Genomic DNA, 549,839 nt, shown 5'->3' with positions numbered 1-549,839 from the left:
GTAATTTTCCACCAGGTAAACTCAAGAAAATGATATATTTGAGATGCCTAAGAGCTTTACTACGATTCTCTGCTTATCTGGTGCTCATTTGGAGGAGGAGGAATCTTCCTTGGTCACCTTCTTTTTTTTTTTTTTTAAGATTTTATTTTTTCCTTTTTCTCCCCAAAGCCCCCCGGTACATAGTTGTGTATTCTTCGTTGTGGGTTCTTCTAGTTGTGGCATGTGGGACGCTGCCTCAGCGTGGTCTGAGGAGCAGTGCCATGTCCGCGTCCAGGATTCGAACCTAAGAAACACTGGGCCGCCTGCAGCGGAGCGCGCGAACTTAACCACTCGGCCACGGGGCCAGCCCCTTGGTCACCTTCTTTTGATTCTTTTCCACACTCACTTTCCCTCAGGTGCTTCCCTTTCTCCAGGGATGCCAATTTCCTCAGGCTACACTCTTTAGGCAGGATCCAAACTTAACCTTCACCAACATGGCTTCCCCTCCAGACAATGTAGTCTTACTCCCACTCCCCATTAAAGCTGGTGCACAGGTAACAATATTTTGCTGAAAACTGGATAATCTAAATTTTTTCCCAAAGCATTTGTGTTTTAATAGAATGACTTTCTTTAACTAAGGGGAGAAAATACTTACGGTAGAATTAAGACATCAGAGACAACAAGCGAGAAAAAAAACCTGTGTGCACATGGCTTTCCTGGTATCACTGGTGCACCTAACCATAATAGTACAGGGGCTGGCCTGGTGGCGCTGAGGTTAAGTGCGCACGTTCTGCTTCTCCGCAGCCTGGGGTTCGCCGGTTTGGATCCTGGGTGAGGACATGGTACCGCTTGGCAAAAGCCAGGCTATGGTAGGCATCCCATGTAGAAAGTAGAGGAAGATGAGCACAGATGTTAGCTCAGGGTCAGTCTTCCTCAGCAAAAAGAGGAGGATTGGAAGCAGTTAGCTCAGGGCTAATCTTCCTCAAAAAATAAAAAAATAGAAATAAATATAATACTACACAAGCAACTGTGTACTTATAAACTCCTTCTGCCAGAAGTTGATTGTCTGGCCCTGAGGCATGGGCCATATCAAATAAATTCAGAGCATGATAACGCTAATAAGAAAAATCAAGTTCACTAATCTCCTTTTTTCAGATGTCAAAATTGACTTTAGTGAAGCTGTTTAAAAATGGAGTCAGAGCTACCTTTCCAGAGACTGCATTGCTGTCTTCAACCTTGGACTCAGCAAAACCTTTGGACTGGGCCAAAACAGCAATTGTTTGAGAAGTCAGGAGGAGAACGAACATCCTGATCACAAAGATTGATGATTTTGGACTTTCTGAAGATAAAATCAGTAGTCAATCAATGTTCAGGCAATACTAGCTTCTTCCCCCAATTCAATTAAAACTGAGTAATATAATGTCCCTTTTTTGTCTCTAAAAGCCGCTAACTTTTATTTCCTAGTGGGACACTATGTGAGTTTCCAGCTGAATCTGTGCTCCCTGAACTGCAATTCTTTGATTCCAAATAAACGTGTTGCCTCTTAAACTGATTTCCATTTTGGAAGTTGACCAGGAAATGAGGAAAGCAGGGCTGGTGGATTGGTAACAACATCACTTTTCTATAAGCAAGGTAGCGCTTTTTAGTAACATAAAGAATAATCATTTAATAAAATATTCTATGAAAGTTGTATGTGTCATTAATTTTAAAAGAATATCTTGAAAACATAGCATATAAAAGAAGCTGATAGAAATTTAAAAAGTAGTAATGAAATCCTGCGGTTGTTTACAATCTGAAAGTAAATAGTATCTGTTTTTAAAAAACCTTTTTAAAGTCATATATATATTTAACAAAAAAGTAGGTGAATTTTTTTTTAAAGATTTTACTTTTTCCTTTTTCTCCCCAAAGCCCCCAGTACATAGTTGTATATTCTTTGTTGTGGGTCCTTCTAGCTGTGGGATGTGGGATGCTGCCTCAGCATGGCTTGACGAGCAGTGCCATGACCGCGCCCAGGATTCGAACCACTGGGCCGCCAGCAGTGGAGCATGCGAACTTAACCACTCGGCCATGGGGCCAGCCCCCAAAAGCAGGTGAAATTTTGAAAATTAAAATATCTCTGCATCCTAACTCTGACCAAAAGACAGAAGTCAATGAGCATTGCAGAGACTGTCTGTGGACCCCAACACAAATTAATATCCAATATAGTAAGTGGTTCTGTATATTCTTTAAAAACTATATAGAAGCTAAATGATCCTTGTTCCCAATACCCATTCAGCCTGGCACATATGAATTTTGTCTAAGATGAACATACTAGAATTAAACAAAAGGAATTCTCTTTTTTTTTTGTAAATTTACAAAGGCACCTATTTGCATCAATTTTCCAAGGGACACACATTCATTTATTCAATAAATGCTTTTGAATGAAATCCTGGAGTCAAGCGTTTGTAAATAGCAAAGTAGAAATATTGGTGAACAGGACAGCAAGGAGGTTTGAATTTACAAAACTTTGAGCTAGAGCAGGATTTTTAAAATTTCTTCTTATTTATTTATTAACTACTTCTAAGTGTTATAAAGGAATATTTATAGGATGATACTAGGAGAGACACAAACAAATCTATTCTAACGCAGTAACACTACCTTCTGGATGATCGTCTTAATTAAACTCATTTAAAAACAAATTGAAACCTTCGCAGGGTGAGTTGAATTAACGTGGGAGAAGGGGTTACTCTGATATGATATCTCACTGGATCATATTCATGAACAGAGAAGAGAGATATAAAGAGACACTTGTTGAAAAATAGCTAAATAAAATGATTACTACTCTTCCTTGGCTTGGAGAAAAAAATAAGTTCAGAAATGGCTCCTCTCTACACTCAATTTAAGCATAAAGATAAGTAATGGAAAATATCTGCAAGGTGCTTCCGTGAGACTAAAAGAATCTATATCAAAGTACCTGAAATTTAGCTCTCAGAATCCTGAAAGAAACACTTTAGAGTGAAAACATGGTTTCACTCAGAACATAACTTAGTGTCAATTGCTTTTTTCAGGGAATCTTTCACATCCTTATTCTTTAAGCTATAGATCACTGGATTCAACATAGGGATGACAAGAACTATGTAGAAAACAGAGGCCATTTTGTCCAGGTCCACAGCGTAACTGGAGCTGCATCAAAACTACATGAATAGGACTGTGCCATAAAATATAGCCACAACAGTTCGTGGGAGGCACATGTAGGGATGGCTTGGAGCCTCCCCCAACAGAATTCATTCTGAAGATGACAATTATGTAGCTGTAGGAGAGAAAGAGTGTAATGATGTTGCACCCCAGAACATGGCTACTATAAATGAACATCACTGTCTCATTGATGATTGTATCTGAGTTTGGACAATGTTAGCAAGAGTGAGAAGTCACAGAAAAAGTGACTGATACTAGAAATGCAGAAGAACAACTGAATTGTGTAAAAGGTGAAGATTGCCAAATATAGCAAACTTCAAATGTACACAATGGCAACTCACTAGGTACAGACTCTCCTGGGCATGACAGTTGTATACAGAAGTGGATTGGAAATAGCTACATAATGGTCAGACTCCATGACAGCCAACATGAGACATCCCACATTTGCAAAGGCCCTAAAAAAATACATCTGAATGACATATAAACTATACAGAACTCTCTTTTGCTCAGATAAGAAATCTTCCAGCATCTTGGCAGAAACAATGTTGGAGTACCAGACATCACAGAAGGATTGCTCAGGAAATAACACATGGATGTGTGGAGCCTGGCATCCATCTTGATCAGCGGAATCATCCCTAGATTGGCAATCACAGTTATGCCATAAACCAGCAGAAAGAGCACAAAGAGCCCCTGCTGCACATCCTGTCTGTCAGAAACTCCTAGGAATATGAAGTCAGAAATCACGGTGCAGTTCCCAACAGCCGTCACTTAGATCTGGAAATCCCTGGTTGTGAAAGAAAGAAATGGAAGTGGAGGGTAACATCATCTTACTATCTTAATAGTTAAACTGCTGGTCTTTTCTATTTTTCAGTAAGATAGTGCTAGTATTGCATGAGGTAAACTGATTCCCTGGAACTCTATCCAGAAATCTACAAGTGATAATGATAACAATACCACTTACATTTGCATAGTACTGTATAGTGTTTGTAGCACACTTCCATCCAATTTAAATGAATGATATTTCTATACCAACCCATGTACTATTTACGATCATTTTTACTACAACTAACTTATATTGAGAAACTGATGTTCTCAGAGTTAAGGCAACAGTTTTTAAATTAATTGGTCCACATAACTCACATCTTCTGACATAATTGGGTTTCTTTCCACTATTGCAAAAAGGTTGTTATACCCTATAATAGAGAAGCATAGTTAAGTAACAGGTCCAAGTAATGAATATATTCCTTTGGTTTTTTCTCATCATCCACAGTTGTTGAGCAGGCAGAGATATGGCAGATTCCTGGATATAACATGCCTCCCACTTCTTCATTAAGCCACTCAGGTCCTATCCAGTTTCAATTAACATGGGACAGAGATGCTCTGTGATCCAGGACTCACCGGAGCAGGGAGAGTGTTTTGCTGGAGAAGAGAGTTGAAGGGTCTTCATGAAGAACGCACTAGTGTGCACAGGCAGGAACAGGCCCGAGCTAACCAGGCTCCCTCTGACAGCTGCTGTGGTTCGGGGCAAATTATGGAGGATGTTCGGGACCTAAATGTAGGGATTCTTGTAGCACAGGCAGCAGAGAGGGAAGAAAAGGAGTATGACTACTGTGTGAGTCCCTCTGCTCTAATGGAATAGAATCCCCATGATCTATTCACCAGCAGATCAGACGTGTAAGTCACATGATAAAAGTCCTCATGTGTCCACAGTCCCGTGGCACCAGAGTCATGTCTGAGCTGTTTCTCCATCGCAATCCTTAGATTTGTAATGTTGTCTTAGTGTTTATTTTGATGCCTATTTCTCTTGAATGTCTCTGAAATCTGCCTCCCTTTGGTTTAAATGAGTTGGTTGTCCTTGGAAAGCCAATTGGATCCTATGTCCCACTGTTATATTTTACCCAAGCCAATTATTTTATATATAATGTCATTCATGACCTCCTCTGTTCTGTGTAAATATAAGGAAAGTTGACTTGAAGGTAGATGAAGGACAGAAAAAGACCATCTGAATAATGATCTCGTGATCACTGTGCAGGTCTCCAAACCCTTCATCTGGACTCATCTAAATATCTGTCTCTGTAGACACATTTTTAAAAACATCCTTTCCTTAAAAATGAAAATATCTTTAAAAAATGTTAAAGTATAGGTAAGAGATTAAAAACAAATATCTGACCATTTCCACAATCATTACTTGCATTTTGCCTGCCATTTATGTATTTGTCTTTAAAATAAATATATTGATAAATTAATTAAAATAGAGTTTGTGTAATATTTCATACCCTCCTTTGTCTTTATAACATGCTTTCAGTCAAAAAAGGATAAAAGTACTAAAAATATATATAAATTATAAATCAGAAACACAGCAATAAATGTTGTACCTCACTCAGATCTGCTGACTTCTTTGTTGCATGCAGTTCTGTCTGCAGGAGGGTTCAGCATTGTCTCCTGGCTGACCTGGATTATATATCTCTGTGTCTGGTCCCTGGATGATAAACACTCAATCTCTGAGGAACAAGGGACAGATAAAATAATATTGCTTATCATCTGTTATTTATTATAGGCTGGGTAATAGAGAAAGAAATCAGGACATTTTTTTAAAAATCTTACTTTTGTCCCTATCTACCTTATTGCTCAATGTTATACTTATTTAAAAACAGTAAAAGGACTACAGTAAATAGGAATCCTTTACTTGCAGCTCACCAATCCTTATACAGGTATTTCATGTTAATTCCAAAATGTTGGAAACAAATGCAAACCCATTCATGTTCACACACTTACACAGACACACATACACACACCCTCTTTCAACACATTCACAAAATAAAGATTTTTGTAAATATAGCAAAAACTTGACCATAATAACACTGCCTAGAAACAACTATATTTTGTTGTCTGTTAGGGAGTTTTTAATTTTTTTAAAAAAATTTGTCAGAAGAATATACTTTATATACATAAATGAACTTTATGGATAGAGGCAGTGCCTTCCTTTCTATTGAAGTACATCAATTTATTCAGTCTATCTTCTGTGAATGGCCACTTGCTTTACATAAAATCTTCATATCATAAAAACTCTGATACGAATAAAACTATACTTATGTACTTTATCATAGACAGGTCTTTCTTTAAAACAAATTTTAAGAAATGGCCGATAAGGCCAGAGATTTGACTTATATAGAATTAGGCCTTTTTATCATAGTCAGATATTTTATACTGTCTCATTATCACCACACATTATCATGTATGTTATATTATCACATATGTTCTCATTTGTCTCTAACAAACTCATTATATGATACAGAAATTAAAACCAAGAGATGATAAGTCAACTTCTAGGGTCTATTAGATATTAAATTTTGTTGAATCCATAGAAATTGTTTATAGTAGATTCCTGAAAACAGTCAATGAAACAAATTTCTCTTAAAAGATAACCACTTTAAATAGTCGAATAGAATGGTGTAGTGCGTTTATGATAAAGTGACACTTGAAAATTTCCAAAATGAATGATCCATAGATGCCAAGATTTCTGAAAGAACTTAGAGACTGTTCAAGTCCCACTTCTAAACCAAGGTAGGATCTCAATAGTATTGAGGGCAGAAGGGTTGTCACATTGGGAAGTAATCTGTTTTATGAATGTCAGCTATGCACTGGAACATAATTAATATTGGTATGAAGAGAAAATGAGTTGGAGGGTGGTCACATTGCACAATTTCAGGAAGCAAATAGAAAATAAAGAAATTGGTGTCCTTTGATGTTGTGCAATCTGACCGCTTTGGGGGATAATATCTGTATTGTTCATTTATTGAGTAAAATGTTTTCATGTCTGTGAATCATTGCTGCACGTTCACAGCATAGGCTGCTGTGTATTCTTAAAACGTCTACAGTTGATTAATTATCAAAAAATATACAATAATTACATACATTATCTGTACATCTTGGGTCTTAATGCAGCTAATTATTTGCCACAAACCCCTGGATGAAAAATTTTTGTAAATAAACAGCAAAAAGAGTAAAATGTGCAAGATGACCACTTTATGCATTCCAATACTTCAGGTAGTTTCATAGTCTGAAAAATCACCTTGATTAAACAGAAACATAGGTTTTACAGTTATTTTTGTTTACCTGTTTGTCTTTGTTGTGATGGAGTTTCTCCTTGCTTTCCATAAAGCTAGAATACTCTTCAGGCAAATTCATTTAAATTAGTATCTTAATTTTTAGCAAAGTGATTTTTCTGACACTTTTTAATGCCTTTTCATAATGTACTGCTATTCTTTGTATGATGATGCCGAGAGTAAAATATCAAATGGTCTCCTGTGGGAGATATTGTTGACGCAAATCTCAAAGCACATAAGTAATTGCTAGTAATTTTCCATCAAGTAAACATAAGAAAATGATGTACTTGTGGTACTAAGAGCTTCACTAACATTCTGTATTTCTCTGGTGCATATTTGAATGAAGCAGAGTGGTCCTTGGCCACCTTCTTCTGATTCCTTTTCATACTCATTTTCCTTCAGGTCTTCCCTGTCTCCAAGGATGCATATTTCTTCAGTCTACATTTTGTTTAGACAGGACATAGACTTTATCTTCATAAATATGGCTTCCCCTCCAGACCATGAACTATAACTCACACACCCCATTAAATCTGGAGCATGGTTAGTAATATCTTGCTGAAAATTTCATAATCTAAATTACTTCCCAAAGCATTTGTGTGTTAATAGAGAATGGCTTTCTTTAATTGGGTGAAGGGACTTAAGAGACAATTTAAGACATCAGAAACAAACAAGTACAAAAAAAATCTGTATCTACAGATTTTCTGGTATCTCTGATGCCCCTAAACATAATAGTATATAGGCAACTGACTACTTATAAACTCCTTCTTCCTGAAAGTTGTTGTCCAGCCCTGAGGCATGCCATTATCATGTAAGTTCATGTATGATAATGCTACAGAGGAAAACCAGGTTCACTAAGTCTCCCCATTTCAGGAAACAAGAAAAGTGTTGCCTGTGGATTATTAACATCTTTGTTCTATAAGCAAGTCAGCATTTTTTAGTAATATAAAGGATAATAATTTAAAGAAATACTCTATGAAAGTTGTATGCTTTATTAATTTTACAAGAATATCTTAAAAATGTATTGTATACAAGAAACTGCTAAAGATTGAAAATTAATAATAAAATCCTGCAGCTGCCTGTAATCTCAGATAAATAGCCTTTATGTTTGGAAAAAAATCTTTAAAATTTTATATATATACAATATTTTTAAAGCAAGAGAATTTTTGAAAATTAAAACATTCTGCATCCAAACCCTGACCAAAAAACAGAACACAATGAGCATTGCAGTGACTGTCTGTGGGCCTTAACACAAACTGGTGTCCAATATGATAGATGACCTGTATGTTTTAAAAAACGGTATAGAAGTGGGGCCGCCCCACAGCCAAGCAGTGCTCCACTTAGGCGGCCCAGGGCTTCGCCTGTTGGGATCCTGGGTGCAGACATGGCACTGTTCATCAAGCCATACTGAGGCAGCATCCCATGTAGCACAACCAGAGGGGCCTACACGTAGAATACACAACTACGTACTGGGGGGTTTTGGGGAGAAGAAGAGAAATAAATAAAAAAGAAGGAGATAGGCAACAGATGTTAGCTCAGGTGAAAATCTTAAAGTAAAAAAAATACAAATGGATACTCACACGTTAGACGTATTTTTTTTCAAAATAAAACCTATATAGAAGTGAAATCATTCAGTTTTTGTCCTTTTGATGGATAACTTGCAAGCAAGGGATATATCGGAGTATATGTGGAAGCCATTTGGTTTAAAACTAATTTGGCCTGACCTTGTTTTTTCCACAAAGTGCTGACATGGCCCGCTGAGCATGCATTGTATATCTGCTTTAAATGTTTACAATGTCCCAAAGCAAAGAATGATGCCCTTAAAGGAAAGGATGTAGCTTCCCCCCAATTTGGCATGAGTCTGAGGATAAGCATCTCTTCCCATAAGCTAAAGATTAATTAATGAATTTCTTTAACTCACCTTGTGATCACTGACCTGCTGTGCTTGCAAAGCCTGTTGTGATGGTAGTAAAAGAGATATTTTTGAATATGTGATTTATGTTCTCTGTTCTAAGGTGGTATATAACCAGTCTGTATAAACTTCTTCTTCCTTAGTGGAAAAAATAAGTTCTCCTGGGCTATAGTCTTCAAATTGGCTCATAATAAACTCACGCCAATTTTGATTTATAGATTGATTATGAATTATTTTCATCAACACTTTTATGTCTGGACTCTTTTTTTTTTTAAAGATTTTATTTTTCCTCTTTCTCCCCAAAGGCCCCTGGTACATAGTTGTATATATTTTTAGTTGTGGATCCTTCTAGTTTTGGCGTATGGGATGCCGCCTCAGCATGGCTTGATGAGCGGTGCCATGTCCACACCCAGGATCCGAACCAGCGGAATCCTGGGCTGCTGCAGTGGAGTGCACAAACTTAATCCCTCAGCCATGGAGCCAGCCCAAATGTCTGGATGGTTTTACTTGTTATTATGTGTGAGAAATTCCTCCATGCTGTTGCATGTGGTGATAATTCATTCATTCTCTTTGCTGAGTAGTGTCCCCATTAACAAACATACAATAATTTGCCAAATTCCAAATAATGACACATTTTTGTACAAGCTTTGGTGTACATACTCACTCATTTTTATTGGATATAAAACTAGAAATGAAATTTTAGGGCCAGCTATAATAGATCCTGCCATACAGTTTTGCAAAGTTAAGTGTCATCAGTGTGTGAGAGCTGAATTTGTTCCACATTCACACAAGTACTTGACATTAATATTGTGAATCTTTTCATTTTAGCTACTCTTTAGGTAAGTCACGGTACAGCATTGAGATTTTAATTTTTATTTACCTGAATGGTAATAACTGTATAAAGATTTCTCTGAAGTGTCTGTTGATGTCTTAATGCAGAAAGGGGGGCAAGTTAGAAGAGCTGTCTTACAAGCATTTCATCTTCCACAGCTCACACCTGTACCTGATATCACTGTTGTGATTCAGATCAAATCAGTCTAGAGATACAATGCAATTCTTTTGCATGAAGATGAAGTCACTCTTAGTTTTGTTTGTTTGTTTGTTTTTAAATATCTCCAATAGTGGGGCTAGGTTTACACAGCAGGAGAATCATAGATGTAGGGACAGATATTGGCAATGGGAAAGGACCTTAGAGATACTGTAGTGTGAGGCCCTCCTTTACAGAAGGGGGCTGAGGTGTAGCAAGGAAGAGTGATATGTGAAACACCACAGTTTTTAGAGTTGCGTAGGACACCTGGTTCATAGCGTATTTCTAGAGAGGAATTACCAAAGAGGTTAAAAGTTATTGCTTCTGGCTTTAACATGCAGCCTCCTATATACAAAGTCACTGAGCTTACTACTGCTGTATTCTAATAAATGTAGTCATACAGCCTACCACCAGTATGCATCTATCTGTCGACAGTGTTACATGATGTTGTATTTGGATGTAGGACCCTAGTGTATCATCACTATGTCATTATTATCTTTAGAGACAGATTTCAGCGCCAAGTCTAAAGGAAAGGAGTCCAGATATAGAAACATGTGTATTATATCAACCCACTTCATACATTCATTGGCAATCTATTTGGACAATAATAGTTTCCTTCAGTCCCTGGTGGAAGTGTGAGAACACTGTGATGTAATAATGCAGAGAGTGGACGAAAATGGTGAAAATTGAAGTAGATGATCTAGAATAGACCAAAGGTTTTGACATTCTATTTTCCCTATTTCTGTAGAATCCCAACATGGAACAGTTTGTTCAGGCCATTGGCTCCAAGTTTCTGTTTAGCCATGAATAAGGGGGAGTAGAATACATGACCACAAAATATGCCAATTTGGAGTGTGGATTATTTCAAGTTGAAAACAAGCAAGACCCAATACACTAAGGAGTGTTGTTTACCTTTCCTGTACTGCCTAGAAGAATTTAGATAGAGGATCTGAACCGGGAGAGAGGTGATACCAAAGATAACTTTTGATCAGAAAGATTTCTCTGCATGGCATGGCAAACATTCGTGTACAAAACACTTGCTCTTCTCATCTACCTGTGAATTGTCTTCCCCTCTTTGAACCCCAAGTCCCCTACCACCTTCTCCTCAGCTCAGGATGGCATATAAATCTCAATTGCTTGACTGTCTTTGGGTTTTGTGTCTTTGGGGATTCCATAGGTATGAGATTTGTTTTTCTCCAGTTAACCTATCTTATGTCAATTTAATTATTACATCAGCCAAAGAACCTAGAAGGGAAAAAGGGGAGAGTTTTCTGCCACTCCATGAATCTACTATGCAATATTCCAGTAAATGACTTTTCGAACTCTAATTGCATAAATTCAGGAACATAGAGTCAACAATTAATCAAATTGCTTTTTCCTATTTTTAGACATACATTTATTGAGCTTTTGATACCTCATTTACTGGTTTTAAAATTCCCTTCTTGTTCATACTTATTAGATGTGATTAAAGGGGAAAATAAGCAGATCACTTTGATCTTTACATGATATTACTATCAAATATCATATGAATCGGAGATGTCATGGATATAGCTTCTGAATCAGTGGCAATCCACTGAACTTTTGTTTAGACTTTAATATATTTTAAACAATGTTTTCTACCATGTTGCTGCTATTAAGAAAGATTCACAAAAGTGTATCAGTAAATTGAGAAAATATGGCATAGGTAGAAACCCTTACAACAATTTTTATATGATATCATTAACCATAGATTTTTTCAACAACTATGTTTTCCCCTAATTTGTCACTATATCCCACAAATACCACCTTGAATAGCAGAGGAGGCTCTTGGTCTTTACTTCCATTTTGAAGTGCTTTCACACAGGGTATTTATAATTCCCTAAGGGGTGAAATTCTGATGGATAAGTAAGAATGTTATTGAATCTTGTGTGGTCCTCCAGATATGTATTTATGTTTTCTGCACAAGCTGCTTCCAGTGCTTTGACATCAGAAATCTTAAGGAAAGACAGATGAAGCAGAGCACATCAAGAAGTAGGCATATGAATGCTTTTTACTCCCTGGGTAATTAAAATGTCTATAGATTTATTACTTTAGCATCCACAATCACTTTATGTACTTTCTTAAAAGCTACAATATATATATACACAGGATACATATCATATTGCTCACTTAATTTGTTCTGACCGATATCTAATAAACAGTGAAAAATGTTGAGCATGCAGTTTTTATTCTCTATTTGTTTTTCCATTTTGTGTTCCAGATACATTGCAGGGACTGGATTAACAGGGATGATACACTCAGCCTTGAGCAACAATGCTTACAGTCTCATATTGGAGTCAATGGTCTAATCAACAGAATGAGATAAAAACGATGCTTTGAGGTAAATATTATTAATAAACCACAAATAGAACATTTCACCACGACTAAGAAGGGGGAAAAGGGGAAGGAAAGCTGAGTGGAAGTGACTGAGTTGAGAATTTCAACTCAAGGATGTATTTTATCAGGACCCTCCACTCCGCTCTCTAGCCTTCCCGTGTTGGACTTCATATCCTCAAAGAAGGTGTTGTCTGCCCACTTCAAGATCTCTAATTCCCAGCCTCTCTGTCTAGAATCCTTTTTATCGTCACCATCCATTGCATCTGTGTTCATTGTTTAGATCTGAAACTGAATTTTAAAGGATATTTTCTTTATTGCACACTAGGTTGAGACATTTTGCTTGAACATAGAGTATCTTGCCATTTTACTTCTGGGTCACGTACAGTTTATTATAAATTATTTGTAGGATTCATTAATTAATGTTTTCCATTTCCACTACATTATGGTATTATTAGTAAAGAAACTACTAGATTCACCATCAAATACAAATCATTTGCACTCATACCAGGTGCATTATAAACTCTAATAGCTCTTATAATAATTAAATTAACACATAAAGCAAACATCAAACACATGAAAAATTGGCACACTAAAATGGAGATTGGAAAGTTTTCCAAAAATAGAGAGCACCTTATTTAAATTGAAGGCATATAATAAATTATAGCATATTTAGGAATCTCCAAAATATTGGTATCAATATGCTTAGTAAAATACTTATTGTATTCATTAAGGTGTTTGAAACAATGTTATAGTATAACTTAAATTATTTGAAAAACACAGGGGTATGTTTGTGGGTCTATATGTATACAAATACGTGTTTATTAATAGTATACACCTATTTACTTACAAACCAAATTTTATATTTTAGTTTTCTTAGGGACTCTTTCATATGCTTGCTCTGTAGGTTATAAATCAGTGTATTTGACATCAGAATCACAAGGATGTAAAACAATTAGGTCATTTTGTTTTGATCCAGGGAGAAAGAAGAGCATAGTTCTCTGGAAAATTACAACAGCAGTCAAGTCAGAGGTGCAGGTAGAAAAAGCTTTGAACCTCTCCTCAGCAGAGTGGAGCTTCAAGACTGATAGGATAATATACCAATAAGAGACAAGAACACCTGAAATGGTGCTCAGCTCAACGAAGCTGAAAGGTTAAATATCACTAATTCATTGACCTGAGTATCTGAGCAAGAGAGAAATAGGAGAGGAGGGATATAACAGAAGAAATGGTTCATCTCATTTACCCACAAAACATAAGTGGAATGTTAATGTTGTGTATATCAAAGCATCTGTCATTCCCACCAGATACATTCCAGCCATGAATAGGGAGCACAGCTTGCTGGACGTGTTGAGTATATAGCGTAAGTTGTTGCTAATGACCCTGTACCTATCAAATGCCATTATTGCCAGGAGTAGACACTCAGAATCTGCAAAAATACAGAAGATGAAGAATTGCAGAGCAGAGCCAATGACGGGAATTTATTTTCTTGGCAAATAAGTCCACCAGAATCTTGGGGCTCAATTGCTGTGGAATACTAGAGGTCACACAAAAGAGGTGGCTGTTGATAATTTTTTATTCTGAGTATATATATATCATTCCTGAAACATGTGATTCATCTTGGCTTCTGTCACCCAATGTCAAGTAGTAGATTTGAATAAAGTGAAAGCTCATTTTAGATCCAAAATAGTATAAAAGAATAAACAAAGTTAGTTAGAAATGGCCAGAAGATACTGGGCAATACATATTTGACAAAAAGGATCACATTTATTGCGTTACTCAAGAAATAGAATTGATTTTATCACTGACAATGATATTACATATAAGTTACTAAATGAGAATTTTAATGGTATTGTTTCTGGTGTATGGCATCTTTAGTGTTTACTGAAACATGAAAGACGTTTTATTGAACTATTCTATCACTCTTCCCTACCTGTTTGCTAGAGCGTTTATAACCCATTTGGATGACTGACCTTTGCCAAAAGACAAATCCCCTGACAAGTCAAAGAGAAGTGATAAAAAGAAGTGGGGGACTGGCACTGTGACCAAGTGGTTAAAGTTTCACACACTCTATGTCAGTGACCCAGGGTTCACGGGTTTGGATCCCAGGTGCAGACCTACTCTACTCATCAGCCATGCTGTGGCAGGGTCCCACATGCAAAGGAGAGGAAGACTGGCACAGATGTTAACTCAGGGCAAATCTTCCTCAAAAACAAAAAGTGGAAAAAACAGGCTATACTGCATAAATTTGCATCTCTTTGGATTTTAAGTTGACTTTTCCATTCCAATAATAATGGGAGGAGGAAAAATAAATGTCCCTGATACGTAGGATTCCATTTTTTCTTTAAGTATGAATTATGATTGTATGTGTGTATGTTGATATATGAAAATCTGAGTGTGGATGGTGATCTGATTTTTTTTCTGGACTTAAATATTATGGCTTATAGTCCATTTGGACCTGGATTTACATATATTAGTATTCATAATGTGTTATCTCTAATATTATTTGAAAAAGACAAAAAAATCTTAAACTTACATATACAATATCACTTACACAGTGATACAAAGTAATGATTTACTTATAGACCTTGATTAAAATATTAGTAAAAATCTTTCACCTTATTCACATGATAAATGAGGTCAATAAATTTCATGAAGGTCTAACAAAGAAATATTATTGTTTGGCTATTCAGTTACAGAGTTTAACAAAGTAAGCAGGTATAAAATGATTCATTTCCAAATTCCTTAATACTTAAAATTGCTAATTTTTCAAAATAATAAGGTTTTCCCCTCATATTCTTTAAACGTATCCATTTGAAACCCTACCTGAAGTGAGTAAGACTTTCTGTTCTTATCTCTGGTAAATGAACAACAGGCAGATTGTGTTTTATTTCTGCCTGGTGACTGTTGAGACTTAAATCTCTAAACCCTCTGCCTTCTCTCTTCTGTGTTATGAGAATGTAATCAACCAGATTTCTGGTTCTGTGTTTTCTCCTGTGAATGGTGCAACAACTTTAGCAAAAGCTGAACTTTTAAGTCTTCATTTTTTCACCAAATTCATCAATGATAAAATTTATCAGAATTTATTATAATGCTGTGAAAGAGGACTTGAGTGGAGCCATATTCAAACAGAACCTGAGCCAGCATTTCAGAGGAATTGCCTTGCACATGCTATTTTCTTTATCTTCCAAACTGGACCAATTCCCTAGCATTCCAAGAAATCAGTAAGGGCAAAAATTTGTTTGTAAGGACTGATGAAATTGGACTTTGCTAATAACCAAATTGCTAACCAATCAATGATGTACAAATCTAGCCTCACCTCATCTAGCTCCAATGAACTCTTCTTTAGTACAACTTACCTCATCTTCTTGCCAAGAAAACCCTGAACCCCTATCCTGTAATCAGAACATTATTTGAGTTTCTACCTAAGGCAATGCTCCCTGAATTGCATTTTTTTGATTCCAAGATAAATGCCTCTCTGTTTCTCATTTGACCCTTTATTTTTAGGTTAAGACTGTAATATTTCATGACTGCCAGGAATCTTCACCCTCCACCAGTAAAACTAGATGTTAAATAATGATCAAAGATCCTATACTTACATGATTTACATCTCCTTTCATTTGTCATACCGTGCCTTCCATTTCTGAAGCAATCTCATTCACCTCCCATTAATAAATTTGGCAACCTTATGTATTACTTCTTTCATTAGTACTTACCTGATTCTTGTCCCTCAAGTACATGTCAATCACTCTCATTTCAATGATTTTTTTTGACTGTATTCCATCCACTACACCTAGTACATTCTTTATTAAATTATGAATTTTATTTATATTTGTGACTTTCTACATTCCCACAATCCTTAGTATAACTATTTGCATAAGTAATGACTCAGTACATTTGTATTGTTAAATAGTCCCCCATTGTTATACTGGTGGATATTCAACAAAGAGTAGAAATAAACGATCTTTGAGGCGCTTTCTACTAATATAGTAATATACCCAAAGGCAACCTTTTATAAAAAAAATGTGTTCAGATTATGCTTTCAAAGAAAAGAAGGCAAAGAAAGTCTCTTTAGTTCCAAAATACTTTTGTGTAGTACTTTGAAAATTGGAAGGTATTAGAGTGAATTTTGCATTTACTGAAATCCTCCCATACAGCTACCAAGATAATAGTCCACCCTCCTGGAATATTGCTCAACCATGTTGATCCCTGACATGATTGGACTCTTTCATTGGGACAGAAGTCTAAATTCGGTTTTCTCATCATTCTTCCTATAAAATGTCCCTACTCTCCTTCTATAAATGTGTTTTTTTTAAGCACTTCTTCATTCAGCACTAGATTGTGAGGTATGGATTTAAATATAGACCATTGTTGAGCTCTAACATTTTGTCTTTTCCTTACATTATTTAACTTATCTCCAGATATATCATATTTCAAATGTTATCTTGTGTTTCCTAAATTGTTAGAGACAATACAACTTAATTATAGAGACAAGAAAAGTGAGATCAGAAGGAATCACTAAACTTATGGAGTTTCATAGGCATTATATTTTTCTACTCCAAAAAACTTGCTCTTAATAGGTTCCTGCTACAGTGTAAAGAGCTCGAAGGCATTATGCTAAATGAGATGTTAGACAGAAAAAGACAAATACTGAATGATATCTCTTATACATGGAATCTAAAAAACCCAAACTCATAGAGACAGAGACTAGAATGGTGGTTAACAGGGGTGGGCTGTGGGGAATTGAGGAGAACTGGTTCAAAGGGTAAAAATGTGCAGTCATAAGATTAATAAGTTCTGGAGGTCTAACACACAGCATAATGATTATAGTTAATAATACTGTATTATATCCTACAAACTTGCTAAGAGACTAGATCTTAAAGGTTCACACCACAGAAAAGAAATGATAATTGTGTGATATGATGAAAGTGGTAGCTTATAATATGGTGGTAATCATATTGCAATATATAAATGTATCAAATCAACACATAATTGTAGGGCAGTAGAATTTTCTACCCCAAAATGTGTCTCTTTGGCTTGATTATTTTTAAAAACAAAAAAACTCAGGAAGAAACTTTGATCTCCCCATGAACTGCCTAAAAGAATTTAAGACAGAAGGCCTGTTCCAAGAAGGAACTAATACCACAATTAATTGTAGTATAGTGTGAACCTGGTATGACAGATATAGAGAAATCTATCCATCAAGGCCCATTTAATCAAAGTTGTCCTCATATCCCATTGTCTATGCAAGACATGGCAAACATTTGCTTTTCCTTACCCATGTGAATTGCTTTCCTCCCCTTTGAATAACCAAACTGCTACCCCCAACATTTTCCTTTGTCTCTAGCTGAAGATGGTATTTAAGGTGATGGCATCAGCCATTTTGTCAAGTTACTTACTTTTCCAGGATTTCTCCCATATATACATGCTATCAAATTTTGTCAATTTTCTCCTGTTATTCTATCTCACATCGATTTAATTCTTAGACCAGTCAGAAGAAGTTAAAAAGGTAAAGAAATATCTCTTCCTCCCCAACATAGTACACCTTAAACTTACACAATGTTATATGTCTATTATATCTTAATTAGAAAACAAACTTTTAAAAAAAAATCTTGGCAACTCTCATGAAATGCTATAAAGTATTTATGGTAAAACAATGACCCACCGATTCTTAGAGTTTTAAGGGAACCGAGAGGTCACCCAAGTCCCACTTCTAAACCAAGGTAATATTCCACCAGTGATGGAGAGCAGAAGGGAATAATTGGAAGAGCTTCCACTTTAAAACATAATCTATTTTATCCACTTTAGCTGGACACTTCATCATCACCAGTTTTGGTGAGCAATGGGTTGCTGCATTGCACAAATTCAGGAAGCATGTAGAAAATAAGTAAAATGGTGCCCCTGAATTTGAACAATGTGGTGGCCTTGGGGGATGCTTTCTTTATTGACCATGTACTGAGTGATATTTTATAATATGTGAATCATTGCAGCATACTGACGAGGACAAATTTCTATGTGTTGATTAAATTCTACTGTAGATTATAACATAATCTACTCCTGCTGTATACTCTGCCTTATTATAGTTAATATTTTTTCTTTACCACAAAACAAACAAATACAAAGTACCTGTGTACAAAAACTAATTTGTGAAGTGATGGGCATAAGCCAGTATATGTCCCCAAATACCGCAGGTAAATTGTTTTTTCTAAAACCTCACCTGGCACTAGAGACGGACATTGCCTTTTTTAATGGTTCCTAATAAAGCGAAACCACATTTTAGTCTAAAATCATTTAAATAAATTACTGTTGATTTGGGGAACACGTCTCCTTAGTGATGCATCAGAACTCCTTTGTATATTTTATTGTCATTGTTTGTATGATAATGCTGATACAAATATACCAAATCTACTCCTGTAAGACATATTGTGGAGGCCAATTCAAATTAAGTAATTGCACTAATTTTTCATGATTAAACTCAAGACGTCATGCGTTTGTGTTACCCAAGAGCTTTACTACCATTGTCTACTTCCCTGGAGCATATAAAAGGAATGGGATTTGTCTCTAGCCACTTTATTCTGATTTCTTTCCAAACTCATTTTCTCATCAAGGGCGTCTCTGTGTACAAGGATGACAAATCTCTTTAGGTTACACTCTGTTGAGGTAGGAGCTAAATTAACTTCCTACACATGACTGTTCATGCAGACCACTTAGTCTAATGTCCCTCAACCTCTTTCCGTTAAAACCTGAGCTTTACTGGCTACATTGTTATTAACAATTGGATAATTAACCTTCCAAAGGGACCTGTATTTAATTGAAGATGACTTTCTTACATCACGGAAGAAAGTAACTTGGTTGGAATTTAAGACATCTACAAATGAGAAAAAAAATCTATATCTAAACAACTTCACTGGTGCCCCTAAATGTAATGCTATGTAGGCAACTGTCTACTTATAAATGCTTTCCTTCAGAAAATAGTTGTATGGTCCTGAGTTAGGCCATTTTGAGTAAGTTCAATGCATGATAATGGTACCAAGGAAAACCAGGTTCACTAAGTCTCTTTGTTCCCGGAAACAATATTAGAAGTGTTCATGGTTTGAATAACATACCTCTGCTTTAAATACACACAGTAACCATTTTTAACAAAAGAGATAATTTTTCACTGAAATAGTCAATGAAAATTGTTCCATTATTTTACAAAAATACAGCAAACTTTATGGTATACAAGGTATGACTGGAAACAAAAAATTATAATCATAAAATTCTAAACTTGCTTACAATATAATGGTGAATGGACTTCTTTTGGAAAACCTTTATGATAGTAATGCACATATAGAGAAGATTTAAATGATAAGTATTCAGATAGATAAATTTAAAACAACATATACCCCAGTAACCAGGACCCAGTCCAAGAAGCGAAACATTACTAGAATCACCGAAGCCTTCTACTTTCTCCTTCTTAAGTCACTAATCTCTTATGCAAATTACATTCATAGTTTTTATTATGGTAGATTAGTTTCATATTTTTTTGGAACCATACATAACTAGATGATTAAGTCATATGTTGTTTCAATTATTAACATACTTGTACAGTCTATCCATGTTGTTCCATACAGTTGCAGTACATTCATTCTCGTTGTTCAATAGCATTCTTTTGTAAAAATATATCATTTCTTATTTATCTACTTACCATGGATATACAGTTGAGTTGTGTTCCCTTTCTTATTACCAATAATGTTAAATGGACATTATGGTAGATGTTTTTTGTTACAGATATACAATTATTTATCTTGCGTAAAATCAGGAGCTGAAAATATATTCAGGCATGTGTGTGTATAAAATTTAGATTTGGTAAATATCATCATATAGTTTTCTATGAAGTTTGCCAATCCACACTTCCACTATCAAATTCTCAGTGTATGAGCTCTCTGGCACTTCCACTTCCTCACCGATACTTAACGCTGTCTATCATTTTAATTTCAGCTGTCATGTAGAGTATTTGATTTCCATGATGACTAATAAATTTGGATATCCACTTTTATAATGTGATCCTTAAAGTAAAAGTTCAGATTGAAAGGCCAGTTAACTGGGTCCGACTTGATGATTTTGGGGCTCTTGCAATCTGTGATATCTGTCATCATTACCACTTCCATTTCTGATCGAATTGGCCTAGAGATGAAATGTATTCCTTTAGTATAAATATATTCCCACCCATCTGCTACTTTTTTAATTACCCCAAATTGAAATAGGTATATGTGTTGATAGATTCATATCGATATGAATACAGAATGTGGAACTGGAATACATAATAAAGATTATCTTGTTTTAGCCCTTCTTTTAACAGAGTGGAAACTGAGGCTCAAAGAGAAAAGTGATGTGTTGAAGGTCATAGTTATTGTAAGTTGAGAGTAGAGATTCAGACCCAATTTTGTTGCCACCATTTCTTTTGTTCATAGTATGTTTTCACAGAAGATTTGAAACTAGGTTGCATTTGGTGTCTCTTAAGATGAGGCCACATATTTATTGATATAGTGAGAATTTTTATTGTTTTGATTTAAGAAATTTAGCTAACCAGCTTTGCATCAATATGGAGCTAAGTGCTTGTATCATTATACATAGAACATAATTGTCATCACTGGTCATGCTTATGTTTATAGATACCAATATAAGGAACTATGATAAAAAAAATTGATCTATAACACTGGGGCATTACACACAATTACTGAAAGAGACTATGTTCTTGGAGCCAGAGATGGGAACAGGAAACTAGAAATGGTGGGATGATATTTTGGAACGTTCCTGGGGCATGACTCATAGAGAAGGTATGACTGGAAGTCTAAAGAAAATACTAAACCAAAAGTGAGGCTGAGAGTAGGAGAAAGGAAGAATTAGGGAGGAAAGCCTTCTGAGAGTGAAAATGCACATTAGGTTATAAATCAAAATAGCAGTTCCATTTACTACAATGGAAACTATCTTTAAAAGTAGAGTTTTATCTATACAGATCAGCGGTGAGGTAAGGCTCTGGCTAATGTGGAATTTTAATAGGGAAGAATGGAATGACACCAAGTGCTTCATCCTAAATACTGAGCAGGAAATGTTCTCAAAGTGCATGGGTTCATCACAATACATAGATGCCACTTCTTTGCTGTTAAGTGTGCCATGTCAGCCATGGCCCTTAGGATAGGACCGTACAGAATAACATAAAATGGAGTACCCTGGGATTAATTATCTAAACTCATTTCTTGGCAATATGGAGTCTGAGGCTTAGATCAGTAGAATGGTTTCAGGCATCTGGCCTGGCATGGAAATGGTCTGGCTAGCATGGGTAGCTATGAAGAAAGCTCTGCTCAGCTCTATCCAGGAGTGAAGGCAGGGTCAGGACAAAGAAGTCATACTGGGTGGGCAGAGAGCTCTAACCGTGACCTGAGGCTGTGATCTGCAACGGGAATCTGACAGATTGAGTGAGTAGGCTCCAAGGGGATAAGGATGCAACCTGGAGAATTTTTATATGACATAGTGCCATGAATGACATCTTTTTCCTTCAGCGCCAGGGATTTAGTGTCTGATGGGGAGTTAGTAGACTCCGTATAATCTTAGAAACTCTCTTGAACAATCATGTATATCTGATTGTTTAGACACACACACACACACACACACATATATATATATATATATATATATAAATCCTTATAATCTCAGGCTTGTCTCTCTTCAAGGACCAGTTCTTATCTTAAACTGTCTCTCAGCTTGGCCATTTTCTTATAATGAAAATAAAACAAAAACAAAAATCCTGCTTTCCTGATCATGTATAAAGGCTATTAAGTCAGTGTCTTTAAAAAGGTAAAGAAGGGGGCCAGCCCCATGGCTGAGTAGTTGACATTCTGTGTGCTCTACCACGGTGGCCCAGGTTCACAGGTTCAGATCCTGGGTGTGGACCTACTCCACTCATCAGCCATGCTATGGAGGCATCTCACATACAAAGTAGAGGAAGATTGGCACAGATGATAGCTCAAGGCCAATCTTCCTCAAGCCAAAGGAAAAAAAAGGAGGAATGGAAATGGATGTTAGCTCAGGGCAAATCTCCCTCACCAAAATAAAAAAAAAAGGTAAAGAAAGAAAGGGATATATCTTTTTCCTCAAACATATATGTAAAAGATGGCCATTGAATCCAATTTTTTATAACATGAGTAGGTTTAACTTTTATAGATATGAGCATATTTAATACATTTTTAATAACGCATATTGACTGTAAAAGGGTTTTGGACAATGATTAAGAGGTAGTGATATGTAAATTATCCCATAAGCAGCAAAAAAAGTTATTTGAGATTATAAAAGAAAATATCTGAGTAATAAAATATTTTTGTCTTAAAACTCTGTTTAACTAGTCATTGAAGATAACCTGCTGGAAATTTCATATTTTTAAAATATTTGGTTTTACTCTTACAACGTTTTGAAGTACATAACATTCAACACATTTTGTTCTCTAAAAGGATACATAAAATTAGAGAGGAGGACTTAAATGGGAACCTTGTATAACTCACTACTCTGTCCTCCTGGAATCAGAAAAGAATGCTTCCATTTCCTTTCTTGAAAACAACATAAAATAAAATGAATAGACCTAAGAACTTGAATTCTAACATATTTTCATAACTGGAGTAATTGTTAATTTAAAACAGAAAAACATAAAAAATTAACTTATTAGAATAAAGTAAGGATTATTTAACATCCAGATCTCAGCAATGACTGCTATTAAAAATGTGTTTAGATTACACTTTCAGTTTATTTCACAGAGGCACAGAGAGCCAATATAAGTCATTACATATGGAATATTAAATTAAATACTACTTATTTTTCTTTTTTTCCATTGAACATATATTTTTGTTAATCACTATTACTTTACAACTTAAACTGTATCAATTTGGCCTTTCAGGTTTTCTAAAACTTTTTATTTGAACCAGTATAATGCTATGAACACATCAGGGGAGATAGAGTTCTCTTTTCCAGTGGCCTTTGAGAAGGTCCAAATCCTTTACCCCCAAATTCCATTCATGCAGTTTCCGTACAGTTGTCAATAGCACCGCATCTGTTCTCTAGAGTGAGGGCAAGAAGGGAAATCCACAACCTGATGTAAAGTCCATGAGTTGCAATATGAATCTACAGCTGCTGATCCTGGGGATGTCTGCTAATAATAATAATCGAGACAGAATGATGAGGAAGAGAGAATCCAAGAAGTTCTCTACGTCAAATGATCCCTGTCTCTGATACTTGTTCAGGTTAGGCCAAAAGACGAGAAACACATACAGATTTTGCCTAAGATGAGCCTATGAGAATAAGAATAAATAAATAAAGGGAGCTCTTTTAATTTGTGAATTTACAAAGGCTCCTTTTTGCATCAATCTTACAGAGGACTAACATTCATTATTCAAGAGATGTTTTTGAATGACTTCCTGGAGCAAAGCATTGCAAATGGCAAAGTAGAAATATTGGCGAACAAGAGAAGACAGAGCCTTGCATTTATGAAAATTTGACTTAGGACAGGAGATTTTTTTTATCCTTTTTTATTTATGGACTACTTTCATACATCTAAGCGTTAGGAAGGAATATTTACAGAATGATATAAGTACTTTGGAAAGATATAAACAAAAGTATTTTAACCCTCTAACCCTCCATTCTGGAGGAGCAAATTTACTAAACTCCCTGTTTAATAAAACTGGAAACTTAGGAGGGCAAGTTGAATTGACATGTGGGGAGAAGTTTCTCTGCCCATGATATCTCACAAAGTCATACTCTTGAGCAGAGAAGAGAAGTATAAGAAGATCATCTTTGAAAAACAGGATAATGAAACTATTACTACTCTTCCTTAGCCTGAAGAGAAGATTCAGATCAGAAATGACTGCTCCCTACCGTTAATTTAAGCACAAAAACAAGTAGCGGGAAATATCTAAAAGATGCATTGGTGCACTACAGGAATCTATGTCAAAGTACCTGAACTTGAGCTTTCAGAATTATTAAACAAATACATTTGGGTGAAAACATGGTTTCACACAGAGCAAAACATAGTGTCAATTGCTTTTTTCAGGGCACCTTTCACATCCTTATTCCTTAAGCTGTAGATCAGTGGGTTTAACATTGGGATCACAACTGTGTAGAAAACAGAGGCCATTTTGTCTGTGTCCATGGAGTAACTGGAGCTGGGTCGGAAATACATGAACAGGAGTGTGCCGTAAAATATAGCAACAGCAGTTAAGTGGGAGGCTCACGTAGAGAAGGCTTTGCATCTCCCCTCAGCTGAGTTCATTCTAAGGATGGTAATTATGATGTAGCTGTAGGAAAGGAGGACAGTCATGATGCTGCACCCCTCAAATTAATTGGTCCACATAACCCTCATCTTCTGACATGATTCTTGTTGTTTTTTTCAATACTGTGGAAATGCTGTTATATCCTGTAATAGAGAGTCATAGTTAAGTGAGAGATGTACATAAGTAATATACTTCTTTGTTTTTCCCTCATCATCTACAACTGTGGAGCAGACAGAGCTCTGGCTGACTCCTTGATATAAAATGTCCTCTCTTCCCCATTAACCCATCAGGTCCTATCCAGTATAAATTAACAAGGGGTAGAGATAGATGTGATTTAGGACTCACTGGCTCAGGGAAGGTGGTAGTTGCTGGAGAAAGGGGTAGAAAGTTCTCCATGAGTGATGCAGCAGAGTGCACAGACAGGAATATGCCAGGCCTAACCTGGCTCCTACAAAATCTATTCACCAGCAGAACAGATGTGTAGCACACATGATAAAAGTTTTCATGTGTCCACAATCCCATGACATCAGAAATAGTCATGTCTGAACTGTGCACCATCCCAATCCCTAGAAATAGTAATATTGATTTATGTTTTTCTTTTATGCCTATTTTTCTTAAACATCTCTGAAGTTTGCCTTCCTTTAAAAGAGCTGGTGGTCCTTGGGAGGCCACCTGAATTCTATGTCCCACTGTTATGTTTTAGCCAAGCCAATTCTGTTGTATGTAATGTCAGCCATGACCTCCTCTGTTCTCTAAAAATATAAGAAAAGTGGAGTTGAATGTAGAAGAAGAATAGAAAAAGAGTATCTGAATAATGATCTAGTGATCACTGTGCAGGTCTCTAAATCCTTGGTCTGAATTCATCTAAATAGCTGTCTCTGTAGAAAGATCTTTTAAAAAATCCTTTCCTTAAAAAAGAAAATATCTTTAAAAAATAGTAAAGGACAGGTGCTATTAAAAACAAAAACTGACCACATACACAATCCATAATTGTATTTTATTATATTGTTTGCTGTCTATGGATATATGTATTTAAAATAACTAGAATGATAAAAGTGATTAAAATTGGGTTGTATAATATTTTATACCCTCCTTTGCTTTTATAACATGCTTTCAGCAAAAGTGTATAAAAGAATCAAAGAAATCTAAAATATAAATAATAAAAACAACAATAAATATTTGTACCTGTTCCAGAACTACTGTTTTCTTTGTTGCATGCAACTGTCTCTGCAGGGGGGTTCAGCATTGCCTTCTGACTGAGCTGGATTTTATAACCGTCTCTGTGTCTGGTCCCTGGAAGTTAAACACTGGGTCTCTGGGGATTAAGTGACAAGCATAATAATATCATTTATCACCTGTTATTTCCTACAGGCTATGTGACTAAGAAAGAACTTATGACTTTTTTTTAGATGTTATTTTTGTTCCTCTCTACCTTACTGCCCAATACTATACTTATTTAACAACAGTAAAATGACTCTGGTCAATGAGCATTCCTTATTTCCAGCTCAACATTTGCTATAGGGGTATTTTTTTTTATAATTAAAAAATTTAGGAAACAAATACTAACCCACTCATGCTCACACACTTACCCAGGCACACATGCACAAACACTCTCCCAATAAACATAGTCACAGAATAAAGATTTTTGTGAATACAGCAAAAATAATGACTAAAATCACACTGCCTAGAAATAACTAGATTCTGCTGCCTATGTTGTGAGATTTTTTATTTTTAAACAGAAATGATGTCAGAACAAACATGTTTTGTAAAAATATTGTATATATATATTTTTTTTTGCTGAGGAAGATTAGCCCTGAGCTAACATCTGTGCCCATCTTCCTCCATTTTGTGTGTGGGATGCTGCCACTGCATGGCCTGATGTGTGGTTCGTAGGTCCTCATCCAGGATCCAAACCTGCAAACCCTGGGCCGCTGAAGTAGAGTGCGCAAACTTAACCACTACACCACTGGGACAGCACCAATATTTTATACATTTAAATGAGTGTTATGAAAAAAGGCAATGCAGTCCTTGCTATTGATGTACATTAACTGATTCAATCTATTCTCCGTGAATGGCCGCTTGGATTATATACAATCTTTGCTTCATAAAAACTCTTGATACGAGTAAAATTATACTTACATAATTTTTCCTAGCCAAGTCTTTCTATAAAATAAATTCTAAGAAATGGCCTTTAAGAATAAAATGATTTAACTTTCAAAAAGGAGAATTTAGGCTTTTTTACCATAGTCAGATGTTTTATATTATTTAATTATCACCACATATCATATATTTTATATTATCACATATGTCTTCAGTTGTCCCTAAAAAATTCATTGTATGACACAGATATTGGAACTCAGAGTTGATGGTTACTTCTAGAGTCTCTCAAACATTTATCTACATTGACTTCATAGAAATTGCTTGCAATAGATTCCTGAATACAGTGCAATGAAACAAATTTGTCTTAAAAGATAACTCCCTTAAATACTCTCATAGAATGTTGAAGTGTATTATGTTAAAGCGCTACTTAAAAATTCAAAGCTTAATGACCCATAGACTCCTAGATTTCTGAGAGAACTGAGAGACCATTCAATTTACATTTTCAGTGGTTGAGGGCAGAAGCGTCGCCACATTGGAATGTAATCTGTTTTCTTTAAGTCAGCTGGGCGCTTGAACTTCATTAAGTTGGTGTGAAGTGAAAATGACATACCATTCTAAGAATTAAACAGAAAATAAAGAAATTGGGGCCAGCCCAGTGGTGCAGCAGTTAAGTTCGCACATTCTGCTTTGGCGGCCCGAGGTTCGCTGGTTTGGATCCTGGGTAGCGGACATGGCACCACATGTCAAGCCATGCTGTGGTTAGGCATCCCACATAGAAGGTAGAGGAAGATGGGCATTTATGTTAGCTCTGGGCCAGTCTTTCTCAGAAAAAGAGGAGGATTGGTGGCAGATGTTAGCTCAGGGCTAATCTTCCTCAAAAAACAAAAAACAGAAAAGAAAGAAAATGATGTCCTTTGAGCTTGTGGAACCCGACGGCTTAGAGGGATAATCTCCATATAGTCTTTTTACTGAGTAATATTCTAGCATGTGTGTGAATCATTGCTGTACAATTACAAGCATAGGTTGCTATGTGTTCGTTAAATGTCTACCATTACTTAATGTTCAAAATATGTACAATAACCACATAGATTAGCTGCACATCTTGAGTCTTAATTGCCACAAACCCATAAATGAAAAATTTGTGTAAACAAACAGCAAAATTAAGATGTGCAAGGTATGTGCCAGATTATGCATTCTAATATGTTTCATATTAATTTCACATTTCTTCTGAAAAACTGCCCTGATTAAACAGAAACATACATTTTGTAGTTATTTTTGTTTACTTATTTCTCTGGTTTGTGTTATGGAGTTTGTCTCTGCTTTTTATAAAGCTAGAATACTCTTCAGGCAAATTCATTTAAATTTGTATCTTTTTAATTTTTGGCACAGTGATTTTAGTGACAATTTTTAATGTTTTTTAATAATATGTTGCTAATAATTGTGTGATGACCCTGATACTAAAATACCAAATGTACTCCTGTGGGAGATATTGCTGAGCCAAATTTCAAACCACCAAAGTAATTGCTGGTAATTTTCCATCAGGTAAACACAAGAAAATGATGTATTTGTGATACCTAAGAGCTCTACTGCCATTCTCTAGTTCTCCGGTGCATATTTGGAAGAGGAGTCTTCCTTGGTCACTTTCCTCTGATTCCCATTCATACTCATTTTCCCTCAGGTCTTCCCTGTCTCCACAGATGCCAGTTTCCTCAGGCTACACTCTGTTTATCGGGATTCAGACTCCATGTTTATAAACATGGCTTCCCTTCCAGATCATGAAATTTAACTCCCACTGTTAAATCTGAAGCATAGGTAACAATATCTGCTAAAAAAATAGGACAATCTAAATTACTTCCCAAAGAATTTGTGTTTTCATAGAATGGCTTTCTCTAGCTATGGAGGGAAATGACTTAACGTAGGATTTAAGGCCTCAGAGAAAAACAAGTGAGAAAAAAAATCTAAATCTACATGGCTTTTCTGGTGTCAGTGATGCCCCTAAACATCACAAGTAAGCACGTAGGCAACTGACTACGTATAAACTTCTTTGAGAAAATGGTTGTATGGCCCTGAGGCATGGGCCGTTATCATGTGAATTCAGTGTGTGATAAATGCTATCAAGGAAAACCAGGTTCACTAAGTCCCCCTGTTTCAGGAAATAAGAAAAGCAGTGCCTATGGGTTACTAAAAACAGTTCTGTTCTATAAGCAAGGTTGTACTTTTCAGTAACATAAAGGATAACCATTTAATGAAATAGTCTGTGAATATTGTGTGCTTTATTAATTTTACAAGAATATCTTGAAAACATATTGTGTACAAGAAACTGCTCAAGATTTAAAAATTAATAATAAAATCCTGCAGTTGTCTACTATGTGAGAGGAAATCACTTTTGTTTTTAGAAAACCTCTTAAGTTTTATATATGTATATATATAAACCATATACATATATTTTTTTTAAACAGGTGAGCTTTTGAAAATTAAAAGTCTTGTATTCCAACCCTGACCATCTGACCATAAAACAGAATAAAATGAGAATTTCAGAGACTGTCTGTGGGCCCTAACAAAAATTGATGCCTTATAGGATAGTTTTATAAAAACTATATAGAATGGAAATCATTAGGTTTTTATCCTTTAACATCTAGATTCTTCCACTCAATAGTGTATATATATGAGAGTCCTCCATGCTGTTGCATGGGATGATACTTCATTCTTTCTCTTTGCTGTGAAGTGTCCCAATGAACAAACATACTATAGATTATTTGTCAAATTCCAAATAATGCTACATTGATCATTTTTTGGAGAAGCTTTGGGTGTACATACTCACTCATTTCTATTGGATATAAAACTAGGAATGGAATTTTAGGGCCAGCTGTGATAGATACTGCCGTACAGTTTTCCAAAGTTGAACATCAGTTCTTACTTTTACTGTCTACGTGTGAGAGCTGTAGTTGTTCCACATCCACACAAGTACTCGATATTAATATTGTGAATCTTTTTCATTTTATCTACTCTTTAGGTGAGTTATAGTACTATACTGTGATTTTAATTTTTATTTTCCTGAATCCTAATAAAGTGCATAACCATATCTGTGAAGTGTATGCTAAAGTCTGAATGCAGAATATGAGGCCAGTTAATAGGGCTGTGATTAAAAGTATTTGAAATGCCACAATTCACACTCTAGTTGATATCATTATTGCCGCTGAGGTCAAATCAGCCTAGTGATACAATTCAATTCTTTGTATGAAGGTGGAGCCACTCTTTGTTTTGTTTTGCTTGTTGGCTTGTAAATATCTGCAATAATAGGGACAGTTTACACAGCATTAGAACCCCAGATATATAGAGATGGATTGTGGCACCTGGAAAAACCTTAGACATACTGTGGTGTGCAGCCCTCCTTTACAGGGGACTGAGCTCTAATCAGGAAGAGGGATTTGTGAAACACCACAGCATTTAGTGTTGCATTCGGTGTCTAATTCAGAGCGCATATTTCTGGACATGAATTTGCAGAGAGGTTAAACTTTCTTCCTCTGCCTTTAACACAACCTCCCATACACTGGGTTATACAGCTTAGTACAGCTGTGTTGTAACAAACGTAGTTATACAACGTATCACCAACATGGATCTATCTGTTCACTGTGTTACATGCTGTTATATTTGGGCATGTGACCCTAATCTACCATCACTATGTCATTGTTATCTTTAGAGATTTCAGTACAATGGCCATAGAAAAGGAGTTCAGATACAGAAACATGCTTATTACATTACCCACTTCACAGTCATTGGTAATATCCTATTTGGACAATAATATCTTCCATCAGTCGCCGGTAGATACGTGATAACAGTGTTATGTAATGATGCAGAGAATGGAAGGGATGGGTGTGGCATGAAGTAGATGAGCTAGAATAGATCAAAGATTTTGATATTTTGTTTTCTCTATTCCTGTAGAATCCCAACATAGAAGTTTAGTTTAGGCCATTGGCTCCAAGTTTCTATTTAGTCATGAATGAGGGGGAAAAGAATATACGACCCCAAAATATACCACTTTGGAATGGGAATAATTTTGAGTTGAAGACAAGCAAGGCCCAACACACTCTCAAGAAGTTCTGTTTACCTTCTTCTCAACTTCCTTAAAGAATTTATGGAAGGCCTGCTCCACAAGAAATCTAATGCCAAAGATGACTTTTGATCAGAAAGGCTTCTCTGCATGGCACAGCAAACACTGGTTAACGAAACATTTGCTCTTCTCATCATCCTGTGAATTGTCTTCTTCCTCTTTGAAGCCCCAGACCCTTACTCCTTCTCTTTAGTTCTGGACAACATATCAGTAATCATCTGACTGTCTTTGGGTCTTATATCTTTGGGCCTCCTCTATATACGAAATTTGTTCTTCTCCTGTTAATCTGTCTTATGTCAATTAAATTATTAGACCAGTTAAAGAACCTAGAAGGAAAAAAGGGAAGTTTTTTGCCCCTCTACGAATCTACTGTATAACGTTCCCAGCAAATGATATTTCAAACTCAAAATTGCATAAATTCAAGGAGGTGAAGCCTAAATTAATCAATTGTTACTTCAATTTTTAGACATATATTTACTGAGCTTAAGATGTCTCATTTATTAGAATAATATTTCCTTCTTCTTAGTTTGCACTCTTTATATGTGATTAAAGGGGCCAATATGCAGATAAACTCAATCTTTAAATGATATTACTGTCATATGTCTCATGGAAGGAAGATGGCATGTGTATAACTTTCAAATAGTGGCAATCCACTTACTCTCTGATTAGTTGGACTTTAATATATTTCAAAAAAATGTTTTCTGCTACATCGCTATTGTAGGGGAGGAAGACATTTCCTCTATCCTCTCTGGGTTCGTCTGGCTGAACAACGAATTAAATTCACATGAGATAGAATAGCAAGAGAAAATTAAACAAAGCTTTATAACATGTATACATGGGAGAGGCTCAGGCAAGCTGAGCAACTTGCCAAAATGGCTGAAGCTACCACTTTAAATATCACATTCAGCTAAAGACAAAGGAGGATGTTGGGGGTGAGGGGAGTCAGTTACAGGAGGTTACCAGAAACAAGAATAAGATTATCATGCAGATTTAAGTCCTTGCCTTTGGCATTGATTAAGAGTTTCTAGAGATAGGGTCATCCCTTCTTCCTGGTACAGAGAGGGAGACATCTTTACAGATGGAGATTTCCTTTATAAATGTAACTCATTCTTAAGAAAGGGTAAGCAAGTTCCACCCCTCAGAGCCTCCTTTCCTGTCTGCAGTTTATTAAAAGCAATCAGCCCCAAATAATCCTCATGCCAAAAAGACATATCTTGGGGTGGCCAATTCCAGGCCCCCACACTATTACTAAGAATGATTAGGGGCTGGCCTGGTGGTCCAGTGGTGAAGTGCACACATTCTGCTTTGGCGGTCCACGTTTTGCCTGTTCGGATCCCAGGTGCGGACATGGCACTGCTTGGGAAGCTGTGCTATCATAGGCGTCCCACATATAAAGTAGAGGAAGATGGGCATGGATGTTAGCTCAGGGCCAATTTTCCTCAGCAAAAAGAGGAGGATTGGCAGCAGTTAGCTCAGGGCTAATCGTCCTCAACAAAATAAAAAGAAAAGAAAGATTAACAAGAGATTGTGGGTAAGTTGAAAAAATATAGGAGGAAGGCCTTAAAACTTTTCCTCAAAAAACCATTAACCATAGATTTTTCCATCATCATATTTTTCACTAATTTGTCACTATGTCTCACAAATTCTACCTTCACTAGCAAAGGAGCCTCTGAGGCTTTCCTTCCATTCTGAAATTCTTTAATATAAGATATTTACAATTACATAATGAGTACGATTCCAATGGATAATTAAGAGTGCTAATGAATCTTATATGGTCCTTGAAATATACAGCCATATCCAAGTTTTCTCAAAAAGGCAGACCACCCATATTTAACACCAGAAAATCTGAGCAAATGATGCAGAGTACATCAAGAAAGTACACAGATGAATGCTTTTCACTTCCTGTGTAATTAATATGAATGTCTTTACAGATTTATTAACTTATTACCCACAATCATTTTATGTACTTCCTTAAAAGCTATAAAATATGTGTATACAAGGCACATATCTACCCTCATTTAATTTACTTTGACCAATATCTAATAAATACTCAAAATTGTTATTGAGTATGTTGATTTTTATTATTTATTTGTCATTCTTGTTTGTCTCCCAGATACAGCACAGGTACCGGGACACAGGAATAAAATGCTCAGTCCTCGAGTAAAGGATGCACACAGTCTCATATTGGAGTTAATAGTTTAATCAATAGAGTGAGAGAGAAAATAATGCCTTGAGTAGAGTATTGTTAGCAAACCACACAGAGGGGATTTAACCAGGACTGAGAAGGGGGAACACAGGAAGGAGAGCTGAGTAGAAGTGACTTGAGTTGAGAATTTCAGAACAAGGATACACTTTACCAGGACCCTCCACTTTGCTCTCTATCCTTCCCATATTGCATTTCATATCCTCTAAGAAGGGATTGTCTGCCCACCTCAGGATCTCTAATTCCCAGCCTCTCTGTCTAGAATCCTTTCTTCTCCCTACCATCCATTGTATTTCTATTCATTGTTTATTTCTGAAACTGAATTTCAGAGAATCTTTTATTCTCTGCACCCTACATTGAGATATTTTGCTTGAACTTAGAGTATCTTGCCTTTTTACTTCAAGGTGATATATAGTTTATGATGCAATTTGTAAGATTAGCTAATTAATTTTTCTGATTTCCACTACATTATAGGATTCATTAGTGAAGAAACTACTGGAATCACCATCAAATGCAAATCGCCTGGAAGCACAACAGGTGGATTCTAAACATTAATAACTCAGGATAATTAAATTAATACATAAAATAAACATCAAGCAAGTGAAAAATTGGCACACTAAGGCGGAGATTGGAAAGAAGGATCATGTTCATTGCTTCATTAAAGAAAATTGATTTTATCACTGACATGTTTCTTATAAGTTAACAAATGAAAATTATTATAGTACCGCTTTTTGTATATGTCATCCCTAGCATTTACTGAGACATAAAATAGGCTTTATAAAATTCTTTTATCACTCTTCTTCATTGATTTGCTTTAGTGCTTATAACCCATGTTTGACTGACCTTTGCCAAATGACAAATCACTTCACCGCAAGACAAGTCATGAAAACAAGTGGAATCAGCAAACTATAATTTGTAAATTTGCATATTTTAGGGTTATAAATTGAATTCATTAAAATGAAAACTGGAAGAGGAAATATAAGTGCTCCTGAGAGATATAGGCTTCTGTCTTATATTTACGTATGCATCGTGCATGTGTGCGTCTGTTGATGCAAGAAAATGTGAACGTGGGTGGTGGTCTGATTTTTATTTTTTCTAGACTTATTATGTTATGTGATCTATATGCACTTGGATTTACATATATTGGTACTTGTAATGTGTTATCTATATTATTGAAAGAGACAAAAGCAAATATTAAATTTACATACACAATGATATCACTCGCACAGTGATAAAAAAGTAATGATTTACTTATCGACTTGAGTAAAATATTTATAAGTAAAATCTTTAAGTTCCTTATACAAACAACAAATGAGGTCAGTCAAATTCAAACAAGTCTAACAAAGAAATGTCATGTTTAGCCATTAGAGTTTCTTTAACTGAGTAATCAAGTATAAAATAACTCATTTATAAACTCCTCAATACTTAATTTTCCATTTTCCAAAAGTGTAAAGTTTTTTCCCCATGATATTCTTTGAATTTAACCATTTATAAACCTACCTGCATTGAGCTAGCCTCTCTGTCCTTATCACTGGTACATGAACAATAGGCAGATTGCATTTTATTTTGAACCAGTGACTGTTGGGAATTAAATTTATAGAGTTTCTGCCTTCTGTGTTATGAGAACATGATTAATTAGATTTCTGGTTCTGTATTTTACACTGAGAATGTTGCAGCAACTTTAGCAAAGCCTAAACTTTTAATTCTTGACTCTATTCACCAAAGTGATCAATGTCAGAAATTTACCAGACTTTATTTTAATGCTATGTTTCATGGCTACCATGAACCTCTACCCTCCTCAAGTGAATCAGATGTCTAATGGAATACAGATAGATCCTCTACTTAATGATTTCCATCTCATTTTCATTGTTTACACTATGGCTTCTATTTCTGAAACATTTCCTTCACCTACCATTTAGAAATATGATAATCTTACATATTGATTTTTCATTAGTCATTGTCTGATTTTCCCCCCAGGTACATGTCAATTATCCTCGCCTCTATAATATTTTGACTATGTAGGGGCAGAAAACTTTTCCCTTCTTCCCTCTAGTTTCTTTGACTGGTTTAATGATTAAACAGACTTAATAACCCAGATTAACAGGCGAAAAACAAATTTAATTTCTTTTGCACAGGAACTCCATAAAAAATATGAGACTCAAACAAGTGACCAAAGCAGGCAGCTTTTAAACCTTTTAGACAAAGAAACACTAAATTTGTGAAGAATTGACAAGATTAAGGGGTTTGGGCCTGGGGTAGTAAATTAGTGAAGAAGAAATAAGTTTTGTTTATATAGCCTTCTTGGCCCTAAATTTCCTTCTCTCCGGTGATAAGGATGCCTTCTACCCTCGGTGCAGCAGGCATAACTTTCACATGAGAGATTTATTTCCTACTTTTCGGAGGACAAAAGAGGGTCAGAGTATCCTTCTTACACTGACTGTTTCTTAAGTAACTTTAATTCAAAATAATCAATATGACAAGGTGACCTACTTTAGGATGGCATATTCTGCTCTCTTTCAATTGTATAACATCCACTACACCTAGTACATTCTTTATTGAACTATGTATTTCATGTATTTATATATATGTCTTTTTACATTCCTCTGATCCTTAGCATAGGATTTGCATGAGTAACGGCTCAGTAAATGTATGTTGTTAAATATTTTCCTGTTGTTTGGCTGGTGGATATTCAACAAACGGTAGAAATAAACAGCCTTTGCAGCCTGTTTCCACTAATATAGTTCATATGTACAAGAATGATCTTTTTATCTAAAAAAAAAATGTGTTAGGATAATGCTTTCAAAGAAAAAGCCAAAGTCTGCTCATTTCCAAAATAAATTAGTGTACTATTATTCATGGTAGTACTTTGAAAATTGGGAGGTACTGGAAATGCCAATTTTGTGTGTATCCAAATCCCACCTGTAAAGCTGCAAATGTAATGCTCCACCCTCCCTGAATCTTCGTCAACCATGTTGGTCCCCGCCTTGATTGGACTCCTTCATTGGGTCAGAGAGATAAATCGTGTGTTCTCATTATTCTGCCCCATAGAATATTTCTACTTTCCCTTCTATAAATGTGCTTTTTAAGCACCTCCTTATTCAGCACTAGATTCATGAGGCAAAAGGTATGGATTCAAATATAAACCATTGTGGATATCTTACCAATTTTTTTGTGTTTTTCTTATACTATTTAACTTTCTTCCATATACATTATCATATATTTCAAATATTATCTTGTGTTTCCTGAGTTGTCTCTAACAACTTCATTATACAGATACTGAAAGTGAGATCCAGAAATAATCAGTAAACTTCTGGAGTTTCATAGGCATTATAGCTTCATGACTCAAAAAGCTTACTCTTAATAGGTTCCTATTACAGTGTAAGGAACTTAGAGCATTATGCTAAGTGAGATGAGTCAGACAGAGAAAGACAAATACTGTATATCACTTATATGTGGAATCTAGAAAAGCTGAACTCATAGAAACAGAGTGTAGATTGGTGGTTACCTGGGGCTCAGGGTGGCGGAGTTGGGGAGATGTGGGTTGAGGGGTAAAACCTTGCAGTTATAAGAGGAATAAGTTCTATAGATCTAATGCACAGCACTGTGATTATAGTTACAGTACTGTATTATATACTTCAAAGTTGATAATAGCCTAGATCTTAAGTAGTCTCACTACAAAATAAATAATAATTATGTGATGTAGTGCAGATGTTAGCTAATGATATGGGGTAACCATATTCCAAGATATAAATGCATCAAATAAACACTGTATTGCACATTTCCAGGAAGCACAAGAAAATAAGAAAATGGTGCCCCTGATTATGTAACATGGTGGCATTGGGAATACTCTCTGTATTGACCATCTTTTGAGTACTATTTTAGAATATGTGAATCATTTCAGGATGGTAATGTAGGGACCTGAAATTGGCCACCCCAAGATATGTCTCTTTGGCATCAGGATTATTTGAGCCTGATTGCTTTTGATAAACTGGGACAGGGAAGGAGGAATGGAACTTGCCCTTTCTTAGGACACATTTACACTTGTGAGGTAAATCTCTATCTGTAAAAGGTGCCTCCCTCTCTGCACCAGGAAGAAGAAAGGAGATGACCTTCTCTCTAGAAACTCTTCATCAATGCCAAAGGCAAGGACTTAAATCTGCATTTTATTGTGCTTGCCTGGTAACCTCCTGTAACTGACTTCCCTCCCACTCCCAACCTTGGCATTTCTTTAAGGATTGAGCATCCTTCCTTAGGCTGGGAACTGATTGCTGCTCTCACCTGTGATCGCCCAGCTCCAGACAATAGACTTGCCTCCTGCTACGCCCACCAAGACAGCAGACCCACTATCTGCTGTGTCCATCAAGCGCTGTGCCGACAGGGCAATCTTTTGACTATTGTGGGAGGGACATTTCAATCATATGTGAAACACCCTGTTTGGGAGTATATAACCACTCTGTGCACCTCACTTCTTCGGTGCCCTTTCTTCCTCCGGGAAGAAAGGCCCTGGGCCATGGTTCCTTATAAAGCTTTGTTTAATTTTCTCTTGCTATTCTGTCTCACGTGAATTTAATTTGTTCTCCAGCCAGACGAACCCACACTTGGGAAGAGGAAATGTCTTCCTCCCCTACAGTGACAAGCATAAATTTCCACGTGTTCATTAAATTCTACTGCTGATTGTAACATACAATAATTTATCCTACTGTACATTCTGCCTCATTGCTATTAACTTTTTTCTTTACTGTAAAGCAGGTAAATGCAAAATCTGTGCGTACACAAAATAATTTACAAAATGATAAGTATAAGCCAGTGTATACATACAAATACTCCAGGTAATTCATTTCTGCTGAAACTCACTGGGAACTAGACAGAGACATAATCTTTTTCCAGGGTCCTACAAAGCTAGACCACATCTTAGGCTAAAATCATTAAAATAAAGAATCATTGGTTTGGGGTAAAGGACACGTTACTGATGTATTTCAATGCCTTTTTGTATTTTATTGTAATTAATTGTGTGATCATTTGTACAAATACACTTAATTTACTGTTATAGGAGATATTGTGGAGAACAAGCACAAGCTACGTAATTGTAATAATTTGCCACCTGTTAAACTGAAGACACTGATGCATATGTGTTACCCAAGAGCTTTGCTGCCATTATCTACTTCTCTGATACATATTTGAAGGAATGGGAAATTTCCTTGGTGACTTTATTCTTGTTCCTTTCCAAACTAACTTTCCCATCAGGTGCTTCTCTGTCCCAAGGGATGGCAAATCTCTTCAGGTCCCACTTTGTTGAGGCAAGTTCTAAATTTAGCTTCCTAAACATGACTGCCCCTGCAGACCATTTAGCATAACTTCCCTCTAACACTTTCCTTAAAACCTGAGCCTTAATGGCTGCATTATTATTAACATTTGGATAATTAACTTCCCAAAGGGATTTGTATTTAATTGAAGTTGACTTTCTTAACTCATGGAAGATTACCCAGTTGGGCTTTAAGACATCAGAGACATGCAAGTAAGAAAAAAATATCTGTCTAATAACTTCTCTAGTGCCACAGTGGCTCTAAATATAATACTATCTAGGCAACTGTCTATTTATAAATTCTTTTCTTTATAAAATAGTTGAATGGCCCTTAGTCGTGGGCCATTATGAATAAGTTCAGTGCATGATAACGGTACCAAGGAAAATCAGATTCACTAAATCTTCTTGCTGCTGGAAACAATATTAGGAGTACTCCTGGGTTGAATCAGTCATCCTTGCTTTTTTAATAGTAAAAGGGATAGTTATTCACTGAAAGATTCTATGAAAGTAACACCATTAATTTTACAAAAATGTATTGGACTTTATTGTTTGGAAAGCATTTCTATGGATAAAAATTTATAACAATAAAATTCTGAGGTTTCTTATAGTCTAATGGTAAATGGAATTTGCTTTTTAAAAACGTTTTTGGTGTGAAAAGGAAAAAGAAAAAAACCCTTTTCTCTCTATTTGAATATATAGAGAGAATATTTATGATAAGTATATGGATAGATAACTTCAAAAAACACATTTATAATCAGGACTCAGACCAAGAAATACAGCATTACCAGTATCATAAAAGCCTTTTATATGCTCCCTCCTAAGTCACTAATCTTTTACTTCCAAGGAGTAAATACTTTTTTGTTTTATCATGATAGATTAGTTTCATATTTTTTGAGTCACACAAGTGGATGACTACAGTATGCACTGATTCATTCAACAATATGCTTGTGTTATCCACCCGTGTTTCTGCATTCAGTTGTACTACATTCACTCTCATGGTTGTATAGTATTCTTTGTAAAAATATGTCATTATATCATTATTTATTCTTTGTAAAAATATGCCATTATATCATTATTTATCTGCTCTTTAGTGTTCAAACCTCACGTTAAAGGTAATGGTTTAGGAAACAGAGTTGGACGATCAACAATGTTCTGAGGCACAGGGTGGTGTTTGAACCAAGTTTGGAGAATGCTGGAGGGAAGGAAAGGGCCTGGAGGAAGTGACTGAGTTGTGCATTGCAGCACAGCGATTGACTCATCAGGCCAGTCCCCTTGATCTCCATAATCTAGCTACACTTAAAATTCTTTAAATTCCACAGAAATCGCATGCTCCTGCCCACTTCAAGGCTTTTCTAATTACTGATACATCTGCCTAGAATTCTTTCTCTACCAGCTCTCAGTTAATTCCTACTTATCTCTTAGGTCCCAGATTGTCTCTAATTCCAGGAAGTTCTTTTTAACTTTATTCAGGACACTTGAACACTGTACTTTGGGTTTATAGCGTCCAGTCTTTCCACATTGTGGCATAATTATAGTTTCATTATACATAATTTGAATGATTATTTAATTAACATTTGCCACTTTCATTAGGCGATAAGATTCATTAATATAAGAACTGTTGGATTCTGCACGAAATACAAAGCACATAAGACGTGCAACAGACACTTGGGAAACTCTCAATAACTTTTAGAAATTAAATTAATGCATGAATAAAAGATTGAGAAAATGAAAATTTGGCAAAATAAGAGTCCAGAATTTTTCCACAAATAGGAGTACCAAATATAAATTTAAGACATAAAATGAAACATGGTGTATTTAGGGAATGAGACATATTTGTATGGCTGGAACATAGTATAAATATTTATTGGATCACCCAACATTACTTAAAATAATTTTGATTTTCATGTATTATAGTGTAAAATTGGGATAAAATATATATACATATAACTTTTCAATGGAACTAATTTTTATTTAAGTTTTTTCAGAATCTCTTTCATATCCTTGTTCTGTAGGCTATAAATTAGAGGGTTTAACAGGGGAGTCACAAGAGTGTAAAACATGGGATCATTTTGTCTTGATCCAGGGAGTAGGAAGAACTCAGCCAGAAATACATGAAGAGCAGAGCTCCCTGGAAAATTGCAACAACAGTTAAGTGGGAGGTGCAATTAGAGAAAGCTTTGAACCTTCCCTCAGTAGATTGGATCTTTAGCACTGCCAGGATGAAGAACAATAAGACACAAAAAGTCCTGAAAGAGTAGTCAGTTCAATGAAACCAAAGATGGTGAATATCACTAACTCATTGACCTACATATCTGAGCAAGATATCAAAAGGAGAGGTGGGATATCACACAAGAAATGGTTAATCTCATTTGACCCACAGAAACATAAGCAGAATGTTAACACTGTATTTATTGAAGTATTCATAAGTCCAAACACATATACCCTGAGCTAACATCTGTGCCCATCTTCCTCCACTTTATATGTGGGATGCCTGCCACAGCATGGCTTGACAAGCTGTGCCGTGTCTCACCTGGGATCCCAACCGGCAAACTCTGGGCCGCTGAAGCAGAACATGCAAACTTAACCGCTGCACCACCCTGAGGGCCCCAAGGCCAAACTTTTAATTCTTCATACTTGCACCAAGTTGATCAATGCCAAGAAAGTATGATGGTGTTTACAGTATGATTTTTTACTGTCCTACACAATCTTCCTCCAGTCAAATCAGACATCCAATAAACTCAAATAGACCCTCAACTGAAGTTTTTATCTGTTAATTATTATCTTTTTAAATTTATTAAATTAATAAATTTCTTTATTAAAATGATTATTTTATCATTATTTATCCTTAATTATTTTTATCTTGTCTGTTTCATTTCTGAAACAATCCCTTATACCTTCCCATATATATACATATATATATATATATATATATATATATATATATATATATACACAAGAGTTCTTTAATGGTCATATTAAATACTTTTTTCCACTAAGTATGCATGATTACATTCCTTCAATCACATGTCATCCAACTGGATTTTAATTATTTTATGACTGTAACATACATTATACTTAGTACACTTTTTCTTGAATTATGTCTATTTCATTCATATATGTGTCTATGTCTTTTATGTCTTTTACCACATCGTACTCTCTTAAAAATAACAGCAACATTTGGCTAATTTCTATTTATCCTGAAGCCTAGCATCAGGACTTATATACGTAATGTCTAATTACTAATTGTTCTTAAATATTTTAGGTGACTATGTTGGTAGGTAATGGACAAATAGTAGAAATAAAGAGGCCTTTTGGGGACTGTTTCGACTAATATAGATCATACATACACTTGTTCATGAAAGAGGCTTTAAGAAACATCAGGGTTCTATTTGTTTCTTTTCTTTTTTTCTTTTTTGAGGAACATTAGCCCTGAGCTAACTACTTCCAATCCTCCTCTTTTTGCTGAGGAAGACTGGTCCTGAGCTAACATCCATGACCCTCTTCCTCTACTTTATATGTGGGATGCTTACCACAGCGTGGCTTTTGCCAAACAGTGCCATGTCCACACCCGGGATCCGAACTGGCGAACCCCAGGCCACAGAGAAGCTGAACATGTGAACTTAACTGCTGGGCCACCAGGCCAGCCCCCTATTTGTTTCTAAAACAATTTAGTTGGCTTTTATTCATTTCAATTGTTACAAAGTTGAAAATTATTGGAGTGGAACTATGCATCCTTTCCAAATCCTTCCCAACAGCTGTGATTTAATGCTCCATTATCCCTGAACCTTTGTCATTGTGGTCCTTGCTTTGATGGAATGCCATCAGCAGGAAGCAGAGCTAATCAACCTTTCACACTGACATGACTGGTATCAACTTTCATCTATCCTCCTTTTTGTAATGTGAATTTTAAGTACATTTCAATCACTGTTTTATGCTCTGTATGTGCACACAAGGAATCAGAAAAATTCATACACACACATATATTTAATTGGAATACAGATGGTCCCTGACATACTATGCTTCAACTCCACATTTTTTTAACTTCACGTTGGTGTGAATGTGATATGCATTCAGGAGAAACCATACTTCAAAGTTTGAATTTTGATCTTTTCCTGGGTTAGCAATATTCCGCAAGATACTCTCTCGTGATGCTGGGCAGTGGCAGTGAGCGTAGCTCCCAGTCATCCACAGGATCATGAGAGTAAACAACCCGTACTCTACAGTGGAGTGTGTTGCCAGCATATTTTGGACACTATTCTGGACCCTCATCCAGAGAGAGAGAGAAATTGACGACCTTGTTGCTGTAGCATCCCCATCCTGCAGTAATTAATCTTAATTCAATGCTTCAAACATTCTTCAGACCCAGTGTGTTTTCATCTCTGTTTAATGGTGAGTACCCATGCAAGTATCCTATTTTTCACTTTCAGGACAGTATTCAATATATTAGATGAGATATTCAATAAAATAGAGTTTCTGTTAGATGATTTTGCCCAACTGTAACTGTTCTGACCATGTTTAAGTTAGGCTAGGTTAAACTCTGATGTTTGGTAGGTTAGATGTATTAAATGCATTTTTAACATGATATTTTGAACTTATGAGGAGTTTATCAGGATATAACCCTATTTTAAGTTAAGGAGAATCCATATGTGAAAAGCAAATAACATAAGAATGTGGAAATGAGAATTTTCAAGGTTCTACAACTGACTGATGGTACCTGTCTCTGCTTAAAGATATTTTCAAATTCTTTGACACTCCTCCCATGGAGATGTGGTATCCTTTAAATTCCTCCCTTCCTTTAAATTTAGGCTGGCCTTTGACTACTTTGATGAATACAGGATAGAAAAACTAACTCTGTCATTCTGGGGCTAGCTTTCAAGAGGCATATACTTACAAATATAATTATTTTAACATAGTTAACAATGATCAAAAACTAGGAAAATACATAATTGGATTAAGATATTTCCATAATGTGGAATATTATATAATCATTAAAAGAAATGCATTAGATCCCCTTGTATTGATGTAGAAGGATTTGCAAAAGGCTACATTCAATTTGGAAAATTAACATACAGTGAATTATATACACATTATTTTATGGAAAGTAAATGATGATTATATATTTGCCAATGAATGAACGTGACAAAAAAATAAGAAAAGATAAAGAGCAAGCTGTTATCAGGGGTTTTCTGGAGTATATATTAGAAGGAAGGATGAAGCATACTGGAGTTCAATGTGTGGAATAAAGAAATAGGGCAGAAAAATATCCACTAAAAAAATAAAATTCTGGGCCAGCCCCAGTGGCCTAGTGGTTAAGTCTGGTTTGCTCTGCTTTGGCAGCCTGGGTTCGGTTCCCGGGTTAGCCCTACACCACTTATCTAACAGTGGCCATACTGTGACAGTGGCTCCCATACAAAATAGAGGAAGAGTGGCAACAGATATCTACTCAAGGTGGATATTCCTCAGCAAAAAGAGGAGGATTGACAATAGATGTTAGCTCAGGGTAAATCTTCCTTAGCATAAAAGAAAAAAGAAAAAAATTCATAAATTTATGATATAATCTCCTTTTTAAATTACAAATATATGTGTGCTTGTGTATTTCCATTTATGTATGTCCATGAGGATATTATTTCCCAGTTTTATTGAGATGCGATTGACACATAACATTGTACTAGTTCAAGGTGTACAAAATAATGATTTAATATGTGCATATACTGCAAAACATTGTCACAAGTTTAGTTAACATCCACCATCTCCTATAGTTTCAGATTTTTGTGTGTGTGCTGAGACCTTTTAAGATTTACTTTCTCAGCAACTTTCAAATAGATACTACAGTATTGTTAACTATAGTTACCATTTGGTACATTACATCCCCTGAATGTATTAATCTTTTAACTGGAAGTTTATACCTTTTGGCCATATCCACCCAATTCCCCCACCCATCATCCACCATCTCTGGCAACCACCAACCTGTTTTGTTTCTATGAGTTTAGTATTTTTTTTTTTTAGATTCAGCATATCAGTGAGAGATTACAGTATCTGTCTTTCTTTGTCTGATATTTCACTTAGCATAATGCACTCAAAGTCTATCCATGGTGTCCCAAATGGCAGGTTTTTATTTTTGTTTTTAGTGGCTAAATAATACTCCATTATATATATACCATGCCTTCTTTATCCGTTCATCTTTTGATAGAGACTTAGGTTGTTTCCACATCTTGACTACTGCAAATCATGCTGCAATGAACATGGAAGTGGTGATTATCTTTGATTTCTGGCTTTAATTTCATTTGAATAAACACTCAGGAATGGGATTGCTGGATCATATGATAGTTCTATCTTAATTTTTTAAGGAACCTTGATGCTATTTTCCATAGTGGCCATAGCAAGTTACATTTACATCGACAGTGAACAAGGGTTTCCTTTTTTGTACATCCTCATCAACATTTGTTATCTGTTTTTTGATGATAACCATTCTAGGCACAGATACCTGATGATAGCCAGGTGTGGGGTGATATCTCATTGTGGTTACAATTTGCATTTTCTGATGATTAGTGATATTGAGCACTTTTCATATACCTGTTGGCCATTTGAATATCTTTTTGGAGGAATTTCTATTCAGTTCAGTGGCCCATTTTTTAATCAGATCGTTTTTGTGGTATTGAGTGGTGTAAATTATTACTGATATGTGAATTGCACATATTTTCTTCCATTCTGTAGGCTGTCTTTTCATTGTGTCAATAGTTTCCTTTGCCATGCAGAAGCATTTTAATTTGATATAAGTCCTACTTGTTTATTTTTGTTTTTGTTGTCAAATCCAAAAAGATCATTGCCAAGACTGATGTCAAGGAGCTTACCCCCAATGTTTTGCTTAGCAGTTTTATAGTTTCAGGTCTTGTGTTCAAGTTTTCAAGTCATTTTGTGTTGTTATTTGTAAATGGGGTAAGATAGGAGTCCAGTTTCATTCTTTTGTAGTGTCTTTCTAGTTTTCCCAGTACCATTTATTAAAAAGACTATTTTTCCCCATTGCATCTTCTTGGATCCATTGTTGTAAATTAATTTAACATAAATGAGTGGGTTTATTTTGGAGTTTTCTATTCTGCTTCATTAATCTATATCTGAAAACTTGTCTGTTATTATGCCAATAGCATATTCTTTTGATTACTCTAACTTTGCAATACAGTTTGAAATCAGAAAGTAGGATGCCTCCAATTTTGTTCTGCTTTCTCAAGTTTGCTTGGCTATTAGAACATTTTTTGGTTCCATACAAATTTTAAGATTGTTTTTTCTATTTCTGTAAAAATGCCATTAGCATTGTTATAGCCTTCTAATTAATACTGGCCCTAATATTGGTTCCCCTACATTAAACCCAGCATGTATGAGGTTAAAACCAAAAGTGCTCATCCCCTTTCCCTGACTCTTTAGTTACACTAATATGTAAATATCTGCTTCTTTAACCTTTGACTCCCTGAGCTTTACAACTAAGTAGAAGTTAGAAATTGTAAAAGCCCAGGTGGCCTCATGCTAGGCTCAGACTACTCACAGGTCCTTGAAGTTTATTACAGGGAAACTGATGTCCAGAGAATATCAAGAAACTGAATCTTCCCAGAGCTTCCTGGCACCAGAATCCACCATCCACCACAGAGGCAGACAACCAAGGGTAGGCACGTGAAGAATCCCTTATCTCACAAGCTGTGCCTCCTTGCAAGCAGCCTAAGGCTGGTGGGAAAGCACTGACCAGCATGGTCATAGACTTCCCCCTCTCCACATTCCTCACAAACCTCTGAAACCTTTTCCCCATTTCTTAGTGGGTAGCCAGCAATTCTTAAGGCACTAGCCATTGCTTTGCTCCCTCTGCCTGGCCAAAAAAGTAAAGCTGTTTTTCCTTTTTACCCAAGACTCTGTTCTCATTATTTGGATTGGCACTGGGTTCAGAGACCAAACTTTCAGTTACAGGATGTTGATAAAGATTGCATTGGATATGTAGACTCCTTTGGGTAGTATGGACATTTTAACAATATTAAATCTTCCAATGCATGATCGTGGAATATCTTGCCATTTATTTGTGTCTCCTTCAATTTTTTTCATTGACATACTATAGATTTCAGGATATAGATCTATTTCCATGGCTAAATTTATTCCTAAGTATTTTATTCTTTTTGATAGAATTGAGAATGGAATTTTATTCTTAATTTATCTTTCTGATAAGTCATTGTTAGCGAATAGAAATGAAACTGATTTTTGTGTACTGATTTTGTATCCAGAATTTTACTGAAGTAGTTTATTAGTTCTAACTGGTTTTTTTGGTGGAGTATTCAGGGTTTTGTATATGTCGCATTATGGTATCTGCAAATGGAGATAATTTGACCTTTTTCTTTCCCATTTGCATGTGTTTTACTTCTTTTAATGCTCTGAGTAGAACTTTCAGTACAATGTTGAATAAAAGTAGAAAGTTTGGGCATCCTTATCTTGTTCCTCATCTTAAGAGGAATGATTTCACCTTTTCACTGTTTAATATGATGTTAGCTGTGGGCTTGTCATTTATGGCCTTTATGTTGTGGTAAGTTACCTCTCTCCCTAGTTTGCTGAGAGTTTTATAGTGAAAGGATGTTGAATTCTGCCACTGGTTTTTTCTTCCTCTGTTGAGATGATCATATAATTTTTTCTTTCATTTTTTTAATGCAGTGAATACACTGATTGATTTTCAGATATTGAACCATGCTTGCATCCCAGGAATAAATCACCCTTGGTCATGGTCTATGATCTTTGTAATGCATTATTGAATTAGGTTTGCTAATATTTTGTTGAGGATTTTTGTTTCCATGTTCATCAGGATAATTGGCTTTTAGTTTCCTTTCCTTGCAGTGTCTTTGTATGGTTTTGGTATCTGGATATTGATTGCCTCATAAAATGAGTTTGGGGATGCTTCCTACTATTCTATTTCTTGGAAGAGTTTGAGAAGGATTAGTATTAATTCTTTAAATGCTTGATGGAATTCACCAATGAAGCCATCTGGTTCTAGACTTTTCCTTTTTGGAAGTTTTGGATTACTGATTCAACCTTCTTACTAGATTAGTCTATTCAGATTTTCTATTTTTTCATAATTCAGTCTTGTTAGCTTGCATATTCTAGGAATTTATCAATTTCTTCTAAGTGGTACAATTTTTTGCATATAATTGTCCATAGTATTGTCTTATGATCCTTTGTATTTGTATCAAGTGTAACGTCCCTTCTTTCATTTAAAATATTATTTGGTGCCTTTCTCTTTTTTTCTTGGTTAAATCTAACTAAACGTTTGTCTATTTTGTTTACCTTTTCAAAAAATCAATGCAATTTGATTGATTTTTTGCACTTTCATTTTTGCCTCCATTTCTTTTATTTCAGTTCTGATCTTTGTTATTTCCTTCCTTCTTCTAGATGTTGGCTTAGTTTATTCCTCTTTTTCTATTTCCTTGAGTTATGAAGTTATGTCTTTTTTTCTTAATGTAGCATTTCTCACTATAGACTTTCCTCAGAACTGCTTATGCTGCATCCCTTGACTTTTGGTATGTTGTCTTTATTTTTATTTGTCTCAGGAAATTTTTTGAATTCTCTTTTAATTTCTTCTCTAACCCATTGGTTGTTCAGGAATATTTTGTTTAATTTCCACATATTTGTGAATTTTCCAGTTTTCTTCTTCTAATTGATTTCCGGTTTCATACTACTGTGATCAGAGAAGATGCTTGACATGATTTCAGTCTTCTGTGGCATTTCTGAATTAAATCCCTGTTGGCTATCAGAATCAAGTGATGTGGGGACACATCACTCAGGTGGTACCCACAAAATCTGGGGTGCATACATATGAACAAGCTCCTCCCAGGAAGATAAGGGTGACTTAGGGTGGCTAGGAGCGAGAGTGTGGGAGAACTCTGCAGCTTTCCCATTCTCAAGGGAGGATCCCAATCAGCCTCTAGGTGCATGTTAAATTTGAAACCTGACTCTCAGGCAGCAGCTTTTAAAATATGCAAATATAAACCAATCAGAGAAAGACTAAGAGAGGGATTTTTTGCCTCCTTTCTCTGTTCTAAGCCCTGGTGTAATAGCTGCAGCTAGTGCTGTCTTCCCTTAGTAACTGCTTTTTTGTTTGTTTCATCTTGTGGTTCTCGTGGATGCAAGCTCCATTGGCTTTCAGAGCTAAGACATTTGGAAGCCTGTTCTTCTGGTGGGAGTGTTAAAAGTTGGGGCACAACGTGTGGGGTCCAAATAGTTTACTCCTCAGTGAGAAGCTGGGAGCTAGGTGTTCCTCCCCAATTGTATGTCCCTGTGCTGAGGGTGGTGCTTACGGCAAGAGTGTATCTGAGGGTTTTTTTTTTTTTACCCATTTCAGTGTGGATATTTTCTCATTGCTCAATGCGTAGGAGTTACTCAGCTAGTTTCTTGATTTCTTTTGGAGAGAATTGTACCATGTGTAGCTGTTCATTTGTTGTGTCGTGGGAGAAGAAGCATTCAGGAGCCTTCTCTGTCACCATATTTAAAGACCGCCCATGGTTCTGATAATACTGTATTTGAACAATAATATTTTCCATCAGTCATTGGGCATACGTAAGAAGGATGTTATGTAGAGTGACTAAGAAGGCAAGGGAATGATGAAGGTTGAAGTAGATAGGCTGGAATACATAAAGCCTTTTGATGCAGTGCTCCAAATTTCTGTAGAATACCAAGATAAGGAGTCATTATAGGCCATCATCCAACCTTCTATTTGAGTCATGATTCCCTAAGAAAATATTTCCCATAATGTGTTATTCAACCTCACAACTTTAAAGAAAGGAGGCCCACAGTTAATTGAATCAGTAAATTCTATTTTTTGAATTCCATTCATAGACCTTAAAATTCCATTCTCTTTACTTCACACCCACAAGATCTGATAAAACAGTCAATAGATAGATCAAATCAGTCTTTAGATGCTGTAATATATAGCTGCCATAAAGGAGGGAGATGGGTTAATCAGATTACACGTTTGCATCCTCTAAATTAGCAGCAATCCACTGACACTCCATTTTTCTTGGACAATATATTTCAAACAATGTTTTCTAACATATTGGTGTTCATAACTAACATTTTCAAAAGAATATGTGTTAATTGGGAAAATATGGTATAGATGGAAACACTTAAAGACTCACCAAAAAAATATATTGTTCATAGGTTTTTTTCCAGCTTCATAACTAGTAAGAAGTCACAGTGTGCCACAAAAGCCATCTTGAAAAGCAGGAGTTCTTCTTCAGTTTTACTTCCATTCTGAAATATTTTCTCACAAAGGCATTTTAAAATAGAAGCTAGAAAATCTAAGACATTCAGTGGCTTTTAACTTCAACAATTGTAATGGATAATTAAGAGTGCCCTTGAGTTTTATGTGGTTCTTCTAATATGTGGCCACATCCATGTTGTCTCAACAAGCTGATTCAGTGCTTTAACCGTCAGAAACTACAGCAGAGACAGATAAAGTAGACAAACATTAGGAACGTACAAAGGCAAATGCTATTTTCTTCTAGTGTGATTAATATGTAGGTCTTTATAGATCTTAGTATCCACAACCATCTCTGTACTTTCTTAAAAGTTATTTTATTTATATATATATGCCACATTCTCATTTAATTGTGTTACTAACTTCTAAGAGGCACTCAAAAATGTTGTCTTGTGGCTGGCCCTGTGGTCGAGTGGTTAAGTTCACGCACTCTGCTTCAGTGGCGCAGGATTTCGCCAGTTCGGATCCTGGATGCGGACATAGTACCTCTGATCAGGCCATGCTGAGGTGGTGTCTCAAAATATGCAACTATGTACTGGGGGCACTTAGGGAGAAAAAGCAGGAAAAAAAAAAAAGATTGGCAACAGTTGTTAGCTCAGGTGCCAATCTTTTAAAAAAATTTTTTAAATGTTATCTGGTTTCTAATTTATTATTTATTTGTTTTCCCATTTTGTGTCCCAGACACTGTGCAGTGCTTTGGATAATGGATAGAAACTTCAGTTCTTGAGTAAATAATGCTTTAAATCTCATACTGAAGGCAGTGATTTGATAAACATGGTGATATTAAAACAATGCTTAAAGGAGGTTGTTGTGTGTGAACTACAAAACAGGACATTTAGCCAGAGATGAAAAGGGGAAAGCAGGGAAGGAAATTTTCCTGGAGGGTTGTTGGAGCAGTTGATTGTTGATAATTACAGCACAATGATGTACTTTACCAGGGCCCTTTTCACTGCTCTTTATAACCAAACCAACTGGAATTATTTTCTTCTTCTTTTTTCCAGTTTTATTGAGATAAAATCAGCAAATAACATTGGGTATGTTTAAGGTGTACAATGTATGTTTTCATATATGTATAATTTGTGATCTATTTCCACTATAGGTTAATAAGCAAATCCGTCACCTCGCATAGTTACCATTTTTTTGTTGTGTTGAGAACATTTAAGATCTACCTTCTTAGAAAATTTCATATATGCAATACAATATTTTTAACTATAGTCACCGTGCTGTACATTAGATCCCCAGAACTTCATTTTATAACAGAAAATTTGTACCATCTGACCAACATCTACACATTTCCCCCAAACTACAGCCCCTGGCAACCACCAATATACTCTCTGTTTCTGAGTTCACCGTTTTTATATTCCACATATAAATGAGATCATACAGTATTTGTCTTTCTTTGTCTGACTTATTTAACTTAGCATTATGCCCTCAAGATTCATCCATGTTGTAGCAACCATGACTTCTTTATCTCTAAAGAGTCATGAACTTGTCCAAGTTAAGACTTCTCTAATTGTCAGATCCTCTGCCTACCACCTTTTCCTCTCTCACCTTGCATCATTTTAGATTTGAGACTCAATATGTCCATCCAACAAAGACATTATCTTATATTAAACATTTTGCTTTAGATATAAAGCCCTCAGTTTTTAACTCATATTATTTTGAGGCTTATGAATTATTTGAGTGCTTAGTCAATTAATGTCAATTACTCCCACTAGATTATAGGATTCATTGGTATAGAAACTACTGGATGTACCACGGAATACAAAGCACTTAAAAGTTAAAAGTTCACTTAGTAAATACACAATTAATTTTAGTGTAATAAATTAGTATTTGGACAAAAAACAAATCAATAAATATCTGGCAAAATTGGAAGTCAGGAAAGATTTCAACAAGGAAAGAGTATCATATGTAAATTCTAGACACATCACGAACTATGACATGTTTGAGGAACTGAATATTATCTGTGAGCTTTAAAACAAATACTAGGGACCAGCCCGGTGGCACAATGGTTAAGTTCACATGTTCCACTTCTCGGGGGCCCGGAGTTCGCCGGTTCGAATCCCGGGTGCGGACATGGCACTGCTTGGCAAGCCATGCTGTGGTAGGCATCCCACATATAAAGTAGATAAAGATGGGCATGGATGTTAGCTCAGGGCCAGGCCTCCTCAGCAAAAAGAGGCAGACTGGCAGTAGTTAGCTCAGAGCTAATCTTCCTCAAAAAAAAAAAAATACTAATTTTATTAAATCAAAGTATTTGAGACACCTTTGCTTCTCTTGTATCATGCCATACAATTTTACAAAAGCAACAACCACAATATGAGTTTGTGCGTGTGTATTTAAATTACGTATTTAAAACCATCTATTAGTTTCCATTCTTTCCAGGGCCTTTTTCACATCCTTGTTCCGCAGGCTATAAATTATAGGATTTAACATAGGAATCACAAGGGTGTAAAACAACGAGGACATTTTGTCTTGATCTAGGGAGTAGGAAGAGCTTGGCCTGAAATACATGAAGAGCATAGTTCCCTGGAAAATTGCCACAGTGATTAGGTGGGAGATGCAGGTGGAGAAAGCTTTGAACCTCCCCTCAGCAGAGTGGATCTTCAAGACTGACAGGATAGTATAGCAATAAGAGATAAGAACTCCCGAAATGGTACTCAGTTCAATGAAGCCAAAAATGGTGAATAACACCAACTCATTGACCTGTATATCAGAGCAGGAAAGGATGAAAAGTGGTGGTAAATCACAGAAGAAATGATTAATCTCATTTGACCCACAGAAACATAAGCGGAATGTTAATGTTGCGTGTATCAAAGCATCTGCCGTTCCCACCAGATCAACCCCGGCCATGAGCAGGGAGCACACCCTGCTGGACATGTTGACTCTATAGAGCAAGGGGTTGCTAATGGCCTTGTACTGATCAAAGGCCATCACTGCCAGCAGTAGACACTCAGAATCTGCAAAGATACAGAAGATCAAGAATTGCAGAGCACAGCCAAAGAAGGGGATTGATCTGTTCTTGGCAAACAAGTCCACCAGCATCTTGGGCCCAACTGCTGTGGAATAGCAGAGGTCACAGAAAGAGAGGTGGCTGAGGAAGAAGTACATTGGTGTGTGCAGCTGGGAATTTATTCTAATTAAAATGAGCATTCCAAGATTTGCCGGAAGATTAACGAGATAAACAACCAGAAACACGGTAAATAGGGTTACTTTCATCCTAGTGTTGTTGGTGATTCCAAGGAAAATGAATTCAGTCATGGAGGAGCAATTTCCTCTATTCATTCTTCTTTTTCTTGTCTAAATTTTTGAGAAAATGATCAAGAAAAGGATAGATGCATGTTTAACTCTTCTGGACATCCACAAATATCCATGAGGCAGAACATAATTTCTTTCTGCAATTGTCTTTTTTATACTCAGAAAATTACCTGGTCATGTGTCATTCTTTAAAAAGGCATTGCAGTCTGTAAAACAATAATAAAAAATACCTGGAATAAGGAGTTGAGAAACTTTGATCTAAGTCTAGATGCCATTCCTGAAGTATGCGACTTCGTACAAGCTCTTTAATTTCTCTGAGCATTACCTTCTTTATCTCAAGGAAGAGATTTGGATGATTTTAGGTCTCATTACATCTCCAAAATGATACAGAAGAAACATCAAGGTTAGAGAGACCATATTTTAGGATACAGGGCGAACCATTTTCTATGCTCAAAAATAATCACATGGACACAAAAAAATGATTACCATGGTTATGTTCTTCAGAAACAGTATTGGTTTAAATGATTTTGTGTTAATTCTAGACACAATGAGCATCTCTAACTGATAATAATGAAAAAATTATGTTACTGGTCTTGGTCTATGTTGTCTTTAGTATTTGGTGAGACAGGAAACAAACATTATTGACCTTTTCTCTAGAAGTGTGGTATTGTTTTGTCACAATATTCGTTACCTATTTGTGGAGTGATCTGGTGCGAAAGGAGGAGTCTCTTGACCAAACAAAGAAGAGTGCTAAAAAGAATTTGAAACAACAGAATTTAACATATGCATTTGCATCTCTTTGAATTTCAAATAGTATTTTATATTAAAAAATGGAAGGAGTACGAGGGACAATAAATGCTTCTCAGATATATAGGCTTCTCTTCCTTGTGTACGTTTGTATTTATGTGTGCATGTCATGTCATCTGTTTGCATATGTGTATGTCTTTGTTGATATATAAGAATTGGAATGTGGGTGATGGATACATTTTTTTTAGACTTAACTAAATATGGCATATGGTCCACATGGTGTTATTCATACATGTTGTTTTTTGTAATGTGGTACCTCAATTACTTTTAAAATTTAAAAAACCCAGTTAAATTCATGTATGTACTTGCTCAGTGATAAAAGGCTTAAAGGCTTTTCAGTAAACCTAGATAAAAAGAAAATGATTAAAATGTTATTTAGTGAATATTAATAATTTCAGTCAAATTCTGTCAGTCCTGAGAAGAAAAGATCATCAGTGGCCCTTAAATTTCAGTTTATTAAACTGAGTAAACAGGCATAAAATGATTCATTTACAAATCTCTCATTTTTTTCCAAAAAATTAAGCTTTTTCCCCATATAGTCTTTAAATTTGGAGACTTGAGAACCTACCTGAGATGAGCAGGTCTTCAGTAGCTAAACAATAGGCAGATGACATTTTATTTTACCAGGTAACATTTGGGACTTAAATCTTTGAAGCTGTTGCCCTTAGGCTTTGATGTTATGTAAATATGTCATTAATTATATTTCTGGTTCTGTATATTCCCCCATGAATATAGTGACAATTTCAGTAAAGACTGAATCTTAATGCTTCACTTACTGTCACTTAATTGGTCTATGTTAGGAAAAAAACTGCAAATGATATTTATGATTGCTTCACAGCTACCTCCTTCTGTATTCAAAGCAGACTCCAATGAAATTCAAATAGTACCCTACTTAATCCTTTCCACCTCCTTTCTATTGTTCATTTTGTTTCTTCCATTTTTGAAACGTTCTCATCTATGACCATGTTTATGAATATTACTAATCTTCAATGATATTTTTTATTTTTTTCTAAATATTACTCATATACTATAAGTCCACCCTTTAACGTGTATATTTCTTTGGGTTTCAGTATATTCACAAGGTTGTACCGCCATTACCCCTATCTAATTCCAGAACATTTTTCATCATTCCAATAAGGAACCCGTAACTATTAGCTGTCACTTCTCTTTATCCCCTCTCCTCAGCTTCTGGCAATCAATAATCTACTTTCTGATTCTATATGTTTCCATATTCTGTACTTCTCATGTAAACAGAATCATACAATATGGGTTTTCTTGTGCATCAGGCTTCTTTCACTCAGCATCTTGTTTTCAAAGTTCATCTACGTCTTTGCAAGTGTCATAATTTTGTAGCATTTTATGGCTGAATAATATTTTCTTCATAGATATGACACATTTTGTTGATTTATTTATCAGTTGATGAAGATTTAGTTTGTTTATACATTTTGGCTGTTATGCATAATGATGCTATGAACGTTCTGTTAATGCTACCTTTCAAGACCACTCTCATCTCCAAGTATTTTCTTACCCCCATCCCCTCGTCACATGTCACTTACATGCATTTCATTCATCTTATGATTCCATCACATTCTCCACACTTAATACTCTCTTTCTTGAATTATATTTAATTTATTCATATAAGAATTTCTCTATTACACTTAAGGTTTCAGGAATAAGATCAATGTTATTTTTTATATTCCCTGAAGTCGCTAAAACAAGGATTTTTCAAGGTAAATGCTTTCTACATATTTATTGTTAAGTACTTCAGACTACTAAAAATGGAAGATGATGAACAAAGAATAAAAATACACTGGATTGGGGGATTTTTTTCCATTAATATAGCTCATGTGTACAAGAATGATTCACTTAAACATGTTTGCATGGATAACACTTTTTCTAAGAAAAGCAGCGTTACACTGTTTTTCTAAAAATAATTTTAGTATGTGATTTTCCATACTAGTTCTTTGCAAATTGAGAAATACTGGAATTTTCTCTTTTATATCCTCCCTAAATACTTCCCAAGAGACAGCATTGTTATTCCCCATACTTCTTGGACCTTGGTCTACCATCTTGATATCTGATATGATATGACTACTTCCAAACATCCCAGAGCTAATGTTGCTTTCACAATGACCTGAGATTAAAATATCTGTCACTCTTCTTTCTATATGTGTGCTATTCAAGTATTGCTACATTCATTGGCTTTGCTAAGTACATGCACAGCAAAAACAGATCACATACTACACACTCATGAATTTAATTAAAATGTTAAAAGCTATTCATAAAAGAATCTGGAATATGAATTTTAGAGTCTTACAAGGGGCTCATGATAGTTTTGGCACATTAAAGATGACTGTACACATCTTTACACACTTTCCTTAGAGACAGAGTGCCTATTTATTACCCTTTTGAATTTTTCTTGTCTTTTAAATGCTTTGACTAACAGAAATTGGAAGAAATATTGTGTATCACTTCTGAATCTAGCCTTTAAGAAGATAGTCTCTGAAAGCCATGAGATGCCGCATAGGAAGTCCAGCTAACCTTCTAGTAAACCATTTGACACACTCTGAGGTTACATGCAGTGGGAAGGGGAGCACTTGAGTCAATCTTTCTAGCCATTCTCATCCTGGAGACAGTTATGAAAGACCCTACGGCCTAGACCAACATCTAGGTCACCATGTGACCTCAGTCAACACGAGGAAACAGAGAATATAGCCCAGTGGCTGCTATTTTAAACCATGTATTTCTGGGATAGTGTTTATATAAGAAAAGATAACAGAATGTAATGAGATAATTTTTTCCAGGAAACATTTATTATTATTATCAGACGCTTTTTTGGGATAATTTGATATTACTGTTATGTACTATTATGTAAGATAGATAGCTGATAGGTAAGTAGACTGTTAGAGACAGATGTTAGATCAATAGATGACAGATAGTTAAATAGATAGACTGAAGAAAATACTTGCAACTATTACTTCTGATAAAGAATGTGTAGCCAGAATACATAACGAATCTCGTCAAAAATAAGAAAACACACAACTCAATAAAAAATGGAATTATTTGAAAAGATACCTCACCAAAGAAGATATATAAATGTCAATTAACACTTAAGAATGTGCTTAGCATCATGTTATTAGGTAAATATGAGTCAAAGCAACAGTAAGAAACCATGATATACCTATTAGATGGGCTAAAATTAAAAATACTTCTTATACCAAATATTAAGGAAGAAGTTGTGGAACCTAAACTCACATGCACTGCCATAGGTTATGTAATATGCTATATCATTTGAAAACCAATTTGACAATTTCAAAGGATGTTATACATATAGTTGCACTATCATCCAACTATTTCATTCTTGAGTATTTACCCAAGAGAATTTAAATCATTTGTTCGTATAATGACTTGTACATGAATGTGATAGCAGTTTTATTTTTAATAGCCACAAAACTAGGAACACAATTCAAATATCCCTCAATAGGTGAATGGCTACACAAATGGTGATATATTCATTCATTGGAATACTAACATGAAACAATAGAAATGAATCTCAAAATAATTATGGTGAATGGAAGGAGGCACCTAAGAGACAGTATATACTGTGTGATTCTACTTACACAAAATTATATAAAATGTAAACTAATCTATAGTGACAAAATCCATATCAGTGGTTCCTTGATGTGGAGTGAAAACGAGGGATGAAAAAGGAGCACAAGGAAATTTCAAGGGGTGATGGATATTTTCACTGTTTTCAGGGTGGTGATGGTGTAACCAAGGATATTTGGCAGAAAGAGAAAAAAATAGTACCTTCTATTAATAGCTACATATTCATCAAATTATCCCACATTGTTCTATAAATGGACCATGCAGAAAGAAAGAAAGCCTGTTTCTAGACTCAATTCTTTATCCAACTATCTCTAGGTGTTTGATTCATCCAAATTCTCCGTTCCTTAGTTTCCTTACCAGAAATACTTGGTCTAGATGATTCACATGTATATTCCTAGTACTGAAAAGCTGCGAAAGAATCACAAAAGCAGTGTATGATGGTCTAACAGATTCAGAAATAAACATCTGAAATCAATTGTGCCTACGAAAGGTGAAAATTTTGATAACAGAAGGCTTATGTTTCCTTTTTAGAAATGTGTATATGTATGTGTATATTTGAAATATACAAATATATATTATATATACCTTTGAAAATTATCAGGACAGTGCTTTCTTTTTCTTACTAATCTCGTCTATGTACCCTATGTACCAGTCAGAAGAAAGGCCATTCATTATTCTCCAATTATGCTATGTAGTTTCGTGTATTTGCATGATTTCCTTCAACTTATTCTTACCTTATAAAAGCTTTCCTTTGCCTCTCCCCATCTTTCTAGCTCTATTACTACCACCATTAAGCAGTTATTTTAAAAATAAAACTGCCCATTAAGAAAACCCTAGATTCAGATAGCTTCAAGTTTTATTAGACAATTCACACAATTGATACATGAGTAACATCAACCTTGCCTAAACCCTTCAGAGAACTAAAAATGAGGAACACATTTCCAGATTTTTCAATGAGGCTAAAATGATAATGGCATCAGGTGTGGAGAAGAAGCATAGAGCTAATAACAAGGGCTTTTACTCACCAAGGCTGATGTGGCCACAGCCACTCTCCAGTGCCAAATGTGCCAAGAGTGAATACAATCATCAGACATACATGGCACGTTCCCTGAGGGTCCAGCCAGCATCTCACAAATTGATTACATTTGATTTCATTCATCTGGAAGAATCAGTACTTTATTCTTACTAGAATATGAGTTACTCTCAATATGGATTTATCATTTTTTTTTCTTTTTTTTTTTTTATTAATGTTATGATAGATTACAACCTTGTGAGATTTCAGTTGTACATTTTTGTTAGTCATGTTGTGGGTACACCACTTCCCCCTCCGTACCCTCCCCCCACCCCCTCTTTTCCCTGGTAACCACCGATCAGATCTCCTTCTCAATATACTAATTTCCACCTATGAGTGGAGTCATATAGAGTTCGTCTTTCTCTGACTGACTTATTTCGCTTAACATAATACCCTCGAGGTCCATCCACATTGTTGTGAATGGGCCAATTTCGTCTTTTTTTATGGCTGAGTAGTATTCCATTGTGTATATATACCACATCTTCTTTATCCAATCATCAGTTTCTGGGCATGTAGGCTGGTTCCACGTCTTGGCTATTGTAAATAATGCTGCGATGAACATAGGGGTGCAACGGACTCTTGAGATATCTGATTTCAGGTTCTTAGGATAGATACCCAGTAATGGGATGGCTGGGTCATAGGGTATTTCTATTTTTAACTTTTTGAGAAATCTCCATACTGTTTTCCATAGTGGCTGTACCAGTTTGCATTCCCACCAACAGTGTATGAGGGTTCCTCTTTCTCCACAGCCTCTCCAACATTTGTCGTTCTTGGTTTTGGATGCTTTTGCCAATCTAACGGGGGTAAGGTGATATCTTAGTGTAGTTTTGATTTGCATTTCCCTGATGATTAGCGATGATGAACATCTTTTCATGTGTCTATTGGCCATATTCATATCTTCTTTTGAGAAATGTCTGTTCATGTCCTCTGCCCATTTTTTGATCGGGTTGTTTGTTTTTTTGTTGTTAAGCAGTGTGAGTTCTTTGTATATTATGGAGATTAACCCTTTGTCGGATAAGTGGCTTGTAAATATTTTTTCCCAATTAGTGAGCTGTTTTTTTGTTTCAATCCTGTTTTCCCTTGCCTTGAAGAAGCTCTTTAGTCTGATGAAGTCCCATTTGTTTATTCTTTCTATTGTTTCCCTCAACTGAGGAGTTACAGTGTCCGAAAAGATTCTTTTGAAACTGATGTCAAAGAGTGTACTGCCTATATTCTCTTCCAAAAGACTTATTGTCTCAGGCTTAATCTTTAGGTCTTTGATCCATTTTGAGTTTATTTTGGTGTGTGGTGAAAAAGAATGGTCAATTTTCAATCTTTTGCATGTGGCTGTCCAGTTTTCCCAGCACCATTTGTTGAAGAGACTTTCTTTTCTCCATTGTAGGCCCTCTGCTCCTTTGTCGAAGATTAGCTGTCCATAGATGTGTGGTTTTATCTCTGGGCTTTCAATTCTGTTCCATTGATCTGTGGACCTGTTTTTGTACCAGTACCATGCTGTTTTGATCACTGTAGCTTTGTAGTATGTTTTGAAATCGGGGATTGTGATTCCGCCGGCTTTGTTTTTCTTGCTCAGGATTGCTTTAGCAATTCGCGGTCTTTTGTTGCCCCATATGAATTTTAGGATTGTTTGTTCAATTTCTGTGAAGAATGTTCTTGGGATTCTGATTGGGATAGCATTGAATCTGTATATTGCTTTAGGTAGTATGGACATTTTAACTATGTTTATTCTTCCAATCCATGTGCAAGGAATGTTTTTCCATCTCTTTATGTCATCGCCTATTTCTTTCAAGAAAGTCTTGTAGTTTTCATTGTATAGATCCTTCACTTCCTTGGTTAAGTTTATCCCAAGGTATTTTATTCTTTTCGTTGCGATTGTGAATGGGATAGAGTTCTTGAGTTCTTTTTCTGTTAGTTTATTGTTAGTGTATAGAAATGCTACTGATTTATGCACGTTAATTTTATACCCTGCTACTTTGCTGTAGTTGTGGATTATTTCTAATAGTTTTTCTGTGGATTCTTTGGGGTTTTCTATGTATAAGATCATGTCGTCTGCAAACAACGAGAGTTTTACTTCTTCGTTACCTATTTGGATTCCTTTTATTTCTTTTTCCTGCCGAATTGCTCTGGCCAGCACCTCCAGAACTATGTTGAATAGGAGTGGTGAAAGTGGGCACCCTTGTCTTGTTCCTGTCCTCAGAGGGATGGCTTTCAGCTTTTGTCCATTGAGTATGATGTTGGCTGTGGGTCTATCATATATGGCCTTTATTATGTTGAGGTACTTTCCTTCTATACCCATTTTACTGAGGGTTTTTATCATAAATGGGTGTTGGATGTTGTCAAATGCTTTCTCTGCATCTATTGAGATGATCATGTGGTTTTTGGTTTTCATTTTGTTGATGTAGTGTATCACGTTGATTGACTTGCGGATGTTGAACCATCCCTGTGTCCCTGGTATAAATCCCACTGGATTTATCATTTTTGACCAAAATTCTTTTGTCAAAACTACTGTCTTTGGATTTATAGAATTCTTTATTCATCATCATATTCTGTCACATAACATTGCTTCAAACCAAGTGGCTCATTTTACAGCAAAGGAAACGTGACAATTTGCTTATGCTTAAAAACTCTTTAGTCTTACAACATTCCCCATCATCCTAAAGCACATGACTTTGTTGAAAACTTTACAGGTTTGTTGAAGGCTTCATTTTGCCACCAGTTAAGCCAACACTTTCTGGGGCTCGGATCATGTTCTCCAGAGTGCAGCATGTGCTTTAAACTGCTGTTATATCTATGATGCTTTTTTCCCCAATAGCCAGGATTTTGAGTCTGGGAATCAAAACGTGGAAAAGGAGGTAGCATTTCTCACTATTCTTCTTAATGGTTCACTAACAAAAATTTTGCTTCCCATCCTCACAATTTAAGGTTTGCTGGTCTTTGTTCCTAAAAAAAGAAAGAGAGAGAAACAGAGATGGATAGATAGATAGATAGATAGATAGATAGACAGATAGATGGAGGTAATTCTTCCTACAAGGAACACAAAAATGATTCCATTGAACCAGATGCCAAGACTGCTACCTGTTCACTTTGAGAACTTCATGCTACTTAACCAATAAGCAAAAAAGGATTTCTCTACTGTTTGCATGATTTTTCTTGAATATGAAGGAAACATTTGATTGCTGCTACACAATGAGTGAAGTGGGGAGTGTTCCTGGAATGCAGGAGAGACTCTGGGGCACCTTTTAGAAGTCTCATATCCATTATTTAAAATTTAATAAAATTCTATAACAGTGTCAAATAGAAAGAACTACTAATGATATTCATACTTGAAGATAAAGTTTTTGGCCACTTCATAAGACAAGAAATCAAAACAACCTAGATGTTTGCTGAAGTTAAAGAGAACATGGAGTAGGTTGTGGAAAAAAGGCAGTTATATGTGCCAGGTATGATCGTGTGACCAGGAGCTGAAACTAAAGCTGCAGGACTTATGAGTATTTTTTTCTTTTGCTTTGATGTGAATATATTTGTAAATATATTAACCAATATTCCCCTCCTCTCCCATTCGCCTACTTCCTAACACAAGATATAGTAAGAAGGGTTCACCTTCTATCTCGACATTTTAGCAAGCTGTAGGATATCAAAGGTTGTATGTGACTTGGCTGTAAGAATCCTAAGTCACCCATATGAATAAAATGACATAGGAAACTTTGAGTATACTCTTTTTCTTTAAGTTGTATACATCTGTTGAAAAAATAAGCATACTTTTCTGCTGTCTTTTTTGAAAGTTAAATATGATAAAATGAAATGTGTATGAGTGGCAAGTTGAAAAGGGTTGAAGTGTTTGGGATCTTGTTGTTAACTTGGTTATGGCTGGGAACTACATTGCCCAAATCTTCTTCCCAGTTTGGTTTCAGAATTATTAAATTAGTAAAATTAGTAAAAAGAGGAATTTTCATGACATCTGAACATAAATCTCCTGTTCCCACAATATTTATGGTGGTTCGGTTCTGCTACTTTTACTGAAATGAGCATTAGGTGGCTTCAATAATTGCACAGGAACCATACAGGCTTCAGCAAAAAGCACAGGGAAGGCCTTACTCAAATTATAGGTGAACGGGTGTCCTCAGAAATCCTGACTATGCTAGATCAGGAAATTCAGGCCTTGCTAGCTAGCACACAGTGTTGGGAATTTAGCAACCTTTGGAGGCCTCAGGATGATGAAATCTAGGTGCTACTTGTAGAATGAGCAGTATAGACCATCTAGAAAGCTCAGCAGATGACAGCAGTCTCCAGAACCTTTACTAAGCAGGAACACCTGAGTTAAGGTTTCACCTAAGTGCTTCTCCAGATTGAACATTGGAATCACCAGTGGACCTTGAAAAAATACTGATATCCTCTATTTCTAGCTATTCTCTCGCTTGGAAACAGCTATATTTTCTCATAAGTGACATAATATTTTGTGATTTAATTATCATTGAGTATCAAAAGGCCGTGGTGTAGCAAAAATAAGATTTTCATTTGCAGCTGGATATGTAAAATTACAATGTAGAAACTCACTAATAGATAGATGTTGGCACGTGATGAGAACTTAGGGGGCATGAAAAGCTACGTTGAGATATGTTGCATTTGATATTGCTCTGTGTGATTCTTCATAAGCTTAATCAAGTAAACCTTAGCTAAGGAAATATGAAACAATATCATATTACAGAGTGCTGTAGCCATGAGTGACTGTGTTCTCTTCTTACAAAATGGAACAACGGAAATGCTCAGGGGAAGCATTTTTGGTCAGAAATCCAAAGAGAGAATTCTTAAGTGAATTTAAAACTGACAGCAACTGGGGCTGTATCTTGTGGATTTTTACAACAAAAAAGTGCATGGATTTATACTTGCTTCTAGACTTTGATTTTTCTGGGTCAAAGCTTGTAAATATATAGTATCATAGAGTCAAATTAATAATAATAATAAATAATGTGCAGCAAAAATATCAGTTACTGAAATACTTTTTGCAATGATACACGTCCTCCAATTTCAGTCTTCAAATGCACATTTCCTGTGTGGTATTCCACCATGGCATGTGGGATGATCTCTCCACGAGGACTCAGGTGATACATTAGGTAACTGATTCTGTTTCTGAGATGCCAGAGAATGTTCTACACTCTCAGTAGTACTTTAGTGTATGAAAAATAAAAGATAGAAAGGAAAATAAATATTTTGCCTTGCAATTAACCTATATTATTCAAGCTGATACTTAGAAAAAGATTCCAAATTACTTTGGAGTAGAGAGGGTGTAGAAGGTTATCAACACATTGTTAAACTGCACTTCAGAAAATGTATTTGGGGGCCGGCTCCGTGGCCAAGCGGTTAAGTTCATGTGCTCCGCTGCAGGGGCCCAGGGTTCAGATTCTGGGTGCGGACATGGCACTGCTTGTCAGGCCACACTGAGGTGGTGTCCCACATCCCACAACTAGAAGGACCTGAAACTAAGGTATACAACTACGTACTGGGGGGTTTGGGGAGATAAAGCAGGAAAAAAAAAAAAAAAAAGATTGGCAACAGTTGTTAGCTCAGGTGCCAATCTTTAAAAAAAAAAAAGAAAGAAAATGTATTTGATTTTGTATTGTTGCTTTCCTAACATTTCTGACTCTCATCATCTTATGGTAGATTATACATTTTAATTAATATTAGATATCATAAAATATATATAATTAATATCAAGTACTCAAAATGGTACAGGCCTTATTCTCAGCATTTATTCAGTTAACCATCAACAATCAATGACATAGATACTATATTTTCCCCATTTTACAGATAAGTTAACTGAGGCATAGAAAAATTAAATAACTTAGTCAAAGTGCCACTGACTAGCTGGGTGCAGAGCTGGCATATGAACCAAGAGAATCTGGCTTCTTCCCTCATCCAGTAATCTACCCTTGTAAATGAGATATTCTACATATGAACACACACACACACACTTTTCTGAGGCATTTACTATATCCATTAAGACCAGCTTATGACTAGTGTTATGTGGCAAGCTTATATTAATAATGACTATAATCTATATAATGATTATTACATGCAATGTAATATTCTAAACACTTTACATATAGTTCATTTAATTGTCACATAAAAAAACTAACATTGGACTTTCAATGCAGTTACTATCATTATCACCTTTCTTTTACAGATGAGAGAACTCTGGCACAGAGAGTTTTAGAGCTAAGATGTGATAAAAAGAGGATATAACTTAAGGTCCTGATTCCACGCTTTGTGATACACTGGCTCTCTATAAGCTAAATTCTTGCTATTAATTCCATATTTTGGATAAGAACTTTGAGGCTTAGAGTAACGTCACAAGTCATTCAGATAGTAGTTGACAGGTATAACTCAAATTCAGGTATATCCACTGCCAAATCTTGTGAGAACAGACATGAGGGTCATTAGAATATTAATAGTGTCTCCCCTGTGAGACACGCTAAGTTGCATAGTATTGGTGAAGGGAGAAAGGAATGACTCATGTATTTACTGAAAAAGCAGGGCACGTGTTCTTGAGAACTTCACATTGATCATCCTTTCTGATAGTCTAAGAATTCCATTTAGAGAAATGTGAGAGGAAAGAGAAAAAGCCATGAGATTAAAGGCAAGAGAAGGTAGAGAATCCTGGATCCCTGCTTTAAAAGGGAAAGAACAAAAAGATCCATTCAAAATACTATGGTTTACTAAATTCTTCCCAAATATATAACAAGAACAATCTAAGCATAGAAAAGAAATTAATTCAAACTATCAGTAGCCAGCCATGCTTCAGTTCTCTTTTCTTTAACAAAAAAGCTTATTTAAACAAAGTGTTTCAGATCCCTGTGAAGCTATAAGAGAAAGAGTTATGCAAGGTAGATGACTTTGTGGGTACAATATTAACTGATGTGTGGTTTCCCAACTCTTGGGACACAAATCAGTGGTTCTTCCTCTCAAACCCACAAAAACTCATTTTTGCGCCATTAAAACCAGTCTAGTAACTACAGAAGCTACTTAGCAAGGAAGAAGTTATTTTCCAATTACCCAGGTGAATAGTTTCACCAATAGAACCAGGAACTTTTATACGAATTCCTATGTCAGCAGGGACCCAAGAACTGAAGGATTCCAAACATGTTCATTTCCAAGGGACACCTGGGGAATAATTTGTAGGGTTATTGCCATTGTGATTTTTTTTCTAAAAACACATTGGTAATTATAATAGAAATACTGCTATTGTTAATTTAAATAGGAAATTTTCACTCTCAGTAGTATTGGGGTTTTTATTAATGACACTTGGATCCTAGAAAGGATCCCCTTTATTGTGGAGGAGTTTTGCAAATAGTTCAAATAATTAAAAATATAATTATTGCCATTTAAATTATTTCCAAAACCACATGGAAGCTCACAAGATTACCTATTATTTTCAGTACTAAAAATTGATTTTTTTTTTTTAGTGACATTGAAGAGTGAGCCCAGTGGAGGCCTCTGTAGATCTTGGTATCAGAAAGTGCTTTCTGAGAAGATGGAAGAACTTATAGATAAGTATCTTATGCCAGAGATCATCAAAGTGATGGCAAAGCCACCTAGTTAGTAAATACAGGATCTCATCATCAACTTAATTAGTCTCACATACCTTGTGCAATATTTAAAGGCTAGTTGTAGTTAGTGGAACTACACTAATTACATTATAGGCTCTACATTTTTTTGAACAGCATAAAATGGGTTTAGTGAATGTCATATCTGCAGAATCTTAGAGGTGATCTTGTTAAAATGCATATCCCAAACAAATCCACTTCTAAATCAAAATGAAAACTGGTCAGACTACTTTGGTTTACTCATTTGTAAGGGCAAGAATTTCACAACTTCAATCCACTATGGAAGTTCTACAAGTTGAAAAAATTTCCATTATGGTGAGCTCAAATAAGAATTTAATTTTTCCTCTTCATTTGCAGTGTGATGCTTCTACCTACATGTGCACAATATTGAACTTATTTTATGATTTGGGACAGTTTAGTGACAGGGTTGGTAAAGTGCAAGTAGACTCTTTAAACAAAAATGAAAGTTAGTTATTTTAGCAGAATATGGCCATATTGGGAATTTAACAAAATTTTTATTTACTGTGATAATAAGGATAGTAATGAGATAATTTGAGAAATGTTTTAAAAATTTACTACATAAAACTAATTTTCCAAATATGCTTTCTTTACAAATTTACATTTTACAAAATGCAACTGTTTGGAATTTTGTACATTAAAGGATAAAAATACCCACTTTCTCTATTCCTACTCTTGAGGGAGGAGAGTGATAACCTATCACTAACCGAGTGATCTATTAGAACCTGTGCGCAGAGGTCCAAGCCTTTAGGATTGTTGTAGAAAGAGACCATTCTATTTGCCTTTGTAAAACAATACTTGCAATTGCTGAACAGTTCCTGCGACTCTGCACCACCCCATTGTGATTCTAAATGTCCCTGACATAAGAGATAAAGGGTAAAATGGGATGGAGGGAAACTTTCTTATAACAGTAAGCTAATTGTACTTATTATTTGAGTGCCCTAGAAATCACAGCTGTTAGGCATATAGATAGAGGTAAGATTTACCTTTTTAATATCTGATCAACCTGTATATCACAAGGATGATACGGGATGTTAGTTTTAGATTTGAGTATGCAAGGAAGGCACCACAGATGGTATCACTTTGCTACACCTGATTTTAAATTATCTGATATCAGAAAATTGCACAAGACTTTGTAGGCAACTGATCAGATATCTACCATGTATGAATTACTTACAGAAGAAAGAGATATAGTATATACATAATTCAATAACCTCTATTTTCATTGAAAAATTTAAACATGTATAAGCCTTCCAGTTGAGGTAGTAGGTGACAATTCATAGTAGGTTTTTGCTCCCATTGAGAACTTCTAGGGAGAAAGAAAGATAAATTACAAGTATATAGAAGAGAAACTGTCTACTGCCTCAATACTAGACCTGGACACTAAGAATTAAAACCATACTTTAATGTCTACATGAACGTCACTTTGCTATTCCTGTTTTCATTAGCATCATTTAATATTTCCAGGAGTTTTTTGCTCAGGCAAATGTTTTGATTGCTCATTATAGAAATGTCCTGAATAATCTGTGGGTTCTTCAATGGAAAGCAACAACAGACAGTTTATTTCCTAAATTCTTTGAATCTCTTGCCATAAAGGTCTTACCTTGTTTCCACTAACCTGGACTGTTGTCTCTTGATCTCTAGCCAAACCTAATCAAACTCTTGCTTTGAAAGACCCACCTTAAACCAAACTTCTCATTCTTAATAAATTCTCTCCTTATTCCTCTTCCCCCAGAAACAGCCAAAGCTCTGTGAGGTGGTATTCTCCCTTACTAAGGTAAGCAATAAACTCAGCTTTGTCTTTTCATTGGTAATGTTGGTTATATTTGGGGAATCACTTTTTGCATCATATATATATAAACTCATCAATATTGACTAGAGTGAGTATAATTCAAGAAAGGTTGTAACTATTTAGAGGTGAGCTAAAGACCTCCAAATGTCCCTGAAGGAATTTGCCAATTAGGAATATGGGCAAGAGACTGAGAATATGGGCTTTTACAGAGTTTCTGGCCATTACAGTGCAGGAATGTCAAAATTGGACATGTGAGGAACCTCAAACAAATGGTAGGTATCCTATTCCAGACATCTTCTAAATTCAAAGCTTTATCATGCAATAAATGGAAAGCACTAAAATTTTTGGAAAAGCAACATGGAATTTCCCCCAATTTTTTAGTGCTTAAGATACAAAGGTCTGCTGTGAATTTAGGTTTTGAAAATAAAACGTATAAAACTGTGGAGAGATCTGTCATATGCCACTGACAATCATAAACCACATTTTTCTGAGAAACTAGGCACATATACCCTCTAAGAATAAAAGAAGAAGACTTCAGCTGGGCTCAGGAAAATTTCCAGAACGTTTGGTGATTGAACAGGATTAGGGTACCAAAATTGGAGACTCATGGGGCCTCAAACACACAGTGAACTCCCTTTTGCGACATTTGAAAATTCTAAAGTTGCTTGGGGTAAGAGATTTAAAATATAAGCCAGAAACCACCAAAACACAAGAGTGGAAACTCTCATATTGTCTTCTTGCTAAAGAGATAAAGGGAGCCCCAGCCCATAAGTGGAAGCCCTGGATTGCCATGCCCCAGAAATAGCGATGAAATGGAGGTACACTGCATCTTGCCAACACCATAAGGAAGATCCAACCCAGATCAGTTTCTAATTGATTTGAGCTGATCATCCTTAACTTTGTCAGAGGAATGATTGAACTCTCTTTGGTGAGAGAAATCATCTGGAACATCTTTCTTTATAGACACTATGTGGCATGTAATAAATTACTAAACGTGAGAACAAAAACATAAGGCAAGACCTTATGATTAATTAACAACAGAAAAAAATGCTAAAAGCGAATGCACATTGAAGCACAAATTGGAGCTAGCAAGCAAAGACTTCAAAACAACTGTAATAATATCTTTTAAAATATCTAAAACATTTGAAAATGACAAGAATGAAGAAATTCCCCCAAAGAATTAGAATCCATAGAAAACCCATAGGAAATCCAATTCAAATGGAATTGAAAAATACAATATCAAGAATGAGCAAATCATTGAATAGATTTAATGGCATATTGAATATCAGAAAACAGGCAATTGAGTGGAAAGTGACAAGGGTCAGGAGGGTTTATTTTAGGGATCTTTGTGCTTGGAACTTGCAACTAATGTGGTATCGAAAGTCATCAGAAAAATATGTGCTGTTGTCGCCCAAATACCTAGAATGTCCACCTTGAACCAGCCTTAAACTGGACTTTCCCAGCAAGTGCTCCTTCAGACTGCTTAGGAATGAATGAATTCAAAGTGTTTCCTTTTTGCCAGGGAACCTGCAGAAGTCTTACATCTTCCACACACTAGATGGCACCAAAGACAGTTATGTAATCACCTACTTAGTAAGTGAGTCTCTACATACTAGAGAATTCCTTAATCTTTCAGCCTTCCTAGAAATCTTTGCTGCAGTCAGGATCTCTCATTAGGCTGAACAATATTCAGTTTCTCACTCTGTATATATGTTTCCAAGATTTATTTATGTTCTTTTAAGAAACTCTTCTGTTACTTTAGTAAGTTGATATCACTTTCCTCTCTGCACATGATATCCTGACTCTCAGATTCCAGTAAATCCACATCAAACAAAAAGCCCTGACTCTATACTTCCCCACCCCTGGTTTCAATACTCCAGTAGGTTGGATTAATTTTATGGCATATCAGTTAAAATACAACTGAATTAAAATTGAACTCATGCTCTAGAACAAGTATCAAACTAGCAAAGGCTAATGTTAATTTAACCATAAATTCGTCCTAGAGAAACTGTCAAAGCTGGGGGAAAATGTAATTTACATGAACTAGCAAACATCTTCCAAAAGGGGAGACTCTTCTTTTGGAATACGACAGGCTGAGAAATTCAGAACAACTCTCTTACCAGAAACAAAGTAAATGTTGAATAAAGCTATTTTATTTTATTTTTTCTGTTTGTAATTTTTTTTCCTTATTTTTGAGGAAGATTTGCTCTGGGCTAACATCCTCTTCTGTCTTTTTTTTTCTTTTGCTTGAGAAAGATTAGCCTTGAGTTTACATCCATGCCAATCTTCCTCTACTTTTTTGTTTGTGGGACACCTCCACAGTACGGCAGGTGAGTGAAGTAGGTCCATGCCCAGGATCCAACCCCACGAACCTGGGTGGCCAAAGCAGAGCACACAGAACTTTAACCACTTGGCCATGAGGCCAGGCCTGAATAAACCTATTTTAAATCTACACAAAAGCATCAAAGAACTGACAAGAAATTCCATTTTCACCAGACCAAGCACTAGAGAAGGACAAATCTTCATCACTTTACTATGTATAAAAAATAGAAATATTTATCAATGGGAAAATGAATGTAATTAAAGATGCAATGAAGCCTAGAGCAAGCACAACTGCAGGTTTCATTGACTCAGTCCCTCACCAGAGGAGAGCTCATGATTCTGAGGGCAAATCCTATCAACCTGAGTCTCTGCTGTTCTTTTTTGCAAAATGTCCAGGGTAAAATGAAAGAAAAAATCATGACATATATGTAGAAGCAGGAAAATGTGATCCCTAATAAAGAAAATAAAGCAGTTAGTGACATAAAAACACAGGAAAATTGCACCAACACTCAGATCTAGATTTCTTAGTGAATATAAAGCATAATGAATGCAAAGTGAATCACATCTATGCATACAATAGTTCAATAAAAGAAAATCAACCAAAATCAACAACGATAAAATAGACAAAACAACCCAAACAACCATCAAATGAAACAAACATAAAAATGACAGCTAATTTCTCATCATAAATAATGGATTTCAAAAGACATTAGAATGAGAACTTTAAAAAGTTGAAATTTGAAAACTCAACCTATTAATCTGTAATCAGGAAAAATATTAAAAACTTTCTTACAGGGAGCAAAATGGCAGGGTGAGCTGACCCGGGATTCTCTCCCCTTCAAAATAAAATAAAAGATTGGAAGAACTGAATTTCAGAGAATAAACATAATGCCAGCTCGTTAGAGACCTACAATACCAAGAAGGCTGAGATCATAACCTTGCTTACACCCTCGGAGGTACTGGAACGGTAGGAGAGAACATCGCTCCCTCCCCTAGAGTCTGCGATCCCTGCGGCACGGGTCGGGAAGGAGCAGGGGAGGGGCCGTGCGACCGGGGGATCATCCAGGACTCCTGCCGCTCATTCAGTGGAGACCCGCTGACGGGGGAAAGCTTCCGTCCGCGGGGACCCTATAAATCAAGGACCTTGGGAGACCAGAGAACAGAACTGATCTGAACCCAGACCAGCGCGTGTGAGTAACAGCCCCTCCCCCCAGCAAAGCCAGTGGGCGCAGCCATCTTGCCCCAAGGCGGAGAGCTAACACGCCGCTCTCGACCCCCATCTAGTGGCGACAGGCTGTAACTGCAACTGAATTCTACCACCATGAGAAAAAACCGCTCCTCTACCATCCAGCAATTTATAAAAGCCCCAGACCAGAAGGAAAACAATAAAAACACAGAATTAAGTCCTGAGGACTTGGAATTAGGTAAACTAAGTGATAAGGAATTCAGAGCAGCTATAATCAAAAAACGCAATGAGGTAGCGAGAAAGATAGAGAAACAAGCCGAGTTCTGGAGTTACTTCACAAAAGAGATTGAAATCATAAAGAAGAATCAAACAGAATTACTTGAGATGAAAAACACCATGGACCAGATAAAACAGAATACGGATTCCCTGAATGCCCGTGTAGACAACCTAGAGGAGCAAATCAGCATAATCGAGGACAGACAGGCTGAATGGCGCCAGACAGAGGAAGAAAGAGAACTAAGAATTAAAAAAAATGAGGAAAATCTCCGATAGATAATGGATTCAATGAGGAGTAAGAACATAAGGATCATAGGAATTCCCGAGAATATGGAAAAGGAAAATGGAGCAGAAAGTGTGCTTAACGAAATTATTGAAGAGAACTTCCCAAATCTAGGGATCAACGGAGAAATGTGTGTAGAGGAGGGTTTTAGATCTCCTAGATTTGTCAATGTAAAAAGACCCACCGCAAGGCAAATAATAGTAAAGTTGGCACATAGGAATGATAAGGAAAGAATACTCAGGGAAGTAAGGAAAAAAAAGAGAATAACCTATAAAGGAGCCCCTATCAGACTGTCAGCCTATTTCTCTACAGAAACTCTACAAGCTAGGAGAGAATGGAGTGATATATTCAAAGCTTTAAAGGATAAAAACCTTCAGCCAAGAATACTCTATCCAGCAAGAATTTCCTTCAGATATGAGGGAGAAATTAAATCTTTTCCAGACAAACAAAAGTTAAGGAAATTTGTAACTAAAAGCCCTCCATTCAAGAAGGCTCTCATACTTGAAAAAAGAAAAAAGGGAGAAAGGGGACACAAGCCACAGACTAGGGAGACCGATGGATAGAACCAGAACAGGATAGCAAATATTCAACTATAGCATTAGGGTAAAAATAAGAAAACTACCAAAACAAGGACGATCTTAGCACTCTACCTACAAATTAATAAGACGAGTTGGAATAAAAAATGAAAATAATTATTTAGGAGGGGAAGAGCAAAGGGTGTAAATCAGTATTGGTCGAGTAAGTAAGAGACCACCAGAGAATAGACTATATTATACACGAGATTCTAAATACAAACTTCCAGGTAGACACTAAAATAAAGTACAGAACAGAGTCACAAATCATAGATAAGGAAAAATCTAAGAAACCCAGCATAAGAAATTGCAGTATTAAATGGGTAGTCTAAAGCACACAGGAAAAGAAACACAGGAAAACAAGATAATGAGCGACAGATTGACAGCATTAAGTCCACATGCATCAATAATCACTCTCAATGTGAACGGATTGAACTCTCCAATAAAAAGACACAGAGTGGCAAAATGGATTAAAGAACAAGATCCAACAATTTGTTGCCTCCAGGAAACACACCTCAGCCCCAAGGACAAACACAGACTCAGGGTGAAGGGGTGGAGGACAATACTTCAAGCAAATAGCAAGGAAAAAAAGGCAGGTGTTGCAATTCGCATATCAGACCAAGTGGATTTCAAAATAAGACAGGTAAAGAGAGACACAGAGGGACAATATATAATGATCAAAGGGACACTTCGTCAAGAAGAAATAATGCTTATAAATATCTATGCACCCAACACAGGAGCACCAAGATTCATAAAGCAACTATTAACAGACCTAAAGGAAGATGTTAAAAACAACACAATAATAGTAGGGGACCTCAACACCCCACTCACATCAATGGACAGATCATCCAGACAGAAAATCAACAAGAAAATAGTGGAGCTGAATGAAAAACTAAAACAATTGGACTTAATAGACATATATAGATCACTCCACCCTGAAGGAGCTGAATACACATTCTTCTCAAGTGCACATGGAACATTCTCTAGGATAGACCATATGTTGGGAAACAAGACAAGCCTCTACAAATTTAAAAAAAATTGAAATAATAACAAGCATCTTCTCAGATCATAGTGCTGTAAGGCTAGAAATTAATTACAAGAAAAAAGCTGAGAAAGGCACAAAGATGTGGAGACTAAACAACACACTACTGAACAAGCAATGGATCATTGAAGAAATTAAAGAAGAAATAAAAAAATACCTGGAAACAAATGAAAATGATAGCATGCCATACCAACTCATATGGGATACAGCAAAAGCTGTATTAAGAGGAAAATTCAACGCAATATAGGCACATCTTAACAAACAAGAAAAATCCCAAATAAGCAACCTTAAATCACACCTAACTGAACTAGAGAAAAAAGAACAAATGAAGCCCAAAGTCAGCAGAAGGAGAGAAATAATAAAAATCAGAGCAGAAATAAATACTATTGAAAAGAAAAAGGCAGTAGAAAGGAGCAATGAGACAAAGAGCTGGTTTTTTGAGAAGATAAATAAAATTGACAAACCACTAGCCAGACTTACAAAGAAACAAAGGGAGAAAGCTCAAATAAACAAAATCAGAAATGAGCGAGGAGAAATAACAACAGGCTCTGCAGAAACACAACAGATTATAAGAGAATACTACAAAAAACTATATGCCAACAGAATGGATAACCTAGAGGAAATGGATAAATTCTTGGACTCCTACAGTCTCCCAAAGCTCACTCAAGAAGAGGCAGACAATTTGAACAGACCAATCACAAGGAAAGAGATGGAAACAGCAATCAAAAACATCCCAAAGAATAAAAGCCCAGGACCAGATGGCTTTCCTGGGGAATTCTACCAAACTTTCAGAGAGGATTTAATACCCATCCTTTTCAAGCTATTCCAAAAAATTAGGGAAGATGAAACACTTCCTTACACATTCTATGAGGCCAACATCACGCTGATACCAAAACCTGACAAGGACACCACGAAAAAAGAGAACTACAGGCCAATATCACTGATGAACATAGATGCAAAAATTCTAAACAAAATTTTGGCAACCAGAATTCAGCAATTCATCAAAAGAATCATACATCAGGATCAGGTGGGATTCATACCAGGGACACAGGGATGGTTCAATATCCACAAATCAATCAACGTGATACACCACATCAACAAACTGAGGAATAAAAACCACATGATCATCTCAATAGATGCAGAGAAGGCATTTGACAAGATCCAACAGCCATTTATGATAAAAACTCTGAACAAAATGGGCATAGAAGGAAACTACCTCAACATAATAAAGGCCATATACGAAAAACCCATAGCCAACATCATACTCAATGGGCAATAACTGAACGCCATCCCCCTGAAAACAGGAACGAGACAAGGATGCCCTCTATCACCACTCTTATTTAACATAGTACTGGAGGTCCTGGCCAGAGCAATCAGGCAAGAAAAAGGAATAAAAGGAATCCAAATAGGGAGGGAAGAAGTGAAACTCTCGCTGTTTGCAGACGACATGATCTTATATATAGAAAACCCCAAAGAATCCATTGGAAAACTGTTAGAAGTAATCAACAACTACAGCAAAGTTGCAGGGTATAAAATCAATTTGCATAAATGAGTAACATTTCTATACTCCAGTAATGAACCAACAGAAAAAGAACTCAAAAATACAATGCCATTCACAATCGCAACAAAAAGAATAAAATACCTTGGGGTAAATTTAACTAAGGAAGTGAAGGACCTATATAATGAAAATTACAAGGCCTTTCTGAGAGAATTGGATGACGACATAAGGAGATGGAAAGACATTCCATGTACGTGGATTGGAAGAATAAACATAGTTAAAATGTCCATTCTACCTAAAGCAATCTCCAGATTCAACGCCATCCCAATCAGAATCCCAATGACATTCTTTACAGAATTAGAACAAAGAATCCTAAAATTTATATGGGGCAACAAAAGACCTCAAATTTCTAAAGCAGTCCTGAGAAAAAAGAACAAAACGGGAGGCGTCACAATCCCTGACTTCAAAACATACTACAAAGCTACAGTAATCAAAACAGCATGGTACTGGTACAAAAACAGGTGCACAGATCAATGGAACAGAAGTGAAAGCCCAGAAATAAAACCACACATCTATGGACAGCTTATCTTTGACAAAGGAGCTGAGGGCATACAATGGAGAAAAGAAAGTCTTTTCAACAAATGGTGCTGGGAAAACTGGAAAGCCACATGTAAAAGAATGAAAATTGACCATTCTTTTTCACCGTTCACCAAAATAAACGCAAAATGGATCAAAGACCTAAAGGTGAGACCTGAAACCATAAGGCTTCTGGAAGAAAACGTAGGCAGTACACTCTTTGACATCAGTATTAAAAGGATCTTTTCGGACACCATGCCTTCTCAGAGAAGGGAAACAATAGAAAGAATAAACAAATGGGACTTCATCAAATTAAAGAGCTTCTTCAAGGCAAATGAAAACAGGATTGAAACAAAAAAACAACACACTAACTGGGAAAAAATATTTGCAAGTCATATATCTGACAGAGGCTTAATATCCTTAATATATAAAGAACTATCGCAACTCAACCACAAAACATCAAACAACCCAATAAAAAATGGGCTGGAGACATGAACAGACATTTCTCCAAAGAAGATATACTGATGGCCAATAGGCACATGAAAAGATGCTCATCATCGCTGATCATCAGGGAAATGCAAATCAAAACTACACTAAGATATCACCTTACACCCGTTAGAATGACAAAAATATCTAAAACTAATAGCAACAAATGTTGGACAGGTTGCGGAGAAAAAGGAACCCTCATACACTGCTGGTGGGAAGGCAAACTGGTGCAGCCACTATGGAAAACAGTACGGAGATTCCTCAAAAAACTAAAAATAGAACTACCATACGATCCAGCCATCCCACTACTGGGTATTTATCCAAAGAGCCTGAAGTCAGCAATCCCAAAAGTCCTGTGCACCCCAATGTTTATTGCAGCACTGTTTACAATAGCCAAGACGTGGAAGCAACCTAAGTGCCCATCAACAGACGAATGGATAAAGAAGATGTGGCACATATATACAATGGAATACTACTCAGCTGCAAAACAGAACAAAATCATTCCATTTGCAATAACATGGATGGACCTTGAGAGAATTATGTTAAGTGAAATAAGCCAGCCAGAGAATGATAACGTGTGTATGACTCCACTCATATGAGGAATTTAAAACTATGGACCAAGAACAGTTTAGTGGATACCAGGGGAAAGGAGGGGTGGGGGGTGGGCACAAAAGGTGAAGTGGTGCTCCTACAACATGACTGACAAACATTAACGTACAATTGAAATTTCACAAGATTGTAACCTATCAATAACTCAATAAAAAAAATTTGAAAAAAAAAAGTGCCATGGATGGTGCACAGATTGAGGGAATCAGGTTAGACTAGAAATAGGTTACTGGAGGAAGGTTTATGTACAAAAGGATTATTTGCAAACGTGTAGGTATAGGAGAACTTCAAGGCATGATGCATGGTGACGGAGAGAGAATAATGGTCCCAATGATGTCCACCTTCCAATCCCCAGAACCTATGAGCGTGTTACCTTACCACGGCAAAGGGGACTTTGCAGGGGTGATTAAGGCAAGGGTCTTGGGATGTGGAGAGTTCCCTGGGTGATCCATGTGGCACCAATGGCATCACAAGTGGCCTAATAAGTGAAACAGGCTGGTGGTAGGGTCATAGAGGGAGATGTGGTGACGGATAGAAACAGATATCACAGATGAGAGAAGGTGCTGGGTGGCTGGACATGAAGATGCAGGAGGGGGCCACAAGTCAAGGATTGTAGGTGGCATCCAGATGCTGGGAAGTCAAAAGGAGACTCCAGAAGGCACTAGCCATACAGACATCTTAAATTTAGCTCAGTGAGACTGATTTGGGACGTTTGTCCTCCAGAATTGCAAAATAACAAATTTGTGTTGTTTCAAGCCACCAGGTCTGTGGAAATTTCTTACAGTGGCAATAAAAACCAATAGGTAGTAACAAGGGGTCCTTACAGCCCAGTTGTCACCACCTACAGGCCTCAAGGAATCAAGAGAAGAGAGCCCAAGGAAGAGAACCATGCTGAGTCAGCCCTTGAGAGGAGCTGGGCCTCTAGCCACAGACGGAGCCAGCGCAAGGCCATCTTTTCAGGAAGTAGCCAGGAGGTTCAATGCTTGGGCTCACACTCCTGCCTCCCTCCAGTCTGTTCTTGGGCTTCCCCATTGGTGACTCCAAAGGGAGCTGGAAGGATATGAATCTGCTTGTGGCCAACACCCTACAGGTCGGCAGCAGACAGCAGGTGGAGAAGGACAGAGAGTGGATATGAAAGGACATACTGATGACATCTTAGAACAGGAGGTCATGAGCTGTCGGAAGCGAGGGACCCAAGTGCTGGATCAGAGGAAGGCACAGGCCCTTTCAACATAGGCCTAGAGTTGATGGCTTACGACAATGTAGTTCATCTTTGCCATGCATCAGAACCCTGAGAGAGACTTGGAAAAAATACAAATTTTGGGGTCCCACCCAAGAGCCACTGAATCAGAGCCTAGCAAGGAGGGGCCCCAAAGGAGAAGATCACTACCTACCTATCTTCCTCCGTGTGCAGTCTTTCTAGGAGCCCTGTTTTGGGCATAGAACTTCATGACTGTCCAGGGTTGCATTTGGATTTAGATTGAAATCATGCTGTCTGTTTTCTCATGAGCTTGTATTTTGCTTTTAAATTTTGCACTACTGTTTGGAAAAGTTTGAACTCATGCAAGGTATTAGTTTGGTGGCCATCAAATTTCTTGTCAGAACTGGAGCCATTTTTTGAGTGAAAAGGGGAGCTATCCATAACATGCCAGGCACCCACCAAGCACCGCCTGAGCTGTCCAGGCTGAACTGAGATGTGTGCTCACCCTTGCCGTCCATGACCCAGAGGCAGGAGACAGGGGGCTGAGGGCAGGGGTCAGCCGCACCTTCATCACACGCACGTCCAAGCCTGGCTTTGTTCTGGCCCTGCCTGGGTCATGGGTTAAAGAGTCTGCTGTGTCTGCCGAGAGGAGGTCAATGGGAGGATGCATGGTGACCTGGGCCCCATAGGCAGGACAGTCAGCAGAGCGACAGTGACCCAGGCAGGAGACAGAGTGGTGGTCTGTACAGGAGGGTGTTGACAGAGATGGAGAGAACAGAGGGAGTTTGAAGGAATAATCTGTGGACTGCCCAATGCATTGCATGGAGAGGGTGAGGACGAGGAACAGGTCAGGAGGGGTTCCCATGTGCCTGGGCTGTGCGAACCGGGAAGGTGGAGCTACCGACTGACTAGGGCATTCTGGAGGGAAAGCAGGTCCTCCATGGCTGGCTTCCCCAAGAGTGACCCCAAGTGTTTGGTTCCTCATGCTCCTCTGAAACAGGACATGAACTTGGGACAGGACCCATCCATGGGAGATAGGAGTGCTTCAGAGGGTAATTGGGGGCAGGCCACTTGCATAAGTTCTACCTCTGCTCTCCCAGGCTGTTTGGAGCTTGGCATCTGTGCCTGGGCTGAAATGTGGCCAGAAATGGTGCTTCCCCCTTTATTTTTCCCACACTTTTCCCCACAATCATCTCAAGATCCTTGCTATTCTATGTCCAGTCCAAGCATGGATATCACTGGGGAGCAGGGCAGTCTCAGACCCACTCAGGACCTGATGAACTGGGCTCTGCCCTGTAACCAGATCTCCAAGTGATTCCTGTGACCCGGAAAGTGTGTAAAGCACTGTGGATAACTCCTTTTCCCTCAGCATTCAGCTCAGGGCCACCTCCTCCAGAGACCCCTCCCTGACCTCCCACCCACCGCCCAGCCTGCTGCAGGGACAGTTAGAGAGCCGGGCACAGCGCCTGCAGTGGGTGCACACGCCACCTCCACGAGCACTTCTAGTCAGTGAGTCTTCCTCTTCCACTGGCTCTGCGCTCTGCTGGGGTCCACTGAGTGTTCATCTTGGCATCTCCACGAGTAGCATCGTATTGGCTCCACTCAGGGAGCGGATACATCATCCTTGGGAATCCTCACCGTGCCCTCGAGCCCCTTCCGGAGCTGCCCTTGGAGCCCCTGTTGTGGGAGCACCTGAGGGGTGAGACCCTCTGATCCCCAGGGCCTTCAGGGATGGTCGAAACCTCATGGATGTCCAAATGGGCATGACTACTCCCTACTCTATTTCTTCGAAAAATAGGCTTCTCATTGGGTGTACTTCATCTGTGCCCAGCTGCCTTCTTTTCGGATTCCCCTGCAGAGATTGTACAAAGGTGTCCTTAAAGTAGCGCAGGCAATACACAGGTTATCAGAAGCGTTCTCAGTCTTCCTTCGTTCCTCTTCTCAGACCCCACAACAGTCACACACACTGCTCATCTGAATGACAAACACCCCAGTGCCAGCCCCAGGGCTCCCTGCAGACTGCTGTGAGACCCCTCAACAAAACGCTGAGCCTCTCCCCGGATCCACATTCCACTGTCTCCACAGCCACAGACATCTGTGTAGAAAGCACATCACACTATGTCCCCAGCCACCCTGTCTCCCCTCCAGGTCTACACCCTTCCCTGGTGTCACTCCCCCGCACTACAGAGACATCTCGGCTGTGGGCCCTGCTCCCTGCCCACCTCCCCTCCCCCTCATCTTAGTCCCATTTCCGCTGCCCCAGAAGCCACCTCTCAGGCCTCTGTACTTCTGTTCTGTCTGCCTGGAACATTCTGCCCATGATCTCCCAGACTAACTCCTCTTACCTTTCATCTCAGCATAAATGTCACCCACTGAGTGTTAGCCTGTCACCGCCCTTACCATCCCCCTATAGGAATCGTCTGTAGAGCACGTATTTCCCTCCTTCATCTCTTTTTCTTTATTATGTGACCTTGTCCCTTGCTAGAATGTAAGCTGCGGGTCCCCAGGCCTCATTAGACCGTTTTGTCCATCACTGCATCTTAAACACCTGGAACAGCGCAGAAGACATCACAGAAGCTCCACATGTAACAAAACAATGGATGGGAAGGAAGGCAATGAAACCCTGGCACTTCAGATTCAGCAGAGTCAAGTGTGCTGGTCGCTCTCCAGATTCCTTCGGGGCCCCTCTCTGGCCGGCTCTGTGCCCAGGCTGACTCCTCTGCCTGCGCTGCCCGGGCCTCTGGGGGGCTCCCAGGCTCCAGCAGGAGGTGGGACGACAGGAGGGCAGAGGGTGGGGGCAGTCTTCCCTGTTCCCCTGACAGCCCCTCATGGGCCCAGAGGACACCACTTCCCCACCTCCCTCCAGCCCAGGGCTGGGAACAGCTTCCCTCCCGCTGGCCCCTGGGAGCCCCGCATCCCTGGCCCTTCCCTCCTCCCTGTCTCAGCTCTGGAAACGGCTGCATCTCAGTCTCTTCATCTGCACCATTGGGGTGAAGTGTTTGTAGTGGGAATTTTGTCAGGTACATCAGGCACCTCTCCTTTTCTGTGTACAGGACTTAGGATTCTTTTGTGTACATGGCGGTGGATTGCATGATCTTTTTCTTTTATTTATTTTAAATAATTTTTCAAAATTGAATCTCTTAATTTTACATTTTCCTTAGGTACTGAAATAACAAAATATTCTACATCTGTACTGTAGTTTGTGCGTGTCTGTGTGTGTGGGTGTGGGTGCATGTGTGATTGCCACCAAGGGAAAACTGCATAAAATGCACTGCAAAACATTGAGAAATGTTTTGGCAAGAAACACTATCTTAAACAATACAACAAAGATTTAAAAAATTACAGAACAAAAAACAGAGTGCAAATTATCTAAAATTACCCTCTAAATTAATCTATAAATTTAGGAATAAATCAAAACATTATGAAATGTCAACGGGAGTATGTTGAAGTCTTTTTTTTTCCTGCTTTTCCATTGGTTTTTACTAACCATCTAATTCATTCAGGCAAATATTGTCACTTCGCAGATTCCTAATAAGGGCTCAGAGCACACAGAAACAGTCTTTATTGTTTTCTACATCTCTATGTCCTACTCTAATGATGGCTTAATGAATAGTGACCTTTCATTTAAATCTAAACTCAATCCTTATACTGTCTTATTCTAGAGGGTCCAAGGACAGAGAATGCAATTGATAAGCAATGTATTAAGTGAAACTTTATTTGAAAAAATATCTTACACATTAGAATGCTTTATCTACTTGAATAAGAATAATTAAGTAAGTAATAGGAGCTAAACTAAAAACAGAAAAAATCAAAATTCCTTTGAAAAGAGAACACCCGTGCAGATGTCCTGCTGTGGCTGGGGTGCTGAAGGCCCAGCTGCTGTGGATGCTGAGTCCAATCTGCAGGTGACCCCAGGCCCCTGAGGCCTCATGGCAGGGCCATCCTCCTTCCTGGGGGGGTCCTACCGGCCCAGGGAATCCCCCACACTTCTGGGCCTCTGGGGACCGTGGGAGGAGCAGCTGGAGGAAAATTGCCTCTTGGCAAAGGCTGGAACGAGGCCTCCAACATGGCCAGCCTTTGCCTGTTGTGCTCGTTTTCTCTTCTTAGCTCCTCGAGCTTTCTCTCCGCCAACACGGCTGCCCTCCAGCTTTCTTCGGCTCTTTGCATCTGGAAGAGGTTCTCCTTGTGATAGTAGGAAGTGCACGTCTTCACTTCTTGGGCCAGGTCTTCAGCCATCTTCTTGTAGAGGTTGCGAAGCTGGTACGTGGAGTTCATCTCCCAGCACACGTTGAGGAGCTTCTTCTTCAACTCGGAGCAGACCCTTTCCTCCTCAAAGAATTTTCTGTAAAGTGGTCCAACTTCTTCATCATGTAGCTCATGCAGATTTTGAAGTTTGAGCTTCAGCTGCTGAATCTCACCTTCAAGCTTGGTGTTTTCGTGCTGCAAAGTTGCTTCCTCGGTTTGGAGGGAGAGGATTTCTCCTGCAAGCTCTTCCTCAATTTGCTTTTGTTGCTGCAACCATCTGGCTCTTTCCTGATGTTCCTCTTCATCAGTTGCTTTGGAGACTTTCACAGGCAGGCTCTTCAAAGCCTTTTCCAGAAGGTCGACAGTGTCCTGAAGTGCTGATGTGCTCAGGATTGTATTCATCGCTGCCAAGCACAAGGTTCGTAAGGGGAGAGGACTGGCCTCCACCCGAGGGCACTGAAGGGCTTCCACGGCTCGGTTCTCAGGTCCGGTATTCTCCCCACATTCTCCACTGACTTCACCGCAGGCAGAACACCTTTCGCCTGTAGACTTCCCTCTCCTGAAAATATGTCCTGTCTTGACTATCAAAGCCACCACCAAAGTACATACCAGGACCTCCCAGGGGAACGCAGGGAGACCTGGCCTCTTGCTCAAGCTTTCTGAAATCACCAGCAGAGCACACCACAGGTGCCCCAGGATCAGCTGGAAAGCGGACGCGATGGCAGGCAGCAGGCCCTCCATGGCTGGGGAGAGCTCCACAGCTGTGCCTCTGAGTGCCAGTGTCCTGTGGGCCACAAGTGACCACTCGGAACCCTGAGGAGTGTTCCATCTCCAAAGTAAACAGGTGGCTGGAACCAGGGTGTGTCAGTTGGTTGGGGGAGGGGAGGCCAGCCAGGGTCTAGGAAATAGACCCCTAAGTGAGCTCTGAAAGTGGAAGGGGTCTTACTTCTCCAGGCACTGGGTGAGGTAGACAGGGCTGATGGCAGCCTGGCTCTGCCAGTCGAGGCCCACCTGGCCCTACCACACCCCTCAGGGGGCAAAGCAGGGCCAGGCCATGTCCCTTTCTTGCACAAGAGCAAGTCAGGGCAGAGTGGTGGGGGCCGTCCCTGAGCCAGAACCGGTCTCCTGTGTTAAAGTTCCTTTCTGCACAGGCACACCTGGAACTGCCCGCAAACCTCCCAGGATCTTCCTAGTCTGAGGCTCCCTTTCTACTCGTGCTTGGTCACTGGGGCCCACGACTGAAGGGTGTCCCCAAGGGTATGAACTAAAAGACTAGGATTCCACTCCAAACAACTCAAGAGTCATTAATGGGAAGTGGCAGTCTTAACATTTTATGGATTTTGGTTCAGTCCAAGTGTTCCTGGCTATGAGTGACTCTCTTGGGGTGACACAGTGATTAGGGCTCCTTTTCTCATGTGACCTTGCCATTTTCACCACAAGCCTCCCAAGGTGGCCCTGAGGAGCGTCCCGTCAGCCACATGGTCTTCAGAAGTGGGCCTCTGGGGAGGGCCCGGGTCCTCTTCTGGCTCTCTTGCCATCTTTTATTTCATCACACCGCCTCACCGGGCCGGGCTTAGACCCTCTAGTCCATCCCTGGGATTCTGCCGTGAGGGGCTGGTCCGTACTCTCATTAGTCAAAGGGAAGTGAGAGAATTGTCATCTGAGTCCTATTTAAAGGTGTTGATGGTATCAGGGCTCAAGAGCTCCATGGGACACAGAGTGGGCTTGGGGACAGTGGCCCTTCCCAGGGGATGTCAGACTCCTTTCAGGGCAACAGGAGCCAACTCTGCTACTGCAAGTGGTTGGTCTTTATAAAGGATCAAAAATGGGTCAAAGAAATGATAATATTCTCCCAAAGGCCGTGCCTGTCCCAAAGAGAGTGAAATGGACTTAAAACAGTTCTTATAAAGAGGTCCAGGATATGTTATGACGTCAAACAGGAAGATGCAAAATAACATGTGGACATAGGATTGCAGAAAAAATTCTGGAGGCATAGCCCATCCACAATCCCCTATACTAGGAACATGGAAAACGGGATGGTTATGTTTTAGGGGGTGACAAGGTGGCACTTTGGAGGAATATCAGAAAGCTGCATTCCTTTCCTATCCCTGCTGTAGCAAATTACACTCACGCATAGCTTAATGGCGGGGTACGTACATCATTAGGGGATTTCATTTTAGTGCAAAAATCACAGAGTGCACTTACACAAACCTGGATGGTATCGCCCACTACACCTAAGCTCTATGGTACAGCCTATTGCTCCTGGGCTCAAACTTGCACAGCACATTACTGGACTGAATACTGGAAGGAATTGTAACATAATCATTAGGTATTTGCACATCTAAACATATAAAAGATAAAAAATGGTGCACCTGTGTAGGGCACTGACCATGGATGGAGCTCACAGGACCGGAAGTTGCTCTGGGTGAGTCAGTGAGTGAGTGGCTAGTGGCTGTGAAGGCTAGGACATTACTGGACACCACTGTAGACCTTATGAACTCTGTACACTTAGGCTACACTAAATTTATAAAAAATTTTTCTTTCTTCAATAATAAATTAACCTTAGCGTAGCATAACTTTTTTACTTTATAAACTTAAATTTCTTTAACTTTTTGCCTCTTTTGTAATAACCCTTAAAACACAAATACATTGGAGGGGTGTAAAAAATATTTTCTTTCTTTAGATCCTTATTTTTAAAGATTTTATTTTTTTTCCTTTTTCCCCCCAAAGCCCCCCGTTACATAGTTGTATATTCTTCGTTGTGGGTCCACCTAGTTGTGGCATGTGGGATGCTGCCTCAGCATGGTTTGATGAGCAGTGCCATGGATTCGAACCAACGAAACACTGGGCCGCCTGCAGCGGAGCGCGCAAACTTAACCACTCGGTCACGGGGCCAGCCCCTTTAGATCCTTATTTTATAAGGTTTCTTTTACTTAAAAAAAATTTTATTACAAGGTTTAAAAAACTTTTTTATTAAAACTTAAGAAACGGGCCGGGGCTGGTGACGCAGCAGTTAAGTTCTCACATTCCACTTCAGGGGCCTGGGGTTCCCCAGTTCGGATCCCGGGTGCAGACATACACACTGCTTGTCAGGCTGTGCTGTGGCAGGCGTCCCACAAATACAGTAAAGGAAGACGTACAAAGATGTTAGCTCAGGGCTAATCTTCCTCTAAAAAAGAAAAATTAAGACACAAACACACTCATTAGCCTAGGCCCACACAGGGTCAGGATCATCAATATCACTGTCTTCCATCTCCACATCTTGTCCCACTGGAAGGTCTTCAGGGGCAATAACATGCATGGAGCTGTCATCTCCTGTGATAATAAGGCCTTCTTCTGGAACACCTCCTGAATGATCTGTCTGAGGCTCTTCTTGAGAAGGTGTCACCCTTTTCGGAAATATGTCCATGATGCTTTGCTTGATTTGTTTTTTTTTTTTCACATTGTAGAATTGCGTGTAAGCAGATACTCCACCATAAACATTCCTCTCTATTAATAAAAACCTTTCAGTGTTGGGGCCCATGTTATCAAATTTTTAAGGAGCCTATTGAGGTCTGCAACAGTGTCTGTGAAACCCTACCCTGCAAATTTTCTTGGAGCTTCTTCTTTTTCTTCTCTGGTAGTGTAGACAAAAGGTTCTCTTGCTTCTTCTTCAGCCATGCATTCCTGTTTCAGGTCCAAGAACTCCTCATTCATCAAACCCTCAGGAACCACCTCTAGGAGCTCCTCAATGTCATCCTCATCCACACCCAGGTTAAAGTTGTTTGCCATCTCCACCTCAGCCTCGTTGATTTTTGCAACCTCCTAATACTTGGCAATCCCTTGAAATTACGACTAAATGTCTTCAGCATCTTCTTTCAGATGCCAATCATACACTCCTTGGTGACATTACTCCAAGCCCAAACAAGGTTCCTGATGCAGCCATAGAGTTACATAGTGGTAATTCTCCCAGAATTGCATCAGTGTCTTCACAGCATCTTCCTTAGTTGCAGTAATAGCCTGGGCAAAGGTCTTTGTCAGATTGTAGGCCTTATAACTCCCCGATCCATTGTTTGAGTCAAAGAGGTGGTGTTTGGAGGGAGAAACACTGCTTTAATATCAGGATAAAGATCACCAAGAAAAGGAGGATATCCAGGAACATTATCAGCAATAAGCAAAATCTTGAAAGAGATGTTATTCTCCAAATGGTACTTCTCCATTTTACTCTCATAGTAATTGAAGAGGGCCTCTTAGAAGAGCAGCTGGGTCATCCATGACTTCTCATTGCTCCTGTAGTACACTGGCAATGTGTCCTTATTGATATGCTAGAAGGCCCTGGGGTTCTCACTGTGCCAGATCACAAAGGGTTTCAATTTGTAGCCTGCAATAAGCAAGACTGTTATCCTGTCCTTAAAAGCTTTGAAACCTGGCAAACTTGGCCTCCTTATGGATGAAAGTCCTTTCAGGCATTTGCTTCCAGAATAGGGCGTTTTCATCCATATCGAATATCTGCTCTGACAAGTAATTTTCCTCCTCAATCAGCTCATCTAGAGTTTCCAAAAATTCCTCAGCTGCCTTCACATCCGCGCTCACAGACTCACCGCTCACTTTCACATTATGTGATGAAGAAGGATTCTTGAATTGTTTAAGCCGCTCAGAGCTGGCAGTAAATTCAACATTGTAGTCAGGTGCAGTCTTTTCTTTCTACATCAAAAACAAACTTTTTGCTTTGGCTGTGATGGTCATGGTGCTCACAGAGACTTGCTTCTCTGTCTGGTCTTTAATCCAGGGCATCAGAAGTTTCTCCGTGTCTGATGTGGGCCCTTCTCAAAGTTGTTTTAGTCTCTTTGCCTTCATGATGCAGACGCTTCAACAGCTTCTCTCACTTTGTTCTTGTTCTTCACATAGCTGTGGAGGAAAGGGACATGCCTGACTGGTGAGCAACGACCTTGACTGATTTTCAGTCTTTGTAGTACTTAGTCACTGAATTTTGTTTCCAGGCTAGGCACTCAATGTGGCTTCTTACTCGCAACATTAGCAGTGGATTTTGTATGCTTAGGGGCCATGATGAACAAAACAACACTAGATTAAAGTATAGTATAGCAAATATGTAAACCAGTAACATAGTCATTTATTATCATTATGAAATATTGTGTATTGTACATAACTCTATGTGCTATACTCTTAGACGATTGGCAGTGCAGTAGGTTTGGTTACAGCAGCATCACAACAAACATGTGAGTAATGCAATACACAATGATGTCACAATGATGTCACAACGGCTGCAACATCACTAAGTGATAGGAGTTTTTGAACTCCTTTATCATCTTATGGGACCACCTTCTTTATTTACTTTTTTTATTGCAGTCACATTGGTTAATAACATTATATAAATTTCAGGGGTATATCATTATATTTCGATTTTTGCGTAGTTTACATCATGTTCACCACCCAAAGATCGATTACAATCCATCACCACACACATGTGCCTAGTCACCCCTTTTGCCCTCCTGCCTCCTCCCATTCCCTCTAGTAACCACCAATCCGATCTGTTTCTGTGCTTTTGTTTGTCGTTGTTTTTATCCTCTACTTATGAATGAGATCATACGGTATTTGACCTTCTCCCTCTGACTTATTTCACTTAGCATAATACCCTCAAGGTCCATCCATGCTGTCACAAATGGCTGGATTTCCTCATTTCTTATGGCTGAGTAATATTCCATTGTGTATATATACCGCATCTTCTTTATCCATTCGTCCCTTGATGGGCACCTAGGTTGCTTCCAAGTCTTGGCTATTGTAAATAATGCTGTAATGAACATAGGGGTGCATGCATCTTTATAAATTCGTGTTTTCATCTTCTTTGGATAAATACTCAGCAGTGGACTAGCTGGATCTTAGGTAGTTCTATTCTTAATTTTTTGAGGAGTCTGCATACTGTTTTCCATAGTGGCTGCACCGACTTGCACTCCCACCAGCAGTGTATGAGAATTCCCTTCTCCAAATCATCTCCAACACTTGTTTCCTGTCCTGTTAATTATAGACGTCCTGACATTGTAGTTTTGATTTGCATTTCCCTGATAGTTAATTATGTGTAACATCTTTTCATATGCCTGTTGGCCATCTATATATCTTCTTTGGAGAAATGTCTGTTGAGATCTTTTGCTCATTTTTTAATTGGCTTGGTAGGTTTTTTTGTTCTTGAAATGTGTGAATTCTTTGTATATTTTAGATATTAACCCCTTATCAGATATATGATTTGCAAACGTCTTCTCCCAATTGTTAGGTTGTCTTTTCATTTTCTTGATAGAACAAAAAGAAGGATAGACAATTTGGCTCAGAAAATGGGTAGGAACCTGGGGAAGGCAGAGGTTAGAACTCCAGCAAAAGAGATGATCTTTAAGTAACCAGTGCAGTGTGTTGCTACATCCTTGCCTTGACACTGGACAGCACTCATGAAGCCCTCACCACCACCACCACCCTTCTACCCCCTCACCACTCCTACCATCAGAAAGAATTCTAAATCATTTCTTTCTTTGCCTCATTAGTTAAAGATTCAGTGGGCCTGGGGAAGCATCTGATTGGCAGAGTTCATTCTATGGCTCTGAGAAAGCAAGTATCTGGAATTTTTGGTTTTGGGGGCAGTAGATGTGGCCCTACCTTTCACCAAGACACAAGGGCCAACTGCCCAAACATAGGGTTCAGATAGTGGGCTGCACCCACCCAAGAATACAACCCCTAATACATACAGTACAAAGTGTTTTTTTCTAGAAATTGGCTTTGTTTGACAACATTATTCAAAGAAAATATGCAGCAGATATGAGTTTCAAGAAAGACTTGAAATAAGGGCAGAGAAATCTAGAACATGCAAGTAAGATTATTTAATGGCCAAGTGTACGGCCGTACTTGGCAATAGTTACACAAAGAAGGAGATAACGCAAAATGGTTCTGGAGACGTCTCATCATCCCAGAAGTTGCCATTTATATGCACAGCTGTGGATAATTCCATTTAAGTGGAATGAAGATTCTGCAATGTTCAAGAAGTGTGATTGCCATTCTCAAGGGTGTTTTTCCCCACCAATGTCTCCTACTCACTAATCTCACTGTTATAGAGACTCTGCCTATGGGACTTCTACTCATCACATGCAGATAATTGGTTCAAAACAAACACAATAGGTTCGTGATCTTTTACTTCAACTTTCTACGATGCAAAGGGAAAGATAAGGTCGTTTTTATTGCCTTCATTCAGTAGGCTGGGACCTGAGGCCTCTGCTGTCAATTACTTCTACTTCGTTCTTTCTCCAAAATGCCACCTTCTCTGTGAAATCTTGCTTCATTTTCTCAGTCTGAGTCCATTTCTCCCTCTGACTTCCAGTAATTTGCAAATAAATTTGCTTATTAACAGCTCCTATTCTGTTGTTGATATACCTGATTCTCATACCAGATTGTGAACTGTCAGAGCAAAAATGTCTTCTTTAGGCAGGGTTAGAGACACCCTATTCCTGGTGTCCTCATTTTCTTGTACGCTAGGACATTGTTTCTATAGCTGACTCCCCACCAGGCTGTATGCTTCCAGGGGGTAGAGAGCATTTGTTTTATTTCCGACTTTGTCCATGGTACTGAAATTTGAAAGAGCCAATAGGGTGGGATCACTGGTTTGTTTTCAGTGGACTTGTCATAAACAAGATATATGCTAAATTCCATTTATTTGGTAAAATTATCATACTTTTAAAGTTCCAATGAAACTCGTGTGTGTGTGTGTGTGTGTGTGTGTGTGTGCGTGTGTGTTTCTGTTTTTTGGAAGTTAATCCTAACACGCCAGATGAAAAAGAGTTAGCATTACATCACTTACTCTTTGAAGATGGAAAAACATAAATTTGAGGATTGAATATAAGCCTTTGATATAAGAATGCATATCATCTTCATCTGTTACTGCTCTCCTGACAAAGATCTGCATAAGTGAGAGCTAACTGAATACCACCATGTGCCTTTTTGAATTCATTTTGAATACTCTTGGCAAATGAGGCATGTTGCAAAATCCATTACCCTTTTAAATCAGCATATGCCAGAGCTAAGACACTGAACTAGGAGTCAGAAGACCTGACTTCTTAATTTTTTTATTTGATAAATATTTGCTGAGGTATTATGCTAGCTACAAGTTTTAAAACAATCATATATTTGCTGTGTACTGTTGGCAAGTCATTCAACTACTCTGAGACTAGGTTGCCACATTTGTAGAACGGATATAGAGTATGTCCTGCCTTGTCTCATAGCATAGTTAGTGAGATTCAAATGAGACACTCTGTATATTAAAGTGATTTATATATGGCAAAGCATTTAAATAAATATAAAGTTATGGTATTTATTATGTTAGTTATAACACATATATAATATAGCTATAAATTATATTAGCACAATAAAGTTATATTTATTAACTAGCACTAAGGTTATCTCTCAAAGCCAATTCCTTACTCCCATAATTTCATAATTACAAAAATATTATAATAAATTATAACAATATCATACATTTGAATTGCCTTTAACCAATTTCAGAGTACTTTCAAATAATTCATCTTTCAACAACAAAGAAGGTGGTTTCACACATTTTCGTCCACACAGTTTTAAGGTTCTACTTTTCTACATGATAATTTCTAAACCTAGAGCTAAACTAGCTTTTAAATGGTACTTGGATAAGGAAGAAATTTTGATTCAGTTTACTGTATTTCTACCTCACTTTCTCGAAGGATCACAATAGTGATGCATGACACCTGAGAAACATAAAGAGCTGTCAGATCAGTTTTATTTCTGGTTCTTGCAAAATGCCTGATGACAATGGAAGTCTACAGCAGTGGGTCTCAATATTTTTGGTCCTAGGACTGCTTTATACTCTTAAAAATTATTGAGGACCCCCATGAGATTTTATGTCTGTAGGTTATATCTATTACTCTTTTTTGTATACAAAGTTAAAATGGAGAAATTTCAAAAAGGTTTATTATTTCATTTAAAAATAAGAAATCCATTATGTTTTAACATAAATATTACTTTCATGAAAAATAACCATACTTCCCAAAACAGAAGAGATTAGGGAGAAGAATGACATTGTTTTACGTTTTTGCAAATCTCTAATATTTGGTTTGACAGAAGACGATGGAATTCTCTAATCTTCTGTATTCTATCTGTTATCATACATTCTTTGGGTCGAAGTATACAAGGAAAATTTAGTCTTACATAGACATATAGACAGAAAAGGGAGCATCTTGCCAACCCCTGAAAGAGTTTTGGGGACCCCTAGAAATCCATCAATCACACTTAGAAAATGGGTTGTCTACAGTGCAGGGGGTTTAAATTCAGAAGCTTTGAAGTCAGACAGACTTCCTTTCTGGGTTCAAACGGGTTTAATATGTTTGGGTTGTGTGTCCTTGGGTAATTACTTAAACAATAAGCCATAGCTTCTTCCTCTGTGAAAAGAGTATAATAACTCCAGCTTCATGGGGTTGTGGTAAAGATCAAATTTCTTGAAGTGTAGAGTGCTTGGCACAGGTCCTGGGACATAGTAAGTGTACACGAAATACTGGCTGGCTCTGATGTATCACAGACTGTTTCCTGTACGCCTCTCAAAATAGAAGGCCTACAAGAGCCATCCCAACTCACCTGACATAAGGCCAGTCTTAGAGGGAAGGTCCTGAAATTGAAACCAGTAGGATCTAATTTTAAAATAGGCTATCCCATTTTCACTTATACAGGATTTATTCCCAGTCAGTACTCCCATACAGTTATGGGTGTTTATAACACGATAGCCCAAACTTAAAGCTGTGGTAGATTTGAACAGAATCGTTTAATAATCTTCACATAAAAAAATTCCCTGTATTGTTCTCAATGAGAAACAGACCAAACTAATATGCTGAGACAATAGTCGATTACTGTATATTTAATTTTATAAGGTGATAGTAGACATACTGAATATACTAAAAACATTTTCTGAAAGCCTAGAAAGTAGGAAAGGAGGTTTTTAAAATTTGCTTTTATTTTTGTTTATAAATTAATTTTAATTACACTCACTAAGCAACCATTCAGTATAAAGATTTGGATTCTATGCAGAATCCAGAATGAATAGCATTTCTGCCTAATATGTGCATTTTTGGTTTGTTTCTACTTGCTAATAGCTTCATTTATCAAAAAATCAATTTCAGGCTTGCCATATCTCTAGTATGTATTTTTTAAATGTAAAGACATTTACTTCTGAACTTTGCATCTTTTCTACTATCCAAGAGAGAACACCAATAATCACCAAGGGTCTGAAGCTAGCAATAAAGCCTAGGAATAACTAAACAAGTTCTTTTGTACATGATTTGATATATGAAACTATCACAGAAATGTCAGTGGGACAGCCCCTTCTTAGACTGGCAGATTTTGTAAACTGACCTCACTTAACTCAGCTTCTTGCCTGGTTTTCCTGGACTCAGAATATTCAGTCCAACCTAATTCTTCTTCATGGTCATTTAATGGTTTTAATTTCTCAATTTATAGGTCAAAAGGAAGCCCTAATAATAATAATAGCATGAACTTGCTCACATTTATTACATACTTACTTTGTGCCTTACAGAGTTCTAAATATCTTACATGTACTTAATCATTTAATCTTCAAAATAACCCTATATTATTATTCTCGTTTTATAGATGACAGAACTGACCCAGAGAGCATAAGTCAATAATGCTCATGTCAGAAAAATAGAATGCTCTGTAAATATTTAAATCAAAGGATACCGAAGAATTGGTTTTACAGGTAATGGAAGACGTCAAAAGGGGCAGTGAGTTAAACTAGGGTTTAGCAATAGCAAGAAATTGTTATGACTCTTAATTTGGAGGGGTGATGGAAGGAGGCAAGATTTCCAGAGCTCAGGGAACTACCTCACTGAGAGGACCCTGAACCAGCATAGGCCAGTCTGGTGAGAGCTGGAACCACCAAAGAGATACATATGGATCCTCGATTCACAATGGGATTACATCCCAATAAACCCATCGTTAAGTTCAAAGTATCATAAGTCGAAAATGCACTTAATACACCTAACCTACTGAACATCATAGTTTAGCCTAGCCTAGCTTAAACATGCTCAGCACACTTACATTAGCCTACGGTTGGGCAAAGCCATCTAACACAAAGCCTATTTTATAATGAAGTATTGAATATCTCATGTAATTTATTGAATATTGTACTGAAAGTGAAAAATAGAACGGTTGTCTGGGTGCAGGATGGTTGCAAGTGGATTGGTTGTTCACTCTCGTGATCGCGGGGCTGCCTGGGAGCTGTGGCTCGCTGCCACTGCCCAGCATCATGAGAGAGTATCATACGGCAAATCGCTAGCTTGGGAAAAGATCAAAATTCAAAATTTGAAGTACCATTTCTACTGAATGCATATCACTTTCACATGATCATGAAGTCAAAAAATTGTAAATCAGGGATGTACCCTGTGGCAGAGTGGTTAAGTTTGCGTGCTCTGCTGCAGCGGCCCAGGGTTTCGCCAGTTCGAATCCGGGGCACGGATATGGCACCGCTCATCAGGCCACGCTGAGGCGACATCCCACATTAGAGGGACCTGCAACTAAGAATATACAACCATGTACTGGGGGCCTTTGGGGAGAAAAGGGAAAAAGTAAAATAAAATCTTCTTCTAAAAGATGGTAAATCAAACCATTGTAAGTCAGGGACCATCTGTATAGCCCAAGGAGATGCCACCCAAGGGGAGGAGGAGACGGAGAAAGCAAATAGCCTGGCATCTCCCTTTGTCTAATCCCCCAATCCCCAACCTATGCCTCTCATTGGCCAAATCCATTCTGAAGCCAGCTGATCTGAGAGCATGGGACATGGCAGGGATAGTCAGTTTCTGATGTGTGAGTTTCTCTGTCCATGTATGTCTTAGGGTAATTTCAGGGAAACATGTGCTTACCACTATAGAAGGGGAAGAAAGGTAAGAAATGAGGAAGGGTCTGGGGACTTTAAGCCATTTTCAGTGTCAGAGTATGCCTTTGGGCACGTTCAAGGTGAGGGGAGCAAACGATCCAAGAAATCTCTTCTTTTGCGCTCTTGCTTGACAAAGTGTAGCTTTTTCTCTATGTAGCCCTTGCTTTCAAAGAAATCCTTATAAAGAAATAGTTCACATTAGACTAGATTCCTTTTTCGATTCACAGAACTATTTCCCCCAAACTATTCCAATTGAAAGTGTCAATGTTAGCAGAAAATGTGGAGATACTATCCTTTAACACGTTAATGCATCTCTTACGAACCTAAGAGGTTATGGGATGGGGCAGGAAAAAAGACAGTTGATGGCATTCAGTTATGAAGTGGAGGATTAAGTAAAGCAGACTGAACATCACTGTCGTGGGCTGAATTGTTTCCCCTCAAAATTCATATGTTGAAATCTCAATGCCTAGAACCTCAGGATAGAACCGTATTTGGAGAGAAGGTCTTTAAAAAGGTAAGTTAAAGTGAAGCTGTTAGAGTGGGCACTAATGCAATCTGCCTGGTGTCCTTGTAAGAAGAAGAGACCCCAGGCCAGTGTGTACAGACAGTCAAACATCTATGAAGGGGCAGCAAGAGGGTGGCATCTGCAAGCCTAGGAGAGAGGACACGGGAGAAAACAACCCTGCTGGTACCTTGGTCTTTGACTTCCAGCCTCCAGACCCGTGAGAAATTACATTTCTGTTGTCAACACCACCTAGCCTGCGCTAGTAAGCTAATCAACTGACCAAAGAAGCGACATCTGGAGACTCAGTGTGTGAGGCACCACTGATGACTGGAGATGCTAATAATGATATCCTTTATCATATACAACAATATGGCTGCCAGGACCACAAAGCTGTTCCAGTTGGAATGAAAAGCTAGAGTTAGACATGCACTGTAAAAGCATAAATAAACTTGTTTTCTCTCCTTCATGGCTGCCCATTTAATTCAATATGCATTGTACTGTGCATGTATTAGGCAGATAGTTCTCTTACAGGTTCTCATCTATGAACACCTTGTCACTGAATGACATCTCTATCACAATGGTGACATCACAGCAACTTCCTCTTTGAATGATTGCTTATGGTTCCCTTATTGGTGGAAATAAAATTATCCCAGAATGTCTATATACATAAAGAAGGAAAATAATTCTGGTCCTCCTCAAAGTAGATTTAAAAACCACTCTTTTGTCATGGAAATTGTTCCAATCTACACTATGAATTGAATGTTTCTCTCTTATTTATGTCTCACAAATGTGCTTTAGCAACATGTTAGACTTTTGGTGTCCAGAAATGGATTTTTCAAAACTTTCTAAATAAAAAGAAACGAATAGCCAAGATAGTAGAATACCAGTTTCCTTGGTTCACATACAAGGCACACACTGAATATTCTTGGAAACATCACTTTGATCCAAAATAGAAAAATAGACTTGGTGTTAAGAACTATATTTTTAATTTTATATGAGATCTACCACTTTACCTGTTTACTTGAGTGTCAACAACCTAGAATAAGGCAACAGTTTAGGAATTATTAAGTAATGTCCTGAGAATAAGTGATTCCAACAGCCATACATATTAAGGCTGACTCATGAGCAGCAAAACTGACATTGCTGTCTGGCAATTAGGATATCTGGCAATGGGTCTTATGTACAATTTTATCTTAAATTCCCATCCTCAATTCATTCCAATTGTACACGTTCTAAAACATATTGTCTACAGGGAAACCTGAAGTTTTCTCCTCGAAGTTTTACAAAAGAACAGTTAATATTAAAAAATAAAAATAAGTAGAAAATCATTAGAAGCAAGCTGGGAAGGTATATCAATGTGGGCAAGTATGACTACACGATAAAGAGCTTTATTTGATGATTATGTAGTGAGCGTTGATAAGTAGTTTTTTTCATGGAACTAAAAAATTTAACTCAGAGGAACATTTATTGCCAAATTCTTGAAACTAAACTTTAGCATCTGGCAATATTTTTTTAAACCACACTACTAGATTTTTACATTACATTTAACTTTCTTAAATTCAAATGTCATGAACTGGATAGATCTTTTTTTTAAACCTAAAATACAGAGAAACGTGAAGCTATATGTTGGAAAGAACTTTGGGCTATAAATGAGAAAAAGTGGACTCTGGTATGCTCCCTTTGACAAGTCGCCCTCTTTGGGTCTCAGTGCTCTCATAAAAATTTGTGCATTGTATCACGAGTGTTGCATTATTCCTAAAATTCTGGGTTTCCAACCATTTCACAACTTTACAAATTCTTCTAGCAAAGGCATAAGGTATCGATAAAATAAAATTTGCAATTTGTTAAAATCAAATGAAAAAGGTCTTAAAAGGTGGTTGAAGATATCTAGGGTACACAGCCAAGACGGCCGTAAAGCGCACAGATTTGTTACAAAGCCTTGAGTTACAATGATCCATGAAGATTAAATAAAGCCAGACAATATTTCAATGATCATTTTCTTAGCTTGCTTTTCTTGTCATCAGATTAAAAAATATACCTGGATTAGCATATGTGATATTGTATTTGTAACAATGTGCACTGATTATTCCGCCCCTCCCACAGCCGCACCCTCACCTCCTATGCCCGGACTAGCTGTGAAACTCGAGATATTTTTGAGGGCAGAGATTGGTTTCTTAAGGTTAGGTTTTCTCTATAATTCCATATAGAGTCAAATATTCCATGCAGGGTGGTTAACTGATAATTGGCAACTGGGAATTAGAATTCTGTACCATCTAGGCAGTGAAACTTTGTAATGCTGCCTGTTGTATAGACCATATTTCACTTGTATCAAATCTCCGGGAAATAAATCTTATTTCCCCAGAGCCTAGCAGTGACTGGCACATGTTTGAATGAATGAAGTAGACGGAGAATGTCAATATTCATTTATGTAATAATTAGTTAAGGAAAAAAGTACGTTTCAGCATAAGAACTTCGGACAGCCCTTTGCATAAATCGCACTTGACTTTTCCTGTCAGGCAAGTTGATGGCTTGTGAAATTCCTAGAAAAGCGAGGGGAGAGGACTCAGAGACGAGCCGGCGTTCCGGACCCAGCGCGGTCTGGGGACCTTACAGGGCCTGAAGGGAAACATTTTGTCGCGGAGGAGTTCGGAAAGCCAGCGATCCCACAAGTCCGGGGCACGGGAAAGAAGCCGCCCTCCAGCCTCGGGTTGGAGCTTCGCCGAGTCAAGCGCAGGCGTCGTGCAACCTGCCGCAGGGGGTGCTCCGAGGCCGGACCCGCGGGGCGCGCCTTCGCCCCACCGCTGGAGCGCCCGGCCCCGCGCGGCGCGGGGCTCCGAGGCGGCCTCGCCCCGCCTTCCCGCCCCGCGGGTCACAATGTAGGGTTAGGGCGGCCGGCGGGCGGGCTCGGCGGGGCTCGGCGGGGCTCGGCGGGGCTCGGCGGGGCTCGGCGGGGCTCGGCGGGGCTCGGCGGGGCTCGGTGGGGCGGGGCGGGACTCGGCGGGGCGGGGCGGGGCGGGGCGCGGCTCGGCGCGGCTCGGCGCGGCTCGGCGGGGGCGGAGCCGGCGGTTGGGAGGGAGGAGGGCTCGCGGCGGCAGGAGGACAGCGCCGTTCCGGCCGGCCGCTCCCTGCGTCCCTCTCCCTGCCCCGCAGTGGCCCGCGGGCCGCCGGCGAAGGAGCGCGCGCCTGACGCGGCCCGCCCTGCTCGCTCCCCGCCGGCGTCCGCCGTCCGTCGCTCCTGGCCCGGGCCGCGGCCAGCGAGCCGCTCTGAGGCGTGCCGCGCGGAGTCGTGGGGCCGCCGCCGTGGCCCTCGCTGTCGGCGCCTCGCCGCCCGCCCGCGGTGCCCGCGCACGCCGGCCGCCATCGTCTTCGCGCCTGGCTGGCGGGGGCGCTGTCCTGCCCGGCCGTCCGCGCCGCGCATTGGAGCTCGGCGGAGCGCGGCAGCCAGGGCCGGCGGAGGCGCGAGAAGCCGGCCGCCGGCGCCGCGGGGGCCATGACCGTGGAGCAGAACGTGCTGCAGCAGAGCGCGGCGCAGAAGGTGAGGCGGCCCCTGGCCCGGCCCCCGCCCCGGCCCCGGCCCCGCCGCCAGGGCCTCCTCCCCGCGCCCCCCGCCCCGCCGCCTTTGGGGCGTCGTTCCCAGGGCGGGCTGCGTGTGGGAAGCGGGGTGCACTTAGCGGGCTTCCATCCGCTCCCTTCTGGCCGATTGTTTTCCTGGAGCAGACGGTGCCGGGTCTTTATTGGGAGCGACCCTTACATTCCTACACTCCTCTATCTGGCTGCTTAATTAAACTTTCTCCTCCTCCTTCCTTTTTAAAAAAATAGAATAGCCACTGGTCATCCCTGATGAGCACAGTTTGTGTTTTGAAGGGGGGAGCCTTCTGGGCCTGCTCTTTGCAAAAGGGTCTCCAGCAGGACCGAATTGCCTGCCTGGCGGGGCAGGTCCGTTTACCAGGTGACTCTCTGTGGAAGCAGAGGGTTCGGTTGGTTCCTTTTCCTCTTTCTGTTTCTTTTTCCCGTTTCTCCCCCCCCCGCCCCCCCCCGAGTATAGAAACTGTCCTTAAGAAGGGAAACCTTTCTGGCCATGTTCACTCCAGGAATCTTTTGTCCCCTGAGTTTGACCTTGTTCCATCTTTTACCCTTTGCTCTTGACTCAGCCACTCATTCAAATGGTCACTCACCTAAGTTAAAAAAAAAAAAAAAATCTGTTTTTGAAGCTTCAAATCTTTTATAGTGAGTAATGAGAAATGCTCATTTTGTTCTGGATTTTGCTTTCAGGATGTGAAGTGCACTATCATGGCTTGCACCATATCCTGAAGAGTAGTTGGCTATGACTTATTTGTCTTTTGGGTGAAAAGCATTTTGGGCAAAAGGATAACATTGCTTTAGTCGTGTTGGGGTTACGGGGGTAACTGGAGTTTATTGTGAGCAGCTCCCGAAGCTGTGTTGGTTTATCAGGGTGAGTAACGAACGCCCCACCCTGTTGTAGTTTTGGCATAGTTATCTCCTACCTGTGCTTGGTTTTCGAATAGGGTCTGCTGTCCTAAAATGGACTGTGTATATACTCACAGCCTGCTAAATTTCTGCTTTGAGATTATTTTTAGAATTTTATGGTAGTACTTGAGGTAATTGAAGATGCTCAAGAATTTTGGAAAGCAAGGATAGTGCATTGTTATTTTAGGCACTTTGGGAAAGTTGATTTTGGAGCTCTTGTGTGTTAGTTAACTGTTACTGGTTAAATTTAGAAGATTATTGCAGGCTGCAGTTTATTTACAGGGAAATAATTTTGGATTTAATATTGGGAGTTAGAACAGTTTATCTGCTAATCCCCTCTATTCTACTTTGAATACCTTAAACTTTAGTTTTTGATGTTGAGTATGTGATAAAGTGTTAGTACTTAAAGCAGGATCTCGTGGTCATATGTATACTAAGCAATATTTAATAGATTTGGTATCATTTTTGTTGATAGTTCTCTTCAGTGTTGAGTATTTATTCAACACAGCCAATTTGTTTCAAAGTGGGAAAAGTAGCTCATATTTTTCACATCTCTTAAATGTGAACAGTGGAAAGAAGTTTGTGAGTTTTTAAAATTGGTTTTGACTAGAGTACTTCTTTAACATAGAATCAGATAATGTAGATCTGCCTGCTTCAGAAGTTTAGGCATAAAATTGTAGGATCGAGAATCAAATTACTGAAAGTGGTCTTGGCCATCAAGTTTAATTTCCTAGTTTAATGAACTCCTCCTTACACAAAGGCAGTAGTTGTTAATGCAAAGTATTACCATTGTGCTGCTGTTTTCAGTGTGTGTGTCAGATCGTCTCACTGGTATTGGGGAAATTTTTTTGGTGAGGAAGATTGGCCCTGAGCTAACATCTGTTGCCAGTCTTCCTTCTTTTGCTTGAGGAAGATTGTCGCTGAGCTAACATCTGTGCCAGTCTTTCTCTGTCATGTGAGATGCCACCACAGTGTGCCTGACCACCGGTGCTAGGTCGCCGACCACATAGGAACCTGCAAACGCCTGGCCACAGAAGGAAGTGGAGCCGGAACTTAACCACTACCCCATGGGGCCAGCCCGAGGGGGGAAATATTTTTGGAGCAGTATAATGCGTGTATTTTTATACTTCCATCAAGGTATTTATGTGTTTTTTAAAAAGAAACAATATATTTGTTTGCTTTCCATATTAACATAGTATTATATTTTTACTCATATTGGAACTATTTAAAAAATATTTGTATGGGTATAAATACTTTAAGCCATCTACTTCAAATAAATTGGTAGATTTAAATCCACCAAGCTAGTAACTAGGAAGTGGACTTAAGCTAGTAACTAGGAAGTAAACTTCAAACTTTAGAAGAACCAAAAGTGAAACTCTCTGTTTTCACTTAGAAACTTTATGAATTGTCAGTCAAATGAGGTAACTAGTGCATATTGCATAACCAAAATTGAGCCTATTTTCTGCTCTCCTCAAAATACTTGTGTGTGTGTATGTATGTGTACAACATTAGTTTTATGTGAATAGCTGTGTTCTGGGGATTGGAACGCTTCCCTATATTTTCAAGATTCTTTTTTTTTCCTTCCAGAAGGATGACTCTTTCATAAAATAATATAATAATCCTTTATTTAAAAAAAGCGTGCCACAGAACTTTCATAGATCCCTTTTCACCTGCAAGGTAGCTTGTCACAGTATATTTGTAAGGAGAGGGGCTGTCTTTTCCTCTGATGTGTTCTTTGCGTGATGGCTGAAGTTTGGCCGTGGCCGGGCGTTGTGACATGTAATAAAACTGCAGAGAGCTGCTTTTCTGAGGTTTAAAGGATACAAGTGAGGTGGAGTTGGGGGGAGATTAGCTGCAGTTAAATCCTGTCAGAATTTTGGTCTTGAACATGTCTTCAGCCTTTGAGCTTGATATTTACCTAAGTGCAGGATCTTTAGATCTCAGAAATTTGATACCTAGATTCAGGTCCCAAAGAGGATTCTTTAGGGCAGCAATAATGGCTTCGTCCCAGGGACCAAATTAATTTATAGAGTGAAGTGAGCTGGATACCATTTACATTAAATGTATCTTTCTGAGTTGAATAAAATATAAAGTTCCTAAGGGCAGGTATTTTGCCTGTTTTGTTTCACCCTGGTTCCTTGCACATAGTACGTTTCAGTAAATATTTGATGAGTGAAGCAATGTGTGAATGTTTTCTAAGAAGAATGAGAAGTGCAGTAGTTATTTTAGTTCCCTAACTGAATCTCAGATTTAAGATTATTGAGAAACAGTGAAAGCTCAAGACTGCGGACAGCTGTTGGAATTTAGGCAGTGTAGTGAAAAGATGGTTGGATCTGTATCACCTTTCTGTGACCTTGGACAAGTCATTAAATGCCTCTGAATCTTCTTTTAAAGCCTTAAAGTTAGTATGATTAGACATTAGCAACTTTTTTAGATCTGCGTGTTCGGTGGAGCTAAGCATACATTTATTCCAGACAGGGAGTTTAAAAAAAAATAGTAGGGGATGGCAGCAGAAGGAATTTTATGGATCAACAATTTTCAGTTAATTACGGGGGGGGAGGGAGGGGTTAGGTGGGCAGGATTAACCAATCACAGATTAACCAAATTAAGAGTTTAAAACAAAACTTGAAAAATAATACAAACTGGATTCAGAGTAAATTTCTTAGTTAAAATAATGGAGTATTTTCTAATTGAGGTTATCATCTAAAGTTATAGAAATAAAGTAGAGCCTTTCAAGGGACAGTTAACATTTTGTAAATTGCTGTAAACATTATATACAACTGATATTCCTTAGTACTAAATAGTTGGTTATCTTGTTATCAGCATATGCCTTCGTTTGGGCAGAGAGATGGGGAGCCAGCTGCTTATTCCCACCTATTCCTTCCCTTTCTCACCTCATTTTGATTTGTATACTAACATTGTATCCAGCTGCCTTAATGAATTCTCATCAGATGTGATAAATATTCTGTGAGTTTTCTTTACTTTTCTGTGTATACAGTCCATATCATTTGTGAATAATTATCATTCTGACCTCTTCCTTGTCAATATTCAGATTTATGTTTTCATTTACTATTTTATTGCTTTAGCTAAGATTGCAGAATACTCCTAGGATTGATGTTAGTGTCTGTATGTATTGTTTCATTATGATATGGAAATTTCCCTATAGTCCTAAGTTTTAAAAATATTTTGAAATCAGATTTAGATGTTGACTCTTTATCAAATGTCTTCTTTTGTTGTTGCAACGACTGATTTGGTGTTTTATGTGTCAATAAGAACAACAATTGTAATAGATAGCATTTATGGGCTATTTACTATGTACTAGGTTAAGGAATTGTAATAAGAGCAACAATTGTAATAGATAACGTTTATGGGATATTGACTGTACGATGTTAAGGAATTGTGCTGAGAGTTTTTAAGACAGTTTTTCATTTCATCTTTCTAACTGCCTTATTAGGTGAGCACTATTTTTTCCCTTCATATTGTGATTGAGGAAACTACTAGAGAAGCTAAGAGCTAAAGCAACATTTCACTGCTGGTGTGTGTGAAGGGTGGGATTTAACTCAGGGCTGTGAGACTCTCGAGCCCCCCATTATGATGGATTGCATTCTGGTAAAATCTCATGTAGTCGTGATGCCTCCAAAGTCACTATACTAAATTTTAATCTGGAATTTAATATCTGTATTCTTAAATGAGATTGGTTACACGGTTTGCTTTTGTGTAAGTGGGTAACAAGGTAAAATTAACTCATAAAATTATTGGAAAGCTTTTTGTGTTTTCCTATGTTTTTGTAGGATTGGGTTAAACCATTCAAAATTGGGGACATTTAAGCATTTTTTTGTCATTCAATCTAAGTACTTGCTACTTTGAAAGGTTGATGAATATGACTATATCAGGCTGACTTTTATTTAGAGCAAATTTTAGATGAACTTTCCAAATTTTATCTTTTTTTTAGGTTTTCTACCTCTTCCAGTGTCAATTTTAAAATTGTTTTTTAGATGTGGATTTTATTTCATTTAGCTTTCTCTCCATATAGGTATGTATATGGATCTGATGTTTTCTCTTAAATCTGTGGGTATATAGATAGATCTCTTTCTCATTCCTGTTAGTTTTGTTCTCTTCTCAGTGATGTTTGCCAGAAGGTGATCTATTTTATTGGTCTTTGCAAAATTCAGCTCTTTGTTTCATTTATAACTTTTGTCTTCTAATTTACTTTTATTTTTCTTTAGTAATTCCACCTTTCTACTCTTTTGGATGGTTATTATTCTTTTTATACTTATATTCAACGTTTAGTGAATTTCCAATCATGTTTAATGAAAAACATTTTGGGCTGTGGATTTTCATCAGTTTTGTTTTGAATTTGAATTTATTTTTTGTTCACTCTTTAAAAGATTTTTTTTGGTTTACTTTCCAAGATGTTGCATTTTTAAAATTGTTAACTTTTAGTTTCCATATACTGTGTTTAGAGAACATGATTTATAATAGTTTTAGAAATTTATTCAGATTTTCTTGGGGCCAGCACCGGGGGCGTAGTGGTAAGTTTGTGCGCTCTGCTTTGGTGGCCCAGCGTTCGTGGGTTTGGATCCTGGGCATGGACCTGCACACTGCTCATCAAGCCAGCCTGTGGCAGTGTCCCACATACAAAATAGAGAAAGATCGGCACAGATGTTAGCTCAGGGCCAATCTTCCTCACACACACAGAAAAAGATTTTCTTATGTACATGAAGTTTTAAGGAGCATATGAAAAGGATGGGTATTCTTTGAAAGTTGTAGAGTTTGGGGCCAGCCCCGTGGCCTAGTGGTTGAGTTCGAGAGCTCTGCTTCAGCAGCCCAGGGTTTTGCCAGTTTGAATCCTAGGTGCGGACATGGCATTGCTTGTCGAGCCTTGCTGGGGTGGCATCCCACATGTCACAACTAGAAAGACCCAAAACTACAAATACACAACTATGTACTGGGGGACTTTGGGAGAAAAAGGAAAAATAAAAATAAAATCTTAAAAGAAAAAGTTATAGAGTTCTTTATTTGTATATTAAATGAACACAGTGTGATTTGAATATTTCATGTTTTTTTCCTTTATCTCTTAAATTCTGAGGGATGTGATATCTCTCCTTTTAATATAATTTCATCAAATTCTCTTTGTATTTCTCATGGATCTAATCCAAATGTGTGTGTCTTTGCTGGTGTTTTAGTAGAATTTCATCCTTTACATATATGGTGATAATTGATAAATTTTTTTATTGTCATCTGAGTTTCTGTTTATTAGTCTTGTTTTCCCTACTCAGTTTTTTTGTTTTTTAAAGATTGGCACCTGAGCTAACAACTGTTGCCAGTCTTCTTTGTTTTCCCCCCTGCTTTTTCTCCCCAAATCCCCCCAGTACATAGTTATATATTTTAGTTATGGGTCCTTCTAGTTGTGGCATGTGGGACACCGCCTCAGCATGGCCTGACGAGCGATGCCATGTCTGTGCCCAGGATCTGAACCAGCCTGCTCAGTTTTCATGGATTGATCAGATTTTCCTTGTGTCACCTCCCTTACCCTTTCTTTTTTACAGCCTGTAATGATTTGGAAATCGCTTTCTCATTTCTGCTCTTTTAATTTTAAACAAATATATCTAAACGTATTTTTCTGGTAGAGTCAAAAATTGATAATTAGCTTTCCCTCCTTCCCTCTACTCTCAGTAAGATAAAACTTTTTAGCTTATTTTTATTTACAGCATTCCTGATTTTGTTGGGATAATATTGAATGTGATTCTGAATGATGACTTCTTAAAAACACAATTCTTTTGTTGAGGTCATATTGGCTTACAACATAGTGTAAATTTCAGGTACACATCACTCTGTTTCTGTTTCTGTATAGACTGCATTGCGTTCACTGCCAACAGTCCAGTTTTTATCCATCACCATATGTGCATGTCCCTTTCCCCCTTTGGCCCTCCTCCCACCCCCTTCTCCTCTGGTAACCACTCATCTGTTCTCTAAATGATGACATTTTAAATTTCTTAGGGTATACCTTATGTCAAAAATATTACTTAATTGTGTTACACATTAGCAGTTAGTTTTTAAAAATTATTTTATTTTAACTATATGTTTTTCTGTATAGTATAATACTGTTTCATGTTACTCTTTGTTTTTATTGTTGTTGACTCTTTGTGTAAGCTTGTATCATTTCCCTTTTGGTTTTGGAATCCAGAAATTTCACTGTGTGTGTGTGTGTGTGTGTGTGTGGTGTGTGTTTATCTTTTTAACAGTTCTGCCTAGGACTTTTGATCTGAAAATGTTAGTGTTCTTCTCAGTAAAATTATTGCTTCTACTGTATTCTTTTTTTTCCTTCTATAACTGCATTATTTGAATATTAGATACCATTCATGTCTTTTCCTTGCTTCAAATTTTATTTTATAATTTCTTTCTCTCCCTTTTTGTCCTATATGCTCAGATAACCTTTCAGTTTGATCATCTATGCTAGTTCTATATTTACTGCCTCCATAGGTGGTCAGATCTTTTGGGGGTTTGTTTTAATAGTATACATTTTTAGTTGGTTCTAAAGTGCATAATAATAATAATAGAATTATAAACATTGGTTCATAATAGCTGTCCATGAAAATGTTTATTTATGAAATTTCTTATCAATTTTTAATAATAAACACACATGAACCCCCTACTTAAAACAAAAGCTGCAACTTTGAAGGTAATCTATATCTAATCATAGTCCCCTTATCCCATCCCTCTCTTTTAATTTGAGATTGTAATCATCTTGAATCCTGCGTTCATTCTCCCTTTGGTTTCTTTTTACTGCATCTCTATATGAGTTCTTGAAGGTATATATTTTTAATTTTAGTTGTTTTAACTTTAGGAACGTTTTTCTACCTCTATATCTAAAAGATATTCACCTCTGTTTTCTACTAAGAAGTTTAAAGATATGTTTGCAACACTTAAACCTTATTCCATCTTTACTTATTTTTTGTACTTGGTGTGAGATAGGGATCCAGTTTAATTTTTATTATGTATATCATTTATTGTTGTTAGTCGTAGCTTATTGAAAAGTTAATGCTCTCCCCCAATGAACTGACGTGCCATGTCTGTCATATACAGAAGCTTTATGTAAAGTGTTCTTTTTTCCCCCTGTTGTCTCAGTTTTGTTCCATCATCCATTTTGTGAATAGCATCCTGTCTTCATTGCTGTAGCTTCGTAATGATCTCTACTACTGGAAAAGTAAGTGGGCTCCTCCTCTTCCAAGGTTTCATGGCACTTCATTCTTCCTTGGAAATTTTAGAATAATCTTACCAAGTTCTCTGAAAAACTCTTGTTGGAGTTTTTTATTAATTCCATTGAATCTTAGACCAATTTGGGATCATTAACGTCTCTACAATATTGAGTCTTCCTATTTGTGAACAGAGTATAGTTTTTCCTTTATTTCGATCTTTCTTCATTTCTGTTATTCAGTTTTAATTTTAACTGTAGAATTCTAACGCATCATTTGTCCTAGATAGTTGCTAATTTCTTATAACAATTATATGTAGCGTTTTAAAATATTTGTTATTGGTTACTGGTGTGTACAGATGCAACTGGCTTTTGTATGTTGCTCTTATATCAAGCCACCTTGCTAAATTTTTCTATTTTAACACTTTTCCAGAGATGATTTTGGATTTTCTCTGTAAAAGATCATACTGTGAGTAAATCATGAGAGTTTTATTTATTTCCAATTTTTATGCTTGTAATTTCATTTTTTTCTTGTTGTGCTAGATGATACATCTAAGAAGTAATAATACTGACTAGAAGCAGTAATAGTAGATATTGTCTTATTGCTGATTTTAAAGGACAGTTCCTTACTTTGGTACCTAAGGCATTTCTAAAGTATTTACACGTGTTAGTTGTACAAACTCGTATGTTATAAAGAGGGTTCTATTTCTAAAGAACTAAAAGATATGTAGTATTTTAAATTCTGATGCTTGCAGGTACTTTTTCCTTTGAGTGCTGGTGACTCTTGTGAAAATTTTCGCTCTAGGCATCCTGGTGTGGAAATAGCTGGTTTGTCAGCCATTTCTCTGTCATCCTAGGGCCTCTAAAGTCAGGCATTGCATTTCTTTTTTATCATGGGCAGTCCTTTCTCTCTTTTCCCAGCGACCACTTCACAATCGTTCATTTCTGCCCTGATATGCTTAGTGTAAGAGTGGTTACAAGAGTCTTTCCCCTGACGCTACACACACACTTACTCTCTAATGTCACAGAACTACCATTTTTACTGAAACCAAAGTGGGTTCCTTCCTGGCGAGTTGAATCAGACCCCCACCAGAAGCAGTTGTCACACAAAGTAGGACATGTTTGCAGCAAAGAGGAGGCCACGCAGAATCATTTCCAAAGTCATGGCATCCCCATCAAAGGGAAGCAGGGGCCTTTTATTTTGGATGGGAATGAATATTCAAAACAGAGAGGTGGGTATTCGCTTGCGCAGGCTCAGTTGGAAAACATGCTTCCACATACACTGCAGGTTAAGTCAGTAAGGCCTAAGCTCCTCCCAGAGCGGATATTTTAGCATTAAAAATGAGGCAAAGGTCATAGGCCTCGCCCTTATGCTGGGGCTCAGTCTGCTTCAGGTTGGTTGGTGATTGCATCTCTTAACAGTTAAATGCTTCTGACCCCACCCTTGAGTTCCTTGGAGCAGTGAGTCCCTGACACCATGAGCACTGACTTGCAGCAGTGGCCTGCGTTTTTCCTGCAAATATAAGTGATGAGTATGGTGACATAGCTCATAATAATTGTTGATTTGTATTATACAGGCATACCTCATTTTACTGTGCTCTGCCTTATTGTACCTCACAAATATTGCAGGGGGTTTTTTCTTTTTCTTTTTTTTTTTTTTAAGTGAGGAAGATTGGCCCTGAACTAACATCTGTTGCCAGTCTTCTCTTTTTGCTTGAGGAAGATTGTCGCTGAGCTAACATCTGTGCCCGTCTTCCTCTGTTTTGTATGTGGGATGCCGCCACAGCATGGCTTGATGAGCGATGTGCAGGTCTGTGCTTGGGATCCGAACCCGTGAACCCTGGGCCGCAGAGCAGAGTGTGCGTACTTAACCACTATGCCACTGGGTTGGCCCTCAAATACTGTATTTTTTACAAGACCCTCAACCAGCAAAAATATTATGACTCATTGAAGGCTCAGATAATGGTTAGCATTTTTAGCAATAAAATATTTTTTAATTAAGATATGTACATTGTGTTTTTAGACATAATGCTCTTGTACACTTAATAGACTACAGTATACTGTAAACATAACTTTGATATTCTCTGGGAAACCAAAAAGTTCGTGTGATTTGCTTTATTGCAGTATTTGCTTGTTGCAGTGGTCTGGATCCAGACCCACAATATCTTCGAGGTATGCCTGTTTATGAAAGACCAAATCTGGCCTCTGAAAGCCAGTTTTGGAATGTCACTATGCAGTGTGGGTAAGTAGATGATGTGAAAGTTGAATTTATGAAATGACCTCTTGCGTTTATTTTGGCAAACTTGTGTAAGTAATTTTTCTAAGTTTTCTCTCTCTTTTTACCTCCTTTACTAACTATTTTAATACAGTTTATCTGCTTTGTTTATAGTCTTGGTCTTTCGAGCCACTGAATATTTTAAAATGTACGTTTTCCTTGTTTCCTTAGCCTTGTTCAAACAGGTGTAGATCAGAGCTTATTCTTACAGTGTGATTTGTGGACTATCTTCATTTCCTCTAGTGCTTGCTACAACTGTAGAATTCTGTGCCTCACCCCAGAGCTGTTGTTTCAAGACTCTGATGGTTGGACTACTTTCTTAACAAGAATCAGTGATTCTTCTGCACTTAAAGTTTGAGGAGCACTAGTTGAAAGTATTCTTGAAGATGAGAGTGCCTTAGCACTTGTGTGAATTGATTGCAGAGGTTGAATTATTACAGTACACCCAATTTAACACACAAGCAGAGTCTCTTTGAACACATTGGCTTTCTTACATTTCGAGTGTTTGTCCCCATCAGTGTACTTACACTGACCTGCTTTTCTGTTGTAAGGGAAATGCCGCCTCCATCAGGCTATCATGGCCACCATCTCTTGGAAACCCAAAGCTTCAGGTGCCCAGGGGACACTGGAACCCTGAACCCAAATAGGGCAAAGTTAGTTGTCTTTTTATTCATTGAATCATATGTCAGGGAGTTGGGAAGCTATTGTACATGCTAAGGTTGCAGTCTCCCTGTTTCTTTTCTTTTTGGGGTCTGTGTGTGTGAATCATTTTTGAAAGATTTTTTTGTGTGTGAGAAACATAGCGTATGAGAACTTATGTATACCTCAGAGATACGTAATAAGATTACTGCCCTTTGTACCACCTTAGATGTGAAATAGAACATCTTATTATTACAGAAGTTTTCTTTGTGCCTCATCCGAACTGTCCCTTCCTTCCACATCCCTCTAGCTGCTATCTTGACTTTTCCAGGTTGATGTTACCATAGTGTAATTTAGAAAATATAAAATGAAAACACCCATTGAAACTGTTTTAATTAGATGAATTTTGGCATATGGAACATTTTTGACACTCCAGAAGATTTTCTTGCATCACTTTTCCCATTTAGTATCGCCACCCTCCCTTTCCAGATAACCACTTATTGGATTTCTATCACAGTAGATCGCTTTTGGCTGTTTTAGGTCTTCACATAAACGGAATCATAAAAATTCCTTTTTTTTTTTTTTTTTTGCATTTGACATTTCTGCTCAGGAAACTGTTTTTGAGATTCAGCCATGTTATTGCATGTGTTAGTAGTTTGTTCCTTTTTATTGCTGAGTAACATTTTATTATATGAATATTTTGAAACTTGTGTAAATATGTACCTATTGGTGAACTTTTGAGTTGTTTCCAGTTTGTGGCTTTTATGAATAATATTGCCACGTGTATGTGTGTAAGCAAGTCTTGAGTAGACATATTTGCATTTCTCTTGGGCAAATGCATAGCAGTGGAATTGTTGTAAAATATTGCTAAATGGTTATTTAAAGTGGTGGTATCACTGTCCATTCCCATCAGCAATGTATGAGAGTTCTGGTTGGTCAACATTTTTGGCAGCACTTGATATTGTCAACTTTTATGTTTTAGCCATCTTAGCGAGTATATAGTGGTACCTCATTGTGATATTAATTGGTATTTCTTTAATGGCTCATGGTTTTAAAGTCTTTTCAGGTGCTTATTGGCCATTTTTGGATGATTTTTAAATATTGCTTCTCATACGTTTTCCAGTTTTATGTTCTTAAAGGATTAGCAATAACAATAGCTAGTTGTTCTTCCAAGTCTGAAAATGGCAAAAAAGTTGAAGATATTGCTAGTTAAAACATTTTAGGAGCAAGTACTGATATGCTCTCGAAACAAAATGAAATTGCACAGCTTTTTCTTCATTTTATTTTTTTTAAACTAATACGTGATAAAAAGGCTCACTGCTGAAGAAGGAAGACCTTTCTCTTCTTCATACCTCAAACTAGCATTGAGTTAATCTCTTAGATACTTAATTGTGCGCATAAGAGAAATCTCTATGATGTATATTTTGTTCACAGGGTACAAAATACTTTCACACTGTAGTTGGTTTGGAAGTTTGGAAAGGGCCTGGAGGACCAATGGCAGGTGGGAGGAAGTGTGGAGAGGTAAGCAATTGGGCAAAGAAAGACTCTTCTTAGTTTCTGGTCCATGTGAGAATCAGAAAGAAGAGGAGCTCGTTTTGAACTGGAAAGGAAAACACTTCCTGTTTGCTGGTTTTTATTGGTGCTGTTCAGCCTGGAAGTGGGTGGGGTGGGCGAGCTACGCTAGGCCTGAGGGCAGGATTGACTTCCAGCTGAGAGCTAAGTCCTCAGAGAAGCAGGAAGGATGTAGAGGAGTAGGGAGAGAGGGACCAGGAATGAAGAACCATCAGTGGCCAGGATCTGTTACTATGGTAACAGTAACGTGAGAACCACTCACATATACACAAGTTGGTGTGTTATAATTCATGCCAGAATACATGCAAGATCAAATGTTTGATTTCTTTGAGGTGGAGCTACAGAAGCGAGTTTGGGCTGGAGGTGTGGGGCTTGCTGTGTCCTCCACTGAAGCATCTGAGCTGGTCTGCGTTTCTCATCAAGTAGGCCCCACTCTTCCCATTAGGCCTTACAGAAAGCCTCTGGGGCAGAACAAGGCCAAGGAAGAGGATTGAAAGGAAACCAGAAGTGATACCACACCTCTTAATCTCAAGTTCGCGTGCCCGATGCACAGCAAGCCAAACACTGAGACATTGGTGTTTGTAGATGGAGACAGATTTTATTCGAATTGGCCAAAATGAGAAGGTGGGAAAGCCCCTGGACAATCTGACTTCCGCAATTCCATGGCTGCTGAGTGCATTGTCCTTCTTCTACAAAACGAACTCACCAATCTTCGAGACCCCTGAGTCACCCCCTCAAGTTAAACAGGAAACGGCAAATTGGTTTAATATCTACAGTGACCCTCAGGTACCCAGCTTCGGCCCAGTCCACTGCCTCGGGTTTAAAATTCCCAGTTTTTGGAGGACGGAACAGCTCTCTGCACAGGCCTCCTGGGGTCAGTGGACACTGTTTGTGCCTATTCTGGTCACATCATTCAGGTTCTCAGAACTGACTTTTGGGCTTCTTCCCCAGTAGAGCGGGGACTTCCAGTCGGTGATAAGACTGCAGATCTAACAGAACTGACAGTATTTCCGTCCTTGCTGCTGGTGTCAGAGGGAAGGCTCACTGCGTCTGCGCTGTGGGGCTGTGGCTGGATAGATGAAGGTGGCGTAGCTCAGACTGGAGTCAGCTTTGTGGTTTCTGTGATGTTTGCTGGATAGGGGCCCAGGCTTCTGGGGACATGGGGATCAGAGTAGCCCGCCTAGGGCTGGGGTCCCGTGCGAGGAGGTGTGGTGCTAGGGCCCTGTGAACATTGATGTTGCCATTAGCTTACTTGGCCATCTTGGGGGTTGCCTCAGGCAAATTCTCAACTCAGGGTCTGCAGTGTTTGGATGGCAGTGAATGCCCTTCTGTGCATTCTTGGCTGTTCCTGTGGTGCTCAGGGACCCTTCATACCCCTTGCACTGCTGGAAGAGAGGGTAGAGCTCTCTGGGTTTAATGTGCACAGTGAGGGGCTGACTAACAGTGCCTCTGTTCCTCCTCTTCCGCCTGTCTTAGGGCCTCAGGGGGCTTTCTGTGGGGGCGAGGGGGAGCGAGGGTGGGAGGTGGTCAGGGAGTGTGGCCGGGAGCTACTGGGAACCTGCTGCCTTTGTCTTTTCCTTACTGACCGTTGTTATATCTTCTATAGATATATCTTGTTATTGAGTTGCAGGGATTTATATATTCTGAATATGTCGTTATAAATTATAAATATATTTTTTCTCAGCATGTAGGTTCTTTTCATTTTCTTATTAGTTTCTATGAAGTCGAGTTTTTTAACATTGGTGAAGTTCATTGTACCACTTTTTTTTTTTTACGGTTAATGCTTTAACAAATTTTTGAAACTTAATTTGCAAAAACTTTTTTCCTGTGTTTTCTTCTAAAATGTTTTATCATTTTAGTTTTTACATTTACGTCTGTAATTTATGTGGAGTCTGTTTTTGTGTGTGCTCTGAGGTGGAAGAGTTCAGGTTTACATGAAATAAATGACCCTTGTGTTATAGTTCATCTTTACTTCTGGATGCACCAGAACTTAACCATCCTACTGTTGGTAAACTATTTGGTTATCTTTTTATGTGTTTATGGACCTTTGAGATTTTTTTTGTGAAATTTACGTTTGTTTCTCTTGTTTGTTTTTTCTTTTGGGTGGTTTTACCTTTTCCTTTTTGATTTGAAGGAGTTCTTTAGTCTACAGATAATTTTTATTTTCTACTTAGCTATTTTGAAAATATCTTTTCCCATTTTCAGGGTGTCTTTTTACTCCCTTTATGCTATTCTTTCATGAATAGAAGTTCATTTCAATTTAGTCTCATATGTGATTAGTTTTGTTTATTATTTGAACTTCCATACTCTTTCATTAAGATGGTCTCTCTTTCTCTCTCTTTTTTTTTTTTTGGTGAGGAAGATTGGCCCTGAGCTAACATATGTTACCAATCTTCCTCTTTTTGCTTGAGGAAGATTATTGCTGAGCTAACGTCTGTGCCAATCTTCTGTTTTGTCTGTGGAATGCTGCCACAGCCTGGCTTGATGAATGGGGTGTGGGTCCATGCTTGGGATTCGAACCACTGAACTGCAGGCCACCAAAGCAGAGTGCTGAACTTAACCACTATGCCACCTGATGGCCCCAAGATACTCTCTTTTATTGTCCTCTAGTCTTTTTCTTGTTTTGCCTTCAGTATTTGTCTTATTCCACTTGGATTTGAAGTTTGGGCATATTGCTTGCATAGGTGTCCAAATTCATGATTGGAGAACCAGCAACTGTATTGAAAAATTTCTCCTCCTCCTCATTAATGCTCCACCTGATGACAATATTTTTTATCCTTGAATTGGGACTTTTTAAAATAGGTCTCAGGGACTCTCCCTTGAATTAAAGTATTTTTCATTATAGTTTTACTGAAGTGTGCGTAAACGTAAACAAGGCATAAATTTATTATGTTTTATTATATAGCTCTTATGCACCAAGACCAAAACCCAACTAATAACTTAGATATAACCAAAACTAAAAAATTAGTAAAATTTGGAAGAATAAGGTTAACTTAATTTTAACAGAATGGTAGTGTTTTACAGAAGCTAATTTGGCACTTCCAACTTCAGCCAAGGAAATTAATACATGTGCATCAGGATATTCTTGTAATAGTTATTGTTAAAGTTTGGGAGTAGATTTTATTGCCGTTGTCATCCACTTTACGTCTTTGACCCTGGTACTCAGTTGACAGCCATTGTCTTAGAGTGGGGTTCTCAGCCTTTTTGTTGTAGTTTTCACAGATGTGCCTTCAGGTTTGATCATAGTTTAAAACTTTTTTTAATTTTTTGCTATACCTCAGTATAGTAGTCCCATTTTATCCGCAGTTTTGCTTTCCATTGTTTCAGTTACCCACGGTCAACTGTGGTCCAAAAGTATTAAGTGGAAAATTCCAGAAATAAACAATTCATGTTTTAAATTGTGCATCATTCTGAATAGCCTGATGAAGTCTCACTCCATTTCACCTGAGATGTGAGTCATTCCTTTGTCCAGCGTATCCACACCGTATATGCTACCTACCTCTAGTCACTTAGTAGCTGTGGGTTATCAGATTGATGGTTGTGGTATCACAGTGCTTGTTTTCAAGTAACCATGATTTTACTTAATAATGGCCCCAAAGCGCAAGAGTAGTGAGGATGCAATTCGGATATGCCAAAGGGAAGCTTTAAGTGAAAAGGTAAAAGTTCTCAACTTAAGAAAAGAAAAAAATCTTATGCTGAGGTTGTTAAGATCTTGGGTGACTTTTATTATGCCGTATTGTTATAATTGTTCTATTTTATTATTATTGTTAATCTCTTACTGTGCCTAATTTATAAATTAAGCTTTATTATAGGTATGTATGTATAGAAAAAAACCAGTATATATATGATTTGCTACTCTCTGTGGTTTCAGGCATCCACTGGGGGTCTTGGAACGTATCTCTCACAGGGAAGGGGAGACTACTGTAAATGTGCTGTAATTATTGCTGTATCTCTCAAGCAGAATGTTGAACTGAACAGGTTGTGTGGTTTAGTGTAGAGTGGGATACAGATGATCCTCAACTTACTATGTTTCTACTTAGGATTTTTCGACTTTCATTGGTGTGAAATTGATAATGCATTCAGTAGAAACTGTACTTTGAATTTTGAATTTTGATCTTTTCCCAGGCTAGCGGTATGTGGTACACTCCTCTGTTGTGACGTTGGGCAGCGGCAGCGAGCCACAGCTCCCAGTCAGCCCCGCGATCACGAGGCTGATAACACTTACAACAGTCCTGAACCCATAAACCATTATGTGTTTCGCTTTCAGTACGATACTCAATAAATTACACGAGATATTCAGCACTTTGTTATTAAACAGGATTTGTGTTAGAGGATTTTGCCCAACTGTACACTAATGTGTACTATTTAGTCCTTTTTTCTGGTCACTGTTACAAGGCTCCTGTAACTCTTGAAATTTACTGTCTTTTGTATGCTAATGAGAAAACTTCTGGTTGGAGGACAAGATAGCTTCAGGAGAGGGGCTGGACCTCAGAAAAACCAACCACTGTGATTAGAGGGTTAGAACTTTCAGCCGGTTCCCCAGTCCAGGGAGGGGAGAGGGGCTGGAGATTGAGTTCAGTCACCAGTGGCCAATAATTTCCATCAATTGTGCCTACATAATGAAATCTCTGGTGCTTTATATACTTTTAATAAGTGCATAGTAAATGAGAGTTCTAGGATAGAACTTTGCATGTATGGTTAACTTTTTTCCTTCCTAATTTTTTCTGATGTTTAGTCTCCTAAGAATACAGAATTACATCATGAATATATTGTTAGAATACAAAAATTGCTTTTAAGGAAGTTAGATCAGTAAGGGTCCAGTTAGGACACGGAAAACACACAATAATTTGGACAGGGAAAGTTTAATACGATTCACTAGTAACGGTGATTGGCTACTAAAGACTGAAAACTCTAGAGAAGAAAAGGAGGAGTAAGTTTTGGAGAGGTCCTCCACGAGCCCTGAGGCTCAGATTCAGGTTTTGTTGGAGAGGTTGTGATTGAAGCCCACTGGATAGCGGGCAAGTTTGCTGAGGTGCTGGAGGTGGGGACACTTCTGCCAGTAGCTGTTTTATGGGTCCAGGAAAGAAAGTGGTATAGAGCATATGCTTTTTTACACCTAGCATTTTATCTAGATGAATGGAGTTTCTGATAGTCTGGAGGGTGTGTTATGTGTGTAATTAGTATGACCAAAAACTATATTTGCTGTAAGGAATTGTTTGTGACAGATGTAGCTGCTAGGAATCGTATAGTGTTGTAGTTTATTTTGTTTTATTAGTAGAGGGATTTTATTTTTGGACTGTAAGTTAATTATGAAAATTTAAGTATGGAAACTAGAGATATGTAAAGATTTAATTGGACAAGAGAGATATAGTAGGAATCAGTCAGATTATTAGCATCAAAAACAAGTTAAATGTATTTTGTCTAAACTGCTGATGTCATAGTTCAAGGATGTCATTTGATTCACAAAAGTTTTTTTTACCCACATGTTTTCCAGAATATAGGCGCTCTAATTTAAAAGCACACTGTTCCAAAAGCTTTTACAAATTGGGTTTTTGAAACTCAAAATGCATGTTCCCATAGAAACCATGTTTCATCATGTTGGGTTCTTATTTGGCCTGGAAATGTGTGTAACTCTGTATGGACTTAGCTTATAGTGCAGTGAAACAATATTTTTTGCATGTAGAGTTTCTACTTATGATGCATTCTTTTGTCTACTAGTTAATAGGGATGGGGGATTCTCTTAGGGGCATGGACATTATGTGGATGTTAGATTGGTTGAAGGGTTGAGGTGGCAGGTGGGGTATGAACTCTGAGGTGAGGAAGGATGGAAACAAACATTTACTGAGGACCAACTATGTCCATTGCTCTTTGCTGCCTGCTTCCCGTAAAGCATCTCATTTCTTTACTTTTCTTCCTTTTTCTTTTTTTTGGATTATGTGAATGCTTAAAGATTGTTTGTAGCTCTGGGATTCTGTAAAAAGGTAGGAAAAGGTTTTTTAAATTCAGAAATTCTGGCATTTCTAAGTCTAAATGTAAATAGTGAAGCATAAAAAAGCACATCTTTGGGCTGGCTCCGTGGCCGAGTGGTTAAGTTTGGGTGCTCCGCTGCGGCAGCCCAGGGTTCAGATCCTGGGCGCAGACATGGCACCGCTCGTCAGGCCACATTGAGGCCCCGTCCCACATCCCACAACTAGAAGGACATGCAACTAAGGTATACAACTATGTATGGAGGGTTTGGGAAGATAAAGCAAAGCAGGAAAAAAAAAAAAAGAAGATTGGCAACAGTTGTTAGCTCAGGTGCCAATCTTAAAAAAAAAACAAAAAACTACCTGCTTCATTTATATAAAAAAAAGAGCACATCTTCAGATTTTTACACCCAGAGTGATATATGATTAATTTACTTTAACACTGACATGCTGTTAACCCAAAAAGGTTGAGATAAACCTTGGCTCTGTGCCAGTAGGAAGTACAAGGTACCCCAGCCATTCATGAGATAGCTCTTTGGGGTATTTGCAGTGGAGAATTTCAATAATATTGTCCTGTACACTCACCTTCAAGCAGGATTGACAGGACCAGAACTAAGAAAGGAAGCCTTCTGGGAAATTCTAGATAGACTGTAGGAGAGTGTAGAAAGTTTGTTTAGTAAGTGGGCCTGATTTAGGTATGCCTCTTGTTCCTGTCTCCAGTAATTAGTACCTCTTTCTTGTGGATGAGTTCAAGCCCTGTGATCTGACTTAGTCCACTTACCCGCTGTAAACTCTGCTATGTTCATTTATTCAGTCAATATTTATTGAGTGCCTACCACATGCCAGCACTGGTACTAGTTGCCAGGACTACAGTGATGAGTGAAATAGACAGACTGTGCTCCTTTTGGACTTAGAATCTGGTGATTAACCGTAGTATATTATTATAATGTGGTGAGTGCCAGGAGAACCTCTAATCTTCACAGAAGGCAACTGAATATACACCGATCTTTGAATTAGGAAGCAGAGTGGTATTTTGTAGACCCTGAATAAAAGTTAGAGGGAAGAGGAAGATGGGAAAGTAGTGCAAGGTGAGGCTAGAGAGAGCCGCAGCCTGCAGACAGCCCGTGAGGCCATGATAAGGATTGTACTGCAGGAAAATTCTCAGAGAGTTCACGGAATATTACATGTGAAGGGAAATGAAAGATCATGTTGTCCTCCTTAAAATGAGAGATAAAAATAAAAGACAAGGCTCGGCAAATAAAAGTTTTTTGTTTTTGTTTTTTGCTTATAGCTTTTAGCTGGCCAGGGGCAGGTTTGGGGCTTACGAAGAGCTATTTGAAGGACACGTGTACTAGGAATTATCTGTCAACGAAGTTTGGGGGTTTCTTGTTATGGTGAGATAATACGAACTAGGGCAGTTTAGTGTTATCAGATAGACGCAGAAGGTATTTGTGGAAACAGATGTGCCTATGGTTATGTACTTTAAAGGCAGTGGTGTTATTAATCCTTTCATTGATAGGTAACTTTGACCTGCTTACCACTCAGTGCCGGAAATACTTTAGTCTTTAGTGCATATGATTCGAAGTTTAAGAATGCCTTGGGATTGTCTATCTCATTGGGGTTTTTTCCTTTTTTCTAAGAGAATTTGGAAGTTTTTTTAGAGGTCATTCTAAGAGTTGCCTTTTTTTCCCCTGAAGAGGGAGACTTTGACTTTGTTTCTTTTGCGCTAAACCAAGTTTTATTTATATTTGGAAATGCAGTTAAAGGAACCAATGACTGACTTATGAGGCATTCACCCCTTAACACAGAAAGCTTTCCTGCCTTCTAGTCAGCAGTGCGCCAGTCTTCTCGTACCGCTGTCTAAGTGTTTTACATCAACATGGTAGGAGATTTTACCACCGCTTACATTTTTTACTGCATCTTTAATCTTCAAAATCAGGTACCGTAGAGGAGAGAAAATATGGAAAGGACATGGGCTGTGGGATTTGAAAACCCTGTTTTCATTCCTGTCTCTGCACTTGTTCATCTCTTGAAGCCCGTTAGCTATAAAATGAGAGGAACTTCCTAGAGGGTGTGTGTGTGCATGTGCACATTTGCATGTGTCAAATGAGATTGTATGCTGGGAACACTTAAAGCAGAGTCTGGCATACAGCAAGAGCATAATTGCTTATCTTTTTCCTTGGCCTAAACCAGTGATCCCCTTTTTTTGATCCTCAAAAAGTTATACCGATGTTAAATATTCTGCAGTCTTTACTGAAACAGATTTAAAACAGACCCAACATTAATAGGGTCAACTGAGGGAGGAAAGAATTTCAATGAAACCCTCTGATCTTTAATTTATATTGAAATTACTGATGTCTCCTTCTCCCTGGAGTGTATACTACTGTCTTTTCCACAGAGTAGGCACTTAAGGATGTCATCATGTAGTAAAAATTACTTTGAAGAAGGAATCTGAAGGTCTGTAGGTAGTCTTGGCTTGTTCCTTATTGATTTTTGTGGTATTTGCAAGCCACTGAATCTCTTTGAACATTGTGCCTTGCCCTTCTTGGTCGAGCAGTGTGTTAAACAACAAAAAATTCAGCTCAGGGGGCTGGCCTGGTGGTGCAGCAGTTAAGTTCACGTGCTCGGCTTCGGCGGCCTGGGGTTTGCTGGTTTGGATCCTGGGCACAGACCTACACACCGCTTGCTCATCAAACCGTGCTGTGGCAGGCATCCCACATATAAAGTAGAGGAAGATGGACACAGGTGTTAGCTCAGGGCCAGTCTTTCTCAGCAAAAAACAGGAGGATTGGTGGTAGATGTTAGCTCACGGCTAATCTTCCTCAAAAAAGAAAACAAGGAAAAGAAATTCAGCTCAGTCGATTTAAAAAGTCAAATTGACTTTATTGAGCAATTTATTATTGGGCCATAGTTCTTAGCCATAAAATAAATAGGTGTGCCAGGAGGTGGCATGCTTGACTCTTCAGAATTTAAAGATCCCGTTAGCTAAGACTTTGGGTTTTTTGGAGCCAAATTAATGTGTAAAAAGAGTGTGCTGCTGGGTTGAGTATTGTGTGTGTTTTACAGTATACCTCGTTGCATGGAAGTTTTCTTGAGGTTGGCAGGTGGCCTGGTGTCAATCTAACCTGTTCCGTGACCACCTTCTCCTGACAGGAGTCTTTGAGTTAGGTGATGCACTCTCTAACAGCCTTTAAATACTTGATCTGTGCCCATGATTTTTGTGATTTTTTGACTTCAGAGATTCCCGTTAGCCTTTGTCTACATGAAACAAGACAGACAGGTGCACCTTAATGTATCGGCAGTAACCAAGAGATGTTACTGTTCCTGGCCAAGAAAAGGCCCTGAGTGCAAAACCAGCAGTTCCCAACATTGGAACCTGAGACTGGGGAACGACTGAACCAACAGACCTCAACAAATGGGGACTGTGGACTGATTCCAAAAACATGGGGAAGTGCACTTGCTGCTAGCAGTTCCCACCGTGGAATCTGGGGAAGGATCCCAAACAAATGGGGAACTGCAGACTAAACCACCAGCAGTTCCCAACCCGGAATCTGGAAACATAACCAAGGGCTAGACTTTCCAATCAAATAGGGCATTGTGGTCCAAACTGCTAGCAGCTCCCAACGTGGAACTAGTGATTCTAGACAAATGGGGAACTAACTGGAAAGCCAGTTAGATTGGGAGCTCAGTGCAAAGAGAGCCGAGCTCAGAACCCAGAGGGAACTTACCCACAGCCCTTGGAAATGGTGAGAAAGACAGTGAACTCAAAAACGGGTTTGCAACTACCATGCCTGTGTTTCTTGTTGTCCCTGAATGCCACTGGAAGTCTCCTTTAGTTCTGCTGCTGCCACCAAATCTTCTAAACAACAAAAAATTCAACTGAGTAAATTTGAAAGAGCAAATTGGCTTTATTGAACGATTCATGAATCAGGCAGCATCCTGTCTACCAAATAGAAAGGAGCTCCATAGAGTTGCAGAAAAGAAATGATTTTAAAGGCAGAGAGGGAGGGGTCAAAAGGCAATTATTACCAAAGAATGCATTGTTTTAGGCAAGGTTGCCCTCCTAAGGGGAATGGAAGTGGTCTATCAGTGGATAACCCACTAGGGCTGACCAGGAAATTCTGTGTTGACTGGTCCAAGGTTACATTCCTGGGGAGTTGAAACTGCAAATTAGGTTAGGTATTAAGTCTTGGTTTTCTGACTGTGGGGCCTTAACATTAGTGACTCCATTTTGGGCCTGCTGTCTCCTTATTTATTTATTTAGGAAGATTGGCCCTGAGCTGACATCTGTTGCCAACTTTCATTTTCTCCCCAAAGCCCCAGTAGTACACAGTTGTATATCCTAGTTGTAAGTCACTCTAGCTCTTCTGTGTGGGTTGCTGCCACAACATGGCTTGATGAGCCATGCTAAGTCCGTGCCCAGAATCTGAAGCTGCGAACCCGAGGCCGCTGAAGCAGAGCAAGTGAAATTAACCATTCGGCCACAAGGCTGGCCCCTGCTGCCTTCTTTTTAACAAGCGTGAATATGTTGCACTCACCTCCTTATGCTTATTAGATATGAAATCTGTACAAGGAAGACCTCAGAGCTCAGAAGAGGAGCTCTAGACATGCAAGTGGGTTGGATCCACCTTGGATCCCAAATTGCTTGTCAAGGAGGAGAGAATCATATGCAAGACATTTTCAGTTGAGGATCAGGGTGTAGCACAGACCAGAAGTTTGGTAAATAGGAAAATGCAAACCTTGAAAGAAAGACCAGGGTCTTAATCACAACAGAAATAACAGCAATAAAAACACATGATTACGGGAAATGAAGGAGCAGGTTTTCAAAGACAGGAGAAGCACAGCTGTAAGATGCCAATAACAAAGGGGAAAACCTTACAAATGAGGTGGTTCTTCTGCCATAAACTGAGAATTTTTCTCATAGGTCACCTCTTTCGATTTCTCTCCCATTTCTTGGTAACTTAGCTGAGAAAGTTCTTTCACCTTCTCTCCTTCCTGCTCAGCCTTCTTTGGCACCTTAATCCTTTTTCTCTTCATTGTTTCATTTTCAGTCAAAATTCATGCGGTCATAAAACTATGCTAGAGATACATCTGGATTATTTTTTTTCCTAGGTTTTAGCTGACTTAATAGTGAAAGATGATAAAATACCAAACCATAACAAAATTTCAAAGATGTTGCTTTTCTTGATAAAATACTCAATGTTCTTATTGCACTCTGTATCGGTCAACTAACATCATAACAGCTCACTGCAAAAGTTGGTGACATACCAAAATATTATCATCACGTTCACAGATTTGTGGGTTGATTGGAGTGGCTCTTCTCTACTAGCGCCTCATTCTTCTGGGGCAAGTGGGCTTCCCAGGTCATGTTCTTCTTAAGGAAGAAGATGAAGAGGGCAAGCCCAACCATGTAAGCACATTTCATGTTTGCTTGCATGCTGTCTGCTATTTTGTCATTGGTCAAAGTGTGTCACATGGTCAAGCTCCTCAATGCAGCAAGGAAATATATGGTATCTCTAGTGAGAGAAAGGGAAAAGTTGCAAAAGGTGTGAGAGCAGAGATGGGAGAATTGGGAGTCTAACACAGGCCCTGTAATGTTTTCTGGGTTTTACATTTGTATTTACATTTCATCTTGTCATTAATGTATATGTATACTATTTTGTATCCTACCACTTCAGCTTAATGCGATTTTGTAAAGATAACCTTCTATGTAGATTCACTACTTAAAAATATACAGTTGTTTGGATTTGTCCATCTGTATCAAAATCATTTGAGATGCTTATTAAAAATACAGATTTATTAGCCTTAACTCACACCCTCCTGGAATCACAGTCTCTGGGGTGGGGCCGGGGAATCATCATTATTAGAAAACTCATCAGGTCATTCTTCTGTACATTAAAGTTTAGAATGTCTTCCTTAGTGGAAGGACATTTGCATCTTTTTTCATTTTTCCAGCATTATAAATAATGGCCAGCGACGTTTGTACAAATGAGTAATTTCTTTGGGGTATTCAATAGTCTTTCCCGATGCACGATTGAATAATTCGCAGTTGAGGCAAATAATGCTCTGTGTAAAGGATGGAGTTTGGAGTGCTGGTGGTGGTGAAATTGCAAACAGGCTTATAAAATCTTTCAAGTATTTTATGTTCACTAAAATAAAGCCTTGAATTAGATAAGGAGAATTTCTGTAAAATTTTTATACATCTGTAATTTGTAATGTTGGGTATTATGTAACTTAGTCATGGTTCTGTTGCTTAGTTATTGTTAACTTTTTAAAAGAAAGTAGAAAAGTTGACAAATTTAAAAAGAATTTTATTTTTCTTGTATTTCAGCCCTGGAAATTTGGCAATTTGGTTCTTTTATTCAACTATTTTGATTCTTCTTGGCATTTATATGACCTTGTTTATGTGCTTTATTATCTATTTTATTCTTAGATAGTCTTGGTTATCTCAACTCTTTAATAAGATTTTTATGGAAATGAAAATTCATTGATGGCATGGCAGATACTGCCAATGCCTATGCAGTATATGTTCTTTCTTTTCCCTAACAAACAGAGCCTTGATTTCATCTTCAGAGTGGCTTTTTGCGTTGCTGAAAAATACATTTCCCAACCGCTTTTGCACTTATGAGTGGCCAGGAGGCTTTGTTGTGTTCAGTGAGGCTTTAGGTGGAAGTCGCCAGAAAGGGCTTGATAAAGAAGGCAGAATCATTTGGCAGACACCTTTTGTCCTTTGCCCTTCCCTTTGTCCTACCTAGAACTTGGACAGGATGCTGGAGGAGGAGACATGGAGTGACAGACACTTGCTGAATGTCATATATAGGAATGTTTAGTGGGAAGACAGAAGGAGCTTAGATCCTTGATATCTTGTGGGCTGTCCTTATCAGATCTGGACTGCCCACCTCCAGTCTAATTATATTAGGAAAAGACACTGCAGTATGTTGAAGCTACTATTTAGATGGGACTCTGTTACATGTAGCTGAATATAATTTGTAACTTATATGTGTGGCTTTTGTAAAAGATATCTCGACTACGTTCTCTCAAACCTGACTTTCAAATTGCTTTTATTTCTTTCTTTCTTTCATTTCATTTTGTAATTTCTTTAGGACCCTTCACTTCTGAATGTATATACATTATGCATGTTTAAATTGTCAAGCATGTTTTGAGACGCACGTTTTACAATCCTGACATCAACAAATCTGTATGCATAACATTTTAAAACTTTATATTTTGAAGTAATTTCAAATTTAAAGTTGCGAAATTAGTACAGAGAACTTCCCATAACTTTTTTCCTGAACCATTTGAGAGTAAGTTGCAGACATCATGTCCCTTTACCCCCTGAAATACTTCAGGGTGTATTTCCTAAGAAAAAAGATATTTTCTTAAATAACTATAGTGCATTATCAAGTTCAGGAATTTAATATTAATAAAATATCATTACTAAGCAGTCCGCATTCATCTTTCTCCAGTTGTCCGAACAATATCCTGTATTGCGTTTAGTTTGAGATGTAATGTGGTCTCCTGCAGTACATTTGGTTACCATGCCTTTTTGGTCCCCTTTAATCTGGAAACTTGTCCTTTGTCTGTCATGATATAGACATTTTGAAGATAACCCAATAATTATTTTGCGAAATGTTCCTCAGTTTGGATGTCTGATACTTCCTCAAGATTAGATTCAGGTTATGGTTTTTGGCAGGAAAACCACAGGTGATATTGTCTTCTTGGTGTATCATATCATATCAAGAGGCACACGCTGTCAGTCCCATTATTGGTAATATTAGCTCTGATCACTTGGTTGAGTTGGTATCTGTTAGATTTCTTCAGTATAAATTTACTTTTTCTCTCTTTATAATTTGTAGGAAGAATTTGAAACTGTGTAACTATACTGTTTCTCATTAAACTTTCACCCCATAAAATTCTTACTGAGATGACTGTTAAACATTTTCAAGAAAGATTTCTGCAGATCCTTTCATTCTAGTGACAACTTGTCTTCCAGATCATATCCCTTGAGCTTGCATTATGTCGTGGTGCTGTCTTACAGTTTTTGGGAACTTGTTTTGAGAAATACAGAGATGTAGGGAGGAACATGGTTCTTAATTAGGGAAGTTCAGGGAAGGGTTTGGTAGTGGGATGCTATCCCCCCAATAGAGTGTAATAGATTATATGGTATATAAACCAGTAGACTGTAAACAGATCTGAAGCAAATGGGGGCAAATGATCAATTCTGTTTAGGATCTTTTATGACGGATGGGAGCATGAGATGGTCCTCTTTTTCCTCAGACAGATCGTAGGATGCCAGTGATATAATATACTCACCTAGTGCATGGCCTGCCAAAAGCGTGTCTTTTTCACATATCCCAGGGGCCTGGATGCTGGCTGTCCATAGGGACAGGGAGAGATTACCAGAGCTGCCTCGATCTCCATCACTGGTCCCATGCCCTAGTTAAAGTAACCCAATGGATACTTGTTTTCCTTAGTTTCTCAGGCTTAGCCTCATGCTAACCACTCCTTTTCTTGTTGGGTGGCATAAATGAGGTGGTGAAGAATGGACCAGAAATTGTTAATTCAGTAAGACTTCTTCTTGGGAAGTAATGTAGAAGTTCCCTTTTGGAAACATGAAAATGAAATAAGGGCTCCCCACAGCATGGTTCCTTCTTCCTAAAAGAATGAAATTTGTTCAGTCTCTCTCAAGTTTGTTTGTTTGTTTTTTCTTTTTGAAGAAGATTAGCCCTGAGCTAACATCTGCTCCCAATCCTCTTTTTGCTGAGGAAGACTGGCCCTGAGCTAACATCTGTGCCCATCTTCCTCCACTTTATATGCGGGACGCCTACCACAGCATGGCTTGACAAGTAGTGCTATGTCTGCACATGGGATCCAAGCCAGTAAACCCCGGGCCGCCAAAGCAGAGTGTAGGAACTGAACTGCTGTGCCACCAGGCCTGCCCCTGTTTTTGTTTTTCTTTTTTACTCTAGTTTATTTTGTTTTCTGTTTGTTTGCCCAAAGGTCATTTATTTTCTTGTCCTTGTATATTTTCAGATTTCAGAGTGTAATGATTTTGGTTTTTCCTCTCTTCTAGCACCAGCAGACATTTTTGAATCAGCTGAGAGAAATTACTGGGATCAACGATGCCCAGATACTACAGCAAGCTTTGAAGGTATGGCCTCTGTTTTATGACCTACAGTTGTGTTACACCCTCATCTCTACTGCCTGCCATATTTGAAAGTTGAGTTCTTTAGTTATACTGTGTGGTAGTAGTAGAGATATAGGAAAGAACTTGTATAAAGTAAGAGCCTTAGCTAACATATACAGCAATTTTGAGCATGTTAGCTTCCAGCATACCTTGGAGTGACAGATGACTTCTCTCCATAGGAAACACTTTTCATGCAAAATAGGGGGATGTGACTCCAATTGCTAATGGCTGGTTTTACTCAAGAACCCTGATTTTAGAGTTTAAATAGGGGCAGAGGGTGCGGGAGAGTAGAGAGAGGAGGAGGAGGGAGAAATAGAAAATTAATAGAGAGTCAAAAGCTTACATTTTTTCCTTCCAAGAAGGAGAAATAGAAACTGGCTAACATTCAAGTAATTTACCTTAAGAACATTCAACATCAAACTTTTGAGTATATGCAACAGATAAGATGCATCATTTTGTTGTGTCTTATGAAGTACTCTCATTTCCACACAGAGGCACTCACATGAGTTAAATCACATGGGTATGCACATGGAAAAGATCAAGCGAGTGAAAGATGTTCAAGAACTATATGTATATATATATATATATATAGCTACAAAGGCTTGCAGTGAGAGCCTTTTTCCACTGTAGGCATACACACAGCTTCAATCCTTTGGCATTTGCTCCATGAGACAAAATTATATAATTTTTGATGTTGACACAAAAGTTCTTCATTTGTGTCTGGAAGCAATTTATCTTTTAGGTGAGTGTAATCATAATCCTCATAATAGTAGTGATAACAACTAGCACTTAGTAAGCACTTACAGTACTAGGTGCTATTCCTAATAACTCCATGGGGTATTATTTTCATCCCTTTTTAAAAGATAAGGAAACAGAGGTTAAAGTGACTTGATCAAGATCACACAGCTAGTATGTGGAGGAGTTTGAAATAGAAACCAAGTGGCCTGATCCCAGAGCATCACACTTAATTTCTGCTTTCACTAGAGGCTTTGCTTCGTTTTGGCCTCATCAGGACAGTGATGAAGCAGTACTGTTTAGAGCATTAATGCAGGGTTTATGAAGCCACTGTAAGCATTTAGGGAGGAAACAAATGTGTTGTATGTCAGTTTATATGATGATGTTTAGATGATTGCCAGTCCTTTCTTTTTTTTTTTTTTAAAGATTTTATTTTTCCTTTTTCTCCCCAAAGCCCCCCGGTACATAGTTGTGTATTTTTAGTTTTGGGTCCATCTAGTTGTGGCATGTGGGATGCTGCCTCAGCATGGCTTGATGAGCGGTGCCATGTCTGCGCCCAGGATCCGAACCAGCAAAACCCTGGGCTGCCAAAGTGCAGCACGCGAACTCAACCACTCGACCGGCCCCACTAGTCCTTTCTTTATTGTGATAAATATGACTAAATCATGTCTATTTTCAGAATGTACTTTTTCCATTCTGTGTCAGTGAGTGTGACACTACACTCGGTACCTTGTCAGGGCACTTTTCTTTTTCTTGACTTGGGAAACATGTAGAATATGTTTAATTAAATAAATGCAAAGAATTAATCAAATTAATTCTTGTCCACATTTCCTTTGAGGTAAGCTGTATGACCTTAGTTTTTTTTTTAACTTTCATTTCAGTTCTCAGTAGGTGGAAGTGAAAACAGTGTACTTAAACCTTAATTGTTGCCCGGTATAAATTTGTAAGAGGTTTATTAATGAGTTGAGTCTCTCAGTAAAATACTGATATGGAGTCTACTTTTGGGAACCACATGTCGTTGATTGATTTCAGCACTTTTATTTATTTTGAGCATCTATTTTTAGCTTCGCAAAGTAAGTGACCTTCTCGTTGTGTAAGTCCCTGTTGTAGTCAGCTAATTATTATATGAGGTAGTCTGTGAAGAGTACTTGGCACATGTTTTGGCACATATTACTGCTCAGTAAATCTTAGCCGTTGTTATTGCAAGTTGTTTTACTATAGTTTACTTATCTAACTATGGGATATGTTATACCTGTATTTTGGATGAGTCATTTGAGAATCTTACAGTGGTTGTGACAGATAACAAAGGTGAAAGCAGTGGTGCTTTTCCAACTGTACTCTTACTTTATCTCTTCAGCAGCTCCTAGAGTTGGAGTCGAGGTGGGTTGGGGACTTCATTCTTCTAGTTGTTCACTCCTCAAATCTTGGAATCATTCTAATCTTTCTCCTTCTATCACCCCCTACATTTAATATGATAGCAAATAATAGACTCTCTGCCCTTTCTCTCCTATAGTCTCAACACACAGCCAGAATGATCCTTTTAAAATGTAAGTCATACCTGGTCATTTCTAGGCAGAACCCTCAACTGGCTTCCTATTACACTCCTCTCGTATCCTAAAATTCTTAAGGCCTACACAATCTTAATGTGTTCTGGCCTTGTGTCACAGACATAACTCCATTATTAATACCTGGATTTCCTAATGTTGTTTCAACTAGCTGTCATAGAGCTAGTGTTATATTTATTGTTAACTGGACAGAAAATATAGAGATATAACTGGGCAGGTCTCTTATTATTTTACTGTTTCAAAAATTCTTAGTTTTTTAGCAGCTACTTCCTTCTAAATTAACTTTAGAATTTTGTCCAGGTATGCTTTTGATGAGAACTACATAAAATTTATATTTAATTTGGGCAGGATTGTTATCTTGACAGTATTGAGTATTTCTGTCTAGGAGTTCTTTGTGTTTCTCCATACTGTCAAGCTTCAGAACATTTTGCTATTTTCTTCCTATAAGTCTTTGACATTTGCTTGTTAAGTTTGCCTTTAGGTATGTGTTCAGCACCCATTTTAAAGGGAATACCTTTTTTTGTTCTTATTTGCAGAAGCACTGTTTTAAATATTCATTTTTCATCCTTGTATATGGCAAGTTCCAGAAAACATGTTTTAGTTTGTTCATTTGTTTAGAAGTACAAGTTTGTGATTGGCTTTTGTTAAGCAGATATGAAAGTAATGGAAAATTGAGAAATTAGTTATAGAGTTGATTTTTACGTTATATTAGTAGTTTTAATTAATAGAGAAAGGAATTACCATTGATATAGTGTTCTTTGTTTATGATGAATTTATACTATAAAATCAGAATCACACAGAATGATTTTGAATCTGAAAATGATTTTTGCTTTGAGAATTAGTTGTTATGGAAAAGCTTACATAAATCATGTGAGAATGTACAGAGTTATTCCAAAATATTTGATGTTCTGTTCTTGATCTTTGAAGGATAGCAATGGAAACTTGGAGTTGGCAGTGGCTTTCCTCACTGCGAAGAATGCCAAGACCCCTCAGCAGGAGGAGACAACTTACTACCAAACCGCGCTTCCTGGCCGTGATAGATACATCAGTGTGGGAAGCCAAGCAGATGCGAGTAAGTTTACTTCTTTCTTAATAATTTGACAGGAATGTAATGAAACATTTTCCTTGGGGATATATTAATTTTGTTGAAGCAGAGGTAAAGGACAAAAAAAAAAGACTACTTTAACCTTGGTTCTTCTTAGTGTATTTGAAAGGAGCATGTTTTAATTAGCTGCATTATATTTTTTTCCAGATTGTCTTTCATTGGTATATCCTTTCATAGAGCACCTCATGGAGTATTCATTGTTTTGAAATATGGAACAGCTACAGTGTTTCTCATTAAAGAAACAAAAATTTCTAGAATTTTAAATGGGCAAAATCATTTGTTTTATGGATTTTAAGTGTTGGTAGAGGCTTAGTATTATTTTTGAAGATAAAGTAGTATTTTTAATTACTGATAGCTTTACCATTTAGTAGAATTTCCCTTCTTTCAATCCCTGCCCCTCCCCAAAATAAAGATTTTGGAGAAAGGTTTATTACCATGTAACAAAATAAGCACACATACATGCGCACACACAGGTACATATGGAAAATTTTATGGACTAATTTTTATTCTTAACATGAATACTTTGTGCTTATATAGCACTGAGTTTTTCAAAATACATTCAGTTACCTCCATATCTCATTGTGGTGTAACTGTATTATATAAAATGTAGGTATTTATTTTTATGCATTCTCAATCAGAGAAGTTTGATTACTAACTTGTATTGGAAGAGAATTTCTGATTTTGTTTATAGACTTTCTCAAAGTTAGGAAATAACCAGGAAGAACCCATTCACATAGATGTTTATAGCTATTAATTGGCATTAAATACTGTTTAATGTTGGTTGATTTCAAGTTTTCAGGATAATCTTAGTATTTTTGCTCTACAAATGATCTTATGTCGGCTAAGCCTGGAATACTCCTACTTCACACAGATAATAGGTGATAATCGGGAGAAGTTTTATGTGTGTAAGACAGACCCAGTTGCTGTGTCCAAGTTGAAGACACACTGTGGCTTGACTCCTGTCTGCATCTCTGACTTCGTTTTCTACTGTTTTGTTCTTTTCTCTTTACACTGTGATGACGCAGAATGGCTTGAAGTTCTCATCCACCCAGTGCTATTTAATTTCTTTTGTCTTTATGCTTGCTTTTCCTTCGAAGGAATCCCTTCTAGCCTTTACCCCCAGCCTAATTTCTTCTGGCGTTGTAGGATTTAGCTCAGGAGCTAATGGCTCTAGAATGTTTCCCCTGGCCTCTAGTTTGGACCAAGTGCTTTTCCAGCACCCAGAGCATACCTGTGTCTTAATGAGTACTGTGTTATTTTAAAATTATTTGCTTGTGCCTTTCTTGCTTACCAAACATGAAGCCTAACAGGGCAAGAGACTGTTGATGTTCCCATGATCATATTAGAATGTCCTAGTTTCTCAAAAAGTGTTTGTTGAGTTATTTTTGATAATATGTGTAAAAACGCCATCCCCAGAGGCCCACCTCTGAAGACAATTTGGTGGACTGGACCCTCCTCAGGGCCACCTTGGGAAGCTTATACTGAAGATGGCAGGGCCACATGAGGAAAGGAGCCCTGGTCACTGTGTCACCCCAGGAGAGTCACTTCCACCCAGGAACACTTGGATTGAATGAGGACATATTGTCTCAACCAAAATCCATAAAATGTTAAGATTGCCAGTTCATATTGATGACTCTTGAGTTGTTTGGATTGGAATCCTGGTCTCTTAGTTCATACCTTTAGGGACACCCTTCAGTCTTTGCCCTTGCTTGTCCCCAGTGACCAACCAGAAGGACAGAGGGAGCCTCAGACTAGGAAGATTGGGGAGCTGTGTGGGCAGTCCCAGGTGTCCCTGCACAGAAGGAAACTTGAAAACAGGAGGAGAGTGGGCCTCACCCAGGGATGGCCCCCACCACTTGTTCTTGTGCACAGAAACGGACATGGCCTGGCCCTGCTTTGTCCCCTAGGTGTGCTGTAGGGCCAGGTGGGCCTCGACTGGCAGAGCCAGGCTGCCATCAGCCCTGTCCACCTCCCCCAGTGCCTGGAGAAGTGAGACCCCTTCTACTTTCAGAGCTCACTTAGGGGTCTGTTTCCTAGACCCTAGCTGGCCTCCCCTCCCCCAACCAACTGACACACCCTGGTTCCAGCCACCTGTTTACTTTGGAGATGGAACACTCCTCAGGGTTCCGAGAGGTCAGTTGTGGCCCACAGGGCACTGGCACTCAGAGGCACAGCTGCGGAGCTCTCCCCAGCCATGGAGGGCCTGCTGCCTGCCATCGCGTCCACTTTCCAGCTGATCCTGGGGCACCTGTGGTGTGCTCTGCTGGTGATTTCGGACAGCTTGAGCCAGGGTCCAGGTCTCCCTGCGTTCCACTGGGAGGTCCTGATATGTACTGTGGTGGTGGCTTTGATAGTCAAGACAGGACATATTTTCAGAAGAGGGAAGTCTCCAGGTGAAAGGTGTTCTGCCTTCGGTGAAGTCATTGGAGAATGTGGGGAGAATACCGGACCTGAGAACCGAGCCGTGGAAGCCCTTCAGTGCCCTCGGGTGGAGGCCAGTCCTCTCCCCTTACAAACCTTGTGCTTGGCAGCGATGAATACAATCCTGAGCACATCAGCACTTCAGGACACTGTCGACCTTCTGGAAAAGGCTTTGAAGAGCCTGCCTGTGAAAGTCTCCAAAGCAACTGATGAAGAGGAACATCAGGAAAGAGCCAGATGGTTGCAGCAACAAAAGCAAATTGAGGAAGAGCTTGCAGGAGAAATCCTCTCCCTCCAAACCGAGGAAGCAACTTTGCAGCACGAAAACACCAAGCTCGAAGGTGAGATTCAGCAGCTGAAGCTCAAACTTCAAAATCTGCATGAGCTACATGATGAAGAAGTTGTGCCACTTTACATAAAATTCTTTGAGGAGGAAAGGGTCTGCTCCGAGTTGAAGAAGAAGCTCCTCAACGTGTGCTGGGAGATGAACTCCACGTACCAGCTTCGCAACCTCTACAAGAAGATGGCTGAAGACCTGGCCCAAGAAGTGAAGACGTGCACTTCCTACTATCACAAGGAGAACCTCTTCCAGATGCAAAGAGCCAAAGAAAGCTGGAGGGCAGCCGTGTTGGCGGAGAGAAAGCTCGAGGAGCTAAGAAGACAAAACGAGCACAACAGGCAAAGGCTGGCCATTTTGGAGGCCTCGTTCCAGCCTTTGCCAAGAGGCAATTTTCCTCCAGCTGCTCCTCCCACGGTCCCCAGAGGCCCAGAAGTGTGGGGGATCCCCTGGGCCGGTAGGACCCCCCCAGGAAGGAGGATGGCCCTGCCATGAGGCCTCAGGGGCCTGGGGTCACCTGCAGATTGGACTCAGCATCCACAGCAGCTGGGCCTTCAGCACCCCAGCCACAGCAGGACATCTGCACGGGTGTTCTCTTTTCAAAGGAATTTTGATTTTTTCTGTTTTTAGTTTAGCTCCTATTACTTACTTAATTATTCTTATTCAACTAGATAAAGCATTCTAATGTTTAAGATATTTTTTCAAATAAAGTTTCATTTAATACATTGCTTATCAATTGCATTCTCTGTCCTTGGACCCTCTAGAATAAGACAGTATAAGGATTGAGTTTAGATTTAAATGAAAGGTCACTATTCATTAAGCCATCATTAGAGTAGGACATAGAGATGTAGAAAACAATAAAGACTGTTTCTGTGTGCCCTGAGCCCTTATTAGGAATCTGCGAAGTGACAATATTTGCCTGAATTAGATTGTTAGTAAAAACCAATGGAAAAGCAGGAAAAAAAAGAGACTTCAACATACTGCCGTTCACATTTCATAATGTTTTGATTTATTCCTAAATTTATAGCTTAATTTAGAGGGTAATTTTAGATAATTTGCACTCTGTTTTTTGTTCTGTAATTTTTTAAATCTTTGTTGTATTGTTTAAGATAGTGTTTCTTGCCAAAACATTTCTCAATGTTTTGCAGTGCATTTTATGCAGTTTTCCCTTGGTGGCAATCACATATGCACCCACACCCACACACACAGACACGCACAAACTACAGTACAGATGTAGAATATTTTGTTATTTCAGTACCTAAGGAAAATGTAAAATTAAGAGATTCAATTTTGAAAAATTATTTAAAATAAATAAAAGAAAAAGATCATGCAATCCACCGCGATGTACACAAAAGAATCCTAAGTCCTGTACACAGAAAAGGAGAGGTGCCTGATGTACCCGACAAAATTCCCAGTACAAACACTTCACCCCAATGGTGCAGATGAAGAGACTGAGATGCAGCCATTTCCGGAGCTGAGACAGGGAGGAGGGAAGGGCCAGAGATGCGGGGCTCCCGGGGGCCAGCGAGATGGAAGCTGTTCCCAGCCCTGGGCTGGAGGGAGGAGGGGAAATGGTGTCCTCTGGGCCCATGAGGGCTGTCAGGGGCACAGGGGAGACTGCCCCCGCCCTCTGCCCTCCTGACGTCCCACCTGCTGGAGCCTGGGAGCCCCCCAGAGGCCCGGGCAGCGCAGGCAGAGGAGTCAGCCTGGGCACAGAGCCGGCCAGAGAGGGGCCCCGAAGGAATCTGGAGAGCGACCAGCACACTTGACTCTGCTGAATCTCAAGTGCCAGGGTTTCATTGCCTTCCTTCCCATCCATTGTTTTGTTACATGTGGAGCTTCTGTGATGTCTTCTGCGCTGTTCCAGGTGTTTAAGATGCAGTGATGGACAAAATGGTCTAACGAGGCCTGGGGACCCGCAGCTTACATTCTAGCAAGGGACGACGTCACATAATAAAGAAAAAGAGATGAAGGAGGGAAATACGTGCTCTACAGACGATTCCTATAGGGGGATGGTAAGGGCGGTGACAGGCTAACACTCAGTGGGGGACATTTATGCTGAGATGAAAGGTAAGAGGAGTTAGTCTGGGAGATCATGGGCAGAATGTTCCAGGCAGACAGAACAGGAAGTACAGAGGCCTGAGAGGTGGCTTCTGGGTCAGTGGAAATGGGACTAAGATGAGGGGGAGGGGAGGTGGGCAGGGAGCAGGGCCCACAGCAGAGATGTCTCTGTAGTGCGGGGGAGTGACACCAGGGAAGGGTGTAGACCTGGAGGGGAGACAGGGTGGCTGGGGACATAGTGTGATGTGCTTTCTACACAGATGTCTGTGGCTGTGGAGACAGTGGAATGTGGGTCGGGGGAGAGGCGCAGCGTTTTGTTGAGGGGTCTCACAGCAGTCTGCAGGGAGCCCTGGGGCTGGCACTGGGGTGTTTGTCATTCAGATGAGCAGTGTGTGTGACTGTTGAAGAGGAACGAAGAAGACTGAGAACGCTTCTGATAACCTGTGTATTGCCTGCGCTACTTTAAGGACACCTTTGTACAATCTCTGCAGGGGAATCCGAAAAGAAGGCAGCTGGGCACAGATGAAGTACACCCAGTGAGAAGCCTATTTTTCGAAGAAATAGAGTAGGGAGTAGTCATGCCCATTTGGACATCCATGAGGTTTCGACCATCCCTGAAGGCCCTGGGGATCAGAGGGTCTCACCCCTCAGGCGCTCCCACAACAGGGGCTCCAAGGGCAGCTCCGGAAGGGGCTCGAGGGCACGGTGAGGATTCCCAAGGGTGATGCATCCGCTCCCTGAGTGGAGCCAATACGATGCTACTCGTGGAGATGCCAAGATGAACACTCAGTGGACCCCAGCAGAGCGCAGAGCCAGTGGAAGAGGAAGACTCACTGACTAGAAGTGCTCGTGGAGGTGGCGTGTGCACCCACTGCAGGCGCTGTGCCCGGCTCTCTAACTGTCCCTGCAGCAGGCTGGGCGGTGGGTGGGAGGTCAGGGAGGGGTCTCTGGAGGAGGTGGCCCTGAGCTGAATGCTGAGGGAAAAGGAGTTATCCGCAGTGCTTTACACACTTTCCGGGGCACAGGAATCACTTGGAGATCTGGTTACAGGGCAGATCCCAGTTCATCAGGTCCTGAGTGGGTCTGAGACTGCCCTGCTCCCCAGTGATATCCATGCTTGGACTGGACATAGAATAGCAAGGATCTTGAGATGACTGTGGGGAAAAGTGTGGGAAAGATAAAGGGGGAAGCACCATTTCTGGCCACATTTCAGCCCAGGCACAGACGCGAAGCTCCAAACAGCCTGGGAGAGCAGAGGTAGAACTTATGCAAGTGACCTGCCCCCAATTACCCTCTGAAACACTCCTATCTCCCATGGATGGGTCCTGTCCCAAGTTCATGTCCTGTTTCAGAGGAGCATGAGGAACCAAACACTTGGGGTCACTCTTGGGGAAGCCAGCCATGGAGGACCTGCTTTCCCTCCAGAATGCCCTAGTCAGTCGGTAGCTCCACCTTCCCGGCTCGCACAGCCCAGGCACCTGGGAACCCCTCCTGACCTGTTCCTCGTCCTCACCCTCTCCATGCAATGCATCGGGCAGTCCATAGATTATTCCTTCAAACTCCCTCTGTTCTCTCCATCTCTGCCAACACCCTCCTGTACAGACCACCACTCTGTCTCCTGCCTGGGTCACTGTCGCTCTGCTGACTGTCCTGCCTATGGGGCCCAGGTCACCATGCATCCTCCCATTGACCTCCTCTCGGCAGACACAGCAGACTCTTTAACCCATGACCCAGGCAGGGCCAGAACAAAGCCAGGCTTGGACGTGCGTGTGATGAAGGTGCGGCTGACCCCTGCCCTCAGCCCCCTGTCTCCTGCCTCTGGGTCATGGACGGCAAGGGTGAGCACACATCCCAGTGCAGCCTGGACAGCTCAGGCAGTACTTGGTGGGTGCCTGGCATGTTATGGATAGCTCCCCTTTTCACTCATAAAATGGCTCCAGTTCTGACAAGAAATTTGATGGCCGCCAAACTAATACCTTGCATGAGTTCAAACTTTTCCAAACAGTAGTGCAAAATTTAAAAAAAAAATACAAGCTCATGAGAAAATAGACAGCATGATTTCGATATAAATCCAAATGCAACCCTGGACAGTCATGAAGTTCTATGCCCAAAACAGGGCTCCTAGAAAGACTGCACACGGAGGAAGATAGGGAGGTAGTGACCTTCTCCTTTGGGGCCCCTCCTTGCCAGGCTCTGATTCAGTGGCTCTTGGGTGGGACCCCAAAATTTGTATTTTTTCCAAGTCTCTCTCAGGGTTCTGATGCATGGCAAAGATGAACTACATTGTCGTAAGCCATCAACTCTAGGCCTATGTTGAAAGGGCCTGTGCCTTCCTCTGATCCAGCACTTGGGTCCCTCGCTTCCGACAGCTCATGACCTCCTGTTCTAAGATGTTATCAGTATGTCCTTTCATATCCACTCTCTGTCCTTCTCCACCTGCTGTCTGCTGCCGACCTGTAGGGTGTTGGCCACAAGCAGATTCATATCCTTCCAGCTCCCTTTGGAGTCACCAATGGGGAAGCCCAAGAACAGACTGGAGGGAGGCAGGAGTGTGAGCCCAAGCATTGAACCTCCTGGCTACTTCCTGAAAAGATGGCCTTGCGCTGGCTCCGTCTGTGGCTAGAGGCCCAGCTCCTCTCAAGGGCTGACTCAGCATGGTTCTCTTCCTTGGGCTCTCTTCTCTTGATTCCTTGAGGCCTGTAGGTGGTGACAACTGGGCTGTAAGGACCCCTTGTTACTACCTATTGGTTTTTATTGCCACTGTAAGAAATTTCCACAGACCTGGTGGCTTGAAACAACACAAATTTGTTATTTTGCAATTCTGGAGGACAAACGTCCCAAATCAGTCTCACTGAGCTAAATTTAAGATGTCTGTATGGCTAGTGCCTTCTGGAGTCTCCTTTTGACTTCCCAGCATCTGGATGCCACCTACAATCCTTGGCTTGTGGCCCCTTCCTGCATCTTCATGTCCAGCCACCCAGCACCTTCTCTCATCTGTGATATCTGTTTCTATCCGTCACCACATCTCCCTCTATGACCCTACCACCAGCCTGTTTCACTTATTAGGCCACTTGTGATGCCATTGGTGCCACATGGATCACCCAGGGAACTCTCCACATCCCAAGACCCTTGCCTTAATCACCCCTGCAAAGTCCCCTTTGCCGTGGTAAGGTAACACGCTCATAGGTTCTGGGGATTGGAAGGTGGACATCATTGGGACCATTATTCTCTCTCCGTCACCATGCATCATGCCTTGAAGTTCTCCTATACCTACACGTTTGTAAATAATCCTTTTGTACATAAACCTTCCTCCAGTAACCTATTTCTAGTCTAACCTGATTCCCTCAATCTGTGCACCATCCCTGGCACTTTTTTTTTTTCCAATTTTTTTTTATTGAGTTATTGATAGGTTACAATCTTGTGAAATTTCAATTGTACGTTAATGTTTGTCAGTCATGTTGTAGGAGCACCACTTCACCCTTTGTGCCCACCCCCCACCCCTCCTTTCCCCTGGTATCCACTAAACTGTTCTTGGTCCATAGTTTTAAATTCCTCATATGAGTGGAGTCATACACAGATTACCTTTCTCTTGCTGGCTTATTTCACTTAACATAATTCTCTCAAGGTCCATCCATGTTATTGCAAATGGAATGATTTTGTTTTGTTTTGCAGCTGAGTAGTATTCCATTGTATATATGTGCCACATCTTCTTTATCCATTCGTCTGTTGATGGGCACTTAGGTTGCTTCCACGTCTTGGCTATTGTAAACAGTGCTGCAATAAACATTGGGGTGCACAGGACTTTTGGGATTGCTGACTTCAGGCTCTTTGGATAAATACCCAGTAGTGGGATGGCTGGATCGTATGGTAGTTCTATTTTTAGTTTTTTGAGGAATCTCCGTACTGTTTTCCATAGTGGCTGCACCAGTTTGCCTTCCCACCAGCAGTGTATGAGGGTTCCTTTTGCTCCGCAACCTCTCCAACGTTTGTTGGTATTAGTTTTAGATATTTTTGTCATTCTAACGGGTGTAAGGTGATATCTTAGTGTAGTTTTGATTTGCATTTCCCTGATGATCAGCGATGATGAGCATCTTTTCATGTGCCTATTGGCCATCAGTATATCTTCTTTGGAGAAATGTCTGTTCATGTCTCCAGCCCATTTTTTGATTGGGTTGTTTGATGTTTTGTGGTTGAGTTGCGATAGTTCTTTATATATTAAGGATATTAAGCCTCTGACAGATATATGACTTGCAAATATTTTTTCCCAGTTAGTGGGTTGGTTTTTTTGTTTCAATCCTGTTTTCATTTGCCTTGAAGAAGCTCTTTAATCTGATGAAGTCCCGTTTGTTTATTCTTTCTATTGTTTCCCTTCTCTGAGAAGGCATGGTGTCCGAAAAGATCCTTTTAATACTGCTGTCAAAGAGTGTACTGCCTACGTTTTCTTCCAGAAGCCTTATGGTTTCAGGTCTCACCTTTAGGTCTTTGATCCATTTTGCGTTTATTTTGGTGAATGGTGAAAAAGAATGGTCAATTTTCATTCTTTTACATGTGGCGTTCCAGTTTTCCCAGCACCATTTGTTGAAAAGACTTTCTTTTCTCCATTGTATGCCCTCATCTCCTTTGTCAAAGATAAGCTGTCCATAGATGTGTGGTTTTATTTCTGGGCTTTCACTTCTGTTCCATTGATCTGTGCACCTGTTTTTGTACCAGTACCATGCTGTTTTGATTACTGTAGCTTTGTAGTATGTTTTGAAGTCAGGGATTGTGACGCCTCCCGTTTTGTTCTTTTTTCTCAGGACTGCTTTAGACATTTGGGGTCTTTTGTTGCCCCATATGAATTTTAGGATTCTTTGTTCTAATTCTGTAAAGAATGTCATTGGGATTCTGATTGGGATGGCGTTGAATCTGTAGATTGCTTTAGGTAGAATGGACATTTTAACTATGTTTATTCTTCCAATCCACGTACATGGAATGTCTTTCCATCTCCTTATGTCGTCATCCAATTCTCTCAGAAAGGCCTTGTAATTTTCATTATATAGGCCCTTCACTTCCTTAGTTAAATTTACCCCAAGGTATTTTATTCTTTTTGTTGCGATTGTGAATGGTATTGTATTCTTGAGTTCTTTTTCTGTTGGTTCATTACTGGAATATAGAAATGTTACTCATTTATGCAAATTGATTTTATACCCTGCAACTTTGCTGTAGTTGTTGATTACTTCTAACAGTTTTCCAATGGATTCTTTGGGGTTTTCTATATATAAGATCATGTCGTCTGCAAACAGCAAGAGTTTCACTTCTTCCCTCCCTATTTGGATTCCTTTTATTCCTTTTTCTTGCCTGATTGCTCTGGCCAGGACCTCCAGTACTATGTTAAATAAGAGTGGTTATAGAGGGCATCCTTGTGTCGTTCCTGTCTTCAGGGGGATGGGCTTCAGTTTTTGCCCATTGAGTATGATGTTCGCTGTGGGTTTGTCATATATGGCCTTTATTATGTTGAGGTAGTTTCCTTCTATGTTCAGCGTTTTTATCATAAATGGCTGTTGGATCTTGTCAAATGCCTTCTCTGCATCTATTGAGATGATCATGTGGTTTTTATTCCTCAGTTTGTTGATGTGGTGTATCACGTTGATTGATTTGCGGATGTTGAACCATCCCTGTGTCCCTGGTATGAATCCCACCTGATCCTGATGTATGATTCTTTTGATGAATTGCTGAATTCTGGTTGCCAAAATTTTGTTTAGAATTTTTGCATCTATGTTCATCAGTGATATTAGCCTGTAGTTCTCTTTTTTCTTGGTGTCCTTGTCAGGTTTTGGGATCAGCGTGATGTTGGCCTCATAGAATGTGTAAGGAAGTGTTCCATCTTCCCTAATTTTTTGGAATAGCTTGAAAAGGATGGGTATTAAATCCTCTCTGAAAGTTTGGTAGAATTCCCCAGGAAAGCCATCTGGTCCTGGGCTTTTATTCTTTGGGATGTTTTTGATTGCTGTTTCCATCTCTTTCCTTGTGATTGGTCTGTTCAAATTGTCTGCCTCTTCTTGAGTGAGCTTTGGGAGACTGTAGGAGTCCAAGAATTTATCCATTTCCTCTAGGTTATCCATTCTGTTAGCATATAGTTTTTTGTAGTATTCTGTTATAATCCATTGTATTTCTGCAGAGTCTGTTGTTATTTCTCCTCGCTCATTTCTGATTTTGTTTATTTGAGCTTTCTCCCTTTTTTTCTTTGTAAGTCTGGCTAGTGGTTTGTCAATTTTATTGATCTTCTCAAAAAACCAGCTCTTTGTCTCATTGCTCCTTTCTACTGCCTTTTTCGTTTCAATAGTATTTATTTCTGCTCTGATTTTTATTATTTCTCTCCTTCTGCTGACTTTGGGCTTCATTTGTTCTTTTTTCTCTAGTTCAGTTAGGTGTGCTTTAAGGTTGCGTATTTGGGATTTTTCTTGTTTGTTAAGATGTGCCTGTATTGCAATGAATTTTCCTCTTAATACAGCTTTTGCTGTATCCCATATGAGTTGGTATGGCATGCTATCATTTTCATTTGTTTCCAGGTATTTTTTTATTTCTTCTTTAATTTCTTCAATGATCCATTGCTTGTTCAGTAGTGTGTTTAGTCTCCTCATCTTTGTGCCTTTCTCAGCTTCTTTCTTGTAATTAATTTCTAGCCTTATAGCACTATGATCTGAGAAGATGCTTGTTATTATTTCAATTTTTTTAAATTTGTAGAGGCTTGTCTTGTTTCCCAACATATGGTCTATCCTAGAGAATGTTCCATGTGCACTTGAGAAGAATGTGTATTCAGCTCCTTCAGGGTGGAGTGATCTATATATGTCTATTAAGTCCAATTGTTTTAGTTTTTCATTCAGCTCCACTATTTCCTTGTTGATTTTCTGTCTGGATGATCTGTCCATTGATGTGAGTGGGGTGTTGAGGTCCCCTACTATTATTGTGTTGTTTTTAACATCTTCCTTTAGGTCTGTTAATAGTTGCTTTATGAATCTTGGTGCTCCTGTGTTGGGTGCATAGATATTTATAAGCGTTATTTCTTCTTGACGAAGTGTCCCTTTGATCATTATATATTGTCCCTCTGTGTCTCTCTTTACCTGTCTTATTTTGAAATCCACTTGGTCTGATATGAGAGTTGCAACACCTGCCTTTTTTAGTTGCTGTTTGCTTGAAGTATTGTCCTCCACCCCTTCACCCTGAGTCTGTGTTTGTCCTTGGGGCTGAGGTGTGTTTCCTGGAGGCAACAAATTGTTGGATCTTGTTCTTTAATCCATTTTGCCACTCTGTGTCTTTTTATTGGAGAGTTCAATCCGTTCACATTGAGAGTGATTATTGATGCATGTGGACTTAATACTGTCAATCTGTTGCTCATTATCTTGTTTTCCTGTGTTTCTTTTCCTGTGTGCTTTAGACTACCCATTTAATACTGCAATTTCTTATGCTGGGTTTCTTAGATTTTCCCTTATCTATGATTTGTGACTCTGTTCTGTACTTTATTTTAGTGTCTACCTTGAAGTTTGTATTTAGAATCTCGTGTATAATATAGTCTATTCTCTGGTGGTCTCTTACTTACTCGACCAATACTGATTTAGACCCTTTGCTCTTCCCCTCCTAAATAATTATTTTCATTTTTTATTCCAACTCATCTTATTAATTTGTAGTTAGAGTGCTAAGATCGTCCTTGTTTTGGTAGTTTCCTTATTTTTACCCTAATGCTATAGTTGAATATTTGCTATCCTGTTCTGGTTCTATCCATCGGTCTCCCTAGTCTGTGGCTTGTGTCCCCTTTCTCCCTTTTTTCTTTTTTCAAGTATGAGAGCCTTCTTGAGGATTTCTTGTAATGGAGGGCTTTTAGTTACAAATTCCCTTAACTTTTGTTTGTCTGGAAAAGATTTAATTTCTCCCTCATATCTGAAGGAAATTCTTGCTGGATAGAGTATTCTTGACTGAAGGTTTTTATCCTTTAAAGCTTTGAATATATCACTCCATTCTCTCCTAGCTTGTAGGGTTTCTGTAGAGAAATCGGCTGACAGTCTGATAGGGGCTCCTTTATAGGTTATTCTCTTTTTTTTCTTACTTCCCTGAGTATTCTTTCCTTATCCTTCCTATGTGCCAACTTTACTATTATGTGCCTTGCGGTGGGTCTTTTTACATTGACAAATCTAGGAGATCTAAAACCCTCCTCTACACACATTTCTCCGCTGATCCCTAGATTTGGGAAGTTCTCTTCAATAATTTCATTAAGCACACTTTCTGCTCCATTTTCCTTTTCCATATTCTCGGGAATTCCTATGATCCTTATGTTCTTACTCCTCATTGAATCCATTATCTCTCTGAGATTTTCCTCATTTTTTTAAATTCTTAGTTCTCTTTCTTCCTCTGTCTGGCACCATTCAGCCTGTCTGTCCTCGATTATGCTGATTTGCTCCTGTAGGTTGTCTACACGGGCATTCAGGGAATCCGTATTCTGTTTTATCTGTTCCATTGTGTTTTTCATCTCAAGTAATTCTGTTTGATTCCTCTTTATGATTTCAATCTCTTTTGCGAAGTAACTCCAGAACTCAGCTTGTTTCTCTATCTTTCTCTCTACCTCATTGAGTTTTTTGATTATAGCTGCTGTGAATTCATTATCACTTAGTTTACCTAATTCCAAGTCCTCAGGACTTAATTCTGTGTTTTTATTGTTTTCCTTCTGGTCTGGGGCTTTTATAAATTGCTGGATGGTAGAGGAGCGGTTTTTTCTCATGGTGGTAGAATTCAGTTGCAGTTACAGCCTGTCGCCACTAGATGGGGGCCGAGAGTGGCATGTGAGCTCTCTGCCTTCTGGGCAAGATGGCTGCGCCCACTGGCTTTGCTGGGGGGGAGGGGCTGTTACTCACACGCGCTGGTCTGGGTTCAGATCAGTTCTGTTCTCTGGTCTCCCAAGGCCCTTGATTTATAGGGTCCCCGCAGATGGATGCTTTCCCCCCTCGTCAGCGGGTCTCCACTGAATCAGCAGCAGGAGTCCTGGGTGATCTCCCGGTCACGCGGCCCCTCCCCCGCTCCTTCCTGACCCGCGCCGCAGCGATCGCAGACTCTAGGGGAGGGAGCGATGTTCTCTCCTACCGTTCCAGCGCCTCTGAAGGGGTAAAGCTAGGTTTATGATCTCTGCCTTCTTAGTATTGTAGGTCCCTAACGAGCTGGCATTATGTTTATTCTCTGAAATTCAGTTCTTCCAATCTTTTGCTGTATTTTGGAGGGGAGAGAATCCCGGGTCAGCTCACCCCGCCATTTTGCTCCGCCCCTTCTCCTTTTTTAATAAGAACACCAGTCATATTGCATTAGGGCTCATTCTAATGATCTCATCTTAACTTAATCATCTGCAAAGATGCTATTTCCAAACAAATTCACATTCACAGCCACTCAGGATTAGGACTTCAAGATCTTTTGGGGGGGATATAACTCAACGCACAACACACCTTATACAGCCTCTAGAATTGGAGATCACGTCCTAAAGGAAAAATACTGTATGATTGATACTCTCCAAATTTCCTCCAAAAGCTCTGCTCCTGTCTCTGACCTCACCCAAGCCCCAGGAGGAACACTTCACTGGTGTAAAGCCCTGACTCTCAGCCTCTTGTCTATGCCCAGAATGAACAAATGCTCCCAGGGTAAAAGCAGCCACAGAATTCAACTCACTTTATTGAAGATCTTGTCTCCCTTTCAGTTTCGCTTACCTCAGCAGGTCTCCAGTACCTCATACAGGTGATTTCTCTATTGTTTCGGGCTTTTCTAGTTGTTCATGACAACAACACTTTAGGCAACAAGTTATTGAATCTCATCCAGGAACAGAAGCCTGTTTATGTATCTTTATTATTATTCATTAATTCAACAAAAAGAGATTATATTCAATAGAGAGCTGATAGTTTGTGCTCTTTCAATTTTGATTTACCTTGAAGATGAATCATGTGCAATGTGTTTACAACATGTAGATTGTTATGCATACCTGTATTTTGTTTGTTGAAGCTTCTTGGTGGGTCACTCTTCTGTCTGTAAGAGGAGAGACCCATGATTCCCTGGGTTTTAGGCAGCAGGAAAATTACCAGGATTCCCATGGATTATTTGTTTCAGGGAATCCAAAATCCAATAACCAGGTGGTCAAAATCTCCTTCTGCTCCTCCCTTAAAAACTACTGTCTTGGGGCTGACCCCATTGCCTAGTGGTTAAGTTTCACGTGCTCCACTGTGGCAGCCTGAGTTTGGTTCCTAGGTGTGGAGCTACACCACCCATCGATGGTTATGCTGTGGTGATGACCCACGTACAAAATAGAGGAAGATTGACACAAGTGTTAGCTCAGGGCAAATCTTCCTCAGCAAAAAAAAAAAAGAAAAAGAAAAAGAAAAGACTCCTGTCTGTCATGTGTATAGTAAGTGTGGACCGGGATCTTGTGCTTTCTGGAAAAATGGGAGAACTTTTGGATAATTCAGAATTTTAGGGACCACTTTGGAGAAATTTTGACTTAGATAAGGTAGTCAACCTTAAGGGGCACCTTTGAAAAGAACATCTCAAACATCTTGGGGACAATGGAATACATTCTTTGATTGGTATGTGGAAGCTTCTAAAAGACTGAAAGGAATCCAAAAATAGCTTCTCTAAAAGAATCCTTATAGTGTACAAATAAAAAATCTTAAAAACTTTTTCCAACTGAGCAGATAACCTTAACTTAGTCCATCTTGCAGAAGCACAATTTGGCTCAAGCTTTTCTTTTGAGTTTTGTATTATTATACCTGAGACATGGCTAAAATTTTAAAATAAAACCTATAAGATCTGTGTGTCTATCGATATGTTTATGTGTATCTATGTGTTTATGTATATTATGTACATGTGATTTTTAAAAGAGTTCCATTTAATTGGCTTAAAGAAAAATAAACACTTATATAAATTAAGTATTCCTAAAACTCTCAGAAATATTTAATCAAACCCAAATGGTTTTCAAGTTCATATGATCAGGATAATCTTTGATAAATAAAAGCTAGTTTAAGTTTGTTGTTTTAATAAAAACAAGAATGTCTTCAGAATTGTCAATAATAAATGTAATGCAAACATACAACACCATCTACCTGGGTTTACTAGTCAAATAAGCTCATACTATATGTTATCAAACGTGTCAGCAAGAAAAATAACTTAAGATGTTAGTTAGCTATTTGATGTCTAATCTAAGTATAATTGCTAAAAACACATAATTTAAATAAATGTAAATAAAAATTTATACTAAGTTAAACTAAATAATGGATATTCATTGAATATCTAGATCTTTTCTAAATAAAATAACAAACTAAGACATTGATTGCTAAACATAAGTTTATAATTATCTACTTTGGGCTTCTTAATTTTTTGTAGAGAGACAAAAGGTATTTGGGTCTATTAATAAATATATCCTTTGTCATATTAAAAAATAGTACTATGAAAAACATATATCTCTAAAAAGTATAAGTTTGTATAATTGTGTACTTGTAAATTTGCTAATCTACTACAGAAAGCTAATATATGATGACAGTTCACAATTACCTGCTTTCTAGTATTCTCTGGAAAGTAAAGATTACGAATAGTTAAAATCTATAATAAATATGTAAAACTAGAATGACTAGAAACAATAAGAGTGAAGGGAAACAACTTTGTTTACAGTGTATGAGAAGCAAATTGGTTGTATTTTTATATGTAGAATATGCAAGGAGTATAGGATGTGTTTTTCTGAAGGAAAAAGAGTAATGTTTTCTAAAATAAAATGATTGGTTGTTGCAGAATAAGAAATGAAAAAGAATAAGAAAAAATCTAAAAGGATATGGAAAGTAGCAGAAGTTTTATGGAAAAGATATTTTATGTTATGAGGTCAGAGCTGGCTAAAATTAAATAGATTTATATATAAGCATTTTTAAATGAGCTCAATAATGTACTGACACAAAATTACTTTAATTTCCTGTTAAAATCACAAAACTTCTTAGATTATTGGTCTGCTTTTAATAAAAATTCTAGGGGCCAGCCTGGTGGCGTGGTGGTTAAGTTCATATGCTCCGCTTTGGTGACTCAGGGTTTGCAGGTTTGGATCCTGGGCATGGACCTACACAGCATCATCAAGCCACGCTGTGGTGGCATCCCACATAGAAGAACCAGAAGCACTTACAACTAGGATATGCAACAACGTACTGAGGCTTTGGGGAGAAAAAAGGAAGAGGAGGGTTGGCGACAGATGTTAGCTCAGGGCCAACCTTCCTCACCACTTTCCCCCAAAAAGAAAGCATAAATAAGAAAGTGATCAAACTCTTTTAAAAAATCTAAAAGGTTTTCTTCACTTTTAGTGTAACCTGCCTGGGAAAACATGATTCTGTGTCTTAGGAAATATTTCCTGTGCTCCACATTATCATTATCAGATCTTTGATTACTTAGGAAAACTGAGTCTTTTCAATTTTAAAAAAGCTAAGATTTTTTACAACTATGTAACTTTCTATATTTGCCTTTGAAATCTTTAAATTGTTGCTTTGGTTAAAGAACTAAATATTGTTTCACAGTGACCTATGATCCTAATTGATCAAGTGTTTAAATCTTTTGACATTTTTAACAAACTTCCCCAAATCAAATGCTCAATGACGTCTTTTTGACCTCAAACTAACTTTGGAATTTTCCACAGGGCCCAGGGAAGATTTCAAAAGATTTGCTCTCTCTCCTTATAAAAGAGAAATGTTAATTTGTTTAGGCTTATTTTATATGTTAAATTGCATGAGAAACATCATTAAATAAAAAGTAATGTTTAACCTTCTCAGAATACATTCACATCTGATATTTTATGAACGTGTTCCAAAAATTATACAAATTTTCTAAAAATATATGTTCTAGTGTAATGTTATCAGTCATAATTCCAGTTATTAGTTTACAATGCTGTATATTACAAAAGTAACAATTTGCTTCTCAATTTCATAAATTTTTTTTTGGTGAACTTTCACCAGATCTTTAACCATGGCTAATTTTAAGATTTTTATCATTCACAGACAGTTACTGTTTTACTCTTGAGTCTTCTCTGAAATCGTTTATAATCAACTACAGGCAAAAATGCTCCATTTTCAAAGGGATTCATGGTAAAGAATCTGACAAGTACTTTAAAATGCAGTTTTCTGATAACTTTAGATCATAACACTGAATTGGGTAAGAATTTCTAAAACTCGAATGGAAAGCTGATTGATTCATAAAGCTGATAACCAAAGATTAAGCAAAATAAGAACTAATTCCAGGATATTGAATGATGAGGATGATTATAATTTTTATGACTTCATTTAAAGCATTGCTGGTTCTTTAATGTTCTGTTTTCTTGATTTAAAGGACTCTTTTTACTCCTCTCTATGAAACTGTCTATAACGTACATCTAGATGATAAAGTATACTTTTGTAAACAAAGTTGAAATATTTATCTTCTTCTCCCTGCCTGTTTCCTCCAGACTTAAGAAACTTTTTTTTAATGTTTCGTGATTATATATGTATTTACATGTTAAATAAGAATCTGTTATTGTAATAGGATACAGGTAGACAAGTCCTTAGCTTGACATCTTAACCTAAAGAGACATTAAAGGTTTAATCTGAGATTTCTTACTACAAGCCAATATTACAGAACTAAGATTGACTTTATGGTGCTGATAAGCCCCCTTGGATACTACCAAAGATTTCACTGAAATGTCATATTTGAGAATATGCACAGAATTATTATTCTTGCTACATTTATGTAAATAATTCCAGTTTGATAAGACTAGACTTATTTTACAAACAAATTAGTCTCATTGTAAATATCTTTGATAAAAATGGAATAATTATGGAAAAAATTGTTTCAAGAGAAAATGGTGGTGTATCCATTATCAGATTCTAGTCCTGTTAATTGTCTTTGAGGTTTTTTAAATCTAATTATAGACCTCAGAGAAACCAGCACACGAGATCACATATGGACATCCTTCATGCCGTTCCTGTCTGTGCCACTCAAGAAAGTTCAATGAACATCGAATGACACCATCACAAACAGTCAAACTGCAAACTAAGAAAATCAATTTGATTGAAACTACCATCCTCATTCCACTATCTAAAGATACTTCAAAATCAAATTTATGAATTTTCTCACCTGGCTGCTCTCCAAACACAGAAACTGAATTTATAATTTACTCAAACTATCAACTTTTGTTTTTATTTTACTTCCAAAGAAATGCCTCTTATTAAATTTCTTGATTATTCACATTATATACAGACCTAATTTAGACAAAACCTTACCTGCAATACTACCTCCTGAAATAAAATATCCTCATGTTCATCCTGTCCTAAATAATCATGAGGTTATGTGATTGCTAACCCATCATGTTGTGCCTAAGTAAACAACTAAAAAAAATACATTGACATAGAAAGGTAAAACCTGAATCTGATTATAACCCATATACGTTATTTATTTGGTTAAATCGTGGCTTCTGGGAATATCTGCTCTGGGGAATTTTTCAGTCCTTGGCTATTTTTCTCCTGATAGTCATTATATTAACCTCTCTAGTGCACTGTATCCTCTCAAGGGTTTTAAGTGCCTTTTGACAGCCACTCACATCAAAGTCTATCCATCAGGATTAGACAACTTGAGGAATTCAATGATCTGACTGCCCATCACCATGATGATGATATAACTGTTGGTAACAGCAACTACATGACTCTCCATCTTGACTACTCAACTAGTGGAAACTCCACATATGTAATTCTTCAGTGTGGCTACATCAACAGTGGAGACCAAGACTAGTTGGTCACACACTCACCTTGCTGAGAGAATGGCAAAAAGGGGGGAATTGTTAAAATTAAATACAAAATAGAGACAGAACTTGAGAATCCCCTGAGCAGACAATACCATTTAAGCCACGTAAGCAAAACCAAATCTAGCTTATTTCATGAATGGGAGCAAAACTTAACTTAGGCTATTTCTTATAAATGCCTCTGACAATCATAAAAGAAACTTAAAAGTCATCTTCCTAAAAATGGTACAAGATAATCACTTTCAACCAATCCCCTGCCATCTGGAAACTCCCATCGTAATTACCAATCATTATAAAGGTCCACAACTTCCTTATTTTCACTTTAGAAGCCATCCTGCATCTTCATATCAAGCCATCCTTGAGCTTCATATCAGTCTTTGAGTTTGGAAGCTCCCAGTTCACACACAATTAACTCTTACCAAATATTATTTATTTATTTGATGCTTTTAATTTTGCTATTTCTGGATTTTTTTTGTTTGTTTTGTTTTTTTTGAGGAAGATTAGCCCTGAGCTGACATCTGGGCCCATCTTCCTCTACTTTATATGCAGGACATCTGCCACAACATGACTTGATAAGTGGTTCCCACGTCCACACCTGGGATCCGAACCAGCAAACCCCAGGCAGCTGAAGTGGATTGTGCCAACCCAACTGCTACTCCACTGGGCCAGCCCCTATTTCTGGACTTTTGACAGCACTTTCTGTGTGCCAGGTGCTATTCTGGGCACTGGGAATTTAACAGTAAAATATTTTTAAAAAGACACAAGTCTCTACCCTCATATAAGTTTTATTCTAGAATATATACAAAAAGAAACAAAATAAACAGCTAAACTGTATGACATGTTAGAGAATAAGTGCTTAGGAGAAAAATTAAGCAGAGATGGAGGAATAGGAGGTACAGAATGTTGGTGGGAGTTGCATTTCTAGGAAGTAGCCAGAAAAGCCATTATTGAGAAGACACATTTTAATAATATACTAAAGAAAGCAAGGGGATAAGTCATGCTTATATCTGGAGGAAGAATATTAAGACACAAAAAACAACCTGTGCAAAGGTTCTTAGGCAGAAACATCCCTGGTGTCATGTAAAAAGTTGGCAGGAACAATGGTTTAGGTGTGACGGTGGGTTCCAAGGATTGTTAGCATTTGCTATTGGAAATAAGCTGGAAATAATGGAGATGTGGTTGAAAATTAGTGGGTTGAAATTGAGATTTTAGAAGATTTTAAATTATTGGCAATTACAAGGTCTAAGGATGACCATGGGAGCGAGCAGCTAAGATTGATTAAACGACAAGATTCCTGGAAGAAAATGAGTCAATGGGTCAGTTTAGAAGTCAGCAAATTGGAAGGATCATCTATGTGGGTATTAAAATGACCAATTTTATCAATTTTTACCAAATTACCAAAAGACGTTGGAATGACAGTGAGGAAAAAGCCAACCTCTGCAAGGAATAAGGTGGAATGACCTCAGAAGCAGTAGGTGACTTTTGTAAATAAAAGTGGTGGGTGGCATAGTCTAATAGAAATTAAAAGCTAAGGATAATCATGGGTTAAAGAGGGGGTATGAGCTGGAAGTAGCAATGAAAGGCAATCACAACAAAATCTCATCTTCAAGCCTTTGTCATGAGAGATGCGGAAGAGAAAACAGCCCCTACTTAAGTGGAAATAGCATATGGGGGAAGAACCAAGAAAGCAAGAAAATAAAGAAAATATTCACATAAGAGATTGAAAGTATAGGAGATTCTGTTTGTTATTTACCTGACATCCAGGAGATGTAATGAAAGAAGATTTGGGGAGGATGAAAGTTATGATGTGTAAAGGGAGTTTATGGTGCTGTAGGACATTTAGAAAGCAAATTTTTTAAATTATCATTAAAAAATTGACAGTCCTTAGTTTAAGAAACATTCATGCAATCTCTTCAAAGCCTGGGAACTCAAAACTCCTGGACTTGCTATTGGGCTTTTTGAAATAGCATAAGCCACAAGAATATGAGCTGTGAAGACAAAGTTTTTCTTTTCTCATTGCCACCTAAAATAGTACTTGGCGATAATGGGGAGCTGATAAATATTTGTCAAAGTAAATTCTAATTTTGAGTAAAAAACGTTTCTGTGGATGTTCCAGGTGCCAGGTCCTGGGATAGAGACTGCTAGTGCTCCACCAAAATCTGTTCTCTCTTCTTCTGTAGAAACAGAGGGGCATCTGCGTTCATGGCCACCTGAGCACAGCCTACATTCTCCAGCCTTCTTTCCATCTAAATGCAGCTCTGTGACAAACTGCTTGTCAATTGGACATGAGGAGAAGGGCTACGTTAATTTACAGGCAGAAATCTAAAACATTGGATTACACTCTTCATGTTTATTTTCCCTTCTTGACATCTGATACCAGGTTGGTGGTGTCACGACTGTAGACGACAGTGCTCTATGGCAATGCTTCTCAAACTGCAATGTACATATGAAACTCCTAGGGGCAAGTTCAAATTATGATTCATTAAGTGTAGGATGGAGCCTAGGATTCTGCATTTCTAACAAGCTCCCAGGTGATGCCAGTGATGTTAACATTTGCCTCAGATTTTGAACATGAATACTATATCAGATGACCAAGGAGCAGCTTGGAAGCAACCTGGGTTCCTGAATAAAAAGGAGGAGATGCAGTGCCCTGCCAACCTTGACCATTTACATGGAATTGTTATACCAAAAAGAATAAACCTCTTATGCTTTAAACGACTACACCACCTGGTATCTCCTTTATAGAAATCTAGTCTTACTCAAAGTAATTACAGAACTCAAAAGTAAAGCATTCTTATAGAAACCAGCAGGTCCTAGTATTAGGGTCACCAAAGATGATGATTAGATTAGATTTGTCAAATTCTAAGCACTCAATAACAACAACAATAACAACAACTACCACAAACATTTACTGAGTTTCTGCTATCATCAAAGCACTCTACAACTGGCTTCATACATATTCCTGACCAAATGGACAAAAATCCATGCCTTCTTGGAGCTTACATTCTAGTGGGAACAGGCAAGTTAAATAGTATGTTAGAGGATGATAAATGCTATTTAAAAAGGAAAAAATAGACCAAGCTAAAGGAACAGGAGTGCTGAAGGGAATGCTGCATTAAATATGGCATAAGGGAGCCCTCCTCGAGGAGAGATTAGAGTAATGTGGGAATAAGGAGCTGCTGTTAGCCAAGCACCGTTCTGGAAGAGCATCTTAAACAGAGAAAATAGCTGAAGCAAACGCTGCAATGTGAAAGCCTACCTGATGTAGTCAAGGAATTACAAGGAAGCCAGTGTGGCTGGAACCGAGGGAGCAAGTGTGTAAGTACCAGAGAGGCCAAAGAGGCAATAGAAGGTCAAAACACTGTGAGGATTTTGCGCTTTTCTCTGACTGAAATGGAACTGTTTCACAGCTTTAAGCAGAGAAGTGTCCTGGTTTGCCTCTAGTTTTAAAAGGATCCTCTGTCTGCTGTGCTGAAAATGGACTTAGCAGAACAAGAGTAGAAGTAAGGAGAATTCTTAGAGTTTATGGTTTGATCTAAATGAGAGATGATGGAAGCTTAGACCAGGATGGTAGGAGAATTAGTGGGAAAGTATATAATATTCTGCATATATTTCAAAATCAAATTAAAAAATTTAATAGGTTAGTCGGGAGCTGTGATATCATCCAATTTAGACTCCATTTTTTTAGCCTAGGAAACTGGGAGGACGGAATTTCCTGGGGAAGGCCACAGGTAGAGTATGTTTAGAACAAGAATAATCAGTCATTAAATATAAAGATGGTATTAGATATATAAGGGAGGTGTAAGCAAGTCATTGAGTATAAAAGTCTGGCATTCAAGTGAAAGGTCTGAGATGGCATAAATTTGAGAGTCATCAGCATAGAGATGGTATTTAAAGCAATAAGAACTCTTGGTTATATTTTATTTATACAACATATGAAATGAAAATTCTCCTCTGAGATTTGGTGTCCTAAACACATGCGTTTTCAGAGATAGCTCAGTGAATCACAACTAATGGAAAAAAGAAAAAAGCTTCCTGATCACTAATGACTTTCCACAAACACTTTTGCCCAGAGGAGATTCCTACAATTCAAGATGAAAAGCTTCCTCCCCTCCATAATCTCATCTCCATCACTACTTCTCCTTTTCTCATTTCTTCTTCTGCTTTTATAATGTTAAACAATAGCAATTAATACCAATGCTAACTCTGTGGCAAAGCTGGCAAGGCAAATATCTTATGGACGCCTTATGCGACAAACCAGAAAATTCCCACCTCATGATCTATAGGACTTGTACTTTGAGATATTTCCTAGTAAAGAATATGAGCTTTAAATAAATCTTCCAAACTTTTATCATCAGATTGTGAAGGTCATTCAGTGGCATTATCCCCAAAGAGGAATGCTCACGCAAAACCTCTCAAAGTGGCATTTATGGTTCCATCTACCAAACTTCAGGGTCTCAGACCTGTAAAAAAGTAGTCTGAATTATATTTATTCTCAGAGAGACTCATTGTCAGCTCCTTCATGGACTGACTCCTTCTTGTCCATACTCATTAGTTAACAGTACTTGGACCAGACTATAAATTTAATGAGATCCATGAAAAATATAAATCAAAACACCAAAGTGCTTATCCCAGTCATTGGTCAATATCTTTCTCTCCCAGGAGGAAAATCTCTATAGGAAGCCCAATCACTACACAGAGTTTGCTTGATGAAGGTAGAATTCAAGAAATCATAGCCTGAAACTTCTCTCCTAATGCAGAAGCATTAGCAGCTGGTCAGTTTCATACATGAGTCAGTGCAATACTTCCCTGCACTATGACTGTACCTGATACCTAATGGAAGTTTTGCTTCCTTGATATATTTTGTTCTGTATTTCCAAGCTGGGAATCTCACTTCTGTGGACATCTTCTATTTTGTGGTGGATTATTATGACATTAGTTCTGTTTTTTTATGTCATTTATTGCCTTTTTCATATATGTGATCTCATCCATGAGGCATTGACTTTTATAGTATAAGTCTTGCAATTTTATAAAGTTGTCACCAATTCATCAACCAAAGATTAAGGAAGTGTCCACAGACTTAAATTACAAAAATAGGTATGTATATAAAACTAAATAGTATGAACATATGAAAATAATTAACATGACAAAGAAAAAGTATGTTAAAGCAAATGGAGAGAAACTATGAATCAATACAATGAATATGTTTATTCTAACTAGAAATGTCCTTGTTTGAATAGAAGGTCCTGAATTATCTCTTTGTACATGTTCAAGAGGCAAAGGAAATGCCTATTTTTAAGGGTGTTACAAAGGGGAGATAAGCATCAAATAGGCGCTTAATTAGTTGAGATATACATATATATACTTCTCTGGGATCATAAGTTTCTTGTAGTGACTCTGGGCTGTTCACTGTTGAGCCAGAAAAGATAAAATCTAGATTTAGTAGAATCCAGAACCGATTTGCCAACAAAATGGATGAGTCGAAATCAGGGACCAGTTTTTCACCTTGGATCAGAAACGTGGAGAAGAGAAACACAAACAAGAATAATGTACAAAAAGGGAGCTACAGTTATAGTTACAACAGGATCTGGCTCATAAACTGCAAGGCAGAGAGAAGAGAGGAGTGGGATTATCCTCCCACAAATATTACTGTTCTTGATGTTCTGACACTTTTTGTGATATTGGCTGAAAATAAAACGTGTCTGTGCTCTGTGATCATCCTGCCTGTTTCTTCAAATGTCCTATTGAGAGAGGACTAGATTGCCCACCTTGGGATACAAACAGTTTTTCTTTTCTATCAATCCAATTTTGTTTAAACTATTATGAAACTAGCAATTGGAGCCTTCTGCTCTTTGCGACTTCAAGTAAGAGCTTGTTGCACCATAATTTTCTCATGTCATTTTTAACTTCTGCATTCCTCAAAGTGTAAATTATAAGGTTGAGCAAGGGTGTCCCAATAGTGTAAAATGCAGCCACCATCTTGTCTACTGGAAATGTGTTTAGGGGGTGAGTTTATGTAAATATACATGGAACAAAGAATAAAATGATAACAATAACGTGGGAGGTGCAAGTGGAGAGGGCATTCCTTCTTCACTGTGGTTACTCAGAGAATGTAAGATACAAATGTAGGAGATAAGCAGGATTATGAAACTCACCGTGCATATAGCCCCACTGTTAAACACCATGACATAAGTATCCATGCAGGCAAGTTTCAACAAAGGTTGCATATCACAGAAATATTGGTAGATAACATTGGGGGCCACAGAAGGTTAATTTCAAAACCAAGAGACTCTGTACTAAGGAATGGATACAAGACCCCAACCCCGCCGGTTTCGCCAAGGCACCACAGACATGCTGGCTCATGATAGTCGAGTACTGCAGGGGCTTACAAGTGGCCACATAGCAATCAAAAGACCTGAGCATGAGCACCAAGATCTCCATGCACCCAAAGAAGTGAACTGCAAAGATCTGGGTCAGGCACTTATCGTAGGAGATGATTTTCTTCTCAGATACAGAATCTATAAGCAACTTAGGCGCAGTGGTTGTTGAGGAGCAGGGATCAGTAGAGGATAAGTAGAAAAGGAAAAAGTACATGGGGCTCCCAAGCATCCGGCTATATCTTATGGTCATCACAATAAGTAAATTCGCCAACAGGGTTGGGAGGTATAGAAACAGGAAGACCGCAAATACTATTTTCTCCTTTAGAACATCTTGTGTTAACCCAAGCAGAATGAACTCCTTCATCCTGCTATTCAGCTCCACAGCTACAGTGAATGTAGAAAGGACACAGGTGAGAAATGGTTCATCTGCAAAGAAAATTGGGAAAATGTTGACTTGGCAATAGCAGTGGACTCGGACTCTGAATTCCAAGTGTGTAGCTCTAATTCCATTAACACATAACTCTGTGGGCCTCAAAGTGTTGCTTGCACTATAATCACTTGGGAAACTGTTTTTGGTGATGATATCCATGCTTTAACTATGAGTATTGATTCAAGGTCTTCCTGTGTGGACCAAGATTTTTTGAGGAAAATAAAAAGCTTTCAAGTGATTGCGCCCTCTCCCATTGTCTGAGAATTAATGACTTTGCCGTATGATCTTGATCAAATCACGAACGTCTTGAAGCTTTTTTGTCATATGAAAATTAGAGTTAATAGACACTTCACGAAGTATATGTTTATGATATGTGTATGCAAAATGTATATACATCTTAATTACTGAAAAATAATATCCCTATATAATTTTAAAATAATATATTTGGAGACTCTCTACTAAGAAAACACAGTTTTTTGATTTGGACACCAATTTGCACCCATTATTCCTGACCTCTTAAGTATCTTGGTTTGATTGTGCTTTAAGAAGAAATCATTTCTCCAACTTTAGGCTCATGGTCGCCATAATTTTATCTTCATTGTCAGTCAGGGCACATAAGACATTTGGGTAAATCACTGAGTTCGGCATTATTGAGGAAAATTACTATATATTTGAAATAATCTATTACTCATGTTAGATGCATGGCATCAAGTTTCACACCCTCTGGATCCAAATTTATGTGCTGCTTGTTATATTTCTATAACCTGAATAATCTTTACTCACATATGATTCTCATACCACTAATGTCCAGAGGTTTGTATTCTTGCAATTTTTATTACTCTTAAAACATAATTTAAAAAAATTATTTCAGACTTGCAACATAAAAATATTTCCCATTGTTCTACTCTATTCTTTATTTCTATACAGACATATCTATATAATTTCAACCATCATGTAATATTATTATACTTTCTGATTTTCATTTTTGATTGTTAAAAGCCTTTGTCCATGTAATTAAAGAGTATCCATAACACAGTTACCCATTTTAGTAACTGTAAATTAACACATCACAATCTCATAATATAAATCTTATAATTTATTCTTATTTAACTTGTTTCCAAATTTTCACCCTAATACAAACTTTTGAAGAAAGCTCATCTCATTTATATCTTGTTGTTTATTTTTAATAATTTCATCAAAATAAATTTCTAGGAGATTGTGGCCATAAAATATGAATATTTTCAAGGTTTTTATAGCCTTTCAATTTGATTGTTTCAATATTTATTAGACACATTTTAATTATAGAGTGAATATATTTGCATAAAAATATCCAAAGTTAAAAGTAGATTGCAAGGTGAAAAAACCATCCTTCAAAAATTTATAATTAACCAATCCCACACTGCAGAAGTAACTGTTAGCTCTTTCCTCATTCTTTCAGGTTTTTCAGGGTTATACATATATATATGTCTGGTTAAATATCCCTTTTTACGCACAAATTGAATCATTTCCCATTGTTTCTAAAATAATAGCAATAAGGCACAAATTTCCAATAAAAAACTAACTTGGGGCATTATCTTATTTGCTTGGTTAATAGACTTAAAATTATGTTATATATTTCTTTGATTAATGGTAAAGTGTAATATTTTGTATAGTTTTACTTCTTACATTTCATCTGTTTTCAATTATGCATATCTTTTGTCAGTTAATTTTTTGATATCTTTAAGTTTTGAGCTCTTTTGGTATTTATTTTTAATTTTTTACAGTCAAATCTATCAATTTTTCTCCCCTTTCTAGTTTAGTTTATTACTTCAATTTGGGAGTTATCATCTTTCTTCTGTCTTGTAATTTTCCTGTGTCTTTTAATATTAATGAGAAATGGTCTAGAATTTATTTCAGTATGTGTTTGGGGATATTCCTCCTCTTTCTGATCAATCACCAATCCTTCAATGAATCAATGAATCAAAGTCAAATCATTATATATTTACTAAGAACCTACTCATCTGCAGTCACTATAGTGTGTCACGGAAAGGCGTCTTCAACTTCTTTTTATTCAAGTTAGAGGGATAACATACTTCTAGATATGATAATTAATTACATAAGAATGACACACAGTTGTATGTGATAATACCAAATGAATTTTGATTTCAACAGTAAAAAAGTTCCCTAGAGAATGAATTGATTGGCTAGTGAAGATTAAAAAATGATAAAGAAGTGGAGTTACGGCTTTAATTGTGTTAAACTGTAGTTTCCAACAGGGTTCTCTGAAACTCAAGTATTCAATAAGCTTATACTGGGTTTCCCTAACTAAATCAATATTTCAATATTAGTAACTTAAATTGTCCATTTACCTCTAATAAATATACACATCTAAATAAAACTTTGTTTCTTCGCAATCCAGCTAAAATAATATTACTTCAGTGTGATAAACTAGAGATGATATAAAAACTACACAAGATCTGATTGGCAGTTCCAATTATCTCTGACAACTATAAAAGAGAAAATGAATTAACGATTACTTAGTTTCAATCCACTAAGTTCATATGGGGATGAAGACAAAAGGGAGGGAACATTTTGCTGTGAAGAGAGAAGTTAGGTGAGAAGAGCGAGTAAAAAATCATAAGGGGAGAAGCATGCATTGCTTCAGGTGAACAGAGATGATCTCCATAAAAAGTAGTCCCATCAAATCAAAAAGTTGTAAAAGATACATTTGTAGGCAGATAACTTACAACCATGAAAGCCAGGCCATGTAATTCCATTTTATTTTATTTTCAATAAGGAAAGAGAAGATTTGGGGACATAAAGACAGAAAAGCAGCACTTGACAAGATGTATGCATTACATTCACATCAACCATACCTGGGGTTTTATCATTCAATTTACCTATTATTTCCTACCACTCCTAGACCATCCTACCTCTCTGATTTTGGGGACATCACAGTAGTGAGCATCCTATTTTCGCTTCCGTAATCCCTAATTTTTACTTTTACCTGTTGAAATTTTAACCAGTTCAAATTATATTTGATGCTAGAAGTCTTCGCGCTTTTTTCCAGGTAATTTGGACATCTGCCTCTGTCTTCTATGCTCCTATATTACTATGGGCTTTGTTAAATATATGCATTTAATTGGATACAGCAATCCTAGCTTATACATTATTCTTGTTCTTTAATCTTATCATTCATACAGATTTTCACTTTTCTTATTTCATTTAACCTGCACATTTTCTTGAAAGGTGAGTATGGCCACTTCCCTTGTTCTTTTTTTAAAGATTGGCACCTGAGCTAACACCTGTTGCCAATTTTCTTTTTCTTTTCTTTCTTCTTCTTCTCCCCAAAGCCCCCCAGTACATAGTTGTATATTCTAGTTGCAGGTCCATCTGGCTGTGCTATGTGGAATGCTGCCTCAGCATGGCCTGATGAGCAGTGTCATGCCCACACCCAGGATCAGAACCAGCAAAACCCTGGGCTGCCGAAGCAGAGCGCACGAACTTAACCACTCAGCCACGGGGCCAGCCCCTGCCTTATTCTTTTCTATGTACAAAGCTTAACCTCTGATACAGAAAGTTTTACCAGGTACAGTCAGGCTATAAGTAGAGTGGATGCTACTGGATAGCTTCTCTCTCTAGCATTCGCCCTCCGTGTCTTATAAAACACAAATCCCAATCATCGTGTAGATTGCATCCTAGAAAAGGCAAATCCTGAACCATCAGAGAAGGATGCCAATTGATATCTTAATTTCCTGTCCCAACTCCAAAATCAAATTCTGTAAACTGCACAGTGAGACAAATATCAAAGCAGACAACTAGATACCTAAGTGAATAATAGAGAAGAGGAGGAAAGGGCAGAGACTGAATGAAGTCAGAGCAGGAGAGAGGAGAGTGACAGTGAGCAGACACCATAGAAAGAAGAGTCAGAGGACAATACACAGAAAGATATAGAACGGGGAGAGAATTAGAATTAATTCTAATAAAAATATTAGAAAAGCCAATTTGACCCAAGATTTCATAGAGAATTCAGCTTCTTTCTCCCTGACCACTGCACTATGACTTGCCCCAAAATCAGAGAGGAGATGAAGTTGTGGATCATGAGCAAGGGTTGCCAAGGAGCTTGAAAACTCAAGTGTATAGAAAGTGCAGCCATGTCTTATACTCTTTCCAACAAAACATCACCACTGACCTAAAACTCTTCAAATGAGGAGACGCCCAAGAAAAAAATTTCTGCCAGGCCGGCCTCAATGCCATGGTACAGATTAGTGCACACTTTGTGAACAGAGTTGCTTTTTTTTTTTCTTGAGGAAGATTAGCCCTGAACTAACATCCACCACCAATCCTCCTCTTTTTGCTGAGGAAGATTGGTCCTGAGCTAACATCCATGCCCATCCTCCTCTACTTTATATGTGGGATGCCTGCCACAGCATGGCTTGATAAGCGGTGCACAGGTCCACACCAGGGATCTGGGTGGGCGAACCCCAGGCCGCTGAAGCAGAGAGCATGAACCCAACCACTAAGCCACCCGGTGGCCCCTGAACAGAGATGCTTTTGAGAGGTAGTACTGCTTTTTGCTGAGGCCAGAGAAGACTTAGGAACCCTGGACCACCATAACCTTTCATTGGTAGAAATACTCTCCGCAGCTCCATCACTTCTTAGAAGACACACTGAGCACAGTTTCCATCCAGTCAGGGGTCAGCCTGGTGGGGTAATAATTAAGTTTGCATGCCCTGCTTCAGAAGCCCGGCGTTTGCCAATCCGGATCCCGGGTGTGGACCTGACACCACTTGTCAAGCCAAGCTGTGGCGACATCCCACATAAAATAGAGGAATATTGGCACAGATGTTAGCTTAGCAACAATCTTCCTCAAGCAAAAAGATGAAAATAGGCAACAGAGGTTAGCTCAGGGCCAATCCTCCTCAGAAAAAAAAAAAAAAAAAAGATTCCATCAAATCAGTCTAGAGGAAGCAACATAAAAAAATATTTCAGACAGACTGAAAAACTTACCTCTTTTCTTATGAGCAAGTAGATGACTTCCAATAAAGTATATTTTTTGTACCTTCAGTTATAATTTACTTAGAAGATAAATCTTATGATGCCTGGATAAAACACGCAATTATACTTCATGGAGATATATCAGTGCTTTCTATCACAGGAGGTTATGGAGAAAGGAGGACTCTGCATGTGGCCATAAGTCACACAGTTCCCGCCCAGAAGCGATAGGTTAAACAAAACAATATTCATAATGGAGCAGGAGAGAGTGTCATGAAAAATAGGGGAAGTTTCTTAATTTAGTTCTTGGAAACCTTTTGGAGAAAAACATTCCTGTGTTTTGAGAGAGAAATCTCTCTGAAGACAGCTCTCTTCCTAGAGTCTGTCTTTTGGAAAAATATGAGTTAAGTGTTTTCTTTTTATAGCATTAGATATTTATAGTAATTCCCACAAAATTTGCAAGTGCCTTTTAGCCTCAGAAGCTCCAAGGAAACCATTAGTCCCAACTCAGTCCCAAAGGATGTCCAATGAGCTACCTAGCACAGACAGTCCAATGGCAAAAGTAAACTTTGGACCCAGGTAGTTAAACTTCAACTCACCAGGATTTGCAGGTGGAGAAACTCTGTTCCGTTTTCCATGTCATTTGCTTAAGCTCTTCTCTTCTAGAGGCATGAAAGTCTTTGAAGCCAGTTAAAGGCTTAGAAAGATGAAATATGTAAGGGAGACATGAGTCCTGGCCCCACCACTTATCTCTAAGTGAATTTAAGCAAGTTTTTCAACCTCTTTAATTTCCTGTTGTTTCTTTGTAAATGGCCACTAGTAATAGTCATTATTTATTTAAAAATTATTAATGTTAAGTTCTCCCATTTCTAATTTTATCTATGTTTTTAAATCAATGTAGAGAGGAAGATAGGAAAGGAGGGAAAGAGAAAAGAATTCTTAAATACTCGTCTTATATATTTTCTTTTTCTTGTTAAAGATACATGCCCTTACACTTACAGGGAAGAAAGTTATATATTTGCTTTTGAATGGTTGCAACCTATTAAAGATGGGCTGGATTACATTACAACATTACTTTATTCCCTGGAAAACCATGTTAGTACCCAGCCGTCTGGCCTAAGAATTGCCTGCAAGGTATGACATTGCATGCTAGGTGCCTTAAATGAGGATGAATGAGAGGTCCAGGGTAGGAATGGAAGGAGAAAGATGGGAGACAAAATGAGGTGGGAGAATGCCATGAATAGATTGCACCATGCTTTGCAGTTTTACTGAAGTGTCTAGTGGCAGCCAACAAGCTCAAGTGTCTCAGAGAAAAATCAGATCCCCACATCTGGCCTTTTTTGTTAAAAACGGACTAGAAGAATCCCTAGGAAGGTTTTGGTATGTTACTTAAAGTTTTTGAGCCTCAGTTTCCCCATCAATTAAACAGCAAAGTGAAGACTTACCTTTAAAATGTTTCTATAAATACTAAAATATATTACATTTGAAAGGAAAGAATGCCTGCCTCAGAAAGTGTAGAGGAAATATTTGTGCTTTTATTAACCAGACTTAAACATGAAGAATTGAGGACCAAGGAAGTGAAATAACTCACCTAGGGTCATACAGCTAATGAGTAACAGAACTGAGCCTAGAATCCAAATCTCTTAAGTTCAATTCTAATGCTGTTTTTACTTTAATAAGGTACACAGTAGTGTCATAAGGTTTATTAGGCTAGAAAACAAGAGCAGTCCATGAATGAGTCCCTGCATTAAACTTCCATTAAAAAAGCCTGAAATTGACTCCCTACCTTTGAGGAAATGATTAAGCTTCCCAGTTCTGGTGGAAACATTTTGCAGAGGGTAGTTTCAAAGGAGACCATTAAACTGCCCGAAGGCTGGAAGCTGAGTCAATGATCTCTTGAAGTCCCTTCCAGCAATGAGTGAACTGTAGACTGAATGACTGGATTCCCTAACTGGACTCCAGGTTCTGCTAAACCAATGCCAGGGTGTTATTGAATGCAGTTGACTGTGGTAATTCAATCATGGAAACCACAAATGGGAATAGATGACAACTGAGGTTTTTACTAAGTTTGATTCACCTCTGTCTCACATGTAGTCTTAGGATGAATTGAGGCCATAATTTAAACTCTGCTCATTTAAATTTATATCTTACTACAGTAGGATTTCCAGTGACGAATTCATAAACTCTGGCAGAAAATTAATATCATATACTCTTCTTCATTGGGCCTGAAAGGGAAGACTAAGTAAAGAAAAAAATGATTATTTAGTATTTTTGTCCACAATACTCAATGAGTAAGTATTTTATTGGTGTTGATGTGCATGGGGAAAATGAAATATTTTACTGTAAATCATTTATTTCAGAAGCCCCTTGGCCACCTGAGATAAATGAAACTTGATTATGGAAATGACATGCAAGATGTGTCTAAATTGGAATGATCTCTGTATCAATTATTATTCAAATAGAATTATTCTGACTTGGGTAGTAGACAAAGGCAAGAAAATTCAGGTCACCAAGTGAATTAAAATATAATCCTCTCTTGAAACCTATTTTTTAGTCTCAGATATCTCTGGCTTCTATTCCTGTTGGAGGGGAAGAAAATCAGCTTACTACACTTGCAGCTTTCATACTGGTTTTGCTAGTAACATTTTCTCTCAATAGTTCTCTTTGATTGTTCTCAAATAAAAGATACTCATTGCTGACTCCCTTATGCAATCTGGTGCCCCTTATTCTCCCATAGTTGATTGGCATGGGGTGGTCACCTGATCCAAGAGGAACTCATCCACAGGCAAGACTGGGTCAATTAGGTTTTCTCTCTCAAGAAATTCACCAAATGACTCAAATTCTCTAGCAGATGTTCATGGATCATGTTCAGTGATTGAGTCATGTGATACAGGTACACCTACAGTTGAGGTTCTGAGAATGTTCTGGGCTCTGCCCTTCCTGAGTCCTGATTGTTTTTTCCCAACAGTCACTGAGATCAGTGTCCTAAATATAAACTTCTTTTCACTTGAAATACTTGAATAAGTTTCTATTCCTAATATCTAAGATATTTTTGTCCTCCCTTCAGAAAGGTTTTTTAAAGCATGGAGTGAATGGCAAGCAGTCTGATGGACTGGTTCTCTTTTCATTCTTTTTGGTGATTGGATTTTAAGTAAGCATAAAATCTCTTTTCAATTTACATGTGAGGATACTGAGTAGCCAAATCAGTGTTAAGGAGTGATCTCTTCTTGTTCTATTCAGAACCTTTGGATGTTGTAACAGTGCCTCTGAAGTTCCTAAATACTATGTCTTTAATGGCGTTTTACATCATAACTAATGATGCTTCATCGTATTGGACTGCTCGTTAATACTGGCTTCCAATGACTCCATAAACAATATTTCCTTGATAATGAGCACAAATACAAATCTGTTGACCAGAGTCTGCAAGAAAATGTGAGAATAATTCATTTCCCAGTCATGTTAAACTGACTGCTTAGAATTTTATACCGTAAGTATGGAACTACTCACCTTCCAACCACGTTTTCCCTTGAGCTCTTTAAGCCATAATCACTGAATTCCTGGAAAGTGATGTCTTTCAACACTGACCACATCCCTGCCTTCCACACTCCACCACCTGCAGGGAGGAGATGAAAGACCTGAGCCCAGACGAAGAACAGTGGTCCCATTCATATAAGTCATGTCCCTCATCACATGTGGTTTAAGAACAAAACAGGAGAGCACAATGCCACCACATCCAGGGGAGGCAAGAAAGGGCCAATCAGCATTGCAGAGCAAAAGTTTTAAAAGCCCTTGAAGGAGATAAGTACAGTAACCTCTGAACTGTCTGACATGTGACCTTGAGCCTGTGGAAGGGCTAGGGTGACCTCCTTTGTTTTCAGCAGGAAGGATGGGCAGGCTATAAGATGGTTGCCACCACCCCCACCATCTGCAGTGCTGTAGATGGTGGCACTGCAGTTAGACCATGAACAAGTGACTGCTGAGAATGGCCTACATACCTGCCCCATGTCAAGGGTCAGCAGGGGACCATTTATAGCCCATACCCTTGAACTTGTGCTGTGTCACCCAAAATGAGCATGTAAACCCCATTCTAGTAATCAACTTAGTATAATATTATAAAAGAAACAACGAACCAGCCTGTGGAAGCCATTTGCTTGCCAGACTGCCCTCCTGGAACCAAGGTTCTGGCCACAGAACCAGGGGTAAGTTCACAGCTACAGAATCCACAGCTTCCTGGGCTATCTGATTGGCCCCATGGGTGGAATAGAGTATCAAAGAGCACCCCAAAGAGAGAAAACAGAGATGATACTCATGCACTCTGGTGTGGGCTGGGGTGCCCCACCAGAAGGGTCTGCCCAGTCACAGACACTGGCGGAGAACATAGGAAATTTCACAGAAGATATTTCAAAGTGTGGAGCCAGGAACCGTGGCCCTGCTTGCCCAGATCTAAAGGCAGTACTAAGTAAAATGTTGGTTCTTCTCATCTATGAACATAAAATGATAATCATGCAAATGACTTGGAGAAAGTGTTCCAAGCAGAGACAATAGCCTAGGTAAAGGCCCCAAAGCTAGAAAATACCTGACCTGTAAGAGGAACAGTCAGCTGCCAGAATAACCAGAGGAGTCAATGAAGAGTTGGTCATAAGAGAGGAGTTCAGAGAGCTGACAGGACAGCCAGATTATGGCTGCTGATTCTAGTAATTGTAAGGGCTTTAAATTTTACCTGAGTGCTATGGAGAGCCATTGCAGAGTATTTAACAGAAGTGTGATATGATCTGACTCAGGGTTTAAAGGATAATTCTGAGTGCTGTGTTGAGGATAGAGTATTAGAAGGTAAGAGGTATGAGGCAATTGTGATAATTCAGGTGAAAGATGATGACAACTTGGAACTAGGTAACAGGTCTAAAACTGATTAGAAGTGACGGAATTTGGGATGCACATTGAAGGTGGGGCCAACAAGATTTCCTGATAGAGTAGCTGTGCCATCGGTTGCAATAGAGAATGTTGTGAGTGGAGTACTTCTAAGGATAAAAGAGATAACAGATTTTTTTTTTTTACAATGTAAATGACCCAGTAGAAAGGGAATGAAGAGGATATCAGAGCTGTAGAAGAGACTTTTAGACCAATGTCTTCATGCAAGTGATAAGCAGATGAGGTCCAGTGCATGAGAAAAGAGGTTGTTTGCCTTTGGATAGGAGAATAGGTAATGCATTTACAGGAGTAAGTAGCAAGGTAGCATGTAATTGGATGGGTGATGGCAGATTGGTAGATACAATCATAAGAGTTTATGAAAGTTTATCTTCTGATGTCTTAAATTTTCTCAGTGAAATAGGAAGCAAGTTTATTTAATGTTTCCCAATAAGTCTGATACTTGCGGTAGCTTTTAGGCCAATATCCTCCTTAAAATTACAGCGCCATTTTATCCCTTCATTGCTATCCTTTGTTTCATGAGTAGTATTGAATTTTTCAACTCTAATATAAAGATAATCAAATGATTTACAATCTAATACTAGTAACAGCAAATTCTAATAAAAAAGGAGCAAGACCATATGGTATTTCTATTTTTCACTTTTGTAGAAATCTCCATGCTGTTTGACCAAGTGGCTGCACTACTTTGCATTCCCACCAGCATTATATGAGGGGTCCCTTTTCTCCACATCCTCTCCAACATTTGCTGTTTTCTGTCTTGTTAATTATAGCCATTCTGATGGGTGTAAGGTGATATCTCATTGTAGTTTTGATTTGCATTTCTCTAGTAATTATTGATGCCAAACATCTTCTCATGTGCCTGTATGTGTCTGTATATCTTCTTTCAAAAACTGTTTGTTCATATCCTCTGCCCATTTTTTGACCTGGTTGTTTGTTTTTTTTGTTGTTGAGCTGTATGAGCGCTTTATATATTTTGGAACTTAACCTCTTGTCAGATATATGATTTGAAAATATTTTCTCCCCGTTGGTGGGCTGTCTTTTGGTTTTGCTCATGATTTACTTTGCCTTGCAGAAACTTTTAATCTGATGTAGTGTCATTTGTTTGTTTTTTCTATTGTTTCCCTTGCCTGGTCAGACATCATACTTGAAAATATGCTTCTAAGACCCATGTTGAAGAGCATACTGCCTATGTTTTCTTCTAGAAGTTTCAAGATTTCAGGTCTTAGATTCAAGTCTTTAAGCCATTTTGAGTTAATTTTTGTGTATGGTGTAAGATAATGGTCTATTTTCATTGTTTTGCATGTGGCTGTCCAGTTTTCTTAACACCATTTATTGAAGAGACTTTCTTTTCTCCATTGTATATTCTTGGCTCCCTTGTCAAACATTAGTTATCCATAGACGTGTGGGTCTATTTCTGGGCTCTCAATTTTGTTCCATTGATCTCTGTGTCTGTTTTTGTGCCAGTAACTTGCTGTTTTGATTACTATAGCTTTATAGAATATTTCGAAGTCAGAGATTTTAATACTTGCAGATTTGTTCTTTTTTTCTCAGGATTGCTTTGGCTATTCAGAGTCTTTTGTTGTTCCATATACATTTTAGGATTCTTTGTTGTATTTCCACGAAGAATGTCACTGGCATTCTGACTGGGATTGCATTGAATCTGTAGATTGCTTTAGGAAATACGGACATTTTAATTATGTTAATTCTTCCATGGGCATGGAATATCTTTCCATTTCTCTGTGTCTCCTTTGACTTCTTTCAATAACGTCTTATCATTTTCACTGTATAGGTCTTCACCTCCTTGGCTAAATGTATTCCTAGATACTTTACTCTTTTTGTTGTAATTGTAAATGGGATTATATTCTTGATTTCCCTTTCTGTTAGTTCATTATTGGTATATAGAAATGCAGCTGATTTTTGTATGTTGATTTTGTACCCTGCAACTTTGCTGTAGTTATTGATTATTTCTAATGGTTTTCTGGTGGATTCATTAATGTTCTTTGTATTTAGAATAATGTAATTTGCAAACAGTGAGAGTTTCACTTCTTCCTTTGTAATTCAGATCCCTTTTATTTCTTTTTCTTGCCTAAAGGCTCTGTCCAAAACTTCCATTACTATCTTGAATAAGAGTGTCAAGAGTGGGCACCTATATAATCCAGCTATCCCACTACTGGGTATTTATCCAAAGAATATGAAATCAACAATTCAAAGAGATTTATGCACCCCTATGTTCATTGCAGCATTACTCACAGTAGCCAAGATGTGGAAGCAACCCAAGTGTCTATCAATGGGTGAATGGATAAAGAAGTTGTAGTGTGTGTATGTATATATATGTATGTATATATATATACATACATACATATATATACATTGGAATACTACTCAGTCATAAAAAAGACAAAATTGTGCCATTTGCAACAACATGGATGAACCTTGAGGGTATTATGCTAAGCGAAATAAGCCAGACAGAAAGATAGTCACCACATGATTTCACTCATATGTGGAAGATAAGCACATGGACAAGGAGAACAGATGAGTGGTTACCAGAAGAGGGAAGAGGGTTGGGCAGGGTAAAAGGGCACATATCCATAGTGATGGATAAAACTAGAATATTGGTGCAGTCTATACAGAAACTGATTTAGAACAACATACTCCTGAAATTACACAATGTTATAAGCCAATATGACATCAATAAAGTAATTAATTTTGTTTTTAAATTTTAAAAAGGAGTCAGATCAAGATTTGATTAGAAGTCAGACTGTTGAAAAAAAAGGCATTGAGCTGCTGAGTAACATGCAATGAGTAAGTTATTAAATTTGAATTAATTTAGGGGACCTATAGAACAGACAAGAGGAGAAGTTTGTGGAATCTAACTGATAGGTAATAATTTCAGTGTGAAAGTTCAGAATAGTTCTTATCAATGTAATAGAAGGCATAGCTTCTAGACCTGCTTTGATACTAGGAAAATTTTCAAAAAGATTACAAATACTTAAATTTATAGATCTCATTATGATACTTTCAGTTCTTTCATTCTATAATTAAAATAGAAAATGATCATTACAAGGCTCTTACAGAGATCAACATTATTACACTGTCACAGGCATTTTCTTCTTCTTTGAAGTGAAATAAGGTGAATAATTGTAAAGTGAATCCAGAAATTTAATTTTAAGATGTTGTAAGCTGGCAGTGATGTAGGAAAAAGTTAAATGGAAGCTCTGTGCAAAGATTTTTGATGCCAAATTGCTGTGTCATCTGTAACCTCATGAAGGATTTGATTTTTAATTATTATACAAATAGAGTCATTTTGACATCCGTGCTCTTCTGAGCTTGAGAGTTAAAAAATAATAGCATTCCCTGATCAGGACCCTGCTTATCTTTCACATCTCTGCTTGGACCACATTCCCTGTAGTCCACTGTGCACTGATTACCCTGATCTTACTTTACATTAGTTCCTACCATAGAGTTTCTGCACAAGGTTTTCTCTTTTGTCTTAATTGTTCTTCCCACTGTAATGCTAAAGAATGGTTCTACCTCATCATTCCAATCTTGGTTTAGAAATCATCACTTAGAAAAGCCCCCAGATCCACCCAAGTAGAGTTACCCACTCACACATACAGCACTCCATTACAATTTTTTGAGATTCGCTTATCACTCTATGACTTTACTTTCATTTGTACATGCTGTTCATCTCCTGCGCTAGAACACAAGCTCAAGGACAGAAAGGAAACATATTGTCTCATCCATCGCTTTATACTCAGATCCTAAAAGAGTATCTGAGACTTTGTAAAATTCTGCAAATACATTTCAATAAATAAATTAACCTAATTAAAAATGGTTGGTGGTAATCGATGCTAGATATCTATTCCATATATGCAGTTTGAATTTAAAAATAAAAATCTTTATTTAAATATTGTTTGAAATACTGTAACTAATATGGCAATTATTGTATTGATATATATCATATTTTTCCAAGAAAACCATAACAGAATACTGAATCATGCTATGACCTTAGCTTTCCCATATACTTAGTCAAGGGAGGCAGTTTAGAAGGCATTAGTGTCTCTCTATCGACAACCAAAGAAAGATCTGGGAGAAAATAAATATCCTTTAGATTTAGAAACCCAAATTTAGAATGTAACAGCAAGAATCATTCTCCCATAGTTTAAAAAAATAGATCCATTGAATTGCACTTTTTTTTCATAAAGAATAGATATATTCAAGATACAGACACCAGATTCTGAAGTTTCTTGACTCCAGCATGATGAATTCTTATTCTGCTTCTCAAAAGGATGGAAAAAGGTAGTGGACAATTTTGGTAAAGTGGTGGCCTCCATGTTGAATAGCAAATTACTAATCTAAGATTGTACTAGCTTCCAAAAGGAAATTTGACAGCAGGAAAATTCTAATTTTATAATTATTTATCCTTCCCTACTTCTTACCCAACCTACAAAATTGAAAATATCCCCAAAAAGTCTCTTTTAGACTTATATTCATTCAATAATATTTATTAGCCAGCTAGTAGTTGGCTGGCAGTGTTCTACCCACAGCATGACTGAAGAAACATAATCCCTGCCCTTACAGGGATTATAATCATGCAGGGAAAACAGAGAAGATAAAAGTCAAGAAAAAATTTTTTAAAGTATAGTTTGTGATAATTGATATTAAGGATACAATGAGCTGAAGAGCTAGAGAATAACAGAGGTGAATGATTAAAGAAATTAATCAGGGAAGACTTGACTAAGGAGGTGGGGGTTGATCTGAAGATGGAAAAAATGAGATGGAGCCAACCAAGCAAAATATTGAAAAAAGAATTTCAGCAGTGATCAGAGTAAGACCAAAAGCCCTAAACTGGGAAAGGCTTGAATTATTCAAAAGACAGGTTAAAAAATAGAGAGAGAGGGAGTGGCCAGACTCATGTGAGAAAAGAGATGGAGTACAAAATGTCCTGAGGAGGTAAGCAACAACTTGATTGTGGTATCTTAATGTGATGTGCATGCTTAGAACATGCCCTTGACTGCTGTGTGCCCAATGGATTGCACTGAATGGGGAGAGAAAGACCTCAATGTCCTTGTAGGAAAGATTTGTTCTTAGCATGTAAGCTAGTGACCATCCAGGGTCCCCTGTTTCACCCACAGTTTCCTCATGGCATTTTTCACCTGTGTATTCCTCAAGGTATAGATCAAGGGATTTAACATGGATGTGACAATGGTAAAGAACACAGCTATCGCCTGTCTATGGAGTAAATGGCCACAGGAGTTAGGTACAAGAAAATACATGGTAAAGAATAAAACAACCACTGTAAGGTGGGAGACACAGGCGGAGAGAGCCTTATGCTGCCCTTCAGAGCTCTAAGACTTCAGAGAGCAGAGGATCACCATGTAAGAGGCAATGAGGATAAGAAGATAAGGAAGAGGATAAGGTCACACACATCACGCCAGTGTTGAAGATGACTAAGAGGCCCAGGTTGTGGAGGTCCATGCAGGCGAGTTTCAACAATGGAAACAAATCACACATAAAGTAATCAATGACATCGGAGCCACAGAAAGTTATTTGATACATGAAGAAAAGCTGTATTGTTGCATGCATGGTTCCCCCAGTGAGGCCCCTTCCGGCAACAGGCAACACACTCAAGGGCTCAAGATGGTTATGCAGTGCAGGGGCTTACAGGTGGCCACATATGATTGTAGGCCATGACAATGAGAAGGATGATCCCCAGACCACCAAACAAATGCTCTGCAAAGAGCTGGGCCATGCAGCCTTTGAGGGTGATGATAGTGCTCTCAGAGAGGGAGTCCACAGTCATCTTGAGGGTGACAATAGAAAAGTAGGTGGCATCCATTAGGGACAAGGGAGTAAGGAAAAGATACAAAGGTGATCTGATTTGTGATCATGGTTACCACAGTGAGTAGGTTTCCTAAAACTGTGGACACATACATGATTAGAAACACAGCAGAGAGTATTTTCAGCAGGACAGGATTCTTTGCGATGTCCAAAAGAATGAATTCAGTCACACTGTTTGGATTCTCCATTTACTGTGGGCTGATGTAAGCACATTGCTCTGCACTGGAAAATCTACAAAGTAATAGTGTTTTGAACTAGTAATCACTGAGTGTATTGGACATTTTTGCACTCTATCTCACACCCTCTTGACTTACTTTTTTCTCTCGCTATTGATACAGCAGCCAGCTGCTGACAATTATAGCCTGACAACAGCTTTTTCCTACTTATCCCCCCAACAACACCTTCTCTCCTCAGCGTATCTCTTGCTGTCTGTCCTGGTATGTGCTGCTTGAGATGCTTAGAAGACTCTGCTTCATCATTCTGGTGCACACACACACCTGGAAAGATGAAGGAATTAACACAGTTTAAGGACACCCTGGATCATTGATAGATATAAGCCGGTGGATAAATGGTAACAAGCTTAACAGAATCTTGGATTAACTTTCTTTCCTTCGTGTTTCACTCTCCTCATTCACTGCCTCCATTCCGTTTCCCCAAATAAACTACCTACATACAAGCCCTTCTATCAGCCTCTGCTTTTTGGAAAACTCAAGCTAGGAAGCTGACTTCCACTTATCACTTGACACACCCAAGAACTAAGAACTTGGAACATTTCATGCAAATTCTTAGTCATTTATTCCATATACTTATTGAACATTGGACTGTGCTAGTAGAAGAGACATGTCATAACCCAAGGACTCTCCACTTATTAATAACTATACTCTTTCCATCTATGTTTCTTTCTTCTCAGATTGGATTATTATTATTATATATTGCTAATATTCAGTGACTCCCTACTATGTCTCAGCCAACAGATTATCCTATGAGACATTCTCTTCACTTTAGAGATAAGATACCGAAGCTTAGAGGGTTGAAACAATGACACCAAGTTCCCACAACTAGTAAACATTGAAGCCAAATCAAATGCAGCTTTTCATGATTCAAAATCAATACCAGTAACAAGCTATATTGCTTCTCTGATGATAATATCAAGTTCTCAACATGGAAGAGATACTGTGATTCATGATATAGTTTCATTTTCATAACAATCCAGTGAAATAGATTTATGTTTTCTGTGCTCACTTCACTAAACAGTTCTACAATAAAATTGACAATTCCACAATAGAGCGTGTGTTCTAATTATATGTGTATATATATACGTACATATATAAAATACAATCCCCAAACCAGAAGCTACAATCATTAATTAAGTTTCCAAGATTCTAATAATTTTCCAGATATGGTGATTAAAGAAAATAAAACCTTAAGTATCTTTCTCTGCTCCAGGAAGACGCAGATCCGATTTACCTGACACCATCTCTGCTCATGAGCCTGAATCAGTATAAATCATTCCTTCCACTTTTCCTTGTGAAGGGGTGCCTCCAGACGAAACAACATATTCTAATGAATAATAAAAATATCAATAAAACAACTTTTTTACACTGTGTCCCAGAAAGGAGCTATGTATGTTGCATGCATTATTGCATTTATTTTTCATATCACTTGAGATATGTACTATCACAAATCCTGTCTTGAAGATGAGGAAACTAAGACATGGAGACATTAAACATCTCACCTAAAATGATTGAGCATTACAAATCCACATAATCTCATTGTGAAACACAAATTCTTAACCATTGCACTGTACCACTGAAGAAGTGAACAGTGCCCTATACTAGCTAATTACAGTTGTTCCTACAGCCAAATGATGTGGTAAAAGAACTGCTTCAGTAGCATAGGTTCTTAAGCAGAGTCTATCCGGCACTTGGTGGGAATACGTTAGCGACTACTGCTTTAAGTGGGGATATAAACTACATGCTCTCTAAGACTGCTCTAAATACTCAGACCTATTGTTAGAATTATCCCTCTTATTAAACAAAGTATACAGCTGCCAAGACACTCTGTGCAAATCTAAAATATAGACTAACAACAACCTCTCCTATCTCCAGTCCAAGGACTTCAAAAGTTGTTTAGTAGCCCTAATGAAGTAGAAGGAACACATTCTTGGAAAGCAAGATAACTGGGCTTTGTTCCAGGTTGTCCCTCTAACTCCTAGGATATGTTGTTAATTTGCTCACTACTCTGGGTCTTAGTTTCCTCATCTGGAGAATGAGACAGTTGTGGTAGATGAGTGGAAAACTAGGGTTTCAAAGGAGCCATCGCAGGGACTCTGTCCCTGTCAAACACAGCAACATGGTTCTTACCTGCATGAAATGTTTACACTTCCAAGCAAAATTTCCTTTGAGCCACCTCATGACTTAGGGTATTTTAAAACAAAAGGCAGTAGGAAAGAAAATAATGCCTCTTCTGTCTTAAAATCTATGGATTCATCACAAATCTATTTAGACAACTAGTACGCATCTCAACTTCTCAATCTGATGTTCAAGACTCTCCCCCATGTAATCAACTTCATCATTTTGTATGTCTCCCTCCCACTGCAGTCAAGTCCACCTCTTACCACCAGAATACACGTCTCAGTCTCTTTAGGACAGTGGGAAAGTTCATGGGTTCAGAATGAGCAGATTTAGTCCTCTACCCCAGTCAGGCCATTGACTGAATACATAACCTTCGATCCTGAAAAAATAAAACAACGCAACAGCAATTAAAGTCAGTAGGTCTCAAGTAGTTATTTTCAAGGGTACTGTGGTAAGAGCTTCATGATTTTCTCTTTTAATTCTCACAAAAGCTGTATGAGGCAGGAACTAGTATTATCCTTATTTTCCACGGCAGTGGATAAGGCTTAGAAAACTTGTGCAACTGCTCAAAGCCCTTTGGTGGGTATGTGGTCAAGTTCATAGCACAGGCTACTAACCACTACGCTCTACAACCCCTCTAAGAAGTTTATGCCCTGGCTTACAACACTTCCATGGGAATCAAAGGAAGTAACAGGCATGAGAATGTTTAGGGAGCACTAAATATTCAAAACGTTATTCAAATATTCATCATGATTAATTTCCATTTCTATTAGCCCCTGATTTCCTCCTGTCTCTGCCTATGGCGTGTGTTATCAACAAATCCATTACCACTCGTCCTTCATGCCTCACTTCCTCCCGATTGTCCCCATCACAACCATCATCTTGGATATTTGCTACATAAGCTTTCTAGGTTGCATATCAGCAGTAATTCAATTATCTTCTTAGATAATGTGTTTTTAATTTTATGTTGGCTTTATGTCCTTATGTGGATGAGCTAATTTATTCTCTTTCTACCCATTCTTAATGCTGTACTGTGTACACACTAGTCATTTAATTAAATTTAATTAAATCAATGAAATTGAATTCATCCAAAAAATAGTACGTTGAACCATGGGTGCCAGCAATGCTGGTGGCAGTCCCTGCCTCCAGAAATGAGAGCATCATTGTCAGAGCCTCGCTGCTATTTCTTTAGCATGCAGCTCAAATATCCCGTTTACTATCTTTCACCTTTGCCATTTCTACTCCCAGACTTTCTATAGCCAAACCCAAGAACTGAAACACGCCTTGGACTTCCAGTTCAGTATCGAATCACTGCCATCAGATCTTCTTTGTAATAATGTCTTTTTCTTTCCAGCGTTCCTGTGAAATACCATCACTCAAAAGACCATTCATATAAAGGAAGTGAGGAATGACATTTTTGCAATCACCTAATTATTTCCAGATAGTGCATATTTATCATTCAATAGCATATCCGTTACTCCAAAGGATACAAGGAAATACCTTATCCGTAAAGAGAGAGAGAGATTATGAACACTCATGAAACAATGCCTGTGCATATAAGTCCAGAAGGGAAAATATCAGTATGATCTATAGGTTTCAAAGAAGATGAAAGGAGCTAGTGCTTGACATGAGAATTTAGAAAATTCTAAATTTGTAAACATAGTTTAGAAAGCGAACAAGAAGGACAACAGTATGCTTTAATATAGTTAAAATTTTAATATTTAAACAACATTATAAACTTATAAACATTAAAATATGACAAAAGTATTAACTTAAATTATAGTTTAAATGTTTACTAGATATTATGATTCTTAGCATACTCTGGGTGTTCCATAAAACTTAGTCACACACACCCCTACTATCCCTAGGTATGAGGTGCCTTGAGTAGGTGTGCCTAGCTAAACAGTTCAACTGGGAATAAGTAGTAACAGCTATAAGGCTACAGAAACCATGTAAAACCCCTGACTTTCTACACTACAGGTAGCTATTCCTTCTGAGTTCCTATAACATGCCAGACAACCTCTCTGTGCCTCAGTTTCATTCTCTGTAAAATGGCAAAGTAATGTTACCAATCCCAAAGAGTTGTTGTAAAGATTACATGAGCTTATAATTGTAAAGGGCTTAGATCAGCATCCCCATATCTTTTCCTAGGATTAGGAGATTGATACTGACCACAAACTATTTTAAAATAGGTCCTCTGCCTTTGGATTTTCAACAAACGTGTTTACACCTGCTTCCATTAAATGCTCAATTGGCTAGCAGGAAATCAGCCTGATGACTCCTCAACATTAGTCAGGATGTAAGTTTTTGAAATGACATTAAAGGAAAAATCATCCAAAACCATTTTCTAAAACAGACTGCAGTCATATCCTAAAGTAGAATAGTTTAAATAAAAATTATTTATTTATTTTTATAAGTTATAGAAGTAAAAGCTGATCTTTGGAAAATATTTTATATAGATAGATAGAGTGATAGAAAGTTTAAAATCAGGACCACTCCCAACCACAAGCACTCATTCAACGTCTATTAACAATCTAGTGCGTGCTCTTCAGATGTGCATTTGTGTGTAAGTATACTGTAATTGTTACAGTCATTTGTGTGTTTTACTCTAGATAAACGTATATAAAATATACTATACTTGAATAATTGGTATGGGCATTATTTCTCAGTATTTGTGAATTTTCCTTCACTTTAATTGCTACATATTATTCCATTTTAATGGTTACACCATAATTCCTTTAACGAGTCCATTTTTGCTTGAAATTTACGTTATTTCTAATATTCTGCCTAACACACAATACTGCAGCGAACATCCCTTATAGACATCTTTAATTCCAGGTTTGAATATTTCTGCTGGGGAAATCTATGTTATCACCACGTCAAAAGTTATGCATCTGTTTCACTTTAATCGATTCTATGACACTGCTTTCAAAATCCTGACCCATCTCTTATTCCAATCAATAGTGTCTTAAAGAGCAATTTTCCCCATAGCTTTACTAACATTAAATATTATCAATCTTGATTATATTAAGCAAGTGCTAGATGAAAAATTGTATCTCCCCTTAATTTGTGTTCATTCAATCCTAGAATTCCTAGAATCCAATGAAATTCCTAGAATTTCATTGATGACTTAAATAATAAACATATTATTGGTATCCATATGGAGCTAAATTAAATACAATGTAATATCTATATAGAGATATATAGTTTATACACAGATATCCTTATTTAACTAATGACAATACATAATTTTTGTACCAGACATTTTGTTAGTACTTTATACATGTTTTCTCATTTAATCCTTACATCTGGCTATATTTAGATGCTGGAAAAAATAGAATAATTAATTTGTTTAAGGCTATACAGTTAGTAAGTGATAGAGCCTGGATCTGAATCCAAGAAGCTGACTTTACAGCTGATATGTGTTTCTTGTGTCTTAATTTCTTATGGAGCAAAATAATTTCTTCAATAAAGTCACAGATAACAAGAAGTGGTAGCAACGTGTTTAGTAAGCACCTTTGAGTTGTTTGTTTGTTTGTTTGTTTGTTTTGCTGAGGAAGATTCACCCTGAGCTAACATCTCTGGCAATCTTCCTCTACTTTTTAGTCTGTGGGCCACCAGGACAGCATGACTGCTAACAGAGTGGTTAAGGTCCATGCCCAGGAACGGAACCTGGGACACCAAAGCAGAGCAGAGCTTGCCAAACTTAGCACTAGGCTGCCAGGGTTGGCCCTGAGTCATCATTTTTCAATGAATAATCAGTGGCCCTGTGTTCCTCAGACACAGATCTGTGTCCTGGGCATATACACCATGAATAAAACATTTCTCTAATTAAAGGCTTTAAAATGACTTTTGCTGTTGGGAAATCTTCCTAATTCATTTTGCTTTCCTTGAGAGATGGGTGAAGATGGTATTATCTACAGCAGCACTTTTATAGGGTGAAAATTACTATACCATTGTAGATACAAAAATTAATTTTTTGGAATGCTTTTGGAGGGAGGGTCTTAATCCCTGAAAGCTTTCTTGATTTCACCACCCCATCCCTGGACAAATCATCAGTATCACCCTCAGCATCAACACCAAAACCACCCTTGTTGTCAGAGCTGCTCACAAATAAATGTGTGTGCTTTCATATAGATAGAGAAATACATTTTTAAAGTCCAATTCATCTTTACATTAAAAATTAAAGTCAGAAATTTAATGTATCATCAAAGAATTAAAACAGAAAGAAAAACATCAGATAGGTTAATTCTCAAAGGTGATTAGTAGAAAAATAAAGATTAGAGGAAATTGGTACAAGAGGAAAGTAGAAACATATATAGATATAATATACGTGTATAATATACAGATGCATATATATACACACACTAAGAAAGAGTTGCATGAAAGAAGGGAAACAAAAACATCTAAAACCACCCTAGACACATCCAGTTAATCCCATTCCTTCCCTTCCTAAAAGCTCATCTCTGAAACACAAATACAGTTTTATTTGCTAATCTCATCAACTGGATACAGACCAAAAGGCAGACACTTAAGATGTGATAATTTGCCAAAAGAAGTTCAAATAAACCAAGATAAAAATTTTGATTGCTCAAAGCTCTCCAAGCCAAGTCTGCAATTTGTGTATATAGATAGAACAGGTAAACCTCTGACACATTTTAAGTATAACATAATTGTCTGTGTATATAGATGATTCAACTATTTCAATGATTTCAAAATAGTTCAAATTAATAAAAACATTTAATTCTCACGTAAGTTTTTAAAGTCACCTCCAAAACTCGGTCTGATGTCATCTCTACAATGTCCAAAAGCCAGTTACCTGACGGACCCAATACTTAGAAGGGGGACATTGTGCGAGTAAAATTTCTAAGGTCATGTCAGGGTCACCACGGGTCTGCCCCATTCAGGATGTACTCAAAGAAACTCTTGTCTACAAAAGAGCTAGGAATCTGACATTAGAGTGTTAAAGCAGCACATCCCAGTGCAGAGGCAAGTAAGATCTACAGTGGAACAAAGCATCCAATCACTAAATGGAAAGCTATTTTGATAGGATCACAGTTTCTAACGATTTTAAAGAAAGTTTTAAAACAGCTGCTCTAAGGGTTTAAAGGCAAGTAGAAAACAACCCTTGTGGTTGGTGGAGGAATTTAAATTTCATCTCAATAGAAAAAGTTGCCGAAAAAAGACAGCCAGCTAAGCTGTTTGCAAAATCATTCACAGAACTGTGTCTTCCATTTGTCTGCACATTGAGCTTAATTGATAAACAGCTTCCAATCCACATCTTAGAAGAAACATCATTAACAGGATGTGACCTTTCAGGCAATAGACATAGTCTAAAAGAGGACAGAGTGCCATTTCCAGATGGCACAGAATTTCAAAATGTGCAGACTTGCATCATTCCAACTGCATCCTTTTGAGGCTGTGTCTCTACTGACTGAGGAGCTAATCACCATTCCAGTGAATTCCCACCCACCCCTGCAATGATCCACTTTTCCCAGGGGCTGAACTTCACTGGAGCCAGGCCAAGCTGATGTTCCACAAGCACAAAACCAGATCATGGTATTAACAATTCAATTATTTGCTCCACAACCAAGATCTCTTCTTCAATAACAGAATGGCCATACAATGATCCATCTGTCTGATAATATAAATGAAGGAAAGTCAACAGGATTTATTCTTAGCCAGCTAGAAAGTACTAAGACCAAATTTTTCTATCACCTAATCTGGTGCTCTTTCATCTTTTAAGACGATTAAAATTGTGTCACATCTAAGTGAAGGACAGTTGACATTAATTATTTATTTTTTGCTGAGGAAGATTTGGCCTGCACTAACATCTGTTGCCAATCTTCTATTTTGTGTGTAAGTTGCTACCACACCATGGTCGCTGATGAATGGTGTACACAGGTCCATGCCCAGGAACCCACGCTGGGCTGCTGAAGCAGAGTGCATGGAACTTAACCACTAGGTCATAGCGCCGGCCCCTAGTTGGCATTATTAAGGGTTAAAAAAATGTATCTCAGCAAGAAAAAATAAGGACTGAGTTCCATCTCATTCCATAACAATTTGTACTCCCAAATGACATGTTTTCAATTTAGAAACATTTGAGGTTAGAGTCTTTATTCTTTTTCCACCTTCAATAGTAAAAAATATCAATATCCTACATTTACAGTGTACTTCACAGATTACAACTGGTTCATTAACATATTTGACCATACACCCTGGGAAGCCTCCTGAGAAGGAAGAGGCTCTCAGTTTTACTAAATATGATCCTCAGAGGTGACAGGCGAACCTCTGCACTTAGATTATCTTTACTAACATTCTAAAACTGCTCCATGTTCTTACCTAACTGTGGGTTAAGAAGGGCTCTTCAATCTTTTTCTCATTTTCATTATTGCCCACCTAAGGCTCCTTTTTGACATTCTGTTACCCTAATGACCTCCCAAAAATCTTAACACCACAGACATAGTATTTATGTATTTTATGTATATCTATGCTTTATATGTAAAAACAGTAAGATATTTTCATCTCCCAAGAACTCATTTTTACCTACCATTTTACTTACCATTTTACTTGGGAGAGATACCATCCCCATTGCAAATGTATGTGTTAGAGTAATTCACTTACAAAAAGAAAGGGAGGAAACAGTGTGTTTTTTTAATCTTGGGTCTGACTAAAATTCTAGCTGTACTTTAAACAACTACACAAATCTATATCCAATTCTCTTCTGCATCACCCTCTTAATAAAACGTTTTTCAGCAAACACTACTAACACAATTACATTTTTTATTTATTCATTATCTTGTTTATTATCCATCTATGCCTCACTTGAATTTAAGTTGCACACAAACATAGCCCTTGTTTGTGGTATTCAACAGCTCCCAGAACTCTCTGGTACACTATAGGCATTGAACAATAGTTTTTGTATAAATGAAATAAGTCAAAATTTCCTACACTTAAATGAAAATGGAGCCATTTTTCAAGTAATAAATATTAACACTATGGCATAACAATGGGAAAAATCCTATAGAAACAACATTTAGCTCTTCAAAGTGCTACCCTCCTGCCCAGAGTATTAGTCTCCTCAGTGATTGAGTTGCTTATTCTTTCTCCAAACTTGTCTCTCACCTGTGTCACTTTCTTTGAAATTCAACAATTTGACTTTTATTTCTTGAGCTCATTTCATCCCACTTTTCATGATGCCCATGAAGTGAACTACATCTGTGGAAATGAGATCATCAGATGGCTTTTTTCTGACACCTGAGGAATTAGGAGAATGCAAGTAACCTGGGAAGGGGAGGTCAAGGGACAGCCGAAGGGAAGAAAGGGCCCCCCATAATAAGGGAAGGATGCCTCAAGAGCAATCCTGACAATGCAGCCAATGATCAGTTCTGTGTTTTGATATTTTCACATCATCCTAGCAAGGAGTATTGAGAAGTAGGAAGAGTAGAGATGACAGAGTCTAAAAGACTTGATACTGTTGCTTAACTTCATTGAGTCTTATTTTCTTCTTGTCCAAAATGGAGTAAAGACTAATAAAACTTGTTGCTACACTAAGATAATCAAAGCATGTAAATAACCTATCAAAATGTATGCCTCATGGTTGGCCTTCAATAAGAGTTAGCTCACTCTCCTCACTTAATGCCTAATATTTTCACTGAATTAAAAGTCCGTATAACCCAAAGCATCATTATACAACAGACCCAAATATTATTTATCCTGTTAATTTTTTGGACTAAATATACTTACGTCCTTATATGTTGTTTTAAGTATCAGAAAAATTCAGATGGCAGTTGGACCTCATGAGAGATTCTTGATAATGAATAAAAAGGGACGTCTTAACATTCCTTAAAATTATTCACAAACCAGAAGATTCCGTCTACTGAGAATGTCAGACTGCCTTACATTTCCTCCTTCAGTTCTTACACCTTCCAAGTTTGCTGTTGACAATTTATAATTTGTGTTTCATCAATCTTCTCATCACTCCACTGAGCACTTGCTGTCACGCCTAAGACACAATCATTGGCCTTAGTTTCCCTCTTCAAATCTTCCCTTTTGTCTTAGAGTAGAAACAGTATTTACTCAATATTTTACCCTCTCCTTACTCCTGGCTTACTCTCATCTGCTATCTGACAGTCAAAATGAACCACATCATTTAATCCAGATTGTACTGAAATGTTTAATTCTCACCAGCAATTGTAAACTTGATCATTTTTAATATATTAAGTGCAGTTTACATCATCTTCCAAGCTTAGACTTTGTGGGAAAAGGTTCTAGTTCTTATGAATTTGAGACAGCTGTGCGTAAGCTAAAACACCCAGTCACCTATATATATTAGTTATCTATATGAGATTAAACCTATGCAATTCTCTTGCTCTCTAAGGGCTATAACATATTCCACTTAGATAAGATTAACTTATATGACTCTTTCAGAATGAATAAGCTAAATAACCCAAAGGAAATTATTTTTAAATATAATCACTGGTAGTGAAAGTATTCCATTCTTCTGTGAAAGAATGAATATTACGTTCTGCGGGAGGGAAACAGCCCTCTCTCAACTAAAGTCACATTTTTGCTCCAAAGTTTTCTGATGGCATTTTTCATTTCTGCATTTCTCAGGGTGTAGATTAAGGGGTTCAACATGGGAGGTATGACACTGAAAACCACAGTCATGGATTTATCAATGGGAAAAGTGGAATTTGGCCTTGCATACAGAAAGACACAGGGAACAAAGAATAAAATGACCACAGTCATATGGGATGCACAGGTGTAGAAGGCTTTGCATTTCTCTTCCAAACCATGAGTCTTAAGAGAGTATAATATGACCCCATAGGAAACTAGGAGAATGAAGAAGATGATAGTGCAAATTGCCCCTCCATTAGCTATCATAGAAAGTCCAGTGAGGTAGGTATTGGTGCAAGCAAGTTTCAATAAGGGATACACATCACACACGAAGTTGTCAATGACATTGGGGCCACAGAAAGGGAGCTGATAAATAAAGAGAAATTGAACCAATGAGTGCAGAAAGCCTCCAGTCCAGGCCACCAGCAGCATGACAATGCAAACACGCTGATTCATGATGATCAAATAATGAAGAGGTTCACAGATAGCTACATATCGGTCATAGGCCATCACCACCAGAAGAATGACTTCAGCACCAGCAAATAAGTGTTCTATAAAGACTTGAGTCATACAAGCCCGGAAGGAAATAGTCTTCTTCTCATAAAGCAAGTCTGCAATCATTTTGGGAGCAATGACAGTAGAATAGACAGCATCAATAAATGATAAATAAGCCAGAAAAAAGTACATGGGGGCACCCAGTGACTGGCTGGCCATAATGGTCACAATGATGAGGAGATTGGCCACTAGGGTCACAATGTAGATAAGTAAGAATGCAACAAATAGAACTTTTTGCCCCTCAGGGGTCTGTGTGAGTCCCAGGAGGACAAACTCAGTCCCATTGTGCCTATTTTCCATGTGTTCTTCTGAAGGTGTTGAACTCAGCTGTCAAAGGCTGTAAGAAAAAGGGCCAATAATGAATTTGAGAAGATCACAAGCTTTATATAAAAAATGTGATGCCTTACTCAAAAATGTTTGCTCCACAAGGCCTCACACAGAGTAACTATTTAGAAAATGAGAGTTTGGATTCTCCTTCCACAATTACTCCATTCCTTTTCACAAATTTCTTGTTTCAATAACAATGATGAGACTTCAGTATTCTAACCGGAAGTTATTTGCGAGTGGGCGTGTCTGTGAGATGATCTACTAAACAGCAAGAAAGCTACTTCCTCCAGAATCTCTCTCATAAAGACGGCATTTTTGACATTATTTATCATTTCATTTTTCCTGAATGCTTTTTGGAATCCTGAGATCCTCCATGAAAACAATCTCATCTCTAATAACTTTATTTATATATTTATGTAAAGTAATACCTAGTGCATGGAGCATAAAATTAAACCTGCAGTTTTCTTTTAATTTTTATTTTTTATTGCACTAAAATTGGATAATAACATTATATAGCTTTCCGATGTACATCTGAAGTTTTGATAACTGCCTTTCTGAATTACTCTACTATAAGCATCACGACTCAAGGAATAAGTCACTCACCACAATAAAAAATAAAAACAAGTCATATCATGAGTGCTCGTTATATGCTTATTGAATTTTATTTCATTAAACTGAATATCAACTCTCATAAGAAAGCAATTGAGCAGAGATAAATGTGTTAAATTCTCTCCAGCCAAGAAAGTCCAATGAAAGCAATGCTTTGTTTGAAAATACATACACATGCGCATGCACACACAGGGATACATACACAAACTGAATTAACATTTATTACTACCTAGGTTATTGAAGGAAAAAATGGATAATACTAATCAAAATGAATGGGTTGGGTGCTAGACATTTTCCTTACTTTCCAACATTGCTTGGAATTAATTATTGCTAACCATAGCTCAATTCAGAAGGCCAAAATAAAGATTTTAGGCAGAATCATGGTGTAGTAGAAAGAATTCTATATGAAAATCCAGAAGTATTACTTGATTTTGCTCAGTCATCTTGGGAAAAGTCACATCCCAACTTATATTCTTATTGGAAATGCTACGATCTTTCCAGATGTATGTTTCTGAATTTTTGTCATTGAAACTTTTATCCTAAATGACACAATAACACTTTTGTTGGTAGATCCTCTTTATGTCAATCAGGGTGAATTAGCATGTGTCAAAGGTTGTTTGATTATTAATAACGTATGAGACTAGTTATTTTGTTCATATAATTGGTTCTGGTTATCTGAGTCCGTGTTGAATACAAGGTATTCATTCTCACTTGAGGAAAATACAGTATTTGTCAGGCCTTTCGGGAATGATCCAGAGTCAGTTTTATTTGTAAGGCAGAATTATTTTAATTGTGCTCTGTTTCAGAGCCCACATTTGCAGATGATCATTTGTGAAGAGCAAGAGATTATTCTATCCTTTGTGCTTCTAGGCAAATTTGTACCCAAGCATCAGAAAGAGAATATAAGTGTAGATGAGAGAAAATAAGAGAGAATAGACAAAAGATAGATAGCAACCAGCAAGGACAGTAGGTTGAATGAAACTTGCTTTGAAATTGGTAAACAGTTTGGTTTGGGGGGTTTGAATGATTTGGGTGAAGAGGAAATTTCAGATTTCCTGGGCTATCAATCAGGAGGTGGCCCAAGGGATAACTCAGCATCAGTACCAGGACTTGCCTTTCCGAATCCTGTACTTCCAAATCAAAGAAAAATGAGTAAACAAAATTCTAAGCTTTAAGATATATCAGTAGATGAGATCAGCTGCCTAAACAAGGAGTTCCACCTTCAGGGTTTCTGGCAGGTCATTGCATATATACATAATTAAATATCTTCACTCACAATTATGAAGCTAAACTGCATTTACAGTGGAAAGTAAATAGTCATAATTTATAGGAGTAGTCTAAGCATTCAAAAGATAGCTTCCACTAGGAGGGTTTAATCCCCTGACCTGTTGAGTCTTTACAACACTTATTTGTCTATAGCTGTGTTTTCCACTATCATCTGTTGGGTCTGCCAGGATAGAAAACATACCTTATTAATGATTGTATCTCCAGAATCTATGAGTGTGTCTAATATATTTTAAGTGATTAATAAATATTTGACTATTAAAAATGTTCTTATGAACTTATTACTCTAAACTATTGAAAATTGTTAATTTGACTTGCCATGATGCAAATCTCTATACTTTACCAATATTATATTTTATAAAAAATAAATATATCTGATTCAAACATTCATGAGATTGTTCAAATTTCTTAACATATTCAGTGAGAAACAATAAATCATTAAAGAATCCTGAAAAAATGTAAATCCCTTGTAAGTATCCCACAATGACAATTAAGATAAATTAAGTGGATGCACACTATGCCAAATTCAACAACATAAGGCATAAATAAAAACCACTTATATGGTTTGCTAGGTTTAAAATACTGGGAAATACTTTTAATCAACAAGATATTGGAAATTATAGATTCTGATATTTTGAGTTTTAGTCCAGATCCTTTTGAAACATATGATCACAATGCCTAAAGAGGTTTCTATTTAACTGTCTGTATAGTAAAACCTGTTTCCCCTGTAAGCAACACCTTTTTTAAAAATGATTGAACAATGACCATAAAAAATGGTGCAGTAAAAGTTTTGAGGTCTTAATAAACACTTAATCAGTTCATTTGATTTTTTTAAAAGAAAGAAATATCATTTTCCAAGTCAATTTCTTCATAGTAAAGGAAAAATACTACCTCTAAAACCTGAATGTGGTTGAATAGACTTTAAGGACAAACACAGAAAAACAACAATCAGAGAGAGTAGACTGCCTATCTCATAGATAGTCTTTGTCAGTTTTGTTTTGTAATTTTGCACAGGTGGGCGGGATGTCTGCACAGTGCACTTTTTGGGAATTCAGATTCTAACTTCTGGTTTGGAATTTGAGCCTCAGAAGAATATAATAAGAAAATATAATAAAATAAATTATTCAGCCTTATAAAGGAAGTAAATTATGATACATGCTACAACATGGATGAACCTTGAAGACATTGTTGTAAGTGTAATAAGCCAGACACAAAAGGGAAAGAGATCACAAAAGGGTGATCTCTTTTATGAGTCACCTAGAATAGTCATATTCAGAGAGACAGAAATACAAGAGTAGTTACCAGGGGTTCGGGGGAGGAGCAAATGGGAGTTACTGTTTAATGGGTGCATTGTCAGTTTGGGTCAATGAAAAATTCTGGAGATGGCTAGTGGTGATCGATGCACAAAAATGTGTTACGTATATTTTACCACAATAAAAAAATTACCAACAGAAATAAAACATCTATACATAACCAGAACACTTAAAGATACCAGACACAAGGTAATGATTTATTAAACAACTATAGTAGTCATTACTATTATCTTCAAAATACTGAGATTCAAAACAAATAAGTGTTAGATTCTCTAGATTATATAAAGCAATCTAAAAAAGCTATTTTGAAAAACATATCTGTGCCATGTTATATTGTATGTTGTATGTTATATGCTCTGCTCTGCTCTGCATTCTCTGTATTTCAGTATACATTTAAACAACTGGAACACAAAATACTGGAGAAAAATATTTCCATTGTGATTATTCCAATAGTATTCTATAAAATACAGACAATACATGTGCTACTTTATGCCAGGAGCTTCTGGCTTAAAACATTTTGGGTCAAAGACAAAACCTGCTTCTCAAGAACGATGCATAGTTCATTCCAACTAAGTCTACTTTGCCCTATGCTCATAGCAGTGAAGAGTTTGTGTGAATATGTTACCTGTGTTTTTTATTTTCTCTTCTGTCACTTGTTCTAAATCCAAGTTTCTGAAATTCTATCTCTGGTCCTGGAAGATGACGATTTAGTTTGATGAAGATAAGTCAGGACTGCCACCACATCAATCCAGGTGTGACTGCAGAGAAAGATCAGGGTACACGCAGTTACCCAACTGTAAATGCTTTCTCACACATGGATATATCTCTTTATGACCACGTAAAGTATGACCATCTTCTTCAACTTTCATAAACACTTTACAGTTTGGATTATGAAATTATCCAGAGTTGGCATCAAGAATATACGTTGATGTGACTGATGAATCACCAAATTTGAAAGCTGTGGTTGAGAATATGTATCAAGAACCAAGTTTAAAACCTAATTATTAAGTTTAACTGATCAAATTAGTGGAACAAATCTTTAATAGCATTTTTGGTCAATATTGCAGGAAGCTGGATAATCAAAGAAATGAGCTTTGTTTTAGATATTTTTTGAGCGTTCATATGACAGTTTTAATGTAGTTCATGTCTAGTAAGGTAATAGCTTTTATTTTACAGCTTGATAGTAGTATTAATACCCGAAGAGAAATCTTCCCCTAGGCAAAGGAAGATGTGACTGGGTTAATCAACAACGAAAAATAAATCACTTCACTGAGTTGTTCGAACAGTTTGTCCCCAAGGCTGACTGTTCAAAATTAAATTCACTGAGGAATCATGCTCTAGAGAACTGAGACCTTCTACATAATCCTTCCAGTGCATTCTGTATTTTCAGAGGCTTCTCCTGGCCAATCACTCTAGGGGAATTAAGTGAAAAAATAGCAATCTAACAGGAAAGAACAAGTCACTTAATAATAGCAAAGACAAAAGATTGCATGAACAAGAACACTTTATTTTCAATTAATCAGTTTATATTTAAAATTCTCAAATCCAAGAGGGCACTGGAATGAAGTAAAAAGCTTAATTCTTTGTATATGGCAGATACGTTTAATGAAAATGGCACAAGATTGTTGCTAATCAATTTACAAAAAGTTTCAATTCACTCAGACAAGATAACATCCACATAAAATCTTCCAACTCAGAAGTTTTGCACAAAAAATCCCCAATATTTCTTAAAAAACAAATATAGAAACAAGTAATTAGGATGTATAATTAGAAAGAGACTGTTATAAAGTAATATAAGAAAAAAACATAAAAGCTAAGTCCAGAAATATTTGACACTTGATACTCACATATCTTTTATATAACAATGGCAGGTCCTTAAATCTGAATCTCTCTACCCGTGCTCTAAAAACATGTGATCTCTTTATTGAGGTTTATTGATATAGAGGTTGTCTATCTCTTTATTGGTATTTCCATTTTATTGATACGTGGTTTTCTTGACTTTTGCCCTATCTTCTGTTACTCCTTGAGTTTCTTTAAGATTAGCGGTGTTAAAGTTTTTGTCAGTCATTAGGTCTTTTTAAGGACAATTTCTGCTGATTTTTTTTCATTTGAATGGGCCACACTTTCCCATTTATTCATATGCTTTGTGATTTTATGTTGAAAACTAGACATCTGAATCTAACAATGTGGTAACTCTGGAAAACAGATTCTCCTCCATTGCCCAGATTTGCTGATTACTGGTTTTCTTTTGGTTTAGTTGCGATTGTTACTGTTTTGTTTTGTTTTTTATTGTTGTAGGCTGTCTCCATGCCAAGGATCAGCCTGAGGTGTACACTTAAGGTCTTCCCAGGTCTTTTCTGAGCCTCATCCTTCCCCTGGGTATGCATGGTGACTTTCTAATTTCCCTAGTATATGCAGTTACTTTTGAATGTCCTATTCTTTGATATCCTGCTCAAAAAGGAAAAAGAGAAAAATGAAGGAGAGAAAAAGGCATCATCCCCTTTAAACACCATGGAACTCACTTCAACCATAGAAGTAAGAGCTTTTAGCAATGAGAGGAGATGCAACAACAATGGCCACCATCTCTTTGTCTGCACCTTTGTGATCAGAAACAGCAGTGATCAGAGCACAGATCCTGATATCTGGAGGGTAGGTCATTTTTGCCCACTCTGTCTCCCAAAAGCTGTGTGCAGGCTGCTCCAGGAACACAGGCACAGCCGCCTGCCACGGGGCTGAGGAGGGAGAGGATGAGGAGCTGCTACTCTGCCAAGAGCTGAAATTGACCGAAATTAACTGCAATCTACCATCCAAGCTTTGCCCTGGAAGCCGTAAGCCTTCAATAGACTCCAGAGTTCCAGAATATGTTATATCAGACAGATTCTGCCAGTGTAATTATCGTCCAGTTGGGGAGGCGGATTTCTGGTGCGCCCCACTCCACCATCTTCCCAGAATCCTCTGCCCTGGGTTGCTTTTAGGAATGAAGAAAAGCTTCTGGAATTAGACAGTAGCGATAGTTGCAGAACTTTGTCAACACACTAAAAATCACTAAATTATACACTTTAAAATGTTATGATATGCGATTAAATAAAATGTTTGCTTTTATATAGCTCCATTCTCTTTCCCTCTCCTTTGTACTCTTATCATCATACAAAGTACATCTCTATATACCATAAGGGCATTCACATAGGTTTTGACTTGCTTATGCTATTGTCTTTTAAATCACATAATAAAAGAATGGGAAGCAAATATATATATACATATTTATATTGTCTTTTATGTTTGCCTATTTAGTTATTTTTACCAGTGCTCTTCATTTCTTCCTGTGAATTCAAGAGACTATCTAGTGAGCTATCTTCTCAGCCTGAAGGACTGCTTTTACTGTCTGTTTTAGGGCAAATCTACTAGTAATGATTTCTGTCAGTTTTCATTTATCTGAGAATATATTTTCTTCATTTCTGAATGATGGTTTTGCATGATGTATAATTCTGGACTGACAGTGTTTTTGTCTTCTTCAGCACATTGAGTATGTTATCCACTGTCTTCAGGCTTCCATGGTTTTTGATGAGATATTGTCTGTAAATCTTATTGAGGACACCTTGTAGGCAGGTAATGAGTTGCCTCTTCTTGTAATTTTCAAGATTCTCTCTTTTTCTTTGGCCTCCACAGTTTGATTATGATGTACTTGGTATATCTCTTTAAGTTTATCATAGTTGGCCTTCATCGAGCTTCTTGGATGTGTAGAAAAATGATTTTCATCAAATTTTTTTAATTTAGTCATTTTTTCAAATATTCTTTTTACTTGTACCTCCATCTCCTCTTATTTTTGGACTCTCATATGTGTATGTTGGTATTCTTGTGGTTTCTCCACAGGTCTCTGAGACTCAGTTCATTTTTCTGCATCCTTTTTTCTTTCCGTCTCTCAGACTGGATAATCTCAGTGACCTGCCTTTAACCTCATCAATTGTTTATTCTTATATTGAGCCACTTTAATGGATTTTTCCTTTCAATTATTGTACTTTCAACTCTAGAATTTCTTTTGGTTCTTTTTAAAAATTTTCATTCATTGATTGTTATAAATCATTTAGTTGTTGAAGCATTGTTCTATAGTTATTTCCTTTAGCTCTTTAGAAATGGCTTTATTAATTCTTTGAATATTTTTCAATAACTAATTTAAAGTCTTTGTGTAGTAAGTCCACCATCGAGGCTGTCTTAGGGACAGTATGTATCTATTGCAGGTTTTTTTCTTTGTATGAGTCATACATTCCTGTTTCTTTGCTTGTCTTACTTTTTTGATGAAAACTAGAAATTTAAATAATATAATGCGGCAGCTCTGGAAATTATATTTACCCCACCACTACCGCTCAGAATTTCTTGTAGTTCCTGTTTGTTATTGTTGCAACTTGTTTCTTCATTGACTTTCCTGGACTAATTTTAACATCTGAATTCTTTGTCATGAGTTTCCCCTGAAGTCTTTGCTCAGTTTGTTTAGTGGTCAGCTAATTATTGGTTGGCAATTTCCTTAAATGTGTTAAACCATCAGTCTCCCAGGCCTAACGAGGGATTATGTGTGTATATTGCGGCATGTCTTCAATGGTCCAGCAAGAAGTTTACAACTATACTCTACCCTTCACTTCCTTTGTGCAGAGCCTCAAGGTTAGTTGACATTGAAAGGTTAGAGCTTTCTTAGGTAATTCCTGAGAATTCATACAGGCATGGGCATGCACATGGCCTTCTAGAGTCCCAGGGATATATAGGGGCTTTTCAAACTCCTCTATCGATATCTCATTCCACAGATTTTTCTGTTAAGCTTTTGGGTCAGCTTCTTGTTTGTCCCATTTATTATTTTCACCTTGGGAAACTGGGATGTTAGATGTTTTGCATTCGATTTTTCTTATATAAATGCCTTAGAGAAAATTTCCTGACAGCATGAGCTCTGAGTCAGATTAGATAAAAACAAGCCCTGCAGATGGAGACTATAAGGTGCTGAAAGATAAAACAAATCTCTTGAAGCGAAGTCTGGAGGACTCAACCTGTTCAGCCCCCTCCAATGAATATCAGACTCCTGGTTTTCATGAGTATCATGATTGCAAAAGTTCTAAGGTGCTGGGGAGAGGGTTATGTAATAGGGAGAGTTAAAATGCCACAGAACTCAGTGTTGTTTCCAGCATTCAGCTTTTTTTTAAAAAAAAATAAACAATCCCTAGATTATTGAAAGTCTTTTATTAATTTCCAGATCTCCAAAAAAGTTTATTTTGATGATTTTTACTAGTACTTTCATTTTTTTCATGAAGGAATGAATTTTCATAGACCATCATTCCACCATTCTGGAAGTGCTTCCCTTCACTTTTCAGATTTTGAAAGCAACATATAACACATTGGATATATACATCAGTTTATGGGGTTACCTAAAAAGTTGCAAATTTTGAGTGAGTTTAGAGCAAGAGAAGACTCTACAGAAGATCCTGGTTGTAGTAAAATTCACCCTGACAAATGAACCTTGTGACATTGAAGATGAATCACACTGGAAATTTTTCAGGTCATAAAGTGATATAATCTGCGTATCTGGTAAACATCCATAGGAGACTCACAGTGTAGACACTTAGGATTTTTAATGACTCATTACACTCTTCCTTTGGCAAAAATTCTCCTGTTGACAAAGCAATTCAAGGCTTGCTAACAGGCTTTGATACAGACAAAATTCAACCACGGGATTCCAAGAGACAATGAGAACAAAAATGTTCATTGTTAAAAAGGTGTTATTTTATCCAACAAATTACTAAAATGTGTATGTATAACTGCTTGCTATTTTAAAAAGAAATGATATATATATTTATCGGCTCAAACAGGTGCAGAAGGCACAAGTAATTTGCTTTAGCATGGACTCAAATTTCCATAGCCAGTAGGGCACATTGGGAACTTAAAAGTCGCCACTCCATCCTAACAACCAGTAAAAAGGTGAATAAAGTGAAAAATCAACAAGGTCTAAGATGATCATTCTGTGAGATTATCATTACCCTGATACCAAAATCAGACCAACATATTAAAAGAAAATAAAACTACAGACCAGTATCTCTCATGAACATAGACACAAAAATCCTCAACAAAATATCAGCAAATCAAATCCAACAATGTATAAAAACAATTATACTTCATGACCAAGTGGGGCTTATCCCAGATGTGCAAGGCTGGTTCACCATTTGAAATCAATGAATATAATCCATCACATCAACAGGCTCAAGAAGAAAAATCACATGATCATATAAATAGATTCAGAAAAATCATCTGACAAAATTCAACACCCATTCATGATAAAAATTGTTGGGAAATAGGAATAGAAAGGAACTTCTTCAACTTGATAAAGAATATCTGCAAAATACCTTCCAGCTAATATCATATTTAACGTGAGAAACTCACAGCTTACCTGCTAAGATCAGGAACAAGACAAGGATGTCCCCTCCCACCATTGCTTTTCAAATTGTACTGAAAATCATAGCTAATACAATAAGACAAGAAAAGGAAATAAAAGATATGGAGGTAGGAAGGAAGACATAAAACTGTCTGCTCACAGAGGGTATGACCATCTATGTAGAAAATCTAACCAAATTGATTTTAAGAAACTCCTGGAACTAATAAGAGATTATAGCCAGGTTCAAGGATACAAGATTAATATATACTAGCAATGAAAAAATGGAATTTGAAATGAAAAGCACATCACTATTTACACTAACACCTCCCCCAAAAATGAAATACTTAAGTATAAATCTAGCAAAATACATATTATAAGACTTATATGAGGAAAATGACAAAATTCTAATGAAGGATATCAAACAGGAAATAGATAAATGGAAAAATATTCCACTTTCATGAATGAGAAATCTCAGTATTGTCAAGGTACCTGTTCTTCCTAACTTGACCATAGATTCAATGCAATCCCCATCAAAATTCCAGCAATTCCTTTTCTGGATATCAACCAAATGATTCTAAAGTTTATATGGAGAAGTGAAAGACTCAGAATAGTCAAGTCAATATTGAAGGAGAACAAAGCTGGAGGACTGATACCCTCGACTTCAAAATTTGCTATAAAGCTACAATAAAGAATACAGTCTGGTCGTGATGAAAAAATACATAAATAGATCCACAGAGCAGAAGAGAGAGCCCAGAAACAGACCCTTATAAATATGGTCGACTGATCTTTGACAAAGGAACAGACAGTATAATGGAGCAAAGATAGTTTTTCAACAAATGGTGCTAGAACAACTGGACACACATTCAAAAAAATAAATCTAGACAGAGACCTTATACTCTTCAGAAAAATGAACTCAAAATGGATCATAAAATGCAAAAATATAAAACCATTAGAATATAAGATAGGAGAAAATAGAGATGATCTTTAGTCTGGCAATGACTTTTTAGTTACAACATGGAAAGTGGGATCCACGAATGAAAATAATAATAAACTGGACCTTATGAAAATGTAAAACTTGTGCTTTGTAAAAGTCAATGCAAGAGAATGAGCAGACAAGCTACAGACTGGGAGAAATATTTGCAAGTTATATCTAATAAAGGTCTTTTGCCAAAATATACAAAGAACTCTTAAAATTCAATGATAAGAAAGCGAACAATCATATCAAAAAGTGAGGAAAAGCCTTAACAGACACCTCACCAAAGAAGATATTCAGTATACTTCTGCAGAAGTAAGTATATGGAAAAGTGTTCAACATCCTGTGTCATTAGGCTATTGCAAATTAAATTAACAATGAGATACTACTACACACCTATTAGAATGGCCAAACTACAAAACACAGGCAGCACCAAATGCTGGCAAGAACGTAGAACAAGAACTCTTCATTCATTGTTGGTAGGAATGCAAAATGGTGAAACCACTTTAGAAGACATTTGACAGTTTCTTACAAAACTAAAACATACTCTTACCATACATTCCTGCAGTCATGTTCTTTAGTATTTATCCAAAGAAGTTGAAAACTTTCATCCACAAAGAAGTCTTACATGGATGTTTATAGCAGCCTCATTCATAATTGCCAAACCCTGTCATAGTTTCCCAAACAACCAAGATGTCCTTCAGTAGAAGAATGGATAAATAAACTGGTATATCCAGACAAGAGAATGCTATTCAACAATAAAGAGAAATGAGCTATAAAAACATGAAGACATGGAGGAAACTTACATGCATATTACTTAGTGAAGTAAGCCAATCCGAAAAGACTACATACTGTATTATACTAACTGTATCACATTTTGGAAAAGAGAAAACTATGGAGACAGTAAAAAGATCAGTGTTTGTTACAGGTTAATGGGGAGGGAAGGAAGAACAGGCAGAGCACAGAGGATTTTTAGGACAGTGAATCTACTCTATACAATAGTACAGTGGTGGATTCATGTCATTGTACATTTTTTCAAACTTACAAGAAGTTAAATGTCAAGAGTGAATCCTAATGTAACCTATGGACTCTAGGTGAAATGATGTTATAATGTAGATCCATCAAATGTAACAAATATACCACTGTGTTGTAGGATGTCAATAATAGAGGAGATTTTGCCTATTTTGGGACGGGGGATATATAGGGTCTCTGCATATTCCACTCAATTTTGCTGTGAACTAAAAACTGCTTTAAGAATAAAGTGCTTTGGGGCTAGCCCCGTGGCCGAGTGGTTAAGTTCACGTGCTCTGCAGCAGGTGGCCCAGTGTTTCGTCGGTTCGAATCCTGGGTGTGGACAGGGCACCACTCATCTAAGCCACGCTGAGGCGGCGTCCGACATGCCACAACTAGAAGAACCTACAACTAAGAATATACAACTATTTACCGGAGGGCTTTGGGGAGAAAAAGGAAAAAAATAAAATCTTTCATAAAAATAAAAATAAAGTGTTTTTTAAAGATTAAAACTTGGTCGTCTATTTTTAAATTTCCTTATTAACTGCTCCTTTTGCTTCATCACTTCTCTCTCATTCACACCTAGGGTATCAAAAAAGGTCACCTAAGAGAATTAGATTTTTTTTAAAGGCAAAAAAAAATCACTTATGTATATGGATTTACACAGTGCCCTGACTTCAGGAAAAATATTATTATAGCATATGGTCCTACAAGAATGGTCACAAAAGGGAGCAGTGAAAGGAAATAACCCCAGTAAGCATTTTTTAAGGAGGCATATCTGGTTGTAGAATTTGCAAGGAAGAGATGACCTGAGGCATTGATCTACCCAATTCTTGGCTTGGCCAGCTGGTCAGGAACTTAGAAAGAAAAAGATTGAAAGTTTGGTGACAAAAATGTACGGAACATAATAAGGCAGTGAACGGACCTTTTAGAATGAGTGTGATGTGTAAAGACATTTGTTCCACATAAATGCCCACCAGACAATCCAGGAGAAACTCTTGATGGGCAAGTTGACAAGATGACCCATCTATGAATATCAGTCAAGTTCTTTCCAAGCTCTTGTTACCGAAAGTTTGGTCTCTGATCCCGACACCAATCCAAATAACGAGAACAAGAGTCTGAAGTGAAAAAGGAAAGGCTTTACTTTGCCAGGCAGAGGGATAAAAGCAAGAGCTAGCGCCTCAAAAATTGCTCTCTCCCTGTTAAGAAACAGGTAGGGGGTTTTATTTGGGGTTTTAGCTATGGGAGGGGGGCTTTGGCATTCTCGGTCAGCATTTTCCCATCGGCCTATGTCTGGGGCTGCTTCCAGTGGAAGAGACAAAGGAAGGATTTCTCAGAAGAGTGTCCTTGGCTGTTTATCTCCATGGTGGAAGGTAGACTCTGACGTCAGGAAGCTGAGGAGTTGGGCCCGGGAAGCTTCAGTTTCTTGATATTCTCTGGACATTAGTTTCTCTGTAAAAGAACTTCAAGGTCCTGGGATTGGCCACAACTTTACTGGGAGACCAGCATGAGGCCATCTGGACTTTAACAATTTGTAACTTGTATTTGGTTGTAAAGCTCAGGCAGTCAGAGGTTAAAGAAACAAGCATTTACACATGAGTGTAACTAAAGAACCAGGGAACTGCAAATGTGTGTTTTAGTTTTGACTCGTATATGGTGGGTTCACTGTAGGGGAACAAATATCAGGGCTGATATTAACTAAGAGCCAGTAACACTCTCACTGCTTGCTAAATGAATTGATGTAAAAACTGAATCTAATAGCAGTCTAATATTATGCATGGGCTTAAAAATATGGATTTGTCCTCACCAACCTTTTTCTGGCAGCCTCTGAAGCATAATGTCAAACTGGCATCAATAAAGCCCATTGCAGAGAACACGATACAGCACCAGTCAGATATTTGCTATCACATTTATTATATGAGACCAGCTAATCATGAAAGAGGCAAAGCAGTGATTTGTTTTCACAGGAATAGACACATTCTGTTTATAGCACTCCTGTACATGGATTCACAAAACTCTTTTTATTCATTGCCATTAAATCCCACCCAACATTGCCTCTAACCAAGAAGCCCACATCACAGCAAAGCAATGGGCTCGTAGTCATGAACTTCAGCCCCAGAAGTTTGTTCTGAGTATTAGCCAAACTGCTGACTCATTAATTTGAGTGAAAGTAAATTTTCAAAGGTAGCTTGTTTTTCACGTTTGAAAAGAAAATACTCTTTCTTCTAAAGTCCTATTTCAATATAAACTGAGAAAAACAAAGTTGCAAGGTGGAACTTAGTTTATTTTTCTTTGTAATAGGACAAATATCTGTGCCTTTTATTCATCCTCCAGAATTTCTCTATTAGATTCATTCTAACCTCAAAGGACAATCGATTCTACTTTAGCGATGCTTTTGTGTAATAAAGACAAGCATCCCTAGAGAATCCATTGAATTCACTAAGTCATTCATTGTGAGAATTTACTGCCTGTTTGTTATTTTAGAGCTAGTAACAAATGTGTTCAGAGTGGGTGACACATTCTTATTCCATCTGAGGTTAATTTTTTACACCAGAGTTTTTCCATGACATTTTTCATCTCCGAATTTCTCAAGGTGTCTATTAAAGGATTCAACATGGGAGTGATAATTGTATAAACCACTGTTATGGATTTATCAATGGGAAAGTTGGAAACAGGTCTAACATACATGAAAATACAGGGAACAAAAAAGAGGACAACCACCGTGATGTGGGAACTGCAGGTAGACAGGACTTTGCGCCTCCCTTCCTGACTGTGAGCTTTAAGGGAATTCAGGACGACTCCATAGGAGATTAGCAGAAGGATGAAGATGACCATACAGATTGCTCCACCATTGGCAACCACAGTGAAACCTACAAAGTAGGTGTCAGTGCAGGCAAGTTCCAATAATGGGTACATGTCACAGATGAAGTGGTCAATGACATTGGGGCCACAAAAGGGGAGACTGCACACAAAGAGAAGTTGAACCATAGAGTGCAAAAAACCTCCCACCCAGGCCACCACCACCAGCAGGATGCAAACGTGTTGATTCATGACAGTCAAGTAGTGCAGCGGCTTACAGATGGCCACATAGCGATCATAGGCCATTGCCACCAGAATGAAGACCTCAGCACCTCCAAATAAGTGTTCTAGAAAGAGCTGTCCCATGCAACCTGGGAAGGAAATTGTCTTTTTGTCAAAAAGTAAATCTATAATCAATTTGGGTGAAATGACAGTGGAATAAATTGCATCCATGAGTGATAGATAGGCAAGGAAGTAGTACATTGGGGAGTCCAGAGAAGGGCTGGCAAAGACAGTCACCACAATGAGCAGGTTGCCCACCATTGTCACAATGTAGATGAGTAAAAACAGGACGAATAATGCTTTTTGCCCCTCAGGATCCCGAGTGAGGCCCAGGAGGACAAATTCTGTTACATTGTTACTATGTCCCATTTACTCTTCTATAAGGCTTGTCTCAGGGATTAGAGCTCAGAAGAACAGAACCTGAAATGAAATTGTGAACATGACTATGAACACATCCATCATGTTACAGGCACACCTTCACCATTATGTCTTCTATAGTGGTTTACGCGCAATAAACATTTAGTAAATATCTATTGAGTTCTTCTACCAAAGAACCCATTACTTCTTCCTTTGACAATTCTACTTCTCCTCAGACGATTTTGTTGGGACTACCAGAAAGAGGTTCTATCTAAAAGTCTTCGTGGATCTTCTGTGAAGAAGCACAATCAAAGGCCCAACAATTGAATCTTACATTTAATAAAGCTTTCTTTAAACTGTGTCAGTTCTTGGCATAAAAGTCAGCAATGATGAACAAGGAAAGGGTTCCTACTCTCTAGAAACTTACTCTCTGCTGGTGATGATAAACTCTAAATAAATTGGCGTGAAGTCAGACCTTTGAGTTGGTAGTGTTTGTGGTGAGCACCGTAACAATATGATCTACGTAACACCAAAAATAATTCCTCTTCTGGACTAACCCACCCAATAGTATGATATTCTGCTATTAGATATTCAATCCTTCATGTTTCAAAGGAGGTACAGTCTTCATTAATCTCTCATTAAATTTAAAGAAACTAGACTTTGAACTGTGTCAAATAACCACAAAATCATTTAAAGTTTTTGCTCCCTATGGCAACTACGTGGTCTGACCCTCTGTCAGCTTCTTAAGCAGTTGTAATTCTCTCCATTTAATCATTGCATATCACACAAATCTTAACACACGGAACACTACCTAAATTTTCACCAAATATTTTTGAACTGAAATGAAATAGCTCATGACTATCACCAACTATTATGTTAACAGGTAGTATCTTTTTATTCAAAACTCTTGGGATGAGAAAGGTAGTGAGGGAGGAGAAAATAGAGGTAGAGGAAAGAGAGGTCGAAGACACTGGCCAGAGAAGTAGAAGACAATGGGACACAGTTTTATTTACAACGCTTCTTAGGTACTGAGAGAGCTCAAGACAGAACTTCAGTGCTCAGAGTTGAAAAAGCAGCATACTCAAGGGAAAAGTCCAAGTTCAGCGTAAAAAAGGCATGGGTTTGGGTCATTTGCAAAATGTAATTACAAGTCTTCTTAGTTTGCTTATTGGAAAACAAAGGGTTTGAACTAGACATTGTCAGAATCCTTTTCAATCCAACTATCTATGATACTATTAGTGCAGATCCACCTTATACTATTCTGCAGACAATTTTATTTTCTTTATTTATATTTTTATAATTAAATAAAATTTTCCATACTTATCACTATTACTTTAAAAAAGCTAGCCAGCGGTAATGGGATTTGATAATTATGGAGACCAAATATTGACTATAAGTTTCTCATTCAGTGTGTACCCATTTAAGATTCTCTCTCAAAGAGAGAGAGCACAGCACTCTGGGGAGTAATGTGGACTCTGGAGCTGCACGTTTTGTGTTGGAATCCAAGCTTTGACACCTACTATCCAGGTGACCTTGGGCAACTTAATAAACCTCTCTGTGCCTCAGTTTCATCATATTTAGAATGGAGATACCAATTATGTCTACTCTTTTGGATTGTTGTTTCATTACAAGTAAAGTATCTAGAACAGGGTAAGTGCCTGGCATCTGATAAAGGCTCAACGGATGACAGCTATTATTAATGTTCTTGAGTTCTTCACTATGAACATTGTATCAGAACAAGACATCTGGATCTTTGTCAATTTGATAAGAATTATAGACATACTGCAGGATAAAAAAATATTATATCTATAGTTTATGAATCCCAATTGGGGCATAAGATAAGATGGTATGTCTTAGGAATTATCTATTTTGTTATGTATGAGTAGTAAGATTTACCTATTCATGTAAGTGTTTTGACTAGATGTATTTTAACCAGAAGCAAGCAGAATACCAGAAAAAAGTAGAAAAGAAAAGAAAAGAAGGATAAAATCAGGAAGTACAAATTATATTTAAGAAACTGATATCCATATGTGATAATAATATTAATGTGATAATTAAGTGAGGTCATAGTCTTTAAAAACATCTTCACAAATACTTCCTTTAGTGAGCAAGTGCTGAAAGCCCCAACTCCTTGAGGCTCCCAGGGGTTCCTCAGGAGGCTTTGTACGAAGCCATACCAAATAAACAGCACATCGTAGTAGAAGGAAATTCTAGAGGTAAAAAAAGCATTGCTCTCTCACTCTACGTCTGATGGTTATGACAAAATGAGAAGACATGACAAATAACAAGAGAGAAGAATTGTATAACTACAAATACAAACCCAAACTTTCAGATTATTCACTGCTCAAAAAAATCACACAATTACTAAATCTCAAATATAGACGAATTGATTCCCTTCATATGGATTTGGTGGGGGGAGGACTTGTGCAGGAAAGTCTGAGCTTTCTTTAGAAGCCCACTGTGAGGAGCATTCCACAGGGTCACTCACATCACTGCTCCCACTCAATTCAGAAGTTCTGTCATTGCTGAAGCTGTGGATTGATAAAGGCTCACCTGTTGAAGAACATAAGGGTAGGTCATCTATATCCAATTAATTCTTTTCACTCCTTACTTTCTGCAGAATCTAGTGCTCTTACTCTTATTAATCATCAATATAGAATTTCACCAGGATGAATCTTCTATCAGCCAGGTAAATTATTTACATGTGAAAATTAGTTATATAAACTATTCTCCACAGTGTATGACATCAAAATTTGATACCATAAAAACTAAAAGATAGTATTACTAGGCTTTCAAGTTAAACCAGTAACTTAACACTTCTCTATTTTAAGAAGATAATTTATCATAGTTTCTTAAGAATATGTTTTTGAAAAAATACAAATTAAAATCCTAAGGTAGAAAACTACTATAGTACTTTATAACTACAGTTTTATGCCTTGTTAAGTAACAGTAAGCAAGGTCCTTCCCCGAACATGGGTTTACTTATGAATATGTATAAACATGGTTGCTGTGATAATTTTAAAAGCTTCACACATAACAATTCTTATCAAGCCCCCAGAACAAAATAGCCATTCATTCCTTTATATTCTAACACACGATATATCATTTTAAATTCTCTAATAAAACTATCTAAAAGTAATTATAAATATAAACATATCACATAAAATATAACAGCCCGTGAACCTAAATTATAGATCCATTAGTGTATGTGTAATCAATTACCTGTTTCTGTTTGTGATTTGGCAAAATGGACAATGAACATCAGTCAGGTTGTAATACCAAAAACAAATACATTTTGTATATTCTGGTTAATTTCTATGTTTTGCTAGCTTACTTTACTAAATTCAGACCTCCTCCAATGAAAATATATGATGTTTAAGGCTTGACTATATTTAAATATATATATAAATTAAGTATATGAATTTTCAATTAATATCCCTTGTTGTTTGTTACAAGAACTCACCTCTTGCGTTTTTTTCCTCAGTCTTCAAAATCAGTGCTTCCCTCCTTCACATGAGGTAACTGTATATACCTCATGTATCTATGTGTTACTATAGAATACATAATAATGTATGGCTGATCAGTGGATCTAGAAATAGTTTCAAGTGGCCACATTTTCCATATTTCCATGCAGGCTCCCCATCATCTGAAGCTTTTAGATAAATGTAGGAGTATTCAGTGTGGATGCCTAGAATAGAAACACACAAATACAACATAAATATTTACTGTGCAAAGATAATTAAACATTCTCACCTGCTGGGAAAATTTCTTCAAAGAAAAACAAAGCTGATATATTCTCATGACTATGTAGAAACTGACCTAATTAGTGGAAATTAACTTGGGCAAGCCCATTATTTGACAAAACAAAAATCCCCCAAATTTAAAAACACTGAAATTGGTTGTTTCTATGTATCTCTTCTCAGTTAATTACCAAAAGGTACTTTACTTTGTTGATTTAGGATGACATTCATGTCTCTGACCATTAATGTATCTCTGTACCTAACAAGGCAAATGTTGAGATTTGACTTCCTAGAATAGCCAATGACTGAGCACCCCCCTGATAATAGTAAAGCCCTTTAGCCTTTCAATGATTCAAACAGCTTATCCCTAAGGCGTCTTCCTCCCTAATTAAAAACATGTCTCTACCTCTCTCCAACTTCATCCCAGGAAAGTGGGAACTTCCCTAAACTTCTATAAGCAATGAGGGATATCTATGAAAAGGAAAATATAACAAGAAAACACCTACAGGACTAGATACGAGTGGAAAATAGACTCCAACCTGGAAATCACTTGGGCCATTCTATCAGGAAAATCATTCTTCCATTTATTTGTGTGGACACAGCCTGTGGTATTTACATCATTACTGTTTTAAATGAGAGCTAATGTAAGGTCATTATAGATTAGTTTGTTAGAATATTTGGAACAAAAGCAAATAAAGCAACCTCTTCTGGACAATTTTCTCCCCTAGAACAATACCTAGAGAAAAAAAAGATTTGGCTCTTGCCAAGAAAGAGTAGCGAACAGCCAAATATGTGAAAAGCCAGCAGTTTGAAAAGAAAAAACTGTTAAACAAAGTAATAAATTCTGATCTTCATATTAGGAAATATTTAGGTAAGGCAAATAATATTTCAGCCAAAATGAAAGGAAAACCAGTTTCAGTCTTCTTTATCCATTCATATCCCCAACAAAGGAGGTCCTTACTCTAGCTGTTAGAGCCTTTGCTCAAGAGGCCCTGAGGCTCAGAGGCAGAAAGCCTTGAGACTGGAAAGTAATTCAAATTGATGTTTCAGTTCTTCAAAAGACAAGTAATCACAGATCTGTAGTTCTGGTTTGGAGTGGATATTGTTGATCAAGGCCTGAATCCATGTCAGGTGGAATCATAATGATTTTCAGTCCATCAGTTCAGTACCTTAATTTTAATCCAATATCAATTGGGTAACACTTTGTCAAGAAAGATATTATTTTCCAGCAAGTGCCTGCCTGTACCTCAAATCTCTGACAGCTTCCATTGTTGTTTGTCTTAACATGACTTACTATGGGCTCCACTGAGCATGTTCGTCTCCACTGTATTTAGTTTAATATTGCATTTTCCAGGTCATAAGGGTCTTAGGTAAAGAGTCATTAAATACATATATGAACCAACTGAAGATCGTTATTATGTGCTAAGCCACACCAAAAGTTGGAGGTTTTCAGCTTACCTAACAAATGGAGGAAATCCAACAACTACAAATGTTACATGTATTAATTCTAAGATTTAAAGAGTACATGTAAGCACTGTTCCTCTCTTACCGGTGAATGGCAAAACACATAGAAGTTATCCTTAATTTAGGAGAACCATCTGATATGATCAAGCTTACGGTGAACTAAATTGCAACTCAGAGCTGGAGAACTAATATATGCAGAGATATATTTGTCTATGTCCCTCCAAGCTGAATGCAAAAAAACTATTAATGCTTTCTGCATAGCTAAATAAAGTGAAAGAATTTGCTAGATAGATGATGTCTACAGCAGCCCCGAAGCTGAATTTATGTGCTCCAACACTGAAAATACTGAATGACATAGACATTGCCTTAAAATAGTTAATAATTCACGGTAATTCTCTATAAACCACATCCATTCCCAAACTAGAGAACTCAATGGAGAAACTCTATTTGTCAATGGAAAAGCAAGAACGGCTTATTTTGCACCAAATCTCCCAATAAGAGAAGCTGGAAGAGCTAGAGAAATATAAAATGCATGTGTTTAAAAGCATTGAGATCTAATAAGGAATCAAGGATCTGTAGGGTCAATATTTTTAAGAGAAGAGAAACCAGAGAGCTTGACCCTGCATTTCCTGGCTTCTTTTCTCTATAAGGATGTGAGCTAATTCTCAAAACCACAAATGAAAAGCTGAAAAGCTAAGTGGAACTTCCTTCAGACACTTTACCCTGGGGGACAACAAATGGGATTCAACGTCTATCAAGGAAAAGAAGCTTGGGGCCGGCTCCGTGGCCAAGTGGTTAAAGTGCCACATGCTCCATTTCAGTGGCCTTGGTTCACAGGTTTGGATCCCAGGTGCAGACCTACTTCACCCATCAGCCATGAGCTAAAGGTATCCCACATACAAAGTAGAGGAAGATTGGCACAGATGTTAGCTCAGGGCTAATCTTCCTCAAGGGAAATAAAGGAGAATTGGCAACAGATATTAATTCAGGGCTAATATTTCTCACAAAAAGAAAAAAAGGAAAAGATGCTTTTGTAAAATAACCAGGTTCTCATTTAAGACCATAACGGGCTTTACTGTTGAAGTCAGGGTGAAGAGAAAATAGAGTAGTTCTCAGAGAAACTCAAGCCCAGCTTGAATCATCTAATTTCTTGATGAGATTATCTGTGTTCTTGCTTTCGCCCAAACCTAGCTCCCAAGTAGAAACAAAATGAAATCTCTTTTAAGGATGAAAACACCATAAAATCCTTGAATTATCTCTACAACTTTTTGAATATAAAATCTGGCACAAAAAAGAAGATAACAAAACATAGGAGAATACAAGGCTTAATTGAAAAGCAATAGCAATAGAAACAGATATAGATGATCCAGACTAGGAAAAAACAAGCATTTCAAAACAAATTTAGTATGTTCAAATAATTAAAGCACAAGATGCATAACAAATTGAATCAAAGAAATTTGAAAACTAAAATATATAACTGAAATTAAGAACTCAATTATTGGGTATAACAGCAGATTAAACACATATGAATAGGGAATTAATAAATGGGGAGAACGATTGGAAGAGAATATGCAGAATATGCAAATAAGAGAGAGGTAAAAAGGTGGACAATGCAGGAAATAGCATAAAAGACACTAAAAGGTACAGCGCCTAGCTTCAACATACTATTAATTTAGTTATAATTTAAGAAAGAGAAGAAAAAGAGACAAGGTAGGCAAAATATTTGAGGATAGGACTGAATTTTTCCCAAAACTATTGAAAGGCATTAAGATGTACATTCATAGAGAGTTACAAATCTCATGAAGAATAAAATTTTTAAATGATAATTTTGAGGGGCCAGCCCTGGTGGCCTAGTGGTTAAGTTCGGCATGCACTGCTTCAGAGGCTGGGCACAGGCCTATACCACTTGTCTGTCACTGGTTATCCTCTGGTGGTGGCTCACATACAAAAAGAGGAAGATTAGCAGGAGATGTTAGCTCAGGCTGCATCTTCCTCAGCAAAAACTTTAATTAATTAATTTTTAAAAATGATAAATTTCAAAAAAAGGATAAATAGAAAAGTTAGGGCATAATAAAACCAAAGACAAAGAGAAAACCTTAAGGACTTATTGCATTCAAGGAAGTAACAATAATACTGACATCCAATCTCTTAAAAGGATAGAAAGCAACAAGATAGAGGAATTATGTCTTCATAGTGCCAAAAGAAAACAAACTCATTGGCATGAGCCTTACAAGAGAAACATCATACATAAGAGGATAAAAGATGAAAATAATATAGTGGAATAAATTTTAGCCAGAAAAGGGGCACTTTTTCTATACGTCCATCAGAAAGAAAACAGGCTTCAAGGCAAGAAGCATTTCCACATATAAAAGTTCTACAAGAGCAAAAAGTCAATATAGCAGAAATATGTAACAATTATAAATGGGTATGTGACTAAAAACATAGCTTCCTAATATATATTTTGAAAAACTATATTGGCTTGAAAGAAATAATAGATAAATCAGCAATAATAGAAGTAGATATCAGCACAACTCTCAGTAACTGGAAGAACATGCACACAACAAAAAGTTCATAGAGATATAAAAAATTTAAAAAACATTATTAGCAAATGTGACCTATGATGTAAGAAAACAATACATCCAACAACTGCAAAATCCATCTTCTTTTCAAGTGCAGAGGGAATATTTTTCAAAATTGATTATATACTGGGTCATAAAGCAATTCTTAACAAATTTCATTGAATTACAATCATAAAATATGTCTCTGACCATGAAGAAAATAAGCTAGAAAATAAAAACCTAAAAGTAACTTAAGCACTGCATTTCTAAATCACCCCTGGGTACAATAAATCACATCAGAAATTAGAAAATATTTAGAGCTTAAGAATGATGAAAGCACAGCACAGCAAAGCTGTGAGAGTCAGCTAAAATTTTATTTGCATGCACTAAAAATTGATAAATCTTGAAAAACCAATGCACTAAACATATATTCAAAAAGATATTAAAATGACAGAAAAGTAAAACTAAAATAAGCAGTGGGATGGAGAGAATAACAATGACAGCAAGTGTATGAATAAATCTGCATAGCATGGTAACAATAGGCAAAAGTGGACAATTGCTGCACCGCAGTCTCACTTGAGGGTGATCTTGAAGGATTGTAGTGAAGGAAATCTTCCTAGTAAGCAAAAATTTGAGCAGTACATATAGTTTTCCACTTCACATGGAAGGAGAAATTGCTGACTCATGGATCTCCACTGACTCAAGGAAACTAACTATAGATTTTATAAACTATTAAAGGAAAGGAAAAATGGAAGAATGGATGACAAAGCAGTCTGGAGGAGAAGTATGTGGATGGATCACTCAAAATGCACACCAAATGCAGGAATGTTTGTTTCTCATATAAGTGCCTGTCAAAGAGAATCCACTGCAGAGAAGGCTCTCAAAAGTCTGGTTGACAAAATGACCTGTCTTATGAATATCAGTCAGCCTTTATCCCCAGGCACTTTTGTGGTCCCTGTGGCAGAAATGAGTGTTCTACACAGGCTCAACATGATGTGGCTTTCAGCATTCCTGGTCTGGCTACTATCACGGCTAAATGTCCAAAATTCTGTCAGTAAAGTCTGTCACTGACTCCCTCATAGGGCACAATTCTCTAGGGAAACCAACCAACGACTGTGGCAGCTTACTTCATTGAAACTCTTCAACCTGGGGGAGACAGCATCTAGTCATCACATATTCTAGATATATATTTGTCCCTGCTACAAGCAGTGATTCAGCCTGCTTCATTATTCATGGATCTGAACCCATTATCCATTGCCATGGTACTCCACTCATTGTCTTCTCTAATCAGGAGACAGATTTTAGAGAAAATAAAGTAAAGCAAATTGCTCACCACCATAGAATTCACTGGCATAACCATGTTACTCATCACCTAGAAGCAATTGGCTGAGTAGAACATTGGAATGGCCTACTGAAGGCTGGGTCACGGTGCCACCTGGGATATCCTGCTCTGAAAGTTTGGAATACTCTCCTATATGTGTAGCATACAGTATGTTCTTAGTCCGCTCTAGTCATATTATACTATATGCTGTGTATATTCATGAGGGAATATCCCCATGCTAATAAACTTTCCTCCATGTAGCCTTATATTTTGCCCTCCTCTATTTCGATATCCAAGAGATCCATTTCCACATGTTACTCCAGTTATTGCCAACATATACTATCCAGATACTGCATTTTTTTAATCAAACAACTTTCCTTCTAAAACAAGACTGTATTTCCTACTTGGGCTCTACTGACACCTGAACCTAGTTATTTATCTGGAAGCAATGAGGTACTGCTCTGGGACAGGGCATGAGACCTTTGATAAGGTGGATCCCTGAAGCTTATGTGAACTTTGAAGAAGCTAAACTTGAATAGATTGTCTACTAACAGCACTCCCAGTAACAGGAACAATATATTATATTATTCTTTACTAAGAGGAGAGCAGGGTATTACATCAGCACATTCACCTCAGTCGACCCTTTATGCCGCTTGAATCCATTTCTTCATCTATATCACGGGAACAGTTCATCTAGGACCCTCTTTCTGGGGGAAGTTAGAAGAGAATGCTTAGAAGAATAAACCATGTCCTTTGCCACCGCAGCTGATCTTAGAATTTTAACTTCTACTTATCTTCTTCTTCCTTCACAAGAGACAAATAATGGCTTTACTCGACAAACACCAGTAGAGGCCTTATGGTATTAATGGGGAGGATTTCACAGCAATCCTGTGTTATCGAGTTACTCCTCCTAGCACCTTATTCCATGTAATTTTAGACGTGGTACAACTTCAGACTGTGTTTCCTGCTCTGTTAGGTGGGTATAGCACTACCTATCTTAATGGGTTTTTATGAGAAGTACAGATCACTCTGATAGTGAAAGCACTCTGTAAATATATTAAATGGTTAATTGGCATGAAATATCCATCCCTTTTTCCTTCTTGTGGGCCTTTCTGTATTGCAGAGGCTGGAGGACCAAAAGCCACAGTACCCATGCTCTCATGCATCTAAGGTTCTGTATTTAAAATCAGTTCCCTCAACATAGATGCCAGATCCCAGGAAGGCGGAAGTGAGCTGGAGCCAGCTCCTGCCTGCTTTGTGTTGTGTTCCGTTAGCAGGCATACTTGAAAAGTGGGGTTGAAGATGTCAGGAGGAAGTTGCCCTGGAAGACACAGCCGGTCTCCCAGGGCCAGTATTCCAGAGCCAGTTTCCTGGGAGCTGTGGGAGTTGTTCTGGCAGTGGCTTTTTCTTTCTTTATTTTTAGTTATGGGTCCTTCTAATTATGGCATGTGGGATGCTGCCTTAGCATGGCCTGATGAGTGGCACCATGTCCACGCCCAGGATTCGAACCAGCGAAACCCTGGGCTGCCAAAGTGGAGCGCGCGAACTTAACCACTCGGCCACGGGGCAGCCCCTGGCAGTGGCTTTTTCATCTTTGGAGCACAGCAGTGGCAGTGGTTTTTTTTTATAATTCAGTAGTTTCATCAGTGATTCCTAATTTGCTGGCATCTTGATTCTGGCAGAGGTCAGATTAGGAGGCCCAGATCAATCCACACCTCCAGTTCTTCCAAGGATTTTACATAATTCCTTGATCTGAACCCTTTCCTGCTTAAAGTACCTAGAGTGATTTCAGTTCTTGAACTGAACTCTGACTAATACCATCAATTATAAAGTGATACCAAAATGCCAGAGAGCCAATGTTTCCATTTTCTTTTGAACTTTCCAGCTTATGTAGCCACACAGTAATCTGTAAAATTAAATATTCCGTGATTTTTTTCACGATTCATAAAAGTCTCCTTCCTTTATTTTTTAAATTAGTTATTTATTAATCATATCAGCAACTTCTCTCCCGCCTCATCACTCACATTTGGACTTTATATCTGGGACACCTGCCCCAGCATGGCTTGACAAGTGGTGTCTAGGTCTGGATCCTGGCTCTGAACTGGCAAACTCCAGGCCACTGAAGTGGAAAGTGAGAACTTAACTGCTGCACCACCAGGCCGGCCCATAATTGTTTAATTATTTTAAAACTAAAGAATAAATCAAGAAAATAAAAATTATAGTGTTATTATTCATTATGGTTTCCTTTTTTTCCAAACACATATATTAATGCAACTAAAAGTTTTAATTCATTGCTTTTTCTCCTTTTTATACTGTAGTTTACAACCTATTTAAAAAAATTGCATGTTCATATGATATCCCATAAAAGAAAAAAATGTCCTTGTCTGCATTTATTTTCTGGCTATCATTATGGGCTTTGGAACCCATTAAAAAATTCCAAAATTTTACTGAGCACTTATTATGTGTAAGGTGTTTTTTGGAACACTAAGAATGTGAATTGTGGTTCCTCAACAGCTGGGACCATATATTAACTATCCTTATATTCATCTCCTTAGTAAAATACAGTTAAGGAATACAACATTGCCCTTGTTTTTTGGAGCCTATGTGTCACTGGAGGTGGTACATATGTACCAGTAACTAAGATAAAATGAAGTATGTGAATATTTCAGACAGATGCTAGAGAATTTCAGGCGCCAGAGAAAGTGGGAGATCTTATAGTCAGGGTAATCACAACATATGACAAGGATGATTATTCAAGTTGCACCTTGAATAACTTACCATGAAGGAAAAGCTTTAATGGGGAAAGATGATGAGTTTGGGTGTGGATATGCTGAGTGACAGGAGACTCTTGAGTCCTGATCACGAATGGGGGGTTCTATCAGGTATTTTAAGTGCTAGTGAATTAGATTTTTAGCTAGAACCTGGAACCATTTTTTGAGACACCTAAAAGAATGGACAATTTATTCAGCATTCCTTCACTTAGAAAGTATAGAATATTGTAGAATTGATATCAAATGCACAACAATATGGCCTAGGGTTTTGTTTTTGTTTGTTAAAGTGGGCTTAGTTTGCTCTACCATTCTCTGTATAAAAATAGGCAGAATTTCCTTCTCCCTTTGGCAAGGCACTATGAAAAGGAGATCAGAGATGTGGAGAAGAGAAGCCACCCACAGAGCTATGGTCACTGCGAACTCTTTATGGCACAGCAAAGTCTCCGAGGAGAAGAGATGGTAACAAACTGAGAAATGTGACTGAGACAGTGGGCAACATCAGTCTTCTCTTATTTCTAGCTGACATCTCTTTTGAGATCTAGCACTGGGCTTGTACTGTTGTCCCTGAGTAACAATGGATTGAAATTTGTGTACGGAAGGCTTTTAGGCTATTCTGCCTAAATATGTGTATAGTATTATTCAGGTTCAATTTTCATAAAACAGCCAAGACACTGACACCAAAACCATAGGCTCGGTCTGCGCATTTGGTTTCTCTGATTGCCAAGATTGTGAATACTTTTGAAGTTGAACACCTTTACAAAAGTGTGCCTCTTGCACATCCCTCTGACCTACTCCTTCCCATAGCTTGTTTCAGTCTACTCCTAGAATTGCGAGATTCTTGAAGGCATTTGAACTTGTGACTTCTGAAAACTACTGTGTTAGTTTTCAATAATAGCTTGTCCATTTTTCTAACAATAATAAAGAGAGCGTGTTAAAGGAGTCTGACATCTATGTGGGCCTGAAAGTCTTGGTAGGGCAAAGGGTTAAGTAATTTACTCACAAGGAATATTTCCTTTCCTCCAGTTTATTTTGGACAATTAAAAACAAAATATGGGAACTTAAAACAATCAGTATTCAAAACCTGATGTCAAAGTATCCCCAAGTAGCCACTGCTGGTTCCACTGGCATTCAGAAATCAGACAGAAATAGCTTCTTGTTAATTGCAAATAGATCTCCTGTCTTAGATTTGTGGGACTTGTATATGTCTATGATATGCCACTTCACCTATTCAAACTCCAGTTTTATCTGTAAAAGAGACCTGAAATGAAGAATTCCTATCACATGGCTGTTGTGGGTCTTAAAAGAGCTAACATGAGAAGATGATTGAGTCTCATTAGTCACTCAATTAAAAAACATTCTAAATACGTCATCATAATGCAAGCTAAATTATTCAAAACTGCAATTGACTCATTTTGAAAGACAAAGTTGATTTAAAACTTCTATTTGTATAATTTAAATAAGATACTATCTCTTTAAACACTACTAAATTTTTATAAAATTCTCTAGTTGTTCTTTCCTTTTTGGCACTAGGTTCAATTAAATTTTCATTAAACATTTGAAAAAATGAAGGTATGAAAAGTTTTCTACTTAGATTTGAATTTGTGACGGGAAAAATTTTGTATTAAAAAGTCTACAAATTTCTAATTGCCAATTCTTTCTTTTGAGACAAATTTTCTATTTTAATTTGCCCTTGCTCTTTAAAGTTTATTTTCTTAAGTCATTTTGTGGTTAGTTTGCTTTGAACATATTTTAGACATTTCACAATTTCTATATGGAAAAGCAGGAATTTTCTTATGTCTAGTTAATATCTGATTTCCAGAAAATCTGATGATAAAGTGGGCCCCTATTTAACATTCGTGAATTTAAACATGCCAATTGAAATGGGGGAACAGATCAAACAATTCAGATAACTTCATCTTTCTCTGTCCTTCAGAAGTACCAAAACATACTTTTGCCTAGATTTTGAATATTTGAACAAAACACTTTATGGTTCAAATCCTTAGATAATTGCATCAATTTAGTGTAGGAGGGAACCTGAGGGAGAAGAAAAGCAAAGAACGTGTGGATACACTCCAAAAATAACTTGAAACTTGTGAAAAAAACATTGCTTTACTCTAATATATGGCTCTTGGGAGTATAAATTCTTTCCACTGTTTATGGAAAACATTTTGGCAATACTTATCAAAATGTAAAATGTAGGTACTCTTCAACTCCAAAATTCTACTTCGAGATATTTCTTCTATGGATAAACTCTCATGTGTGAAATGATATATGTACGAAGATATTCTTATAACACTGTCCATGAAAGCAAAAGATTAGAACCAACCTAAATGTGTGCCAGTATGGATTTGGTAAGAAATCATTGACTGCACGTGTTTTATTAGGAGAAACAGTTTACTCTTAGCTAACAGTGCAGTCTCTGGAGCTGCCCTGCTTGGTTCTCCTCTTGCCTCCACCACTTGCTGCTGTGTGGGCAAATGAGTTAGCCTCTCTTTACTTCCATTTATGCCTCTGGAAAATGGGATGATAATAGTACCTCTTCAGTGGATTTTTGTGAGGATTAAGTTAGTGCAGAGAGGGTTAAACATGTGCAGTATTTGGCACAGCGCCAGCACAGAGGAAACATTTAACAAATACAGTAGATCCTCTGCCTTGCTAAAAGCATATGTGGCGGGGGACACAAAGAAAATAATGACATGCTAGTCGTCAGTGCTTTCATGGAGGACACAGAGAAGGGAGCCATTAATGTTGTCTGAGATGTAAACACGTACCTGTTAATGCAGATGATCCTACGATATAGATAATTTACACGTAGATCATGGGAGGGTTAACTTTACCCATGACACTCTATAGATGGAAAAACAAATAATTCAAATATTTATGTCCATAATTAGTACATGATAGTGTGTTAATATTCAATTTGATTTGTTATCTATTCTCATTTGGACTATCGCCCAAGTCCTTAAGAAGTGAAATCTGTGATAAAGAGTAAATCCAATAAAGGTTGGATCACCAATATTTTTACAGGAAACTATGGGAGTCGATGCTGCCAGATGACCAGGATACCATGCTAATGGGGAAAGAATATTTTACCCCACTGGAGTAAGTAGGAAATGTCACAATATCATAGGGATAAGAGAAAACTATTTCACAGAGACAGTGACAGATAGTGGTGACAGCTGTGTTATGGGCATTCCCAGGGCAGCATCAGGTCATCAGAAACATAAGAAGTCATCACTTGGGGGTGGCTAACAAAGAGACCTGTAGCGAGAAAACCCAGAGGAACGTGGAATAGGAAGGTAAGTGAGGTGCCCAAGAATCTTTCTATGATCCCCTTGGACCAGATATTTGAGCAATCGAAGTTGGAGGCACAGAACAATTGTTAGGTATATTGTCTGAAAAACCTGTCAAAATCATCTGTTTAGATTTCTGAAACATCAGGAAAAGACAGGATTGTACCAACCTGGGTAGGTCCTTGCCTGCGTGTCCTGAGATCCTCACCCCCAGAAGCATAGTATATTTTATTTCTTTAACATTATTGAACTTTTCTATCTGGATAGTTACTTTGCTTAATGGGATATAGGAAAAATTTGCTGATGATATGAGAAAAAGGAAGAACGATTTTTAATCTTACAACTCACTTGATTTTTGTCCTTGTACCTGCATAATTAGGCTGTCAGATGTCTTTAAGGATAATAAAGATTTTCAAACGTAGTACCCTGAAAGCAGAGAAAACAAAATATTAATCATGGTAATTATGCGTGAATGCAAACAGGTCTGGTAGAGACTCTGGAAGTTTTTTGCTGGCAGAAATTCCTGAAGGAACAATAGAAACTTGAAGGTTTAAAATAGCAGACATCGTTTCTCCTTTCTTAAACCAATCAACAATTTAGTGGAAATAAAGATGTAGAAAGGGAAATGTCAACTTTAATGAAATGATGAAACCCTTTAGCTCTGAAACTTAGTACACATGTATGAAGTAGGGTGATTGGGTGCAGGGAAAATTTGATCCGAGCAAAAGAGGAAAGCAAGAAGAGATAAAGAGGATATGTTATGAAATTATCAGCTGGTTTTAGAAAAGAGAAAGAAGGACAAGGTCAAATAAACAAATAAATACCTGCTCTTATAAAATTGAAAGTCTCCGTTCATCTCGAGCTCCTTGCCACAAAAAGTTCAACGGTCTCTGCTGTTAATATTGGCATTTATTCCTGTGATATGCAATTGTTTTCATTTCGTTGTGTAGAGTCAGGTGCACCTACTTCTCCAAAATCAAAGGCCCTTTGCTCGCACCAACTAACTTGGTATCTACAGGCTGCTGTTGCAAGTTTCTGTGAAGCCTGTTTGAAGAGATGCCATCTTTGTGGCATCCTTGGGGTTGTCTTAGTGTTTACAGTATAAACCTTTAACATATCATAATGTTGCTTAAAGTGTTATTACACCACTTCATGCATAGCGTGAAAACTTTCCAATAGTATATTTCACTTCTGCTCTCCTAGCCTTTGCGCTCTTGTGGCCATACATTTTGCTTTTCTACACTTCATGGAACACCGTACTACATACAACGTTTAATGGAATAACTTGCAACAATTTACAAAAAAATGAGAAACCACTTTATGAATTATATGGAATATTTTCCAATATATACTATTAGAAAAAAGAAAGCTGAAGAACAATATCTTGCCTCTGTGTGTGTGTGTGTGTGTGTACACAGGTATATTTACATATATGCTTATAGAGAAAAAGATCCTGGAAAGAGACGTAAGAGTTCAGTACCTGGTAATAGTTTCTGTGGGGAAAGGAATCAGGGCATTTGTACTTTTTACTTTTTGTATCTCATTTATGCATTATCTAGTAAAGCGAACAAGTAAATCAGTGAATGGGGGTAGACAGAGAGGGACTACACTGGAAAGGGAAGCATTGCTGCAAGTCTGCTGCCGCCAGCCACTTGGCTGCATCAATATCTGAGTGACAAGAATCGCAGATAAGGAACAGAGAGGAGAAGCAGATGCGGAGCCCTAGACGATGAGCTTGGTTTTATGAATATTACATTTGAAGACAGAGCTTCAGAGATAGGAATCTAGAGCGTTAAAGAGAAAGGTATGGGTTTAAGATAAATATTTTAAAATCACACACGTACAGACATCAATTGAAACATGACGGTCGGTGAAGAAGTTCCGCTAAACTGAATATGGAGTGAGGGAGGAAGATAAAGGGAGGACTGAACACAGAAACAAATTCAGGGCTGAGGAGACTAAATGGCTGAGAGTTTCGCTCTGCATCTCCTATCTCTAGGTCCAGGGATCCTACTACATTTCAAGTATACATTCATGTAAATATAAATATATTTACTATAGATGTTGCTTTCAAACTTTCATAGATACGTTTTATACATATTTGTGTGTATGTATATTTATATGTGTACATAAATATATATATTTGTGTGTCTATATATTCTTTTCATACCTTTTACTTAACACCAGGATACTATAAAAAAGCCAACTCTTTATTTCCTCTCCATGAACAGATTGTGAAGCTTGTGGCCAAGGACATGACCAGGAGTGTCATTCAGCTTGAAAATACTGACAACCGAAAACTAGTGAGAGGTTCTAAGGTCAGCCTCCACAATAGGAATAATTTGAACCTTTTAAAGATAGCCATACTGCTTGTTATCTGGGTCAACTAGAAAAGGCATATTGGCCAAAGATTTGTCATAATTTAAGAATTCAGCATGGCATCTCCCACCCACTTTCACCTCAAAATAAATGGATTTTTCCTGTGGTGTAACCTTTCTTTTTCTGCAAAAAGGAGAAGAAATGGAAGAGAACATGAATTAGCTTCTTGTAGAAATTGGAACCAGTGGCTTTTCATTAAAATGAATCTGGCTTGTTCTCTACCAATTGCCTAAATACAGAGTGGGAAGCCAAAACGCAGAGGTATTTGCTTAAGGCTTGCAAATAATTTTGCTGATCTCAATGTTAAAATTTAAGATTAAAATCTTTACAAACCACAATTTAATTCAATAAGCCCAGAAAGTGACTAAAGTCAATGATTGTACTGAGATTGTGTATATTCCCCAGAGGTTAATTTTGTCAGAAATAAGAAAGCTGCCTAGCCTATTTTTAAAGAGCCAAATTGTGTTTTAGACTTTTACGTTTAGTGTCTCTTAGCAACCCACAGAATATGTACACCTGAGAAAAGAGGAGAATCACACTGTTGCATGCTACATTTTATGGAAATGTTAAGTTTATGATCTCCCATTATACTTCTGGATGAGATATTCCCTCTCCAAAATGTAATAAAGCAGCTTAATTGTATTGTATTTCGTGGAAGAAAGGTACTTTGAGGTTTTCTTTGGTTTACAGAATTTACGTAATACTTTAGAGGAATAAATCAAAGATTTCAGTACATAGCTGGTACAAAGTTTTCACCACAGAGTTTATATATAATTGTAGATTATAAGGAGGCATTTATAAAGATGAGAATGTCTGTGTTACTTATGTAATTTCATATTTAGAGCTAACAATTTTTAGGGAAATTAAATATTCTGGGACTAGACATCATATATGTGTGTAAATCAATTCGTTATACATTTACTGAGCATCTCCTGTGTGCCATCCACTGTGCAAAGAACTAAAGAGATCCAGATAAAAATGGCAGTTTCTGTCATCAATGTACTAACATTCTAAGGGATAAAACAAACTAAAAAAAGAAATCATACAATGTAATGAGAGAAATAACAAAAGATGTGTACTGGGATATCATATCTATTGCAGTATAAAGACACGACATATGCAGGCCTAAATGGATAACTTGTGTATAGAAAATACATTATTTTGAGCTACTCTGCTCTAAACAGGCCAGCCCTGGTGTCTAGTGGTTAAGATCTGGCACTCTCATTGCCACAGTTTGGGTTCATTTCTGGTCAGGGAACCACACCACCTGTCTGTCGGTTGTCACACTGTGACAGCTATGTGTGGCTGGGATGCTGCAAGCTATGCCACTGGTATTTCAAATACCAGCAGGGTCACTCATGGTGGACGGGTTTCAGCAGAGCTTCCAGACTAAGGCTAGGAAGAAGGACCTGGTCACTCACTTCTGAAAACATTGGCCATGAAACCCTGTGGACAGCAGGGGAGCATTGTCTGATACAGCATGGGAAGATGCGAGGATGGTGCCAAAAATAGCGGGCAGGGTTTGGCTCTGCTGACCACAAGGTCACTAAGAGTGGAAATCAACTCTCGGGTGCGAACAAACCCTAAACGGATACAACACATAAACATTTACAAGTAAGAGGGGGAAAACCTCCATGTTTATCTTGAATCCTACTTAATAGATATTTGGTAAAATAGATACTTTTTCCCCAAGTAGTTTGTTTGTCGGGTTATTGTTGATATTGCAGTGTATTTTTTGCATGCTTTACTTTGGCTATGAAATGTGCAAAATTATGTTATAAAAATATGTTTCTCACATGGGAAAACAGAATATATACCTGAAACTGAGCAGCTTTTTTTTTTTTATGACGAACTTAGAGTCAAAAAATTAATTTACCTGATTTCTTTCTTCTCTGATTTATTTAATGCTACCTTGGTCTCCTTGAGGAAGACAATGTGACTGAACTATTCTTATTGTCAGAGAATTCTTTTTCTGTTTTAAAAACTTGTCTATGGTATGAGTTGTTGACTTAAGCTGATTTCTTTCCTGTCTCCACCTCTTTTGTCGTCATTTATATATTATGCTTAAAGCATTTTTTAAAAAGTTTTCTCATATCTTCTCAGAAAGCCCTTGTAAATATTAAAATAATAAATCGTCTAGCCAAAAGAATCTTGTGAACCATCTCCATGTTTTCCAACATATTGTTTACTGTTCTTTGCCTTGGAATAAGCAAGATAAATGTGAATAGCTGAGAATTGTGAAAAAGACAAGTTAAATCCACGTATAATGCTAAAAATTAGTTCAGTCCATGTGTAATACTAGTAACTATAGCAAGTCATGAACAAGATTAGTCATTGACTTCTTAAGATTTTTCTAGGTTACAAGTAATGTTCTCCCAGTTGCTTCCTGCCGGCAAAAGCAGAGCTTGGTGCTCCACTCATAATTTTGCTCAGTTATCTGTTGCTTGCATACATACTCAGGTTTCCGCTTGCCTCATTCTAGACAGTAGGTTTAGGGCTTGAAGCCTTAAATCTGCCCATCCACTGTTGTTCCGTGGAGATGATGGCTCACTTTCACGTCATTCCCTCTAGACAGCTTTTCATTTACGATAAACAAGGCTCCAGGAAAATCTCTCATAGCTGTCTCCTCCTTTCTATTTCTACTTCTGCCACATCCACTGTCTTGGTTCAGACCATCTTCTCTATCTGGACTAGTCCATTAGTCTTCCTACCTCTACACGTGCTCAACATTTTTCTTCTGGCATCCTAAGCAAACAAGACATTCTCAAATCTCCTGTTGAATCCTTCACTTAAAAAAGAGGTCTGCAAGAGGTTGAAATGTGATCATTTTCAAAGGAAGGACAGCGTGAACAGAAAGAACTGTGCAGCCAACGAGTGATGAAGCCAAAGTGTAGGGAAGAAGTGTCTGTTCCCCAGAGTATAGAATGTTAGCATCATTTCAGAAACACCCAACATGGCCATGCTTTTATGCTTTGCTGTCCAAAGTTATGAGGAGCCATAGGGAAGGAACATTACACGTTGATATAAAAATTCTCATTTTGGGGACACACTAATCACCTTTATTGACTTTTGTCTTCTTCACTTGACTACTGCCCAATGTTTGTTGTGCAAAAGATTGAATCCTGCTGGATCTTCATCGTCTAAAGTTTTGCTTGGATCCCAAGAGTTCTCCACTATCACTTGGACTGACCTCAGAAAATCTCGCTATTGACTCTCCCCATTTATATCTGACAATTGGCTGGAGTCTGACTGATGAAGACATCAAAGATGTTGACATGATTGGTGAAGATAGATGCTGCCTTTTCCCACAGGACTAATTCATTAGAGATGAGTTTAGCAGTGGGTATTGTCTTACACTGACAACTTTTCCATCTTTGTGTAATCTCATAACATGAGAAAATCAGACAGCAAGTATATGGATATTGAAGATCCTACAGAAATATAAATAAAAAGTCCAATGTGTAAAAAAAAAAAAAAGAGGTCTGCATTTCCATCAGGTACTTCCTCAGGATTCCTGACAACTGCCCTGAAGGGAGGGGGGAGGGGGGAGGGGGTGGGGTGGGGGAAGAGATAAGAGGTGTTTCTGGCAATGAGCAGCCAGATTTGCATTAGAAAGTCTTTCATTACCACTGCATTTGTGGTTTTGGACAAAACTAGGAGGAGGGATGCCCTAGGGAGGGAGGAAAAGGCAGCCCTGGCTCTGGGGATAAAGGTTTGCTACAGCACTGAACAGAGACGTTCAAAATCTCTGTTGTGACAATGAGAGGAGGAAGAAGACAGGACTGTGATTCTGCCAAAGCAGGCACGGGGCCAGGCCTGGGAACCTGTGTACCCGAAGAGGCTGACCTACAGGGAGTAAATAATGGAGTTTCACTTCTGTACAGGCATATGAAGATACGGTGGGTCTGGTTCCAGACCACTGCAATAAAGCAAATATTGGAATAAAGCGAGTCACACTAATTTTTTGGTTTCCCAGTGCACATAAAAGTTGTGTTTACACTATATTGTAGGCTATTAAGTGTGCAATAGCATTATGTGTAAAAAAAAAATTACATACCTTGATTAAAAAATACTTTATTGCTAAAAAGTGCTAACCATCATCTGAGCCTTCAGGGAGTTGCAATCCTTTTGCTGATGGAGAGTCTGGTGAAAAAAAAAAAGCAATATCTTTGAAGTACAATAAAACGAGGCACACCTCCACTTTGATCCCAGCTAATTTAGATGGAGCTTTGATATGGGATAAAAGTTAAAAGAGGCAGTGAAAACTACCAAACTAACAACTCAGTTCTAAGCTTGGAATCCCTATGTACGTTGAGGTGGCCCTGCTTCTTGGGTATGGGGACTAGAGGCAGTGATAACCCACATTCCCCTTCTCTTCTCCTCTCACTTGTCTCTTCCTTTCTCCATCTCTCCTTTTCTTTCTTTTTCATTTATTTTTATTAAGTAGATATAAAGTAAAATTTATACCACATATAATATATAAATTATAACAATACAAACACCCATGAACTCACCATCCAGTTGAAAGTGGAGAATACTGTATTATTTTGAAGTTCTCTGTGTGCTCCTCCCCCAAACCCTCCATAGAGGTAATAGCTGTAAGAGTTATGTTTACCATTCTCATGCTTTTCTTTATGGCTTTCCTATATGTTTGTAATCCTAAACACTAAATTGTTTAGTTCTGCATTCTTCTTTTTTTCTTGTTGAGGAAGATTAGCCCTGAGCTAACACCTGCTGCCAGTCTTTCTCTCTCTCATTTTTTTTTTTTTTTGCTTGAGGAAGATTAGCCCTGAGCTAACATCTGTACCAATCCTCCTCTACTTTATATGTGGGTTGCTGCCACAGCATGTCTGATGAGTAGCATAGGTCTGCACCCAGGATCCGAACCCACAAACCTGGGCTGATGAAGCAGAGGGTGCCAAACTTAACCACTATGCCATGGGGCTGGCCCTAGTTCTACATTCTTAAATTATTTATTCATTTATTTATTTATTTACTTATTTATTTATTTTGCTGAGGGATGATTCACCCTGAGCTAACATCTGTGCCAATCCTCCTCTTTGCATGTGAGCTGCCACCACAACATGGCTACTGAAAGACAAGTGGTGTATGTCTGTACCCAGGTACCAAACCTGGGCTGCCAAAGCAGAGCTTACTAAACTTAACCACTAGGCCACTGGGACTGGCCCTGCATTCTTAAGTTTTATGTAACAACATCATGCTGTATGCATTCTTTTGCAGTTTTCTCTTTTCCCTCCAACTGATATTCTTAAAATGCATCCCTGCTGTTGCTTGTTACTATCATTTTATTTTCATTGTTGGATGGCACTGTGCTGTGATAGATAAATGGGTTGCTTGTAGTTTCTTTTTGCTATTACAAACAGAGCTTCTGGGAGTATTTTGGTGCATATTTCTTGGTCCATATATATAGAAAAGTTTCTCTAGGGTATAAACGTAGGAGTGCAATTGCTTTGCCATACATAGGATAGACACGTCTTCAATTCTAGATGTAGCCAAATGGTTTCCAGAGTGACACTATCGCCTTACACTCCCACCTGCTGTGTAGAAATGTTTTGGTGTTCCACATCATTGATGGCACTTGACAGTCTTGGTCTTAAAAATTTCCAATCTGGCAAACATGAAATGATATCCCACTGTGGATTTTCCATGAATGGTAATGCTGTTGAACATCCTTTACATGTTTATTCATCTTTGGGATTTCTTTTTCTCTGAAGTGTCTTTTTAAGTCTTTATCTCATTTTTTCTGCAGAGTTTTCTCTTTTTAAATTTGCTTTGCAAGAGATCTCTGCTGTTGAAATATATTCATTGCAATTATCTTCTCCCAGTTTGTGACCTAGATCTTTACTCATGTTGCAGCCTCTTTTGATGAACATTCTAGAATTTCATGTAGTCAAATTTACCAATATTTTCCTGTACTTTTTTTTCTTGGTTAAGAAATCTTTCTATGCCTTTTGCTTTCCTCTGATGTAGTCTCTACAGAAGTCAAAATATAATGACCGATACCTGAAATTTATATAATGTTATAAACCAATGTCACCTTAGTAAAAAAATAAATAAATAAAGGAAATTCTTCGATAGCCTAAGAATATAAAGATATTTTTGATAGTGTTTTCTATGTCTTGTAGTCTTTCTTTAATACGCTTTTTATTGTAGAATAATTTTAGCTTTACTGAGAAGTTTCAACAACAGAACAGAGAATCCCTATATATCCCTCCCTCGTTCCCACCCTTGGTTAATGTCTTATATTACAATGACACATTTGTCAAAGCTAAGAAACCATTAGTACATTACCATTAATTGAACTCCAGATTTTATTCGGAATTCGCCAGTTTTTTCTCTTTCTGTTGTAGGATGCAGCCCTGGGAAAGATTGTGTTTCTTTGTCACTTCTCTCCAGTCTCCATTGGTCTGTGACAATTTCTCAGTCTTTCCTTGTTTTCCTTGACTGTGGCAGTCCTGAGGAATGCTCCCAGGTATGCAGTAGAAGGGCCTTGAATCTAAATTTTTGGATGTTTTTCTAGTGATTAGAGGGGCGTTAAGGGCTTTTTGAAAAAATACCATATAGCTCAAGTGCTCTTCTCACCCAAGAATATCAAGGGGCACATGATATCTACAGAACATCAATGGGGATATTAACCATAATCACTTGGTTAAGCACAACCGTCAGATTTCTCCACTGTAAATACTCTAGTCCTTGGAAACAAGTCACCACATCTGGCCTACCCACAAGGAAGCATAGTGGCGGTGATTAAGCTCTATCTCCTGGAGGGAGGAGTGTCTATATGTGTTAAATGGAATACTTCTGTAAGGAAGATATATCTCTTCTTCCTAATTTATTTATTTATGCAATCATTTATCTTTATTTGTGTATATATTCATGTACATTTACATTGTATTTTGGGTTAGTCATCATTTTTCATTCACTTTTAACTCTTTGTCTATCTGGAGTTGATATTTTAATATGGTGTGAGGTAGGGGACTAGTTTTATTCTTTTATATACAGATAATTGTTTCAGCACCTTTATAGAAAAATCCATCCCCCCAACAAACACACACTTATCTACAAGGGCAGTCTATTCATGAAAAGGTTCTGTTTAAAATAATCTTGCTGGGGCCAGCCTGGTGGCGCAGCAGTTAAGTGTGCACGTTCTGCTTTGGTGGCCTGGGGTTTGCCGGTTCGGATCCCAGGTGCGGACATGGCACTGCTTGGTACGCCACACTGTGGTAGGCACCCCACATATAAAGTAGAGGAAAATGGGCACAGATGTTAGCTCAGGGCCAGTCTTTCTCAGCAAAAAGAGGAGGATTGGCAGCAGTTAGCTCAGGGCTAATCTTCCTCAAAAAATAAAATAGGGTAAAAAAATAAAGAAACAAAATAAAATAAAGTAATCTTGTCAATTTAATAATTAAAGAATTATACTGATTTAATTGTCAAATATTGAACTTTTCAAGTTTAATATTTTTTTCTTATCTTGACCTATTTGCTATGTTGTGTATTCCTTGTGGATGTTAACTGTTTATAGCAAATATCAATTAAAAATCTCTTAAGAATACTTGGAATTTTTTTTAAAGCCAAAGTAAAACATTCAAGGTAATAATAGCTACTGTTGATTAGATGTTTCGTGTGGGCTGTATGCGAGAGATTTACCTGTATTCTTTCGTTTGGTTCTCATAGCATTCTTGTGAAATAGCTGCTCTCCAGATTACGCAGGTGAGAAAACTAGGGTTCACACAGAACAAATAACTCACTTCAGATCACAGCTAATCAGGGGGTAAAGTAGATTCAAACCTGAGTGTGACTTCAAAGTTAGTTCTTAGTTGACTTCTTCCAGATGCTAATAGAAGGATTCTGCTTGCTTTACAACATAATTCTTTTGACTCAACCAAATTTTCAATGAACCATTAGTGTAAACATTACAAGAAACATTTACTGGTTAAGGTAGGTTGTGCTATATATTTCTCAACTGCTATTGATTATGAACAGTAGTAGTTTCAAACTGAAATTGATGCACAATTTAAAAGCCAAAACGGCAATAGAAACATTAAACTGTGCTTGAGAGAGAAGTGTGACCACTTATAAATGAAACTATTAGGAAGAATGCAATTTACAAGCCTACTTAAGCTATTAAAATTATTTTTAGGGAAAGCAATAGACCAAGTGAAACCAGCAAGTACTCCTTGCTATTAAAACCAGGGAGAATTAAGACGAGACTGGAAAAGAAGATGGGAAACTAATTTATAAGAGCAATTTAACATTTTCAAGGTAATAAGAAACACTTACTCCTTTAATAGATGTTTGATTTTGAATTTTACTATGCAGGGCACATTTTATTTTAAAAGGAGCCATAAAAAATTTAAGTAAAGGACCATAATTCCTGGCCAAGGATGTGTGTTGCTGGTAAATCCCATGATGAGCAAAAATCTGATTGGCTAGACCAAATTCTTATAGAACATAGGAAGCTGGATGAGAACATTAAAATGCTAGTCACTGAAAATAAAAGTATTGGAAGGCATTGGCTTCCAAAACAAACCTGAGTTGACAGGGTTAGAATATTCTGCCAACAGGTAGCAGCTCTTATAAATCACTCATCTCGACTGTTCAGGAAGCACGGCGATGACCTTGTTCTGGACAGCCATATTCTTTCCCCAAAGTTTTGTACTATGCAGATTACTCATCTTTAGAAATTATTAACCCACCTTTCACTGGCTTAGAATTTTGTATACTGTATTTCTGTTTTTGTAATTCTTTCTTTTAGGATTATTAACTAAACAATACAGATGTTATAAGTTAGATCCTTAAAAAAATTAAAATTGTTACATAAATTTAAATTCTTAAAACCAAGGATGCTAAAATCACAGGTGGTAAGGTGTTACTTTTTTGGCCCTTGTCCCCAAAGTCATATGAAATCAGACAACAGGTTTATAGGCAATTACCTGGATAGTGATGTCTATAAATCAAGTAGAATAGAAATTATCCGAAAATGCTTTGCAAATTTCCTGGGGCAGTTCTAGATGTTGGAATTGATGGGTGGGTGTGGTAAGTAAAATAATAAACCTCCAAATATGTCCAGATTTTATTCCGGGAATCCGTAAATATTAAATGGCAAAAGGGAATTGAGACATGACTTGATAAGGACCTTCAGATGGGGAGGTTATCCTGGATTATCTGCCTGGGCCCAATGTAGTCACAAGGCTAAAGAGGGAAGCGAGAGAGTCAGAGGCAGGCAGAGAAGCAGATGTGCCCACCGAGCAGAGGCCAGATGGCTACCATATTGGTTTGAAGATGCAGAAAAAAGCCAGCAGCCAAGAAATGCCTCTAAAAGCTGGAAATGTCTGGGAAACAGATTCTCCTCTGGAGCCTCTAAAAAAATGCAGCCCTGAGCGCATCTTGATTTCAGCCCAGTGAGACTCATGTCAGGCGTCTACTCTACGCAACCGGAGGATAACAAATAGATGTTGTTTCAAGGCACCACATCTGTGGTAATTTGTTACAGCAACAATAGAAAACTGAGATGAAGGGCACAGGAATATATTTCACAGAAATAAGTAATTCTTTTTAAAAAAGAAGCAGAACCCTGTGATACAGGAGAAAGTGAGCAATAAAGATTTCCAGGGAAATAATCACAATTCTCTTCAAACCAGAACAGCAGAGCACACTTCTCTCTGGTTCTAAAACTCTAGTTACAAATGCTTACATATGCTCTGTTTCAGATTCCGCAAAATCTTTAAATATCTTTGGTTCCATTTTACAATGAAACTCATCTTAGCAGAAAGAAAAAAGAGTTCGTGCATTCAAACATTTACTGAGCGTCTAAACATTATAATACTGGGGATAACAACATAAATAAGACAGTGTCCTTTATTCCCTTATTTTGAGGCATACAATCTAGCATGACTTTTTCTTTTTGGACCATGACTCGTAGTAGAAAACACATTTTCTATTGCAACTCAGTATATCTACCTTTCTAAGGTTGAACCAAAGCTTGATACACTCTAATATTTTCTATTCTCATCTAGTCTATTTCACTAGAAAATGCTATGTAGGAATTGTTGAATTTTGAAAAACATTAGTTTGAAAAACACTAGTTTCGTAAGTTAGACATGTAGAGAAATAGCTGAACGTGTCATATGCTGTAACAGCTGACAATGACAACCATGGTAATTACAAGAACAGTAATAGCTAACATTTGAATGCTTACTCTGTTCATTGTTTTAAGAGCATATTCAACATTTGAAGTGTCCTAACCAGGTAATCAGACTTCAGAGACAGTGACATAAAACCTTCAACTATCCTTACGGAAACTACACGAGAGAATTTTTAACTCGCATAAGAAACATCGAAAATGATTTTTAAAAATAGTAAAACGAGTTGTGCTTGAGTTATGTGATTGGATAAGGGCAGCGAACAGGCACCAACGCCCACTTAGGAACGTGGCGTCAGGGGGTGACAAGTCTAGTAGCAGCTAACGTCTTTGGAGGAGCACACAAGCTCTGTTTGGCTGTGCAGCTCCATTTCAGAGAGGATGCTGCTGCTTGACCCAATCTGCTTTCGGAATGTCTTAACAGCCTTGGTACCCCAAGCTTGTAAGCACAGTTTACATGACTATTCGTGCTTTCTTGTTAGTAAATGTTAGACAGGACTTGATGTAAACCTCGTTTTCATTATTAACATGCTGTGGAGTGGCAAGGTAGTGTGGGAGATGATCTCAGCCAACACCTACCTCTAATCACTGAGAGCAGTCAAGATTTGCCCTGAGAAGCTGATGATTAAATGGTCAATTTGGCTTCTTTCAGTTTCCCAACAGACTCTACATTCTGTTGCAAGGAACTTGCACTTCATTTCTTAGCTGGGATCTCTCAAAGAGAAGCACGCTGTCAGAAGCACGTCAATGGAATTTAGTACTCTGCGTTTTCAACGAGCACCCCTCCCATCCATAAACACTGAAGCGTGAGGATGCTGGTTGACAGGCCGGGAACTACTGCTCAAGTGCAGGGGTTCTATGATCAGATGTGCTGCGGCCTTACCGCCTGTCTCCCTCCCAAGCCCCAGACTGGGAAGGCAGTGTGTCCCGATCATTGCTCTGAAGACTATGGCATGTTCCCTTTCCATCACACCTGGAATTCTTCTCCTTGCTTACTCTTTTCCTCTCAGCCTGTTTGGCCTAAAATGTCTCCCAGTTCTGGTAGTATCATAAGGACAGAGGAGTAGAGAATGGGCGTGAAAGAGCTCAGAAATGTTACTGTCAGTCATTTGTTATTTATTATTTTAACTCTTGCATCTTTTAAGAAAGGCCAGAAGGCAGTGTCAACAGTCGGTGCTGAAAACATGCTTAATATATTTTGGTTCCACTCTTTGATCTCATTCCTCAGATTCCCTTCTGTGCCAACCACAATTACCTTCCTTCACGTTAGCCCTTCTCTCCATTCCTCCCCTGTCATCAGAGAATGCCTGAGTGACTCCTGTGTCCCCTGCAGTGTCGTGGAACTTGTAGAGTGGATACAAAAGAGCGACTGCTAGTGTGTCAAGTTTGTCCTTCTTAGAGGTCTGAGGTTTACGACAAGAAAAAGAGAGAGAGACAGAGAGAGAGGAAAAGAAGGAAGGGAAGAAGAAAGAAGAAAGAAGAATGAAGGAAGGAAAAAAAAAGCCCCTCGTGTCCTTAAAGAATAAAATGAATCCTCCTTCCCAAAGTGATGATTAAAAATTAAAAACAAACACAGCTTTATGATTCAAGACTGCTCCCCCCAGGTACTCCTGGGGGAATTCTCCTTCTCTCCTAATTTCTTTATCAGCATCACGTCTGAACCATGTGAAGATCAATAGTTATTTATTTTTTATTTATTTATTTATTTTAGGAAGATTAGCCCTGAGCTAATATCAGCTGCCAATCCTTCCCATTTTTTTTTTTTTTGCTGAGGAAGATTTGCCCTGAGCTAACATCTGTGCCCATCTTCCTCTACTTTATATGTGGGATGCCTGCCATAGCAGGGCTTGATGAGCGATGTGTAGGTCTGTGCCTGGGATCCTAAATGGTGAACTCCAGGCTGCCAAAGCAGAGGGTGTGAACTTAACCACTGTGCCACCAGGCTGGCCCCTATTTATTTATTTTTTTGGTAAGGGAGATTGGCCCTGAGCGAACATCTGTAGCCAATCTTCCTCTTCTTTTTTTCCACTTGAGGAAGAGTGGCCCTGAGCTAACTCCTGAGCCAATCCTCCTCTATTTTGTATGTGGGACGCCACCACAGCATGGTTTGATGAACAGTGTGCAGGTCTGCACCTGGGATCCAAACCTGTGAACCCCTGGTTGCTAAAGTGGAGTGTGAGAACATAACCTCTATGCCACTGGGCTGGCCTCAATAGTTATGTTTAATGCAGAATGGATTATCAGCAACATTTCAATCCCATCCCTCCCTCCCACAGACAGCACAGAGCTGCTTTTTCTCCTTCTATGAGTTATTCATGCTTAAGACACACAGAGCTTTCAGTGATAATCTCAGCTAAATTTACATAGAAAAACAATCTTATATACTGCTTTAAAATGTTTCCAATTTCAATTTCTAAACTCTCCGTATTGCCTACGGACAAGAATTCATCTCTCTGAGAGGACTTCCCTCATCCCTGGTCTTTGGAGGTATGCCTCAGAGTGCCCCGAGATCCTCTCCTTTAGAGCCATTATGAAAATTCTCTCTTTCTCTGCTTAGACCCAAATCAGGCACACAGTAGGTGTTATTACCTGCTGGATGAAAGAATAAGTGAATTATTGCTGCTACAGAGATTTATTTTCTCCCTTTTCTTTTTGACATCAAGGCATTTTCACAGAAATGGAAAAACATTATTTAATGTGAAAAGCCACTATTATGATCTATTATAATCTTCACTCCCAAATGGAAAGGAACAACTTGTCTTTCCGTCTACCGTCTAAATTGTGGGTAACGAGTTTCAGTTTCTAAATGTAATTGCTGTGCGGATCCTATTTTGTTTTTGGATCTCCCTGAAGCATTCCTCTAGCCTTCTACTTCGGAGTTTTGTTTGAAGAACATTCTTGTCAGTTGAGATTAAGATAACATTTCTACGAGAACACAAAAGCTGAGAAAGAAATCCAGTCACGCTGCCTGAGGAACCAGCTGTGCTCGTCCTTCTGTTTTCTCTTCCTTCTCCAGACAGAGTGGAGGCTGTGTCTCCAGGGAATGAAGTGAGTCAACAGGTACAGTTACTGGGTGAGTAAGGTGTGGCACATCATCCTCTCAAATACGGTAAACAGGGCAAAGCACTGGATAGAAGGCCAGCCTTCTATCATTCTAGTAAACGTTCTAGAAAAACTGTTTCCAACAAATATTTAGGGCGTAGGAAAGGCTTCTAATGCATTCTTTAGTCTCTTTGTCCATTTTCTTTTGATTTAGTGGACATCCAGAAAGGTAAATCTAATCAGAATGTACTTTCCACCAAAATGTCTAGAATTTTCTTGACTCTAAAATAACCAGAGGTCTTTGTAGAAATAGTCATATGAAATACTCATTTCATTCTGGATTCCTTTGTCCACATGCCTACTTTTTGCGGAAGTGACTTCAAGTTCAATCTGAGATCTGCTCATAAAGAAAATTCTTTCATCTTACAAACATTTGTGTGCGTGCAGTGAGGTAGTAAGTGTTAGGAAGAGTGGGGAACAAGGCAGAGAAAGTGGCTGCCTTCATGGCACTTTCATCCTAATGATTTTCTGTCTTAAAACATCACAGCCCAGAATTCTGAACAAGTTGCTTCTCAAATCCTGCTGTACTATAGTTTTCCAGTGCCTCCCAAATTCTCTCTCTCAGAAAGGGGTGAGACAACTTCATAAGGAACCGCCTGGGATGTTTATTAAAAGTCTGGATTCTCAGCCTGTTAAGCCCAGAGATTCCGTTTCAGTAGGCAGGACTGACCCAGGAATTTCTACTTTAAAAAAGTTTCAACTACTTTCGAAAAGTTTTGAAAAGTGGTCCTTTGGGGGGTGGGTAACACCCGAAAATCAGAAAAATTCTGTAATAAATCCAAGTGACTAAATGGTTAAAAACCATTTTTATTGTTGATTTGGTAAACACCTGAAGTCATGTTTGGGAGAAAATTATGAAAGAGAACTTACTCCAGTGCAGCAATGACCGTGACAAAGAGTCAGGACTAATGCCCCCGAGTAACTTGACTGCTGAGCTTTCTTCCAACTCACGCAGTGCAAAGTTAAAATAAATCACACAAAGGACTAAGAATTATATAAGCCTTGTGAATATAAAATGAACGCAAGCCTTTATTTCTAGTTAGACGCTGTAATACAGCATCTATCCTGTCTTTAACAGTTTGCATAGGGCTACAGAGAACATTTTCTGTATGAATAGGCACTATAAAAACATTCTATTGCTGTGTAATCTCATAATATATCTGACACATTGCCAGAGCCAAAGGCTAGGATGCAATCTAAGTAAGTTTGTCTCCTCCTTAGAATAGTCCGGTCTTTCAAAGGGATCTCTAACCAACGCCTTTGTGATCTTAGGTAGAAATTCGCCTTACAAACAGCCTATTACGGCTTCAAAAAATTTGAATGATAAAATTTGATGTTTGGCGTATTTTCCTTTCTTGAATTTCCATTACTGAAAATTAAGATTTGAGGATTCTTTCCAGAAACCTTTACATTTCTAAAGACAACAAATAAAATGATTACTTCTTCTTATCCCCTTCATGCCAACTGGCTGAAGTTTGACTTATTTTTTTCTTCGTTTTAGATTTGACACAGCCATTGCCAAATGAACAAAATGCCTCTTATGCTTATTCAGAAATACAGAATTCTTAAAGCAAGAGCAAAAAGAACTAAAAAGTTATTTATGTTGGGGCAATGAAAATATCCAAATAATGGATGGTGGTGATGGTTACACTACTTTGTGAATATCCCGAGGCACTGAGCTAACATCTGCCTCCAATCCTCCTCTTTTTGCTGAGGAAGATTGGCCCTGAGCTAACATCTGTGCCCACCTTCCTCTCTTTTATATGCTGGATGCCAACCACAGCATGGCTTGACAAGTGGTGTGTGTAGATCTGCACCTGGGAACCGGTGAACTCTGGGCTGCTGAAGTGGAACATGCAAACTTAATCCCTATGCCAAGGGGCTGGCCCCCTGTTTTTCTTATTTTTGTAATTTTTTACATTTGATTTCTACTTGCACTTTCAAATAAAATGATTCTTTACCTGAAATCTTAATTGAGGTCAAGGAAAACAGATTCTGAAATCAATTTCTTTTTTAGTCACCATGATTCATATTTCTTGGACATGCTGCATATGATTACCTAGAAATTTACCTTTGAGGATAGACAGTGTTCAAATTCATTTGTTCTGTTGTCACTTCACTTCCTAGTCATGTGTTGCTTAAATACAGGAAAGGTGCTGAGATATTCTGGAACTCTACCCTGCTGTTTGGGATTCCAGAGTTTTAGGAAAAGAGTTCAATTCAAAGATCTGATGATAGTTTGAGTCCATTGCATTGTGCTTTAATAATGCGTAGGTAAATGGGCTCCGAGGTTTAATCAAATACCTGGTGCAATGCATAAAGTTGGACAGCTACCTCATCTCTCTCTCTCTCTCTCTGTCTATCTCTCTCTGTCTCTCTCTCTCTCACACACATACATACAAACACACGGAGTGAGGACAGTAGAAATAAGCCAGTACTTTTAGCCAACAGTCTATCTGCAGATCCTGGTCAAAGTGATAAATTTCAAGAATGCATTGAAATAAACAAATTAGATTGTCCCATTTTCTATTTGGGTGGGTCACTTCTAATGCTTTTAACATTTAAAATGCCTGATGTTTGACATTGTCTAAATCAGAGTTAAGGCTGTGAGCAGGCTCCAGATGTTAACATGTTACAAGTTGGAGTTTTAAAAATATGTTTTAGAAAGAGTCATATAATAAAAAAAATAAATAATTTCTTTACAAGTTACCTGAGAACTAGGAATTCTAGGTAGGAGCTCCAGTCCAAAGATATAGAGACATTTAATCACTGTTTATAATTTAAATAAATTCTTGTTTGAATATACCCAGTCCTTTGGATCTGAAAGGAGTTTGGTTTTCCAGCATCCCCTGTTGAAAGCTAAAGTTCAGAGTTGATATCTCATTGGCTGAAATAAGCTGGAAGCAGCCGTGAGCCCCTGCGGAAAAATGGAGGATTGGAGGTCAAAAAGCTCCTACGTGGAAGAGAGAGATGTTAAAGCAGGATGTGGATCTGCACCTCACACAGCTTAAAATTCAGATGAATTAAAGAGTTAAAGTTAAAAAAAAAAACTTTAGAGTAAGAAAGTTGCCATAATTATTTTTCAGATACCTGGTTTGGAATGGCTCACACAAAAAGAAAAAGATACTGCTACCAAAAAATCACAAGTAAATGAAAAGATGTACAGGGAAAATAATCACCTCAGACGTGAGAGTTGCCATTTTTCACATTGATTTTTAAAAATCCAAGACATGAGATCTCAAAAACAGCAAATTTACAGAAGAATAAATGTCATATACCTCAGCCCCTGACCGAGTGACTTAATCACTGGGAAAAATGTACAACTGCAAAGTAATAATCTTGTATTTACAATAAGTGATTTAGAAAACAACCATGTGATACGAGGGGCCCCACTTTGTTCTCTGCTCCTTACCATTTTCCCAGTCAGTAAAATCATTTGGATCAGAGGTGGTTTCAAAAAGAGTGCTGATCGTTAATGAGCTATTTCTCAAAGGTCATTAGGACTGAGTTGGTAAACATCAGTGATTACTGGTGGCATGGCTGCCGTCACGTTTGCTGAAGCATAAACATATAGTTTTCCCAAAGACTTTGCATATTAAGTTTTCATTGGGATGTATTCTAAAGGGAACGTTCTCTATATGTCTGCATTATTCCGTGTAAATTGTGAGATAATTCCCAGGGGTTGACTTATTTTCTGGTGAATTTGTTTTTTGTTTTTCTTTTTCTGTAGTGTTTTTCCCCAACAACCTGTTTGGCTCCAAACAAAGAGAGTGAACAAAATATATGTGTGTGTCTACTTTTTCAACCTCTCCGTTAACCTCGTTACAGCTCCCTCTCTGCCTCGACTCCCCAAAGCTTGTCGTCCTAGCAACAGACCAGCATGTCAGTTTTCTCTCTGTTATCTAAATTACATATTGTCTGCTCACCAGCTATTATCTCTTACTCTAGTTAAGTCTAGGTTAATTAACTGTGTTCTCTTTTCCTAAAGAAATAAATCTCCATCACTCTGTTTTCCTGTTGTCTTAGTCATGACTTTAATCTTAGAGTAAAAGGGAACTATGGTTTGGAAGTATATATATTTTTCTCATAAATAAGCACAGATTGGGATTTACCTTAGACCACAATATCTCAGATTGAGGTCAGCAAACTGCTTCCCACAAATTCTGCCCATCTCGATGTCCATCTTCTAAGGGAGCACCCAGTCACATCTGCCTAAGTCTACACTGGGGTGTGATAATGTGTTTGCGCAAAGTGGAAGCTACGTCACTGCACAGCGAAGTTTTCAAAACACTTGAAATAGACAGTCTTGAGTCAGTCGGTACCTCTGTCCCACATTCTCACTGCAAATGGCTGCTTTATGCAAATGTTTCTAATACCAACCTGCAATAATTCAGCAATGATAAGTGGGCACTAAACATGCAACGAAGAAATTTGCTGCTTTTAATTTTAGCAATCAATAAAATAGAAAAATATTTAATGTCGATTTCACCAAAGCAATAATGTTAACCTGAACTTTAAATAAACACGACAGCTTTACTCATTTTTATGTGTTAGGTTGGCACTTGAAGATTGCTTGTTGGGTAAGTTGTCATTATTCTGAGCTAGAAAATTTGTGAAACTGTTCTGCTTCATATAATACACACATGTGAAGAGGCAATTCTTACGTTTGTAGGATTTATGTAAAAATCAGAGACAGATCAAACCCAGAACTAGATCTGAGGCTGCATCGTCTATTAAACCCAACGCCACCTGTCATTATTAATCATTAATTTGAATATTTAAAATGTTTTGTTTGGCTGTTCTTAACTTGAAATTTGTTTGGTTTATGGTTGACTATACGCTATAAATATAAAGTATTTATTCTTAGTTTTATTTGTGTTTGACATTATATCTAAATTATTTTAGTCTAAGCATTTTTTTAATTGGATCCAAATATTATTCAAGATTGAGAAAAAATGATATGTTTCTTCTCTTTCATTCTAAGGATTGTTCAGAAGAAATTTCAACTCAAGAGATAGTCTTGGGAAAAGTGGAAACATCCCACACATTCAAGCTGCACTAACACTGGTCTTAGCCAGATAAAATGTACATTTTTGAAAATAAACATTTTATTTGGTGATTTTCCAGTATCACAAAAGTAGATGATAGAAGCCAGTGATTCTTTTTTACTGCATATTTTCAAATGAAAAATATTAATCTTCATACCTGATTTTAGACAAGAACCGAAGCCTTGCATTATAAAATGCATCCACATGACTGCTATACCATATTTGTTTCTTAGAAACTTTCTTACTACGTGCAGAGATTCTCATCTGTTTTCCTTGTCTGCCTATAGTATATGTTTTCAAAATATACGCCATGTCAGGATGGTGCAATGTGATGATACTGATATACCCACTACTAATTACAATGCAGCAACTAAAACCTTGTCATTTTGTAGGGTTTAGCACCTTATAAAATACTTTCTCATACCTTACTTCTCACAGTGGTGTTTTGAAGAAGGCTCATCACCCTCAATTTACAAGTGAAGAAATGGAGGCAAAGAGGCTTATCCCAGATCATAGAGTTAGGGAGTAATGTAACAGAGGCAATTTTTAATTTGCCAGTTTTTTACAATTATTGCCTCTCCTCTCTACCTTGTTCCTTGGAACCGTTTTACAGCTCTCCCTCTGGACTTCCTGCCTCTGGTTTCTCTCCGGATCCAGATCATCCTTCACACAGCTACAAGAAAGATTTTCTTACAGAAATAAATTGGCTTCTGTCACTCTCTCATAAAGAGCCTCTGCTGCGTCTTTCTCTCTCTTTCTAAATTGTGGTGAGAAAGCAGCACAAGGTCTACCCTCTTAACAAATGTTTAAGTGTATAATACAGTATTGTTAACTATGGCACCATGTTGTACAGCAGATTTCTAGAACTTAATCATCTTGCATAACTAAAATTTTATGCCTGTTGAACAATTCCCCATTTCCCCCTCCCCCAGCCCCTGGCACCCACCACTCTATTATTTGCTTCTATGATTTGACTATTTTAGATATCTCATAGAAGTGGGACCATGCAGTATTTGTCCTTCTGTGACTGGCTGATATCACTTAGCATGATGTCCTCTAGGTTCATCCACATTGTTGCAGACGGCAGAGTTTCCTTCTTTTTTAAGGCTGAATACTATGCCATTGTATGTATATACCACATTTTCTTTATCCATTCATCTGTGATGGACATTTACGTGATTCCCAAGTCTTGGCTATTGTGAATAGCGCTGCAATGAACATGGTATCTCTTCAAGATCCTGATTTCAATTCTTTTGGATAAATACCCAGAAGCAGGATTGCTGGATCATATGGCAGTTCTATTTTAATTTTGTGTGTGTGTGTATGAGGAAGATTGGCCCTGAGCAAACATCTGTGCCAACCTTCCTCTACTTCGTATATGGGACATTGCCACAGCATGGCTTGATAAACAGTGTGTAGGTCCATGCCAAGGATCTGAACCTGTGAACCCCAAGCCACCAAAGCAGAGCATGTGGACTTAACCTCTACACCACCGGGTTGGCCCCAAATATTTCAAGTTTTTGAGGAATCTCCATGCTGTTTTCCGTAGTGGCTTCATCATTCTACATTCTTACTACCAGTGTAAAAGAGATCCAATTTCTCCACATCCTTGCTGACATTTATCTTTTTTTTTTTTTTTAATACAATAGCCATCCTAACAAGTGTGTGGTCATATCACATTATCGTTTTGATTTGCATTTCTCTAATGATTAGAGATGTCTCTTTTGGAGACGGATCTGTTCAATTCCTTTGACTGTTTTTTAATTGAGTTATTTGTCTTTATCATTTGTTTTGAATTGAGTTGAGTTGAAATGATTTCTTACGTATTTTGGATATTAACCTCTTATCAGACATAGGGTTTGCAAATATTTTCTCACACTCTGTAGGCTGCCTTTTCATTTTGTTGATTGTTTCCTCTGTTGTGCAGAAGATTTTTAGTTTGATGTAGTCCCACTTATCTACTTTTTCTTCTGCTGCTTGTGCTTTTGGTGTCATGACCAAGAAATCATTACCAATGGTCTTTCTCCAAGTTTTCTTTTAGGAGTTTGATAGTTTAAGTTCTTACATTTAAGTCTTTAATCCATTTTGAGTTGACTTTTATACATGGTGTAAGGTAATGATCCAGTTTCATTCTTTTGTACTCACATACCCAGTTTTTCCAATACCATTTGTTGGAGACCGTCCTTTCCTCATGTATATTCTTGGTTACCTTGTCAAGGATGAGTTGAATGTATGCATACAGATTTATTCTGGGCTTAAAAAGAGCCGTTGCTGGCCCTTAATTGACTGTAGGACAGAATATTACCTGGCTTTGTCTATCTCTCTCCGTCCTCATCTTGTGGCCCTCTTACTTTACAATTACTGAAAATTGCATAGGACTAAGTATAAGTAACCATATGATACCCCAAATAGGAGGGTGATAGGAGATTACAGCTATTGAAGTGTAGGAGAGTTGTCAAAATTACTTGAAATGTTTCATACACTGTAATATCCCAGGCATCGCTTTGCTCTTATCTCAATTCCTATTTGCTTATTTAAGGTCCACCTGTGGAGAGACTTGCCTTGATTACAACCTAATAATAGTTGTAGCATTTTAGTCATGATCTGCTTAGGCCAAGTACAGGACACACTACCACTGCTCCTGAGAATGCCAGGCACTCTTACAATTCTTCCTGGAATGTCCTTTCCTCCCCCTTTGCTTGAACCTCTCCTCAAATACCAGCTCAACACTCTTGTGATCTCTCACTAGCTCCCTTAGGCAGCGTTAGTGTCTCTAGTCCATGCCATTGAGAAGCATTATGCCTCTAGAAAATCTATCACTCCTTGCTTATAGTGTTTTCATAAAGTTGACAAATATAAAAGCAACAAAATCACCCATCATTCCATTGTTTATGAAAAACCATTGTTTTGGTTTATCGCATTGTAGGTTTTTCCAGTATAGAGCTGTTTAAAAAAAAAAATAACTCAACAATCCTACTATACATATAGCAGCCTTCTTCTCCCTCTCATCTTAACATTTATCAAAAAGTTCCCCGTAAGTTTATGTCTTTGAAACCATCCCTCTTAATGTCTGCATACTATTCCATCAAGTAAATTCATCACTTATTTAATCCTCCCCAAATCATTCAACATATGTTCTTTCTAAATTTCTTGCTTAATCATATTTTCAATTCCAACATTATCATTTACCTTAGGCATATTAAATATTCAATAAACGGGTGTTTAGAGAAATCTTCTGTCTAGGAATTTATGCCATTCTCCTCTTATCTTACTGTTTTGATGAATTTTAATCCCAAGTACAGAGTATTAACTGAAAATTTATCATAGAATCTGAGGGAATGGGAGAGCTGGAAAAACTATCTAAAGGTTTTAGTCTGAAGCTTTTCCTTTGGAAACATGGCAGATTACAGTTCCCTTAGTTATCTTGATCATTCCAGATAGATTGTGGTGTGTATGTAAGCGTTTGCATCTCTCTGATTTGCCTCTGTTAACAACAGAAACTATTCATCAATGCTACCAATGCAATAGAAAGGAGGAGACATAAGCATGTTTTCCAAAATGTTGAATGGGTTATGTGTGAATATATATCAAGCTTGTGGCATGCACATATTAAAAAAAAAATTAAATTATTTGGAAATGTTTATTCCTTCAGAAAGGGCAGAACTGTCTTGAGGCTCAAGGAAATGTCACAGAATGAATAAATGGAACTAATTATAGAAACTCTTGCCTAAATTTTTGGCCTTACTTACCATCATCAGGATTTGCTTCAGCATATCAGGGGAAGGTGAGAGTGGGGAACGGGCCAAGAGCTGGGTGGGAGAAGCACTTTCCATTTGACCCATATATACAAATGGTCCGTAAAGCTAGCTGAGAAATACCTGACAAATCAGTGTTTGCTGAAATAAACGATTTATTTGGGAAAAAATTGACATTGGTATTTTACAAATATTGACATTGGTTTCCATCACATAACAGGAAACATAACGTGAAAAGAAGGTTTAGTTTAGAGGAAGAAGCAAGGTATTCGGATTCAGACTTGGGTTCAAATCCCATCTCCATTCCTTACGACGTCTGAGACCTTAAGCGAGTCTGTCAACCTCTCTGATCTTTAGGCTTCTCATCTGTAAAATAGGAATAATAATGCTGTCCTTGCCAACCTGGTATAAAAGTAAAAAGAGAAAAATACTTAGCATCTGGCACACAGAAGTCATTCAAAAAATGGGAGCTATTATTATCATATTATCTTACATATTGGTGTCCCAAAGAAATAGGAAAACGGATTTTGTCTGGAATAAAAGGCAATTGACATGAGAAACATGCTGGGAAGAATAGGTTATCATAGGATGGCTGCCATTTTTTTGGGTCATCTGTAACCTAGTTTATCTGATGTTGTTTTAAATCAGTGGGTCCCTCTATTTGTGTACATAGGCCCCTTAAGTGTCATCTGAAAACTTCCAATGCCTGAGTACTTATCACAGAGTGAGTCAATCAACTTGGTCCATAAATAATAGGAATCTCTAAAACAGCATGATTAGTTTCAAAAATTTCGGGGAGTATCTGCTATGACAGGCGACACTTGACTTATTCTATCTGAATGCTCTTCTCTGAGTCCTGTGAAGTCCTCTTGAAAATAAGTTCTACCCACTAAAAAGCATAGCTTTGCTCAGATTCCTCTTTATACTTAGAATATTTTTCTGCCCAAGGATATCAGTAGAAAGAGCTTTGGTTATTCCTGAGAGAACAGCAAGTTCACAAATAAAGCCTCTTCCTCCATGCCATGTTCTTTCATCTGCATAAAATGCTGATGAACATACGGGAGTGCCAAACCCTTCTGGAAGCCAGCAAAGACATACTTATGATGTAAAAGTGGAAATGGGAAATTAGGGGGAGGAGAGAGAGGATGTGAACCAGGTATTTCTTTAACTAAAACATACCAACAGACTAAGTTTGATGTTCGTAAGAGTAGGATTAGAAATTCACTTTCTTCCCAACATGGACCATAGAGAAAGTAAAATCAAGATAATTTGTGAGGGGTCAGTTTAGTATTGTGTGAATGAGCATGACTGATTCAGAAGAATGCTTCTGAATTAAGTTCTACGGAAGTAAACGCAATCTCATTTAAAAAACTACCATTTTCTTTCTTAAGTTGGGCTCCTCTAGCAATTTCCTTTCCTAGTACATCCATGCCAGGAAGAAAGTTTGCTAGCTGGAGTAGATAGGAAGGTACCAAGGATTGATACTTAGTCTGAGAAGATAACTAAGGCCTCTTTTCCTGAAAAATGCCTTTCTTTGGATTTTAGTGAATAGTGGCATTGCCCCATCCTGCCCATATTCTTCTCCAGGGTAAATAAGAAGAGTATCCTTTCTGCTGTTACTCACAGAACCCAAGTGTTCTGCTGTTGTCTCAAATCAAATCTTCTAATTTGTGAGCAGATAAAGCCTTTTCTTGTCTGTTCTTCCTAATTGTTTAGGATGATATTTTTGTCTGTTCCATGACTGCGCTAAGTGAGGCCAAAGGTGTTTAAGTATCAGCGGCACACAGGAAATATGATCAATGAAGGCCTCATAAACTCTAGTCCATATGCTCTTGGACTTATTAAATCAATCCTTTGTCATCTTGGGAGGCAACAGACAACAGTGGCAAGCATGAAATACAGGTGGGTAGACATTCATGTTGGGAGACACAATGTGTTAAAAAACCCCAGTAGCAACAACCACTGTTGGCCTACATTGGTAGAGATAGCCAAAACCAAGATAGTAAGTTTGAGAACATCAGTATAGGGATGTAGAACCAAGGTGATCATGTGAGCCAGGGATGAGAGACAGGTTGCATGGAACAAGTAGGATTCAAACAACACAGAAGACGCTCTTTGATAATGCTTCATATTGATCTCAGACCAGCACGTAAGGAGACAAGAATATCTTCTCTGTTTTCCAGTGGGGATGAATGTCAAGCAGAGTCTCAGCAGTTAGGATGATTTTGAATATTCTACACGTATGTAAATACAGTCATCTTTAATTGGGCTGAGGCATGAACTTGATCACACAAGGTGAGTCGAGACAGTCCTTTCCCCTGAGTGATTCTAGGTCAACACCTCGCACTCCCAACTCTACCTTTTCTCTTTCTTTCTTATTTTCTGCTTGTGGGAACTTTCAAGGAGGGCCGAATATTGTTGATGTGTTGAAATACGGTCCTCAAGGGAGACTTAAAACTTAAATACAAAGTGCATATTGTAATAAAGAGAAATGCCGCGATTCTTGAAGAAAATGAGATTTCTGAGAAAGCTAACAGACTGTGTAAATATGTATGTATCTGTGTTTGGGAGATTTTCTGTCTGAAGCACTGGTATGTAGCCCTTATTAAAGTCAAGTTCACTGCTTTTCCGTCTAGAATACACACCAGCCTTCTTTGAATCTGGTTTATTTATATAAAGCTCTCTCTCACACACAAAGCAGAAAGGCTCCAGGACCTCTCAGCAGCAAAAGAGAGAAATGCGCTTCAAGGCCCTAAGACGAAGTCAAACACATACTGATTTAATGATAATCACCCTGCAGCGTCTGCAATAAGCATTACACGGTCACGAAAGGGCAATTTCTATCCAAAATGGCCCCTGTAGATGATCTATTGTACGTTAATGTGAAAATGACTTCCTGCGTTGATTCAGAAGATGATTGATTTCTACTCTGAGTGCCAAGACAGGCCTGACGGATGACAGACAACCTCCTAGTCCATTTCTCCTGGACAGATGGTGGGCCGTGGCCTGACTTTGGATGGTCGTACAGGTGCTTCTTCACACCAACCCTGATGGGGTCAATTGAAGGCTTAGAGGCTCAGAAGAACAGCATGCTAAAAGTTTATTCATAATTTTTATTTGATAAATCTCTATTAAAATGGAGAAAATTGAGGTATAAAGGGAGAGTGGGAAAATACCTCTGTTTTCCTAAAGGCACTGTGATGTGAAAACAATTTTCTGACATCCTTTAAGTCAGGAAACTCCTGTTGGTCTAGCGCTTCCTTAAAAGATGATCAGGAAGATAGGTCCCAGTAATGTTTATATGAGTCAATTGTCAGACAAGACAATTATCTTAATTCTGAGCTTCAGGCTTTCTTCACGATTGAATTGGTTGATTATAAAACATCTGTATTTGAGTCAAGTGTCAGGCAAGCAGCCTCTGACTCTGGCCATTTTCTCGGCTGTATTTTTTCATCGTTGTATAGCATATTTTCTGAAGAACTCACTTAATAATGTCTTCTTCAGAGTATTCATTAAGTATTCAAATGCCTTATCTGCCCATTTCCTTAAAATGGATTCCTGGCATTTCTAAAATTAAATACTGCCGGGGCAAAAAGAACTTTGCATTTACCATGAAGCAAATTATGTGCTTTGACCACCTAACAGAGGATGTATTAGCAACCACTGAAGGTTCACATTTGTGGTCTCAGTTTGGAACTGGGATTCAAGAAGACTTCAGGGTATACTGGTCTGCCTCCACATGTCTTCCCCAACCCTGCTTTTTACAATCAATATAAAACCCCAACTGTACTCATTGTTGCATTTACCATACTCATTCTTCTAATTGTTCTCATTTTCACATAAGAAATATAGTTCTCCAGAGGAGCTGTGTCATCTTTGCATTTCCTCACTGGCCCTTTGATCAAATAGATGCTCAATAGTGCTCTGTACAGGTGGTCCTAAGGTAGGTGTGAGCGAGCCAAGCTTTTCACATCAGTTTATTCCTTCCTTGGTAGGGCTTACTCACATGCTCTGAAGTCAACCAGCAAATGGTTCCAGAATATAGCAATTGCCTAGTTTATTCAGCAAACTGAGAGCTGTGTTGTAAAATGGTTAATATGAGTGTTGGGAATCACGTTGTGAAAACAAACTCTTTTCCTTCTTTTTGATTTTGGACGTGTGTCCTCTCTGGAAAGTTTTCCTTTGTCAGTTGCGTGCACTGTAGTTCACTTTTTTGAACTCTTGGACTCGAATTAACGCGGTCAATGATTAGAGCAAAACTACAGTTAAATTGGAGGTTAATGCCTCTCCCCATCTTTTCTTCTAGCGACTTTTATGTTACTTGATGGTGAGCATGGGTTAAATGGAATTTTAACAGAATTCCTTTAAGTGTTATATTTCCTGAGATTCCAATAGCTAAAAGAACACATTTCCTGTACTGCTAATGATGTTGAAGGTGTTCAAAACATGTTACCCCAAAGTAAGCCCCTTACCATGTTGATTATTTTAAGCTGAAGTCACTTGAGAAACAGTAGATGAAGGAAGGGCTCTCTGACCTCCCCCTTTCTACCTAAAAGCAGGTCATAATAGCTCCCATGAAAAAGACGCTGTCCCTGCACCAGGAAGAGAACATTCTTATCACTGAAGACTGGGAGTCAATGCCACAATGGATCTGTACAAACAAATCTACTAAAATAACCCTAATCTTCCATTAGTTTACCCCTATATTTCCTAGTCACTTTCCCTAAATTTGTCTCTCCTAAAAGCTTAAGCCAGTTTCCTTTGTCTTGCCATTTCTCCAGAAATTTAACATTCTTGGTTCAAAAAAGTATATATGCTCTCAGTCTTAATTCTCTTGTAAGTCTTCATTTTTCCTATGAAGGCTCCTATATGCACACAAAAATATTAAATAAAATTTGTATGCTTCTTTTCTGTTAATCTGTCTAATGTCCACTTAATTTTCAGGCTCAGCCACAGAACCTAAGAGGACAGAGGAAGATTCTTTTTCTTTCCCTTTTCTGGCCGTGGTTCAAGTCCCTTATCATGTCCATTTGAATTAGAGATAGGAAAGATATGTTTAAGGAGATAAACAACTTGAAGGTGATATTTCGCTTACTATCTATCTCCAATTAATGAAATACATGGAATGAGCTCTCTTGACTTCTCAAAAAGGAATCCCAACAGACCAGAAAGACATCTATGAGCCAAGCTAAGTTTTGAAAGTATGCGTTCTTTGCACTGCTATGCTTCCATAAACGAAGCATCCCTTCCTTCATAGATTGCAGGTAAAATGCCTCACTCTTACACCTGGGAGTCAAATAATTTCTTAAATTATTTTCCCTGGCTAGTGTGAAGTTAACAGACAATAAATCATTATTATTAACAGCAAAATGAGATAAACTTTCTTAGAAATCGGTGGTAGGTATTGCTCTGAAGATACTTTGAAGGCTATTTTGTAAGTTCAAGAAAGGATGGCAGCTCTGTGTCATAAACGGTTAGTTTGTACTCACCAGCTAGCTGAATCTAGACACTATTTTCCTTAATGATGGGTGTGGATGAGAATGTAGCCAATCTCTCGTAATGACCTCAAACATTCCAGGAATGCAGCACAACTCTTCCCAAAGATGGGATAGTCAGCAGGGAGCATTAATGTGGGATGAAGATTCATCATTTACTTCCCTAGAGAATATGAAATGAAAGGTTCATGTGATTCTATTTTCAAGAGTTCTGTTTTGGCTCAGTTCTGGGAACTCCCTTGTATATAATGATGATGGCTTCTTTCCAAAATGTGTTGATGTTAAGATGAATTTACTGTATCTTAGAACAAGGACCTATTTACATTTCCCATATTGTAAAAACTGCCTGTTTAACTTAACTGCTCTTATGTTTTCTATATTTGGGAAAAATTTTGAAACACTAGGTAAAAATTAGAAATGACACAACTTTTGGAATAAAACAGGATGTTAAAAAATCCACAAAAAATCTGGGCTTGAGTTCTGTCTCCACCACTAAGTAGTTACTTGATCTTCAATAAATCATAATCTCTCTACTTTTCAGTTTCTAAACTTGAAATGAGAATAAGAAAACATACTTAGTGGTCGCTGTAAAGATTCAATAATGAAAGTATGCAAAAGGAACTGACCGTCCTTGGTGTCAAAGAAAAAACCAAAGCTGAATAGTAGTTAAAATATAGTTAAGATAGTAGTTAAGATTTTGGTAATGGTAAAAACAGAACTATTGCAATAGGGGAAAAGAGACCCCACTATAGAACTGGGATCAATTCAGAATACTGCATGGGCAAGTGAGAATTCATAGCCAAGGAGCAGGGTAGGGGTAAGTGGGTGGAAAATTACTAAAAAGAAATGTCAGGGGTAAGGGAGATGGAAGCTAACTTGAGCTGACAGCGTCTTTGCTGAAGACAGGCCAGGGTGATCAAGACATCGCCTGGGGATGGTGGAGGATGAGAAATCCGATGAGCTATCGATGGGGAACAGATGGAGGATGGAGGACTTTTGCTAAACTGATCTAGCAGAGTTCTTGCTAAAATAAGATTTTACAAGGAAGTGCACCGAGGCACCTAGGAGAAGGTTCGAGAGCCTGACTAAAGTTTGGTTAAGTGAAGAATCTTTGTCATTGGTCACAATATTCTCAGTAAGTCTTGGTTCCTATTCTTCCTATTATCTTAATATTTGGAAACTCGTTATTTTATTCATCGGTAGGATAAATATTTCTTATTTCCTTGACGTACTGAGTTATTTTAGATTTCCAAAAAAATAATAAGGTAAAAAGGCATTGAAAATAATTTTAATATTTCTTTTAAAAATTATTAGTTTTTATTTCTAGGGTTAATGCTACAAGCTTATATTGGACATCTACTAATAAATGCTACAATTATTAAGAAATATTAGTAAAACCTTTGAAATTTGGATTCTTTTTGTCTCAAAGAGGATGAGAGCTCAAAATGTGATGTTACTTCTGTGCACTAATCCCTTGCATACTCCCACAGAAACTCCCTATTATGCCTTGACAACAGCTTGTCAGCCATTTGGCAGAAATTTTACCCTTTGAGAACAACCAAACTCAAAATTGTGGAGGCGTTTTTTTAAAATGGGAGCTTTGGTTTTATTCTTTTTTTTTTTTTCCTGTATGCATAGAATAACAGGAAATTCAAATCCTTAAAGGTAAAGAGTTAAATGAGGGTAAATTTTGAAAACTTAACGCTCAAAGTGCATTGATTTGCAATTACTTTATAACAAAGAGATACCACATACTGAATTCAAGCTGATGCATCCTTTTTCATGGGCCTGGCAACACATTTCCTCTTTGAGAATGGCTTTGCAGTTCCGTGGATTTTCATGCAATTCTTGGTTTGAAATCTTTGATCACAATAGCTCACTCATTCTAGTTTCCTTGCAATTAGTCTCACTTCCACACTTAAGAATCAAAAAAGCGAACATGAATATACCAGGATGGCTTGGAATAAATAAGAAATCCTGGGAACTAAACAAACTTTATCCATTTTTCCATCTAGACCAGGCCCAAGGTTGGTTCACATATAACATCCGCAGTTTGAACTTCTGAACTGAATGTACTTCCATATTTTGACTTCGATTGGTTAATTCACACCTATGTTACTATCTCAGTGTGTTCACTTATTTTGATGTTATAATGAGCTATTGGGTTCTCTGAATAAGAACTCCTGATTCTAAAATTCAAGTTAAGAACGTGGTAAGTCAAACGATAGAAGGAAAACATTTCAGAAATGCTATTTTGAAGGAATAAAAGCATATTTCATGAGCCTCAGTTTTTCATTTTCACAAAGAATTTCATGTACTTCAAATACGTATAATTTCAATAGATTTTGTCAATGCAGTATTTGTTCCAAGTTTTGAGTGGGACTAAGAGACTTGACAATAAAATCTAAAAATCATTACATACTAAAATAATCCTTTGGAAATCTCACACACACACAGAAGACTCACACACACACACACACACACACACTGCTTCTCTCTCACATTTTATTCAGAAACAGAAATTTTATCTGCCAGGAGCTGACCCAACCAAATTAGCTCTCTTTTGTATTTGTAAAGAAGAAAACTGAACTTCTGAGAAATTATTTAATTTTACTGAGGTCACACAACTCGACAGGGGAAGCCAGAAGTTTAATCTAGGTTTGCCTAATATCACTTTTATTTGTTGCACTATGTTCCATGCCTTGATGTAGACAATTAAGCTGAGATTTTTGCCCTAAAAAGATGCTATCTAAAGGGAAAGACTAATATGTAAACAGCCATTTATAACACTCTTTAAAAGCAGGGTTTTACTAGTTTCAAAGAAACTTTTAAAAATTTTGTTTTATTATTTTTTATTGAAATATAATTGACATATAACACTGTAAAGTTTAAAGTGTACAATGTGTTAAGTTGACACATTTATGTATTGCAATATGATTAGCACTGTAGCAGTAGGTAACACTTCTATCACACCACACACTTATCATTTCTTTTTTGTGGTGAGAACATCTAAGATCTAGTCTCAGCAACTTTGAAGTACATAGTACGGTATTGTGGACTAGAATCACTATGTTGTGACAGATTTCCAGGACCTACTCATCTTCTAACTGCAAGTTTGTGTCATGGAACTTTTTAATAGGACCAACTTACTTTGTCTTGAGGACCCAGGGAAGATTTCACTGAACAGGCCTGAGGAGGAATAGAAACATTCAAGACAGAATAGGAAAGAGGGCAGGAGAGCAAGAGGAAATAGCACATGTAAATCATTTGAAACAGATGAGAACATCTCAAAGTCAGGAAATCATGAAGAGGTACATGTGATAAGAACCTAGAAAGGAAGAGGATGCATATCTTAAAGTCTTAGACATCATGTTAAGGAATTGGGACTCATTATAGGTGATTGCAAGCCATGGGAGGATTTTAATCATGAGAGGAAACTCTATTTATTCAACAAATATTTCAGTGTTTATTATTACCAGACACTACTCCTATTTATAAATTAGAATAATTTCAGACAACAAAATAGAAGATAAACCAGAAACGGAAGAGACTAGGGGCTACTTCAAAACCTTTAGCCAAAAATGAGGAGACATGAGGTAGAGATTGTCTATTTCATCTTTGGGTTAACTCTTGTCAGAGGGTAAAATAATAGAAAATGTGAATTTAGTAGCTTCTCTCCTCATCTTTATTTTCCCTACCTGCCAACCCTCTTAACACTTTCAGCACCCTAGCACACATCTAAGGGGCCCAGAAGTTTCTTGTGAATTCAATTACAGTCACGTGCCACATAATGACGTTTCAGTCAACAATGAATTGCATGTAAGAAGGTGGTCCTCATGTCTGACTAGGCAACGGAAACAACGGAAAAAATAAACAACTGGGACTGCATCAAACTAAAGAGGTTCTACACAGCAAAGGAAATCATCAACAAAATGAAAAGACAATCTAACAATTGGGAGAAGATGTTTGCAAATCATATATCTGATAAGGGGTTAACATCTAAAATATACAAAGAACTCACACATTTCAAGAACACAAAAACCTACCAACCCAATTGAAAAATGAGCAAAAGATCTCAACAGACATTTCTCCAAAGAAGATATATAGATGGCCAACAGGCATATGAAAAGATGTTACACATAATTAACTATCAGGGAAATGCAAATCAAAACTACAATGTCAGGACGTCTATAGTTAACAGGACAGGAAACAAGTGTTGGAGATGATTTGGAGAAGGGAATTCTCATACACTGCTGGTGGGAGTGCAAATCGGTGCAGCCACTATGGAAAACAGTATGGAGACTCCTCAAAAAATTAAGAATAGAACTACCTAAGATCCAGCTAGTCCACTGCTGGGTATTTATCCAAAGAAGATGAAAACACGAATTTATAAAGATGCGTGCACCCCTATGTTCATTACAGCATTATTTACAATAGCCAAGACTTGGAAGCAACCTAGGTGCCCATCAAGGGACGAATGGATAAAGAAGATGTGGTATATATACACAATGGAATATTACTCAGCCATAAGAAATGAGGAAATCCAGCCATTTGTGACAGCATGGATGGACCTTGAGGGTATTATGCTAAGTGAAATAAGTCAGAGGGAGAAGGTCAAATACCGTATGATCTCATTCATAAGTAGAGGATAAAAACAACGACAAACAAAAGCACAGAAACAGATCGGATTGGTGGTTACTAGAGGGAATGGGAGGAGGCAGGAGGGCAAAAGGGGTGACTAGGCACATGTGTGTGGTGATGGATTGTAATCGATCTTTGGGTGGTGAACATGATGTAAACTACTCAAAAATCGAAATATAATGATATACCCCTGAAATTGATATAATGTTATTAACCAATGTGACTGCAATAAAAAAAGTAAATAAAGAAGGTGGTCCCATAAGATGATAATGGAGTTCAAAAACTCCTATCACTTAGTGATGTTGCAGCCATTGTGACATCATTGTGACATCATTGTGACATCATTGTGTATTGCATTACTCACATGTTTGTTGTGATGCTGCTGTAACCAAACCTACTGCACTGCCAATCGTCTAAGAGTATAGCACATAGAGTTATGTACAATACACAATATTTCATAATGATAATAAATGACTATGTTACTGGTTTACATATTTGCTATACTATACTTTAATCTAGTGTTGTTTTGTTCATCATGGCCCCTAAGCATACAAAATCCACTGCTAATGTTGCGAGTCTGAAGCCACATTCAGTGACTAGCCTGGAAACAAAATTCAGTGACTAAGTACTACAAAGACTGAAAATCAGTCAAGGTCGTTGCTCACCAGTCAGGCATGTCCCTTTCCTCCACAGCTATGTGAAGAACAAGAACAAAGTGAGAGAAGCTGTTGAAGCGTCTGCATCATGAAGGCAAAGAGACTAAAACAACTTTGAGAAGGGACCACATCAGACACGGAGAAACTTCTGATGCCCTGGATTAAAGACCAGACAGAGAAGCAAGTCTCTGTGAGCACCATGACCATCACAGCCAAAGCAAAAAGTTTGTTTTTGATGTAGAAAGAAAAGACTGGACCTGACTACAATGTTGAATTTACTGCCAGCTCTGAGCGGCTTAAACAATTCAAGAATCCTTCTTCATCACATAATGTGAAAGTGAGCGGTGAGTCTGTGAGCGCGGATGTGAAGGCAGCTGAGGAATTTTTGGAAACTCTAGATGAGCTGATTGAGGAGGTAAATTACTTGTCAGAGCAGATATTCGATATGGATGAAAACGCCCTATTCCGGAAACAAATGCCTGAAAGGACTTTCATCCATAAGGAGGCCAGGTTTGCCAGGTTTCAAAGCTTTTAAGGACAGGATAACAGTCTTGCTTATTGCAGGCTACAAATTGAAACCCTTTGTGATCTGGCACAGTGAGAAGCCCAGGGCCTTCTAGCATATCAATAAGGACACATTGCCAGTGTACTACAGGAGCAATGAGAAGTCATGGATGACCCAGCTGCTCTTCTAAGAGGCCCTCTTCAATTACTATGAGAGTAAAATGGAGAAGTACCATTTGGAGAATAACATCCCTTTCAAGATTTTGCTTATTGCTGATAATGTTCCTGGACATCCTCCTTTTCTTGGTGATCTTTATTCTGATATTAAAGCAGTGTTTCTCCCTCCAAACACCACCTCTTTGACTCAAACAATGGATCGGGGAGTTATAAGGCCTACAATCTGACAAAGACCTTTGCCCAGGCTATTACTGCAACTAAGGAAGATGTTGTGAAGACACTGATGCAATTCTGGGAGAATTACCACTATGTAATTCTATGGATGCGTCAGGGACCTTGTTTGGGCTTGGAGTAATGTCACCAAGGAGTGTATGATTGGCATCTGAAAGAAGATGCTGAAGACATTTAGTCGTAATTTCAAGGGATTGCCAAGTATTAGGAGGTTGCAAAAATCAATGAGGCTGAGGTGGAGACGGCAAACAACTTTAACCTGGGTGTGGATGAGGATGACATTGAGGAGCTCCTAGAGGTGGTTCCTGAGGGATTGATGAATGAGGAGTTCTTGGACCTGAAACAGGAATGCATGGCTGAAGAAGAAGCAAGAGAACCTTTTCTCTACACTACCAGAGAAGAAAAAGAAGAAGCTCCAAGAAAATTTGCAGGGTAGGGTTTCGCAGACACTTTTGCAGACCTCAATAGGCTCCTTAAACATTTGAAAACATGAGCCCCAACACTGAAAGGTTTTTATTAATAGAGAGGAATGTTTATGGTGGAGTATCTGCTTACCCGCACTTCTACGATGTGAAAAAAAAAACAAATCAAGCAAAGCATCATGGACATATTTCTGAAAAGGGTGACACCTTCTCAAGAAGAGCCTCAGACAGATCATTCAGGAGGTGTTCCAGAAGAAGGCCTTATTATCACAGGAGATGACAGCTCCATGCGTGTTATTGCCCCTGAAGACGTTCCAGTGGGACAAGATGTGGAGATGGACGACAGTGATATTGATGATCCTGACCCTGTGTGGGCCTAGGCTAATGAGTGTGTTTGTGTCTTAATTTTTCTTTTTTTGAGGAAGATTAGCCCTGAGCTACCATCTTTGTACGTCTTCCTCTACTGTATTTGTGGGACGCCTGCCACAGCACAACCAGACAAGCAGTGTGTATGTCTGCACCCGGGATCCGAACTGGGGAACCCCAGGCCCCTGAAGTGGAATGTGAGAACTTAACTGCTGCGTCACCAGCCCCGGCCACTGTTTCTTAAGTTTTAATAAAAAAGTTTTTTAAACCTTGTAATAAAAATTTTTTTAAGTAAAAGAAACCTTATAAAATAAGGATCTAAAGGGGCTGGCCCCGTGACCGAGTGGTTAAGTTTGTGCGCTCCGCTGCAGGCGGCCCAGTGTTTCGTTGGTTCGAATCCATGGCACTGCTCATCAAACCATGCTGAGGCAGCGTCCCACATGCCACAGCCAGGAGGACCCACAACGAAGAATATACAACTATGCAACGGGGGGCTTTGGGGAGAAAAAGGAAAAAAAAATAAAATCTTTAAAAATAAGGATCCAAAGAAAGAAAATATTTTTTACACCCCTCCAATGTATTTGTGTTTTAAGGGTTATTACAAAAGAGGCAAAAAGTTAAAGAAATTTAAGTTTATAAAGTAAAAAAGTTATGGTACGCTAAGGTTAATTTATTATTGAAGAAACAAAAATTTTTTATAAATTTAGTGTAGCCTAAGTGTACAGAGTTCATAAGGTCTACAGTGATGTCCAGTAATGTCCTAGCCTTCACAGCCACTAGCCACTCACTCACTGACTCACCAAGAGCAACTTCCGGTCCTCTGAGCTCCATCCATGGTCAGTGCCCTACACAGGTGCACCATTTTTTATCTTTTATATGTTTAGATGTGCAAATACTTAATGATTATGTTACGATTCCTTCCAGTATTCAGTCCAGTGACGTGCTGTGCAAGTTTGAGCCCAGGAGCGATAGGCTGTACCATAGAGCTTAGGTGTAGTGGGCGATACCATCCAGGTTTGTGTAAGTGCACTCTGTGATTTTTGCACAAAAATGAAATCCCCTAATGATGTACGTACCCCTGCCATTAAGCTATGCGTGAGTGTAATTTGCTACAGCAGGGATAGGAAAGGAATGCAGCTTTCTGATATTCCTCCAAAGTGCCACCTTGTCACCCCCTAAAAACATAAACATCCCTTTTTCCATATTCCCAGTATAGGGGATTGTGGATGGGCTATGCCTCCAGAATTTTTCCTGCAATACTATGTCTACATGTTATTTTGCATCTTCCTGTTTGACGTCATAACATATCCTGGACCTCTTTATAAGAACTGTTTTAAGTCCATTTCACTCTCTTTGGGACTGGCACGGCCTTTGGGAGAATATTATCATTTCTTTGACCCATTTTTGATCCTTTATAAAGACCAACCACTTGCAGTAGCAGAGTTGGCTCCTGTTGCCCTGAAAGGAGTCTGACATCCCCTGGGAAGGGCCACTGTCCCCAAGCCCACTCTGTGTCCCATGGAGCTCTTGAGCCCTGATACCCTCAACACCTTTAAATAGGACTCAGATGACAATTCTCTCACTTCCCTTTGACTAATGAGAGTACGGAGCAGCCCCTCACGGCAGAATCCCAGGGATGGACTAGAGGGTCTGAGCCCGGCCCGGTGAGGCGGTGTGATGAAATAAGATGGCAAGAGAGCCAGAAGAGGACCCAGGCCCTCCCCAGAGGCCCACTTCTGAAGACCATGTGGCAGACGGGACCCTCCTCAGGGCCACCTTGGGAGGCTTGTGGTGAAAATGGCGAGGTCACATGAAAAAAGGAGCCCTAATCACTGTGTCACTCCAAGAGAGCCACTCATACCCAGGAACACTTGGACTGAACCAAAATCCATAAAATGTTAAGACTGCCACTTCCCATTAATGACTCTTGAGTTGTTTGGAGTGGAATCCTAGTCTCTTAGTTCATACCCTTGGGGACACCGTTCAGTCGTGGGCCCCAGTGACCAAGCACGAGTAGAAAGGGAGCCTCAGACTAGGAAGATCCTGGGAGGTTTGCGGGCAGTTCAAGGTGTGCCTGTGCAGAAAGGAACTTTAACACAGGAGACCGGTTCTGGCTCAGGGACGGCCCCCACCACTCTGCCCTGACTTACTCTTGTGCAAGAAAGGGACATGGCCTGGCCCTGCTTTGCCCCCTGAGGGGTATGGTAGGGCCAGGTGGGCCTCGACTGGCAGAGCCAGGCTGCCATCAGCCCTGTCCACCTCCCCCAGTGCCTGGAGAAGTAAGACCCCTTCCACTTTCAGAGCTCACTTAGGGGTCTGTTTCCTAGACCCTGGCTGGCCTCCCCTCCCCCAACCAACTGACACACCCTGGTTCCAGCCACCTGTTTACTTTGGAGATGGAACACTCCTCAGGGTTCCGAGCGGTCAGTTGTGGCCCACAGGGCACTGGCACTCAGAGGCACAGCTGTGGAGCTCTCCCCAGCCATGGAGGGTCTGCTGCCTGTCATCGCGTCTGCTTTCCAGCTGATCCTGGGGCACCTGTGGGGTGCTCTGCTGGTGATTTCGGAAAGCTTGAGCCAGGGTCCAGGTCTCCCTGCGTTCCCCTGGGAGGTCCTGGTATGTACTGTGGTGGTGGCTTTGATAGTCAAGACAGGACATATTTTCAGAAGAGGGAAGTCTCCAGGTGAAAGGTGTTCTGCCCGTGCTGAAGTCAGTGGAGAATGTGGGGAGAATACCGGACCTGAGAACCGAGCCGTGGAAGCCCTTCAGTGCCCTCGGGTGGAGGCCAGTCCTCTCCCCTTACGAACCTTGTGCTTGGCAGCGATGAATACAATCCTGAGCACATCAGCACTTCAGGACACTGTCGACATTCTGGAAAAGGCTTTGAAGAGCCTGCCTGTTAAAGTCTCCAAAGCAACTCATGAAGAGGAACATCAGGAAAGAGCCAGATGGTTGCAGCAACAAAAGCAAATTGGGGAAGAGCTTCCAGGAGAAATCCTCTCCCTCCAAACCGAGGAAGCAACTTTGCAGCACGAAAACACCAAGCTTGAAGGTGAGATTCAGCAGCTGAAGCTCAAACTTCAAAATCTGCATGAGCTACATGATGAAGAAGTGGCGCCACTTTACAGAAAACTCTTTGAGGAGGAAAGGGTCTGCTCCGAGTTGAACAAGAAGCTCCTCAACGTGTGCTGGGAGATGAACTCCACGTACCAGCTTCGCAACCTCTACAAGAAGATGGCTGAAGACCTGGCCCAAGAAGTGAAGACGTGCACTTCCTACTATCACAAGGAGAACCTCTTCCAGATGCAAAGAGCCAAAGAAAGCTGGAGGGCAGCCCTGTTGGCAGAGAGAAAGCTCGAGGAGCTAAGAAGACAAAACGAGCACAACAGGCAAAGGCTGGCCATGTTGGAGGCCTCGTTCCAGCCTTTGCCAAGAGGCAATTTTCCTCCAGCTGCTCCTCCAACGGTCCCCAGAGGCCCAGAAGTGTGGGGGATCCCCTGGGCCGGCAGGACCCCCCCAGGAAGGAGGATGGCCCTGCCATGAGGCCTCAGGGGCCTGGGGTCACCTGCAGATTGGACTCAGCATCCACAGCAGCTGGGCCTTCAGCACCCCAGCCACAGCAGGACATCTGCACGGGTGTTCTCTTTTTCAAAGGAATTTTGATTTTTTCTGTTTTTAGTTTAGCTCCTATTACTTACTTAATTATTCTTATTCAAGTAGATAAAGCATTCTAATGTGTAAGATATTTTTTCAAATAAAGTTTCATTTAATACATTGCTTATCAATTGCATTCTCTGTCCTTGGACCCTCTAGAATAAGACAGTATAAGGATTGAGTTTAGATTTAAATGAAAGGTCACTATTCATTAAGCCATCATTAGAGTAGGACATAGAGATGTAGAAAACAATAAAGACTGTTTCTGTGTGCCCTGAGCCCTTATTAGGAATCTGCGAAGTGACAATATTTGCCTGAATGAATTAGATTGTTAGTAAAAACCAATGGAAAAGCAGGAAAAAAAAAAAGACTTCAACATACTCCCGTTCACATTTCATAATGTTTTGATTTATTCCTAAATCTATAGATTAATTTAGAGGGTAATTTTAGATAATTTGCACTCTGTTTTTTGTTCTGTCATTTTTTAAATCTTTGTTGTATTGTTTAAGATAGTGTTTCTTGCCAAAACATTTCTCAATGTTTTGCAGTCCATTTTATGCAGTTTTCCCTTGGTGGCAATCACATATGCACCCACACCCACACACACAGACACGCACAAACTACAGTACAGATGTAGAATACTTTGTTATTTCAGTACCTAAGGAAAATGTAAAATTAAGAGATTCAATTTTGAAAAATTATTTAAAATAAATAAAAGAAAAAGATCATGCAATCCACCGCGATGTACACAAAAGAATCCTAAGTCCTGTACACAGAAAAGGAGAGGTGCCTGATGTACCCGACAAAATTCCCACTACAAACACTTCACCCCAATGGTGGAGATGAAGAGACTGAGATGCAGCCGTTTCCGGAGCTGAGACAGGGAGGAGGGAAGGGCCAGGGATGCGGGGCTCCCAGGGGCCAGCGGGAGGGAAGCTGTTCCCTGCCCTGGGCTGGAGGGAGGAGGGGAAGTGGTGTCCTCTGGGCCCGTGAGTGGCTGTCAGGGGAACAGGGAAAACTGCCCCCGCCCTCTGTCCTCCTGTCCTCCCACCTCCTGCTGAAGCCTAGGAGCCTCCCAGAGGCCTGGGCAGTGCAGGCAGAGGAGTCAGCCTGGGCACAGAGCCGGCCAGAGAGGGGCCCCGAAGGAATCTGGAGAGTGACCAGCACACTGGACTCTGCTGAATCTGAAGTGCGAGGGTGTTATTGCCTTCCTTCCCATCCATTCATTGTTACACTTGGAGCTTCTGTGATGTCTTCTGCGCTGTTCCAGGTGTTTAAGATGCAGTGATGGACAAAACGGTCTAATGAGGCCTGGGGACCCGCAGCTTACATTCTACCAAGGGACGAGGTCATATAATAAAGAAAAAGAGATGAAGGAGGGAAATACGTCCTCTACAGACGATTCCTATAGGGGGATGGTAAGGGCGGTGACAGGCTAACACTCAGTGGGCGACATTTATGCTGAGATGAAAGGTAAGAGGAGTTAGTCTGGGAGATCATGGGCAGAATGTTCCAGGCAGACAGAACAGGAAGTACAGAGGCCTGAGAGGTGGCTTCTGGGGCAGCGGAAATGGGACTAAGATGAGGGGGAGGGGAGGTGGGCAGGGAGCAGGGCCCACAGCAGAGATGTCTCTGTAGTGCAGGGGAGTGACACCAGGGAAGGGTGTAGACCTGGAGGGGAGACAGGGTGGCTGGGGACATAGTGTGATGTGCTTTCTACACAGATGTCTGTGGCTGTGGAGACAGTGGAATGTGGGTCGGGGGAGAGGCTCAGCGTTTTGGTGAGGGGTCTCACAGCAGTCTGCAGGGAGCCATGGGGCTGGCACTGGGGTGTTTGTCATTCAGATGAGGAGTGTGTGTGACTGTTGTCGGGTCTGAGAAGAAGAACGAAGGAAGACTGAGAACGCTTCTGATAACCTGTGTATTGCCTGCGCTACTTTAAGGACACCTTTGTACAATCTCTGCAGGGGAATCCGAAAAGAAGGCAGCTGGGCACAGATGAAGTACACCCAGTGAAAAGCCTATTTTTCCAAGGAATAGAGTAGGGAGTAGTCATGCCCATTTGGACATCCATGAGGTTTCGACCATCCCTGAAGGCCCTGGGGATCAGAGGGTCTCACCCCTCAGGCGCTCCCACAACAGGGGCTCCAAGGGCAGCTCCGGAAGGGGCTCGAGGGCACGGTGAGGATTCCCAAGGGTGATGCATCCGCTCCCTGAGTGGAGCCGATACGATGCTGCTCGTGGAGATGCCAAGAGGAACACTCAGTGGACCCCAGCAGAGCGCAGAGCCAGTGGAAGAGGAAGACTCACTGACTAGAAGTGCTCGTGGAGGTGGCGTGTGCACCCACTGCAGGCGCTGTGCCCGGCTCTCTAACTGTCCCTGCAGCAGGCTGGGCGGTGGGTGGGAGGTCAGGGAGGGGTCTCTGGAGGAGGTGGCCCTGAGCTGAATGCTGAGAGAAAAGGAGTTATCCACAGTGCTTTACACACTTTCCGGGGCACAGGAATCACTTGGAGATCTGGTTACAGGGCAGATCCCAGTTCATCAGGTCCTGAGTGGGTCTGAGACTGCCCTGCTCCCCAGTGATATCCATGCTTGGACTGGACATAGAATAGCAAGGATCTTGAGATGATTGTGGGGAAAACTGTGGGAAAGATAAAGGGGGAAGCACCATTTCTGGCCACATTTCAGCCCAGGCACAGATGCCAAGCTCCAAACAGCCTGGGAGAGCAGAGGTAGAACTTATGCAAGTGACCTGCCCCCAATTACCCTCTGAAGCACTCCTATCTCCCATGGATGGGTCCTGTCCCAAGTTCATGTCCTGTTTCAGAGGAGCATGAGGAACCAAACACTTGGGGTCACTCTTGGGGAAGCCAGCCATGGAGGACCTGCTTTCCCTCCAGAATGCCCTAGTCAGTCGGTAGCTCCACCTTCCCGGTTCGCACAGCCCAGGCACCTGGGAACCCCTCCTGACCTGTTCCTCGTCCTCACCCTCTCCATGCAATGCATCGGGCAGTCCATAGATTATTCCTTCAAACTCCCTCTGTTCTCTCCATCTCTGCCAACACCCTCCTGTACAGACCACCACTCTGTCTCCTGCCTGGGTCACTGTCGCTCTGCTGACTGTCCTGCCTATGGGGCCCAGGTCACCATGCATCCTCCCATTGACCTCCTCTCGGCAGACACAGCAGACTCTTTAACCCGTGACCCAGGCAGGGCCAGAACAAAGCCAGGCTTGGACGTGCGTGTGATGAAGGTGCGGCTGACCCCTGCCCTCAGCCCCGTCTCCTGCCTCTGGGTCATGGACAGCAAGGGTGAGCACACATCCCAGTGCAGCCTGGACAGCTCAGGCGGTGCTTGGTGAGTGCCGGGCATGTTATGGATAGCTCCCCTTTTCACTCAGAAAATGGCTCCAGTTCTCACAAGAAATTTGATGGCCACCAAACTAATACCTTGCATGAGTTCAAACTTTTCCAAACAGTAGTGCAAAATTTTTAAAAAAAATACAAGCTCATCTATGATTTGTGACTCTGTTCTGTACTTTATTTTAGTGTCTACCTTGAAGTTTGTATTTAGAATCTCGTGTATAATATAGTCTATTCTCTGGTGGTCTCTTACTTACTCGACCAATACTGATTTAGACCCTTTGCTCTTCCCCTCCTAAATAATTATTTTCATTTTTTATTCCAACTCGTCTTATTCATTGGTAGTTAGAGTGCTAAGATCGTCCTTGTTTTGGTAGTTTCCTTATTTTTACCCTAATGCTATAGTTGAATATTTGCTATCCTGTTCTGGTTCTATCCATCGGTCTCCCTAGTCTGTGGCTTGTGTCCCCTTTCTCCCTTTTTCCTTTTTGCAAGTATGAGAGCCTTCTTGAGGATTTCTTGTAATGGAGGGGTTTTAGTTACAAATTCCCTTAACTTTTGTTTGTCTGGAAAAGATTTAATTTCTCCCGCATATCTGAAGAAAATTCTTGCTGGATAGAGTATTCTTGGCTGAAGGTTTTTATCCTTTAAAGCTTTGAATATATCACTCCATTCTCTCCTAGCTTGTAGGGTTTCTGTAGAGAAATCGGCTGATAGTCTGATAGGGGCTCCTTTATAGGTATTGTCTTTTTTTTCCTTACTTCCCTGAGTATTCTCTCCTTATCATTCCTATTTGCCAACTTTACTATTATGTGCCTTCCGGTGGGTTTTTTTACACTGACAAATCTAGAAGATCTAAAACCCTCCTCTACACACATTTCTCCATTGATCCCTAGATTTGGGAAGTTCTCTTCAATAATTTCGTTAAGCACACTTTCTGCTCCATTTTCCTTTTCCATATTCTCGGGAATTCCTATGATCCTTATGTTCTTACTCCTCATTGAATCCATTATCTCTCTGAGATTTTCCTCATTCTTTTTAATTCTTAGTTCTCTTTCTTCCTCTGTCTGGCGCCATTCAGCCTGTCTGTCTTCGATTATGCTGATTTGCTCCTCTAGGTTGTCTACACGGGCATTCAGGGAATCCGTATTCTGTTTTATCTGGTCCATTGTGTTTTTCATCTCAAGTAATTCTGTTTGATTCTTCTTTATGATTTCAATCTCTTTTGTGAAGTAACTCCAGAACTCGGCTTGTTTCTCTATCTTTCTCGCTACCTCATTGAGTTTTTTGATTATAGCTGCTCTGAATTCATTATCACTTAGTTTACCTAATTCCAAGTCCTCAGGACTTAATTCTGTGTTTTTATTGTTTTCCTTCTGGTCTGGGGCTTTTATAAATTGCTGGATGGTAGAGGAGCGGCTTTTTCTCATGGTGGTAGAATTCAGTTGCAGTTACAGCCTGCCGTCACTAGATGGGGGTCGAGAGCGGCGTGTTAGCTCTCCGCCTTGGGGCAAGATGGCTGCGCCCACTGGCTTTGCTGGGGGGGAGGGGCTGTTACTCACACGCGCTGGTCTGGGTTCAGATCAGTTCTGTTCTCTGGTCTCCCAAGGCCCTTGATTTATAGGGTGCCCACGGACGGAAGCTTTCCCCCATCAGCGGGTCTCCACTGAATCAGCGGCAGGAGTCCTGGATGATCCCCCGGTCGCGCGGCCCCTCCCCCGCTCCTTCCCGACCCGCGCCGCAGCCATCGCAGACTCTAGGGGAGGGAGTAGTGTTCTCTCCTACCGTTCCAGCGCCTCCGAGGGTGTAAGCAAGGTTATGATCTCCGCCTTCTTGGTATTGTAGGTCTCTAACGAGCTGGCATTATGTTTATTGTCTGAAATTCAGTTCTTCCAATCTTTTGCTGTATTTTGGAGGGGAGAGAATCCCGGGTCAGCTCACCCCGCCATTTTGCTCTGCCCTCTCTCTATCTGATACATGTTTTGAGAATATTTTCTCCCAGTCTGTGGCTTGTCTTTTTATTTTGTATGAATTTTTCAAAGATTAAAAGTTTTTAATTTTGATGAAGTCCATTTTATCGCTTTTTTCTTTTATGATTTGTGCCTTCTTATTGTCCTACTTAAGAAATCTTTTCTTAACCCAGGACACTAAAATTTTCTCCTGTGTTTTCTTCAAGAATTCCTACGGTTTTCTTCCTTTTGGGTTTATACCCTATTATGAATTTCTTTTCCCATATATAGTGCCCTGTAAGAGTTGAGAATTATTTTTCTGCCTATGACACCATTAGTTTAAAAGATTTTCCCTTTGCCCATTGAATTGTTTTGGCAATTTTGACTCAAATCAATTCACCCTGTACATGTATGTCTATTTCAGGACTCTCTATTCTGTTCTATTGAGCTATATGACTATCTTTTCACCAATAACAAAGTGTCTTGATCACTGTAGCCTGAGAATTAATTCTTCCAACATTGTCTTTCTTTTTTAAATTGCTATGGCTATTCTATATCCTTTGATTTTCGATATAAATTTTAGAATCAGTTTGTCAATTCCGATAAAAAAGCCTGCTGTGATTATGACCGGGATTGCATTGAATCTATAGATTGAATTGAGGACAATTCATATCTTAACAATATTGAATCCCCTGATCCATGAACATAATATATCACTTTATTTCTTTAACCTCTCTCAACAATATCTTGTTGTTTTCATATATATCTTTTGTCCACTTTAGCCCTAATATTCCATATTTTATGCTATTGTATATAAGTATTTTTTTAATTTAAATTTCCAATTGTGTGCGGCTGGTATTTAGAAATGCAACTGATCTTTGTGTGTTTGCCTTGTATCATATAACATTGCTGAATTCATTTCTTGCTTCTAGCATCTTTTTGTAGGTGGAGAGTACTTAGGATGTTGTAGATAGACAGTCAAGTCATATACATAAGAAGACAGCTTTCTGTCTTCCTTTCCAACATGCATGTTATTTCTTTTTCTTGCTGTATAAAACTGGTTGAGAACTCCAGTCTAATGCTTAATAGAAGTAGTGAGGGCCGACATCCTTGCTTGCTCCTGACCTTTGGAGAAAAGCATTCAGCCTTTCCAACATTAAATATTATATAAGTTGTAGATTTGTCATAAATGAGCTTTTATCAGGATAAGAAAGTTTCTTGCTATTCCTAGCTTCTGAGAGATTTTGTCATGAATAGATGTTAGCTTTTGTCAAATCCTTTTTTCTCCATCTACTGAGAAAATCATATGGTTTTTTTTCTTCAGTCTGTTAAAACGGTGAATTACACTGAACTCTAAACACTAAACCAATCTTGCAGTCCTACAAAAATCCCACTTGCAAGTGAGATATTATCCTTTATATATACTGAGGATTCAGTTTGCCAAAAATCTGCTACAACTGAGAAATTAAAACTCTGTAAAGCACTAAAATCCCGGAACATAAAAAAAAGGTCAATATACATATGAATACCTAACCAGAAGTAATAATTCTAAATAATGCCACATAAATTATAAATATAATTCAACTGAGACATCAGAAGAAAGAACCACCGATAATAACAAACTGCAATAACAGGAAGCAATAGGTCCAAAAAGTTTCATGTACAAACTGTAATGATTGAAGGAGTTTTTCTTAATTTCTCTGGAGGTATGAGGGGTTGTCAGGTGATCTGAGTTCCCTTTTAAAAACGGCTTGTTTATCAGCCTGACATTGTATAGCCCAACGATTATAGCTTAAAAAGCTAGTCATAAATCAAATTATATTCCCACTGGCTTGTATTATAAATGTTTCATATGTTTACAGTAAAAGTAGTTTTCAAAATTATACACTAAAAGAAAACTCTAGTTTAATAATGTATCATTACTACTAACAATAGGTCACACAAAGTTCAAGACTTTACTGAAACCTAAAATTTTAACTTCTATATCTTTGAGACTAGTTCCCTATAGGGCTACAAATTCTTTAATGACAAGACCAGAAAAGCCCTATACTCAAGCATACTATCTCCATAAGCAATTTTTTCCACTAAGTATGAATTTCTGCATGCAAATCAAGTCTTATCTTTTTAAAAGCTAATATAAACAATATAATAACAGACAAGAGTTGACATCTGGTACTTACTATGTACCAGGCCCTTCTATGCCCTTTATGTGTTTTATCTCATCTGATTCTCACAGTAACTCTATAAAATAACTGCTGTTGTTACTTACACTTTTCAGATAAGCAAACTGAACAAAGACAGATCACGTAACTTGCTCTAGGTTCACAGCCAGAACCTAGACAATCTGGCCCTGTGTCTGAGCTCTCACATTATATTGCCTAAAAACGTTAACTTACAAAATATAAGTTATACATTTGTACTGCAAAGACAGCCAGTGTAAAACTAATCTTCTCAAGGGCTTATCTACAGAAACAATAGAAAACCTTTTTGATTTCTACACAAGTTTTCAGCAGGCAATTGAGGAAAGACCTTGAATTGTAAATTGTAACCTATAAAGTTTACTGAAATTTGACAACTCAAAAGGAAGGAAAAAAGCAATTACTAAAGTGAGATTAATGGGTTGACCTTCAAGTTTGACACTGTTTCACACTTGACGGGGCAAGTGCTCCTAAAACAAGCACAGATAATACAGGAAGACCATATCATACATGCTCTGCTTAAAAATCTTTTTGTATTTTACCTTTTGGCTTCGGGGTAAATCTTGAGCATGTGATGGAGGCTTATAATTCAGAACTAATCTTCTAAATTCCAAAAGATTGAATAATGACTGAAAAAGAACAACAATTTAAGATAACTAAGGGAAAATTCTATTAACAAAACCATAAAAATATGACGGATCTTAGAGATTTGTTTTTGACAATTATACTGCTTAGACCCAGAACAGATGCAATTAGCATAAGACTATTTTCTCCCCAAGAAAAAGTCAAATTTCTTATACCTTAACATACTATTCTTGATCATTAACAATATTTATTGTGTTGCAAAGCAGAAAAGTATACATGGACAATGCAAAAATAAAACCCCACACCATATTATATTACTAAAGCTTTCTTTATATTAATACGTGCTTAACAGTTTCCTCAAAATAGAAGATAAACAAATGTAAAGTCTACAACTTTTCAGACACGTTATGTTCACTATGAGTTATCTAGACGTATCAATTCTACAAGGATATAGCACAAATAAACTTATAATAATTTAAATTTATTTAATAATAATATTATATATTACATTATAATATATTATACTATTTATTATAATATATTATATTATTTGTTATATTTTCTGTTATAATATAATGATAAATAATTTATTTTATAAATAATTCTAATTCATTTAAAATAAACAAATTTATTTATAAATAAATAAATCAGATGCTCAGTGATAGCAGAGCAAAGAAATTACATATTATCTCTGTGCTCAAGGAGACACACAACCTAGAAGGAGACACACATATAATTATAACAATAGAAATACGATTCCAAGATGCTCTAATTCAGATCATACAGAGCATAACGAGAGCATATGAAAGACGTCCGTGGGAAGGTTTCCTGGAGCTGTTTTTTAAACTATAACTTATAATCCATTAATGTTATCACGATGAACATGTTTAAAACATGAAATAAAATGCAATGGAAAATATCAGAACATATCATACACTGTAAATTCACCACAGGATATTGTTTGTAAAATTTTTCTTGTATATATTTTATATACATGTGTACATGTAAAGTGTTTTACAATGTAGACTGTCTTCCTTTCTGAGAATCACAGGTGATAAAGTTTGAAAATCACTAGACAGGAGGCAATGATGTATTAAATCTTAGTAAAGATGGGTTAGCCAACTGACTAACACATAGATAAAGGTGGCACTACAAATAAAAACAAAGTTTTGTTTAGTAGGTGGGTGTTTGGAAAATTGGCCTAGTATATATAAGAAATAGAGTCAGATATAGATATATAGATATAGATGTGGATTAAAGGCCTAAATATGAAAGGTAAAACCATAAAGCTGATAACAGGAACTGTAGGAAAACATTTTGGTTATCTTGCGATCTGGAAGTATTTCTTAATGCAACAATATGAACATGAGATAATTCATTTATTTATTCATTTAGCAAATATTTATGGAGCACTCACTACATGGCCAGACACAAGGAAGACAGGCAAAAGAGAATAAAATATATTAAGTCTCTGCCCTGATCACAATCTTGTGATTACAAGTTAAAACAATGAGTATAGACGTTATAAATCAGAAAAAATGTGAATACAATAATAGTAGACCAAGCTCAGAACCCTAGGGAAAAAGAATCATTTAAAAGCCAGAGGAACGATGAGAAAGACAAAATAAGAATAGTAAGGGAAATGGAGAGTATGAGATCACAGAAGAAAAAGGAGTAGAGAAACCAAGGGCTTTCACATATAGCTGTGTATCAGAATAACAGTGGAGCTTTCAAAGGAACCTGTGCCAGGGGCCTCTCAACAAAGACACAAAGTACCACAGAAGATTCTGAAGCACAGCAAAGAATACTGGCAAATTTTAAGAAGGACAAGATGAGCATTACTCTCAAAGGTTGCCACATTCCAGTAAAGTAAGGGCAGGAAAAACAACCTTTGGATTTCTCAATTAGAAAACCATCTTTTCAGTAGAATGGGAGAAGAACAGCAGTAATAAGTACTGAAGAAATGAGATATAAGTAAGGGGGCAAAGTATGGGCTGTTCTTATGAGGAATTTAAATTGGAAAGAGAATATGGACAAATTAGGAGAATCCCAGTCCTATTTCTGTGCTCTGAGTTCCCGCTGGAGAACATTTTCCTGCTTCCTGAACACCCAGTAGAATTTCATCTGGTGTAGGTCTGCTGGTGGTGAATTATTTCACCATCTGCTAAAATGAAAATTGTTTTTACTTCATTTTTGTAATATTTTTGCTAGTTCTAGAATTCTATATGGCCAGTTAATATTTCCAGCACTTTAAAGATCGCATTTCTGTTGAGAAGTCAGCTGTTAGATTTATTTTTGCTCCTTCATAGAGGTGATATATATCTTTTCCAACTGGCTACTTTTAGGATTTTCTCTTTGTCTATAGTTTTTTCCATTTTATTATCATATGCCTTGTCACAGCATTCTTTATGTCCATACTACTTGATTCCTATTCCTTCCTGAATCTGTAGCTCAATCTCTTTCATTAGGTTTTGAATACTCTCAGTCATTTCTTCAAATATTACTTTTGCCCTATTCTCTTTTTACTCTCCCTTGAACCACAAATACACTATGTTAGTACTATTCACCATGTTCAAAATCTCTTATATGCTCTTATCTGCATTTCATGGCTTCAATCTGAAAATGTTCTTCAGACCAACTGTCTAGCTGACTAATTCTCTCTTCAGCTGTTTCTAATATGCTGCTATAATTCATCCATTGATTTTGTGACTTTGTTATATTTTTCAGTTCTAAAATCTCTATTTTTTTAATAGTTTTTAGTTTTCTATCAAAATTCTCAATCTGAAACAAACACACACATAGATAAGGAGAACAGATTAGCGGTTACCAGAGGAAAAGCGGATAGGGGGCAGGCAAAATGGGCAAAGGGGCACATGTGAATGGTGATGGATAAAAACTAGACTATTGGTGGTGAGCACAATGCAATCTATACAAAAACTGAAATATAATAATGTACACCTGAAAGTTACACAATGTTAAAAGCCAGTTAGACCTCAATAAAGTAAAAAAAAAAAAAAATCAAGAAAAAAAATCCTCATTCTGGTTTTTAATTCCTTGAGCATATTAATAGTTATATCAATTCAATTTTCAGGTTTTCCTGTAGGCATATTTCTATTGCCCATTATTTTCTATTAATTTTTAGACACATCTTATTTGCTGATATGACTGATTACAGCTGATGTGAGTGCTAGACATTATACATGACAAACCGGAGAAAATTCAATGATGATATTATCTTCCAAAAGAATTTACATTTGCTTCTGGCAGGAAGCAAGAGTGAGGCCATTTGCAATCCAAGATCAATTTCATCCAATCAATTCTGAGATGAAGGTGGAATTCAGAAACTATAAAGCATGCTTTATTTTCGGGTCTCAGTTAATCCTAGGTTCCAGCCCTTTATAATTCTAACTGAAAGTCTGAGGTGTTTACTAGGGCTCTAAATCTGTGCAAAACTTTGCTTAGCTTCCCAGCCATTCAGAACTATTTCTGGAATTGCCTCGAGAATAAAATCAGCCCAAAATGTGAAGCTTACTCTCTGAACATATTGTTTTCTCAAAGCTTAGCCTCAAAATTACTCACTGCTTTAGGGTTATGTGATGTCTTCAAAAAGCTGCTTTTGTTTTCGTTTTGTTTTGTTTTGCAGTCCAGGAAACTATGATCAAGAAGATGGTCTAGAACAACCTAACAAGTTATCACCCGAAGTAGAACTTGTGACCATCACACAAATCATAGAAATTAACTTTTTTAAGTCCAAAACACTCTGTACTCTAAATCACAGTCATAATAGTAGTGGTCAACATATTCCTCCAAAAGGGGTGGGAAAGGGTAAATATCACTACTGCCTAAATTGTGTTTATGATTGATGCACACTGAAAACAAGTACCCTTTCATTCAGTCTAGAGCTAAAATGTGAATTCTGAAGAGCACTTGCCAAAATGGACTTTGGCTAAACTCCTGCTAACAGCAGAGAGCTATGAGAGATGAGAATTCAAACAATTTGTGGAAAACAAAAAGAATAATGACAAGAGAGCAAAGGAAGATATCAACTGTCTGTAATGGAGGATACCAAGGAGAAGCAAGATAAATTCTCCTTGGTAGATTTAAAAAAAAAATGAAATGGTACCACGTAAGTTTCAAGGTAAGGTAGGGACTAAACGTAGATGGCCTGATTAAAAGATGAAAGTCTGTATACAGAGCAATCAAATCCCTCTGTCCTTCCCAGACCCAGAAGATCAGACAACTACTACCTCCTTGTGCGGGATACAGAAAGTTTAGTCTTTGGATATAACTAAACTTAAGTGACTGAGGTTCAGAAAAATCAGTCACAGTGTGTGTCATGGTAGGGAGAGGGGATGAGATTCTGGGCTACAAATAGGAGGATTAAGTATAAACTCGCAAACTGAGCCCCAATCGACCCTTCCCGGATCCCCTTTCTCTAGACTTGCTTCTGGAAAGCCAGCAACAGTGCTTAAAACAAAAAGAATCACAATCCAGTCTGGATTTGAGGCAGGGCAATCTTCTGTGGTAAAGTACTCCCCCAACCCCCCTAAAAATGGATCTAATATGTTCGAGCAAATAAAACATATTATTGATAAGACCATAACAGAGATGTTGGAGCATATAGAAAATTTTGAGAACAAGTATATAGAAAACAGAAAGGAAAAATAATGGCAATTGACAATTCCAGGAAAACAAAAGATTTCAAAGGGGTAGTCGTAGTAAATCAGTGTAATATTTAAAGTCACAGAAAACATCAACACTACTATTTTTAACTTGTAATATGAGTTATGTTGGGAGATGAAAGGAAAGGCAATTCTAGGTAGCTGAAATGAAAGAGCTAAATCCTCATTCTTCTCAGCAGGAAGGCATGTCATTTAGAAAAATGAGATAGAAACAGCTAGAAGTGGCTGTAGTTGCCTTTAAGGAGTATGAGATAGGGAGGTTTGAGGCTGATTAATGTTGTTTTTCACTGTAAGCCTTTTATTGCTATGGGATTTTGGTTTTCTGTTTGAACTATGTACTTACGTTCTGTGATGAAGATAAAAGAGATAAGAGCAAGAAATGTGAATAAACATGTTAAATGATATCCTGAGATTTTTTGAAAACTTGCCACATCTTTTCAATCCCATACAGCATTAGGGTGATAGAAGCAATTAAAGTCTTCAATTCCACCATAAATAATATATGGTCCTTTTTGGTTCATTCACTCACTCATTCAATAATTACTTAAAAAGGCTCCTCCAATGTGTCAGACACTGTACTATATACTGGTATAGAACAATAACCTAGAAGATATGTTCTCTGCCCTCAGGATGCTTGTATTTTAGTCAACCTGTAGTTACATGATTTATGAGTAGGGTGACCATATCCTTCATTATCCAAGGATGAAAGAGGGCTTTATGACTAATTAACAGGCACTAGTGGATCTACAAGAGGAATAAACTGGACTGTACCAGGCAAACTGAGAAGCATGAGCACCTTACTTCTGAGCATCTCAGAAGCATCCAAATAGGAAAGGTGCTAAGGATCATCCTGAGACTCTACGGATTACACTCCAAACTAGAGAGAGAGGAGAATACATACCTCTAAATAACTACCTCATTCACGGATACCCTAGTGGAGAAAGTAGCCCCACTTAGTACTTTTTACATAAAAATTCATTTGAACAGGATTAAAACAGTTCTGACTAGATAAGGGGTCGATGCTCAATCTAAAGACAGTCAGGCTAATATTGCTAGCATCCAAAAGACTATTTAAGCTATTCTCGGTAAAATCTTCTCTTTGCTTCTTATAATCCCTTTCTGATACTCTACCACTTTTCTCCCAAATTATCGGTCCCAATAGCTAAAAGAACAAGTACAATAAAGCTCTACCTTTTGTAGCCTACTCCCACTACCTACTCCGAAGTTAGCAGTTTATAATCTCAGTAACCTTCTATAATTGGTAGATATACTTAGAAGGAAAAGAATCCCAGTTGCTTCCTACAAGTCCTGCCAACTAAGTAAATTCCATCCCTGAGAAATTTGTAATTGAAACTTTATAGTACATTTACGTCACAGTTTGAACAAGCTCCAACTCACTTTGGAAAATATAATAAAACACTTCCAACACTAATACAGACTTCCTGCCCAACTTTTCTTTCATAAGTTGGAAGTTCCAATTATGATGATAAACTGTTATATCTCAGATTATGTCTATGGAATTAAGGAATAATGTCAGAAAATGAAAAAACAAAAAGTTTTTATTACTAGAGATGAAAATAAAAAACTACTTAAAATAGAATAATTATAGTAAGGAAAAAAACAAAACCACGAAGTGATCTTCAGACAAATTTTTTCCCATCCACAATTTTCCAAAATTTGACGCTTAACATTTTTTTCCAAATCCCCAAGTCAATATCTTAATAATTCACTATAATTCAAATTTTTTAAGGTTAGAGGTTACTTCTCCTAGGTGTCTAAATCTCTCCAAAAGAAAAAATAAGTAATTCCAAAAACCTTATACTTGCCTATGTTAGGAGTGTGGTAAAGCCATGCTACCAGTTAAGTAGCCACTAATCTAAGATAAAACTTAAAAATTAGTAAAATTACTTCAAATTTTGAAAACAAGCGATTTTTCTAGTTCATTCTGCTCTCTACCAAAAAACACCAAAAATTTGAAATGTAAAGCAAAATCTAAGGTCAGCAAATAACACTTAAGATAGAAATAGACAGACAACTGATTCAAATTTGCATTAAGATATGAGAGGAGTTTAGCCTATGAAAATGATAAGTTATGATCCCCATACCTATTAATAGTAATTTAGTTATCATTTCAAACAGGCCTCTTACAATACGCTGTGGAAAAATAAAGAACTCCTCTTCTAAGAAACAAATATTGATTATTTCCAAGTACTTTCTTTCTTCTTAAAGTTTTCTAAGAGAAGCGTCTAATCAATGAGCCTCACTTATTGGCCATAATAGTGCAGAGATAGCATCCACTTGTCCAAATAGAGGCAGCGAAGCATATTCATGAACACTCAGATCACAGCCTTCACAGTGAGCTTCATATTTTAAAATGATGTCTAAATTATAAAATTTAGATTGGACAGTGAAATGTAAAACCCCTTACTAATAGTGCAAGTAAAGTAAAGCAAGATAGCCTATCAGGAAGATCTAAGAGACTCTAAGATAGCAAAGAAAATGTTAGATATTGTTGGGATGTAAGTGAATAATTAATGTGTAATCAAGGCTAGGAACAAAGCTATTATTACAGATTTAGGTTAATCCAGGTATTCCTTAATATTTCAAGAGCTTGGAAAACAAATATACATACATACTACATGCTAACTAGTGTTTACCATAGTATATTGAAGAGTGAGGCATAAATCCAGAAAGCTAAAGGAATTCAAATTGCATGGTATCATGTGCCAGAAGCAAAAAAAGTGGGGGAAAAAGTTGAAATTTATTGCACTGAAGTGGAAAAAATGGTAAAATTACAAATTAATATCCTACAGAACACAATTAACCTTATAGAAAATGAACTACATAACCAAGTTAGCTGCTTTAATATCACATGAAAATTTACACTGTCATACATACAGGTTTGGAAAGCTACAGATGAAGAGATATTTTTAATATAAAAAGAAGTGGCATAGACATCCAATGATTTTATTATTTATTTATTTATTTATTTTGAGGAAGGTTAGCCCTGAGCTAACTACTGCCAATCCTTCTCTTTTTGCTGAGGAAGGCTGACATCCATGCCCATCTTCTTCTACTTTATATGTGGGACGCCTACCACAGCATGGCTTTTGCCAAGTGGTGCCATGTCTGCACCCGGGATCCAAACCGGCGAAGCCTGGGCCGCTGAGAAGCAGAACATGCGCACTTAACCATTGTGCCACTGGGCCGGCCCCTACATCTAATGATTTAAAAAGTACTCATCAGGAACACTAATTAATAAGCTACAATTCTACTGTATTAGCAAAATAAACATAAATATTAATTTTCCTAAAGGGTTATTATTCATAGATTAAGGAGATTGTTAAGGTTTTGCAATCTAATAACATTATTAATGTCTAACTGAGAATGGTAAAGAATTATGACAATACTCATCACATAAAAGAGTAAGAAAAAAAAGAAAAGAAAATTAGTTAAAATTGAGAAGAGGACAGATATCTATGCATACAAAGATTTTTCATTTTAGAATAAGGGGCTCAAAAAACATTCCATTAAGGGCTTCCCAAGTTAGAAGGAACATGTGTTATTCTTGAGTCATCAATATTTATTCTTTACATCATTTTCACCTATACATTGAGAATTATCTGCCAATCTATACCCTCCTCAAATGAAATGCTTCCTTGTATTAAAAATAGTATTTAAATGACTATAATTCTATGAATAACACTTTCCATTATATACAAATAAATCTAATCACAAAAAAAGCAGTTCTAATTTCACATCTTGGTTACATCCTTCCCTTAATTTGCAAGACATACAAAAATATTTTCTTTACATTCTGACAACAATTCTTAGCCGGGAAGGAGGGGAAATTAATTCAAAATAATTTCAAATAAAGCACAGATAGTACTCTATTGTTAAAACTCCATACTGGGAGAAGGAACAGAGTGGGGTGGGGAATACTGCAATCCCCAAACTAGTTTATTAGATAGAAAGGCATATTAAAACTTAGCCTGCAGTTATGTTTCAAGTATACAACGTAAAAGAAACACAACCCCAAGCCAGTTTCTATTGCTATCGTGCCCACCAAATAAGATCTGCAAAAAGACCCTTGCCTGAATAACAGCACTAAACCAGCAAGTATTACCCACGTTCTTTAGTCCAACAGGAGCTTTGTCCTGCCTTTTTCTATCCTAAGGGTTTCGAGAATCCCTCCAAACCTCTGTAGGTGTCCTCTTCAAACAGGCTTTATTTTCTGCTATGCTGGCTTCAACAACTCTTAAGCCATGGGGAGAAAATGATGAAAAGAAAAATAAAGTATTAATCTAGTGCCGTACCCTAGGAAATAGCATATCACAAACTAACTATTTTAATTACTTAAGCTCTGGATAACGTATTTGAGGAAGTAATATTTAATGCCAACTTTACTCAAGTAGAGGTTAGCTTTCTTTAAGAATATAGCAGCGGCAATGCCAACAGATAAAGAGACATGCAGTTTTCCTCAGAAAAATGAAATTCCAAACACAAAAAGACAATGTTACATAATATAGAAAGTATGTTAAATTATGTCAACCAATTACAAGTTTAGTACCAGGAATATAGCACCTAGACAAGTTTTCTGAGTAATCACTTTATTAAAGCATATATTTAAAATATAACATAATGACTAGTTTTTATAACAATTACTTTGAGTCATCAAGAAAACATCAAAAACTGGACAAACTGCACTTTTACTCCTCTGACCATTAATTTCCTTGCCTATAAAAAATGTTAAATAACGTAAACTCTGGGATTCTTTTCAGTTCTAGATATCTATGACTCTATGACAGTCAAATAAAGGCAGAGAATACTTAGTGTTCACTTCTTCACCCAAAAGTTTGCCTAGTGAAAAATCTAGTGAAACAAATATCTACACGTCAGAATAATAAAAGGCTAACCTCCTGAAAATAAACTCAGCCTACAGAATATCTTAAATATATCTAAACGCAGCAAGAGTAATGCTACTTTGCTCAATGACGTTTTTCTTGCTCTTAAGCAAGAAATTACATGCTGGAAAACTGCCTGCTCAAGACATGTGTTACTTAGTGTTCTAAATAAGCCTTAAGTAATATTCAGGTGTCTTAACCCATTTTATGTTAATTACAAAAACCTCAGCAAGAATGAGTTTTTCCAATTTTTTTGCTTCCTGAGATAATCTCATTCATGCTACATCATCTTTATGCTCAAGATTTTGCCCGACTAGATCAATGTCAAAATAATATAGCTATATTTCTTAATGATGGGGAAAAAGTGAATTGTTGTATTAGCTCTCACTGCAGTATTTGCAACATGACATTAGACACAATGTAACAGGACTCCAAATCATCATTACTTAAAATAACTTATGTGAAAATAGAATAAAGTCTTTCTTTGGGACACAACGAAACCACGTACTAAAAAAAAGTAAGTAACAACAACAGTTGTTAAAATGTAAAGGTCAAAGTAACCTTATATACTTAAAAATAAACAGGTTACACCTCTGTCACTTTTAAGTGTGATCCATCATTAGCAGCAGTATTCTCTGCCCCAAAACTAACTCTCACATGCACCCTCCACCCCTGGGCTTTTTCTCTTAAACTATTTACTACTAAAGTATACCAGAATTTCTTGGAAGGTATTTAGGTAGATAAATTGGGTCAGAAGAAAACCAGAATTTATCTAGAACATCCCACTGTGGCCAGAAAGCAAGTTTTCAAGAACCTAAGGGAAGATAAAAAGTCAGAGCCAACTTGAGAGGCTTCCTACTGTTCAACGGCACAGTTCAGGATAATACAAAACAAGAGCAATAATACAGTGGATTATGTACAAAGCAACTAGGTTATGCTCAAAAGAGAAAAGTTAACAGTATGCAAAAGGTATATGTAACACAAAGACTGCTGTATATAGAAAGGTATATTTAATTTCTTATTGACTTTCACAAACGGGAGTGTTTTCATTTGAAAGTTTTGTTCCTTTTGTAATGCACATGTACATTTAGAAGTTTAAATAAAGGAATCTTATTTGTATCTTGGCAATTCAAGATGAATGAACAAAAACAAGCAATGAGTTCTGGGGGAAGAAGCAACAATACCACAAACAGGAAAGAAGAATTAGAGCCAGAGGTCATACACAAGAGAGAGAAGAGGCATCCGGCAATTGACCAGCACCTGGGGGCATGTACAATCACCATTTAAAATGAGGATTCTACAACATACTGTAAAAGTATAAACTGGTCAAAAGTCTAGGAAAACTACACTCAATCCTGAATCTCCTGGTGGATAAACCTCTACCATTACATATTTTTAACCTACTATTATAATAAAATACCACTAAGAAATGAACCCTTAATAATGTCAACAGACCAGATCACATCCATCATAACGACCAGGCAATGGGTCACATAGACATTTGTTACGAAAAACATGAGAATACCTAATTTCTACAAAATACACCCAATCTGCAAAAATTAAAATGCATATATGAGTCACACGAAGTAATAACAAAAGGAAATTCAGCCTCAAGACCAGATTGACTTAAACTAGGTCTCATGTTGCCCACAAATGTCAACGACCCAACCCAAATCTACAATCCAGACTGCCCTGAGATAATGATATTCTTCTTATTCTAATCTGGTTAAGATTACTAAAATCCAGGAAGGTTTTTTTTAATGTTTTGATGCAATCAATTCCCTCACCCTCCTTTTCTGCCCCTCTCCTACAAAGAAAATACACCTCTTGATTTGTATGTTTACACACAAATTTGTATGTTAAACATTACATTAATGGAATGAGCTAACTTACGTAAACTTTTTGGTTCCCTTGCCTAATCTCTCCCCATAGGACTGGGAGAATGTATGGCCTCAAATGTACTTTCTAGGACCAAGTAGCTTGCCTGCACTGTTTGTTATACTATTCCTCAAAGCAAGTGGGAAGGGAAAGAAAGTCAAGGATATAAATTGAAGATACCATCTCCCCAGCATTCCTATGTACCCTTTTTTACAGAGGTAAAATTAGGTACAAACTGTAATAACTGTTTGATTAGGACTCAAGAGATACATGCTCACTGCTTCTCAAAGTTACCTAAGATACAAAAATAAAAGAATATCCATTTCCTAAATTATATTTTGTGTGTATATGTGTACATATATATAATTATTCATATAACTCAATTCTGTCATATGGTAAATATCATTCATTATCACAAAAGTATAGGTGTTAAAGAAATAGGTTTATTATAAATTGCTTAGCCACACCATATGGTGAAATTATGGTACTAAAAGACGGTGGATGAAAGAATGCCATGACTTTGTGATCTCCTTGATTTAGAGCTTACAACTCATTCAGTTTTGTATCACCGGGGACTTACAACATGCTTCAGTGGGTTTCCTCCTACCGCCTCCTCCAGGATCATGAAGGACTTTACAAACACATCTATTACACTGCACCAAAAATATTTATTAATTACTCAGTCTCTCCCATTAGCATGTGGAGGGTAGAAACACAGATCTGTTTCTTCGCTAGAGCTTACATGATAAATATAGGGGCTAAACGAGTGTTTAAAGTAAATGGATGATTAAGATGTTAGATGATGTTATACCTCTCTTATTTTTTAGCTAAAGCCCATCTCCAGCTAAATATTACTCTATTCCCAAGCCCTTGACCCCTTCTATAGTCCAGTACTGGTTTAATGAACATAAACTTTCTATAACGCCAATTTCTACATAAGGGTCCCTTCCCTGGACTCACCAGACTAAAGCCAGTGATACCAGCCAGGCTTTAAACTAGTAAAGAGTATGTAATAACTATATTCTAGGCATTAAAGCTGCCAGGAGAGAGAAAGAAAAAAAAGGAAAAACAAAAAACAATGCAAATCTCAGAGAGCTCAGAAACAGCTTATAACAAAATGCCCAGAGAGGCAACCCCAAAAGCCACAATCAAAAACCAAACCCCCTACACATCACCTGCTTTCTTATCTTCCCAACACTGGTCATGACCATGGCATTCAGCAATAGAAAAAGACGACAAAATGTTTTGTGTCTCTTTTTCTCCCATACTGAATGTTCAGAGAACTTAGGGTAAATGTTCACCTTCCCAGTGAAATTTTATTGCAGTGATTGGGGAGGGGGAGGGTTTGCTTGTTTTACTTTGTTTTCTACTGTTATTTAAACCGAATTATAGCAGTAATCTTGAAAACATTCCACTTTAGATTATCTAAGTCCATTTTGGGGAAGCAGCATACTCACTGGAAAACAAGCATTATCATTTAAGCTGTACAGATCATCCAAAAAGAAAAGAAAAAAGCAGGAAGTGAGGGAGAGAAGGAGAGAAAGAGAGTGGAGGGAATCATCTTGTTGACTGCCTTCAAAAAAACCTATTGCGGGACCTGGCCTGGGGCTGAGTGGTTAAGTTCCCGCGCTCCACTTTAGCAGCCCAGGGTTTCGCCAGTTCGGATCCTGGGCAAGGACACGGCACCACTCATCAGGCCATGCTGAGACGGTGTCCCACGTGCCACAACTAGAATATACAACCATGCACTAGAGGTTTGGGGGGAAGGAAAAAAAGACTGGCAACAGATGTTGGCACAGGTGCCAGTCTTAAAAGAAAAAAAAAAAAAAACCTACTGGTATTTTGATTAGATCACACTAAACTGTAAGTCAATTTAAGGAGAACTGATCAGTTTTACAACGTTCAGTCCTCCAATTTGTGAAATAGACTATATTTCCAATCATTACATATTCATTAATGTGTCTCAATGATATTTAACAATTTTCTTGGAGTATTTGCACATTTCTTATTAGATTTATTCCTGGTCTTTAATAGTTTTATGTGTTTTAAATGGTAGCTTTTAAAATTTCACTTTCTCATTCTTTCTTATGCATAGAAATATAATTTTTTTATATTGATTATTAATCAACATAGCTAAATGTTCTTTTTTTCTTGGTAGCAGTACTTTAGGGATAATTTACATATAATAAGATATAGAAATCTTAAATGGACAGTTCAGTGAAATTTTTCTAGGTATGTATACACCCATGTGACCACCACAGACGAAAATATAGAAAATTTCCATTATTCCAGCAAAGCCTCTCATGCCCTTTTTCAGCCAACAGTGCCGTCTTCTCCATCCCTCAATAATCACCATCCTGACTTCTATCACCATAAATTAGTTCTGCCTCTCCTTAAACATCACGTAAACGGAATCACACAGCAGTTACTCTTTTATGTCAAGTTTCTTTCACTCAGCATTTTGCTTTGAGGATTCCTCCACATTTTTGCCAGTACCAGGAAAATGTTTTCCATTATATTGCTTACTATTCCATTGTGTGAATATACCACCCATTGTTTACTATTCTGTTCTTATATTTGGTCGCTCAGTTTTTAGTTATTATCAATAAAGCTACTCTACACTCCTTTCTCAAGGGTCCACACCTAGGAGTGGAAATGCTAAGTCCTAGCACAGTATGTGTTGAAATTCATTAGAAATTCCCAGTTTCCCAAAGTGGTTATGCCATTATTCATTCCTACCAACAGTCTATGACAGTTCCAGTTGCTCTACATGCTCAACACTTGGTATTGTCAGTCTTTTTAATTTTAGCCATTGTGATGGATATACAGCGGTGCCTGTTCTCTAATGAGATGACTTTCGAGCTTGCACTACCCAGATCGCCACCATTGCTTCAATCTATCATCACATCCACCACAGCAACATGTCCACAATCATATACTAAGTACCATTTAAGGGACTCTCTGTTTCTAACATAGAAGCTACCACTGCATGTCAGACATGTGACTCCTGCCAAAAGTTGACCTGTTTCTCTCATGGTGAAGGAGGCCACATTGCATGGGGTGTGGCTGCCCACTCCTGGCAGACTGACTATATCAAACCTTTGAACAGCCCCCTCCTGCCCCAATCCTTCTTAGGACTATCAGTGGTACTTCAGTGTTGTTGACACTTTTTCAAGTGACACTCGTGCTGTTCCAGTCTGATCAGGCAACTCTGGCCCTTAGAACTAATATGCTTCATATTTTCAACCATTCCAGACCACTTGTAATCTGAACTGGTGTACCTCTTACCATAAAAAACACTCAAAAAGGAATGATAGTCAAAGCAGTCAATGGACCTCCTATGCTCCCTATCATCCAGACAACTGGTATTGTTGAGCATTAGAATTTTCCTCATAAATCAACTTTAAAAAGGCTGTAATTGCCTCCCTCACTTACTCCTGTTCCAAACATATTCTTAGGGCAGCTCCCCCTCACAGCTGCTTCCCAGGTAATGATCAGAATGAAAATGAGAGGAGCTTTGGAGACCAACTTAAAAATTCAGAATTCTACCCTAACCATTCCTGGATATGATACTCTTTTCTTTCTCCAAAGGGCAACTCTAGGCTGTCCTGGTTGGTAAACCCTCCAGGAGGCTCCCAGACTTAACTCCAGTTCAGATACCTGGATTTCTGTGTTGAACTGAATGGTCTTAGAATGCAAAGATAACCATTATTTGGTTGAGTACACTGCTCACCTAGTTCCCCTACAGTGGCAAAGTGGGAGGCACAACGAGTCCGTGTTAATTTTATAAAAATGTCTTTGTTCCTCTTGTACCTGCCCTTCTGGAGGAAAAGTCAGGTACAAGTAGGAAATTACTGGGAAAAAAGGTAAAATTACTGGGACACACAGATTTTGTGGCAGTGGAGGCAATATAAGCACCCCACGTCTAGGGGTGTAGGAAACATGGAAACAGGAGGGATAGTAATAATCTTTGTCTTTCAGAACTGCCCTTGAAACCTTAATCACAAAGAAAAGTGCGTTGGTGAGGCTACCCCACACAGTTTCAGAGTATAAAATTCTGGCAGTTATTTTCTTTCCATTCATTTTTGAAAATCATTTTCTTATTTTCATGTGTCTTATTGCTGCGTCAATTTGTTTCATTTGTCACTAACTTTAGGATACTTCCACCTTTCTTCTCTGAAAACTTTTAAGATTTTCTTAGTCTTTTCCTTTTTTTCTTCTTTTCTGCTGTGGAAGATTCACCCTGGGCTAAAGTCTGTCGCCAATCTTCTTCTTTTTGTATGTAAGCCTCCACCACAGCATGGCCACTGACAGAGGAGTGATGTAGGTTCACAGCTGGGAATTGAACTCAGGCCGCCACAGAGGAGCACACCAAAATTAACCCCTAGGCCACCAGGGCTGGCCCAAGATTTTCTCAGTCTTAAGTGCTCTGGACTAACACCATAATGAATCTGCGTAACGGTTTCTTTTAATTTTCCTGACTGCCATTTGTTGGGCCTCATGAAATTACAGGTTATCTTTTCACTTCTGAAAAATTCTCAGTGATTCTCTCTTTAAATTTTGACTAACCCACTCTCTCCTCTCCTCGTGTGTAACACCAATTAATGTGTGTTAGACCTACTCACTTTCTTCTCCATATTTTCCATCTTTTTAGCTGTCTTGGAAGTTGGATAATTTTTCCTCATATATCTTCCAGTCTCCTAATATGTCCTTTAACTACATCCAATCTGCTATTAAACCTAGGTCCTGTACATTTTGTTTTACTACAGTAATTCTGGTTTTCATTTTCAGAATATATTTTCAGTTCTTTTTCAAATTTGTCAGGTCATATTTTCAAGCATTTCTTGTCTCCTTTAAAAGCTAAAGTATAGTTCTATCGATCACCATATCTAAACACATGAGCGCATTTTTGCTGCCTATTATTTTTGCTGATTCTCACAGTGACTTTTTTCCAATTATGCTTGGTAATTTTGACTAGTGGAACTTGCAGAACTTCTAAAGTTACTGAAGGGGATTCTTTGAGGCCAAGGATAAAGACAACTTCCTAGAGAGAGAACGCATTTTTGATTCTGCCAGGACCTATGGACAACACAAATCCAACACCATTTAAAACTAAATTCCCAAGTCGGTATTTATTGGACCATTGAAGTGACACAAATTAGCTGCGAAACATGGTACAACTTCTCAGGGGCAAGTCTCATCACCTCCAACAGCACCCTTCAGAGCCAAGGTAACCATCTTTGTAGTGCTCTAGGAGTTCTGAAAGAGGGGGATACTTCTGATTTACCCTTATTGTGAATATGTCGCCCTTTGACAAACAACTTAATAAGGGGCAAGATCTCCTATTAAAGTTCCTTACCATACACAATGTTCTTTGACTTATTTCTTCCACGTTCAACAAGGATATCATAACTGAAGTTTATACACATAAGCCAATTTATATACAAGCAAATATTATCATGTCAAAAACTGACTTTCAGTGTGCTGAACTTACTTCTTTGGGTTCCTGCTTTCACCCTGATTTCAGTAAAATTTTACAATATTTTATATCCAACAGAAACAACACAAAATTCTGGTTGTTTCCACTAGAAAATGTGTCTTAGTCTACTATATTTCTTGAAATAGTTGGAGATGTGTTTTTTGTAACGGTTTTAACTAGAACCTAGCCCTACCTTCTATCCAGCTAGTTCAAAGTCATTTCACGAGGCAAGCCATTTTCACAAGAAATATGCCAGAGACACAAACCAGTCCCAATGTAGCTCATTAGTAAATTTCAACTAACCATACTCTACTTGTTCTCTATCTAAGCAATGACAACCAAGAGATAACTATAATATAATACATCCAATGCAGACATTAAGGAGTAATTATATTAAGAATTACACTTCCAAGATGTTCAACTTAAAAAATTTTACCATGAAATTTATGAATGCCTAAACACAGGATTGTAAGATATAAAAAGATAGGCTTTATCTCATCTAATTATACATAATAATGTAGTATTCCAATTGTGTGAATTCATATGAAAGTATATCTATTGAAATATAACCACAGTCAGATGATTCTAGGATTTTATTTTGGCAAGATTTTGTCATATGAACTTGGGTAACGAACAAGTAGTTAAATTTACTTTTAAGCATGATATATAATTTGCATCATTTTCCCTTTCGAATTTAGACTTCCAAGCCTTAATAAAACCCATAGAAACAAACACATCTTTGCTAAATGTTTAGCTAGAATCCTGACATTTCCTTTTTACTGATACAATGTGATTTACATATGTGCTTATTAACTGCCTATTTTGCATTTGACACTGTTAACTGTAAATTGTAAAACTTACACATAACAAAAAAATAACATTTAGCAACAGTAAATTAATATGACTTTTTACTTCCACAGAGTATAATTTTATGTAAAATTTTACAGCATATTACACTATGCCAAATCTCTGTAATGTTATCTACAATAAAAGTATTTATAAAATATATACTATTTTAAAAGTACATTAAAATGTAAAAGACCAAGAATAAAAAAGAGCATTATCTTATTTTCTTTTCCATTTGGACAAAAATAAGTATCTAAAACAATATATAACATATACATTGAACTTAGTAACAGATTAGGAATAGTTTTAATCCCTTAACTTTTAAGTTATTTCTACTGTTTATTATCTAATTAATTAGTACATGTTCTTTTAATTAGAAAACACATAATAGAAAACTACTGATACCATTTGGTATATAAGCTTCCAGAGTTTTTAAAATTTATATACTACTATAAATTCATAAAAAGTACACTCTTTAAAATAATATTTGTAACACAGTATATATTCTGTTTTACCTCTTTTTTACATAATAGATCATTCCCCTTAAATATGAAATCCAACTCATGTATTTCATGATTCAAATATTTCTCAACAAAGCTGAAGTACTGTCAAGTTTTATAATATTCAAGATAATTATTTCATTCCAATCTATTTCTTTAAGACAAGACCTAATTTTATAATTTCTCCAAATCCTTTACAAAATAAGCCTAACTAAAATGTCTAAAGATAGTTTATGTATTTTTGGCTTTCATTTAAAATTACTGGTGTTAAATACTATTAACTGCAATGAAAGAGAATAATGACTTTTAATTGTCTTTCCATCTTAAAATAATGTCTTAAAAAGTACTTTCCGAAGTATCATTTAAAAACATTAAAAAGTATTACTAATAAAAATTATGTGCCTTTGCTAAACATAGCATTTTGAGACAACTCCTACGATACAGTAATCTCAGATTACTTAGAAAGAAATATACTATTGATACTGTGCCAAGGGAAGTTATGTGAGGAAGCTGGCACATTCTGCTATCAAACAACTCTGCGACAGAGAAAAGAACACTGGAGTCGTGAGACCCATCTTAGCTGCGTACCTTTGGACAATCATTTAACCTCTTAAAAGATATATTTCTTCTTCAGTAAGACAGAGTTATCACTGCTGGCAAAGAGTTGTTTAGAAGATTACACAGTCATGCGTCACTTAACGACAGGGATACATTCTGAAAAATGCATCATTAGGTGATTTCGCCATCGTGTGAGCATCCTAGACAGTACTTACACAAACCTAGATGCTATAGCCTCCCACACACCTAGGGTATATGGTACTAATCTGATGGGACCACCATCATATATGCGGTCCATCATTGACCACAATTTCATTATGCAGCACATGACTGCAGTTAGTTATAATTTAAAGTTTTTTTTAGTCAACATTCTTTTGTGATAAAATCAAATTTATTTATTTGATCCTTCAGTAGATCAAATTGCTTTAAACTAAAAAGTTTTCCTTATTAAATCAAAAGATGCATTTTATCACATCTCTTAGAATCTTGCCTAATTCTTTAAAAAAAAAAAAAACCCTATAAACATACTACCATATTATAGATCAGAGGTCGGTAAACTGCAGCCCATGGACCAAATCCAGCTGGCAGCCTATTTTTGTAAATCAGGATTTACTGGACCACAGCCACACTCATTAAATAATGTATTATCTATAACTGCTTTTCTACTACACCAGACTGAGTAACTGCAACAGAAACCATATGGTCAACAAAGCCTAAAATATTTACCATTGGCCTTTTACAGGAAAATGTCTGCAGACGCCTTCTATAAACGACTATAAATTGAATTGGACGATGTATCCAAAAGGGATTAGGAGGAAAAAAGAAATCAGAGAAACATTGAAACATACACCTAAATTTAGTGCCCATAATGCCACTCCAAAGTCCTAAAAATCTAAGCTTCAAACGCAATTGGAACTAGAAAATTGAAAATTTTGGTTACGTAAAATATAAAAAAAATAGTGAAATATATTCATGATTCATTTAGAATAACAAAGTATATTTTGTGCCTCTTGAAATTAATTAAAGCCAATTATTATTTCTATTATAAATAGAACTTATATCCACTTTATATAAATTATGTTTTTACCTGCTAACGGCTTGCTCCTCATCAGTCATTCCAGTCTCCCTGAACGCCCTGTTTGATTCCGCCAAACTCAAGGCAATTGCTCTCTGAAGATCATCTTCATCATCTCCAGTGAGATCAATCACATCTGAAAAGCAAAACTAACTTTCTCAAAATGGAAAGTCAAACAGAATGAAAGGTAATTCTTATCATGGAGACTTTACACCCTCTATACCCTTTCAAACCAAAGTCAGCACCAACATAATTCTCTATAAGATCCTTTCTGAAGAGAATACGAACATTTTAAATGGAACATACTTCGAAACACTGTTCCTCTCTGTGAAATATAGCTGAAAGCAGTAAGGGCATAAATATTTTTCATTACAGAGGAAACAATATTTACTATGAAGTCCCTGATTAAAAGTATATAATAAGCAGGAAGACTGCTAAAAAACTTCTTTACAAAACAATTTGAAATTAACGTAATTAAACACTTGCATTTCCGCTTTTGGAAGTTAATCCAAATGTGCACACGTCACAGTTCCTCCACACGACCCCTAGACGCTGTCTAAGTACAACAATTAACAACTGAGCTCCCAAAAGTCATGTTCCAGAAACTAACTGACCGCAGATACATATACGTTCATATCCACATTGTTTTAAAGTCTGGAAGAATGTGCCAAATTGTTAACAGTGGCTAAGTCTGATGAAGAGGGTTATGGAGGAGGAAGTGTAAGGATCCCTCACTTTCTATTTCAAACACTTCTCTACCATCTGAATTATTTAATAATCATTCAGCTTACTAAATAATTTTAATTTAAAAAAAGTTTGCATTTCACAAAAAGAAATACACTAAGCAAAGAAAATAGTTTTGATGCTATAAGTATTCTTTTTCCAAAGAATAAAGGCTACAACTATTACCACCTACAGAAAATACACTTTTTAACCAATTTCCCAGTAGATATTCATCAATTTCCTTAACCCAAAAGATGCCAATAATACTCACATTATTGTTTAAACAATGGTAAGAACCATAATATGTTGCCAAGTAGGGGATTACAAAACAATATGATGAGAAAGAAAAAACCATATCTGTTATTACCTTATCTTTGTGTGGTTGGGATTTTGCCTCTGGGTATTTTGGACAAGTTCTGTATTCCTTTTATTTGTATTTGAGACATGTTAAAAACTAATTTTTTTTCATTGTAATCCTAGAATTTTATAAAAGGGAGACAAACAAAAAGGAGTAGGTGATGGGAGATAAGATGCTTGCATTTTACCATCTAGCTATAGGGTTACATACAGAGGCTAGAAAAGAATATTCCACACTTAATAAGAAATAAATAATATATATTGGCCTATTTCTATTGTTATCCACACTTTTTCTCCAAAGGGTAGCTTACAAGGATATTAAAAATATTAGAAATAATAGCTGGCCATGGAAGATTTCTTTTTTTAATGTTCTTAGAAAGTATAATAAAACCTCACAAAAATGTAGTAAGTAGGGTCCAAAAAAATTCAGTCAAGTAAAATGTAGAACACATAGCAAGGTAACTGAAATGATGGAGCATGCCTAGATCTATCAGCAGGCAAAGGCTTTCTGAGTCCGGCTTACAAGACCTAAGTACAGGTTGACCACGGCTGAACATGGGTGTCACCGGGGTTTAACTATCCAATCCAACTTAAATATTGATGAAGTCAGGACTAGAGAGGGATGAAATGGCCTTATGAAAATGAGAACCACCTTGGTCATTAAATAATGACTAGAATAGAGGTGAGTAAAGAGAGAATAATGGAAGTAAGGGAAACAATTTGAAAATCACCAAGCAGCAGAAAAACAGGTTTTGGGGATATGATCAATTAGCCCTCAGACTCCATTCTCTCATCCTCCAAGTATGCTTTATTCAACGATAGAAGCTGGAAAGATTAAAAGACACAAACAAATCTATTTTCCCAATTCACGTGCAGTTAAGGTTCTGGATAAAATTTAGGTTCCACCAACTGGATGCACTAACAGGAGCTTTGGAAGGCAGAGTGAGGGGGAAGCCCTACTCCTGCTGCTTTTGGCTGTTCTCTCCAGCATGACTGAAGAGATGTGGGTTGTTCCACAGTGGCATTCCAGTGTCCAATTTCCAGCTTCAGGGATGTCAAGAGATAAGAGTAGAAGCGGCAACTAGACTCTGCATTCCAAAGTCCGGGCAGAGCTCAGCGGCAGTTACCTAATCTTGGATGCTTATTCTTCTCTGGGCTGCAGCTACAGAAGCATGTTCTTGAACCCAGGAGTCCCAGAGGCAGCCTCCTGATTCACTCACTCACTACCCTCCTGATTGTGGCAGAGGGAGAGCTTCCCTGGCTGGCGAGTCCCACAAGAATCCAGGAGTCATTTCTGAAAGCTGAGCTAGAGATCCTCTCTCCCGTGCTTCCAGTGATTTCTTTAAGAACCTACTCCTCTGGATTAAATTTCTTCTATGAAACTATCTAGAGTGTTTACTGTTTCGTGACTGACAAGTAAACCAAACCAGCTAAGGCAGAAACTCACTCAGAAATAGCAACAACTTAAACTTAGAGCTTTTTCATAATTTATCAATTGTAACTCAAGCAACACAAAAGCAAAACACAAGGCAAGATATTTTTAACTCTATCTGATACAAGAGACAGATAACTGACATTGTGAGAAATGAAGTATATCATCATAAGAATAAAAAATGGCGGCGAGACTTCAAATTTAAGTCTTCTATTATATCCAGTGGCTTTCCTCCATAGTAGCAGTTCTCCAAGTGGAGTCCATGGATCCTCAGGGATCCCCTATGGCCCTAGGAGGGAAAGGAGGTCCTTAAGTAAAATATATTCTCATAATAGTACTAAGGTGTCATCTGCCTTTTCTACCGTGGTCATATTGGCACTGATGATACGAGACAACAATGCATTAAACTGCTGCATCTTAGCACACAAATCAAGGCAGTGGCACCAAGTTGTGTGAGCAATTCATTGTTATTACTCACAAATAGGCGCACTCGTTACTCAAAAAAGAAAAAGCCAGTTTCTCTTAAGTCCTTGATAAAAAGGGAAAAATCAATTTTATTAAATCTCAAATACTGATTTAAATTTTCTTTTAATTCTACATGACAAATAAGAAGTATGCACAGTACTTCTGCTGTATATCCAAAGCACACTGTTGCTAAAGAAAAAACACAAGTGCAACGCTTGAGTTGCAAACTGAACTGATTTTTTTTCATGGAACACTATTTTTACTTGAAAGAACAACTGACAAACCACAAACTATGATTATGCAGACTTGAGTATTTGACAGATGTTTTCTCGAAAATAAAGTGAACCTGTCACATGAGGGAAAATGAATGACAGCATTTGTTGACAATGACTAACACAGAATTTTCAAGCAAAAATCAGAATTTTGGAAAGCTTGTTTCTACCATTATGAGCTTGATATTTCCCCAATACTTAAAGGATTTCTGGTGAAATCAGGTGACATTGACTGTTTTATGATGCAGACGTTCTTCCAAGACTTGGAAGGAAATCTTTTCCAAATTACCAATGCACAGTATTACAAAATCATGCATAGGTAAACAATCCATTCAAAGAGCAAGGTAAGCCATAAAGACGCTTCTAGCATCTTCGGTCTTTGACCCTGGACCCTGACACAGAGCTTCTAAATCACTTGGAACTTCCTGGGTGATAGGAGCATCTTTTGTTCTAATGAGACGACTCTTGGTGGCCTCCTGTATAGCTTCAGGGTGGGCACTGATCACCAGAAAAACCAAACCATGATTAGAAGCTTGGAACTTTGAGCCTCATCTCCCATCCTCTGGGAAGGAGAGAGAGGCTGGAAATTAAATTAATAATCAATCAAGCCCACCTGATGAAGTCTCCATAGAAATCCCTGAAGTACAGGGCTGCGAGAGCTCCTGGGTTAGTGACATATCCACATGGTGGGAGGGTGGCGTACCCCAAATCCATGAGACGGAGGCTCCTGCACTCAGGACCCTTCCAGACCTTGCCCTATGCATCTCTTCATCTGGCTATCCATCTGTATCCGTTATCATATTCTTTACTATATAATAAACGGGTGAATGTGTTTCCCTGAGCTCTGTGAGAGACTGTAACAAATTATCAAACTTGAGGAGGGGGTCATGGGAACCTCAATTTGTAGCCCAGTCAGAGAGAAGTGTGAGTAACCTGGGAACCCATTACTTGTAACTGGCATCTTAGGTGGAGGCAGTTGTGTGCAACTGAGCCCTTAACCTGTGGGATCCGATACCAACTCCAGGTAGTGTCAGAATTGAACTGAATTGCAGGACACTCAGCTGGTATCAGAAAATTGGTCGGGTGTGGGGTAAAAACTCACATATCTGGTGTCAGAAGTATTGAGTGAGGGCAGAGGAAGAAACAAGCAATAGTAGCCTTTGATGCTAGAAAGGTTGGTTGGCGAGAAGTTATTGGTCCTTAACTGAAAAGCTGAGACTTTTTCCTTTAAGCAGTGGAGAAAGTTTATTTATTATTTGTAGCTTCACTATAATTATCATAATTTTTTCCAGGATGTTCCCATTACTCCATAAATCCTCTTCTTTCCAGAAGATATTTTAGAACAATACAGCAATCGTGAAAGACTATTATAACTTACTCGCATACTAAATACAGATAAGATTTTAAAACCAGATATTAAGAAAATAAAATGTTATTTCACTGGAATGGTAAAACCTGAATTTCTTCTTTTTCTGGAGTTAGGGGAATGACTTCCAAAAACACGTAATGAACTATCAATTTCACAATGAAAACTAGCCCTCTGTGATTTTCTTATACGCTCACACTCAAAAAGGAACATAGAATAAACTTGGCGTAAACAATTTCTAATTGGCCAAACTAAATAAAAGTTTAGCCTATGTAAAAATCCCATCCAAATACCAAAGTATTATAAATATTTTTATATCTGTACCAAGCGAGGACCTTGGCAAAACACTCAAACTTTGTTTTAACCAACCCTCCCTCTAGTATTAGTGTGAACACAACTCAAGGGCACAAGTACGTTAGTGTTAGTTGGATACCAGTGTAGAAAATCACACATTACAAAAGCCTATGAAGAGGAATCTTCAACATGTTCAAGACTGCTCAAATTAAAACATTTGCTCTGTAAGGTCACAAGTATATATACCAAAACATAACACTCAACCTAAAAAAATCTTGTACATTCCAAAGAGTTAGCATTTGAGTAAAACTTAAATACCAACTACCAAACATTTTTCTGCTAAATCCGAAATACAGGCAATCATCAACTGGTCAATGAAGCAGACTTTAACTGTATGCATTGTTTACAACTCATAACTCATTTTCCCATGAAGACAGTGTATGAAATGACAAAAGCCTTCCAAGTTAGTTCAAAAGAAATCCACTTAGCCCATAATCTAATTGAACTACAATATATGCAGAGATTTTGACTTTAGAAGAAAGTGATTTTCCTTGCTTTCCTTATTTACATAAGCCTAGGCATAGGGGAAACACTTTTTTATATAACCACATTTATATTTACCACCAGCGAAGATCTCTAGGCAGGGGAATGATATGAGCAGAAAGAACTCTGTTTTGGGAGTGAGGAGGTTAAGTGTTGAACAACAGTTGGAGAAGAGTTGTAGTAAGAATATGTATCAGGGCAGGAGCAACTAAAGGAAAAGTACGCAGACAAAAACTCATAGAACTGCAGACTAAATGGCTGTCTTGGGAGATTAGGAAGAGCAGTAAAAAAAACAAAACCTTTAATACAAAATAAAATCACTGGGTCCCCAGAAGGATGGGGATGCCCTTAAGAGAGAAAGGCAAATACGAACATAGGGATGGTCAGCAGGAGCTGAGAAGGGAGAATACTACCATTCTCGCCCTCACTCATTCTGCTTCAGCCACAGTGACGTCCTCTCTATTCATCTCCTGAGCCAAATATACTCCTGCCTGGAGGCCCCAGCCTGGGATGCATTTCCCTCAGACATCCACGAGCTTCCCTCCCTCACTTCACTCAGGTATCTGTATAAATGTGACCTCATCCAAGAAACATTCCCTGACGGATCCTCTATCTAAAATAGCATATCCCATGCCTGACCTACAACCGCACCCCTGTCACCATCTGTCCCTTGACCTTGCTCTCTTGTTCTTCATGAACTTACCACTGCCTGACATTATTTATTTATTGCTTACTGTCTGTCTTCCCCCTATGTAAACTGACACTTTGTGTTTTTTCTAATGGCCTAAAAACCTATCTAATACATATTAGGCAATCAATAAATATTTGTTAAGCAAATAAAGGTTGATATCTAGACTATGGAATAGAGATAAAAATTAGTGAGTCATCTTCATAGTGGCACTAACTAGAAGACTTAAGAACATAGGCTTTATCCATATAAAATTTTTTCTAGTAAGTCAAAGGACAAATAGAATAAGGTATCACGTTAAAAGAATACTTAAAATCAAGAAGACATAAATAATGTAAATTGTGTTTCCTACCTGACTCTCCCATCCTCCTCTGCCCTCAGTCAGCTCTCTTAAGATGTTCCTACTTTTCTAATCTTCTTACTGCGGAACTCAGATTCTCTAAAACAGTGCTCTCCACTAGAACTTTCTATGATGATGGAAATGTACTATTATCTGCGCTGTCCAGTAGGGTGACCACTAGCCACATCTGCCTACTACTGAGCATTTAAAATGTGTCTAGTGCAACATAGGAACTGAATTTTAATATTATTTAATTTTAATTTATATTTAAATCTAAGTTGTCACATGTGCCCGTTGGCAACTATGTTGAACAGCTCAGCTCCAAATGGTCTTGTTCTGTTTTTAATAATTCCTGCTAAAAATTATAATGGCAGCATTGGTAAGAAGGGAAAGTGAATAGCAAAGGAGCCATTTGGGAATTTTGTCATCAACTTTACTATGTTTTCAAACTAAAATTGTGAAAAAAAATTAAAGTTAACATTCTATATGAGTCAACAAAAAGTACAAAGGTCCATGGCTACCCTTCTTCCCTAAAATTAAAGAAAACTCACAAAGTTATACAAGTCATTCTACAGAACATTGTAACAGAATGTAAGCCTAATTGCATGCAATCATTTACAAGTAACTTTCAGAGCATTGTAGAATCTCATTTTTAAGCTTAACCTTAACTTTCAGTGAATCATCAAAACAGTTTTATACATTAGAAATCTCTACGGAAAAAGAGATTTAACTTTCATGGCATTAATTTTTTTCTATCTGAAGTTACTTGTTTAACAAATGTGGGGGGTGGGAAAAATACCAGGGTTCAGTTAATAAACTCCTAAACTGCTGAACATACGTGATCTGCCCTCAGCAGAGATGAGAGCACTAGACCTGGATCTATCACTTGTCCTTTAGATCACTTTTAGGCTGGCCAAGCAACATCACTAAGAGCAGAGTTCTAGGACAGAACTTCAACATTTTTCTCACTTTCTATGCAATCCTTACCAAATAAACTGATTCTAAATTGGTAACACTTAACACTTATTCCAATGTGTTATATCAATTTCTCTAAAACTTAAGCCAATATGTGGCATTATTTTCTGTGCTAAAATTGCCTACCCAAATCCCTCTTATCTTTTGATCCATTCTTTGATTGCTCAATTGTAGCACATCTCGTTCTGGTGGGCATATACTGTTTTTCTCCTGTTTTAAAAAAGTTCAAAAGAATTTAATGATCATGAAAGAAAGAATATTACTATTTAATTTCAAGTGGGCCAAAGCCTGGTATGTTCATGTCTATGACAGAGTTTGCCATCACACAAAAACTTCGAAGAATCTCTCCTCTGACTATTAAGTTCACCTACGATATCTTAGTATCCTGCATTGCTACCTCCTTGCATTTGCATTTTTTACTGCCAAACTCCAACACAATTTTATTTCCAATTTAAGCTGGAGGTGGGAGGCACTCATCTGACAATTCACAATATCCAATCTGGACAGGAAATCCAAGTAATGAAAAAAAGTACCTAAAAGTGTTGTTAATACTCTAAATGATTTGGGCTTTTTCCCAGAATTCAACAGAGTATTAAATTACAGTATAGAATGTTACCAAAACAATATCAAACACCAGGTACACCACTTCTTAATTCTCTATGATACAGAATACAAGCTTTCCTTGAAATGTTTCTTTTTTTTCTCTCAAAAATGGAAGGTGAAAATGCACTAAAGGCCAATCATTGTCCTACTAACTAGTGAAAATGTAACAACTTCTTGAATATTAAGTGAAGGTTCAAAAATATATGTTCTTCAAATCAAGTGACATAATTTACTTTATCTTCTGATGTACCCAGGTATGAATAAATGAAAATTTCCCCACAAGCCCCAAATCTAACTTCTATGGGATATTTTAGTTTAAAAGCTAAATTTTTCTAGTCATTAAAAACACATGTATTTTATTCCTTCTAAAAGAGACACCCAGTCATAAACAGTTATATTCTAGCTTATACAAGTAATCATATGTATTTAGCATTAGAGACTTTCACGTCAAAATACAGATGTTTTGTCAGTACTACAACCAATAGATGACACACTTAAAATTAGCCAGGCTCTGTCTATGCTATAGTCCTGTCTGTAATAGACTTTTTACTTAAAAAAGAAAACAAGGAATTAAAAAAAATAAAAACTCCTGCCATATTTGAAGAATTAGTTAAGCCATGGTCAACTTTCAAATAAAAATATATTTCACATAAAGTTAAGAAAATGTTCAAAAAGAGTTTTTGTATCTAGAACATTGCCTTGAAAACTTCCTCAGACTCTGATCACTCCAATACTCCACATTCCTTCAGCGCACAGGTAGTGTTTTCAAAGGAGGCCTGTGTCTGAATATACATCTTTCCTTCCCACGTTTTACCACTCCTTTCAAGAATTAAAAATACATGAAAGATTTCATTTCTTATCAGCAATATAGCATAATAATTTAAAGAATCTGCTAAATGCATGACATCTCCTTACTTTCTCAGTTTTAAACCATGAAACACTATTATGACACTGCCAAATTTAAATGCTGGATCAAGACTATCTCCAAAAGGCAGCTGTACTTCTTAGAACTTGATAAAATAGGGTACAAATTTGTTAACTGGAAAAGAATTATTGTTATTCATCGGCTACGTTTTCCCAGTTTGACACTAATATTATTATAATGAAATCACCACATTATATTTCTACAACAGTTTTCCTCAATAATCTCAAAGCAACTTTATGAACACACTATCCAAATTATTTAATTCTTTTTTTTTCTTAATTTTTATTTTTTTCGGATGTACATCATACTTCAAATTCTGGATACATTACATCATGTTCACCACCCGAACACTAATTATAGTGCATCTCCTCACATGTGAGCCTAATCACCCCTTTTGCCCTCCCCCTTCCCCGCTTCCCCAATGGTAACCACCAGTCCAATCTCCAATGCTATGTGTTATTTTTTTTTTTTGTCATTTTTATCTTCTACTTATGAGTGAGATCATATGGTATTTGACTTTCTCCCTCTGACTTATTTCACTCAGCATAATACCCTCAAGGTCCACCCATGTTGTCACAAATGGCTGGATTTCGTCATTTCTTATGGCTGAGCAGTATTCCATCGTGTATAAATACCACGTCTTCTTTATCCATTCGTCCCTTGATGGGCACCTAGGTTGCTTCCAAGTCTTGGCTATTGTGTATAATGCCGCAGTGAACACAGGGGTGCAAGTATCTCTATGCCTTTGTGTTTTCAAGTTCTTTGGATAAATACCCAGCAGTGGAATAGCTGGATCATATGGTAGATCTATCCTTAATTTTCTGAGGATACTCCATACTGCTTTCCATAGTGGCTGCACCAGTTTGCACTCCCATCAGCAGTGTAGGAGGGTTCCCATCTCTCCACATCCTCTCCAACATTTGTTGTTTCCTGTCTTGTTAATTATAGCCATTCTGATGGGAGTGAGGTGATACCTCATCGTAGTTTTGATTTGCATTTCCCTGATAGCTAATGATGTTGAGCATCTTTTCACCGTGGGTGTGTATGTGTGTGTAGCTCTTGAAAAATATCCACTAAGTAATTTTATATTCCACTTGAAAGAAATGGTAGAGAAATGGAGTTTCTGGTTTATCTCAATTAATTGTCATACTGAGCAGATTGCTTGCTGTTGTGGTTTCTTTATCAATAAAATGTGCTGTGCTTCTAACCAGGATACTAATTCATATTTAATATATTTAAAATACAGATGTCTGGGCCCCACCCAAGAGCCACTGAATCAGAGCCTGGCAGGGAGGAGCCCCAGCACAAGGAGATCACTACTGTGCTGTCTTTCTCTTTGTGTTGTCTTTCTAGGAGCCCTTTTCTGGGTATAGCAACTTCATGTCTTTACCTTCTACCTTGTGACTCAATCTCTTACATCCCCACAAAACGTGCTTGTAACTGAGTCGAACAAACATAGGCGTTATTTATCTATAATTCACAAGATGATTTCAATCTTTGAAATCTACATTACTTGGACTCTTGCAAAAAGATTTTCAAGAGCAGTCCCTTCTGGTTCCTCAATAAGTTGGAAAGGCCTTGACTTTAATCCAACCTATTTGGTGTTATGTTATCCCTGATATCATTCAGTTCTTACTGTGAGCTTCTCAAAACAAAGATGGCTTCTATTTGGCCTGGAAGAAGGAATGTGAAATCATCTGAACCAAAAACGTGATGTCCTCACTCTGGCTAAATTGACAAAATAGTGATGATTCTTCAACTGTCCGAGGCTGCATTTAGATTTGGATTGAAATCATGTTGTCTATTTTTCTCATGAGCTTATATATTTTTTAAAATGTTGCACTACTATTTGGAAAAGTTTGAACTAGTGCAAGGTATTGGTTTTGTGACTATCTAATTTCTTGTCGTAACTGGAGCCATTTTATGAGTGTAAAGGGGAGCTATCCATAACATGCCAGGGACAAAACAAGCACCAACAGAGCTGTCCAGACAGCAGTGGGAAGTGAGCCCACCCTTGCCATCTGTGACCCAGAGGCAGGAGACATGGGGGTGAGAGCAGGAGTCAGGCCCACCTTGGTCAGACACGTCCAATCCTGGCTTTGTTCTGGCCCTGCCCAGGTCATGGGTTAAAGAGACTGCTGTGTCTGCCGAGAGGAGGTCGATGGGAGGAAGCATGGTGACCTGGGCCCAGTAGGAAGGACGGTCAGCAGAGTGACAGTGACCAAGGGAAGAGAGAGAGTGGTGGTTTATACTGGAGGGTGGTGGCAGAGATGGAGAGAAGAGAACAGAGGGAGTTTGAGGGAAATATCTATGGACTGCCTGATGCATTGGATGTAGACGGTGAGGAAAAAGGACAGGTCAAGAGGGGTTTCCAGGTCTGGGCTGAAAGCGAGGGGACGTGGGGGGCTGTGGACTGACTAGAGCATTCTGAAGCTAAAGCAAGTCTTCCGTGGCTGGCTTCCCCAAGAGCGACCCCAAGTCTGTGGTTCCTCATGCCTCTCTGAAACAGGTCGTGTACTTGGGACAGGATCCGTCCATGTAGTTAGCAGCGTTTGAGAGGATAATTGGGAGCAGATTTCCTGCAGAAGTTGTACATCTGCTCTGCCAGGCTGTCTGTACCTTCCTGTCTGTGTCTGAGCAGAACCCTGACCAGAAATGGCACTGTCCTCTTTATCTTCCCTACACTTTTCCTCTCATTCATCTCAAGAACCTTGTTATTCTATGTGGATTCCCAGCATGGACATCACTTGGGAGCAGTGCAGGGACTCGGGCCCACCCAGGACCTTATGAATTACGATCCGCTTTGTAACGAGATCTTCAAGTGATTCATATGCCCCTGAAAGTGTGTAAAGCACCGTGGATAACTCCTCCTTCTCCTTCAGCATTCAGCTCAGGACCACGTCCTCCAGAGACCCTCCCTGACCTCCCATCCAACACCCAACCTGTTGCAGGGACAGTTCGAGAGCTGGGCACAGCGCCAGCAGCGGGTGCACACGCCACCTCCATGAGCATTTATAGTCCGTGAGTCTTTCTCTTCCACTGGCTCTGCACTCTGCTGCAGGCCATTGAGTGTTCATCTTGGCATCTCCACGAGTAGCATCATATCGGCTCCACTAAGGCAGTGGACGCATCAACCTTGGGAACTCTCACCCTGCCCTCGAGCCCCTCCTGGAGCTGCCCTGGGAGCCCCTGTTGTAGGAGCGCCTAAGAGGTGAGACCCTCTGATCCCCAGGGCCTTCATGGATGGTCGAAACCTCATGGACGTCCAAATGGACATGACTACTCCCCTCTCTATTCCTTCGAAAAAAGCTTTTCACTCAGTGTACTACATCCACACACAGCTGATGTTTTTTCCGGATTTCCCTGCAAAGATTTTACTATGATTTTCTTAAAGTACCGCAGATAATATACGTGTGAGCATAAAAGTTCTGAGTCCTCCTTCATTCCTCTTCTCAGACCCCACAACAGTCAAACACAGCCCCATCAGTCCTGCTCCTCCACCTCTGTGATGACCACCCCAGTGCCAGCCCCAGGGCTCCCTGCAGACCCCTGTGAGGCCCCTCACCAAAACGCTGCCCCCTCTTCCCCCACCCCACATTCCACTGTCTCGAAGCCACAGAGATCTATGTAGATAGCACATCACAGTATACCCCCATCCACCCTCTGTCTCCTCCCCAGGTCTACACCCTTCCCTGGTGTCACTCCCCTGCACTACAGAGACATCTATGCAGTGGGCCCTGGTCCCTGCCCACCTTCCCTCCCCCTCATCTCAGTCCTATTTCCGCTGCCCCAGAAGCCACCTCTCAGGTCTCTATACTTCCTGTTCTGTCTGCCTGGAACATTCTGCCCATGACCTCCCAGGCTAATTCCTATTACCTTTCATCTCAGCATAAATGTCACCCACTGAGTGTTAGCCTGTCACCGCCCTTACCATCCCCCTATAGGAATCGTCTGTAGAGCACGTATTTCCCTCCTTCGTCTCTTGCTCTTTATGATCTAACCTTGCCCCTCAGTAGAATGTAAGCTCTGGGGCCCCCAGTCCTCATCGGGCTGTTTTCTTTCATGCATCGCTGCATCCCCAACACCTGGAACAGCGCAGAAGACATCACAGAAGCTCCAAGTGTAACAATGAATGGATGGGAAGGAAGGCAATAACACGCTCGCACTTCGGATTCAGCAGAGTCCAGTGTGCTGGTCACTCTCCAGATTCCTTCGGGGCCCCTCTCTGGCCGCCTCTGTGCCCGGGCTGACTCCTCTGCCTGCACTGCCCAGGCCTCTGGGAGGCTCCTAGGTTTCAGCAGGAGGTGGGACGACAGGAGGGCAGAGGGCAGGGGCAGTTTTCCCTGTTCCCCTGACAGCCCCTCACAGGCCCAGAGGACACCACTTCCCCTCCTGCCTCCAGCCCAGGGCTTCCCTCTCGCTGGCCCCTGGGAGCCCCACATCCCTGGCCCTTCCCTCCTCCCTGTCTCAGCTCCGGAAACGGCTGCATCTCAGTCTCTTCATCTGCACAATTGGGGTGAAGTGTTTGTACTGGGAATTTTGTCGGGTACATCAGGCACCTCTCCTTTTCTGTGTACAGGACTTAGGATTCTTTTGTGTACATCGCGGTGGATTGCATGATCTTTTTCTTTTATTTATTTTAAATAATTTTTCAAAATTGAATCTCTTAATTTTACATTTTCCTTAGGTACTGACATAACAAAGTATTCTACATCTGTACTGTAGTTTGTGCGTGTCTGTGTGTGTGGGTGTGGGTGCATGTGTGATTGCCACCAAGGAAAAACGGCATAAAATGGACTGCAAAACATTGAGAAATGTTTTGGCAAGAAACACTATCTTAAACAATACAACAAAGATTTAAAAAATTACAGAACAAAAAACAGAGTGCAAATTATCTAAAATTACCCTCTAAATTAATCTATAAATTTAGGAATAAATCAAAACATTATGAAATGTGAACGGGAGTATGTTGAAGTCTTTTTTTTTTTCCTGCTTTTCCATTGGTTTTTACTAACAATCTAATTCATTCAGGCAAATACTGTCACTTCGCAGATTCCTAATAAGGGCTCAGGGCACACAGAAACAGTCTTTATTGTTTTCTACATCTCTATGTCCTACTCTAATGATGGCTTAATGAATAGTGACCTTTCATTTAAATCTAAACTCAATCCTTATACTGTCTTATTCTAGAGGGTCCAAGGACAGAGAATGCAATTGATAAGCAATGTATTAAATGAAACTTTATTTGAAAAAATATCTTACACATTAGAATGCTTTATCTACTTGAAGAAGAATAATTAAGTAAGTAATAGCAGCTAAACTAAAAACAGAAAAAATCAAAATTCCTTTGAAAAGAGAACACCCGTGCAGATGTCCTGCTGTGGCTGGGGTGCTGAAGGCCCAGCTGCTGTGGATGCTGAGTCCAATCTGCAGGTGACCCCAGGCCCCTGAGGCCTCATGGCAGGGCCATCCTCCTTCCTGGGGGGGTCCTACCGGCCCAGGGGATCCCCCACACTTCTGGGCCTCTGGGGACCGTGGGAGGAGCAGCTGGAGGAAAACTGCCTCTTGGCAAAGGCTGGAACGAGGCCTCCAACATGGCCAGCCTTTGCCTGTTGTGCTCGTTTTGTCTTCTTAGCTCCTCGAGCTTTCTCTCCGCCAACACGGCTGCCCTCCAGCTTTCTTTGGCTCTTTGCATCTGGAAGAGGTTCTCCTTGTGATAGTAGGAAGTGCACGTCTTCACTTCTTGGGCCAGGTCTTCAGCCATCTTCTTGTAGAGGTTGCGAAGCTGGTACGTGGAGTTCATCTCCCAGCACACGTTGAGGAGCTTCTTCTTCAACTCGGAGCAGACCCTTTCCTCCTCAAAGAATCTTCTGTAAAGTGGCCCAACTTCTTCATCATGTAGCTCATGCAGATTTTGAAGTTTGAGCTTCAGCTGCTGAATCTCACCTTCGAGCTTGGTGTTTTCGTGCTGCAAAGTTGCTTCCTCGGTTTGGAGGGAGAGGATTTCTCCTGGAAGCTCTTCCTCAACTTGCTTTTGTTGCTGCAACCATCTGGCTCTTTCCTGATGTTGTTCTTCATCAGTTGCTTTGGAGACTTTAACAGGCAGGCTCTTCAAAGCCTTTTCCAGAAGGTCGACAGTGTCCTGAAGTGCTGATGTGCTCAGGATTGTATTCATCGCTGCCAAGCACAAGGTTCGTAACGGGAGAGGACTGGCCTCCACCCGAGGGCACTGAAGGGCTTCCACGGCTCGGTTCTCAGGTCCTGCATTCTCCCCACATTCTCTACTGACTTCACTGCAGGCAGAACACCTTTCGCCTGGAGACTTCCCTCTTCTGAAAATATGTCCTGTCTTGACTATCAAAGCCACCACCACAGGACATACCAGGACCTCCCAGTGGAACGCAGGGAGACCTGGCCTCTGGCTCAAGCTTTCCGAAATCACCAGCAGAGCACACCACAGGTGCCCCAGGATCAGCTGGAAAGTGGATGCGATGGCAGGCAGCAGGCCCTCCATGGCTGGGGAGAGCTCCGCAGCTGTGCCTCTGAGTGCCAGTGCCCTGTGGGCCACAACTGACCGCTCGGAACCCTGAGGAGTGTTCCATCTCCAAAGTAAACAGGTGGCTGTAACCAGGGTGTGTCAGTTGGTTGGGGGAGGGGAGGCCAGCTAGGGTCTAGGAAACAGACCCCTAAGTGAGCTCTGAAAGTAGAAGGGGTCTCACTTCTCCAGGCACTGGGGGAGGTCCACAGGGCTGATGGCAGCCTGGCTCTGCCAGTCGAGGCCCACCTGGCCCTACAGCACACCTAGGGGACAAAGCAGGGCCAGGCCATGTCCCTTTCTGTGCACAAGAGCAAGTGGTGGGGGCCATCCCTGGGTGAGGCCCACTCTCCTCCTGTTTTCAAGTTTCCTCCTGTGCAGGGACGCCTGGGACTGCCCACACAGCTCCCCAATCTTCCTAGTCTGAGGCTCCGTCTGTCCTTCTGGTTGGTCACTGGGGACAAGCAAGGGCAAAGACTGAAGGGTGTCCCTAAAGGTATGAACTAAGAGACCAGGATTCCAATCCAAACAACTCAAGAGTCATCAATATGAACTGGCAATCTTAACATTTTATGGATTTTGGTTGAGACAATATGTCCTCATTCAATCCAAGTGTTCCTGGGTGGAAGTGACTCTCCTGGGGTGACACGGTGAACAGGGCTCCTTTCCTCATGTGGCCCTGCCATCTTCAGTATAAGCTTCCCAAGGTGGCCCTGAGGACGGTCCAGTCCACCAAATTGTCTTCAGAGGTGGGCCTCTGGGGATGGCGTTTTTACACATATTATCAAAAATAACTCAACAAACACTTTTTGAGAAACTAGGACATTCTAATATGATCATGGGAACATCAACAGTCTCTTGCCCTGTTAGGCTTCATGTTTGGTAAGCAAGAAAGGCACAAGCAAATAATTTTAAAATAACACAGTACTCATTAAGACACAGGTATGCTCTGGGTGCTGGAAAAGCACTTGGTCCAAACTAGAGGCCAGGGGAAACATTCTAGAGCCATTAGCTCCTGAGCTAAATCCTACAACGCCAGAAGAAATTAGGCTGGGGGTAAAGGCTAGAAGGGATTCCTTCGAAGGAAAAGCAAGCATAAAGACAAAAGAAATTAAATAGCACTGGGTGGATGAGAACTTCAAGCCATTCTGCGTCATCACAGTGTAAAGAGAAAAGAACAAAACAGTAGAAAACGAAGTCAGAGATGCAGACAGGAGTCAAGCCACAGTGTGTCTTCAACTTGGACACAGCAACTGGGTCTGTCTTACACACATAAAACTTCTCCCGATTATCACCTATTATCTGTGTGAAGTAGGAGTATTCCAGGCTTAGCCGACATAAGATCATTTGTAGAGCAAAAATACTAAGATTATCCTGAAAACTTGAAATCAACCAACATTAAACAGTATTTAATGCCAATTAATAGCTATAAACATCTATGTGAATGGGTTCTTCCTGGTTATTTCCTAACTTTGAGAAAGTCTATAAACAAAATCAGAAATTCTCTTCCAATACAAGTTAGTAATCAAACTTCTCTAATTGAGAATGCATAAAAATAAATACCTACATTTTATAGAATACAGTTACACCACAATGAGATATGGAGGTAACTGAATGTATTTTGAAAAACTCAGTGCTATATAAGCACAAAGTATTCATGTTAAGAATAAAAATTAGTCCATAAAATTTTCCATATGTACCTGTGTGTGCGCATGCGTGTGTGTGCTTATTTTGTTACATGGTAATAAACCTTTCTCCAAAATCTTTATTTTGGGGAGGGGCAGGGACTGAAAGAAGGGAAATTCTACTAAATGGTAAAGCTATCAGTAATGAAAAATACTACTTTATCTTCAAAAATAATACTAAGCCTCTACCAACACTTAAAATCCATAAAACAAATGATTTTGCCCATTTAAAATTCTAGAAATTTTTGTTTCTTTAATGAGTAACACTGTAGCTGTTCCATATTTCAAAACAATGAATACTCCATGAGGTGCTCTATGAAAGGATATACCAATGAAATACAATCTGGAAAAAAATATAATGCAGCTAATTAAAACATGCTCCTTTCAAATACATTAAGAAGAACCAAGGTTAAAGTAGTCTTTTTTTTTGTCCTTTACCTCTGCTTCAACAAAATTAATATATCCCCAAGGAAAATTTTTCATTACATTCCTGTCAAAATATTAAGAAAGAAGTAAACTTACTCGCATCTGCTTGGCTTCCCACACTGATGTATCTATCACGGCCAGGAAGCGCGGTTTGGTAGTAAGTTGTCTCCTCCTGCTGAGGGGTCTTGGCATTCTTCGCAGTGAGGAAAGCCACTGCCAACTCCAAGTTTCCATTGCTATCCTTCAAAGATCAAGAACAGAACATCAAATATTTTGGAATAACTCTGTACATTCTCACATGATTTATGTAAGCTTTTCCATAACAACTAATTCTCAAAGCAAAAATCATTTTCAGATTCAAAATCATTCTGATTTTATAGTATAAATTCATCATAAACAAAGAACACTATATCAATGGTAATTCCTTTCTCTATTAATTAAAACTACTAATATAACGTAAAAATCAACTCTATAACTAATTTCTCAGTTTTCCATTACTTTCATATCTGCTTAACAAAAGCCAATCACAAACTTGTACTTCTAAACAAATGAACAAACTAAAACATGTTTTCTGGAACTTGCCATATACAAGGATGAAAAATGAATATTTAAAACAGTGCTTCTGCAAATAAGAACAAAAAAAGGTATTCCCTTTAAAATGGGTGCTGAACACATACCTAAAGGCAAACTTAACAAGCAAATGTCAAAGACTTATAGGAAGAAAACAGCAAAATGTTCTGAAGCTTGACAGTATGGAGAAACACAAAGAACTCCTAGACAGAAATACTCAATACTGTCAAGATAACAATCCTGCCCAAATTAAATATAAATTTTATGTAGTTCTCATCAAAAGCATACCTGGACAAAATTCTAAAATTAATTTAGAAGGAAGTAGCTGCTAAAAAACTAAGAATTTTTGAAACAGTAAAATAATAAGAGACCTGCCCAGTTATATCTCTATATTTTCTGTCCAGTTAACAATAAATATAACACTAGCTCTATGACAGCTAGTTGAAACAACATTAGGAAATCCAGGTATTAATAATGGAGTTATCTCTGTGACACAAGGCCAGAACACATTAAGACTGTGTAGGCCTTAAGAATTTTAGGATACGAGTGCAATAGGAAGCCAGTCGAGGGTTCTGCCTAGAAATGACCTGGTATGACTTACATTTTAAAAGGATCATTCTGGCTGTGTGTTGAGACTATAGGAGAGAAAGGGCAGAGAGTCTATTATTTGCTATCATATTAAATGTCAGGGGTGATAGAAGGAGAAAGATTAGAATGATTCCAAGATTTGAGGAGTGAACAACTAGAAGAATGAAGTCCCCAACCCACCTCGACTCCAACTCTAGGAGCTGCTGAAGAGATAAAGTAAGAGTACAGTTGGAAAAGCACCACTGCTTTCACCTTTGTTATCTGTCACAACCACTGTAAGAATCTCAAATGACTCATCCAAAATACAGGTATAACATATCCCATAGTTAGATAAGTAAACTATAGTAAAACAACTTGCAATAACAATGGCTAAGATTTACTGAGCAGTAATATGTGCCAAAACATGTGCCAAGTACTCTTCTCAGACTACCTCATATAATAATTAGCTGACTACAACAGGGACTTACACAACGAGAAGGTCACTTACTTTGCGAAGCTAAAAATAGATGCTCAAAATAAATAAAAGTGCTGAAATCAATCAACGACATGTGGTTCCCAAAAGTAGACTCCATATCAGTATTTTACTGAGAGACTCAACTCATTAATAAACCTCTTACAAATTTATACCGGGCAACAATTAAGGTTTAAGTACACTGTTTTCACTTCCACCTACTGAGAACTGAAATGAAAGTTAAAAAAAAAAACTAAGGTCATACAGCTTACCTCAAAGGAAATGTGGACAAGAATTAATTTGATTAATTCTTTGTATTTATTTAATTAAACATATTCTACATGTTTCCCAAGTCAAGAAAAAGAAAAGTGCCCTGACAAGGTACCGAGTGTAGTGTCACACTCACTGACACAGAATGGAAAAAGTACATTCTGAAAATAGACATGATTTAGTCATATTTATCACAATAAAGAAAGGACTAGTGGGGCCCGTCGAGTGGTTGAGTTCGTGTGCTCCACTTTGGCAGCCCAGGGTTTTGCTGGTTCAGATCCTGGGCGCAGACATGGCACCGCTCATCAAGCCATGCTGAGGCAGCATGCCACATGCCACAACTAGATGGACCCACAACTAAAAATACACAACTATGTACCGGGGGGCTTTGGGGAGAAAAAGGAAAAATAAAATCTTTAAAAAAAAAAAAAAGAAAGGACTGGCAATCATCTAAACATCATCATATAAACTGACATACAACACATTTGTTTCCTCCCTAAATGCTTACAGTGGCTTCATAAACCCTGCATTAATGCTCTAAACAGTACTGCTTCATCACTGTCCTGATGAGGCCAAAACGAAGCAAAGCCTCTAGTGAAAGCAGAAATTAAGTGTGATGCTCTGGGATCAGGCCACTTGGTTTCTATTTCAAACTCCTCCACATATTAGCTGTGTGATCTTGATCAAGTCACTTTAACCTCTGTTTCCTTATCTTTTAAAAAGGGATGAAAATAATACCCCATGGAGTTAGTAGGAATAGCACCTAGTACTGTAAGTGCTTACTAAGTGCTAGTTGTTATCACTACTATTATGAGGATTATGATTACACTCACCTAAAAGATAAATTGCTTCCAGACACAAATGAAGAACTTTTGTGTCAACATCAAAAATTACATAATTTTGTCTCATGGAGCAAATTCCAAAGGATTGAAGCTGTGTGTATGCCTACAGTGGAAAAAGGCTCTCACTGCTAGCCTTTGTAGCTATATATATATCTATATATATAGATAGATATATATATAGTTCTTGAACATCTTTCACTCGCTTGATCTTTTCCATGTGCATACCCATGTGATTTAACTCATGTGAGTGCCTCTGTGTGGAAATGAGAGTACTTCATAAGACACAACAAAATGATGCATCTTATCTGTTGCATATACTTAAAAGTTTGATGTTGAATGTTCTTAAGGTAAATTACTTGAATGTTAGCCAGTTTCTATTTCTCCTTCTTGGAAGGAAAAAATGTAAGCTTTTGACTCTCTATTAATTTTCTATTTCTCCCTCCTCCTCCTCTCTCTACTCTCCCGCACCCTCTGCCCCTATTTAAACTCTAAAATCAGGGTTCTTGAGTAAAACCAGCCATTAGCAATTGGAGTCACATCCCCCTATTTTGCATGAAAAGTGTTTCCTATGGAGAGAAGTCATCTGTCACTCCAAGGTATGCTGGAAGCTAACATGCTCAAAATTGCAGTATATGTTAGCTAAGGCTCTTACTTTATACAAGTTCTTTCCTATATCTCTACTACTACCACACATTATAACTAAAAAACTCAACTTTCAAATATGGCAGGCAGTAGAGATGAGGGTGTAACACAACTGTAGGTCATAAAACAGAGGCCATACCTTCAAAGCTTGCTGTAGTATCTGGGCATCGTTGATCCCAGTAATTTCTCTCAGCCGATTCAAAAATGTCTGCTGGTGCTAGAAGAGAGGAAAAACCAAAATCATTACACTCTGAAATCTGAAAATATACAAGGACAAGAAAATAAATGACCTTTGGGCAAACAAACAGAAAACAAAATAAACTAGAGTAAAAAAGAAAAACAAAAACAGGGGCAGGCCTGGTGGCACAGCAGTTCAGTTCCTACACTCCGCTTTGGCGGCCCGGGGTTTACTGGCTTGGATCCCATGTGCAGACATAGCACTACTTGTCAAGCCATGCTGTGGTAGGCGTCCCGCATATAAAGTGGAGGAAGATGGGCACAGATGTTAGCTCAGGGCCAGTCTTCCTCAGCAAAAAGAGGATTGGGAGCAGATGTTAGCTCAGGGGTAATCTTCTTCAAAAAGAAAAAGCAAACAAACAAACTTGAGAGAGACTGAACAAATTTCATTCTTTTAGGAAGAAGGAACCATGCTGTGGGGAGCCCTTATTCCATTTTCATGTTTCCAAAAGGGAACTTCTACATTACTTCCCAAGAAGAAGTCTTACTGAATTAACAATTTCTGGTCCATTCTTCACCACCTCATTTATGCCACCCAACAAGAAAAGGAGTGGTTAGCATGAGGCTAAGCCTGAGAAACTAAGGAAAACAAGTATCCATTGGGTTACTTTAACTAGGGCATGGGACCAGTGATGGAGATCGAGGCAGCTCTGGTAATCTCTCCCTGTCCCTATGGACAGCCAGCATCCAGGCCCCTGGGATATGTGAAAAAGACACGCTTTTGGCAGGCCATGCACTAGGTGAGTATATTATATCACTGGCATCCTACGATCTGTCTGAGGAAAAAGAGGACCATCTCATGCTCCCATCCGTCATAAAAGATCCTAAACAGAATTGATCATTTGCCCCCATTTGCTTCACATCTGTTTACAGTCTACTGGTCTATGTACCATATAATCTATTACACTCTATTGGGGGGATAGCATCCCACTACCAAACCCTTCCCTGAACTTCCCTAATTAAGAACCATGTTCCTCCCTACATCTCTGTATTTCTCAAAACAAGTTCCCAAAAACTGTAAGACAGCACCACGACATAATGCAAGCTCAAGGGATATGATCTGGAAGACAAGTCGTCACTAGAATGAAAGGATCTGCAGAAATCTTTCTTGAAAATGTTTAACAGTCATCTCAGTAAGAATTTTATGGGGTGAAAGTTTAATGAGAAACAGTATAGTTACACAGTTTCAAATTCTTCCTACAAATTATAAAGAGAGAAAAAGTAAATTTATACTGAAGAAATCTAACAGATACCAACTCAACCAAGTGATCAGAGCTAATATTACCAATAATGGGACTGACAGCGTGTGCCTCTTGATATGATATGATACACCAAGAAGACAATATCACCTGTGGTTTTCCTGCCAAAAACCATAACCTGAATCTAATCTTGAGGAAGTATCAGACATCCAAACTGAGGAACATTTCACAAAATAATTATTGTGTTATCTTCAAAATGTCTATATCATGACAGACAAAGGACAAGTTTCCAGATTAAAGGGGACCAAAAAGGCATGGTAACCAAATGTACTGCAGGAGACCACATTACATCTCAAACTAAACACAATACAGGATATTGTTCGGACAACTGGAGAAAGATGAATGCGGACTGCTTAGTAATGATATTTTATTAATATTAAATTCCTGAACTTGATAATGCACTATAGTTATTTAAGAAAATATCTTTTTTCTTAGGAAATACACCCTGAAGTATTTCAGGGGGTAAAGGGACATGATGTCTGCAACTTACTCTCAAATGGTTCAGGAAAAAAGTCATGGGAAGTTCTCTGTACTAATTTCGCAACTTTAAATTTGAAATTACTTCAAAATATAAAGTTTTAAAATGTTATGCATACAGATTTGTTGATGTCAGGATTGTAAAATGTGCGTTTCAAAACATGCTTGACAATTTAAACATGCATAATGTATATACATTCAGAAGTGAAGGGTCCTAAAGAAATTACAAAATGAAATGAAAGAAAGAAATAAATAAAAGCAATTTGAAAGTCAGGTTTGAGAGAACGTAGTCAAGATATCTTTTACAAAAGCCACACATATAAGTTACAAATTATATTCAGCTACATGTAACAGAGTCCCATCTAAATAGTAGCTTCAACATACTGCAGTGTCTTTTCCTAATATAATTAGACTGGAGGTGGGCAGTCCAGATCTGATAAGGACAGCCCACAAGATATCAAGGATCTAAGCTCCTTCTGTCTTCCCACTAAACATTCCTATATATGACATTCAGCAAGTGTCTGTCACTCCATGTCTCCTCCTCCAGCATCCTGTCCAAGTTCTAGGTAGGACAAAGGGAAGGGCAAAGGACAAAAGGTGTCTGCCAAATGATTCTGCCTTCTTTATCAAGCCCTTTCTGGCGACTTCCACCTAAAGCCTCACTGAACACAACAAAGCCTCCTGGCCACTCATAAGTGCAAAAGCGGTTGGGAAATGTATTTTTCAGCAATGCAAAAAGCCACTCTGAAGATGAAATCAAGGCTCTGTTTGTTAGGGAAAAGAAAGAACATATATTGCATAGGCATTGGCAGTATCTGCCATGCCATCAATGAATTTTCATTTCCATAAAAATCTTATTAAAGAGTTGAGATAACCAAGACTATCTAACAATAAAATAGATAATAAAGTACATAAACAAGGTCATATAAATGCCAAGAAGAATCAAAATAGTTGAATAAAAGAACCAAATTGCCAAATTTCCAGGGCTGAAATACAAGAAAAATAAAATTCTTTTTAAATTTGTCAACTTTTCTACTTTCTTTTAAAAAGTTAACAATAACTAAGCAACAGAACCATGACTAAGTTACATAATACCCAACATTACAAATTAAAGATGTACAAAAATTTTACAGAAATTCTCCTTATCTAATTCAAGGCTTTATTTTAGTGAACATAAAATACTTGAAAGATTTTATAAGCCTGTTTGCAATTTCACCACCACCAGCACTCCAAACTCCATCCTTTACACAGAGCATTATTTGCCTCAACTGCGAATTATTCAATCGTGCATCGGGAAAGACTATTGAATACCCCAAAGAAATTACTCATTTGTACAAACGTCGCTGGCCATTATTTATAATGCTGGAAAAATGAAAAAAGATGCAAATGTCCTTCCACTAAGGAAGACATTCTAAACTTTAATGTACAGAAGAATGACCTGATGAGTTTTCTAATAATGATGATTCCCCGGCCCCACCCCAGAGACTGTGATTCCAGGAGGGTGTGAGTTAAGGCTAATAAATCTGTATTTTTAATAAGCATCTCAAATGATTTTGATACAGATGGACAAATCCAAACAACTGTATATTTTTAAGTAGTGAATCTATATAGAAGGTTATCTTTACAAAATCGCATTAAGCTGAAGTGGTAGGATACAAAATAGTATACATATACATTAATGACAAGATGAAATGTAAATACAAATGTAAAACCCAGAAAACATTACAGGGCCTGTGTTAGACTCCCAATTCTCCCATCTCTGCTCTCACACCTTTTGCAACTTTTCCCTTTCTCTCACTAGAGATACCATATATTTCCTTGCTGCATTGAGGAGCTTGACCATGTGACACACTTTGACCAATGACATAATAGCAGACAGCATGCAAGCAAACATGAAATGTGCTTACATGGTTGGGCTTGCCCTCTTCATCTTCTTCCTTAAGAAGAACATGACCTGGGAAGCCCACTTGCCCCAGAAGAATGAGGCACTTGTAGAGAAGAGCCACTCCAATCAACCCACAAATCTGTGAACGTGATGATAATATTTTGGTATGTCACCAACTTTTGCAGTAAGCTGTTATGATGTTAGTTGACCGATACAGAGTGCAATAAGAACACTGAGTATTTTATCAAGAAAAGCAACATCTTTGAAATTTTGTTATGGTTTGGTATTTTATCATCTTTCACGATTAAGTCAGCTAAAACCTAGGAAAAAAAAATAATCCAGATGTATCTCTAGCATAGTTTTATGACCGCATGAATTTTGACTGAAAATGAAACAATGAAGAGAAAAAGGATTAAGGTGCCAAAGAAGGCTGAGCAGGAAGGAGAGAAGGTGAAAGAACTTTCTCAGCTAAGTTACCAAGAAATGGGAGAGAAATCGAAAGAGGTGACCTATGAGAAAAATTCTCAGTTTATGGCAGAAAAACCACCTCATTTGTAAGGTTTTCCCCTTTGTTATTGGCATCTTACAGCTGTGCTTCTCCTGTCTTTGAAAACCTGCTCCTTCATTTCCCGTAATCATATGTTTTTATTGCTGTTATTTCTGTTGTGATTAAGACCCTGGTCTTTCTTTCAAGGTTTGCATTTTCCTATTTACCAAACTTCTGGTCTGTGCTGCACCCTGATCCTCAACTGAAAATGTCTTGCATATGATTCTCTCCTCCTTGACAAGCAATTTGGGATCCAAGGTGGATCCAACCCACTTGCATGTCTAGAGCTCCTCTTCTGAGCTCTGAGGTCTTCCTTGTACAGATTTCATATCTAATAAGCATAAGGAGGTGAGTGCAACATATTCACACTTGTTAAAAGAAGGCAGCAGGGGCCAGCCTTGTGGCCGAATGGTTAATTTCACTTGCTCTGCTTCAGCGGCCTCGGGTTCGCAGCTTCAGATTCTGGGCACGGACTTAGCATGGCTCATCAAGCCATGTTGTGGCAGCAACCCACACAGAAGAGCTAGAGTGACTTACAACTAGGATATACAACTGTGTACTACTGGGGCTTTGGGGAGAAAATGAAAGTTGGCAACAGATGTCAGCTCAGGGCCAATCTTCCTAAATAAATAAATAAGGAGACAGCAGGCCCAAAATGGAGTCACTAATGTTAAGGCCCCACAGTCAGAAAACCAAGACTTAATACCTAACCTAATTTGCAGTTTCAACTCCCCAGGAATGTAACCTTGGACCAGTCAACACAGAATTTCCTGGTCAGCCCTAGTGGGTTATCCACTGATAGACCACTTCCATTCCCCTTAGGAGGGCAACCTTGCCTAAAACAATGCATTCTTTGGTAATAATTGCCTTTTGTCCCCTCCCTCGCTGCCTTTAAAATCATTTCTTTTCTGCAACTCTATGGAGCTCCTTTCTATTTGGTAGACAGGATGCTGCCTGATTCATGAATCGTTCAATAAAGCCAATTTGCTCTTTCAAATTTACTCAGTTGAATTTTTTGTTGTTTAGAAGATTTGGTGGCAGCAGCAGAACTAAAGGAGACTTCCAGTGGCATTCAGGGACAACAAGAAACACAGGCATGGTAGTTGCAAACCCGTTTTTGAGTTCACTGTCTTTCTCACCATTTCCAAGGGCTGTGGGTAAGTTCCCTCTGGGTTCTGAGCTCGGCTCTCTTTGCACTGAGCTCCCAATCTAACTGGCTTTCCAGTTAGTTCCCCATTTGTTTAGAATCACTAGTTCCACGTTGGGAGCTGCTAGCAGTTGGGACCACAATGCCCTATTTGATTGGAAAGTCTTGCCCTTGGTTATGTTTCCAGATTCCGGGTTGGGAACTGCTGGTGGTTGAGTCTGCAGTCCCCATTTGTTTGGGGTCCTTCCCCAGATTCCACGGTGGGAACTGCTAGCAGCAAGTGCACTTCCCCATGTTTTTGGAATCAGTCCACAGTCCCCATTTGTTGAGGTCTGTTGGTTCAGTCGTTCCCCAGTCTCAGGCTCCAATGTTGGGAACTGCTGGTTTTGCACTCAGGGCCTTTTCTTGGCCAGGAACAGTAACATCTCTTGGTTACTGCCGATACATTAAGGTGCACCTGTCTGTCTTGTTTCATGTAGACAAAGGCTAACGGGAATCTCTGAAGTCAAAAAATCACAAAAATCATGGGCACAGATCAAGTATTTAAAGGCTGTTAGAGAGTGCATCACCTAACTCAAAGACTCCTGTCAGGAGAAGGTGGTCACGGAACAGGTTAGATTGACACCAGGCCACCTGCCAACCTCAAGAAAACTTCCATGCAACGAGGTATACTGTAAAACACACACAATCCTCAACCCAGCAGCACACTCTTTTTACACATTAATTTGGCTCCAAAAAACCCAAAGTCTTAGCTAACGGGATCTTTAAATTCTAAAGAGTCAAGCATGCCACCTTCTGGCACACCTGTTTATTTTATGGCTAAGAACTATGGCCCAATAATAAATTGCTCAATAAAGTCAATTTGACTTTTTAAATCGACTGAGCTGAATTTCTTTTCCTTGTTTTCTTTTTTGAGGAAGATTAGCCCTGAGCTAACATCTACCACCAATCCTCCTGTTTTTTGCTGAGGAAGACTGGCCCTGAGCTAACACCTGCGTCCATCTTCCTCTACTTTATATGTGGGATGCCTGCCACAGCACGGTTTGATGAGCAAGCGGTGTGTAGGTCTGTGCCCAGGATCCAAACCAGCAAACCCCAGGCCGCCGAAGCCGAGCACGTGAACTTAACTGCTGCACCACCAGGCCAGCCCCCTGAGCTGAATTTTTTGTTGTTTAACACACTGCTCGACCAAGAAGGGCAAGGCACAATGTTCAAAGAGATACAGTGGCTTGCAAATACCACAAAAATCAATAAGGAACAAGCCAAGACTACCTACAGACCTTCAGATTCCTTCTTCAAAGTAATTTTTACTACATGATGACATCCTTAAGTGCCTACTCTGTGGAAAAGACAGTAGTATACACTCCAGGGAGAAGGAGACATCAGTAATTTCAATATAAATTAAAGATCAGAGGGTTTCATTGAAATTCTTTCCTCCCTCAGTTGACCCTACTTAATGTTGGGTCTGTTTTAAATCTGTTTCAGTAAAGACTACAGAATATTTAACATCGGTATAACTTTTTGAGGATCAAAAAAAGGGGATCACTGGTTTAGGCCAAGGAAAAAGATAAGCAATTATGCTCTTGCTGTATGCCAGACTCTGCTTTAAGTGTTCCCAGCATATAATCTCATTTGACACATGCAAATGTGCACATGCACACACACAACCTCTAGGAAGTTCCTCTCATTTTATAGCTAACGGGCTTCAAGAGATGAACAAGTGCAGAGACAGGAATGAAAACAGGGTTTTCAAATCCCACAGCCCATGTCCTTTCCATATTTTCTCTCCTCTACGGTACCTGATTTTGAAGATTAAAGATGCAGTAAAAAATGTAAGCGGTGGTAAAATCTCCTACCATGTTGATGTAAAACACTTAGATAGCGGTACGAGAAGACTGGCGCACTGCTGACTAGAAGGCAGGAAAGCTTTCTGTGTTAAGGGGTGAATGCCTCATAAGTCAGTCATTGGTTCCTTTAACTGCATTTCCAAATATAAATAAAACTTGGTTTAGCGCAAAAGAAACAAAGTCAAAGTCTCCCTCTTCAGGGGAAAAAAAGGCAACTCTTAGAATGACCTCTAAAAAAACTTCCAAATTCTCTTAGAAAAAAGGAAAAAACCCCAATGAGATAGACAATCCCAAGGCATTCTTAAACTTCGAATCATATGCACTAAAGACTAAAGTATTTCCGGCACTGAGTGGTAAGCAGGTCAAAGTTACCTATCAATGAAAGGATTAATAACACCACTGCCTTTAAAGTACATAACCATACGCACATCTGTTTCCACAAATACCTTCTGCGTCTACCTGATAACACTAAACTGCCCTAGTTCGTAGTATCTCACCATAACAAGAAACCCCCAAACTTCGTTGACAGATAATTCCTAGCACACGTGTCCTTCAAATAGCTCTTCGTAAGCCCCAAACCTGCCCCTGGCCAGCTAAAAGCTATAAGCAAAAAACAAAAACAAAAAACTTTTATTTGCCGAGCCTTGTCTTTTATTTTTCTCTCTCATTTTAAGGAGGACAACATGATCTTTCATTTCCTTCACATGTAATATTCCGTGAACTCTCTGAGAATTTTCCTGCAGTACAATCCTTATCAGGGCCTCACGGGCTGTCTGCAGGCTGCGGCTCTCTCTAGCCTCACCTTGCACTACTTTCCCATCTTCCTCTTCCCTCTAACTTTTATTCAGGGTCTACAAAATACCACTCTGCTTCCTGATTCAAAGATCTGTGTATATTCAGTTGCCTTCTGTGAAGGTTAGAGGTTCTCCTGGCACTCACCACATTATAATAATATACTACAGTTAATCACCAGATTCTAAGTCCAAAAGGAGCACAGTCTGTCTATTTCACTCATCACTGTATTCCTGGCAACTAGTACCAGTGCTGGCATGTGGTAGGCACTCAATAAATATTGACTGAATAAATGAACATAGCAGAGTTTACAGAGGGTAGTGGACTAAGTCAGATCACAGGGCTTGAACTCATCCACAAGAAAGAGGTACTAATTACTGGAGACAGGAACAAGAGGCATACCTAAATCAGGCCCACTTACTAAACAAACTTTCTACACTCTCCTACAGTCTATCTAGAATTTCCCAGAAGGCTTCCTTTCTTAGTTCTGGTCCTGTCAATCCTGCTTGAAGGTGAGTGTACAGGACAATATTATTGAAATTCTCCACTGCAAATACCCCAAAGAGCTATCTCATGAATGGCTGGGGTACCTTGTACTTCCTACTGGCACAGAGCTAAGGTTTCTCTCAACCTTTTTGGGTTAACAGCACGTCAGTGTTAAATTAATCATATATCCCTCTGGGTGTAAAAATCTGAAGATGTGCTCTTTTTTTTATATAAATGAAGCAGGTAGTTTTTGTTTTTTTTTTTTTTTAAGATTGGCACCTGAGCTAACAACTGTTGCCAATCTTTTTTTTTTTTCTGCTTTGCTTTATCTTCCCAAACCCCCCGTACATAGTTGTATATCTTAGTTGCATGTCCTTCTAGTTGTGGGATGTGGGACGGCGCCTCAACGTGGCCTGACGAGTGGTGCCATGTCCACGCCCAGTATCTGAACCCTGGGCTGCCGCAGCGGAGCACCCAAACTTAACCACTCGGCCACGGAGCCAGCCCCAAGATGTGCTTTTTTATACTTCACTATTTACATTTAGACTTAGAAATGCCAGAATTTCTGAATTTAAAAAACCTTTTCCTACCTTTTTACAGAATCCCAGAGCTACAAACAATCTTTAAGCATTCACATAATCCAAAAAAAAGAAAAAGGAAGAAAAGTAAAGAAATGAGATGCTTTACGGGAAACAGGCAGCAAAGAGCAATGGACATAGTTGGTCCTCAGTAAATGTTTGTTTCCAGCCTTCCTCACCTCAGAGTTCATACCCCACCTGCCACCTCAACCCTTCAACCAATCTAACATCCACATAATGTCCATGCCCCTAAGAGAATCCCCCATCCCTATTAACTAGTAGACAAAAGAATGCATCATAAGTAGAAACTCTACATGCAAAAAATATAGTTTCACTGCACTATAAGCTAAGTCCATACAGAGTTAAATACATTTCCAGACCAAATATGAACCCAACATGATGAAACATGGTTTCTATGGGAACATGCATTTTGAGTTTCAAAAACCCAATTTGTAAAAGCTTTTGGAACAGTGTGCTTTTAAATTAGAGCGTCTGTATTCTGGAAAACATGTGGGTAAAAAAAAGTTTTGTGAATCAAATGACATCCTTGAACTATGACATCAGCAGTTTAGACAAAATATATTTAACTTGTTTTTGATGTTAATAATCTGACTGATTCCTACTATATCTCTCTCGTCCAATTAAATCTTTACATATCTCTAGTTTCCATAGTTAAATTTTCATAGTTAACTTACAGTCCAAAAATAAAATCCCTCTACTAATAAAACAAAATAAACTACAATACTATACGATTCCTAGCAGCTACATCTGTCACAAACAATTCCATACAGCAAATATAGTTTTTGGTCATACTAATTACACACATAACACACCCTCCAGACTATCAGAAACTCCATTCATCTAGATAAAATGCTAGGTGTGAAAAAGCATATGCTCTATACCACTTTCTTTCCTGGACCCATAAAACAGCTACTGGCAGAAGTGTCCCCACCTCCAGCACCTCAGCAAACTTGCCCGCTATCCAGTGGGCTTCAATCACAACCTCTCCAACAAAACCTGAATCTGAGCCTCAGGGCTCGTGGAGGACCTCTCCAAAACTTACTCCTCCTTTTCTTCTCTAGAGTTTTTAGTCTTCAGCAGCCAATCACCGTTACTAGTGAATCGTATTAAACTTTCCCTGTCCAAATTATTGTGTGTTTTCCGTGTCCTAACTGGACCCTTACTGATCTAACTTCCTTACAAGCAATTTTTGTATTCTAACAATATATTCATGATGTAATTCTGTATTCTTAGGAGACTAAACATCAGAAAAAATTAGGAAGGAAAATAGTTAACCCTACATGCAAAGTTCTATCCTAGAACTCTCATTTACTATGCACTTATTAAAAGTATATAAAGCACCAGAGATTTCATTATGTAGGCACAATTGATGGAAATTATTGGCCGCTGGTGACTGAACTCACTCTCCAGCCCCTCTCCCCTCCCTGGACTGGGGAACCGGCTGAAAGTTCTAACGCTTTAATCACAGTGGTTGGTTTTTCTGAGGTCCAGCCCCTCTCCTGAAGCTATCTTGTCCTCCAACCAGAAGTTTTCTCATTAGCATACAAAAGACAGTAAATTTCAAGAGTTACAGGAGCCTTGTAACGGTGACCAGATAAAAGGACTAAATAGTACACATTAGTGTACAGTTGGGCAAAATCCTCTAACACAAATCCTGTTTAATAACAAAGTGTTGAATATCTCGTGTAATTTATTGAGTATCGTACTGAAAGCGAAACACATAATGGTTTATGGGTTCAGGACTGTTGTAAGTGTTATCAGCCTCGTGATCGCGTGGCTGACTGGGAGCTGTGGCTCGCTGCCGCTGCCCAACGTCACAACAGAGGAGTGTACCACATACCGCTAGCCTGGGAAAAGATCAAAATTCAAAATTCAAAGTACAGTTTCTACTGAATGCATTATCGATTTCACACCAATGAAAGTCGAAAAATCCTAAGTAGAAACATAGTAAGTTGAGGATCATCTGTATCCCACTCTACACTAAACCACACAACCTGTTCAGTTCAACATTCTGCTTGAGAGATACAGCAATAATTACAGCACATTTACAGTAGTCTCCCCTTACCTGTGAGAGATACGTTCCAAGACCCCCAGTGGATGCCTGAAACCACAGAGAGCAGCAAATCATATATATACTGGGTTTTTTCTATACATACATACCTATAATAAAGCTTAACTTATAAATTAGGCACAGTAAGAGATTAACAATAATAATAAAATAGAACAATTATAACAATATGGCATAATAAAAGTCACCCAAGATCTTAACAACCTCAGCATAAGATTTTTTTCTTTTCTTGATTAAGTTGAGAACTTTTACCTTTTCACTTAAAGCTTCCCTTTGGCATATCCGAATTGCATCCTCACTACTCTTGCGCTTTGGGGCCATTATTAAGTAAAATCATGGTTACTTGAAAACAAGCACTGTGATACCACAACCATCAATCTGATAACCCACAGCTACTAAGTGACTAGAGGTGGGTAGCATATACGGAGTGGATACGCTGGACAAAGGAATGACTCACATCTCAGGTGAAATGGAGTGAGACTTCATCAGGCTATTCAGAATGATGCACAATTTAAAACATGAATTGTTTATTTCTGGAATTTTCCACTTAATACTTTTGGACCACAGTTGACCGTGGATAACTGAAACAATGGAAAGCAAAACTGCGGATAAAATGGGACTACTATACTGAGGTATAGCAAAAAATAAAAAAAAGTTTTAAACTATGATCAAACCTGAAGGCACATCTGTGAAAACTACAACAAAAAGGCTGAGAACCCCACTCTAAGACAATGGCTGTCAACTGAGTACCAGGGTCAAAGACGTAAAGTGGATGACAACGGCAATAAAATCTACTCCCAAACTTTAACAATAACTATTACAAGAATATCCTGATGCACATGTATTAATTTCATTGGCTGAAGTTGGAAGTGCCAAATTAGCTTCTGTAAAACACTACCATTCTGTTAAAATTAAGTTAACCTTATTCTTCCAAATTTTACTAATTTTTTAGTTTTGGTTATATCTAAGTTATTAGTTGGGTTTTGGTCTTGGTGCATAAGAGCTATATAATAAAACATAATAAATTTATGCCTCGTTTATGTTTACGCACACTTCAGTCAAACTATAATGAAAAATACTTTAATTCAAGGGAGAGTCCCTGAGACCTATTTTAAAAAGTCCCAATTCAAGGATAAAAAATATTGTCATCAGGTGGAGCATTAATGAGGAGGAGGAGAAATTTTTCAATACAGTTGCTGGTTCTCCAATCATGAATTTGGACACCTATGCAAACAATATGCCCAAACTTCAAATCCAAGTGGAATAAGACAAATACTGAAGGCAAAACAAGAAAAAGACTAGAGGACAATAAAAGAGAGTATCTTGGGGCCACCAGGTGGCATAGTGGTTAAGTTCAGCACTCTGCTTTGGTGGCCTGCAGTTCAGTGGTTCGAATCCCAAGCATGGACCCACACCCCATTCATCAAGCCAGGCTGTGGCAGCATTCCACAGACAAAACAGAAGATTGGCACAGACGTTAGCTCAGCAACAATCTTCCTCAAGCAAAAAGAGGAAGATTGGCAACATATGTTAGCTCAGGGCCAATCTTCCTCACCAAAAAAAAAAAAGAGAGAGAGAGACCATCTTAATGAAAGAGTATGGAAGTTCAAATAATAAACAAAACTAATCACATATGAGACTAAATTGAAATGAACTTCTATTCGTGAAAGAATAGCATAAAGGGAGTAAAAAGACACCCTGAAAATGGGAAAAGATATTTTCAAAATAGCTAAGTAGAAAATAAAAATTATCTGTGGACTAAAGAACTCCTTCAAATCAAAAAGGAAAAGGTAAAACCACCCAAAAGAAAAAACAAACACGAGAAACAAACGTAAATGTCACAAAAAAAATCTCAAAGGTCCATAAACACATAAAAAGATAACCAAATAGTTTACCAACAGTAGGATGGTTAAGTTCTGGTGCATCCAGAAGTAAAGATGAACTATACCACAAGGGTCATTTATTTCATATAAACCCGAACTCTTCCACCTCAGAGCACACACAAAAACAGACTCCACATAAATTACAGATGTAAATGTAAAAACTAAAATGATAAAACATTTTAGAAGAAAACACAGGAAAAAAGTTTTTGCAAATTAAGTTTCAAAAATTTGTTAAAGCATTAACCGTAAAAAAAAAAAAAGTGGTACAATGAACTTCACCAATGTTAAAAAACTTGACTTCATAGAAACTAATAAGAAAATGAAAAGAACCTACATGCTGAGAAAAAATATATTTATAATTTATAACGACATATTCAGAATATATAAATCCCTGCAACTCAATAACAAGATATATCTATAGAAGATATAACAACGGTCAGTAAGGAAAAGACAAAGGCAGCAGGTTCCCAGTAGCTCCCGGCCACACTCCCTGACCACCTCCCACCCTCGCTCCCCCTCGCCCCCACAGAAAGCCCCCTGAGGCCCTAAGACAGGCGGAAGAGGAGGAACAGAGGCACTGTCAGCCCCTCCCTGCGCACATTAAACCCAGAGAGCTCTACCCTCTCTTCCAGCAGTGCAAGGGGTATGAAGGGTCCCTGAGCACCACAGGCACAGCCAAGAATGCACAGAAGGGCATTCACTGCCATCCAAACACTGCAGACCCTGAGTTTAGAATTTGCCTGAGGCAACCCCCAAGATGGCCAAGTAAGCTAATGGCAACATCAATGTTCACAGGGCCCTAGCACCACACCTCCTCGCACGGGACCCCAGCCCTAGGCGGGCTACTCTGATCCCCACGTCCCCAGAAGCCTGGGCCCCTATCCAGCAAACATCACAGAAACCACAAAGCTGACTCCAGCCTGAGCTACGCCACCTTCATCTATCCAGCCACAGCCCCACAGCGCAGACGCAGTGAGCCTTCCCTCTGACACCAGCAGCAAGGACGGAAATACTGTCAGTTCTGTTAGTTCTGCAGTCTTATCACCGACTGGAAGTCCCCGCTCTACTGGGGAAGAAGCCCAAAAGTCAGTTCTGAGAACCTGAATGATGTGACCAGAATAGGCACAGTGTCCACTGACCCCAGGAGGCCTGTGCAGAGAGCTGTTCCGTCCTCCAAAAACTGGGAATTTTAAACCCGAGGCAGTGGATTGGGCCGAAGCTGGGTACCTGAGGGTCACTGTAGATATTAAACCAATTTGCCGTTTCCTGTTTAACTTGAGGGGGTGACTCAGGGGTCTCAAAGATTTGTGAGTTTGTTTTGTAGAAGAAGGTGAATGCACTCAGCAGCCATGGAATTGCGGAAGTCAGATTGTCCAGGGGCTTTCCCACCTTCTCATTTTGGCCAATTCGAATAAAATCTGTCTCCATCTACAAACACCAATGTCTCAGTGTTTGGCTTGCTGTGCATCGGGCACGCGAACTTGAGATTAAGAGGTGTGGTATCACTTCTGGTTTCCTTTCAATCCTCTTCCTTGGCCTTGTTCTGCCCCAGAGGCTTTCTGTAAGGCCTAATGGGAAGAGTGGGGCCTACTTGATGAGAAACGCAGACCAGCTCAGATGCTTCAGTGGAGGACACAGCAAGCCCCACACCTCCAGCCCAAACTCGCTTCTGTAGCTCCACCTCAAAGAAATCAAACATTTGATCTTGCATGTACTCTGGCATGAATTATAACACACCAACTTGTGTATATGTGAGTGGTTCTCACGTTACTGTTACCATAGTAACAGATCCTGGCCACTAATGGTTCTTCATTCCTGGTCCCTCTCTCCCTACTCCTCTACATCCTTCCTGCTTCTCTGAGGACTTAGCTCTCAGCTGGAAGTCAGTCCTGCCCTCAGGCCTAGCGTAGCTCGCCCACCCCACCCACTTCCAGGCTGAACAGCACCAATAAAAACCAGCAAACAGGAAGTGTTTTCCTTTCCAGTTCAAAACGAGCTCCTCTTCTTTCTGATTCTCACATGGACCAGAAACTAAGAAAAGTCTTTCTTTGCCCAATTGCTTACCTCTCCACACTTCCTCCCACCTGCCATTGGTCCTCCAGGCCCTTTCCAAACTTCAGTGTGAAACCAACTACAGTGTGAAAGTATTTTGTACCCTGTGAACAAAGTATACATCATAGAGATTTCTCTTATGCGCACAATTAACTATCTAAGAGATTAACTCAATGCTAGTTTGAGGTATGAAGAAGAGAAAGGCCTTCCTTCTTCAGCAGTGAGCCTTTTTATCACGTATTAGTTTAAAAAAATAAAATGAAGAAAAAATTGTGCAATTTCATTTTGTTTCGAGAGCATATCAGTACTTGCTCCTAAAATGTTTTAACTAGCAATATCTTCAACTTTTTTGCCATTTTCAGACTTGGAAGAACAACTAGCTATTGTTATTGCTAATCCTTTAAGAACATAAAACTGGAAAACGTATGAGAAGCAATATTTGAAAATCATCCAAAAATGGCCAATAAGCACCTGAAAAGACTTTAAAACCATGAGCCATTAAAGAAATACCAATTAATATCACAATGAGGTACCACTATATACTCGCTAAGATGGCTAAAACATAAAAGTTGACAATATCAAGTGCTGCCAAAAATGTTGACCAACCAGAACTCTCATACATTGCTGATGGGAATGGACAGTGATACCACTGCTTTAAATAACCATTTAGCAATATTTTACAACAATTCCACTGCTACGTATTTGCCCAAGAGAAATGCAAATATGTCTACTCAAGACTTGCTTACACACATACACGTGGCAATATTATTCATAAAAGCCACAAACTGGAAACAACTCAAAAGTTCACCAATAGGTACATATTTACACAAGTTTCAAAATATTCATATAATAAAATGTTACTCAGCAATAAAAAGGAACAAACTACTAACACATGCAATAACATGGCTGAATCTCAAAAACAGTTTCCTGAGCAGAAATGTCAAATGCAAAAAAAAAAAAAAAAAAAAGGAATTTTTATGATTCCGTTTATGTGAAGACCTAAAACAGCCAAAAGCGATCTACTGTGATAGAAATCCAATAAGTGGTTATCTGGAAAGGGAGGGTGGGGATACTAAATGGGAAAAGTGATGCAAGAAAATCTTCTGGAGTGTCAAAAATGTTCCATATGCCAAAATTCATCTAATTAAAACAGTTTCAATGGGTGTTTTCATTTTATATTTTCTAAATTACACTACGGTAACATCAACCTGGAAAAGTCAAGATAGCAGCTAGAGGGATGTGGAAGGAAGGGACAGTTCGGATGAGGCACAAAGAAAACTTCTGTAATAATAAGATGTTCTATTTCACATCTAAGGTGGTACAAAGGGCAGTAATCTTATTACGTATCTCTGAGGTATACATAAGTTCTCATACGCTATGTTTCTCACACACAAAAAAATCTTTCAAAAATGATTCACACACACAGACCCCAAAAAGAAAAGAAACAGGGAGACTGCAACCTTAGCATGTACAATAGCTTCCCAACTCCCTGACATATGATTCAATGAATAAAAAGACAACTAACTTTGCCCTATTTGGGTTCAGGGTTCCAGTGTCCCCTGGGCACCTGAAGCTTTGGGTTTCCAAGAGATGGTGGCCATGATAGCCTGATGGAGGCGGCATTTCCCTTACAACAGAAAAGCAGGTCAGTGTAAGTACACTGATGGGGACAAACACTCGAAATGTAAGAAAGCCAATGTGTTCAAAGAGACTCTGCTTGCGTGTTAAATTGGGTGTACTGTAATAATTCAACCTCTGCAATCAATTCACACAAGTGCTAAGGCACTCTCATCTTCAAGAATACTTTCAACTAGTGCTCCTCAAACTTTAAGTGCAGAAGAATCACTGATTCTTGTTAAGAAAGTAGTCCAACCATCAGAGTCTTGAAACAACAGGTCTGGGGTGAGGCACAGAATTCTACAGTTGTAGCAAGCACTAGAGGAAATGAAGATAGTCCACAAATCACACTGTAAGAATAAGCTCTGATCTACACCTGTTTGAACAAGGCTAAGGAAACAAGGAAAACGTACATTTTAAAATATTCAGTGGCTCGAAAGACCAAGACTATAAACAAAGCAGATAAACTGTATTAAAATAGTTAGTCAAGGAGGAAAAAAGAGAGAGAAAACATAGAAAAATTACTTACACAAGTTTGCCAAAATAAACGCAAGAGGTCATTTCATAAATTCAACTTTCACATCATCTACTTACCCACACTGCATAGTGACATTCCAAAACTGGCTTTCAGAGGCCAGATTTGGTCTTTCATAAACAGGCATACCTCGAAGATATTGTGGGTCTGGATCCAGACCACTGCAACAAGCAAATACTGCAATAAAGCAAGTCACACGAACTTTCTGGTTTCCCAGTGAATATCAAAGTTATGTTTACAGTATACTGTAGTCTATTAAGTGTACAAGAGCATTATGTCCAAAAACACAATGTACATATCTTAATTAAAAAATATTTTATTGCTAAAAATGCTAACCATTATCTGAGCCTTCAATGAGTCATAATATTTTTGCTGGTTGAGGGTCTTGTAAAAAATACAGTATTTGAGGGCCAACCCAGTGGCATAGTGGTTAAGTACGCACACTCTGCTCTGCGGCCCAGGGTTCACGGGTTCGGATCCCAAGCACAGACCTGCACATCGCTCATCAAGCCATGCTGTGGCGGCATCCCACATACAAAACAGAGGAAGACTGGCACAGATGTTAGCTCAGCGACAATCTTCCTCAAGCAAAAAGAGAAGACTGGCAACAGATGTTAGTTCAGGGCCAATCTTCCGCACCAAAAGAAAAAAAAAAAGAAAAAGAAAAAACCCCCTGCAATATTTGTGAGGTACAATAAGGCAGAGCACAGTAAAATGAGGTATGCCTGTATAATACAAACCAACAATTATTATGAGCTATGTCACCATACTCATCACTTATATTTGCAGGAAAAAGGCAGGCCACTGCTGCAAGTCAGTACTCATGGTGTCAGGGACTCACTGCTCCAACGAACTCAAGGGTGGGGTCAGAAGCATTTAACTGTTAAGAGATGCAATCACCAACCAACCTGAAGCAGACCAAGCCCCAGCACAAGGGCGAGGCCTATGACCTTTGCCTCATTTTTAATGCTAAAATATCTGCTGTGGGAGTAGCTTAGTCCTTGCTGCCTTAACCTGCAGTGTATGTGGAAGCATGTTTTCCAACTGAGCCTGGGCAAGCGAATACCCACCTCTCTGTTTTGAATATTCATTCCCATCCAAAATAAAAGGCCCCTGCTTCCCTTTGTTGGGGATGCCATGACTTTGGAAATGATTCTGCGTGGCCTCCTCTTTGCTGCAAACATGCCCTACTTTGTGTGACAACTGCTTCTGGTGGGGGTCTGATTCAACTCGCCAGGAAGGAACCCACTTTGGTTTCAGTAAAAATGGTAGTTCTGTGACATTAGAGAATAAGTGTGTGTGCAGTGTCAGGGGAAAGACTCTTGTAACCACTCTTACACTAAGCATATCAGGGCAGAAATGAACGATTGTGAAGTGGTCGCTGGGAAAAGAGAGAAAGGACTGCCCATGATAAAAAAGAAATGCCATGCCTGACTTTAGATGCCCTAGGATGACAGAGAAATGGCTGACAAACCAGCTATTTCCACACCAGGATGCCTAGAGCGAAAATTTTCACAAAAGTCACCAGCACTCAAAGGAAAAAGTACGTGCACGCATCAGAATTTAAAATACTACAATATCTTTTAGTTCTTTAGAAATAGAACCCGCTTTATAACATACGAGTTTGTACAACTAACACGTGTAAATACTTTAGAAATGCCTTAGGTACCAAAGTAAGGAACTGTTCTTTAAAATCAGCAATAAGACAATATCTACTATTACTGCTTCTAGTCAGTATTATTACTTCTTAGACGTCTCATCTAGCACAACAAGAAAAAAATGAAATTACAAGCATAACAATTGGAAATAAATAAAACTCTCATGATTTACTCACAGTATGATCTTTTACAGAGAAAATCCAAAATCATCTCTGGAAAAGTGTTAAAATAGAAAAATTTAGCAAGGTGGCTTGATATAAGAGCAACATACAAAAGCCAGTTGCATCTGTACACACCAGTAACCAATAACAAATATTTTAAAACGCTACATATAATTGTTATAAGAAATTAGCAACTATCTAGGACAAATGATGTGTTAGAATTCTACAGTTAAAATTAAAACTGAATAACAGAAATGAAGAAAGATCGAAATAAAGGAAAAAGTATACTCTGTTCACAAATAGGAAGACTCAATATTGTAGAGATGTTAATGATCCCAAATTGGTCTAAGATTCCATGGAATTAATAAAAAACTCCAACAAGAGTTTTTCAGAGAACTTGGTAAGATTATTCTAAAATTTCCAAGGAAGAATGAAGTGCCATGAAACCTTGGAAGAGGAGGAGCCCACTTACTTTTCCAGTAGTAGAGATCATTATGAAGCTACAGCAATGAAGACAGGATGCTATTCACAAAATGGATGATGGAAGAAAACTGAGACAACAGGGGGAAAAAAGAACACTTTACATAAAGCTTCTGTATATGACAGACATGGCACGTCAGTTCATTGGGGGAGAGCATTAACTTTTCAATAAGCTACGACTAACAACAATAAATCATATACATAATAAAAATTAAACTGGATCCCTATCTCACACCAAGTACAAAAAATAAGTAAAGATGGAATAAGCTTTAAGTGTTGCAAACATATCTTTAAACTTCTTAGTATAAAACAGAGGTGAATATCTTTTAGATATAGAGGTAGAAAAACGTTCCTAAAGTTAAAACAACTAAAATTAAAAATATATACCTTCAAGAACTCATATAGAGATGCAGTAAAAAGAAACCAAAGGGAGAATGAACGCAGGATTCAACATGATTACAATCTCAAATTAAAAGAGAGGGGTGGGATAAGGGGACTATGATTAGATATAGATTACCTTCAAAGTTGCAGCTTTTGTTTTAAGTAGCAGGTTCATGTGTGTTTACTATTAAAAATTGATAAGAAATTTCATAAATAAACATTTTCATGCACAGCTATTATGAACCAATGTTTATAATTCTATTATTATTATTATGCACTTTAGAACCAACTAAAAATGTATACTATTAAAACAAACCCCCAAAAGATCTGACCACCTATGGAGGCAGTAAATATAGAACTAGCATAGATGATCAAACTGAAAAGTTATCTGAGCATATAGGACAAAAAGGGAGAGAAAGAAATTATAAAATAAAATTTGAAGCAAGGAAAAGACATGAATGGTATCTAATATTCAAATAATGCAGTTATAGAAGGAAAAAAAAGAATACAGTAGAAGCAATAATTTTACTGAGAAGAACACTAACATTTTCAGATCAAAAATCCTAGGCAGAACTGTTAAAAAGATAAACACACACCACACACACACAGTGAAATTTCTGGATTCCAAAACCAAAGGGGAAATGATACAAGCTTCCACAAAGAGTCAACAACAATAAAAACAAAGAGTAACATGAAACAGTATTATACTATACAGAAAAACATATAGTTAAAATAAAATAATTTTTAAAAACTAACTGCTAATGTGTAACACAATTAAGTAATATTTTTGACATAAGGTATACCCTAAGAAATTTAAAATGTCATCATTTAGAGAACAGATGAGTGGTTACCAGAGGAGAAGGGGGTGGGAGGAGGGCCAAAGGGGGACAGGGACATGTACATATGGTGATGGATAAAAACTGGACTGTTGGCAGGGAACACAATGCAGTCTATACAGAAAGAGAAACAGAGTGATGTGTACCTGAAATTTACACTATGTTGTAAGCCAATATGACCTCAACAAAAGAATTGTTTTTTTAAGAAGTCATCATTCAGAATCACATTCAATATTATCCCAACAAAATCAGGAATGCTGTAAATAAAAATAAGCTAAAAAGTTTTATCTTATTGAGAGTAGAGGGAAGGAGGGAAAGCTAATTATCAATTTTTGACTCTACCAGAAAAATACGTTTAGATATACATGTTTAAAATTAAAAGAGCAGAAATGAGAAAGTGATTTCCAAATCATGACAGGCTGTAAAAAAGAAAGGGTAAGGGAGGTGACACAAGGAAAATCTGATCAATCCATGAAAACTGAGCAGGCTGGTTCAGATCCTGGGCACAGACATGGCATCGCTCGTCAGGCCATGCTGAGGCGGTGTCCCACATGCCACAACTAGAAGGACCCATAACTAAAATATATAACTATGTACTGGGGGGATTTGGGGAGAAAAAGCAGGGGGGAAAACAAAGAAGACTGGCAACAGTTGTTAGCTCAGGTGCCAATCTTTAAAAAACAAAAAAACTGAGTAGGGAAAACAAGACTAATAAACAGAAACTCAGATGACAATAAAAAAATTTATCAATTATCACCATATATGTAAAGGATGAAATTCTACTAAAACACCAGCAAAGACACACACATTTGGATTAGATCCATGAGAAATACAAAGAGAATTTGATGAAATTATATTAAAAGGAGAGATATCACATCCCTCAGAATTTAAGAGATAAAGGAAAAAAACATGAAATATTCAAATCACACTGTGTTCATTTAATATACAAATAAAGAACTCTATAACTTTTTCTTTTAAGATTTTATTTTTATTTTTCCTTTTTCTCCCAAAGTCCCCCAGTACATAGTTGTGTATTTGTAGTTTTGGGTCTTTCTAGTTGTGACATGTGGGATGCCACCCCAGCAAGGCTCGACAAGCAATGCCATGTCCGCACCTAGGATTCAAATTGGCAAAACCCTGGGCTGCTGAAGCAGAGCTCTCGAACTCAACCACTAGGCCACGGGGCTGGCCCCAAACTCTACAACTTTCAAAGAATACCCATCCTTTTCATATGCTCCTTAAAACTTCATGTACATAAGAAAATCTTTTTCTGTGTGTGTGAGGAAGATTGGCCCTGAGCTAACATCTGTGCCGATCTTTCTCTATTTTGTATGTGGGACACTGCCACAGGCTGGCTTGATGAGCAGTGTGCAGGTCCATGCCCAGGATCCAAACCCACGAACGCTGGGCCACCAAAGCAGAGCGCACAAACTTACCACTACGCCCCCGGTGCTGGCCCCAAGAAAATCTGAATAAATTTCTAAAACTATTATAAATCATGTTCTCTAAACACAGTATATGGAAACTAAAAGTTAACAATTTTAAAAATGCAACATCTTGGAAAGTAAACCAAAAAAAATCTTTTAAAGAGTGAACAAAAAATAAATTCAAATTCAAAACAAAACTGATGAAAATCCACAGCCCAAAATGTTTTTCATTAAACATGATTGGAAATTCACTAAACGTTGAATATAAGTATAAAAAGAATAATAACCATCCAAAAGAGTAGAAAGGTGGAATTACTAAAGAAAAATAAAAGTAAATTAGAAGACAAAAGTTATAAATGAAACAAAGAGCTGAATTTTGCAAAGACCAATAAAATAGATCACCTTCTGGCAAACATCACTGAGAAGAGAACAAAACTAACAGGAATGAGAAAGAGATCTATCTATATACCCACAGATTTAAGAGAAAACATCAGATCCATATACATACCTATATGGAGAGAAAGCTAAATGAAATAAAATCCACATCTAAAAAACAATTTTAAAATTGACACTGGAAGAGGTAGAAAACCTAAAAAAAAGATAAAATTTGGAAAGCTCATCTAAAATTTGCTCTAAATAAAAGTCAGCCTGATATAGTCATATTCATCAACCTTTCAAAGTAGCAAGTACTTAGATTGAATGACAAAAAAATGCTTAAATGTCCCCAATTTTGAATGGTTTAACCCAATCCTACAAAAACATAGGAAAACACAAAAAGCTTTCCAATAATTTTATGAGTTAATTTTACCTTGTTACCCACTTACACAAAAGCAAACCGTGTAACCAATCTCATTTAAGAATACAGATATTAAATTCCAGATTAAAATTTAGTATATTGAATTTGGAGGCATCACGACTACATGAGATTTTACCAGAATGCAATCCATCATAATGGGGGGCTCGAGAGTCTCACAGCCCTGAGTTAAATCCCACCCTTCACACACACCAGCAGTGAAATGTTGCTTTAGCTCTTAGCTTCTCTAGTACTGTTTCCTCAATCACAATATGAAGGGAAAAAATAGTGCTCACCTAATAAGGCAGTTAGGAAGATGAAATGAAAAACAGTCTAAAAAACTCCCAGCACAATTCCTTAACATCGTACATAGTCAATATCCCATAAACGTTATCTATTACAATTGTTGCTCTTATTACAATTCCTTAACCTAGTACATAGTAAATATCCCATAAATGCTATCTATTACAATTGTTGTTCTTATTGACACATAAAACACCACATCAGTCGTTGCAACAACAAAAGAAGACATTTGATAAAGAGTCAACATCTAAATCTGATTTCAAAATATTTTTAAAACTTAGGACTATAGGGAAATTTCCATATCATAATGAAACAATACATACAGACACTAACATCAATCCTAGGAGTATTCTGCAATCTTAGCTAAAGCAATAAAACAGTAAATGAAAACATAAATCTGAATATTGACAAGGAAGAGGTCAGAATGATAATTATTCACAAATGATATGGACTGTATACACAGAAAAGTAAAGAAAACTCACAGAATATTTATCAGATCTGATGAGAATTCATTAAGGCAGCTGGATACAGTGTTAGTATACAAATCAAAATGAGGTGAGAAAGGGAAGGAATAGGTGGGAATAAGCAGCTGGCTCCCCATCTCTCTGCCCAAACGAAGGCATATGCTGATAACAAGATAACCAACTATTTAGTACTAAGGAATATCAGTTGTATATAATGTTTACAGCAATTTACAAAATGTTAACTGTCCCTTGAAAGGCTCTACTTTATTTCTGTAACTTTAGATGATAACCTCAATTAGAAAATACTCCATTATTTTAACTAAGAAATTTACTCTGAATCCAGTTTGTATTATTTTTCAAGTTTTGTTTTAAACTCTTAATTTGGTTAATCTGTGATTGGTTAATCCTGCCCACCTAACCCCTCCCTCCCCCCCCCCCGTAATTAACTGAAAATTCTTGATCCATAAAATTCCTTCTGCTGCCATCCCCTACTATTTTTTTTTAAACTCCCTGTCTGGAATAAATGTATGCTTAGCTCCACCGAACACGCAGATCTAAAAAAGTTGCTAATGTCTAATCATACTAACTTTAAGGCTTTAAAAGAAGATTCAGAGGCATTTAATGACTTGTCCAAGGTCACAGAAAGGTGATACAGATCCAAGCATCTTTTCACTACACTGCCTAAATTCCAACAGCTGTCCGCAGTCTTGAGCTTTCACTGTTTCTCAATAATCTTAAATCTGAGATTCAGTTAGGGAACTAAAATAACTACTGCACTTCTCATTCTTCTTAGAAAACATTCACACACTGCTTCACTCATCAAATATTTACTGAAACGTACTATGTGCAAGGAACCAGGGTGAAACAAAACAGGCAAAATACCTGCCCTTAGGAACTTTATATTTTATTCAACTCAGAAAGATACATTTAATGTAAACGGTATCCAGCTCACTTCACTCTATAAATTAATTTGGTCCCTGGGACGAAGCCATCTATTGCTGCCCTAAAGAATCCTCTTTGGGACCTGAATCTAGGTATCAAATTTCTGAGATCTAAAGATCCTGCACTCAGGTAAATATCAAGCTCAAAGGCTGAAGACATGTTCAAGACCAAAATTCTGACAGGATTTAACTGCAGCCAATCTCCCCCCAACTCCACCTCACTTGTATCCTTTAAACCTCAGAAAAGCAGCTCTCTGCAGTTTTATTACATGTCACAACGCCCGGCCACGGCCAAACTTCAGCCATCACGCAAAGAACACATCAGAGGAAAAGACAGCCCCTCTCCTTACAAATATACTGTGACTACCTTGCAGGTGAAAAGGGATCTATGAAAGTTCTGTGGCACGCTTTTTTAAAATAAAGGATTATTATAGTATTTTATGAAAGAGTCATCCTTCTGGAAGGAAAAAAAAAGAATCTTGAAAATATAGGGAAGCGTTCCAATCCCCAGAACACAGCTATTCACATAAAACTAATGTTGTACACATACATACACACACACAATTATTTTGAGGAGAGCAGAAAATAGGCTCAATTTTGGATATGCAATATGCACTAGTTACCTCATTTGACTGACAATTCATAAAGTTTCTAAGTGAAAACAGAGAGTTTCACTTTTGTTTCTTCTAAAGTTTGAAGTTTACTTCCTAGTTACTAGCTTAAGTCCACTTCCTAGTTACTAGCTTGGTGGATTTAAATCTACCAATTTATTTGAAGTAGATGGCTTAAAGTATTTATACCCATACAAATATTTTTTAAATAGTTCCAATATGAGTAAAAATATAATACTATATTAATATGGAAAGCAAACAAATATATTGTTTCTTTTTAAAAAACACATAAATACCTTGATGGAAGTATAAAAATACACGCATTATACTGCTCCAAAAATATTTCCCCCCTCGGGCTGGCCCCATGGGGTAGTGGTTAAGTTCCGGCTCCACTTCCTTCTGTGGCCAGGCGTTTGCAGGTTCCTATGTGGTCGGCGACCTAGCACCGGTGGTCAGGCACACTGTGGTGGCATCTCACATGACAGAGAAAGACTGGCACAGATGTTAGCTCAGCGACAATCTTCCTCAAGCAAAAGAAGGAAGACTGGCAACAGATGTTAGCTCGGGGCCAATCTTCCTCACCAAAAAAATTTCCCCAATACCAGTGAGACGATCTGACACACACACTGAAAACAGCAGCACAATGGTAATACTTTGGATTAACAACTACTGCCTTTGTGTAAGGAGGAGTTCATTAAACTAGGAAATTAAACTTGATGGCCAAGACCACTTTCAGTAATTTGATTCTCGATCCTACAATTTTATGCCTAAACTTCTGAAGCAGGCAGATCTGCATTATCTGATTCGATGTTAAAGAAGTACTCTAGTCAAAACCAATTTCAAAAACTCACAAACTTCTTTCCACTGTTCACATTTAAGAGATGTGAAAAATTTGAGCTACTTTTCCCACTTTGAAACAAATTGGCTGTGTTGAATAAATACTCAACACTGAAGAGAACTATAAACAAAAATGATACCAAATCTATTAAATATTGCTTAGTACATATGACCACGAGATCCTGCTTTAAGTACTAACACTTTATCACATACTCAACATCAAAAACTAAAGTTTAAGGTATTCAAAGCAGAATAGAGGGGATTAACAGATAAACTGTTCTAACTCCCAATATTAAATCCAAAATTATTTCCCTGTAAATAAACTGCAGCCTGCAATAATCTTCTAAATTTAACCAGTAACAGTTAACACACAAGAGCTCCAAAATCAACTTTCCCAAAGTGCCTAAAATAACAATGCACTATCCTTGCTTTCCAAAATTCTTGAGCATCTTCAATTACCTCAAGTACTACCATAAAATTCTAAAAATAATCTCAAAGCAGAAATTTAGCAGGCTGTGAGTATATACACAGTCCATTTTAGGACAGCAGACCCTATTCGAAAACCAAGCACAGGTAGGAGATAACTATGCCAAAACTACAACAGGGTGGGGCGTTCGTTACTCACCCTGATAAACCAACACAGCTTCGGGAGCTGCTCACAATAAACTCCAGTTACCCCCGTAACCCCAACACGACTAAAGCAATGTTATCCTTTTGCCCAAAATGCTTTTCACCCAAAAGACAAATAAGTCATAGCCAACTACTCTTCAGGATATGGTGCAAGCCATGATAGTGCACTTCACATCCTGAAAGCAAAATCCAGAACAAAATGAGCATTTCTCATTACTCACTATAAAAGATTTGAAGCTTCAAAAACAGATTTTTTTTTTTTTTTTAACTTAGGTGAGTGACCATTTGAATGAGTGGCTGAGTCAAGAGCAAAGGGTAAACGATGGAACAAGGTCAAACTCAGGGGACAAAAGATTCCTGGAGTAAACATGGCCAGAAAGGTTTCCCTTCTTAAGGACAGTTTCTATACTCAAGGGGGGGAAAACGGGAAAAAGAAACAGAAAGAGGAAAAGGAACCACCCAAACCCTCTACTTCCACAGAGAGTCACCTGGTAAACGGACCTGCCCCGCCAGGCAGGCAATTCGGTCCTGCTGGAGACCCTTTTGCAAAGAGCAGGCCCAGAAGGCTCCCCCCTTCAAAACACAAACTGTGCTCATCAGGGATGACCAGTGGCTATTCTATTTTTTTTAAAAGGAAGGAGGAGGAGAAAGTTTAATTAAGCAGCCAGATAGAGGAGTGTAGGAATGTAAGGGTCGCTCCCAATAAAGACCCGGCACCTTCTGCTCCAGGAAAACAATCGGCCAGAAGGGAGCGGATGGAAGCCCGCTAAGTGCACCCCGCTTCCCACACGCAGCCCGCCCTGGGAACGACGCCCCAAAGGCGGTGGGGCGGGGGGCGCGGGGAGGAGGCCCTGGCGGCGGGGCCGGGCCGGGGCCGGGCCGGGGGCCGGGCCAGGGGCCGCCTCACCTTCTGCGCCGCGCTCTGCTGCAGCACGTTCTGCTCCACGGTCATGGCCCCCGCGGCGCCGGCGGCCGGCTTCTCGCGCCTCCGCCGGCCCTGGCTGCCGCGCTCCGCCGAGCTCCAATGCGCGGCGCGGACGGCCGGGCAGGACAGCGCCCCCGCCAGCCAGGCGCGAAGACGATGGCGACCGGCGTGCGCGGGCACCGCGGGCGGGCGGCGAGGCGCCGACAGCGAGGGCCACGGCGGCGGCCCCACAACTCCGCGCGGCCCGCCTCAGAGCGGCTCGCTGGCCGCGGCCCGGGCCAGGAGCGGACGGACGGCGGACGCCGGCGGGGAGCGAGCAGGGCGGGCCGCGTCAGGAGCGCGCTCCTTCGCCGGCGGCTCGCCGGCCACTGCGGGGCAGGGAGAGGGGACGCAGGGAGCGGCTGGCCGGAACGGCGCTGTCCTCCTGCCGCCGCGACTCCTCCTCCCTCCCAACCGCCGGCTCCGCCCCCACCGAGCCCCGCCCCGCCGAGCCCCGCCGAGCCCCGCCCCGCCCCGCCCCGCCCCGCCGAGCCCCGCCGAGCCCCGCCCCGCCCCGCCGCGCCCCGCCCCGCCCCGCCCCGCCGAGCCCCGCCGAGCCCCGCCCCGCCCCGCCGAGCCCCGCCGAGCCCCGCCCCGCCCCGCCCCGCCCCGCCCCGCCGAGCCCCGCCCCGCCCCGCCCCGCCCCGCCCCGCCCCGCCCCGCCCCGCCGAGCCCCGCCGAGCCCCGCCGAGCCCGCCCGCCGGCCGCCCTAACCCTACAGTGTGACCCGCGGGGCCCGGCGCTCCAGCGGTGGGGCGAAGGCGCGCCCCGCGGGTCCGGCCTCGGAGCCCCCCCTGCGGCAGGTTGCGCGACGCCTGCGCTTGACTCGGCGAAGCTCCAACCCGAGGCTGGAGGGCAGCTTCTTCCCCGTGCCCAGGACTTGTGGGATCGCTGGCTTTCGGAACTCCTCCGCGACAAAATGTTTCCCTTCAGGCCCAGTAAGGTCCCCAGACCGCGCTGGGTCCGGAACGCCGGCTCCTCTCTGAGTCCTCTCCCCTCGCTTTTCTAGGAATTTCACAAGCCATCAACTTGCCTGACAGGAAAAGTCAAGTGCGATTTATGCAAAGGGCTGTCCGAAGTTCTTATGCTGAAACGTACTTTTTTCCTTAACTAATTATTACATAAATGAATATTGACATTCTCCGTCTACTTCATTCATTCAAACATGTGCCAGTCACTGCTAGGCTCTGGGGAAATAAGATTTATTTCCCGGAGATTTGATACAAGTGAAATATGGTCTATACAACAGGCAGCATTACAAAGTTTCACTGCCTAGATGGTACAGAATTCTAATTCCCAGTTGCCAATTATCAGTTAACCACCCCGCATGGAATATTTGACTCTATATGGAATTATAGAGAAAACCTAACCTTAAGAAACCAATCTCTGCCCTCAAAAATATCTCGAGTTTCACAGCTAGTCCGGGGATAGGAGGTGAGGGTGCGGCTGTGGGAGGGGCGGAATAATCAGTGCACATTGGTACAAATACAATATCACATATGCTAATCCAGGTATATTTTTTAATCTGATGACAAGAAAAGCAAGCTAAGAAAATGATCATTGAAATATTGTCTGGCTTTATTTAATCTTCATGGATCATTGTAACTCAAGGCTTTGTAACAAATCTGTGCGCTTTACGGCCGTCTTGGCTGTGTACCCTAGATATCTTCAACCACCTTTTAAGACCTTTTTCATTTGATTTTAACAAATTGCAAATTTTATTTTATCGATACCTTATGCCTTTGCTAGAAGAATTTGTAAAGTTGTGAAATGGTTGGAAACCCAGAATTTTAGGAATAATGCAACACTCGTGATACAATGCACAAATTTTTATGAGAGCACTGAGACCCAAAGAGGGCGACTTGTCAAAGGGAGCATACCAGAGTCCACTTTTTCTCATTTATAGCCCAAAGTTCTTTCCAACATATAGCTTCACGTTTCTCTGTATTTTAGGTTTAAAAAAAAGATCTATCCAGTTCATGACATTTGAATTTAAGAAAGTTAAATGTAATGTAAAAATCTAGTAGTGTGGTTTAAAAAAATATTGCCAGATGCTAAAGTTTAGTTTCAAGAATTTGGCAATAAATGTTCCTCTGAGTTAAATTTTTTAGTTCCATGAAAAAAACTACTTATCAACGCTCACTACATAATCATCAAATAAAGCTCTTTATCGTGTAGTCATACTTGCCCACATTGATATACCTTCCCAGCTTGCTTCTAATGATTTTCTACTTATTTTTATTTTTTAATATTAACTGTTCTTTTGTAAAACTTCGAGGAGAAAACTTCAGGTTTCCTTGTAGACAATATGTTTTAGAACGTGTACAATTGGAATGAATTGAGAATGGGAATTTAAGATAAAATTGTACATAAGACCCATTGCCAGATATCCTAATTGCCAGACAGCAATGTCAGTTTTGCTGCTCATGAGTCAGCCTTAATATGTATGGCTGTTGGAATCACTTATTCTCAGGACATTACTTAATAATTCCTAAACTGTTGCATTATTCTAGGTTGTTGACACTCAAGTAAACAGGTAAAGTGGTAGATCTCATATAAAATTAAAAATATAGTTCTTAACACCAAGTCTATTTTTCTATTTTGGATCAAAGTGATGTTTCTAAGAATATTCAGTGTGTGCCTTGTATGTGAACCAAGGAAACTGGTATTCTTCTATCTTGGCTATTCATTTCTTTTTATTTAGAAAGTTTTGAAAAATCCATTTCTGGACACCAAAAGTCTAACATGTTGCTAAAGCACATTTGTGAGACATAAATAAGAGAGAAACATTCAATTCATAGTGTAGATTGGAACAATTTCCATGACAAAAGAGTGGTTTTTAAATCTACTTTGAGGAGGACCAGAATTATTTTCCTTCTTTATGTATATTGACATTCTGGGATAATTTTATTTCCACCAATAAGGGAACCATAAGCAATCATTCAAAGAGGAAGTTGCTGTGATGTCACCATTGTGATAGAGATGTCATTCAGTGACAAGGTGTTCATAGATGAGAACCTGTAAGAGAACTATCTGCCTAATACATGCACAGTACAATGCATATTGAATTAAATGGGCAGCCATGAAGGAGAGAAAACAAGTTTATTTATGCTTTTACAGTGCATGTCTAACTCTAGCTTTTCATTCCAACTGGAACAGCTTTGTGGTCCTGGCAGCCATATTGTTTTATATGATAAAGGATATCATTATTAGCATCTCCAGTCATCAGTGGTGCCTCACACACTGAGTCTCCAGATGTCGCTTCTTTGTCAGTTGATTAGCTTACTAGCGCAGGCTAGGTGGTGTTGACAATAGAAATGTAATTTCTCACGAGTCTGGAGGCTGGAAGTCAAAGACCAAGGTACCAGCAGGGTTGTTTTCTCCCGTGTCCTCTCTCCTAGGCTTGCAGATGCCACCCTCTTGCTGCCCCTTCATAGATGTTTGACTGTCTGTACACACTGGCCTGGGGTCTCTTCTTCTTACGAGGACACCAGGCAGATTGCATTAGTGCCCACTCTAACAGCTTCATTTTAACTTACCTTTTTAAAGACCTTCTCTCCAAATATGGTTCTATCCTGAGGTTCTAGGCATTGAGATTTCAACATATGAATTTTGAGGGGAAACAATTCAGCCCACGACAGTGATGTTCAGTCTGCTTTACTTAATCCTCCACTTCATACCTAAATGCCATCAACTGTCTTTTTTCCTGCCCTGTCCCATAACCTCTTAGGTTCGTAAGAGATGCATTAACGTGTTAAAGGATAGTATCTCCACATTTTCTGCTAATATTGACACTTTCAATTGGAATAGTTTGGTTCTGTGAATTGAAAAAGGAATCTAGTCTAATGTGAACTATTTCTTTATAAGGATTCCTTTGAAGGCAAGGGCTACATAGAGAAAAAGCTACATTTTGTCAACCAAGAGCGCAAAAGAAGAGATTTCTTGGATCGTTTGCTCCCCTCACCTTGAACGTGCCCAAAGGCATACTCTGACACTGAAAATGGTTTAAAGTCCCCAGACCCTTCCTCATTTCTTACCTTTCTTCCTCTTCTATAGTGGTAAGCACATGTTTCCCTGAAATTACCCTAAGACATACATGGACAGAGAAACCCACACATCAGAAACTGACTATCCCTGCATGTCCCATGCTCTCAGATCAGCTGGCTTCGAATGGATTTGGCCAATGAGAGGCATAGGTTGGGTATTGGGGGATTAGACAAAGGGAGATGCCAGGCTATTTGATTTCTCCTTCTCCTCCTCCCCTTGGGTGGCATCTCCTTGGGCTATACAGATGGTCCCTGACTTACAATGGTTTGATTTACCATCTTTTAGAAGAAGATTTCATTTTACTTTTTCCTTTTTCTCCCCAAAGGCCCCCAGTACGTGGTTGTATATTCTTAGTTGCAGGTCCCTCTAATGTGGAATGTCGCCTCAGCGTGGCCTGATGAGCGGTGCCATATCCGTGCCCCGGATTCGAACCGGCGAAACCCTCGGCCGCTGCAGCAGAGCACGCAAACTTAACCACTCGGCCACAGGGCACATCCCTGATTTACCATTTTTTGACTTCATGATCATGTGAAAGTGATATGCATTCAGTAGAAATCGCACTTCAAATTTTGAATTTTGATCTTTTCCCAAGCTAGCGATTTGCCGTATGATACTCTCTCATGATGCTGGGCAGTGGCAGCGAGCCACAGCTCCCAGGCAGCCCCGCGATCACGAGAGTGAACAACCAATCCACTTGCCACCATCCTGCACCCAGACAACCGTTCTATTTTTCACTTTCAGTACAATATTCAATAAATTACATGAGATATTCAACACTTCATTATAAAATAGGCTTTGTGTTAGATGGCTTTGCCCAACCGTAGGCTAATGTAAGTGTGCTGAGCATGTTTAAGCTAGGCTAGGCTAAACTATCATGTTCAGTAGGTTAGGTGTATTAAGTGCATTTTCGACTTATGATACTTTGAACTTAACGATGGGTTTATTGGGATGTAATCCCATTGTGAATCGAGGATCCATATGTATCTCTTTGGTGGTTCCAGCTCTCACCAGACTGGCCTATGCTGGTTCAGGGTCCTCTCAGTGAGGTAGTTCCCTGAGCTCTGGAAATCTTGCCTCCTTCCATCACCCCTCCAAATTAAGAGTCATAACAATTTCTTGCTATTGCTAAACCCTAGTTTAACTCACTGCCCCTTTTGACGTCTTCCATTACCTGTAAAACCAATTCTTCGGTATCCTTTGATTTAAATATTTACAGAGCATTCTGTTTTTCTGACATGAGCATTATTGACTTATGCTCTCTGGTCAGTTCTGTCATCTATAAAACAAGAATAATAATATAGGGTTATTTTGAAGATTAAATGATTAAGTACATGTAAGATATTTAGAACTCTGTAAGGCACAAAGTAAGTATGTAATAAATGTGAGCAAGTTCATGCTATTATTATTATTAGGGCTTCCTTTTGACCTATAAATTGAGAAATTAAAACCATTAAATGACCATGAAGAAGAATTAGGTTGGACTGAATATTCTGAGTCCAGGAAAACAAGGCAAGAAGCTGAGTTAAGTGAGGTCAGTTTACAAAATCTGCCAGTCTAAGAAGGGGCTGTCCCACTGACATTTCTGTGATAGTTTCATATATCAAATCATGTACAAAAGAACTTGTTTAGTTATTCCTAGGCTTTATTGCTGGCTTCAGACCCTTGGTGATTATTGGTGTTCTCTCTTGGATAGTAGAAAAGATGCAAAGTTCAGAAGTAAATGTCTTTAAATTTAAAAAATACATACTAGAGATATGGCAAGCCTGAAATTGATTTTTTGATAAATGAAGCTATTAGCAAGTAGAAACAAACCAAAAATGCACATATTAGGCAGAAATGCTATTCATTTTGGATTCTGCATAAAATCCAAATCTTTATACTGAATGGTTGCTTAGTAAGTGTAATTAAAATTAATTTATAAACAAAAGTAAAAGCAAATTTTAAAAACCTCCTTTCCTACTTTCTAGGCTTTCAGAAAATGTTTTTAGCATATTCAGTATATCTACTATCACCTTATAAAATTAAATATACAGTAATCGACTATTGTCTCAGCATATTAGTTTGGTCTGTTTCTCATTGAGAACAATACAGGGAATTTTTTTATGTAAAGATTATTAAACGATTCTGTTCAAATCTACCACAGCTTTAAGTTTAGGCTATCGTGTTATAAACACCCATAACTGTATGGGAGTACTGACTGGGAATAAATCCTGTATAAGTGAAAATAGGATAGCCTATTTTAAAATTAGATCCTACTGGTTTCAATTTCAGGACCTTCCCTCTAAGACTGGCCTTATGTCAGGTGAGTTGGGATGGCTCTTGTAGGCCTTCTATTTTGAGAGGCATACGGGAAACAGTCTGTGATACATCAGAGCCAGCCACTATTTCGTGTACACTTACTATGTCCCAGGACCTGTGCCAAGCACTCTACACTTCAAGAAATTTGATCTTTACCACAACTCCATGAAGCTGGAGTTATTATACTCTTTTCACAGAGGAAGAAGCTATGGCTTATTGTTTAAGTGATTACCCAAGGACACACAACCCAAACATATTAAAGCCGTTTGAACCCAGAAAGGAAGTCTGTCTGACTTCAAAGCTTCTGAATTTAAACCCCCTGCACTGTAGACCACCCATTTTCTAAGTGTGATTGATGGATTTCTAGGGGTCCTCAAAACTCTTTCAGGGGTTGGCAAGATGCTCCCTTTTCTGTCTATATGTCTATGTAAGACTAAATTTTCCTTGTATACTTCGACCCAAACAATGTATGATAACAGAATACAGAAGATTAGAGAATTCCATCATCTTCTGTCAAACCAAATATTAGAGATTTGCAAAAATGTAAAACAATGTCATTCTTCTCCCTAATCTTTTCTGTTTTGGGAAGTATGGTTATTTTTCATAAAAGTAATATTTATGTTAAAACATAATGGGTTTCTTATTTTTAAATGAAATAATAAACCTTTTTGAAATTTCTCCATTTTAACTTTGTATACAAAAAAGAGTAATAGATGTAACCTACAGACATAAAATCTCATGGGGGTCCTCAATAATTTTTAAGAGTATAAAGCAGTCCTAGGACCAAAAATGTTGAGACCCACTGCTGTAGACTTCCATTGTCATCAGGCATTTTGCGAGAACCAGAAATAAAACTGATCTGACAGCTCTTTATGTTTCTCAGGTGTCATGCATCACTATTGAGATCCTTCGAGAAAGTGAGGTAGAAATACAGTAAACTGAATCAAAATTTCTTCCTTATCCAAGTACCATTTAAAAGCTAGTTTAGCTCTAGGTTTAGAAATTATCGTGTAGAAAAGTAGAACCCTAAAACTGTGTGGATGAAAATGTGTGAAACCACCTTCTTTGTTGTTGAAAGATGAATTATTTGAAAGTACTCTGAAAATGGTTAAAGGCAATTCAAATGTATGATATTGTTATAATTTATTATAATATTTTTGTAATTATGAAATTATGGGAGTAAGGAATTGGCTTTGAGAGATAACCTTAGTGCTAGTTAATAAATATAACTTTATTGTGCTAATATAATTTATAGCTATATTACATATGTGTTATAACTAACATAATAAATACAATAACTTTATATTTATTTAAATGCTTTGCCATATATAAATCACTTTAATATACAGAGTTTCTCATTTGAATCTCACTAACTATGCTATGAGACAAGGCAGGACATACTCTATATCCGTCCTACAAATGTGGCAACCTAGTCTCAGAGTAGTTGAATGACTTGCCAACAGTACACAGCAAATATATGATTGTTTTAAAACTTGTAGCTAGCATAATACCTCAGCAAATATTTATCAAATAAAAAAATTAAGAAGTCAGGTCTTCTGACTCCTAGTTCAGTGTCTTAGCTCTGGCATATGCTGATTTAAAAGGGTAATGGATTTTGCAACATGCCTCATTTGCCAAGAGTATTCAAAATGAATTCAAAAAGGCACATGGTGGTATTCAGTTAGCTCTCACTTATGCAGATCTTTGTCAGGAGAGCAGTAACAGATGAAGATGATATGCATTCTTATATCAAAGGCTTATACTCAATCCTCAAATTTATGTTTTCCCATCTTCAAAGAGTAAGTGATGTAATGCTAACTCTTTTTCATCTGGCATGTTAGGATTAACTTCCAAAAAACAGAAACACACACACACACACACATGAGTTTCATTGGAACTTTAAAAGTATGATAATTTTACCAAATAAATGGAATTTAGCATACATCTTGTTTATGACAAGTCCACTGAAAACAAACCAATGATCCCACCCTATTGGCTCTTTCAAATTTCAGTACCATGGACAAAGTCGGAAATAAAACAAATGCTCTCTACCCCCTGGAAGCATACAGCCTGGTGGGGAGTCAGCTATAGAAACAATGTCCTAGCGTACAAGAAAATGAGGAAACCAGGAATAGGTGTCTCTAACCCTGCCTAAAGAAGACATCTTTGCTCTGACAGTTCACAATCTGGTATGAGAATCAGGAATATCAACATCAGAATAGGAGCTGTTAATAAGCAAATTTATTTGCAAATTACTGGAAGTCAGAGGGAGAAATGGACTCAGTCTGAGAAAATGAAGCAAGATTTCACAGAGAAGGTGGCATTTTGGAGAAAGAACGAAGTACAAGTAATTGACAGCACAGGCCTCAGGTCCCAGCCTACTGAATGAAGGCACTAAAAACGACCTTACCTTTCCCTTTGCATCGTAGAAAGTTGAAGTAAAAGATCACGAACCTATTGTGTTTGTTTTGAACCAATTATCTGCATGTGATGAGTAGGAAGTCCCATAGGCAGAGTCTCTATAACAGTGAGACTAGTGAGTAGGAGAGATTGGTGGGGAAAAACACCCTTGAGAATGGCAATCACACTTCTTGAACATTGTAGAATCTTCATTCCACTTAAATGGAATTAGCCACAGCTGTGCATATAAATGGCAACTTCTGGGAAGATGAGACGTCTCCAGAACCATTTTGTGTTATCTCCTTCTTTGTGTAACTATTGCCAAGTACGGCCGTACACTTGGCCATTAAATAATCTTACTTGCATGTTCTAGATTTCTCTGCCCTTATTTCAAGTCTTTCTTGAAACTCATATCCGCTGCATATTTTCTTTCAATAATGTTGTCAAACAAAGCCAATTTCTAGGAAAAAACACTTTGTACTGTATGTATTAGGGGTTGTATTCTTGGGTGGGTGCAGCCCACTATCTGAACCCTATGTTTGGGCAGTTGGCTCTTGTGTCTTGGTGAAAGGTAGGGCCACATCTACTGCTCCCAAAACCAAAAATTCCAGATACTTGCTTTCTCAGAGCCATAGAATGAACTCTGCCAATCAGATGCTTCCCCAGGCCCACTGAATCTTTAACTAATGAGGCAAAGAAAGAAATGATTTAGAATTCTTTCTGATGGTAGGAGTGGTGAGGGGGTAGAAGGGTGGTGGTGGTGAGGGCTTCATGAGTGGTGTCCAGTGTCAAGGCAAGGATGTAGCAACACACTGCACTGGTTACTTAAAGATCATCTCTTTAGCTGGAGTTCTAACCTCTGCCTTCCCCAGGTTCCTACCCATTTTCTGAGCCAAATTGTCTATCCTTCTTCTTGTTCTATCAACAAAATGAAAAGACAACCTAACAATTGGGAGAAGACGTTTGCAAATCATATATCTGATAAGGGGTTAATATCTAAAATATAGAAAGAATTCACACATTTCAAGAACAAAAAATCCTACCAACCCAATTAAAAAATGAGCAAAAGATCTCAACAGACATTTCTCCAAAGAAGATATATAGATGGCCAACAGGCATATGAAAAGACGTTACACATAATTAACTACCAGGGAAATGCAAATCAAAACTACAATGTCAGGACGTCTATAATTAACAGGACAGGAAACAAGTGTTGGAGATGATGTGGAGAAGGGAATTCTCATACACTGCTGGTGGGAGTGCAAATCGGTGCAGCCACTATGGAAAACAGTATGGAGACTCCTCAAAAAATTAAGAATAGAACTACCTAAGATCCAGCTAGTCCACTGCTGGGTATTTATCCAAAGAAGATGAAAACACGAATTTATAAAGATGCGTGCACCCCTATGTTCATTACAGCATTATTTACAATAGCCAAGACTTGGAAGCAACCTAGGTGCCCATCAAGGGACGAATGGATAAAGAAGATGTGGTATATATACACAATGGAATATTACTCAGCCATAAGAAATGAGGAAATCCAGCCATTTGTGACAGCATGGATGGACCTTGAGGGTATTATGCTAAGTGAAATAAGTCAGAGGGAGAAGGTCAAATACCGTATGATCTCATTCATAAGTAGAGGATAAAAACAACGACAAACAAAAGCACAGAAACAGATTGGATTGGTGGTTACTAGAGGGAATGGGAGGAGGCAGGAGGGCAAAAGGGGTGACTAGGCACATGTGTGTGGTGATGGATTGTAATCGATCTTTGGGTGGTGAACATGATGTAAACTACACAAAAATCGAAATATAATGATATACCCCTGAAATTTATATAATGTTATTAACCAATGTTACTGCAATAAAAAAGGCAAATAAAGAAGGTGGTCCCATAAGATGATAATGGAGTTCAAAAACTCCTATCACTTAGTGATGTTGCAGCCATTGTGACATCATTGTGACATCATTGTGTATTGCATTACTCACATGTTTGTTGTGATGCTGCTGTAACCAAACCTACTGCACTGCCAATCGTCTAAGAGTATAGCACATAGAGTTATGTACAATACACAATATTTCATAATGATAATAAATGACTATGTTACTGGTTTACATATTTACTATACTATACTTTAATCTAGTGTTGTTTTGTTCATCATGGCCCCTAAGCATACAAAATCCACTGCTAATGTTGCGAGTCTGAAGCCACATTGAGTGACTAGCCTGGAAACAAAATTCAGTGACTAAGTACTACAAAGACTGAAAATCAGTCAAGGTCGTTGCTCACCAGTCAGGCATGTCCCTTTCCTCCACAGCTATGTGAAGAACAAGAACAAAGTGAGAGAAGCTGTTGAAGCGTCTGCATCATGAAGGCAAAGAGACTAAAACAACTTTGAGAAGGGCCCACATCAGACACGGAGAAACTTCTGATGCCCTGGATTAAAGACCAGACAGAGAAGCAAGTCTCTGTCAGCACCATGACCATCACAGCCAAAGCAAAAAGTTTGTTTTTGATGTAGAAAGAAAAGACTGGACCTGACTACAATGTTGAATTTACTGCCAGCTCTGAGCGGCTTAAACAATTCAAGAATCCTTCTTCATCACATAATGTGAAAGTGAGCGGTGAGTCTGTGAGCGCTGATGTGAAGGCAGCTGAGGAATTTTTGGAAACTCTAGATGAGCTGATTGAGGAGGAAAATTACTTGTCAGAGCAGATATTCAATATGGATGAAAACGCCCTATTCTGGAAACAAATGCCTGAAAGGACTTTCATCCATAAGGAGGCCAAGTTTGCCAGGTTTCAAAGCTTTTAAGGACAGGATAACAGTCTTGCTTATTGCAGGCTACAAATTGAAACCCTTTGTGATCTGGCACAGTGAGAAGCCCAGGGCCTTCTAGCATATCAATAAGGACACATTGCCAGTGTACTACAGGAGCAATGAGAAGTCATGGATGACCCAGCTGCTCTTCTAAGAGGCCCTCTTCAATTACTATGAGAGTAAAATGGAGAAGTACCATTTGGAGAATAACATCCCTTTCAAGATTTTGCTTATTGCTGATAATGTTCCTGGACATCCTCCTTTTCTTGGTGATCTTTATCCTGATATTAAAGCAGTGTTTCTCCCTCCAAACACCACCTCTTTGACTCAAACAATGGATCGGGGAGTTATAAGGCCTACAATCTGACAAAGACCTTTGCCCAGGCTATTACTGCAACTAAGGAAGATGCTGTGAAGACACTGATGCAATTCAGGGAGAATTACCACTCTGTAATTCTATGGCTGCATCAGGAATCCTGTTTGGGCTTGGAGTAATGTCACCAAGGAGTGTATGATTGGCATCTGAAAGAAGATGCTGAAGACATTCAGTCGTAATTTCAAGGGATTGCCAAGTATTAGGAGGTTGCAAAAATCAATGAGGCTGAGGTGGAGACGGCAAACAACTTTAACCTGGGTGTGGAGGAGGATGACATTGAGGAGCTCCTAGAGGTGGTTCCTGAGGGATTGATGAATGAGGAGTTCTTGGACCTGAAACAGGAATGCATGCCTGAAGACGAAGCAAGAGAACCTTTTCTCTACACTACCAGAGAAGAAAAAGAAGAAGCTCCAAGAAAATTTGCAGGGTAGGGTTTCGCAGACACTTTTGCAGACCTCAATAGGCTCCTTAAAAATTTGATAACATGGGCCCCAACACTGAAAGGTTTTTATTAATAGAGAGGAATGTTTATGGTGGAGTATCTGCTTACACGCAATTCTACGATGTGAAAAAAAAAACAAATCAAGCAAAGCATCATGGACATATTTCCGAAAAGGGTGACACCTTCTCAAGAAGAGCCTCAGACAGATCATTCAGGAGGTGTTCCAGAAGAAGGCCTTATTATCACAGGAGATGACAGCTCCATGCGTGTTATTGCCCCTGAAGACGTTCCAGTGGGACAAGATGTGGAGATGGAAGACAGTGATATTGATGATCCTGACCCTGTGTGGGCCTAGGCTAATGAGTGTGTTTGTGTCTTAATTTTTCTTTTTTTGAGGAAGATTAGCCCTGAGCTAACATCTTTGTACGTTTTCCTTTACTGTATTTGTGGGACGCCTGCCACAGCACAGCCTGACAAGCAGTGTGTATGTCTGCACCCGGGATCCGAACTGGGGAACCCCAGGCCCCTGAAGTGGAATGTGAGAACTTAACTGCTGCGTCACCAGCCCCGGCCCCTGTTTCTTAAGTTTTAATAAAAAAGTTTTTTAAACCTTGTAATAAAATTTTTTTTAAGTAAAAGAAACCTTATAAAATAAGGATCTAAAGGGGCTGGCCCCGTGACCGAGTGGTTAAGTTTGCGCGCTTCGCTGCAGGCGGCCCAGTGTTTCGTTGGTTCGAATCCATGGCACTGCTCATCAAACCATGCTGAGGCAGCATCCCACATGCCACAACTAGGTGGACCCACAACCAAGAATATACAACTATGTAATGGGGGGCTTTGGGAAGAAAAAGGAAAAAAATAAAATCTTTAAAAATAAGGATCCAAAGAAAGAAAATATTTTTTACACCCCTCCAATGTATTTGTGTTTTAAGGGTTATTACAAAAGAGGCAAAAAGTTAAAGAAATTTAAGTTTATAAAGTAAAAAAGTTATGCTACGCTAAGGTTAATTTATTATTGAAGAAAGAAAAATTTTTTATAAATTGAGTGTAGCCTAAGTGTACAGAGTTCATAAGGTCTACAGTGGTGTCCAGTAATGTCCTAGCCTTCACAGCCACTAGCCACTCACTCACTGACTCACCCAGAGCAACTTCCGGTCCTGTGAGCTCCATCCATGGTCAGTGCCCTACACAGGTGCACCATTTTTTATCTTTTATATGTTTAGATGTGCAAATACTTAATGATTATGTTACGATTCCTTCCAGTATTCAGTCCAGTAACGTGCTGTGCAAGTTTGAGCCCAGGAGCGATAGGCTGTACCATAGAGCTTAGGTGTAGTGGGCGATACCATCCAGGTTTGTGTAAGTGCATTCTGTGATTTTTCCACAAAAATGAAATCCCCTAATGATGTACATACCCCTGCCATTAAGCTATGCGTGAGTGTAATTTGCTACAGCAGGGATAGGAAAGGAATGCAGCTTTCTGATATTCCTCCAAAGTGCCACCTTGTCACCCCCTAAAAACATAAACATCCCTTTTTCCATGTTCCCAGTATAGGGGATTGTGGATGGGCTATGCCTCCAGAATTTTGTCTGTAATCCTATGTCTACATGTTATTTTGCATCTTCCTGTTTGACGTCATAACATATCCTGGACCTCTTTATAAGAACTGTTTTAAGTCCATTTCACTCTCTTTGGGACTGGCACGGCCTTTGGGAGAATATTATCATTTCTTTGACCCATTTTTGATCCTTTATAAAGACCAACCACTTGCAGTAGCAGAGTTGGCTCCTGTTGCCCTGAAAGGAGTCTGACATCCCCTGGGAAGGGCCACTGTCCCCAAGCCCACTCTGTGTCCCATGGAGCTCTTGAGCCCTGATACCCTCAACACCTTTAAATAGGACTCAGATGACAATTCTCTCACTTCCCTTTGACTAATGAGAGTACGGAGCAGCCCCTCACGGCAGAATCCCAGGGATGGACTAGAGGGTCTGAGCCCGGCCCGGTGAGGCGGTGTGATGAAATAAAAGATGGCGAGAGAGCCAGAAGAGGACCCGGGCCCTCCCCAGAGGCCCACTTCTGAAGACCATGTGGCAGACGGGACCCTCCTCAGGGCCACCTTGGGAGGCTTGTGGTGAAAATGGCAAGGTCACATGAGAAAAGGAGCCCTAATCACTGTGTCACTCCAAGAGAGTCACTCATACCCAGGAACACTTGGACTGAACCAAAATCCATAAAATGTTAAGACTGCCACTTCCCATTAATGATTCTTGAGTTGTTTGGAGTGGAATCCTAGTCTCTTAGTTCATACCCTTGGGGACACCCTTCAGTCGTGGGCCCCAGTGACCAAGCACAGGTAGAAAGGGATCCTCAGACTAGGAAGATCCTGGGAGGTTTGCGGGCAGTTCAAGGTGTGCCTGTGCAGAAAGGAACTTTAACACAGGAGACCGGTTCTGGCTCAGGGACGGCCCCCACCACTCTGCCCTGACTTGCTCTCGTGCAAGAAAGGGACATGGCCTGGCCCTGCTTTGCCCCCGAGGAGTGTGGTAGGGCCAGGTGGGCCTCGACTGGCAGAGCCAGGCTGCCATCAGCCCTGTCCACCTCCCCCAGTGCCTGGAGAAGTAAGACCCCTTCCACTTTCAGAGCTCACTTAGGAGTCTGTTTCCTAGACCCTGGCTGGCCTCCCCTCCCCCAACCAACTGACACACCCTGGTTCCAGCCACCTGTTTACTTTGGAGATGGAACACTCCTCAGGGTTCCGAGCGGTCACTTGTGGCCCACAGGGCACTGGCACTCAGAGGCACAGCTGTGGAGCTCTCCCCAGCCATGGAGGGCCTGCTGCCTGCCATCGTGTCCGCTTTCCAGCTGATCCTGGGGCACCTGTGGTGTGCTCTGCTGGTGATTTTGGACAGCTTGAGCCAGGGTCCAGGTCTCCCTGCGTTCCCCTGGGAGGTCCTGGTATGTACTGTGGTGGTGGCTTTGATAGTCAAGACAGGACATATTTTCAGAAGAGGGAAGTCTCCAGGTGAAAGGTGTTCTGCCCGCGGTGAAGTCAGTGGAGAATGTGGGGAGAATACCGGACCTGAGAACCGAGCCAAGGAAGCCCTTCAGTGCCCTCGGGTGGAGGCCAGTCCTCTTCCATTACGAACCTTGTGCTTGGCAGCGATGAATACAATCCTGAGCACATCAGCACTTCAGGACACTGTCGACCTTCTGGAAAAGGCTTTGAAGAGCCTGCCTGTGAAAGTCTCCAAAGCAACTGATGAAGAGGAACATCAGGAAAGAGCCAGATGGTTGCAGCAACAAAAGCAAATTGAGGAAGAGCTTCCAGGGGAAATCCTCTCCCTCCAAACCGAGGAAGCAACTTTGCAGCACGAAAACACCAAGCTCGAAGGTGAGATTCAGCAGCTGAAGCTCAAACTTCAAAATCTGCATGAGCTACATGATGAAGAAGTTGGGCCACTTTACAGAAGATTCTTTGAGGAGGAAAGGGTCTGCTCCGAGTTGAAGAAGAAGCTCCTCAACGTGTGCTGGGAGATGAACTCCACGTACCAGCTTCGCAACCTCTACAAGAAGATGGCTGAAGACCTGGCCCAAGAAGTGAAGACGTGCACTTCCTACTATCACAAGGAGAACCTCTTCCAGATGCAAAGAGCCAAAGAAAGCTGGAGGGCAGCCGTGTTGGCGGAGAGAAAGCTCGAGGAGCTAAGAAGACAAAACGAGCACAACAGGCAAAGGCTGGCCATGTTGGAGGCCTCGTTCCAGCCTTTGCCAAGAGGCAGTTTTCCTCCAGCTGCTCCTCCCACGGTCCCCAGAGGCCCAGAAGTGTGGGGGATCCCCTGGGCCGGTAGGACCCCCCCAGGAAGGAGGATGGCCCTGCCATGAGGCCTCAGGGGCCTGGGGTCACCTGCAGATTGGACTCAGCATCCACAGCAGCTGGGCCTTCAGCACCCCAGCCACGGCAGGACATCTGCACGGGTGTTCTCTTTTCAAAGGAATTTTGATTTTTTCTGTTTTTAGTTTAGCTCCTATTACTTACTTAATTATTCTTATTCAACTAGATAAAGCATTCTAATGTGTAAGATATTTTTTCAAATAAAGTTTCATTTAATACATTGCTTACCAATTGCATTCTCTGTCCTTGGACCCTCTAGAATAAGACAGTATAAGGACTGAGTTTAGATTTAAATGAAAGGTCACTATTCATTAAGCCATCATTAGAGTAGGACATGGAGATGTAGAAAACAATAAAGACTGTTTCTGTGTGCTCTGAGCCCTTATTAGGAATCTGCGAAGTGAGAATATTTGCCTGAATGAATTAGATTGTTAGTAAAAACCAATGGAAAAGCAGGAAAAAAAAAAGACTTCAACATACTCCCGTTCACATTTCATAATGTTTTGATTTATTCCTAAATTTATAGATTAATTTAGAGGGTAATTTTAGATAATTTGCACTCTGTTTTTTGTTCTGTAATTTTTTAAATCTTTGTTGTATTGTTTAAGATAGTGTTTCTTGCCAAAACATTTCTCAATGTTTTGCAGTCCATTTTATGCAGTTTTCCCTTGGTGGCAATCACATATGCATCCACACCCACACACACAGACACGCACAAACTACAGTACAGATGTAGAGTGCTTTGTTATTTCAGTACCTAAGGAAAATGTAAAATTAAGAGATTCAATTTTGAAAAATTATTTAAAATAAATAAAAGAAAAAGATCATGCAATCCACCGCGATGTACACAAAAGAATCCTAAGTCCTGTACACAGAAAAGGAGAGGTGCCTGATGTACCCGACAAAATTCCCACTACAAGCACTTCACCCCAATGGTGCAGATGAAGAGACTGAGATGCAGCTGTTTCCGCAGCTGAGACAGGGAGGAGGGAAGGGCCAGGGATGCGGGGCTCCCAGGGGCCAGCGGGAGGGAAGCTGTTCCCAGCCCTGGGCTGGAGGGAGGAGGGGAAGTGGTGTCCTCTGGGCCCATGAGGGGCTGTCAGGGGGACAGGGAAGACTGCCCCCACCCTCCGCCCTCCTGTCGTCCCACCTCCTGCTGGAGCCTGGGAGCCCCCCAGAGGCCCGGGCAGCGCAGGCAGAGGAGTCAGCCTGGGCACAGAGCCGGCCAGAGAGGGGCCCCGAAGGAATCTGGAGAGCGACCAGCACACTTGACTCTGCTGAATCTGAAGTGCGAGGGTTTCATTGCCTTCCTTCCCATCCATTGTTTTGTTACATGTGGAGCTTCTGTGATGTCTTCTGCGCTGTTCCAGGTGTTTAAGATGCAGTGATGGACAAAACGGTCTAATGAGGCCTGGGGACCCGCAGCTTACATTCTAGCAAGGGACAAGGTCACATAATAAAGAAAAAGAGATGAAGGAGGGAAATACGTGCTCTACAGACGATTCCTATAGGGGGATGATAAGGGCGGTGACAGGCTAACACTCAGTGGGTGACATTTATGTTGAGATGAAAGGTAAGAGGATTTAGTCTGGGAGATCATGGCAGAATGTTCCAGGCAGACAGAACAGGAAGTACAGAGGCCTGAGAGGTGGCTTCTGGGGCAGCAGAATTGGGACTAAGATGAGGGGGAGGGGAGGTGGGCAGGGAGCAGGGCCCACAGCAGAGATGTCTCTGTAGTGCAGGGGAGTGACACCAGGGAAGAGTGTAGACCTGGAGGGGAGACAGGGTGGCTGGGGACATAGTGTGATGTGCTTTCTACACAGATGTCTGTGGCTGTGGAGACAGTGGAATGTGGGTCGGGGGAGAGGCGCAGCGTTTTGGTGAGGGGTCTCACAGCAGTCTGCAGGGAGCCCTGGGGCTGGCACTGGGGTGTTTGTCATTCAGATGAGGAGTGTGTGTGACTGTTGTGGGGTCTGAGAAGAGGAACGAAGGAAGACTGAGAACGCTTCTGATAACCTGTGTATTGCCTGCGCTACTTTAAGGACACCTTTGTACAATCTCTGCAGGGGAATCCGAAAAGAAGGCAGCTGGGCACAGATGAAGTACACCCAGTGAGAAGCCTATTTTTCCAAGGAATAGAGTAGGGAGTAGTCATGCCCATTTGGACATCCATGAGGTTTCGACCATCCCTGAAGGCCCTGGGGATCAGAGGGTCTCACCCCTCAGGCGCTCCCACAACAGGGGCTCCAAGGGCAGCTCCGGAAGGGGCTCGAGGGCACGGTGAGGATTCCCAAGGGTGATGCATCCGCTCCCTGAGTGGAGCCGATACGATGCTGCTCGTGGAGATGCCAAGATGAACACTCAGTGGACCCCAGCAGAGCGCAGAGCCAGTGGAAGAGGAAGACTCACTGACTAGAAGTGCTCGTGGAGGTGGCGTGTGCACCCACTGCAGGCGCTGTGCCCGGCTCTCTAACTGTCCCTGCAGCAGGCTGGGCGGTGGGTGGGAGGTCAGGGAGGGGTCTCTGGAGGAGGTGGCCCTGAGCTGAATGCTGAGAGAAAAGGAGTTATCCACAGTGCTTTACACACTTTCCGGGGCACAGGAATCACTTGGAGATCTGGTTACAGGGCAGAGCCCAGTTCATCAGGTCCTGAGTGGGTCTGAGACTGCCCTGCTCCCCAGTGATATCCATGCTTGGACTGGACATAGAATAGCAAGGATCTTGAGATGATTGTGGGGAAAAGTGTGGGAAAAATAAAGGGGGAAGCACCATTTCTGGCCACATTTCAGCCCAGGCACAGACGCCAAGCTCCAAACAGCCTGGGAGAGCAGAGGTAGAACTTATGCAAGTGACCTGCCCCCAATTACCCTCTGAAACACTCCTATCTCCCATGGATGGGTCCTGTCCCAAGTTCATGTCCTGTTTCAGAGGAGCATGAGGAACCAAACACTTGGGGTCACTCTTGGGGAAGCCAGCCATGGAGGACCTGCTTTCCCTCCAGAATGCCCTAGTCAGTCGATAGCTCCACCTTCCCTGTTCACACAGCCCAGGCACCTGGGAACCCCTCCTGACCTGTTCCTCTTCCTCACCCTCTCCATGCAATGCATCGGGCAGTCCATAGATTATTCCTTCAAACTCCCTCTGTTCTCTCCATCTCTGCCAACACCCTCCTGTACAGACCACCACTCTGTCTCCTGCCTGGGTCACTGTCGCTCTGCTGACTGTCCTGCCTATGGGGCCCAGGTCACCATGCATCCTCCCATTGACCTCCTCTCGGCAGACACAGCAGACTTTAACCCATGACCCAGGCAGGGCCAGAACAAAGCCAGGCTTGGACGTGCGTGTGATGAAGGTGCGGCTGACCCCTGCCCTCAGCCCCCTGTCTCCTGCCTCTGGGTCATGGACGGCAAGGGTGAGCACACATCCCAGTGCAGCCTGGACAGCTCAGGCGGTGCTTGGTGGGTGCCTGGCATGTTATGGATAGCTCCCCTTTTCACTCATAAAATGGCTCCAGTTCTGACAAGAAATTTGATGGCCACCAAACTAATACCTTGCATGAGTGCAAACTTTTCCAAACAGTAGTGCAAAATTTAACAAAAAAATACAAGCTCATGAGAAAATAGACAGCATGATTTCAATCTAAATCCAAATGCAACCCTGGACAGTCATGAAGTTCTATGCCCAAAACAGGGCTCCTAGAAAGACTGCACAAGGAGGAAGATAGGGAGGTAGTGACCTTCTCCTTTGGGGCCCCTCCTTGCCAGGCTCTGATTCAGGGCTCTTGGGTGGGACCCCAAAATTTGTATTTTTTCCAAGTCTCTCTCAGGGTTCTGATGCATGGCAAAGATGAACTACATTGTCGTAAGCCATCAACTCTAGGCCTATGTTGAAAGGGCCTGTGCCTTCCTCTGATCCAGCACTTGGGTCCCTCGCTTCCGACAGCTCATGACCTCCTGTTCTAAGATGTCATCAGTATGTCCTTTCATATCCACTCTCTGTCCTTCTCCACCTGCTGTCTGCTGCCGACCTGTAGGGTGTTGGCCACAAGCAGATTCATATCCTTCCAGCTCCCTTTGGAGTCACCAATGGGGAAGCCCAAGAACAGACTGGAGGGAGGCAGGAGTGTGAGCCCAAGCATTGAACCTCCTGGCTACTTCCTGAAAAGATGGCCTTGCGCTGGCTCCGTCTGTGGCTAGAGGCCCAGCTCCTCTCAAGGGCTGACTCAGCATGGTTCTCTTCCTTGGGCTCTCTTCTCTTGATTCCTTGAGGCCTGTAGGTGGTGACAACTGGGCTGTAAGGACCCCTTGTTACTACCTATTGGTTTTTATTGCTGCTGTAAGAAATTTCCACAGACCTGGTGGCTTGAAACAACACAAATTTATTATTTTGCAATTCTGGAGGACAAACGTCCCACAAAAGATAGAATTAAACTTTCCACCTGGAAGTTGTTATTTATCCGTCTCTGTGTATATGCACCTTAAACTGGTATATAACCTCTCACAAGAATGAAAGTTAGTTAGCTCTGAAAGACTTCTTACCTGGTAAATCTTGAGACCCTTAAGAGATATCTGTGTGATGTCTGGGTTGTAACAGAAGTGAACCATAGATTATAAATCCTAATAAAGTGCATGCTATACTCAGAGGTCAAAAGGAGCCATTGTACTTTTCCACCCCTTAGCCACTAATCTATTCAACAAGAGATATAGCCTTTACTGAAGAAAGGCTGCTAAGATTGGATTGATATATTCTTTTCCCAGATTTCTCTAATATTTTACTTTATCCATAAAGTAAAAGCATATTCTCTTAAAGATTTTAGTTGATTTGTGTGTATGGGCAAAATACAGTAGCAATATATGTTACTCTTTGAGCCAAACATTTCACATTTTTCACAGATTCCTTCACTAGTTTAAGCATTTATGTGCAAATATTTCCTATCAGTTATGTGCATGCTATACTACTAGATAATGTGTGACTGTGCACACTACAATATGATAAGTATTTCTTATGGAAACCCAAATTGCAATGGAAATGCGAAGGTATTTCAGAGACTCAGCTTGGTTTGGGATATCCATGGCAGTTGTCTGCATGAGGCATGTTCTGTATGGAGGACACTGGGACCAACAACACTTCACATTTTCTTTTGTCTACCATAGGAAGTCAGGACATGTTTGTCCCTCACCTCCATAAATCTTCTTTTTAGCAGAAACAACTCTCTTCCCCCACCTTCTCCTTTCAAAGGCATTGTGGTGATGGTTGCAAGAAATTTGGGTGTGGAGACAACTTCTGTCCTCTTGGGTTTCACAGATTACCCAGAGCTTCAGATTCCTCTCTTCCTTGTATATCTGATCATATATGTTATCACTGTAGTAGGAAATCTTGGGGTGATAATAATCATCAAGATTAACCCAAAATTTCACACTCCCATGTGCTTTTTCCTTAGTTACTTTTCTTTTGTTGATTTTTGTTACTTTTCCATCATTATTCCTAAACTGCTTGAGGATTTGATCATGGCCAATAAAACCCTTTTCTACTCTGGCTGCAAGTTGCAGTAGTTCCTGTCCTGCACTTCTGTGGTGACTGAGTGCTTCTTGCTGGCAGTCATGGCCTATGACCACTTTGTGGCCATCTGTAATCCTCTACTTTATACAGTGGTCATGTCACGGAGGCTCTGTGCCCTTCTGTTGGCTGGGTCATATCTCTGCAGTATGTTTGACCCCTTGGTACTCCTTTGTTATGCTCTCCAGCCAAACTTTTCTGAACATAACTTAATCAACCACTTTTTCCATGAATATACTGCTTTAATTGCTGTCTTGAGCTCTGATATACACAGTCCTCACTTACAGTTCTTTGGTTTTGCCACCTTCAGTGAGGAAAGTATACTACTCATCAACCTTGATACATACGTATTTATTTTTGTGATTGTGTTCATTATCTGTTCTGCCAGTGGGTGTCACAAAGCCTTCTCCACCTGTGCCTCCAATCTGACAGCCATCACCATCTTCCATGGGACTATCCTTTTTTTCTACTGTGAGCCCAACTCCAAAAATTCTCAGCAAATTGTCAAAGTGGCCACTGTATTTTACACACTGCTCAACCCCATCCTGAACCCTCTGCTCTACAACTTGAGGGATAAAGAAGAGAAGGATGCTAAGGATGCCTTCCAGAAATTAATAGACACAAAAGTCCCATTTCACTGAACCAATCTCAAAAGATTTTTTTAATCCCAAGAACAATGGGAACAGAGCCTTCTAAAACCTATAGCATATATTTGCACGAGGTTTTTATCGGTGACTGTGATGTTAATATATTGCAAATTGGTAAACTGAAATCCCTTGAGGTTATTTATGTTGCAAGTTACTGAAGCATTGTGTCTTTGTTGGGAGATAAGGATGGATATGCTCTGTGATAAAAGGGAGAGATACTTTTCTGACACAAACAAAAACACACCATACCAACTCATATGGGGTGCAGCAAAAGTGTTCCTAAGAGGGAAATTCATCACAATAGAGGCTAACATTCACAAACAAGAAAAATCTAAAATAAGCAATTTCAAGCTACACCCAGCAGAATTAGAAAAAAGAAGAACAAGCAAAGCCCAAAAAGTCTGTAGAAGGAGGGAAGTAATAAAAATTAGAAGAGAAATAAATGAAATTGAAACAAAAAAGACAGTAGAAAGGATCAGTGAAACAAAGACCTGGTTCCTGAAGAAGATAAACAAAATTGAAAAACGCTTAGCCAGGCTTACTAAGAAAAAAAGAAAGAAGTCTCAAATAAATGAAATTGGAAATGAAAGAGGAGAAATTACAATTGATAGTACAGATATACAAAGCATTATAAGACAATACTATGAAAAATGTATGCCAACAAATTGGACAATCTAGAAGAAGTGGATAAATTCTTAGACACTTACAATCACCCAAAATTGAATCAAGAAGAAATAGAGACTCTGAATAGAAAAATCACAGTAAAAAGGTTGAAACATTTATCAAAAACATCCCCAAAGATAAAAGTCCAGGACTAGGTGGCTTCTCTGGAGAATTCTACCAAACATTTAAAGAAAATTTATTACCAATCCTTCTCAAACTATTACAAAAAATTGAAGAAGACAGAATACTTCCTAACACACTCTAGAAAGCCAAAATCACTCTGATACCAAACCCAGACAAGGACAACACAAAGAAGGAAAAGTATAGGGTAATATTGCTGATTAATATAGATGCAAAATCCTCAAAAAAATATTGGCAAATCGAATACAGACATACATTAAAAAGATCATATACCATGATTAAGTGGGATTCATACTAGGGACACAGGGATGGTTCAACATACGCAAGCCAATAAATGTGAAGCACCACATTAACAAAATGAGGAACAAAACCACATGATCCTCTCAATAGACAGAAAAACATTTGACAAGATTTAACATCAATTTGCTATAAAAACTCACAATAAAATGGATGTAGAAGGAAAGTGCCTTAAAAAAATAAAGGTGATATATGACAAGCCTGCAGCCAACAACATACTCAATGGGGAAAAACTGAAAAACATCCCTCTGAGAACAGGAACAAACATGGGTGCCAACTCTCACCACCCTATCCAACATAGTACTGGAGGTTTTGGCCAAAGAAATTAGACAAGAAAAAGAAATAAATAGAATCAAAATAAGCAAAGAAGAAGGGAAACTCTTGCTGTTTGCAGACAACATGTTTTTATATAGAGAACCCTAAAATGTCCCTCAGAAAACTATCAAAAATACTCAACAATTACAGCAAAGTTGCAGGGTCCAAAATCAACTGGCAAAAATCAGTTGCAATTCCATACGCTAATAACGAACTACAGAAAGAGAACTCAAGAAGACAATCCCATTCACAATCGCAAGAAAAAGAATAAAATATATTGGAATAAATTTAACCAAGAAAGTGAAAGACCTATACAATGAAAACTATAAGACATTACTGAAAGGGATTGATGATAACATAAAGAAATGGAGAGATATTCCACGCACACTCTTTTAAAGAATAAACATAATTAGAGTGTCCATACTACCTAAAGCAATCTACAGATTCAATGCAATCTCAATAAGAATGTCAATGATATTCTTCATGAAAATAGAACAAAGAACCCTAAAATTCACATGGGGTAACACAAGACCTTGAATTGCTAAAGCAATCCTAAGAAAAAAGAACAAAGGTAGGGGCATCACAATCCCTGATTTCAAAATATACTACAAAGATATGGTAATCAAAACAGCATGGTACTAGTATAAAAACAGGCACACAGATCAATGGAACAGAACTGGAAGTCCAGAAATAAAACCACACATCTATGGGCAGCTAATCTCTGACAAAGGAATTGAGAACATACAGTGGAGAAAGAAAAGTCTCTTCAATAATTGGTGTTGGGGAAACTGGACAGCCACATGTAAAAGAATGAATGTACATCATTACCTTGTGCCATACACCAAACATACTCAAAATGGAGCAAAGACTTGAAGGTAAGACCTGACACCATAAAACTTATGGAAGAAAATATAGGCAGTACTCTTTGACATTGGTCTTAAAAGGATCTTTTTGAATACCATGTCTACTTGTACAAGGGAAACAAAAGTAAAATTAAATAAATGTGACTTCGTCAGACTAAAGAACTTCTACAAGGCAAGGGAAACCAGGATCAAAATGAAAAGACAACCTACTAATTGGGATAAAATGTTTGCAAATCATATATCTGACAGGGGGTTAATCTTCATTATATATAACGAAATCACACAACTGAACAAAATAAAATCAAAGAACCCATTCAAAAATGGGCAGAGGATATGAACAGACATTTCTCCAAAGAAGATATACAAGTAACCAATAGGCACATGAAATGATGCTCAACATCACTAGTCATCAGGGGAATGCAAATCAAACTACACTAACATATCACTTTACACCCATTAGAATGGCTATAATAATCAAAACAAAAAATGAAAAATGTTGGAGAAGTTGTGGAGAAAAGGGAACTTTCATACACTGCTGGTGGGAATGCAAACTGGTGCAGCCACTATGGAAAAGAGTATGGAGATTTCTCCAAAAGCTAAAAATAGAAATGCCATATGACCCAGCTATCCTACTACTGGATATCTATCCAAAGAACTTGAAATCAACAATTCAGAGAGACTTATGCACCCTTATGTTCATTAAAGCATTATTCACAATAGCCAAGGTGTGGAAGAAACCCAAATGCCCGTCATCTGATGATTGGATAAAGAAGATATGGTACATATATGCAATGGGATACTACTCAGCCATAAAAAAGGCAAAATTGTCCCCTTCGCAAAACATGGATGGACCTTGAGGGTATTATATCAAGGGAAATAAGCCACAGAAAGGAAGACAATATGTGGAGGGTAAACAAACACGTGGACAAAGACAACTATTTAGTGGTTACCAGGGGTAAGGGGGGTAGGGGGTGGGCACAAAGAGTGAAGGGGTGCCTATATGGTGACTGACAAATAATAATTGGTAACTGAAATTTCACATTGCAAACTAACATAACCTCAATAGAAATAAATAAATAAATATAAAAATTTAGACAGTTAGCATACCTTGCATAAAAATACATATAGGAATTCTGAAAGAGATGTTTTGCTTAACCTTCCCGTCTTGGTATGGGGTAGTTATCTCAGCTTCTTATATTCTCACTCTCCTTAATATCTTTGTTTTCAGGACTGATTCAGATTCTAAAAGGAGAAATCATGTTACTGTCAGAGAGAAATAAAATTTGGCCATGTTCACTCTCTTGGGCTTCTGAGTTTTCCCAGCACTGCAAATCCTCCTCTTATTGATTTATCTGGCCATCTACAGTGTCACTGTTGCAGGGAATATTGGGATGATTGTAATAATCAAGATTAACTCCAAACAGAGCACCCCTGTGTACTTTTTCATCAACTACCTCTCATTTGTGGATTTGTGCTATTCCTCCATCATTACTCCCAAGAACCTGGTGAATATAGTTTGGAAGACAGAAATATTTCATTTATAGGATGTGCAGTATAATTCTTTCTTTTGTACCTTTGTGGTAACTGAGTTATTTTTATTAGCTGTTATGGCATATAATCACTTTGTGGCAATTTCTAACCCTCTGCTCTACACAATTGCCCTGTCTCTGAAACTCTGTGCCATGCTAGTGGTCAGATCATATTCATGAGGAGTAGCTTGTTCCTTGATACTCACATATTTGGCTATCAAATTATAATTTTGGGGTTTCAACAAAATCGATCATTTCTTCTGTGAATTCTTCTCATTGCTGTCCCTCTCTTGGTCTGATGCTTATGTCAACCAGTTGCTGCTTTTCATTCTCACCACCTTTAATGGGGTCAGCACACTACTCATCATCCTCATGTCTTATGTGTTTATTGTTGTCACCATTCTCAAGATACATTCAGCCAGTGAGCGCTGCAAAGCCTTCTCCACCTGTGTCTCCCACCTGACCACCATCGTCATCTTCCATGACACCATCCTCTTTCTTTACTGTGAGCCCAACTCCAAAAACTCCAGGAACACAGTCACAGTGTCCTCTGTGTTTTACACAGTGGTGATCCCTATCTTGAATCCTCTAATATAGAGTCTGAGAAATAAGGATGTCAAAGATACAGTCAGCAGAACAATGGACATTAAAGTCTTTTCTTATTGAGTATATTATTTTAGTAGAGTTTGTCCCTGACATGTAAATAAAGCGTTTCCATAAAGATTGATTTTAAAGACACCTTTAAAATTATGAAGAGTTAGTGTTGTACAAGGGAAAGGTACGGGATTTTGGTTCGAAGACACTAAACTTTTCTCTGTCTATTACTGGAAAATAAAACATCTGTCTCTCTCATCCTTAAATTTCCATCTACAAAATTGAGACAATATAAACTACTTCTTAGTCTTATTGTGAAGATTAAAAGGTTACATAGATATAATCTGTAAAACCTTGTATAATCTCAATAAACAATTTAATCTCCTTTCTTATACCTGGAGTAGACTAGACTTTCAATAAACATATGCATTTCTCTTGTAAATCCATAAATAGCAGTTAAAATAAGACGAGTCTTCATCCTTCCAGGAATGCAAAATCCAGTGTTGACAGTAGGGCCATGAAAAAACTGGCCATTGTATAAGGTAGAAAATAAAAAGTATCATAGAGTATTTGAGGGAAAGAAAAGGTCAAATCCATTTAGGGACTTTAGAGACATGTCTTCAGAAAATAGGTATTGTTGGAATTTGTCCTTGGATAAAGAATGGACAGAATTTTAGGAGACACATTTCATCAAGGAGTTTTATTTAGGAGATGACAGCAAGGCAAAATCAAGGAGGTCAAAATGTAATACTGAATCAATTATCCAACACGTTTTTAATTGAGCAAATACTTTATAACATGTATGTGCGTGTGTGTGTGTGTGTGTGTGCATGTGTGTAGTATTGTATACAGAGGTTACTTGGCATGAATGGAAACTAGCTAAGGTATGGTCTTTATTCTGAATATGTTTCAAATGATCTCTTATGTGGCAGTATGATAAGCTATAATAGGGTCCACTATGGCTTAAAAATAGTATATTGGATCTCAAAATTCCTATAGGAAAAAAGTAGGCATGATGAGTGTCCACCTGACTTGCATTTCATACTATAGTTCTGCCTAGAAAGACATCAAAAGCACAATCAATTCTTTATGATTCGTTTCTCTGAACATGAGCATAATCTCTCAATCCTTAACTGAAATTCCTTTAAAAAAAAAAAAACTGGAGTTGCCTCAAGTGTTGAAAATTGATCCCCTGTATAACCACATTCAAAATAAGATGAAAACCAAGCAGTCATCAGCATTAAGACCTATTTCATCTGGCAAATTAAAAATACTAGATCTCTCTAACATTAATAACTCACTTTTGCTTGAATGACTTGTATACCTTTCTCCCTCTCTTTAGTCAATATGTCTAGATAAAATTCAAAACTAGTCATCAATATAATGGATGAAATATATTTCCAGGTATTTTGTTAAAGGATAAAAAATAAGCTGAAGAACAATTTTATATAGATTCAATAAAGTTATTTAGAATGTTAAGGTTATTTTAAATTTAAGATCATTATTAAAATGATACATTCATATATATTATATGATAATGAATTTATTAAATAACCATTTTATATTGAAAAATAAAATATGTAAGAAACAGTGTTTTAGATATTGGATGTATGATTAGGGATGTGTTTCTCTCCTATTGACTTCTCCTTCTCTAGATGTTCACAAATTTATCTTTCACTATATATCTGGCAATTATACAATGTCTAATTTTATTTGGAATTAGGAAATTATTCATATTAATATTAAATTGAATCAATTCTAGTTAATGCCTCTTTATAGAGATTTTATTTTGCTTCTGTCCTGCTTAGACCAAGGATGATCAGGTTTTGTGATAGAATCAACACAATCCATTTAGCTTTTACTTTGAGGAAACCAAGGTCCATGATTTTAAGTGAACTGGCCAACACCGTAAAAGAAATTGTTGGTAGAATTAATGAACTCATTGAAGACTACAGACACATCAGAAGCACCTTTTCCAGGAAACACTGGCAAACTCATACATTTTTCACTTTCAAGTTCTAACATTTCAGGTTCTTTATGGTAGATTCTGTTGCTTCTATCTAGAACATGACTCATATTAGTAGTCTTCACATTTTTTGGTTATGTGCAAATCAAAACATTTTATTTCTGTATTGCCAACCTTGTAATGGTGCAATAATAATTACACCATTAATTAAAAATATAATTGCACTGGAAATTTGGGTAAAATACAAGTAATAGAAATTGATAAAAATGAGGCTGGCCCAGTGGTGTAGTGTTTAAGTTTGTGTGCTCTGCTTCAGCAGCCCAGAGTTTGCTGGTTCGCATCCCGGGAGTGGACCTACACACTGCTTATCAAGTCATGCTGTGGCAGGAGTCCCACATGTAAAATAGAGGAAGATCCACACAGATGTTAGCTCAAGGTCACTCTTCCTCAGCAAAAAGAGGAGGATTAGTGGCGGATGTTAGCTGAAGGCTAACTTTCCTCAAAAAGAAAAATGAAATGATAAAAATATTTTTGGAAACATTTCTTTGTGTTAGAAATATTATAAGTATATGTTTGGATTTTCCATTTCAATTTATTAAAGCACCATCACAAAGACATCACTTAATGTTAGAAAGCAGGAAGGTTCAGCATCATTTCTATTTCTACTTTTTAATAGATGAAAATACTGAGGGTATTTGGTCATATTAAAGGTAAATGGGAATCAAAACTCTGCCGGAAATTATGCTGTAACACAAATGTCACTCAATTCTTTCAACTCCATCCAAGTTATGTGCCAATTTCTTATGATGATCTTTCATCAGAATTTTTTTAATAATGTATTAAACAAAATTAGATTGTCTCCAATTTTGTTCATGACCCAAATATTAGAAATTATAACATTCAAAAGTATTTGTTGCCCAGTGTGGTAGAAAACATGGTCCAAATACTTTAGTCCTCCCTATATCCACACTTCTTTGCAAATTTTCTGATCATATGGTGGAATCAGTTTCTGCACATCTGAAATGTAAGCTGCTTTTGTGGCTGGCTTTGTCTAACAGAATGTAGCTGAAATGACACTGTGCCAACTTTAAGCATCTGAGAGGCCTTGTAACTTTTTCTCAATCTTTTTGGAACTTTCACAGTCTCTTAGAAAAGCTGTTTTATGAATAAGCACAGACTATCATATTGGATAATGAGAAACAGTCACCAGACTTGAGAGTGAAGCCTCTTAGATCATCTAACCTGCCAAGCTGAAGTCATACACATAGCAAATCAAGCCAAGATCAGCCACGTCAGGATCACTTCAGCAGAACTAACTTACTGACTCATATGACCAATGTAATAAGTAGTTGTTGATTTTGATATTGAACCTGAAGGGCTCACCTGTTGCACAGCTCTGACACCAGGTATAGTGGAAGAAAATAAGAATTTTATTATTGCACAGCACTGAGCAAGGAGAGAGGGCAGCTAACACTGAAATCTCAAACTCCCCAAAAAGCTAAAAGGGTTTTTAATTTGGGGTTTTGTTAGGGGAGGGGAGCATATGGCCTTGCTGGTCAGCAGCTTTTCCACCAGCCTGTATCTCCTCGCAGGGAGGAGATAACGAATCCAATTGCTTGTTCTTGGCTGTGTCTGTCTTCATGGAGGATAGCAGATTCTGGAGCCAGGAAGCCAGGGAGTAAGCAGAGAATGAATGTTTTAGTTTTAGCCCCATATGTGCTGGGTTTAACGTAGGTAAACTGATGTCAGGGCTGGTATTAATTTTAACTAATATGTTTTGGAGTGGTTTGTAATGCAACCATTAGAACCACTCACTTTCTTATTTTCTGAAAAGGTTACCACAAAGACCTTCCAAGTTTTACCAGATAATAATTAAGCATATCTGTAATTCTTCCACTTAGAGGCGTGTTGATTAAAAGAATAGAGTTAAAAAGTTTAGAAAATTTAACATATGGTTGATTTCATTGAACCTTGAAAAAATACAATATTCTACTAAAATAGTATTATTGTATGTGTTTTAAATACATTTCATAAAAAACTTGGAGCTTTATATTGATATTATTCAATTTATGGATAATTACCATGCAATTAATTTCAATAAAATATTTATATTTAAATTAATTTTCAAAAAACACCTGCCATGTCTTTAAGACAAATAGTTAAGCACAGTTTCTTTCCTGTGAGAGGGTTGCCCAGATGATATAAAACATCACTGCCAATGATACTTTTCATGGATAATCTTTTAGTTTTTCTGCCATGAGAATCCCTCCTTTAGGAGGATACATTTTGTGACAATAGTTCCAGGGTTCATTAAGAACAAAAGAATAGATGTTAAAAATTTTTATCATCAATCTACTATATATCTGATTTCAAAACACTGCTGCCTTGGCTAAAATTCACGTCTCATGCTATCAAATTCCAGGAAAAGAAATGTGTATATGCCAGAGAGAAACAAGAAGTTATACCATGGTTTTGAAGTGTCTTGATTAAAGAAAACTTCAACTTTCATGAAAAACAATATTTCAAATTGTTTTTATGTTTTAGGTTTTGGAAGTTTGCTTTCGTTTTCCTAATCAGGGTAATTCAAGTAGTAATATGTGAATTGAAAAAAGGAAATCTTACTTTGGAAAAATGAGAGAAATGGAATTGTGAGAGTGCTAGGTGGAAAGGAGACCCAGAAACACTCCTCAAACTCTGAAAATTATCAAATGGATCAATTTTAGCAAAACATATGTAGGTTGTTGAGAATTTCAAAACTGATTACCTGTAATTAATTACATCCATAGAATTCTTGAAATGTTTGGTACATCCAAGGGCACAAACCACAGACAGTGATTTAAACACTATTGGTTTAGGAAGACACTGTATGCTTGGAAAATGAGCAGATCTGGGAGAGATCCTTGAGCCAATCCCATTTAATGGTCTCTGGCATTGAGTAAGGAGTATGACATTCCAGCACCATTCAGTAGCTCTGTTCTTCCTCGCAGGGTCGTATGTGTGACATAACCCAAAAAGCAGCATATGATTTCATTCTATTAGTGAATCTGTGTGTGACTTTGGGCAAGTTAGACTTGTTTGTGTCTCAGTTACCTGATGCTTAAAGTTACATAACTGTACCAATCTCACTTATTTTTATAAAGATGAAATCTGTTAATAGTTGTATTCAGAGCATTACCTAGAACATAGGAAGTGGTCAATGAAAGTGAGCAATTATTAGTATGCTCAGTAAAAGAAGTTCATTACCCCCATATGTTTCTGGCATTTGGCAGAACTGTGGTGTGACTTCAGAATTTATGCTCTCTAGGAAGGTGCTTTTGAGTATGACAGGCAAAGTTTGTAAGACCTATTCATATATTTCACAGCAGCAATGTGATCCCTGGCTCACAGAGCAATGCTTGGGTGCAGCGTGCAATGCCCTGCAATTCATCAAGAACTCTGGAAGTAATCATGTTGAATTATAATAACATGTACCATACTGTGATAGTATTTTCCCCTGTTTATATCTCATAGAAATCATTACTGTTTGAGTCCCAAGATAGTGTTGTTTTCTTGATATCTTATTGATGTCCCACAGAGATCAATGATTATTTTGGGAAGCTTAGGAAGCATAGTCCCCAGAGATATACAGACACAAAAAACATAAAACCTGAAACATTTTCCATCATGACATCTTCAGAAACAGGGGAAGCAATGTCTATCCCACGGGTTGGTTGGTTGGAATACACTCTGGATTTTGGGAATGGATATGAATGATACTTCCCGGGATTTTGAATTTTTTTTCTTGTGAAAATAAGTTATTATAGTCATGTGTAAGAGAAGGATGAATTGTAAATTATGGCAGTGGTATTAGACATATTTTTAAAAATCTGTATTTAGCCTTCTCTTAATTAGAGAGTGTTTTAAGACGTGGCATGTTCTGAGCACTCGTTTATGAAAATATTTTCCTTTTCTGTATTGGAAGACAAGCTCAGTGGGAAATGGGAACAACTTAATCTTCAGAATGAAGTATCTTGCAACACCTATTAGCGTAAGAGGGAAAATAGTGTAAACAAAGTGGAAGAACACTTGATTTCTCTCTCCTTCCATCTTGCTCCTCTCTCATACTAACTCCATCTGTGAAATCTTACAAAATCTACGTGGAAATACTACTGACAGTCACTCTGATGCTGAGGGCACAAGTAAGGGGTCCTCAGGACTGCTCATGTGGGGAAACAGACATGGGAACCACCTCTGAAGCAGAAAGGAGAGGAATTATTTTGGCCTTGTGCAAAACACTTTGAAATGTCTCTACATAGCAGGTTTATCAACCTTGGTATGACTGACATTTTGGGACAAATAATATTTTGGTGTTTGCATGTGCCATTGGTGTGTATGTGTGGTGGGAGTGTCAGGTACAACATAGACTGTTCAGCAGCATCCCTAGTCTCAAACCTCTAGATGTCAGTAGCACCACTCCTTACTGTGACAACCAAAAATGTCTCCAGATATCACCACACGTCCCATGGAGATCAAAATAACTCCTGGTAAAGAACCACTGCTCTACAAATAATCAATAGGCTGATTTTTCATCTTTAGACTTGAAAACAGGAAAAGGATTTTAAAGTTATGTCTTACTTTGAATTCAAGAAAAGAAAAACAACTCACTTTTACTAGCTGTTGAAAAGAGAAACCATGTCATCAGAATAATTATAGGTTTTCAAACTAGGATTTCTTAAGTCACGTATCCTTCACCTCTTTGAAATCATTTGCAGAAGGAGGAAAATACCTGGCTGTGTTGGGTTTAGTTCAGATTCTCTATCCTTCAGGAATAACCAACCAGTGCTCTACAGTCACGAATATATCTACCAAGGGTCAGGAGGGAGAGGAAAAATGAGTGTTCTCACCATCTGTTGGCATTTTCTATATGTCAAAGGCCTTGAACATATCCATCCCTTAAAAAAAAATCACACACTCCTTCCATACTCTACTCCATAAACCTTATGTTTTGTGAGAATTCATTCGTTTCTAAATTGTTATTTAAAAAAATGATTGGAATAAGATATCTATGTGTCATGATGTTATGGGGATTAAATACATAATGCAACTTAGGTAAGCATATATAATATTCTGTCTGTGCAATCAGGCTTACCATTGTTTAACTTGCCATTTTATCATAGTCATTTTACCGCTCATTAAAAGTTCTTCAAAAATATTAGTTTAATAGCTCCATAGTTTTCCATAAGACATATGTACCATAATGTTAGCCGTTTTCCTCTTGTATGACACTTTATTTCTAAGTTTTAACTATCACAAATAATGCTGCCATGCAGCAGCAAGCATTTGTGTTAATAATTTCATATTCACATCTTCGATCAGTTCCACAAATAGGTTTAAAGCAGTGAATTGCTTTGTCAACCAGGTCTTTATAAGGCTTCAGAGTCACAGTTACAGGAGTTTTGAATCTGAGTACCGATTACATGAACAATGGTTGACAATGAACTGCATAATTAACAAAATCACCATGTTAATTTTTTAGAAAAATGCTAATATGGAGTATAAAATCTGCTTTCTCCATCTAAAACATATTTTAAAAAAATTAACACTTGTGGGTTAACACTTAAATAAGCATATTTCTCATCATTTCAGTGGAAAACAAACAAGGGTATTATGTATTATAAAAAAGTATTTCCTGGGATCCCAATATTTCCAGTACTGATTAAAGCAGAAAATAGATTTGAATTTCATAAAATAATGCGGCTAATTAAATAATATGTGCTGTCTTTTTAACGACAGTTTCAAGCTCTAAAGTGTATAGGACTAGTTTAAGGAATCGTATAGGCTTTTATGGATGTGAATGCTTTTGTGTGATCTGTGATTTTAACTGTGAGCTCTATGCATTTGTATGCTACAGTGCCTGAACTTTTCCTAAACTTCCCCAGAGCAACGTCTTAATTCTTTGCTGGAAAAAATTAACTATCCTACTTATTCTAATGTCTTTTTTAGGAGACAGTCAAAATGGAATTTGGGATCATACAATGGAGAATAACTACTAATATTGTTCTCCCATCTCAATAAAGTGGGGACATGGCCAAGGAGAACTGCACCACTGTGGCAGAGTTCATTCTCCTTGGATTAGCAGAGGTCCCTGAATTGAGAGTCTTCCTCTTCCTGCTGTTTCTTCTCATCTATGGAGTCACAGTTTTTAGCAACTTGGGCATGATTGCACTGATTCAGGTCAGCTCTCGACTTCACACACCCATGTACTTTTTCCTCAGTCACTTGTCCTTTGTGGATTTCTGTTACTCCACAATCATTGTGCCAAAGATGCTAGCTAATATCTTAAATGAAGACAAAACTATTTCCTTCCTGGGATGCACTGTGCAATTCTACTTGTTTTGCACATGTCTGGTAAGTGAGGTCATCCTGCTGGCTGTGATGGCCTATGACCGTTTTGTGGCCATCTCTAACCCACTGCTGTATATGGTCATCATGTCCCGGAATCTCTGTGTGGAGCTGGTGTCCTGCTGCTACCTCTGTGGGACTGCGTGTTCTCTGATTCACTTGTGTTTAGCTGTTGAGATCCCATCCTATAGGTCAAATGTGATTAATCACTTTTTTTGCGATCTACTCCCTCTCTTATCTCTTGCTTGTTCTGATGTCACTATGAATGAGCTGTTGCTATACATTGTGGCCACTTTCAATGAAATCATCACCATCATGATCATCCTCACCTCTTACTTGTTTATTCTCATCACCATCCTGAAAATGCACTCTGCAGAGGGAAGATGCAAAGCCTTTTCTACGTGTGCCTCCCATCTCACAGCCATTGTTGTCTTCCATGGGACAATCCTTTTCATTTATTGCCAGCCCAGTTCTGGCAACAATATGGATACTGACAGAGTAGCCACGGTGTTCTACACTGTAGTGATCCCCGTGCTGAATCCCCTGATCTACAGCCTGAGGAACAAGGATGTGAAAGAAGCTCTCAGAAAAGTAGTGGGCTGCAAAGTATTTTCCTAGAGAATATTTTATTAACAGGACTCAGTGTCCCAAAGTGGGGCTGGTGAAAGGGTACATCAATGGGCTTCGGTGTTAAAGTGGACATAGCAGTCAAGCGGTAGGGAGTTATAAGTGCATCTTTTTGATTCTCTTATCTTTCTGCCCCTTCTGTGTACATTGGTAGGATTTAGCCTGTTTTAAAGTTTTCAGCCTACTTCTTTACTTTTATTCAGTTTAAAATGATTTAAATGAATATGATTAATTGACTGTTAAGACACACATTTAGTTTGCTGTAAAACCTTCATAAGCTTAATGAAGAAATCACGAGTCACATTTTATTTCAGTATCCATCATGGAAAATATTATTCAGTTCCAAATTGAATCCCTGCTATTTTACAATGAAGAACACATATTTCTCAGTCTATGCACAGACTGAGATTCCCATATATGTACAAAACCTGTTTGTTATTTTTTTCTTGCTTCCTTTATTATTCTTCTTGTTGTTATTGCTATTTCCGGTGTTTTTGGAACTTCAGATACTATCATATATGAAAAATAGAAACATTAGTAAAAATTATTTTACAGAAACCTTAGAAAAATTAAATTACATGCCATGAGCAAAGAGCTTACATTAATTCCTGGCGTATAATTATTTTTCTGTCTCTATCTCTGTCTGTGTCTCTCTCTGCATCACTCTGTCTCTCTGTCTCTCTCATATAACATGTTTTATTACATGTAATATGTTTATATATATTTGCAATCATTTCACAACCATTGTTATGAGTAGCAGCATTTCTGACTTAGGCCTCTTTTTTCACTTTATCTTTCACTTCCTATCTTCATGCTTATTTTACAATATTGTGGATCAAATGCCTACTGTGACTGATAAATGGACTTCTAAACTTTGTTTACGTTCTTTGTTGTGTCTTTGCTCTTGACGAAACAACCTTTTCCACCCTTTCTCTGTGTGTCTCAATCACATTTCTTGTTTCAACACTGATTCATATACAACCTCCAGTATTTGGGAAAGGGGTGAGGAATGGACATAAATTACTGAATTGCATTAATAAATTACTGAATTATAGAGATGTGGATACAGCATTCAAGTTTAATTCTATGTTTTGTCTTGGGTCGAATTGAATGATATAGTCAAAATACATAAAGCAACAAGAAAAAGTGTATAAAGAAACATTATGTCTATAATAACATATATTTGTATATAGTGAGACTTAGAAAACCTCCTAATGATGATTTTATTCAAAAGATAACTTATTTCTGTGTCAATCTAAATAGTAGGGTGAGACAAGAAAAAAAGAGGAATTCAAAAAATGGAAGGATTTAATGTTCAATTATTTTAAAACTCTTTTCTCTGAGGTTTCTGTTCACTTTGCTCCTACCTCCACTGGGTGTTAATGTTTTTCATAATTTACAAGACATTTTATATTTAAAAAACATTAACCACTGAGATTAATAGTTGCAAAATATCATAATTTGGTAATGCCACTTAATTTTATGTATTTGGCATGCTTCTTGAAGTGTAGTTTACTTTTTTATGTACTTATATTCAATTTTTGTCAACTTAAAAAATGAATGTAGTGAAAATAAATCCTGTTCCATTCTATATTTTATCTCTTATTTGTATTATTTTTTAAAATTTTTTATTGAGTTAATGATAGCTTACAATCTTGTGAAATTTCAGTTGTATATTATTGTCTGTCAGTCGTGTTGTAGGTGCAACCCTTCACCCTTTGTGCCCACCCCCCACCCCTCCTTTCCCCTGGTAGCCCCTAATCTGTTCTCTTTGTCCACAGGTTTAAATTCCTCTTATGAGTGGAGTCATACAGAGATTGTCCTTTTCTATCTGGCTTATTTCACTTAACATAATTTCCTCAATGTCCATCCATGTTGTTGCCAATGGGACGATTTTGTTCTTGTTTATGGGTGAGTAGTATTCCATTGTATATATGCCACATCTTCTTTATCCAATCATCTGTTGATGGGCACTTAGGTTGCTTCCACATCTTGGCGATTGTAAATAATGCTGCAATAAACATTGGGGTGCATAGGACTTTTGAAATTGCTAACATCAAGCTCTCTGAATAGATACCCAGTAGCGGAATAGCTGGATCATATGGTAGTTCTATTTTTAATTTTTTGAGGAATCTCCAGACTGTTTTCCATAGTGGCTGCACCAGTTTGCATTCCCACCAGCAGTGTATGAGGGTTCCTTTTTCTCCACAACCTCTCCAACATTTGATACTATTTGTTTTAGTTATTTTTGTCATTCTAATGGGTGTAAGGTGCTATCCTAGTGTAGTTTTGATTTGCATTTCCCTGATGATCAGCGATGATGAACATGTTTTCATGTGCCTATTGGCCATCCATATTTTAGTAAGTATTAAATTTATTGGTTATTATTTATTTTGCATATGTTTGCTGAATGAATGAATACTTACAAAGGCATTGTACAACTCCCTTTCCCAAACTATATAGTAATGTTACACCACCATTTACTGAGAATCCTTTTCTTTCTTATTGGTATGTAATATATCCATTATCATATATTAAATAAATTATATTCTTAACATTGATCTTTCTGCCAGACCCTGGAAAATATGCCACGGTCCCTATTCCATCTTCTTTAATAAAGAGTAAAGGATATGTTATTTTATAACACTATTTAACATTCAAAGTACAAAATTTTCTCTGCAAGACTGATCGGTATTATGTAAGACTGTGAAATATACTACATCTCTTCTATTAGCCATTTTCATAGTAATACATGGACATAACTACATTATGACTCTAGCTGGATACAATAATCCTCAGTGAAGGAAACATTTATAAACAGCAACAAAAATTAAACATCAGATTTAATGGGAACAAGTAGCAAAGTTCCTTGCAAATGTTTTGCTGTAACAGCTGATTTATTTAGTATAGACACTCCAAGAAGTAAATGAACTCAATCATATGAGTATTTACTCATATCAGATTAAAAATTACTTTTGGAAAGAATAATCAATAAACAGCAAATAGTAAAGTTTAGAATATTTTTGAAAATTGAATTAAACTTTTAAACAAATAACTAATTTAGGAACTGGGGAAATAATTACAAAGATTAAAATGACCCTTAATCTGAAGTTTTATTCCCATCTACCAACTTGTTTAATTCTTTTAGAATCACTTTGCTGGGATATGGTTTCTAAGCAGAATCATTCTTGAAAATATAGGAATTAGAGCATGTTCAGGATGTTGTTAGTCTACAGTAGAACATACTTTATGAATTTAAAGTTAACCCTGATATCAGAATTTTTTGTTTGCTTGTTTTGATTTTTTAGGTCACCAAGGAATGATATTAAGCTCATGCATATGCAAAACAAACAAGCAAACAGACAAATAACAACAAAAACACAGCAAGTTATTCTACTGCAGCTTTTGCTTATGTCACCAACTGTGAATTTAGACAAATCCACTAGAGTCTGTGGCCTCAGTTTCACCCATAGCATTTATTTTTGAAAGACAGGACTTTGACAGGAATAAATTTCATTTTATTTTCAAATTAGACATAACATATCCGTGATTATCCCAGTTGGATAGATGAAGACACTGTTTCCAAGTTTCTCAAGTATTCACCTCTGAAATGCTTCTTTCCACACACTTTTCTTCTCTATGTCCATTAACGTTTCACAGTTCAAGTATTATGAAAGTCACCATCACTAAATGTATACACAAAAATAATCTTTACATTTTCAAATATGAGACAGTTATTTCTTTATCATTAATTGTAAGATATCTCCAACCTCAGAGATGATATAATAGGTGAAAATAGATCTTAAAAATAGATGAAACATAGTATGGATTCAAATGCCAATGCTTTGCTCTAGAATTCTGTCATGAAAACAAAACAAAATTAAACAATTGAATCCATATTGCATTATACAGTTTAAATTTGATTTTCCTAGCTAAATCCATGCTTTCCAATCCATGATTATTTGATCCTGACTCTACAGGCTGAAGGTCAGTGTAGTATGTAGAAGAAGGATTAGAAGAGTAGAAGATAGAATTGAGATCTAGGTCTGGCTGCAGAACTGATACATGGACTTGAAGATTGAGCACATTCTTACTCCTCGTGTGAATTAGATCAGCGTTATCCCAAATATATCAGATGAAGAAAATAAAGCTAAGGGTTGTGCTTCAATAATACTTATGTCTGGGGGCTGGCCCCGTGGCCGAGTGGTTAAGTTCGCGCGCTCCGCTGCAGGCGGCCCAGTGTTTCGTCGGTTCGAATCCTGGGTGCGGACATGGCACTGCTCGTCAGACCACGCTGAGGCAGCGTCCCACATGCCACAACTAGAGGAACCCACAACGAAGAATACACAACTATGTACTGGGGGGCTTTGGGGAGAAAAAGGAAAAAATAAAATCTTTAAAAAAATAAAAAAATAAAAAAAAAAATAATACTTATGTCTGGATACATCTATTTTTGGGTAGACATAGAAATATGTGAGGAGGATACACAAGTGAAAGTTTTTCCATTATCTCTAGGGACCCACACTCTAGCTGGAGAGAAAGCCATGTAAATATAAACTAATAACTACATCACACTGGAGTCCAACCAACAATTAAAGGATGAGTCATAGAAATTGTGACTTTCAAATAAGGAATTTTGTCTGGGGAAGTTAGAAATCGTTTTTGGAAAGGTTCATGACTCAGTCGTGTTTTGTGGATAAATGTGATAAGTGGTAAGTTACGGGTATGTAGATTGATAAGACATTGCATAAATGTGCAGATATGTAAAACAGCATGCAGATAGATAGATACATAGATGATAGAGAGATAGAGATACATAGAGAGAGATATATATAAGGATATATGGAGACAGAAATTTGTACAGAACGTGAACAAGGATAAGTTTGGGAGAGACAACCTAGGAAGAAATTTTATGAACTTGAATATGCACCTAGAAGTGACTATGAGTCACTCAGATTTACAATCTGGGGAATGATTTGCTCATTATAGCTTTCACTTATTTATTTTAATTTAGTTTACACTTATTTAATGTATTTACTTTTGGAATAAGTGATATATTAGCATGATCTACCTCTTCTTTTCTCTCTACCATGTGAAAAATGTCTAATATATACTTCCAGATATATTTTATGCATATTTAAACAAATATCTAAATATAAGTTGATTTCCTTGGAAAAGAATTGTTTTAGTGGCAGTGTGGCAGACAGATATGAGAGGGTGATTCTGTAGGCTTAAAGACCAACTTGGAAACTATTGAACAGTACAAGTGTGAAACAATAAAACTGTGATCTAAAGAAATGCCAGTGATGATAGAGAAGATGGATCAAGAATTTTGTGGCACTGTCTTTAAAAGGATTGCAGAGTTCTGGATGAAAGGTTTATGATAAGGTGGAAGAAAAGATAATATACTGTGAACAGTATACACTGTATTTGTTTATCAGGTATCCATGATATTTGCAATAACTTTAGAAATCCTAATGTAGTGGTTCTAGTTTGATGTAGCTTCTTCTGGTGACAATGAGAAACCAAATTCCCATTTGTAGTCCTATCAGTAATATGTATGAGGTGATGCTCTGCTCCTAATACCATTAGCAGTACCATAACAAAGTCCTGAGGGACGTTAGCAGGCACTTCCCACTCCCTCAGTGTAGTTAGTGTAACTGGGAGCAGTTAAGCCTTACACAGAGGAGGGACGTGGTAGATTCTTAGAAATATTTCTTAAAAGACGAATACTGCAAAATCTCACTTATATGTGCAATTTAAAACAGTCAAACTCATAGAAGCAGAAAGTCGAATGGTGGTTGTCAGGGGATGAGGAGGGAGAAATGGAGACATATTGGTCAAAGGGTACAAAGTTTCGGTGATGCAAGCTGAATAAATTCTGAAGATCTAATGTACAGCATCGTGACTAAAGTTAACAATACTGTATTGTACACTTGAAACTTGCTAAGAGGGTAGAATTTAGATATTATCACCAAAAATAAAGAAAGAAAATAGTAATTTGAAGTAAAGGATATGCTAACTAGTTTGATTGTGGTGATTATTTCACAATGCATATGTATATCAGAGCATCAGGTTGTACTCCTTAAATATCCGCAATTTTTATTTGTCAATTATACCTCAATAAAGCCAGAAAAAATTTAAAAAGAATTTAAAAATGTACTAAAAAAGATAAAAATATTTGTTGAATAAATAAAAAAGATAACTTTTGACATGACACAATAATTTGGGGAGACTATGAGAATGATCATGGAGCATGAGGAGAAGACAATTAAACTTTCAATTAATTTTTATATAAAATGTTTCTAAAGCTTCCGTTGTTTTTCTTCAGGTTTTCCAAGAAACCAGAATTACATCAGAAAACAATCAGTAATTTTAATTGCTTGTTTTAAGTCCTCTGGGGAATAAGATGAGCAATTGTCTCTAGGGTCCTGGCGGCACAGGGAGTGGAAGGAGATATAAGAGTCTTAGCATCTCCCCCCAAGCTAGCTCTCCAGAGGCAGGAGAGGGGCTGCCTTTTCCACCAGGAGGTTGGTTTGTAGCTCAGAGAAGATATGGATATTCTTTTTCATGTGAGATATGAAGAAGATGCCTAGGTTCAGTCAGTTCTTCACAGGAAAAATCATTTAGAGAAACTTTTGAGCCACTGTAAACATTAAGTAACTGGAACAAATACTTTCTCTTTATGCAGTTTTGTACCGAGGGCCTGGCTTAGCTGAGCTCCTCCATAGCGGTGTGTGGAACAACTGTTTCCTGAGAGTAGGAGAATAGAAGGGCCCTGAGAGTTTTCAGGTATATGCCTCTGAGCTTCTGTGATTTTCTTTGGAAGAGCTGTGCAAGGAGAATAGGAGATATTTAAATAAAATAGAATTGAAAATAATAAAATGAAACTGCTAGAGAACTATAATAAATAGGACCTACTCTAAATAACATTTTAGAGCATGAAAAAAATATACTAGCCCTCAAGGGAAAAAGAGAAAAAAAGGGAAGAATGGATAAGAAGAAGTTTATAAATACCACTTCACAGATTCAAAGATAATGCAAATTGTTTAATCCATAAAATAACATAATTTGGGAGATAAGCAATCATAATATTTAATTTGCACATTAGTTTAACGTTGAGTTCAAACAGGCAAATGTGAAAATTTATCAGAACCAAGGAAATAAAGCAATAGTTCTCAACTACATTGTGTACCCCATTCTGCCCTCAAGGGGACATTTGACAATGCCTGGTGACTTTTTTTTTGTTTTTCATTTTTCCCTGCCACTCACATTAATGGCTTTAAAGGTATGCATTATTACTATTTTTTTTTTTTTGGTGAAGAAGATTGGCTGTGAGCTAGCATCTGATGCCAATCTTTGTTTCTCTCTCTCTTTTTCTTTTTCTCCTCAAAGCCCCAGTACATAGTTGTATATCCTAGTTGTAAATCTTTCTAGTTTTTCTATGTGGGATGCCACTACATCACAGCTTGATGAACAGTGTGTAGATCTGTGCCCATGATCTGAACCAGTGAACCCTGGGCTCCCCTGTCGAAGCAGAGTACACACACTTAACCACTACACCAGTTGGCCAGCCTCTCTGGAAACATTTTTGATTGTCACAATGGAGGGACTGGGGATAAGAGTGATACTGTCATCTAGTAGATAGAAGCCAGAAATGCTGCTATACATGGTCCAATGTAGAGGCCATCTCCCCATAACAACAAAAAAAAAATCCAGCACAAAATTTCAATAGTGCCGAGGCTGAGAAACTCTGAAAAAGGGAATTAAGAAATAATTTTACAATACTGATGATTGACTGGAAAACATTGCCTTCTGATTGATCTTTAAATCCTTGGATATCTGAACATATAGGGCCATTGAGAATTCTCAGTGTGATAGGAGGCCTCTGATCTTTAGTGATGGAACATCTAGAGCCATCTGACTCTAGAGTTGCAGAAACAGAGATGACCTTACCAGAAATGATAGTCTGAGAAAAAACTTCATTATAAAGAATTATAATAGAAGGAATTCCTGGTATTCTTGATTTACAGTATTAAAAAGAGGAAAGTTTCAGGAGAACTGGGTTGTGTTCCTCACCATAACATCATTCTGAGTTGTTCTGGATATAGGATTGCTAGATTTAGCAATACAGAATACAGAATGCTAAATTTAATTTGAAATTCAGATAAACAATGAATAACTTTTTAGTATGAGTATATCTGTGCAATATTTCAGACACACACAACAAAATTTGTTATCTATTTAAGATTCAAATTTAACTGGGGGTTTTATCTCATAACCAATTTGATGCATCCCACCATTCTATCTGTATTAAGAATTCCTTTATCATAAATGTCTTTAGAGTGTGGATACATCTTAACTCCCATCTATATTGTTGACAGTTAATGGGGGACAAAATAAGTACTATTGGAGCAATACAGAAAGAGGAGAGAAGGATCTAGAAAAGGCAAGAGTCTTTCTCAATATGTAAGGGTCCTTGCCATACTTATTCCTGAACAAGGATGTTTCTCTAACTTCCATTCAGTACATTTCATTTTGACATAGATCTTCAGAAGAGCTACATGGCCCTCAACACATTCATTGGACTAGTTTCCATAGTTTATAGTATGAAGATTGTCTTGAAATTGGTTGAAAGAATTAGCAAAAATGTGTAAAAATGTGATCTTTACAAAATAAAAATGTGAATATCTCAATTTGTAATGTGGATCTGAGCCTGGCACAGAGTGATGAGTACATGACTGAATTTAAGAATCTGGATTCTGGTTGTAGATTGATCATCCAATTTCCATGTCATTCAGCAAGTCATGACTTCTTCAGGATTCTGTGCGCTTACCTGTAGAAAAAGGGGTTCAATAGATAGTCCTTACTGAAAAACATAAATCATTATTTACTTTGAGATTTGCCTTATGTAGCCAAAAGGAAGAATGATCATTAAAGTGCTAAACTGATATTTAAAATGTGGATATAATTAAGTATACAGACTATTCTTTCTTTATATCACAATATGTGCTCAGATTTTATAGAAATTTGTTCTAATTATGAGGTATTTCATATGATTCACTTTTCATTAGTAATTACAGGATAGAAAATCTTTTTTTCACTTTACTAGACCTTTCTTTGTAGAATTTATGAAATCAGTGAGATTAGAATGTCTTACATGATGATTTGATTAGATGTTACCACATAAATTTCTTGAGTTCATAATTATGCCATTTGTAAGTCTTTAAAGTTATATTTTAGGATAAGAACAGAATTAAGTTATACAATTTTTGAGAAAGTAGAATTAACTAGTAATTCTTTTCTGAAACCTTAGATATTCCTGTCTTGGATACTTACACCTCTCAGGATTATAACACAGATCTATTTTGTCTCACCTTATGTTCTACACAGGGGATAGTCAACCATGCTTTACGTGTCCATCGCTCTCCATAATGTCTTATTCCCAGGACTGATTTTCAGATCCTACCATCAGGAAAGATGTTTCTAGCAGAGAGAAATCTAACTGCTGGGGCCACATTCACCCTCTTGGGCTTCTCAGATTACCCCAAACTGAAAATACCCCTCTTCTTGGTATTTCTGGCCATTTACAGCTTCAGTGTGGTAGGGAATCTTGGAATGATTGTGATCATCAAAATTAACCCCAAACTACAGACCCCCATGTACTTTTTTCTCAGCCATCTCTCATTTGTGGATTTCTGCTATTCTTCCATCATTGCTCCCAAGATGCTGGTGTATCTACTTGCAGAAGACAGAACTATTTCCTTTTCAGGATGTATGGTGCAATTCTTTTTCTTTTGCACCTTTGTGGTGACTGAATTAATCCTATTTGCTGTGATGGCCTATGATCGCTTTGTGGCCATTTGCCACCCTCTGCTCTACACAGTTGCCATGTCACAGAAACTCTGTGCCATGCTAGTATTTGTATCATATGCATGGGGCATAGGATGTTCTTTGCTACTCACATGTTCTGCTATTAAATTATCTTTTCAGGGTTTCAATAGAATCAACCACTTCTCCTGTGAGCTGTCTTCCCTGATTTCCCTCTCTATCTCTGATTCTTATCTCAGTCAGTTGTTTCTGTTCATTGTTGCCACTTTTAATGAGGTGAGCACACTGCTCATCATTCTCACATCTTATGTGTTCATTGTTGTCACCACCCTAAAGATTCGTTCAGCTGGTGGGCACCGCAAAGTTTTCTCCACCTGTGCCTCACACTTGACCGCCATCACCATATTTCATGGCACCATTCTCTTTCTGGACTGTGTGCCCAACTCCAAAAACTCCAGGCACACAGTCAAAGTGGCCTCTGTGTTTTACACAGTGGTGATCCCCATGTTGAATCCTCTGATTTACAGTCTGAGAAATAAAGATGTCAAGGATACAGTCGGTAAAATAACAAAAACAAATTGTTTTCATATGGAATGTATGAATGGGTAAATATTTAATGAAGGTCTTGCAGAACACCTTTCTGATTTCTGAATAAACTGTGTATCAAGAGTTCATTTTCAGAAATCATTTTGGATTTTCAAAAAGAAAGAAGATGAGCTTTAAGTTAGACTGTATCTGGCTCTGATTGTATAAACCAGGGAAAACCAGTTATCTTCAGTAGGTCTTTATTTACAAAAATGATGTAATATGATTTAGTTTTTAATGTGGTGCAGGGAGCAAAAGAAAATGTAGACAATATATCTGGTATGTTGTATATTTGCAATAAATGCTAGTTATCTTATCCTTTCTTCCCCGCTAACTGACAGATTGTAGATGCTAAATTAAAAAAAAACAATTTTCTATTTTAAATTTAGTGAAATAGATGACAAAAAGATAACAGCTTCGCTTTCAAGAATCTCACAATCCAGATTTTTAGGAAATAGAAAAATAGGGTTGGTGGGGAGAGAGAGTGTCATTTGTGGCTATCACAGGGATTGCTTCATAATTGCCTGTTTCTTTTTCTTGGCCCTGAAGGATAGGTATGTTTTTAGGAAAAACAAGAGAAGAAGACTGTAGTTTTCTTGAGGAGTAAAGAGCATGAGTGATGTTCCAAAGGTGAGTACATATCATTAAGTCAATGACTCAACAAATATTTTGAGCCACTATTTTATGCTATATGCACACAAAGTAACTTGTTAGGTGCCCAAAGGAATGAAAATTTGCATAAATTATAGCTATTATTCTAAATTATCTCACAAAAGAGTTACTTTGTGTAAGATGAAAGGATTTGTAAGAGGTTTAGCAATATTAGCTTGCTTCTTGAAATAGAACAAAAAGAAGAAAATATATTAATATATATTGATGTTCTATGTTTTATGTTTCCTTTCTTTCAGACACCAATTAGCATAAATATATTATTAATTCATATGGTAGCTTGACCAAGTGTATATCTCAATTTTCTTCATCAGGACACTCTAGGAAGTCTTCATAAAACAATTGAATTTATTTGTTGTAAGTATTGAGAGCTATTTACTTTTCTTGTACTTGAATGTTGCTTTAAATTAACTCTAATATTTAATTATAATCTAAACAAAGAAAGAATCAAACCTAGATTACTGTGTGATGAAGAAGGATTAACTTTTCCTCTAACAATTGTAATATTTATTATAAGATGTCCTCATAGACAAGCATCTAATTTAGAAATTTTATAGCACCATGTTGATTTTTTTATCTCTTCTATCACTAATTTTGCTTGACCTACTTAAACATTTTGTCTTTTATATTTTTTGTGTCTGCACGAAATTTTAAATCTAGTTAGTAAAATATTGAGAGAACAAATTCTCACTGTTTTTGTGAAGGTAAAAGGAAAACTGGGCAACAATTTTATGTTGCTTCCATAAAATAATTTGAAACGGTTATATGGTTTTAAACTTAAAATGATAGATTAATATCACCTTTTTTTCCAGTTATTCGGATATGTAATGAAAACTAACATAATTTCATATATTGACAAGTAAACTCTGTTCTTCTACACATTGTTATTTACTTGAACTAGAACAATTTAATTGAACTAGGGCAATCGTGTATAAGTAGTAGAAAAGTTACATAGGTGTTGATTGGAATCAGTGATGGCTAATCCATTTTCAGAGAATAAATATTTATGTTTCTTTTCTATCTTGGCAAATGATGGCTAAGTTTTTGTGACATCAGAGACACAATCCGTTTATTTTTTTCCTGAGGAAATGGAAATACGTATTAAGTGCTCTGATCATTGTTTTAAAATTAATGTGTGACATAATCAAGACAATAATTTGAGACTTCAACCCTACAGGCCCTAACGCTTTTCATTTAATACTGATGTAAAATTTCATATTCTTCCATTTTCCAACTTTAGTTTTCAAATTATCTTTGGTAACTTCTATAGGACAGGATTTTTATTAGCGTTATTCAATCTTTATTAACTCATGTGCTTCTTAAGTAAATTAATGTAAAAATCTATATAGCTGTTAGAATTTTCAATTGACTTTGAAAATAAATCATCATAAATTTAATTGAAAAATGAAAATGTAATATACAATGCATACCATGGCTATCTTATGTTCATAATAATTAATTTGAAATATACAAAGCATAAGATTTCATATCATTTCTTTTGGCCCTGAACCCGTATTTAAATTCACTTACTCTCCACAATTCTGTCCCTTAATAATCCTAAGAGCATAGTACTTTGCAACAAAAATATATGTAAATTTACCTTTTATTTCCCTTGTTAATAAAGTTCGAAGTGATTGTTACATAAACATTTTTCAATATAACAATCATTACCTTACACGTATTTAATAAAAAGTGTGTTACAAATTTTTGTAAATTTTTAAAAGATAAACTATAAAATGTCATTTGAAAGACATCTCTTAATGATACTGATTGGAATGATTTTCATTTTCATTTCAATTACTCAAACTATCTATGGATGAATATTTGTATTGCTAGAATAATAGAGATTTCAGCACACTTAAATTTAATGATATTACAAAAAGAAAGATGGGAACAAAATAGTGATGGTTTTTGTAGTAGGGATGTCACTCAATATTTTTTAACATCACACACATGTTAAGTCAAAATTCTCATGAGCTCTTATCATTCATGATGATTTTAATAATTGACCAAGTAAAATTATATGCATCTCATTTCTTGTTTAAGGTGCATCTGCTAATCTTCTAATTTTAAAATGAAATTGTTATGCAGTCATAAATCAGTAGCATTTCTATACACTAACAATAAACTAACAGAAAAAGAACTCAAGAACTCTATCCCATTCACAATCGCAACGAAAAGAATAAAATACCTTGGGATAAACTTAACCAAGGAAGTGAAGGATCTATACAATGAAAACTACAAGACTCTCTTGAAAGAAATAGGCGATGACATAAAGAGATGGAAAGACATCCCTTGCACATGGATTGGAAGAATAAACATAGTTAAAATGTCCATACTACCTAAAGCAATATACAGATTCAATGCTATCCCAATCAGAATCCCAAGAACATTCTTCACAGAAATTGAACAAACAATCCTAAAATTCATATGGGGCAACAAAAGACCGCGAATTGCTAAAGCAATCCTGAGCAAGAAAAACAAAGCCGGCGGAATCGCAATCCCCGATTTCAAAACATACTACAAAGCTACAGTGATCAAAACAGCATGGTACTGGTACAAAAACAGGTCCACAGATCAATGGAACAGAATTGAAAGCCCAGAGATAAAACCACACATCTATGGACAGCTAATCTTCGACAAAGGAGCAGAGGGCCTACAATGGAGAAAAGAAAGTCTCTTCAACAAATGGTGCTGGGAAAACTGGACAGCCACATGCAAAAGATTGAAAATTGACCATTCTTTTTCACCACACACCAAAATAAACTCAAAATGGATCAAAGACCTAAAGATTAGGCCTGAGACAATAAGTCTTTTGGAAGAGAATATAGGCAGTACACTCTTTGACATCAGTTTCAAAAGAATCTTTTCGGACACTGTAACTCCTCAGTTGAGGGAAACAATAGAAAGAATAAACAAATGGGACTTCATCAGACTAAAGAGCTTCTTCAAGGCAAGGGAAAACAGGATTGAAACAAAAAAACAGCTCACTAATTGGGAAAAAATATTTACAAGCCACTTATCCGACAAAGGGTTAATCTCCATAATATACAAAGAACTCACACTGCTTAACAACAAAAAAACAAACAACCCGATCAAAAAATGGGCAGAGGACATGAACAGACATTTCTCAAAAGAAGATATGAATATGGCCAATAGACACATGAAAAGATGTTCATCATCGCTAATCATCAGGGAAATGCAAATCAAAACTACACTAAGATATCACCTTACCCCCGTTAGATTGGCAAAAACATCCAAAACCAAGAACGACAAATGTTGGAGAGGTTGTGGAGAAAGAGGAACCCTCATACACTGTTGGTGGGAATGCAAACTGGTACAGCCACTATGGAAAACAGTATGGAGATTTCTCAAAAAGTTAAAAATAGAAATACCCTATGACCCAGCCATCCCATTACTGGGTATCTATCCTAAGAACCTGATATCAGATATCTCAAGAGTCCGTTGTACCCCTATGTTCATTGCAGCATTATTTACAATAGCCAAGACATGGAACCAGCCTACATGCCCAGAAACTAATGATTGGATAAAGAAGATGTGGTATATATACGCAATGGAATACTACTCAGCCATAAAAAAAGACGAAAATGGCCCATTCACAACAATGTGGATGGACCTCGAGGGTATTATGTTAAGCGAAATAAGTCAGTCAGAGAAAGACGAACTCTATATGACTCCACTCATAGGTGGAAATTAGTATATTGAGAAGGAGATCTGATTGGTGGTTACCAGGGAAAAGGGGGGGTGGGGGGAGGGTACGGAGGGGGAAGTGGTGTACCCACAACATGACTAACAAAAATGTACAACTGAAATCTCACAAGGTTGTAATCTATCATAACATTAATAAAAAAAAAAAAAAAAAAGAATTTAGTCACTAATGAAAAAAAAAAAAAAAAAAAGAAATTGTTATGCAGTCAGTGGAGAAGTTCACTTTCTTAGTTCTTTAGAAGTTTATAAAAAAGGCTCTATGATTTATTAAGTGATAATTTTAAAAATGTATTACAATTTCACTTAATTAAATCTTTCTTTAATCAATATTATCAGTCTCTGGTTTAAGGGTAGGAGGCAGCACGCTAGAAAGAGATTTTCTTCCAATATTATGACACAAAGAGTTAGATATTCCACAAACTTCAAACATTTTTGGAATCCCCTGGATAGCTGGGGTCACTGGGTAACCAACTAAGACAAGCACAGAGTTACCAGCAGTAGCATTCTATTAGGAGAGGGGGAAGGATCAGGAAGGAGATCCTCTGTGGGGGACACGTGCAAAGGGAAGACTTAAAGTTCAAAGTGGGTTAGACATTGAAAATATAAGCCAACCTTCATTCTAAATATAACCCCTTATATTTAGAAATTTGAAGCTTATGGTGCACTGAGGTGGCTATAGTGTTGACAACACTGAAGCCCAGATTAACTCCTACACTTAATGTTAAGCAAAAGAAGTGAGTTAATTTCCTGGCAAAAATGCCACTTCCTTCATTCTCTGTTGTCCTACAAATGATATATGTTCTTATGCAAAAATTACCTGGTAACATAAATAACCAGAAGAAAGCAACCCACTAAAAAAAGACAAAGATATTAACAATTAGGTTCAGATAACCTAGACATTAGAAACAGCAGACCGGCAATCTAAAGTAAATATGATTCCTATGGGCTCTAGTGGAAAAGGTAGATAACATGAATGAATAGATGGGGATTTCAGCAAAGTCATGGAAACTATAAAACTGAATCAAATAAAAATGTTAGAAAAAGTAACAGAGATAAAGGATATTTTAAATGACATGGCAATATCTTCAACATAGATGAGGAAAGAATTAGTCAAATTAAGGAGAGATCAATAAGAAACACCTCAAATTGTACACACACAAAAAAAATAGTGAAGAAAAGAAAAACACTTAAGACCTGGGTAACAATATCAAATAGTAAAAATAACTATAATTTGAAACTCAGAAGCAAAAGAGAAGAGGGATTGCTGGGAAGATGGTGTTGGAGGAGGACTCTGGGATCACTTTCTTCCACGGAGATCTCTAACTGCCTTCACTGGGTTTTTGGGGTTACATTGTTAGACTGGGTTTCTTGGTTTGAGGTAACATCAAGATATTTCTAACAAAGTGCACACGAAGAGATATATCTTGTCATTATCCTTAAAGCATACAACCATTCTTATTAAATTGACATCATTTTTTTCCCATGGAATGAGTATACATTTGTCTTATATTCTCTGTTTTTTGATGAAAATTTGAAGTCAATTTCTTATGTGTTTTATGTGTATTTCTGAGTATTATTTTTTAGTTTTTTGTTTAATTTCTCTTTTATTGCTTTTCCAATTGCAAGGTAATAATTTTAGAACTTTTAAAATCTTCTCTTCTGCGAAATAGTGATAATAATACTCTACTTTTCTAATAAAACTTTCATGAAAATTAAATGAATATATTAAGTTCTTAACACTATATATGGTACATTATAACTGATTAATAAATTATCTGCTCTTATTTCTGTTGTTGTCTTTACTTTTATCCTTTGTTCTCTATTTTACCTTAAGTCTTGATTAAACACATGGGTCATATATTTGCCATGCCTGTTTCAGTTTCCATGTCCTTGGTAATATTTTTTGCTCTATCTGATAATATTTTAAGCATTCACTATATTTTCTAAATCTATTATATTTTAAACCAATTGTGTTAGTTTCCCATGGCTTCTGAAAAAAATTACTAAAGCTTTGGTGGCTTAAAACAGTAGACATTTATTCTCTTAAAGTTCGGAAGATCAGAAATTTGAAATTGATATCAGTGCACCAAAATCAAGGTGTCAGCAGAACCATACTCCCTCAGAAGGTTCTAGAGAATGACTCTTTTTATCTATTCCAGCTTCTGGTGGCTGCAGGCATTTCTTGACTTGTGGTCATATTGCTTCAGTCTTCAACGCTAGCGTCTTTAAACCTCTCTCTTCTCCATCTTCACTGCATACACTTGCATGTGTGTGTGTGTGTGTGAAATAATCTTCTGTTTCTCTCTTATGAGGACAATTGTGATGGCATTCAGAGCATATCTAGATAATCCAGGATCCTTAGCCTAATCACACGTGTAAGCAATCTTTTTCCAAATAAGATGACATTTACAAGTGCCAGAAATTAGAACCTGATATATATACAAGAGTCCATTTTCAAGCTTGACAGACCCATCTTTTAAAGGTCAAATCATAATTTACCTTTCCTATGTTATTACAATGTTAACACTTCTTTGTTTTATAACTTTCTAAAGATTTCATTTCGTATTTGTTATTGTCTATATTTTTACTTATTTAAATGCAACATAGGTCCTGTTTCTTTAGTGAAGTAGGAAGAACACTTGACTTGAGATTAAAATCCTTGGTCCAGATTTAGATCCAGAAGAGTGATTTTGAGAAAGACACTTAAACTTGCTTGATCTCAATTCTCTTAAATATAAACTGAAGATAAGCTGCCTGCCTCAGAGAGTTATTGTTGGACTTAAACATAATATCAAAACCACAAGGACCTGTGACACATAATTCACGCAATGATTCTTATAAAGAATTCTTTGAGGGTAAGAATCATTTAGAAATATTCTAGTATCCCTGGTGAAGACAGCTATTCATTATTTACTGAAACAAATGAATAAGTAATGACTAAAAGAGTGGTGGTATATTGTGCTCATGATACAAACATGGCTCTGTATTAGTTTTCAAAGGTTTTAAATGGAGTGAGATTTCCCGTATCACCCATGAGTCTGTGTATTTTAAGATGAGGTGAGAAAAAACATATTTATCCTTTGGTCCTCTAATTAGAACAGGATTTCTCAATCTTAGCACTGTTGAAATTTTGAGCCAGACAATTGTGTGCTGTGGGTGTCTGTCCCGTGTATTATGGGGTGTTCATCAGCATCTCTAACCTCTACCCATCAGGTGTCAGGACCTACTCCTACATTTTTGACACAAAAAAATATCTCCAGGCATTTTCAAATCTCGCCTAGGGAGCAAAATCACCTGAATTGGGAGTCACTGAACTAGAAAGCATCAATATACTAGAGGCCTAGAATCTTTAGAGGAAACTTCAATATTAAACCTTGTGTTTGTCTTTTCAGCTACAGAGGTGCTTGTATTTTAGTCAGCTATTAATTTGATCTCTCTCTAGAATCTGCAATGTCACTTTCAGAGACCCTGGATGTTAAGTCTTCAGTGAAACAGAGTTAGTCTCACTTTAGTATGGATAACTATTGGTCTCTATGTCCTACTAAGATATAGACACACTTTTTATATTTGAACACTGATTGCTTTGTTTTATTAGCAAAAAATATGTCTACTTTGCATTCAGCTTCACAAAAACTTGAAATATCAAATTTCTCTTTGCCTTCCAATGATACTTCATGGGAAATTCCCCTAGTTGTCTGGAAATGATTGAGGTGCACTGAGTGTTCCTAAAAATTTCCAGTATTATATTTCTTCATTAGGCAACACAATCTCTATAAATGTCATTTCCAAGTCTCCTATCATGTCATCAACTTTCCAAGCTCCGTGTAACTGCTTATGTTGTTTCCTCTACCATCTTTCACTTACTATTCTATATTGGACAAAATTCTTAATGTCGAGTTCAAGTTATCCCACTTTTCTGTTTGTTATCTAGAACACAACCTGGCACAACATATTCACAGAGCAAATGTATTTTTTACATGAAAACTCTCTGATCTAGTCTGGTCTTGAATGGTCAGAATTTCATTTGAAAATGAATGTACAAATAGCACTTACCATAGTCATTAACTTCATTCATAATTGGTGTTACATCTACATGTGGACTTTCAAGAACTTCTAATTCTAAATAGCTAGATAGATCCTGTTTCCAGTTTATTCCACCATCCTATCCCATAGAAAAATTTGATAGCTGTTTGAAAGTTGCTTTTTGTGTGTTTTTGTGAAGAAGATTGGCCCTGAGCTAACATCTGTGCCAATGTTCCTGTATTTTATGTGGGATGCTGCCACAGCATGGCTTGACGAGTGGTGTGTATGTGCATGTGTGGGATCTGAACCCACGAACACTTGACTGCAGAAGCAGAGCAGGCAAACTTAACCACTCTGCCACTGGGCAGACCCTGACAAATTGCTTTGAGCTGGCTAACTCAAATTAGATAGCAAATATTATAATCTAACCTTATATATAACAATCTACCATTTTGAAAGCCAAATATATTTTTCCTTGAGACATTCTCAGAATGTAGAAAAACACATTACAATATTTCATTTTTGTTTAATCAGCTCCTCAGTATAACTTTTTACTTGCTCACATATCTTTTCCCACTGGGATTTGAATGTCAGAGTGTGTGTGTTCCTGGGATCTGATGTGAGATCAGAAACTAATCTCAAAAACCTCAAAGTAAAATATAAAAGATCTTGCATTATACTCAGGAATCACAGCCTTCCTAAGGGAGGAAAGATTTCTTCTATGAACACAGAAGGCCTGCCCAAATGAATTATGGAAAATGTTGTTTTGGGTCAGTTTCTTAATCTTTGAACTGCCAAAGTTGATTTTTCCAGTCAAAAATGAGCTGATGCTATCAACAGTGTAGTAAGAAGGTGTGAAGTCAAGAGAGGTGTCTAGAAGCCAACAGAGAAGGGAATTTTAAGAAAAAAGGAGAGGCCAAAGCTATAATATGGAATAGAGAAAAATAATGTATTACGTATTGAAAATTATTTGAATTTTATAGCTAGGTTGTGATTTGGGATATGGAGGAAAGAGGGTTAAACCCTTTGTTGGGACAAAAGCCTATCTCAGTAGGCTGAAATAAGAAAGTGGAAACCAGTGTAGATGACTGTAAGAAAACACTGCAATTAAATGAAGGAAAACAAGTGAAAGTAGATACAGGGTAATATTTTTAAAGATGAAATTGACTTGAATTATGTTATGCACTAAAGGTTTATGAGAGAAACATTAGTAGTAATAGTATAAAGTATCTTAATTGACACGGATAGAATTGGGTGCACGGATGAAGGGATTAACCTGCGAGAGGGTAGGCATATTTTTCCCAGAAAAGGAAGAGAGGGAGAAAGGGAGCCAATGATGAATTCAAATGCTTATACGATGACTCAGTGACATAGTTTTGGATATAATTATTTGCTATTCTATATTTTTCTTCACAAAAGAGAAATCATTTTCTGGCAGTGAAAAGAAGCTCATAGAATGAGACCTAAACAGAAACATGAAGGTTTGCAGTAGCTATTAAATGAGGGAAATAGCGGTGTGTAATACTATATATATATATATATATACATATATAAAATATGTACATATGTATCCAATTTAAAATTATAACTTTTATAGAACTATAAAATGAACATGTCAAAGATTTTATTTAATTAGTTAATTGATTAAGCTAGTATAAAACATAATTCAAAGAATTATAGATCAGGAATTCACAAATAAGTATACAAATAGGTACAAAACTAGAATTTTCCATAGGGTAATCAATGGTCTGTACAGTGGACAAAATGTGCATGTCTATAGACATGTATCACTTGTATTGAAATCAGTTATCTACAAGGTAGAGATTTGTAATCTAGGGCAAGGGCAATGAAAAGCAGAGATAAGTCAGAGAAGTAGGTAGGTGATTCTTTTTCAACATCTCTTACTATTTTTCACTACAGGGGACATGGAAACATTCTTGAATATCATTATCATATTGCCTGGATTGAATTTAATAAATTTATAAGGATGAAGATTTCTCTAGTTGTATTCCATAGATTGGATTCCAGATAAAATAAAATAGATGTCTGGATTGACTCAGAATTGCTATGTTGCCAACCTTAGAACAGTGAAGGAACAAGATGGTGGTGATATTGTGACTGTAGAGGGAAATTTTTTGTTAATTTTAATTTTAATTTTTATAGCAGTAACATTGGATTATAACACTATATAACTTTCAGATGTACATAATAACATATTTTGAAATCTGTGTAGATTACATCATGTTCACCACACAGAGACAAATTACAATCCATCACCACACATGTGTGCCCAATCACCCCTTTCCACATCCTCCTGCCCTCCTTCCCTGCTGGTAACCATCAATCCAATCTCTGTTGTTATGTGTTTGTTTGTTGTTGTTTTTATCTTCTACTTATGAGTGAGATCATACGGTATTTGACTTTATCCCTGTGACTTATTTCACTCAGCACATTTCCCTCAAGGTCTATCCATATTGTCACAAATGGGTGGACTTCATCATTTTTTATGGCTGAGTAATATTCTATTGTGCATATATACCACATCTTATTTATCCATTCGTCCCTTGATGGGCATCTAGGTTGCTTCCAAGTATTGGCTATTGTGAATAATGCTGCAACAAACATAGGGGTGCATGTGTCTTTATGTATTCATGTTTTTATGTTTTTTGGAAAAATACCCAGAAGTGGAATAGCTGGATCATATGGTAGATCTATTCTTAATTTTCTGAGGAGACTCCACACAGTTTTCATAGTAGCTGCACCAGATTACACTCCCACCAGCAGTGTACAGGGTTGCCTTATCCCCACATCCTCTCCAACATTTGTTGCTTCCTGTCTTGTTAGTTCTAGCTATTCTGACCAGAGTGAGGTGATATCTCATTGTAGTTTTTATTTGCATTTGCCTGACAGTTAATGATGTTAACAATGTTTTCATGTACCTGTTGGCCTTCTGTATATCTTCTTTGGAGGAATCTCTGTTCAGATATTTTGCTCATTTTTTAATTGGCTTGCTGGTTTTTTTGTTGATGAGATGTATGAGTTCTTTGTATATTTTGGATATTAACCACTTATCTGATATATGGTTTGCAAATATCTTCTCCCAATTCTTAGGTTGCCTCTTCTTTTTGTTGATGGTTTCCTTTGTGGTGCAGAAGCTTTTTAGTTTGATGTAGTCCAATTTGTTTATGTTTTCTTTTGTTTCCCTTGCCCAATCAGACATGATACTTGAAAATATGCTGCTAAGACTAATGTCAAAGAGTGTGTTGCCTATGTTTTCTTCTAGAAGTGTCATGGTGTCAGATCTTACATTTAAGTCTTTAATCCATTTTGAGTTGATCTTTGTGCATGGTGTAAAAGGATGGTCTACTTTCATTCTTTTGTATGTGGCTGTCCAGTTTTCCCAACACCATTTATTAAAGAGGCTCTGTTTTCTCCATTGTATGCTCTTGGCTCTCGATGAAAGTCAGCTGTTTATATATCTGTGGGTTTACTTTCGGGCACTTGATTCTGTTCCACTAATCTATGTGTTTATTTTTGTGCCAGTACTATGCTGTTTTGATTACTATACCTTTGTAATATATTATGAAATCAGGGAGTGTGATACATCAAGCTTTGTTCTTTTGCCTCAGGATTCTTTGGCTATTCGGGGTCTTTCACTGTTCCATATAAATTTTAGGATTCTTTGCTCTATTTCTGGAAAAACATTGTTGGAATTTTGATAGGGATTGCATTGAATCTATAGATTGCTTTAGGAAGCATGGATATTTTAAATATGCTAATTCTTCCAATCCAAGAACACCAAATATCTTTCCATTTCTTTGTGTCCTCTTTCAATTTCTTTCCACAGTGTTTTATAGATTTTGGTGTACGGGTTTTTCACCTCTTTGGCTAAGTTTGTTCCTAGGTATTTTATTCTTTTTTGTTGCAATTGTAAATGGGATTGTATTCTTAATTTTTCTTTCTGCTACTTCATTGTTAGTGTATAGAAATGCAACCGATTTTTGTATGTTGATTTTGTATCTTACTACTTGACTGTGTAAATTGATTATTTCTAAAAGTTTTTTTAGTGGATTCTGTAGGGTTTTCTACAGATAAAATCATGCCATCCACAAATAGTAACAGTTTCAATTCTTCTTTTCCAATTTGGGTCCCTTTTATTTCTTTTTCTTGCCTGATTGCTCTGGCTAGGACTTCCAGTACTATGTTAAACAAGAGTGGTGAAAGTGGGCATCCTTGTCTGGTTCCTGTTCTTAGAGGGATAGCTTTCAGTTATTCTCCATTGAGAATGATGTTAACTCTGCATTTGTCATATATGGCCTTTATTATGTTCAGGTATTTTCCTTCTATACCCATTTTATTTAGAGTTTTTATCATAAATGCATTCTGTATCTTGTCAAATGCTTTCTCTGCATCTATTGAGATGATCATGTGATTTTCCTTCCTCATTTTCTTAAGGTGGTGTATGACATTGATTGATTTGCGGGTCTTGAACCATCCTTGCATGCCTGGAATAAAACCCAGCTGATCATAATGTATGACCTTTTTAATGTATTGTTGTATTTGCTATTATTTTGCTGAGGATATTGCATTGATATTCACCAGTGATATTGGCCTGTAATTTTCTTTTTTTTGTTGTCCTTGTCTTGTTTTCATATCAAGATAATGTTGGCTCCATAGACTGAGTTAGGATGCCTCCTTACCTCTTCAATATTTTGGAAGAGTTTTGACAAGGATGGGTATTAAGTCTTCTTTTAATGATTGGTAGAATTCACTGGGGAAGGCATCTGGTCCTGGACTTCTATTTTTTGGTATTTTTTTTTTTTTCAATCTCCTTACTGGTGATTAGTCTATTCAAATTCTCTACTTCTTCTTGATCCAGTTTTGGAAGGTTGTAAGATTCTAAAAATGTATCCATTTCTTCTAGATTATCCAATTTGTTGACGTATAGGTTTTTTTTTAAGATTTTATTTTTTTCCTTTTTCTCCCCAAAGCCCCCCAGTACATAGTTGTATATTCTTCATTGTGGGTCCTTCTAGTTGTGGCATGTGGGATGCTGCCTTAGCATGGTTTGATGAGCAGTGCCATGTCCACGCCCAGGATTCGAACCAACGAAACACTGGGCCGCCTGCAGCGCAGCGGAGCATGCGAACTTAACTGCCCAGCCAAGGGGCCAGCCCCTGGCGTATAGGTTTTAATAATATTCTCTTATAATATGTTTTATTTCTGAGATGTCTGTTGTAATTTCTCCTCTGTCATTTATGATTTTATTTATTTGAACCTTCTCTATTTTTTTCTTGGTGAGTTTAGCTAAAACTTTGTCAATTTTGTTTATCTTTTCAAAGAACAAACTCTTGGGTTCATTAATTAATTCTATTGTTTTTTAGTCTCTATTTCATTTATTTCTGCTCTAAATTTTATCATTTCCTTCCTTCTCCTGATTTTGGACATTGTTTGTTCTTCTTCTTGCAGTTCCTTTAGGTGCACTGTTAGATTATTTATTTGGAATTTTTCTTGTTTGTTGAGATAGGCCTGAATTGCTATAAACTTCCCTCTTAGAACTGCTTTTGTTGTACCTCATAGATTTTGGCATGTTGTATTTTCATTTTTATTTGTCTCTAGGTATTTTTTGATTTCTTCTTTGATTTTTTCATTGATCCAATTGTTGTTCAGTAGCATTTTGTGTAATCTCCACTATTTTTGTGGCCTTTCTGATTTTCTTCCTGTAGTTGATTTCTAGTTTTACACCTTCATGGTCAGAAAAGATGCTTAGTATTATTTTGATCTTCTTAAACTTATTGAGACTTGTATTGTCACCTTATATGTGATCAGTCCTGGAGAATATTCCATGTGCGTTAGAAAAGAATGTGTATTCTTCAGTTTCGGGATGGAATGTTCTATATATATCTACTAAGTCCATCTGGTCTAAGGTGTCATTTAAGCCTAGTACTTCCTTACTGGTCTTCTGTTTGCATGATCAATCCATTGGTGTAAGTGGAGTGTTAATTTCCTCTACTATTATTGTGTTACTGTCTATTTCTGCTTTTATGTCTGTTAATAGTTGCCTTCTATATTTAGGAGCCCCTATGTTGGGTCCATAGATATTTACGTGTGTTATATCCTCTTGTTGGATTGTTCCTTTCATTGTTATGTAAGGCCCTTCTTTGTCTCTTCTTACAATTTTTGTTTTAAATTCTATTTTGTCTGATATAAGTTATTACTACTCCTGCCTTCTTTTCTTTTCCATTGGCATTGTGTATCTCTTTGCATACTTTCACTTTCAGTTTGTGAGTGTCTTTAGTTCTGAAGTGTCTCTTTTATGCAGCATAAATAGGAGGCTTGCTTTTCTATCCAATTTGCCACCCTATGTGTTTTGACTGTATCATTTAATCCATTGACATTTAAAGAAGCTATTGATAAAAATGTGTTTAGTGCCATTTTGTTACTTGTTTTTCTGAGTGTTTTAGTAGTTCTTCTCTGTTCCTTTCTTCCTCTCTTGCTCTCTTCCCTTGTGGTTTGATGGCTTTCTTTAGTAATCTGCTTGATTTCTTTCCTCTTACTTATTTGTTTACTTATTGTAGTTTTCTGGTTTGTGATTGCCATGAGGTTTCTATATAATATTCTATGTATATAGCAATCTATATTGAGTTGCTATTCTCTTTAGCTTGACCTCTTTCTAAAAGCTCTACTCTTTTAATCCCCTCTTCCCACATTTTATGTTTTTGAAATAATATCTAATCTCTTGTTTTGTGTTTGTCTAACCATTACCCTTTTATCACTGTAATAGGTAATTTTAGTACTTTTGTCTTTCAAACTATATATCATCTTCATAAGTGGTTGATATGCTACCTTTACTGTAATTTTGCCTTTACCAGTGATTTTATTGCCTGTTTTTTTTTTTTTTGGATAATTTCTTATTCTAATTGTGTTCTTCTCATTCACACTTAAATAAGCCCCTTCAGCATTTCTTATAGAACTGGTTTCTTGATGATAAACTCCTTTAATTTTGCTTGTCTGGGCAGCTCTTTATCTCTCCTTCCATTCTGAATGATAACCTTGCTGGGTAGAGTAATCTTAGCTGTTTTTTTTTTTTTTTTTCCTTTCAGCACTTTAAATATGTCTTACCAATGTCTTCTAGCCTGTAGGAATTTGGCTGGGAAGTCCATTGATAGCCTTATAGGCTTTCCTTTGTATGTCACTTGTAGCCTTTCTCATGCCACTTTTAGGATTCTCTTTATCCTTAATTTTGGACATTTTAATTATAATGTGTCTTGGTGTGGGCCTTTTGGTGTTCATCTTGTTTGGTGCTCTCTGTGCTTCCTGTACTTGGATGTCTGTTCCCTTCCGTAGGTTAGGAAAGTTTTCAGCTATTATTTCTTCAAATAGATTCTCTGCCCCCTTGTCTCTGTCTTCTCCTTCTGGGACACCTATAATAAGAATCTTAGTGCACTTGATATTTACCCAGTGTTCCCTTAGACTCTTCTCATTCTGTCTAATTCATTTTTCTTTTATCTGTTCAGCTTGACTGATTTCATCTAGTCTTTGTTCCAGCTCACTGATCCATTCTTCTGTATCATCTACTCTGCTATTGAGTCCCTCTAGTGACTTTTTCATTTCCAGTATTTTATTCTTCATTTTGGATTGGTTCTTTTTTATATTTTCCAATCCTTTCTTAATGTTCTCACTCTGCTCATCTAGTCTTATCCCAATATCAGTGAGCATCCTTATGAGCTTTTGTTTTAACTCTTTGTCAGGTAAGTTGCTAATTTCTGTTTCATTTAGTTCTTTTTCTGGGGTTTTGTCCTATTCCATTGCTTGGAATGTATTCCTTTGTCTCTTCATTATACCTCTTTCTCTGTGCTTATATCTATGCATTAGGTGAGTTGGCTACATCTCCTGATCTTGGAGAAGTAACCTTATGTAAGAGATACCTTTTGAGGCTCAGCAGTGTTCTTGCCTCTCATCATTAGTCCAAATGATCCAGGAGTGACCCATGTTTGGGCTACTTGTGTCATTCTGCTGTGGCAGGGTTGCTCTTACTGCTGGTCTCCAGGGAATGTAGTCTTTCCATCTCTGGCTATCTGTTTGTAAATTATGTTTGGGGAGCCCCAGCACCATTGGCTGCAAGGTCTAGTAGCACTCTCTTATTGCAGTTTTCCTGTTAATTGACTATACATGTAGCCTGTGGTTAGGCTCAGGTGCTTACAGTTGCTGTAGACCTCAGGCCTGCAAGGCTATTGTCAGCTCTCTTAGGATTGCAGCTGAGTGGGGCTGGTCCTAGGCATGAGAGCACCCAATTGTTTCAGGCTTTGGAAGGTGGAGTCAAGCCTCTTTGTGACTGATTGTGAAGCACAGGTCTTCTGCCACTGAGAAGTTCCACCTCCCAAAGGTTCACACACACCATCAACACAGTCCTGGTCCATGCACACCTCTAACCCCTGGAGCATACCCAGTTGCCCCACTGCAGAGGCCCCCATCTCTCCACCAATGGCCCCTACACTTCACTTGGTCTTCACAAAGCCCCTGTGCCAAAGAGGTAGACACAGTCACTTGCCTGTAGAGGATCAAGGCACCAAGTCTATGCAGGCAGACATGTACCCTTATGGCTTGCTGTTGGATGGAGCTGGTCCCTGGGGTGAGCTTCTTGCCCTGGCTGGACTGGATTAAATCTGTGCTCTAGTGGATGTGGCAGCCCCCTGGGCTACCAGGCCATGGCAAGAACTTCAATGGAGTCTGCCAGAATATGTGTCAGCAAGCCTTTACTACGTCACAACAATGGCTGCCATCAAAGTCTCAGTCTCCGGAGATGTCTCACTTCTCATCGAGATGCACTCAGAACCTACCAGGTGATTCTCTTTCCACGAAAGGTCTGTGCCTCTGTCTTTTTGGTGATTTTAGGTTGCTCTCTGAGATGGGTGAATTTGTATATGGTCCCTTTAACAGCCAGGTTTTTTGGGTTTCCTCTGATAGCTTTTCTGGGGGCATATTGCAGTTACTAGATAGTGAAGCCAGATAGTAGAACATTCATCTCAGTTGTGTTGAGTCTGAAGGATGCTTGCTTATAGCAGTAATGTGCCCCTGCTAAGGTCCCCACTGCTCCAAGGAGGCTGAGTACCTAGGGTGGCTCCTGCCCAGCCCATGTGAAGGCCTGCTGCTCAAGAAGGTGGCTTTTTTCTCCCCAGAAGGGATTTCTGTCTCTTCCACTCAGTCAGGACTGTTGCTTGTTTGAGGGGTTATTTTAATCCAGTTTTCAGTTTTCTCTCCAGGGTAATTTTTCCAAGAATAATTGTAACGTGGTTGTGTCTGTGGGGAGATGTGAGTTCAGAGTCTGCCTCTGCTGCCATCTTGACAAGATCCCCTGTAGAAGGAAATTCATTAACACTTTTAATTTGATGAGGAAGGTACTATCATTCTCCTAGTATACATCATGAAACTGAAACTCGGCGATTAATTCTCCTCCCCAATGTTTCACAATTAGTTAGTAATATAGCAAGGATCCAGTCAGTTATATAACTAAATCAGAATCTTTCTTCTTTGAATTTTATCAGTGGCTTTCAAACAACTCTAAGGAGTCCCTTGCTCCTCAGAAGCAAGGCCACATCAAAAGGTGAGAAATTTGAAACTTATTCACCTCTATGTATACAAGGCTTCACCTGGAACAGCAATGCTTCTATCTGTTGAGGAAATAAACAAAAACAGGACAAATGGAAAGGAAGTAAGAGTGAAGCCCAGGCTTGGAGTTCAGCAACTGGTTTGATCGTAGTGCTATTTAATGTGAAAAACAATAGTTTTAAACAATAGAAGTGGTGAATTCTCAATTCAATAAAAAAGTGAAAAACTTATGCATTATACTACACCAACTGTATATATGCCTAGGTGCTATCAGGATGCCCAAGTGGATTTAGAAGTATTGTTTTATTTATTTTGATCATTTTCTTTTTTATTTTTCTGTTAATCTTGAGGTTATTATTAATATTGCCATCATTACTTTGTCACAACTACAGAAGTCCAGGAACGCTTTAGAGAATGGAGGTGAAGAATGGCACTGTGAAGACTGAGTTCCTTCTCCTGGAATTTAGTGACCATCCAGAACTGCAGAGTGTTCTTTTTGCTGTTTTTTTTTTTTTCTTTTTCATCTATTAACTTACCCTGATCCGGAACCATGGGGTGATTTTATTAATCAAAATCAGTTCCCAATTGCATATCTCTATGTACTTTTCCCTCTGCATATTGTCCTTTTTAGATGCATGCTACTCTTTTGTTATTGTCCCCAAATTACTTGTGGACTTGGTTTCCAATAAGGAGACCATTTCTGACAAGGGCTGTACTGCACAGTTATATTTTTTCTGCTCTTTGATTGACAGAGAATCTTTCTTCTTGGCTGCCATGGCCTATGACTGGTACATAGCAATGTGCAACACACTGTTTTATACTGTTATTATGTCCAAGAGGATTTGCTCTCAGCTTGCCATTGGAGCATTTTTGTGGGCACCATGAGCTCAATTATTCATACCACTAATACCTTCCATCTTCTGCTCTAAAGAAATTAACCATTTCTTTTGTGATGTCTCTCCACTCTTCTCTCTGTCCTGCACTGATACTTACATACATGACATTGTTCTGGTGGTCTTTGCTAGTTTGATGCAGGCCATCTGCCTTCTAACAGTTTTTCTCTCTTACATCTGCATCACAGCAGCTATTGTTGAAACAGGTTCTGCTGAGGGAAAAATAAAACGGTCCTCCACTTGTGCTTCCAACCTGGCTGTAGCCACTATTTATCATGGTATCCTGCTCCTCATTTATTTGTGCCCCAGGACTAAGCATTCCTTTAATATGGACAAAGTGACCTCTCTGTTCTATACCTTATTTGAACCTATGTTGAACCCCGTAATTTACAATCTAAGGAAGAAAGATACCAAAAATGCCTTCAGGAGAGTGATTAGCCAAAAATTGCTTTCTTAAAAAAAGATGAAACTGAGTTTGACAATATTTCAATCTGTTTCTTGACTTTTGATTCTAACTGATGAAAAAGTCAGTTTAATACGGATCTTCCCCAATTCTGCAGGTCATGAATCCTCAACTATAGCATGGGGTCAGAGCATTAACATCAAAAGCAGGTCCTCTTACATCAGTTGTATTATATTTAATTCTTAATAATTTTAAAGTTAAAATTTTTAGCATATTCCTTGATTATTGGTAGTCTTGTAAATTAGTATTGTCTATGGAGGATGATTTTCTAACATTTCATATGAAGGATAATCCATCTAACTTATGAAAATTAAATATGCATGAACCATTTAATCCAGTAATTACAATTCTAGGAATTGAACCTATAAAAGTTCACCACTTTCAAAAGTATCCATTGCATCATAGTTTGGAGTAGAAAATGATTGAAAACAAACTAAATGTCTCTTAGTAGGAGACAGGCTAAAAAGTAAAGTTGAATTTTTAAATATTTATTTGAAGGGTAGATTTACCCTGCACCTAAATGTTCTAAATCTCATATTCTTACTCATTTTTTCTCCTCATTCTAATTTATTTATTTATTTTTGTGAGTAGGATGGTTCCTGAGCTTACATCTGTCCCAGTCTTCCTATACTTTGTATGTAGGTTGTCACCAGAGCACGGCTTGATGAGGAGCATGTAGGTTGGCACCTATGGTCCAAACACATGAACCTGGGCTGCCAAAGCAGAGCATGTGAACTTAACCACTATGCCACTGGGCCAGAGTCTCCATGCTAAATTTTTAACACAATTACTCCCAATACTGGATAAGCCATTACCATATCAAAACCCTCTTCCTGTGAAAGAAAATAAGTGCAATTCACTCCACTCTTTTTCAATTAATTGTTTCCATATGAGTATCTGCACCTTGTAGCTTAGCTGTTCAAATTGTATTCACTCTAAAAATTTTCCTCAAATAATAACTCCTATATGAGTTTTCTGACCACTCTTCATTACACATGACAACTCAAATTCTAAACCTCACTAGAATCTTACATACTTCTTGTAAGACTCTGAGCATTTTCTGTCTAATCATATAGTTATTTGTGTCCTTTAGATGAATAAATTGCAAACAATAGGATATATTGGAGTATATGAGGCAGGCATTTGGTTTAAAACTAATTTGGCTTGACCTTGTTTTTTCCAGAAAGACTTGATGTGGCCTGTTGAGCATGCATTGTATATCTGCTTTAAACAGTTACAACTTCTCAAAGCCAAGAATGATGACCTTAAAGAAAGGGATGTACCTTCCTCCCATATTGGCATTTCTCTAAGGAAAAGCATCTCTTCCCAGAGGCTAAAGATTAATTACTCATAAGGCTGCTCATTGATATTGGGAGAAGACTGGATGAAGATAGTGAGATTGTCAACAAAGAATTGGAAAATATAAAAAGAACCAATCAGAAATGAAAAATACAATACTGGAAATGAAAAAGTCACTAGAGGGACTCAATAGCAGAGTAGATGATACAGAAGAATGGATCAGTGAGCTGGAACAAAGACTAGAGGAAATAACCCAAGCTGAACAGATAAAAGAAAAAAGAACAACAACTGTCTAAGGAACTTTGGGACAATATCAAGTGCACTAACATTTGTAATATAAGTGTCCCAGAAAGAGAAGACAGAGACAAAGGAACAGAAAATCTATGTGAAGAAATAATAGTTGAAAACTTTCCTAACCTAAGGAAAGGAACAGACATCCAAATACAGGAAGTACAGAGAGTGCCAAACAAGATATGCACATAGAGGCCCACATCAAGACACATTATAATTAAAATGTCCAAAATTAAAGATAAAGAGAGAATCCTAAAAGCAGCAAAAGAAAGGCAACAAGTGACATACAAAGGAAAGTCCATAAGGCTATCAGCATACTTCTCAGCCAAGACCCTACAGGCCACAAGAGAATTTCATGACATATTTAAAGAGCTAAAAGGAAAAAACCTACAGCCAAGAATACTCTATCCAGCAAGGTTATCATTCAGGTTGGAAGGAGTGATAAAGTGCTTCCCAGACAAGGAAAAATCAAAGGAGATTATCACCAAGGAACCAGTTCTACAAGAAATGCTGAGGAGTCTTATTTAAGTGGGAAAGCAATGAGCACATATAGAGATTAGAAAATTATCAGAAAAAAAAGAACAACCAGGCAATAAAATCACTGATAAAGGTAAACATATAGTAAAGTAGGAGATCAACCACCTATGAGGACAATGTGAAGGTTAAAAGGTAAAAGTACTAAAATTAAATATTGCAATGATAAGAGGATAATGGATAGACACACACAAAACAAGAGATTAGATATGATTTCAAAAACATCAAATGTAGGAGGAGGGGAGTCGAAAAAGGAGACATTTTAGAAAGAGGTCAAAGTAAAGAGACTATCAACTGAATGTAGATTGCTACATAGGTAGAACATTATATAGGAACCTCCTGGTAATTACAAACCAGAAACATATATAAGTAAACAAAAGAGTAAGATGAAAGAAATCAAACATATTACTAAAGAAAGCCATAAAACTACAAGGGAAGAGAGCAATAGAAAAAAAAAAAGGAACAGAAAAGAACTACTAAAACATCCAGGAAAAAAGTAACAAAATGGCAATAAATACTTATTTGTCAATAGCTATTTGTCAAATGTCAATAGTTCTTTATCAAATGTCATTGGACTAAATGCTCCAATCAAAAGGCATAGGGTGGCCAATTGGATTAAAAAAGATGACCCATATATAGGCTGCATAAAAGAGACACACTTTAGAACTAAAGACATTCACAAACTGAAAGTGAAAGGTTGGAAAAAGATACTCCATGCAAATTGCAAGCCAAGGAAAGCAGGGGTAGAAATACTTACATCAGAAAAAATACACTTTAAAACAAAAACTATAACAAGAGACAAAGACAGGCACTACATAATGGTAAAGGGAACAATCCAACAAGAAGGTAAACACTTGTAAATATCTATGTACCCAACATAAGAGCACCGAAATATATAAAGCAATTATTAAGAGACATAAAAGGAGAAATAGACAGTAGTACAATAATACTAGTGGACTTTAACACTCCACTTACAACAATGGGTAGGTCATCCAAACAAGATCAATAAGGAAACACTGGCCTTAAATGACACATTTGAGCTGATTGACTTAGTAGATATATATAGAAGATTCTATGCAAAAAACGAAGAATACTCATTCTTTTCAAGTGCACTAGGAACATTCTCCAGAATTGATCACATATTAGGCAACAAAAAAGTCTCAATAAATTTAAAAAGATTGAAATAATACCACACATCTTTTCTGACCACAAAGGTATGAAACTAGAAATCAACAACAGGAAGAAGATCAGAAAACCCACACAAAAATGGAGATTAAACAAAATGCTACTGAACAATGATTGGATCAATGAACAAATTAAAGGAGAAATCAAAAAATACCTGGAGACAAATGAAAATAACAATATGCCATGCCAAAGTCTATGGCATACAGCCAACTCGGTTATAAGAGGGAAGTTTATAGCAATTCAGCCCCACCTCAACAATGAAGAAAAACCCCAAATAAACAATCTGACAGCACATCTATAGGAATTGGCAAAAGAAGAACAAATAAAGCCCAAAATCAGCAGAAGGAAGGAAATAATAAAAATCAGAACAGTAATAAATGAAATAGAGACTAAAAAAAAAAATAGAAAAAATTACTGAAACCAAGAGCTGATGCTATGAAAAGATAAACAAAATTGATAAACCTTTAGCTAGACTTACCTAGAAAAAAAGAGCAAAGGTTCAAATAAATACAATCAGAAATGAAAGAATAGAAATTACAATGGACAACTCAGAAATACAAAAAACTATTAAAAAATTATATGAAAAGCTATACGACAAAAAATTGGATAATGTAAATGAAATGGATAGAATCATAGAAGCATACAATCTTCCAAAACTGGACCAAGAAGAAGTAGAGAATTTGAATAGACCAATTACCAGCAAGGAGATCAAAACAGGAATCAAAAATCACCCCCAAAATTAAAGTCCAGGGCCAGATGGCTGCCCTGGTGGATTCCACCAAACATTCAAAGAAGACTTAATATCTATCCTTCCCAAAGTTTCAAAAAATTGAAGAGGAAGGGATGCTTCCTGAGACATTTGAAGAAGCCAACATTATCCTGATACCAAAATCAGACAAGGACAATCTAAAAGAAGAAAATTACAAGCCAATATCACAGATGAAAATCAATGCAAAAATCCTCAACAAAATACTAGCAAATCGAATACAATACATTAAAAAGATCATACATCATGAAAAGGTGGGTTTTATTCCAGGGATGAAGGGATGGTACAACATCCACAAATCTATCAACAAGGTGATACACCACATTAACAAAATGAAGAACAAAAATCACATGATCCTATCAATAGATGCAAAGAAAGCATTTGACAAGGTACAGCATCCATTTATGATAAAAACTCTAAATAAATTGGTTATAGAAGGAAAATACCTCAACATCATAAAGGCCATATATGACAAACCCACAGCTAATATCATTCTCAATGGAAAATAACTGAAAGCTATCCCTCTAAGTACAGGAACCAGACAAGGATGCCCACTGTCACCACTCTTATTTAATATAGTATTGAAAGTCTTAGCCAGAGCAATCAGGCAAGAAAAAGAAATAAAAGGGAACCAAATTGGAGAGAAGAAACGAAACTTTCAGTATTTGTGCATGACACGATTTTATATCTAGAAGACCCTAAATAATCCACTAAAAAACTTTTAGAAATAATAAATGAATACAGTCAAGTTGTAGGATACAAAATCAACATGCAAAAATCAGTTTCACTTGATACACTAACAATGAAGTAGCAGAAAGAGACATTAAGTAGACAATCTAATTTTCATTTGCATTCAAAAAGAATAAAATGCCTAGGAATAAACTTAACCAAAGAGGTGAAAGATGTGCACACTGAAAACTATAACACATTGTTGAAAGAAATCGAAGACACAAATGAATGGAAAGATATTCCATGCTCTTGGATTGGAAGAATTAACATAGTTAAAATGTCCATAGTTCCTAAAGCAAAATATAGATTCAGTGCAATCCCTATCAAAGTTCCAACAACATTTTTCAGAAAAATAGAGCAAAGAATCCTAAAATTTATATGGAACAACAAAAGACCCCAAATAACCTAAGGAATCCTGAGGAAAAAGAACAAAGTGGAGGTATCACACTCCCTGATTTCAAAATATACTACAAAGCTATAGTAACCAAAACAGCATTCTACTGGCACAAAAAAAGACAGATCAATGGAACAGAACTGAGAGCCTGTAAATAAACCCACGCATTTATGGACAGCTAATATTCAACAACAGAGCCAAGAGCATACAATGGAGAAAGGAGAGTCTCTTCAATAAATGGTGTTGGGAAAACTGGACAACTACAAGTAAAAGAATGAAAGGAGACAATTCTCTTACACCATGCACAAAAATCAACTCAAAATGGATTAAAGACTTGAATGTAAGACCCAAAACCATGAAACTTCTAGAGGAAAGCATAGGCAGTATGCTCTTGGACATAGGTATTAGAAGCATATTTTCAACTACCATGTCTGACAGGGCAAGGGAAACAAAATAAAAAATGAAAAATGGGACTACATCAAACTAAAAAGCTTCTGCACCACAACGGAAAACATCAACAAAACAAAAAGACAACCTAACAAGTAGGAGAATATATTTGCAAACCATATATCAGATAAGGGGTTAATATCCAAAATATACAAAGAATTCATACATCTCCACAACCAAGAAACCAACAACCCAATTAAAAAATGGGAAAAAGATCTGAATGGAGATTTCTCCAAAGATTTATGAATGGCTAATGAGCACATCAAAAGATGTTCAACATCGTTAGCTATCCGTCAAATGCAAATCAATACTACAATGACATACCACCTCACTACAGTAACGATGGTTATAATTAACAAGGCAGGAAACAAGTGTCTGAGAGGATGTGGAGAGAAGGGAACCCTTGTACACTGCTGGTGGGAGTGTAAACTGGTGCACCCACTATGAAAAACAGTATGGAGTTTCCTCAGAAAACTAAGAATAGATTTACTATGTCATCCAGCTATTCCACTGCTGGGGATTTATCCAAAGAATTTGAAAACACAAATGCCTGAGGATATGCATGCACCCCTTTATTCATCACAGCCTTATTCATAATAGCCAAGACATGGAAGTAATTTAGGTGTTCATCAAGGGATGAATGGATAAAGAAGATGTGGTATATGTACACAGTGGAATACTACTCAGCCATAAGAAAGGATGAAGTCCAGCCATTCGTGACAACTACATGGACCTGGAGTTTATGGGATTAGTTCATTATCCATTAGTTCATTATGCTAAGTGAAGTAAGTCAGACAGAGAAAGTCAAATACCATTGATCTCACTCGTAAGTAGAATATAAAAACAAAGACAGACAAACCCATAACAACAGAGATTGGATTGCTGGTTACCAGAGGGGAAGGGGTTAGGGGTGAGGCCTAAAGGGGTGATTAGGTTCATGTGTGTTATGATGGATTATAATTAGTTTTTGAGTGGTGAACATGATGTAATCTACACAGAATTTGAAATATATTACAAAGTACACCTGAAAGGTATATAATGTTATAATCCAATGTAACTGCAATAAAAATTTAAACAATAAAGTATTTGAAACAACATTATGTCATAACTTAAAATATTTAAAAAGTACAAGGTCATGTTTGTGTGTCTATATGTATGTAAATACATGTTTATTAATAGTCTACATCTTTTTACTTCAGAAACAAACCTTATATTTTACTTTTGCCAGGGACTCTTTCACATCCTTGTTCTGTAGGTTACAAATCAGTGTATTTAATACGAGAATCACAAGGGTGTAAAACAATGAGGTCATTTTGTATTGATCTAAGGAGAAGAAAGAGCATAGTTCTCTGGAAAATTACCACAGCATTTAAGTGGGAGGGCAGGTGAAGAAAGCTTTGTACCTCTCATCAACAGAGTGTGTCTACAAGACTAATAGATAATACATCAGTAAGTGCTAAGAACTCCTGAAATGGTACTCAGTTGAACGAAGCCAAGAAAATTAACTCATTGACCTGTGTATCTGAGCAAGAGAGCAATAAGGGAGGAGGGATATAGTAGAAGAAATGGTTACTCTCATTTACCCACAGAAACATGCGTGGAATGTTAATGTTTTGTTTATCAAAGCATCTGCCATTCTCACCAGATAAATCCCAGCTGTGAACAGGCAGCGCACTCTGCTGGTCACGTTGACTGCATAGAGTAAGCGGTTTCTAATGACCCTGTACATATCAAATGCCGTTATTGCCGGGAGTAGACACTCAGAATCTGCAAAGATACAGAAGATGGAGACTTGCAGAGCACAACCAATGATGGGAATTGATTTTCTTGGCAAATAGGTCCACCAGCATCTTGGGGCCCAAATGCTGTGGAATAGTACATGTCACACAAACAGAGGTGGCTGAGGAAAAAGCACACGAATGTATACAGCTGATGACTCATTCTAGTTAAAATGATCACTCCAAATTTACTAGGAGATTTGAGATAAACAACCAGAAATGTGCTCAACGGGGTTACTTTCATCCCATGGTTATTGGTAATTCCCTAGAGAGAGAAGTCAGCCAAGGAAGGAGCAATTTCTCTTGGAATTTCTTCTTTTTTTTTGTTTTAAAATGATACATAAAATGATAGATCAGGATTTGACTCTTTTGGATGCCAAAAAAAAGTCTGCAATACAGAACATGATTTGTGCCTGTAAATTGTCTTTCTTACCATCAGAAAATAGAACGTCACTTTTAAAGAGATATGTTTGTCTTATGAAAAAAGCAAAAGTGTCTGGGATAGAGTGTTGATAAACTTTGATTGTAAGTATGGATGTCATTCCTGAAACATGTGATTAACCTTGGCATCTGTCACACAATGTCACATAGTAGATTTGAATAAACTGAAAGCTCATTCTGAGCTTATATATCCGAAATAATATAAAAGAAAAAGCAAAATTAGGTAGAAAAGGCCAGAAGATACTGGGCAATATATGTTTGACAAAAAGGATCACATTTATTGCATTACACAAGAAATATAATTGATTTTATCACCTACAACGATATTCCATATAAGTTAACACATGAAAAATTCTATGATATTCTCTCTGCGGTATGGCATCTTTAGTGTTGACTGAGACATGAAAGACATTTTATTGAACAATTCCGTCACTCATCCCCAGGTGTTTGCTACAGCATTTATAAGCTATTTGTATGTCTGATCTCTGCCAACAGACAAATCCTTTGACAAGTCAAAAAGAAGTGGTCAAAAGAAGCAGAAACAACAGCTTATAATGCATAAATTTGCAACTCTTTGGATTTTAAGTTGACTTTTCAATTAAAATAATAAGGGAAGAGGAAAAATAAATGTTCCTGATAAGTAGAGTTCCATCTGTTCTTTATGTATGCATTATGTTAGTGTGTGTGTATGTTGATATATCAAAATCTGAGTGTGGATGGTGATCTGATTTTGACTTTTTTTAGACTTAAACATTATGGCTTGGAGTTCATATGGACCTGGATTTACATATGTTAGTATTCATAATGTGTTATCTCTATTATTATTTGAAAAAGACAGGAACAAATCTTAAGCTTACATACACAATACCACTTGCCCAGTGATACAAAGTAATGATTTACTTGTAAGTCTCAACTAAAACATTAATAAGAGAAATCTTTATCCTTCTTCAAATGATAAATGAGGTCAGTAAATTTCATGCAGGTCTAACAAAGAAATAGTTTTGTTAGGCTGTCCTATTACAGAGAATACTAGACAGAGTAAGCAGGTATAAAATGTCTCATTTACAAATTCCTTAATACTTAATTCCTCATTTTTCCAAAAATAAGGCTTTTCCCCATATTCTTCAAATTTATCCATTTGGAAACTAACCTAAAATAAGTAACACTTTCTGTTCTTATCTCTGATAAATGAACAATGGGCAGATTGCATTTTATTTCTACCTAATGATGGTTGAGACTTAAATTTCTAAACCCTCTGCCTTCACTCTTCTGTGTTATGTGAATGTGGTCAGTTAGATTTCTGGTTCTGTATTTTCTCCTGTAAATGGTGCAACAACTTTAGCAAAGGTTGATTTTTCATTTCTGCATTTTTGTCACCACTTTGGTCAATATCAGAAATTGATCAGGATTTATTATAATTCTGTGAAAGATGACATGAGTGGAAGCCATATTATGTGACTTGGCCTGGTAGTATCTTTCTAAATAAACGTTCTTTGAAATTTTTTGGCAAATCCCAGTGAAATTAATTAAGCAAGAATTAGTCTTGGACATATGCCAATTCCAGGACTCAATGATAAGTGTCGTCAGAAGAGATAAAATGTCCAATGGTCTTTACCACTCTCAGGAAGAAGATGCTATCCTCTTAAAAACTGATATAAAATTTTCAGGAGTTCTTTTGTTAGTCTTAAAGCATGATATAAAAAAAGCACAAGAATATCTCTCAAAATCTCAAGTCAAATAGCCAGACCATGCCAATACAATAGAATGAGAAGGACTAAACAATTGAATGATATTTCTATAGTCTGAAGTTAGTAAGAAAGCAATTACTCCAGAAAAATTTTCCTGGGAAATGGTTAGGTGCTATCTTCTTATGGAAACATAGGATTTGCTGGCCATTTGATAAATTATCCTAACATGATAAAGTTTTGTTTTTCTGTGTGCAGTCAGAAATCTTATTAAATCATCTGCTTTGCAAATAGAAACAATCTTCTAAATAATCAGAAGAATCCATGGAGACAGTCAAACGAAACAAGATATATCCTCAAGTCATAATGCAGCTTTTTGTCCTCTGTTGTCATACTGGAGGAATGAAGAATTTCAGGTCCTCTCACTGAGTTAAAAAGTCCTCCTTCATATTGTGTACAAGTCACCAGAAGGTAAGACTAACTGTAAATAGTGGGGACCAGGCTTTACAATTGTGTGAACTTCTTCATTGTGTAAGAAATTAAATCTCTTTGAAATAAATCAAACATATTCCAATTCTAGTTTGATAACTTAAATATGTGTGACCTTGGGAAAATTAATAAGATGTTCTGAATCTTCATTTATTCAACTATGAAATGGGGATTACAGTTCTTGTTGCTATAAATATAAGATATGATATATTAAATTGTGAGTGTAAGACTGGAATCCACAGTAGGAGTTATGATCAGTGGATGATATAATCACAATAAGATTCAGAAAGGATCATTAGGGCAGCTTCAGGAGAAGTTGTTGGAGACCAGAATGGAAGTGGAGAGACTTGGCAGAAGGCTACTACAGGGGGCCAGGAATAAAATAGAGGCTGGGAATTGATCAAATATGTGATATATTAGAAAGTAGAATCACAAGAACTTGTTAAAGCTATCAAAGAAGTAATACGAGAGCAAAGGAGTGAAGCATACTATGAGATTTATCGTCTAAGCAATTACACAGAAGGTGGCACCATGTAATGAAATGAGGAATGCCCCTGTTTATTGAAGAAAATTAAAAATTTAGTTTTATAATAATACTAAATTCACACCCAATTGGAGGTGTCCAAAATTGAAGAGTTCCATATACAGGTTTGAAAATTAGCAGGGAGATACAGGCTGGAGGCACATAATTGGAATGCTTCAGCATTGATTTTTCAGGAAAAGGAGGAATATCCATCTAAAGGCTCTAAGAAAGAGGTCTCAAAGAGCTCTGAGACAACCCAGATCAGTAATTTCCCATTAATAATATGATCTACTCACTTTAAATATGTAAATTACCTTCAATGAGTCTCAAGTGTTACAATTTTGTGACTCTATAAAAATTGGATCTTTTCCAGGAATTCCCTTCCATCTTCTCTTGTTCTTTCACTTTTCCTTTAAAACTCATCTAAAGCATTCCTCTCAGAAGCCTTCTCTCATTCCAGTTTGATTGATATCTTCCTACACTGTGACCCTAAGCCATGTGTGAAAATTTTTATAATGACATTTGTTGCATTTCCCTGGTTGACTGATCCCTCATTATGCATCATATCACTGAGGGTAGGGAACTATGTAATTCAAATTGCTGATTACAATGTCTATGACATAGGTGACACAAATAGACATGCCATGCACATTGTTTTATTGGAATGAATAAATAAAAGTTTAACCTTATAATGCATTTAAAAGTTTTCCCCCTTGTTTTGTAGGTGCAGTGTTTCTAATCTACAAGGACTAAATGGAACCAAGGAACAATGTGACTTACTTTGTCCTCTTGGGCCTCACACAGAATCCAAAGGAGCAGAAAGTCCTTTTTGTTATGTTTTTGCTCTTTTATATTTTGACCATGGTGGGAAACATGCTCATTGTTGTGACGGTGACTGTCAGTGAGACCCTGGATTCCCTGATGTACTTTTTTCTTGCTGGTCTCTCATTTATGGATGTCCTTTATTCCTCTTCCATTACCCCCAAATTGATTTTTGACGTTGTTCTTTGGGACAAATACTGTATCGTTCTATTGTTGTATGATTCAGCTCTTTGCATCACATTTGTTTGGTGGATCAGAAGTCTTTGTTCTGTTGGTGATGGCCTATGACCACTATGTGGCCATCTGCAAGCCCTTGCCTTATTTGATTATCATGAGGCAATGGGTGTGTGTTGTACTGCTAGTAGTGTGTTGGGTTGGAGGTTTTCTGCACTCAGTAATTCAACTTAGCACTATTTATGGGCTCCCATTCTGTGGCCTCAATGTGATTGATCGCTTTTCCTGTGACATGTACCCCTTATTGAAACTTGTCTGTGCTGACACCTCTGTCATCAGCCTCTTAGTGGTGGCCAATGGAGGACTGATCTGTACTATTGTGTTTCTATTGTTACTCATCTCTTATGGTGTCATCTTGTACTCTCTAAAGAACCTTAGTCAGGAAGGGAGGCGGAAAGCCCTCCAGACCTGTGGTTCTCACATCACTGTGGTTGTCTTCTTCTTTGTTCCTTGTATTTTCATTTATGTAAGACCTGCAAAGACCTTCCCCATTGACAAATCATTGAGTGTGTTTTACACAGTTGTAACCCCTATGCTGAACCCGTTAATCTATACTCTGAGAAATTCAGAAATGACTAATGCTATGAAGAAGCTCTGGAGAAAAAATGTCACATCAACTAGTAAGTAAGTGCATAATCCATAATGAAGAAAGTAATTTAGCACTACAGCCACATCCTTTGAGTGTAAAATTCTTCATAAATCTGATGGAGACTTTTCTTTTCTCCAAAGGATTTATGATAATTATAATTAAAGGGTGAACTCTGTGTTTGTACTATTAATAATAATTTCTCTCCCAGAATGTAACTTCTATAATATCTTGTTTATTACAGCACCTACAAAGGTGAAATGAATGTACAGAACGGAGTCAACAAATGCTATGTAATGAATTAGTCAATGAAATGTTTATATATTTACTGTAATTTTTACTTTCTGCACATATTTTTATTACTTATTTTTTCATTCTTAGTTATATTTATTCAGATTTTTCTTTTACTTTCCTTCTTTTTATTGTACTTGTTAAAATATTTAGTGATTTATTGAATATTTCCTTTATTCAATTTCATTTGCATTACATATGAAATTTTTAGTGTGATGTTTTACATTTTTAAATAAAAGTTGAAACTATAAAATATAAATATTAAAAATATAATCTATACAAAATCGTAACAGTGTAGAATAAATCTCCTACCCATTCCTCACTAGAGTCTCCACGTCCTTCCAGATGCAGTCACTGTTCTCTGTAAGATTCTTCAAGTGATATTTTGACAAATATAAGCATATTTTCTGTATGTGTTTTTGTTTATGTTTTTGTGTATAAATTTTACATTTTACTACTCAGCTTCTCAAACGTCTTTCCCTATTAGTCTATATAGACTGAACTCATTTTCAATTTCCTCATATTTCTTAATATTTCCTTAACCAGATACACTAAAATTAATGTATCTAGTCATCTTCATGTTCCTTCATTCTTTTTCTATGACAAATAGTTCTGCAATGAAGTCTTTATGAAAGTTTGTAAGCATGAGCTCCTAGAAATGGAATTAAGTCAATTGTTACACACATGATATTTTTAGGCTTTCATCATTGTCAGAACTTGGTATTGTTATATTTGTTATTTTAGCCTTTCTAATAGTTCAGTAGTTATGTCTTGTTATGAGTTTAATCTGCATTTCCTTAATGACTAGTGATGTTTAGCATTTTTCATGTGCTTTTTTGTCATTTGTATATCTTCCTTGGTCAAATTTCTATTCAATTCTTTTGACTATTTTATACTGAATTGTTTATTGCTATTGAAATTCAAGAGTACTTTATATATTGTGAAAACAAGTACTTTATAAGATAAGTGATTTGCAAATATTTTCTCCTAATCTCTGGCTTGTCTTTTTTGCTTTCTGTAAAACGTATTCTGAAGAGCAGAATTTCCCAGTTTTAATGGAGTCAAATTTGTCATTTTTCTTCTTATATTATTTACACTTTTGTTGTCATATCTAGGACATTTTTGCCTAACCAAAAGTCACAAAGGTTTTCTCTGATGTTCCAATTTAGAAGTTTTATATTTTTAAGTTTAACATTTAGCCCTATGAGCCATTTTGGGTTAACTTTCATTTATGGCTTGAGGAATTGATCAAAGTTCAATTTTGCAAATAAATATCCAATTATTGCAACATCATTTATTGAAAAGACTATCATTTCTACAATGAATTACCTCTAGCACTTGTCATCAATCATCAAATATGTGGGTCTATTTCTAGACTGTCTATTCTGTTTCATTGATCTTCATGTGTAACCTTTCCCCAATACTACACTTCATATTAGTTCTAGAAAGCAGCTAGTGTGAGTCCTTCAGCTTTGTTCTTTGCAAAATTGTTTTGCCTATTCGAGTTCTTCTGCCTTTCCATACAAATTTTTGAATCAGCTTGTCAGTTTCTACAAAAAATTTGTAGTGAGATTTTGTTTACAATTGCATTTAAACTATAGATCAATTTGAGGAGATTTGAGATTTTAACAATAATGAGTCTTCCAATTCATGACTATGTAATATATCTCCACATGTCTCATTTTCCTTTGATTTTTTTCACCAATATTGTGTAGTTTCAGCACATTACAGCACGTATTTATCAGTTATATGCCCAAGAATTTCATATTTGTTGTTAGTTTAAATGGTGCATTTAAAAATTCCAATTTCAAATTGTTCTTTGTTAGTGTACAGATATATGATTAATTTTTGGCCATGTATTCTATGACCTTACTAAACTCATTTGTTAGTTCTAGTAGCTGTTTTTCTTGATTCTTTGAGATTTTCTAGGTAAAAAACCATTTTGTCTGCAAATAGGAATATTTCTATGCTATCCTTTCCCACATGATACATTTTATTTCTTTTTCTTGCCCTATTGCTTCAGTTAGGTCCTACATCTGGTGTCGAACATGACGTGAGATAGACCATCTTTTTCTTGTTTGTAGATTTGAAATGAAAGCATTTGGATTTTTGTGATTAAGTAAAATGTTAGTTATAGGGATTTGGGGGAGTTATCTTCTAGTCTTAATCTGCCAAGGGTTTCTATCATAACAAGAAGTTGAATTTTGTCTCACTATTCTTTGCATCTATTGAGATGTTCATATATGAGCTTTGGCACCTTGTGTGCTACCGAGAATTTTCCCTTAAAGTTGTCACATTTATGAGCATAGAACTATCTATTGTATTTCCTTATTATCTCTTTAATTTCTATAGGTTTCTAAGATGTCTTCTTTTTCATTACAGATATTTGTAATTTGTGTGTTTTCTCTTTTTCTTTCTAGATCAGTCTGGCTAGAAGTTTATCAGTTTTATTGATTTTTTTTCCTTTAAAGAATCAGCTCTTCATTTCATTTCTTTTTTCACTATCTTTTTTTCTGTTCTCAACTTCATTGATTTGTGCTTTTCATTATTTCTATCTTTTTGCTTGCTTGGATTTAATTTATTGTTTTTTCTTCAGTTTTTTAGGTGGGCTGTTAATTGATTTGAGATGTTTCTTCTTTTCTAATATATGCATTTAAAGTTAATTTACCTCTAAGGTCTCTGTAATGGTAATTTATGTCTAAGGACTGTTCTAGCTGCACCCCACAAATTTTGAAATGTTGTTTTTCATATTTAATTAATTTAAAATATTTTTGAATTTCACATTTGATTTCTTCTTTGGCCTTGGGTTACTTAGAAGTTTGTGTTAATTTCCAACTATTTGATGATTTTTCCTGATATTATTCTATTATTGATTTCTAATTCAATTTCACTACTATCCAAGAATATATTTTGTATGAATTGAATCTTTTTGCATTTGTTAATGTATTTTTTATGACCAAGAACATAGTTTATCTTGGGGAATGGGCCATGTTCAATTGACAAGAATGTATATGTATTTTTTTGAATTTCCAAATGTTTGGTAGATTTTATAGATTATTTTGTTATTGATTTTGAATTTAATTTACCCTTTGCTAAATAATATGGTATGGATGATCAAAATTCTTAAGAATTCATATTTTTGTAGTTCCAATATGGTTTATATTGATGAATGGTGAGTATTACTTATGCACTTGGAGAAAATGTATATTCTGATGTTTTTGTCAATAGTGGAATTGAGTGTCATCCATCTCATTGATTATCTGTCTACATTTATACTTCTTAATGGGAGAAATTAATTGAATTTGTACTTAAATTTGTTGATTTGTGTATTTGCTTTAATTTCTGTTATTCTCTGCTGCATGAATTTTAACATAGACCTTTCAGAAGTCGGTTTGAATATGGCTCATATTTATCTTTTGTTAACTCTCTTCTTATAATTTTTCATCAAAAGAGGGTTAAAAAGGAATCTACTCAAGTCTGGTTAGTAATATTTCCTTTTGTTCCTATGTGCTATCCATGGATGAAATAGTGGGAGGGAGGCTGGTTGTAAATTAGGCATCTACAATTTGTCCTTTATATATATAACCAAGGTTATCTTTTGTCCCTCATGTGTGTTCTCTACAGATTGGCCTTTTATACACTAAAGATATTGGAGGTTTTATTAATTCAAGAATATACCTCATAATCTCCACTTCTACAATTTGACCATGCTATTCTTGGATTAGCCAGCTTAATAATGTCATGTTACAAGCCATTCCAATACTCATGGCTTATACAATAAGCATTTAACTCTCACTCATGTGTCTTTGGGTAAACTGGGGTACTGCTAATCTATTTCAGGCTTGACTGGACTTAATGTCAGACCTCAAGGTAAGTGCAGATATACTTCATGAGGTTCTTATTTTTCTCATGCGTAAAATAGATGTGCTATCTTAGTGTTTGTTGAAACTGAAATTTTATGTTCTGCACATGTGATGTTTGTACCATTAACTTCTATGGAAACTCAGCATTGTATGTCTCTCTCTACATTGTGGTGAACTTAAAATGTATATTAAAAATGTATAATAAAAGCTATTTTGAAGATTTGAACAAAGTGATTAAGTTGCATTATACATCAAAACAAAACAAAACAAAACTGGTCACCATGCAAGAACTGGACACATCAGAATACTGTCAAAATGAGGCATTCCCATTCAATTACTATAAGAATAGTGAAATTCTGGAGGCTCTGACATGTTGTAATTGCTTTAATCTACTGGATATCTTTGAATGAAGAAGGGATAACATATAGAAGAACACAGAAGCTATCTTTATATATTCACTTCAGCAGTGCATGAGGACTTGTTTAAAATATTTTACACTACTCCAGAGGACAGAAGTATAATCACTGGTTAGAAGATACAGGGGGACATATTTTTATTGTTTTCCACTATACAATATACTAATTTATTCACCTGGAAAATGGGAAATGTTGCCATTTATTTTCATCAGTGAAGGCTATAATCACAGTCACACCTGCCATCTTGTAACAACAAGGTTATAAAACTATAAAGCTGGCAGTCAAGGTCGTGATCATACTCTACAAAATAAAATGGTGTTATTGACCAGACTCACCCCCACTGAAACTGGGGAGAGTCTGAGTTCTCATAATTCTTGGCCATTTCTTTCCAAGGAGCCAAGAGGAGACTCACCAAGCTCCTCTGATTGGGACTGACTCTGAGGAACTTTTGTAAATACAAATATTTATAAAGTCACTGGTAGAAACTTGAATGCTATTTTAAATGTTCCACTTCTTGGTCTTTGAGAGTAATGAACCTGCCAGCTTTTATCTTGTTAGGGACTTCATACCTTCAACATCACTAATATCTATTGATAGTCAAGATTTTAGTGCAAAGACATAAAAAAAGAGAATTGTGGAGAAAAGTTATCAAATGGATAACAGTTTTCTAAATTCAGTTCAAGTTTAGCTCCCTTTGTGTTAGTTAGCAGAACCGTGGAGTATATATATCCAAAGGTAAGGTTCTTTGGATTTCCTTGACTCATAGATCTCCTGTGCTCTAAGAACATCAAGTATCATCTAGTCCCAGTGTTTCCAAATCTAACTGCCCAGAAGTGCCACTGACTGTATAAAAGTTACCAGAAGAATTTGCTAAAAGTACAGATCTTTGTATACCCTTTAACCCTGGCATCCTGGATCAGAAACTCTTAGAATAGGCACTGTTATCTGTTCGAAAATCTCTGAAGTTGATTCCAGTGATCAGAAAAGTTTGAGAAGCACTGACCTACTTATCATTTTAGAATTGAGCAAATGGAGGTCTACAAAAGTTCTGTGAGTATATGTCCAAACTGGGACAATAAACATGGATTTGTGAGGTCCAGGGCAAGGGTTTATTAATTATAACTTCTAATCCAGATGTCTTTCTACCTTTTAATCTTTCCTATCATTAATTCTGTAAATTCGCTAATATCAGAGATCATTTTTTAAAGCACTGTGTACAGTCCATTGTGGACCGTACACACGCATACATACTCCCAGACATACATACTCTTACAACCATAAATACATATCCAGGTATAGGCAGTAAATTGAATAATCAGATTTGTGGAAAAGACAATAAAACAATGGCAAAGAGACAATCAGTGATGTATTTGTTTGCTATAGAAAAATAAAGCTCAGGTTGCACAAAGTCAAGGAGAAATGTGTCACCAGGGTGAGTATCAGTTCACATAAAAGAAAGTCATCTTTTTGTCGAGAATGAGTCTCTCTGGAGTCCATAGGTGGAAACTGGGTTAGGTTACTCAAGGAAGCAGTGATAAATGGCTCACTGTATTAAGTAAAACTGCTTGGTTCAAACATTGGAGGAAATATGGTTTCCCAACCATGCGTTTCAGCAAATTGTATTTACCCTGTTGATTGAGTGACAGTCACTTATTCATCACAGGTGTCTTTGTTTCTATTCAGTTTCTTTAGTTATTCCTGTTAGTCACTTTACAATAACAGGGACCACTGGCTACAGATGAGAGGTAAAGATTAGAATCATTTAACAGAGATATATTAATGGGAGGTTATAATTAAAATGAGGACTTAGACATATGTCTTTTCCTATTTCCTTATTTTTGGGGTAAAGAAAATGAGTTCTAGAGAAAGGAAAAGTCTTTTCCCAAGATGAGAGGATGAGAACAGGTCTTTTGTTTTTTAAGTCTGTCTTTTATCACTTCCACGTTCTGCACACACCTCTCCTCCCATTCCAAACTTACTAGGTTTAGTTTTCACTGTGTTTTGAAGGACATATAGAATGCTTTAGCTCAGATCTCTATTATTTTTCATACAATATATACATATTCAGTGCTTATTATGTACCAATTGCAGTTGTAAATATAGAAAACAGCCTTAAGTACTTCACAGTAAACTCTCATTCTTTAAAGAAAATGACCAAAAGGCAAGAATGAGGAGGAGAAAATAATGGTGCTGAGTATAATCATGCTGAATTTCTGAGTTTAATAAGATTTGTCAGGGCTATATATTTCAGAGTTTTATCTGATTCTGAAATATTAGAACAAATATAACAATAATAAATAATATCTTATTTCTGTAGAATGTGTTATTATCTCATTTCTTCCTAAAAAAGCAAAAAACAAAACTGTGAGGTTTTTTATCGTCTTCATTGTTCAGGTGAGAAAATTTAAGATCATTCAGCTTAAATTGTTAGTTCCAAGTATTTATCATTAGCTTTCCAGAAAACATCCTTCCCCACAGCCTTCATTGCATTCTTTATTTCTGCATTTCTCAGTGTATAAGTCAGAGGATTTAGCACAGTGGTGGTGGTGGTGGGTGTTGATGACAATAGTGTAAAATATGGCCACCATCTTATCCTCTGAAAAGGTAGTATCAGTGTATGAATAGATAAAAGTACGGGGACCAAAAACGTTGATGACCACAACAATGTGGAAGCCACAGGTAGAGCTTTGCACCTGCCTTCTCCTGACTGCTTTAGCAGGGACACCAGGATGATGGTGTAGGAGGTGAGCAAAATAGCAAACCTCCCCAGAGCGATGGTACCACTGTTGGTTGTCACAACAACCTCAACAACTTATGGGTCTGTGCAGGTAAGTTTCAGCATAGGGTGGACATCACAAAAGTAGTGATCAACTCACTGGGTCCAGAAAAGGGTAGTTGGACTAACAGAGCCACTTGGATAATGGAGTGTAAGAACTCTCCTACCCAGGTGCCCAGCAACATTTTATTGCATCTGTACCGGTCTATGATGGTTATATAGTACAGGAGTTTACAGCTATGAATGTTCTGATTTAATGATATTTTAGCCACTAAATCTCTTATTTACCTAGAGTAAGCATCCACTCCTGTTGGAAGAATCTGTCTGATATTCCCAGCCAACCACAACTAACCTTTTATTACTTCAAGATCATTTGTTTTCAAACTCAAAAATCTCATCTGGGCCACTTCCTGGTGGTGGGAAGTAAGCTTGAGTATGCTACTTATCTTCTCTTTGATACAACTTCTTCATTGTAAAGCTAGCACCGGTCATTTTACGATGGTTGTGGAGATTGAATGAGATAATACACATAAAGAGCTTAGCACAGAGCCTGAAATGTATTAAAAATCAATATATGTTTGTTTTTACTCTCCCTAAAAAGAAAAACAAAACTCTGTATCCCTTGATTGTTCTTTTTCTGACTCCTCCTCTCCATCCATTTAGTGAGAGTTTTCCCTCTCATCTAAGTCAGAAATTTTTTCTACAAACAACCACAGCGTAACATTTGATACTAAGCCTTGCCTGGATGAATGAAGCTTTCCTGATTTAGAAGAAATTCTCTTGAAACCCCAAACAGAGGTTATAGTTTTCCTGGAATGGTGGATTCCCTAAAATGTGTCTCTACATGACCAACATACTATATACAACTAGGAGAGAGAAATATATGTTTGGAGCCCTAGAGCCCTTAAATTCTTTTCTGTGTTTTAGGTTGACATGTCTGCAAAGAACATAGAACATGGAAGATAAATTCTCTCAGTGACAAGGTTTTAGCCAGGTCCATTTTCTTCCCAGCTACCAGGGGAAGTTTTGTTGGAGCTGAGTAATTGTGGGTGGGCCTTTGAAACTTATAGTTAACCCATGGAGCTATAGATGAACTCCAACTTCATTTAGCTGAAAAATAATTTGAATGTGATATTTCCTTCATGGTTTTCTGTGCCTCATCTTTCAGGTTACATGCAGAATGTTTAGAATCCTTCTGTAAGACCCGCAACTTCTAAGATAACTAACTTTGCACACGTACATGCCAAACTCAGTGGGTGTGTGGCCAGGGTCTTAAATTAGTGATTTGGATGAGAGAGGTCCCTGAGGGTTGTTTCTGCAGGGATGACTGGCGAAAAAGGTGAAAACAGATTCTGTTCCTTTAAATAACACACAAATGAGGAAACAGGCATAAAAAGGTTAAAAAATCTGCTCAAGTAAGTGTCCAATAGTAAGTGCCACATCTGAGATTCAAACCTGGGACTTAGATTACGGTGAGGTTGTAAAATGAGAGCGATGGCTCACAAATGCAAGGAAATTTCAGTTTACTAACAGACAGTGAGTTATAGCTGAAAACACTTTGTCCAGCTTTCCACATTCTAGAGATGTGAATACTATGGCTCAAGCAGATGAAGAGAATTTCCAAGATTAAGTGAATTTCTGCCAGTTACCTTGTGGCCGAGTCAAGACTAGAACCCAGACTTCTTGACTCCCAGTCAGGCACTATTTCCAACAAATTGTCTCTGCTTAGGAAAGAAAGAATTATGTAACTCAGGTAGTTTGACCACCCTTTCTAGAATAATGCAATGAAAAGCACGTGGGTTTCACATGGGATATAGCTGTGGTCAAATTCTGTTTTATTACTTACTAGCCTTGGGATAGTAGGTATGAGAAGAAATTTCCTTGGTATGTAATTATGTCATCTATGAAGGGGAAAATAAAACCCACTTTTTAGTCTCATTGTAATGATAAAACAGTATGGTGTATAACAAAGTGCTGAGTTTTAAACTCTGTTAACAACCATGCATTATCTTTCTAATTACTTTTCCTAAAATATGCTGATACACAACCTTGGAAAAAACCAGAGCTAGCAACTTTGTCTTCTGTTCTCTTTGTCCTCTCTGTGGGCTGAGTAATCTGGATTCTGAGAGGACACATTATAGTGTAGGAGGTACAGGCTGGTGAGTTAGAAGACGTGGGCTCTGTGTTCAATCTCCCACAATTTACCTTCTTTGACTTGGGCTGGCTGTTTAATATTTCTAGGTCAAACGTTAGAATTTTAAAACCGAAGATGTTTGCACCAGATTATCACAAAATCACTGTTCGTAATGGCTTTTTAGCAAACAAAATGGAAAGTGATGGATCAAATATCCCCTGTAGACCATAAATGGGTGAGATTCCTCGTTCAGTTTTTTGAAACCAGATCACTTATGATTGTGTGAGATTTGTAAGTCAGAGAGGAAAAGATTATGAAACCATACAGTTTCTCACTGTAGTTTCTTTCTTCCTGCAGGAAGTTTCTTTAATCCTATCTATGTATTTTACACACACATCATTCAAAACAGGGGAAGGAAGACCAGATAACACAGAAGGATGTACCAGAGGACCTGATAAGAATCCTATTGGTTCTATCACTCTGCCATGTTAGAATGTAATGAAAATTTTGATAAGAAGTCATCAACCTCGTTAGATCCAGCTATTGTAAAATTTCATATATTTATTGGTTTTAGTTTTTGTCCATTCATCAAATACTTATTGAGCACAGATCTAGACCTATTAATATGGATATTAAACACAAAGAATTCCTGTGTTAAAGATAATCCAATTATAGAGTAGCAGGATGGAGGGAGACCAATACAACACAATGTACAAAGAGCTAGGATGGAGATGCAAACTGGGAGGTATAGGAATACAGTACAAATCCTTATAATCTAGCATAGCCTCTGGGAAGAGATCGTTTTCTTTGTGGAGATGATATCTGAACATAGTTTTGAAGTATGTATAAGAGTCAGCCAGTAGAATTGGGAAAGTGTGTATAGGATGAGGGGAATAACATGTGAAAGGCAGTAAGGTGTATTGAGCATGACTTGATCAGGGAATTTAGGATAGTTTAATGTGGCTAAAGCACATGTTATTGGACAAGGGTAGAATGTGAAAGATAACACGGGTAGCTTATTAGAGTCCAGGGACTAGTGATGAGAATAAAATGCCTAGATTTTATCCTGAAGGCAAAGAGGGGCCTTTGGAGAATTTTAAACTGGGTTATGGCAGGATTGAATGATTGAATTTTATAAATATCACTGTGGACGCAGTGTAGATTGAGAAGTATTTGGGTGAGATATGAGGCAGGGGAGACAAGTTATGATGTTATTGGGGCAATCATGAGCTTATCTTACTAATTTCTCTAAATCTAGTGCCAAGAACAGTGATTGGGTATGGTAATTGCTCAAGAATGTTGTTGGAATAAATAAATGGGTGGATAGATGGATCGATGGATAGATGGGTGGATGGATGGATGAAGGTTAGGGAACAAGATTCAATTAAGATTCTGGTGATTAATTTTCAAATTATGAAGTGGACTAGTAGAGGGGAAAAAATCAAAGATGACTCCCATGTATATGATGGGTGGTGGAGGAAATATAGATAGAGGAGCAAGTGAAATGGGGTGAGAAGAGGAAGTCAGTTTTTGAGGACATGCCCATGTGCATTGAGAAGGGCAATTGGGAATTAAAAGTGTGGCTCTAAAAAAGCAACTGTAAGAATTATTTAGAGAAATTATTTTCCCATAACTTTTTTTAATGAACTATAACTGATACATATATATAAATAATGATAATTTTAAATACAAAAAACTCCATGAAGGTATTTTCAAATTGAAAAAGAGAATTCATTATTATTGGTTAAAATTCAAGAAAGGTAATATTTTGGGAATTGTTTATTTTATCTGTTACTTAACTTTGTACTTTGTCAAAATTGTTGCTTAGAAATATACAAAAGATTTGTGTTATTAGCAAGCTCTTGCTTTTGGATTCACAATCTGGGTTAATTATATTCCAAGAACACTAATTTTCCCCAATTTCTTGGAATGTCTTGAAAAAGGTGGTAACAGATTTTTATTCGAAATTCTCTTTTCACCCAAGTCCTTGCTGTAGCTCAGCTTTCATGGATAGTCCATGAAACATCATGGAAAGTTTTCGTGGTGGTAGTCTCATGAAACCCCAAGGTACAGGAACTTTTATCTGTCCTCTTTTGGTGGTCTAACTGGTGTTCTGATAGGGGCATCCTACTTATCATTATCACCATGATCTTCAGCCCCACCTTGGGGTCTCCTATGCACTTTTTCCTCTCATATTTGTCCTTTATCGATATTTGCTTTTCCTCATGTATGACCCCTAAACTCGTTGCTGACTTCTTACATGAGGGGAGAGCCATCTCTTTTGAGGGATGCCTGGCTCAATTCCTTATTGCCCATTTATTGGAAGGAACTGAGATCATTCTTCTCACAGTGATGGCCTATGACCATTACCTGGCCATTTGCAAGCCCCTGAGCTACATGATCAGGCATCTCTGTGCCCTCTTGGTGGGGATGGCTTGGCTGGGGACTTCCTAAATTCATTGGTTCAGCTCCTCCTGGACCTTCAGTTGCCATTCTGTGGGTCCAATGTGATCAATCACTTTGTCTGTGACTTGTACCCCTTGCTTGATCTCACCTATAGCAACACATATGTCATTGGTCTGCTGTTGGTCGCCAACAGCGGTATGATCTTCCTGCTGAAATTTGGTGCTGGCTTCCTTGTACATTGTCATCCTGAACTCCTTGACATGCCAAAGTGCAGAGGAAAGACACAAAGTTCTCTCCACCCGTGGGGCCCACTTCACTGTTGTTGCCCAGTTCTTTGTGCCTTGTATATTTAGTTCCATGGGGCTATCATCTACTTTAGTGGTTGTGTTTTATTGTATTTTTACACTGTGTTCAACCCTTTAGTTTATACACTGAGAAATGCAGAAGTGAAAAATGCCATGAGGAATCTTTGGAAAAATAAGCAATTGTGGATGGAGGGTACAAATTCAATAAGGAAAGAAATATGCAGTCATTTTTATTAACAATTCATATTGTCATGATGACAACTGAGAGAACATCAAACATTTTCAAAGTAAAATTGATTTGAATGTTTGACATTATGTCTAATCTATCCTGTGTTCTACGTTATTGACCAGATAAATTATTATATACCATTTAAATTTCATGGAAATACTACCTATCTCTCCCTCACCTTTGTCTGAGATGGAGTCTTCATCAGTCTGGCGTATTGAGAGTCTATGATGAGCAGAATCCCCTTGTTGAAATGTTGCTAACCTAGTCTTCCAACTCTGTATGCCAGAATATTGGTCAAAGTAGTTGTTGATGGTTCCCCTATATTTGATTCCTATCTACAATAATATCTGAAAGAATCTGTAGTTTTTGACTTTGAGATTAAAGAAAATTAAGTTAGGAATGATTGAATTCAAGCCATTGAAATGTATGGAATAGGCTTGTACTCAAATTAACATAAGTACAGTTGTATATAATAAACTATGATGTGTCATGAAATTCTAAAACAAATGTCTAAATGTTGTGGACATGTGACCTCACACAGACACACACTCACACACATAGTGTATAGTTCATTGAGTGCTGACTTGGTGGTAGGCATTGTGCTAATCACTTTATAAATGAGATCTCATATTGTCTTCATAAGAAGTTGACATGATTTTCTTTTTAAAAAGGAAGAAACTGTGGGGCTGGCCCCGTGGCCGGATGGTTAAGTTCGCGAGCTCTGCTGCAGGCGGCCCGGTGTTTCGTCAGTTCGAATCCTGGGCGCGGACATGGCACTGCTCATCAGACCACGCTGAGGCAGCGTCCCACATGCCACAACTAGAAGAACCCACAACGAAGAATACACAACTATGTACCAGGGGGCTTTGGGGAGAAAAAGCAAAAAATAAAATCTTTAAAAAAAAAAAAAAAAAAGGAAGAAACTGTGTTCACAGAGGCTGAATTATTTAGCCAAGGTTGAGCTGGAATTTAAATACAGATCTTTATGCATTCAAGTCTGATCTTGCCAAAATGCACAGTGCCTTAGTATCTTCTTATCTTCCCCTGCATTTTTTATTTTGTTCATACTATCTGCTTGTAAGCTTCCTGTTATCAATGTCCCTATAAACAATCTCTGATGTGCACTTGGGCAGATTTATTTAAAGTCCAGGCATTATCAAGTACATCATCAAGGATGCTTGATTCACTCTAATCTGCTTAGTAAAATGCTTGCTCCTGGTTCCTAGTTATAATGAGATGCCTTTGCTTTCCATTTGTATGTGTCATCATAACTTGAACGTTTTGAGTTCCCTAGTCAGCTGTCCCAGGCATTCTGTTTCAAGCCTGAATTTTGTTGATAATACAGTGAAAGGAAATTTTAAAAATGTTTCTTTGGAAGGAAGAACAATTTAGGCACAGATGAAAATCTCATTAAATGTAATAACATTTCCTACGCAATACTATTATATGTTTTTCCTGGTTTCTGAAGCTCGTAATTTTTCTGTTTCCCATCTAATATAAATAAGTTACATGTTCCCCCACAATTTTGTATTCCATAGTACACAGATTATGTTTATCTATTTTAAAAAGATGACATTTATCTGTATTTGTTGTCATAGAAGGTATTTACAACATAATACAGAATTTAAAACTCAGATTATGAAGCGACATGTGGCCCAGTGATAAAAATTTTGTGACTAACTTCTGCCTCTGCTGGTACAGATAGCGATGTGCTTGCAAGTAGGCTTATCGAAGTGACAATGGTACTTAATTTGGTGGTTGGATTCTACTTTACTTTGAAATTTTATTTATACTTTGGTTTTCATTTAAAATAAGCACAAGAGATTTTTCCAAAAGGCACATTAAAAACAGAATATACTAGAACTCATAAACTCATGCTAGTTTCTTGATGAAAAACAACAGCTCAGGCACTGTCCTAGATTCTGGGAGCACAGCACTGATAGAATCCCACTAAAATCCCGTCCTTAAACAGTGACTTTGTCCCTGGAAATTCTTCTGGGGGGTGGGAGATGTCCTTGCAGGTGATTTGGTCTGAATACCAAAAGACAGTATTTTATTGTGCCTTCTTTCTTATGTCAGATAAACCCCAAAGGGTTATCTGAAAGTTAATTTTATGAGAATGATGGAAGAGACTAGAGAAAAACAAATAGGCAGGTTTTTTTTTTCTTTTTGAGTATGTAATCATGAGAGATTTAAGGTTTGTGGGTTTTAATAATGGTCTTGTGAATGAAAGACAGGAGGTGCCACCTCAGCTACCATTAAATTCTGTAGTATTAGGGACTTGAGAAGATGTAGCTATATGCCTATTTATTTTCCAGCAGAGAGTCTTCAAGCCAGCCCTTCATTCACTGTTCTTTTGGCTCAGCACCCCAAATTTGGGAGTCATCCTTGTGTATTCTCTCTCTCTCTTTCTTCTAACAGCTAATCTCTGAGCAAATCTTCTTAGCTCAACTTCAAATTGTACTCTATCTTGAAGAGCTTCTGTTCCGGAAAAGATGGAGTAAGCACAGTCATTCCTTTCTTTCTTGCAGAGATACAGCTATAAACGCTGCATAGAATGCATGGAAAAGATACCTAAGCACTGTGAAAAGTAAATGATTGCAGAAACATTGGAGAAGGAGATCAGATTTGAAGTTTCTGATTTTTTCCCCTCTGTATCACTGGCTGGAACTCAAAAGAAGTCTAGACCTGGAAGTATGTACTGGGTACATATATAAAGAACTCCAGGAGAACCTGTCTCTTCTTGGTCAGACAAATGGGCCAGAGAGTCATGGGGTGGACCTCTTTGTTTTCCATTTTTTTAATTTTCTCTCCTGTCCCAGATGCCAGTCAATCCTGTGGCAGAGAAGCAGTGACAAGGGCAACAATGGTGGCTGAGCAGGTGCCTAAATCTCTTAGGGAGGAAGATCTTTCTACTTGGCCATAGAACCTATCATCTCGAGAGCATAGGACAAATCCTCATTGAGTTTATTCTCTCTGCCTACTCCTGAATCTTCCTCATTGACATAGACTAGGTTGTGGGAAGTGTGCAGCACAATGAGAAAACTAAAGCAAAGTTTCCAGAGGCAGAAAGCATCAGTGAGATCAAAGAGTTGAGAGCACTTAAGAGAGTCACCCCAGGAAGTTGTGTATGCATTCCAGGGCCCACCTCTGAGCTGCAACTGTGTGGATCTTAACTTAGACAACATACCAATCTTTGAGAATGACATCACAGGTTTGAGCACAACCCAAGTCCTAGACTGGCCACTGGGTGCAATACATGACAGGTCTGAATAACACTACAAAAGATTTGATAACTGAATTGACATTGGAATCACAACCCACAGAAGGTGGGTTGGAAATTGCCACCTGCAACTAACAAGATTAATTGCTTGCTAAAACTAAAAATTTAATGTTCTCTTTAATTTAAAAAAGATCCAAAGTATCATAATATAATATTCAAAATATTCAGGATACAATCCAATCTTGCTCAGTATACAAAGAATCAGGAAACCTTAACCTACAAAGGAAAGATAATCAGCAGATGCCAATTTTGCAGTGACATAGATAATGGAATTTTCAGACAAAGACTTTAAAGCAATCCTATAACCATGATCCCATAAATAAGGGCAAGCATACTTGAAACAAATGAAAGATAAAATGTATCAGCAAAGAAATAGAAATTATAAAGAAGAATAACATTGCAAATTGAGAACTGAATGATACAATAACCAAAATTAAAAATTCAGTGGCACAATGGAAATATAAATGAAAGAGTCTGTGAACTTGAAGATAGATCAAAGCACAAAGAGAAAAGGAGATTTTAAAAAAAGGATAGAGTCTCAGAGACTTGTGGGGCAATACCAAATGTCTAACATTCATGTTATCAGAGTCTTAGAAAAAGAAAAGAATGTAGTTCAGAGAAAAATATTTGAAAAATAACAGCTGTAAACTTCCAAATATTGGTGAAACATAAAGACTTACAGGTTCAAGAAGCTCTGCAAATCTCAAACTGGATGAACTTAAAGAAATTCACCCAGGGTGCTGGCCCCTTTGCACACTGGTTAAGTTTGTACTTTCTGCTTTGGTGGTCCGGGGTTTGCTGGTTCCAATCCCGGGTGCCAACATGGCACCACTTGGCAAGCCATGCCGTGGTAGGCGTCCCACATATAAAGTAGAGGAAGATGGGCATGGATGTTAGCTCAGGGCCTGTCTTCCTCAGCAAAAAGAGGAGGATTGGCAGCAGATGTTAGCTCAGGGTTAATCTTCCTCAGACAAAAAAAAAAAAGAAAAGAAATTCACCCAGATACATCATAATCAAACTCTTAACAACCAAGCCAAAGAAAAAATCTCTGAATTGTAAGGTGCAATACCTATATAACCACAACCATGTCAAGAAGGAGAAGATTTCTAGCCCTTCCAGGACCCATTATATCTCTTCCCCAATCCCATTTCTTTCTCTTCCATTTATCTCTTCCATGATGAAACTTCTTTTTTTCTTTATACTTTTATACATTTACCACCTAAGTATACAGCCCTAGAATGGTCTATTTTAAAATTTTAAGTAAATGCAATCATACAGTTTGTAATCTTTTAAGACTGGATTCTTTGGCTCCACATTGCATTTGTGAGATTCATTCATGTTGTTAAATGCACCTGTAGTTCATTTATTTTCATTGATCTGTTAGTCCATTGTATGAATGCACTATACATTTTTTATCCATTCTAATGAGGATGGATGTTTAGGTTGTTACCAGTTTTGTGCTATCACAAATAGCTCTATTAGCAATCATAGTGATGTGTCTTCCAATGCACGGGTACACGCATTTCTCTTGGATTTAGACCTCAGAGTGGAGTTTCTCAGTCATAGATTATATGTATATTTGACATTGGCTGGCAATCTTGAGTAGCTTTTCAACAGGTACTTAGAAACAATTACATATTTCCACCAGCAGCATATGAGAGATACAATTCATCCATATTGATATCAAACACTAGGTATTGACAGCCCTTTTCATTTAGCCACGTGGAAGGGACATTGCAGTAGTATTTTATTGTGGTTCTACATCATAGTTCTCAGATGATTCAAGAAGTGAGCCCCCTTTATATGTTTGCTGACCATTGTAGATTTTCTTTGCTGAAGTTCTATTCAAATCTCATTTGGTTGTCTGTGTTTATCCTATTGCTTTGTAAGACTTATTAATATAATCTCTATCAGTCCTGGTTCTCTGAAAAGCAGAAACTAAGACAGAGTAGCTGTATAAGAGATTTACTGGGGGAACCTCTGGTGAGGGAAGGTGGGAAGAGCCACCAGGAGTGATGTGGGTCTGACTCCTGTGAAGCAGACAGGGATAAAAGGAAGGAAGGAAGGTCATAGACAGCAACGTAGTTCTAAGAAAGTTTTTTCACACTTTTTAACTCAGACTGAGGTGGAAAAGGGAATCTTGAAGAAATTAAAGCAGATTTTAAATGTTTCTTGTGGAGAATTGGGAAAATATATTGATTAAAGAAATATAGTAGGATTGCTGGGCCACTTTGATGGGCCTTTTGAAGTTGGTGATGTGAATTTATAGTGGACTAAATCCTCCCTATTTTGTGACTTTTTCTAGAAGTTTTCAGGGAACAGGTTTGCAGAAGGCTTAGAATAAGATTCATGCAGTACTGGGGAATTGCTCTACACATGTGCTGAACAGGCAAGAGTGTTGGAAATGTAAATGGTTAGAAATTTTATGGAGGAAAATTTGCTGCATATATCAATAAGTATTAAACATGTATATCTCTGTCAATACTTATCAGCATTAAAATATACATAAAATATATGAATTGAGCAATTTCACATATTTGATTTTGTTATTGTCCTATTTGTTTATGCCCCTGCCTGGTTTTAGAGGTGGTTACTGACCCTTTTAGAACATGTGCTCCAGGCTGACAAGGGCAGTGTCTGTTTTATTCACTATGATATTCTTGGAATTTACCAGAATGCTATCTTTTATTAGGTGGGGCCTAAAATAATACTTATTGAATGATTGAAATGGTGGAAGTGTAATTCCAATTTAGGTCATTCTGACTCTGGTTTTCTTGATCTTTTAGCATTCCACACATTAGAGGTAAGGATAAAGGACAGTGGTGCATTTCTCCAGGCTTTATGGGGGTAGATGAAAGAGATGATATATGTGAAAGGGCCTAGGATCCACTTCTAGAACACAGAAGATGCTCAATATGTGATATTGATTTTTGTTGTTGCTCACTCAGCGATTTTCCTAAAGATGCTGACACTCCAATACCAATTCCTGAAATATCCTAACTCCCTTTTCCTCCAATTTATGACCTCTGTCTAGACACTAGAAGGACACTGGGCACTTCTAGGAGACAAAATATAAGTCACTTCTTTGAGACCTAAGCTGTATTCAAAAGGTTTAATTAAATGATGGCATCAATATCGTTCTAACCTGTGAATGAGGCAAAAGCTAGTTCCAACACTGCTTCAGAAAGTGATCCTATGAGGGGAGAATTAGCCTCCTTTAGAGAGACAGAAAGCCCATAGTATTGATAATCCCTATGTCATCACTCCCACCTTATAAATTACTCATTCTGGTGGAAGGAGAAATATTTTCTCTGAGACTGTGCTGATGGGTATTCTTAGCAGAATGCAGAGCCAACAAGCCAGCTACTCCTTCTGTGAGGTCGTCTTCCCTAATATCAGCAGCAGTGTTTTTGTTTTTTGTTTTTTTTGGCTTGTCAAACACAGAGAGAGTAGATAATGGAGGGTGGAGGTTATATTTGAAAGATCACAGGCTCCAGCAACAAGCAACCTGGGTTCCAGCCTCACCTCTGCCATGAATCACACATGTGACTTTGTACCAGCTGCAACTAATCTTTCTGAGTCTTGAATCCACCACCTTAAAAAGGAGACAATTGGAAAAGATTATTTTAAATGTCATAGGGTTCTTCAGCAATAAAAGAGAAATGGATAATGGAAATAATTCCCAGCTGCTGGTAATTAAATAACTCCATTTTGGGTTGTCATCCAGCACTATTCTAAGAAAGTTTGAGCTCAGATGAGTTTCTGTAATCGGGAGCAATTGCCCAATCTGTGTTTTGCCTCAATGTAAAAACAAATTTGAATTTCACCCAGGAGTTCAATCACATAAAACAGTGAAATTTGAGATGCTATGCTTGGAGCTGGCCTGGATGACCCCTTAAGACAACTTCCAGGCCGACCATTCTATGATGTTAGGATGTTAAAAAAAACGATGACAACAAAACCTGGTGACCTGTTGGTGTCCTCTGAGTCAATATAAGTCAGTCAGTATAAGTTTTCTAAAATCTATTTTTAAAATTAAAGAAAAATCCAACTCAAACAAAAGTGCAGCGGAGTAATTTTACTAAATTCTCATTAATTTGTGGGAAATAATTTTCTCATGGGTAATTCAAACAGGAGATTTCTATTTTTGCTGGTTTTTAGCAAATAATTTATATTGTACTCCTGCAAATTTGAATCACAGAGATAAATCAGCTTAACATTTTTATTTTGTTGCATGTAAATTCATTATTTGGCTAAACTGTATAATATTCATATTGATTGTATTTCCTCTACTCTCATATTCTGTATGGGGATTGGTATAAGGACATTTTTAATATTTATAATAAAATTATACCCATATCAATACCTGCTTAGTGTTGGATGCAGTTACTTAGGTCCTTGGCTCCTTAAGCCACGTGAAGAATTTATTTCCCATGATGTTGATGATGCTAACATCATCTGCTAACAGATGCCATTTATGGAATATTTACCACATCCAGGCTCTGTACAAACATTAAACATGCACTGTTTTCATTTGTTCCTCTTTGCAATCTGAGGGTAGAGCAGTACTCTTATTTTTATTTTATAGATAAGGACATTGAAGTTTTGAGAAGTTGTCCACGATTGCACAACTAGCAAATGGCAGAGGAAGGATTCAAAATAAGATGAGTTTAAGTCACAGTAAAGTAAAGCAAAGCCCACAGACTCTATAGCAAGACTTCCTGGATGCAAAGCCTAGCTCTGCCACTGATTAGCTGAATATGCTTCTGTATGTTGCAAAATGTGTGTCTCACCTTCTTCCTCTGCACAACGAGGGTAAAAACACTAATCTACCTCATGGGGATGATGTGAGGATTAAACAAACTGATGGCTGCAAAGCAGTTAGGACAATGCTGGGCAAAGACTAAGTGCTACACAGGTGTTTGCTCTTATTACTGCTGTCTTCTCTTGGACATAATGTTCTAATCTGAAAGGGTCCCCATCAGACTTCTCACTTGCAGAAGCTGTATTTGCCTTCCAACAGTAAAGCTTGGAGAGAGAAAAAGGGGGCAGCTTCCCGATCAACACAGGAATCTTCTCTCCAGTGTTTCTTATATCTGGGTGTCTCTTCTGCTTCTGACACTAAATGATTCTCTCTCAATTCTTATTATACTGAGCATCACTTCTTCAGCAAGCTGGAAGATTTAATTAGTTTAAGTAGCTCTATGTTTCCTGGAGAATAATAGGTTGGCGGTGGGTGGGGTTAGTTTTTTATTTAATCGGTAACTAAGCCATAAGCATTTCCTTAATATCATTAGGACAGCAGAGGTGAGTAGGAATATTCTGCCAGATGAGATTGAGATTTCTAGTTGTTTAGGACTGGAAATTTGTTCTCCCGGCCCCGTAGCTTCCTTTATGTCCTGGATAGGCAGATCATCATTTAGTAGATCTTTCGCTGATGCTCACCAATCTTTTTCTTTCAACTTTGACTTCTCCCTGTAGACTTCAGAGGAGCTAGCAGCCTTTAACTAGAAGGACTTCACCAAGCCCAGGGAAAGAAAAGAGAAGAGTAACTTAAATTGACTTCGTAGACCTGATGCTGTCCACAGCATAGGCATAGAGTGAGAGTAAATGAGCAATGAGAAAAATGGAGAAGTTAGGCAAATAAGTTTCTCCCAAGCCTATTTCAGTTTGTTTTACATCAATTTGTGTTACTGTTGCAAACTCTGACAGAGAGTGTAGCAAGCCTCCTTGCAAAGTCCAAGAAGAAAGATTTGTTTCAAAGCGTATGGGCTACATATGCAGAAATTTCAGGAAATCCTAAATATTTCATAGTTTTCCCAAGTACCATTGTATCTATGAGGCACCATGCTGAAACTAGTCAGATGTCCTTCAATTGACTTAGAAAATCAATCTGCCAAATGTTAGTAGTAACAAAAGAAACTAAAATTTAGATAAATTATTTTTGTGTAAGAACTTAGATATCTAGTGCCCAGTGACGCTAAGGTTAACAGAGAGAAATACGCTCACAATTTGGGGTTGACAGAATGAACTGATACAAGAATTTTGGAACAGAAAGGATTAGAGTGATAAAGGAAATTGGGTGTAACTAAAGGACACCTTGAAAAACTTTCTCCCCTGGAATTAATTCTGTTACAATTATGTTTCTCTCTTGACTTTGCAGGAAATACTGTACCAGTGTACTGTACCAGAACATTGCCAGTGTTCTTGGCCTCTGTGGAAATACCACACAATATCACAGAAGTTTTCATGCTAGGACTCTCATAGAACCCAGAGGTATAGAGAATTCTTTGTGGTCTTTTTTATCACCTGTGTTGTCACAGTTTGTGTCAGCATGCTTATTGTGGCAACCATCACCTCACCTCTAGCTCCATCCTGGCTTCCCCCCTGTATAGTTTCTTGGCCAACTTGTCCTTTATTGACACCTGTTATTCTTCCTCTATGACCCCCAAACTCATTACCGACTCTTTGTACGAAGGGAAAGCCATCTCTTATAAAGGCTGAATGGCTCAGTTCTTTGGAGCCCATTTTTGGGAGGTGTTGAGATAATTCTGCTGACAGTGATGGCCTGTGACCACTAGATCACCCTCTGCAAGCTCCTGAAGTACATGCTCATGATGACCAGGCATCTCTGTGCCCTGCTAGTGGGAGTGGTTTGGCTGAAGGGTTTCCTACATTCTTCAGTTCAGCTCCTCCTGGTCCTTCAGTTGCCATTCTGTGGGCCCAATATGATCAATCACTTGGTCTCTGACTTTTACCCATTGCTGGAACTTGCCTGCACTAATGTTTATGCCCTTGGTTTGCTGGTGGTTGCCAACAGTGGTGTGACCTGCCTGTTGAACTTCATGCTGGTTGCCTTTTACACTCACATCCTGTGCTCCTTGAAGTCCCATAGTGCAGAAGGGAGACACAATGCCCTCTCTACCTACGGGGCCCACTTCACTGTTGTTGCCTAGTTCTTTGCACCCTGTGTATTTACTTATATACGTCCAACGTCAACTTTATCTGTAGACAAAGGTGAATCCACCTATGTTGAATCCACTCATTTATACTCTGAGAAACAAAGAGGTAAAAAAATGCCATGAGAAAGCTCTTCATGCAGTAAGGAATTGCAGATAGATGATAAGCGGTAAAGCAGGAAATAAAAATGACATTATTTTCAATGTTTGTATTTTAATCCTATATTATCTTATCCATTCCTTCACATTCATAGACTTTTATGGTTTACTTAGTCTTTTCACTTGAATTGCATAATTTGCTTATAAAACAACTGTTTGAACTATATATGTCACGGAGGATTATTATCCCTGTTTTAGAAATGGGAAAATTGTGTCTCCTGGTGTTGTTAATTAATTAATCAAGGTTATCTAGCTTTGACATACATCAGCCAAAACTCAAAATCAGTTATTTTTGATCCATCATCCAGATCTTTAAATAGTAATTCATGATGATATCCTTTGAGTCTGTTTGACAATTAATTGAGTAGTAGAAATGTAAGGCAAAATGCAACTTAACCAAATAACTTCACACTTAGCCATAGCTAGCAGTCTATGTGCATGTAGGCCTGGCTTCCATCCTTTCTCATCACCCTTTATGATATCAGCAGTATCGCTACTACACTGCAGCAGAGAGGGTAAGCTCTGGCGTGGAGATAGATCAACCTGAGTTTCAGTCTTATTTCCCACACTTAATTTTTGGATGACCTTGAGTAAGTGACCAAAACTCTATGAGACTCTGATGGCTGTATTTAAAATAAAGACAAAAATAAACATAATATATGTCTAAAGTGTTATATTGAGTACTAAATTAGATAACCTATGTGAAGTTCTTAATCCAGTTCCTGGTACATATATGCCCAATATGTTTTACTTGATATTATTATATCTACCTCAACCCTTTCCTAACCTTCCACACAGATTTCATTTTCTTTTGCTTTTTATCTCTACAAAGTTTGAAATATATGCTACACTTAGAGTAGAATGGCTTGTTTATTGGCCAATGATACAAAGTAGTATTTCCTTGTATTTTTTCTAACTCTCTCTGTTTCAAATTCCTAAGGATGCTAGTGTTCTGAAACATATGTCCATGTTCATTCTTTTTGTTTTCTGGTTTTACCAGCTCTGACCATAACCCTTCCCAGGTTTCACACTTTAAGAGTGTAGGCTCCAATAATTTATAATAAACCTATCCTTTGACAAATATTGTGTAATTCACCATGTTGCAACTTTATCTACTTTTTACCCTAAGAAAAAAAGCAACTAGAAATTAATACAAAAAGCAATTTCTTTACCCTGAGCATTCAAAAGTATTCTCCAAAAGCCAATAAATTCAGGAGATCATCAAGAAATAATTATTACTTTACCTCCGAACATCTATGTCTAACAAAACAACAGTTACAGAGTTCTCAGGCAAAATAAATATTGTCTTCTTTCACTTTGTCATATTTTGATAGTATAATAGCTAGATGTAACTGAGACATTGATTCTATATCCATTCATTTCTGTTGTTAGATAATAAAAGTTTAATTGAGCCAATTTTCCAATGAACTAAGAAATATGAAAGTATGATGAGGCTCACTAAAAAGTAGCCTATCTATTTGTCCCCTTGTCACAATTTTATCTGAAGAGATTTCTAGAGAAATATACTCAGTTTAGTTGAAATTTTAAAATCACTTTTCTTTTTAGTACAGTTAAAATTTCAAATGGCATAAAGGCTGATCTTAGTGTAGCCTTTTTTCTTGACCAAATCATGATTATAAAGTCCTTGTTTCTTGTCCAGATCATAATGGTTCAACTAACTTATGAATACTGCCTATTTGTTTAAAAAATCAACCTGCTAGAATAAACACATGAGTAAATATCACCAGAAGTTTTGTATATGATTTAAAAATTATTACTAATCTTGTTTACAAAGGTAATGGTGTCTCTATTTGGAAGACTATGTAAACTATTTTTCCCTCCAAATAGACATCTATTTTGAAGTTTAGAAAATAAAGATGGGCAGAAGTTAGAAAATAGAGCTGTATGTACGTGTGTGTGTGTGTGTGTGCGCGCGCGCACGCCGATCTACCTATAAGCCCACTACCTAGAGAGAATCATTATCAACATTTTAGTAGCTAGCCTTCTGGTCCTCATTATTTTTTCTCCTCCCCTACCCTCTTCTTCAACTTCTTCTATAAACTTTGTTAAGCCTCTACCATCTTAAAAGTTACTCTCAGGGGCTAAATTCTTTCTTTGTTCAGTTTACCAGGCATCTTAGGCAAATAAACTTTTCTGATACTCAGTTTCCTTGTCCAAAAATGGGCATTTTAATCCTTTATTTATGCCCTTATGAAAGGAGAATGTATATGAAGAGAATAGTGTCTGACAGGTTGACAGGTGTATAATAAATGGTAGTTCCTTTCACTGCCAGTGGGAAAATAGAAACAGAGACACAAAAGGTAGAAATAATGTAAGCCTCTGAATTTTAAGTACTGTTTAAAATATACTAGTGGAGCAAAAAGAGACAACTTGTATTTGAAATTTTTATTCTGAAACTCATTGCTATTTGGCTACTGGTGAGCTACATAAAAAGATAGTTTTTCACCTCTCTTGAACTCCCCTCCCTCATGTGGAGTTTTTGTTTTGTGTAATGGACAACCATAGGATGAGCATACATTCATATCAAACATATTTGCTAATTTCTGTTTTCATTTATCAGCAGAAAGTAGTACTATATAACTCACTGGATACTTCTTTATGTACAAACTAGAGCAGACGGGGAAGTAATAATTTCAAAGAAATTTCTTGTTATGTGGAACTCAAAACATTCATCGAGTTATATATTACCAGCTAGTCATGAGTTGGTTCTTTTCAGACTCATACATTTTCAGACTGGCCTATCTATGAAAGCAAGTCCAGCTTCAAATTGGTTTAAACAATGAAGACCAAAGGATTTCAAGAAGAGAATTCCAAAGATTAGAGAGAAATGTAAGAAATTTCACTTCTTGTCTGTTTTATATTAAAGAGATGCAAAATGGGTTTCATAAAGCACAAAGCGTTTAGGTCAGATGGGTTTGAATTTGATTCAGCCAAATGTTAGCTAATTGATCTTGATCAATGTAATTAACGTCTCCATCCCTGGGTTTCCTAATTTATGAAATGAGAATATCAAATTACTGCACTTAATTGAGCTTTAGTGGGAATTAAATAAGAGAAGGGATATAAAGCACTTTGCACATAGTAAACACTCAATTAAAACAGCTGTCATAATTATTTGTGCAATCGTTTTATTGCTGCTCACACCATCCTATGTAGGGGTCATCATTATTTCCAAACAATGAAATGTTTTAGACAGAGGTAAGTTCCATAATTTGGGGCTTCACATAAATTAAGGACAGAAAAAAATTAGGGTCAGAAATAAGTTGCCTCTGAAACATATAATGTGAGTGCATAGGTCAAGACTTTATTCACAAAAAGTGCTCAATTACCATTAGCCGTCATACTCCTCCTTCTCCTCCTCTTCTTCTTCCTCATTTTTACGTTGTCCTTTCTCGTTCCATCCTTCTTGGGGACTACAACTAGATTTTTAAATGATAAATTTGATGTTTTAAACATACTGTTGCTTGCCTATATTTGCAGGATGGTCACAAATAAGAATTTATGGCAAAACATTTATTTTTTATATATATTTGTATATAGTGAGATCTAACCTATATAAGTTCTGAGAGCATGAGAAATATCAGCATCACCTGATATTAAAATCCCTGGGTGAGAAACGTCCTCCTGAAAACAGATTTCTGAGCTCTTCCTCAGGAATCACCAGCTCTATACAGAGGAATGTCTTTTAGTCTCACCCCGGGGTTCGGCCTTATCTTCTTTCTTCCAGAGAACTGGACAGGACAGAATCCATCATTAGTGAGTGCTTTTGAAATTAGTTCTACTTATGCATCTCACACCAGCTCTCCCATTTATGACTGCAGATATATTTAAGGGCATTTTAATCCCAGAATAGATAGCTGGTGATGGGCTTGCTCTTAATGTCCAGAGAGCTGATCATTGACCCCATTAAGTTTCCTTGCTGAGGTAATTACCATTATGCTTTTCCTACTTGTAAGTGGATGACATTTCTGTCATATTTTGAAGTGAAGTGAGGCTGAGTCACATGTTTGGTCTCTCTGTGATCGTGGTTAGTGAGCAGTGTTCTTCTGTCAGGATGCGCAGTCCCCAGAATACCTTATGCCCTGGAGAAATCTCTGAAGGCTATACAGCACTTGAGAAATTTTCACTGTTTTTCAGCTGACTCATTTTTTTCCGCTTAAATTGTTTAATTCTTACAACATAAGGAAGTATGCAATGTCGTGCCCCTTTTACAAATCAAAAAATAGGTGGATAGGTGGAGCAACTTGCTTACATTTACAAGGCTAATTATAGCTCGAGACAAGATGAGAAATCAAGACTACCTGATTCAAAGCTCTTAATCTCTGTCTTCAAAGCTTCTATTTCCAAAGCTCTTAGAATTTCATTATGTTCATGATATGGGTTCTTCTCTCTAATCCAGATTTGTGATCATTGTCCAGCTCCATGACACAAATTTGTTCTTACATCACTGGTAATTGTCTATAACAGCTGTTTTGTTTTCAGAGTCTTCTTTTCCTTGGTCTGTGTCTAAAACAAGACTTTAATGTACAAATAGTTTCTGCCTTAACTCTCAATTATGTTTTCTTTTCACCAGCCAATTCTAATTCTAATTCTGGTTTGTAGACAATTATGTGCTAAAGGAATGGTGGAAATGTAATTTTTTAAAAGCACCTTTGGAAGCAAAGGCACTCTTCTTCAGATAGTGATAAGTAAAAATTGTTTTTTATTGCTGTGGTGGGAGAACATATAAAGACCTCTTAAATTTAGGAAGATAAGAAAAAAGTACATTTTGATTAAAAGTACTTTTTGAAGACTCTTCTCCTACTGTTCTACACTTTTTCCATATATAGTTGCTTTTTCCTCTTTTAAAATAAAACTCCAGGGGCTGGCCCCGTGGCCGAGTGGTTAAGTTCGCGCGCTCCGCTGCAGGCGGCCCAGTGTTTCGTCGGTTCGAATCCTGGGCGTGGACATGGCACTGCTCGTCAGACCACGCTGAGGCAGCGTCCCACACGCCACAACTAGAAGAACCCACAACGAAGAATACACAACTATGTACCGGGGGGCTTTGGGGAGAAAAAGGAAAAAATAAAATCTTTAAAAAATAAAAAAATAAAATAAAACTCCATTCTAACTGTAGTGCTGGGTACAAAGAGTGTTCAAGAATATTGCTGTTGATCTGTTTCATACCCACCATCAGGGCAATGATATAACTTTTGTGGGCCCTTGGTATATGTGTCCTCCTGGATTCTTTCCTCTATAAAAATAGTATAAATTATATGTTATGACTGCATTGGTATAAAGAAAACTATACTCCAAGTTGGATTTGGATTACCTTCATTTTTTATTCTTATTTTAAAAGAAATTAACACATTTCAAGGGCTCCTAAAACTATGATAGGCCCTGGACACTGTGACTACTGTGCCCTAATGAATATGTCAGCCTTGCCCACAACATGTGGGCTCCTGAAGAACATTGCTCCAGGCAGGATAATTGACTGTCCCAAGTGTAATAAACTAAGACAGGGAATAAATCTCTGTACAATATCACTAGATGTTTTTTGCCTAAATACTGTAATCACAAGATTTATTTACCTCTAGGTTTCATTATTTGCCCTCAGAGTGTCTTCATGACATTTTTCACTTCTGCATTTCTGAAGGTATAGATCAAAGCATTCAACATAGGAGTTACTATGGTGCAAACACAGTCACAGCTTTGTCAATGGGGAAGGAGGTCATGGGTCTTAGGTACAGGAATGAACAAAGTACAAAGAATAAGATGACAACAGTGACGTGAGAGCCACAAGTAGATAGAGCTTTGTGACGCCCTTCAGAGCTCAGGGAGCATAAGATGATGATATAGGAAACAACCAGCATAGAAAAAATGAGCAAACAGAGTGACCCACTATTCTCAGCAATCAGAGGCCCCAAAGTATGAGTGTCTGTGCATGGCAGCTCCAGAAGAGGTATTAAATCACACATAAAATGGTCAATGACATTGAGGCCACAGAATGGTAACTGGATCTGGATCGCTCCATGAAGAAACCCTAAAACCCCAGCCATTCCGATCAGGAAACCACACACAGGTCTGCTCATGAGGTACAAGGGCTTACAGATGGCTACATAGCAGTCATAGGCCATGACAATTAACAAGACAGTCTCAATTCCAGCAAAGAAATGTTCAGCAAAGAGCTGAGTCATGCAGCCATTGAAGGATATGGTGTTCTTTTCAGAGATCAAATCAAAGATCATTTTGGGTGCTATGGAAGAAGAGCAGAAACCATCTATCATGGACAAACAGGACAGAGGAAATTACACAGGAGAATCCAGGGCTGGGGTGATGAAGATGGTGACTAAGATGAGCAGGTTACCTGACAATGTGATCAAGTAGGTGATAAAAAACACAGCAAATAAGAGTTTCTGCAGTTCTGGATTCTGAGACCCAGCAGGATGAATTCTGTTACATTGTTTATCTTTTCAATCGTGTTAGCTTGGGCTGTGAGCACATGCTCCATCTGGAAAGATCACAGTTTTTCTAAGTGATATTTTTAATTCAGTTTAAAATATTCCAACATCTTCTTAGTCTTGGTCTCTGGGATTGATGTAGCTAAACATTCCAATCACTGCCATTTTTCCTTACTCATATTAATTGAATAGTGACAATCCCTTAATAACACCAGAATACAAGCATGGTGTTATTACGAATATTGACTTATGTTTGATTTCCAAACTTTCTGACTCTAAAAGTCTCTCAGATGGCTATATTTCACTTTTTGGGACAAATTTCATAAATAATATTTATTTTGAAGTTATACTTGTCTATTTGCATGAATATTTATAAGTATATGAACAAAATATTCTTTTAAAGTCATCTGTGTATCAGATATGAAAGTACCAAGCCTTACTATATTTATACCAGCAGTGTTCTGTGAACTGTTGAATGCACATGCCCACACAGATAGAGACAAAGCTGCACAAGGAGTTTTTTCCCTTCAAAATGCCAAGGCACTATCTTTATAACAGCTCTTTGAGCAGCATTGACTCAATAGCCCCAGATGTTGTGTGTGACTTGACATAGCTCCTTCATGCTCTCAATTTCCACATCTTTGAATGTGGACACATAAGTGATGCAAATTTCCCTGAAATGTTCTCAATATTTCTTTAATGAATTTTCTCTGCAGTTGTTCTTTCATCACATATGAAATATTGAATATATACAAGTATATATATATATATTTTTTGGAAGGATCTGTACGTAGACTTGCAAGAGTGAATACATGTTGTTGTTACAAAGGATCTTAAATATTTTATTCCTTTCTCCTTATTTTTCTTTTTTCTCCAATCCCTGCCAAAAAACATAAGCACATATTCTTCCTCAAAAATTTCTAATCACAGAATTCAGCATCATGATCTCTCAGCTTCAATAAAGGAGAGGAAAGATATCTTTAGTTTTCAAGAAAGCTCAGTTTCTGAGTTGCTTCTTCTCTATCCTTGGCTCCAATAGATGATGACTATATGTTCAGTCATTTTCAATAGATTTAATTCACAAATCCTAACATCAATGTGGTGACATGGAAGTCATGAAAGGGGGGAAGAATTTCAAATCATTACAAACAAAAATCTACAGAATCAATCTACATGGTGAAACATAAATGTTAACCTCAATGTTGTAAAAGTGACTTTAGTGGTTCTCAACAATGTCTTATTTGGTAACATTACAGATAGTGTTTTCCATTGAAATTTTCATGTCATTGTGTCCATATTCGCATTTAGAGAAAAAGAGTAACCTTCAATTCACAGACTATAACTACAAAACCTATTTGAATGAAAATAAATTGGTTAAATTATGTTAATCTGATTAAAATCAGGGTAAAAGATTTAATTATCACTCACCTGGATCTAGCTGATTGTGGATTCCTCAGTTTTCAGATTGAGCCCCCTCATTACTTTCTTCCCCTCAAGGCGTGTGCACCATAGCCCCAAATAGACTCCTAGAGCTGTCAAGTGAGACACTGAATTTTTTATCTCTCTAGACAACTTTCCTAATCTTGAACAAGTTTATTTTGGTTCCCATTATCAGTTAAGAAATGGTGATAGCTCTAGGATTTAATTTCTACTCACTTTTCTGGCTTCTTATGAAGGTCTAAATACATCTTCAAAACATATATATATTTAGATCTCTTAGAACTATATCCAATTCAAATTAAAAACAAATAGGAACAATGAAAAGTTCTTCAAATAAGGAAAAGCTAGGTAGGTAACTATAAAATGTATAAGTGAATCAAATACACTTAATTGAACATTTTTTTCTTAAATCAATTCTGCCAAATTTTCGCTTCCCAAAAAGTCCATGAGCAATGTGGAGAGAGTGCCTTTTATTCCTGATTTAAGCCCTCCTTCTAGCCCACCAGGCTTGGGAACAGTATTTCCCAAACAAATCTTCACCGTGTTGGTACATCAACTGTTGCTGTCCTTTACTTAAAGATCCTTCTCTGTAATTTTTCTTCATTTACTCCAGAGAAATGGTTAAATAGACTTTATTGAAGGGAAGAATTTAGTAATGCATTGACCTCACAAGAACTCAGAGAATTAATAATTGGCCCTGTTTGAGTCGTTGCTGAAGCCTCAGCTAAGGTCTTTCATTTACTCCCACTTGGCACCCACAAACATCATTAGAGGCCACTTTTAGAAATGCAGTTGAATTTTGGTTAAACATATTTTAGCTACAATATAGGATTAGACTTGGATAAGGTAAGTTGGAAAGATTCATTATAGGGCTTTGTTGCTCATTTTACGTTAGTGAGCCTGACATAGGATATGGAGTGGTTTTAGGCATAGGTCAGATTTCAGAGAATTGATTTCTCTGAAAACATGACTGTTCTAAATGATAAGGCTTCCCTAGAGATGATATCATTTTACATTCCCACCAGCAATGTAAAATTGTTCCAATTTCTCCACATTTTCTATGTGTGTTATTTTCTGTTGTTGTTGATGTTTTAATTATATCTATCCGAATGGGTGTGAAGCTGAAATTTATTATGGTTTTGAGTTGCATTTGCCTAATGATTAGTGATGTTGAGCACCTTTTCAAGGGCTTACTGGCCATTTATATATTTTCTTTGGAGAAAAGTCTAAGTTCTTTGCTCATTTTTGATCAGTTAATTACTTTGTTGCTGTTGTTGAGATGTAGAAGTTAATTATATATTCTGCATATTAATGCCTTATTAGATATACTGCTTGCAAATATTTTCTCCCTTTCAGTGGATTGCCTTTTCACCTTGTTATAAAGTTGTTTGATGTGCAAAAGTTCTTAGTTTTGATAAAGTACAATATTGTCTGTTTTTTCTTTTCTTGCTGTGCTTTGGTGTATACCCAAGAAATCATTGCCAAATACAACTTTTTTCTAAGAGTTTTATAGTTTTAGCTGGTATTTTAGGTTCTTTCATCCATTTTAATTTTTTGTATATGGTATAAGGTCAGGGTTCAATTTCATTCATTTGCTTGTGGATATCCAATTTTCAGAAAACCATTTGTTTAATAGATTGTCCTATCACCATTGGAGGCTATTGGAACCCTTGTTAAAAATCAATTCAAAATATATGCAAAGGTTTATTTCTAGGCTCTCTATTTTATTCCATTAGTCTATATGTCTGTCTTTATGCCCAAACCATACTGTTCTGATTACCATAGCTTTGTGGTAAGTTTTAGGATCAGGAAGTGTGAGACCCCCAACTTTGTTCATTTTCAAGATTGTTTTGGCTACTTGGGGTCCCTTGAGATTCCATGTGAATTTTAGGATAGATTTTTCAATTTCTGCAAAATACACTTCTGAGATTTTATAGGCATTGCATTGAATCCATAGATCACTTTAGATAGTTTGACACCTTAATAATAATAAATCTTCCAGTCCATGAATCTCTTTCCATTTATGTCTTCTATAATATCTTTCAGCAACATTTTTCAGTTTTCAGTGTACAAACCTCTTACCTCCTTGGTTAAGTTTATTTTTAAGTATTTTATTCTTTTTGATGCTACCGTAAATGGAATTGTTTTCTTAATCTCATTTTTGGGTCATTCATAGATTCTATAGAAATTCAACATCGTGTTATGATAAAACAACCTAAAGAAATTGAGTATAGAAGGAATATACCTCAACATAATAAATGTCAAATATGACAAATCCACAGCTAACGTTATGCTGAACAGTGAAAGTCTGAAAATGTTCTCACTAAAATCAGGAACAAGATAAAAGCGACCATTCTCACTGCTCTGTTTCAACATGATAGTGCAATAAAAACTCCTGTGAAATTTTTATTTTTTCACATATGGATCATGTCATCTGTGAGGTGGGATAGTTTTACTCAATTAAGTTTTACTTCATATTACTAGTTGTAGCAGCACTTCCAATGGCAGCAACTTCCTATCCTTTGGATCTCAGCTTTAACATCACTATTTAAGAAAGTCCTTCTCTGATAACCTTATCCATGGTAGAACTCTTCCTCTTATTTTCTGTCTTTCTACCCTGTTTGCTGTCTCATAAGTACTGAATAAGAAATATTAACTTATTAAACCGTCCACTTATCTTTTATCTGACTCTATCTTAAGTATGTCAGGCCCATGTAGGAAGCACCTTTCATGTGACTATTTTTCTGTTTTATTAATTACTGTGTCCTCATTCATGGCACAGTTCCTGGTATAGAAATTATTCAGACAACCCTTAACTAAATTTGAGTCCAGAAGCCTGTAGGGGGAACACTCACACCCTCACAAACATTCTCAAATACACCAAATAAGAAATGACCTGGGCTTACATCTTCAACAGGAAGCAGATGTACTTTACTACTCAGGGAAGATTCTTCTGCCCACTTGGCAACAGCCCTGCCAATGAGAAATGCTGTAACTCAGCCAATGAGAAGCCATTGCCTCCCTGAACTGTTACTTTCCCTCAGGGACTTCCTTCTAGAACAGCCCTGTCTGCTCCACCTTTTTCTTTATAAAAGCAAACTCTCCTCCTTTGTTTTCCAGATTTGTCTATGATTCTCCATAGCATGCACTTCCCAAAATGAAATTCCTTTGGCTATTCCCAAATAAACTCATTTTGAGGGTAAAATAACAGGTGAATTTTATTTTTAAGTTGGCAATGGCATAAAATAAGTGCTCTTAACTTTTTTAAAAAATAATGAATCATTGGATAACTAATCAGTTATTACAACTAAATTAGTGACAATTTCTTTTTAACATGTTACCACACTTGAAGATAAAATAAATTGAGCATTAAATAAAAGGAAGGGAAAACTTGTTATGACAAGTGAGGAAATACTTGATAAATTAATCTTCACTGGAACAAAATGGGCTGATATTTTATTCTTGACTCACAATAGTCTTATAATGGTTCTAAAGTTTTTTTTTTCCCTCCATGTTACATATTTATGATCCTAATTATGTGGTTTGGACTAGTACTGACTTTACCTATGTGTTTTTGTTTTTTAATTTTGTGTCAAATCCCAGTGAATTTAATTAAGCAAAAGTTAGTCTTGGACATAAGCCAATTCCAGGACTCAATGATGAATGTGGTTGGAAGGGATAAAATGTCCAATGATTTCTGTTCCTTTGGGGAGAAGATGCTTTAGAATTGAGAAATTTTCAAGAGCTCCTTTCTTAGGCTTAATGTGTAATATCAAAACAAAAGCAAGAATTTTTGTCAAAATCTCAGTTCAAATAGACTGGCCCTCCCAACACAGTAGAATGAGAAGGACTAAATAATTGAATGGTACTTTTCTATTTTGAGGTTAGTAAGAAAGAAGTTACTATAGAAATATTTCCCTGGGAAATGGCTTTTTAGCTATTCTCATGTAAATTTACTTGCCCTTTTGATAAATGATCCTAACATGACACATTTTTGTTTCTCTGTATCTACTATGGAAATCCTATTAAATAATCTGCTGTGCAAGTAAAAACAATCTTCTAAATAATCAGAGAAGTCCTTGGAGAAAATGGACAGGTAGCTGAATGGAACAAAATATATACTCAAGTTATAATGTGGCCTTTTGTCCTCTGTTGTTATACTGGATGAATGAAGAATTCTAGGTCCCTTTGAATGACTGAAAAAGTCTTCCTTCAGATTGTGGAAAAGCCTTCACAAGGTAAGACTAACTGTCAATAGTGGGAATCAGGGTTCCTAATCATGTGAATTTCTTCATTATGTAAGAAGTTAAATAACTTTGAAATAAGTCAAATTTAGAATCCAATTCGGGTTTATCACTTAAAAATGTGTGACATTGGGAAAATTAATTAGAGGCACTGAGCCTCAAGTTCTTCAAATACAAAATCGGGATTACAGTTCTTGTTACTGTAAATATTAAATGTGATACTTTAAATTGTGGTTGTGTGTTATTAATCCACTGTTGAACGTCAGAGTGATATAACCAGAATAAGATTTAAAAACGAACCGTTTACACTACTTAAGGAGAAGAAATTGGTGGAGGGCTGAATGAAGGTGGAGAACCTTGGCAATAGGCTATTCCATTGGTCCAGGAAGAAAACAGGGGGTGGGAACTGATCAAATTTGTGATATATTTACAAAGTACAGTCAATAGGACATGTTAAAGTTATTAAGTAAATATAAGAGCAATAGAGGAGTGAAGGACACTGTGAGATTTGTTGTCTGAACAATCACATGGAAGGTGGTACCATTTAATGAGATGAAGAACACGTTTATTGTGTAAAATTGAAAATTTAGTTTTATAATACTAAATTGGCATCCAATTAGAGATGTCTAAAATTGGAGGTGCTGCATATACATGTTTGAAAATAGGGGAGAGATGGGGACTAGAGACACAAAATTTAAGTGCTTAAGAATTTATTTGTCACACAAAAGGGAATTATCCATCTAAAGACCTTAAGAGCCTGCCCAGTAGCATAGTGGTTAAGTTTGCATGCTCTGCTTGGGCAGCCTGGGGTTCACAGGTTCAGATCCTAGGCACAGACCTACACGCTGCTCATCAAGTCATGCTGTGGTGGCACCCCACACACAAAATAGAGGACGATTGGCACAGACTTTAGCTCAGGGAGACTCTTTCTCAAGCAAAAAGAGGAAGATTGGCAATGGATGTTAGCTCAGGGCCAATCTGCCTCACCAATAAAATAAATAAATAAATAAATACATATAAAGACTCTAAGGAAGTGGCCTCAATGAGAACTGAGACAATGCAGGATGGTGATCTTCCATTCACAATTTAATCTATGGAAATTAAATTAAATTGCAATTAAATTGCAACCCTTCAATGGGTTGCAAGTATTACATTTTTGTGATTTTATGAATAGTGTACATTTTCATGGAATTCCCTTCCCATCTTCTCTTGTTCCTTCACTTTTCCTTGAAAACTAAGCTAAAACATTCCCTCCTCTAGGAAGCCTTCTCTGATTCGAGTTTGATTGATATATTCTTATGCTGTGACCCTTAGCATTGTGTGAATATTTTTATAATGGCTCTTATTAGCCTAGGATTAACCTAGACTTGATTTATCCTTCTTTGTATATCAAATCACTGAGGGTAGACAACTATGTCTTATTCAACTTTGTAATCACAGTGTCTATTACACAAGCAGATACTCTGTACACATTCTAATAATTGAATGAATAAACAAAATATTAAACTTATAATACATTTAAAAGTTTTCCCTCTTGCTTTGTAGGTAAACTGCTTCTTATATCTGAAGTCAGCACCTACAAAGATTAGATGGAACCAAGGAATAATGTGACTTACGTTGTCCTCTTGGGCCTCACACAGAATCCAAAGGAGCAGAAAATCCTTTTTGTTATGTTCTTGCTCTTCTACATTTTGACTATGGTAGGCAATATGCTCATTGTTGTGACTGTAACTTTCACTAAGTCCCTGAAATCCCCAATGTACCTTTTTCTTGCTAGCCTGTCAGTTATGGATGTCATTTATTCCTCTTCCATTACTCCCAGATTGATTTCAGACTTGTTCTGTGGGAATAGTACCATATCTTTCCAATTTTGTATGGCTCAGCTCTTTACAGAGCATTTCTCTGGTGGATCAGGGGTGTTTCTTCTGTTGGTGATGGCCTATGACCGCTATGTGGCCATCTGCAAGCCCTTGCATTATTTGGTTATCATGAGACAATGGGTGTGTATTGTGCTGCTATTAGTGTGTTGGATTGGAGGCTTTCTGCACTCAGTAATTCAACTTTCTATTATTTATGGGCTCCCATTCTGTGGCCCCAATGTTATTGATTATTTTATCTGTGACATGTACCCCTTATTGAAACTCGTCTGTACTGACACCTATGTCATTCACTACTTAGTAATGGTCAATGGAGGCCTGATCTGCACTATTGTGTTTCTGCTCTTACTCATCTCTTATGGTGTCATCTTGCACTCTCTAAAGAAACTTAGTCATGAAGGGAGGTGGAAAGCCTTCCAGACCTGTATTTCCCACATCACTGTGGTTGTCTTCTTTCTTCCCTGTATTTTCATGTATGTGAGACCTGCTAAGACCTTCTCCATTGACAAACCACTGAGTCTGTTTTATACAGTCATAACCCCCATGCTGAACCCATTAATCTATACTCTGAGAAATTCAGAGGTGACAAATGCTATGAAGAAGCTCTGGAGAAGAAATGTCGTATCTTGTGGTAAATAAGTACATCATCTACCATGAAGACAGTCATTTGACATTATGGTCCACTTCCTTGAAATGCACTTTTGTTCTTAAATCTGATACTTGCTTTCTTTCTTCAAAGAATTGATGATAATTATGATTAGGGAATGAACTGTGTGATTGTACCATTAATCACTATTTCTCTCCCTGCTAGATTGTAAGGTCTACAATGTCTTGTTTACCACTTCAGCTAGAAAGCTGTAATGCCTATATAGAAGGAGCTGATAATATGTAATGAATTAGGGAGGAAATTTTTATATAGTTACAGTAATTTTTAATCAAAATATGTATTTCTCTTTTTTCTTTTTTCTGAGACTTAGTATCATTTTTATTTATATTCTTGTCATTTGTCTTATTATCATTGTATTTAAGATATTTAATGTTGTATAGACAGTGTTCTCTATGAAATTTCAGTTATGAATAACGCTTTTAGTGCAATACTTCTACCTTTTTAAGGAAAATAGAAGTGATAGATAATAATAGGTAGTAAAAATGAAAACCATACAAAATGGGATAAAGTGTGGAATAAATTTCTTATTTGTCTCTCATTATAATCTCCAGTCCTCTTCCACAGAGGCAGTCACTTAATTTGTTTCTTAAGATCTGTTCAAATAACCTTTTAAAATGCAAATGTATTCAAATATATGTGTGATTCTTCCTGTGTATGTAAATATTTGCTTTTACTATGCAACATCTTGAAGATATTTCCAAACAAGTTCATATAGATCTAACTTTTATTTTTTCTCCTATTGTATTATGCTGCCTTATAAATACATACTAAAATTAAATGGATGTATCCGTCTTCATGTTGTTCCTCATCTTTTTCTATGCCAAATTATTTTGCAATAAATGTATGTTTTTAAATATATGTAAGTATGAGTTCCTAGAACTGAAATTGTCATATATGTATTTGCATCAATGGTCAGATAGTGTATCTACATAAAATGTTGGTATTCATAGTTCGTGCCCAACTGCAATCCTTAAGGTTGTGCTAATTGCTGCACTCCCACCCACCATCTTTGAGAACACTTTTGTCCACATTCTCAAGTACCTGATAAATGTTTATGGTGTATGATATCTGAACAAAGTTATTTTATTTCATTTACAAAAAATTCTTTTGATCCTTGAGTTTGAGTATCTTTTCACATGTTTAACATAGTTTGTGTTTCTTTTTCTGTAAAATGTGTATTAATATCTTTTATCTATTTTATTCAGTTGATCATTTGCATACTGATTTTTGTGAGTTATTTTATACTAAAAAATATTCTTTTTACTATTGTATATGTAATTATTATTTTTCTGGCTTGTATTATGTTTTGACTTGTTATAGTACATATATTGCTTTTGGCATGTAATATTTTTTTCTTTAATTTTTTTTGTTTTTGTGTCACTCTTAAAAAGACTATCCCCACTTCACTCCTAACAATATTTTCTTCAACTATTACTTAGCATTTATTTTTTTAAGCATTTTTCTGGTCTTTACCTTATTTTAAAACTTTTGAGGGGCCAGACCCATGACTGAGTGGTCAAGTTTGCACACTGTACTTTGGTGGCCCATGGTTTGGCTGCTTCGGGTCCTGGGCGTGGGCCTAACACCACTCATCAAGCTGTGCTGGGGCTGCATTCCACATAGCAGAACTAGAAAGACCTACAACTATGTACTGGTAGGTTTGGGAAGAAGAAAAACAAGATTGGCCACAGATGTTAACTCAGGGCCAATCTTTAAAAAAACCAAAAAGTAAAAAGCAAAACAAATGTTTTGATCCATCTGGAATTTATTTCGATATAGGAATTAAATAGGGATTGCATTTAGTTATTTTCTAAAATTTTGGTTGTATTTCATAGTTGCATTATTCTCTTTTTACCATTGAATTGAAATTTGGTCTACTTTATTATCTACTACCATTTTATCTTGTGGAATATTGCATGTTCACTTGAGAAGAATATATATATTCTGTTTGTCGTTTTATTTCCAAATATTTGGGAGATTTCATAGATTTTTTTATTGATTTTTGATTTATTTTCTTTTTTGCCAAGGAGTATGGTATGACCAAATTTCTTAAGAATTCATCATTTTTTAGTCCCAATACAGTTTATTTTGGTGAACGGAGTATATTACATATGAGCTTGGAGAAAATGGATATTCTGCTGTTTTTGTCATTAATGTCAAATTGGTTAATAGTGTAAGTCAGTGCCATCCAACTCCTTACTGATTATCTGTCTACATTTATATTGAGTAATGGGGGAAATAAATTGCATTCATTAATTAAAGTGTAGATTTGTTTATTTTGCTTTTATTTCTTTATTTTCCTGTGCATGAATTTTGAATTTCTCTTATTAGGTGAATACACATTTAAGGTTTTTATGTGTTTTTGGTGAATTGACTCCTTTTTCATTATGCTACAGTCTTCTTTATTCCTGGTAATATTTATTTATCTGAAGTCTGCTTTATCAATATATTTACACTGGCTCACTTTTTATCAGTGTTTGCATCATATATTGATGTCCATTCCTTCACTTTGGAATATCAGTTTATTTATATTTCAACCAGTTTTCTTTTAGTAAACAGCAAGCATATTGTGTGGTCTTGCTTTCTATCCAAACTGAAAATCTTTACCATTTGCTTATTGCGTTTAGGCCGCTTATATTTAATAGAATCTTTGATTTCATTTTCTCAAAGTGATCTCTTTACAGTTGGTTGTTTTTATTATCAAACAGACAAGATCCAGCCATTGCATTTGTTTGGTATTCTCTCAGGTCACTTTTATTTTGCAATATTCATCTCTCATTTTAATCTATTTAGTGACAACTTATTATGTTTTAATCCCCAAATGGTCCATTTAATGGCCATTTTAAAACTATTGATTTGTTAGAGATACCTGGTCAGTTGTCTTACAGGATATTCAAAACTTTCAAATTGTTTGAGTTCAAATTCTGGTATTATTTACGTTGTTCCTTACATTTTGGTACTTCCTATGAGCTAGTAGCAACTAGAAGTAAAGGCTTCAATGGATTCAAGTTCAACTTTTTTTAGCAAGAATTCTTTTTTTTTTTTTTGAGAAAGATGAGCCCCGATCTAACATCTTCCACTAATCCCCCTCCTTTTGCTGAGGAAGACTGGCCCTGAGCTAACATCTGTGCCCAACTTCCTCTACTTTATATATGGGACGTCTACCACAGCATGGCTAACCAAGCAGTGCCATGTCCACACCCAGGATCCGAACTGGTGAACCCCAGGCCACCAAAGCCAAATGTGTGCACTTAACCCCTGTGCCACCAGGCCAGCCCCTGATACTTGATTCTCATCTGTGATTAGTGTTGCCCTGATTGAGGCACAAAAAGCAACTGCTCTGGGGAGCTCCATCTTGTGCAATAGTAGGGAAGCTGTCCTTAGTATAAACTCCCTTTCCTGTTCATTCAACTGATTCCAAATGGTCTAGGAAGGAAATGACCACCATGGTCTCTGCCAAGGGACTGAGGACACGGGAGGCCACACACTTCTGTAAGTAGGATATACCAGAGAGCTCAGGGTCAGCTCTATCCTTAGCAGGGAGGCCCCAGAGGCTGCACTAAGCTTGTGGGTGTGCTGCTTTCATGACAAAGGTCATAATGGACACCTAAGAGTAGAGGCCTGTAAAAGCCTTTATTTTCAGGAGAGCCCAGTCCCTTGCAATTACCACTCTGATGGTGTGTAGCATGGACCTGAGGAGGGCAGTTTCTTGTACCAGAATTCCTTGTCAATTTATGACCATCTTGGGAGATCCCAAGACTCTAGGATCATGAGGAAGTTGCTAAGGTACCTATAATGAAGGAGCCTCTTGGACGCACCAATGCGTGAGCCAGTGTGCTGCAATTTGGATAGATTCTAGAAGCTCTTTTTAGGAGGCTTTGCTAAAATTGGGCCAATGTGTGAGTAAGAGGGTAAATTGGCTTAAGTAAAACTTGTAAATTAAGATATAACATCATAGTAATGGCTTTCTTACTTGACAGTATTTATTTATTTTTTTAACTTAGACACAGTAAATTTTAAATTTGCATACAAAGTAAAATATACTATTTTTGGTGTAAGTTTTATGAGATTTGACAAATCCATAGAATTGTGTTACCACAAACATGATCAAAATACGGAACAGTTCCATCACTCTCTAAAATTCTCACTTCTTGTCCCTTTGTGGTTAACAACTCCCACCAACTTTATGACCGGGTAATCTATCCTATTGTTTTCGCCTTTCCAGAATGTCACACAAATGGAAGCACATAGTAAAGGCTTTTAAGTCTAATTTTTGAGTTGGCATAAAACATTTGGCATTACGGTGTCATTGCATGTATCAATATAGTCTGTTCATTTATATTGCTTAGTAGTATTACAATTGCTATGATATTATAAATGGCCATTCCCCCAATCCATCTAAAAAGTACATTTTATTGTCATTTAACAACTAATCTCCTTTAGCAACTCCATTTAAGAAACTATCATCCAAGATCAGCCTGCATATTTCATAATAAACTCCGATATTGGCAGGAGGTCTTTGTTGCTCACCAAAGGTCACTTGTTTATCCTGGACATTCTCATGCACTTGGCCAATACAGATAGACAGTGGTGAATGATAGAACAAAATATGTGTAGTTTGTTATGTCACAAATATTATTAAGATATTTGAATAATATTGTGAAAATTGCCATATTTCAAATACAACAAACTGAAATCTGTGAAGACATGAGCACAACTAATTCTTTCTTATGAGACCATTTGTGAGTATTTAGCAGACTTTATCTTAATGATGAAATTACAGTTATAGGAACTTATTATCATGATTGTATGAATGTTCAAAGGAAAGATAGATTGAATCATAACCACAATCTGTACTGATACAGATACTATTAATCACAAGCTCTTGAAATAGTTTTCCCTACTTTAGGATATTATCTTAAAATAATGGTGAAAGGGTCATATTCTTTGTAAGCCAAGTTATAAAGAAAAGCTGTAAATTCTGCAGTTTTAATAATGCTGTTTAATGTCAAAATCATACAGGAGGAGCAACAAAGTTGATGACAAAGTGAAATATCTTTTAAAACGTAAGAAATTTGTGCAGAAACTGCTTTCAAATCATCAAATGTCTAGCTGTAGGTTATCATAATCCACACCTAAAGAAACATGCAACTCTTTTCTTTGAAATATCAATAGGTCATTCTAAGACCTTTCTTGCTACTCCTCTGTTGCTACTTGGAGTATGCTAAATTCTTGAAAAGTACTAGTGAAATGTGTCTGTACCACAGCTGTATATATCCACCAAAGTTCATCAGATGAAATCATGTTAAACACAAGCTTTGCAAAGAAAAGCGCTCTTTGAACACCTAAAGTGTTCAATCATACCATGCTTACTAAAAGTACCAAGATCCACATTCCTGAGAAATGTTTCCTACCACAAAAGGACTTCTGCACCAGCAGAAAAGACACTAGGAGGTACTATCCACCACCAAACATAGTGAAACATTACTATTGTAGATATTTTCTTGTATAGAATCACACTCAAGCCTCTACAAAAAAACAATTAGTTACTACATACGGCAAAATTTCTAGAGGGATTGTGTGAATAGGCTAGTGTTTTTAAAATAATGATGTCACAGTGCCAATTTTCTTGCATCTTCCTCCTTTCCCATTCTTATATTGACTTCTGCAACCTTCCAGGAATGAAAGGAAATGGAAGCAAAAGACATAGCACTTGCTCACATCTAAAGTCATCTCATTAGCAAGAATTGAAACATCTCCTCATACTTATCTGGAAAGGAGGTTGGGAAACTGAATATTTCAAACCCCCAAACTCTACATTTAAATTGCTTACAGGATAGAAGGTTTAGATTGGTATATCTAAATACCAGGTCTACAATGTCTCCTACATCATTTTGCATGAGTCAATGTATAGTCTTCTATTCCTGTTGTAATAAATTGCCACAAATTGAGTCGCTTAAAACAATACACATTTATTATCTCACAGCTCTGTAGGTCATACGTCCAAAATAGAGCTCACTGAGCAAAAATTAATTCGTGGGCATGGCTGCCTTTCTTTCAGTATACTCTAGTGGGGTTTCCATTATTCTTGCTCAGTTAGATTATTGGCAAAATTCACTTCCTTTAGGTTATAGGACTGAAGACCCTGTTTCCTGGCTGACTGTCAGCCAAATATCATTTTCAGCTTCTAGAGATCACCACATTGCTTGGCTTATGACCCCATACCATCAGTCTTTAATACCAGCAATGACCACTTGAATCCTCCTTTTCTCTACTTTTTCTGTCGCAACATATCTTTGGACTACCTTTCTTTCTTTCACTTCCCCTTTTTAGAGCTCATATGATTAGACTGGGCCTACCCAAATAATCTCCCCATCTCAAGACCTTTAACTTTAATCATATCTCTGCAAAGTCCATTTTGTCATATTATGTGGCATATTCACAGATTATTGATTCCAGGGATCAGGCCTTGTTCATCTCTGGGGAACCATCATTCTGTCACAATCTTACAATGAAGTAGGATGATTAGCTAATGTGCTCTTCATTTGATTGGATCAATAACTGCCATAAATGATTCACTGATGCATCTGGATTATATTTCAGGATAAAGCTGGTTCAGTCACATAGGAGTCAAACTCTATTGTGTTCATGTTAGTCGATGAGTTTTATATATTAAGTTCAAAGTTCAAATCTTAGGAGAAGAGCACCAAGGACAGATTCCTTCTGACTTGTCCAGGCACTCAATTCATTAACACTTGTCCAGCCTGCCAATTTACCAATTTAGATGTGTGTTTAGACTGGCATATCTAATGTATTTAGATTGGTATCATTCCTTTAACTACTCACTTGCCATCCTCATGGCATAGCGCTAGATGCTGCTCTTTATTGCTAACCACATCCTAATAATTTGTTGTTTACTAAGAAAGTTTATTCTCATATCTAGCTCTAAAAAAATTTCCCTTTGGTCATCTGGTAAAGACTGTGAAGATTGCAATTCATGAGACAAGATGACAGAGCTATTAATCCCCCTCTGTCAATCAAGAAAACTCCAATCCAACATTTGAGATTCATCTCTCTCTGCTGATAGTTGGTCAACCTCAGGATACTGATTGTCACATGGTTTCTCTTGCCAGGTTTCAAATGACACTTGGTCCTTAGATTTCTACAAAGAGAAATTGTATATCTAAAGCAGAGAGAATTTTGGCTGTAAATGCAAAAACATTCCTTGCTGGATTTATTTGCAAAACGATTCATGTATGTGTTGTTACTGTTCATTGTCTTGATTGGTATCATTATGAGCATACAGTCATTCAAAAATCATTGAACAAAGATTTTGCAAAAGTCAATGACAGAAGACCAAGGTAAAACTGTTTGCATCAGATACAAAATTATATATCAAATATTCTCAGACAGGACTTGGAGATAGCCAGTGAAATAGTCAAATAGTTCATTCACAGCACGTGCCTTTCATGTGGGAAATCAATACAAAGTTTCATATAGTTGTTTGTTTGGGGTTTTTTTTCATGGGCTTAGGAATCTGAAGAAGTTCACCTTCTCCTGTCTGGTCCATTGGTCCTTAGTGATGTAAGGATGCAGATTCCTTCGCACATCCACAAGTTCCTGCATGTAACTTGAGCAGACATGTAATTTAAAGATCTAATAAGCCTATAGTGAAGCATTGTAAAATAAATCCACCAACCTCATCAGGTAAGAACCATTTATGACAATCGAGGCACATTGTCAAATCCTCAGCTACTTTACTTTAGCAAAAAAACAATTGTCTAGTGTGAACAGGAAAATGGTTCCAACTGGATTTAGCATTTAAGAGGTGTGGTGGTAGAATGGATCTTGTCACTAAATGCAGATTCACCTAATGTCAAAATAAGCACTGAGTTATATATAATGGTGTACATTGTAGCATTATGTCATATATGATGAAATGTAGTATTTACATAATTTTATATATATTTATTTAACAATGTAAATAATATATATAATTGTATCTAAAGCAGTGGCCATTTCCAATTTTTAATCTAACTAGTGCTTTTTATCCTCACTTAAGAACCAGTCTTCTTTGGCAATTCCATTTAATGTAACACTCTTCCAAGCAACCAGAGAGTAAGGAGTCTAAACAGCAATGTGAAAAGATTTACCAGAACTTTAATTCTTATTACTAAAGTTTACTACATCCTTGGAAGATAGTGATATATTGAGACAATCAGTATACAGAATGTGTTAGGAATGTAGTTCAGAGAAAACAGGCCGCATACTATTTTGTGGGTTAAAGTCACTATGTTAAAATCTTTTTATATATCCTCCACAGATAAATATTTGTCATATGTCATAAAAGTAATTGATAAAACAGGCTTTTGTAAATTATAATCAACTACAACATTCTTATGGATAATCATGCTTAGGTTTTGCAAATATTTTCTTTGCAGGGATATTATGGAAAAAGTATTACCATTGTTAAAGAAACAAGATAAGCATTCTTTGTAGAGAGGCAATCTTCTACATATAGCAACAGTAGTATGAAATAAATCCAGACAGGAATGTGCATGTTTCCTTTCTCATTAAATAAATATTTTTGATGATGCGCTTATTGAAGCCACTATTTTAACATAACGGAGAATCTAAATCTTCAGCAAGTGGCTCACACGTTGTACATTGGATCCCCATATGTTTTGTGGCCAGAGGTCAGTAAATTCTATTATCCAGAAAACTGGTGTGTTTAAAAATTAAGCAACACACTTGAGAATATTTTCTTGGTCTTTACTTCAAGAAATAAATGGAGCCCTAGGTCGCACTCATGGGCTAGTCAAAGAACCATATGAAAAATCAGATGAATGTTTCTATAATCTATGTCATAAATTTCTTTCCAATCAGCCCTAGTTATATTAGCTGGTAATGGATAGCACATAAATAATTAAATGAGTCTAGGGAATAATTTCTAGATGCTGGTCATTGTGAGTTAACAGATTGCGAAGATAGGGAGTAGAGAAATAAAAGGAGAAAATGCAAAGGTCTCGAGGAATTTGATAAAAGTATGAAGAAGGTCATAATCCTATACTTTTTGCTAATTGAACCTGAGTTCATCATGATATAAATGATAATTAATATTTTCTTTGGGTATTAACAAAGATTTAGCTCTTTTCTATAGTCCCTGTTTAGATGAGGAAAGACTTGACAAGCACATTTTTGAAAAGCTAAACATAACACCTTAGTGAAAAGAAAATAATTCCAGTGTGTAAAAAAGTGGGTTTTCTTCCTTAGGTAATTGATATTGTGGAATGTCCTTTTCCTCAAAAATAGCACTGTAATGATTATCTTCATCAATTTGAATATAAAATACAACAGAGAGAGTAATTCCATTAAGAACTCTACCTAAATACAGCCAACACTTCAATTTTGGTGCTTTAAGCTTTTCTAAATGCTTTTCCATGCTAGGTGGATATTTGAGCCCTATAATAATCCTTGGAGTTCACAGGAAATAGTCTGATCTCAGTATTTTACTAATTGTAAATTGTTAAAGACAAGACCATAGGCCACAAATGGAGTTGCTTATGCTAATCCTCACATCACCAAACTGGAATTTAGCTTGGTTCCAGCTTCAGCTCTCCCAGAAATGAAATCTTAATCCAATCAATCAGCTATTGCTTGCTTTGCATTAGTTAGGTAATCTACTTAATAATGCTCTGCCATCCCCTATAAGGAAAGTACTTTACAATAATCAATCCAATGTTTTTCCTACTATAAGTTCGTTGACCCTGCTCCCTTCTGCCTATAAAATCTTTTGCCTTGCATAGTTCTTTGGAGTTCCTTTCTATCTGCTGGATTGGATGCTGCCTGACTCATGGATTGCTGAACAAGATCTTTAAAATTTATTCAGTTGAGGGGCTGGCCCCGTGGCCGAGTGGTTAAGTTCTCGCGCTCCGCTGCAGGCGGGCCCAGTGTTTCGTTGGTTCGAATCCTGGGCGTGGACATGGCACTGCTCATCAGACCACGCTGAGGCAGCGTCCCACATGCCACAGCTAGAAGAACCCACAACGAAGAATACACAACTATGTACCGGGGGGCTTTGGGGAGAAAAAGGAAAAAATAAAATCTTAAAAAAAAAAAATTTATTCAGTTGAATTCTTGTTCTTTAACAGAATGTAATGAAAAGTAGCTAAGTGACTTGCTCAAGATTTGGGTAAAGAGAAGATTAAAAATCAATTATCTGAACTCCTGGGACAGCACTGTCCCCATTACATTGTGATTCCCGCTTTACTAAATTTCAGAAATAAAAATTACCATCCCTACTATCTCCAGCATAATCATCAATTTTATTATCACTATTATAATTATCATCATGGACCATGTATGAAAGTCTTATAATATATAAAAAATTAAATGAGAAGGGATATGAACATATATATTTCCATCAATAAAATACATAAATAAATAAATATAGTACATTATGTTACATTACATGGCAGAGGATATAAATGAGTTGAAGTAAACTATAAATATCTATAGAACAAGATATAGCATTGTCTTACATGCATATATACAACTATAAGTAAAACTACAGAATGGCATGTTTATCAAAAGAACTGCTAACAGAAGTTCTCGGAGATGGATGCAGTAAATAATCTCTTAATGTAAGTTACTGATTTAAGAATCTGTAATTGGGAGAACAGCCATCAATCGCTCTGTTGACGGATGCTCACTTTCCTTGATAATACCAGTTCAAAAGTTTAATAACTGTAAATGCTTTAGAAAGGGTTAAAGACATGGGAGATTATGCACAACAAGGTAAATGCAACTTTTTGGACTTTGAATGATCCTGAAAACAACTTCTAACACCTCCCTTCACTTTTAAACTCATTGATATTTTCCTTTAAAAATATATATTGGAATCGGAGTAGCTGTTTGAAGTGCAGTTATGAAAGAGATGAAATAATCCAAAGTAAATTATTTGGGGACCATAACTGCTAAGTAAGCCATAGAAATATGTGCAAAGTAAACTGGTTGAGATAGGTGGGAGTGTTCTGTTATGTCATGTGCTTTGGCAGGAAGTTATTAGGAAGAAAACTAAGTGCATGCAAACTTTTCTTTTGGTATTATTTTTAGAGTAATTCCACACAGGTGCATAGTAGGTGAAATAAATACACTCCCTTTATTGATGTTCTAAAATCTCTAGATTTTGCCAAGAGTCTGAGGTAGGGCAAAGTAGTATTCATTTATCCATTCACTCATTTAATCACACACTCAATAAACATTCATTATTCAACTGATATTAGCCAGTCTCTGTGCTATAGAACCAAAGATTGCTAATAAAAACAAGTGTGAAGATTTAGGAAATTATTTAGGTAGGTAATCTTGTATACTCTCCAGTATATTTAGGCCAAAAATCATAACAGATTGAATTCTATTTTTAGTTTTTATAAGGAATATGTGATGCACATTACTATTTTATTCATGAGGCAAGAATATTCCTTAGGCATGGAGCATTGAAAATATGTTAATTTGCCTAGTATACACCCAAGCACCATAAATTTTAGGTTAGTATATAAAAGTATCTATAAGTACATCATAAACTTGAAGTGGTTATTTTTTTAAAGGGGGAATGTAGAGGATTTGAAATGTTTCCCTGATAACTGTGTGGCAAGCAGTTAAATCACTTACAATTAAACTCATCACACTACTTTTTAAGTAATAATTTTCTCAGTGCTGCAATAACATCCTTGTTCCTTAGGCTGTATATCATGGGATTAAACATTGGCGTCACTATGGTGTAGAAAAGAGAGAGTAGTTTGTCAGTTCCTGCAGAATGATTGGATTTTGGTCCTAAGTAGGTAATGGTAGCAGATCCAAAGAATAAAATCACAACCAGCAGGTGGGAAGAGCACGTGGAGAAGGCTTTGGCTTGTCCTCTGGCTGTTGGCAACCTCAGAATGGTGGAAATGATTTTGCTGTAAGAGGCAAGTATCAACATGAATGGTACTGCAACAAACAACATGGCTACTGCATAGACTGACATCTCATGTATGGAAGTGTCTCCACAGGCCAGCTTCAGAATGGGGGGTATGTCACAGAAGAAGTGGTTAATTTGGTTAGAATTACAGAAATGCAGGGAGAAAATTTGACATGTTTGCCCTATCTGGACTGGGATGCCACTGATCCAGGAGCCAATAGCCAGTTGGATACACATCTTTTGGTTCATGACTAGAGGATAGCGCAGAGGGTTACAAATGGCCACATAGCGGTCGTAAGCCATCACAGCCAGGAGGAAACATTCAGTGGCTCCCAGCATAAGGAGGAAGCACATTTGGGCAGCACAGTTTAGGATAGAGATGCTTCTATCCTGAGTCCAGAGGTTTACTAGAATCCTAGGGAGAGTGACAGACACATAACACATTTCCAATGAGGAAAAATTTGAAAGGAAAAAATACATAGGTTTCTGTAGTGCAGAGTCAAGCCTGGTTATTATTATTATGAGGCAATTTCCAAATAAGATAATAATGTAAATGATTGAGAACACTCCAAATAGTAACCCTTGGAGATTTGGAAGGTCAGAAAATCCCAGGAGTACAAATTGAATCACTGTGGAAACGTTGTCTTCTGCTTTTATCTCTTCATATTCCATCTGTGAGAATGATTTAATTAGAAGTAAAGTTACTTAACGTTCCTTGGCTTTTGTTTTCTTATGAATAAATGGGACAGTACGCCTTCAAAGTTTTCCAATTCCCTATGAAAACAAAACCTATAACTGCCAGGTTCTCTAAAAGTGTGGTAAAGTATATTTTTCATTTTTATTAGATGTATTGGCAAGAAAAAATCCTGTTACTCTTTTCTTTTCTGCTACAGATTATCATATTTCTTTGTGTATGAAGATATATAACTATAATTTTACTATTCATCTGAACAGTCAAAAATGCAAAATCTGAATTTATGTTCAGTTGTAGTAGTGATTCCATTCTTTTAGCTGACATTTTGTTCCTCCTCACCTGTCAATTCTATTTTCTATTATTTTTAATTCAAAGTTAATTTCATTGCACCAGTAAATATTTTGTAAGCTATATAAACTAATTTTAGAGATGACTACAATTAATTTTAAAAGTGGTGGTTTTCCTGTGGCATTTCCAGAGTCTTGTTTAGCTTTGATATGCTGCATATTTATTTTATTATTAAAAAAATTGATCAGCGGACCAGTAAATATTACATACAAGATGTTATTTAATCTTTAAAACTGTGTATTTCAATGTAAAGTCTATGAAATTGGAAGTCATGATTTTTATTCAGATTTTGCAGTAGAGATAAAAGAAACCCTAAGATTGTTTTCCTGTCTAGGAGCACTCAAGAAGCCAAGTTCATCTAGCATTTACGTTCAAGAAAGCAATTCTTACTAGAATGTACACCCCTCACACATTTATCATATAAAAGACACATCAACCACAACTCATCTCTGAGACCTTCCTAAATTATTCATATCAATAACCACTATTATCCTGACCTCACTTAATCCATTCATTCTTTCCCTTGAGTACTTTCATGTGTGTTTCATACATGCGAGTGTGTTGGGGTGAGATTGCTCATCTTTATTATGTACTTTTCTCATTGCAGTAACTAGATTATAAGCCTCTTTTGATATTCTACACATCTTTCTATGCAGTGCATACTATATTTGTTCCACAAAATGTGACTTGCTAACTTCTTGAATAAATTTCAAGTGGATCAAATGGGTTGTTTCTTTGGAATACTCCCCAAGGTGGAAGCATGGGCTCCTACCCAAGATGCAGACCTTCCCTCTCCATCCCTTCTGACATAGATCAAGCATGCCTTCTGTGTGTGCGTGCGTGTGTGTGTAAGAATTAGACTCTTTTCATTCGCTCTTGCAGAAGTGTAAATTACTTCAGTGTTTCCAGTATTTTCTAGATAACTTCCATATTATGCGATAAGTAATTTGATAGCCAATAGAGACTAACTCACTGCAAAGAAGAGACACATTTATAACCATCTTCTCAGGATGCTAAGTGTGGGCAATTGTCAAGATTTCAGCTACAAAAACGTAGACACAAATGGGGGAGGAGCAATAGTCCAGGAAAAACTTGGGTTCCTGAGGACTTTCTGTGACTAAAGAAAGGAAAGTTAAATAATAATTTATTTTACAATCTACAGTATTCCAGACTGCATAATAAGATATTAAGGGTAATTAAATCTTTCCCCATTATTATACAATTCTCCCAATGAAAATTTGACTGTACAGGTAGAAAAATGCTATAACTGAGTCTCTAAGATGGTCAGAAACTAGCAGCTTATAGGTGACATTATTAACATATGATTTCATGTGTATAAGTCCACGCAGCCACACTTTTTTTCACTGCACCATCCTGCACTCTTTTAACCATGTTTTATTTACCTATTTAATTCAATGTAGAGTCTAATACTTGGACATGATTAAAATTGTTTGTGGAGTGAATCACCACATCTTTCTAGACTAGAATGCATCATTCACCCACATTTGATGAGCTAAACTTTGCCCTCCGGAACTGCCAGTCTCTTTGTTCTCCTTATTGTGTCTGCTCTTATGGTAAGATGTTCTCTCATTTTTTAATACCCCTTCTAAATTATTCCTTACTGTTCAAGCAGGGCAGTACATTTGAAAAATGAACTGAAACTAGGGTGCCAAAAATATTACCAAGTAGAAGCAAGAATAACAGAACTTACGATCAAGAATATACTGGTCTACATCCACTGAAATTTTTTTTCTTTAGCCTCAACTTTCGTCAAATGGAGCAAGAATTTTACGAGTATTACATAGAATTATCAGTGTAAAACCATTTGTAAAGTAAAAAGAAATATCATTATTCAAATCCTATCCAAATTGTATTTATCTTCTAAAAACAATCTCCCCCCAAAATTCTCCCTCAAAACTTGCAATACAGCTACTGATTTCTCTGACTTCTGAAAACCTTTAGATGCTTCTCTTTATACAAGTCAGAAAGAAAACCAAGATATAATTCAGCTAAACGTAGCCATTTATTTTTATTCAAATACTTAATGCTTATTTTTCTGATTTTTCTCACTGTAATAATGATTTTCTTTGGTTTGGAGTTTGTGATATTAATTATACCACCTATCATCACAATGTATGTAGTGCTTACATTCAGAGCATGTTTATTAAATCAAATTGAAGATAGGAAATACAAATCAAAATTGGTGAATGCGATTCAGAAGGCTTTTTCCTTCAGAATACGTCTGTAAATCTAAAACTAAAAACATGCAATAACTCTAGTATTATCAGATTCATTTATCATAGAACTTAACAAACGGGGAATCTTATTGGTACTAGATGGATGCAAAGCCATTTAAATAAAGTCCATTCACTAATTTGCTCCTTAGTTACACATAACTAAATTTTTATGAGATATGGTTTCCAGATTTAATACATGCAATATACTTAAACACATGCCGAATACATAGTAATCACTTAATAAATTGTTGCAACCAAGATGATGATAATGATGATTACGATGATGATGACAATGATAGTAATCTTTGATATGTTGTCCCGTTATATTACAAAGTACTTTGTATTTTCTCATTTAATGTTATAATCAAAACTGTAAAAAGACACAGGCTATCTGAGTAAGTGTTGTAAAATTAAACAACAGCAATAACAAAAAAGAGTTCCTTTCTAAATTTTCTGTAAATGGGAATTATTTTCTAATAACAAAAATAGAGCTATGTGTAAAAATAAATTTGGTATTGGACAAAAACAATTCATGCTTACCTGTTCAGACTGAAGTTAAATACAACACTTCCCTTTACCAATCGAGCTGAAAGACAGAGAGAAAACGAGAATGAAGTGTTTTTTTTTATTTCTTTGGGTCTTATTTGAAGATTGGATAATTGACTTTTATTTGAAATAGAGGTTAATCACCTTCTTAAATATGTTCTATGGCCATAAAAACTAGTGCTCTTTAAGTAGGAAATATTCTTCACCCTTGGGAGCAGCTTCTTCCCCATGGTGCTTTTTAATTGAACTAAACCATTCTGCCCGCCACTCAAGGAGTTTGGTACAACCACCAAAACATATCTATCCATACCACTCCTTCTCTAAATTGTCTACCTCTCTTAATTTTTTTGTGATTATCAAGAAATATAGGCATTGTAAAATAACAAATTTGTAATTGCATGTTACTTTTTATATAAACTAAGATCTTCTAATAAAGACCCAAATGTATAGTGTCTAAAATTAAACAGAAGTTTACTTCTCTGTCATCAAAAATTCAGGAGTAAGAAGTGTAGGGCTGTTCGGGTGGTTATGTCATCTTCAACATAAATCTTCTATCTCCACACCTACATTAGCCAGGTATACTGTGTCATCTCCCAGATTACAGAAAGGAGGAAGGGGGATAAAGGAGAGCACTGCTTATTCCTTTTTAGATGTACAAACTAGAAACAGCATGCAGAATTTCCTGGCACAATCCCTCAGGTCTAATTTAGTCACAAGACCACCGATCACTGGAGGACAAACTAGAAAATATTTCTAGCCATACTGCCATGTGAGCAGCTAAGACTCCCTATGTCTGTCATTAACTACCTTCAATTGTCAAAACCTAAAATTCCAAGTAGTTATTGCATCAAGTTCCCAGCCACGGATGTCCTCAGGTTAATTGTCGCTCCTCTCAGTGTAGTGATTATAAAATAATTTAAAAAGCTCCTATAATAACTTCTACAAAAAACACACACATAGACACACATTTATAAAATATAAGGGAGGAGAGTATTATGTCTAATTAAAGGAAGCAGGAATAGATTTATACTTGTATAAAGACTAATAAATAGAGAGATAGTAAGCAGATTTTAGAAACATCATGGTGCATTCATTGAAAGCTCTCACTCTTCAAGGGCTATATATTCATTCAGCAATTTCGAGCTAATTGTTTTGTGATTTATTTTATTTTAATTCTAGCCATTAAAATACATATGTATCATAATCTCACTTTGCTTTTAGTTTGCACTTTAATAATGTCTATTGATGGTGAACATCTTTCATGTGATCATTTGACTTCTATATACCCCCTTTAGTAAAAGATCTGTTAAAGTTATTATACATTTGGGAATTAGCTTGTTACTTCTCTTACTATTGAGTTTTGAGAGTTCTTTGGATATTCTATATACATTTTCTTTTTTGGAGTAATGGTGCACAAATATTTCCCCTTTGGCCTGTATTTAAATTCTCTGAACAATGTCAATATCAGAGCAAAATATTTTAAATTTGATGAAGTCCAATTTATAAATATTTTCTTCTATGGCTTGTATTTTTGGTAATACATTTAAGATCTATTGCTTAATCTCAGATCACAATCTTTTCCTCTTATGTTTTCTTCTAATAATTCTATAATTGAACACTGTACTTTTAAATTAATGATGCACTTTAAGTGAATTTTTGTGCAAGGCATGAATTTTAGGTTTAGATATATTAAATGAGTCTTCAATCATTCTAATGTTATTTGTTAAAAAGAATGGCCTTTCTCCCCTGAAGAGCATTTGTAGCTTTATCAAAAATCAATTTCCCAGACTTCCACAGAGTCACCCAAATTCACAAAAATCAAAAGAGAGCCTTGGTAAAAGTAATTACATAAACAACTATAAAGCATGGTACAAACATATATTTTTCTATTTTCCCTCTTAAAACTTTTAATGACAAATATTTAAAACAGTAGTTCAAAAGCAAGAATTAAAAACTGCATTTTTGTGTACAACATGACTGATTCTAAAGAATAAAAAGATTATAAAGGATGGCATAAACAGCTTCAACCAACCAATTAGACAGCTTAGACAAATGGGCACATATCTCGAAAGATGCAACACCTGAAATGACACAGACAAGAAGGAAAGTATAATATCTACATAGATCTGTAACAATTACAGTTACTGGATTAGTAATTTAAAAAACTTCCCACACAAAGAAGCTGAGGACCAGGTGGCTTCTCTGGTGAATTCTACCAAATAGTAAAAACAAATAATATCAGTCATTCACAAAGTCTTCCAAAACAAATGGTAAAAGAGGTATCAAATCATTTTATGAAAAAAGTCCTACCAAAACCATGCAAAAGCCTAACAAGAACAGGAAACTACAAAGCAATATACCTCATGAATATAAAGAAAATGTCCACAGTGAAATATTACAAACCAAATCCAAAATATATAAAAAAGGATTATACACAATGACCAAGTGGAATTTATCCCAGTACTACACATGTGCTTTAACATCTAGAAATCAAGGTAATACACAATTTAATGGAATGAAAGACAAAAAATATATGATCAACTCAAAAGATGCAGAAAAAGCACTTGTGCAAATGCAATACTTATTCATGATTAAAACTCTCTACAAATTAGGAAAGAAGGGAACCTCTGGACCTGATAAAAGCAAGCTATGAATAATCTATAGCTAGCATCATACTTACTGGTGGAAAACAGAATGATCTACACCTAAAACAGGAATAAAACAAGAAGGTTCACAATAACCTTATATTTAACCTTGTATAGGATGTTTGAGGTGGTGCAATCGGGCCAGAAAAGGAAATAAAAGACATTTAGATTGGAAAAGAAGCAGCAAAACTCTATGTATTTTCAGAAAAAATGATCCTTTATAATTACATATAATATTTTATATTATATAATAAATATACAATTAAAATAAATATACTACATAATACATATGAATATATAATAAATATATACTAAAAACCCTCTCAGATTACAATTATAAATAGATACATGACCCAACTAAAGTGGAACAAGGATTTGAATAGATGTTTCTCTAAAGAAGATATACAAATAAACAACAGCACATAGAAGATCCTCAATATTATTAACCAGAAGAGAATTGGAAGTTAAAATCACCATGTGATACTACCTCATGCCCAATAGAATTGCTATAACCAAAAAGACAGATAATAACAAGTGTTGATGAGTATATGAATTAATTAAAACTCTCATATATTCCTTATCTAGATGTAAAAAGAAGCCATTTTGCAAAGGGTTTGGCCATTCCTTCAAGTGTTAAACATAGACTTACGTGATGATCTTGCAATGCCACTCCTAGGTATATAACACCCAAAAACAAAAATGTGTTCCCATAAAAATTTGAACATAAATATTTATAGCAGTATTATTTACAGTAGCGAAAATTTAGAAACAGCTAGATGCCCATCAACTGATGAATAGATATACAAAATTTTGTATACGCATATGCTACAGGGTGGGTAAACTGAAAAACATTATGCTAAGTGGAAAAAAATTTACAAAAGATCATATGTTTTATGTTGCCTCATGAACCTTTGCAGTCATTGCCTCATCCCCAACCACAGCCCTAGACATCCAAGAAATTGTTTTGTCATTGTAGATTAGAATCGTCTTTTGTAGAATTTCATATAAATGGGATCATACAGCATGCACCCTTCTTTGCCTGGCTTTTCTTTCACCTCATTTTTGAGATTCATTCATGTTGTTGCATGTATCAGTAGTTTTCTCCTTTTTATTGCTGGATATTTACCCATGCATCTACTGATGGACGCTTGTTTTCTTCCCCCATTTTGGCTATTACAAATAAAGCACCTACAAACATTTTGCACAAGTTTTTTGTATGAATATATATTTTCATTTCTCTTGGGTAAATACCTATAAGTAAAATCATATGCCCACATGGTAAGTGCACATTTAACTTTGTAGTAAACTGCCAAACTGTTATTATTGTTACTGAGTTCTAAGATTATTTTTTATAATCTGAACAAGTCCTTTGTCAGATATTCTAATTGTACATCTTTTCTCAGTGTCTTGTTTTAATTTTCTTAATGGCGTCTTTTGAAGAGCAGAGGTTTTTAATTTGATGTAGTCCAATTTAGCAATTTTTTTTCTTATTTTATTTGTTCTTCTTGTGTCCTATGTGAGAAATTTTGGCTTACCGCAGGTTTTCTTCAGGTTTATTCTAGCAGTTTTATTGTTTTCCTTTTTTGTTTAGGATTATGATTCATTTCAAGCTCTTTTTGTGAATGATGTGATGTAATGGTGTGGTAGGTACAATCTAAAATGGCCCCAGTTTCCCTACTTCCTGGTATTCAGACCCCCCACACTCAAGGAGGGCTGTACCCAATGACTCACTTCTAATTAATGGAAAAAGCTTAAAGTGATTGGATGTCACTTTTAAGATTAGGTTAAATAAAGACCATGACTTTTGTTATGCATTTCCCTTCCCTCTGTCTGTCTGTCTGTCTCTTTCTCTCTCAGTCCTCACTCTAAGGGAAGCAAGCTGCCATGTTGTCAGTAGACCTATAAAGAGGCCCACAGGCCAAGAAACTGATGTCTGCTGCCAACAGCAGTGAAGACCTGAGGCTTGCCATCGCTGTAGAGTAAGCTTGGGAGCCAATCTTCCTTGGTGCAGCTTTGAGATGACTGCAGCTTCAGCCCATACTTTGACTGCAGTTCAATGAGAGATCCTGAGTCAGGCATTCTGATCCAGACATGCCTGGATTCCTGACCCACAGAATCTGTAAGATAATAAATGTTTGTTGTCCTAAGCCACTAAAAATGTCAGATATTGTATGATTACCTTTATGTGAAAAGTGCAAAATAGGCAAATCTATAGAGACAAAAGTAGACCAGTGCTTGACTAGGGCTGCAGAGGGTGACGCCAAGATAAGGAGTGATGATGGTTGCACATTCTATGAACCAACTAAAATTACTGAATGGTAAATTTTATTTTTTCTATTGTGGTAACATTGGTTTATAACATTATATAAATTTTGGGTGTAAATCATTATATTTCAATTTCTCTGTATATTACACCCTCTTCCCCACCCAAAGACTAATTACAATCCATCACCATACACAAGTGCCTGATCACCTCTTATTAATGGTAAATTTTAAATGTCATTTTTTATGAGAATTATCTCAGTAAAGACATTAAAACCAATTGTAATAAATGCAATTACTGATGAACAATACAAAATGAAATTAAATGTTCAATTCCATTTACAAGAGGATAAATTAATAAAATGTTTAAGAATAAATTTTCCTGGAAAAGTGCAATACTTATACATTGACAACTACAAAATATTGCTGAAATAAATCTTTGAAAGTCTAAATAAATGGAGATAAATCCCTTATTCATGTATTGGGATACTTAATACCATTATGATGGTAATTCTTCCCTAGGTGATCTTTATATTCTAAACTACCTCCATCCAAACCTCAGCTGGCATTTTGCAGAAATGACAATCTGATACCAACACTCAGATGAAAATCTAACAGACTGAATCTTAAAAAAGAACGAACTGGATGATTAAACTTCCTGATTAGAAATTTGCTACAAAGATATATTAATTAAGATAGTGTAGAATTGACAAATTGATAACATAAATTAATGCAACCAAATTCAAGGCCAGAAAAAAACTCCTTTTCCAAAAAAGTTGAAAAGTCCTTTTCACAAAGTCCCCAAGGCAATTCAACAGAGGAAATGATTCCTTTTCAACAAGCAGTGCTAGGATCATAGATATATATGTAAAAGATGAATTTCAGCTTTATCTCACAAAATGCACAAAAATTAATATAAAATTAATCATAGATGTAAATGTAAGAGCTAAAAGGAGAAAACTTTAAAAAGAAAACATTGAAGGAAACTTTACGGTAGTGGTTTAGACACAGAAGTCTTAGATGCAAAACCCAAAAAATAAAATAAATGATAAATTTGACTTCATCAAAATTTGAAACCTTTACATTCTAAGCAGAATCAGTAAGAGGGGAAAAGCAAGCTATAGAGAAAATATTTGCATATCATATATTTGGTAGAGGACTTGTATGCAGAGTATTTAAAGAACTGGTTCAACTCAGTAAAAAACAAATAACTTCATTAAAAACGTACAAAAGATTTTAATATACATTACACCGAAAAAGATCATAAGTACTTTATCTTCATTACAGTTTAATATATTGAACTACAAATATTGACTCAGCCTTTCATTCCCAAGACAAATTACTCTTGAGTTGGTATAGTGTTATTTTCATATATTGCTGGATTTTGTTTGTTAATATTTTATTGATTATTTTGTTTCTTGATTAGTGAAGGATATTAGTATCTGGTATTATTTCTTGGCTTTGGCTGTCTATCTGCTTTTGACAAAATGCTGGCTTCAAAAATGAGAAGTTTCCCCTCTTCAGCTATTTTCTGGAAGATACTGTGGAGACTTGATATTATATCTTGTATAAAAAATGTGCTTATTCATCAGTGAAACCATCTTGGCCTGGAGATTTTTTTTCTGGAAGAGTTTTAACTAATAATTTAATTTTTAACAGTTATAGTTTGTCAGTGTTAGACAATTTGTTTCATATTCTTATGAGTATTCCTTTATATTCATTCAATGTCTGTTTTTCAAGTAGCGATATCCTCATTTTCATTCCTGATAATGGTAATTTGTGTTTCCTTTTCACATCTTTGTCAATTTTTCAAGAGATTATTCAATTAACTGACCATTTAAAATAACCACCTAACCACCTTTCGTTTGATTCTGTTAATCACAATTAATAAATAGAAGCAGTGAAAGACAGTATGGCACATCAGAACCCATAGTCAAGCATAGTCAAGCTTCATAGCCCTTCATACGATGCACATTCACAAAATTGTGGTGTCAGTATAATCTGAGTATGTAGCTTTCAGCCCCTTGACTTCAAAAGGATCACTTATTGGGCAATTGTTCAGGTACAGTTGATGGGCTGATGGTCTCAAGCTGCCTGAACTGGACAAGTAGTCAACTCTCAGTTCCTTAAAAGTCGTTCAATTATTCTGTTGATAAGATGGGGTCAGTTGAACTGGTCCTAGGAGGCATGTGGTTACATGTCCAAATGCTAGTAGCAGAAACCAGCACTGACAATCACAGACATATGAATATACAGACACACACATAAAACACATAGACTTGTTTCAAGAAATTGGCTATGTGTTTTGGGGGGCTCTAAAGTCTAAAATGTGTAGGGCAAGTCAGACTCCTGAAACTCTTAGGAAGAAGATATCTTGAGGCAGAATTTCTTCTTCCTCAGGGAAATCTCAGTTTTGCTTGTAAGGCCTTTCAACTGATTGGATGAAGCACACATTTTCAAGAATGACCTCGTTTACTCAAAATTAGTTTATTCTACCTGCTAACTATATCTACAAATTACTTTCAGAACAATGGTTACATATTGTTTGATTGTATACCTAGGTACTATGGCCTAGACATGTGAACATATAAAACCACCCACTCGAGTCCATCCCTGGTCAACTTGGCAACCATACTAACCCCCTTAAACCAGACTTAATCTCCAAACAAAGACAATACAAAGCCAAAATATCACTTCACATGATACAAGTATTCTATATGCAACTGAAAACATGTTTAGCATTTTGCCAGAAGAAAGATGCAAAGTCCTTGGGTGATTTTACTGTGGTTCTTGATATTTTGATATATTCATAACAAAATGAGGAAGAAATACTCATAATAGTTACAGTCCTTGTTTCTGCCGCTAGTCATTGGTCATAGCTGGTATCTATAAGTTTCTCCTTCCAACATCCAATCCATATTCCCGTTGCCTTCAGAAAGCACCTCAGGTGGTCACGGTAATTTCGATTGGCTGATCCAAAACTTCATTCCTGAAGGGTCTGGGCCATTAGTAGTTCTTCCTCAATTGGCTTGTTGTAGTTTTCCATTGAATTTAACAACAGGATATATATATAAATACACACACATACACACACACATGCACAGATTGTATACATTACTGTCTAGAGTAATGAAGACAGTAAAGTGTTCGTGGAGAGATAGACACCAAATCAATGGAATTTAAGACACTTCAAAAATTGCCCTATACAAATGACCAACTGATTTTTGACAAATGTTCAAAACCTGCCACTGAGAAAATATATTGTTTCAAGAAATAGTGTTGAAAATTAGACACGCAAAGCCCCCCGTAAAAGAAACACACAAAACTGAACCTCTACATAAACCTCAAACTCTACACAAAAGTTAGTTTAAAATCAATCCAGTGAGGGATGGGAGTTGTGGTGACGTTAGTGAAACAAGATTGCCTATGTTTTGCTTGTTTCAAGGGGTTTACCTGTATTTTTTTCTCTTCACTTTTGTATATGTATTTGAAATTTTACATGACTTAAGAGGAAAAAAAGAGCCACGGTTCTAGTCTTGTGTCCTTACAAACATCAATTTTTTATTTCTCAATTTAACCATCCACTGTGTTTTATTTATAATTCACAATTCCTCAAAATCCTGGCAGTGATATTTCCCTTCACAAATACTTTTGATTTTATAGGTTCTTCTACTTATGATGCATCTTTAATTTATTCACATGAACACTTTGTATGTGAGTAACAAATTAGGGACCATTATCAATGTCAGGAGAGTACTTGTAAACTGTAAATTTAGTATAAACTATAAAACTGTTCAAAAGAATACCTGAAAATCAGTAGTCTAATAAAGGCATTTATTAAAAACACTACAGAATATCTAAATAGTTAAAAATACTTGATTGTTTATTGGGGAAAGCTACAAATACAAAGACCAAAACACAAAAGTGGCAAAGCGCCTGAAAGAATGGTCGAGTAAGACATCAGAGAAGGAATGTTATCCGCAGGGATTCGTTTGTTTTCCAAAATATTTGAATAGTAAGTGTAATGAGTCAGTTCAATTAAAAAGTAATATGGCAGAGTATAAATTCTCACAAGATAGAAATAAATATCTTTTACTTAAAGAGCACTATTTGATTGAAAGAAAAAAGGGTTTAGAAAGATATTTGCCTTTCCTAGCATTCAAATAGCTTAAAACTGGATTTCAATAGAACAACATTTAAAACTCTCTTTATCACAGAAAGAAATAAATTAATTCCCATCCATAAAGGTAAGAGTGAATTTTTTCATCGAAGGTCTTATTTACATTTTAGCTTGGTTTTCTGAGCTAATGATATCTTAAGAATCAGAGATAAGAGAGTACAAATATTTACAGAATATTAAGAGAATCATATAATGAACTTGATAAGTCAAAACTGTATTTCAGGCAACGTGCACTTTCCTGTTTTTCTGTTAGAAGATCAGTGAGATAATGACTAAAAGAATGTTGAAATGCAATTTTTGGAAATATTTTATTAGTTATAGTGTAACAAAACATGATAACTTGGGTAATTTTGAAAAAAATTATAATATAAGAAAACTTACTGAACAAGGCAATAAGTGGATATTTTAAAGCTAAATGACCACCCTACCATCAATGAAATAAATCATTATTTTTAAAGAAACACTTTCTTGAAAGGGAATCTGAAACTTTCAGGATATTTAAAAAAATTTTTTTGACACTGTACTTTTCTGATTAAAGAAATACTACAAAATCAGATGAATTTAGAGAGCTGAGCTCATTAGCTAGATGAACAGAGAAATTATCCTGTGTTCCTGAGAAAAAAATCCAACTGCAGCAGAAAAGCCTCTATTAAAAGGAGGAAAGAAGCAAGTCTCTGTTTACCTTTCACTTTGAAGGACTTCTGAGAAAGAGGATTGTGAGTCATGTTAATTTTAGAGTTGTGATATGACATTTCTTTGCTGTCTTCTGTGTATAATGAAGGAATACAATCGTGAAATCAAATTATTCTTACTATACAAATCTCATCTCCAATGTTTGGCATGGATTTAGTTAATTTAAAATACTGGAAGTTTTACTAATTGTTAAGGTGGCTATTTTGTTATGAAAATACTTAGAAGAATTCTCAGGTTGTGGCCTTTCCGTCCTTCCCTAGCTCTCTTTCACTCTCTCTTTCTCTCTCTCTCTCTCTTCCTTTCTCTCTCTCTCTTTCTTTCTTACTTGCTTTCTTTCTTCCTTCCTCCTCCCTCCCTCCCTCTCCTTTTCTCTTTCTCTCTTTCTTTCTTCCTTCCTTCCTTCCTTCCTTTCTTTCCTTCCTGTCTTTCTCTCCTTCTCTCCTTCCTTCTTTCCCTCTTGCTTGCTTTCCTCTTCTATCTTCCTTTCTTTTCTTCTTTCTTTTTTCCTTCTTCCTTCTTTTCTTCTCTCCTTTTTTCTTTCTTTCCTTCTTTTCTTTCTTTCTTCCTTCCTTAATTCCCTTCTTTCATTTCCTCTCTCTCTCTCTCCCCTCTCTCTTTCTTTCTTTCTCTTTCTGTTGCTTGAATTTCATCTGATTCCTGTTCTATTATCGCCTGTGTCCTCTGAAAAGATAAAATATGCACAACCTTATGGTAGATGCGGATAATACTGCCATCTTTGTATTGCAAAGCATTGTAATTTCATTGGAAAATTTTTGGAAATTAAATATAAACTAATTTAATACACATAGAAACTGTCAATCAAAGTCTGAAATATATAGTGGAATTAGAAAAGATTTGTAGTCTCTGATTGGTCTGTGGATTGATTCTCTGAAACTTAACTCTCTCAAATTTTCTGGTTTATTAAAAAGTTTAAGCTTAATTTATTAACCCATCACAATGTCTAATAAATATTTAATATATTTTAATATAGTAATAAGTCTGTTTGTGAGTTGCATTACTGGAATAAACTGAAAAATTTCCAAATTCACAGAGAAAATGTTGAATATTGTCATATTAGGGAAAGATTTTATCATACTAAAACATTTAAGGAAGAATTAGATATTGGATAGAAATTACTTAATAATTCTACTTCCTACATTTCCAAAGTCTTCATCATGCAATAACTCATTTGATATTCACATTGTGTGTGGAAAATTTTTTTAAAATATACATTGGTATTTCTTTTTCAGAACTTGCCTCAAATTCCATTTGAACAATTTTGTGACTCCGTCAGTTGTAGATTACAAGTTTCTAATTTCTTTTCCAATTATTTGCTAATTTTATTTTGTTCTGCTTTTTCCAAAACAGATACTCATCTGTTAGGATATTGGAGAAGAATTAAGACAGGACCTCGGTGTGAGGGGAGAGAGAGAGGTGAACAAAAGACACAATACTGAGAATAGCGTATCCCACATCCATCATTGCTGGACTCTATAGTACACGCTGGTTAATAATGTAAATTGTTATCCAGTCATAAATCAAATGCTTATTGAGTTATCTGCATGCATTGGATACCTAGTAAGAATACAGTATACAAACATTATATTCTAGAGTCTCCTGGTATTACTCATTGTAGTAAAAGTAACTTGGATTTTGAGTTGTTCAAGCCTGAGTTCAAATCTCAATAATACCATTTGTTTCCTGTGATCTTGGTTGATTTATATAACACTTTTAAGTTGAAGTTTACTTATAGGTAAAATGGTGACACACATGCCTCGCAGCCCCATTGTGAGGATTAAATAAGACGGTGTCCGCACATGCTCTAATACCTGTTGATTCTCAGCAGGTGCTCTTTAGCTTCCCACTTTCACCACCTGCCCTGACAGTTTGCAAGCTGATTTCACATAGTTTCTTCCTGCCTCTCTGCACATAAGTCTATCTTCAAGAAGCTACATACTTAAAATACAATCCTCAGGTACTAGAATAAGTGCACATCCTTCATTCAGCGCCATAGTAATGATACCATCAAGGTCACCAGTATGAATAACTTTCAATTGTCAAGCACTGGGTGACCCAAACACTTGTGGAGTTCAACTGTGTGCTGTGGGTATCACAGAAAGATTTGTAAGATGTATTTTAGCAGTTTATCAGAGAAAGAAAGTGTGTTGGGAGACAAGAGAGCTCAGGAAACACTTGGATGTTCTAGGAGAACCTGATAAGAAATTGGGACATATGTGCAACTTACAGAATACTTTAGTGAAAAAGGATGGAAATACACAAAATGAACATACGATCAGAGTTAGAAGCACAGCTTTCTGTCTGGACCGGAAAATGCTTTTAGATTTATCTTCCTTTACTTAAGTCTTTAACGAAAAGCGTTTCAGGAATTAGCACTCAAATGTAAAACCAGTATTTGAGATTTGATAAATATTGGTTTCCCCTTTGATAGTCAGCTCTTTATGACACCTTTCAGTTGAAATAAACTGAATATAACAGCTATTAGAATTAAAAAAATCAGGTTTTGTGCAGGAAAATCAATTCTCCAGCATATTTTTGAATATAATTCCACCTCTCAAGTAATATTTGAGACAGCTCAAGTCAAAATGTGAATAAATGCAATTATTTTTAAAGAAATAAGATGAGAAAGAATCAAGGGAAAAGGTCATTCGAAACAAAATTGTCAAATTACTTGCTATAATATTTTATTATTTTTATTTTTTGTTTATTTTTATTCCAATTAGATTCTGACATTCCTATCATCAAAGGCAAATAACAACATACAATATTACATAACGCCTTATCAGTAACAATAATATATAGCCTCCTCTCAGCATACCTAATTTCTGTTAGGAATGCTTTCTGATGGATAATTTTAGCGAAAGAATGAATATCTATATATATATATTTTTTTTACCACAGTTCAACATCAAATTCAGATGTTTTTATAGGACTCACACTTAGTGACTGTGATTTTTGGAAACACAATGTACCTAATTATATTTCAGTAAATTGCTCCTCAGGCAGAGGAAGTGACTTTACATATTCAATTCTTTATTTTCACAGATGCTTCCCAGAGACCAAACAGCAGAAGGCAAGTTATCTTCAGTCGTGGTCTTTGTTCTCCTGGGATTTTCTGATCTCCCAAACCTCCAGGTGCTCCGAATTTGGAATTTTCTTTCTCATCTATATATTCGTCTTAACAGGAAATGGTCTTATCATAATAATTACAAGGGTAGACTCTGTTCTCCAGACACCCATGTATTCTTTTCTTGCAAGGTTTTCCTCACTGGAAATCTGTTACGTGTCTGTCACTCTTCGCAGGATTCTGGTGAACCCTTGGACTCAGGATAGAAGCATTTCTTTCCTGGGCTGTGCCGATCAAATGTGCTTCTTCCTTGTTCTGGGAACCACAGAGGCATTTCTTCTGGCAGTGATGGCCTATGACTGCTATGTGTCCATTTGTAACCCTCTGCACATCCTCTTGTCATGCACCACAAGATGTCCACCCAGTTGGCTATTGGTGCCTGGCTCAGTGGAATTCCCATCCAGATAGAACAAACATGTCAGGTGTTCTCACTGCACTTCTGTGCTTCTAACCAAATCAACCACTTCTTCTCTGACATCCCCCCATTAATCAATCTGGCCTGTGGGGGCACTTCACTCAATGAGATGTTTGTCTATGTAGCTGCTGTATTGTTTGGCATGATTTCTTTTCTATTGATACTTGACTTTTTTGTCAAAATCATTTCCACCATCCTAAAGTTACCCTCTGCCACAGGTCGGTCCAAAGCCTTCTCCACCTCTTCTGCCCATCTCATAGTAGTGGTTTTATCTTTTGGCTCTGTTACTGTCACCTATTTAAGGCCAAAATCAAATCACTCTGCAGGAACTGACAAAATGCTCTCTCTTTTCTACACTATTGTGACTCCAATGTTTAACCCTATGATATATAGTTTAAGGAACAAGGATGTGATTGTAGCACTGAAAAAATTATTACTCAAGAGAACAGTGTGAGCATCTTTTTTTTTTGAGGAAGATCAGCCCTGAGCTAACACCTGCTGCCAATCCTCCCCTTTTTGCTGAGGAAGACTGGCCCTGAGCTAACATCCATGCCCATCTTCCTCTACTTTATATGTGGTATTCCTACCACAGCATGGCTTGCCAAACAGTGTCATGTCCACACCTGGGTTCCAAACTGGAGAACCCTGGGCCTCCGAAGTGGAACGTGTGCACTTAACCACTGTGCCACTGGACAGGCCCCCAGCATGAGCATCTTAAAGGTAGCTCTTCAATGCATTGGTCACATAGCTATCACGGAAATACAATTAAATTTCACTCTACCCATGTTTAGTGATGGTGTAATCATTAACAATCATGGTGTAATTATCTACAATTATGATATATTTTAGATTCCCTGGCCAAAGTCACTTATGATCTCATCTTTCATAAGCAAATTAGTCAATTTTCAAAGGCGCTAGTCTTTAGGACAAATCTTCTTTTTCACAACATATTATAAACTTATCTACCTTTAAAATGCTCAGATAATTTAAACTGTTAGGATTGTGTTTAAGAATTTATAGAAGAAATAGGGTTTGCCTTTACAATTTGTCAAATATTTAAAAATATTATGCAGGCATTCCCATTTATATTCATGACACGTTCACTTTTTCATGGTAAGTTTACATTAGGTATGTGTTGAGGGAGTAAACACAAAACTAAATTACAAATCAAATATTTAATTATGAAAGAATTTAAAAACAAAATGAAAATCTTTAGTTGCACCCACTTTCTCAATATGAATTAAGAAAATGTTTCCATGTGTATCTAGAGGAAGCTGAACAACTGGATCATTTTTTCCCACTTCTGCCCAGAGTGTATGGCAATTGAATATCAAATATCTGACCTGGTTCTATCATCCTGCTTTAAATATGTTTCATCATTGTGCTTCATACTGGATTCTGAAATGCATTTCCAATTTCTCAGAATCCTTTGCTATAGCTTACTTGATTTATCAAAGATGCAATGCACAAATATATGACTTTTCTTATAATTAATTTAAAAGAACACATTTGAAATTTAGAAAGGGAGAAAGAAAAAAGTTAAAACAAAGATTCACGCTTAATTACTTAGCATCACAAATAATAACGTACACAAAATGCAGATGCCTAATACCATGTACCTACAAGTTGTATTTAATTTAATATGACTGTAACTAATCTTGCCCATTGTATCTTTCTCTTATTTATTTGAAATTTACCAAAGAGTACAGATAAAATCCAGAACTAGTCAATCATAGATATCCTAACAGGCAAAAAAGATGAGGAATTTAACAACATTGCACTTAACACTCACTTTTCTGTTTTGAATGTGCAACTTGGGATACTCAGTCTCTATTTCTAAAAATTTCTGTTAATACTTGCAGACTGTATCATTTATCTAACAATCATATCACTTTATAGATTTAATTATGCTTGTAAATATTTTGCCTCTTCAGATTAGTTTCTCTTTATAAGGGCTTACATTTTAATTGTAAAGTTTGGTTTATAAATTAGAATTTTCATTTCAAGGGCTTATGCTTTAACCTTCCATCAGTTAACATGAAGCCCTATAACATCTTTGTTTTTGTATGTAGGTATGAGTGTAAATATTGTAATCTACCTCACATATCTTCTTGCATGTATCAAAAATTAAATGCATTCTTCATGGTGATAATAATGATGGTATTGAAGATAATTCCAATATTTGTGGGAGTGCTATTTTTCTGCTCTTAGATAAGCACATGACATGGTATAATGAAAAGAGCATTAGTTTAGGAATCAAGAAAACCGATTTTTATTTCTAATTTACTTTAAGCTGAGCATTCTTGAGTAAGTAAACTATCCTTTGTATCAACTACTCTGCCTGTAAAGTGGTAATAATGCCTAATATCACTATCTCACAGAAATATAATCATGATCTTGGTTCCAAGGAGTCTTGGAAAACTCAAGAATGTTGGAGAAGGAGGCATTTGTCAAAATCTAGTTTTCTGGAGAACGAAGCCTACATATTTAAACATGGAAATTATTCTGGCATTAACTTAATGTCATTGAAAATCCTTCCATAACAGCTTCCAGATTTCCCTGTACTTTTAAACCTTTGGGCAGAGTTTATTCTGCTTTGGCTTCTCAAGTTATGCATGAAAAAACCCGGGATTCTGGGCTTCCAGGGGCTGTTATTATTTGTAGACGTGGAACATAATTTAGCTTTATATCAATTCTCCATAGATCATACTATTTTCTCATATTTATGATCTCTTCTTGCTTCTAGTAAATTGATTTTCAAAGTATCAGCCTCTAGAAATGTTTTCTAATTAATTAATTATATTTTTCTAATAAATTTCCAATTATCATTCCTTATCACACTGAAAGAAATCAGACAGTTTGTTAATTTTCTTATTTTACTTACTATTGTAAATGTGACCTCACTTAAAGAGAAAAGGGCAAAGATTTTCTGAAATCTCTTCCTTTTATTTTATGTAGGATATAAAATAGTTTTCTAATGTTTACATGTACCTTTGATATAGAAACTAAATGTATAGGGCAGCCTAGTTAGTAATTAAGAGGCTCACTGTTTTGCCAAATATTTTGGATTCCTTAGAATAATGCCCCTCAAAGACATATCATATATATCAGTATATGTATATGACAACTATAACCATCAGAAATATAATTAGTTGCATGAAACCATCTAGAAATTAAGCAAACAAATGTGTTTGTGCACATGTACATACAAACTATTTATCTATCTATCTACCTATCTATCTATTTACGTATCTTCTATCATCTGCCATACCCTCAGAAGGTAAACGTGCATACATATATATGTGTACCTTTTGTGCATACAGCTTATTATGGCAAATTTCAGCAATTCTACATCTTTGAACTTTCAGCATTATCTTTCCAGAAACTTTGTTCCATGATTTATATAATTTATTTTTTCCTAATTCTACTTTAGTCCGTAAGATCACCTTCCTTTTATCTTCTAATTGTATTATTCTGTGTCCACATGTGTAGATTGTCTACCATTACACCTGCATATTATTTTACAGCCAAGAATCCACAGCTACAAATACAAATTTAAATTGTAAATACATTCAATTTTTCCTTCCCAAAACCAAGCTGTGTAAAGTTTCCACTCATATTGCTGATCTCCGCCTCTCACCTTATCAATTGGTGTCTGTCCAGGAAAGCACTCCTGTTCTCTGAAGTGCACACACAACTTGTATACACAAACACACACAGAAGTGAGTACCTACATAAATAAATGTCTGTGTTTATAAAGAATAAAAGTAAGTTTTTTAGAACTCTGAATTGTTCCAGGAATAGTACAATTCAAATAATAGGAACAAAAGATTATCTTGATGACAAAGATATTGATAATTTACAAAACACATATATTAGCTGTATATATTCATCGTGTTTAAAAAGTTGGTGGTACAAAAACTTTTGGCATATTATTACCACTGGAAGAAGTGATTACCTCAGATTTTTGTTTATAAGTTGTCTAGATAAATGAGAAAATAATTTTTGATACTATTCACAGATTTTTTAGGGGCTATGGGACATCATTATCTAGCAAAAAAAATAATGACAGGGCTCTAAGAACATAGCTCTTATTTGCTCTTCTATAAAGAGTTAGATTAGTTCATATCCATTAGAGCAATTAATATTTCATAAATGTTTTTCCCTTTGTTAGTTATCTCTTCCTTCTCAACTTTTTCTTCCCTATATTAGGCAGGAGGACCAATGAAAATGAAAGAACTTCAAAATATCTGTCTGACTCCATTCCACATCTCATAGCTCAGGAGTTAGCCAATTTCTGCTTGAAAGTTTTCCTGGATTTTTTTGTTGTTGTTTTATGTTTCTCCTTCTTGTATTCTTTTCTTATCTCCAATTATGCCCATAATATTTTTATGGTTTCTGATAGGCCCATATATACATGTGATTAGAACTCACTTTTTCACTTATGGGCTAAAGTTGTAATAACAGGTGCGAGCTTCACCACATTCTTTTTCAACCTTAAGTGGTAGTGACAGGTCATGGTTCCTTAGAGATGTGTTACCCACATACACAAATATTTCAATAAATAAGCACAAGTATTAAAAATAACTATGATTACTTGTATCAAAACAAGCAATTGTCCATAATGATTTTCTTGATACACAATGATTACAGATTTATTGTTTACTTTTCATAATTACATGAATAACACAGACTTATTGTAATAAACTACAAATATCAGTAGAAAAAAGAATATTTTACTCTGAGATACCCACAATTATCATTGATTATCATATTTTTACTGATCATTTCCAATGTGTGTGTATGTGGTATACAATTCTGTGTATGATCTCTGTGTTTTCATAGCAGATATATTTATGAAAATTTATTTCCTTTCCTCAAATTTATCATCACTACTATCATCACTGGGAAAATGTATTGTAAAAATATGCCCATGACTTTCTCTTGTCTTATCATATGCAAATATTTTAATAATAGCATTTATTTTTATCAAATCATGCGACCATATTATGTACAAATATTTAATTGATGTAAACATAAATCATGTTTAGTATTCACTACTATTTCTTTACCAAAATCATTTATAACACTACATTCCTAAGGAAAGGTGGCTCTTTTAATCTATAAAATGATTTTTTGTAGAGCCATCGCTAGACCAAAAATAAAATATATATATATTTATATATATGTATTTAATGTCCATTGCATACCTAGTTCTTCAAATGGCTGTTACAGTTCGATGGAAATGAATGATATGGTTTCCAATAAGTGATACAACAGGGTCTCTATCACAGTGGAAGTTTTTACATTAATCCTTGTCAAAAGTTCTTACTGAGAGAGGACATTGCACAATGACATTATAGAATTACCAATAGAATGATTTGCTGTTTGATGACATGTACATAAATGTGTATTTAAGGCATTAAAACAATACAAGTAATTTTTAATTTGGAAAGAATTACAATTGTATAGACAGGTAAACATTGTTTAATACAAATGTCTATTGAAATTTCAATACCAATATAAGGGAATTAATTCCTGCAAGTATAGCTCATTTTTTAATGAAGTAAATTTCTTACATAGCAATTTTCTCAGTGTGATAATGACTGCCTTATTCCTTAGACTATACAATGCTGTTAAATATGGGAATCACAATAGTGTAGAAAAGAGAAAGCACTTTGTCAGTTCCTGCTGAGTGACTGGTCTTGGGTCTTAAATAAGTAATAAAGCCTGATCCAAAGGACAACGCCACAACCATAAGATGAGATGAACAGATTGAGAAGGCTTTGGACGACTTGTAGCTGATGGCAGTTTAAGAATTATGGAGATGATTTTGCCATAGGAGATAAGTATCAACAGACATGGAATCATAGCAAATAACACAGCAGCTATGTAGACCATCCTTTCATTCACAAAGGTGTCCCACCAGGCTAGCCTGAGTATTGGGAGGATATCACAAAAGAAGTGGTTGATAAGGTTAGAACCACAAAAGGGCAAAGAAAAAATCTGAAATGTCAGCCCAATTTGGACTAGAGTAGACACAAGCTGGACACAAACTTTTTTGTTCATGACTAGAATATAGTACAGAGGGTTACAAATGGTCATGTAGTGGACATAAGCATCACTGCCAGAAGGAAGCACTCTGTGGCCCCCAGCACAAGAATGCAGCACATTTATGCAGTGTGCGCGACTCAAAAACTTGTTCTTCTCTGGGTCAAAATATTCGTGGACAGTAACTGATACACAGCAGATTTCCAAAAAGGAAAAATTGTCAAGGAAAAAATACATGGACGTCTGGAGAACAGAGTCCAGTTTTGTTATTAGAAATATGGTGCCATTGTCCATTAGGATAATGATATAGATGATTAAGAACAATCCAAATGAAAACCACTGGAGATGGGGAACATCATCAAAGCTCAAGAGAACAAATTTCATCAATTCAGTTAGATTTTCTTCTGGTGTCTTTTCCTGGTGTTTCATCTGTGGAAAGGGGAAATTTAGCATGTGATTTTTATTTTACCTTCATGGACCATGCCTGTTCTTTAAATTGCATCAGGATATCAAGATTGGTTTTCATGAACACTGCAATTGCTTCTAATTTAATAATGTTACTACTTATGTATTTCCCCCTTTCTTAGTTTAGATCCTATGGATTATCACTGTACAAACTCCCTTGAAATTTCCTTTAACATCATTCCATATACTTCCTGCCTACAGTCCAGGATCAAATAAGCTATTTCCTGCTCAGCACAGACACTGGAAAAAGTGGCAACTCAGGGATAGACCCACATCTTTGCCATAGTATCTCACTTTTAATTACTTATGTATCTTCACAATCCTATTGTACTTCTCTATGATTTTTCCCTATCACACCTCAGGAGAATTGTATCAGAAATTGTCTTCCCCACACACTTTCAACTGCCGATTTCAACCCTTCATTTCCCTTCTATCACTTGATGATCTTGAGCATATGTGTCCTTATTATACAGTTTATATTGTCAGGCAGTTTTCCTACAAATAATTGACAGAAAATTTTATTTTATTGTGCATGGGGGAATAAAATAATTATCTTGTGGTAGGATACTAAGTGGGGAAGACAGGAGGGTTTTATTCAGGAAAAGTTGCCTGAAACCACAGATACAGGTAGAAATAATAAAGAAGGTAACCCTAGAAAAACAGGTATGGCCTGGAGTGTGTTCATTACCTGTGTGCAGGTTTGTGGGCAGACGTAGGGAAGATATTTACTGCTATGTTTCACTCTGCGTGCTGTGTGCACCTCCACTAACTTTGTAATTATATATACAGAGAGGAAGAAGGAACCATTGACTAATATCACAATTATATTTATTCTTTGAATCAATCAATAAACTGGCACACATTTGAAGTTATGCAGGAATGTGCTATTGCAACAAGTTTGTACTTACAAAAGTTGTAAACCAACCGATTGTGAATAATCATGTGCATTGTCTCTCTTTGACTTAATGAGTCTTAAGTTTGGTATTGTCATCTATTCTTTTTCTCCCGCAGCTATATGATACCTCCAAAATATGAATTTTATAATTTATCCAAATTTTTCTAGTGCTTGCAACAAGAAGACTGGTATGCTGTGACTCAGGGTATCTTAAAAAGAAATGGAAGTTGTTCATTTGTTTTAAATGTTGGAAATCATATGCACGTTGGCTTTAAGTATGTCTATTTATAGAAGTTTTCATTCATTTCTTCAAAATGATTGCGTAGTATCCCCAGTCTTGAACCATATTTTTGTTATTGATTACTATTTTTTTTGAGGTAAAAGGCAATTTATTTTTCTGAATTAGTTTCAGGAAAAAATAGAAGCATGACATAAAAATTATAGAGTATCAGGTTTTTCTTTTCACTATAAACATGATATATTCATTAGTGAAAATTTAGGAAATAGAGGGAACAATGAAATATATATATTTATATGTGTATATATACATTTATAATAAATGGGCATTCCAAATAGTGTCTTTTAACCTTAACTGAGAGGATGTGCAGAGATATGGACAGTGTGATTATGGCTCAAAAATATGCTTCATCCACATGTATGTAATTGTGTTTTATTCATTTTTATCACTCTGGTTTTCTTCTGTGTGCAGTTATCACAATCATTTCCATTCTAATTTGATAAGAATTTGGCATTATGAATGATGCAAAGTTGAAGATTCTTGGACATGTCTGATGGCAAACATACTCATGCACTTCTGCTGCTACATTCCTAGGAGTAAGATCCTCCAGGTAAAGTCGAGCTGTCTGCTAGAGTGGTGCACCAAATCAAACACCAGCATGTGATAAAAGCTGCCATTAATTCACATCCTTTACACATCTAGTGTGGTTAGATTTTTGGGTGTTTTTTCTTAATTTTCATCTGTCTGATTAGTGTGTCAAAGCTCTCAGTAGGGATAATTTGCATTTCACTGTTACTAATGAGTTATTTTCTTTTTCTCCTAGCCATCCAGATTATCCTCTTTGTGAAATCCCTCTTTAAGTTTCTTGTCAATTTTCGTCCTAGTTTTCCTTGTTTTTTGATTTGCAGAACTTCTTTATATATGATGTATTTAAACCCTCGCTGTTGAAAAATTTCACTCTGAACAGCTGCTTTGCATGAAGAGTGCTTCCAAGTCAATGCAGTTCAACTTATCAGTGTTATGCACTATAGTTAATAAATTTATTAAAAATATTTTTCTTACACCAAGGTCATGAGGTTAATATACATTACCTTTGAAAGATTCATTATGTTGTATTTCATATTTAGGTTTACACATTATCTGGAATTATTTTCTCTATAAATTATATGAAGTAAGGGTCAAGTTCTTCATTTTTATACAATTAAATTAAGATAATTTACTAAAAGACCATCTTTTCTACACTGTTCTGTGGTATAACCTTTTACATGTTCAAGTGCGTCCATGTTCTGTAGTCATTCGACAAATATGCTCTAGAGGCTTTCCATATGAAATCTTTTGTTTACGTAAATGATAATAAATGGGAGAGGAACCAAGATATACACTAATAATTTCATGGAAAAGATATTGGAACATGAATTACAAGATAAAAGAGACTGTAGTTTTCAGTAAACAGTCTCAAACTGGCAGTGAATTTGGGCTGACAGACTAGTTCACTAAATATGAGATTTACTGAAAAATTCGTTTATCGTAAATACCACTCGGGATATAAGTCTAATATCAGGAATTCTAATGTAAAACGGCAAGTTCAAGAATAAGTAATGATAATCAATCCATATTAAGGCAGCAAGGTAAACCACAAGATAACTTCTGATTAGACAACAGCAGAATTAAGTGGGAAAACAGGTAATAAGTTCAAATCAGGGACGAAGGCACTAAAAATTGAAGTAAGCATTTTCTCAAGGCCATTATGACATCCTTATTCTTCAGAATTGTATATCATGTGAAACATCAGAGTGACAATGGTATAGAAAAGAGAGAGAAATTTGTTCTGGAAGAATGTTTGGATTTGGGTCATAAAAATGTAACGATCCTGGATGCACAGAATAAAGCCATAACCATGATGTGAGATAAGCAGGTGGAGAAAGCTTTGGATCTTCCTGTTGCCAATGGCAACTTCAAGATGGTGGAGATGATTTTAGTGCAGTAGCCAAATATCAACAGAAGAGGGATAATAACAAACAGCACAGCAACTGTAAAGACCAACATCTCATTCAGAAAAGTGTGCCCACAGGCCAACTAGAGAATCGAGGAGATATCACAGAAGAAGTGATAGATTTGGTTAGATCCACAAATGACAGAAAGAACAATCTGACAGGTCTGCCCTATCTCAACAGGAACTCCACTGATCCAAGAACCAGTCATCATCAGCTGGATACAGAGCTTGTGGTTCATAACAGGAGGATATGGCAGAACGTGACAAATGGCCATGAAGTGGTCATAGGCCATCACAGTCAGCAGAAAACATTCTATGTTTCCAAGCATGAACTGAAAGTATATTTTTGTGGCACAGACAAAAAAAGACACATTTCTTTTCTGGGTGCAAAGGTCTATGAGTATTCTAGGAAGAGTGATAGATACATAATAGGTTTCCAAGAAGGAAAAATTACTGAGAAAAGAATACATGGGGGTTTGGAGAGCCTGGTCAGCTCTGGCTATGAGAATAATAATGCCATTTCCCATGAAGATTATCACATAAGCAAGAAATACTTCACAAAAAGAAATACTCAGAGTTTGAAAATACAACAAAATCCCCAAAGAACAAATTCCATTATTAGAGTGAGATTTGCTTCTGGTTTTTTTTTTTGGTGCTCCATCTGTAAAAACAATGAAATTAGTCTTTTATCCTTTTGGTTTGTTTTCTATTGTCAAGAGGAGTTTTAGGAATTAGTAATATAACGTGTCATATCTCCATTCAAATTCCAGCACTTTATAGCCTAACATCAAAGAGCAAAACTGAGTCCAATAGTGAGTGTTTGCTAAATCCTAAACATATCAACACATTTAACATGCACTAGTAGGTTTGTATTTTAATAGAATTGAAGCGTTCTAGAAATATGCATTTTCATTTTTTGTTTGTGGATAGAACAATGTGAGTCTTTTTACTCCATGTAATAACAAACAGAATCCTACAGCAGAAACTTTTATATCTGTCACAATTCCCAGTGGACTGGGAAGTATAATTTTCGGTAATGCAACTCTTCCATGGAACTTTTTGCAAGGACAGTATATGCCTTTCCTTACCTATAGTACTTATTCTGCATGAACTTTGCTCTGAAATTGTATTTCAGTTTCTTTCATCTATCAAAATCAAACAAAGATAATTACCACCAGGCATTATATTTCAAGATCTTTCATTTACCATATCCCATCATGCAGTAGATATTCAATAAATGTTTTTTGACCTATCGGTTGGCTAGTTAATAACGGAATACATTGCATAGATGATATGATTTCAGGAACTCTGCCCAGTCCATGTAATCTGCAGTGACTCACTATCTACCATTACTTAGTTGTTCTCATTAAAATTTTATTTTAATAATATATCTGAGATGAAGCATATGAAAATCCAAACTGAACAATATTAATTACTATAAAGTATAATTATTAGACAGTTGCCCAAAGGATCAAACACTGAAATGTTGGCTTGAAGTTTTTAGTTCTCATTTTAAGATACAACAAACCATCCTATGAGGGAAAAAAATCGAAAGATGACTAAGAAATGAGAAGTCCCACATTTGTAAATTACTATTTTAATTCTACCATTCTGAATAAGAAAACATTTCTAGAAAGCTGTATATTTTGGGAAAAATTATAGATTTAATCTCCCTTAACATAGTATACATTATTTTCTGTAGTGCATCATAAAAGCATATGTAAATAAATAAAGATAAACCAGCATTTTGATTATTAAAAGGGATTTGGTCCAAATAAGTTTCAGTTATTTACCTGATCAATTAACAGAAATATGCTGTACTTATATAGGGTTCTATGATCACCCAAGTGTTTTAGTATAAATTTTGCTTTCAATTTCCCCTATTGCAATTAAAGTGAGAAATCCAAATCTTTAGCTTTGATTTGAGTGCAAAGTTTGAACATAAAAACTTTACATGTTGAGTATCCATTGAATCTTGGTTCTCAGAGTCTTACAGTTTTCTAAATTAAATATAGAAAATCAAAATTCTTATTAACATAAAATAAGCTATACTTTTTCTTCTAGATTTAGTTATAGCTTCTTTTTTCCCCTCAATAGAACAGTTTAAGTGTGTATGCTTACGTCTATCTACCTACCTATCTATCTATATACTTGTACGAAACTTTTGTTTTAATAAGAGATTGATATTTTATCTCATAACTGAATGTCATATCTATTTCAGGCTATATGTGCTTTCAAAATACAAAATTCTCTTTAAATAAAAACATTCCTCTTATTCTATTGGTTTTATTTATTTTCCACTTACCACCTTAATATTTAACTTTATACTTCTGTTTACCACTCACTCTAACTAGTTTTTCCAGCCATTCTGGCCAAAGCCATCCTTCTGGACAATCACCCTTTGGATTCGCGTACCTTGGCCATCCACCTTTCCACCCATACCAGATCTTGGCGGGGAACAAGAATGCCCTTGAGAAAGCAGCATCACTTAATTGTCCACTAATATTCACTAGAGAATGTTCAAACCCAAAATTGTGCGTGTGAGACTCTTTCATTTCTCTACCCTTTTAAATGTTTTTCCCTTGATTCTTCTACTTGGGCCTTGGAATATAGCCATATTAGGCTTCTCCCACCATTACGTGTGCATGCTTTATTTACTGTGATCTATTACTTTTCTTTTTTTAACTAACACAATCCTGACTGTAAAATTATTATTATTTTTGTCATTAACAATTTATTAATGTGATAAAATATATCAAGCCCCTAAAATGATATCTACCTTGTAGTGATCATTGAATACAATACTCTTGAAATCCACTGAATTAAATGATTTTAAAATATTGAGCAATGCAAAACTTTGATTTGGTCATGGTTGCAATTGTGATTTTTACTGGAACTATGAATGTATATATATATATATGTATTTACATATTTACATACAGAATTCACATTTTCTTGGAATATTGTGCATTTCTTTCTGTTATTTGTAGTTTCAACGTTATACATGGAAAATTCTCCTAGATTTTAAACAAATAACATCAGTTCCTTGGATCATATTTTCTCTCATCTTCTTAGGTATGATCATGTTTGCCTTGTCCTCCCTCAGTACAACTTGTCCCAGGGTACTTGGCTCTGTTTTTCAAAGTACTGCTCCATCAAATTTAGCAAGTTCTAATTTTTAATATTTTATTTAATTTTTGTTTTTATATATGTTTATAATTTCTTCTGATTTTTGAAATTGTTTATTTTATAACTGTGGTAACTACAGTTATAGATGGCCAAACATTTCTGCTCCCTGCTATACACACAACTATTCCTTGCTGTTCAATCACATAGGCATTATTGTAAGGGAATTTTGCAGATGTAATCAAGGTCCAAAATCAGTTGAGCTTAAATTAGGGAGGCTATCCCTAATATAACTACATAAGTCCTTTAAATATAAGTATAGCATCCAGAGATAGAAAAAAGATTAGATAGATTGATAGATAGATAGATAGATAGACAGACAGATAGATAGATAAAGATATATCCGGAGATATCAGAGATTCAAGGTGAGGGAAATGGAAGAAGGCAGGAGACATAGAATGCCATTGGCTTCTAGGAGCTGACAATTGTCCCTAGCTGACATCCAGCAAGGAAAGCGAATCTGGTCTCACAACTTCAAGGACCTGGATTCTTCCAAGAACCTAGCATCAAACATTCTTCCCCAGAGCCAAGACAAGAATTCTGCACAGCCAGCACCTTGATTTCAGGCTCTGAGAACCTAAGCAGAGATACAAGCCACACCATGCCAGACTTCTGACGTTTAGAAACAGTGAGATAATAAATTTGTGTTGTATTAAGCTGCTAAGTTTGTGATTATTTGTTATTTAGCATTCAAAAACTAATGCAATAACTTAACAAGTATTGAGTTTAATTGTTACCATTATGGAGATAAAGTTGATATACACCTGCCCTGGAAAAGTCCTGTATTTTTCTCTGGGAATGTCTGGACGCCTCCTATTTGACTCTTGGTCAAGATAAGACCACTGGACTTTATGATATGCTGTGTAAGATCTAACACTACTCTGGAGACCCCAATCAGTTTACTGATGGTTTGCAACTGTCCTAAAAAAAATCTTTTAATAAATATTCTTGAGCAAATACATGTTTAATAAACACTCTTAAACAAACATATGAACTAATCATTCTTGGACAATATTATTTCTACAATATGAAGTTTTATTATTACAGTTTTTAGAATAAAAGGATAAATATTCTAGTTTTTCTTTCAAAAGAAAAAAATGCTGGGGCCAGTCCAGTGGCGCAGTGTTTAAGTTCACTTGCTCTGCTTCAGTGGCCCGGGGTTCACTGGCTCAGACCCCAGGTGTGGACTTATGCACTGCTTATCAAGCCATGCTGTGGCAGGCCTCCCACATATAAAATAGAGGAAGATGAGCACAGATGTTCGCTCAGAGCCAGTCTTCCTCAGCAAAAAGAGGAGGATTGGCAGCAGATGTTAGCTCAGTGTCACACTTCCTCAAAAAAAAAAAAATTAAAAAAAGAAAACAATGCCAAATTGCTGCCCCCAAAAGACACAGAATTCATTCCAGAAAATTAGTATAAAAGCACTTTAATGAAAAGACTATTTATATGGTATATTACTGTGCTAGATCTACTTCAACAAGTTACCACAATTGAGTGGCTTAAAACAATAAAAATTTAGTTTCTCACAGATCTAGAAGCCAGAGTCCAAAATCACAGTGTTGGCAGTCTCACTCCCTCTGAACACACTAAGGAAGAATCATTTCTTACTTCTTCCAGCTTGTGATGTCACTTGACCTTCCCTGGTTCATGATGCATCACTCCAATCCCTGCCTCCATCTTCACATGATGTTCTTCTCTGTGTCTCTGTATTTATTTTCTAAACTTCCTCTGCCTTTCTTTAGCATAAGGACATTGGCTGCAGAATTTAGTTCCCACCTTCAACCAGGATGATCTCATTTCAAAATTGTTGACTTAATTAAAACTGCAAAGGCCTTTTTTTCCAAATAACTTCACACTTACAGGTTCTGGAAGGGCATATATTTAGAGGGACCAATATTCAAGTCACTGTACATTGACATGCAGAGCCTATAGTGAAAATTCCAGAACCTTCTAATACTAAATAGATATTAACAAAGTAAAACCAGAAGCTACAAGGGGAAATAATGATGTTACCGGAGAACAAAAAAAGTGCTGGGATAATTGAGGAGGTAACACTCTCAGGGTTTGTAGTCTTAAAGCAACATGAGCAGCAAGAATAGATAGAAAGAAGAAAAAATGCAAAGAAAACACTAAGATTCCCCTGATTCCACCATCTTGGCTGCTGCTGGTTTTTCTTATTAGCTGAGTCCAATCATAGGTACAGAGAAGGGCAGTAAATATATCTGAAAGAAAATTTATCACAGAGCATGACCCCAATTCCTCGTTACATGCCACGCTCAGTTATCTATAATTGTATTGGTGAGGAAATATCTTAAATCACTAGTTCATAGTGAGAGGAAAGATGGATCTTTGAATTAAATGGTTGCAATTGAGATAATTTGTGCTTTGATTATACAGAAGTCCTTAATTTAATCATCTGAAACTAAGGTCCTGTAACATAATGTGAGGTTGCTATGATGATATTAATTTTCATTATTTAGGAAAATAGAAACAAAATTAGAAGACATTTTCTGTTGTATCTACTTGATAAACATATAAGCAAATTGTTTCTGTAATTTCAAGTCTTTGAGTGAACGTTAATAACTTAGTAGTTTTCTCAGTGCCACCATGATGTCTTTGTTCCTCAGAGTATATATAATGGGATTCAAGGTTGGGATCAACACAGTGTAGAAAAGAGAGACCAATTTCCCAATTCCTTCAGATTGATTAGATTTGGGTTGTAGATAAGTGATAGTAGCCGTTCCATAGAATAAGATGACAACTATCAGGTGAGAGGAACAGGTGGAGAAGGCTTTAGCCCTCCCTCTGGATGATGACAATTTCCAGATTTTAAGATAATTTTGCCATAGGAGACAACAATCAGAAGAAATGGAACCATGATAAACACTACTGCAACTACATAGACTGCGATCTCATTCACAAATGTATCTCCACAAGCAAGTTTGAGTACTGGGGGGATGTCACAGAAGAAATGATTAATTCTGTTAGACCCACAAAAAGACAGAGAGAAAATCTGACATGTTAGCCCAATTACAACTGGAACTCCACTGATCCAGGAGGCCGTCACCAGCTGAACACCGACCTTGTGGTTCATGACTAGAGGATAGTGTAGAGGGTTACAAATGGCCACGTAACGATCATAGGCTATTGCTGTCAGGAGGAGACACTCTGAGCCTCCAAGCATAAGGATGAAACACATTTGTGTAGCACAGGCAAAGAAAGAAATATTTCCTTTCTGAGTCAACAGGTCCATGAGCATTCTTGGAATAGTGACTGTTACATAACAGATTTCTAAAAAGGAAAAATTGCTAAGGAAAAAATACATGGGGGTCTGGAGAGCAGAGTTAATTCTTGTTATCAGTATTATAATGCTATTGCACAGCACAATAGTCAGATAGATGACTAAAAATATCACAAAAAGAATCCATTGGAGATTGGGAAAATCAGAAAACCCCAAGAGAACAAACTCCAACATTGTAGTGATATTTGATTTTTCTGTTTTTAATTTGTGCTTCATCTGCAGATATAGTAAATTAAAGATGGTTAATATTTCTGAACCACATTTTCCTTTTCTATTAACTTGGTAAGTGCATGAATGTATTTATATAATCTTTTAAATTATTCCCACCATACTTTGTTTCTAGGAAAAGAGATTTGAAACAAGAAATGATGTGAAGTTAAAATCAGTCCAAGAAATACAATTTGAATATATATTTTTTAGACTTGGATGAAGCAATGCCAGAGATAAGGAGAGGTGTCCATTGTTATTTAGAGCTTATTATGGAGTAATAATATCTAATTATTGTGTCTAATAATATCTAATCAGTCTATCATTGAATGGAACTATGAAACAGACTTTTTCTATTGTTTTTGCTAAATTCATCATTTTTTTCTATATTGATAGACTTTTTCCATCTTCTTTCAATCCAAATCTTTTCCCTTAAAGCTTTTATTTAATTCTTATTCAAAATGAGTTTTATGTCCTCCCATTTACATCCCAATGAGAATGAATTTTGTTAAACCAATTCTTTGTTACTGAGGGAATAAATATATGCAATATTATCATTCCACTTTATATATCTCTCCTATCGCTTATACTAAATATGGAAAGCATTAATCCCATCATGCTCTTCAATAACTTTCCCCATGACACACTATACAGTTTATGATAAATATCAATTAATCTTCAACTCAATCCTGAAATGTGACCTATTCATCACAATATTTTCTCATATTTCCCTCCATACTTATGTAAGATTTTACGATCCATTGTCATATAATTCCCTGGCAAATGAGTACAATCCCCTTCCTCTATTTCACCTTCATAATTTTGCCTAATAAAGCGTAACTTTGATTAAACCCAATTATTATTTACTTCATGCATGCAAACGGCCAGAGCATATACATGATACTGAAAAAAAAAAAGAAATACACACACACATACACACTCTGTCTTGTTTCGCTTTGTATTAAGGTTATCCAATATTAGACTGTCAACACTGCTGGACAGTTCTCATTATATTTTATTAATATTTGTTATCCAACTTTCCAAAACAAGTATCATATGTTTTCCTATTTCATCAAATCTGCTACACCCGTCTCTATCTTCTCACCCCACCAGCTGATATTTTTACCTTAATACTTTACTAAATAAAACTGAGAAAATATTCTCTCACATTTCCCTATTTCCATTAGTACTAGTTTTCAAAATAACCTTAAGTGAAGATTTTTATTATTATTTGACGTGTCTAATTTTATTTTACTTTATAATTAAGAATGTTAAGAACTACAGGAGTTATCTTAAGTGGTTAACTCATTTTTAGATAAATATCTCAGAATTTCATGCTTTTTTCCTTTATTCTTTGTATCTTGATCTTCAAATTTAGAACTATCCTAAAAACAAAATAGTCTAATGACACAAATATAGCTTACCTTTATGTATTTGCTTGAAACTATCTATGTGACTGCAAGTGTTTTTTTATCCTATAAACTTTGTAAGTTCTTTTGTGTTAGGAAGTCACCGCAATTCTATAATATTCTTGCTAGGTTCAACGTTAGCTGATCTTAAAGATGAAGTAGTCATGCTCACCCTGGGGAACATCTTCTCTCACGTATCAAATTAATTTCTAGAAGACTACTTCTTTTTGGCAACCATTCAGATATAATTTTTAAAACTACCTTCTCTGTTGATGACCTGTCCTTCTCTTCAACCCCTCAGTGGCATAAAGTTCCCCTATAATAGGGAGAGTTGCTTTGCGGAGAAATACCACTTAATTGTCTAGTATTACTTTCAGGAAAAAAAAAATCTTTCTATCTATTGCATTTCAGAACTTGAACAATTGGCGTGGAGTCTTGCCTTCCTTAATTTTAGTTCTGTAATTCATTCAGATGTAGATCATCCATGTCTTTAGAAAAGTGTGTCATGTTTCATCACATCAACATGGTTTGCTTTGTCTCTTTAAACTATCGGGTAGTAGATCCATTTTCTTAGTGGAACGCTCTGTTCCTCGATTAACTTTTGTGAAAATTAAATCATGTCCTGTCTGCTGACAAAAATCTGGACGGTTTCGCTTATGTTATGATGTCTACTTGGGCATCAGAGAGGTTATCTAGCTTATTGAAAATGTAAGCCACCTCAGAATAAACATTTTAAACACAATTATTTAAGACACACAGTCATGGTGCACACAGGGGCGGCATTTGTCATATCCTTCTGTGCATCCAATGAAATTAGACATTTTTTGTATGACATCCCTCCTGTCCTCACCATTTCTTGTTCTGACATGAGCAAAAACCATCTTCTAGTCTTCTACTTTACGGGCGTTATTGAAATAGTCACCATCTTGACTGTCCTGGTCTCCTATGGTTTCATTCTGTTGGCTATCCTGAGGTTGCGTTTGCTGAAGGGAGATGAAAAGTCTTCTCTACATATGGTTCTCACCTAACAGGAGTGTCACTTTATTATGGAACAGTTTTTTCCATGTATGTGAAACCAAGTTCCAGCTATTCTTGGGACTGGGAAATGATAGTGTCAATTTTCTACAGCATTGCCATTAACATGCTGAATCCCATCATCTACAGTTTAAGGAAGAAAGATGTAAAGGAGGCAGTAAAAAGGGTGTTTGGAAAAAATTGATTTATCAATAAAGTATACTCTTCAAACTAAACATTAAATTGATACCAATTAAGATTAATGTTTTTTGTCTCCAATATTGAAAAGTCATGATTAAAGGGTTTTTCCTTTTTAGTTTTGTAGTCCCTTTCTGTCCTTCTCAGAAATTTTGAATAAAGATCATAGTCAATCCAATATCTATGCAGCCTTTACACATGCAGAAAGCTGTCATCCATCTGCTTCTAAGTTTATACATATATATGTTTATGTATATAAATATCCCCCGCATACACAGAAACCTACGTTCACACATGTATACGTATAGATGCTGATGCCAGTTGTACTGTTCTGCTGGGGCTGCCATAACAGAATGCCAAAGACTGGATTGCTAAAAGAACAGAAATTTATTTTCTCACTCTACTGGATGCTAGGCTTTTAGATCAAGGTGTTCACTGGGTTGATTTCTCCTGAAGCCTTTCTCTCCCTGCCTTGCAGAAGACCATCTTTTCTTTACGTCTTCACGTGATCTTTCTCTCCGAATGTTCATATCCTGATGTCCTCCTCTTATAAGTTTAACAGTCATATTGGATTAAGGCCCACACTGAATGCCGAATTTTAAGATAATTACCTCCTCAAAGACTCTGTCTCCAAATACAGTTCTATTCCAAGATACTGAGGGTTAAGAGGTCAACATAGAAATACCAGTTTAATTACACACACACACAGAAGCATATATATATATATTTAACTCTATATTAAATTGTAGGTATTCTCTTTCATTCGCATTTTACTGAAATAGACACAAGTCCCCATAGACCCATAAAGGTAAGGTATGAAATGTGACCTCTGAGGAGGTACGCTACATTCCAAAAGAACTACTTGAGTTTTCTAATTTATACAGACAGTAATTTGGAAAATATGTGGAGATAAAGGGTGTGGGATAATGATGGAAGAAACGTAACATTGGATCAGGCCAAATTTATTGATATGAATCTACTAAGCAGAGACTCTGCATTTCATGTTGCAGATCAGGGAGTTAGAAAGGACTGTAAGAGTTTGTCTGAATACTTGGTTGAAACATTGAGCAAAAGGTGGCCAATAATGAGCAAATTGGAAATGTCCAGTTTGCCTTGGTTTAGTGTAGGGAAAGGGATTCAAAGTCTTAGGGGATTAGAAAATTAGAGTAGATGCGTCATTTCAGATCTACTCGCCCACATTGGGAGTATTCAGAAGAATACCTTTCACCAGTACTGTGACAAATAAATCTGTCAGGGGAGATTCAGCATTCCTGAAGTACTCCCTGACTTGTCTTCACTATAGGCCAAAACTTACAATGAGAACTCTAGCCACTGAATTGGGAAATCTAAATGCAATGGTAATAATTGGATCCTAGGGTGTCATGGACCAATTGGCAGCATGCACCACCAAAGGCAGAGTGGGCACAGTCATGGAAATAGACAGCAGAATCAAAGCAGCAATCAGAATAGTCTAATTCACACAGACCTCTAGTGTTGACTAGCTAATCATGGTTTTCCTAGAAGTGAAATAGATGAGTTCATTAAATTCTTCCTTGATCTGGATAAGCAAAAAGTCTCCAGATCAAGTGAACCAAAATCTACTCAAAGTCACTATGATAGTCACAGCCCATCAGGTAATTCCCAAACTTGATAGAGTTTACAGACCCAGAACTCCTTGAATGAAAAGGAGTTGGGTCCCCCTAAGGAAGGGCCCAGTACACTACCCCAAAGTTTATACTGTTAATCTTTCTCCCAGCCTTCCCTAAAGGGACCCATCAACATATGTCATGGTAACTGCACAGGAGAAGAGGAAATAATCATAGTTTTACCAGACTACTGGGCATTGACTGTGAGCTGATACTGATTCCAGAAGACCCAAAATATCCCTGTGGCCCTCTAGTCATAGTAGAGCCTTATTGAGGTAAAATGATCAATAGAGTTTTAGCTCAGATTCATCTCACAATGAGTCCCGTGGGTCCCCAAACCCATCCTGTGGTTATTCTCCCGGTTCCAAAATGCATAATTGGAATAAACATACTTAGCAGTTGGCAGAATCCCTACATTGCTTCCCTGACCTGTGGAGTGGGGGCTATTAAGGGGAGAAAGTCCAGATGGGAGCCCTTAAAACTCACTTAGGAAAATGGCAAATAAAAAGCAGTACCGCATTCTTGGAGTGCTTGCAGAGATTAGTGCCACCCACAAGGACTTAAAAGATGTAGAGGTGATGATTCCAATCATATTAACATTCAACTCTTCTATTTGACTTGTGCAGAAGATAGATGTTGACGAATGACAGTAGATTATCATAAAATTAACCAAGTGGTGACTTCAAATGCGACTGTTGTTCCAGATGTAGTTTCATTGCTTGAGCAAACTAACACATGCTCTGGTACCTGTTATGTAGTTGCTGATATTTTTCTCCATACTTGTCCCTAAGGCTCACCAGAAGCAGTTTGCTTTCAGCTGGGAAGGCCAGCGATACACCTTCATTCTCTCACCTCAGGGGTGTAAAAACTCTCCAACTGGCTGTCATAATTTAGTTTTCAGGGATCTTGATCACCTTTCCCTTTCCAAAAAAGAATAACCCTGGCCCATAACATAGATGACGCTATGCTGATTGGACCTAGTGTGCAAGAGGTAGCAACAACTCTAATCATTGGTATGATATTTCTCTACCATAGGATGAAAAACAAATCCAACTAAATTCCTGGGGCCTTCTATCTCAGTGAAACTTCTAGAGGTCCACTAATGTGGGGTATGTGGAGACAGTGCTTCTAAAGTGAAGTTATGATAAGCTGCTACATCTAGTCTCTGGTACAACAAAGAAAATGGCAGAATACCTAGTGAGCCTCTTAGGATTTTGGAGGCAGCATATTCCTTATTTAGGTGTGTTACTCTGATCTATTTACCAAGTGACCCCAAATTTTCCAGTTTTGAGTGGTGCCCACAACAAAAGAAGACTCTTCAACAGCTCCAGGCTACTGTGTAAACTGCTCTGTCTCTTGGACCAGTTGCTACAGTAGATCCAACGGTTCTTGAAGTATCAGTGGCAGATAGGGATGTTGTTTGGCACCTTTGACAGGTCCCTATAGGTGAATTACAGCATAGCCCTTAGATATTGAAGCAAGGCCCTGTCATTCCCTGTGGATAAATTTCCTTTTTGAGAGTGAGCTCTTGGCCTACCACTGGGCCTTAGTAAAAACTGAATGGTTGACCATGAGCCACCAAGTTACCACATGACCTAAGATACCAATTTTGTACTGGGTGTTATAAAAATGTTAAAATTTTTGCTTTAAAGATCATATGCATTTTAAGGAAATTAAAATAAAAGCACAATATTTAAAGTTTATTTTTACATTTACTATTGCTTCATGTTATCTATTTCTTTATAAGGTGCATGCTTTTCTCTGGAACCGTAGTACGACAGGCTAAAGGGTTTGTTTGGCAGTTCTAGTAGATCAAGTTTAGTAGTAACGGATTGCACTTTTTTTTTTACTTTAAAATTTCTGTTTTGATTTCAGCTTTTTTTAACTATTTGAAGAGCTTTGTTAATGTTTCATTGAAACATAATAAAAACCCATATTTAAAGCTTATAATTTGACACATTTTGCATATATATACATCCAGAATCCATCATCACAACCAAGAAAAGGAACATATATATCAAACCCAGAAATTTCCTCATAATTCCCCCCTCAATCTGCCCCACAGAAGTAAAATGAAATTGAAATTTAATTCCATTGTAATCAGAGAACATATTCCATATTCTTCTTACTTTTTTAAGTACAGAGACTTTTTTTTAATGGTACAACTTTTGGTTTATCTTGGTAAATATTTTGCTCAAAAAGGATACATATGCTGTTTTGGGGAATTGTAGATAAAAAAATTAGGTCATACATTTTTATCCACAAATTCAATATCTGACAGCATGTATATTTTTCCCCTTTATATTATTAGCAATGGCCATTTTAACTTTTATTTATAGTACTCAGCACAGAGACTTTTATTTAAAACCAGAGAGTTTTATTTTGTGAAAGAAATTTTCAGACATACAAGGAATTAGAAAGTCTATCACATGTAGGCATTTCTAGGAAAAACAACTAAAATGTACATTTAAATATAGAAAGAGATAAATTTTAAAAGTCTGTGAATAATATATGGCTTAAAGATTTAGTAGAGTATGTGACATAACAGTTTCAAACTGTTAAAATAGCATATGGTAATTCTGTTTAAATTTGATTTTTATCATTATATGGTTTGTATATAAGCTGTGGCTTCTTTCTGTTTTCCTTCTCATTGTCCAGGAGTCCAGTCTGGTCTTTTTGACTTAGTGATGGAAAGATTTCCATTGCTGAAAAAGATAAGTCAATTCCCAAGTACTATTCATGTTTACTAATATCCCATTCACCAGAGATAATCACATGGATAAATCTAGAGTCAAGGTGGGAAGAGATGACGAAAGGGCATGGATACGAGAAGAAGTGATTTATCGGGGGCTATTACTATACAGGTGTAACGTGGTCTTTTTAATAACTCCATAAACATCTACTATATTTATACCATATTTACTAAAATATTTCTCAACAGAAATGTTCGTTTTTCTAGTTTTTTTGCTTGGAAAAATAGTGCTGCAATAAACATTAATTAGCCATTCACTGTTTTCATTAGTCCTTCTTCTACATATATCCTTTGCATTTAAGCTTTTATTTCTATAAAAGAATTGTTTAGTATGGACTCTGTAGCATCCAAGGATGCTTTATTTCTTTAATAGAGAATGTTAAGATAATGTCTAGAAAGGCATCAGCAAGAGAATAAAAAAGGTATGGTTTCAATTATAGAATATGCTATGTATCACATCACCTTGTTTAGTTACACATCTTCATTTAGTAGTTTACAGTGAAGAGGAAACTGATCTTAAGCAAAACTGTTAAATAAATGAACACAATTTTCATAACTCTAGGAAAATAAGAATCTACTCAAGGGAACTACACCACTAGCTTATTTAAAAATTTAGGAAAATAGTGAACAGTAGATTGCAATTAAATCTGCATGCAAATTAATTATATAAAACAATAATTTATGGGTTCAAATGTCTCACAATGCTGAAAATTTGTGAAGTACTTTTCTCAGTGCCTCTCTGACATCTTTGTTCCGCAGACTGTATATCATAGGATTGAACATTGGGGTCAAAACGGCATAGAAAAGAGACAGTAGTTTTTCAGTTCTTCCATAGTGATTGGATTTAGGTTTTAAACAGTTGACAGTGGCTGATCCATAGAACAAAACTACAACTATGAGGTGGGAAGAGCAAGTTGAAAATGCTTTGGTCTGTCCCGTGTTTGATGGCAATTTCAGGATAGTAGAGATAATTCTACTATAGGATCCAAGTATCAACATAAAAGGAAGAGTGACAAACAATACAGCAAGTATGTAGACCACCATCTCATTCACAAAGATGTCTCCACAAGCCAGTTTCAGTAATGGGGGGATGTCACAGAAGAAGTGGTTTATTTTATTGGAACCACAAAAGGGCAGAGAGAAAATCTGGCATGTTTGCCCTATATGGACTGGAAGTCCACTGATCCAGGAGGCAACCACCAGCTGGACACAAACCTTGTGGTTCATGACTCGAGGATAGTGCAGAGGATTACAAATGGCCACATAGCGGTCATAGGCCATCAGAGCCAGAAGGAAACACTCAGTGGCTCCCAGCATAAGGAAGAAGTACATTTGTGTAGCACAGGCAAAAAAAGAAATAGTTCCTTTCTGGGTCCAAAGGTCCATGAGCATTCTGGGAAGTGTGACAGATACATAACAGATTTCTAGGAAGGAAAAATTGCTGAGGAAAAAAATACATGGAGGTTTGAAGAGTGGAATCTACTCGTTTTATGAGAATTATGATGCCATTTCGCAACAGGATAATGATATAGATGACTAAGAATACCCCAAAAAGAAACCAGTGGAATTGGGGAATATCAGAAAAGCCTAAGAGAACAAATTCAATCATTATACTGAAGTTGGTTTCTATAATTTTCAAATTATTTTCTCTCTGTGGTCTTACATTTTTTGGCTGCATTTTCCTCTTTTACAATTGGATTGGGACATTTGTTTTGGTCTTTATAATTTCTCAACTCCTTTCTGACACTTGTATTCTGTAATTCTGGGAGATTTGATGTGAAACCAGGAGCTATAAAGTCATCTGCTAAAAAAAGAATTAATTTAATAAATAAAATGCTTAACTGATTTATAATGTTAGATTTGCATTGTAATTAGATCAATAAGATCCATGTAGCTACACTTTCATTTATTTATTTATTTTTGGTGAGGAAGTTTGGCCCTGAGCTAATGTCTGTTGCCAATCTTCCTCTTTTTGCCGGAAGAAGATTGTTTCTGAGCTAACATCTGTATCAATCCTCCACTACATTATATGTGGGATGCTGCTACAGCATGGCTTGATGAATGGTGGGTAGGTCTGCACCCAGGATCTGAATCTGTGAACCCCAGGACACAAAAGTGGAGCATGTGAACTTGACCACTATGCCACTGGGGCAGCCACTGGACATTTTTATTTAATTTCACAGTGTGAGAAGGGAGAATGCAGATGAGCTATTTCTTCCAATCAAAACCCCAACTCAATTATCAATTGACCAGCTTTCATGAACTTCTTCCCAATTAATCTAGTCCATAACATAACACCTGGCAAATGAGATCTAGCACAATATTTGACTGACTGTTTGCATGCATATCTTTTCTACCCTTGACATTACATCCCATAATTCATTCTATAAAGAATATAGCACAAGGCTCTCCCCTAATATGTTACTCCATATATGAATCTGAATTAAATTAAAAGTAGAAATTATTGTTAGAATTGGTTTTCTATGAAGTGAGAGAGAGTAATTAAAAATACAATGAAAATATAAATGACAAATCTTTAATTTTCAATGTCATGAAGTTCAAGTAATTCTCATTCTAATTGTTGAAATAAAATGGATTTTGCTGCTTAAAAACACAATTTTGGCATTTAATCATTTTTAATCCTAATAATATTTAGACATTGCAGGGGAGGAAGACAATTCCTCTACCCTCTAGGTCCTTCTGGCTGGTCTAAGAATTAAACTCACATGAGACAGAATATCAGGAGAAAATCAAAGCTTTATAACATATATATATGGGAGAAACCCGGAAAAACTCAGTAACTTGCCAGAATAATGAAGATTGTTACCTTAAAAACCGTCTTCAGGGGCTGGCCCCATGGCCCAGTGGTTAAATTCACATGCTCCGCTTAGGCAGCCAAGGGTTTCACCAGTTCAGATCCTGGGCACAGACATGGCACCACTCATCAAGACATGCTGAGGCAGCATCCCACATAGCACAACCAGAGGCACTCACAACTAGGATATACAACAATGTACTGGGGGCTTTGGGGAGAAGAAGAAGAAGAAAAGGAAAAAATTGGCAACAGTTGTTAGCTCAGGTGCCAAAAAAGAAAAAAATTCTTCAGCTAAAGACAAAGCAGGAGACTTTGGGGATCGGAGGAGTCAGTTATGGGAGATTAACAGAAACAGCAGAGTAAACAAGAATAAGATTATTATGCAGATTTAAGACCTTGCCTTCCACATTGATAAGAATTTCTACAGATAAGGCCAATCCCTCTTCCTGGTACAGAGAAGGAGACACCTTTACAAATGGAGATTTCCCTTACAAATGTAAATATCTCTTACAAAGAGTAACTTCTATCTGGTTTTCAAATTTTCTCCCCTTCTGCAGTTAAAAACAAAAACCACCCAAGGGGCTGGCCTGGTGGTGTAGTGGTTGTTGTGGTTAAGTTCACCTGCTCTGCTTCAGTGGCCCATGGTTGGCAGATTTGGATCCTGGATGCAAGACCTAGTACTGCTCGTCATGCTGTGGCAGCATCCCATGTAAAATAGATGAAGATTGGCACAGATGTCAGCTCAGGGCCAATCTTCCTCACACAACAAAAAAGAGCCCAAAATAATCCTCATGCCAAAGAGACATGTCTTAATATGGCAAAATCTGCTCCCATACAAGTACATTGCTTTATTTTGAGCCAAAATTAAATATTTATAGGGAAAAGTAAAATCAGTATATGAAAAGTTTAGGAAATATAGTCAGATAGTGAGTCCAAATCCTGCCAGGTTAATTATCTGATTTGATTGGGTAACATAAACAATGGGCTATGTGCCAGAAACATTGTGCACATAGTTTTGCAAGGAAATTATAAAGTGGATTAAATTAATGTGTCATATTTTCTGCAATAAAAGGCAATTCCCTAATAAAAGGAGAGTCCTTATAGAAATTCTTTTATTTATAAAGACAACATTTACTTTATTATCAGTGTAGCAAAATATGTTTAATTTGAATGCAATGTCATTCTTTGATTATATTTTCATAATATGTCAGTTCTTAAAATGAATAATTTTAACATTATTGTAATTGTTAACAATAGACAAGTTAGGAGTTTACATATTTCAAATGCTTCAAACATATTATTTAATTTACATTTTTGATTCAGAACATCAGAAGTCTACAGATGCTGTCTTAAATAATGAATGCATTTTCAACCAACATATACTCACGACTTTAGTTGTTTGATATTATTTATTGAATCTTCATCCTAAAGTTAAAATTTCACATTAAATTGAAACAGACTATCAACACATCAATGGTTCTTATTTACTTTTTTCAATTTTGCTGAATTTCCTTCTTTCTCATTCATGACTTTTCATATTTTTAAATATTAAATTGTTCAGGATCTATACCATTTTTAAATATGAAATTAAATTGCTTTTTAAAGAGCAGCTGTTCTTTACAGAGGAAATAGTCACTGCTTGCCTGTGGGAATGTTTCTTTTCCCTCTTTACATCTACATTGCTAGTTAAATACTCCTGTTTGCAATTAATTTGTTTTATTTTTCAAAAAAATTCTTCTATAGTAGACCAGAGTTTCCTTGAGTCTCTCTATGGAATATAATTTCATGAACTAACATAGCCATTGCACATGGATGTCCTAGAAGAAGAAACATGTTTCTTTTTTTTTGAAGAAGTTTAGCCCTGAGCTAACTACTGCCAATCCTCCTCTTTTTTTTGCTGAGGAAGACTGGCCCTGAGCTAACATTCATGCCCATCTTCCTCTACTGTATATGTGGGATGTCCACCACACCATGGCTTTTTGCCAAGCGGTGCCATGTCTGCACCCAGGATCCAAACCGGAGGACCCCGGGCTGCCAAGAAGCAGAAGGTGCACACTTAACCACTGTGCCACCAGGAAGAAACATTCTTAATGGTCTGATATCACCTGCAGGAAAGTGTTCTAACTCCTTATTTATTGGTTTCTTATGTGTCTTAATTAATTTTCTTTAATTCCTATGAATCGACCTTTTCAGCAAATCATGCATTTTTAACATCACATGAACATATTCTCTTATTTTGTCATCTTTAAGGGATAATACTTTGCTTTGTTGAAGTAGACATTTGTGGGTGTGGGGTAAATTTTGAAGGCAAAAGCAATTCTGTATTGTAGAAACTAAGATTACTTTATTCAAATTATCATTTTCTCTAAGACACTATGGGAGCCCTGGCCTAGATAAACCTAGCTCATTAATGGACCCTATAAACAAGGATTAAGAACAAGTATTATTGGGGCTGGCCCAGAAGCATAGTGATTAACTTCATGCACTCTGCTTCTGTGGCCTAAGGTTCACAGGTCTGGATCCCGGATGTGGAACTAGCACCACTTGTCAAGCCATGCTTTGGTGGCATCTCACATAAAATAGAGGAAGATTGGCAAAGATGTTAGCTCAGTGACAATCTTGCACAAGCAGAAAGGAGATTGGCAACAGATGTTATCTCAGGGCCAATCTTCCTCACACACACAGAAAAAAAGAACAAGTCTTATCTATAATTTGTTTTAAAAACTTTCCCTCTTTCTTATTACAACTTTTAATAATTTAACATTTTTCAATTTTAACCCTCCACCATGCACTTTATGGGGAGAACTACTTCAATCATAAACCTAATATTTCCTACCCCAAATTATTGCTTTACTGTTAATTAAATTTTGTTTCCATTTCAGTTTGCTATTGCTTCTGTAACAGTCATTTTTGTGTGGGAGACTCTCCTCATCGTCACTCTATCAGAAGAATATTTCTTCCAACTTTGGTCCATAGCATTTTTTTCTTAGTCAGGAGGTTAGAGTTCCTTTCAGTTCTTTCACTGCGCTTGTATTTGGAGATGGGAGTTGCTTCAGACCTCTAACCTACACTGGCTGGACAAAGCACCCCCCAACTCCACTGCCAAAGAGGGAGAATTAGACACTAATGGGCAGAGGTAGGTCTTCATGTTTTCTGACTCCAAATAATGTGCTCCTGCTGTCCCCACTGGTTTCAGGGACAGTGTTTATCAGCTAGGAGGTGTCAAAGGGAAACTTATAACTGATTGTGTAATATAGCAAATTTTGGCCATCTGACTCAATCACATGTTCTTCATACTAAAAGAATATCTAAATGTACAATTTATACATAGTGAGAATTAGGGGACTATGAATAGGCTCCACACAAGCCCACTATGGCCAGAAAAGAGAAGATTCATTTTTTTCCCCATACATAACAGTCCATCACTGGGAGAAATTATGAGAAAGGACTCCTTGCTGGAACTACAAAATATTCTCATAACCAGCTGGAGGTATCATCATAAATCTGTGCTCCTTTACCTCTTTCTCTCACACCCCTTCCCCTTCTGGTAATCACTAATGTGTTCTCTTTGTCTGTGTGTTTGTTTATCTTCCAAATGTGAGTGAAATCATGAGCTGTTTGTCTTTCTCTGTCTGACTTATTTTGTTTAACAAAACACCCTCAGGATCCATCCATGTGATTGTAAATGGGATAACATTGTCTTTTTTATGGCTGAGTAGTATTCCATTGTATATATATGCCACATTTTTATCCATTCATCTGTTGATGAGCACTTCAGGTGCTTCCACACCCTGGCTATTGTGAATAATGCTGCAATGAATATAGGGGTGTATAAATCTCTTCGAATTGTTGATTTCAAGTGCTTTGGATAAATACCCAGTAGTTGGGTAGCTTGATCATAGGATATATCTATTTGTAATCTTTTGAGAAATCTCCAAATTGTTTTCCATATTAACTGCACCAAGTTTGCATTCCCACCAACAGTGTATGAGTGTTCCCTTTTCTCCACATCTTCTCCAACATTTGCTATTTTTGTCTTGGTAATTACATCCATTCGGACAGGTCAATGGTGATATCTCATTGTGGTTTTGATCTGCATTTCCTCAATGATTAGTGACCTTGAACATCTTTTCATGTGCCTGTTGACCATCTGTATATCTTCTTTGGAAAAGTGTGTGTTCAAATTCCTTGCCCATTTCTTGCTTGAGTTGTTTGTTTTTTGTTGTTGAGTTTTATGAGTTCTTTATAAACTGTGGAGATTAACCCCTTCTCAGATGTATGATTTGCAAATATTTTCTCCCTGTTGGTGGGTTATCTTTTCATTTTATTCATAGTTCACTTTGCCTTGCAGAAGCTCTTTAGTCTGATGTAGTCCCATTTGTTTATTTTTTCTTATGTTCCCCATGATTAAGTAGACACGATATTAGAAAAGGTACTAAAATTGATGTCAAAGAGTATACTCCCTATGTTTTCTTCTAAGAGGTTTATGGCTTCAGGTTTTACCTTCAAGTCTTTAATCCATTTTGAGTTAATTATTGTATATGGTGTAAGACGGTGGTCTACTTTCATTCTTTTGCCTGTGGCTGTCGAGTTTTCCCAGCACCTTTTATTGGAGAGATTTTCCTTTCTCCATTGTATGTCCTCGGCTACTTTGTTGAAGATTAGCTGTCCATAGATGTGTGGTTTTATTTCTGAACTTTCGATTCTGTTCCATTGATTTGAGTATCTGTTTTGGTACAAGTACCATGCTGTTTTGATTACAATAACTTTGTTCTGTATTTTGAAGACAGGGATTGTGATGCCTCCAGCTTTGTTCTTTTTTCTCAGGATTACTTTCGCTATTCAGAGCCTTTGGTTGTTCAATATAAATGTTAAGATACTTTGTTCTATTTCTGTGAAGAATGTCATTGAGATTGTGACTGGCATTGCATTGAGTTTGTAGATTGCTTCAGGTAATATGGATATTTTAACAATGTTTATTCTTCCAATCCACGTGCATGGAATATCTCTCCATTTCTTAATGTCATCTTCGATTTCTTTCAATAATGTCTTATGATTTTCAGTGCATAGGTCTTTCACCTCTTTCATTAAATTTATTCCTAGATATTTTATTTTTTTGTTGTGATTGTAAGTGGGGTTGTATTCGTGAGTTCTCTTTCTGCTAGTTCAATATTAGAGTATAGAAATGCAACTGATTTTTGTAGGTTTCTTTTGTGTACTTCAAATTTCCTATAGTTTTTGATTGTTTCTAATAGTTTTCTGATGGATCCTGTAGGGTTTTTTTATACATAGAATCATGTCACCTGCAAACCACAAGAGTTTCACTTCTTCCCCTTGTGGGGGACTGAAATTTGCCACCCCAAGATATGTCTCTTTGGCATGAAGATTATTGTGGGCTGGTTACTCTTAAAAACTGCAGGTGGGAAAGAAACTCTGAAAAGTAGAATCTACTTACCCTTTGCTAAGAGATATTTACATTTGTAAAGGAGATCTCCATCTGTAAAGGAGTCTCCCTTTCTGTAACAAGAAGAAGGAGGGATGACCTTATCTCTAGAAACTCTTACCAAAGCAGAATGCAAGGACTTAAATCTGCCTAATAACCTTCTTCTTGTTTACTGTGCTTTTTTGGTAACCTCCCATGATCAACTCCCCCCATCCCCAACATCCTCCTTTGTCTTTACCTGAGGGTGGTATTTTAGTTGAGAACTTCTGCCATTTTTGCAAGTTTCTCAGTTTTGCCCCAGTGTCTCCCATGTATACATGTTATAAGGCTTTGTTTATTTTTCACCTGTTATTCTGTCTCATGTGAAATTAGTTCATTGTCTGCCCAGAAGGATTCAGAATGAGTAGAGGAAATGTCTTCCTCCCCTACAGTTTCCAATTTGGATAGGTTTAATTTCTTTTTCTGGCCTAATTGCTCTAGCCAAAAGCTCCAGTACTATGTTGAATATGAGTGATGAGAGTGGGCACGTTTGTCTGGTTCCTGCTCTCAGAGGGATGGCATTTAGTTTTTCTACAATAAGTATGATGTTGGTTTTGGTTTTGTCATGTGTGGGCTCTATTATATTGAGCTGCTTTCCTTTTATTCACATTTTAATGAGAGTTTATATCATATATGCATGTTGGTTCTTGCCAAATGCTTTCTCTGCACCTATTGAGATGACCATTGGAATTTTATTCTTCATTTTGTTAATGTTCTTTATTACATTGATTGATTTCAAAATGTTGAAACATCTCTGCAGCCCACTTGATCATGGTGTATAACCCTTTTAATTTATTGCTGTATTTGGCTCATGAATATTTTGTTGAGAATTTCTGCATCTATTTTCATCAGTGATCTTGGGCTATAATTTTACTTCTGTTTGTTGCCCTTGTCTGGTTTAGGAATAAGAGTGATGTCAGCCTCATAGAATGTGTTGGAAAGTGTTCCATCTTCAATCTTTTGGAAAGAAGAAATTCAGAAAGACAGGTATTATATCTTCTTTAAATATTTGGTAAAATTCTACAGTAAAGCCATCTGGTCCTAGACTTTTATTTTTGAGGAGATTTTTGATTACTCTTTCAATCATTTTATTTGTGATTGGTTTATTCAGATTCACTATTTCTTCTTGATTCAGATTTGGGAGATTGTATGAGTCTAAGAATTTATCTCTTTCTTCCAGGTTATCCAATAGTTTTTCATAGTATTCTCTTATAATCCTTTGCACTTCTGAGGTATCTGTTGTAATTTCTCCTCTTTCATTTCTAATTTTATTTATTTGAGCCCTCTATTTTTTTCTTAGTGAATCTGGCTGTTTGTCTCTTCTGTTCTCAAAGAACCAGCTCTCAGTTTAATTGATCCTTTCTACTATTTTCTTGGTTTCTATTTCATTTATTTCTGCTCTAATGTTTATTATCTCCCTTCTGCTGACTTTGAGCTTTACTTGTTATTTTTCTAGTTAGGTTTAGTTTAATATTATTTGAGATTTCTCTTGTTTTTTGACTTGGGCCTGTATTGGTATGAATTTCCCTCTTAGATATCATTTTGAGGCATCCCATAAGTGTTGGTATGATGTATTTGAATTTTCATTTCTTTCCAGAGATTTTTAGATTTCTCCTTTGATTTTTTCATTGATGCAGTAGTTACTCAGAAGCATGTTGCTTAGTCTCCACATATTTGTCACTTCTCAGATTTTTTTTTGTAGTAGATTTCTAGTTTCATAATATTGTGGTTGAAAAAGGTGCTTGATAGGATTTCAATTTTCTTAAATTTTTTGATGCTTGCCTTGCTTCCCAACATGTGGTCTATCTTTGAGAATGTTCCATGTGCACTTGAGAAGAATGTGTATTGTGCTATATTTCAATGGAATGTTATCTATATATTTATTAGGCTCATCTGGTCTAGTTTTCCATTTAATTCCACTATTTCCTTGTTGACAGTCTATCTGGATGATCTATCTATTGATGTAACTTGGGTGTTTGGGTCCACTATTATTATTATTTTGCTGTTAACTTCTCCCTTCAGGTCTGTTAATATTCTTTATCAGTACTTTAGTGCTCCTGTTTTAAATGCATATATATTCATACGTGTTATGTCCTCTTGGTGGAATGTCCCTTTTATTATTATACATTGCCCCTTTTGTTTCTCTTTGCCTTATTTATCTTGAATTCTGCTTTGTATGCTGTAAGTAAGATTAACACCTGCTTTCTTTTGTTTGTCATTAGGTTGGAGTATTGTCTTCCACCCCTTCACTCTGAGCCTGTTTGTCTTTAGAGCTGAGATGTCTTTCCTGGAGGCAGCGTATTTCTGGGTCTTGTTTTTTAATTCCTCCTGTCACTATGTGTGTTTTGATTGGAGAATTCAATTGATTTACATTTAGAGTGATTAATGATATATGAGGGCTTTATACTGTCATTTTATCTCCTGTTTTCCAGTTGTTCTATATTTTCCTTGTTTCTCTTTCTGTGTATTTCTGACTGCCATTTCAGTTTGTTGATTTTCTGTGATAATTTCCTCAATATTTATCATGTGCATCTCTGTTCTGATTTTCTGTTTAGTCATTACCATGAAGTTTATATGAAAGATCTCATAGATGAGATAGTCCATTTTCTGATAGCCTCTTATTTCCATTAGACTAAGGAGGTTCCATCCCTTTCCTCTTCCTTGTCTAATTTATTGTTGTCACAAATTATTCCATTTTGTGTTGGGGGTTTGTGATTAAAATGAAGTGTTTATAGGTATTTTTGATGCTTCCCTACCCTATATCTTTAATGCTATAATTAAATATTTGCTAACTTGCTCTGATAGAGAGCTGAAATTCTCTGATTTTTCTGTCTGTTTATCTCTTTGCTCAAGGCTTTGTAGACCGTCATCCTTTTTGTTTCAGTTATGAAGGCATTCTTTGTCGTTTCTTTAGGTGGGGTGTTGTGGCGATGAACTTCCTCAGCTTTTGTTTGTCTGGGAAAGTTTTTATTCCTCCATTGTTTCTGAAGGATAGTGTCATTGGATAGAGTATTCTCAGCTGAAAGTTTTTGTCTTTCAGTATTTTGAATATATCATTCCATTTTCTTCTATCCTGTAAAGTTTCTCTTGAGAAATCCACTGAAAGTCTGATAGAGTTTTGGATTTTTGATATTTCATTCTTGTGGTCCACCATAGCCCTCAGCATATAAGTACATACCATTATAAGATTGAATTCATACTAATTCAACTTATTTATGGCAGAAGATAAGTTCAATCACTTCATATTTTCATAAAAATGTATAGAAATTTAGGCTACAATTTAAGGAAATTGCAACATATTTCTTCTGTTATTGCTTCATAGCCATTATCTTGAAAAAACATCAAATAATGAATCCACCATTGGATAACTAGAAAACACTGTCATTGATATATAAGAGACAGCTGGATACTTGAATTGCAATTTTTTCAGTAGCGTTGATATTTTGGAGAAATAGTACAATTGTTAATGATCTTCCTTATTGATTTACAGATAGTAGCAAAGCAGATAAGGCCATTATCTTCTTTGAAATGAAAGTCTATTTGAAATAAAAATCAAAAGGCCATTCTAATTCACTTATGCTTCTTTCTTAGATCAATTTTTAGGCATTTTACATGAGATGGAAGTGGATCCCTAATACTGTTGGGCAATTAATTTGGACCTGATGAAAATTTTACCCCCATAAACAAATTTTTTCATAGAAAATGTATTCAGAGAATGATGTCAACATTCTCTTCATCTAAATCGAAAGTATTGATTATATATGTGTGCATTCAACACTTATTCATTAATTAATTTTGGACAAGAATGTTGTACTTCATGTCCTGAATTGAGAGTTATTACTTGAAGAACATATTACTTGATTTCCCTTTAATATTCCACGTTCATTATTAACAGATTAGGTTTCCTTAAAAAAAGTCTCAACTATTTTTCTTCTGCTTCGTTTGTATAGTTATATTTTCAAAATTCTGGTCTACTGCATTCTTTTTCCTTCTTTATTTCTTTAGACAGAGTTTATTAAAAATGAACTGTTATCATAATATCATTAATGGTAATGATAATGGCCTTGTGCTATGCACAACTTGATATAATATATATATATTAGACATATATATGTCTACAATAAAGGTGTGTTTTCAATAATGAGACATAGGTTTTATGATTTTTATGCATATTTGCTTAATTTGGTAAAGCCTGTCTAGCACACAAAATCACCCAAAAATAAATAAGCAGAAAACTATAGTTTAAATTGCTACATTTAGCCTGAAATAAATATTTTTATTTCTCTAGATATAGATACATTTTTATTCATGCATTCATTTATTCAATATTTATTTTTAGCCCTAACTGTATAGCAGATGCTTTTTAAGCACTGAGGTGAAACATTGAAAATATCAGCAAAAAGTCACTTTCCTCCTGGTATTTAGACACTAGTGAAGAAGATTGATATTAAACAAAATAAGAAACATGTAACATATTATCTAGAGTGATAATAGCTTAAGAGAAAAAAATGAAGTAGACAAATATTTAAGAAACGTGAAGGAGAATTGAAATTTTGGGTAAATGTCTCACTGAGAAATGCCATTTAAATAAACAATGGAAATAAGTGAGTGGGTAAAAGAGATGTGAATATTTGTGGGTAGAACAATATAGCAATACAGATAGAGGGAGAAGCTCGTGGGAGCTCAATAAGTTCAAGCAGCAACAGGAGGCAAGCATGGCTGGAAGAGATAAAAGAAATTTAAATGCTAAAGTAATAAAACTGAGATTTTTTATGTTTCACCATGATTTCTATTTCCTTATATTTTATTTTTCAAAACACTTAAAACACTTCAAAAATTGTAACATTTGTTTCTATCCAGTAGGCATTATCACTTTCATGTTGTCCCCAAATCTTTCTTTTTTTACTGTATAATAATTCTTTGTAGCACACAAGTTTTAGGATATACACCTTCAAAATCTCTTACCAGTCTGAATTTCTCAAGTTTTCCATAAATGGCAATATATATATGTAAATATAATATATATGAATCTATATATAAAATATATATTAAAATAAAATAAAAACTATTTTACACAAATTAAATTTCAAAATTTTTTATTCATGGCTTCTTTGTCACTCCAAATGTGCCTCAAATTCTTGTTTCTAGTGATGAGGAGTATTTTAGGCAGGTTACTTTTAAAACCTGCAGATGAGAAGGAGGCTCTGAGGAGTGGAATTTGCTTGCCCTTTGATGAGAGACATTTTCATTTGTGAAGGAAGTTTCCATCTGTGGTGGTATCTCCCTCTCTGTACCAGGAGGAAGGCGGGATGACCTTATCTCTAGAAACTCTTAATGGTGATGGCAAGGACTTAAGTCTTGTTTATTGTGCTTGTCTGGTAAACTCATGTAGCTGACTACCCCCGACCAGCATCCTCTGGGAAGCATAGCACATTATGACTTAATCTGGTCTGATTCTTATCTAGAGTTACAAGACCACCCAATAACCAGACCCCACCTGCACTGATACCATTTTAACAACTTTTTGTTTTTTTACATATTCTTTCCCTTGTCTTGTAAAGAGATAACTCACATACCTAGGCCTTAAACTTAGCCTTACTCTCAACCCATGTTTGCAGCAGAAGCAGCTCCTCCTGCCCGTGGGTCCTGTTCCCATGCAGCAGCAGCTCTTTACTGCCCATGGGTCCTGTCCCCGTGCTATTCCACACTATTCTCTAAGTAAAAGAGCACTACTGCTAGACCTTGAGAGTCCAAGAAATCTTTCTTTCAACTCCTTGGCTCACTGACCCTGCATCACCAGTGATAGCAGTAGTGATTGTTTCCTCAACTTTTCTGCAAGTGAAAACAGTGTTCTGTTCAAAACAGTTTCCTGCTTATACTATGGGCATTCAAACATGCACGCATTTTCCTATTTTCTCTGGCCTAAAATGCTTCTCTGTTTTCTACTGCCTATGATAATTTCACCCTCTTTTCATGCTTCAAGCCAACTCTGTGCCTTCCCCAAGAGCTCACCAGAGAGGACTTTCCTCCAACAAATACATAGCCTGAGAGTTATATCTGTGACCTGGGAAATTCTAACCTTGTTATCTCCCTGATAATGTGCATATTTTCACATTCAAATTCTAAGTAAGCCCCTTAACATGGGAACAGAGGCTTCCAGTATAGTGGATAAAAGTGTTGGCTCTAGAGTCTGAGAAGAGAGTTTGAGTTTTCTTTTGCCATAATTATCTTCCGTGTCATTATTAGAAATTGCTCTACTCTCTAAGACTCAGGCTTTTAAACTGAAATTAGGCTGTGACTTGACTTCCTGCATTTCATTTTCCTCACAAATAAAATTAGATTGATTACATCAAACTTCCAATATGCTGTAAAGTTTAAATGAAATAATGTATGTCACGTACTAAGCAAAGAGCCTGGCATAGTAATCCTTATTAAATGGAAACTTGCATTAATATCTCAGCAAGGGAAAAGTCTGTTTCTTCACTGGTACAAAGTGACTACTCCAGGAATACAACATTGTCATATTCTCATATCCATCTGTCACTTCTAAGTTTTCAAATTTTTCAGAGATTAACTTTCTTACTCCCTGCAAAGCACCATGAGATTTTGTAACTGAAAAGTGCTTTTTTATTTACATATTTTACTACCTTATAAGATGGGTCCTTTCTATTACCTTGATAAGTACTTATTTTCTTAGGCTTGTAAGGGGCTGGAAATACAAGCTCTGAAGTTAAATATTCAGACTACATTAAATTGATTTGAGTAATAGAAGAGGGAACAATTACAGTGCTTGGTGTATTTCAGGGGAAAAACAATAATGCGATTTGAGCACTTTCTTGCAGAGGATCAGAGAACAGGTCTTAAGAACATCTAGGAAAAAGGAAGTTGAGCAAACAGATAAATCAGTTGAGGATTTAAAAATTAGTTTTCAAGAGGGGAACTGTGTTAAACATATTCTCTTATTCCCAGCAAAATTATCAATAAAATCTACTTTGCATACTAATGCAAAAGAATTGCTTAGCTAGTATTGGACAAAAGGTGATGCTATGCATGAGTTGTCAGATCTAAGTTACACATTTTCCATATTTGGTAGTAGCTAACACAGGACTTAAACAATGAGACTAGATGAATCAATCTAAGTATACTATCTGTTCTGGCCCAAATACTATGTCCAAAGGCAACATAGTAGTTCAGAGTGTGATGGCACAAGTTCTAAGCTTGTTTCTGCCACTTTTAGATGGGTCACTTTTTAATGAGTCATTTTGCTCATTAGCAAAATGGGGATCATTGATACTGTCTTCCCATAAATTGATGAGGATTTATATTACTGTGGTACTACATAAGATCACATTATAATTAGTATTAGGGACTCATCAACCAAATCACAAACACGAGACTGAGGGGACAAGAATAAGAACACCCCTGGTCTTCATCTTTCCATTTCTGACCTATCAACACTTAATTCTTCCCCCTCACACATAAATATGATCTTAAGTCTTTCTTGTTTACATGCCTCTCCATAATTTTTAGCTTTAATATTAACATTTGCACCATAGTAAACAGATAAATGTTGGTGAGGCAGCTCTCTTCAACCCTTATTCAATGCATGATCAGATAATATATGATAGGATCTAGACTTACAATAGTCCTCAGATACTAAAGCTTATGAGTTTTCATTGGACACATGGTAGTAAATATAGTATATATGTAGCATAATTGAGTATATATGGGTATGTTTTAGAGCTGGAGAAATTCTTATGTGTGATTGGTAAATTACTTTAATTATTTTAGCTTCATTGTTTCTTTTAAAGCTGTGAAAATTAAATTTTATAAAGTTTGTAGCATAATGCCTGACATTTAGTGAAGCACTCAATAAACACTATCCACTCATATTTTAAACTTCACTAAAGATAATGCTATTATAAATACAGCAATTCAGTCAAAACTCCATGCATTGTCATGTTCAATAGCTGAAATATTAAAAAAAAAGAAGAAGCTGAGAAAGTATATTTGAATTCCTTAAGAAAAAATCAAAGCGGAGTCATTCACAAACCAAATTTAAAACGTCTCTTGATTTTTGCCAGTTCTCTCATATTCTTTGGTTACTCTGGAATCTCTCTAACGTTAAGGTTTTAAGATATCTTGATCATTTCTCTTTGCTCACCAGATTTCAGAACATGTTGAAAAGTGAGACAGGAAATAGATTCACTGAAGTCAACCTATTATTACTCAAAATAAAAAAATTTGAGAACAGGACTTTCATTGTGTAGCAGAGTGTGTTTGAAGCCTTTCATCATTTAACAAGGCAGACTTATCCATCCAGTTACTGGAAATTCTGGACAATCATAAGCTTTGTTCATAGAGGCAGGTTTCTTAACACAACAGAGAACAACCGGACAAATCCTCTCTGCAGGTAGATCTGAAGTGGGAAGATGGGGGTGAGCTGAGAAACCTAATATCTTCTCATTTATTAATCAATAAGATTGATCACTGGATAACCACAAGAGCCAGTAGATACTACAGGAAATGTTTAATGAAACGTGCGTGATAAAGTAAAACTTTGGAATGTCTAAATTATTTCATGCTCAAGATCGCAGGAAAAATAAAGAAAAATAGTTAACATGCTATCATCTGCCCCATATAAGTGTATATTCTTGGACTACAAAAGTAACAAGAATATTTTAGACTTCCCCCCACTTCACTCTAGCTGGAAAATTTTTCCACAAAGAGGTAAAGTCACATATTTCCTGGAAGGGAAGTAACAGGGATGCAAAGACCTTGGGAGATATCAGAAAGGCTAGTAGAAGTAGACCCGACATTTTTTCCTCCATCTGAATGTACACCTTATTCTTGACCCCTTCTTGAGTTGGTTAGGTTCTCTCCATTTCTACAGCCAAGAGACTGGAGCTTACAGCTCCACCTTTGTTTCTTGACCTTTGATCTTTACTCCTCTACTTAGTCTGATTCTAGATCTTTGCCACTTGCTTTATGTTTCCACCTCCTTTCTCTGTTGAATTCATAGTTAAAAGACCAAAGGAGAATGTGATAGGGTCAGTTGATCACCGGGCCACCCTAATTCTGAACAAGGTTTACCCCAGACCGCTCCATTGGCTGCTTCAAAGCCTGAAGGTGGCTAATAGGGGTCATAAGATATATTCTTTACTCCGTCAGTTTCAATCACATCAAAAGTCAGAAGAAAAAGCAGGGCAACTGATGTATGTGGACATATTACCTTTTTATCAGAAGAAAACAGTGTCAGTCAGAGATTGTGTCAGTTTCCTGAATTGAGCGTGTATTATACATGGCAAAACATGAAAAAAAATGTTCAGGATGACCTTATCTAATTGTTCTCGAGACAGGTTCCAAACTGAAGACACTAACTTCCTCCAAAACTACCTTATTCCTCCCCCATCTACACATAGACATACACTCTGCCCATTTTAGTCTAAAAAAATAGCTGAAACCTGAGAATGATGCCTTCATCCCCAAATTAAAACTGAAAGTCAAATTATTTTTCTCCTTCTGGGAATGTCTTTGTTTCCCTTTTCTCTCTAAATTCCTAATGCCACTGAACTTTATTAAATTCTTGTCATTTTTAATTTACAATAATGAGCCAAAGTCCAAATTTCTCACCTTGCCTTTAAACACTCTTCCCTATAATTCAGCCACTAATCAAAGACTCTGGATTCCTCCTCCAACTCTTTGTCTTTGTGGAACATTTTGTCTTTATTTTGTAAAGAAATTTCATTGTAATATTCATGATATTGCTCATACAAGTTTATTCTTACAAAACATCATTTAACTTTGGCTTCTAATCTAAGAGTAAAATGAACCTCTTCACTTTCCAAAGTGACCTGGAAATTTAAGGAAGGATAAGGACATCCAAAAGCAAACAATCATATGCAATATATTAAAGACATATTCAGAGAGAAGCAGCCAGCTACAGATAGGATTATGGAGCTTGAGTAAGTGATCAGTAGCAGAAAGTCATATTTGGGAAAATTTGCTCTACATGTTGTGTTGAAAGAAATCTCTATAGGAGTAGCCTTGTATCCAGGTGAGAAATGAGTTGTCCATTGTTGGAAAATATCTCTTTTGCACCAAGCACTGACCAAAACAATGTCTTTACTAATATATGAAACAAAGATATTCTCCTTGTGAAGACAGTATCTATCTGATTGACTATTATATTCAGAAACCAATGTCTGAGGATGCCTCACCAGCATAAATGTTGGAATCCTCAGATTCTAACATCCCTAATTCTTGCTACAGAATTGGAGTGTGGGTAGGAGCATTACAGATTCTCTATGTCACAGACTCATTGGTATCTATCAACACAGGTAAAATTCCTCCTAAATTAGAAGATAATAAAGCCACCACTTCCTCTCATCACTTCAGTCAAACCCATACTGACAGCTTTAGAGGACATCGTCTTCCAACGTCTCATTTCTTCACTTTAGAAGGCCTCTTCCAAATGTTGCCTTCGTGAGAGGTGTTGTAAAGGTAAATAACCACAACTTCCTGACCTGTCTTGACACATTCTGCCAGAAAAATTTGGAAAGCTTTCTTCGTTTCAAATATAGCAAATTATTACTGCTTCTCCCTTTGTTCTCTGGAGTCAGCAGAGGTCAAACTTCCAATAAGTTAACATTTCATGTCTCTAAAAACCATGTAGTATTTTGCAGCTCAAGCGATCGTCTTCATATAGGACTCAACAGCATCGTGCCTGCTCTCCTTGTCTAAGAAACCAAATTCCTATGCCAAGAAAGTTCATCCTTCTGCATTGCAGTAACATGACCAGGACAATCCTCTGGACCAGCCAAAGGTTTTGCCACTTTTCATAGTCCTTTTATGACTATTCTTGTTCCTCTCATTTTCCTCAATCGGGATTTCTAATATGTAACATGTAATACAAAATACTAACTTTAAATATTTTAAAAGGAAATAAAATTTGGATGTTAATATGTTGACTGAATACATAATTTAGAATATAATCATTGTATATACCAATACCCATGTCTTCTTCTGCTACTGCACAGATCTTTCAAAGTATCAATATTCCAAACATGATAGACAGCTCTGATCTTATTGAGGGAGGAGGCAGCTTCAGAAGTAGCACTGCCAAACAACTATATATAAAAAATTCCCCAATATGTCTTTTGATAGCCCTTTCACACAAAATTTAAGATCTCCAATATCTATTTATTTGTGATATGTTTGGTACTCTTTTATTGTGATGAAAGGACAAAGCTATATTTTGTTAAAATTGGATACTATTATGATCTTGAAAATGGTTTCTTTTACTTTTTTCACCTTTTCTCTTTAAGCTGGGGCTTTATGACAGGAAATAATTGTACAGAACTTGTGTTATATGTAACATCACACTACCTTCTAAAGAACACTGGAGATAAATGTGATAGGAGTGAAGGAGAAGTAGGCGGCAAGTAAAAATGTTCTGTATTTTGAAAGGAACACCACAGGAAGCCTGGTGACAGCACCTAAGACACTGCAAAGGTTGGTACCAAGAAGTTTACTGAATGCACAACTATGTGAAGGAAATGCCTGTGATTTTGCTGCTTTAATGTTCAAATTTACCCTTTCCTGTCTTCCTATACAGGCATTCCTTTGTTATTAAGACTCTATACTGTTTCTTTAAAGAAAGAAGGAAGGGAAATTGCTGGTTTCTACCTCAAGAAGGGAGTTGGCGGTACGAAAAATGACTCTCACACAGCCCAGAGCTAACATTTTAGTAGGTTTATATAAATTCCCTGTTTTGGCTTCTCAAATACCTTTATTTTTCTCCCAAACCCCCACAACTTGTACCATCTTTGTGAAATTAAAACCTCCATATGAAAATTAAAATCAAGTATTCTATTTAACACAATAGAAGTGAAGGCAATTTAGGTAGAATTCTACAGGAAGACTGAATTCTGTAACCAAGATAAAGTGGCCCCCTTTTTCTTATATGAATTTGGCTTTTGGGAAGTAGCTGATGAATCACCAATAAGAACAGATAGAATTTTAACTCTGCTTAACACATCAATTCTACTCACTATTGTTGGTTTCAAATCCTTCCTTTCTTTGTGTTAACTTTCTTGATTATAATGCAATTATTGATCATGAGCAGGTAAAATATCAATAGTTAAACTTTTGCTATTAGTCTTCCTTTCAATCTAACAAAGTTAACTAAATGTCTAACATTTTTCAGACAATATGTTGGAACTGGAGATATAAAGATGAAGCATTTTTTGTGAAATAAAACATTTAGCCAATATTCTAAAATCTTAAAAAGTAACAGCAACCTTAAAGACTCCAATGTGTTATTTGAGATATTTCAATATCTTGGATTGAGTTTGGGATTATTATTTTATTTAAAAGTAGCAGCAGAGTTTCTTTCATGTGATAAGTGTATAAGATCAATCAGAATAATTAAGATTCCTAATAAAATTTGAGAAGAATCAATATTAATGTATGGAGACTGTGATAAATAAGAAACAAATTTTATGAAGTTTTGTTTTTAAGTCATAGCACAATCCATTTTGGTAAGAATTTTCTCAATGCCACCATGACATCTTTGTTTCTCAGACAATATATTATAGGGTTTAGCATTGGGGTCACAATGGTGTAAAAAAGAGAAAGGAATTTATCCATTCCTTTTAAATGGCTGGACTTTGGTCTCATATAGGTAATGATGCCTAATCCAAAGAATAAAGCCACAACCATGAGATGAGAAGAGCAAGTGGAGAAGGCCTTGGCTCTCCCAGTTGCTGAAGGCAGCTTCAGGATGGTTGAGATTATATTTACGGAAGATCCAAGTATCAACATAAAAGGAATATTGACAACTAGAACAGCAACCATGTAAATCAATATCTGAGTCATAAAAGTGTCCCCACAGGCAAGCTCAAGTACTGGAGGTATGTCATAGAAAAAGTGATTCAACAGGTTAGATCCACAGAAGGGGAGAGAGAACAGCTGATAGGTGAATCCTATGTGGACTGGAATTCCACTGATCCAACAGCCAGCTGCCAGTTGGCTACACAGCCTATTGTTCATGATGAGAGGGTAGAGTAATGGGTTGCAAATGGCAACATACCTGTCATAGGCCATTGCCGTCAGAATAAAGCACTCAGTGGCTCCCAAGACAAGAAAGAAATACATTTGTACAGCACAGGCGAGAAAGGAAATATTTCTCTTTTGTCTACAAAGATCTATTAATAATCTGGGGACAGTGACTGACACATAACATATTTCCAAAGAAGAAAAGTTCCTAAGGAAAAAATACATGGGAGTGTGGAGGGAAGGATCAACGTTGGTTATTATGATAATGAGGCCATTGCCCATCAGAATAATCACATACATTATCAAAAACACCCCAAAAAGAAATCCTTGGAGGTCAGGAACATCAGAAAAACCAAACAGGATGAATTCCACCTACATAGTGAGGTTCCTCTGTGGGGGAGTTTGTCCTGTGGATTCCATCTATGAACAAAATGATTTCAGGGTTTAGAAGTCACCTCAATCTGCTGAACCCAAAGGCCAACTGAGACAAATTAAATAGATGATTTCAAATCCACTGATACAGAATAGATATCCAGTGTTTTGTTTGTTTGTTTTGTATTTTTGGGAAGATGTTTCAAATCCAATATCCTAGAATTCCAAAATGTAAAAACATTTAAACTCTATTCTTCCTGCCTATATCAACAATATGGATAAATGAATTACACAGAAAAATAAATAAAAATAAAATAAGAGCAAAACATGTCAGGTAGTCTATTCTCAGCGTAAGAATTGCTGGAGGGAGCAGGTGGCATTCTCTAATGAGAAATGTTGTCCTTTCTGATCAATCTGATCTCTGTTGCTTCTTATTTGTATTTTTTCTGCCTAACATCTTTCAATTTACAATCCGCGTGATTCTTTCCTGGATGATTTGATGTTTCTCCTGTGAACTGCATCTCTGATAACCAAAGGCCAAGGTGGTCAATAAGATTCCACTGCCAGGCCCAGTTCAGGTCAGCCTGGGCCACCACTATCTGGAAAAGAGGGTTAGACACTGATGAGGAAAATAAGGAATACCACTTTGCTTCCATCATAGAAAAATATTCCACTTAATATATCAAACAAATTTGTATTGGAAATAATGCTTTATAGCAAGTTACATGTCCACCTGAGGTTTAGAATGTGAAATAAAGTAAGTAAGATTTTGTTGTAATATGCCCTCAACACAATCACGGGCACAAAATAATCTTAACTCTACTTATATTCCAAATTCTAGGCCTTTAGTAGTAATTAGGTATGTTTAGGGCCTTTACAGGGTAATTAAAGAATGAAAAAGGAAAATACATGGTGCAAAAGAAATTGATCAGAGAGTTCATATACCTGACACCAGACAAAATGTAAAATCTGCCTTTGTATACCTTTTTACTACCTCTAAATATGAGTTTCTGAATGCATTTAATATATCATATATCACAAATATAGAATATATTGTGAATATAGAATATATATATTATGAACATGTCAATTGATATATATTTTGTGATATATATTGTAGTCTTTTATATGTAAGTACTAAGTATGTATCATAAACATAAAATAGATTTATTACGTTTTCTATATACCTATGTCTGAATAACTATCAGAAAGCACAATGCTAAATGTGGTATAGTCTTAGTCTAATCTGCTTCTTCAAGAATTAGGCATTTTTAGGGGCCGGCCTGGTGGCACAGCGGTTAAGTGCACACATTCCGCTTCTCGGTGGCCTGGGGTTCACAGGCCCAGATCCCGGGTGCAGACATAGCCCCGCTTGGTAAAACCCATGCTGTGGTGGGCGTCCCACATATAAAGTAGAGGTAGATGGGCACAAATGTTAGCTCAGGGCTAGTCTTCCTCAGCAAAAAGAGGAGGATTGGCAATAGTTAGCTCAGGGCTAATCTTTCTCAAAAAAAAAAAAAAAGAGAGAATTAAGCATTTTTAGACAAAATAAGTTGTCTCTCCTCCACTGGACTGGATCCTAGATATCACTTTTTTTGACTTTTGCCTTCCTTAATCCTAAACTAAGATCTTTTTCACGGTTTGTCACATACTCCAAAATCCACATTGTCATGAGATTTGAAGTTTCTTCTCCATTTCCTAAACCCCAAATTCATCTTTGCTTCTTACAGAATACAATTTCTCTTTTTTTAAGATCCCCGGTTCCCTTTCCCTCTCACAAATCCCAAAGGACTGAAACAACAATTTCCACTTTCGGTTTCTCAAATGTCACTAATTCTAAATGCCTCCCATCTTAGTTCAATGAACCTTCTATTCCAACTTTAATTTTCCACAGCATACCCTAAAGATAAATGCTCTGTCCTGGCTCTTCTCTGCTCATGGCTCAGAAATATCAAGAAGAGGGACCGAGGACCTAGGGCAATTCAGATCCAAATAATATGAGAATCTCTATAAACGGAGACTGAGTGCACCCCCAAAAATCTCTTTTTATCTCTAACTTGATTTTTCTGATCTTTCTCTCTTGTTTTCTCCTCTTTTCACATTTTGGTAATTTCCTCATTTTATATCTTTTCAAAACTTTCAAGATTCTACATCGCCCTCCCTATATCTTTTTCTTCAGAAGTTATACCTTATGAAAAACAACTCAAGCAGAAATAAAATTGAATTTTCAGTGATCCAGATATGTTTGATGAATATATCAGGCAGTCAATCAATATATATTTTGTAGTATATATTGAAGTTTATTATGGATAAATACTAAATGTATGTTAAATACAAAGTGTGTTAAATATGAAGGATAATATTGGTAAATAATATGAGCTCACCTTCCGTCTTTACAGAGTTCATGGACTAGTGATGAAATCAGACAGGTAAGTCAGGTGCTACCCTGCAAGATGCAGAGTCGAAGGAGAAAGAATTACAAGGTGTTATGGGAGCGCCAAACAATACCTTAAGGAAAGGACGTCTACTCTGAGACTTTGACAGATCTTAGGATATCACTGAATCATTCTATTTTTGGAAAGACAATAAAACATATTCCAGGGGGGAAAAAATGCTTTCATGTCCTCCTTCAGTTTTGTATTCCAATAGGTGATGTGGTGCTTAACATGACTCAGTGGTTTAAAAATGTTTCTAAATGGGTAATTACATGAATGATTTCCTGTGAATCTTAGCAATCATCGTTGATCTAACTAGATTTAAGTACTCACTGACCAAAGAATTTATACTGAGTGATTTAAAATGGAAATTAGATATATTCTGATAATATGTCTTTATTTAAATTATCAGAGCTTAGTTTTCCTTGTTTGAAAATACACACAGTAATAATAGTATGTAACTCAGGGAGTTGCTTTGAGGAGTAGCATAAGCTATGTTATCAGCTTGACTTGAAATAGGCAGTTGTAGTTGCATTAAGCATTGTCATTATGATCATTACCATATTTATTGTGTTTATCCTTATTATTTTAAGATATCCATTTTCTTTCTTTTTGAACTTTGCTCATCTTTTATCCTGGACAGGAATATCCTTTTCTCAATCTAGGAGAAAAGAAAATGTACAGTGTAATATTTTGACAGAAATACTGAGCTTAAAATTAGTGCACTATTCTGTATTGGATGGATACAAACCAGCAACTGTATCCAGGGAAATACCACTCTGACTTATTGGGCTTTTATTTTTAGTATTTTTCTGTTATCTGTGCCAGTCAACTGTATTTTAAGTATGTAAGAGAAGTAGACTTTATTATAGAAATATGAGCAAAATTAAATTTAAAAGTCTAGCTCAAATCCTATTTAAGACATAAAAGCACCCTCAGAGAGAATTTTGTTTGATTATTCTCTTTTCTGAGCTTGATCTACTCTCTCCATTAACAATTATGGTACTTTGGTAGTTCTAAAATGAGAGGTTAAGTTTTTTCTCTTCCATTTTGTCTGTTAGCAGCACTAGCCTAGCTATGGAGAGTAGAGAGGTCTGATTATTTGAAACTATTTTGTTATTATTGATCATTTTTAAACATGTATTACATGATAACCACACTGTTAATGATTGTATCTGTATTATCTCATTTAATTATCTCATTTATTGCATTCTGAATGAAGTAAGCATTGTGATTATTCATATTTTGCATAAAAAGTCAGAGGCATAGAGAGATTAAGAAATTTGTCCAATATCAAGAAGATAGTTTGTGACCTTGCTGGCCTCAAAATCAGCAGTTTAATGCCAGAATCCATATTCTTAATAAAAACTCAATGTGCTTCATAGAACATTCAATAGGAAATATTATTTTGACTTTAATATTCTGAATAATATCAATAAAACTAAGAAATAAGAACTTTATGTGCATCTTATATCTGATTTACAGTTATAAAAATTAAAAACTGCTTATAGTTACAGTCTGTATATTTCAAGTCCATAAGATTTATCTCATAAATGAATTTGAATGGGAGGAAGTGTTTTCTTCAATACTTTCAATTTATTATTTGTTTTTTGAAGATTGGCACCTGAGCTAACATCTGTTGCCAATCTTCTTTCTTTTCTTCTTCTTCTTCTCCTCAAAGTCCCCCAGTTCATAGTTCTATATTCTAGTTGTAGGTCCTTCTGGTTGTGCTATGTGGGATGCCGCCTAAGCATGGCTTGGTGAGTGGTGCCATGTCCACACCCAGGACCCTAACCTGCGAAAGCTTGGGCCACAGAAGTGGAACATGTGAAGTTAACCACTCAGCTACAGGGCCGGCCCTGATACTTTCATTTCTTGTGTTTAAAATAAATACAATACAATAAAAATAAGCAGGGTAAAATAATTACTGCTTACCTTTTTTTTTTTATTATGGAGAAATCATTGTGTGTTGCTCTTTTATAAAGAATATGGCCTTATATAAATTTCTGGTTTGAATCATTCAAGTAACAAATACAGCCATTCTCAGTTTTCATTGAAGCTAATGCTTCACTTAAATCCATCAGTGCACCTTAGTAGAAGATAGCCCCTTATTAATTGTTGGGGCATCTTCTCTCTCTGACGTGTTGCATTTTTAAATGCAATAATCTGTTTATCAAGTGGTAACTTAGAAGGTAACCAAGGCTGTGTCTAGTTGGATTAGTGCTACACTGAAGTTTCTCTCTCTATGGAATATGGTCTGACGAGCATGAGCCTACTGGCCACTCCTCCCTACCTATCTCCCCATCTTCTTAGTCTTTGGAGAGTAGAGCAATTCCTCTACTGGGAAAGGCTGTGTAAGATAATCACAGTCTTGAAATTGGTCTATATCTATATATGAAATCTAGGGTTACTAAATTTGAAACTATTAAAACACCATTTCTTAACTTCAAAGAATGTAACTTGGAAATTATCTAGATTTTGTGTATTATCTAGAATTTTTGTGTGTTAAGGCCCTCTGTTCATTTCATGGATAGAATTTCTTTTCAGTTACAGGTACTTATATAAGAAAAAAATAAACTTGAACAAGAAGATATAGTACACAGAGTCTCAGAGTTTTCGATGTTGAGAAGGTGAGGATGGGAAACTGACACTGTGAGGGCTTAAAACTCATAGGAGAGAGAGGACAGAGTGAAGTTTTATTGTTGCTGTAAATCTTTGGTAAGTTATGTAAAATAATTAGTTTTTTCATTCAGCTTTTGTGTATTTATTGAAGTATTCAATAAATATCTAACTATGTAAGTTTACGTCTTATACTCTTCAAGAGGCACAGAAAAGTTTGTAACCTATACATTGACCTCATGTCTGATTGCCAAGCTCCTGTTAATCTTTTAGATTGAGCTGGTATATCCCATCCTATGAAAAGTGACCCATTATTCCTGTAGGCAAAATTAAATTTTCTAATGTAATGCTCCAATATAACTCATATCTCTCCAATACAACTTCTATTTTCACAAATATTTTGTTTTAATTTTTATTACATAATTTGACTTTATCTCCTCTCATAACTACTTGATTCCAGGGCATTTTCAAGTATGGAGCCCTCTACATAGAACATTGTTGGACATTGAGGGACTTGATAATTTACACTTACATCATTTAATTTTTCCATATCACTAATCATATATATTGTGTTTGCTTCCATTGTTAGCAATGGATAAAATATCTGAAATGTGGTATGAAATAAGAACACAATATATATTAGTGTGAACAAGAGTGTCAGCAGGGAGAATAGTTAGGAAGTGATTGCAATAATCTTTATGGGAGATTACAGTGGCCAGGATCAGGGTTGAAGCAGTGTATATATTGTGAAAAGTGGTCACAGGATTTACGCAGGGGTTATGCCCAAACACAAAATCAGCCATATTAGAAAATATAACATATTTATCATTCTCCATTTCTTTTATGCACATTTTCTATCTGATCACAAATTATGCTGACTCTGTATTCTAAATACCAATTAACTCCACTTGTTCCACTCTATTTTCTTAGAGACTTCCTTCATTCATATCTTTGTAAAGTTTTTAAACTGAAATAGTTTTTAAAAATTATTCTTTCTTTTCAGGATTATTTCACTTTCATCAACCTTCTGTTTGTTAATTCAAGGATAATATTTATTTATAAAGTAAATTGAATGATGTCATTTTTCTCCTTAATTACCTTTACCACTTCTCCTTAGTACTCACAATTATATTGTGCTTGATGCCAGAGATTAATATGTCTATCAAATTCCATTCTCCTTAGTTTCTTTTTTGTTCCATAGTGGCTGGAATGTGTTTCTAGTGTCTCTTGCAGCTCTCATGATCATGTGACTTAGTTCTTGGCAATTAAATAGGAGAGAAAATAATGTGTATGGACTTACTTGTTTAAGAGAACATCTCCTGGAATTCCACTTCTCCCCACTTGCCTGGCTGACCAGGGAATGACCACAGAGACTAGAGAATTCACCATTGGAAAATGTCAAAGCCACTTGTCCCTGAATTATTGTTTAGAGTTGAGCCTCACACTAAACCTGGAATCCTGTCTTAGATTATACTTCTTCAAGGTCCTCAGAACTTAGAATTGTAAAAGTTTCCTATTCTTTAGCTTAGTTTAACCTAATTAGTACAAGTGCGTTGCTTTTTCTACTCACCAACTGCATGAATTATCTAAGAACTTTCTTCGCTCTCATCCCTTATGTATCACATGGTTATTATACACAACATGAGGGCACATACTTAAGCACAGTTGATTGGCTCAACATTGGATGTTCTACCAAATATGTTTCAACCAGAATAATTTTCCTGCAATTGTATGAATATAAACGAAGAGAAAATTATTCTTCTCTCTATAGCTGTAATTTTTTTTATTTTTGAGGAAGATCAGGCCTGAGCTAACATCTACCTCCAAGACTCTTCTTGTTTTGCTGAGGAAGACTGGCCCTGAGCTATCTTCCCATGCCCATCTTCTTCCACCTTATATGTAGTATGCCTGCCATGGCATGGCTTGACAAACAGTGCATAGGTCTGCACCCAGGATCCAAAGTGGCAAACCCCAGGCTGCCAAAGCAGAACATGTGAACTTCACTGTGCCACAAGGCTGGCCCCTATAGTTGCAACTTTTTAAACTTGGGAATCGCTGGCTATATCTTCATCCATATTGATGGAGAAAAGGTAGAACTCAGAAATCAGTAACACATGGGGCCAGCCCCGTGGCAGAGTGTTTAAGTTCACGTGCTCCGTTTCAGTGGCCCAGGGTTTTGCAGGTTTGGATCCTGGCTGTGGACATGGCACCACTCGTTAGGCTATGCTGGGATGGTGTCCCACATGCCACAACTAGAAGGACCCATAACTAAAATATACCACTATGTGCTGGGGGGAATTTGGGGAGAAAAAGCAGGAAAAAAGAAAAAGAAGATTGGCAACAGTTGTTAGCTCAGGTGCCAATCTTTAAAAAGAAAAAAAGAAAGAAAGAAATCAGAGACATAGAAGAAAATCAAGCAGTTGTGCAAACCATAGCAGAAATCATATAAAGAATATGAGTCCTGAGAGATGGTGTCAAGATGATGGTGTAGGTGAACTCTGAATTCACTTCCTCCCATGGATGCAACAAATTTACGACTATTCTTGCAACAATTGCCCCTGAGAGAGAACTGAAAACTGGATAAAAAGAACCCTTGCAACAAGGGACAGTGCCGACTGAGGTGGAAGAGGCAGAAATTTCTTTCTGGAGAGAAAAAAGCCACCTTCAAGCTGTGGCACATCATGGTTGGCTGGGAGAAATCCTAAGGTATGAAGCCTTCCTTAGAGGAGTGGGGATCTGAGTGAAGGGGCCATTGCTACTATAAGCAGCTTTTGGACTCAGCACAACTGAGAAAAGTGTCATAATATCTAGCTTTACTGGCTAATAACTGTAATGGGAATATGCCCTGAAAAGCTATCAGACATAAAGGGAAGAAAAGCCTGCTCTTAAAGAGTCAATGTACAAATTCACCCATTTCAGAAAGCAACATAAAATCGCCAGAAAGAAAGGTGCACAACCCTTTGGTGAAGAGTCTTACTTGAAAGGCTCTGTGTGCATCTGCATGAGAGGTGAGACCTCTCCAGGGCCCAAGATATTGCCAGCAGCCACTACTGTGACCTAGTACAGGTGTGTTGTTACTGATGCTGGCAGACAGTATTGAAGTTCTTCCCCTGGCCTGTTAGCTGATGGGCCTGCCCCACTCACTAGAGAACTGATTTAATCTAGCTCATGCAGGACAGGTAGCCTACCCTAGGGACTGGCTCCACCAAACAGCAAGCCTTTGGACAACTTGTGGACCTGCATAGGCCAGGTACCTGGAAGCTCTGCATCTAGGCAAGTAGATCTGCCTCTGTGGGGCAGGACAAGGATGAAGAGGTAGTGGAGTTTGTGGGGCATTGGTGGAGTGTGTGGGGCCTCTGCAGTGGTGTGACTGGGTTCACTTCAGTGAGTCAGGGCATGTGCACAGAGTAGGACTGTTTTGATAGGGTGTGTGGCCCTGTGGGTGGTAGGCCTCGTCAGCTGCAGTAGAATCGTGCTTCTTAAACAGCCACATAGGTTATCAGCCCCATTTTTCAAAGCCTGAAATAATTGCTCCAATACCTGGGGCTGGCCACACTCAGCTGCAACCCTGAGAAAGCTGACAACAGTGTTCCAGGCCAGAGGCCTACAGCAATTGTAAGCCCATGAGCCTAGCAACCATCCATACTGGGGGCCTACTCACTTAACAGAAAAACTGGAACAGGAATGTGCTAATAGACCTGGAAGCCAACTGTGCTGGGCCTCCTCAAACCCAACAAAGTAACTGAAGAGTCCACAGCAGCCACATGCAGCTGAGCATTATAACCAGCTAGCCAGGGGGACACACTAGCCTCCCCAGCCACCTGCAACAAGAGCAACCTGGCCACAAAAGGACACATGTAGCCCACACAGAGGACACTCCTGGAACATTTGTAACTGGTGATGAGAGGGAAGCATGCTGCTGGGGCTCATAAGGCATTGCTTACATAAGGTCATCTCTGCAAGATGGGGCAATGTAGCTGTCCAACTAATACATAGATCTAAGCAGAGAGAAAGAGCCAAAGTGAAGAGACAAAGGAATACATTCCAAATAAGGGAATAGGACAAAACTCCACAAAAACAAGTAAACAAAACATGTAAACTTCCACAACTGAATCAAGAAAAAGTAGAGAATTTGAATAAACCAGTAAGGAGATCAAAAGAGTAATCAAGGGCCGGCCTGGTGGTGCAACGGCTAAGTTTGCACATTCCACTTTGGTGGCCCAGGGTTCGCTGGTCCGGATCCTGGGTGCGGACTTGGCACCAGTTGGCAAGCCATGCTGTGGTAGGCATCCCACACATAAAATAGAAGAAGATGGGCATGGATGTTAACTCAGGGCCAGTCTTCCTCAGCAAAAAAAAAAAAAAAAAAAAAAAAGAGGAGGATTGGTGGCAGATGTTAGTCCAGGGCTAATCTTCCTCAAAAAAAAAAAGAGTAATCAAAAACTTCCTAATAAATAAAAGTTCTGGACCAGATGGCCTCCCTGGTAAATTCTACCAAATATTCAAAGAAGACAATACTTATCCTTCTCAAGGAGGGGAAGCTTCCTAACTCATTCTACGCAGGCAACATTACCCTGATACCAAAACCAGACAAGGACAACACACACAAAAAAAATTACAGGCCAATATCACTGATGAACATCAATGCAAAAATCCTCACCAAAATACCAGCAAATTGTAAACAACAATACTTTAAAAACATCATACACCATGTTCAAGTGGGATTTATTCCATGGATGCAGGGTTGGTTCAACATCCACAAATCAATCAACGTCATACACCACATTAACAAAATTAAGAATAAAAATCATGTGATCATCTCAATAGATGCAGAGAAAGCATTTGAAAAGATACAGCATCCATTTAAGATAAAAACACTGAAAAAGATGGGTATAGAAGGAAAGTACCTCAACACAAAAGGCCATATATGACTAAACCACAGGTAATATTATCAATGGGGAAAAATTGAAAGCTGCCCTTCTAAAACAAGGCTGGTCAGTTTCACCACTCTTATTTAACATAGTATTGGAAGTCTTAGCCAGAGCAATTAGGAAGAAAAATAAACGAAAGAGATCCAAATTGGAACGGAAGAAGTGAAATTGTCACTATTGGCAGATGACGTGATTTTATATACAGTAAACCCTAAAGAATTCAGCAAAAAATTTTTAGAAATAATGCATGAATACCATCAAGTTCCAGGATAGAAAGTCAACATACAAAAATCAGTTGCATTTCTACATACTAACACTGAAGTAACAGAAAGAGAAGTGAAGATTATAATCCATTTACAATTGCAGAAAAAAAAAATAATAAGATACCTAGGAAAAAATTTAACCAAAGAGGTGAAAGACCTGTACACTGAAAACTATAAAATGTTGTTGAAAACCTCAAGAAAACACACAAAATTGGAAAGATTTTCCATGCTGTTGGATTGGAAGAATTAAAATTGTTAAAATTTTACACGTCCTAAAGCAATCTACAGGTTCGACACAATCCCCACAAAAGTTCCAAAATAATTTTCCACAGAAATAGAGCAAAATATCATAATATTTATATGGAACAACAAAAGACCCTGAATAGCCAAAGGAATCCTGACAAAAAGGAACAAAGCTGGAAGTATAATACTCTGACTTCAAAATATACCACAAAGCTATAGTAACCAAAACGGCATGGTACTGGCACAAAACAAATACCCAGATCAATGAAACAGAAGTGAGAGCCCATAAATAAACCCACTTATCTATGGATAGCTAATTTTTGACTAGGGAGCCAAGAATGTACAAAGGAGAAAGGGAAACCTATTGAAGAGGTTTCCGTTCTTCAATAAATGATGTTGGGAAAACTGCAAAGCCACAAGCAAAAGAATGAAAATAGACCATTATTTTACACCATACACAAAAATTAACTCGAAATGGAGTAAAGACTTGAATTTAAGACCTGAAACCATGAAACTTCTAGAAGAAAATGTAGGCAGCATGTTCTTTGACATTGGTCTTAGCAGCATATTTTCAAGTACCATGTCTGACTAGCCAAGGGAAACAATAGAAAAAATAAATGAATGGGTCCACATCAAACTAAAAAGCTTCTGCACAGCAAAGGAAACCATCAACAAAATGAATAGACATCCTAACAATTGGGAGAATGTATTTGCAAACTATATATCTGATAAAGGGTCAATATCCAAATAGCTCATACATCTCAACAACAAAAAAACAACAACCCAATTAAAAAATGGGCAAAAGACCTGAACAAACATTTCTCCAAAGGAGATATGCAGATGGCCAATAGGTACATGAAAAAGTGTTCAACATCGCTATCAGGAAAATGCACTTTAAAACTACAATGACTTATCACCTCATGCCTATCAGCATGGTTATAATTAACAAGACAGGAAATAACAAGTGTTGGAGAGGATGTGGAGAAAAGGGACCTTTCATACACTGCTGATGGGAGTGCAAACTGATGCAGCCACTGTGGAAAAGAGTATGGAGATCCCTCAAAACATTAAGAAGAGAATTACCATATATTCCAGCTATTCCAATGCTGATTATTTATCCAAAGAATATTAAAACATGAATAAATAAAGATATATGCACCTCTATGTCCTTTGCTGCATCATTCACAATAGCCAAAACTTGGAAACAACCTATGTTACCATCAAGGGAGGAATGGATAAAGAAGATGTAGCATATATATGCAATTGAATACTCCTCAGCCTTAAAAGAAGATGAAATCTGGCCATTTTTGACAACGTGGGTGGACCTTGAGGGTATTAGGCTAAGTGAAATAAATCTAAGGGAGAAAGACAAATACCATATGATCACAGGCATAAATAGAAGATAAAAACAACAACAAGCAAACACATAGAGACAGAGATTTGATTGGTGGTTACCAGAGGGGAAGGGGTCATGGAGGAGGGCAAAGGGGGTGATTAGGCACATTTGTGTGGTGATAGATTGCAATTAGTCTTTGGATGGTGAACATGATGTAACCTACACAGAAACTGAAACATGATGTACTCCCCAAATTTATATAACGTTATAAACCAATGTTATCACAATTTTTAAAAAATGGGAGGTGCCGTCCCAGTGCTGTAGTGGTTAAAGTTGCGTTCTCCATTTTGGTGCCCCAGGGTTCATGAGGTTCATGAGTTCAGATACCAGGTGTGGACCTACACACTGCTCATCACAACATGTTTTGGCAGTGTCCCAGACACAAAATGCAGAGATGTTAGCTCAGCGACAGTTTTCCTCATGCAAAAAGGGTAAGGTCAGTAACAGATGTTAGCTCTGCACCATTCTTTCTCATCAAAAATAAATAAATAAATAAATAAATAAATAAATAAATAAAGTAAACAAATAAATAAATAAAAGAATATATGTCCTTGCTTCACGTTTTTTCCTGGGTACAGGTACTGAATTCAGGCTCCTGTGGGTTTTGTGGGTCCTATGAGACACCCTATTATGCATGCATTATATCTCATTATTTTGATTAGGTAAGTTTGTATTGCATTTCTGCAATTTGTAATTAGAAATCTAGCTATCACGTGTCTCTCCCATGTGTAGCCTCAGCTAAGACAGGCATACAATTAGATGATGACATTAACTGTATATATGAAGTAATTTGTGAAATGTTTATCATCTGATCCTGACGTCTCCTGGTCATCCTACTCTCTTCTGAACAGTGAGGTGGTACCAACGACAATTACATTTTCATTGAAAGCAGCAAACACAGAGTAATAACAGGGAAGTGATATAGGGAGGCTGTAGCAGAAAATGCGAGCTGGATAGTTTTTGAGCATATATGATTTAGTCTGTCTGCCTAATCTCATCCTGTACTGTTTATCTGATGCATCAACTCCTCTTGAAACATTTAAAAATCCTCAATTGAATCAAGTTCAAATCAACACATTGTAAATGCATGGACCAGTAGAAAATACGCACTCATAAAATCTCACCCATTTCTGTTTTTCTCTTTTTTAATTCATATATACTGCTTTTCACATAGTTTCTTTTTCATAACTTCTAATTATTTAAGACAGAACCAAAAGTAAGATATTTTAATTACATCCTGGTTAATGTTAAGAGCGCATAAACACCTCTACTGACTTTTGCAGCAATTGCATCACTTTTAATATGCAGTACTCTTTTTTATGTTACATTATCCTGTATATACAGTTTATATCTTCCTTTTGGGGACTCTGGTCTGATAAATTTTTAATATCTACATAGATGGGACTTTTCATTGCTATTAAGGTCTTTTTATTGAATTATGATCCAATATAAGAGCCTGTATTATACTTATGTTTCATAGAATGTGTTAACGATTCCTCTGAGGATGGGGCATACTTAGGAGCTCCAAACCCAGTTTACACACTCCAGTGTCTGCAAGGCTCCTGGTTTTCAGTTACCATTGTTGCCAAGATGGCGATTTTTGTGACTACTGCATAGCTGTGAGAACTGTAGCGGGATTAGGTCAAGTTGCAACACCACAAACCTGTTATTCTTACCAAGGTCAGCAGCTTTTATTGAGTAAATAAAACTGTTGTAATTGTTTCAAACTTATACTTGATTTCTAGAGTTCTGAATAAGTTAATTTAAATTTTTGTCACTGGTTTCTTTGCTTTACTGAAGAGAGGATTGCAGAGGTCCTCAGACCATCATTACAGAAATCCATCATATTTCTTCATTTCATGGAAAACAATCACAATTAGTCATTAGGCTCATTCATTATCATACAGATCCATATATTTTTTATCTTCCAGGCATCAAGATAATTTGGTAATCATCAGTGGAAAGAATACAAAATAATACTTGTATTGTTGGGATGTACAACTTTTTATAAGACTATTTGGTGATAAAAATTTTAAAATGTCACTTTACCTTTTTCCATGGAAGAATGTTAAAATTTTGTCCATTGCAGATGAGAAAAAGTGAGTGTGGCCTCTAATCCATGGAATATAGATTATATCTAGACCAGTATTTTATACTGCTTTGGTGTGCGAGTTAAAGAAGTCTTCTAGAGACCATCCCACACCTACTAAATCTATCAGGTATTGATGGCATTTCTATTCAAGGCTACATGCAACGGAAATTCAAAAGATAGTGGGGCCTGCCCAGTGTCACAGTGGTTAAGTTCATGGGCTCCGCTTTGATGGCCCAGGAATTCCTGGTTCAGGTCCTGGGCACAGACCTATACACTGTTCATCAAGCCATCCTGTGGCAGTATTCCACATAGAAGAACTAGAAGAACTTACAACTAGGATGTGCAACTATGTACTGGAGCTTTGGCAAGAAAACAAAAGGGGAAAGACTGGTAACAGATGTTAGCTCAGGGCCAAACTTCCTCACCAAAAAAAAAAAAAAAAATAGTGCTGATGTAAATAAAGGATAACACAAAACACAATGAAATTTGAATTTATTAGAGAGACAAAAGAACACAGTCATTTTGATAATTTTTCTTTACTTAGTCAAGACATTCACATAATTTGAACTTTTTAGAATCATGCTAGGAAATAATGGAATGGTATTTATAATGCTGTTTGTTGTTGTTTCCAGCTTTATTGAGGCACATTTGACAAAAAAATATAAAATACAAAATTATAATACATGTAAAGTGTACAAGTTGATTTCATATACATATACATTGTGAAATCATTATCACAATAAAGTTAACACATCTATCACCTCACCTAGTTGTCATTTTTATTTATTTTTTGTGAGAATGCTTAAAGCTACTCTGTTAGCAAATTTTAAGTATATTATACGGTATTATTAACTGTAGTCACCTTTCTGCACATTGGATCCCCAGAACTTATTCATCTTATAACAGAAGGCTTACAACTAGGATGACCAACATCTTCCCATTTCTGCCCCCTTAGCAACGATGATTTCCATTCTCTGTTTCTATGAGTTTGATTTTTTTTTATACATTCCACATATGAGTGATACTATACAGTATTGTCCTGGCATATGGTCCTCCAGGTTCATCTATGACAGGATTCCTTTCTTTTCAAGACTGAACAATATTCCATTGTGTATATTACATCGTCTTCATCCATTCATTTGTTGATGGATAATTAGATTGTTTCCATATTCTGGCTATTGTGAAGAACACCGCAATAAACATGGAAGTACAGATATCTCTTTAAGACAGTGGTTCCTTTTCCCTTGGATATATACCCAGAAGTGGGATTACTGGATCACATGACATTTCTATTTTTAATTTTTTGAGGAACCTCTATACTGTTTTCCATAGTGGCCGTACCAATTTCCATTCCCACCAACAGTGTGTAAGTGTTCTTTTTTCTCCATATACTTGCCAATATTTGTTTTCTCTTGTCTTTTTGATAATAAATGTCCTACCAGGTGTGAGAGGTGATAGCTCATTGTGGTTTTGATTTGCTTTTGCGTTAGTGATCTTGAGCATGTTTTTACACACCTGTTGGTCATTTTTACGTCTTCTTTGGAAAGGACCTACTCAGGTCCTCTGCCCAAATTTTAATCACGTTATTTTGTTTCGTTTTGCTTTTGAGTTATAAGATCTTTATATATTTTGGATATTAGGCCCTTATCAGATATATGATTTGTAAATATATTTCTCTCATTCTATAGGTTGCCTTCTCATTTTGTTGATTGTTTCCTTGCTGTGCAGACACTTTTTAGTTTGGTGCCATCCCACTTGTTTGTTTTTGCTTTTGTTTCTTGTGCTTTTGGTGTCAGATCCAAAAAATCATTGCCAAAACTAAAGTCAAGGAGCCTTTTGCCTATGTTTTCGTCTGGGAGTTTTATGGCTTCAGGTTTCACATTTAAGTCTTTAATTTAATTTGAGTTGATTTTTGTCTATGGTGTAAGATAGGGGTCCAGTGTCATTCTTTCATATGCGGATATCCAGTTTTGCCAACACCACTTATTGAAGAGGCTTTCCCTATTGTGTATACTTTGTGTCTTTGTTGAAATTTAGCTGATCATATATGAGTGGGTTTAATTCTGGGTTCTCTATTCTCTTCTATTAATTTATATATCCATTTGCTTTCCTATACCAAACCGTTTTCATTACTACATTGTTGTAATATAGTTTGAAATCAGGAAATGTGTTGCCTCCAACTTTGCTCTTCTTGTTTGAGATTATTTAGCTATAAAGGTGTTTATGTTGTTTAGTGCATAATTGAGCTCAATGTTGATGGATGCCAGTTAATTTTAAAACGTTTTAGCAAATCATAACTCTCAAAATAAGTAGCATTGTGCAAATGCATTGCTGCTGATACTCGTATTTTTTCCTTACTGTTTACAAATCCATCAATAAAGATCCTTGAAATGGACAATGATATCATTGACAAAGAAGATGAAGAGAATCGTATCACAGACTATACTTTTGATAAGAGACAGTGAAATTGAGGAAGAGATAGACCACAAGATATTTGTGAGATGTATACAGCAAACAACCTATTGGACAGAGTCTGCTCTCAGTGACTCAAACTTCAGTATTAAGGTTCTCAGTAGAATGTCAGTGTCTTTAAACTCCCATGTGTTTTTTTGTTCACATCAAATATGTTATTATCATCTGAACAGATCAATGGTAAACAGCTACTTCATATGAATCTTATATGAAGTTATACAGCCTTATCCTTGGGGAAATGTAATATGTCTGCATTTTAAAGGGAAAAATCAAAATTAAGAAATAGGAAAAGAGCGTATTTTGCAATTTTTAGACACTTTAGAAAAATAATTACTGGCAATGGCCCATTTAAAGATAGAACCTGTTTCTTGTCACTTTGCTTCTGATCTCTGTTGGCATCATTTTATGAGCCCGTGTTAGTTTTCTCTATTGGAATTGGGTATTACGATTGGAGGATAAAGCTACGTCATTACAATCATTTGTATATGAATTGCATAAGAATTTTATGATTTATAAAATAAAACCTCAAAATTTATTTCACATTTCATTTTACCCATTCTGTATTCCAGTTAAATAAACCTATTTCCATATCATCTACAAGTCTGTACCTTTTATCTCTCTTTCTGTTTCTCTTACCAATATGTTAATGAATGTGACATTCCCTCAAAACAAACTGAGCTAGTAAATTATATTTCATTAATTTCATTTGTTTTACAACACAAAGTTAAAATAGTCATACAATTTCAGGAAGTTGAGGGTTTCGAGCCCCATTCAGAAACTCAGATTTTCATCAGGTTGGTCTCCGATTTTCAAAACCTTCAAATATCTTCATCAACATTCAGCGTTTTCTTTAGTAACAAATCTACAGGTAATAATTTTTGTTAAGTGGCTGAAATACCACAAGGATTATTCTTAGATTTAAGATGGTACCTGGATATATGTAACATTTTCAAAGAAGGATTATAATCACAAAATTTAAATAGAATCTTAAAAATAGTTCATGTCAATTTCCAAGCCAAAATGATAAATTCTATCTGTTTAGTAATGAATAACCACATTTCTACTTTCTGATGCCACACATTCTATTTGACATGCCTTCTACGTATTTTCAATAAAGTTATTTGTTTCATAATTGTTTCAGTAAAGCTATATATTTTACTAAGCTATATATTTTCACCAAATTTGTTCATATCTTCCTCTTGTACAGATTACATATTTGCATATGAATTCAATTGCTTTCTATTTTATTTTTTCCCCATACACCCAACCATTTGGATATTACCTTGTGAACATAAGATTGTTTACCTCTGCCTCTGAAATGTGGTGACTATGAATTAACACACTATCTTTGATTTTATTTGACCCATGAGTTAAATGAAATTATCATTTCAGTTAATCTCAGCACTAGCCTTTATCTAATTATTGCTTACAAAATGTATGACTTCTCATTTTTAATAGATCTATGAAAATAACATTGTCCATATTAGTTTTCATTAACAAATTAAGTCCAAATTATTTTTATATATTAATATCTTACTGTTTGTACACATTTTTTCTGCCTAAATGCAGGACTCCATTTGTTAATAACATCAGCCTTTTCTTGTTTTGCTTGTTTATTTGGATCTCTATGATTCTTGAATATTGTTATTTTCACTCCTTCCAATTTGTTTGCTTATTTTCCTCCTTTGTGATATTCACAGGATTTGTAAGCTATTCCCTACTTGGCCTCATCTAATCACTGATGAAAATGTTGACCCAAACACAGCCTAAAGGCATGCATTTCAAACTTCCTTCATTAATTTTTAGACACAAATTACTCAGTGGGACCTGCCTAGTGGTTCACTGGTTAAGTTCGCATGTTACACTTCTGTGGCCCAGGGTTGGCTGGTTCGGATCCTGGGTGTGGATCTATGCACCATTTGTCAAGCCATGCTAGGGCAGGCGTCCCACATATAAAATAGAAGAAGATGGGCATAGACGTTAGCTCAGGGCTAATCTTCCTCAAAAAAAATACTCAAAAACCATTGAATAAGGCAAAACATTGATTAATAAGTGTATTTTTGGGGACTCTGATAACAGTAAACATTCAAGTGAAATAAAAGACTGGGAAAATTAGAAAAACATGAGCAATATAGATAGTACAGCAAAGGTAAAAATAATATTACATTCATAGAGGAAAATTTAATAAATATTATCAGATTCTAAAGAAAGAAGAGAATGATAAAAATCATACTCAATACAATAATTAGAAGTCTTAGTGCTTTTACAATTTAAATTTGAGTTAAGTAAAATAAAAAACATTTGGAACATTTTTCACATAAATTTATTGAGCAATAAGGAAGAAAATGTGATAATATAAAAAATGTTTTCACAAATAATGATGGGTTAAACAAATAGTCAAAATTTACATAAGAAGCATATATCCAATGAATTAAACAGTAAGTAATATCATTAGCGATAATAGCTCCCAAAGTTGGAAATATTTGCAAACCCTGTAAATAAGACAAATTAAATGTATGAAAGCTGAATTAGAGAGCAGAGGATATGGCTTAAAATATGACATATCTAAAAGCCCAAATATCAGAATAAATGGATTTCATCTCCTAAACACTGTTTTTATTCCTAAGTTTTACTGGAAATTAAAGCATTTAATTGAAAGAATGCAATATGAGTATTTACTTGTGAAATGTTGTGATCCTATATATGATTCCATTAAATACACAGGACAGGGAAAGAAGAATTACCCAATGAGAAGCCAGGTGGTGCAGAAGAATCTAGGTAAGTCACTCAGTGAAAGAGCAAACCATCTCTGAGAACAGCTTGACCATTCTGCTGCAGAGCCTCTAGGGCCAGGTAACCACTGGTGTCTGTGGAGTGAAAGCATATCCCACAGATGCACGTGCAACAGCAGTGCCTTCATGAACATTCATCTGGCAAAGGTCACCTACATGGACTGTTAAGAGTATTGGATGGTCAAGCTGGATGACCTTTTTGTGACATGTCATGAGGTCAGCTATGCCGCATTTCAGATGATTTGAACATCACAATTTCTATCAGGTGCAATATCAGCAACAAGCATAAGGGTAGGGACATGGAGAATTTCTCTCCAAAAAACTATAAGTATGGCTGTCTCCTTATCAAGCCCTGGACTCACTCAGTTTGCTCCAGAGCTCTTTTAAACCAACTCCCTGTCTACTTCTATATTAATAATGCTTAGCCTTAATGGTAAGATCAATTTTTATTTTTATTGGCAATTGATGGAATATTTCTTTATGCAGGAAATCCATAAGCCTATTGTAAAGAGCATGTTTGGATTAATCCATTGAACATTAATCTATACACTTTGGAACACTGCACTGATTAAACCCTTTGCAGCAGCTGAACATGTGTGCATGCTGCTTTGCGTGCACGTGTCAGTCTAGAAGAGAGAAAGTGAGAAAAATATTGGAAATTTTTGAGGAGAAGGGAAGCTAATAGAAGGAGAGCTGTTGTAATTGGTGCATTCTAGTCAGATAGCAGTTTTCTTGATTGCATAGTTTTTCACAAACTCACACTTATTCTTTAAGGAATATATATATGTGTGTGAGAGGGATAAGAGAAATAAAAGGTGGAAAGTTTAAGGTGCAATTAAAACTAAAGTCCTTAAATCTGGTTTAAGTGTCTCCCTCAGAGATAATTCAATAAATTAAAAAATAAATCTATTTAAATTTAAAACATTTTTGACATATGTGATATAACAATCTCTTAAAATCATAAACGGCAAAAAAGAATGTATGAGAGAGAATAAATGGACAATTAAAAATATTCTACATAGATAGTTTCATGTGATATTGTGATTTTTGTCTCTAAACACTTAATCCCTTTTGTTGCCAAACTAGGATTTCATTACCAATTTTTGAGGACTCAGGGAAGATATACAATGATTAGATAAAATTTCCATGGACTTATATAAGTTTGGTAATTTACCTTATACCTAATTGGATACATATACTTATTACAATATCACAGAACACAATTACTTAAAAAAGAAAACATTTTCTGATGAAAAACCGTAGGCTTGAACCAGGCTTTGAAAGTTCATCAAATATTCTATTTATTCTGGAAAATTATCAAACAATCACAGAAATGAAGGGATCCTTTTCCTGGTAATCACACTATATATCCTTCTTTACTTCCTTATTCCTGAGGCTATAGGTCAGAGGATTCAACATGGGGATCAACACTGTAAAGAACATGGAAGCCACTTTATCTTGATTCAGGGAGTAGTTGGAACTGGGTCTCAGATGTAGGTAGATGGAAGTGGAGCAGAACAAAATCATAGTTGTCAGGTGAGAGGCACACAGGGAGAATGTTTTGTGCTTCCCTTTCCATGAATGCATATGAAAGGTAGAGAAGAGAATGTAGGATAGGAGGTGAGGATGACCAGCAGAGTCCTGACCATATTCACATCAGCAAAAGTGGAAAAGATACTTTCATTCAAGTGTATGTCTGAAGCATGAGAGCTTTAAAAGTGGAGGGCTGTCACAGAAGAAGTGGTGGATGACATTGGAACTGCAGAATGGCAAGCTGCTTACATAACTCGTGTTAACCATGGAGTTCAACAATCCTGCTGGAAAAGCCCCTGCTGCCATTTTAAGGCACTGTGCCCTGGACATGATCAACGAGTAAAGGAGAGGGTTTCATATGGCCACATAATGGTCATAGGCCATTAGCTCAAAGAGAATGCATTCAGTTGTGGCCACGGCAATGAAGAAGTACGTACATCTGCTGGAAGCAGCCAGTGAAGGAGATGGTTTTCTTCTCTGATAATAAGTCCACTGGCATCTTTGGGGTGATGGTGGATGAATAACAAACATCCACAAAGGGCAGGTTAGCGAGGGAGAAATAAATGGGTGTGTGAAGTCAGGAATCAATCCTGATTAAGAGGGTCATCCCAACATTCCCCAAAACTGTAAATGTGTAAATCACAAAAAAGAGCAAAAAGAGGATGTTCTGTAGCTCCAGGATGTCTGCCAATCCCAAAAGGATGAACTCAGTCAGTGAAATTTAATTTTTTCTGGTCATTTATTACAAATGTAGTTTACTTAAACTTGCATTTGGTGTAAATATTTCCCTCTCCAGAACTTACAGGAGAGAGTAGAAATGTTAATGAGGTTATTTACACATAAAAAGAAAAAACAGCCTAGAATAATACACCATTGTAAGTATGATGACTGAAGAAAGAGGAAAGTTAGTGGACAAATGGGCAAGCATTTGAATATAATAAACAATTTTATGTATTGAATCTGGGTAGTAGACCTCTCAAATCACTGCTCTAAGTCCAAATATTTTACTTCAGGTTCTGCAAATGCAGCATATGTTGTTCTATTCTTTCTCTACCAGCCCACATCCAAAATGCAAGGAAAATATCCTTACTGAATTCCCTCCCATTCGCAAACAAGTATGTGAGTTTAAATGAATTGTATTTTTTTCTTCTCAAGACCACTCTGTGTGTTCTTTAACTCCAAAATTTGTGCATTGCCTCCCAGAACTCACTCTTGTGCACCCCAAGCAGCAAAAATATTGACCTTTCCAAATAACCAATATTTTGACATCTGTCATATTCTTAAGAATGATTTCATAGTGTTTTAAAAATGAAGCAGGAGGCTGGCCCCGTGGTTAAGTACAAGTGCTCTGCTTAGGCAGCCCGGGATTTTTCTGGTTCTGATCCTGGGCTTGGACATGACACTACTTCTCAGGTCATGCTGAGGCAGCGTCCCACATAGCACAACCAGGGGCACTCACAACTAGAATATACAACTACGTACTGGGTCGGGGGAGCTTTGGGGGAAAAAAGAAGAATTAAAAAAATAAAAATGAACCAGACAATTGTTGTCATTACAAAGTACACTATCAAATTAATGTCATGTGGTAGCAGACACAGTACTTGTCCACTGCACCAAATCCTTATAGCTTCATTTCCAGTGTCTTATTTATGTAGTCTAGTATTTTATGTTTTATTAGAGGTTCTCAGACTTAAAAATAAAAAGAAGAAAAATTTCATTTTTAAGTGAAATAAAATGAAGTAAAAATTTGAATTATTTATTTGTAAAAATTTGAGTAAATTTACTTCTAAGCAAATACATGTTGCTGAACTTTAATTTTGCTTTCTATAAAGAGGATTGAGTAACCATGGAGAGTAGATTATAGTAGTTTTAATTGTGAAGTCAGTCCTCTAAAAGCAGAAAATTCAGTCTCAAAGGAAAATAAAATATGATCACATGAAGATATATGCAATCAAACATTATGCAGGGATTGCATTATGAAGTGCTTCCTGATCTCTATGTTACTTTAAAGTCCTTTGCCAAAGTAAAAAATAAAATTAATTATATTTGGCTATTTACATTCCCTTTTACTTTGTGTTTTTGCCTTATTCCAAAAGGGTCCATAGCCCAGGACCAAATTATTATTCTTCCCTTTGCCCGTGTGTGTATGTGCCCCTCCCTTTATCTGGGTAAATTTAACCTGAAATCCAACTCTGCTCTTGAGTGAAATTAATGAGAAGGAGAAATTAATAAATCCACTGTACAACGTTTAAAGAAGTACTATAACCTGAGCAATGGATAAGAAAAATAAACTTATTTTATGATTTCAGACTTGTGTTGACTCTTTGCAATTATTGTCTGTGATTCTGAGCCTACAGGAGAATGAAATTATAGATTTTTTAGATCTAAATGCACAAGTAAAACAAGGTGAAATAAACCACATTGTGTATCTATATGCACGGGCGGTCTATTTGCATAGAGAATTCATAATGCATCAAGTAATGAATTACAATTTTCCAGTTAAGTTCTTAATCTTTACATCAGCCTTTGAGGTTGACGTTATTTTACATATTTTGCAGAAGAGGAAAGCAAGACTTCAAGCTATTAAATGACTTTCCAATGGACAAACTCTTAGGAAGCAGAAGAATTGACTTAAGCACCATCTTCAACAGAAAAGATTAATACTTAGATACCTAATTTTCCTGTCCAATTCCATTTTATTTTACTCATTTAAAAGATTATAAATATATACATGCATATGCATGTACATATACACATAATGTACATATATACAAATATATGTGTACATTATATGTGTGTGTGTGTGTATCTTTAGTAAATCCAATCTTCCAATCATCAAAGCAGGTAGAGTCCCTCTGCATCTAAAGAAAGATCTGTGATATTATGCAGGATACTATTTAAAAATTGGCTTGCAAAGATCACCATCAGGCCATTAAAAACTACTACCCCCTGATTGACATCTGTCAAATACATAATCCTTATTTACTAATGTATGAAACTAAATTAACAATTTAAGAAATGGGAGTACATAAAAATAATTTGTAATGAGGCAAACAGAAAAGTGAATGAAGAAAGATAGGAGGAGAATCAGTATAGTGAGTTATTATGGAAGCAAGGGAAGAAGAGAATTTATGAAGAAAAAAGAGGTATTATTAAACCCTAAAGAAAACCAGGATAAAAATGGAGATTGAATTTATTGAACAAAAAGTTATAATTGAAAATCTTGAAAGGAGTTTCATTCAGGAAGAAGCAGAAAGAACAATAAATAAAAAATATTTCAATTTAAGAAATGGTTAAAATCGTAAAATAATGAGTTGGAAATTGTCAGGTTTTTAAAGTCAGGTTTATTGTGCCATAGATTTCCTACAGTAAATTACCACCACTTTCAGGTTTGCAGTTTGGTGAATTTTGACAAACACAAACAGTCTTGAAACCAACACCGCAATCAAGACAGAATATTTCCTCCATCCTAATAAATTCCCTTGTTCCCCTTTATAGACAATCTATCCCTCTTCCAGCCTCTTACAGCTACTGGGATACCATTGGTGTGATTCATGTCCTGTTTTTGCCATTTTCAGAATGTGACCTAACTGGAATTTTACAGTTGTTGGAGGAGGTCATCAAGAGGACATGACTGCGGGTTGACCCATGAGCCGGCCCCAGGTAATCAAAGGTTCCTTCCCGTCTCCACCGTCATTGGAATGTACATTCCACCTAGTATTCCTGTAGTAGGAATGTCAAGGACACAGACTTGAGAGAGTAAGGTGTTGAGACCATCTGGACTAAATACTTGGCTGAAGCCTATTAAGGCCTCTACATAAATTTTAAGCTTTGGCAAGCAAGTGCAGAGATCTACTCTTCTTGCAGTCACCCAAGACAAATCTCTTATGTAAGTTTCTTCGCTTAATAAAACTTCCACTTACCCATCTGGAGTGCTCTGGCTCTTTCTTCATTCTCTTCTTGCCCTACTTGTACCTGGCCAGTTTGTGAACCAATAACAGTGTGTAGCCTTTTGAATCTGGCTTACTATGTATTTGAGATTCAATCATGTTCTTTTTACAGTATCAGGGTTTTTTTCTTTTATTACTAAGTAGATGTCCATACAATAAATGTGTCACCAGTTGATGGCCATTTGGTCTACCTTCAATTTAGAAAAATTATGTATAAATCTCCTCTTTGTGTCGACCTATGTTTTAACTTATCTCGGATAAATAGGAGTAAAATTGCTGGAACCCATTGTACGTATAAGTTGTTTAAGAGACTGACAAACTTTAACAAAATTATTGTGCGGTTTGGTATTGATCCCAGCAGTGTTTGAGGGTTCCTATTGCTTTAAATCGTCACCAGCACTTGGCATTTTCTTTTTTTTTCCTTTTCTTTTTTAAAGTTTTAGCTATTTTAACAGTTAGGAATGTATTTCTCATTGTGATTTTAATTTGAATTTCCATACTGGCTAATCATTTTGAATATTTTTCCATGTGCTTATTTGCTATCTGTACTTTTTCTTCGGTGAAATACCTGTGAAAACCTCTTCCTTATTTGGTTGTTTGTTTCATTATTATTGAGTTATAAGAATTCCTTATTTATTCGGGACAAAAGTCTTTAATAGATATGCACTTTGCCAGTATTTTTTCTAATTTGTGGCTTAGCTCTTCATTTTTTGACAGTATCTTTTTAAAAGCCGATTATAATTTTAAGTTTAACTTATTACCTTTTACTCATATATTTGTGCTTTTCATGTAATATATAAGAAAATGTTCCTAACTCAAGGTCAAGAAGATTTTCTCCTATGTGTTATTCAAGAAATTTTTCTTAGGTTTTATATTTAGGCGTATCACTTTTCCCTGGATTTTGAAATGCAATTTCTTGTAAGATTTATGGTTCTTTCTTTTCTTCCTTCCTTTCTTTTTTCCTACCTTCCTAATCTCCTTCCTTCCTTCCTTCTATTTTTCATGTCTACTTCCTTCCCTCCCTCTCTCCCTTCTTCTCTCTCTCCCTTCTCTTCTTCTTTTCTTTTCTTCTTCTTTTTTTTTTAGTAAATAATGTTCATTTGATTAACTACCCTTTTTTCCAAAAGAATATCCTTTTTCTATAGTTTTACTTCGGTAATTTGTAAAATTAATTCACCACATATGTGTGGATCAATTTCTGAACTCTTTCTGCTTCTCTTGATCACTGTAGCTTTATAGCACATGTTGAAATCACGCAACAGGTTTTCCAAGATTTGACTACTTTTGGCCTTTGCTTTTACTATTTCGTTTCAGATTCTGAAGTTCTACAACAGGACTTCCAGAAGTTGATTTGTGTCACTTTATAGCTGCAGATCAATTTGGAGACAACCAATGTGTTAGGAGTAATGAATCTTCCAGGTCATGGCCACATTTCATCTCTCCACTTATATGGTTCTTCAGTTGCTCACATCAATGTTTTGTTGAAAGCATAAAGCTCTTCTACATATTTCATTAGGTTTACTCATAAGTATTTCATGCTTTGCTGCTGTTGCAAATGGTAATTTTCACATTTAAAAATTTGAAAGAAGATACTATTTCTTTCTCTTTTGCAACTTTTATTTCTTTTTTTCTCTCTTTTTTTTTCCTTTTTGGCCTTATTGCACAGCTAGAACCACCAGTACAATGTCGAATGGAAGTAGTGAGAGCACACATTCTTGTCTTGTTTCCTATATTGGAGGAAAACATTCATTCTTTCATCATTAAGTATTATGTTAACTGTAGAGTTTTTGGTATTTGCCCTTTATAACATGCAGGAAGTTCCATTTTATTCTTAATTTTCTGAGATATTTTGTTACAAATTAATGTTGAATTATATCCAATAATTTTTTTCTGTTTCTATTGAGATTTTTTTCTTGTTTAGGATGATAATACGGTGAACTGTCTTGATTAATTTTTTAATGTTAAAATAAATTTGTATTCATGGGGCCAATCATACATGTTAACAATTTTCCATTTAGTGTAAGTTGTCAAATTTATTGGCCTGAAATTGCAGATAAAATCCGATTATTGTCCTTAAGTCATACATATAAATTTCATTAATGTATCCAGTGATGTTCTCTATTTTTTTCTTACCTGTGACTTATCTTTTTTACCGAGTTGTATGCATTCTGGCTAAACAATTTTATTAATCTTTTCAAAAAAATTGTTTTTGCTTTGACTGGTTTACTCTGTTGTTTTCATTCTCAATTTCGTTGATGTCTGTTCTTATCTCTACTATTTCCTTGCTTCTACTGGCTTGGATTTAATTTTGTCTTCACCCACTTTCTTAAAATGAAAGCTTTGGATATTCATTTAAAACTTTTTTTGATTTATAATGTAAATATTTAATTCTATAAATTTTCTTCTAAATATTGCTTTAACATTGTTTCATGATTTTTGATATGTTGTGTTTCTAATCTCTCTAAACTAAAAAATATTTTCATTTTATCAATTAGGGAACTTTAATATCCAATATTTGAAAGTTGAATTTTGGTATGCTTCCATTAACATATATTTTTAATGAACTTGTCTTCAGAAAATTTAGCAACTTCTTTTTCCCTTAAAGACATCATAAGGTGCTTCTTAACTGATGTGACTTTTGTTGACCTCCAGACCTACACTTTCACAATTTTTGCTTTGAATGGAATGGTTTATCTTTTTGATATGAAGAAGTTAGTTGTGTGGAGCCTTTTTCATATATCAAAATGAAGACAGAGAGTGGGTGGAGCAAAATGGCAGGGTGAGCTGACCTGGGATTCTCTCCCCTCCAAAATACAACAAAAGATTGGAAGAACTGAATTTCAGAGAATAAGCATAATGCCAGCTCGTTAGAGACCTACAATACCAAGAAGGAGGAGATCATAACCTTGCTTACACCTTCGGAGGCGCTGGAACGGTAGGAGAGAACACTACTCCCTCCCCTAGAGTCTGCGATGGCTGCGGCGCGGGTCGGGAAGGAGCGGGGGAGGGGCCGCGCGACTGGGGGATCATCCAGGACTCCTGCCGCTGATTCAGTGGAGACCCGCTGACGGGGGGTGGAAAGCTTCCATCCGCGGGGACCCTATAAATCAAGGGCCTTGGGAGACCAGAGAACAGAACTGATCTGAACACAGACCGGCGCGTGTGAGTCAAAGCCAGTGGGCGCAGCCATCTTGCCCCAAGGCGGAGAGCTAACACGCCACTCTCGACCCCCATCTAGTGGCGACAGGCTGTAACTGCAACTGAATTCTACCACCATGAGAAAAAACCGCTCCTCTACCATCCAGCAATTTATAAAAGCCCAAGACCAGAAGGAAAACAATAAAAACAAAGAATTAAGTCCTGAGGACTTGGAATTAGGTAAACTAAGTGATAAGGAATTCAGAGCAGCTATAATCAAAAAACTCAATGAGGTAGAGAGAAAGATAGAGAAACAAGCCAAGTTCTAGAGTTACTTCACAAAAGAGATTGAAATCATAAAGAAGAATCAAACAGAATTACTTGAGATGAAAAACACAATGGACTAGATAAAACAGAATACGGATTCCCTGAATGCTCATGTAGACAACCTAGAGGAGCAAATCAGCATAATCGAGGACAGACAGGCTGAATGGCGCCAGACAGAGGAAGAAAGAGAACTAAGAATTAAAAAAAAATGAGGAAAATCTCCGAGAGATAATGGATCCAATGAGGAGTAAGAACATAAGGATCATAGGAATTCCCGAGAATATGGAAAAGGAAAATGGAGCAGAAAGTGTGCTTAACGAAATTATTGAAGAGAACTTCCCAAATCTAGGGATCAACGGAGAAATGTGTGTAGAGGAGGGTTTTAGATCTCCTAGATTTGTCAATGTAAAAAGACCCACCGCAAGGCACAAAATAGTAAAGTTGGCAAATAGGAATGATAGGGAGAGAATACTCAGGGAAGTAAGGAAAAAAAGAGAATAACCTATAAAGGAGCCCCTATCAGACTGTCAGCCGATTTCTCTACAGAAACCCTACAAGCTAGGGGAGAATGGAGTGATATATTTAAAGCTTTAAAGGATAAAAACCTTCAGCCAAGAATACTCTATCCAGCAAGAATTTCCTTCAGATATGAGGGAGAAATTAAATCTTTTCCAGACAAACAAAAGTTAAGGGAATTTGTAACTAAAAGCCCTCCATTACAAGAAATCCTCAAGAAGGCTCTCATACTTGAAAAAAGAAAAAAGGGAGAAAGGGGACACAAGCCACAGACTAGGGAGACCGGTGGATAGAACCAGAACAGGATAGCAAATATTCAACTATAGCATTAGGGTAAAAATAAGGAAACTACCAAAACAAGGACGATCTTAGCACTCTAA

General features: G+C 37.3%; 10 protein-coding genes and 16 pseudogenes across 31 annotated transcripts; 10 read left to right on the top strand and 16 right to left on the bottom strand.

Annotated features, from left to right (window-relative positions):
* Window positions 1-13,385: 13,385 nt before the first annotated feature.
* On the bottom strand, window positions 13,386-15,911 carry LOC138916942 (olfactory receptor 5W2-like; annotated as a pseudogene).
* Window positions 15,912-23,300: 7,389 nt separating this feature from the next.
* Window positions 23,301-53,956, bottom strand: LOC138916940 (olfactory receptor 5W2-like; annotated as a pseudogene).
* A 43,817-nt stretch (window positions 53,957-97,773) lies between these two features.
* LOC138916588 (ubiquitin carboxyl-terminal hydrolase 25-like) lies at window positions 97,774-255,738 on the top strand. 15 transcript variants are annotated; one of them, XR_011423877.1, is made up of 6 exons: window positions 97,774-98,259; window positions 125,933-126,010; window positions 129,274-129,418; window positions 222,405-222,526; window positions 229,049-229,255; window positions 233,028-233,308. XR_011423877.1 is itself a non-coding variant. In XM_070229517.1 (6 exons), exons 1-5 carry the CDS (start codon window positions 98,215-98,217, stop codon window positions 229,245-229,247), a joined length of 426 nt encoding a protein of 141 aa, XP_070085618.1. In that variant the 5' UTR covers window positions 97,774-98,214; the 3' UTR covers window positions 229,248-229,268; window positions 233,028-233,308. The 15 variants fall into 15 exon arrangements, 12 of the variants coding, with proteins under 12 accessions (XP_070085618.1, XP_070085620.1, XP_070085617.1 ...); XR_011423876.1 differs by having other exon boundaries at window positions 229,049-229,268; XM_070229517.1 differs by having other exon boundaries at window positions 229,212-229,268.
* On the bottom strand, window positions 154,888-155,811 carry OR4C268P (olfactory receptor family 4 subfamily C member 268, pseudogene; annotated as a pseudogene).
* LOC138916597 (olfactory receptor 4A5-like) lies at window positions 159,848-262,361 on the bottom strand. Its single transcript, XM_070229530.1, has 9 exons — window positions 262,299-262,361; window positions 220,091-220,176; window positions 214,003-214,080; window positions 201,971-202,195; window positions 187,305-201,060; window positions 174,236-174,351; window positions 173,086-173,178; window positions 172,020-172,115; window positions 159,848-164,464 (listed from the first exon to the last, which is right to left on the bottom strand). The coding sequence occupies exon 5, from the start codon at window positions 198,517-198,519 to the stop codon at window positions 197,572-197,574; it is 948 nt and encodes a 315-aa protein (XP_070085631.1). The 5' UTR covers window positions 198,520-201,060; window positions 201,971-202,195; window positions 214,003-214,080; window positions 220,091-220,176; window positions 262,299-262,361; the 3' UTR covers window positions 159,848-164,464; window positions 172,020-172,115; window positions 173,086-173,178; window positions 174,236-174,351; window positions 187,305-197,571.
* On the bottom strand, window positions 166,708-172,397 carry LOC138916603 (olfactory receptor 4C6-like; annotated as a pseudogene).
* LOC138916596 (olfactory receptor 4A15-like) lies at window positions 180,355-187,311 on the bottom strand. The gene has a single exon (XM_070229527.1). The coding sequence runs from the start codon at window positions 183,444-183,446 to the stop codon at window positions 182,493-182,495; it is 954 nt and encodes a 317-aa protein (XP_070085628.1). The 5' UTR covers window positions 183,447-187,311; the 3' UTR covers window positions 180,355-182,492.
* Window positions 238,238-331,608, bottom strand: LOC138916617 (ubiquitin carboxyl-terminal hydrolase 25-like). Of its 8 annotated transcripts, XR_011423893.1 has the most exons (8): window positions 331,116-331,606; window positions 314,597-314,632; window positions 303,395-303,472; window positions 299,989-300,133; window positions 289,845-289,928; window positions 282,276-282,399; window positions 243,590-243,758; window positions 238,238-238,502 (listed from the first exon to the last, which is right to left on the bottom strand). XR_011423893.1 is itself a non-coding variant. In XM_070229570.1 (7 exons), the coding sequence occupies exons 1-7, from the start codon at window positions 331,158-331,160 to the stop codon at window positions 238,463-238,465; spliced, it is 552 nt and encodes a 183-aa protein (XP_070085671.1). In that variant the 5' UTR covers window positions 331,161-331,606; the 3' UTR covers window positions 238,238-238,462. The 8 variants fall into 8 exon arrangements, 6 of the variants coding, with proteins under 6 accessions (XP_070085671.1, XP_070085674.1, XP_070085669.1 ...); XR_011423894.1 differs by lacking the exon at window positions 289,845-289,928 and having other exon boundaries at window positions 331,116-331,598; XM_070229570.1 differs by lacking the exon at window positions 243,590-243,758.
* Window positions 352,701-353,648, top strand: OR5D14BP (olfactory receptor family 5 subfamily D member 14B, pseudogene; annotated as a pseudogene).
* On the top strand, window positions 357,223-358,128 carry OR5D106P (olfactory receptor family 5 subfamily D member 106, pseudogene; annotated as a pseudogene).
* On the top strand, window positions 366,086-367,021 carry OR5L1 (olfactory receptor family 5 subfamily L member 1). The gene has a single exon (NM_001391066.1). It carries the CDS (start codon window positions 366,086-366,088, stop codon window positions 367,019-367,021), a length of 936 nt encoding a protein of 311 aa, NP_001377995.1.
* A 9,489-nt stretch (window positions 367,022-376,510) lies between these two features.
* Window positions 376,511-377,470, top strand: OR5D16 (olfactory receptor family 5 subfamily D member 16). Its single transcript, XM_001915939.3, has one exon. It carries the CDS (start codon window positions 376,511-376,513, stop codon window positions 377,468-377,470), a length of 960 nt encoding a protein of 319 aa, XP_001915974.3.
* Window positions 403,679-404,557, bottom strand: OR5W70P (olfactory receptor family 5 subfamily W member 70, pseudogene; annotated as a pseudogene).
* Window positions 408,147-409,077, top strand: OR4A47QP (olfactory receptor family 4 subfamily A member 47Q, pseudogene; annotated as a pseudogene).
* On the bottom strand, window positions 416,033-416,644 carry OR4BA1P (olfactory receptor family 4 subfamily BA member 1, pseudogene; annotated as a pseudogene).
* Window positions 420,522-421,442, top strand: OR4C233P (olfactory receptor family 4 subfamily C member 233, pseudogene; annotated as a pseudogene).
* Window positions 437,440-438,367, bottom strand: LOC138916800 (olfactory receptor 4C45-like; annotated as a pseudogene).
* A 7,223-nt stretch (window positions 438,368-445,590) lies between these two features.
* OR4A47I (olfactory receptor family 4 subfamily A member 47I) lies at window positions 445,591-446,517 on the top strand. Its single transcript, NM_001391048.1, is given in 1 exon segment — window positions 445,591-446,517. A coding segment is annotated over 1 exon segment (927 nt).
* Window positions 446,518-458,231: 11,714 nt separating this feature from the next.
* On the bottom strand, window positions 458,232-459,176 carry LOC138916799 (olfactory receptor 10AG1-like). The gene has a single exon (XM_070230412.1). The coding sequence runs from the start codon at window positions 459,174-459,176 to the stop codon at window positions 458,232-458,234; it is 945 nt and encodes a 314-aa protein (XP_070086513.1).
* On the top strand, window positions 475,194-476,123 carry OR10AG67BP (olfactory receptor family 10 subfamily AG member 67B, pseudogene; annotated as a pseudogene).
* OR10AG100CP (olfactory receptor family 10 subfamily AG member 100C, pseudogene) lies at window positions 485,041-485,927 on the bottom strand (annotated as a pseudogene).
* Window positions 491,074-491,972, bottom strand: OR10AG104BP (olfactory receptor family 10 subfamily AG member 104B, pseudogene; annotated as a pseudogene).
* On the top strand, window positions 494,176-494,633 carry OR5T44BP (olfactory receptor family 5 subfamily T member 44B, pseudogene; annotated as a pseudogene).
* On the bottom strand, window positions 499,712-500,702 carry OR10AG93 (olfactory receptor family 10 subfamily AG member 93). The gene is given in 2 exon segments (XM_070230411.1): window positions 499,712-500,476; window positions 500,478-500,702. Coding segments are annotated over 2 exon segments (990 nt in total).
* Window positions 500,703-519,843: 19,141 nt separating this feature from the next.
* OR10AG96B (olfactory receptor family 10 subfamily AG member 96B) lies at window positions 519,844-520,800 on the bottom strand. Its single transcript, NM_001391859.1, is given in 1 exon segment — window positions 519,844-520,800. A coding segment is annotated over 1 exon segment (957 nt).
* On the bottom strand, window positions 541,316-542,267 carry OR5F11BP (olfactory receptor family 5 subfamily F member 11B, pseudogene; annotated as a pseudogene).

This window comes from Equus caballus, chromosome 12 (genome assembly GCF_041296265.1).
Source record: "Equus caballus isolate H_3958 breed thoroughbred chromosome 12, TB-T2T, whole genome shotgun sequence".
Taxonomy (NCBI): domain Eukaryota; kingdom Metazoa; phylum Chordata; class Mammalia; order Perissodactyla; family Equidae; genus Equus; species Equus caballus.
The sequence above is the reverse complement of the archived record's forward strand: the minus strand, read 5'-3'. Positions and strand labels throughout refer to the sequence as shown.

What these genes read in the sequence shown, in the direction of transcription:
- OR5L1 (NM_001391066.1), top strand. Translation starts at nt 366,086, where the DNA reads ATGGCCAAGGAGAACTGCACCACTGTGGCAGAGTTCATTCTCCTTGGA.
- LOC138916617 (XM_070229568.1), bottom strand. Translation starts at nt 331,160, where the DNA reads ATGACCGTGGAGCAGAACGTGCTGCAGCAGAGCGCGGCGCAGAAG. An exon ending in TACTACAGCAAGCTTTGAAG is followed by an intron (nt 300,134 to 303,394) that starts GTATGGCCTCTG and finishes TGATCTTTGAAG; the next exon opens with GATAGCAATGGAAACTTGGA. An exon ending in AAAAGATAAGAGGGATTTGG is followed by an intron (nt 282,400 to 289,844) that starts GTAGGCAATTTT and finishes TTTGCTTTTCAG; the next exon opens with ATGTGATTGATCTCACTGGA.
- LOC138916588 (XM_070229513.1), top strand. Translation starts at nt 253,077, where the DNA reads ATGGAGGGTCTGCTGCCTGTCATCGCGTCTGCTTTCCAGCTGATCCTG.
- LOC138916799 (XM_070230412.1), bottom strand. Translation starts at nt 459,176, where the DNA reads ATGGAATATGAAGAGATAAAAGCAGAAGACAACGTTTCCACAGTGATT.
- LOC138916596 (XM_070229527.1), bottom strand. Translation starts at nt 183,446, where the DNA reads ATGGAAAATAGGCACAATGGGACTGAGTTTGTCCTCCTGGGACTCACA.
- OR5D16 (XM_001915939.3), top strand. Translation starts at nt 376,511, where the DNA reads ATGTTTCTAGCAGAGAGAAATCTAACTGCTGGGGCCACATTCACCCTC.
- LOC138916597 (XM_070229530.1), bottom strand. Translation starts at nt 198,519, where the DNA reads ATGGGACATAGTAACAATGTAACAGAATTTGTCCTCCTGGGCCTCACT.